This window comes from Tetrao urogallus (assembly GCF_951394365.1).
Source record: "Tetrao urogallus genome assembly, chromosome: 1".
In the NCBI taxonomy this organism is placed as follows: Eukaryota; Metazoa; Chordata; class Aves; order Galliformes; family Phasianidae; genus Tetrao; species Tetrao urogallus.
The window spans coordinates 50,017,332-50,576,798 of record NC_136813.1 but is presented as its reverse complement, the minus strand read 5'-3'; the positions used below and the strand labels follow the sequence as shown (position 1 = coordinate 50,576,798).

The following is a 559,467-nucleotide window of genomic DNA, read 5'->3' as shown; positions in this document are numbered from 1 at the left end:
CCCTGTCAGAAGTGTCTTTCAGCACCATGTAAACAAAAAGCGGGATACCAAGAGGGAATCCTACTGGTTTCCAATTGTTGACAAAAGATTGGCCTCTCTGAAGAAGAGAGTTGACATGGAAGGAAATACATCAAGATTGCAGACATGTATGCATGTCCTAAAACAAAATATGTTCCTTTGAAGTGACTAACAAAAAGCCCCCACCCTTTACTATACCTGTGTTATTACTGCCTTTTCACTGCTCCTGAACATGTTAAACCAGAAGAGAGGATGTCTCTTTTCCTTTCACTCTAAGTGGAACTTTGAGAAGTGCTTTTAAAAACTATCAGCATGGGAAGAAACACCAAGATCCCTTTTGCATCTCCAGATGCATTATCTAAAAGCAATGCTATGTTTGTAATCCAATGGGGCATCAGAGAGAATAAGGAAAACCCAAGAGCACACCTGAAAGATCCAAAGTTTGGCATATATGACTGTGCCCTGCCAGACCCTAAGCATTTCACAATAATCTCAGGCATATTTTGGAGGCAACTCATTGCAGTAGGGAAGTGTCTACAACAGGAGAAAGAAATAACATGTATATTGTATTTGCTTCTCAAAGGGCTGTCCAGGCAATCTTTTACCAGCGCCCATTCAAACACAAATATTCGATTTCCCTTACTTTCCATTAGCGGTGTGCATGTAACATACAAACACAGTTTTATTTATTTCCAGAACTAAAGAAATCATCATGAGGTTGAACATATGCAAGCTTTTTACTTCTTACATATCTCATGGGACATACTGCACAGCTGGATTAAATGTAAATGTCAGAATACTTTATATCTTGCAGCAGTTAAAAAGATGGAATAGAGACCTAACTTCAGCGTCACCTATGGAGTATCAGACTGTTTCCAAGTTTTCCAACTACCTTCAAAAGCAATTCCATTACATCTTCATAAAATAATCAATGTTTTTATGCCAACATTCAGACAAACAGCAAAGGCTTTAAATAACCTAAGTTGAAACCTTTCACTAAAAGCCGTTTCTCAAAGAGCCTTCCTCATCATGAACAACTGTTGGTTTCTTCAAAGAACGTTGGCTTGTTTGTTTCAACACAGCACCAAAGAGAGAGGGAAAAAGAAGGTTCACTTGGTCTCTTCCAAAGATACTGTTCTGTTGTCAGTATATCATGAGTTCAGAAGGAGAAGGCTTTTCCTCAAAGATTAGCTTTGCAATTGAAAGTAAAGAAACAACAAAGTGCACTTCTTAGAGTACTTGCAAGCCTGGTGCATTTCTGTTTTCCAGAAAATTCTGAAAACCTCTATTTAATCCTGAACCAAAAGCAAGCATTTACAAGTGGAAGGAGCGCACATCAAACCCCTGGTTTTTTTCTGATTTGATGAAACTGGGGATTCATCTGCAGTGCTGGCCTTTCTTTTTGCCTGAGCACTGATTAGAAAGTGCTGACCCAATAAAAATGGGTCACATTGATCTTGGACCAAAAAGCTCACCACCTATTGGCACTTCAAGAAAGTTACTTTTTAACCCAGTTTCATTTTAGAAAATAATTCATTTTTCAAGTAAGTAATGGAAGACAAAGCATTTACAACAGTGAATAGAGAGGATACACGGGAACAAGCTCAGGAAGTTGATCAGCCTACAGTGACACCAGGTGAACTCATACTTCATACTCATTTTTCTGCCATGTGCTTAGTTAAGCTGTTTACAACAGTGAAGAGGGACACAAACCACCTTCAGATTTGTCAAAGGAAAAAACTTGTCAGGTTGCTGCAAAAGCAACTTCAACGTATGGAGCCTTCCTTTTCATTGCTGCTGGCTTCGGAGCTGAGGTGAGCGTGGATGCAGGTAACAGTACTGACTGGGTATGCAGCAACAGTCCCAGGTTATTTGGACAGTTCAAGGTTATAAAGAAAAACCCACACACATCCTTGCTTCAAATCGATACTGTATTTTTTTCTTCCAATATGAAAATTAAAAAATCACTATTTTAACTTAGATATTTTACATGGGAACAGTGCAGTAGGCAATGTCCTTCCTACTCTCCCCTAGGACTTGTCAAAAACTTTCCCGAATGAAACCCAGCAATCTCAGTGCTTCTGTCAACTGAAAGGTGAAAATATCAGAGAAAGAAGTATTTCAGCAATACTGAAACAAGTCCACCTGTACACTTTATTTTTATATGGCAGAACCACTATATTGTAACTGAAATATCGTCATGGATAAGCACACAGCTCTGCAGGAATACATTATAAATTGTTTTTTGATATGGAAGTTGAGAAAGTTCTTTCATCCTAGGGAAACAAGGAATTGCAGCATTTTTTTCCATGAAAATTTCCACCAAATGCATTTCCCAGAAATGTTTTGATGGAGCACTTTTCCAGCCCTTTGTCTACTCTATATCTGCTTACCTGTAGCTGCAGAGACTTCTCTCTCCTGCTGGCACTGCCTGGTGTTGGTGAGCACTTCCAAAGTAAGGGATACATGCATGACACCAAGTACGAGCAACCGGCTTTTGGCATGGGAATGTTTTCTGCTCAAATTGCAGCACAAGATTTGGACTGTTTAATATAAGTCTCAGCAGTCTTGTCCTTTTCAAAGGTTTGTTTGCTGTATTTCAAGCTTAGTCCCAAATGGGTATTTGAATGAACATTTGGTTTTGCGTTCTATGGTTTGTATTGCCTTGTGTAATTTCTCTGTTAAACTGTAAAGCAAAAAAATGATTCCCTTAAACTTTCATTAAGTCTCACTTTGATAGTCAGTTCTTAAAAGCTTTTTTTTGTTTGTTTTTTGTCTTAAAGAAATTTTTTTTTTCTGTGTTACAAGGTCAACAAATAGCACAAAAATATTTTGAATTTGGCCAAACAACACCAAAAACATCATTCTGAGATAAGACATCATCTGTCCATAAAAAATTAAGAAAATGGACTGCTGTGATTTTACTTCTACTTCAGAAAAACAGTCTGCAAAAAAAATGACTTGATAGATTTCTGTGTTGAGTGTACTTAATTTTTATGCAGCATTTGCTTAGCTAGTGAAGAAGAGATTTCATCTGATCTGACCTCCTGCCTGAATGCACGTACTGGTCCATGACACTTGATATATGAAAAGAGAAGAACTCCTATCATTTCCAGGACAAAGCAAGCAGGACATGAAATATCAAACCAGATGAGAAAAAAATAAAATAAAATAAAATAAAATAAAATAAAATAAAATAAAATAAAATAAAATAAAATAAAATAAAATAAAATAAAATAAAATAAAATAAAATAAAATATGAAATAAAATGTAAGTCTACTAACTTCCTCCCAGTCAGAATTACACCCTCAAGTAATACTGTGCAACTTCACGGGCTGCAAAGTATACATCACCAATACTTGGATTTTGCAGAGACATGCGATCTATTACAATGCACAGACTGGAAATCCTGAAAAAACTGCTGTAAGGTCCCTCTACACGTTTATCCCTTTGTCTGTCACCTGAAATAGTAGTAACCACGTTACCACTTTAATGGAACTGAACAGAATTGCTTGTCCACTACCAAAAAAGCACTGTTTTACTCTGAGAGAAATGAGAGAAAGTTTTTGGCTACAGTGCTATTCTAGTTTCACTCATTTGGGATGTGTTAGAAACATAGTTCACTCCATTTACATCTTAAAATGTTTTTACTTAAGTTTAATTATTATAGTTTTGTCATTTTAGATGGAAATCCTCAAATTAAGATTTTTTTTAATTTTTTTTTTTTTTTTTTTACTTCATTATCGCCATGCTTGATGAGAAAGGAGAAAGGAAAAATCCGAAGAACAATCCTGCCACAGCATAAGGCACAGCACAATCTAAATTTCATAACTCCAGAAGCACTGGAGTCAATGCAGTCAATGCATAAATCAAAAAAGTTCAGCATTTTTAAACCAGTAAAGCAGAAACTTGTTAGCTATTTCTGTTCTGTTCAGTACTTCTTTCAGGTAATTACTTGTACCTTCCAGATGAAGCGTTCCCAAGATGATAACCACCATATTTACCTTTTCCCTAAGTAAAAAGTTATGTTAACTCTATAGTGTCTGACGACCAAGAAGAATGAGATGCAGTTGGCTATTTTTACCAAAGCAGATAATTACTACTAAGTCAGTTTTAATATCCTCTATCTCTAAGAAAATAACCTATACTGAATCCTTTCATAAGAATCCTTAAGTTCACAGATCTACTGCACAATTCTCCAGCGGTGCAGCTAACTCTCACCCACATCAATGGAAGTCTTAAAATATCAAGTGCACATCATAAAGCCTTAACATCTACAAATATGTTTACAGGAAACTATCAGTTTTTATTAAAAATTAAAAATCTGATAACCGTGGTGAAGAGTTAAAAAAAAAACAAAAACACAAAAAAACAACAATCCCCAAAAGCTCAGAATTAAGCAAAATGAAAGCAAACGATTCAGTTATCTTTATAATCTGATGATTATTGTGGGACTTAACTCTCACGATGATAAGAATCTTACAGATGTCGAAAGGAATTTAATTAAAAGAAGCAAAAATGTAAAGGACTTGCAGATGGCACAAAGGCTGAAGTCAGAAGTTCTGGGTCAGTGAACTCTATGTGGTTCCCCACCTCAGCAAGCTCACGTGTCTTCTCATAATGCTCACGGTTCTCATAATGAGCTCTGATTTTTGTAATGACAGAGTTTACCAACAGAGTATCCTCCTCTCCTTTACAGTAAACCCGTAATCACTGAACGTCTGCAGTTAAATATTGTGAAATCACACCTGGAGCAAACTGTGAGAGTTACAAAAGGATCTCATGACACTGAGTACAATGAATGATAGTATGGCATAAGAATTTAACAAAGGCAAAATAATGCAGATGAGGGAAAAAAAAAAAAAACGCAACAAAAGCAATAAATAATACACATAGACCATTAGGTTCAAAGAAGGCTCTACGAGGGAAGAAAGATACTGTGGGTCCCCCTCATCTCAGAATGTGAGCAGTGACAGCAGAGCTAGAGAAGAAGAGTAGTGACTGCACCATCAGCTACTAAAGGCTACTAAATACAATTTCTCACATGGAAACTCCTCAGAAACCGAGTGACCAAAAGCTGAAGTCACATGCCAGTCAAGGTCCGTATTCCTGTCCTCAGCTTACCCTTTTGCCTTCTCCACTTTGGGACTGCAACTCCTTACAAGCAGCCTGGTCCTGCAACTAGGCCTGGCAACAGATCCTCAGGAACATGCTGATCCTCAAGGCTTCCCATGAGAAAGTCAGCACTCATCTCTTATTTCAAGCAGATTTCAGAGTCCGCAGACTCACACAGCCTATGTTGAGGCACATAAATGTGACCCCGGTGACTGAAAAGTACCATCTCCTCAGTTGCCCTCAAAGCAGAAGGAGAGATGGGCACCTCCAAGGAACAATTCAGGGCATAAAGGCGTGGATGTTCATCCTGCAGGCCCCACAGAGCTGCAGACCGCTCTGCAGAAAAACCCCCATGGAGAAAGGCAGCGTGACACTGCTCTGCAAGGGGAGCAATGATCAACTTGGGAAGGCAAAAAAACTGGCAGAAACGGGCACTGGTTCTTTGCCTGCAGTCCCTCACCTTTGATTGTTGGGTCCGACTCCTCAAGAGAACTGGAGTGAGAAGGAAGGATAGAAAGTAGGAAAGCAGCAGGAAGGTGAAAGGGAACTGTATCCCTCATGTTCTAAAAGAGTCCAGCCACTCCCAGCTCCATGAAGTCCATGTCCGTGAGATGGATGTAATTCCAGGTGTGGACCTCCAGCTCCTCCCCCTGAGATGGATGCAGTGGCTTCTTACCACTTTGGACATTTTATACCGAGGATTAAGCTGCCAGCTCGTCCCCTGCTGGCATTTCTTCTTCAAAGAGCTGCTGCAGTAGACTGCAAAGCCTTTGAAAGTAGCCCCATCACACAGTGTCCCAAGCATTAAATGAGGTCTTAAAAAAAAAAAAAAAGAAAAAAGGAAAAAAGAAAAAGCTACTGGCTAAACATTCCAGGGCAGACACTTCGAAAGGCCTTCATGCCTCGCTTTTTAGTATTTCCCATTCCCTTTCCTTCAAAATTATTGCAATAAAGCAATCCAGAACGGAACTGAAAATACACAAGGAAACTGAAAAAAATACCCGTGAGAAGTTTTCCAACACGTGTGCTCTGGCTTCAGGAGAGCACTGTACTGTGCTATTGCTGCATGCCTAGCATCTCATCGGCAGCACCAGCAGCCCACACAGAAGTGTCCTCTGGCACAGAAACCTCCACAGATAAAAGTCTGCTCAAAAATACTGTACGACAAGCTCCTGTGTTCCTTGTGACTGCTTGCCTCACTCCCAGGGCCTCCCATCTGCTGTGATGGAGGTGGCCTTCAGCCCACCTCCACCAGCCTGAGGTTCTCTGCCTCATAGCGCTGGGCCTTGCACTTGCTGGCTACAGTAGGAAAACTAGCACAGCTCTTCTCACTGCAATACGAAGCAAGGTCCGAGCCATCAGTGAATACAGCTGTCAGAAAAAACCCATAATTATCACCACAACTTTTCAAATAAATAAAATGCAGGGCTGTGCTAAAGCCCTGAATCATTAACGGGGCACTACCTGCACGTGTGCCAGCCACCCATGTGAGAGGGAGGGATAGACAGAGGTGTCTGTTTACAAAGCAGCACAGCTGTAGGAGTGAAATATTTACGTAGCTGTTAATAACAGCACCAAAAAAAACAAAACAAAACACAAAAACCACCAAACCACATAGAAAGGGGGGAACGAGTAAGGAAAAAAATGGACTAAGGATTGGTTTTGATATCCTACAGCACAATCGCTTCCCCACCTCAATGTCAAAAACTGTCCTGCCAAGAGCTTCTAGGCTAAAAAAAAAAACAAAAAAAAAAAAAACAAAAAAAAAACACCATATAAATCAATTTATTGAAAATTTTCTTCCGAGTTCTAAAAAATAAGTGGAAACCTTGCCATTTTGCAACTTAAGGTTTAGGCTAAGTTCAAAACACTGCTCAAAATTAGCTCAAAACACTGCCCCAAACAAATATTGTAGAAAATATTTTGTATAAATATATATAAATATGCTATAAATATGTTATATATGTTAAATATGTTATATTATTTATAAATATGTAAAAACAATTCCATCGGGACAGGAGAAAATCTTAAATGGGGGAGAAAATTATTTGCTTAGCTTATTTCTTTAAATCAATCACACACACACACAAAAAAATGAAAATTTGCCTTCAGAATCCACAAAAAGAGGAAAAAAAAATAAGCACTTTTGAGTTCCAACTTCATTTCATAAGTCTCCACAGGAAAAACATTTCTGTATTTTTCCTTGTGTGCATTCTCTAATTCTGCCTATTGCTCAGACTGCTGTACTCTATGCAGGAGAAAAGATTTCACGAGCATATGAGCTTTTCTACCAATTGTTGGCTTACAATTCAGCAGCGTGTGATACTCCAATGATCTTGAAATGGTGTGTAACGTGCACTTGGAAATTTCTAAAAGTCACTGATCAAAAATAGAAAAAAAGTAATAGACTGATATAAACCATCCGCTCTAACTTGATCTGTTCCTTTATGTAAGAGCTGCACCGTTAAAACACTCCTACTGTGTCATTACATATTTTTTTAATTTCAAAATCACAAAAATGAAATACAATGTTGTTATTATATGTGTGAGCATACATCTACATACAAAAACAGAAAAAGAAAAAGAAAAAAAAATAAGCACTGGGCAGGTTTGTGCATCTCTTTCATTTAACCAGAACAGCCAAGCTCTTCTAACTTGCATCGTTGCTGGTACGACAAGCCCACAAGCTCCTGGGCCAGGCTTATCACTCCAGGAATCCTACAGGTCTTCTGCTAAAGCAGCCAGCTGAACACTGGCATCTCTCAATAGCTTTGGTAAGAACAGCAAAAAAGAACCTCCACACGCTTACTATTTCTTTGCATAGTTACAATACATATTCTTTGTATTACTTATATATGCCTCTAATCTCCTGTTGGGTATGCTTGTGAATTTCCACAGTCCCAAACTTTCCTTTTTCAGCGCACCCAAAACACTGCACTAAGAATTTTACATCCCTTATTTAATGCATTTATTTACTCACGTGGAGATTAAGACATCGGTAAATTCTAGGAAGGCGATGTATGATTTTTAACCTCAAGCACCCTCTACCCCAAACAGAGCTGAAATGTTTGTTTTTAAAGGAAACTTTGGACTCCGTATATCAATGACCAACAACTGTCATTGCATTTGCTAATAACGGATAAGACTATTAGTTTAATTAGTCAAGCAGTTAATGCTACTATTATTTGAACTAGTTTTCAGCTTTGACACCTCCTTAAAAAGAGTTTTATATTCCTCAGGCTGTAATTTCAGCCTGTTTACAGAACGTTATGTAGCACTGGTTCACGCCAGTTGACCACAACACACCATGCTAAAGATACCAAATTAGCTTCACAATCAAAGGCTGCAAGATGGTTTTAAAAAGCAAACATACTAACAAATTCTAAAGCAGGAAACTATATTCTCATTTGGTACACTCTTGTAAACAGCTGTGTTCTTACAAAAAAAAAAAAAAAAAGAGGAAAAATCTTTGGGCTTTAAAAAGCATTTATTCTCTGAGAGATAAAAGAGAATCCTCATAGTCTGAGAAATTTCTAGTAACATTGGAGAATAAGCTATCATTAATAGTTATGATCTGAAATTTGTGTCAGATACATCAGTAATATTTATGATTTAGGAAATAAAACCACACATGCAACGAGAAATGAGGAATTCCATTTGAACCCTAAGCCTTTTTCTCACCTCTCAATGGTATAAAAGAGCGAACATTCAGAGCTTCTTACAAATACAGTACAGATAATTGCTGACATACTGGTGAGCTACAGAGCAGAACATTCATCCACAGCAGAGATGACTTAGCAGTCCCGAATACCTGAAATCCCATGCAATATTAATAGCTACTTTTTTTGCACAGGAAAAAATACTTGCAGCACGACTACCGCAGATTTCTGTAGAATGCATTTGTACAAACAGAGAACTTTATTTCCTTTCGTAAACATTCTGTAGATACTACATTACATCATGAGTAAATATTATCTTAGGATAACAAAGAAACGAACCCAATACTGAATAATTGTACTTTGAGAGCAGGCAGACTGAGGGATGAATGCAAGTTTTCACCTTGGCAGACTGAGGGACGAATGCAAGTTTTCACCTTGGCATTAAAGCCAATTCTATACAATGTCACCTCAAAGATACAAAAACCAGTCATTTAAGTCATCTGACAGTCTCAAAATGTGAGACTGAAAAAATTTCTGTGCAAGTTATGCATGAAAATACTTCTGTTTGCAAAAAATAAAAAAGTAGCTCGCACTCTATGTCTTGCATAAGATTATTTGACTTCTAATTATCAGTCCTTGCTTCACTTGCCTAACACACTGCGCACACAAACATTGCATTCGAACATCAATAGCAATCAACTGTGAAACGTACATATTCATATCCTACTAATAATAATGTTCTACATCCTGACGTGTTTCACTTGTTAGCAGCTGGAAATTCTCAGAAGATACATGCAGCTGCTACTACTTGCTCGAGTGCAGTGTTTATGTATTACTGGTTCATAAACAGGAGATGTATCGACATCTCAGCCCCAGGTCTTCAGCGAGCACTGAGCCAGATAATGGGGAATTTGAATCAGCCTCTTCTGAACAAAGTCTGCTGTGAGGAGTTGGGCGATGACATCCGTAGTTTTTTGCCCATGTCCTGTACTTCCCCTTGAAGAAGTGGGAGTGAAGGAGATGGGACAGGAGAACTGTATGTCTAGCAGGGCTTATTTAACACAACACTTTTAAAATTAGCTTCAAAGATTTTTTTTAGATTTTTTGAAGTTTTTCTAGGCACTAAAGGGTTCTTATACCTAATTTCTACTTTAAGACATTGATCTTCATTCCTCCTCAGCTCACACAATTTTTCTACCCACATCTTATCTGAATAAAAATATTTATATATAACACTCATGGGTATTAGAAGAGAAGTAAGATAATAGCATTTTCTTGCTGTTTCACCATCTCAATCTTTTATTTTTAAAGTTATGTATTGTAAATACAAACTTGATGCTGCTATAAGCACACCTGAAGACAGCACACTATGTCAGATAGCTAACTGAGTGGAATCCTGATAGGTACTGAGCTCTGCCAGCACAAATGGCAGTCTAGGAAAGTCCAAGCACATCATGTCACAGGATGAGGCAATGTTCTCAGACCCTTCCAACAATACAGCGGCAAAGTTTGCTTCCAACATCTAATAAATAATAATAATGAATAATAATACTAATTCCTCAACCCTTCCAAAATTGAACAGGCTTCTGCCTAAATAATCATCTTCTCTCCAGAGTGCTTAACATAAATCTTCTCCACTGTTTCCTGAGCTCCTCCTCACCAAGAAAGTTGATGCGTCTCAGCACAGTGAAATCATTGCTGTGAAAGCCAGCCTGCTCATTAAATTATTCTGCTAGCTGTGTATCCTCTCATTAAAAATGCACACAGATCAGATAATTGCAGCACGTATTAGTAACCTTGTTTTCACATAAAGATCCCGTTTTGTTGCCAAGACGAAGGCCTGGAAATAGCAGGGGAAATACTCAACTGAACTACATTACCAGAAACTAACAGCTTGCCTTCAGGAGCACAAGGAATCACTGCACAGCCCAAAACGCCTGGACTTCTGTAATGGAGTGAAACGCTATAAGCTTTCCCTACTGCTCCTTCAAGCTCCAGGCAGACCGTCCTGTCTTCAGTTAAAGCCTCTGATAGGGAATTATTTAGACGAGCCATTCTAATTCACAGAAATCTTGAAGCGTATCTGCTATAAACTTCACAGATTTCCAGGTTGACTCATTCTCTTTATTAAGGCTACGAAGCACTGCTAGGCGACAGCCTGGCTAAAAATCCAATTAGGGTACAGCACTTCTGAAACACACTGACCTATTTCTGTTATTTGCCCGTGTTATTTTTAATATACTCACTATCTATTCCTGAAGAGAGCTGTTTATGGCGTAAACAAAGTCCCTCTGAAAGCAAGTTGGCATAACACCCGCATATTGCTCCCTAACAGCAGGTATTCACCGGGAAATCTCGCCTGCCCAACTGCCCCAGGCAGCACAGCCGGTATGCAGCACACTGCAGCAAACTCTTTGAACACTCAGCAACAGACGACAGTCCTCCTACCTTGTTCAGCTCCGTCTATTCGGCACGTTTCCAATGTGAACAGAAACATCTGACATCAACAAACAGCCGCGCCTTTCCCATCGCATCATTGTGATGAATGGATGTCACACCGAACGATTAGCCGTCCATTTTTTTTTCTATTTGTTTTTTTTTTTTTCTTGCACTCAGATAGCCCTGAGCCTTATCGGGGGATTTTTCCTCAGATGATGAAGCAAAGACACAGCCTAAACTCTGTTGCTGGAGGACTGCAGCCCTTCCTTCTCCCAGAGCCCTCCCAGCATATGGCAGCCAATCACGCCCCGCATCGTCAGCCCTGTCGCTCTCGAACCCACTGGATGGGGGGTGATTGACACAGCAGCACGGCGCTCCCAACGTGGAAAAACAACACGTCCATGCTGATGAACCAGGAATCTCCCTCACGCAGGAAAGGGCTTCTGCTAGCGAGGTAAAGCAGTACCTCCATGAAGCACCACATGCGGCAAAAGCAAACAACTCCCTTCCCCTGCACCACAACGGCAGCTCAGTGCCAGCTTGTGCGAGGATTTTAAAAGCTTCTGCTGATCATAAACGCATGCACAAACAGCATTACTGGAACTGCAGAACTGCAGCGATGCTGTTTTATTGGGAAAGGTTTGCCATGCACCATAAGCCAAACAATCTGCCTTTTATTCCAACATGCAGCAAAACCGCACTCCCACTCAGCTTGCAATGCTCTCACTTAAATACTGCATGATCCCACTGTGCAGCGCGCTCATTTAGCAGCGACACACACGCAGCATTTTTCAGAACGTTTGAGACCAGGTGCCATGAACTCCGGGTATGGGATGCTCCTTGATGAGGACACGACCTATTTGGTGGTGTTTTAATACCCCTGGCAAACAGATCACACAAGCAGCGCCCACATCCCAGTAGTGTGAGTGGCTCACCACTGATGCCCATCAGTACCGAGGCTGTGAAACCAGTTGCCAATTTTTGGCCATGCCCAGGGCAGATCAGTATGCTTGGGACACAGGGTCTGGTGTTTTCTCACAAATTTTGCTGAAGTTTTAAACCAAAAGTGCAATGCAGCACAGGATTATTGAACATGAGTTGCAATTAAGAAAGAATACAAAAAGGAGCTTAACCGGGAAGTCAATCTTCATCCAAAAAGGGATAAAGATTGCAGTGCAATACTACTTTAGACAGTAGTTAATGTAGTTCAATCCCTTACATAAAAACACATAAAATATATCTCAAATTCCACTGAAAGTTTAAAAATATGAATAGACAAGAGGAAAACAAAGCCCTCATTCAACTGGCAGCTCTGTCCCAAGGCCCCATTGTTTCCTATCGCCTGTTTTGCATATTATAAACGAAGCTTTCCAAAAATCCATTATCCTGCCATCCCACAAGCAAAAACTCTCCTTCAGGCTTCATCGTTTCCCCTCCAATTTGTCAAGGTCTGCCCCTTCCAGCACTGCAGGCCCCCCTGCCGCAGCCCCCTGCCGGCTGCCCCTCGCGTCCCCGCCATCTGACCATGACACACTCCTCCTCTCCTTCCCCTCCTCCATTCCAGCAAGTTCAGGCTTCTGCTGGCTCCTGCTGCTGGCTTCTGCCTAGAGTCTCCTACAGGGCAGCCCTCCCTCTCTGCTGAATCACCCCCTCCATTCCACTCTAATATACAAAAACAGACAAAAATAACCCTAAACAGTTGGTTCCAGCAGGCCTCAAGAGACCTGGAGCTGGGTCACGCTGCTGGCAAGGCTGGCGACTCCATCTATGATCGAGGTGGCCCAGTGCGTCTCGTTGGGATTTTCCACAGCCTTCTGACTTTGCCAGACTCGAGCTGCCTGTGTTAAAATTTTCCATGCTGGACATCTGCTGCAGGATTTATTTATTTTCTGCCAAAATGCAGTTTGCCCATTTCTGAGACAGGCTAGACAAAAACACGTTTCTCTGCCATTCCAATAACCCACTGACCGGATAACTCTGCCCCCTCCCCTCAAAGGGCAGTCCTGAAAATTGGCGGTACTCTCTTTACCTTTTTCTTTTATTTTTCAAGGCTACATATTCTGCTGTTCTTATGAAAATATTTTCCTATCTGATAAAGCTAGGGGACCTTACAAAATGGTGCTAATATATCATCGTATTTTTCCTTTTGAGCTCTGCAATATAAATCCACCACCTCCTCCGAATGGCCGTATGTGGCTGGAAAGGCACCAGCCCCACAGTGCGACTGAGCGTGTAACAGGCTCAAGTTACAGGAGATTAGCAGGATTTCCCCTGTAACTGCTGCTCCCATCTGCCAAAGACCAGACATTGGAAGTGACAGCAGGAAGACAACCTCGTCTGTTGCTTTCGTGACCCTTTGGCTTGTGCCCCACGGATGTGCAGGAGACAGAGCCTTGAGACAGCACTGCAGTAGGGTGTGAGAAAGGTCGAGGGGACCAAAATATAGCATGAAGCTGGGCAGGAGAGGAGAGACGGCAATCAGACGAAGGGGAGAAAGAGAAGCAAGAGACTGAGTCTGGAAATCCCAGGTCTGGTTGAACAAAAGGTTATAACAAGAAAGCAGAAAGTGCCTGAGCTGGATGGGAAGCACAGAGCAGCCAGCACCGAGCACCAACAATTCCAGGACAGCCAGGAGATGAAAGATGACACTGAGGCAGGGACAAAACGGTGATGGAGCCTGGTGACCCCAAAGTACCCCAAAGGGTCCAAAGAGGATGATGAGCAGCACAGATACCACCACTCCACCCACAGAGGAACTAGCCCTGCACAGTGGAGATCCAGGTCGGTCATGGCGCCCAGCCCAGGCCCAAGAGGGCTGCAGCTCTCTCCTCTCCAGCAGCACACACTGCCACGGTCCTCCTTTCCCTATGAACTAATATGGCAGTGTACACAAAGAATTTCCATGGGTAGTTAGTTTGCTTCTAAGAAGCTTGCAAGTTAACTGCAAAAAGGAAGTTAAATCCAGACAAGTCAACTGCAAGCTCAGGGCTTCAGGTGAAGTCAAAACGTGGTTCAGGTTCTCCAAAGTCTTACACCTAGGCCACTAGAATTATATATGCAAAACCAACAGCCAAGTGCTCACCTGGATTCTTGTGTGGATTACTTTCCATGATTACATTCTTGTTCTTCCCTTGTCAAGGGATCAGAAGCCTCTCAAATCACACGCTGTGTGTGTCGGCACCTCAGCAAGACTCCGTCAGAAAGCTCAAGAGAAAATATGTAATCTTCCTTAAAAATGGTGCCTGAATAGCATTCAGCAAGGCTGAAGAAAAAAATGTATATTTAAAAAATACGTCTGCTGTACATTGAGCAAAGACTTCCAGAGTGATTGATCAGAGTTTGAGATGCAGCCATCCAATCACGCATTTTTCACTTCAGTTACAAAGAAAAAGGACAGGAATTCAATTTGCAGATCTACTTATGCAATTGCATTATATATTTAATTGCAATATGACAAAACTCTCAGAGAAGCAAAGGAATTCTGATGTCAAACTCAAAAAAGATGAAAAAATAAAGGTACATTCTGAACAAAGAAAATACCATCTGCTCTGTTTCACAGTCTCCTGCACTTAATGATTCAATGTAAACACACTGCTAAAGGCGACTTACAACTTTCTGAAGGGTACAGATAAAGCATTGCCAGAAAACTGGACTATTTTGGAAGTAATAAAGTTGTAGTAAAATGGATCAAGCAAAATCTGCACTTTTTTTCCTATTTTGTTCTTCAGTGATAGCTATTAGAGCTAATACTAGAAGCCAACAAAACTTGATTTAAGCAGAGTTATGCAAAAAGAGTGGACTAAAGATATCACTAACATTTAACATGACAAGTAACTTACGTGATACTGGCTACAGCACAAAGAAGATTTTGAGCAGAGTGTAGATGACCTACAGCAATGGTGACATTTTGGTAAGTTCAGCAATGGCAGGAACAACTTCAAAAACTTTCTTGTGTCAGTAATAGACTAGCTAGCACCAGTAAAATTCAACCTTAGTAGCTATGATCTGAATGACAGCAGAAAAGAAAATTTCAAGGCAGCTGCCAAGAGTTTAAATCTAGACACCTAGACCTATTCACAGGCAATGTCACTGATGCCAGTCTTTGCAAAATACCTCACTATTTCTGAGGCACTGGGGCTGAAGTGATGGCAGGAATCATAGTAAGTTACGAAAATAAGATCTCTAGTACTGCCAAAACTGAAGTTACTGACAAGAAGCAAGTATACTTCCAAAAGGACATTGCTAGGTCAATTATTATTATTATTTTCTAAATACTCTCATTATAAGAACTTAGAGTTCAGGATTTTAACTGGCTTAACTTTCAAGTACCCTGACTTCCCAACATCTCCCTAACCCAGAAAACCTTGAAATGGAGTATACACAAACATGAAAACAGATTGTTCTAGTCTCACCATCTACACTGAGAAAAATATGAAACAGTAAGATATCACAGAAGTTAAGCACGTATTCAAGTCAGAAGTTAGGATTCACCTTACCAAACCTGAGGTGGTTTCTGGAAACCTTCCAAATCCTCTCTTTCCTCTTGCTGGTTGTGCACAGAATTTAAGTCATGTCTCAACTGTGAGATCCAAACGCATGGATTCAGGCATGCACTCTGGCTGTATCCTGACTTTATTCTGGGATGACACCAATTCCCCACCGGCATGAAAACTGAGTATACGTGCATTCTTCCCTCTGGTAGAGGTTGCAGTTGGAAAGGGTAATGAACATGCCAGACAGAAGAGAGCTGCAGAATACTGCAACCAGGTTTTACAGCTAAATGTTTGAGAGACATAACCTGGGTGCACCAGAGGGCTGAGCTGCCTCTGAATGTAGCCCTATGTACTTGGCTTGAAATATACATGACCAAATATAAACAGCCACATCTCAATGAGTCACTCTACTCCTTTCTCTTTATAGTCACTGAAGAGAAATAGCCATTTGTAGGCTGTGATTCATCATATACCAAAGTAGATTCTTCCACATCCTAAAAGCATTCTGTCTCTGTTACCTGAGATGGCCATCCTCATATTAATTCCTGTGTTAAACAAATAAAAGGTGAAATCATACCACAGAAGAAGCTTTATTAAGAACCTAAGAACTTAAGACACTGAAGTTACATGCTCTGGATAGCACTTTTGATTTTCAAATTAATTTCAAGTAAATAAATACATTATCATATATCTTAAGAACAGGTGTATTTTGACAATGCACAGTTACAGCTTTGGTGTAAAGCCTCAGCTTCCTATAAGCATGTTCCAGTTATGCTGCTGTATAAGCTACACAAGCTTGTTCTCTAAGCTATGCTGAACATGTTCCAGGTTTTCTTTCCCTGACTGAATCCCTACACTCCCCCATGCTTTCTTCCTCTGAACAACTGATTGACACCAAATTAACCTAAAAGGAGTTAGACTGAGTTAGACTAAGTTCTTTATGATTTTCTTTTGGGTTCTCAAGGGAAATTTTTTGGGAGGGAAGGTTGGTAAAACAAATGATTTCTTGCTGTTTCTCACTGTATAAGAAATATACACTATTATATATTATAATACATATATTATATTTGCTAGTGTATATTGGAAGTATACACTAGCAAAGTACTAAACTAGTCAAAACAAACTGGCAAACCAGCTATATTAAGTAGCTCTTTGAATGCCAACTTACACTAAAGTTTCATTAAAACAGTGGTTCTGTGTTTCTTCATGACATCTAAAAAAAGCTGAGGATTTTGAAGTCCATTGATTTGAAATATATCAGATCAAGTCCAACTGTCAACTCATCACCACCATGCCCACTAGTACTAACGTTACAGACATTTGATGCCATCTTAGATTCCCAAGTGAGAGCCTGAGTGGCCACTGCTGAAAAATGGTGCAACTGGTATGCCCCGGGTTGTAGCTGTCAGCCCCATGCAGTTATCTCAGACATAAAATGTTCTATTGTCATTTTAGAGGTCATATATTTGAGTATTTGGACCCATGCAAAAACCTAAATGATTTCTTCAATATGCATTAAAATCACAGAATTGGAAGGTTAGAAGGGACCTCTAGAGATTAAGTCCAACTCCCCTCCCAAAGCAGATTGCACAGATAGGCGTCCAGGCAGCTCTCTGAATATCTCCAGAGAAGGAGACTTCATAATCCCCCCTAGGAAGCCTGTTCCATCCGACTCTTTCAGAAAGATTTAAGAATTGCACCTTCATCAACAGCTTCTGAATTCTACTCAGAAGAACTGTTCTATGAGTCAGAAGGAATCACATGGTAAAAGCACTAACACTGCAAGCAAGATGCATGTTCCTCCTTGCTAATTGATTTCATGTCCTTTATTTTATACAGCATTTACCAGAACCAGGGAATTAGCTGGTGGAAGTCTTGCACTGTGCCTGTATGTCTTCAGCATCCAGTTGGAAACAACACCAAGGTGTAAGTCACTGCTACTCAGTACTCCTTAGCAAGACCATTGTGTATTGGGAAGTTCTTCCATTGCTGATAAAAACATGCTCCTTCCTCCTCAGATCCCTCCATGACTAACTTCCTCCACAGCTATTGTTCTGGCCTTGTATTTGGAGTTGCTCCCATTCAAACCTACAGCAAGAGGAAACCACTTGATAAATCACCTTGTCAGAGAACCTAATAGCCTCATCCCCAAAGTCACATAGGAGAAGTCCCTTGAATTTCAGGCTACATAGGTGAAGGCTGCATAAAAGAAACTTCTGCCCCTTATTCTAAGAAGCTAGAATTTGGTGGCTTCCCATAAGAGCTAGCCTGTCAGGAACAAATAGAACTAAGATTTGTCCTCTATTATATATCGTTCCTAAATTACCAAAAATAATCCTTCACATAACTACCTGAAAAAAACTAGCCTATTCCAATTATGGTTTTTAAATAGGTAAACCAAGTATTTTTTAAATCTTCTACGAAGATTCAATTATCAGCCTCTAATGTAATCCAGATCCTGCGCGTTATTCAAGCAATGGCTGCAAATAATACAACTTTTAACCAGTGATGTAATGAGGACTCTTTAATTATCCTTTAAATCCACAAGCTCTATTTTATTTCTCCATTATAAACTCAAAGGGGAAAATGCGTCACTGAACAAAGCTGCATTTTGAATCTCTCCATCTTAAATTAATACAATAATAATTTAGCTTAGTCTGTCTAAAATTATTCTATTGTTTTTAAACACTGCTACAAGGTAGGTGCAAAATGTCCCATTGCTATTTAGCAGATGATGCTAGCTGCCATTTCCCTGCAAGCTGCCACTTAACAGCATGAGCCTGTAGGGTAGAGGCTCAGGGGCATGCAGCAAAATCAGCAAGCAATCTCACCATAAGCAAAGAAAACAGGCACCAGGAGACTTCAGGAAAAAAAAAAAAAAAAAAAAAAAAACAGGAGAAGCAACGGAATAATTTTTGCTTTTTAAAATCAATAACAGCAGGATTGAATCCCTCATCCTTTCACAACAATTAATGACCTGCACATGTAAAAGTAGAGGACTCCGTGTAATTAACAAAGCATTACATTGGCAAGGAGGATAGGCCTGGAGTATGTAAGTACAGGGTTTTATTTCTTTCTGTGAAGTATGGATGACAGGTAGGAGAAAGCAATGCCAAGCAAACTGCTGGCAAGCAACTAGTCTTTTGGTTAGCAAGCAGCTCTGTTTTGTGAGGTCTACCAGTTTGTGTTCACATAGGCAAGCTTTTCTTTAAACATCAGAGTTACACGCATTCAAGCAGTCACGAGTTTTACATAAAGTTTCAATTTTCACCTTAAAAAGGTTGATTTGTTACAGCTTGCTGTATAGTCACTATGAAGCTTTTGTGTGTACAACGTTTTAAAACATTGCATGTGGTTCTTCGCCTAATTATTCTGCCACATAACGCTATATAAATATACATGATCATGGATCTTTACTTTTCCTGATGTATTGCGTTAACAGAAACCAAGAACATGAGTATCTGTTCACAGAGGAAGAAACAAGAATTGCTTTCACTCAGGAAAAACAGGCAAACAAGGAGTAATGAAGGGCAGGAAACAAGGACCTTTCGCAGAAGCACTGGGTGGAGATAAAATGGCAGCCGAAAACCCTGATCTCCAATGACAGTACAGCTCCAGCTGCAAATTTCAAGATTTAACCCCGCCACCTCAAGAATGAAGTAAATTACAGAAAGAGTGCTTCAAAATCAAAATGCACACTATTTCATTGACTAGAGATCCAGAGATAGAACAGAGAGTTTATTTGTAGGGAAAACTCTGTGAACAGCTAGCTTCCAGCTAATGCTGTGCACTTCATCTTCTGTATTTTTCTCCACTTACTACTCTTCCTCTCACTTAAAAAAAAGTAAAATAAAATATTGCCATAGCCATTAATTTGTCTATTCCCCCTAGTACCAAATCTAATAATGATTAGATATTAGAACTAATACATATTAGTAGAGGCAAAATGAGATTAGAAGGTATCTTGCCTGCTGCCTTTGGCTTAAAGGTAGTACTAGGCAAAGCAGACTGCAGAAGAATAGTTCAGAGTGAAGTCTGTATAGATCCTTTGCATGTATACAGTCTATGAACCAAAAATCTTAAGGCCAGTCTCACCAGACTCCCTGTCCTCTTGGTGATCATGATGGCACCTCAACCTGTGAACCTCACTTTGGCAGGCACACAATTAGGGGTTGCCTATTTGGGCAATGCCCAACCTGAATTCCCAAAGCAAAAACTTGTTGCCACTGTCCCCTTGCTGTCATCTGGCACTACTCAGCAGAGCTTGGCTTCAGTATACTTAACTAGCTGCATGGGATTTTCCCCCAGCCTCCTTTCATCCGACCAGGAACACCCAGCTCCCTCAGCCCAGTCCCTTGCCCATAATGATAGCTCCACACTGGGTCCAGACGTGGCAACAGCTCTTCACTGGAGCCAGACATACGGCCTGGGACAAAAGCAGTGAATGTGTGCTCAGTTCCCAGTGGATGAACTAGAGAGACTGCTGTCTTTATCCCTTTCCTCTGCTTTTGGCAGCATATACAAGGGAATATCATTCAAGTATTTTGCATTTGCTTCTTTTGATTCTTCTTTCAACTACTGTCAGAAGTGAGAGGTTAAAATCCCTGGATTCTCCACAGAAACATCCACAGAATTCTAGGCCCTATTATTTCTGTCCTCTCAGACATCTTATGTATTGAGTGCACTTGCATTTTAGAGAGACATCTACTACCGAGCCACACTTTCGTCTCACGAAAACCCTTCCAGCTACTGGAAGACACCTGAACTACAAAGGAACAAAGTAACCAGAGCCAACTTTCTGGTAAAGATCTTGAAATATCCTTTCAGAAACCACAATCTGTTGCGGAGTCTCCAATTACAGCCATGGCCAAATATTCCTTTTTGAGACAACGTAACTTGAAGTGCATTGGCAGCTTTAAAAAAAAAAAAAAAAAGAAAAGAAAAGAAAAAAAAAAACCCAAACCTTACAAGCATCCCATTTATTTTACTCTTTTTTTTCCCTCAGTCAGAAAACAAACAAACAAACAAAATAATAATAATTACAGTCCCCCTAACAAAATCCCACTGATGTAAACAAAGTAGAACTACGGCAGTTGTAATGATTCTTCCAGTTGAGAAAACCCACTGTCTCAATCCTGAAACTCTCTAAAACAGCATCTCAGTGCGACATCATCCCCATTTCCAGTTTGCCTCCAGCAGCAGGCTTCTTCCACCAGCACTCAGCAGCAGCTGGGACCAGCCCTAGCAGTTTTGGCATCGCTGGCATCACTGTAAGAAAAAGTGCATCAATCATCTGAAATTTCTAAAGAAGCATGAGGTAAGCTTTCTAGAAAGCAAGAACAATGCTGCAATAATCCTCCTGTCAGCCCTAGGGCTATCATCACAACTCAGACAACCAAACCGCTCTACTGCTTCACAAGGGAGGAGTGCTGGGCTCCACCCAGCTTTAGCCTCTAGTTATTGTCACCCTGTTGATCAAGATGCCGCTTTACAGCTCAGAAAGTGTATTGATTTTTCCTCCCCTTCCTTTAATTCACAGCAATGAGGACAGGTAATTTCAAGAGAATGACTGACTGAAGCCACTGACAACAGCTTGTTCTGCTGGACTGTGTCATAATGTTACCACTACAGCTAATCATGCCTTCACCCTTCCTGTCCATACTCACCACTGCTCCCATAGGATGCATTTTCAGGTCTAACCATTCAACACTTACAGCTCTGAAAAAAACATCAGGGTATCCAAGCATGGCATCTAGCAATAACCCATGGCATCTAGCAATAACATGGCACCCATCTACCACAGTGTAAACAGGAATGGACTGTTCAAGAAATTAGGAAAGGAACCGGAGAAAACAGATATCTAAAAGCTGCAAGTAGCGCAATAAATATACTCCAGCACAAACAGGAAGCAAAAAGCATAAAGTATTATGAAATTAAGTGAATGAATTGAGTAACACAAGACCCATCTCTAACTGCCAACAGGCAATGCAGAATCCCAAGAGTGTAATATCTAATATGAGTTGCATCACCCGATGCTCTCTAGAGGAGATCTAAAGCCTATGTCTTTTTTTCTTCTCTCCCCTCATGCTGTTAAGCCAAAGACTCAAGCACAAGCAGGGGGCAGGAAACACTTCATATACCTGTTCTACAGACATGAAATTTAAGATGCTTCTAGTAAGGCATTATTATTATATTTCACTAATCTGAAAAGCTAAAGTTAACATTTATTCACTTAAAGGCTACAGTAAGTGAACACTTACTTTCAAGCCCTGACAGCCACTGCTCCAGAAGCATATCCAGAAATCACTTTGATATATCGACAATTCATTGTAAACATATGAAAAACAAAAGTTCCAGATTTGAGAACAGCAAGTAAAGGTTAGATAACTAACTCATCAAAGCCACCCATCAAGGCCATCAATGCTCAGAGCCTACAACGTCCATATGAACTGAGAGCACCACAGGGATGCGTCCTACTTCACAAAAGCCTTGTGCCCACTTGGAAACCCCTCTCAGCTAACAAGTACACCCTTCATCCAAACCCACTAACCGCTCACTTGGAACCCAAGTCAAGAGCATTTAGACATCCCTGTACTTCTTAAAAGTTTTTATTGCCAGACCTCCAAATCCATACATTTTTACAGTCTTAAATCACTAACAAAACACTTGTAAATTTTCTTCTTGAGTATTTCTTCTTTGAAAAAGTAACAGTTCTAGCACCACTGAAGAAACTTGACATGGATCTACTGAGCAACCATTCGTTAGTGTCAGATCTCCCATTCCTGAGAAAGATCAGTAACAAAGCCAACTGTTGGCTCATTTAATTGAACCTAAAGCTATGGACCAGGGACACCAAGCTAAGCAGAAGGCATGGACTCTTCTCAACACCACATGATTTCCAGTCAAAGGAGATGCAGTTTCAAGCAAACTCAGCCTCCTGGACCTCCTTTTGATACCATTATGCATGAAATATTTGTCTGTCAGCAGAGGGTGCACAAAGTAAGAAGGAGCTCCACCACCCCTTGTTACTTCCCAAGCAGAGACCCACAGAGCAGAATTCTTTCTGCCCTATTTCCCACATCAGCATCAAACCAGCACGTGAAGGAGTCAGAAACGGCCTCTAATTCTCACAATATGAAGACAACAAAGCTATTTATCCTTCAGCACAAACAGCTGCAGCATGATCAAAACAACCTGCTGCTGAAGAGCAGTTGATGTTAAGTTGAATTGAACTTAAAGCTGGAATTCACCAGTAAGAAAAATACAAAAAACAAACAAAAAATAAACCCCCACACTTTTTAAAAAGAGTCTGCAGCCACCTACAGACTAGCTTTGTTGCTTTAAGATACATGATCTCAACCGGTCATAGGTCAGAAGTATTTCTGGACTTTACACTGACATTATACTTTCATACTGAAACATTACTCAATGACAGCGTTGCTGTCTCAGCCCTATCTAGGCAAAGAGTGGCCTGCACAATACGCCATAGCAGGTCATGAAACTTCCCACTCGAGGAAATTTTACTGCTCCAGAGCATGTCAGTAATACATCTGCATACCATCACCACCCCAATCCTCCTGTCTTCCAGACTGCATTTTTGTGCTCAAAACCCTATTTGCTGTCTTAAAGCACTCTGTGGCCTAAGCCCTGGATAGCAAAGGGCCTATTTTGTGCTCCACAGAAAGTGCCTGACAATGGCCATCTTCATCAGTCCCTGAAACGTTGGTCTGCAAGGCAAGGATAAACTGTTGCATTATTGGATACTTACAGCTCTTTGAAAAAGTCTGCTCTTCCTTCATACTCGGGTCTGTCTAAGCCGTACTCAACTGTCTTTTTATTCCACATTTAGTTGAAAGTTTCAGTATTGCAGTTCTCTCAAGTTTGGAAGGTGTAGAACTCAGTTATCATAAATCATTCATCGGTAAATGATGAAGACTACACTAAAAGAGCAGGGGAAATAACACTAGTAGAAAAAGGAGATTGTTTTGGTTTTTAAAGGTTTATTCGTCAGAAATGAGTGACCAGAAAATGAAAAGTATTTTTGATCAACACTTTTCCTGACTTTCGCTTCAGTAACATCTTAATGAATGCTTTCTAAATTAACTGTACTTACATAAAGTTGCAAATGAACACAGGAGAATATTGAAGAAAGGCAAAAGGAAGAAAAAAAAAAAAAAGGAAAAAGAGGAAAAAAAATAAAGAAAATTACATCAAGCATTTTAATTTCTTGGATGCCTATAGGAAAATGAATAATAATGCATGTGAGGAAAAGTGATCCAGCAAAGATTTGATTAGTACAAGACATCTGGAAGGCAGTAATGAGTAGACAGAGTTTGAAATATGATAGAGGGGCATAAGATCAGGAAGCCAATTAGGTTACTTTTCAATTCTGCAAAGATGAAGGTAGCATGTACATATCTGTCTTGAGTAGTCCAGCACCATACAGCTAACAATAAACTGCCAGAAAAAATATATAGAAGAGCAGTAAATGTGATTGAAAGGCTGAATGGAGCCCTCTGAAGTGAGATTTCTACCCTGATCGTCATCAGTGTTAAAATACCTTCCTCAATAACAGGTTTAATGCTGTTGGTAGCTCTCTGTTCCTGTTTTTATTGGCAGGTTAGACCAAATTCTGAAGCCTTCTAGTAGTACCACAGCAATACCTATGGGGGCCTATAAAAAGGGGGAGGGAAGGTGGTATAAACAAGCAGGCTGTTCATTCACCTGATATGGCATCAGTTTCAGTGAGAACATGCCAAACCTAAATAAATTAAGTTCTGTAATTTTACTCGTCAGTCTGAAGAGTAAAATAATCATTAAAAATTGCTGACATTCCAAGAGCTGCCCAGAGGACCTAACACCATCAGGCAGCACAGGGAATACCAATTGTGTGTGCTTCTTTTTCCTGCCATAAACTGTTAACAGCATTTTTTTCTGCTGTCTTGTAGTTGAGCTTTCAAGCTCAGAGAAAACAAGACCAGGAAGGTTCCCAAACTTGGAGGATTCATATGTCAGTGGTGGCAGAATCCAGGTGCTGCTTCTGCATGGCACACACCACAGTTTGAGAATCCCTAGGTTAGTAGAAAATCTATTTGATGCTGCATCTTACAGCTCTAGAGACTGTGCAACCAGCAGAGAAACTGCAGAGCAGATGTAGTAGACAAGATGAAAATTTCGCCCACCAAGTGTTAACAGCAAGTAGACTTTATTTTTAATCTTCTTATGACAACTGTTATTCTGCAAAAGCCAAATTTAAGAAAATGATGCTCAAATGAAGATTTCAGCATCGCAATCCCAAACAGATCAACTCCAAGGATTTGAGATTTTGGTAGGTCTGCCGAGCTCTAAAAATACACTATTTATTCAGAGAGGGCCATAAATGATTAAGGAGAGAAGTTTCCGAGGAAAAATGTGTTGAAGTGACATCCGTCATGGGGCCCACCCTCATATCTACATAGCACAGAGGTATCACTACACAGCCAATCTCTTTGCTACAGAAAAACATCACCATACAGCTACCGTCCTGCAGACTACCTTGGTAAGACAGACAGACTTTTATGCTATTGCAAACCCTCGCTGGAGCCAAAGACCATTCTAAATCTCACCTGCAAGAGACAAGCCGTAGCATATGGCAGCAGCCGTGGAAGCGCCACAGACCGACATGCCCTACCCTGGGGCTGCAGATGGTGTGGGATGAGCAGCACCATCTCCTCCTTACAGAGAGAGGCCACAGGGCCCATCCTGGCTTCACACACCCCTGGAACCCACAGCTAAACAAAAGGGCCTTGTCTGCGGAGGAAGAGCAGCATGCCTTCCAGCAGCAGTACCAGCTGTAGCGCGTGTATGCAAACAGCTAAGCACATTACTGACTGGCATCACCAATCCTGAAGCAACTGGTTTGGGGTTTTTTTTGGAACGTAGTCAAAAACCATATCAAAGGAGCTTTCCATCAGTCCTTGATAGTAACTTCGGGGCACTTCCAGAAGAGTTCAAATACATATTTAGCCCCAAAGCTTCCTATAGGTACACTTCTCATTTGTGTACACACGCACGCTGTGGTATGCACACACAGGGCAGGAGAAGGCAGGACAGATGGCTGAACCTGTGCTTATTTACCAAGGTCCGAACACCACGTTAAGACGATAAGTGCTGGGCCAAGTCACGTGCTGAACATTAATTGCACTTCTGCCGCTGCCTGCCCACGCCGCTGGGGTTGGGACCGGCACAGTGCGGCCATGAGGAACCGTGGACACACAGATGCTCCACTGCTCCTGTCCGCAGCACACAGGGAGCATCCTCGCTCTCAGTAGAAGGGAAACGTGCCCGGGAGAAACAGAAAGGAAAACATCTGGAAGAAGAAGCCTGCAGGCAATGTCGTCATGGCTTGGAAAATCTATCAGCGCGCATATATCTCCCACGTGTGCACCTAGGTGCGCATTCCCCGTAGGTACACACGCTCCTCACGCAACTCGGCGCAGCACAACATCGACTTTCCGCACGGAGTTCCTCGGGGCGCTCCGGCCCTCTGCGGCGGCCGCACTCGCGGCCGCGGGTGAACGGGGTGGGGGGGGGTGGGGGTGGGGGGGGGGGGGGGGGAAACACGGGACACGGGGCCGCCGCCGGGAGCAAACCGCGGCTCCCCGAGGCCGCCGCTTCCCGGCAGTACGCGGAACCCTGTGCGGCCGCGGGACGGGAGGCGCCGCCGCGCCGCAGCCGCTCCCACGGGAAACACGAGGGGAAAATGGCGGGGGGGGGCACCCACGAGGGAGCAGAGACCGGGGAGCGTCGGCCGCCGCCCGCCCAGGTATCGCGGGCCGAGGGCGGCGGAGCCGAGCTCTCCGCAGGGATCGTGGCTCGGGGTTGCCTTACCTCGCGGAGAAGCCGGGCCGGGAAGCGGCCGTTCGCAGCCGGGCGGCGGCGCCTCCACGCAGCTGCTTGTCACCTCTCCCGCCGCGGCGGCGGCTGCGGGCGGAGGGGCGGGTCGGCACGGCCCGCTCCGCCCCGGCCCGCCCCGCTCCGCACCGCCCTCAGTCCGAGCGCTTCCTCCTGCGGGCAGTGCGGGGCGGGTGCGCCGCCTGCGTTGGAGCTGAGGCGAGTAGGGCCCTCTGTGTCCCCGTGTCCCAGCCCCTGCTCCAGCAGCACCGCCGAGAGCAGGGTGCCCAGGCCCACGGCCAGGCGGCTTCTGGAGAGCTGCAGGGGGGAGACCCCACAGCCTCTGCCAGCCTGTGCCAGTGCTGCCAGTGCTGCCAGTGCTCCGGCACCCGCTCAGCACAGCACTGCTCCTGGTGTTCAGGGGGAGCCTCCTGGGGTAAAACCTCCGTGGGTTTGTGCCCACGGCCTCCTGTCCTGGCACTAGGCACCGCTTGAAAGAATTCTATGACTATTACCCTCTCTTAGTTGGTAGGAGAGAATGGCGTTGAAAAGGAGAAGGGCAACAGCAAAAAAAAGCTCATCTCTTGCTGAGCCCTGCCGGCCACAGGCATGTAGTAGTAGCACCGTCTCTGCCTGTCCCTCACCTGTGTTTGTTTGCCCAGTTCTGCCCCTGGTGAATGGCAGTTCTGGGGCAGAAAGTAAGCATGATTGTGAAACGTTTTCCTGGCATAGTTTGTTTTTTAATCGTCATTATATGAGATGAGGGAGAACTGGATGTTATTAAATATGCAAAAAGCCTGGGCAGGATGTTCCATCAATAAGATTTTAGTGCAAGGCTGATATCATAAAAGGAGGAATCTCAAGAGGCCTTCTATTAGGCATCTGCTCAGAGGGAAGCAGGATTAAATATATTTCAGGTCAAGCCCAACATATTTTTCTGCCATGCTTTTAAAAACCTCAACTGAAGAACACATTGTCTCCAGACCACTTGTTGTGCCCATTAACTGTTTCTGCCTAAGCTTCTTTTTCTGAAAATTAACCCAATTAAATTTTGCCTTCCTCTTCTGGTTGTGGAGCACAATGGGTATTACACTGCTTATGGCAATATTCCACATGTACATCAAAAGGTCTCATGAGGTAACATGCTCTTTAGATTTCTCAATTCAAATTGCCATGTTTTCAAAGCACTTATCATTTTTTGTTGGTCTCCCCAAGACTCTTGAATGCGGTGCCCACAATAGGCATAGTAGACCAGCTGAGCCTCATCAGTAATGAAAAAAGTAGAACTCTATGAAGCATATGTGACAATGTATCCTGTGATGGGGCCATCTCTGGGGCAAAGGCTGCTTTGTGTTGACTTCCTAAGAGTCATGGCTTCCTAAGAGCCCACCAAGCACTTCATACAGTCAAAGAATGTCTTCGTTTGGTAGGGATCTTAGAGGCTGTTCAGTTCCAGCCCCTTGCTGTGGGCAGGGCTGCCACCCACCAGCTCAGGCTGCCCAGGGCTCCATCCAACCTGGCCTTGAACATCTCAAGGAATGGGACATCCAGAGCTTCTCTGGAGCAGCCTGAGTAAAAAATTTCTTCCTAACATCTAACTTGAATCTCCGCTCTTTTCATTTAAAACTGCTCCCTTTTGTCCTATCACTATCTGCCTGTGTGCAAAATTGGTCTCCTCCTGTTAATGAGTTCCCCTCAAGCAGTGGAAGGCTGCAGTAAGTTCTTGCTCTGACCTTGCTAATTTCAGATCATCTCTTCACCAACTTAAGAAGTTGGTAGAGAGAGAGTATCTTTTCATAGCAATAGTTGAGCAATGTACATTCTGAAGTGCCTTATTGATATTAGAACATTGTTCATTAATTTTGCATGTTTCTTAAAAAAAAATCTCTGAATCAGTTTAATGAGGCTTAGTCAATATTATCTTGCTTTGAGAGATTCAGCCTAGAAAAATTATGAGAAAACAAGTCAAAGTTAAATATCATTAACTCTTTAATTTTTGCAGGTTCGTTTTGTCTTGTTTTGTCTTCTTGTTTTTATTAACAACCTACCACAAAGACTCAAGGTACCGTACCATTAAAACAAGGCAGGAGGTGCCAGCAGCTGCCCACTCCCACCCAGCCGCCATCCTCCGCCCAGTGGTGCCCTCGTGTGTCTCCGCTCGTGAAGTTCAAACATTGGGATCCTGCTAATTTGGCTCTACTTTGAGACAACGCTAGAAATCTGGCTCTACGCTGCACGCCCCTTTCTTCGAAGCCTCACAGCGGTTTGCAATTTCATATAAAGGAGCATGTGTGAAAGCGAAAAAACTTCTGCCCATGCTTTTAGCTGAATTACAGTAAATAACTGTGAAAATCCAACAACCTGTTCTGCATCATGGCAACCTTGTAAGTACAGACCCTAATTCCTTTTCTCTCTCAATTCCAGACCACCAGTTTAACAAAACTGTACAATTTCTCAGTACCTATACGTTCACATGCTGCATCCATGGGAAGTTGGTACGCTTGCATTGAAATTATGCCTGTCTGCATAAGTTGGAATGACATTGCCAGTTCAAAGGCAGTCAAGTCAGTCCAACCGTATCTCTTTTTGTTTTTTGAGGACAAATAAATTCACCTGAGTATGTTTTCCTCTATGTGGGCACTTGTATGTACATACACACATAGCTGTGTCATTAGGATTTGTAGTCTGTGCTGTATCTTCCTTCCTTCCTTCCTTCCTTCCTTGCTTCCTTCCTTCCTTCCTTCCTTTTCTTCCTCTCTTTCTTTCATAGTGAGAACACACATGAAACTTCCCCATGAACTCATAAGTTAACATATTAAACTTCATATTGCTTAGAACTGGAGCATTACACTTCCATAAATGATTCACTCAAAGTTTGTGAAAAACAATCATTGAAGGAAATGAAGTTTGCATATTTCTTCTTTACAAGTTTTGAGATGCCCTTTATTTTGAGGAATTTGTCATTAAATTTGTTCATATGACAATTAGACCATCTGCCCCATCTGTTTGGGGTGCTTTTTGGAAATAATACTTCAAATACCTTGGCAATACACTTATCAGAAAGTTTCACAGACCTTCAGTATTTCAGCTCTTAAACCCATGGAGGACAAAGGAATTACAGAAACCATATGCCTTTTGCTCTTAAAGGAGAAACTAAGGTTGACCAAAGGCCTGGCAGGGGTTGGCTTCTTTAACAAGCAGTGGTGCCACATCTCCAGATGATCCTGATGGAAAATACGAGGGCCTTTGCCCCCAAAACACAATTGGGCTATTGTATATCAGAGAGGAGCCTTCCCCTACTATGGCAGCCAACCAGCTGAAGTCCAGACACACAAGATTTTAATACATTCATTGTCTTAATGAAGAGCTACAAATGTAATGGACATGTGGAGGGCAATACAGTATGAGCATTCTGCAGCAGGCCTGCAAAGGGACATCTCCACACTGCTGAACAAGACAGACATCAGCTTCTTCTTTGACCCTGTGGACAAGGGTAGCAGTGAGCACTGCATACACATGGCTAAAACATCTTCCTTATTCAGCCCAATGAGGCTGGCCACGTTGGTACTGCCTTACAGAGCTGTTCCCTGATCTTCAGGGACGCTGCTACCTGTTTATGTGCTCAGTGTTGTCAGGAGTGTTAGTTGCTGTGTGTTAAGTAATTGTTAAACAGTAGGGACTGATACCTATAGGGCCTCCAGACCATTGCTGCATGCCATTTACTTGCATGCATGTAACCTCTCAGACTCCCCAGCCAAAAGAAACAGGCAGCAGCATGACCACCCCTTCTGAAATGAGGCTGGTACTTGTGCCAAGAATTCTGATGAGGTTTTCACACATCCACTAAGTGTAAGTCCTCTGCTGTCCCCAGTAACCACTATGCTTGCTGATAGCAGCATGCTTGTTTTTATCCATCTTCCAGACATCTTAAAGTGTTTTGCTTTCAACCCCTGGGCTGAAAAGTGAGCTGTGACTAAGGTCTCTCATTTGCTTGTTGCTGTACCAAGTGGTCATTGTAGTTCTCTTTGGTCTCTCATATAAGCTGAATGCACTGCATTTTTCAAAACTCATGCTGCAAAACTCCTCTCTGACCCAGCGTATCTTATCCCACAGATATACTGACAGACCCCATCCGTAACACATTGCATTTGTCCCCTTTAATTTGCCTTTTTGTTAGATCAGAACTCTCAATCCGATGATTCAGCCCCACTGGCAAAAGTAATACACACTCTTCAATATTTACAATCGTCTGCAAGCTTTATCATAATATTTTATGTCGTCTACATCACTGATAATAGTAGTGGACAAAAAAATCAATCTCTGGGTAAAAAAACTCCTCACAATAATAGTCTTTGTTTATGTCTTTTCATTAGCAGTGACATCTGGAGATCCACCAGTGAGTCAGTTTTTAATCCATGCGGTGCTAATTGCATATAATAGAAGTTCTTTTAAATCAAAGTGTTATTGTGGGATTGACTAAAACGCTTTGAAGAAATCAATGGCTGTTATGTGAACACCGTTGTCTTCACACTCAGAATTATATAAATTTTCAAAGCATGCTGAAGGGCATAGACAGCCCCCTGGCAAAAGAAGTTCAGTAAGGCCTACCTTCTGAGATGCTGCAGTGACTGGTTTTAATGATATTTTAACCTCCAATTTTTACTGACAAGAGCCCACATTAGCTATCTCTTTGCGATGGTTATGAATGTCATCTGATAATTATTCCATACGTCCTTTCAAGCTTTCACACGCTGAGAAAATTTTGACATTACTCCTCCAGAATTTCCCCAGATCTAAACAATGCATTGTTAACAGCTGAAGGCAGGCGTTCATCTAACCATGCTGAAGGATGAAATTGAGTTTGAACTGATACTCCCTGCTTTCTCTCTTGCTGGTGATATTTGTTCTTTTTGCCACTTTCTCATGGCGGTACATAACTCCAAACAGAAACCTATGAAACATTTTTTTGCTGTTTTCATACTGTTTACTCACCGCACTTCATGAATATTTAATAGAAAGCACTTCTTTTCTCCCCTCCTAATATTTACTTAAGAGTCCTTTTACTGTGTTTAATTCAGTTGCCCACTCATACGTGAGCAAGTAGCTTCTTCCTTCTCTCTGCCTTGTTACTTTTAATCCCTGTCATTAGTTTCTTTTTCCCCACCTGAGTCTTAACAAATTGATTTTATATTTTCTCATTGCATTTTTTAACCAGGATGACTTTGTGCCCAGCAAAAGCTTCACATGTTAATGAAATTGTGACTTTCTGTATATCCAACTGGATGTCTTTGAACAACTGGCAGCTTCTGTTAACACTTCCTTCCTCCCAGTCGTGTTCTCTGTCCATTATGCTGACAATTACTGTAAGCTTTGGGTAATTAGCTTCTTTCTAGTTTCATAGATGAATATTGGTGGCAACATTACGTGTTTACGCAAATGGGGTGTAATCAGATTCTAATCAGAAATACATAAACAACAGAGCAGTGTTTGGAGTGACAATTAACTATTCTTTGTCTGTCAAGAGAAGGTCTGATGATGAGTCATTCCCTTAGGGAGCAGAGCATGCTGGATTGAGAAACTCTTGAAAATATAATCCTTCTCATTCAAGCTTTATACTTTTTTTTTTTTTTTTTTTTCTCCCCCCATACATGCTGTCCAGGAAATGTTTCCTAGGTAGAATTCACTAATGTTATGCATTTTCTCTTTGGTGTTTTATATATAATCCATAAGATTCAGCGTGAAACAACTTGTCATAAAGTAAGATCCAGATGTTTTGAGAATTTATTTATAGAAGAACCTGTTTCACACATTTTATCCCACAGCTTTTTGATTCTAGTGAAGACCACAGCAGTAATACAATCAGACCTGCATTAAAATAAGACCTACATCGAGGCCATATCCCCTAGAACTCAGAGAACTAAGAGATCAGCTGTTGCACCAGTTATTCCTGCTGCTGTGACAGTGTGAATTTGTGCAGAATTACATGCTGCAGATGCTTACCTACTAGAGAAGTTGTATTTTTAAAATCATATTTATCTGTTTAAATACAAAACTCCATCTCTGTGTATTTCTAGACATGCTTTTTTAAAATATAACTTTCGTACTAAAATTTAATCAAAGTGTATTACTCTGTAGGAAGACAGCACACGTGTTTTTAACTATCGTTAGTGCACTACCAGAGGAATTTTCTTAGTTTCATTATTAAGGTTGCCAAAGCTCACACCTCACAGTTTCACCTACACCTATTTAATAATTTACAGGGTGAGAATTACATCACTGAATTCAGTTTCAACAAAGCACTTAACTGTAAGGATTTGTTTAAGTTTGTCACTGTTTGTCAGACTACTTAAGTATATCTTGAAGTTCCAGTGTAGCTCTGGTATGTTTAAAAGGCTTGCTGAACAGAGATGAATGGAAGTATACACTTAACAGGTTTGGATATATATATTTCTTTTCTGGAATAGAGACTTATTCTGCAATTTAATGTAGATTTGCAGCAGTTCTCCTGCAAAACGTCTGACAATGACGGCTGTTTAAGAGCTTTAGTTTTAAAATTACCAAGGAAAAATATGCAAATATTTTTTTAGAATGAGTCCTTTGAAATGCAGAACAAAGCACTGAAATACCCAGTGGCTTATACACTGCAGTGAATTTTTAAAATGTGCAAATGACTCTTACAGTGATACACTCAAGGAATGCTTAACGAATACCTAAAGCTACTGGCACACCTTCATAGAAGTTAAGGCAGAGTTTCATACCTATGCAGAGCTGCTGCAAATGGATAATGTTTAAATAATTCATGTCCTTATACATGCAATGCATTGGTAAGCACGGGTCCTTTACTATCTACACTGATCTCAGCTGTGGTGTGAAGAAACAGCTGAGAATTTCTGGAAACCTGGAGGTGCAAAAGTATCATAAACCAAGAGTGCAGTTGTGCAGATTGTGACATGAGCTGAAAACAGTAGGCAGCTAATCCATTTACATGAAAAAAAAATCTTGGAAAAAAACAAAGGCATGATATACCTGTCCCAACAGCAATGAAGCAAGTTTGCAGTCAATCAATACATACAAGAACGTTGTTAGTGGGCATGGTGGTGATGGTTCAATGGTTGGACTAGATGATCTTAGTGGTCTTTTCCAACTGTAATAACTCCATGATTCTATGGTCACCATCTGAATTAGCACACAGACATAGCAATCAGGGAACAAGGGTTCAGGTGAGCCAGCTGGGAGCAAGAGACAATACGATAAAGTTCCATGAGCTCAGCAGAACATGGAGCTGGAACTGAGCAACAGTTGAGTACTATGAAGAAGCAGTGCATCCATAGGTCAGCTAATAAGGTATCTGACTCTGAGCAAAAAAATCTTATATTTGATATGTTGCGTATGGATTAAAACTCTGATTTGGCATCATCTGCTATCTCTAATTGTGTTTTTGCTAGTCTGGACCAAATTTGCAGCATCTAGAGTGCAAATTCTGACTTAAGTATGTGAAATATACACTTTCACCCTTAAATGGATATCTACACTTAAATGAATGTCTGCATCGTGTTCTACAAATCTGAACAGGTGTGTATGTCAGGAATAAACCCTGTTCTTTTGTCTCTGTTATTTTGTCTCTTCTCTCCTACAGGTTAAGGTGCGTCATCCCTCTCCCTTCTTTTTTTAACAACATAATCACAAAGAAGTTAGCAGTGGAAGTCCTCAACCTATCCAAGTCAAAGCCTTCTTGATTTTAAAAACTTAAATAAAGTGGGAGAAAAAGACAAACAAACAACACAACAAAAACAAACAAACAAACAGCAACAGCAACAGAAAAAACCCTTCAGATTGAAGCTGTGAAGCACGTTTTACCTGGGAGCAGCTCAGAAATGCAGTAGTTCATCAGTAAAACACCAGTTGTGGTTCGTGATGTTAGAAAATATATGTTCGATAGTATATGAATATGTAACATAAATTCATCTCAACTAGCCTTATGGATAAAGCATTTACCTTAATGTGTCTACAATGTGGGTGTGGGACTGAACATCAGATAAATGTGTGTGTCCTTAAATAAGACAGACAGCTACAGAGAGCGAGGAAATACTGCTGTCAGAGCCTGGCAGCCATGTAGCTGCTTACTGAGCTCACAGATCTGTTGACTGCCAGAACCAGAGATTGACTACAATGAAAGCTCATCCAACAAGTTCACAAAGAGACACCTAGGTTGTGGGCTTGGAATACTGAGTTGTCCTGATAGTGTACTGTAAAAATCTGCTTGAGTTGATTTACCAGTTTTAGACTCCTATGCTAGCAATAGTCAAATTATGTTTTAGAATTATGTCCCTCTGTTGGCTGAAAAAGAAACCTAGACTGTTGATATACAGGCAACAGTGCTGTAGTTATATGAAATACAGGGAGCTGAAAACTGTTCTTCTTGTCCTTCTGAAATGTGTTTTCTGACTGTAGTCTTCCTTCTCAAGGACCAGCACAGTGCTTGCTTTGCAATAATGCCATGGCAATAAATTTTAAATAATTAGCTGATTTTAATACCACAATATTTATATTTATTTCTAAGCATTTAACCTTAGAAACATAGTTAGAATGAGACTAACACTTTTGGTGTGTAGGAGAATCTGTAAATCTCATGAGGAGGCCACAGGAGCTTTCAAAGTCCAATGTGACATGTTGTTAGCCTGGGAGGCAAGCAACTCTGTCTCTGTAATTGTACATGGTTGGTCTCTGCTATTCAAAACCCTCATGTCTCCATATGTGATCCCAGAGTACTGGAAGTATGCAAGGCCCCTTGTACGTTTCAGGATTTTGCACATCACCATTTTAGAGCTTCGAAGTACAGTTGCTTTATGGCAACACATCTCAATGGAGCTGGGTAGGGCTCAGATGATATGAGTGTCTCTTTTCCTTTTGGTCAGTTTTCAAACTGAATTGGGAAAACCAGTTGCAGCTACAAATTGCAACTGTGTGAATTTCTACTCAATGACAAATGTCAGCAGGATTTAGCACTTCTTATTTAGGTACTTTACGTACCATTATCTACCTTTAAATTCATCATTACCAAAGAAGTTGAGTTCTGCACAAAACACATTCATGTCAATGGAACAGTAATACAAAGGAAGACTGGCATCACAGAGAAAATGAGTCAGGTCTATGAAATCACTGGATAATAAAAAAGCACACTGTGTATAAATTGCAGGTGTTGTTGCAGAACTATTTCTGTCACTGATCTTTCTAATAAATTTGGAGGAAAAAATGGAGAATTAAATAGAATAATTAAGCCAATGGAATCTCAGTTTCAGGCTTCAATTTCTCGTTGCCAAAAACAAGAGCTGAGAAATGGATACAATCTTTCCTACCCCCAAGTAAAACCACATGTTAGCACCGTCTTTTCAAATACTCACTAACAGCCCTTTGCTGTATGATCAATACATTATAGCACTTTGCCTTTTCAAAGTGCAACATAAGTGCTAGGAATTCAATATAATGTTACACTGAACTTCAATAGGCTGAGGGTTGTATTTGTTTAAGGGAACACAATGAAGTCAGAAATTACAGTCATCTTATTTGTGTCACTGATTAGAACTGCTTAAGCTTTCTTTTAAGGTTTAGTGCTACGCTCATCCGCATTGGTCCTATCTGCTTGAACACAAAACCAACACCAGTCCTAAAAGACCTCGCTTCTTTTGCTCTCTCTGCGTGAGCCATCATTGGGTTTGCTTACTTTGTACCAGTACCATGATATAGACAGTCCCCATAACTTTGGAGAGGCAAAGGCTCATGTCAATAATTTGCTTTGTATGGAATTTAGTTCTTTGTATGGAATACATATTAACAGATTCAGAAAAATCTTTTTTTTTTTTTTTTTTTTTTTTTTTTTTCCTTGGAGGCATAACCTTTCAGTACCAGAGGACTCCTCTGTTCACTCCCATTGCACCTGCAACATAACCAGTAAAGGCTAGTGGAAGATATTACTGTTTTCAAAACGCATCTTGTGTACAGGTTTCCTGAGATAGTACCTCATACGTCAAGGAGAAAATGCAGCAGTAGTACATTTTGCCAATGGACAGCACATAAAGGCTGACTGGACCACGGCCAAGCAGCCTTGGCACAAATGTCACAGGTATGTATTCTTAGATCAAGCTGCCTAGGCTTAAAAGCAGTCTGGAGCCAGAGGAAGATTTTATTTCTAGGCTCTGCAACAATGCTAACAAGAAATACGCTATTCCGGAACCAGAAACCATGAAGAAAATAATATTTTCAGGAAAATACAGCTTCTCTAGGGGAAAAAAATGAATGTGAGCAACAAAGGTTCTGGAAGAAAAGCCAGATTCCTGTCCAAAGGATGTAACTGGATCCGTCCTTTTCCTGTATCCAAAGAAGGACACCCAACAACGATCAGAGGGGATGAAAATGTGCATTTGTTGTTTGCTAAAGAAAATAGTTTCAAAGCAGCATTTTGTTCTGTTCAATTACAGTTTTCAAAATGTTTTCAGGAGACACTTCTCTCATCCTTGATAGAGTTAGTCCAAGGCTCCTCAGTGTCAGTAAAAATTAAGTGTCATGACAGTGAAAGATTGGTCTGGGAGCTGCAGTACCATCTGATTCCAGTCAAAGAGGAGGAATACAATGAAATTCCACACCTACCCATGTCAGAGACAAAGGCCTGATGCTTAAAGACACACACCCATTTGCTTTTCCAAATCGCACACTGCAATCTGACTGTATCTTACAAAACTATTGTGCCATATGGAATTAAAACAGCATATGGGTATTAGATCAAAACTTCAAGTTTACATTCAGTCCTCAACAGTATCTTTACAATTCACGCGTACATGTTGGATATCTTCTGAATTATTTATAATGCCCATTTTCTAGATAACAAAATTACTACCTAAATTGTTCTTCAGAAACTTTTTGTTCTGCTATATATTTTACTCCAACACAACAAGATTAGAAAAATACATGCCTTTTAACTAACAACAGTCTCTAGATGATCATCATTATCATTTTGTCTTTGTATTTAAATCCCTATTAAAAAATATATCGTATAAACTTATTAACAGTATAGGAAGCAGCACCCGTGTGCCAGATATCTGTATGTTTCCACTCTTCTAGGTAATCCTGAAGACCCTGGCACAGGTTTTGCAGCCATGTATCAGTACTGCAATGCTACCAGCATACTCTTCAACAATCAGCATACAAACACATACAGAACCTTATTAACGTTCTTTATAACGATGTTGTTTTGGACAAACAGGAGTGGATGCCTGTCTGCATTTCAGCATCCCAAAGAGACACATAAATGAAGCCTGCTCTGTAAGTTCTTATTTCTCAACAGGTAGATCCAGAGGGAAACAACAGAGGCAGGGACGAGGTACGTCCCATCATTTTATGATGCTGGAATATCTTACGAGAGAAACTGTGTTACCACAATCTTCCTCAAATTGTGTTCTGGAGCATGCAACTTGGCAACGAGCAGTGACTGATATTACACTTGCATTATTTACAATTCCTTAAAAGGCTGGCTTAAATTATTCTTTTAGTTACTATGGCAATCTAGGAGACCTTTTCAGCCTCTAGCTTTTCTGAGTATGGAATAAACTGTTGCTTCAGAGAAATTTCAGTATTGCTACAGGAGATAATTTATGATTTTTTTTTTTTTCATTAGTTTTAAAAAATCTTTCCTTTTAATACTTGCTTGGCTGGTAACACATTAGATTGCTGTCATCAGGAGTGGTAGCTTCAACCATGATAATTCTGGCACCAACTCTGCAGACAGCATGTGTTAAAGATGCTCAGACAACTTCCACCCTCCTGTGTAATGATGTAAATCTAGACGTGTTCCATATCAGACCACAGAGGTACTCCTGATGAATAAAATATGAGGATAAAAGTTGATTTTTTAAAATATTATAAGGTTACCATAGGGTTGTATTTTTTTGTTGTTGCTGTTGTTTTTTTTTAAACATGTTCATGTCTTTGTTGAAGAGCTTACACTGGAAGGAACACTTGCAGATGCCTTTTTTTCCGTTGAGGCTTTTGACAGGTGCTTACAATTACTACGACTGGATAGTACTAAACATCAGTACATAGTGTTAAAATATTGCTCTATGAGTCAGTGCAACCTGAATACAAGTCATATATGTATATCTATCTAACAAGGCTTAAGAAGGTATTTTTGTCTCTATACTCTTCCACTTGCTTGCTGTTCAGATATTTCAGTTTTTATTGAGTCTGCTGGAATTTTGTGATCCATCCACAAGTCTTCAGGGAAACCAGATTGATATCACCTCAATGTGATCTCAATGCTAACAGATCTCTGTCACCAGGCTTGGATTTAATTATAGTCCAAGTTCAAAGGATTAGCTTGAAACTTGATTTATAATTGACTTTTTTTCTTATGTGAATGTCAGTGGATGTCAGTAGACAGACATGACTCTCAATGTCGATTAGAAACCATACTTTTAATTAAAATACGTATCTTATAATTTTATTCTTCTATGTTTTCCCCAAGTTTATAAAGGTAGAAACACTTAAGTATAGAAAAGATTTAGAAAGGTTTTGCAATGAAATCTTTTTTCTTTGTCCAATCTTCTGTATGTACTGCACAGAAAATGTCGCAATAACATAACATTAAGTTTGTGTACACAGTCATGTTGTAGTGGTAACCTCCACCTCAGTGTTTCAGTTAGGCGAACTTATTTCTCCAGCTTTTAAATCTACTTACTGTATAACAACATAATGTAAGTAAAATTCCTGTTGACAAAACCCATGCTTTTTTTTTTTCTGGAAGAAGCCATTGAAACAAAACATTTGGACTTTTTCACCACTTGATAACACATTCTTCAAAATACTTTTTAAGTGCTTCTTCAAGAGAATGCATGTGCAATGATTTTAAGTTACATGAACTGTTCACATCTTGATCTGAAGAAAATTGATGTTGATCTAAAGAAAACACTGAGGAAGTGAAGAAATATAATTAGAAAATGAATTCAGCTTTGTATATATTCACATTTTGGCCTGGACTATTAAAGCAGTTTTGAATCAGATTCCCCAATCATTCACGCTTACTGCACATTGTTGCATAAAAGGAATGGCTTTCATACACTCAACCTACATTTCTTCAGGTTCAGAGAAGCTGAACCTCAAACACCGTGCCAGGTGCTCCCCAAATGTGCTCCATCCCCAGGAGGGATCCAAAACCACAGTGATCTGACTGAACTGCAGTCAGTTTCTAACCATATGTGTGCCAGAGACATTCGGTCCAGAATCAGATTAGACCAAGACTGAGTCAAAACTCCAGACTGCATTTATTGAATATGAAGGAGGCTTGACATCCAACAGTAGATCTATTGATCCTCTCCTAATACATCACAATACTGGCTGACACGCGCACAGCCTCAGTTTTCTGTGTGTATGTAGACCTGGTACAGCTGGGAGGGACATGTCTGCGTGTTTTTGCTAACCATTATGCAAGCCCATGCACTGAGGCAGCAATTGCTGTGGCTGACTGAACCTTGCTGGGAGACGTGCTGATCACGGCACTAACGTTCCTGCATGGCTTCTGTGACGCTCCACACGCAGACCAGCTTGTGTCTGCCTACCAAAGCCATTCTCAGGGCACTGATCCCCACGTGCTGGTTGTGATTCTGTGTGAAGCTTCCTTACCAGCAGGAAGATGCTCTAAGGAGATAATCCAAACACGCCGCTCCCAGATGTGGGGCCTGTTCCGGTGCCCCTCACAAGAATGTTCTAACGATGACATGCGAAATTATACAGTGCTATCAGATTTCAGCCAAATCAGGACCATAGGTCACGTACGACACAGAGAGGTCTGCAAAACAGATGCTCCTCATAGCTCTGGTTATCTAAATGGATGTGGCTGATTGCCTTTTTCATGTTCATAAGCCAGAAATCATGGGAAATCTTCAGAGAAGGGATTAAAGTAATCATGACTGCTGTGGGTCCACAAGGCCCAAAGATGTTTTGCAAACATACTTAAAAATGCAGCAGCTCTGAAGCTACAATGAATACTTGACACAGAGTCATTTTTGTCAATACACATCATGTTCCCATAATGTTCTTGATGAGATACTCACAATAAAATTCTGAAGCTTATTTTTAAGCCTATTTGTGGATTACTTTCAGCATCTCAGCTTTACAAAAAAAAAATCCTAACAAGAAGTACACAGTGTAGCTCTTCACAACAATATGTTTCCTATTCTTCTTTTTCATAGGTACCCCATAGTACTTCCTTTTTATCGCATAAAAGGAAAAACATCTTCATTACTAGAACTGACTTTCATATGTAGTAGCATAACTCAGTACTTTACTGCTAGGTAGGATAATGAATCATTCCTTGTTAAACAAATCTGTTTTCATTCCACTCTTTTTTCTTTATCAACCAAACTAAATATAAGCAAATTTCAAACATACGTTCAGCATTTCATCTAAATATCCACCAGAGTATTTGAAAAAGAGAAGTTTCAAACCAGCAAGAGGACAGTTTTTCTCTCTTGACCACATCTTTGAAAGACACTTACTATAAGATCCGCTCATTTGACCAAAGAACACTTTAGATATGGCAGTTCAAGCATACTTTTAAGCCCTAAATTCTAATGCCCGGCATTAAATACTCTGACATCTCTACAGACAGCCCTCCAAAGAGCTCTGCTCTCTCTTCTTCCAGTTAGTTCAGCTGCTTGCCTGTACTCATCTCTTCCTTTCTTATCTGACTTAGAGACATCATAAGGCTAATTTCTGTAACAACTTGTTCAAAAAGTAGCATTATTTCTGCAGGGTACAGATGACTGGACAGCCAAGCAGCAAAATCTGCTTCTGCAAGAAGATTTATTCCTATAAAGCAAATGAAGGAGAAGTCAAGAAATTATTATGCTCTCTTAAAAGATAAATACTGAATGCAACCTTGAAATGTATTTTAGCTACGTCTCAGCTAGAAGCATCATGCAAATAATAGAAAAGAAAGGAAAAGCTTAAGTTAATAACTCTGGACTGTCCTAGACCGAGACAAATCATCTTCATGGCTCTAGAGAGACTTACTGCAGCTACTGTCACCAGCCAGAGATTCAAAGTCATCATATGGCTCAGTGCATTTTAAGGGGATGTACAAAAGCAGAAATGTCACTGTCAAGGTAATTTGCTCCACTGCAACTCAGTGGGTGAAAAAAAAATTAGTTGTGGATGTAAAAGGGACACCTGCCCTCATCAGTTCTTCAAACATGTTTGGCACACAAGCCTCTTCTTGCACTTTTTGAGAATGTGTCTGTGTTATAGCCATAATATTCTTCCTACTGAAATAGAGCAAAAATTATTACCACCCAGTCCTAACGTGACCTCAGCTGGATCCCTATGTTCAGTTCTGCCCACCCACGGTTAAGAGACAGGAGTTCAGATTCCGATAGCTGCAGATGATATTCAGATAATCTGGGGAATGTAGAACTTGCCTCACAACAGGAAGCTAAAAGGCTTCAGATTGCTTAGTCTAGCAAAAGGGTGACTATGGAGGAACATGATTCATGTCATATGTCTTGGTTTGTTCCAAACGGTGTTAATTCTGACCAGCCAGTCAGTGCACACGTGCTAGCTGGCTATCGGGCAAGACAAACAGGTCAAAGTCATGCTGGAGCCTTTCCAACAGTGGTCTCTCTTGCCTACCTAACAAAACTTTTAGTTCTGTAAAATTCATAAAAACTTAATAACTCCGCTTTCAATCCCTCTATCAAAGCCAGCTGAAACTGAGCAATGCCATCAGAAGGTACTGAGGTGAGAGCAGGCTGACATGGACTAACTCATAGGCACAAAGGCAGAATCGATATGTTCTTATTAAAATAGACAAAAAGAACAGCTGTGGACAACTTATTAAACATGTATAATGATAGTAAACATTACTTAAACAAGAAAGAAATTGAGACACAGAATTAAAGGAAGAACTAAAGATATCTGCATGCCTTGAACGAGCCAAGAGAGCAAACAGCTCTTTCGCTACTTTGATCTGCAGTAGCAGTGTATGATATTTTGAGCATCGCTAACACACACAGACTGCAAGTAGGAACAGCTACATAAAAGATACAATAAACAGAATACTTTAATATTATTTCAGATTACAACAATCATAGTTTAAGTAAACGCACTGAGAAAAAAAGAAAACACACCACTGTGGTCTGCGAATCTGGTTACAACACCGTCTGCAATTGTAGGCATCATTTCTTAGCATTTAAACACTTATTCTAAGAAGATTGGCTCTCTAAGATGTGGGTGCCTGTGAAGACCTCCAGCCCTTCATTTCCTAAAGGACTTAGGCCCTTACTTTGGAAATAGTGACTCAACAGGCATCTAAAATTGAAATGCAAGTGAAATATTCAAGATGCGTGGATTGAAAATCATCCTTACAATGAGCCTTGCTCTCAAATTCTCAAGCTCTTTTTTTTTTTTTTTTTTTTTTTTTTTTTGAATCAATTCCCCACTGATTGCAAGAAATCACTTACTTTCATTATTTTTCCACTGTGAACTACACTGTTTCCTGGTCTCCTGCTTTGTACAGCGTAGATCCCTCCCACGTACATTCAACATTTCAACATCCCTCTTCTACATTTCAATCTAGTTAAGAGGTTTTCTTGGAAAGTTTATAGAACGATCAAAGAGATGAAACTTTCAGCTTCTGTCATTCATGAGTTTCCACAAGAAAATGTTGCCTTTTCCTCTGTTGGATGTCAGGAGGATGTTAAACTCTTTTTCAGCAATATTTATATCTGGGGAGAAGTCAGAAGTCTCCACAGACCATCAGACTGGAAAGTCTCATAGTCAGAATTAAAATGTATTTGAAATACTCAAATGCTGTTGCTTTTTACTTCTGGCTTTTAATCAGCAAGAATCACTGGTGCAACTTTCTGCTAGTGACCAGCACTTGATTAGCACTAAGTATTGACTGCAATGGGTTGTCAAGCAATAGTGTACAGACAGTTTTTCTGTGCGAGGTGAAGGCAATGTGAAATGGTAAAGAAACTTTTTGTGAGGGGGACAGAGCGGTCCTGCTATAGGAGGACTGCCAGATGGGTGGCTTCTGTAACATTTGTTTGGAGCAGTATGGCTTTTAAGACAGACACACACACCTCAGGAGAGAAGAATCCCAGATGTTAGGAGCTCTCCAGTGGCACAGGTCACCTGCATTTCTACAAGAAAACATGAGAGAGTAGCAGTGAAAAAGTTGCATTTGTTTGATAAGCGCGTCCCCATGAAGAAATCATTTGGACACTCACAATTGCAGCTTGACAGAGATTTTACAGACATGGGACTTCTTTTTCTCAAAACTTTAACTCCTCAAATGAAAGAGAAAGAAGAAAAAAATAAATAGAAAAAAAAAAAATCCCCACAACCAAACCCACAGCCCAAACCCTAGCTTATTTGCTCCTCTTTTTGTTCAGCCCATGGGAACAGAGATGAGCATAGTTTTTTATTCTGCACTGTTTTGTAATTTAGTTCTTCTCAGGAAGACTACCTACTCTAACAGCTCCTTCTGACTGACTCCAGGCCAGTACATGGACCTGAGCAGGGAGATCAGTGCTTTGCTGTCCATCAAACTGGACCACATTTGAAGATCAGGTCTGCCTAGCACCATAAATATGAAATAGTTTTTCAAGGTATATCACAGACTTAATACTTACAGCGTCCTGGCTCTTATGTGAAATGTTAGAGCATGTGCAAAAGTGATCTTGCTAGATGAACTGGATGAACCCAATAAAATGAATAGCTTTCACTTCTAGAATCCATAACAATGTTTCCATTTCAGGCATTCGTGATGATGACCTTTACCTGCTGCATTCTAGATTAGTCATCCAAGGTGGTATCCTTCCCAAGTATTAGCAGACAGAATAATAACAGCTCATCACTGTAGATGTCAGCAGGCATAAACAGCAGAAGACATTAATTATCACTCTCTTGGTTTACAGCAGCAGAAACCATCACTGAGGAAAAGAAAGACAGAATGACAGGAAGACAGAGAGGAAGGGAGGAAGGGAGGAAGAGAGGAACAGAGGAAGAAAGAAAGAAAGAGAGGAGGAAAGGAAGGAAGGAAGGAAGGAAGGAAGGAAGGAAGGAAGGAAGGAAGGAAGGAAGGAAGGAAGGAAGGAAGGAAGGAAGGAAGGAAGGAAGGAAGGAAGGAAGGAAGGAAGGAAGGAAGGAAGGAAGGAAGGAAGGAAGGAAGGAAGGAAGGAAGGAAGGAAGGAAGGAAGGAAGGAAGGAAGGAAGGAAGGAAGGAAGGAAGGAAGGAAGGAAGGAAACATGAGAGAGCTTTGCAATCAAAGCAACATTTCCTATCCAAAAGTGATCTAATAAAGACAATAGTGTTGAGATTCTGCTGCACTTTTTTTCTCTTTTCTTTATTTAATGAAGTACAGAGGCAACCTGAGGGAAAAAAAAAAAAAAAAAAAAAAAAAAAAGGTTCCATTTGAAATTCTGATGTGCAATATGTGGAGAATAAAAGAGAAACAGAGCACAGGAAGGAAGAAAGAACTTACTCAGGTTAACTGCCGTACTTTCTGATAGCAGTGGCAAGACCAGGGTAAACCTTACAAATGAATAGATGGCATAAAACATAAAATATCACTTTCACCTCTCTTAAAACAACAAAAGAAAGTAGCCATATCATCTTTTTGCTTGGTGTAGATTGGCATCAAGTCTTCTTTGTTTTAATTGCATTTTATTATTTTCATTATTGCATTAATAAGTCTGATGATTGCATTACAAATATTTCACACATTACTGCAGGGAAGGCTTTTGTAATCAAATCAGTTCATAGCAGCTGAAGTACTCTAATAGTCATTAAAAAAACAAGGTTCTCTAGCTGTATCATACTTCCCAACTTTATTACTATGTCTCTGATTAGACAATTCTAGTCAAGATTTTAGAAGAGGTAATGAGATCATGTTAGCTCTGAAGTCTTTCTCCAAAAGATATGGATTAGGGAATACTTTCTCAGAAGATGTGATTAAAGCTGGGGTTATAAGAACGAACTAGAAATATTTCAAAGTGACTGGGGAACAATTCAACTTAAATCATGTAATGCAACTTTACTGCGAGAATTTTCAATGCTAAGTCTGCATCTTGAAATAATCTTGCAACAATTCTTCTTCAGCAGTTTTGCCTATTTTAGATATTCTATTTGTAATCCCAAAGTAGACCAAAGGTGTTTGATATAATAAAGCTGCAGAGAAGCTGTTCAGGAAAGAACATATATTAAAAGCAAAATCTTTTACCCCACAGAAGATCTGACGCTGATCCAATTGGCCTGTCAGAGTAAAAACAAATTGATGCTATAGTACATCAGCTTTTCCAAAACCAACCCATGTGATTAATTGGATTGTGCGTTTGTGATCTCCCCCTGTATGTTTTCAAGGCTAATGATTCTTCATATGCCTATTGTTGGAAGCCTCTAATAGCCTCAGCTATATATCTGACATTTGATATATATCAAACCAATTGAATTTAACTTTCAATGCAGCATCCGAACTCTGCTTTTCAACTTCTAGTGTCAACTTGGATCCAACCCAGTTTGGATGAAAGTTCTTGAAATTCCTTTCCTGACTGCTCTGCAGAACGAAGAATCCTATGGTGCAGAGAGGCACGCACAACAAGTCACTCTGGGGGTGGTGAGGTCCATGTGAGGTGCTCATCTTGAGTGCTGTCAATGTGTTCATTTATAGCACAGACAGAAACTTCTGCACAAAGCTTGTTCTACCAAAACCACAATCTGTCATTCTTAAAAGCTGCTGTAATTCACCAAGTCTTTCTTAATGATATGAGACAATATTGCTAATGAAAGAAAGAGTTTCCAAACTCCTCCATGCTCTACAGTTCATTCCCTTCCCTGTCCTGCTGCTACTCTTTCATGGACACTGTTGTTTCCAAAGCTACACACTCAGACAAGTCAGGACGATCAGTTGTTAGCCTACAGATCAATCTGTTCCAAAACTTGGTTCATGGCACAGCCACACAAACATGTATGACTCTATAAAGCAGAGAACGAGCAGCTGGGGAATAGTGAAATCTTATGCTGGTTTAAAGAGTTCCTCAAATTACAAACTCGGCTATGAGCCACATACAGTGATGGCCACTCAGGCTACTCAAGTCCTGAAAAGACTCTTAGGAACATTAGGACTTCACCCAGCCAGGTAAATAAATAACACAATGGCAGACTCAGTTCAACATCAGTATATAATGCATGTGTGAGAGAAAACTGAATTTTTCAGGATTCTTACTGGGGAAGGGCACCCATTCACCAGAAGGGATGGCTCAGATGTAAGCCTTTTTTAGTACACAGCTATACTCAGAAGCAAAACCCGACTTTGTGATGCATGAGAGAGTGGGAAAGAGAAAAATGTCCCCCCAGAATTAGTATGGACTAATTATCTAGACAAGAGCTTAGTATCCTGTATAATACAGGTTGCAAATGTGACTGTGTCATGGCAAACAGTGGTTTATTGAGAGGAAAACAACAAGAACGTTAGGAGTAAAGAAAAAACACGCACAAATAGATTGAAATGATTGGGATTGTTCATTTTGCAAAGCAGACGTTTAAAAGAGAGCATGATAATAGTATTTAAAGCCAAGAACAGTGCAAGTGAAGATAGATAAAAAGCTTTGAGACAGCTTTGTTCATTTCCTCGACACAATACTAGAGAGACATCCAGTGAAATTGCAAGGTAGCGAATTAAAAACGGATAAAAAGTAGCACTTCTTAGCACAGTATGCAATTACAGGATGTAGTGCTTAGGCCAGGACTTGAGCCATAGTGTGGATGGGGTAATTTGAGGTTGCTTACCCCTCAGTGAAAGGATAAGCTGCTACACATGGCAGGGTATGGTAGGAAAGCAGTTAGCACAATGCGACCTACTGCCATCAACTAGCTGCTGACTGCGCTAGCTTGCTGTCTGTCCAGGCTTGTAACCACCCATCTTTCAACATGCTGAGGGTTGGCTCTTAATTAGAAAAACAGCAAGACTCCCGTCTTTAACACTGTGCCAGAGGAGTCTATTCAAAGGAAGTCAAACATGTTCCCTTTACGGGACTAAGTGTACACAAATACAAAGTGATGTGGAAGGGGGTTTCCTGAAAAAGAAGGGTGTACGAAGGGACTTGCACTGCATGGAGACACATTACCACAGAAAATGCCTGTTGTGTTTCAGAGAGGAAAAGTGATTGCATATAAAGATTTAGCTTGGAGAAGAGAAGGCTCCGGGGAGACCTCATTGTGGCCTTCCAGTACATGAAGGGAGCGTTTAAACAGGAGGGGGAACGGCTGTTTATGAGGGTGGATAGTGATAGGACAAGGGGGAACGGTTTTACACTGAGACAGGGGAGGTTTAGGTTAGATATTAGGAGGAAGCTTTTCACACAGAGGGTGGTGACGCACTGGAACAGGGTGCCCAAGGAGGCTGTGGATGCCCCATCCCTGGAGGCATTCAAGGCCAGGCTGGATGTGGCTCTGGGCAGCCTGGTCTGCTGGTTGGTGACCCTGCACACAGCAAGGGGGTTGAAACTGGATGATCATTGTGGTCCTTTTCAGCACAGCCGTTCCATGATTTCCGAGCAGGCCACCGGCCAGAGAAGGCAGGGCGGGGAGGGGGCGGTTCCTCCGCGGAGGGCTGCGGGCGCCGTCTCGTCCTCGGGCTCCGTCCCGTCCCCGGGCTCCGGCCGCGCCATTTCCCTTTCCTTGCGGGGCCGCCCGTGCCGCTGCCCCGCGCTTCCCCCCTCAGCCACGCTGCTCTCGCCCCCGATCCTGCGCGGGCGGTTGGCGCCTGGCGCCGCGCCCGGGGGCAACATGGCGCCCGTCTCTCTGCCTGCGGTCCGCGGCGGTGAGGGCACGCCGTGATTGTTTTTCCCTTCCCCGAGAACAGCGTTGGCTGGTTCCGTGTGAAAGGACGTTGGTGGCATGCGGTGGGAAGCGTGTCCCCAAGCTCTGACCGCAGTCAGTGCCGTCACCGCTCCTCGGCACCGCGATCTTTCAGGCTCTTTCTGTCTCGGCGTTAATAAATCCTGCAGATGGTGCGAGGAAAATAACAGCGTGGTGTTAAAAACATGTGGTTTTCATGTGTGAATCTTATCGTGCCCAAAAACTCTGAGTAAAATCATCATGCTGCGTTTGCAGTACGGGATGGGAGGGGGCAGCCATGATTACATGGTCGGGGACAGCAGCGAGGGGTGGGCTCGTTTCAGTTTCTTGGATCGGGAAGATCCATTGAAGGAACCATTTATAAGTAGGGACCTCAGAATCACTTACAACTGCATGGATTTCTCCCATTTGATGATCTTTCTCTGCCCTGCCAGCTCCCATCAGATCATGGATGGAATCAGAATATCCTGAGTTGGAAGGGACCCACAAGGGTCACAGAACCATTAAAGCTGAGAAAGACCACAAAGATAATCTACTCCAACCATCAACCCACCCCCACCATGCCCACTAACCACTTTCCTCAGTGCCACGTCTACATGGTTCTTCAACACCTTCAAGGGCTGTGACTCAACCACCTCCCTAGACAGCCTGTGCCAGTGCCTCACCACTTCTTCAGAGAATAATTTTTTTCCTAATTTCTAACTTGAACTTCCACTGATGCAACTTAAAGGCGTTCCCTCTCATCCTATCACAGTTACCTGGGAGAAGAGGCTGACACCTACCTCACTCCAGTCTCCTTTCAGGTAGTTGTAGAGTGCAATAAGGTCTACCCTGAGCCTCCTACAGGCTAAACAATCCCAGTTCCTTCAGCTGCTCCTCATAAGAATCATTGAGGAAAGGATCATTGAGCCCAACTGCTGGCTCCACACAGGATCACCCAAAAATATGACCATGTGTCTGAGAGCTCTGCCCACTCCTTCCCTAAATCTATTTTCCTATCCTCTAGTCAGCTGTCTCTCAGTGCAGCCCTGCTACTTCCTCTTCATTTGCCACCTGAGAGCACTCCCACAGCCACATAACTCTTTCTTCTCCCACTGTCTTATATGAAACCAAATGGTGGCAACAGCTCCTTTGTTTCATTTTGGAATTTTCAGCTGCCAACCGTACAGTACAGGCATACACATACTGGTGTCTACTTTCTTCCTCAGCCTGCTTTTTCCTCATCTTTAATAATATTTTTTATTTCTACCATGTTACTTTTTTGTTCGGTGACTTAGGAAGGACCAGTTATTCAGTCTAGTTGTGGTCAGATTTTTGTCTTCCTGTAATACAAGTTTGAATACGTATTTCCTAACTTCTTCCTTCTATCCCATTCTTGCAAGGGACATAGCTGGTCTGTGGTGATTTGTATGTATGGCATGCAGTGTGGACCCAGACTTTTGTAATTATCTGGGCATCTATTTTTGATAGGGCTTTGGTAAGGTTGAAAACATTTGAGGATGTGGGCTTGGTTATTAGCATAGTCACAGCAGATTATATTACTTTAGTTTGTTTGCAGTGTGTTGACATTGCATCAGAAAAGAAGCAGAAGACAGGACAGTCACTTAGGAAAGTCCTTGTAGTTTGGTATGAAGCACAAAAGCTCTCCATAGAAGGTTAAGACCTATTCATTGAAGAGCTCACCGAATCATTTTTTACTAGCAAGGTCAAAAACTCTAGGAAATGAACCAGAAAACAATCTAAATTGACAAGGACATTTTTCTACTGAGATCTGGGAGTTATTTGCACTGAACAAGTATCTGCCTGAAAGGCTCCAGAAGATGGGAAGAATATGTTCTGGGGGTTTTATGATAGTAGAGCTTTGCCAAGCAGGATACCCATATAGTCCTTATCGTGCTTGGGGAATAGCAAATCCTTTTGATTTCTCTTTTGCCTTGACTGTTGAATTTTGCTTTCTTCTCTGGACAATATTTTGATAAAAAGATCATGTTCACATATTCACATTTAAAGACTACTAAAGGAAGAGTTTTACCCAGTCTGAGTGTGTTGGGTATACAGGGTAGAGGAGAATTGCAGATGTTGTACTTCAGAGTTAATCAAACCTCACACTTGAGGGGACGCAGTCAGGAGAAGAGACAGCTCACTTGGTCCTAATGGCGTCTGTGCCAAGAACTGTTAAGTTGTCTTGAGCTCAGGGAAATGTTGGCAGTAGCACTGAACAGTGCCTCTGTATTTACTGAGTGAAGAGACAGGAGGAAGAGCAAGGCGGTAGTAAATCCAAGTGACCTATTTGTAAGAGAAGAGGTCATCTCATTCGTTTTGTAACAGCCTTCGTTAAGTAATATGAGCTACTCAGAAGTGCTCAAAGTTGACATTTTTCTGAGCTCATTCTTCTCTGAAGAAAGCTGAAGACCTTTTTGGCTTAGTATATGTCTTGTCACTGTTTTTTTATTGAAGGAGAGCTACAATAAACCAGTGAATTTGAGCAGAAAGTACTGGTGAGAAATATATGAGGAAATCCAGTGTTTCTACATATAGCAGAAACAGACTGGCAATGTTTGGTAGCTGGGAAAAAAAAAAAAAAAAAAGCAAATAAGCTGCTTGTTTTAACAGCAGAAGAACAAGGTTCGGAATTTACTAAGAGAACCAAAGCAGAGACAACTATTAAACTACCTATCTTTTTGATGTTGAAAAACAACTTACATTCAATCATCAAGTACGAGACTGACCTAATGAGGTGGGTGACACTTGTATTTCAGGTTCAGTGATTCTGAAGTTGGTAACAGCACCAGAAGAATGCAACTAAGACTGGAGACAACAAAGTTATTTTTGGAAACACTAATATTAGGCCAGTGATTAGAAGTGAGGATGCTTTTCTCAGTTAATGAGTATCTTAACTTACTAGTGTAATTCCCAGGACTTTGAGGCAAGCTTGTGCATCAGAAGTTTTGTCCAAAAGCCTACATAGGAGCATGCCTATACTAAGCAAGAAACAAAAAGAAACAGCTTTTCTGATAGAGGAGAGAGAAAAAGGAATGTCCACTATGGCTAAATAGGAGCTAGCAGTCTGCTCCTTTGGATGGGTTAAAAAAGTAAGAAAGGGCCAAAGAAGCAGGGTAGAAAACAGAAAGCAGGGCAAAGAAAGGAACAGACCAGTACAGTAACTGGGAGAGGGCCAAGGCCAACCAGTGTCTAGTGGATACAGAAACTTCTCAACCTTGACTTTAGTGCCAAGCATGGTTGCAAGAAAAGGGAAACAAGTCCATGCTATCAGCAGTCCAGCAGTCCATTATACAAACCTGAACTTACAGTTAAACCAAGAGATACAGTTGGATGCAGGTGAATAACGTGGTCAAGTTCCATGCATTGGATTGAGGCCACTTTCTGTGGCAAGAAAATGATGGCTGTAGATTCTGTTTGGAGGAGTGTGAACATAGTACCATTCTGTCACCCTAACCCTCAGAAAGAAATCCCATGGAATGAAAGATTATTTCTGTATGGCATTTTCTTCTGCATAGAACTTGCAATCAACATTTAAACTATCTGTGAATTTGGAAGTGTTTTGGTCCCGCTGAAAGCTTTATAAAAAATCAGCAATACAATGATCAATCTTTTGAAGGGACATTAAAACTGTCTTGATATGTTTGGCATCCTTGGTTATTGAACTCAAGAAGAGTTTTAAACGAATCTATAGGTATTTAGTAATCTGCAATTTACAGCTATTAAGCCCTTAATGCATTCATCAGTGGAAACGTTAATGCTGTCTAGTACTGCTAAAAACAGTATTACAGTGGCAGCACACGTAACAAATTCTGTTGACCCCAGTGAATGTGAAATATTGCTGGGGTTTTAGTAATACCCAGCGGGATGCAGGAAACATTTCTGCAGGTATGCTAAACTGTTCTGTGATCAATAAAAACTATATAAGAACATGAGGCTAAATAAATAAAACTGTCCATATAATGAATGTATTCTCTCCTGAACTATTGCATTGCTCTTCTGTAGCTCTGAATTTCAGGGCTTCTACTGTACTGCCATAGCCATTTCGCATTTTTACAGTGCCATTTTGTTCTCCCTTCTCCCTTGTCAGTGTTTTGTGATTGACAGGAGGGAAGGAAAACCATGTTGCATTTTTGTCAAATGGCTGCAACTGGGATGAAAATACCCCAAACCACAAACAGCAAGAAACAAACTAGCTTCAGTGATCTGTTGTGATAGCAGTGGAATGAGAAGGAGAACTTGAGCTACCAGCAGCGTGTTATTCTCTGCACCTGCTTACTCCAGCTGTTCAGCTTGCTGAAATCCAAAGCTCTTTTGCTACAAAGTTCGAAGTCTGCCAAGACCCTGTTCTGTGCAAAAGGTTGCTTGCCAACCAAAATATTCATGTGCTTTCCCTTTCCCCTTGTTTTTCCACTGCTTTGCCAGCCATGTTTCCTCTTCTATGTGCTAAAAAGTGAATGAGAGTGTGCTCTCGCTGCTTGATACGTCTGCTCCAGAAAATGATGCCCTTTAATGACATTTTACCTCTGCGCTTTTGAATGCAAACATTTATGGAGTATCAGACCAATATCATATCCAAAACAGGTTATTTCAGTGTCAGTTTAACCAGGCCATGCTCTAATGGAGATGAAATGGCCGTGTCCAATGAGACCATTTGCGTTCATGAACATAACAACTGGATGCTGGCTCAGTGTGGCCCAAGCAGCAGCTGACTAGGGAAAAGTCCAAGCAGCAGAGTGTGCAACAGAAGCAGAGTACACAAACCTGCAATACTAGAGGCAGCACCAGGTTTTCTGTACTTCCCTACTGAAATTCCTTACATTTCACAAACATAGTAGAATCAATATGGTATTTATCCATCATTCATAGCAGCTGAAAACTCTCTTACATATCTCTAAATGAGTGTATATCTTAACTTAAACACGGAAGTATTTATTAATGTCTGAAACAAAGGCTACTTACTAGCTGAAAACACAGTTAATTTAATGTTGATAATAGTTTGTCAAAGCCTAGTATAAGGTCTTCAAAGGTTAAATAGCTATATTTAAAGTAATTTAAACAGACTCTCGATTGCTGTGATTGTTCTGAGTGCCCTGGGCATGGTTAAAGCTGAATTTTTGCCTTATTTGAGTGAAAAAAAAAATCTGAATTCAGTCCATTATTAGCTATGTGTTTATTTTTGTAATTATTGTATCACATAAATAGATTCTCTGGGGAGGAAGAGTTGCTATTTTGAAAAGATTTATATCTCTGGCAAACTGAGAGCAAGGGTGGGGAAACAGGGAAGGTTCTGTTGGAGAGATTGCAGATTGTTAGGACTTACGGAATGGATGACAACAAATACAACTTGAGAAGATGGAAAATATGCATGAATTGTACATTAGATAGTAAATTACACAGTTCCTTTGTCCACTGTACCATAAAAAGAATAATTGTAATTAAAAAAAAATTTAAAAAATCCCAATAACAGAAACCCATCCAACTAAAAAATCCTTCCACTCCCAACAATAACAAAAGCAATAACAAACAGCAGAGATGCCACCTGGGTTTTGCTTTGCTTTTGAACCACTGTGTTCACTGAACGCAAATGGTACACCACTTTTCCTGCAAGAACATAAAGCAGTCAGCACGCACATATTTGTGTATATAGTATGCACTCAAGTGTGAAAACAATCCCTACCTCTTTCCCAACAGGTTCTCTCAATGGAATTTCTATTCTACTGAGCATGCTATGCAGTGTGGCAGTTGTGAAAGCCCTTATGTGCAAAAGATTTTGGAATGCACGTAATCAGACGTGTTCATGCCTTCTGCTGGACTGTTACTTATCTCCCTCACCAAAGGGAATGGGTGAAGGAAACTCCGTCCTTCTCTCTGTTTGAAGACACTGGTTTCTTGAAAGAGAGCTAAAGTTTATCCTAGATCTACAAACTCTAGTTCAACATCTGCATCACCTCCTGCACATACAAAACATAGGAAAGTTTACGCCGTCTGCTTGAAAACGTCTACATCATGTGCCTCCATTGAAAGCTGAGTCACTCACTCATGGTCCCTGCGGGGAAAGTGAAGGGAGACAGCCCTCTAGAGGTGTCTGTTTTGCCCTATTGAGATTTTATGTTTCTGGAGATACAACTAGGGGGAACGTCACAAATCTGCAGTACCATTTAAGTATTTCAGGTAAGAACTGAAAATGAGAAAACGTGAAATTTTCCCAAAGCTCTCCAACAGAAATTCCCGCACTGGGTTTTCTGTTCTCCAAGTCTTTGAACTATTGCTCCAAGACATCTTCAGCCACTTCACAGTCTCCTTTTAGAATGTCTTGCAAGGAGGGGATTTACATGTGCCTTTGCCAGTATCCCCATCCTAGTTCACAATTTCAGGTCTTCCAAATACATGAAGAGTCTTTACTGTCCAGATCAGGGTACCATGTGAACAAAGGTGCTGTTAGGGAAGCAGCAAGTCTCAGTATAAGGTTTGTAGTGTCCAAGGTGCGGAATGAGATGTGCATTATTCTGGAATTACTTTTTCTCTTTTTTACTCTCTATGATCAGATCCTCAAGGACACTCAGTATAAATCTCAGTGCCTGAAGTTCTACCAATATCTGCCTTAGATACTGGATCTTGAGTGCCTCTGTATATCACAGCCTGTGGACACTAAGTTCAGGGATATAAAAAGCTTTTAATCTATTTGTGAAAGGCTGTATTTACTGACATGTAAATAGCACCAATAAATTTTATTCAATAATAAGGATAAATTTTTGTTCTGTTTCCCATGTTAATGGTCAGTAACTGATCTTTAGTATTCCTTAAGCAAACACTAGTGCAAACAGTGGATCTCTTGGAGCAAGTGAGATCATAAAAAGCTGGATTAAATTAATATGACATTCATCTTGCACTGATGGTACAAGATGGAAAGAGTGTGACTTGTGTCTGTGAAAAGACTGAAAAGAAACCAAGGAATGACAAAATGTTTAAATCTTACCTCAGAAGCACAGTAAGCTTTTTCCTCCTACATCAACCTGACTTGAAAGTTCAATTGACTTGTAATGAATGTTAGGCTTCAAGATGCATGTGGTGTCTTGAAAAATGTAACTTGTGTTCTTTGGTAAAGTTTTGGTAAAGTATTAAAAATCTTTAAGAAATGTAGAGGGACAAAACATTGCCAGATAATTGCTTAGCCTGGGAAGGAAAAAGTGGTTTGGGGTATTGTCACAGCCTGACTAGACCTAAGTTCTTGCTTTAATGTGGTGTACAGCAGAAGAGTGCTGAGGATTAATGCAGTTTTCATTCAGGTCACACAACCATAGAGTCAGAAAAACGTTCCACTGCCTCCAGTAAAGACTGGGGAGAGGCCTTGATTTTTTGAAATAAGAGGACAGACTTTCTCACTGATGGTAAAAAGCCGGTCAACTTGACTCAATTTTTTGTTCTTTGTGGTTTTTCACATTGTAGATGCCCTTGTAGGCTTTCTTTTCCTATTCTAGGAGTTCCGTAAGACAAGAATGTTCATGCTGTTTTCTTGGAATGGACTGAGAAGTTTCAAGAGACTCTCTAAGAAGCATTTTGTGCCTGTGGCTAAAATCTTAAATACAAATCTGCAGGAGAGTAGGGAATTAGACTAAGAAAAAAAAAAAAAAAAAGAATGACAAAAACATGACAAGAGCAACAAAAACACCTTAATCTCTGAAGCCCTGGGCTATTACATTTTGTTATCTGCAGAGCGAAGAAATAATTTTACGTAGGCATCTCCAGTTAAAGAGTACGTGGATTGGAATCAGATTTTGATGAGTAAATAATCACTTTTCTAGAGAGGAAACAGGAAGTTCATCTTGTTCATACTCAGGAAACTCCTTACCCAAAGTAATCGTCAGTCTAAGAAGAACCTCATTACGTGTTTATTACTTGAGAAAGAAACCTGTGCATACAAAACTTAAACAACAGAAATATTGATAGATAAAAACCGGTTTTATCTATCAACTCACTTCTGAAGGCTCTCATCACAGCAAGAATTGAGCATCTATGATCTGAGCCAGTCCTTCAGAAGCTCCACAGAACATGCTAAAGTTTCTCCTATTTACTCGTAACAGATACTGTTTGTTACACGCTGTTTCAGACTAAAGCTTAGCCTCTTCTACAAGGTGTTTTGTGGGGTTGTGGGGGTTTTTCTTGTTGTTGTTTTTTGAAAAACTCTGGCGGTACATGAATTATATCAGTATGTTGAGAGTTCTGTGGAAGGTAAAGTGGTACTTTAAAAATGAATGGTGTTTCTTTTTCTTTGATTAGATCAAACAACAAACAGTGTGAATCTGGGTAGACAAAAAGATGCCTGTTATTCCAATTTTGGATGAGATGAACTGCTAAGTAACACAAGCTTGCACAATGGTCTAGAAAACTGCCATCAGACTAAAAGGATAATAAAGTGTTCTGGACAAAAATGCAAACAATGGTGAATAATGAATATCTAGAGATCTATAATTTTGACAAAAGATTTTCTTTGGGGCTATGTGCTAGTGTCACATGCACATACACATGCTGAAAATACTGCAGTACTTGGCATGATTTATGTACTTTGTAAAATGCCACATAGTAGTACAAAAATAGAAGTACACCAGGTGCATGAAAAACAGACATGCTACTTTTAAAAACTCAAGTAAGCCAACTGAAGTGGGAGCCAATGGCAGCAGATGATCGACATATTTATTTTGAAAGCAGTCAGAATGCCTCAACCTTCTTCAGTCACAACGATCTAAACAAAGTCATGGCAGTCCCAGATTCAGCTAATCCAGGTTACGACTCTCTTAAGAGAGTCAGAGTCAGCTTTCTCATTTCTCAGGACTGTCAGCATCGCTTGCTATCGCTGTCTGTGGGCAGATAAACCTGGGCCTTCCTAAAACAGCGGCCTAAATTGAAATAAATTGATATTCAAATTAACACTGATAAAACCACAAACCCTGCTCCTGTGGCCAGGTGGTCCAGGGACAAGAATGCAAACCAGTGACACAAAAATATGAGTTGATACAAAGTCCAAGAGCTGGGGACGTCATCTTTTTGGTGGGGTTGAAAGATAAATGACTCCTCCTGTCAGTAGAGTGGGATCTTTAAAAGAGGCAGGCTGCAGCTCTGAATTCAAACTGGCCATTCCTTTTCAGTAATTCCTTCTAAGGAAAGAAAAATATCTTAGATTATATACTTAGATTCAAATTTTAATGTAAATTTTCAAGAAACGGATGCAAAACTAGAGAAATTTTTATTGTCAAAGGGAAGTAACCTTACAGAACAACTGAAAAAAAGTAATTTCAGTGGCAAGGAAAATCATCAATATGCTATCAAGGTACAGCCAATTGTGGAAAACGGGGAACAGGGTAGTCACATGCCTAGCAAAAAACAATTCCCTGCAATCTATTTCTAGCCCCGGTAACTAAGAGTCAGCAAAATGGAAATTGTGCTGTTGTAAAGCTGTCGTTATGTAAAGGTTTTAAGGGGTAATGTAGGTGTCCTGTCTGGCACCAGCTACAATCACAATGTACTGTTTGATCAGCTTGATATCTTGTCTTTCAGAATTTACAGATGCCACAACATGCAGGTAGGTACAGAAGTGACATAGCCAGGTTTTGTGTGGGCAAACAAAGAAGTGTAATTGTGATAGCCAGATGAAATAAAGAATTCAGGCAACAGGGGAGACAGCTCTCATGAAAGTATCTTAACCATGAGGCTGTAGTTTACCTCAAGACCAGATAAGCACAGAAAGAAGAAAGGTAGAAAACTGGAAAGATATCGAGAGGACTTCACACAGCAGGCAGAAACCTAGAAGTACAGAGGGACTGCCAGTACATAAAGCTAACTGACCTTGCTTAGAAACTCAGAAGCGAGCTGCTGATGTGGATTTCAGTTGATGTGTTGTGTTGGCTGTAAAAAAGGTACCAAAATGCGGACCCTTCAGTGATATAGATCTATGCTGGTACTGTGATCCGGTACTGTTGTCGATTAGCATTTTAATGAGTCATACTAAAATATAATATGCGGATGTAATCTCTGCACAAATGCTTGAGGAAATGAGAGACTGACTAACAACCATTGCATAATTTCAGCAAGGAGAAGTTATTGCACAATTCAGATGTCAAAATCAGGCACAAAGAGATGCCTTGGTTCTACTAGGTTAATGTTCAATTTGTTCCATTACCATTTCAACCATCAGGGAACACAGGCATTAATACTTTTGGTTTGGATATTTAACATTTATTCCAGTAATTTCTCTTCTGGATAAAATGAAGCCCAGAACTAAAGCAGCCTAAGCAAGGGTATGGATCTTCATCTTTTTCTGTGATTAGGCTAGGGTCTTCATGTAATATGTTTGCCAATACTTTCCCTTAAATCAATATTTCCAGAGCTTTCCATGGGCCTTCAATTTCTAATTTATTGAATACAACTGTTCTCGAATCTTGAATTCCTTTAGAACAACAAATAGTAAAACTGTTATCTCAGGTCAACTCCCCAAAAGGACAAAAATATCCCAATTGAAAAAGAAATAGTGAAATAATCCCGTTTATTTTTTTGCACTATATTTGATTTCCATGCTTCATCAGAGTAGAAATGGATTTTTAAATCAGTTTTCCATACGGTTGGCAAAGGTTCTTTCTTAAATGTATCTTCTTGCACAATGGTATTTATCGTTCCCAAGAATAGCATGAAAAGAAGAGAATATAAAATATCAAATCAAGGAAGAGATGGTTGGATAAAGAGGGAATTTGAGGCAAGCAGACATTAAGCACATTCCTCTTACTTTAGGAGTGAGCCCTTGTCAAGGACAGGGGAAAACAAAATGTACAATTTAGCTCCATGGCGGTAGGTGTAACATTTTAATAGCTGGCAGACTGCCTGTATCTGATGCACTTGTTCAAGCAGGCAGATGCTGGACCGGATAAATGGAAGGGCATTTAAGGACATGGAGTCTAGCTCCTTGCTGCATTTATTAGCACAATATCTCACCAACTGCAGAACGTGGGAAGAAAGTTCTCTGGATGGTAAGAGCGGCTTTATATTGACAACCGAGGTGGAGGCTTTTGTCATGATTAATGGAAACTAAAATAATAGAATAACTGAAGCTATTCTCTGTCAAACTCAAGTACTGCTTTTAGCAGTCACTGATGTAAAAGCCTCTGTCCCCCAAATACCATCTTATACTTAACTTGCACAATTTATATTCCCACATGGGTAATCTAATACTACCAAACTCTTTGTGAGCAAGGCATGTTAAAGGGCAGTATGCACGCTTCCACTTTTATACGGAAGCCAAATACTTATTTTAACCAGGCATGTTGGATGACAAGAATGATGCGAGCTCCAGGTTTGTATTTCTGCACTCCATGTTGCCGTGTGGCACCCAGCTGGCCAAGCCTGGCAGCCAGTAGGCTGGCAATGAGAAAACTCTCAATAAGGTTTTGTTTAGGGCTGACATTAACTTTCCTCTCACCCTAGCCGTTAGCACTATGTTTTTCCTTAGAAAAGAATGGAAGGCTCTCTGTTTCTCTGGGGATGATTCCTCATACAAATTTGCACGCATTTGAAAAGCTAGTTTTTAAACAGAATGTATTATTTTACACTTTGATGATAGCACAGCACATATAGTAGTAATTATGATATTACTGTTATTTAAAAATGTCTCAAGAGAGAAGCTCTACCCGTATAACCATGTTCCTGAGGAAGGATGCTTTGATTTGAGGAGTTGTGGAGCATCTGCTCACACCGCAGTGAATTGCTATCAGGAGGGTGCAGTGCCAGTTGCACAGGTACGAGGACTATCATAGAAAGTACATCCTGAGGTATCTGTTGCTGCCATGGACCACGTCACAGGTGTCCATGAGTCAGCACTGCAGTTCATGGTGCTTCAGCACAGAAACCAAAGCAAGAACTTCTGCAAGAAAATATCGCAGTGTGCATCTGCAGCTGTAACATGTGCAGGAATCCTCCTGCTGGGTCCCAAAATAAATTAAAAAGAGAAGAGAGTGTGTATTTGCCCATGTAGCCCTGCTTTTTTTTTTTTTTTTTTTTTTTTTTTTGGAGGAGGAGAGGTGGTGAGTAATGACTGCTCTCTGCTTCTTGATAGCAGAGGCTGGCAGCGCTATGGCAACCGGCTGCAAAAAGGGCGGAGGGGAAATGTTGCTTAGCAACGGGAAGCTTCAGACTGGCAGAGCCTGATGAGAGCACAGCAGTCTGAAAAAATTAAATTAAATTAAATTTTGAAAAAAAACAACAACAAAAAAAACAAAAAAAAAAAACAACTCACCACACGATAACAGTGTCAACAAAGCATCCCTAAACCAAACCCACAGTTGCTACCATCAGAAAAGGGGACATGATTAAAATATAGATAACAAGAGTGGAAGATTTAGAGGGGAAAAAAAATTAGCACAATAATAAGATGTGGCAAAGCTGATTAAAAAAAAAGAGAAATAATATCAGATATCATCTATAACAGCTTAGTAAAAATGTAGAGATATTTTACACTGATCATCACCTGAGATGCAAGCTCGTCGATGAAGACAACAAACCTCAGCTGTGGGATGGGTCCCAGCACTGCTGGGTGCAGTCCCCGATTAGGGATGTTGGTGGTGTGCTGTTGGTGCTCTGAGCCCCAGCTCTTTGGGAGGTGGAGAGCACAGCGCTTGCGTGGTCCTGCTCTGCTGGTTGGTATTCATAGCTGTCCCCTGGCACGATGAGGGCTCTACGGGCAGAGAAAAAAGTAGTAGGAAAGGTTATCCAATGCACCAATTCAGATTTTTAGTAATAATTTTCCAAAGATGTTTTTGCAGTGCTGCAGGCACCCCTAACACTTCATTAATAATGCAGTAAAATCCCAGCAGCATTACATTAATCACGCCAGTGGGAACCCAGCCAGTCAGGCACCTCTTTTCCAGCCTTCCGTCCTCAGCTTGCTCTGAGCACTGTCTCAAACAGACGTCTTTCACTGCATGCTTGGAAAGTTGCCCAATTTGAGCTATTTTGGACTAACAAAGGGACAATTTCATCCAAAACACAGAACCCCCACAGAGCTGCTGCCCTCCCCCTCTCTGGAGTGATGGATGCAGACATCACTGGGGGGCTGGGTTTTTCTACTGACCATTGCCCAGCAATAAAACATGAAAGCAGAAATGAAACTGGTCTTCCCTTCCTGTTTCAAGTCTGCCTAGAACCCGATGAGGAGCTAGCTCAAGTCTGCAGGAACAAGGAGCTGTAAACTCCTTGCAGAGTGCCAGGTCCAGCAGTGGAGCTGTTATGTTCTATGTATGCCATGCGCTGGGTTGGCTTTTGTGGGTTTTTTTTTCTTTTCAGTGCAGAGAAGTGAGTTCACTATTGGAAAAGACTGATCAAGGAAAAATCGAAGTAGGCTTTGGGAATATGTCAGTGATGTCAGATGTCAATGCAGTTAAGTAGAAGAAATGCTAGCAGGCAGATCTGAATGGTGTAGCTCTTTTCCCAGCAAGCAACCCAACCAGTGGCCAGAATGGAGATGCTTCCTGAGTTGCCTCTGTGCTGTGCTGGCCAGTCCTACCCTTGCATGGGCAGCACCATCCTCTGCACCTCCCGTGTTTTAGCCCTTTTGGCCAGGCCACTGCTTTTAGGGCTTATGACGTTACATGATTTTGTGTTGCTGTGTACCAGAGCCATTGTCTCCCCAGTAGATAATGCTGACTAAATTGATACTTTACAAAGACACAAAGGAGTCAGCTTGTGACTGATACACAATACTGGTTAACAAGGCGCACACAATGGTGGTATTAGTGGGAGGAAAGAAAAGCTCAACTTTCTGTCAGTCATAGGTTCATTAGAAAGTAAAGAGTTGCTAGCAGGCAGAAAATCTCTTTATAGATACATAAAAATGGTACCAGTTCTAAAAAAAAAAAGAAACTAATAACAAAGGAGAAATTAGTCTCACTTGAATGCTGGTGGAACCAACTCCAACTGTCTTCCCCCATGTAGCCTGTAATAGAATTCTGATATGTGTACATTAAAAGAAGAAAATCTATGAAAATCCCATTTTTCATTAGAAGTGCTCTCAAATCATCTTACATACACTTTGGCCAGAGATTGATGCTGTCAACCTGAAACTTCCTGAGGAATGTCATATTGTAATATTAATGGCCAATAAAATCTTCTAGAATTATAAGCAATAAATAACATGAAGGATACGTTATATTTTACTTTTGTCTCTTCTGGTGTTTTTCTAGTGTTCAAGGAGCCATAGGATGTGAAAAGGGGATATATACCAAATGCTTTAAATCCTCCAGTCACACACACAGAGAAAATGAAGAAAAATGAATTATCATATAAATGTATATCCAACAATTAAAATGAAGGCAATGCAGAAGTAGTGGATAAGCATTCAAGACTTATCCCAAGTTTGAAGTGGTTTTAAATGAAAATTACTGTGGCTTATTGCTGCAGAGGGTCTTTACTTCCAAAGAAGTTGAGTTTTGATTTAGAAGTCTGAGAGACATACAAGAGTGGCCAACGTGCCCTAATACTGAGTGTTTATTTCATCTTTTTTCTTTTTTTCCCTTTCAGACAGCTTTGCACTTGTCTGATGAGCTGACAGAGCCTCCAGCACGGGGGGGAGAGGCTTGTTACTTTATTGCTGTACTGCATTTTTGGCTGACAAGAATTTTATTACAGTTCTGTTTGTCTTGAAGCAGAATGGCAGAATCTGTCTTGTTCACATGAGCCTATAACTCAAATAGCCAAAGTTGTTCACCATCCTGCCCATGGAGGAATTTGCTGTTCTCTGCCTGGGACCTAAGAGCCACAGCACTGCCATGAACATAGAATCGTAGAATCATTAAGGTTGGAAAAGTCTTCTAAGATCAATTAGTCCAACCATCAACCCAGCACCACCATGCCCACTAACCATGTCCTTCAGTATCATGTCTACACGTTCTTGAACACCTCCAAGAACAGTGATTCCACCCCCTTCTTTCTCCAATGCCTTACCACTCTTTTAGAGAATAAATTTTTCCTAACATCCAGCCTGAGTGCAGATTCACTCCTCTCTATACATTCACTCACTCCTCCACTTGAAAAAAATCCCAAAGATATGGAAGTCCAGGTATTAAAAACATCACTGTAAAACATATGAATATTGTGAAGTCTCAGATACTATCGTTTACTGAGCTGATGGCTGCCAGCAACACTAGAAAACTACCAGGATTTGTTTTGCCATGCTTTGAATGCCATATGTTGCTGCAAGCAATGCATGTATTAGTGAGGACAGGCAAATGAATTAATCTTTCATTAAATGGCAACTTTGGGAGAGAAGGCTGTAGTCAGATCTAACTGCAACATAATTCTTACCATGTGTTTTCTGTAGCAGTATTCTGCTTTGTGTATGCCCTTAGAGAAGAAATGAATAAAAATACTGAATAAAGAAACATGATATATGCATCTGAGCGTTGTTGTAATAGGTGCAGCAGCAGACTAGGATTGCTCAGGCCACCTGTTTTGTGGCCTTTACTAAATTCTGAGTTTTTCACCTTGGAAGTTTAATGGTCTTTGCCAGAAGTTTCCTCTAGTCAGAAAAGCCTGACCATTCACTGTTTCTATGTGCAGGATATTTTTATGTTTATAATAGCTGGGGAAGCCTGTGAAGACAAATGTGTCGCCCTAGTACCATCTAGCGGAGGGAATGCATGAGAGAGGTTTAAATGGACATGTAAGTCTGCAGATGATGGCGTCCTGCACCCCTGGATCACCCACATCACTCCTTAGGCTTTCCTCACCTTCCTCCTGTGCCCGATTCACCAATGCCCTCTTCACTGCTGCAGCTACATCCATTGTTGGGCACCTGCTCTAGGAATGAACACTGAATTTGCTGAAAGGAGATGAAAATGCACAAACTTAGAGCCAAATGAGAAAGAGCAATCAGGTGTTTGGGGAAAGAATGTGCAAATCATAGAAGTAGTTGTCTTTAAGTTGCATATAGGCATTTCTAAGGCTCTGTCTCCCCAAGTCCCACAGACATTAGTAAGCTATCTACAATGAAATGGCTTTTAATAATACAGACTATCCAGCTTAAGCAGTTTTACGCTGCTTTGTGAAGAAATTTATAGACAAACCACATGTCAGTGCTGCCACCTGTTTCTTGTTTGACAGCAACCATCTGGACAGCAAATACTCTAAAGTCAAAAAACTCTGCAGTCTGCAAGGCAAGATGGAGAGCTGTAATTTAGATGCCCAAATGTCAGCCACAGTATGAAGAATTATGTGCAGCCCAAGGGAGGGATGCATAAAATGGAAAGCATGCCTACAGCAATAAGCCTTGCATTAGAGGAAACAATGATTAAATATGTAATGTATGGGCTTGAATGACCTCCTGCTCACCCTGTTTCTGTTTGCAGTGGCCATTAGACAACAGAGAACTCCTTTCCAGAGACTAAACTGACTTCTTTCATACAGCCCAAACAGCAGTATGTAGCTCATGTATACAGCTTGACTACATCTGACTTCCAGCTACCATCTGCTAATCCAACTTTCTTCTTCCCCTAACCTTACTCCTCTGTATTCCATTGGTCTCACTTTAACCTTCTCTTCTTCCTTATTTCTTTCTACTTAAATCTTAGTTTATCTGGTTCCTATTTTAATTTATTTTATTTTTTTAAGACTGAAGAAAAAGCACAGGAGCACTAGGAGAATTGGGATCTGTATTTCTGTATTTCATGGTAGCATTGCAATGCTCTCCATAACTTAGAATAAAATTCAGTGGACAGTATAGGGCAGTAAAGCAAGTATAGGAAAAACTGGAAATTGAAGCATATAGTTTGCTTTTGAAAGGTGGAGAACTAAGCCAGGCAGATTAAAAAAGCAGTGATTTTTAGTGCTGCTTGACTAGCTGGCAGTCCTCCCATCTCCAGACTGACTGCTAATTTTTAAACTATGCAAAATGTTTCCTGGGGCCACAGAGCTTATCTGGAAACGAGACCCAAGGGACGGAGGGCATGCTTTAATGATGGGCAATAAGTACAAGAGAAATGCCTGAGGTAGCAGCTAGGCAAACAAACAAGCAACCCTTTATTAGCATTTTATAAGTTCCTTACAATAGTAATGACCACTCAGCTGCAATCAGGAGAATAATTACCAGTGACAAAAAGAGGTGGGAACTGCTATCAGAATACAAGGTAACAGTGTTCACTGTCCATAGCCACAGCACACGCAGGTCGTGTTTAGTAAGACAAATCCAAGATATTTGGGAATCAGACTTCAGTATGTGATGGTTTCTTCAGGTAGAACAGAAGGTCTTTCTCATTTAACTCTCTCGATGGTGTGTATATCTCAGCTCTACTCTAAGGCTGTCCCTAACACAGACAACTTCATGTATCATGCAGGGCCTGAAAGGAACCCTGTGGCAGACACATGTGGAATAACAAAGGCTGAGAGGAGATCATCATAAACATAAGGTTTTAAGCACGACTGTCCTTTTGCTTCGATACACAGTAGTTATAAGTAGAGACGTTATCCTGAAGATCTGAAGTTACTCTTACCCCCACCTTTCTCAGCTAAGCGTTCATACCTGTAATGGTGGGGGGAAGGACACCCTCTGTGTCCCATAGGTACTTGTTATGTACCTCCAGGCTGATGTTCTTCCCAGCTTTAGCCCTAAGAGGCTGTTTCCTTAATTCTGCTGCACAAATTACCTTTGAACCATCACAGCTGATTTGCCTTACTTCACCTCAGGTGCTCCAAGCTAACTGAATTAGAACGATGGCATGTAGGGGGCCCTAGGCACCACATTAGTCATCAGGAACAGTCATAAGAGCTCTTTTCCTCTTTCTCTTCTCATTGACTATTCCAACACTCGTTTCAGCAGACGTTAGTATTTTAAGTATGAGAGTATTATCTCCATAGCTGTGACCTATGCTCCATCCCACTGAGAGAGGTAGCTCTTCCTGACAGTTGGAGTCCCTCAGAAGACTTTAAATGGGCCTTGACCTCCTTCACCAACAAGGGGAGGGGACATGCCTTTACAGACAGCTGTGTGGTGGAGGATCTCCAGGGATAAGTCCAATGCCAACATACCTTGTAGTGTCTTGGTGGTATGTGGAGGTGTTCAAATCTTGGTGTGCTTATCTAGGTTGATGTTCTTGGAGCACATCAGTCTTTCCTCTGGATTGTGTGAGAACATTCAGCCTGACTAATGCTTCTGTAAACTGTTCCCCAAGACTTGCTCAGAGAACAGATTTGGGCAGGATGACATGGCAACTCCTGAGGAGATGAGTGCAGAGTAGACAGCAAAGCCATAGGTGTCAGTGCTGCTAACTGCACAGCTATCCAATATTCTTTGAGCTTAGTCAGCAGGGGAAGGGGAGGGCAGCATTTAGGTAAGCACAGGCAATAGGAGGAGGTAAAGAGCAGGAAGAACCCATCTGTCTCTGCTGTGTGATGAGTCCCACAGCACTTCCCTGCTGTGTCTGTAGGCTGTGCTGCCAAGTAAATGGAGAACCTTATGTTATTTCCAGTGCCTTGCTGGGAAAAGGAGAGGACATTTGAGATCAATAACAGAGCTTTGGCTAGGTTTTGCTGAGTGACTGCTGGTATGTGCCATGCAGCTCATTGGCAATATCTGGGAATGATACCAAATGAGCTCCGCTCACTGGGAATTGCCTTCACTGGTCTGGAGCTGGTTGCAGAGCATCCTATATGAGGTCTGATTTCATCTCCTACTGTGAGTGACTGAATGTGGCAGATGAAAAGAATTGATATTCCTGTTGGAGTCTGAAATCCCAGGGAATCCTGCACAGCATGGTGTAAAGATTGTCCTCAGTCTTGGTGTTTTTCCTGTCTCTATTTGTCTGCTATGAGAAGAACACTGTGCCCCTCTTGTCTCAAACTGCATATAAGTCTCCTCAGTCAAACCAGTTTCTTTAGGATCCTGTCTTACGAGTGTCACATCTAACTGGAAAAGCACCTGAAAAAGCACGTTTGAAAGCACATGACATGCAATCTTTCAGTGTCTTTCCCTTGCCTTACGGAAGTTGCAGGGTGTTTACGCTTGCCTCTGTAGATAGATGCTTTCAGCTAATCGTTCCCCAGCATTTGAAACATTGAACTTCTGGGCTGTTGAACTATAGTATTCCAGAAGCAGAAACAATGATAGAAATGGAGGAATGTTTTGCTTTTTCTTAAGCTCCTTGGGCACTAAAACCAGATTAAATCTTGAGATGAACTATGGAGAATTGTAAACCACAGTAAATTGCATTTAACCCTAATTCAGGTCACCAAGGAGTGAATTACTCTGCTTAGCTGCCCCCGAAGGTTGGCTCCTGACTTTCACCAATGCTAGGGCTCAGTTCTTCAAACTAGTTCATTTCAGGAGGGCATGGACAAGACTGCTCAAAGTCTGAGTCCTTCCATTCAGCACAATTTCCCAATACTATCTCAAAAGGTTTTACAGTCTCAGATGTGACATACGTGTATGCAGTTTCATATTACAAGGACACCATTTTGGCAAGCTGCAGAACTAGTTATACAACACTTCCAACAGCTTGAACTGACAGAAAGCTCATGAAAATAAGTATGTTCCGCTAGGCTATGTAGGCATATGGGAGGAGTCCCAGAGACCCAAAACATGAGTCTGTCTGTGCTTATCGCTTGGCCTTAGCAGCTCATCTCACTTCTATATAGTAGTATAGCCACAGGATCTAAGTAACTTTCTCCAGTCCTATCACAGTTAGGTTAGCTGAAGCTCAGGCTTCAGAAATCATTGTTGAATTCAGCCATCTTCATAGGCACACTTTCAGGCTCCTGGAAGAAAAAGGTTTCGCAATTCTGAGGAATAACTTCATGTTTGTTTAGTTCCATATCTTGGATCAATAAATACAATCAAGGCCAAAGAACACATATACAGAGGTGAAGCTCTTCATTTCTTCTAGTTTCTTTTATATTTGAAGAGACTGGAGGCTGTTTTTTTTTTTTTTTTTTTTTCTTTCTTGGAAAGATGTAATATAGTGCTTATATGGCTCTGATACACATGCAGTGTTAGGAATTACCAGAAAGATCAAATTTACAAGGCATTTCAAGAGTTCAAATGGAATAATAAATAGAATATCATTGACCCAGCACTCTGTATATTTTGAGTGTACACCAGAGTGAATTCCATTAAATTAATTCCTGAGAGTAGAACCAAAAGCATTTGGCCAAACACCTATATAACTTATGGAAACGTTAAAAAAAAATAAAATGGTGTTATGGAGAAGATGTCAGATTGATTGCATGAAATGTCCATATCCAATACTAAAAATCTACTTTGTTAAATGGACGCCATCTGTGTATTTTGGCATTTGGCAATGTAAACAGCTTTTGATATATTTGGAGTCAGAAACAAAATTTAAAACTGCAAAGCTTCCAGTAAGCACGCACACACACACACAAAAATAATAGAAAAGAGCATGAATTCACATGTTTGAGCGACTCGTATTTCACATTAGTAAATCAAACTTTCAGTGAACTTATGACAGAAATAAGAAGAGTACAGTTACAAGAGCCAGAAAAATTCTTTGTCATTGACAAGGATTAAGGAAAGAAATGGGAGAAAGAAGCCCAGTGTCGGAACAGATGGCTGTGATAAGCATTTGACCTACCACAGGTTTGCCTAAATCTGAGCTATCTCTATTACAGTTGTACAGTAGCGTTGCGACATTAAAAACAATAATAATAATAATTCTTTCCTCATAGTTACTTGTATTTGAAATGTGAACTTTTAGTAACTTGATTTACCAATGAATCAAATACAGGTTGGTATGATCTGTTATAGGAAAACCCATCTAACTTAAATGTCCACTTAAGCGTCTGTGTTTACCTTACTTGAGCGTCTGTGTTTACCTTACTTGAGGTGGGCTTAACTTACTTTCCTTAAGTCTTTTAAAATTTCATTTGCTAAGTGGAATCAACAAAAACTCAATATTTTGAGGCAAATTTGTTTGGAAAAAATAATGAGCCAGTGGTATGGAGTAGTATTTCTGGAAGGAAGATCACATTGGATGGAAGATGATACTACTTAGAGCTTTAAGTCATGCAAAACGCTATCCAGACACTACTGAAGTGCAGTGAGTATTCAGAGGAAGCTTGGTAACAATTTATACAATCTAGCAACAACATGTAATGGTTTTAAACTTGTCTGAGAGCCAAGAGAATGCCACCAGTGTTTGAAACTGCGGGAATAATATGCCTATTGGTTACTTCTGCTAAATTTGATCCAGAATGCTGAAGTTAACGTAGCTACTCTGGGGGAAAAGTAGGCAGTTGACATAAAGAGAAGTGAGGAATTTTGATTTTCTTTTTCTCCAGCTGATTGCTCTGCAAGAACACTTACCTTCTCTAATGTCCACACAAGGGACCCAAAAAGTGACAGTGCCTAAAGCCTCCCTGTATCTCAGTCCTGTCTGAATCCCTAGCTGGTTCTTCCCTTTGTGCTGGTAGCAGTGTTGGTGCTGAAGTGCAGGAGCAGACCCATCTATAATGAAGAAGGCTTAGAACTTTCTCACATACTTACATCTCCCTAACCTCCTAGGAATGTCTGTTGCTGTCAAGAAATTACTGTTTTCTAAACAACATTCAGTATATGAAACAATTTCATACTTCTGCCAATACTGGTCTCTGGTATTTGTCAGGGAATTTGGGGCTTTATTTTTAGTGGTTGACAAATAACGCATAACTGAAGGGTATCTTTTTCGATAATTATTAATTGCAAATAAATAAATAAATAGGATTCTGGTAGTGCTCAGCTAGCTCTTTCCAGCCCAGGAGTACAGTTTTGAGATGGTCTTGCTGGCTATGGGTCTTACTATTTGCCTCGGCTGTCAGTTGGATTCTAGTATCCAGTGCCCATTGGAAAGTTCTGCACATCCTAAGTGCCATTCCCTGTCATTGTCTGCTATCTGGTAAGGTAGCCTGGCAGGCAGTGCCTCCCCTCGTCTGGAGGGGAATTCAGCATGCCTGAATGAGGCTGATCCATGTAAGTGCCCAATGCTCTTAGCTCAACCGGAATGATTATTTTACGTCTGTCTCCTTTTCACTTAAAGCACAAGGTCGGCAGATCCCTATTTATTTTAGAAGTGGGAGAGCTGGTGCAAGCAGCTGTTGTTCCTGTAGGGGTGGAAGCTGCCAACTAGCTCCCTTTACCGACTTTTTGCAAGGCATGAGGGGAAGCCAAACAGCCTGGACATCATGTCTCTTCAAGTATCCTTTTGCTGCCCTGGGCTACTGTTCCATCACAGGGCTCTCAGCTGCAGGCTTAGGTATCATCTGCAGATGATTTAGGTATTATGTCAGAATCTTTAAATGAGGAAAAACAAAATATGTCTTTTATAAGCAAAACATAGGAGAAATTGTTCTTTGCGTGCAATCTACAGATCTCTGTACTCTCTCTTTCTAGACTGTTTTAACAAAGAATGACCACTGAAAAAATGTTACCTTGGCTAAAACTTTGCCACTGAACACTGCATATAGATCTTCTCCTACTACCTTTTCAACATTCACACTAACCAAGGAGAAACCAAGTGATGTTCAAGTACAAAGCACCCATTTTCAAGGTACATAAATGATTTGATGTGAAAAGTGACCACTGAACTGGCAATTAACAACTAGGTGAATCATGTTTGTGCAGCAGCTAGATAGATACTTCTGTCCAGCAGGAATCGAATCAGTACCCTGGTACTCACTAACATTCCCAATGCATGGGAATATTAAATGTCTTAATTCTTTCTTTCTGAGTTGGGAAAGTACTTCACGTTTTTCCTTATGCTGTTGAAGTGTGGTGGTTCTGGCAGGTTTGCTCCTTCAGTGTCAGCGATAGCATACCTTATGTCTCTTCTTGTGTAACTTTTAATCTTAAAAAAACTTTTGAATAAGTGCAATGCTGTTGGCTGCACCCAGCCAGGGGCGCCTTAGAGGGATAAAACCCATAGACTAATGCCAAGCAATGTCTGGTAACCACCTATTCCTTATTCCTACAGATAGGTCTGTCTAAAATAGGTACCTAGATGTATACAGATTGATGTTATCACCACAAGGGAATTGATTGTATTCAAAGAACCACAGAAAACATTAAGAAAAAATAAATACATTGTTGATTTTCAGTATTTTCTGAGGAAAAAAGAAATTGTGCCTAGTCAATCTGGTGGCTTTCTACAATGGATTGACTGCATCAGTTGACAAGGCAAGACCAATTGATGTCATCTTCCTGGACTTCTCTGTAAGGCCTTTGATATGGTCCTACATAACATCGTTATCTCTAAGCTGGAGAGATATGGATCTGAAGGATGCTCTATTTAGTTGATATTAGCCAGATGGCTGCAGCCAGGTTATTAACGACATTGAGATTGAATTTGAGGGTACTCTCAGCAAGGCTGCTGATGACATCCAGCTGTGTGGTGCAGTTGACACAACAGAAAGAAGGAATGCCATTCAGAGGGACCGGGAAAGGCTTGAGAAGTGGACCAACAAGAATCTAATGAGACTGAACAAGACCAAGTGCAAGGTGATGAACTTAGGGCAATCCCAGATATGAGGAGAACTCACTGAGAGCAGCCCTGCGGGATGGGCATCCTGATGGTCCTGCTGCTGGTGGGTCTCTTCTGTACAGAAACAAACAGCAGTCAGGGATCCACCAAGCACACATGCTCTTCTGCTGGGAATCTGATAATATGCACTCTAGTGAAAATTGTGTTTGAGAGATATGTCCTGCCTCATCGTAATGAACTTAGAAGTTGAAGAGGAACAATTTAGATTCAGCTTCTTTCATGTCTTTGTCAAATGCACTGAAGTTTTTGTACTTCACAGAGAGCTAGGGTATTTAAAACTGAAGATGGTAATGTGTAGAACTGTTTAAATCACAGAAAAACTTCTCTTGTCTACTCCACTGATGTGTTTTGTTTTCCAGAAAGTCATACAGTCTTCATCTGAAATTTTCAGTAAATGGACTATCTGGCACTTCCTTTGGTACTTTGTTTCAAAGGTTAATTACTCTCTCTGCTAGAAGGAGAAACATTAATTATCATTTAAATTTATCTAACTTCAGCTTCTAGTCTTTGTTTCTTGTTATGCTATTCCTCATTAGATTAAATAGTCCTTTAACACTGGCGTTTTCTCCCATAGGTACAGCTTTACTGTAACCAAATCTTTTCTCCATCTTATTTTGAAAAGCTAAACAGTTTTAACCTAAGTGCTTCTCTATAACACATTTTCCCAGCTATGGTGCTCCATCCCTGGAGGCACTCAAGGCCAGGTTGGATGGGGCCCTGGGCAGCCTGAGCTGGGGGATGGCAGCCCCTCACATGGCGGCAAGCTGGGGCTGGGTGGGCTTAAAGGTTCCTTCCAACTCAAGCTGTTCTGTAATACTGCATTTCTCTGACATGATCCACAGAGGAAATTAGGCACCAGAGTGCTCTTTGTTCCTCTGAATACCTAACATAAAATGCTTTAATATTCACTGAAGATTAACTGGGATCCAGACTGCTGTTAAACCATATAATTGCCAAGGAAGTGACTGGCTTCATTTTATGATGACAGTTCCAACATCACAAATGATGCATCAGAAGAGCCTGCAGTGAAAACCTGATTAATGACAACTCTTTGTTAATGGCAAAAATTATCTTCCTGCTTGAAGTTGAGCTAGGTCAGAAAGTCCTAGGCATGATGGACAGTCTGTCCAAAAGTCTGCAGAGATGGCATATTTTAGGAAACAAATTATAAAAAGGGCTTTACAGACTATCCTGTGGAAATATTGAGTGCTGCAAATCTCTTCCTTCACACGGTGTTGTATACCTGTGCTGAATAAACTGCAGAGTCATTCATGGACTTTGAGCTGATATTGTAAAAATGAGTAATGATATAGTAGCTGTGCCATATTTCATATTTGATAATGAAATACTAATCTTGGGAGAAACAATCCATCAAATCTGTTAGCTTTGAAGAAATCCTGCATGCATTGCAGGGTGCTTTTTTTTTTTTTTTTTTTCCATTGAGTTTGCTAGGAAGTCAGTTGGACACTGCAGTGGCAATTTCCCTTCTGCCAGATGAAAGGATTTTACGGGGATATTTCATATATGAAATGCTTTGTTGAATAGTTGGCATTAATGTCAGTTTTAGGTGCATGGGGAGGGTGTCTGGATAACTTTCATGGAAGAGGGACTCCATAAACAGCTGCCATGCACAGGATTTAGCGTGTAAAATGCTGTTTCAGTACTTAATTTAAATGTGACATGGTGGCCCTACACATTGAAATGGTTGTTTTCTTACTCTGGTTTCCATAAAGGATCTTTGTCACAATAGAATTTAGAATATATGGTGTATTATGTACAACGTATTTTAATTCAATAGACGATATTCATTGTTCTTCTAAATCTATTGGGCTCCACCAGCATCATCATAAACACTGCATTACTTTGATGTACGGCAGGCTTTTAAGGTCACCTCTCTTCAGTTTGAAAATGGTTGCCCACGTTCAAGTCTTCCTGCCAGCAGGACTCAGTTCATTAACTTGCACTTATATGGATGGCTATTTTACTGTTTCTTTAACGGAACTTTTATGTTGGCTGCCTGCTGTGTGCTGAGTGCTGTGAGCATTTCAGAAAGTAGGTGCATGCTGTGTAGGCAGCCCTCTCTGTAAATAATGTTCCAATTAATATAATAATTATACAGAACTGCAGCACTTTATTGGTGTGCTCTGTTACTGTGGTGTTGGTTATTGCACAAAAGCTAAGACAGCATCAATATTTGCTTCTAAGTCCTTATCTCCAGAAGCTTAGACATAGAAATTCACGTGTCACTCACATAGTGGAGAAGCAGAAGGGCATGTCTTTTACAGTGCTTTTATGAAAATGATTTATAGATTATTTCAGCAAAATTAAAATGGGATTTGTTTTAGACTCTTTTTGTATGAAATGCTTTCTACTCTAAGAGTTGTAATAGTAAAAACAAAATGGAAATGTATTCTCTGTTATATTTTTAATGTTTACTATAGCTCTCCAAAGGTATTTCAAACTGAAATTTTACAGGTCGTTAGTCTGTTATATGAACGGGTCTTGGAACCACTGCAGATGGAAATTTGTAAGATCCAGACACAGCCTATAAACACCTGAACAGGGTTTAACTGCTTGACACAGAATATCCTGCATGCTCTCTGCTGCACTGTTACAGAGCCCTGATGCACAGGAACTTTGCTTTTTTAGTTTAAAAATCCCCAAATGCCCCAAATGCTAAACCAAAAGGTTTAGGCTTCTGGGCACAGGAAGTGTTTCTACTTCAACCACTTGGTACCTATCTCATGTCTGACCTCACAAGAGCTGTGGGAGGTGATGGCTCCTTTGCTCTCTGGGCTCTGACATTGTGAGGAAGGCTCGGACTGTGCCCTTCCAACTGGCTGTGCACTGAAGGGCTGACAAAATCCCACAATTGCTTTCTTCTACAGTAAGTGAGAAGATGACGTCTTTTCCCCATCAGACAGCTTCCTCCTAATATTGTAAAAAAGCTAATGGAAAGGGGAGGGCATTGAAGGTGAGGCCAGAAAATGGAAAATGAAAGCAAGAAGGATGGACCTTACAGCCCAGTGGCTGTCTCTTACATGGAGGGGACAGTCCTGGGTCTGCACACCATACGGAGACAGTCTTTCACCAGATTCACCTATAAGTAAGTTAACATATGCATGCATATACACATTAAAATGTTATGAGAAGTCTATCATGTTTACTTTAGATCTAACCAACATTAGAATTACCACTTGAAGTAGTATGGGTGTCATTTTCCATGTCTCTGTTGCAATTCAATCACACATAATGAATATTTTAATTCTGTAGGATGAAGAATGTCTATTTGCTATATTTGCACAATGGAGGTTTAGTACACAGCTGGGGTCCTACAGACAACATTTAACAAGTATCGGTTTTGCTTGTCTTGTGCACAGATGTGGTTCTGCATTTTTTCAGTTTATCTGTTTTGAAATCCTGCTCCTTTGCATCTTTATCAGCTCTCACAGACTTATTGCAGGTTATTTACCATGGCTTAGTTTTTATAGTGTGAAGTGTGGAGCACAAACTTCAGAGGTTTTTCTAATCTACTTGATGTAAAATCCACCAGAGAAAAACCTGTCCTCAACTCCATTTACCTGACAAGGTGGAGCTGTTTTTTAGCTGACCATCAGCTGAACCACAGGAATTTGTGCTATTGTTGTCAAAGGATAAAAAAGAATTAGAAAGAAAGAAAAAAGCTATTATTGCACTTGCCTTCATTTTTCAGGAACACTCCAAGGGCAGATCGTGTAAATAAGCTCTCACCTTCACTATACATTCAATTGGCCTTGCATTGTCTATGGCTGGGCTTCCAGACTCACTGTGAGTCTCTTGTCTGCCACTGTAGCCTGAACTGACCCAGTCAATGGGGTCTTAAGATCAAATGAAAATGCTTACCTGAGGATGAGGTAACTGTACATTGTGCACCAATGATGGTACTCACCAGCTTTCCAGCCCCTATAGGAACAACCTTGATTATGTGTTTAGCTGTAAGGAGGTGAATACACTCCTGACTTTAGCATTCTTGCTGGTTTCAGAGTGGGGTTTTAGAGTGGAAAGTCACTTTGGGATAAGTTTGTATTTATGCATTATTTCGTTTTTAAACCAAATCTGTATGGAAACAAAACAAAACAAAAACAAAACAACAAAATAAAAACACCAAAACCCAAAGAACTTAAGAGAGCTTTGCATTTATTACAAGTACGAAACAGAGAAATTAAAGAACTAGCAGATCAAAAAAATTCAGTTACAAATTCCTACTGGGCTGCATGGCAAGATAGGTTCAGAAGAGCAAAAACCACCAACCATTCCTTCTTCATGTGGCTAATCTTTTTCTATCAGCCACAGTGCATCTCCCTTAGTTGGTCACCTTTGAGTAGCTGGATGCCCAGCTCAGGGTATCCGTGCTAGAACACTTATGGGCTATGCTATATTTATCTGAATGTTCATAGCAGTGCTTAAGTCTGAATAAGGGATTTACATCATGTTCCAGAGAGGCCAGCACATGATACTGGCACAGCATGAATAAGAATACAAGAAAAAGCAGAAACCATTTTCACAGTCTGGGCAGAGCAGCAATGCTAAGGATAACATGGTCAATCTGCTTGTGGAGTATTTCAGGGGCTGCCTTTTGTCTCAGTTTCTGCAGCGCTGCTGTCAGTGCAGCATGGAGCTCTCAGTTAACAGCTTTGCCCTTTCTCACTTGAATCAGGTTGACTCAACTGCAAAATAACATCATGTTGCAAGAGGATGAGCTATATTAATTGAAACATTAGTTTGTCAGGCTACATAGGAAGATCTGTCAGTGGAGAATAGGAAACACTAGCATGAAACTACAGGTAAATACAGACAATTTACAAGCTGCTGCTGCTGAGTTCAGTGTACCTATGCCTGCAAAACGCAAAGTTTTTTATTGAGCTTTCTGAAGATGCTGATGTTCCTTCTGTCAGGTGCCCAACATAGCACAAAGGCAGCACACAAAGGCTTCACTGGCTTCACTAGGACATGGAGCAGAGGACAGGGGAGGAGAAACAGGAAACACAATACAACAGAAGACACACAGTCCTCAGAGTGAGTTTTCTGCAGTGGAAGCATTTATCATCTAATGCACTGCCTCTATAATAATATTGCTGTTGATGCTTCTGTCAGAAGCTGAGTTTCCCTTGTTCACAGTTGTTACGAGATGTGGAGGAAACGAAGCTGGAACATTACCATGTGTTTATGGTCATAAGGAAGAGGGTGGTAGGGAAGGAGATGGGCCCAGGTGTCAGGGTGTCTTGCAGGCTCTCGGGAGAGGCAGATGCCTTGGCTCTAGAGTTTGGGTAAAAAACATATTGCAGTGGGGAAGGTAGAGTTGAATGAGTCAGCTTCCAACACCGATCTCTCCAGCTGCAGTCAATGGGGAGCAAGCTGCCTCCTCCTTGTCACACCAGAAGCCCCACTGTCCTGCAATCAGGGCACTACGGACTAACAAGAACTAACCCAGGCAGCCAGGGCTTAAACACTATTTTGGGTGCCAGCCATCACATCATGCAGTAAGTTTATGCAGTGGTGTCACGCACAGATCCCAGTGCCTGTTATGGAGATTGATGTGGCTGGAAGCGTTGAGCAGAATAGCTATTTCTGTGCTGTTCCTGTTACAGAGATGAACAGCTGGCTCTGTGCTCTGACAACCAAGGAATTTCCCGCATGGCTTAAGAGCGAGACGGCACTGCACAACAGAAATGCTGTGTGGGTTATTGTGATGCCGTGATCAGGTTGCCAAGATCCCAAGATTGCCAAGTAATGGTGAAGAGAAGCAACAGAACAAGGAGAAACAGTAAGAGAACCAAGACTTGCACATCTACTTCATAGAAATACATATAATAAATGCCTGATTGCTAGGTTTCCCCAGGAACCTGGCTTTGGGTTTGTCTGTGGCATTATTTTCCATTTCAGTGTTACAGTATTATTCTGGAAGCACTCAGTGTGAAATATGTAATGTTTTAAAGAAAATCCCAGTCTACTGATGAGCTTTGTGAAGAGAGACTGTTGCATTAGGTCACATGTACTTATTCTCTAGCATTTTCCCTTGCAGCTTTACTGTGAGCCAACAGCATTGCCAAGAAAATAAGTGTAAATAAAAGGGGAGTGATTACAATAAAGTTATTTATAATGACCACAAGATTAAGTCTTATCAAGTGACAGCACTTCCACATGGTAATAGACTTATTTTTCTTTGTTCAGAAAAGCTAACTGTCTATAAAAATTGAGACTGACAGCTGAAGCACATTTAATAGGAGAAAGACAACTTGCTTTCCAAGGCTTAGAGCACTTATTGCAGCTCTGAAAGCCCAGTAGAACCATTTGCATGCCTAACCAGTGGCTCAAAACATAAGATATTTGCGAACTTCATAATGTTTTCAGCAGCTCCATTTCAGGTTGAAAACCATTAGTAATGCACCACAACAACTAGTGAAAAGAAAAACATACTGTTCAAACAAATCCCCATTAAACTGTCATCTTTATTTTTATACTTCTTTCATTGCTATTATGGTGATATGTTCATTGGTTTTTGGTATTTTTTTTTTTTGTCTCCATTTTCTCCATTTCTCCATTAGCAAGAAATAGAGAGCAACCATATAAGCAGGCTTTTTCGTGATCTAAATTGTGCACAAGTTGAGCTCTGTGTGCAGAACATGGAAATAATGCATAGTGGTGCCATTTCTGATTGCAATTAAGCAGTGCAGAGAGGTAAAGCAAGCTCAGCTACAGGTCAAGCAAATATCAAAGCAGCTTATGTCTGCTTCTTGCTTATAGGCAAATAACCTGGGCCAAAGAAACCACAGTGATTGTGGCCTATGCATTAACAGCAAATAAATGATGAGGTGGATGTTATAGAGGTTGACTTCAGCAAACTTTTTGACACTCTCACACAGCGTCCTTGTAATGAAGCTTAGAAAGTGTGGGATAGATGAGTGGATGGTGAGGTGGATTGAGAATTGTCTGACTGGCAGAGCTTGGAAAGTTGTGATCAGTAGCATAGAATCTAGTTGGAGGCCTGTAACTAGTGGTGCTTCCCAGCAGCTGGTGCTGGATCTGGCCTTGTTCAACATATTCATGAATGACCTTGTTGATGGGATAGAGCCCATTTGCAGCAAGTTTGCTGATGACACAAAGCTGGCTGACATAGAAGGCTGTGCTGCCATTCAACGGGACCTGGATAGACTGGAGAACTGGGCAGAGAGAAACCTGATGAGGTTTAATAAGAACAAATGAAGAGTCCTGCACCTGGGAAGAAATAACTATATGCCTCAGTGCAGGTTAGGGGCTGACCTGCTGGAGAGGAGCTCTGCAGAGAAGGACCTGAGTGTCCTGGTGGGCAACAGACTGGCCATGAGCCAGCAGTGTGCCCTTGTGGCCAAGAAGGCCAATGATATCCTGGGGTGCATTAAAAAGAGCGTGGCCAGCATGTTGAGGGAGGTGATCCTCCCCCTCTACTCTGCCTTGGTGAGGCCACATCTGGAGTACTGCGTCCAGTTGTGGAATCCTCAGTTCAAAAAAGACAGAGATCTCCTAGAAAGAGTCCAGTGGAGGGCCACAAAGATGGTGGGGGTCTTGGAACACCTCCTGTATGAGGAAAGCTTGAGAGACCTGGGACTGTTCAGCCTGGAGAAGATGAGATTGAGAAGGGATCTGATCAATGATTATAAATGTCTAAAGTGAAGGAAGCAATTGGACGAGCCAGACCCTTTTCGGTGGTATATAGTGATAGGACAAGGAGCAACGGCCAACAACTGGAATATAGGAAGTTCCATACAAATATGCGGAAGAACTTCTTGGCTGTGAGGGTGACAGAACACAAGAACAGGTTGCCCAGAGAGGTTGTGGAGTGTCCTTTGAAGAAACACTGTCTGGAAACCTACCTGCATGACCTATTGTGGTACCTACTTTAACAAGGGGATTGGATGATCTTTTCAGGTCCCTTCCAAGCCCTGCAATTCTGTGATTTTGTGAGGTGGAAGACTACGAATTTTATTAAACTGAGATAATTAATTGCATCATAATGCAGCTTTTCATGTTTAAACCATATATACAAACAAAATGATGCCAAAATGCTGAGCAGGCTTCTGGAGCAGGAACACTTTAAAGGCTGGGAAAGGAGACCTTTCCGTCTTCCTCTGCAGTGACAACCCCCTGGGGGTTTCTAGCGTACAGAAAGCAACAGTGCTAGCATACAGAAAGATGATGATGAAAAATACCATGCCCCACAGCAGCATGACACTGGAAAATATTTCTGATGCTGAGCTTCCTCAGCCACCAGTCCTGTGCAGAGCATGAAGGTCAGAATACCCCATGCTCTGCACAGTGCACACCCTGTGTTTAGCTGCTGCCAAGGTTCTTACTTGTGACTGCAGGGGGAAGCAAATGAGTGTCCTTGGCGGTTAGTTGTCTTCTGCTATGATAAAGTTCCTAATCATGTGCTAGGCATATCATCAGGCTTCTCCTTCCTCACTTTTTTTTTTTCTTTTTTTTTTTTTTTTCTGTAGCTTTCTATTCTATGTTCTTTTTAACATCATTTCAGTGCATATCTCACTTCAGGAAATCTTTAGCACAGCATTAGATCTACCATTTGAATTTCTGCCTTGATACCTTAGATGAACATTTTAATAGGATATTGAATATCTTAAATTTAATATATATTAAATTTAATAAGATAAATGATTTATATAATAGTAGCAGTTTCGAGGTTTTTTTTTTTTAAATATTTCTTTTTAAAAGAAGCCAAATATCTGCACTGGGACAGTTTTCCATCATTAGCCACTTACCTGAAAAAATTTTCGATACTTTCTGTGTAAGCTCAAATTGAGTGAACAAGGCCAGTGCTTAAAATTAACTAATGAGATCGTTTTCATAAGCATTGAAAACATTACAGTTTAAGTAAGGACACTGGCAACTATTTTAAAACATAATACCTAAAACTCACAAAGTATAAGAAAGAAATTAAACTATCATGTCAGAAATGACAATTGCTGTTGAAGGATACGAAGCTCATCAGCAATTTACTCAGTGATTTGAAAGCACTGTTTAAAAACATTCAGTCTCAGCATTAGAAGATCATCTACTCCATAAAAGAAAGCAAATAACCAACGATATGTCCAGCTATAGCTAATTCAATTCTAACTGCACTTTTAGAACATTTTCTTGACTTGTATTGAAAGTTCCAGTTTGGGTCCCTTCTGGAAGGCAACATGTGTCTGAAGGTTAGGGAGAAATGTTAGATAAGCTTTGAACAGGGAGAATGCAGGGAAAAAAACCCTCTTCTGATAGAAGTAGATATATATACGTACACTTACAGAATCACAGAACACCCTGAGTTGGAAGAGACTCTAAAGATCACCGAGGCTGTTTTGTGTCCTCAGGGCCACCCAAAAATCAGACCAGATTACTGGTAGAGTTGTCCAGACACTCTGTGAACTCTGGCATCTCAGTGCCACTGCCATTGCCCTCAGGCAGTGCCTGACCAGACTCTGGTGAAGGGCCTTTTCCTGACATCCAGCCTGAATCTAGAAATCTAGACGTATGTATGTATACATACAGATCTTGCTGATTAGGTAAAGTGCCAGGAGGAAGAAGCATTCTGGTGCACACTGTCTTCATAGTTATCCTTTGAAAAGTCATTTTTTTCAACACAATACAAACTTTGCTTTGTATAATCTAGCCATACGCTAATCATAAGGGGCTGAAGTACATAGTTACATAGCTAACTGTATTGCTTACCTTCAGCTGTTACAAACTCAGCAAGGTGCAGAGCAGACTTTTGTAGATGACAGCAGGTGGGCCAGACTGGTTACAAACGTAAGAGTAAGCATTCACATTCATATCAGTGAGATCACAAACAGTTCCAAAGAAAGGGGGGAAAAAGCCCTTCCAGCAATGATTTTAATGTTCACATTTGCAGCCTGGGGAGCTTTCTCTTTGAGCTTCTTGCGGTCAATATTGATACTATAGGAATTATTACTGTTAGATTTGAGTAATATTTTCCGAGAAAATGGTTAACAATGCAAAAATAGTGGTATTTTTTTTTCCCCCAAACCAGTGCCAATTTTATTCAGTTCTGTTTATAACCAAGGCTGGGGGTAGAATGAAGAGACCAGGTAAAAAACCTTTGGGTAGGTTCTGCCAACCCCTGACCTGGTGACCAACTGGCTACAATTCTTCCTCAAGAAATGGGGAAGCTGCTTTTAGCTTCTGGGTTTTAAACTGAATATCCTGTGCCTCAGGAGCACACTCTGCCATCCATGTTACAAGACAGAGCATGGGAAAAGCTCTTAAACCTTCTGCTGATGGCACTTGATCTTGAGTTACTGGGCATTCAGTGGAGCAAGGAAGAAACTTAGTTATCCCTGTTCCCAGGTGAGCAGCCAGGCCTTCCAGGTAAGCAACTGCAATCATTCTTACTTGGTTTCCCAAAGATATTTTAACAACGTGGAACTGTGCCATGGGAGAGGCTGATAAGCAGCCAACCTTAGAAAATGCCATGTTCTGAAGATGAGAATCTGTCCTGACTGGTGTGGCTTCAAATATCATTCAGATAGCTGAGGAAATCAAATATACCTGTTCCTTAGGAACAGAAACTTTGGTATTACCGAGTCATTGGGTAAAAGCTAGCAAGACCCAGTCAGTTTTGCTGGGATTTTGGCACTGTATTATAACATTTGCTTTCTTTTGCTTATCCTAATGATCACAATGATTTAACTTAGCATTTTCCTATACAGTACAACCTAGTTCTTATTTATTATATTCCTGAGAATACAGTCCTTTAATTGATCATATAGCACCACACACACCACCACAGTGCCTGTATGCTGCCCAAAGAGGCTATAGGTGACCTGTAGAATATTTGCTAGATATAAGTTTATCTTACTTATTTCTTTGTCAAAGGAAATGATTTTATTTTATTTTTTTTTTTTTAAGTTTCTAAAATAAAATAACAGTAGAATACAAACAACAATCTGCCAGTGGGGTTGATTTGGAGAGAAAGTCTTGATGCTGTGGCAAGCACTGTTCTGTAATCACCAAAATGTCTTTGCATTGCATTTGTCTTGGGCAGCCTTCATCTCCAAGGATTCCTTTACTCTGGTAAAATGTGCAGAATGGAAAGTAAAAGATGACAGAATTACTCTGCTTCCTGCACGTGTTCAGAGGTCCTGGCAGCATGTGATTTAGACTCGAGCATTTTGGATGGAGAGAAATACAGGAATCCCACACGCCTGATGTCAGCACCAGCAATAGATGCCCAAAGCCAGGAAAGGGAGTGGAGGTCAGTGAGAACACCTGAAGAGCAGCACAAAGGACAAATGACTGGAACAGGCTGCCAGAGAGGCTGTGGAGTCTTCTTCTCTGGAGATACTCAAAACCCACCTGGACACTTACCTCTGCCACCTGCTGTACAGAACCTGCTTTAGCAGGACGATGGACTAGATGATCTCCAGAGGTCCCTCACAATCTATGTCTCTTTGTGCAGAGGGCAGATATGGCAGGACTCATTCAACATACCAGGAAGATGGAGAGCATGCCTGGCAATCCCTGTGCTGTAGGAACAGCCCTACTGGGCTGCCTAAACCATCCCCAAATCCAGCAGCCTACCTTGCTTAACCTGTGCCTTACATGCTTATGCTTCGAAGGAGTATGAGTTACCTTAGGGGCACTCCAGGCTGTGGGGCTTCATCTTTAGATGGCCCATGCTTCGGTCCCATCAGAGACCAACTAGGAGATCTTTCAATTTTAGTGAATGAGAGATGCTGTAAAATTACAGGTCTTCCTCAGTGATGTGTGCTCATCGATAAAGAGAGCTCTGCCATAAAAAATTCCATGAAAGATGAAAAAATCAAACCAGTGCAGAAAATTAAGGCTTGCTACATCTACAGTTATTAAAAAGGCCAAGCAACAAATGTGATGACCAACATTCTCTTTGGTTTTGGCATGTTTATTTGGGCAACAGAACTGGAAAGCACATCATCTGCGGCCTTCCTCTGTGCAGTTGGGGTTGACTGGTGGTGACAGTGTCTTCAACCAATTGCTGAGTGGCAGTGTTGTTCGTTCTTGCTTCTGCCAACATATCTGAATCCTGCGTGCACTTTGCAATGCTGCATAGCTGCCAACAGTGCTGATATCAGTTGCTATTGTAATTCTCATTAATTTCTCAGCTTTTTCTAGTGGAGCTGGGTTTTCACTTCTCCTTCCACAGCCAGCTTCACCTAGCACTGCTTCCCTGCAACAGAAAAAAGGGATTTTAGAAAAGAGTCCAAATTTGTATGACTTAAGAAAAAAATGCCACAGAAATCTTTCCACAGAAATCTTAGCAGAGGGCTGCCCACAACTCTCTGTACTCTGGGTTGCTCTCACTACAAGTATTTCCATGCAAGAGCAGCCAACTACAAAGACTGCTGGAGAAACAACTCACATTCAGCAGCCGTTTTTCCAGATTAACCAAAGGTGCCAGAATGAGCAGAAACAACAGGATGGCAAGCACCATGTCTGCAGAGTGATCTTCTCCCTTTTTGTAATCCATACCCTCTGAAGTTCTCTCAGCACCAGCACCTGGAGAAAATGAGACAGTCCAATGCATTCATGAATTAGTTTTGCACTACTGATGGAATCACAGTGTCTTGGATGAGTGCAAATAATTCTATTATTCACTCAGTTCCTGTCCCTCATTCTCCTGTGTTAGCAGCAGAGGATGAGGATGACCTCTTACAGTCCTATTGAGCAAGGGAGACGCTGAACAGTTGCTACCTCCAGCTGTGACTCAGGGAATGAATGGGAATCCATTGCCGATGCCTTACTTCCAAGGACCCAAAGCAGGATCCTGCTGGGAAGTTGACAGCCATCATCTATGGCCAGCTCTGCCACTGCAGGCAGAACAGTTCCCATTGTGTCTTTGATGCACCTCATCAGCTTTGAATGGCAGTGAATGTGGAGCTTGACAATAGCTTCCTCTCAAGAAAGAAATGTTTGTTCCTTCTGCTAAACAGACATTGACAACATGTCAGCTGGGATGCTCCTGTGTCTCAAAAGCAGGATCTGCCTAAGAAGGTGGAGAAGCCATCTTCAGTGCAACAGCTGTAAGTAAAAACAGAGGAGGAACGTTTGCATTACATGTGGTGATACACTGCTTCATAAACAACAGCTGCAGAGGGATCAAGTTGACCTTCTGGATGCAGCCTGGCAGCTCTCAAATGAAGTCCAGACACACTACGTACCCATGCAATTCCTCCAAGGCTCAAAATCAGAACCCCACTGCAAAGCTGCAGTGCCAGCACCTGTGGCCACATCTGCCAAAGGCAGAAGATCACAGTTTCTCTCATACTCTGCAGTTAAGTTCTTCAGCTTTGAATGGCAGCAAACAATCTTACTGACAGACACTATTCTCCCTCTTCCACTACAAGTATGGGACAAATGGCTGCCAAGTGCCAAAAGAAGCACTGTATTGCCATAAAGTGAACCGTACATCTGTTTGCTGGAGTAAAGGACCCCCAGGAAGCTCTACACTCTGCCCCAAGTACTTCTGTCTTTGTGGTCAGCACTGGATGAGGCACACAGCTGGGGCTTCTGGCAGACACAGCTTTGCAGGGCAAAGAATCTCAAGGCACAACTCTGTGCTCTCCTGATTCCTATTCTGCTCTTCTCCACATCCCAGCAACAGCAAAGAATGTAGTAAGGTAAGTTCCACAGGAAAACAAGGCTGAATGTAAGTGCTGACACTGTGAAATGAACAAAGACAGACCACCCACCCCTGGGGTAGCCTTGAGGCTGATGAAAACAGTGTAGCCCAGATGTGTTGCGTGCAGGCAGGTCTGTAAACAAACAGAAGAAAGTTTTCCTTTCCACACTGTGGCAGACTTCTCTTTAAGGGGACTGCAGAGCCTGGCAGGGGATCACATAGTACTGTGAGAACCACACGTAGGTCCAGAGTCTGTCAGGTGAACTGAGGCCTACGTGAGCATGACCAGGGAACCACATGCATCTCCAAGGAAAAACATACCCCAATCCTTGTGATGCTCCATAAGGGATAAGCTGGATATGCATCGCCAATACAATAATTTGCAATGGAGAACAAAGCAGAAAAGCTTTCAAGATTTGTTGCAATATATCTCATCATAAAGGATCTTTAGGGACAGCAGAGGGATAGCGGGGTCTGTGTGCAGGATCCATACACAGGTCCGGATTCTTTCAAGCTGTGGAGAAACCCGCTTGAGCTGTAGGCAGGGACTTTGCATCTCCCCACATACTGCCTTGAGGAAATAACCACCAGAACTAAGGGAATCCCATTGGATAGACAGACTGTGTTTACTTACTGGGCAGCCTGTCACATCCCCTAAACATCAAAAACTACATGAGGAGCACCTGAGGACAAAGGAGTGCATTTTCATCGCTGATGGACCCCAATCATGCACCAATGGGAGTGCTTGGTGAGCTTGTTCTCTTCTGCTGCCCCCATGTCCCTGCAGGGCAGGGTCATTCCTTCACACTACGCCAGGTCACAGGATGACAGAATGGCAGAATGACTTAGGTTGGAGGGGACCATTATAGATCATCTAGGTCCAACCCCCTGCCATGGGAAGTGTTGCCAACCACTAGATCAAGCTGCCCAGAATTCCATCCAACCTGGCCTTTTAAAGAAAGAAAGAATGAATGAAAGAAAGATATAGATCACACAGCTGTATGGAGGTGATGGCTGGAGGACACCCATGGCCCTTGGCCCAGAGTGCCTGACTCTGTTAACAAAGGGCAGCATTACAACATGAACCAGCCTGATTTTGTGCCTGACCATGCTGTGCCACCAGCAATCTCCCTGCTAGGAAGGGACAGCCAGACCTTGTGACCACAGCACTGGGACAATAAAGGCCTAGATTCCTCAGGTAATCAGGTAGGGCTAGCCTGCCATCCTGCTAGGTCTTAAACAAAGCCCAGTGCTCTGCAGGCTATTGCTCACTGTGACAACTTGTTTCCAAATGATACTTTTCAGAAAAATAAAATTTCCAAATAGTCTATGTGAATGGATCCGTGAGGTTTCCCTTGGTGTTATGTGGACCCTTTGGTTTAATTAGACTCATGCATTTGCCAACAATCTATTTTCTTCTGATGCACCACTCTCTGCTTGCAGAATCTCTGGGGTGGATTTGACTTGCTGTTATGAAGGAAGCTGTGCACTGACTTCCTCTGGAGAAATTAAAGAACTGCCAAACTGACATACATCCTTGTCACCATCTACACTAGGATTATTAATAATGCCACTAATTTGATTAATCTTATGTTTTCAAAGATTCTTTTAAAAACAAACACTTGATGCTTGACTGAGATCAACAAAGATCTCAAAGTGAGTACAGGGTGGGATTAGGAAAGAAAGGAGTGTGTACCAGATGTGCAGTGTGAAATGTCTTGCCTAAGCATCTCTCCCTGTGGCCCTGTTGCCCCATTCTGTCTCCTTCTTGAAACTGCATATCCTCAGAAGACATTAACAACAAAGAAAACTGGTATTTCTTTTTGTAAACACCTTCTGGTCCTGTGTGGTGAAATTGAGTTTCTAGGGATCCAGGCACAACTGGAAGAATTTATATAGTTGGTATGCCTGAACTGTGGATTTTTTTTCTGATAGGAAAAATCCTGGTCTTGTGTTCAAAGTCTTTAAAATGGTCACTATTTAAGGAAGCACAACTTCTGTAAGAAACCACTAGCCCAAACTCCAACAAATGTCAGAAATGACTACAAATTCCACATATCTCTATAAAGTGAAGTATGCTAACAGTTGTCGCCTCTCTGAGAGCATCTGATATTTCTGTTGTGGAATGTGGTTCTTAATTAGTAAGAAAAAGAGAAGATGAAATAGCACATGTGCTCACAGAGGTTGCCACTTTACATTCATTTTACTCCTGTCTGGGAGCCTGTCCAGCCTCCCAAAACACTCAAGATGAGTCTGAACAAGTTATTCAAAAACAAGTCAGGTGTGGCAACATACGCAGTTGTAGTACAAAGCTCTCTCTTTTACAAACTACAGACCTTGGTGCTTGAGGGATTACTGCAAAGAGTTGCACAGCTGCTAGGTGAGTCCTTAGAGCTGTTGTGCAAGAGAAGAGCAGAACTTGGCTTCACAGCAGAGGCTGGAGTCTTTCCATCATCACAGATAGTGGAGCAGTACTGTTTTGCTCTTCACATGTAGCATGGATGTCCAAATTTATTTTTATATTCTCACAGGTTTATGTTTCAAAATGGCAAAATGTGGAGAAGATGGGTGGTTCTGTGCAACTCAGCAATCCCCCAGCATTCATTTCAAAGACTGTGCTCAGGGTAATAATAAAAGTAATAGTAATAACAGCAATAACAAATGAAGTGAATAAAAAAAGGTCCTGAAACATACCTTTCTTTAGAAATTCAGAACAAGTCCTGAATACAACAGAAAACCACAGGTTTTTCAAACTAGGCAGTTTCCTACTTGAAAATAAACTTTTCACTCAGTAGCAATTATGACCAGTACTCAAAATTCTTTCTTTTTTCCCTCCTCTTCCAGTGGAGAAACGGCTCTCTATACATTAGGCAAGAGTGACATCTGCTGTTAGTTACAAAGAGCAGAGCTGGTGCACACTGACCTGGTTTATAAGGACGCGGATGCATGTGGGTTCTGATCATTTCTGCTCTCAGGTCTTCAATTGACGCTATCAACTGCAATGAGTGAGAGTCAGCATTATTATAATAAGTAGCAGTAAATCACCCACACTTCAGATTGGTTTGCAAAAATGAAATCTGGAGTCGCTAGTACCAAAATCATTAAGGTTGGAAAAGATCGTCAAGATCCAACCATCAGCTCACAAGTCCCCACCAGGCCCACTATCCATGTCCCTCAGTGCCACATTCACACAGTTCTTGAATACTTCCAGGAATAGTGACTCCATCACCTCCCTGGGCAGCTTGTGCCAGCACCTCATCACTGTTTCTGTCAGGACAGAAGGCAGGACATTTATGAATAAAGCAACACGACTAACATTTAAAAATCAACAAATCAAGAAGACAGAAACTCTCTGGAACTGGGGGTGTGCAATCAGCCAGCCCAATCCTCCCTCGTTTTGAGGAGGGGTCTAAAGGTTTCTACAAGCTGTGGGATTCTGTGCTGAGAAAGGTTAGATCAAATACACTGTCTGTCCAGTGAGGCACTTTGTTACTGAAAACATCTGTCCTTGTTTTGCCTAAACTGGACCACTGTAGCTAAAGAAAAGCAGCAGGGTTCATCCCTAACTGCTAAGAATACAACATGTAAATAGCTCAACCTGTAAAACCATACAGGGAAAGGGAATGAGGAAATAACTTGCATTGAGCTGCAGAACGATGTCAGCAACACCCACCCTTGACAAAGCACCCTGAAAGATAAGAGGAACCCTCAGCAGGATGTAGCACAATAATGAAGGAGAGAGGTTTCCTCAGTGCCATACCGGAGACAGCTTGAAAAAACATCAAAGTCATGAACACTGATATGAAAGCAGAGAACTAAAGTGAGAAGCATGAACTCCTAGCTGAGACACAGTCAGCCAGCCCTTAAGTGTGATATATGAGATAACCCATCCTTGAAATATATATTCTGCAGCAGTTGCCTAACTTATCATAGCGCTGCAATCTCACTGAACTTAAATAAAGAAAAAGTGCTACAAATAAAACGTACCAAAGACCAATGTACCAATTACTCATCCTGCTGTTCAAGCTTCCACAGGCACTTCTGGCATTCTTTCTATTTATCTATCTATCTATCTATCTATCTATCTATCTATTTATTTATTGCTTCACCATATTCAACTACAATATGTGGAAGTTATTTGGAAACAGGTGTTCATCTTTGGACTATATGTGTCAGACTGCTATGTACAGGAAGAAACCCCTCCTGCGCATCATCTCATGTGCCTCTGTCTGTATTTATAAGTCCTGCAGGCACACTGCTCCCTTCTTGGGGACAAACATGTTGTACCAAGAAAATAACAGGGGCATTAGCATTACATTTTGGCAGTCTGGGCTTTCCAATGGGTGCAGGAAGGAAGTATTTGGCACAGGAAAGGGGAGTGAATGGCTAGAAGAAGGAATGGTGTAGATGCTATAGCAGAAAAACCTCCTTGCTGCGGAGCTCCTTGCTGCAGGGACAGCTGCAATTTGGGGACACCATGTCAAATTGGAGTCAAAGGAAAGTTATTCCCAAGGGAAAAACTGAGGATTATCAAGAAGATGGATGTAGTGATCATGCCTCCTTTTCTCTATCCCTATGGGAGAATGCCCACAGTAATCAACTGATGCATCAGTCATATAGAGAAGAAAAATCAATGAGATCAGTGGGTGAAGAGACAGAGAGCCTCAAAGCAGGTAGGATTACAACCATTGCAGGAGCATACTAGGGTTCAGGGGCGTCAGGTGTGCAGAAGATGCCATCTCTAATGTCACTCAGCAGTGTCACATGGGGTAGATGAGCAGAGCTGGCTTGTGTATACACACTGTGGATGCATGGTATTTCTATGAGTCTGATGCTATTGGCTGTGACCACACTGTCCAAGGTACAGAAATGTGGGGTGGAGTCTGGAGGACCTATGTTCTACCTAACAAGGCTGATGGGAGGAAAGAGAAAATACGTTGTAGAAGCTCAGGCATACAGTGGGATGCCCTAAAGCTGCCAACCTAATAGAATCAGAATTGCTCAGGTTGGAAAAGAGTTTCAAGATCATCGAGTCCAACCACAACCTAACCACACTACCCTAACTAACAACCCTTTGCTACATCATGTCCCTGAGCACCACATTCAAACGTGGTTTTTAAATACATTCAGGGATGGTGACTCAACCACCTCCCAGTAAGAAAGAAATATGAAGGGTGATTGGGTTACAATGTTTATTTATTTGAACAAAAAACACTGCTAAACCGGCTTCTTCTTATAGCAGAGACTGGCATGAAGAGGGTGGAAGTCTGGAAGCAGAAGCCAGAGAGAGTCGTATAAAAATCTAAGCATGTGACTTCAGCTGTGGGCACAGTTCACCTTCAGAACAAACTATCAAGGGAGTGAGAGGATTCTGCCTTTCTCTTCAAACCAAGATTGTCCCTTATTAAAATCAACAACAAAAAAATCAAGAGAATACACCTTGCCAAACTATAGTTACTGGGAATTCTGAGAAAAACCTTTTAGTGATGAGTATACAAGAATCAGGTTAAGTTTTCTAGAATTTCTTCTAGCCTTTGAAACTTTTGAATTTGTCCTATAAAGCTGTATGATGGCATCATTCACATTGCTCTGCCACTGTACCAGTGTTCATGCAAAAGACTTTCCAGTGTTGATTTACAATTTTCAGTAGTTGAAGAATCTACTACTTTACTAAGGGGATTTGTTTCAGTAGGTACCTACTCCCACCAAGAAATACTTGTGCTTTGATGCCAGCCTGGACTGTCACAACTCCCACTGTACTGATGCCAGGAGTCTCTTCCCATGAATGCAAGCATGGCTACCACCATTCCTGTTTAAATTTGCTCTCAAATAAACTGACAAATTTATTCCACACAAATTTGAACTAAAATGCCCTTTGGAAAATAGCTTCCATGAGGTATAGTAATGAAAGTACTACTCTGTAGTAGCTAGTCACATGGTAAAAAGTGGTTTCAGCTCTTTTCGATAACAAGAAAACAACAGTGGTTCATAGCAATTGTTTCTCAGGGACATGCTGACAACCACACTGCCATTGCTGAAACACATCACCCACTGCCTCATGTATTCACACCTACTATTTTGTCTCCATAACCATTCAGCAAGCATGAATGAATGTCAATGGGTGCCATTTTTTTGGTGTGAAGGAGTTCAGTGACACCCCTTTTCTTCATACGCACTTTCATGTCAGACATCACTCTGTCAGACTGCCCCTCTGCTGCCATCTGTCACACAGCAACAACATGGAAGGGAATATTGGTGGGAAGGTTCAACCTCTACTGCCCTACCACCAACATCCGCCTCTGGTGCTATGGGCCAACATAATAAAATAGGAGGCATGACTTTCAGCGCAGCCCTTGTATAAAGGTAAGGAAACAGAGCAGTTATGTATTTATTTAAATTGCACTGTTTGCAAATTAATTTGAGGCTCAAATTCACCGTTACATCATGCAGTACATAACTGCCTGTGTTTCCAAGTTCACGTTTCTTATCATGATGAAAAAGTAAATAATAGCTTCAAATGAGCAATGATGCCAGATCTGAAATTAAACTCAGCGTTGAAAACATTCAAGTTCCTTTCAGCCTCAACCAAACATTTCCCTCTAAAGATAATAACTTTCCCACCTGTCTGCAAACATTTGATTCAAAATAAATCGGGTACTTATGCTTTTGAAAAAGTTTATTTGTTTTCTTCATGGAGGGAAAAAAAAAAAAAAGAGAGAAAAGAAAACGAGAAAAAAAAAGAAGAGAAACTTGAAACTAGAGCGATGATTGCTGCTTTTAAACAAGATGACTGTCCACAATGGAGTACTGCTATCCCAAGAAACAAAACTATTGGAAAGAATGGGAGGAGAGATCAATCAATACGTGTAAACACTGTTTCTGCAGGAAATCTCAGCAGTGTCATAGTCTCGGGTGGCACCACGCCAGAAAGCAAAGTCATCCCATAAAATGATTAACTGCCTCCTCCCACATAATCACTTCTGCCCAGCACTTCTGGGCAAGCCCATGCTCCTTGCAGGTCAATGTGCAAGGGAAGTAAAACACTTGTCCCACAGCACCCGAAAAGGTGCCTGTGTCCTTCCTCCCTTTCAGAAGAGAGAGACAGAAGAGAGAGAGATGTGAGAGAGGGATAGAGAAGTGAGAGGTAGATGTGGCACTGAGGGACAGGGTTGGTGGGCACAGTGGTAATGGGTTGATGATTGCACTGGATGATCTTAGAGGTATTTTCAAACCCTAATGATTCTATGATTCTTTGACTTCCTTCCAAGTTCCTCCCTGCAGGAGAGGCAGTGGTCACATTGCTCACAGTGTGGGCAACAAAGGCACCTTTCTGGAAAGGCCAGGGCCTGGTCCTGCCCTCAGCATCCACCCAGCCCTCTGCAGAGCAGCTCCCCCCAGCTCACAGCCTGCTCCTTCTCCACAACACCCCACGTCTCTCACTTCCCATGTGCTGGAACCAGATGAGCTGGTGCTCCTTCACTTAGACCCTGCTGTAGTGCTGCTTCTCTCTGCACAGGTTACTTACCTCTGGCAGGCTGGAAGAAGCCAAAAAATACTGCCTCAGCCAAACCAGACAGGTTACAGGCAGTCCTGACCCATGCTGTGATGGACTCTGGGCCAGTCCCATACCTCATACGCAAGAGGCAGAGGCCAGGTAGGGCAGCTGGCACAGGGATGTGGCAGCCAGTCTGCATGCAGGTCTGAGGGGCTGGGGCTGCCCATGCTGCCTTCACCTGGCATAGAGCTGCAAACAGAGACAGAGCCTTCCCACGGCCTGCCTTTAGCTGGGGATTTTCTGCAGCCTCCCATATCACCCCACTGCACCAGGAGCAGGATATTTAAGGGTCCAGCTATGAGGAGAGAAGATTGTGCTGAGGACTTACAGGTAACGTGTCTATTTTGCTTTAACATTGTGAACGCAGAGAGAGGGCAAAATGGGGAGAAATGAGCAAAGAGTTAAAGGAGATGAAGGCATGGAACAAACTAACAACAAATTTATCTTTTCTGGAATGCATCCACTACTCAGGGTAAATCCACATACTCTTTCTGCATGGAGATATCTCATAGAATTTTACAGACTAAGGAAAGTTGAACTCATATCTCCATCCTTTAAAATATCATTTGTGGTTCTTAAAACTGAGCCAGTGGAAGAGTCAGACACTGTGAGCCAAATCGTGTTTAATTTATTCAGCAACACATCTGTGTGAAATATAGTCCAATTACGGGTATTAGGTTACTTTTCCACGGCTGCAGACATTTGGCTTTTATTTCCAGCAGGCTCTAATTAAATTATCACAATGCAGGAGCAAATACGTTTCCTTTATACGTGACTGCAATTAAAGTCATGCAATCACAACATTTTTTAAGTGACTCCGATCAATTGGTTACAGTAAAGAACAGCGTGTAATGGAGCAGTGGCTCCACTGCTAAGACTAAGAGAGGGTTTCTATTTCAATAATCTAGCTCCCTTTTATTTTGAGTTCTGCTCCTGGATAATTTATTTAAAGTTCATTATGTGTCTACAGCATATATCACTTGCCCTCAGCTCAGGCTGCAGAAGTCCCATTACGGCCAATTACTTAGTGTGATAAAATCTGCCACAGCACAAACTGTTGCTTAATTAGATTTAAGTTTTGTCTACATTCTATTTGTAATTCTGACTGTGAAATAATAAGGCCAACAGCAAAGACTTGCTGCCTGCTTTCTCTGGTCACTGGCAGCCTGTTACACTGGGTGAAATCTTATGGCAGGTCAGAAGGGGGACCCCTAGACTCAGTGCTCTTCTTGCAGTGCTTGTCCCCATGCCAGATGTCCCTAACTGGCCTGGGACCCAAACCCTGCCCTGTCAGATACCTCACCCATAATGTAAAGGACCACTGGGAAAATGTGGTGGTCCTCATGGATGCAGCATCTGAGTACTTCTGCTGCCACCACACTTTTTGATGGTTTTAAGTATTTGCCCTACAGCCCTTATGGGTTTGTTCTGTGGTCCTTATGGATTTGCTGCACCAACGCAATGGTAGGCAGGAAAAAATGCTGTTGACAAAATGATAGTCCTAAGAAAACCAATGAAGAAAGTGCAGGAGGCAGCACCCAGCCATGCCCCTCAGCTCAGTTAACAGGTGCACACTACAAACACCACACTGCGAGCAGGGCTGTTCTCCCAATATGGGCAGCGTGCTGCAGTGGAACAGGGCCTTTGCTGTTTGGCTGGTTAAACATTAGCCATATGGGTGGCTTTATGTTGGTTTGGGTACGACAGTGTCACTGCATTTCTTCTGACCAGCCATCTTTTCACATCATCTTCTCTTTGACCTCACCCATATGCATCTCTCTATATGGCAGAGGTTCACAGACAGCACTGGCTTTTCTCAGGTGGTCCTGTCCTTCTCATACAGGGTGGAATGCTAACACTACTGCGTATATTGCTGTACACCTGAATTCATGCCACTGATTTATCCACACAGTAACTGTGTTAAATACATTTCATCTGTATGTTCCAAGCAAATTTGAATTAAAATCCTGGAACCTGTCTCTGTGAGATCCCAAAAGTGACTGAGGGTAGGAGCCACATCAAGAAAATTCAAAGTGAAACAAGAAATGGATGATTCTGTAGGATTCTCTTTAACAGATACAGACCACAATAATTTGAGGATGGACAGCACCCTGTAAGAGGTTGCCTACCTCAGGAAATAATTACACTTGAAATTTACTCAATATTTTTCCCTTCAAAACAGCTCTAAAACAAAACCTGAATCCACACAAGAGCTCTTACAGCACATGACCTTGGCAGTCATTTCCTATGAGCTTCACTGGCCCCATATTTCCTACTGGAGATTCTATACATTGCAGATTCCATATACTTTGCTTGGGGACATGATTTAGCGGAGGGTTGTTAGAGTTAGGGTAGTATGGTTGAGGTTGGACTTGTGTAGTAGGCAACTTGATGATCTTGAAGTTCTTTTCCAACCTGAGCAATTCTATCATTCTATGACTATTCTATTCTATTTTATCTTTAAGTCCACTGAATCTTGATCAAGTCTCAGAAAATATCTTGAGAACGGCTGCTTTGCAAAGTTGGCCACATTTTTTCAAATGTTTCAGAGAACTTTGAAGGCTACTGTCTATAAGAAAATCACCTTTTAATTTTTTTTAGGGAATAGACATTTACATAGCAGCTAATGTAAAATCTAGAAATAGCCTGTTTCTTTGCAACATTAATCTTGTTAATGAACTATATAGCTTTTTTAAATTAAATATTCGTGTATCTGGTTTTGTTCAAGAAGCAGGAATAAAAATGCTACCGAACTCCAGTGTTAAAAAGAATATTCAAACATTTCAACATCTGCTTTCTTTTCCAGTTAATTAGCAATGATGTGAATAGCTTTTATGTAGCAGCAACATTCTGAACATTCCTCTCTGTGCCTGTGGTCAATGGCACAACACAACCAGTTCGTCTTTCTGCTGCACTTGAGCCCTGATAAGAGTAGAAGGTGACCTCTATGTACTGAGGGACACACATCACCCATCGTGGTGCTTGGAGTCCCTTACATTCTGCTTGTGGCGACCCTTCCCTTAAAATACATATGTGGGAATAAATTTTTTTCTGCATCTGTGTAAATATGAACAAAAGGCCTATAGATCAGGATTAACTCTCACCAAAGCAGCAAGGCCTTTTCTTATTTAATAAAGGCACTATAACAGAGGCAGTTGTGGGAACTTGAAATAAAACCTGGTTATTCATTGTTTTTAACAGGCTAGTACAGGGTCTTTTCTGTCAGAGAACACTAAGTATTTCTCTCTTCCTAAAGCATTAAGGAAGGAACATGAACACAACAAGTGGTGATTTAGCCAACCCCACGACCTGGCAAGATGCTGGAGGTGATTTTCCCAACTGCACCGATGTAGAAGTCAGTCTGAAGACTTTGTACCTCCCTGTTATGTACAGCCTCATCTTTCTGGTGGGCTTCCCAGGAAATGTTATTGCAATCTGTGTTTACAGCTTCAAGATGAGGCCTTGGAAGAGCAGCACCATCATCATGCTGAACCTGGCACTCACAGACCTGCTCTACCTCACCAGCCTTCCCTTCCTGATACACTACTATGCCAATGGGGAGCACTGGATCTTTGGGGGATTCTTGTGCAAGTTCATTCGTTTTGGCTTCCACTTCAATTTGTACAGCAGCATCCTCTTCCTCACTTGCTTCAGTGCCTTCCGCTACATGGTGATTGTCCACCCTATGAAATTTTTCCAAGTCCAAAGGAAGCAGTGGACAGCAGTGGCCTGTGCACTCATTTGGGTGATCTCCCTGGCGGCTGTCAGTCCCATCAATTTCTTGATCTCCTCAAGAGAGGAGCAAAACAGATCCTTATGCCTTGACTTCACCAGTTCTGAAAACCTGCGTGCAATCAGGTGGTATAACTGGCTGCTCACCAGCCTGGCCTTCTTCTTGCCCCTGGTGACAGTGACTCTGTGCTATGCACTTATTATTTCTGCCTTGGCCACAGGGCCCCAGACACAGGCTAGCCACAAACAGAAGGCTCGCAGACTTGCCATCATCCTCTTGGTGGTCTTCTATGTGTCCTTCCTCCCCTTCCACCTTTTTCGGGTTGCTCGGGTTGAACTGCAGTTGTGTCCCGTCAGCTGTCATGTTGAGAAGCAGATTCACACCATCTATATCATCTCTCGACCTCTGGCTGCACTCAACACCTGTGGTAACCTTCTGCTGTACGTTGTGATGGGAGATAACTTCCAGCAGGCCATCCTCTCACTCTCATGGTGCAAGAGGAGCAAATGCATCCAACCACCTGGGAGCAGTACTTATATGAACAAGTCAGAAATCACCTTAAGGGTATAGAAGAATCCATTGAAGAAAATTTCAGCAAACCTGGGATTGCTTTCTTGCCACGTAGGCAGGTGTATGGATATGGCAGTGAGAACTGCTGCTGGATTCTCACACTCTGTAATAGAGTGCTTGTCCAAAAAGTCATCTCAGGAGCAGGCTTATACATACATACCTCTGTTAGCAACTAAAAAATAAAATAAAATAAAATAAAATAAAATAAAATAAAATAAAATAAAATAAAATAAAATAAAATAAAATAAAATAAAATAAAATAAAATAAAATAAAATAAAATAAAATAAAGGAATGAAGAGAAAAAAATGTAAACCTCCTTAAAGGCAGAATTTTAACTTAATCAGACTGTTTCCAAAGATATTTGGGAAATGCTGAATTCTCTTCCTTCAGTCTTGGAGACTGGCTACAGAAACACAGGGAGCTGGGTTTGGACAAGAGAATAACTTCCATTGAGTTCAGTGCTGCCACTGGTGTAGTGTTTTGTTAATTACAGCTGGACTGAGACACAGAGGATTGTCATAGTTGCTGAAACCTCTGAATTACATAAATTACCATACTTAGCACCTAGATAAATCAGGTGTTTTCAAATTCTCCTCTACTCAGCTCCTGTGAGGCCCCATCTGGAGTACTGTGTCCAGGCCTGGGGCCCCCAGCACAAGAAAGATGTGGAGCTCTTGTAACAGGTCCAGAGGAGGGCCACTAGGATGATCAGAGGGCTGGAGCACCTCTCCTATGAGGAAAGGTTGAGGGAACTGGGATTGTATAGCTTGAAGAAGAGAAGGCTCTGGAGAGACCTCACTGTGGCCTTCTAGTACTTGAAGAGAGCATATGAACAGGAAGGGGAATGGCTGTTTACATGGGTTGACAGTGATAGGACAAAGGGGAATGGTTTTAAACTGAGGCAGGATGGTGACACACTGGAACAGGTTGCCCAAGGAGACTGTGGATGCCCCATCCCTGGAGACATTCAAGGCCAGGCTGGATGTGGCTCTGGGCAGCCTCATCTAGTGGTTGGTTACCCTGCACATAGCAGGGGAGTTGAAACTAGATGATCATTGTGGTCCTTTTCAACCCAGGCCATTCTATGATTCTATGATTCTGTGATTCTATGATTCTATGATTCTATGATTCCATGAAATTTGATTGGCCTAATGAACTTCACCATAGGACACTGAAGAACCAGATCATAAAATCTCAGTGCTGGCCTAGGGAAAGATGAGAGAGAAGTACCAAAGGAAAAGAATGTGATGAGTAAAGGGAAATACATGCAAGAAGGTACATGTATTGAAAAAAGGGAGGAATAAGGAATTAAAAAAAACAGTTTTGATAATATCCATCTCAGAAAAGTACTGGAACAAATGATCAGTTGCCAGATCTTTATGGGATGAGTGCAAGTGAGTACCAGGCACTCTATCAGAGTTTATTAGGTATGTACAATCCCATATTAATCTGGTTTTCTACTGCAACACATTAGTAAGCCTGTATGTGGAGGAAAAGAAGCATGTTTCTTAATGCTTGATTCCTGGGAAAATTTTTACTCTGAGATGATTCTTTCAAGTATGAAGTAAAGAAAATGTCTAGATGAAACCAGTAGCTACTGTAAGTAGCTGGTTACAGTGCTGGATGTGCGGAATCAAACTCTGTAACCCAAGAAATATTACAAAGCAGGTATGATTATTCCAGCAATGCGTATACGCTGGGTGCCAAGGGGATAGATCTGCATAAATTGCACACCGTGAGGAAAAAGCATGCTACAGATATAGGCCAAACTAATACATAATCAATTGTTTACAGGAATTTGAATACATATTCACAAGATATTCAAGAAACCAATAGCATGCAGACCCTCCCCCTTGTGTGTGCATAGTGAGTGAGGGTCTCCTCCTGGTGGCTGTGGGGTGAAGAAACATAGTCTTCCTTTGCTGTAAACTTCTGACCTGCGAGAGGGGCAGCCCACAAACTGGTTTCTGCTTGCCCTGTGAACACTTATTCACCTCACTGCCAGAGGTCCTCGGGCTGTTCTCAAACCTTTATCTTTATGGTCTTCACCCCCCTCATTATCCCAGACCCAGTGTCTACCATCCCTCATTTTTCTAACAAATTCTACATTCTTGCTTTTATAAGCTATCTCTAACTACCTCCTCCCCAAACCCCCCCCATCCTTAGTCTCTGTGAAGCCCTTTTCTCACTTTTACTCTTTTGCTGTAGGGCCCTTCTCACCCTTTAACGGAGGGTTCAGAATAGCCGGATTTGTGATTTTCTGTCAAAGTAGAGGGGACTACTGTCTCACTTCAATCTATAGGAGGGAGAGGAGGTTCTTCTAATATCTGTACACCTGGCGTGAGATTAAGAAACAATGGTTCAAATGTTGGTCCGACCAGTTTATTACAGATCTTAATCAGGGAGACGGGGAAGGGGAGGACAGACACTATTGTGAATTAGGGTAATGGGGAAGGGAAAGAGGGCAATAGAAAAGATAGGAAAGAAGAAGCAAGGAGTCTCTATAGGAAGCAAGAGGAAGATAGTCACCACCACAGATCCAGCATGGTTCGTAGTTCAGTCACTGATCTTCAGTAGTGGGGGTGTTCAGGCATTGTTCTGTTGACAACGATGGTGACCATGGCAATTATGGCAACTTTTGAATGGTAGTACCAGCTTATTTGTAAGTCCAAATTGATTGAGTCAGCTGTCTTTGGAGTGACAGCTCAAGTCCAAAATGGTTGAGTCACTCACTTTGGAATGGCAACTTCTGGCTCTGGGATCTCAGCAGAAACTCCTTCGTTCCCATCTTCCAGGCCTTGCCAGCAGATAAGAGAGATCAGGGATGCCCACCTGCATCCTGTTTTTCACAGTACACAATGGTATCATTCCCCAGTTTTCTTATACCAAGTTGGAGCTATTTATTCCCAGGCCAGATCTTCTGCCAGTAAACACTCCTGAGCACTCTATTCCAGAGGCAAGCAGCTCTGGAGGAAGGGGCTTTCAAATGTCCACAAAGTGATGCCGATTGTCACACGGTAGCACCCATCACTTGCCTCCTCAATAAATCAATCAGATTTTTATCACAAAAAATACCTCAGGAAGCAAGCTTTGAGCCAAAAAACAAAGGATTCTGGCAACTATGCCGTGGGGATTTGACCCATCTGTCCTGGGCTTGGGGATAGTTGGTGTTTTCATTAACAAATTGGATGATGAAATGAAGTCTGGTTAACATATTTGCAGATGACACGAAGCTGAGAGGACAAAATTTCACTGACAAATTGCAACCATGTTCTGAAAAAACAGAGTGCTATTAGGCAGTCATAGGTCCAAAGTATTGAGTTTAAGTAGAAATAATGAACTATACAGACACACAAGGAAAAATAAAAGCCAGGGAAGAAGCGATGAGTGGAGCATGGTAGGAGTATTCTCGAGGGAATGACCAAAAGGGAAAAGGAACTGAACAGACAAACAAATGGTCCAAACGTACCTCGAGGGAGGGCATCAGGAAGGGCTTTCTGTTGTGGAGGTAGTGATGCACTGGAAAAGACAAGAGGAGCCCATGCCACTGCTTGTATCCAGGAGCAGTTATCAAGACATTTGACAAGAGGGACACAAGGCCACCTGACCTCTGGAGATCCATTTTGGCCACTGAGCTCTACAATTAGGTATGCATTGCTGGTAACATCAATGCCAGTGAAAGAAGTAGTGTCCAGGGACATCCCTGGGACTGGAGGCTGTCCCACCATCCTGCCACAGCACTATGGCACCTGGGGCATGTGGAGGGTCAGCAGCAGACACCTGCTCCTCAACAACAGCTGGTACCCACTATGGATTAGTACCATTCCAAAGATATTTGGGAAATGCAAGATTCCCTTGTTTTGGGCTTTATGGTTGATTACAGAAGAGATGGTGCTTTACAAGTACTGTGCGTATGACGTTACAATCTTTTCATATGCCTTTTGTTGCCACTAGATGGTGATGATTCATGCTCAAGCTGCCTGGTTTCACATATGCATGTTTGATGCACATCCAGAATTTAAACAAATACAGAAGATGATTCACGTGAGATAAGTTTTTTCTGACATCATGAATTCATTACATCTTAACTTTCCAATGTGGAAAAAAAAAAAGCACAAACACACAGTATATATTCTCTTCCTCTTCTGCGAAAGTGAAAGCACAAGATGTACCTACTGCTTATACACACAGATCTGAAGCCTCTCAGTGGGTTAAAAATACCTTTTTTCCTCTCCTCAGAGCAAGGACCATCATTACATTTTTAATCCCTATTCTCAGAAGCTCTTCTTTCTCAAGCCCAAGCTGAGCTTATCACATATGAACAGAAGTACAGCCACACATACAACATAAAACGAAGGGACTAAAGGTAAAAAAGTGTGTAATGGAAGTGTTCAAGTTTTTCCATCTATGATAGCAGCAAGAGTGACAGTCTCATAGTTTCGGTGACTTGGTAAGTAGCCTTTCCACCTCTTCCTCTCCTTTTAACTTAACCATAGTTTGGTTGCCTTCTTCCTGTCTCACCTGCTTGCCTACTGCTTCTCTTCACTCATTTTGGGCTTAATTACCTGTTTTCAAAGTGCTGACCCACAGAATTACAGAATCTCCTGTGTCGGAAGGGACTCACAACGATCCAAACTCCTGACTCCACACAGGATCACCCACATTCAAACCCTATATCTGAGAGCAGTGTCCAAATGGTCCATGAACTCCAGCATCTCAGCGCCATGATCACTGCCCTGGGCAGCCTGTTCCATGCTCATCACCCATCACCTTCTGGTGAAGAGTTTTCCTGATATCCAACCTGAATCTCTCCTGTATTTAGGGAACACTTTCGGGACCCACGGTTCACTGGTGGGACGGCAGTCTCCCCCAGAAAGGCAGTCATTTTTTCTGTTAGTGTGGCTGAATCTGACAAAAGCTCAGCCTTAGCACAGGCATTTTTAAAAAATTTAAGGTCTGCTCAGGTGTCCTGTGAGACCAGGAGATCGTTATCTCATGTGACTCATTCCTTCTACTTACTGTGAAAGGTAGGATTTGATAGCTTCTATTTTTAGTAGCTGTAAGTTTACTGCTGGAACAAGGACAAGTGTTTCAATTGCAGTAAACAGGAGACACTATCCAAGCTCTGCATACAGTGTGACAATAAAGCTACGTAAAAATTACTTTGATATTGCAGGCCAATTCACAAAGTAGTTATGCTCCACTAACCAGGTTTCTGTTAGAAGTTTGTCCGCAAAGACAGTCGCGACAACTCCAGTTCATGCCAATCATCTGCTCTCTGCCTGGGACTGCGTAGAGTCCAAAAAAGAAATTTTGCAAGGTAAAGTGGGTTCACACCTCTTAGAGAGATGTCAGTTCTGATGATAGTAATGAAGAAATTGTGGAATTGCTGACTGCTTTCATAGACATGTCAAACTTTACTCTTCACAGTGACTTACATAATATCAGACTGCAGCAGTTATTTTCTACCATTACTTGTGAGGAAAGGCAATCAGCAATTTTTACCTTTTCTGCTAACATTGTGCACTCCCATTAGAAATGAAAGCAAAACTCAACTCATGTTCAGACCTCCCAGAAAAAAATACTGACTGCAATGGCATAGAATCATAGAGCCGTACGAGTTGGAAGGACCCTACTTCAACCACCTTGCAATGAAATCGGGTTGCTCAGAGCCCCATCCAGCCTGACTTTGAATGTCTATAGGGATGGGGCTTCCACTACCTCCCTGGGCAACCTGTTTCAGTGCCTCACTACCTTTTACTGTAAAAAACTTCTCCCTTATGTCCAATCTAAATCTCTCGTCTTTTAGTTTGAAACCATTTCCCCTTGTCCTATCACAACAGACTCAGCTAAAGAGTTTCTTTCTAATAGCCCTCCTTCAGATATTGAAATGCCACTATCAAGTCTCCTCAGACCCTCCTCTTTGCCAGGCTGAAGAGCCCCAGCTCTCTCAGCCTATTCTCATAGGTGTTCTATCCTTGAAACATTTCTGTGGCCCTCCTCTGGATGTGCTCCAACAGGTCCATGTCTCTCTGCTGTTCTGAGGACTCCACATGTGGATGCAGTGCTCCAGGTGAGGCTTCACCAGCACAGAGTAAAGGGGCAGGATCACCTCCCTTGTCCTGCTGACCACATTGCTTTTGATGCAGCCCAGGATACGGTTGGCTTTCTGGACTGCAAGGGCACACTGCTGGCTCATGTCCAGCTTCCCATCTCTCAGTGCCCCCAAGTCCTTTTTGACAGGGCTGTTCTCTATCCTTATATCCCGCGGATGGTACTGATAGCAGGGGTTGCCACGACCCAGGTGCAAGACTTTGCACTTGGCTTTGTTGAACCTCCCAAGGTTCTCCTGGGCCCACTGTTGAGCCTATTTAGGTCTCTCTGAATGACATCCCACCCTCAGGCACATTGACTTCAGTGCTTGATGTAATCTACAATCTTGCTGTGGGTGCACTCGATCCCACTGTCCATGTCACTGATGAAGATGTTAAAGAGCAACTGTCCCAGTACTGACTCCCAAGGGAAAACACTCATCATGCACAACAAAAACAACAAGAAAGTATCTTGCAAAATCTGTCCTTGTCCTAATCTAGCTGCCTTTCAAACAATTCCAGTGCTCTGAGTCTGACTGAATGCTTCTAAAGAGCCTAAATTGCATGTATAATGAAAATGAACGACCTGGTTAACATCTAGTAGAGTGAAGGCTTGGTGATGGTTGACTATTGAAAGTTCTGCATTGGATCCCCATCTGAGACAAAACCACAGTTTCATTCAGGTGTAACTGTGTGTGCAGTTGGGCTGCTGTTACATTAGCTGTGCAGTTTAACTCCTCAGCAGAGATCCACCATGTGAAGGAAGGGCAGTGCCAGCCTCACCATGGAGTCATTTAGACCTCAGGCAGATGTTGTCATTTTGCTAGCAGGATAAACTTGGGATGGCTGCTCCTCTCTGCCACTATTCTTTCATCTGCAAATGCAGGTTCAATGATCCTAAAACAACAAGCAAGCAATGAACACATTTCTATTCAACTGCTTCAAGCACCGAAATGTATTAACTTTTCCCTGTCAGAACAAAAGGAGAAGAGATTTAAAAATATATTTATTCTGTTCCCTTATGTTTTGTGAAAGTAGAGGCATTAGTGGTGTCAGTTAATGCCACTTTAACATAAATATTTAACAAATTATGTCCTGGGGGGAAAGAAGTGTGCCCTGAATAAGGTATATTTCAAGGCTTGTTTTCAGGCTCAGAATTGGAAGAGAGCAGTGCTTTTAACTGATGTGTCTTGCAGCCTTGGTGCCTGGGATGCCTGCATGCTGCAGTGGAGCACAGAGAGAGATTTCTAACATAGGAGAGAAAATACATTCCTGTTTGAATCAGAGCTGTACTCTGGGACCCAGAGGGAGAAGGGGAAAAGTCGGTAAACACTGAACTGAGTTTCTTTCCAAAACAAAATTTAGAACTCAGACGCTGACTTCTCAAAAACACACAGAGGGAACATGTTTTTTTCTGGGTAGCTGCAGGAAAGGATAATGCAGAGTATGTTTGATTCATCACCTCTAGAATCTTGAAAGGCATTTGATCTAAAGGGTATTTTTATCTCCTAAAATCTCCCCTCAGTTCCTTTGCTCTCTGCAATGGATGATATCACTGATATCTAAACCAAGAGAGAGGTGGTTGCCTGGAAGCTACAGTCACAGTGACACTCTGCTCTTGTAAGGAAAACAGAGCTCTAAGGTGTTCTTCTATACTTATGCTTTTTCTGTGATCAAATTATGTCATGGATTTACTTTAAGTCTGTAAAATAATAATGGAATATAAGGCAGAGAGGAAAGAAATGCGGTGCTGGGAGGAGACAGCCAATGCTGTACTAAATCCTAATGAAACAAGGTAGAAAGTACCAGCTCCCAGAGACATGTGCTTCTTCATATCTTTTCATTAAGCATAGTTATGTTTCCAGCTCACTCCCTTGTCAGCAAGGTGAGCAAACCTGCTGTCAGGTTACTCTGACCCTCCCTCTCCCCTTACCATCTGCTCCTCAGGAACCATCAGCTCTTTGGGAGAAATATTTGAAAATTCCTCTATGCCTTCTGCTAAAATCATGGTTTGGGTTGCCCTGACCAGCAGCTAGCAGTCTCCCAGGGCACTTTCAAGACAATTCCCCTGAATCTGAGCCAGGCATGAAGGAGATGGTTTGGCACAGAACAGAGGAGCATTAGGAGTGGATTTACTTCAGCCCCGAATGATTCCACAGGGGCTATTTTCAACTGAATGAACCAGGCTTGTCTGATTGTTTATGATCTCAGAAGTAACGAAGTAGACCTGGCAGAAAAAGAGATACAAACATACTCTGCAGCAATTTAAAGAAGTACATCCCTTTGAAAGCCCCTATTTCCTCTCACTTCATGAGGCTTTTTAGCAACAGGAAGTTATCTGAGCAGACATGGCAGCAGCCGCTGCCCACAGGAGTGTTCTCACCTCTACCTTTCTGTGGGTAAATTGCACAGTGATTCTGGCACATCACTCCTGCTTAACAGGTGGTGGAACTGAGGCACACAGTGCAGATAAGCGACTTGCCTCTGGTCACAAAGCAAATGAGCAGCAGGAAAAGATCGCTTCCCAGCCCCGGGCTTTTCAGAGCGCATTAAAGGCTTAAGGCAAGGTTTTCAAGGGAGTCTTGATTGCTCTGTGGTGATACGTCAGCACTGAAGGCCAAGTTAAAGCAGAGCTCAGCCCACATGCACATCCAGCACTGCACTCTGCACCTACGTGGTTGACAAAAATCAATGGAAATCCTCTGTACCAGAACAAAATCCTGGCAAACATTCCCCCCATCCTTTTCCCCAAAATGCAAGACTTGAAGAAACAGGAATGGGGCATCGTATTGTGCTGGAAGCATCACGAAGAGCAGCTGCTGCAGCAGTTCCTGGCTCTGCATCGGGGGCTTCGTTCCCCGCAAGTGCTACAATTCGAATTCCCAGTAGAGGGCAGACAAAACACTTCTAGAAAAGTGATCTCCTTGGTAAAGCTTTAAGTATGAGGGATAACAGCGTGTAATTTGGAACAGGAGATCTGAGCTGGAGAAGCAGCGAAGCACAGAAAGAGAAAAAAATGATGTTTGTATCATCCATAAGAGCAAGGTGGGAGCGTTGGTTCAACATCTTCCAGAGAAGCACAACCTGGTTTATACTTACAGTAACAGTAACGGCAGTAACGGCTTTTGCTTCCTCCTCACCCATTTTTCCACATCTGAAATGCAGACGGGTTTCTTTGTATCTTATTGCACGAGGGAGAAGTGTGGCTGTAGGCATCAGCACATCTTTCTTTTTCTTCTTTCTCTCCCCAGAAGAGCAGGTGAGCCTGTCTGAGGTAAAGGTGCTGGGAACAGATATCTTTCATCACCCATCGTGCTTCTCCAAAGCAGGCTTCCACACTGATTCACTATAACCCAGACTAGGAAAAGTAGGTTGAATCAGAGTTTATTTTCTGGTTCCTTCCTCATGCAGAACCAGGACCAGAACTCTGAGGGACTGGAAAATGTCTCCTGCCCTGAAGGTGGTAGGGCTGGGACAGTGCACATCTCCGGGGTTATTCCTCTCAGTTTCCCAACCTTAGAGTTGGAATTCACTGTACTCAGGAACACAGGTGCAGCAGTGTTCCCTACTGCAAGAGCTGTGTGTTTTGAAAGGCACATGTCCCCTCTATTCTGGAAGGGTCACACCTGCTGGCACAGCCTGGTGGGTGGCAGTGGATCTCCCTCCATCTCCCTCCAGTCAAACGAGCTGATGAAATTGGTGGAGACGTGACACTAGAGGCAGTAGTCTCCACAGTTACCACATCAAAGGCTAAAGAGGAGGTGTGCCTGGAAATGAATTACATCGGTAGCCCTAATGAGCCAGAGAGGAGCCCTTTGGGCAGCAGCATGTGTTCTCACCACACTGAGGCCAGTGAATTACTTGCAAAGAGATTTTCACAGCACATTATTGGGAGAGAAGGAAGAAGCATTAATCCTGAAATGCAGTGCTGACAAATGAGGTTAAATTACATATTCTCTATCTGGCTTGTACTGTAATATGTGAATGCAGCGCTGCTGGATACCGGCACTGGCTGGGGAGAGGTATGTGGAATTCAGCAGAGGGCTGTATTTGATGTCTACCAGACTCTTCCAAGAGATCACATTTCTCTACCCAGTGGTTATCAATGCTTTTACCAACATTCCTTGTGAGAACTACTTCAAGTGATGTGGTTCTCATGCAAAAATCTTCATTGCTCCAAAGAAAATGTTATCTTGTAGTAATAAAGGACTGTTCTACACAAGTCTGTGGCATTGGGTGGAAACCAGAAAACCTCTTTTGCAGGGAGTCAGCAAGGTGACTTTGGCAAGGACCAGATGGATCTCAGCACCTGTTCTCTCTCACCACAAAGTTGCCTCAGGGGAGCATGTGATGTTAAATTTTGTACAAAATTTCCTCGTCTTGCCTTATCTAAAGATGCTGTAATACAGAGAGATGGCCTTTATTCTGCACAGTCTTATGAATTCTTTTTTGAGAAGAAGAAAAGGAGAAATTCAAGGCTGTTCCATTGATTCCACAAAGCACAAAACATGCATTGACTTGAGCTGTAAAGTAGGCCCTACTTGTTGCTGGTGTTCTGTGATGCATGAAAAGCGTCATCTCTGGAGTACAAGTTCTCGTTCTAAACCTTTCTGCTCCTAAGCAGATGATGGAGGTTTTTGTACTCTTCTTCTTGAGCTAGAGATACCAGAGGGTGAAAGAGCAATGTGAATCAAGTCTTTGAAGAAAGGATTAACTATATGACTGCTGGACTCCTCTTCCTATCAGCCCTCTTTGGTTGAGAGTTTATTGTCCCCTATCCTGGCATGCAGAAGCAACGTGATATTTTACTGCCAGTGACAAAGAGATCAGCAATTTGCTATCCAGGAGACTCCAGCTCAATCCAGCCACTGCCACGGTTGCGGTGAGGGTTATCTCCACACACCAACCGTTGAGGATGAGAATTAGCAAAAATTGCCCAACCCGAGATAAGAGAGAACCATTTGCTCTCAGAATGAGGGCTGACTTCCCTGTATTAGCTTATCTGGGAAGAATTCATATATGCTGATTGCAGTTAATCGAAAAATTTCCTACAGGGTACTTTTCCCCCAGAAAGTGCCAAGTCGGGAGAATCAAAATGCTTCACATGAACGTCTTCAATCTATCAAAAATGTTGGCAGAAACCAGATAGCAGCATCCAGGATTCCCAGCTACCCAGCCAGACAAGCAGACCCAAACTGGGGAATGGGATGGAACACAACAGTAGGATGGAGAGGGCTGCTGGCCTCAGAAGCCGCTTGGTCTGGCATCATCCAGCTCTCATCCTGGGATGGAACTTACTTCTCTCTGAAATGCTCTGCAAGGGGGCCACACAAGGCACAAAACCTGATATGTTGCTGCTTCTCTCAGATTTTTCACAAAAGCCTGTGCTGCTGGAGCTGCGGTTGAGCTGCTGCTCCAGACATAAATAACACTGTTGGTAGTTTCTGGGAGAGAAGTGCAAGACCCAGCTCCAGGACATTTAGCATCACAAAATTTTCCATCCAAGTCCAGATTATGCAGTGAGCTCACCCTTACTATATTCACTAGTGATTTAGGCAATGGAGTAGAAAGTATACCCTTTAAGCATGCAGATAACAAGATGACTGTCAGCATGCTTGAGGATAGCATTCAGTTCAAAGCAATTTATAGAAATTGGGGAAATGGTCTGAAAACACAGGATGTAATTCAGTGAGGACAAGTGCAAAATTTATGCTTATAGGAAGATAACCAAAACTGCAAAAATTGGGTCTGCCTGCTTAGGCAGCATTACTGCACTCAAAGGTCTTTGCAGATCACAAGCTGGATATCAGGCAAATATGCTGTGAAAAGGGCAAACAGCAGAATAGGACGTGGAAATGAGAACACAGACTGCAGTCATCAGATTTCTGAGGCACTTGTTTCCACCACACCTCCTGCAATGCCAGTGGGCGAAGCCTCTTGGAATCAGGACACATGATTTCAGGAAAACAGGCAACTTGCTGCCAGCACCCAAGGCAATCCCACAGAAAAGAGGATTCTGCACTTGGCTTGTTGCACTGACTGCTATGAAAGCCAGTGGGTTAGAGGGCTAGATGCCTTGCTGGTGCAATTTAATTTGGCTCCAAAGCTAGTGCAATACACTAGTTTACACTTCCTTAGAAACAATTTGTAAGATCTGATGCAAAATTTCAGTTAGTCATTCCTTCTTCAGGTTCTCTAGCATGCCAGTTTCTAGGAGGAGAGTGGTATGTTGTGAAAATGCAGTGTAGTGTCTAAAACACCCGACCCCTAAGAGCCTATATGTGAAAAGCATGATATTTCTGACATCCTTCAGCAGATTGTACCATCTCACTTTATTGCCAACAATCTAACAGTGTCTTTTGGAAAGAAAGAAAACAAATAAACAAAAAGGTAAGGTTGAGAGAACAAAGCTTTTTTCAATTCATAGAATCATATGAATCATAGAATGGTTTTGGGTTGGAAGGGACCTTTAAGATCATCTAGTTTCAAAATCCTCTGCTATAAGCAGGGCCAACTTCCTCTAGACCAGGTTGCTCAAAGCCCCATCCAGCCTGGCCTTGAAGGCCTCCAGGGAAGGGGCCTCGTGTGCACTTTCATATATTTACTAGGTATTATCCTTCAAAGATTCTGCTTCAGCAGGAACCAGTCGCAGCACAGACTAGCAGCAGAAAGTTACTTTCTGAATTACACTATTGATTTTCCAGTGCTCCAGGTTTTGCATTTGGCCTGTATTTGGTGCTGTGTTCATTTAAGTCCCGCAGATCTGAAAGAGGGTGTGGAAGAACTGACAAAAGCTCAGTAGTAGCTCCAAAGTTCTGGGCAAAATGTGGTGTGGAAAAGCAAAGCAAAAGAAAGTTTCTGCAGAGAACACCACCTCTCTTTCACGTATTTGATGCAGAAAAGCACAAAATAATGAGAGGTTAAAGATTAGATAAAAATAGTAATATTGAAAGCATGCATTCCACAGGCTCTGTTTGCATGAATCATCTCCTTGAAGGCTATTTCAATCCAATCCTCTACCCAGACTGAATTGTTGGAGAGCCATTCAATTGCATGAAAATAATAATGTTTAACACATCAGCATTATTTGAAGAGCACCAGACTGCCCAAGACCAGGTGAATCCTTGCTGTGTGACTCTCAGGAGGATGCCAGCAGAGCACCCCATGAGCAGGGGAGCAGATGGACCTGCCTTCCAACAAGTCTTGAGAGGATACATGTGGCATGTCTGTGATGGGCAAAGGGCATGAATGGCCCCAGGTACTTTGTGTGCCAGCCTTAGGGGCAGCAGGAAGCTCAGAGAAGGGAGGCATCTTTAGCAGCTTTGAGTTGCTCTGGTCTAAGTGGTACAGTGATTGACCAAGCAGCCATTGCATACAGAAATCCAAAGAAGAAGATGTAATATCATCCCCTAAATCCTCTGTAGAGATGATACTCAAAGAAATAGTTGTCTCTAGGCCAACAAGATATTTCATGAAAAAACGAAGACAACTTCCACCATCTTACTGCATAACGAAGCTCCTGTTGGGAAAGGCTGCCTCTCACCTCTCTGCCAGCAAGGGATGAGCATCCTTAGCTTAACTCTCTCCCTGTAAGCAATGGAAGTTTCTGCAAAAAAAAACAAACAAACAAAAAAACCCCCCAAAAGACATTCAACTCCACAATCACGTGACAATTCATAATGCATTTCCTTGTGGGTATCTAGTTCAGTCTTTTTCTGTTGCTGTGGTCAAATTCTGAATTTCATTTTGATTGAGGATTATTTCTGCTTAATATTTTATGATTTTGAAATTCTACCTCATCATTACCTGATCAGAAACAAACAGTAGTAATGCAAACAAATGTTTTACCCATTTATAATTCTAATGATCATGAAAGGAAAGGAATTAAAGGAAGTAAGCTTGGGAGGGAAATAAAGCTTCTCAAATACAAAATTCATCCCACACGGCTTAACTCCTTTCACTGCCCACCCTATATTGCCCTAGACATCAGTTCTACTGGCTCATTTCCAAAGTGGATGGGAACAGAACACATAGCAATGACGTATGTGGGAAGGGGGCAGCATGAAGATGCTGGTAGAAGGGCTGCTAGAGCAGTAAGACAGCAACATAGCAGCCTTCTGCACAGCTGGGGACTCCTGTCTGCAGAGGGAACAGCACCGAGATAACAAGAAGGCTCATTTCTGCATATATTAAATTCACTTGTAGGTGGCTGCCATGGGACAAATCATCTGAAGACAAACTGCTAGAGCAGCCTGAGGCAAAGGGCAAACTTTCCTTCGTTTGCCATAGTGCTCCGCAAAAAAAAAATATAGCAGCAGTGGCAACACAACAGAATATATCTTCCATGACTACAAACTTTCTTGTACGCTGGAGGCCACATTAACAGCACCCTTAGCTGAATCCTCTACTGACACATCACTGGAAGTCAAGGATGCCCATTTTATCCCACAAGAGTTTAGAGCCTGCTTCATCTCTAAATTAAAAACCAGAATAACAACCAGCAAATTGGTCCTCCCTGTTTTCGGATCAACTAAGTTTGGTCATTTTCAGGAAATGCCCCATTACCCAAAACAATTACAACCATTGTCACATCTCCAATGAGTTTAGTTTGGCTTTTAGTGTCTGGAGGGAAAACTACCCAGCATAGCTGCTATGTTTAAGACTGCTTCATAGCTGGGTGCTCCTGAAGTTTTTTTTATTCCACCACTTTATGAATTTGCCCAAGCTGTACCAAGGTATTGGAGAACATACGGGCTTTAACCAGGCAAACTGTCGCATTGCCTTTCTTCTGCCCTCTCCCCACGGAGCAGCTCACCTTCTGAATGTTCAGTGCTTCAGTAGATTTTTCCTTCTTCTATTCACTGTAGCCAATGAGCACTGATTCACTTCAAGGACTAATATTAGCCATAAAATAGCACCTCAGATTCATGCAGACTATTTTTGGAACTGTATCGAACTACTTCTGCTCAGCTGATGTGGTAGCACTGCTTATATTCCAGATTATATATGCAGTTTTCTGAGGGTAAAATATTCCTTTCCAGAAGTTTTCATTAACAGTCTCTATTACCTACATAATTGGATGGCAGCATTTAGCAGTGATTAATTGAAATTTAGCATGCATTTGGGGATTAAAAAATGCTGCCCTTACTAGTCTGTCCCAGAGGAGAAATGTGAAGAGAAAACAGAGCTGGCTTTCCTGTGTGATGAAGATGCACGGTACCATTCTCAACAGAACAGAGCATTTCTCAACAGTGTCCTGATAACAACTATAATTAGGTATTCAATCACGTACAGGGTAAGACCAGACAAACAAATGCATGCTTGCTAAGGGAAATAGCCCATGGAAAGATTATATGTTTGCTGAACGAAAAGTAAAATGTATAATGAAACGCTCAACACTCTGGAGCCTAGCAGTTGCCCAACAAACTGCCTATTTTCCTATACAGTCATCAGTCAGAGCTATCTTTGTTATTCCTACTGTGCTACACCATGTATGTCTATGTCTCAAGGTCTGATCCTAAGCCTAGTACTACTGACAGAAGTCTTTCACTTACACTCATCAATTTTAGATCAGATTTCATGACATGAGAGTGGCCTCTGAGCCTGAAGGACAGCTTGTTGACCCTCACATCTGCAAGTCATAATAACACTTAAACTTGGCAGCAATGCTGAGAGTTCACAAAAATCTCTGTATCATCTCCTCTGCCCCTGTGCCTGCAGAAGTTAACGGACAGCCCATGTGGAGGAAAGGGGCAATTAGCCACAAGTGATTTAACATGACAAAGCAAAATAAAGGCATTGGAATTTACTCTCTATTTCTGTATTCTAGACTTTCTGTAGCAGACTGTGTGCTTCAAATACATGAACCCATGCCCTGCATGTCCTCTTTGCTCTGCCGTCACTGAAGGAAAAACACAATATGAAAAGATAGATCCTCCTTGTGTCACACACTCCGTGATAGCTAACCCTGCCAAAAGTATGAAGTTTTAAGAGGAAATATTTAATTAGAAATCCTACTGCCAAATCATTCCAGTTTCCTTTCTATGCAACAATCAACAGCAATACTTACATATATGCACATGAACTTTGCAGGATTTCGTAGGGGTTGTTTCAGGGAAGATGCACGTATCTTCCTCTTTGCTCTTATCTGATCTTCATAATTCTTACAAATAGTCATCAAATTGAAGAAAATTGGTAGCTCATCTGACAAAACTACCTGCCATATGGTCTCACTGCCATACCTCTGCATGAGCTGATCTTCTGCTGCCCTCCTCTTGCCCTGGCCAGTCCCTGCCACTAGAGCCCATACACACACAAGAGGAGCCACAGCCATTCACCAGCATGCCAGAAATAAGAATAAAAGTGGTTTTCTTTCAGCCAGCTCAATTAGCTGACATCTTATGACTGTAGAAACATTAGAAGCGCTGATACCATGTGACTAAAGAAGAGAGGACGGAGGTGGTGCTGCCAATGTTTGTGCAGCAGTCTGCAATTAGAGTGATTGAAGCCAACTGTGAAACCAGAAGATGTTCTGATTTCTCTCTACTGCTTGTAGAGGGAAGCTGGGCAAGCATAGCCTGAAAGCACAAAAAGGACCTAGTTTCTAGGTAAGGATCAGGCTCGTCTACCTACAGGCCAACTTAAAAGATACATGGAGATAAGAAAGTGCTGGTAAAGAGATTATGCCTCAGACTAAAGAGCTGCAAGTCACTCTAGAGAATCATCTTTCTTTCATGGTGATTCTGCATGACACCATGCAAACAATTTAAATCAGTTATGCACAAATGGCACTTCCTGGTTTGTCCGTAGTTTCCCAAGTCTGATACAAGGCTCTGGACCAACGAATGGCTGCGAATTAAAGCAATGTTTCAAAAAGTTTATGTGCAAAGAGGAGCTTATTGAACTCTGGTGAAGGTTCAGGCAAGGTCTGAGGCAGCATGGTCTCTTTAAGCCAAAGATGAGAGAAGATTTGGATAGGCTATGGAGTACCACCTGGTCTTCATGCAAGGAATGGCCATGTTTACCCTCTTCTTGAAACAAATCTGAAAATAGAGGTTTTGTTCTCCTTTCCTGCCCAAGTTAGATACTTGGAGGTGACCCCAGTTCGAAACCACAGTGCCCTGGATCCCTGGCAGTTGCAGATATGGCGCTGGGAAAGTCCATTTTTGCTTCCAGTAAGGCACCGCACCACCAAGGTGGGATAAATACCAGCCCCTGCTGCACAGAGGTGTAATGGATTAAGTAGCAGATACATTAAATGATCCCTAACTACAATTAGCTCCCTCTGTGCTTCTAACACTACAGCCTCATACAAATGATTTCTAATGACACGTGCAGTAAATGGGAACACGGTAATAGCTGTTTAAACAGTTGCTGATCCCTGAGCTGCTGCACAACAATGTATTTTACAATGATTGAGAAACTCTGGATATTTTTTAAAAGTGGCTCTAGCAATTGACCTAGAGAAATGCTCTGTTCAGGTGAGAACAGAGGTGATGCCCTTCCCCTAGTGGTAACAGATTGTTAGACACTCCCAATCTTAATTGTGCCCATTACCACTCTTTCTCTACAGCATGATTAACAAAACAAATAACATTCTCCCAACTCATGCCTATGACGTAGGCATGCAAGCAGAGTTACGATGGTCTTCCTAAAACTGTTCTTATCTAAGTGGTTCTTTGCAGCTACACTAACATACCAACTGTTCAGAACTGAAATCTTGCTCCCCTAATAGTAAAACATAGTCCTTATTGCTGAATAGGACCTATAAATTGTACCAAGGCCATGAGGCTGCTAGGCAGCTGGGGCCAATATGTGTGGACCAGGCTGCAAGATAAGGGACTGAAGCCTGCAGTTTCAAAATGCAAGGTACTGTGATTTTGTATTTTTTTAATAATCTCTTTTGATCTTGTTCCTCGAGCTAAGGATGATAATGAGGTTTTTATTCAAGAACAGTCTTTTGGTTCAAGGAGCATGGAAAACTGCAGCTTTTGGGAATCATGAATCCTGAAAGCAAAGGCTCAAAAGAAAGCAAGTTTGCAACTTCAGCTATCTCATTAATAACTAGCCAGTGCTAATTGCATATTGTCTAGTCACCAAAAATAAGCAGAAAATGCCACAGTTCTTGAAAAGCACATCATTCCCAAAGAAAACTTCATTTCTTATGTGAGCTGAAAATTTGACTGCGTTAGATGCTTGCTTTTAATGTAGAAACAATGTTGTAATATGTTTCACCTGACCTTGAAATGGCAACACAGCTTATTCTGTTTGGTGATTGGGTTTCACTTTGCAGGAAATTGAGAATAAATTTAATTTTCTCTTTCATAAACACATACATACTAATTTAAATGCGATCTGCTGCTATTTGAATACTACAGGGCTACCTCAGCACAAAAAAGTGCTGCCAGCAAAGCATGATCTGTCCTAGGAAGGCAGAACATCATGAGTGGCAGAGGGCAGAAAATAGCTCCTACATCTGACCAGGTCTGAGAGATGATACCTAAGCCAGTGTCTGATGCTATACTATAACCTGCACTTGCTGTGCCATACTTAAAACTGCTTCACTGTAAAGAAGACATAAATGCATTTCATCTGTAGTGTTCCTTGTTCACAGCAATAAAAGCTAGAAGCAGAATTGCAGTTTTTCAGGTAAGCAATATTTCTCCATTTTCAGTTTGGAGGGCTCAAGATTGCAGTGAAGTACAGATCAGCGGTACAAGGATACTAAACTGAGGGTCAATCAAGTATTCTGGGAAATTTTACCTAGCTTTATTTAAAATATACCTTATTCTTAAAGACATAAATTTGTGTGACAGTGGTATCACCAAGCAGAAGAAGAGAGAGAAAACTTTTACATCTGCCTTTTGTCTGAACACTAATCTGCGTTTGTTTAGAACAAGCTTCGTAGTCTATCAAATTCTTCTGACGCCAAAGCTGCTATACCCTGAACTAACCTGGAGAAGTAGGGGATGCCCCACTGAAATCCTCAAGGTCAGGGTAAATGAGGCTCTGAGCTCTCTGATCTTGCTGTAGGTGTCCCTGTTAATTGAAGACTCCCAGAAGCATGCCTCTTGTCTCACCTGAGACATCTAAAGGTTAGATGTTCAGGTCTGAGCTAGTCTCCTTGGGCTGCCTTTGTCGTCATTGGAGAAAAACAGGTGTGTCAAAAGAGTTAATCATTTATCTTTGAAAATTCTCTTACGAGAAGATAGTATGCCCTGGAGGAAACTAGATCTCTCCCCTGATGGCAAAGGGGGACTCTAGGATGACTGGCTCCTCTTTAGACATCTAATGTTTCTATGTCTGAAGTTAGATGAGGTTAATTTCATCCTTGGTTACCATTCTCTCAGGTTAAAACAGTATCAAGAAAGGTTATATCTTGAATTCACTGTGGAGAGATCCAAACTGCCCATGGCAGATGAGAAACTATTTCAGAGACAAATCTATCTAGTTCCAATTTGCACTAAATGAGAAGCAAGATCAGAGCCTTTAACAGTATCTGTGCTTTCCACCTTTCTTCTGCTCTTTGAGAAGCAGTCTTTAGTCATTTAAATTGTTGTTGTTTTTTTTTTTTTTTTTGCCACTATCAAACTCTTTTTTTTTTTTTTTTTTTTCTTGAAAAGCGTTTCTACCAGTTTCATACTCTGATGACTTCAGGGAAATATGACCGTATTCAGGGAACAAACCATGGCTGTCAGGTCACAGGAGCATTGGATCCTGAGACCTATATTTGTGCTGAGCATTTTTTGGCTTCCATGAAAGCAGAACACTGTCTCTGATTTCATGGCTACAGTCTACTGATGAGTTCAAATTAATGAATATAAGATATAGTGGTATAGTTTCACTTTCTGAAAAGCTAAGACTAATGTATGGTTTTGCAAAACCTAAGCCTCTAACTCTCTCTAGTTTCCTGTAAGTGTGTTTGCTGCCCTTTGAGGTTTGCATGTAAGCAGCAATTGTCATCTTAAATGTAGGAGATTAAATAAAGCAAAGGTAAAATTAATCGTTATTCAGCAGAATTAATCAAAATTCAACAGAAGGTGAGTGGAAGGGTGAAATCAAACTTAGGAGTGGAGGGGATCTAGTCAGATCTGGGTATGTTAACAAAACCTTATTCTTCCCCTTTACTAAAACCTATCATAAAGACAGTTGCTGCAATGACAAGAAATGTAATTGAATGCATTTATCGTAACAATAAGTTAAAAATAAACATCTGATTTTTGTAAAGCTTAAGGAAGATTTCTGCAAACATGGCATCTGAACACACAGACAATGTTACTGCCCTGTCAGACCCTTCGACAAGTTGCAAGGATGAAAATTTCTTACTGGTGAAATCCTACCTCTCTGCCTTTTACGGCCTAATCTTCCTGGTGTGCTTCCCAGGGAATATTGTGACCATTTTTGTTTACTTTGTCAAGATGAGGCCCTGGAAAGGCAGCACCATCATTATGTTAAACCTGGCTGTCACTGACCTACTGTATGTAGCTACACTTCCTTTCTTTATACACTACTCTGCTAACGGAAATAATTGGATTTTTGGAAACTTCATGTGCAAATTTATTCACTTTGGCTTCTACTTCAACATGTACAGCGGTATTATCTTCCTTAGCTGCTTCAGCATCTTCCGCTTTCTTGTAGTCGTCTACCCAGTTAGATGCTTTTTCATTCGAAAGAAGAGATGGGCAGTGGTGACTTGCACAGTAATTTGGATGATTTCACTGGCAATGATTAGCCCCTTTGGCACCTTGATCTCCATTAAGCATACACAGAACAGGACAATCTGCCCAGATCTGTCTTCTGCAGAGGACCTTGACACTGCTCGATGGTATAACTGGCTGCTGACGATATTTGCCTTCTTCTTGCCCCTGGTGACGGTGACTCTGTGCTATGCACTCATTATTCAAGCCTTGGCCACAGGGCCCCATACACAGGCTTGCTACAAACAGAAGGCTCGCAGACTTGCCATCGTCCTCTTGGTGGTCTTCTACGTGTGCTTCCTCCCCTTCCATGTCTTTCAGATGATTCGGATTGAGCTTCGTGTGCGAGTGGCTAACTGCAATCTCAAGAATATGATCCTTTTTACATTTATTCTAACTAAACCTTTAGCAGCATTAAATACGTTTGGAAACTTGTTGCTCTACGTAGTGGCAGGAGACAGCTTCCAGCATGCAATCTTCTCACTCCTCAAGTTTTGGACACACAAGAACTTGAAATAGAAAAGACTGATGCTATGCAGAGAGAGTCCAAATCTGCCTATAACCAGGCAGGCAGAACCTCTCCTTAGTCAAAGTACTCAGGCTCTCACTGCCAATGCTAAAGGAGAATTTATGTGTTCTGTGTTTTAGAGTTACACATCGTCACAACAAACAAGCAACCTCCACTTAAAAATTAAAATAAAAATGTGAAATAAAATACTGAAAAAAGTAAATTTCTCAGAAGTTTTTTCTGCATTTATATCCCGAATCCTTAATGTCTCTTTCTGAGAACAGCCCATCAATTTCAGCAAAAAATAGTTGCTTGTTAGTGGCAAATACAGATTCAGGATGGAAGTAATTTCATTTAATTTTAGTAACTTAGAAGTAAAGTGCCCAGCCTAAGCTTTGACTTCTTTTCTGATTAAAGAAGAGGGATGAGATGCTCCAGAGGGCAATTCATCACACCTACTTTAGACCTGCAGAAGGGTTCATCTCACCTCCCTGGAGACCTTGACAGAATAGATCTCTATATATAAGTTAATCACCTTAGCCTCATGTTATAAATTTCTACTTTAGTGGAGAGAAATAAGCAGTTTTTAGAGCGTGATTCACCTGATTATTCTTGATGCCTGCATTTAGACAAGATGAATCATGACCTAGAAGTGCCTGTTTCTCATCATTGACCATAGAAGGTAAATAGATCAGGCACAGACCCAAATGCAGGTGCTTTACTTTTATACTGGTTCAGTACAGAGTGGGACGAATTGTTCTCCAGAGGTGGTTAAGAAGGGGCTTATACAACAAGATCCTATTCAGTGCCTTCAATAATCTCCTGAGCATTGATGGTGCAATAGTACAAGACTGCTCCTATAAGGGTTTTCTGTACTACTGTTTGTGGATTAATTGTAGTGCAGGGTTGAGAAAGAGGGAGAGACTTTCCATCAGGGAGTTTTAGTGACAGGACAAGGAGTAATGGTTTTAAACTAAAAGAAGGGAGATTTAGGTTAGGTGTTAGGAGAAAATTCTTTGAAGGTTGTGAGGCTCTGGAACAGGCTGCTCAGAGAAGTTGTGAATATCACATCTGTGCGATATCCAAGGTCAGATTGGATGGGCAGCCTGGTCTAGTGGGTGGCAACCTGGCTCATATCAGGGGGTTAGAACTGGATGGGCTTTTAAGTCCCTTCCAACTCAAGCCATTCTATGATTCTATGAGTTTGCAATTCTGTGTAAGTGGATGTATGTATAAATGGCTCAGATCCTTAGAAAACAGAGATTCATATTTGTCTCTTTCTTTACTCAGTGACACTCTACTTGTTCACACCAAATAAAGAGATAGTTGGACTTGATAATCTCAAAGGTCTTTTTCAATCTACACGATTCTATGGTTTTATGATTCTAAGGAGCAGCTTTGGGTAATAACACACCTGACAAGTAATATGGGCCATTTTACAAGAAAAAAAAAACCTGTAGACTCACAGCAAAATAGAAGTCTAATACTTGCAGACACAATTGAGAGAGATCCCAGGACCAGCTGATATATCTTAGCCATCATCGGTACAAAACTATTATCAACATAATATTTTGAGACTACAAGTATGATCACAGAGTGATTCATCTGATGTTTTTATAGCATCTCTATTTGATGTTTCATTATTGTTGCCTCACCACCCTAAAATGTCCATTAAGTACTGACAACACCTGCTTCCATAAGATTTTCTTGAGACCTTTATCCAGTCCCTTTATGTGTAACCTTATTTTCAGCTGACCACTAGACTACTGCTGCCATTATGCACAGGCCCAAATGGCTGGCAGGCAGCCTGTGATTCCTCTGTTGCACAGGGAGCCTATTCACTGCCTCTCTTATGGCATTAACAGATAGGGAAAATCAGCAGGCAACAGCTAACAACAGGCACAGCAGGGGCAGGAGAGGACATGAGAAGCCATCCCGGACATAGTAAGAGAGACAGGGAAAGGAAGAAAAGCATTTATTTCAGATAGAGTAGGAGGTGGGCTCCGAAGCAAAAATTAAGGCAGGAAATGCAGATAGAAGCCATTTATTATTATTATTATTATTTTCTGCAGAAATTGCCCATGTGGAGTCAGGGAAAGTTTTAAAACTTCTGCACAGCACAGCATGGCTGTGACTATCCTCAAAGTCTGGGGGAGAAAGCTAGTTGAAGTTGAAAGCTTGCCTTGTGCAGGCTCAGAGATGTTGCACATAGGAAAAATTTAAAAAATGCAATAGAAATACCTCACACTCTACACACTGCGCTGGGTTTGCAATCTCTCCAGTTTCTGTGCTGCTCACAAATGCTTGTTCCAGAGACACAAGAGGCAGCTGATACATCACTGAAAGGCAAAGCTGAGCATGACAATTTTCAGGTTTGAGCATACTGTCAAAACCCCTTCTTCCTTTTCCTTTTCCTTTTCCTTTTCCTTTTCCTTTTCCTTTTCCTTTTCCTTTTCCTTTTCCTTTTCCTTTTCCTTTTCCTTTTCCTTTTCCTTTTCCTTTTCCTTTTCCTTTCCCTTTCCCTTTCCCTTTCCCTTTCCCTTTCCCTTTCCCTTTCCCTTTCCCTTTTCCTTTCCCTCTGCCTTTTTCCTTTTCCCTTTTCATTTTCCGCCTTTCCCTTTTATCCTTTTCTTTTTCCTTTCTGCACCATTTTAAAATGCCAAATGCCTGGAACATCTTCAGTTCTAGCATCATCACCTTGTATAATTTGGGCAGGAATCATTTTGATGAACCAGATCTTGGTTTCTCTGCAACCTAAGGAGAGCAAATATATAAGTGACTTGCTTACAAACTGTAGTTTTACAATTTCAATAGTAGTCATAAAAAGGGAGGAGGTCTGTACAAGAGTCCTTCCTGGCTCCTATCCCTCAGTCAGTGCTGGCATGTAGCTTCTACACCGCTCCATGCTGTGATACCTCCCCCTTTGAATGTACTCTGTGCAGACATATTCCCACTTCTCCCCTGCTCTTCTGGCCTCCCACTGCTCCGGTTGCATGCCTAGCACACTGATTGCTGTAGGGCTGCAGATCTCAGGAGGTTCATTCCTGACCCGGTATCCTATGGTGTGACAACGGCCAACCAAAGGCTGTAGTCAAATAGTCACAGCTGCTGTGCAGTTGTCAGCATCATTCAGCACCCCACTGTAGTTTATCCTCAGCCTGAGCCAGAGGGGAGAAAGGGGAAGACTACTGCAATGTTATCAAGAAACTGCAAGCATCTGCCATGACAGTCATGTCTGATAGCAGACCACAATCCAGATTTACATCACCACAGATAGGAAGAACAGTTTAGCCGTATGAGTATTTTATTAATTTATTGTTTTACACCTGTATGGGTTTCATGGTTTCTTAGCTTTAATCTTTAACATTCTCCTAAGTTTGTCAGAATTGCTACAATGCAAAAGCTTGAGATTCCTTCCAACAATCTCTGATACATTTGTGTTAGGAGAGAAGAGGAAATAGACTAACCAAGTTCAAGGAACAAAGTGAGCCTTTAACTCAGTCTACTATGCGTAGGGCACCAATCCTTAAATACATAGCATACTACAGTCATTTACTGCTCATGTTTGTGATGCTCTTACTGCGCAGGGCATAACTGCATTCACACACAAGCCAGAGAGACATAAAGTCAAAACAGATATTTTATGGCTCTCAGTAAAGTCACAGACCTCCTAGCCTGCCTGTGCAGGTGGAAGGAGAGTACCCACAGAGGACAAGGATGACTTTTTCTCAGAAAGTACAGAATTTCTCGGGTGTCTGATTCCCAGCAATAGTTAAACCAAAAATGGTGGCTTATAAAATGATTCCTTGTATAATGAAAGCAGCAGCAATGACTCTTGTAAAGCAAATAGTGTTAGGAATGCTACTGTGTATACCATGTAATTTTCTGCTCTCATCTCCAGGCTGCCCTTTGGGATTTTTGGGCTCCTCTGGAGATTTCCCGTTGGTCTGTTGGAGACAACAGATCCATCTCCAATAGTACAGGAGGCAACGTTCTCACTCCTCGGGCAGTTCCATCAGCTTCATCTCCAGTGAAAGAAGGCTGTGGGCTCAAGAAAACATCAGAGAGTGAAACACTGTTCTCCAGTTCTCTCTACTAAGTCATCTTCCAATGGAAAGGAAAAACAGTGAGGATTCTTTTTACAAAGGCATAGGAGAAACCTAGCCAGTGCCAGCAGCAATGATAGTGGCAGATTTTCAAGCCTGTTCTCCACACCTGCCACACCTGCCTGTTAGCAGTGTGGGGCTTGGGGATCTGGTGACTGACAGTGAAGCAGGGGACAACACGAGTCTTACCAGGTGTACAACATTTACACCTGACTTGTCCTCCACATCTAAGGAAACAGAAATATTCCTATTTTTAAAATGGTTAAAGAGCCCAGCAGACAGTCCAAACCTACCTGAGCAAGTTCCTTGTATGGGCTCCAGACCTATATGTGTGATACACATGTTAATGCTTGAGGGACAGTGAAATGGAAGGGGAGAAAAACCTGCCTCCAGTTTGCTGAGACTCTGTGAGTGAATATGACCCCTCTTTTCCTTTTTCTACTTTAATAGTAGAAATAGTACTTTATCCAGTAGCCTGTGCTCTGGGATGTCTCTGCTGACCCTACAAGGAACAGATGTGTGGATTGATGTACTCAGCACAGCTTTGGGGGGGAAGGTGTCGCACAAAACCACAAAACCAAGTCAGCTGGCCACATGTTGTGTAGAGGTGTAACCACACAGGGCTGGACATACAAAATGCTCTTTGGTCCTGTGACCTTAAGGGAAAGAAGAAGCTTCTGCTAATTCATCAAAAGTCTTCATTCCAAAGGAGTAAGCCTGAGTTCCAGGTATCATTATTTAAGCATTGTATTTAATATGATGATTGTCAGTAACCTTTCTTTTCTGTATATGTACCAATCCTATGCAAATAGTCATCCCCACAGATCCAGATTTCCCCTTCGTGAAACCACTGACCCAGACACTAACCTCAGTGGCTGTGCATCTGTTTGCATATGCAAACCCTGAGGAATGGTAACCAGGATGGCTTCACTTAAAGTCACATGCAGTGATCTGAGAATCTGAAACACAAACTGTGCTGACAAGACGGAACCTGTTCTTTAAAGCTATCCTGATCTCCTGCAGCATCTTGGGCCATCACCACAGAGATGAAGGCAACATCAAAATATAGTGTGGGTTTGTGTAGAAGGAAACAAAGGCTTTTTGAAGGGCTCTGAATTTTACCTAAATCTGTCAGTGGAGGGGCAGTGGGCAATCGCAGCAGCTTGCAGGTTGTACTCATTCTTGTGCAGCACAGTTACGAGAGGAGGGGATAACGTTGCTGTGTGCTGCGGCCAAGTCATCCACCAGCAAAGAGGGAGGGACAGTCTGGCCATGGGCTCACTGGAACATCAAGCTTTGGTCCTAGAGCAGGCTGACCCTCCCATCCAGCAACAGAGAACCACTTTATCTTCCCTTAATTATTTCCCCTGCCACATTTTATCCGCTTAGAGTTATAAGCTCTTTGGGGCAGATGCCTTAGTGAGCGTTTGCACAGCAGGATCAGAATCCCAAATGGACCCTCCTGGCATTATGAAAATTCAATCAAGGGCTTGTGCCATAAAAATGTAAATGATGCAGCTACTTAGCATTTGTGCTTATAGAGACACAGAAACAGAGACGTGCAGATACAGATACACAGGGAAGAAGTACCTAATGCAAAAATATAATTCTTTCAAAATAACAGTGCTACATTATGTTTAAACCTCTTCCTTGGGATATGAATGCATATTTCACTTGTTCCTTTTCTCTTCCATAGTACCAGAGCAGCATGATGCTGAGGGCAGAGGTTGGCTGAAAAGAATTTACCTTTTCAGAACAAAAAGAAATGACTACAAAACAATTGCAGCAATGGACAAAATCTTCGGAAGCAGAAAACAATGTGGGGACGTTCTGGGTTAAATAAACATGATCACCCCTCAGATATAATTTTCTGCCGTGCACAAATTAGTAAGGTTTTACTACTAGTTCCAAGGCCAATCTCTAGCTATTTCTGCTTTGTTTATATTTAATATAGGTGGCACCTGGCTATTGAGCTTCTTTTTTGTGCCATGGAAACAAACTCTATTTGCCTATGTGATAAACAGTAATGTTCTGTACTAAAATGGATTTGGCTGTGCATCCAGGGGGAGGCTATTCAAGTGTGGGGCATTTGCTTGTGTAAATTTTGATGTAAATTTTGCCGTTAAGATGTTGATGTTTCAAGACGATTCTGTGACTCATTTCAGCACTGCACAATTGAGTGTGTCTCACTGTCCAAGTTGTTTACATTTATTCACATACTTAGAATACAAAGAGCATCCTTATCTGACCTGTTTTGTATTCATATCTAGCACTACATCACCCTCTTAGGGTGACTACTTTTGCTTTCTGTAAAGCATCTGTTTCTTTCTCCTCTGGGGGAAAAAATACATAGAAGCATATCTCTGGCATGCCTTTTTGTTTTAAGTTTTCTTTTCTCTTAGCAGTCATCCTAGGTAAGACTCCCTCAACTGACTTCAGATAAAATGGAAGCCTATTTCTGAGTGAGCTATGGGTAGTTTTACAGGCAGCAGGGAGGAATGGCATCTTGGAGGGCCCAGCCAGTCCCTCCTAGGGCAGATGAACTGTACAGACAGTCAGTGGCGTGCACAGTTCTGACTTCAGTGCCCCTGCCATGATGAACCTGGCCTGCTGTATCTCATCCATATGATGATCATTATTTCTGCACTGAAAAGTTTGGTAAAAAAAAACAACAACAACAACAACATATTCTGACTTTTATGTTACATTTTAAAGTATAACGTGAATTTTTGCCACACCTTCTGGCTGATCAGTATCTTCTGGCAGCCTAGTTTAGGAAATCTGTATATTTGTTTGCTCTGCTAAATGAGAAGATGTTATTCTGTGGAACAGAATACAGATCAGAATATCCTGTATGTGTTCTCAATATTTGTTTTACAGAAAGATTATATATAGATTCATAGAATCATTGGAGTTAGAAGGGACTTTTAAAAATTGTCTATTTTCTCTGCAAAGAACAGGGATAGCTACAGCTATCTCAGGTTGCTCAGAGCCCAGTCCAGCTTGCCCACCTCTCTGGGCAATCTGTTCCAGTGCTTCATTAGAACTAGAACACCATATGGATGAGACACTTTGAAAATATAATAAAATGGAAAAATAGTAATAATGATTGAGCAACAGAACAGTAATAGCAGAACAACATAAGCAGAAAAATGGAATAGAACTTGTGGAATTGTGAAGAAATAATAATAATAATAATGAAGTATAAAAACATTCAAAAATATATTAAAAACATTTAAAAGCAAGACTCAGATCAAATATTTGGCACACGAAAGCTGGGGCACTCCAGGCTCTGTCCCTATCCCCATTCCCAGTCCTGCATCAGGAAGTATCCCAGCCTTCCTGCACACACCTGAATGGCAATACACTCAGTTTAAGACATATATTTATTTTACTGGGTATTTTTCTACGAAGATGGTAGGTTGTGGTTGGACTTGATGATCTTTAAGTTCTTTTCCAACCTGAGCAATTCTATGAGACTCTTTTGCATAGGGGACTGCAGGGCGTGCCAAGGGAGGGGTTGGCTGCTATGTAGATTTGTGGTAAGATTTGGGTTTGGTTTTCAGAAAGTAGTGAGAAGGGTGTTTGGAAGGATGGTAGCAGCACTGAAAAACCAAGAACCTGGAAGTTACACGAAAAAGCAAAAACCATAAGAGAATTTGTGCTTTCAGCAATCTGAAAAGGGATGAAGTGTTGAGCAAACATGAATGAAATGAACAGGAAGGAAGCCAACATAAGGGAAGAAGAGAAGGACTACAGTGTGCAAACACAGAGCAGGTAGACACACACATAAATGGATTTAAGAGCCTGAGAAGCCATTCCAAGGGGTGGTTTATTGTGCCCAAGTCCTGGTTGTGCACACCTGAAGTATCACTGCTCTGCACCTCTGCAAACTCACTGAGTTTGTTGGAGAGCCTTTCAAAGCCCTTAAAGGAGCTTGTCAGAAAAGGACTTCTCATTAGGCTCTTCTAATTTGCCATAGCACCGAGATGGGACACGCTCTGACAGACACCTGAGATGGTGTATAAGAAAATGTTATGGAAATTCAGAAGCACGACTTATGGGAGATTCTGTCCTGCGATGTAACCAAACCATTAAATTTCTTCATGAGACTTCTGAAGGACATAATTTTCAGCAATAAAATCAAGGGGCTGCCAAGTGCCTGAGAAATGTAGGTGCTGGGGAGATTAAAATGAGTGGCAGCCTGCAGGGTGACAGCTGCTGGAGAGATATCTTCCCCACCTGTGGAATGGGTGCTTGCATTGACAAGCATTAACGCTCATTCCTAATGCTCAGCAATCTATAAGCTACACTTCTAGCTAAAAACTCACACAGCTGAAAATTTGTCTCAGTTGCACCCAAGCAACACCCACATCAAAGGATGTGATATAAAAATATCTCCCACTTGCACCAAGACAATTCAGCACGATGGTTGAAACAAACACTGTGAAAAGAAGACAGAGAGCTGCAGAGGAATATATGTGACTTATTCCTTACTTTGTACAGCTTTCACTATATCTTGTTGATCCAGCTGTTTGTACATTGTCCATTCTATGTTACTTTTGTCTTTTAAAGAGGCATACCTACCAATCACAGCAACAAGTCAGGAGAGCTACTTGCAAATAATCTGCGCAAGCTCTTCTTTATCTAAGTTTATTCATATGTCCCAAACGGCTCACAAATAATACATATCTTCCTGACAAAACTACCCACTTGCTTACAGTGCTGTTCCCTAAGAGAATGGTACCTTTCCTCTGCCCTGGGAATTTCAGTGAGATCACAAGTAGGAGAGAGCCCACTGCGACCCAGCCCAACAGGCTGTGGGGTTTGCTGCAACCACGCACCAAAATCCACACTCTCAGGTGGGACCTAATGTGTATGGCAGCTTAGATGGTCAGAAGTGGGTCAGCAAAGCATAAAGTCAAAGAATCATCAAATTGTTTGTGTTGGAAGGGACACTTAAAGGTCATCTGTACCAACGTCCTGCAGTGAACAGGGACAACTATCCGGTTGCTCAGAGCTCCATCCATCCTGTCCCTGAACGTCTCCAGGGATGGTGCTTCCATCACCTCTCTGGGAAACCCTTTTCCAGTGCCTCATAAAAAATAATAGAAATGTAGCAAAGAGGTGCAGGGGCATCTTCTTTTTTTCTTGGAGACCTTGGAGCCCCTTGTTTTCTGTTTTACCTTCATGGTTCTTTTGCATACCTCTGCAATCACTTTAAATTCTATTCTAAGATACAGATTTACTTATTACTCAGCTTTAATTTCCAAGACAGTGCTCTTTTGTCACAAAGTAGGTATCTCTCTAAATATTGCCATCTGGTTGTCACCCTCATGTATCTTGTAGAGTGTTTTCTGACACAGGCTAAGGTCATGGGTGCTGTCTGGGACCACCAGTGCCAGCTCATGCCTTGCCACTGAGAGAGAAGTATGAGCACAGGTACTGACTCAGTGGCAAGGTCAGTGGAAAAAAGACCAGAGCAGTGACAAACACCATGTGAGGACAAGTCCCAGCTTACACAAGCATCTTCTTTCATCCCTTCAAACAGCTTGACCAGGTCTTGCTCCTTGCACATGTTTTGCATGCATCAGTGGTGTCCATTGTTGGAGGTGCTTCTCTGATACGTGGAAGCCCCTCAGAGAGGGAAAATTTATTTATATTATTCTAGTCTGAGAAATGTTTTGTTAGATCAGGCTGCAGCTGTCATGGGATAATTAATGTGTGTATCTTTGAACCGTGACTATTATTTGAGTAAGCACCTCTGTCTGCCCCCAAAATTGCACATCACTTAAATAGATTTGTTGCCAAGAGATAAATGAGTCCAATCTTCAAACTCATGATTCATGTGCTACCCAATAAAGCCAAATGCTAAGTTTAATTGGCTCCTGGACTAATTGCTTAATTCAAAATAGCCCCACAAAATTCCTCTGAAATGTTCCTAGCCAAGTATTTGGGTGACTGCTGCTTGGCTGCAAGGTCCTAATGAGCCACCAACAACAGACCCGGTACTTTGCTGCTAGCAGAACAGCAATCAGTTCTTCTTTCAGTATGAAACTGAATTTGGGATTTGGCCCAAAGGGTCACAGTGAACATTAGCATAAACTTATATTCGTTTTGCTGGTATAGACACAAATATTCAGGTAAGTACGAGCGAGTATACTGACCAAACAAGAAAATCTCTTGTGTAAACAAAGGCCACAACTAATCTGTCATACATACGGAAGACAGCTCATATTTAAACCTGTACTTATTCCCACAGTCAGCGAGATTAATTTCAATGCTTTGCAGGACTGGGATTTAGGTAAATACCTCCATGTATAACACATAGGTAAGAATTTTAACATAAAGCTTTTTCAGCCAATAATTCTGATAAATACTATTAGATGATGACTAAACAATAAAGGCAGTACATTTACTGAATGCTTTTATAGATCAACCCCAATGGGACCTAAGAATTGTCAGGGGTCAGTGAGCCTCACAACACCTCAGTTGTCCAGTGCAAAAAGGGAGAACAAATTCATACCTGCATGCTCAGATCAAGAGCGACTGTTCAAGTACATGGGAAGATGTAGTATTTGTCTGTTATGTTAGTTAGTTGTAATTGTAACAGTGTCCAAAGGAGGACTACAAAGACGGGGAAAGTTCTGGAGGACAAGGTACATAAGGAGCAGCTGAGGGCCCTGTTTTTTTTCAGCTCAGAGCAGAGGAGACTGAGGGGACACTGTTTTCAGACATAGGGTTTGGATTTTGAGTGATGCTGTGTGGAGCCTGGAGTTGGCCTTGTGGGCCCCTTCTGACTTGGGATGTTCTGCGAATCTGTGATTTTATCCTCCACTGGTGCTGTGTAATAAGCTGACCTGAAGATAGAATCTATGCTATCTATTCAATGCTAAGCTGGTAAGCTGTCACTTTTATGCCTGAGTCAAATTAGCTCTTAGAGGTTTTGCACAAACATTAGTGGAGGAGATGTGCTAAGCCTTGGAGTGGGACATGAAGCCTAACAGCTGTCAGCAGTGCCTTTCTTGCATCTGTAGCAATCAAAGAGCCAGCAAATTCACATGCGCACTGCAAACCATGCAAATCAAACAGACCTGAGTACTGTTGGGATGCATAGAGTGCAGGAACAGCCCCAGAACTGATCCGTACCCCATTGCACCTCAATAGTCTGAAGGTCTGCAAAGTTCACATTCCACACATAGCCTCTCTGTAGCGTAGACATTTCTTTGCTTCATATTGCACAGCGTACAACCAATGTATTTAGACTGAAGCCTAACATTTTAAACAGAGGAAACAGTTTTACATCTCTTTGAAGAGCAAACATGACAAGGAAGCACAGCAGAGAAAAAGGGAGTCTCACTGTCACATACTGTGTGCAGGGAGCCCTGAGCCTGCTCTGTGTGAGTTACTACCATCGCCTTCATCCCCTAGCAGTGCAGCTGCAGATTAGACCCTGCAAGTTGTGAGCAGTCTTCACTTTTCAGCTCTGTGGGCCCATGCAAATGATTTAGCTGACAGCTCATCCAGAGCCAGCAGTCTTCAGCTGAAAGTAGGGAATATCCTCAAGAAATTATTGAAATAATTAAAAAGCAAACAATGAAGTATCCCCAGCTCCAAGCTCTCCTCTAGTCTGCTCCTCATGGCCATCCCCATCCTCTCCCTGTGCACTTCTCTGTATTATTTCTAACTTTGGACACAATGAACATTTATTTAGCACAAATACTAAAGAATTGGAGCATAACAACATGAGCAGGAACACCACCATTTTTCTGGTCAATAACTCAGTTCTTTGGATTGTCAGGAGAAACTGTGTGGCCTTGGAGAGTATTCATCCACTTGGGAATTGTATTACAGCCTCATAAAGCAGCATCATGCTCCTATTATCACCTAAATAAAGCTGCCACCATTCTGGAACAAATAGGTAGAAGTAGTCATTCACCGAGGAGCTGCAACTGAAGCGAAAAATAATAAACTGACATACAGTTCTTAAGAAATTCCTCACAGGGAAGCAGATTTAAAGCCGTGGAAGCTGGGGTTTTACGCACACGCAAACATACACTCTTCTTTTTTATCACCACCCTACTGAAGCACGCCGTGTTCTGTGAAGACAGGACCCAGGTGCTGCTCTGAATGGCTGCTGACGACAATGCACGCACAACAAGCACTCCATCACAAGAAGATGGCCAAGAAATTTCTCAGCACTTCCAGGCTAAAAAAGGAGATGGTTTTGTTGCAGCTGCCCTTGGCTGTAGCTGGCTCAGTACAAACCCTGGCTGATGTAAAACAGCTCACTGCAGCCTTCTGTGGCCTGTGATGTAAGAGCACCCACTGGGCAGTAAGATCTCCTACAGTGCTCTCCGGGCCCTGTTCTGGCTGTGCTGCTGGCCCACCGTCAGCACTGAGCAGGTTGGCTTAACTTCTTTGCCTGTGGATAGAATGGGACAGGTTCCTCTCGGAAAAATTACTGGGCAAGTCCCTACAGATAGTGATTTGTGAACATGATGTGTTGCCACTATTTTTTCTCCTCTGGGTATAGGGACAGAACCATTTGTCCCACAGTTGCCATGGGGACCATGCATTTGCAAAATAAAGATGCAGAACCCATTTAAAATGCTTTTTAGCTAAAAGGCTGTCTCTTTTTTTGTTCTGTAAGTGCTCACATAGCTGTTTCTCAGAGGATGTTAGAGCAGACAAGACCACATCAATTTGAAAAAAGTAGTTAAGGCCTAGCATCACTGAAGTCTCCTCCCATCAGCATTGAAAGGCAACAAGGGCCCATAGTGTCAGTCTGTCTGCCTGCAGAGTGGGATGTGAGTGAGTTTGGACAGCCCCTGGGCAAAGAACTGGTGTTTCTGCAGCACACAAGGAGGTGCCATCACTCCTGCAAAATGCTGTTGGCATCAGTACAAGGCAGTGATGACCATTATAGATATTCACGCATCATGTAGGTGTTCAACACAGGTTTCACAGCACAATTACAGCAGTGAGCATGCTGACAAGGTCCTGAAGTTTGATCTGTTTGGCTTAACAAAGAAGAGGTTGGGTTAGTTCTGTCTTGTTTTCGGTGTATCTTTGTGAAGAAATTACTGTTAATAGAAACTTCTTGAATCAACAAATGCATAACAAGCACAGCCCCTGGGCAGGAAGAGGTAGCAAAACTAACTGAGGTTCAAAATGAGATGCGCAGTACTGGGAGTGCTTAAATCAAAGCTGGATGTATCTTTACAGTCTATGCCACAGTTTGCCATGAAGTTACAGGTTACAAGTTACATTTGCTGCAGCAATCCCTTAATGTGATGTTACGGCTTTAATATACAGTCTTCCCTTGCTTTTAAAATCCCAGGAGGACCAAAATCGGTCGCAAAAAGTGGCTGGTGGTGTTGCATTTCTGCTTCCTCTGTGTCACTGGGCTTATACAAGCCAATCATACTGGCACTAGTGTGCAGCAGGGTGAGGGAATGAAATATTACCTAAGCTACTAAAGCTAAGGAGCTGCCTGAACACCCATGTGCTGCTGCTGCAATGTTTTTTTGCTGATTTTGCCACCTTTACTTAAGGCTTTTCTTTTTTAGCTATAGAAGAAATCTTTGCTTAGAGTCCAGTTGGCATAGATAGGTCTGAACGTATTCTTCCTGATGTTAAAGAGATATTTTAGGTGTTTGAGCAAGCAGGTGGAGCAGGCAGGACAGGCAGACACCCCTGCCATGTGCAGCAAGGTAGAAGTGACCTCTGGTGCAAGTGGCTGGCCAGCTGTCCTCTGCCAGAGGGGAAGAAGGAAAGATGGAGCAGCTCTGGGAAGTGGGGAAAAGATCCTGACAGGGAGCACCTTTCAACACAAACCTTGTAGAATCATAGAGTCGTTTGAGTTGGAAGGGACCTTTAAAGGTCCAACCCTTCCACAATGAACAGGGTAACCTACAGCTAGTTCAGGTTGCTCAGAGCCCCATCTAGCCTGACAGTGAATACCTCCAGGGATTGGTCATCCAGGCTTCCTCCTCCCTCAGGCAAATGTGGGTCAGCAACTGCACCTCCAGCCTAGAGGCAATCCTGTCCTCCCTACTATCACTGTCCAAATAAAAAATAGCCCAAGGGACTTGTTTTTTTTTTTTTTTAAATCCAAACCTCTACTCACATTTCTCTAGACATCCTCCCAGCAGACCCATCAGTATGTTTAGTCAGCAAGGGAAAAACTTGTCAAGGAAGACAGCTACTTGTTGATCATGCCCTGAGAGATGGAGATGTCAGGAAGAACACCCGCAGCCATCACCTAGTGTGTCCTGTGGATGCTTGGGCGCACATCATCCTGCTCTGTGGCTCTAGGGCCCGGCCCCAAAGCACTCAGTTCCAGGTGCATCAGCAAGGGGGACATGGATTAGTGGGTATGGTGGTGGTGGACTGACAGTAGGACTAGATGATTTTAGTGTGATCTTTTCCAATTTTAATGAGTCTACGGCTGTACAGTTCTAAGAGGGACCCAGTGCAACTCCCTGCTAGAGGAACTGGACTAATCCATTTTCACAGTTGGTTCTAAAGAGATTTCAGGGCTTTATTGGGTATAAATGCAAGAAAACTGAAGAGCTAATTTGGGAGCAACGATAGAGCTGATGGGGATATTTTTAATTTCCCCCAGGGACATCTCTGGTATAGCTAGAATTATTACTCACTCTTATTACTGGGTGAACTGTGAGGTGGTGGATGCTTTCTTGAGTGCTGAATTCACTCTACTCCCACTCATGTCCCCAGCTTGACTTGCATCCCATTCCGAGTCTTTTAGCCAAAATTGCCCCTTTCCTTCCCCTTCACAAATGCTATCATCAGGGCCTTTCTGCAAAGCACAGCAAGAATGAGATTACTTAAATGTACACAAACAGGGGGAAGACAGAGCTGGAGCAACAAGGCAACTGCTCCCAGTTGAGTGCTGTGGTAAGGACCTGTCTGCACAGGAGACCTGACTTTTTCAGCTCCTTGAGATAATGGGGACTTCCTGGAACTGAAATAATTCTGCAGTCATCAGTCTTAGGGCATGGTCTTTGGTTTTTATGTGCATTTCATTAAAAAACAGATACTGAAGAATAGTGTAATTCTACAAGGAGCTGGTAAAGTACTCACAGGCAAAATTCTCATCTGAACAGGATTCCCTGGTTTGGACACAAAACTAATATTTCTCAATGCTACAAGGATGGCGCTATGAAGTTGTCGCTTCTGTATGTCCATATATCACGTCTATACAGCTCATCATTGAGCTCAAGCAATTGCTTTACTTTATTACTTGCTGTCTGTGTGATTGGGCCTTACTTCCAAGCTATGCCAAGCCCTAAGGAGAAGCCCTAAGCAGAAGGCTTGAAGCCCTCGAGGTCCCTGGCATCCAAGGGGGTACTTGGCAAGAGCAAACTGCTTCTCATCCACCCTAAGCAAAAGCAACAATGTGTGCAATGGCAAGGCCTAAGTGGAGAGGTCTTGGGGCTACCAAGAGAGTAACCAGACTGCATTGAAGTGAACACACTTGACACTTGAGCCTGGAGGGAAAGGTGTGATGCCTGGGAGTGTGGCTGAGAGCAGCATGGGACAGGCAGAGACCTATGGGCTGCTAACTGCAGGCAGCAGCATTCCTCCATGTAGATGCGCTTAGAAGTTATCTCCTGAGCTCATTTTCTCCTGGCACATTATCTCCCCCTGTAATGACACACTTGCTTATCAAAATCATAAATGGCTTTCTAAACCCTTTCTAGCTCCCTGCAAACAGCTTCACCTGATGGCTTCACCCACCAGCTGCACACAATCTTTCCCTTCTCAGCTTCTAGCCAGCTCCCCCAGAGGATAGAAGGGCTTGTTGTTTTTCTTTCCATTTAAGTAAGCTTTTGCTAAGAAGAGGTATCTGAGGCAGGCATATACTGTTCTTTAATCCTCTACCTCCCACACTTCCCTCTTTTCTTAAACCAAGCTGTTAATAAGAATGCAGATTACTGGAGCCCAGAATTTATAGCAAGAGTAAGCAGTAGCCAGCTATAAATTTTACAAACAGTGGTAACAGCATGACCAAACTACAGCTCTGCTCATAAACATTTCTTGCAGTATATCTTTTCCACAGTTTACCTATGCCAGGTTATAGCCAAACATACTTCTGCGAAAGTGTAGGCTATTTTTAAGGATTTTCTTCGTTACAGGCATGAGAGACATGTCTCTCATATCTCATTGCATTACATGTCTCATTGCCTTAAAATCTACATCAATGGAGAGGTCCCGGTGCCCTAACTCTGCAGACTTCTAGCTGGGTCTCTCCACAGCTCAGCCATAGATACACATCCATGTCTACTGTTGTATGAAGCAGTACCGAAGATCTGTATTCATTTTTCATAGATTTATAGAATCATAGAATCTGAAGGCCATCTAGTCCAACTCCCCTGCAATGAACAGGGACACCACAGCTAGATCAGGTTGCCCAGGGCCTGATCCAGCTTGCCTTTAAAATATCCAGGGATGGGGCACCAACCACATCACTGGGCAACCTGTTTCAGTGCCTCACCACTCTCACTGCAATAGATTTTTTCCAAATATCTTGGCAAATATTTTGTGATTTGCAAGTAAAAACTTGCAGTTAGAAACATTTTAAAGGCATCGTTTAGCGTGAGCACATTTGTCTCAGCTGAGTGCAATGCCACTTCTTCAAGAAGCAGCAACCCATCACTAAAAGGCTTCTCCATTAGTAGCATTTAATGTTACTTATGCATATGCAACATGGAATTGCCAGCGAATGAAATGGACATTACAATCCCCAGTTAAGTTGACATATACCATTATACAGCTCTCCCATCACCTCTATAACTGTCTTGGCTGCTTGCTCCAAACCTTGGCGATAAACAGCTTTTTGTGGCGGCTTTCCCTGTAAGTTCCTTACTATGAGAGTGGTGAGGTGCTGGAACAGGCTGCCCAGAGAGGTTGTAGATGTCCCATCCCTGGAGGTGTTCAAGGCCAGATTGGATGGAGCCCTGGGCAGCCTGCTCTAGTATTAAATGGGGAGGTTGGTGGCCCTGCCTGTGACAGGGGGGTTGGAGATCCATGATCCTTGAGGTCCCTTCCAACCCTGCCCATTCTGTGATTCTGTGATTCTGTGCAAGAGATGATGGGACTGGATACCTCCAACACTGGTGGGCATTGGCGTGCCATTCAGCTCAGTATCCCTGAGTAGACAAAGAGAGCTGTGGCCCATGTAAGAGACATCAAATGGAGGCTTATTATCCGTGTTGCTGACTTTTAACATTGTTTCATTCTCATACTTCCTGGCTAAGAAAACATGAGATGTGACAGACATTAATTAATTATTTGAAGATCCACTTCAGTCAGAGGACGGCAATGCTGGTAAAGGCATGGAGGATTAAGCAGGTTGTGTTGCTGAGTTCACACTAAGTTCACAGATGACAATATTCAGATAGCCTGGGGCAGCATGCCTGCAGCTCCCAGCCCAACAAGACGGACATCAGCGTGTGCAGGTGCAAAGGAAGTCCCGTGAAGCAGAGAAGCAGCAGAAGAGTGTGTCCAATGACAGAGTGCAGGACCATTTTGAGCACTTTTCAGATTTTCTGCTTTATCAGCCTGCTCTAAGGAAATCTGAACTGCTGAAGTACATACTGGTGTGCTTCAGGCAAGCTTATTTTGCTGCTGGTCAGGGAGATCTCTGGCAGCTAAAGGCATCTGGCTTCACTCTCATTTTCCTTATCAAATTCTCTTGTGAGGTTCTGACCTTGACTCCTCAATAATTGCTGCTCTTTGTGCCAGCAGATAGGATGCAAGTGAGAAACTCCAGGAACGGATGGACATCTTTGCTCTTAAGCACTGTTTTCATCACAACAGATGGCTGCTGGGTGTGATTTTTTTCTGGGGTTCATACCCCAGCTGCCTGAGCCCTTGGGCAAACATCTCTGGTACCTCCCAGCCTGCTGCCTGCCTGCCCTGCTCAGCTCAGACTGGGTGAATGTACAAAATATTCACTGCAGGGGGATGGAGGATGAAGCTGGCCACCTCTACACTGGTGAGATAATGTGATCTGGGTCCTCGTCTTCTTGTTATTATGTTGCTTCTGGGCACAAGTTTGACACTTACGATCTCCTTTCTCCCAGACCTTGCTCTGGGAGAGCATAGACAAAACCTGAAAAGTTGCTCAGGAATAGCCATCCTGGTGGAAAAGATCTGACCACATCTAGCTGCAAGGAAGCTCCAACCTGCAGGGCTGGGTCCTGCCTTTACATATGCCCTTCCTATGCTCAATCCTTGTAGCAGTTCCTCAATGCATGCCCACAAAACAGTTGCTGCAGGGGCATGTATGTGAGGCACTTTCAAGATCTGGCCACAGAGAAAGATCTATGAGCAAAAGCAAGTAGATAACTACAGTGCAAATGAAAACGGTAACAGCCCATTTCTATGCCTTGGGCATCCTAAACTACCTCTCAGACAAAATGCTTTCATAAGATGAATGTACATCAAGACTCAAGACAGGGGTTTGAAGCTTGGTTAAGTAGGAGTGCTTACAGGAAAGGAGAGCACCCTTTCTCTCACCTTGTCAGGAATCATCAGCTGAAAGTGCCATAATACTCTCTTTCTGTCAGTTATCCAGCAGCAGGAGAACAAACTGAACAGCAAGGCTAGAAATCATCATGGGCCAGGCTGGGGCACCAGGGAAGGACTTTCTACCTCCTGGGAGACATCTGTTCAACAACAGCATTGTCTGTGTGTGCACTGAGCAACGTACTGACCATCTAATGACATAAAAAGTACGTCATAAATTTTAGCTTGCTGTTCTGCTGCTGTGCCCTGCACAATTCTCTTCCAAAGGGCATTTATGTCCTCAGACTTCTGCTCCATAAAAGCATGATGTTTATTATATTTTAAGACAGGCCTTATCAATTAGAGTAGCTGAAGAATTCAACTTGCCATAGTTTTTCTGGAAACCTCCTTGATATTCATTACCTGCTTGGCAGATTGCATGAATTTGAATACTGATTTACAGAACAGAACTTAAAACCAGTGTGATACACCTTGCTAGTTGGAGGACATGAAGTCCCATTTCTAGTTATATTGAAAGGAAATATTAAATGCTGTTTTATTACAGCAGTTCTGATAGGGCCTGTGTTATGCTAAGTAACAGCTTCTGTATTAACCCATGCATATGTTCAGAAGGTCCTAAGCCTAACGTGGCTTTCACTTTTAAAGAAACAGAAATTGAAAAAATCTATACAGATTTTAAAAAGTATATTTTACTTTATTTTCTTTTCCTGACCCCCAGAACCCTTTCAGTTTCCCTCAGTCAAATTCCTACAAATCCTTAAATTTTCTTATTGCACAGTTCTCCCAAGCACCCTGTCAGTAGTCAGCAGGACCTCTCCAAGCAGGAGGTTCAGTGTCATTGCAGTACCAACAGTGGACTTGTATATTCCTTCAGAATCATTATTTAGCTGGTGGCTTATGTCTATGTTTCACAACTACAGACTCATGTGTATTTTCTGTGCTTCAGCAGGCCCCCCAGAGATGGTAACTACAACAGATGGTGTAGTGTAGTAAGTCAGCACCTAGGGTATAGTTTACAAACAAGATAAATTGAATCAGCTCTTAATGTTTGGTAGGAGAGGGAGAATCAAGCCTCTTCATGCTCAAGCTGATCCTTGTGGAAAACAATGGCAATGGTTTCCTTTCCACATTTGAGGTCTGTCTTGTATTAGACTAATCCAGCTAAGGGCCTGGATCTTGTAGTTGCTGGAGTGCAGGGTACAACTGGAGAACAAATGAGATCTCCAAAACAAAGTTGAAGTACAAGAGCCACATAATAAACATGGCCTTGAAACAGTAGCTCATGCGTAAGAAAACATGGAGATTGAGTGCACTCTCAGTAAGTTTGCAGATCACACCAAGCTGGGAGGAAGTGTAACTCTGCCTGAGGATAGGAAGGGCCTTCAGAGGGATCTAGAGGCTGAATTGCTGGACTGAAGACAATGGGGAAGTTCAACAAGACCAAATGCTGAATCTTGCACTTTATCCATAGCAACCCCACAAAACACTAAATGCTTGGGGCAGAGTGGCTGGGAGATTGTGTGGAAGAAATGGACATGAGGGTGTTGGTTAACACTTGGCTAAACACGAGCCAACAGTGTGCTGAAGGCTGTGGCGAAGTGGAGGTTGGCCTCTTCTCCCAGGTAGCAGCAATAGGATGGGAGGGAATGGCCTCAAGTTGCAGTAGGGGAGATTCAGGTTGGATACTAAGAAAAATTTCCCCTCCAAAAGAGTGGTCAGGTATTGGAATGAACTGCCCAGGATGGTGGTGGAGTCACCATCGCTGGAGGTGTTCAAGGAATGTTTAGATGCAGTAATAAGGGACAAGGTTTAGTGGGCAATATTGGTGGTTGGTGGATGGTTGGACTAGAGGACCTTTGAGGTCTTTTCCAACCTTAATGATTCTACAATTCCATGATTCTATGAAAACATTACATTGGGCTGCATAATTAATTCCAATTTGAAATCAAATGAAGATTAAAAATAAAATATTTGTTGGAAGAATATAAGATTGGAATCAAAAAGCCCACATACTATCCATAAACATATGAATTGTACAAGGCAAACAAAATGAATCCATAGACCTCAGCCAAAAATTCTCACTAGGAAACACAGGTACGCAGACATTTAAGGGCCTATCATTCTTTTCACAGTATCCTACCTCAATTTAAAATGGAGAGAAGATTGCTTGTCTCCTATTCCCTCTCTTCCCTCACAGTTCAGTTCATCTTTGCCCTCAGTTGTATGGATGGCCATGCCAAGCTCTTGGGAAGAAGAAAGAGCAGCAGGCTTAAAACTCCTTGGACCAGAAGGATTCATAACCTGAATACTAGTAGCCAGTATTTATGGAAATGTTCTGCATTTGACCTGGTGTATTGCTTTGATGTTATCCTTTGCAGCAAAAGGATACTCCTCTAAGTTTAGGGCACAGAAGTCCACAGAGATTTATTTCTCTGTCACGTGACCATAGCCATCAAAAATACAAACGACAAAAAGAAATAAAAATGAAAATATTGATATTCATTTTCCTTACAGATGAGATTTTATTAAAAAAAATATATTAAAAAAAATAAGAATAAAGAAAGAAAGAAGGAAAGATAATTCTGTTTCACTTTTCTCAGGCATTCCAACAAGGACAGGACATGACATCCCTGATGGAGAGTGTATTTACTTCTTGGAGGTAGGAGAAGGGAGAACCAAGACAGGTTCTCTGGAGTCTAGAGTCAAAAAAAGTTCTGGAGGCCCCAGGGGACTAAGCAGTGATCCCCTTGCAGCTCTCTGGCTGCTCACGACTGCTGCTGCTGTTCTTTGCATAGCATCTGCCCAGCCGGCAGCAGCTGGGATGGATTTTCTTGGGCTTGCAGCAGCTCTCCTTGGCCCTCTCTGTACCCTCCTACAAATGGAACAGGGAATCATTGAATCACAAAATGGTTTGTGTTGGAAGGGACCTCAAAGTCCCCCTAATCCCAACTCCCTGCCTTGGGTAGGGCTGCCTCCTACCGGATCAGGACTCCATCCAACCTGTTCTTGAATGCCTCCAAGGATGAGATTTGCTTAAAAAGAACATGTTTCTTGTGTATGTTTTCCCACAGACTTCTACTAGTATGGCTGTGATGACAGATGCACCCTGGTGGCCTTCTCTGTGCCGGATTAATTTGTCTCTTGTGTGAGATGTTGTGGCCATGCTGGGTGGCTGAGGCTCTATCAGTTTTGAGAGTCCCCTCTGTCTATACAAGTGTAAAACATTATCATTACCCAAACAGAAAAGACAAACTGGGAGTTTGCCAAAGACTTAAGCAATTATTAAGCTAAATTTCTTTCCCTCCTCACTGAGGTCCCAGTGTTGTCAGAAGGGCATCAAGGACTTCTCTTTGTTTATTGGAATTAATTTACTTCTTCCCCCAGATGACAACTGCAGCTCGCTTAAAGTAGTCACCCTCACGCTAATTTATTTGTTCAGTGAGTGCCATTCAGCTCCCTGCAAAAGATACCAAATTAAAAATTGTCAGTTTCTGTAATTGCCTGACCTTTTCAAGCTGAAAAACTTCCAAGTTTGGCCCACTGGGTCCTAAAGGAAAACTGCCAGAAGCAGCCGCCTGCACTGCAGCATCGATGTGAATGCTCCAACAGGTAAACAGCCACTTGGAGAGCTGGGGAAAATATTTTGCAGGTTGAGGAAGGAGGCAAGGTGCTACGTAGAGAGTAAACTAGAAAGGAAATAGTTTTAGTGATGCATCTGAGGGAAAAGGCAGCGATCAGATGTCTATCGAATCAAACCTAGTTTACATGTTTTCATATTCTGAATTCAGAACAATAGAAATAACAAAAAATCCAAGCTTTCTTGTGCAGAAACTATTAATCTTCTGTTGCCTGCTTTTTGTTTTTAATTAGTCTCCGAATTCATTAATTCTGTCGAGTAACTTTAGGCTTCAGTAGCACTCAGAGCCATTGTGTTATGCTCAATACGAGCATACACTTAAATCTTTTCTCCATGTCTTCCCATTGGTGCCACACGCCCTATAGCACTGCAAGTCCCTGGCTGTGGTCTGGGGAATGCCAAAGGCTTTGGGCTCCTGTAGTCTCTGCTGGAAGACAACCAGCACAATGCAACACTACAGCCCTTCTGTTCCTCCTGACCTAATCCTGCAGATGGGTGAGATTAAGGATGGTTTCTTGCACAGATGCAATAAATTAACACAGGGAAAGACAAGGATTAGCAAAAGAAGCATATTAGCATGCAGAATGTGGGTTTGTTGCTATCACTAGCTCTAATGCGTGTTTATTGGAAGGGCTTGGGATTTTGTTCTGTTTGTTTGTAGTCCTTGTGCTGTGTGGGACTCCTGTGACTCTCACAGACAGATGACTTCAGATATAAACTTACCAACACATTACAGTATGTAATTTGCTAATGATCTTCCCACTAATGATGCAGATTAAAACCAACAGTTGACAAATCTTTGTCCGGAAGAAAGGTTACAGTTCTTGAAGCTGGCAAGGCACAGGGAGCAAATCTGAGGGAGGAACTCATACAGCTGTTTCTGCCTCCCGTATGGCTGCAGCAGCAATGGTGTTAAAACACAGAGCTTCCTGGGGCTTATCTGACACCTTTAATGAGAAGTAAGAAAGAGACGGGGCTCTCTTCTTTTTTCTAAGTCCCTCATAAGTTTCTCAGGGACTATGGATTTTCTTCTGGCCTCCTGGTAGGGCACCTACCACAGAGTTTAAATGGTAATTGCTCCATGGGATGCTCTCTGCATTGACAGAGCAACTGCAGTCTCTAGGATTTTGGTTTCTTTTTAATCAGAGATTAAGCAATTTTACTAATATCTAAGAGGCAAAGTTGAAAGCTACAGGGCCATGCATGCTAATTACACTATTTTTAATAACAGTGGGGATCTTTGGAGATTTAAGAATTTGAAGAAAGACTTTGGTTGTTTATTTTTTTGGTAATCTTTGCCATAAAGTAGAGAGCATTGAGAAGGAAGAATCAGCAGAGAGCCTGCTGACTAATTATACCCTAGAAAACACCATTTCTAGTCCCTGAGATTACTCTATTTTGATTACTGTACTTCAAGACCACATCTTGGGCTCTACAGACCTCTCTGAAAACATTTTTCCAGTGGAATTAGGAAGTCGATAATTGATGTCACCAGGCCTTCAGCAATTCCTGCTGTCTACCTAGCTTTCTTTCTCCAAGTAGTTGAAAGTATAAAGTAGGGTTAAGTTTTGATTACTGCAAATGCATTCTTCGCAGAGAGTCTGAACTTGCCTGCCTCCCATACTTCTGATCCAATGTCCAGCTCCTTGCTGCCTTGTGCTGCTAGAACTTCCTCCCCAAAAGTGTGTCCAGACCTCTTCAGGTCCCTCCTCTCAGCCAGTTTTTCTGTGATAAACTGTAAAGTCAAACTTTTAAGTGGGTTTCTTGCTTGCTGGGAAAGTTGACTGTAATCTCATGCATGGATCTTCACAATCAGTAACACAGTTTAGAGAAGTTTTTTAGTGGACATGGAAGAGCATGGAAGAACGTACCAGGAACAAGTTTCCATAAGAGATGCTGCACGAGGATAAACATTGACTGGTTTCACATCTGCCAGGCTGAGGTTCCTTCCCTGGGTTTTGCTAAACCAATTCACTGAGTGTAAGAGGTGACCAGACATGAGAATTCCTAGTTGTCAGAAGAACCCTTTCATCGCATTAGCCCCACACCATAGCCAACCAATGCCCATGGTTTTCCCACCTATTTTTGCAGACAGTATATAAATATTCACTATATATTTACAGCCTTGGCATGGATATGCATCTCCTTGTACTGTTATATTATTTATAGGCTAGGCCAAACACTGGGATATTGAAGTGAGACTACGAGATGTTTTCAGTATCAGAAGCAGCTCATAAATAAGAAGTTAAGTCTTAAGAATTTTAAGAAGAAATGCTAAGGTTCTTGTTCTTGAGTCTTACAGGAAAAAAGCTGAAGAAAATACACTCCACAGTACTGCCAAAATCCATTAACTTGTTTCTTCTCCAAATCACCTTTACTGTAAACCAGCCTGATCCCAGGGCCATCCTGCCAGCAGAGGGGAATAAGGTGGCTGCTGCCTCTGTTTGAAAAGACCAAAGCAAGAGGGAGGGATTCACCCAGTGGGTCTCCCTGTACACCCTGCAACAGTTCCCTTCTCTCGTTGCCTCCCACTCACCTGTATTTCCTGTCATGCTCCAGTAACTCACCCTGACTTCAGAGGCTATTTTTCTCCTTGTAATCTGGGACATTTTGGGGACTTGTTCATTAAACTGGCTTTTGTTCACAATGAACGCTGAAGTCAGAAATCAGTGTTTTTTGCCTCAAAATGGCTTTGATATCCTTGGGCACCATCCTTGGGTCACCTGTACACTCCGGGAGAAAATAACTGCACATACAGATGGGGCTGTAGGAAGGTGTATTTTGGACCCCGTTTTTCATCCCTTCTAAAGTGGATGTCTCCTCCCACATGTCTCCCTATTGCACGCACCCAGAGAAATACATGAGCCCAAATTCCTGTGCACTGTTGAAATATAAGAATAACATCACTGTAATTATATGTCTCCAGCAGTTGCTAGGGTGGCGGGTTAGACTATTGAGCTTCCAAACCGAAACAATATTAACAAGATTTTTGCAGAACTAAAGCATTCCCCTTTTTTCTTGACAGTCTCTGAATGTGGCTCAGCCTTGCTTCCCACTGCGTGCAAATAGTAATGTGCCTATCAGTGCATTTTTGCAATAGTTCCTAAATGTGGTTGTATCAAATTAAATCAGAAGAGGAAGTTTATAGCACTTCACATTTTCCATACATGTTCTCAAGCTGTTATACACGATGCTCATCACATTTTCCTTATCTTATTTGCTGTGAGATATCTGAAATTCTTTGTCTTATCTGATCCACAATTTAAGATCCTGACCTTTTCAGCTTTCTGTAATTTGATGGCCAGCTCACTCAATCTACCTTTATTTATAGCCATACAGCAGAGAGAGGCGAAAATGGGAGCTGCTTGTGTGCTCAAAAGACACAAAGTCCTATTTGCTAAAATCTGTGTGCGAAAAAGGGAAACAGTTATAAATTCAAAAGTTTTAAAAGAATTTGAGAATACAGATGAGAGAGGGGATTAAACACATTTTCAGTATGACTCTCTGCTGAAAGAACGAACCAAAAAGCAATACCTTTCTGTTTATGGCAACCTGTGTGAAAAGCAATTTCAACACTAATAAAAACTGATTTTTCACCTCCACGGTGAGAGCAGCAGAATGGGAGCGTACATCTCAGCACTTTCATCAAAATGGTTGGGATGGTAAATGAAGCCTTTATATCTGCTATCGGGATGCTGTGTCGGCTTGCCTCAAGTTCTGCTCCCCTGCTGCCTCGTCAGCTTGCAGAATGAGCTCTGGGGACACTGATCTACGCTGGAAAATAGCTGCTAAATTATTCAGGGTACTAAAGACAAGGGCTGAGTGCGAATTGCAGAAGGCCCTGATGACAAGGAGTGACAATGATAGAGTGACAGATGAAATTCAGCTTAGATGAATTCAAAGTGGGAGACATGGGAAAAAATAATCCTAATTTTTCATACACTGTGCAGAGTTCTGAGCTGAATATTACTACCTGGAAATAAGTCCTCCCCATTATAACAGATAATTTGATGGAAATGTAGATTTGTGCTCATAACTGGTCAGAAAAAAATCAAAACTGAATTCTAGGGAAAAAAAAGCACCATTACAATAAACAACTTGCAGCACAATTATTCTGTCAGCATACAAATCCCTGGTGAACTTGTACCTTGAATTCTGTGGGCAGATTTTTCCCCTGCATCTCCAATGGAGGGTGAAGCAGAACAAGAAATGGTGAAGAAGCAAAGTTTCAGGAAACTAATCACCTTCTCCCAGTGCCTACATTTCCCAAGCCTAGGATCATTATTACTCAACAAGAGCATGTATTTTGCCCCAGAGTACCACAACTGCATATTTCTTACCTATTTGTTCCTTCAGATTCTTATTCCATTCTGTGATTTATTTAAATTGGTTTAAATGTAGCATAAATTTTGCTCTGAGTTTATAAATAAAGATGATTCTTTAAAATAAAATCTGGCAAAGACAAGCCTGGCTCAGACCCAGGAGAAGTTTACATTCAGCCCATGAATTCATGCCCTCTGCTGAGCTAGCTTCCTGACTGATCCAACTGAAACATCCCACGACTGTTTGTCTAAACCATTGATAAACTGCAACTCATTTATTTGCTGTTTAATTCTCATAAGCATACAAGAGAGTAAATCTACAGCTGTGTAATTTGTATATCTGGTGTCAAGCCCACATCCCGCAGTTTTCATCATTGGAGGTCTTCCTACAACCGGAGTGGCCACTGCTCCCATCTAACCCACTGGTTTTTATTTTCCTTGCATGGAGAGCAAGGTACTTGGTTAGGGCAAGGGTATCCTTATGGAGCTGGGGCCCAATATCAAACCAAGATCAGAAGATGAGCAGAACTCCCAGTTTGTGGCTAACCAGGGGAATTGAGTGTGTGAGCATATCAGATGGAAAAACAAAGGAGAGAAATCAAGGAAAGCTGCAAGACACCTAAGGTCCAAAGAAGGCAACTTGCTCCATGGTTCATAAAGGCAGTTTGATGAAGAGGAAGAGATTCACTGTAAGAAGTATTAGTCCCTGAGAGTACTGACACAAATCCTACGGTGTGCCCAAAAATGATGAGGAACTTGGGAAGGGATTTAGCATTTACTGTTTTACCTTCATTTCTGAAATCAGATATGCTCTTCATAACCACTTGCTAGTAAGTAAGTATTTAAATACTAGAGAAAGAATATAAATTTCATGAGGCTTCAGCTTCTGGATGGACACTCTTGTGCTAGCAGATGATGACGTAGCTTTGGGCAGTACACCTGAAGGTGACAAGATCTTCTGCTCTAGCAGTTGTGCTGGTTGGAGGACCTGTATCTGGTCCTCACGTAGTAGCTTCCCCCAAATCAAAGCCAGGTGCATGGCTGGCAGTCCAAACATGTGGGTCCAACATGTAGGAATCAACGCAAATAGTAAGCAAGTGGCCAGCAGTGACATTTTGACAAATTTATTGTATGTGTGTGCTTGGACATAAGGACACACTCATCCATCCATATGCACTAACCTTCAGTCACTCATGAGAATTAACCCAATCACTCCCTAGCAGTAACTGGAGCTGTGCAGCATTCATGTCTTCCAAAATGTTAATGCTTTCTTGTCAGTGTTTATTTTCATTTGATCTCTTTGCTAACACCCTGTCCTGACTGGAACAACACACATCTACAGACTACTGAGATCATATTGTTAATTAAAATAATGATATGGTTTTATTTTGGTCTATTGCTGATGGATTTCAACTATGACTTCTTATTTAATATCCTGCCACTTATTGGCATGCACGTTCCAGCATTGTGTTAGAAACGTTTGAAGTTCTAAAGCTGTGACACTGTCATTACTGCTTATTGTAAGCATCCCCAGGCAGATTCACAGTCCCACAGCTGGAGCAGCAACCCTGACCCTACACTCACTATAGACAAAGGGAAACTTCTTAGGCTCCACATATGTGTGTGGTAATGCGAGGCTGCTTACTTGTCACTTGGATGTCACATCACAGCAGTGGAATCCCAGAGGGACTGCTGGGTGGCCTTGCCTATTTTTGGCAGAGCACATGTGGTTTGATGTGACCCCATCAGATCCTGCCTCAAGAGGCTGGGACTGAGCATGTATTAAGCAGTATAAAGCTTTCTGAGTAAGATAGTAAGACAAAAACCCACCAAAATCTGCTGTCAGTTATTTCCTTGATCTTTGCAGAGATTTTTCAGGGCATCCACACTTTCTCTACACAGCTGATGTCTCTTTGGCTCTCTGGTGCTTGTACTCCTCCCTACTTATCTTCTATTTCTCAGCTAGCAAACTCATTCTAGTGGTTTTGAGAATTATCTTTGCACAGAGGGTCCTGAGTTCAGCTCTCTCCATTCTTGATTCTACCTCTCTGGTCTTTGCACATCCTCAAGTAACTCTAGTCCTGTCACCTTGGGAGTCTTACTTTCATTAGAGGGACGCAGTTAGTGGGCATAGTGGTGATGGACTGATGGCTGGACTAGAAGACCTTAGTAGTCTTTTCCAACCTTAATGATACTATAATTCGTTTCCAGTGCAGGCTTTCCAAAGGTGAAGTGCTGCTCCTTTGTAATCTGTCATGAAGCCTCTACCTCCTCTAAAGAACATTTGGGGATCTTTTTTTTCCTGTTTGCAAACAGTGAGGGGAATGAGCCACTTCTGGGACAAGTGCCTTCTTGCTCCACAGCAAATTTCTAAAGCAGGCCAGATGCTTATGCCCCGTTAGGAATTCCCCAAGGGTGGTATGAGAAAGTGGTGTTCCAGTTGACCTCTTGTGGTGTGAAGGGACTCTCACCTATGTGTTTCACAGTGAAGTTGCAAGCTGTTCACCCAGTGGACAAAATCCTGCAGTAGACCTCTTGTATGAGCAAGGCAGGCATTATTTATTCTTACCATTATACATTTTTAGCACTCCGTGCTTTCATATAACAATAGGATTTATAACAGTCATCTACTTACCTCCATGCTGTCTAATTGCATTTTCTCATATTCCAAATTTTCGGGCATAATCAGAAATTTCTTAGCAGATGCTGAAAGGTGTCACACCTTGTATAACCTCTGTAGCTAAAATAGAAATAAATGCGAATGAAACCTCAAAAATGAAAGCCTTTCTCCAGCTGGGTGTAATAAAGTCCAGAAATGCCAATTCTCACACTTGCTTATAACTGTGCCATAACTGTGCATTACAGTACAATTTTCTGACACATTTCTTGAAATGTAACTATGTATGTGGAAAAAAGTTATCTGTCTTCTGGTGGTAAAATCCATTTCTACTTTTGCTATACAGTAATATTTATCAGTAATACAGACATTTATTTCATTTCTGCCCCTGCTTCATAACTGCTTTCACTAGAGTGCAGGACTCAAAAAGATAATAACATTCATTTTGCTTTTCGATCACTCACACTGTCCTGCAGTGCATTTGATTTTGTGCTCACTACTGCCAATGATGATGGACTCTCACCTTGCAGTCTGTCTCAATTGATGGCCTCAAATGATACAAGCAATGGGGCAGCAATCTGGGTTTCTAAATATAAGTCTCCAGTAGAGAGATTCTGTTTTTTAGAGACCTGTGGGTATCTGAGACATTTGCACTGGGCTTACAAATACAACACAGCATCTATGCTGAGACTGACATCCTTCTGGAGCAGGAGTTGGAGGCCAGGCAGGCAAACAGCACTGGATACTCTGTTTAGCAGTCCGAATTGTTCCGCAGTAGAATGAGCTCCCCACGCCATCTGGTCTTCGCTGTCAGGGTCCACTCTCTTTGCTCATTCAGCCATCAGTTTCTGGGGGTCTGGTTTCAAAAAACACTATGTGTTTCCAGAGACTGACATCTGCCTCCCAGGAATTAAGCTCAATTCACATCAACCACCAACCCAGCAATGAGATGCTGCCACATGTACAATTTAGAGAAATCTGGAGATTACAAAGTCCTCCAATCCTTTCACTTCTCCAAAATGTTACACACTAAAATTGGTACAGGTGATATGAAAACTGAAATTTGCAACAGGGATTTCATCAAAAGCACGGAAAGGGATACAAAAGCTTATCAAACAGTCCTTTTGCAAGGCACAAGCACCATTTTACCTTGATATTCATGATGCTTTTTGATATATTTAGACCCCAGACGCATATCCACACACATACACAAATATTTCAAGAGAAGACCAGAAGTACAGTTAAATTGAGAAAAAATACAAAACGGGGTAGGATGACATAAGGATAAATTCCAGAGAGGTGCTCGTTCCTATAGACTCAATCAGCCTCCCCTTACAATGGTGTTTTTTAAGCACTAGCTTTTGGAGTGTAAAGTTTTGCGAAGAACAATTTAGAAAACAAAACTAACCTGAACTTTTGAGAACTTCCTTTCTTCCACTGCCCTAAACAACTGCTATTTTCACTGTGTATCAAGAGTAATTTCTCATGTTGACTATATTTTTTACCTTTAATAATGCTTTCCATTGCACTTAGCAGAGGGCAGTTGGCTTTGATGAAAAGGATGTAGGGCAAGGTCACCCACTCTTAATTTGCCACAACATGGCCTTTTCTTTAAATCAGACTCACCTCTATGGATGTGGCATGTTTGCTTATTGTTGGAACCAAGAGCTGTGAAGGATTTTTGGCCTGATAAAATAGTCATGGAACAGATTTTCAAACTGCTCTCTGAAGGAGCTAATGTAAAAGTGATCCTGAGTTACTTTGTAAAAGAATTCAGAGTTTCCTCCTTACTTAAACCTCTCCATGCTTCCCCATGTTTCCATCCCAGTCCTAGTTCATTGCACTCATCCATTTATATGAGATATTAAGGCTGAAATCACCTCCTCTCAAGGCCCCTGCACTCAAAGAAGATGTAAGGACATGTGGATGAGACTAAAGGTGCAGCAGCATACCCAAACTTCTCTGTTTTCCCTGTGGTAGCTCTCTAGATTACTCCAACGGTTGGGACTGGTAGAAATGAAGTCCAACAAATTCACTAGCTTTATTTCAATCATTTCCATACTTAAATCTTAATTCAGCCCAAGTATGGAAATTCTGACACTGAGGTCACTTGAATTAGTGCTAGTGACTATGCAAGTCTCAGGTTTCATGTCTGAATTTAATCTGAAATGAAGCCCACTAAAGTCAATTGCAATCGTAAGATTCAGGATTGGGTCCCAACATAATTAAAGAGTAAGTTATGTCAACATGCTTCTCCTCTATGTACACTTTATTAAAAAAACATAATTATGATCACGGTGAATCTGTATGCATGATGGAAACCAGTCCATTCAGAAACAGGAATATTTTTAGCCATTTTTATGGCTACGTAGATAAGATGGAACCTTCAGTATTTCAAAGATGCAATCAATGTTTATTTGTTGCTCATAAGTAGTTCATGGACCCAACAATATTCAACAAAACATTTTTAACAGATTTCTTAATGAGTATCAATTTACAGAAAACCACCAACTAATAAATATATGAAAACAATTGCTTTTGACATCACAATGATTAAACACATTAAATAATTCATTAAATTGTGCTTTACATCAATGAAAACCCCTAGGTCTACAAACTACCCTTTAAATAGGAGTAAAAGTAGATATGGTTACTCACAATACAATCTCTTAGTAGCAGAGTTCACACACATTATTGCACATAAACAGAAGGAAAAATCCTAAAGAATAAGATAATTTACAGCCTATTAATTTACTCTTTTATCTCAAATATGGCAACTGATGGGAACTCTTGATTTTTCCAACATTTCTTAGAAATCATGGAGCTATTGATATGGCCAAGAAGAAAGCCAAGGACCTTGTAGGCTATGGAACCCATTTCCCTCCATGAAACATAAACAAATAAAGCATTACAAACTGAATGGAGCCCTTCAGTGCTCAGTACCTTTTCTGAATATCCTTTTGCCATATGAAGGAAGGATACAGCAATCTATTATATGAGAATGATTTTATCATGATCATCTTAATGCCTCATAGAGGGTAATCTCCACTAGCTTGGAAAACGGACATTCCCTATCCCATACAAACAAATAATAATAACAATAATAAAAAAAATTCATATGTATCAGGGGAACAGCAATGGAGGAAAAATGTAGTGGAGATAAAACAAATTTTATAGCATCAGCGCTCAGTACCGTAAGGACTGTGGTGGAAAACAACCTACTAGCACAGAATGAAATGTGTTATCTGGAAGGTCAGCCTGAGAAAAGTACCTAACAACACACTCAGTCATAGTTACTGATACTTGCACCTCTTGAAAATGTATAGGAAACAAGACCTTCCCAGCAAGAAGTGGGAAGCCAATTCTGAAACACCTTCAGATTCAAGGGTGATGTAATCCACCATTTGGACTGGTTGAACAGAGACAATAAAGTTAGGAATTTGGCTGTGGATCTGATTTCCTTCCTAGCTAAGAGATATGATTATGTAGCTTGTGGTAGCAAGGGTAATGGAAGGATGGTTGGACTAGATGATCTTGCAGATCCTTTCCAACATTGTGATTCTATGAATTTTTTTACTCTCTATTTCTGTTTCTAGCAAGCTGCAGGTAACTACCACATGCTGGGCAGAAGTCCTAGCAAGGCTATTACAGCCTCATTGCTAATGCAATTGCAATGAATAATACCAAAAATGATAAACTATATATTTTTTTCATTTCCCCATGGCGAAAAAGCATTTTATTGTTAGCATTGATGAGTGAGGAAGAAAGGAAAAAATTCCATTCCTTAATAAAGCACAGCCCATAGGCAATAGGCTGAGTTCTTGGACTAGACATCAAATTACCAAGAACCCGTTTCAACAACACAGCATGTTTCTCTGGCCGCTCCAAGCCTACAGCAAACTATAACTGGAAAAGGCAGCCGGTGCTGAAGATGTGATGGGAGAGATTAGTAAGTACATCTCCATTACAAAAGAATGAGATTCGTTTCAGCATCACAGTAGAAGAAGCCAAATTGCCTTGTTTAAACAACAAAATAAAGCCACTGCCATGGACAGAAATTCTACAGTGTCCTTGCTCACAAATGTTTTGAAAGGAACACATTGCTCTCTGATCTTACAGAGCGGGTGTAGTTACAGTGAAGCACTGTCAGAGCAATGAAAACTGGAACAAAAGATTTAGGTTCGATGTCAGGGGGAAGTTTTTTACTATGAGAGTGAGGTGCTGGAACAGGCGGCCCGGAGAGGTTGTGGATGCCCCGTCCCTGGAGGTGTTCAAGGCCATGTTGGATGGGGCCCTGGGCAGCCTGGTCTAGTACTAAATGGGGAGGTTGGTGGCCCTGCGTGTGGCAGGGGGGTTGGAGATTCATGATCCTTGAGGTCCCTTCCAACCCTGGCCATTCTGTGATTCCGTGATTCTGTGAAGAGAGAGAAACCAGGACCTTTATTCTTCTGCTGATTTACATTATTTTGGGTGCTGCCCTTGAGAAGAAAATGCTGCATGCTTGTGTCTTAAGACAAGTCCACCTGGAAGTATTTCAGAACAGCCTTATTTTGTATGTGTCAGGAATATCTGCTGAGGGTGGCAGAAGCAGTGTTGGCACTGGGGGCTCACTGGACTTAACTGCTGTAGCTGTAGGGAGCTGATGGGGCCATGGGCTCTGGTGACAGCATGATCTCAGCCTCTGATTCCACAAAACCAGTGCTACGTGACACCAGTGCTATGGACAGTCTCCGGGAAAAAGAAAAAACAAGAGAACCCTTAAATTTTAACTAAGTCCCAAGCTTTAAAGCAAATCCAATTAACGTAGATACTACAGAACATTAGCAGCTCTTCAAGACCCTAATCTTGTCTTCTGGGGAATGACTGAGAAAAGGTTAGGCATTGCATTAAGGTATTGCCAAACCATTAAAGTTCATGTAAACTGCCCAAAGACTGCTTTGATTTTCCTCATTAGGTTTTGTTTTGCATTGTGCAGAAGCCTGGAGACCTGTTGGTGTGCCTAGAGAACTGAAACTGATGCTTTGAGCAACTGATGGGGCTGCAGGGAAGAATTTCTGCTCTCCCTCTCTCCCCTTGAAAGATAACACTACACTTCCAAAATGAAAAACAAGGCCTCTGTTGCTGTTGAGGCAGTCTGCTGGAGAGAGAGGCAGGGATGAGACAAAGGGAACCCTTTTGGTGCTGATGGACACTTTACAGATGGGACTTATTCTGTTTTCTTGTTTATCTTTCTCCTTAGTCCAAATTTGTCCCAGCATCTTTCCTTCCACGCACACCCAACAGCAGCCCTGCTCCTGCCCATCTCTGCCTCTGGCACAGGGCCCTTCGGGGTCCCCCTGGCACTCCAGCTCCCTGTGCTCACAGAGACAAGAAGAGCAGTCACAGACCCTGGACATGGTGCATGGAGTGCCACAGGCACCTTCCCTTCTCTTGCACGCACAGCGAGAGTCAGTCTCGAGAGAAGCAGTAAATGCTTCAATTCAAACCTCTGAACATGGGTATTTCTGTGTGAGTGAAGAGTCTCGGAGCTTCTTCAGGGAGATGGGGATCCAGACAGGACGTCGGGCAGTCTTTTCTAAGATGGACATCCCAAGCTTGGGCAGGAGAATCACTGTTGTCCCGTGATTTCCCTTCTGAAGGCAGAAGTGGGAGGAGGTGTATGCCATCCACCAATGGAACAGGTATTGCGGACCAATAGCCCTGCTGCTTATCACAAAAATAACACACTGCTGTCAAGAAGCATATTGCCAATAAGCTACATCAGTATTGAGGTGTCCCCCCAGTAGCCTTCTTCACTTCTTAATGTTCTTTATGATATTCCAAGTTGAACATATTGTTGTATGCATTAACTCTCAACAGGATCGTTAGATCATATTTTTGATATTATCCATAGATAAGCAGCAAATAGCATTGTTGGAACTAAAAAAGATAAAGCATGCATTAAGAACAACATTTGGAAATAAGGGATAAATTTTCAAACTTGATTTCTTTTTCTGCAGCACGTTAAACTTTTAATGAGTGGCTAAAAAGTTGAATTCTGAAAATAAGTGAGAAATGTGCATCCACATCAGGTGCTCCACTATTTCTAATTAGTAAATCTGTAAGGTAAAAGCCATTCACGCATGCAATAATATACTTTCAGCATCTTGATTTAGCAGCCACGTTGAGGCACTTAGAGAAATTTCCTCCTAATGCTTTAGATTTATGCTAGAAGAAGAAGGAAAAAAACTCCCTCAAAAGATCTCTGATGCACAGGACCCTCTTTTCAAAGTTCCACTATTACAAATAGAATCAAGAAAAAAAAATCAGAATAAATAGGTACAGTTAAGAATGTAATGTGTGGACAAAGAATCCATTGAATCTTTTTGTAGACAAGGAATAAAACCAGATACAGACCTCTCTTCATGAAAACAACTAATTTACAAAGAATCTTCATACAGAATAATAAATATCAAGCCTTCCCAAATATCTACTATGTATCTATAAAAACAAAAGCTGAGGGTTTTTTTTGTAGCTACTACCATAGTTAGAGAGAAAACCAAATTGTGCTGACTTGGCATTAATGTATTGTAACAGACAATATCATAAACCTGCCTGTCTTCACAGACAATACATCTCCAGGCTTTTGCAGCAAATCTAGAAAATGTCCCACTATATTCAAGCTTCTCCTGCTCTGTCTTTCCTCTCTCCTGTAGTTCACTTAGCCCCTCTTCACCTTTTGTGAATGTGAAGGCTGATTTCATTGCCTACAGCCAGATAATCTTGGCAGTGTGTGGCCAGCTGCAGCAAGGTCCTCATTTCCCAGATTTTGCATTCCAGCTTTCCCTTTGCCACACACACTTCAAAAGATGGCTGCTACCTGGCTGAGTCTGATACCCTTAACATCTGCAGAGACATAAACTAACCCCCCCATCAATTTGCTTACAAACGATCTCTGACCTCTGATCTCTGCAGGTTTACAGAAAAGAACAAGCACTACACCAATCCCATATTTCCTATGTCTTTTTTAATCACCTCAGCAAATTCTTTCCTTAATCAAAACCCAGCATGTAGTAGTTTGAAGGGCAATATGTTTACCTCCATTTCATTCACTAGGAAGCTACACACTACAATTGCGAAGGACAATATGAAATAAACCAGCTCTCACAACACAGAGGAATCAAAACAAAATTTTTTTTTTCCAATTTTGATTCATGTCTGCAGAAGTTTTGGTAGCTCAGATTGCAGAGGGTACGTCTGTTAATGTCATAGACACAGCCCTCTCTTCAACCCATTCTCACAGCTTAGGGTTTTGAAGGAAGTCTGTTTGGATGGGAATCTCTTCTACTGCGACTAATAACACTAATTAAAGTACACGGAGAAAAAAAAATATATTCTTCTTACTGACAGAAAGCAAGAAAAACTGAGACAAGGAAGGTTAGCTGTCAGATGCTGTATCATTTACCATGGTGGGTGGCCTTCCTTGGCCAACTTTCAGGCAGCTGAGCTGCACAAAGAATCAGCCTCTTTGATCCTCCCACGGGTTAGGCAAGATGGAGGAGTGTTACCACCGTGCAACCTGGCTGTTGTAATCTTCAGTAACAGCTACTTCTGCCGCCTCTTCCCTTGGCCACTGGTGAGCTCTCTGCTCCCGCAGCAGTCTCCGCTCCTCTCGCCTCTTTAGGCGGTTCAGCTGATGCTCCTCTTGCTTGGAGTACTGAAAGCGCTGCAAGAACAGGTCCTTGGCGTAGTCATAAAGCTGCATGTCCAAGAAGTTCAGCTCCTCTATCCGTTGCCGCACATCCTCACCGATGTCCACATTGGAGGCCCGTGTGACGTTGAATTGGGTGAATGGGGAAATGAATTTCAGGTTGAATGTCCTCTCAAAGAGATACTGTGTTTTCCTCTGAAATTCTGTAAGCCCAAAGAAGGCCATATTTTTCAGATTGTTCTTGGCGCTTTGGAGAAGAATCGCGTTTCTCTCAGTCTCGTTCATAAAAGTCAAGTTGTAGCATCCCACCAGGCTGAGATCTGCCAGCATGCGCACCTGGCGGTTGTTGGCTAAGTTGTAGCTACAGTCCATGAACTCCCGTAAACTGACTCCAGACCAGTCATCTCCTTCATAACAGGTTGGTAGCTCATCTGGTGTTGGGCTTCTTCCATCACACATATGAAGGGAAGTTTTCCACGTTGCACCCCTCTGGACATGCTTCCATTCACTCAAGTATCGTGATACTGGATCCCTCAGCATTGTGATGTAATAGAAGTTCCTGAAACAAATCATTAAACATAGTTTTAAGATGCAGTGGATTTTTCTTTTTTCATTCTCCAACAAAACGATTCCCAGTGGCCATCACCACACACCCCCTTCACTTTTTTCAGTGTAAGGCAGATACTTAAAATGACTATTTCTGAGATAATAAAAAGCTTAAAGCTTCACAAGCACTGAGAATAAAACACCAGGTACATTGGAAGAAAGAGAGAAATGAAAGGAAGTAAGTAGCTATCAGAGAAAAGGAGTTGCTTTGATTTATCAGCTGTTCAGTGGTCATTATTTTATGTAGAAGCCAATTAACTGAAGAGTACTCCCTTCTACTTAAAATGTTAAAATTCAGCAATGTCAGAAAATGTGGAAAAATAGATTTCTATAATCCTGTAACCATCATTCTGGACTGAGACATGCAAGTGTGAGACGATAACCCATACAGCACTTGGTCAGAATATACAAGAAGCACTGGCAATAATACCACGTGGAAGACCACCGTAAGACTTACTTAGGAAGAGCCCAATTATTAAATGGGTTGGAGTGATGATAATGAGAGGCCCCAGGCCTATTCACATGACTTAATTTTAGACAACTGCTTGATTGAAATTTGTTATAATCACATAGTAGAAAAGCATTTGTTGATATAAAGATTGTCATTATTCAACCTCACCTGTCGAGAATACAGAAGAGACACTAAGAAGTATTGATCTGAAATAGAGCAAATAAATGCAGCACTCACATTGGTTTTTTTTTGCAGCAATTCACCTTTTAGCTATGGATTGAGTTTGAACATCTGTTTACAGCAATCTGAGATGGACTGCAATCGAGTATGGTTCCAAAAGGATTTCACACATAGTTTTCTACAGATAAATGTTTTATACTATAGCTACTAACCTCAGTTACAGGGTGATATTATAAAGACAAAACAAAACCAAAATACTTATGATTTCTGTCAGCTAGAATAATTAGCAGAAGATTTATGACTAAAATTAACACTCAGAGAGGTACAAAAATAGGCTTATGAGTTTGCATGACTCATCCGACTGCAAATAATACATTAATAAATCATGAGTCCTAAGATAAGTTTTCTTAAGGAAAAGTCTTATCTAAATATTCTTTCTCGAACCTAAAGAAGAATGAAGCAAACAAGGAGACAAGCTTGCTGTAAACAAGTTACCCAGTACACAAACCAACACAGGGACACAGAATCACAGACTTGCAGGAGTTGAAAGGGACCTCTACAGATCATCTAGTCCAACCCCCCAACTAAATCAGGTACCCTACAGTACGTCACACAGGTAGGCATCCAAGTGGATCTTGAATATCTCCATAGACAGAGATTCCACAACCTCTCAGGGCAACCTGTCCCAGTGCTCCGTCATCCTTACCATAAGGAAGTTCTTCCACACATTAGCACAGAACTTCACGTGTTCAAGTTGTTCAAGTTTTAGGCCATTACTCCTTGTCCTATTGCTACATACCACCAAGAAGAGCCTAGATTAATCCATTTTTGCCTCCCATCTCCCTACAGATATTTATAAACATTTATCAGATCCCCTCTCAGTCCTCTTTCCCCCAGGCTGAACAGACCCAGGTTACTCAGCGTTTCCTCATACGGGAGACACTCCAAGCCCTTTATCATCTTCGTGGCCCTCCGCTGGACTCCTTCTGGGACCATCTTATACAAGAGCCAACCTGTTAAATTCTTGACACTACGATTTATCTTCAAGACTGATACCCTTACTTTTCAGATATCACTGATTTTCTACCACTAAAGATTTCTGTAGCTTCTCTGTAAACCTTGGGTTTGTCATAAAGGCAGACATGCCCCACATTTTCCCAAAATGCAGATATATTTCTCAATTTGGATAAAGCAAAAGGAAACAGAAGTGAACACATTGTCCTTATTCATTCTGCGTTATCTACCTAGAGGATTTATAATACATTTTTTGGAATGAGGTTATGAGACCAAATTTTGGGTAACATCTTGAATTACTATCTAATGACAATGGCTATTTCAAAGATAATTTCATAGCAGAAGAGTTACAGGTGGAAGGATATAAATTAAGAAGTACCACCATGAAAAGCACTGTATTTGAGTACTTCAGACATGGCTTTCACTTCTCAAACTGTTCATCTCACTTTGGCTTTACTTTGCATGTATGAGAGCACATTATGAATAGCTTTCCTACAAAGAGAACAAGTGGACTTTTCACTGGTGTTGCAGAGATAAATTGGCCAAACTCTCAGACACCCGTAAACTCTGAGCATAAGACACTGTCATTGCAACATGCAGCAGTCACCAGACATGAGAAAAAATGGACCAAGATACAGGGACAATCGCCAACATCTATATCAATGAAGACCAAGTTTGGCTTAGACTTTGTATTGCTGCCCCTCCCATCTGTGGATCTTTTTAGATGTTGCTAAGTGGTAATAGGTGGATTTAAAAGTTGCTCTTGACAATTATTTATACCTCCAACATTTCTGTCTTTCCTCGCTCATCTCTAACAGTCCTACTCAGGCATGCTTCAGAGCACTAGCAATTCACAAAGATACCTTCTTTGCATCAATCATTTCCATTTCATCTCTGGATATGCAAATGTGCTTGCTGTGCAATAAGCAGGAATATGAAGCAAATGCAGGGAAATGAGCAGTGCATGTCTTTGTGTAACTTCCGTAGCTTTCCTTGCACAGAATGGGCAAGGAACTTCCACCTGTCCATTATGGCTTCTTCTAGTGACTAACTGACTTCTGCAAATTGTTTTGCTATCCTGATTAATTTGCTTCTGATTTGGGCACCTTGCAAAGTTGCTTCCTTGTGTTAACACTGAATGGCTTCTTCATCTGGAAGACAGTCTTTTACAGCATCCTGATACACATTTAGTTTATTTAGTGCAAAATACGCAGTTTTCAATCACATTAAGAATGGCTGAGGAGTCAGCTCATAATAAAGAAAAAGAAACAGTTCATAAAAAAATGGCCTTCCATCTCCTTTTTCACTTCAATAGAAGAGAATCAAGTTAACTACAGATTGAATGTTTCTGAGCCAGTCTAAATACAGAGATGCACTTGTTCTTGCCTGTGTAAATGACTCAGAGAATCACAGAATCATAGAATCATTAAGGCTTGAAAAGACGTCTGAGGTCAGCTAGGCTAACTGTCCACCTACCACCAATATTGCCCACTAAACTATGTCTTTAAATACTACATCTCCCCTTTCCTTAAACACCTCCAGAGATGGTGACAGCACTATTTCCCTGAGCATCCTATTTCAATACATGACCTCTCCTTCAGAGAAGAAATTTTTCCTAAAGCCCAACCTGAATTCTCCCCAAGTGCAACTTGAGGCCATTCCCTCTTGTCCTGTTGCTGTTAGTTGGGAGAAAAGGCTGACTTCTGTCATGCCACAACGTCCCTTCAGATAATTGTAGACAGCGATAAGATCTCAACTGAGCCTCCTCTTCTCCAGACTAAATAATCCCAGATTCCTCAGCCTCTTCCCATAAGACTTGTGCTCCAGACCCCTCACAGCTTTGTTGCCCTTCTTTGAACATGCTCCAGGGCCTCAGTGTCCATCTCATAGTGAGGGGCCCAAAACTGAACACAGTACTCATGGTGCAGCCCCACCAAAGCTGAGTACAGGGGAATGATCACCTCCCTGCTCCTGCTGGCAACACTATTTCTGATACAAGTCATGATGCCACTGGCCTTCTTGGCCTCCTAGGCAAACTGCTGGCTCATGTTTAGCCAAGCGCTGACCAACACCCCCAGGTCCATTTCCTCCATGCAGCTTGCCAGCCACTCTGGCCCAAGCCTGTAGCGTTGCCTGGGGTTGTTGTGGCCAAAGTTCAGGACTCAGCACTTGGTCTTCTTGAACTTCATCCCATTGGCCTCAACCCAGCTATCCAGCTTGCCCAGATCCCTCTGTAGGGCCTTCCTACCACCAGGCAGATTGACACTTCCTCCCAAAGTGGTGTCATCTGCAGACATATCACAGAATCATAGAACGGCCTGGATTGAAAAGGACCACAATGATCATCTGGTTTCAATTCCCCAGCTATTTGCAGGGTTGCCAACCACCAGACCAGGCTGCCCAGAGCCACATCCAGTTTGGCCTTGAATGCCTCCAGGGATGGGGCATCCACAACCTCCTTGGGCAGCCTGTTCCAGTGCTTCACCACCCTCTGAGTGAAAAAAATTCCTCCTGATACCTAACCTAAACCTCCCCTGTCTTAGTTTAAAACCATCGCCCCTTGTTCTATCACTATGCACCCTTGTACTGAGAGAGCACTCAATGACCTCATCCAGATCATCAATAAAGATACTGAACAGGCCCCAATACAGACCCCTGGAGAGCACCTCTCATGACCTGATGCCAGCTGGATTTAACTCCATCCACTATCAATCGCCAATGACCTCCTTGCTTTAAGCATGTTCATGACTGTGTGGCTGCATTAAACTCCAAAGGTAGCCTCAAGGAGTAATTCTCAGAAAAGAATTAAGCATTAACTTGTTACTATGGTTTGACACAGCAAACTCATCCAAGACTTCTTGACTTCATTTCAGTGGACTTCCACAATTGATTATCAAATTGCTGCTGCAGACAACCTCAGTGTTTAAAGGCTAACAAAGCAGAACATGTTGACACATCAGTGAGAAGATGTTTCATACAAAACCTTCCAAATGGATTCAAAAACATGTAGAAAAAAATGCATAAAAAACAACATATATGGGTACATAAGTAACAGTACTGAAAATGACCACAAATTTGTCCCACACTAGGAGGGTTGCTGGGAGAACTGATAATACACAACTGGTTCAACAGCTGAGGACCAATTGAGCATGCATATAAAAAACAACTGATGACAATGAATCAATCATCTTACCCCATAAATAGTGAGCAGTTCAAGAGCCCATTGAGCTCTCCTGCATGGCAGCTGGCTGCATGTCAGTATCTCCTCGGAAAAGGGATACCTCTTGAGTTACATCTGCTCAGAGATCCTTTACACCTTGATGTCAAAATGCCTTGTTGATACAAATTCTCAGTGTGACTAATTGTTTTAGGCTTTGTTAGCCTCAATAAAATCACATCTTTGATCATAATCTTTGTCAGCTTCACTAAGATTCAATCTTAGATCAATGGTTCACACACAATCGCTTAGACATAAACCACTGAACAAGTCTGGGACTAGGTATAAATCCATACTCATTTCAGCTCCTTATGTGCATGGTTTAAAGAATTTAGAAAGCCGGGGTGTCTACTTTGAATCTTGTGTCTCAACAGGAGGGCCCCCTATCTGAGTGTGTATTATCCTATCCTCCACGCAGTAAATAACCAAGTGTTTCCAGCCATCTTGAAATCTTGTTAAGTTGTTGCCAACTTACTCAAGCTCAGTGAAATCACTATATTGTATCCGTATTGTATCAACAAATGTGTTCCACATTCTCTCTTAAGAGATCAGTACAGTGTAGTTGTTTCTAATTGCGACCACAGCTACAAGCTCAGTACCAGTGCAGTGCTGTCTCACTCCCAGTAGCTTGAGAAGCTCCATATCTGAAATGTTGCTATTTACAGCAAAATTAGAAACTACCTGGAAATTCAGAAAGCTCTATCCCACCAGCACGAAATCTAGACTCTTGGTTAGCATTAGGCAAAAGAAACCCTACCCTTAATTAATAAAACAGATAAAACGAACGTCTAGCTATGTCCCAAAAACATGTATTTCTTTCACATTATAAGGTATTATAATATAAATACTGTAACCTTACATTAATCCCTCAGTAGCATTGCTCTTCTTTAGAAATCTATTTCAGAGGAGGAGATTATTGAGGGTGAACCCAAACCAGGGCATTTTTTGCCTTCTATCATTATGAAACAGACTTCCAGGGTGAGGAAGATTTACTATACAAATGAAGGATCCCCATGCGTGGAGAACAAAACATGCTGTAGGGCCTCCTCAGGAAGAAGGATGAATGACATCTTCTTTCTCTTGCATGGAGCAGCCAGCATAAGGAGAACTCTCACAGCACTTCTGGAGGCCGAGCGGTGAAAAAGCAACCAGCAAGCAAGCAGAGATCTTTTCATTCAAAGAACGAGGCAGGGCCTTATTGAAGGGATTGATAAGCTTCATTAAAGGAGAAGAGCGCACTCACAGCAGCTGGTGCAGAGGTGGAAAAATATTTGAGGTGGAAGAAAAGGCAGTCATAGAATATTTTATAAGACACTAACAGCCAGATGAAAGAAGAACCAAAATGACTGAAAAGCGCAAGTGCATCATAAAAACACCCACGCTGGTAGAATAAGACCTATTCAAGTTTATGTCCCAAGCTGCAACAGAATGTTAGCAGCTTTAACCCTGGAAATGAGTGTACTCCCCTGGTGGGTTCTGAAATGCCCATCCTGGCAGTACACTTGTGCTAAAGACAGAGGCTGTTCTTACGAGATGAAATGTTAGGAAGGATCTGCAGTACACGAGCAAAAACTGTGTGCTTCCCAGCTTTGTCCTCAAGCCTGCGTTCACAACGTTGCCATTGTGACAGAGCAAACCAGTGGTCAGCTATCCCTCTTCACTCAGCTTTGAGTGACATGGTCTGGAGTGGTCACAGGTGTGGACTGAAGGTCAGACTAAATGATCTTAGTGGTCTTTCCACTCTTAATGATTCTATGATTCCACGATTCAGGCTGTAAGTATTATCAGCCTGGTAACAGTGCATTGAGCAGGATAAAGAGGTGAAACAAACTGTGGATAGTGCACTGTGTGAGTAATTCGGGCATATGAACAGACAACACGAATGGTGGGGGAAGGCAGAAAGTGAAGTGGCACTGTTGGGCTGGTGCTAATATAAGCTGGTCAAGTCATACTAGCATAGTGCAGATGTTTCAGCCCATAGCTAGCAGCACTGCAGTGCTGAGCAGAGCTGCATCAATGTTATGCCTAATTTACAGATAATCTGCCCAGTGTGACAAAAGCTGGCTGTTCTCCTGAATAACTGTACTACCAGGAAAATGTGATGAAGTGGCACATGCTCAGCTTAACCAGGTTGGATAAACACCAGCTAGCAAGCAGACTTTTGTGTAGGTGTAGCAACAGCACATAGGTATCTTAAGCTTAGCATCTGCTAGAGGATGCTAGACTGCTGTGATGAAATGGTTTTCTAAGCCATCCCTTAAAACAGTTTGTGATCTTAATACCGTTAGCTGTGCTTTCAGGTTGATATGGATTTCATTATATATATCTTTTACTGAAAGTGTCAGTAGGACAGCAGACACCAAACGTTGACAGAAGTCAGCATTTATCCATTCTTACCACATACCTCACCAACTCAGCATGTAGGAAAGATGCTCACCTGGCTGGTTTTCTGGAAGATACGAGTCTCCACCACTTCTATTATTTTTAATTGGGATGGTGAGTTGCACTTAATTCACACAGTGGCAGCAGTGCCCTACAGACACTCAGCTACTCTACATTAAAGGAGAAATTTGCCAATTCAGATAAGTTAAATGTAAGAAAGAAGTATAACCTGTGTTTTGCAGCACAAAATTAGACGTGTCTCATTATTCCTCTGGGATTTTGCCCCCCGAAATGGCCAGTTTCCAATTTCCAAACTGCTCACAAGCTTTTGCGGTTTAACTCCTTTTGCCATCCCAGTGATGTATGCTGCAGCAACATCTGTAGGACATCCCTGCTCAGAGATGGAGCAGGATACCACTTCCAGGCTAAGAACTCCCAATTCAAGGATCTACGTAGAAGCTATGCATCTAAGCAACATCAAAAGCCAGCAGGGAGCTGCCTAACTCAGTCAGTACTGTTTGGACAGTTATGCAGCTGGCCAAAGGTAGGTGCTGACTCTAGAATGAGCTGCATCACTTCAGAGACACCCTGTACGTTGTACTGTGTATACTGACCACAGTGGGATCTTAGATATCTGTAACTTCAGTATATCTACCTTGTAGACACCTGTATAGAAGTCTCAATCTGCAAGGCGGATCCCATGCCTGGAGTCAAGGAATCCCTGCCTATACAGAGTAAAAACTTCAAGCCAACCTTGAAAACTAACTAGTCATGTAACATTATGTAGTGAGTGAGAAGTAACTACTTATTGTGCTTACTGTATACATACCAGTCATGTCAGGATATTTCCTTATAAGCAAGGTTTTAGGGCTGGAGCATTCCCAAAATAAAAAGAAGCTTTAAGTAAGCTTTGCATTATTTCATACGCATCTTCAGACCAAGATAAAGTCTACCATAATTTTGTTGTCCTTGCTGATCTAAGTAAGATGAGGGAAGGGCTTCGAGTCAGACATATAATATATTAGTATATTAGATTTCTAACCCTGGATTGCAAGGAAGATTGCTTAGAAACTAAATTGCAACAACAGCCTGTTACAGCCAAGAGAAATTTGGCGTTTGGCACTGGGAAGCACTTACATAATGTGAAACCTCACATTTCTTTGCATTTTAAGAAGAATACTCCCCGTTAGCAGTTTCAGTTTCTGTTTCATTAATCTGTTGCTTTTGCACTCATTATAAAAGTCCAGATTTTTTATTTAGAAGTTGCAAACATTTTTTTTCAAAAAAATAACTTCTGGAACACCAAATTAACTTCTGTATCTGTGCTAGCAGAGAAAGCTCACAAAAGCTTTATAGCACCATTTTATTTATTTATTTGCATGGCTGCTGATGAGAAGATTAGTGTCCTACAGCTGATTAAAGAATGTTAGATAACAAAGAATGTCTTTAGAGATCACTCACTCTCAGACATCAAACAACTTTTAACAGCAGTGATTTAGGATAATCCAGAAGGGGAAAAAGAAGAAAGTGAACCTTTGGCAACACAAATGCTGCATGTACAACATTAGGAATTTTTCCACCCAAGGAGTCTAACTTGCCTTCAAGTACAGCTAGGGCAAATTCAGTAGTGGTATATAAAGGAATGTTATCACACGAAAATAATAAGATGCTAGTTAAGCTATTTTGAAAATAGTTTTAATTTCATATTAAATAGAAAATATGTGACTTAATTTAAAAGCAATAGTAACAAATACATTTATGTGGATTATATGTATTTTTCTTCCGAAGTATGCCACAAATGAATAGGCCCAGGACTATGCAAACTGATGATTTCCTTTTGAAAGACTGTAGGCTTTTGGAACTAGGAACTGTGATTTTCTACATGCATCTTTTGTATGTAAGAGATTTTGCAATTAAGTAAAGAATAACCATTTGAAATAGGAATCATATTTTCTACACTCACATTGCCATAAGCCCTTCAAAATCATTACTGAACACAGTTCTCAAGATCTACTGCAAAGAAAGGAAACTGAGTGCTGTGACTCTTTCTTCCTGACACAGAAGAATACCTACTTGTGAAGATGCAGACTTTAGCAAAGTATTTTAAACACATCAAAGACATTGGATGGGTACCAAACTTCCAGTATTAGAGGTTACCGAGAAGAAAGACTCTGGTTCTTTGCAGACATACACAACAGGACAATGAAAGAAAATGGTCAAAAATTGAAAAAGGGGACGATACAAGGAAAATAACTTTCACTAGCAGAGTAACTAAGTGTTCAGAAAGCTTTGCCTGAAGATGTTGTGCACCTTCCATCCTTGGAGATTTTGAAGATCTGACTGGAGAGAGCTGTAAGCAACCCTGCCTACATTCAGTAGCCTTGCCCTGGGAAGGGTGTTAGGCTAGGAATATTCCAGGGTCTCTTCCCATCCCGGTGCTTTCAGGGTTCAGTGTGACCACGCACAGACTGATACCAAATTCACAGACCTGTCAGAAAATACATCAAAACATAAAAAACCTGCCAACTAGATCTTTCCTATCATCCCTTGTGCCTTCCAGGGTACCCAAGACAGAAGACAGAGTACAGGGAACGTGCTTTGCCTTTCACAAGATTGCTTTTATATATGGTTTTAAGTAGGGAGATAACACTCTGGATGACTGAGGAGTAATGAAATAGCTACCCATGGTTCTAGTCCCAGCATTTCAGAAAATGCACCCAGACAGATATCAATATGCATGAGCTACTGCATAATTGTGTGCTGAATTTGGGCTCAAATTTTCAAAAAGAGTGCATAGAGTTAAGCAAAGTTAGTGAAGAAAGTCTAGAGTATAATGAGCTAAGGATGCCCAAGCCCATGGAAAGCATAGTCTGCTGTTTTATTTAGCTACAGGAGGCTCCCAAGATTATCAGTCTCATTCCCTGCCAGTAATCTGTAATCCCCTTCATGAAACACCCTTTTGAAGAATTCTTTTCACTCCATCACTCTGACTGGGTTGCTTCTTATGGTTAGATTTTTGTTCCTAGACGAAATCTTGTCCTGGCCTAGTTACATCCAGTTGTTCTTGAGTTTGCACTGCAAATACATCAAGAGGATTTATAATGGAACATCAAAGGAGGGGAGAAGGCCTCTAAGCCTTCGTTATTCAAAGTTATCTGTTTGTTATTGTAGCTTGTGATAAGAAAAGCTAGAAGTGACCATGCTGTATTCCCCCAGTACCCTCAGTCACGCTTAGACTGCATCAACATCTGATATGAGTCTCATAAAAGTAAATCATGCTGAAAGCACCTGAGACTGGTTCTGAATTTTGACCACGCAAGCAGTCCATCTTCTCATTTAACCTTGCAGTATCTCACATTTCACTGCACACAACTAGAATTGGGCAAATTTCACATGAGGCTTCACAGGCAGTCTGTATTATAAATACTTGCTTAAATCCACTAGCAATGTATTATCTGACACACCCTTCCATTGCATTTGTTGGGGTTTTTTTGTGCACTCTGGAAACTCCTACTCACTGCATTACTGGGATACACATATAGAATCCTGCTCCTCCTTCCATTTCGGCACTCAGTTCATAGAGGAAATCCATTTCAGCAGAGCTGCAAAAGCATGACCTTGCAGTTTGTGCTACCAAACTTCATTCCACCACTTTCACTGATATCCTCAAGGTCATTAAGTAAATTCCATTAACATACTTTAGCTTTTCGTGCTAACATCATTAATGAAAACATGTAATAGGATAAGAGTTAAGACCAGCCCTGAGGAAATTCATTAATAACTTTCCTTTAAACAGAAATTTCCTTTTTCAGCACATCCCAGTTTGTTAACTTCCATCTACCAGCTTCTTGTCCACCAGAAAATTCTTACACTTAGCTCCACATTTTTCTGTCTTCTACAGTAAGTTTGCAAATGACCCTTTATCAAATTCTTCACAGAAGTTAAATTTGCCATCTCATACCAGAGAAAGATGCTGGCTATTTACATGTCTCAGCTCAAAGCCTGAGAACAGTTGCCCAAGCATTGCTGCATGTAAGAACATGGAGAAAGGTTAAGATGAGAAAATGACAATTTATTTGAGAATGAAGCAGGCTGGAATGGAAATGCACAGATTAGGCAATTTGAAGGAAAAACAAAACTGCCATTTTCCATCAAACAACCTTGATACAAATCGTAAATCATTTCTTGATGAGATGCAAATCTAATGAAGTTCCCTCTAGAGATTTCTGCTCTTTGCCTAAACTGTATCAAGCTCAATTGTACTAAGTGTTCTTCAAAATTCTTCAAAAGATGGAAGTAGCAAGTGCCTTGATGAAATAAATACTAATATAAAATGTGACAATGAAATCAAATAAGAAGAATTTGATTCAAGTATATGCATAATAAAAACCTCATACTTTGTAGGGGACTGCATGTGAACATACACAGGATGAAATAAGAAATGCTATTTAAAAGCAAGCAATACACAGTGTCCATAGGATTCTTTAAAGATACTGTATGCAAGACCATGCATTCCTTTGTGCCAGAGAGAATAATAAACCCTTTGTGGCCAGGATTGGAAAAGGAGGAATCTGTTCCTCACATCGCTCTCATTCCATTTCATCTTCATGGTGCACTGATCATTGCCAGGTTTCATAAGGACCATGAAAATCTGGAGCACGTGTGACACCTTTGCTCCAGCATGTTCCTCCTCCCACCTTTGCCTTTGCCATGCCACTACACAAAGAGGAAAAAAAAGAAATACGGATGCATTTGCACTACTTTCCTTCCTGCCTCCTTGGAAATCTGCCTCTAGCCTCAGCATGGGGAAGGAGCACTGACCCTACCTCCTTCAGAAACAGGTTACAAGTACAGGAAAGATGAGCAGAGGGGATCACTCATAGGCCTCATGTGGCAGCAGAAAGCAAGGGCTGGGCAGAGAAAAGAAAGGTGATGACAGGCAAGGGACAAGACAAGAACAGACTTGGAGACAGTTCAGCAAGAGGGAGCCACAGCTGGAGCTTGTTCTGCCAGCTTGACTTCCAAGGTTTACAAAAACTGTGTTGGATAGGGACCCCTCCAGTGTGATACCTATAACCACAGGTAATGCTTTAGCACAACAAAATACCCCTTATTCCACAGGACAAGCCACAAAGCCTCTCTCATGGTCAGATCCCAGCCTCTCAGCTGCTTCTGGAGGACATCCTTGCATTGGGAGCAGTCTCCCTGCTGTGGGGACTGCCTGGGCATTCAGCACTCACTCAGCTCTGATGCAGAGATGCTGGGGACACAGAATTCCCACGTGTTCAGTAGCTTAACATGAGGTCTCCTCTCTACGGTCATAAGGAAAAATCCCCACACTTCATCTCACTTCAACAGCAACCAAGTGTGTGCCACAGGTGGCAGAAATCCAGGCCCCATCTCTAATTTCCAGCTCATAGTTCAGTTGTAGGTACTCTCATCCAAATCTGGGACACTTCAATGAAAATTCTGTGGGATTTTTCACTTAAGCATGTTTTGAATCAGTACAGTACTGCTGCTCAATTAATAAAGTAATTAACAATAAAAAGGCCCAGTAATTGAAATCCCTTTGAAAGAACATCAATTTATTCTAAGCTTTGCCTCAAGTCTTTATTAATTCTGACATCAAGCATAATGACCTTAAATTATAAATGATCATCACAAAATCCAGACATCATAAGCATTTTCTTGTCTGCATGCTGAGTTTTTAAAACATCTGAGTTTGGTCACTACAAGTGATGCAAACAAAACACCCTGTGTTTGTTTACCTATAAGGGCACTGCATGCCTATAATGCAAACAAAATGACAATATGGATATTACAGAATTTCAGGTGATTCTAATGAAGAAAACATTGTAGGAGTAGTCTTCCTCATTAACTCAATGAAGCAATTTGAAAAAAAATGAAGGAAATCACTCAGCTGTAAAATGAAACGCTAATTTTGCTTCTCCTAACATTCCTCTTCTTGTGATATAACTACCTTTTTTTTTCCTGCAAAGCCTTAAGTAAGCAGATGAGGAGGCGTTTAATAATTATAAGACTGCTTCTTTTTTACATTGCACTTTGTGTTTCCGCTGAACTCTTGCTAGCGTCTAACCGAACCCCAAAATGCTTCCCGAAAATACAACTCACAGCTTCAAGCAAAACTGCTGCTTTCCCTTCTGCCGGGCGCGCATTTCTACCTGCGGCAGTCGCTATACGCACAACCCCCACTAGGGGGCGCTCTTATCTTCCCCAAATCTTAGCGAGAAGCTTACCGAGCTTTCTAACGGAGCGTGTTACAAAGCTTTTGTCGATCAATACTATGGTAGCACTGCACTTTTTTTTTTTCTTTCTCCTTTTTTTCTTTTTAAATAACTGGCATTTATTAAATTATATCATTTATTTTTTTAAATACCGTAATTTGAAAGTGAATCATTGTTATATATAAAATTTCCACTGCATATTTGGCGTGCAGAGAACTTTGATAAAACTTTTGCAAGTTTACTAGCTGCAGTTATCACTTAAAATAGGATCTTATATACAACTTCCCCCTCCAAAACACACACACACACAGATACACGCAATCAGCTCAAACTGCCATGGCAAGACACCTCAAAGATGCCAGGTGACTGCACTTCATTGTAATTTGCAAGGTGAGTTCCAAGTAAGCACTATGTGTGGTTCCAGCTCTGTGTGAATGCACCCTCGAGGCAAAACACTTAAGGTACAAATGGCATTAAACTTATTTATATGGCCCTCTCAACTCCGAGCAGATATGGAAAACAAATATTGTTCAGGATAACATGCTATTTGCCTTAATATTATAGAATCATAGCATTGTTTGAGTTGTAAGAGACACTTAAAGGTCATCTAGTCCAACTCCTCTGCTAGATCAGTGTGCTGACAGCCTGACCTTGCATGTCTCCAGGGATGGGGCATCCACCACGTCTCTGACCAACCTGTTCCAGCACCTCACTACCTTTATGGTAAAAAATATCTTTTGTCCAATCTAAATTTCCCTTCTTTTGGTTTGAAATCATTTCACCTCATCCTAATGTTCTCAATGCTTTACAGAGAGTGTTATATATCCTCATCTTCCTAACTCATGAGATCTTTATTATTTACCATCCATACCCAACAGAAATCAAACCACCTCCTTCTGATCTCACATCTTAATGAAGGCAGCTTGTGAACATGCCAGGCTGTACCCTGTGCTGTGCTGCTATCAGCCACGGAATCCACGCACTGAGAAACAAACAAAAAGGACTTAGATGAGGTAAGGATACCAGGGCTCATAACTTCTATGAGGGATGCTCTGCCTTTCAGGGGGACTAGCAGGCATGCAATTATGTGAATTCAGCCTTGCTGGTACAGCACAAACCCACCGATGTGCTAGCTCATCTGATTAATTATCTGTACACTGATCTCACAGCAAACTAAAAGCAAACTTTTCGTGACCATTCATCAATTCTGACTTATGATATGGTCACATGAAACCACTGTCAATGATGAAATTCAGTTTGCTGCAACACTTCTGCACCCAGGTAAAATAGAATAGCCAAGTTGCTGATGGGACACAGTATGAGTTACTGTCTGCAGTGTGTCATCAGAGGCATCTCTAGCTCAGCAGCCTTCCTCTGAAATGGGCAAATCCTAATCAATGAAGCACATCTGTCCAGTGGAGAGAAAGCACTTCCCAATCCCTTCAGGCCATGAACTGACTACTTGAAGCATGACATTTGATTAGCCTTATTATTGCAATTCATTTATATAAAAATGTTGGTAGGGCCCACAAAGCAATCCAACCCTGAATAAAATACAGCCAACAGCCTCTTAGCTGATGTTTCCACTCTTCTTTTCTGCCTTTAAAAACAAGGTGGAATTTATCCTTCATTTAGTGCAGCAGACTGTTGCTATGCCTCATGTATACAAATACATCAGCCTTCCTAGTCTTTTCCCATAGAGATCTTTGACACTGAGACTCAACAGGATCTGGCATCCTTCTGAACCGGAGGCCAAGGGAATAGTGGGCAGGAGTGTACTTTCATATGTATCTTTCGCCAAAATTAATGAACATTTGTGCAGATGCTGAATAGGAATTCAGGCAGTAGAAACAAAACCCATCTAAAATGAAGCCTGGAGCTACAAATATCCAGGGTTAAGCTTCTTTATCATTGCAAGTCTAGATTTCTCCCCTCCCCTTGGAAGAGCCAGAGTACTTTTCTAGTCACAAACATAGTTTGTGCTCTAGAGGAAACAGAATGATAACATAGTTATGAAAGATAATTATTCATTAACAAGGAGCAAAGTAGCTGACATGGATCCCAAGAAACACAAACATTCAAATATGAAACATTAAGATTCTGTTGTAGATTCTATACCGCTTTCTTCTTCATAACACAATATTACTGTCAGTACAATCTAACAGTGGCACAGACACCAAACTTCAGGTTAAAACATCACAATGTCACGACCATTTCCCTATAGCTGTAAGGATTGCAACGTTTGTATGAATGAATAGGTTACATTATACAAACTGGATTAATCTTATGTACACTGAATATTGGTGGCCATGCCTGTGGCAGGGGAGTTGGAGCTTGATGATCCAGGAGGTCCCTTACAACCCATGATTCTATGAATATTAGATGCTTTTACATAAGTTAACAGCTGCACATATCAAAAAGAAATCTCATTATATTTTCCTGAGAAACCTGCTCTATCAGCAAACCAACAAACAAAAAACTGAAAAGGAGACAAACTGATCAGCTTTTGCTTATTTGCCTTGAAGATGTTCCTTTACAGCCAACAAACCAGCATTAAGCACACTCATGCAAACCACAGCTCTAAAAACAACTCACTTGAGACTTTCAGACATTTTTCCATGTTTCCAGTAACAGCAGTCTCACTGCTAGGAACAATGATTAACACGGGCAGGGCTTTTCCATCAAGAAACCACACGTCAAAGAGCAGCTGGAGCCCACAGAGGTGTACCAGAGGATGAACTGAAGGGTCACAGTAGTGTTCTCTGAGCAGTAATGGAAAAAGCCTGGGAGCAGCCATGCCACTGACTGGGGTAAGCAGGCATGGCCAATCCTTATTCCTTGACCTAACATCCAACAGCCATCTCAAAGTCTGCTGATCACCAGACTACCGACGCACAGATTGCTGGTAGCCTGGAGAGAACAGATGCTGGTGGGAAGGGAAGGCACAGGCTCTCCTTCCTAACTTCATAAAGACAGGCATAGCTTTGCCCTAATCTGATTCCTCTTCCTTTTTCTCTCCAGTGTTCTCCACATAACAAGAAGTGTTTACGACAGGTGCTGTGCAAACAGTAAGAAAGCAAGCAATGAGGGATGAGTACACAGGCTGAGCTTTCTTTCAAGATTTTTTCTCTCTTAAATGTAATGCTCTTATCTCATCCCAAAATGTGGATGCACTTATTGTGAAACTGCACGCAAACTGAACAAAGCACCAGTCTTCAAACATATGTCACCCAGAGGCTGAGCCCTGAATTAAAAGAAAATAATTTGATGTTAATAAAGAGCCCATGCTCTTATTATGCAGGATCTGTGGGTGAAATGTTTTAAATCACTTCACCTCGAGCACAATCTCAACACTCAAATTGAGAAGGCAGCGGAGACTCCTCAGCATTACGAGGACTGCAAGATTTCTGGCTTAATCTATATACATCTACCTTTATGTTTTTCTTTCTCTCCCAGCCTTCCTCACACTCTTCGGCACCATCATTTTTTTTTTTCTTCTCTACTTGCAGAATTTCCAAGGAAAATTATTCTAAACAAGAGAGAGAAGCACTTGAAAGTGTGGAAAAACATTAAAATAGTCAGAACCTGTATAATGGGCATAACTCATTACCCCCAGTAGCACTTCACTATGCTATGCCCATTATATCTGGCTTTATGGCTGCACAATGGGGATACACAGCACTGGGGTAAGAGGTATGTTGGCCTAGAATCACAGAATCGTTTGAGTAGGAAGGGATACTTATGGGTCACCTAGACCAACCACCCTGCAATGAACAGGGACACCTACAGCTCAATCAGGTTGCTCAGAGCCCCGTCCAGCCTGACCTTGAATGTCTCCAGGAATGGGGCATCCATCACTTCTCTGGACAACTTGTTCTGGTACTTCCAGTTTAGGCACATGGCTGCTTCCCCATCAGCAGTTTCAAAATGCTGTCCTCATTTGTGTCTCTACATCTACAAGCTGCCTGGATGGAGAGCTTTGTGCAACTTGGGATTTTCAAATTCTGGCTCACTGAAACTGGAACCTTCCCATTTCCGAATCCCAGACACACCATTTTAGATTCCTTAAGGGTTCAGTTTAGTTCACTGTGCATCAGATACTTTAATGTCAGTTCAGGTTTTCTTAACAAATGTTAGAGTCAGAATGCTTTTCAAAAAACCTCACTGTACCTTCCTATACATCCTGTAACAGTTTCAGTATTGTAACAGTGCAAGTGCAATTAACTTCCTTCTGTTAAAGCTAGCCTGAACATAGCTTTGGCTTTCTGAAATAGAAGAATTGTATTCCGTGAAAAGAAAGCTGCATGGAAAATATCATATAAAAAGAAGTTCAAGGAGCTACTCAAGTAGTTCATGGGAGACAAACTCAGCAAAAGCTATTAAATACATAGACGTCTCCACCAAGCAAGAAATTCTGAAGCCTTGAGCTTTTAGATGAAGGACTGTATTCAGGAGTAGCACTGTGATGTGCTTACCCTGTTGGAGACAAGATGGTGGGAGAGATGAACGTTCCCTTTGACTCAGCTTGGCTGTCCCTGTGCTACTATATTCCTCTGTCAAGCCACCACACAGTGTTGCTTCTTTTTAATTAACTGTGATGAGGGAAATGTCTCACATGCTGATGAGTTAATTCAAAGCAAACAAACAAACAAACAAAAGAACAACAAAAAACCACCCAACAACAACAAAAAAGACAAAAGATGTCTACAATTTAGTCATAAGTGTAAAGAAAACTTTGGATGTTATAAAAAAATGTTCTCTCACCTACATTAAGAAATCTGTTTTCTGTTTTCCTAAAAGCAGATCTTGCAATGCGGGTGCTGCAAATTGCAGTTCTTTCTCTATCACTTGTGAAAACGAACACTTTCCATTCATTTACAGAAAGACTATCAGGAAATATATTATTACTGCTGGTTGGTAGGAGGCAACATCAAACAGCATGTCAGCTCTGAGAGAGAAATGAGCCATAGAAATAGGCTGTGTGTGGGAACAGTGCATGGGTATCCCTCACACAGGAGAGGGACATCACATCCTGGCCACAGTGCAAGAGGAGCAGCTGAGAAGACCTGCAGGTAGTCTGGAAAATGGCTCACTACCACCAACACCACTCTACAGCAGGTCTGTGTGTGGATAGTGACCTGCCAATACCAACACAGCCCACAGCAAATGTTGGCATACAACTGCATTTCTGTTGAACTGGCCAGAGTACGTGACATGGTGCTTGTGCTGCTTTTATGCTTTCACATGTGCCAGAATTAAGAAGATAGCTGATATCAGATGGGACATGAGGGCTATGCAGACTGAAAACACTCTTTCTGGCACAAAGTCTTCCAGCAAAAAATACTCTATTGACTTCTCCCCAACAGTAGTTGATGCTGGAGTAGTACTTTACATCATTTATTTATACCACTTTTGAGCAACTACTAGGAGATCTAAAACCACAGAATCACAGAATGGCTTGGATTGGAAGGGACCTCAAAGGTGATTCAGTTTCTAGCCCCTGCCACAGGCAGGGTTGCTATCCACTAAATCAGGCACTAGATCAGGTTGCTCAGAGCACCATATAACCTGTCCTTGTCAAAGTCCAGCTTTGAACTCTAATCCATTGAAACAGTGCAGGAGTTACTCTGCATTTATGCTTATGAATCCACACCAAGATGACCTGCCCAGCTTTCCTGCCCTGAACATTTCTGCATGCCATTCCTACCATAGGCTATGCAATTTTCTCTACACACTATGCGTTCCTTCCTTCCTTCCTTCCTTCCTTCCTTCCTTCCTTCCTTCCTTCCTTCCTTCCTTCCTTCCTTCCTTCCTTCCTTCCTTCCTTCCTTCCTGCCTTCCTGCCTTCCTGCCTTCCTGCCTTCCTGCCTTCCTGCCTCCCTTCCTTCATTCCTTCCTTCCTTCTTTCCTGCCTCCCTCCCTCCCTCCCTCCCTCCCTCCCTCCCTCTCTCTCTCTCTCTCTTTCTATCTTTTTTTCTTTTTTTCTTTTCTTTTTTTTTTTTCTGGTGTACTACAACTATGTGAATGAGAAGAAAGTAAATGACACAACTGAAATATTAAATTCCTTAAACGTTGAATATTGCATATAAGATTTAAAGGAGTACAATATAGTTAATAACAAAACTGTGGAGTTTTCATGAGAAAATGAATGCATAAGAGCCTCTATTACAAGGTGAAATATTGTCCTCAGAGTTAGAAAATGATGGAAATAACATTATTTGTGCAGTTTTATTTTGCCATTATGATACCATATTTAGTTGCAATAAAAATTATTTTTCCACAGAACTCCTGCTTTGCTCAGAACAAGCAGTGCTCAGCAAATGAGATGACTGTTCAATATTCCTTTTTATCAACTTAGTGCACATAGTTCAAAGTTCTATTTACTGCACGTCACACAGACTCTGCTCAGATTATAGAATTTCTCATTTCCTTATGGCCATCACTATCATAACCAGCCTTGAAATATACAACTCTTTTTTTTCTGGCTCATACTGTTTCCTACGCCTCCTATTAAAAATGTGTAGAAACAAACAAACACAAAACAAAAAGATGAAAGGACAAACTTTCGGCATGTTGGGAGAGGCAGTGCAAGAGGAAGCAGTGTTGCTCTCCTGCTTTCAGAGGGCATGTTGATTTATTAGGGCAGAGATCACTGGCTACTGAAGTCATACTGTCATGTCTTGCACATTGAATGTGATTTCTTTTGGGGTCAAAATGAAACAGCATCAAACCTAAGATTGGGGACAGATCCTTTCCTCAAGGAAGCAGGAGCTGCAGCAGCTTTGTGAGCAATAGAAGAGGCAGGCTTAACATTCCTCAGGTGGTGGAAGAATATGAAGAAACACCTCTTGCTTGCTACACACCTCCAGTAGCTGTAGACAGAAGCAGCTGTCGGTACTGCTTTTTGTGGCATTCCCATCTACCTGCAGGTTCTCAGTGTGCTGCACAACTCCTGAAGCAAGGCAATCCCCACTTCTGCTTCCCAAAAGTTTCTTACAGGGCTTCTCACATGCCCCAAAGCAGTCACATCCACAGAATCAAAACTGAAAGATCCTAAGAAACCTCACTGACCACACCTGATGTTTCATGGGCTCCATGCGGAATCAGGCAGACTTTGAGTCTCCCAGACTTGTTACTCACTCCTTAGGCCCTGAGGTCTCAGGAATTCCTCATGAACGCCAATTTTGCTGGAAATCAGTCCACCTCTTTTCAATTCCAACTGGAATCTTGGGCAACTAAGTATTAAAATATCAGCATCTTCAGGATGTAGTAATTAATCTATGTTACACTCTTGCTGTGTGCACTGATTAGAAGTTTGCATGGCCTAGGAAGATGAAATGCTTACCGGTATAAAATATTACAGCTACTAAGTGATCTATTGCCTCTCTCTCACTTTTGGTTTGGAAATGTTTGTGTCTTATTTTTCATTGCACCTTCCACACAGTACAAATCAAAATAAAGCTATGATTGTCATTAATAAGGCAGTAATGTGCTTTCAAGACTCATCCCTTAAGTGGTAGTCACTAGGAATAGATAAGACACAGGCAACTGGCAATTAAAAGAAAGATAATCATATGACACGGCTTATTTTTCTCCATGTATTTCCCAGCAAGAATTATATTACTGAGTATAAGGACTGTGTCCAAATAGCTGATAAGGAAGAAACAAAACTATAATGCAAAAGGGAGTATCTTGTGTGGGAGCCCCATCCCTGGAGATATTCAAGGTCATGCTGGACATGGCTCTGAGCACCCTGATCTACCTGTAGTTACCCCTGTTAATTGCAGGGGTTGGACTAGGTGGCCTTTAAAGGTCCCTTCCAACAAAAACAATCCTAGAATTCTATTTGATATACTCACAGGAAATATAAATACTTTTTTTTTTTTTTTTTTAGTCCAATAGGTTGTAGGCCAATCTAGTGTCAATCCAGCAATAAGTAATATTAATATACTTTATAAAGCAGTATATCCAGGCTACATAGAAAAGTTCATTTTAAAATTAGCCTACCACTTTATACTCACAAATAATGAGCATGGTTTGCAAGCAAAGTTGCTTGCAGACAAAAATAGCATGATGAGATATCATAGCATCATAGGATCACAGAATGGCCTGGGTTGATAAGAACCACAATGATCATCCAGTTTCAACTACCCTGCTATGTGCAGGGTCACCAACCACCAGACCAGGCTGCCCAGAGCCACATCCAGCCTGGCCTTGAATGCCTCCAGGGATGGCGATCCACAGCCTCCTTGGGCAACCTGTTCCAGTGCTTCACCATCCTCTGTGTGAAAAACTTCTTCCTAATATCTAACCTAAACCTCTCCTGTCTCAGTTTAAAACCATACCCCTTGTCTTATAACTATCCATCCTCATAAACAGTCTGAGGGACCAGCTGGATATCTTATCACCATTGCTAACTTGTGTCAAGTCAAAGATGGGCCTGTGCACTTTGCTGAATAAAGACTTAAAGGCTCTAAGCATCTTACTGAACCAAGGTTTCAATTATTTCTGCAAATTTAGAGAAGTTATTATCTAATTCATTACACAGAGAGACAGTTGTGAGCACAATAAATTAGCTGGAGATAGGTGGACTGCACATGCTCTGAATTAAAGTAATTACAGTTTTATTTTCTCTGACAGGGATTAATTCAGTCAAAGCGCTAATAAATGGTGTAAATATGGGTAAGCAAATAGTTGGTGCAATATTGCTTCAGTTCTGGAGATGTTTTGAATTCATTTGTGCTTGAAACTTGACTGCTTCAGACCACAACCGTCTGTGAGGAGACATCACAACTGACAGGAACAGAGAACTGATATAGGAGCTCAGCTCCTGCTTGAATGCCTGCAAGGGTTGAAGGGTTGAAAGGCACACACAGGCTGAGAGGCTGGGTAATGCCTTGCGTCCGTGACTCAACAGCAGCACATCCACACAAGAAAAACCAGCAGAGGGCAAACCAATGTGCTTCAAAGAAAATAGATTCTTCCAGTTTAATTTTTCAGACAAAATTGATATTCACCACTTTTAAAACATTCCCAAAACACAATGATATGACTCTCTATGGGATAAAATATCAGTGATTATAAACTTCCTATCTGATATTCGATTTCCTCGTTTTCAATGACTAGATATCTTCAGATAATCAAAGTTTTAGAGATCCTTTGGAGCTAATACATCCATAGAATCTTTGCCTTCCTGTATTTCCTCTGGTCTATGACTGCCAAACAGCTGAACTTCTTCTTTTTTTTCACTTGAACATTCAGTATACTGAAATACTGATTTTTGTGTGATCTCTTCTTGCTAACTACTGTCCTGACCTAGAGACTCTGTCAACCAAATTGCCTCTTGCTGCTTTCAGCTGTGTCCTCAGAACTGCGGTGTGTGCGTTTCTCCATGGAGCACAGAAATAATTGGCTCCTGCAAACTGTCTATGGCTTATATTCCAATGCCTTGGAAATATATTCTCCCAATGCATAACGGTGCTGCTGATCTTGATGAGACCATTGTGTCCGGTTTTCCTTAGCTTTTTGATGTTTCATTTTAATTTAACTATGCATCTAAAAACATTTCTTTTGAGAATATGGCAGTGAGAATGAGAAGTTTTGACCAGGAAATAAAACATGTAAAACAAGTGTACAAACTCAGATTTTCTTCTGAGCTCTCTCCTAAAGCCTCCCCCATTCCTGATCTCTTAGCAGAAAAACATTTACTGGAAGCACACGCATTTAAAGTATCTTCAGTTTTTTTACTTTGTTGATAGCTACCTCCTCACACAGGACACTTAGGGTAATAACTAATTCACCCGCTGTCACCCAGTGTTAAATATCTACTTTCCTTTAAGGATTTGAGTTCCCGGTGCAGTCAGTAGAGATAGCTGGGTACCTCACCTCCACTGTTGCCTTGTAAGACCAAGCTATGACCCATGAGATGAACCTGTGTGAAGGTGCTATCCAACTGAACTCCACAGAGTTGCATTCCATTTTGGTTACAACCTCCTGTTGCTGCCGCTGTCACCACCACCACCACATTCTTGATGTGAAAGACATTAAAAGAAATTCAACTCAGGGACTGACAGACATCACACTGCATTTGGTAGACGCTGTTTCTTTTCAGCAATTGGTAAGCAACGTGGTAAAGAGTTAAGACTCTTTAATGAACAGCTAGCAAAGAGATTTTCCCCAGGTGACTTGACTTACATTATTGGAAAAACAATATGGTTGTACCACTTCTTTTATAAAACACTGACTTCTAAAAGATGGCTCTCTCTGGCATTTAAAAAGTTGAGTGCTGCTTGTTTTGTTTCACTGTTGCACCGAGATCTCTAGCTTCATAAGTGTAGCTGCTCAGTCATCCACTGAGTTATTGGTTTATTGCCATATAATTTAAACTAAATGATGGTCCAGTCCATTTATAAACGTCTTCTGCCTCCGAGCTTTTGCCAAGACCCGCACATTGCTGTCACTTGGTAGAGGAAATTATGATGCACTTTGGAATGTGCATGGTATATGTGGGGCTATTTAGTCCCTTCTGTTTCTGATAAGAACCAGTAACACAGAGATTTCATTAAGGAATGCAGTGACTAGTTGCCTGAGCTTAGAGCTTGACAAGCGATCGCAATTTTGCCCATAAATTGTAAACTCAGACACTAAGATTTCTAGAAATGAGAGGTGGAAATTAAGATTTTAAAGCTGTATCTAGATTCCAGTTCAAGAAGGATGTCTTCTACAAGAGTGCAGCATGAAGCTGCAAGTGATTGCAATCACCACAGTGAAGGTATTAGAGGAGTGCAATCAATGTATACAAACTGCTGTAAAATGTAATGGTGTTCCATAAATCCATGAAAAAAATGGAACCATTTCTCAGTGCTTGACGTGGTCTTATAGCCTGGTAATTAAATCATGGGGAAAAACAGAAATTAATGTCAAGCCTGGAAATACTGCAAACAGAAATTTATAATAGGTGCTGCTTTGATCAATGCTGTTGGATGCAATGTTATCTAGTGTAATATACAATGATTAAAGACTTTTAGTGAAAAGATATCAAGTGAACTAATTAATTGTGAAGATGATAGTAACATGCAAGATGCCAACTAACTGGATGACCTGAAAAGAAGACAAAGATACTTTGAGAATTTAATAAAAAGAATAATCTTTAAAAATGTATGAGGACATATGAAGGAAAATATAACCTGAAACTTCAATTTTGAGGGATGGAAACACTAGGAATTAGAATTACGGAATAACTTAGGAAATGCTTTTTACACATACAAAAAAAAACGGAAATTTTTTCACTTCTCATTTCAAACGACTCCATTTTATGGTACAGCTCTGCTGACTTACAGCAAATTGTCCTGAGTATCTTGGGATAAGAAAAAATACAGACAATCTGGAGGAAATGACAGCAAACTGCTGCCAGAACAGGAGCAAACCTGTGTATCCGGGCTGTATTAACTCTTGCTTCTTGAGCACTGAGACAGTCAACTATAGAAACTTGCTCAGGACTGTTTCCATTTGGCTTTCAGGTATCTCCAGAGATTGAAACTCCACAACCTCTCTGCACAACCTGTTCCAGTGTCTGGACTCCATCCGTCATAGTAAAAATGTTTTTTTTTCCTTTGTTTAAATGGTATTTCCTGCAGTTCAGTTTATGCTCATGGCCTCTTGGACAACACTGAGAAAGTATGGCTCTGTAAGTATCCCCCATCAGGTATTTATCCATGTTCCTATGATCCCTCTTGAGCTTTCTCTGCCAAACAGTGCCATCCCTCTCAAGCTGTTCCTCATACGTTCAGATGCTCCTGCCCTTTCATCATCTTTGTGTCCCTTACTAGATGTGCTCCAATATGCTCACATCTAATTCTAGGAGCCCACAACTGAACACACGATTCCAGGAGTGGTTTCCCCAGGTGCAGTTTCACCAGGTGAGACAAGAAAGAACCACATCCCTTAATGTCAACAGCTGTAGGATGCACAAATGATGCTATTTAAAACTATGTAATTTAAAGCACGCAAAAAAGCAGGGAAAGAATCCCAAAAGTAAATGGCTGAACAGTAAGGAAAGATGAAAGAAAACGCATGTAAATTAATCAGAATAACTGATACCTGGATGGCAGAGACACAGTTTTGACTGAGACGTTATGGCAACTTTAGTAACTTGGAGTAGTACTAATCGTCCCAGAATTAGCACAGGGAACAAACATGCACAGGCAGAGAGAGAAGCAATGTTAGAAAATGCAGTATGTCTCTTCCATTTTTAACTTCTAAGGAACACATGTTGCATCTTCTCTGAATGCTGGCAGATGTCAGTGTCCTGCCGACTGGCTCCTCGCTGGAGGAGGAATCAGACTGTATATACTCCAAAGGCAAATGAAGTATTTTACATTTAGACACCCACTCTGAAGCAGAGATTGTCACAAATAACACTCAGGCAATCCCTTCTTTCAAGACACTCAGCTGAACCCCAGTGCTCTGCTCCTAGGGAGCACCTTCAATCAAAGATCTCGGCAGATAGCAAACGTTCTGGCCTCTCACGCAGTGATGCTCTCATCAGAAAGGTGTATTAAAATGTCAGCAGGAAAGAGATGCCAATCTCTGTGTTTTTTAGTGCACAATGACATTTTGGAAGTACTGCCACCTGCCAAACAACACTCTGCTGCTCACCAGAGGGTACGCTGCCTTGGAAATATCTTAAAGGAGGGTACAGAGTTGAATGGAACATACAAAAAAAAAAATAAACTGGATTTTTTCTGCATTTCTTTTTATTATTCCTCGCCAGGTTTCCAAATGCAAAAATCAGTTTTATTTTTATCTGCAAAGTGGTGAAAACAGGCAATGGGTTTAATCGCTGGCATCAGTTCCTGCCTGCTGGTACCGTAATTTATCTCAGTGGCATGCTGTCATCCTCTGCCATAAGCTGCCGTGCCACCACCAGTTATAAATTCTCTTGTCAGCAGTGAGCCTGACCCATAACCAATGGTATCCATGCTTAGTTCAAAGCGGGTTTTGAAGCACAGTTAAGCTGATGCAGGAGCAATCACACCGCCTTTAAATGCTGCAAATGTCCAAATATAGTCTGGAGCAGCTTCTCCTTCTCACAGTACTGACACACAGGTTTTATGATATTGGCAAATGCATCAGGAATAGACCCTGGACAAACCTGTACATCAGGGCTTGATTAGAGGAGCTCCTGATTTGAGCAGCTGCTTTTGCATGTTATTGTGTCACAGGGAAATCCTATCCCCATTCAGTGGTATTCATCCCTTTCTCTAAAAATAACTTTGTTTTTCCAGATTCAGTTCCACATCAAGCTGTAAGTGTAAGGAAGCCAAGTACTTGCAGGCTGAGTGGCAAGCCAAAGCAATACATTTTCCATAAGCATCTCAAATATGGCAGGGTTGTTACACAAACCAAAAAGCTATTGCTTTAAACTGTCATATCTTTTGCCAGGAGTAGAAGTAGTCTTTTATCTGTCCTCTGGATCCATTTATACCTTCCTATTCCCAAGCATCAGCATTCAGCCAGCAGAGAAAAATCTGCTGCCACTGAAGGTCTCTGCAGCTCAAATTCCCCTTAGGCCCTACGCATGCCGTTCTCTCTGTCCACTGAATGATTGACATTAATTAGTTCAATCACAGCATAGATGCTAGCTCTGGTGAAAGGGATTAAAGCAGGAGTAAATGGAGAAAATTTTCTGTGGGAGGATGCAACACCTACAGACTCAACAGCAGTTTCTCCTGGTGCACTGTGTGCTGCTAACATCAATCCCCATGCTTGGCTTATTTGGATATTTGCATACATCCTGCCATCACAGCACTTCAAGCCCAAGGAATGAATGTGTCACTCCATCCACGAAGGAATATATTATCATCCTTGCCTTTGGAGAAGGAGATTAAGTAATCTCAAAGTCACACAAGCAGCCTGTGGGAGGGAACAAATAAGGCACCCAGCTGCCTTGTGTCCCTGGTTGGTCACTCCTGACCCATCAGCTGGCCTGTCTAGTATTGAACCATAAACTATCTGTGGCCAGAAAAGCTGCTTCGACTTCATAATTTTCTGACAGAAGAAGAGACAGTGAAGGAGTGGATACTGAATATTCACAGGCAGCATATTTCCTTCAGAACATTCATGGGCTGGCATGAAGACAAGCAGCCAGGCAGCAGCCCATCTCCTCATGTTCATACTGCTTGCCATGGCCTATCACATCCAGTCAACATACATGCCAAGTTTGAAATGCTAGAGAAAACGTAAGTAGCCTAACCTATTTCTCCCTGCCCATTAATGACAAAACTGAAAATAACTTGGTCACGAAAGGATTAAGAGCAGTCTCTGAAAATTGGAACACCCAGTACACGTGCAAATAATAAAAACATCAGAAGGGGAAAATCACTTGTCAAATTTCCTTCAGACTTCTGTTTTCCTTCAGAAACAAATGTTCATTGAATTGGATCTGGGAGGTGTTTTTGATATATGGAACCATCTTGCTCATGAAGATGAGGGTAAGCAAGGAGAAGACAGAATGCCACCAGGAGAGGTTTAAAGCTCTTTTTCTTGCTTCCTTTTAAAATGGGAATTTTTCTTCTCATAAGGAGTTTCTAAAACAGAGACTCAGCCATTGTCAATCCACGCCTTGGATCTAAATATTTTAAAAGGCAGCAGTAACAATGAAAATATCTAGATGCATATATTCCACCATGAGTCATTATACTGCAATATTACAGTGTCTGGCAAATCACTGAGCATACCCAATATCTACCCTTTGAGATAATTAAGTTTAAAAGTCATAACAAATGTTATGTAACACATAATGTAAATGTAAAATAACACATAATGAAACAATTCAGAAGTTATGTGTTCGTATTTTTCTTGGAATATTTTCTGATTACCCTCTTGCAAACTGTCTGCTACCCAGAGATTGTAAAATTGTTTGAATAATTCTAAGAGAAAAATCAAACACATAAAGTTTTAATAATATTTTATGAGACACATAATTCTTTGGCATGTAATAACCTCTTATCCTACTGCGATTAGTCACTTGGATCCATCATGCCGGTCCCCTGGTATTCAAGACAATCTACATTTTGAGTAATACTGCAAAAGGTAATGGAAATCCAAAATTAATACAGTTCTTCGTGCTTTTAATGTTGTCCCTAATGGAAGCGTTTTCTTTAAAAAAACTTTTTTATACAACTGGGAAGCAAATGGTGAAGAGCCAAAGGATGACTAATTTGCAGGAAGAAAGACTGCGATGGCATCCTAGTATGAGGATTTAATTATTATCTTGAATAATCACCGTTGTAATGATGGTTGTTTGAAATGATACTGAACACCGAAAATCCCTGCTGTCAAGGCCAGAAGCAAAAGGCAGGAAGACAGTAAATCCCTTTACAACTTGATAGAGGGCAGGGAAATATCATGTTAATGTCAGAGGCTCACAACTCACCAACTCCACTGTTTCCTTCTGTGGGAGGTATTTGGTGTTTTGCAGAACACCACTGTATGTCTTCTGCTTTCTTGTCATGGGCCCCATTTGCAATCATGTTTATCAATTTAATACCTTGGCTAATTTCACCCCAGAATAATGTTTGTTTACATAAATCTATTCCCCACGGTAAAATAGCTAATGCTTGAGCATTTTGAACGTTACCCTATTAATGGAAGACAGGATGGTGAGAGCAGACGTCCTATAGAAAATTACTACACTCTCCAATTGCCTGTGTTAGTACTGACTGTCGGTAAGTGGTGATTAACACCCTGCTGGCTGCAGCTGTACTTCTCAATATAGCTTCTCTGAGTAGGAGGATGCACAGAGAGCACCTCATTACTATGTCTTTAAAGCTGTAAAGCAAGGAATAATGCAAAATAAATCCTTTAAAGTAAAGGTCATAGACCAGAATAAGTCAGCATGAACACCTGCTTGCACTTTTCCCCGATAAAATCACAAAGATAAGTGATTTATCCCCTTTTATTCCATTCCCTTTCATTGCAGGTATGCAGAGGCCACACAACTGGATGTTAGCACTCCTCAGACATAGCAGTGTGGTTTACATGTAATGCCAGAAGAAAGGCTTAGGAGCTTAGCTAAGTCTGCTCTGCAGGCTGCTGGCTGAGATGGCAGTGCTGGCATCAGTTGTTTCCCTTCCCTGCCCCGTGAACTTTGCTCACCACAGACTGAGGGGAAATAGACAAGTTATCTTGTTCCCCCTTACATTTCTAACACTGAAAAGTTTGATCCAATTCAAGCCCTTTTTTTGTGTGTGCACATTTAAAGTGTAAGCTGACAGGTGAAAGTCAGTCATGACGGTAACCAAAAACAAAAACTGGCAATGTGAAGAAGTCTGAGTGGCCACACCTTGATAAATCCGGGGGTCCTTATGGGCTATACTTCTGACCATGGAGGAGGTCTGCGGCTATCCTCAGTCTCCATCTCTCAAGTAACTTCAGAGGCCATGCAGCAGCGCAGACAAGTGCAGACTGTAAAGGATGCACATAAAACGTGACATCCCTCTAGCTGGAAACACCCTCTAGCTGTGACATCCCCATCTAGCTGGAAATAAGCCCATTGATTTTGTTCAACACGGCTCTCTGCCCTGGACACTGATGGGTGTTGCAGGAGTCCAGCACAGCAGACCCTAAGCCCCCTCCAAAGGACCCAGCACCCCAGCAGCTTTTAGACCTGAAACACACACAAAGAATGGCAAAGTATTTGCAGCAAGTGCAGAGTCTTCCATAAACCCGTGTGAAAAGGATGCTCTTTTGGAAAATCTAGTTCCAAATATGAGCAGTGAAGGTATCTAGAAATACACTTATAGAGAAGAGGGGTTTTAATGGAGGAAGTCAGCCTTGGACAGAGAGTGACAAAGAAAAACAAAGGAGGATAGAAACCTAACCACTGCTGGAGAGAGAACTGCAGGCTGATTCAGAAGTGCTTGTATGTGGAAGATTTTCACCCAGGCGAGTCCCACAAAGCAAGGCAATGTGATCATGTCTCATAGAATCACAGAACCCTTAGTGTTGGAAGGGACCTCTGAAGGCCATCTAGTCCAACTTCCCTGCAATGAACAGGGACACCAAAGCTAGATCAGGCTGCCCAAAGCATGATCCAGTTTCACCTTGAAAGTCTCCAGGGATGGTCCATCCAACCACATCTCTAGTCTCCTGCTGCCAGAGGAGCTCAGCACAGCTCCCTGCAGACCACAAAGGCCTCCTCAGCCAGATGTGCAAGCTGTGCTGTCCCCAGAAGACACCACTCCTCTCTGTGCAGAAATACCCACCCACGTGCAGAGAGCTCCCACGTCCAGTATGGCCACACAGCCTGCCAAGAGTCATGCCAGAAAGAGAAAGGGTAAAACATGTGCCTTGTGTTCCACCGACTGAAAGAAACGCTACAGCAGAGGCTGAGCAATGCTCTGAGCCCTCTGCAGTGCTGGGAGATGGTTTCCTAAGTACTGGCTGGAGTGCTGCAATTTTTAGGAGGTGTGAGTAGATCTTCTCAGGTTCCCTGCTGTCTTGCTGTACAATCAAAAAGAGATCAATGACACTAGTCCTGATGGGCCCTCTGATCAACCAACATCTGCCATAAAACACATTGTAGTGTTACTGCACCTACAGAAATTACTTCTTATAAATTTCATAAACCAATTTTGACTGTTCAGCTTGCCTCTCCTGTTGGTTCCTGAACTGGCTTGTCGGGGATTTGGGCGCTGCTGGAACTCGGGGTTTTTCTTGGTCAGCTCTCAGGCTGAAGACTCTGAAAGACCAGATTCTGTCATTTGAGCAGGGTGCTGCTGGTGCTGCATAAAGAACACCCAGGAAAAGCCAAATTCAAGTAAGACCAGAGTATGCTAAAAGCACATAGCAGCACTCTCAAGAATTTGAAAACCTGCAACAGAGCCCATGGAGGACACTTCAGGAGATTTACCAGCAGATTCAGGAATCCTGGGACCATTCAGCTGCTCCAGAAGCCAGGGGCTCTAAGTCCCACTGGAGGCAGGCAAACAACTCTCTGCTGCCTGCCCTGTGCCCTATCTGCTGCCTCTAAGCCAGGTTAATGCAGTAAGGTAAGGTCTGCAGTTCCCCGATGTAAAACAGAGAGAAGACTCAAGTCAGAGGGTACCACAGAACCAGCCCTTAGGCAGGTCCTCTGTCCTGGGAAGTCATTTTATGAATAGCATAATTCAAGCTTTCTAAACTGATGTTTAATATTTGCACTTTCCTCTAATGCACATGGGATTATGCTGGGTACCTGACAAGTCAACTTGTACTCCATAATCACAACTGCCTGTTAGGATAATTAAACTGTCACCTAACAGGAAGAAGCTTACGAGTGCAGGGGGCAAACATGATGTAAGAATTACACTTGGACTACAGATATTTATTTTTCCTCTTACTAGTCAGGAATAAGAGTCATGTGATGCATGCCAAATTGCAAACATTTAGCACAGCTCAACATGTCATCTACAGAAAGAAGCACAGAAAAAAAAAAAGTAATTTAGAACTCATCATGCCGTTTCATCTACAGAATTATAGGAAACAGATACAGATATGCTTTGGGAAACACTCAGATACCCTGGTTATGTCAAAAGAGATTGGATTAGATTGATAATGCAAATATGCCAGGGCTGCCCACCTGGAGAGATGCAGTGCATCTAAGATTAATAAAGATGTCACCAGGAAAGGCTTACATACCAGAGCTGAGCTGCAGATTTGCAGCTCAAATCGTTGAGGCATTCTTGAAAAACAAACCCTTGTAGAACAAAAACATGCTACCAGTTCAGAAAAGAATCCTGACTGCAACAGTCCTTATTGACACTCAGAAACTATTCTGTGAAGTGACAAAACCCAGTTTCCCTGCATTATTTTAAAGCTGAAGATACCTCTGGGCTGTTCCCAGGCAACGGAGTTTTTACCTTCACTGAAAACCTCTGCCTGTCTCTTGGAGTGCAGAAATTTGGAGGAAAAACTTGAAATGCACACACTTTCGCATGTATTTTGGCTGAAATGTTAAGTGATCAAAGCCATAGGGCAGCAGCAAACCCCTCCCCTCATAACTGAATAGCCCAAGAAGTAATCCCTTATGGAGCTACCATATGTGGCCAAGGTTGTGAGGTGGTCCCAAAAAGGACTTATCACCATTCGAGGCAACCAGAGGAATATCAGAATAATCAGTCCCTGATCAAGGCAATCCCCTTCAAAGTCTCTGGGCTGCGTTTCACAAACAAGCTGCTCTGCTCACCCCTCAGTTCAGGACTCTGCCAGGGGAGGGAGGACAGACCTTCAGTTCGATGAAGAATGACTGTGCCATGTCACTCTGATAATGCCACTTGCCAAGAGCCACCAAAAGTCATTACTAAGACTACTTACCCAAAGATCAGCAGAAACACTTAACTCACATCTGCAATAATTGATGCTTTCCTCAACAATGAAAAAAGTATGTAACCATTTAAAAATTTTTGAAGTCCATTAGCCAATCACATTTTCTGCTTTAAAAATTGTTATTTTTTCCTTAAATCTGTGATTATGTTTTTAAATTAAATCAGAGAAAAGTGTACAATTTCTTGAGTCCTTCCATAATTTCACTTAGACTCCCAAATAAAGAGCAATACTGCAGTAAGTTACCTTGAAGTATGAATACAAACAGTTTGAGACAGTTCAATTCTTTTTGAGTAAGTCTTTTAGATACTTCCATAGTCATTAACTATGACTCCTGGGAGCTCCACATGTAATTGCCTTTCGCACACAAGAAATATTTTATTTAAGTATTCATACTAAATGGTTTTGGTCACAGAGCAACACCAATACCAAACATGTACTAATAGACAAATCTTTGTGTAATTTGTGGTGGCTGATCGATGTATTAGAATGAAGACTACCAAAATTATGAAAGAAAAAACAATTTGATGTTCTTCTATATAAGAGCTGCTTCCACAAAACATGCATAGTTAATATTCTACCAATGTACACCACTCAACTGCAAGATTTCTAGAAATGGCTACATTCTACGTCATGGAAAAAAAGAAAACAACAATCCAAAACATATTGGTTACCAAACTGCTGGCATGAATTTTTACTGCAACTAAAGAAGCATTAAACTGCACTATGAGAGTTTCCCAGCTGCCTTAACAAGAAGTGCATATGATCAGACTGTTTTCATCCCATAACATGGATTTTTCAAGAAGCCATTCCACATAGTGTTTATTTGTGCCTTATGAAACACAGAATTTCCCCCTGATGAAAGGAAATCACTGTTTAGAAGCAATTATGGCTTACAAAGTTTAAAATATCCTTTAATCAAATTGAAGTTAATGACGCTAGATTTTAAAATAGATGCCTGTGGTCTGTTTGACAGATTTTGCATGGTGCTCTCACTGATGATTGCCTTCATTGCCATAGCTGCTCCCACTCAAGCAGTCAAACCTGCCTTATCAGTCCAGTTGATCGATAAAGCCATAATCCTAATGTTAGTTTTGCAGAATGTCCCGCTTAACAAACATAAGGAGAATGCATATATTCCAGGAAACTGATTCTACAGAAAGAGCAAGCTGCCTTCCTACTTCGTTCTAACTGAATTGCAGAAGACTTACCCAGTTACCAGAGCAGATCAATCAGACCTAGCAAAGAAAGATTTAAGAAAACAAAGAGAAGCTCGGTATAAGTGAATTTCAGCAGGAGTTGCTTACTGACTAGAGCAGAGAGCAGCCTTCAGCCTAAGAGCCTGAAGGGAGCAGGGAAGTGCTGGGCAGCAGATCGGTACTGCTTGATTTATCACCACACGGCTACGGGCTACGATGTATGGCACTCTCAGTGAAGCACCTGAAGGCAGCTTGGTAGGGCTGTATGAAGATCAATGATACACCAAAGAATACCATTAAAAGACACATTCATCTTCCGCTAATCAATAATGGCCTTAAAATGATCTCCATGACACACTATTCTTACAGGCATTGCTGCTGGGCTGCTGCAGCCCACTTGTCATCCTCTGGTTCAAATCTTATTACTGGCAACTACTTCACATGTTCCCCTCAGAGCAGGAATTTGGCTTTCACTGAAACTTAAAAAACAGAACACTAAAACATAAAACTGGCATCAAATTCAGCGCAAACACTGAAGCACCTTCAGTCTCCTCAATAGCTTCTCACACAGCTGGTGTAAGTGGTAAGCGATATTTCTGTGTCTCTCATCAGACCAGTGCAGCCTACTGTTGTTACACTGTTCATAGATTTTAACAAGCCATTGTCAGGGGGATTCAGGAGTAATGAAAAGCATCCTCAGATCTGAACGAACGGCCATTAAAGAGAAAGAAGCACCAGACCACAAATGAAAAGCTTGATTTATTGTTTTGCGCAGATGAAGTATCAGTGTGGAGCTGCATTCCTACTGGGATTCTTGTCCTCCTGAGATGAGCGTTGTCCTCTGTGTGGGAAGCTGTGGAGCGCACTGATGTTGCAATGTACCAAAATCAACAGCTCCATGTAACTGCATGTTTCCTGGTCAGCTTGGATAGTGTCAAATCCTTTGCATAAGGGTCTGGTTTGTATGGTGGCAGCCTGTGTCTTCAGCTCAGCTGCCAGTGGGATTTTACTAGTAAGCCCCCTGAACCATCCATAAGAAGTCTCTCTGGTTGGGACACCACAGATAATGGCAATGTTTGCTGGAATACCTGACTCTTTTTGGAAAGCTAGATAGCCAATTTCTCCTTGTGCATACAGACATGACTGAGGCACAGAAGATGCCTGTGTGACCCCAAACCTCCCACCAGGAAATGTTCTTTCTAGGTGATGCAGTATTCTTTCGTACCCTGAAAAAAAAATCACTGTAGTTTTGCTTTGTCTGAGACAAACAGATGCTGTTGTTGGTAGGGGGAAGGGAGTAAATGCATGAGTTAATGAATCCCAGATAAAACCCTTTTATCTTAGTTGCCCCTTCTACTCTTGCTTCACCAAGCTGCTAAGTCAAGATATCTAGTGACATTGCTCATCTGCCTTATAATGTGCTTGGTTAACACTGTTAAGCAGAGTTACCACTGCAGCTGTGAGGGCAGAAACCATCCAGGAAGGGCCTCTCACAGTCAGTGCCCACCAGTAACAATTCCTTCACCTCTGACACACAATTATCTGTGTGCTCACAAGCCCACTGTGCTCAATTTTCTCTAGCACTGTTCAGCATGCATACAGACTCTTTGCCTTTACAACCTCCTGTACCCTCAAGGCAGCTGAAGTTTAGTTCTGCTTCATTAAAAACATCATTCTAGTTAAATGAATGAGATTTCATTAAGAGCTTGATAGATACCTAACTGGTAGGGGCTGCAATCATGACGTTATATACACATTTTTCCTGCATCTAAAACAAAGTTCTACCCAAGATGAAAAATGTCAGATCTGAACCCAATTTGTGGGTAAATCCCAAGAGGATATATACATTTGAATTCAAAATTGTGGTTGAGAAATGTTCTGTTATGGACCAATCTGAGAGGATGAATCCCTACAGAATCCAGAATTAGTATCTTTGCAACTGTGCCCGTGCCTGAGATCATTCTCTCATCTCATGCTGAAACTTGCAACGGTGAGAAGGCTTATATATACTTAAGAAACAATTACAGCTCGTGATGCAGAAATAATTCCCATACCAAAAATATTTCAGAAATAAGGAGAAAATATAACTCAATTTTGACTGTAATTAGGTTTCCTGTGGTTAGTTAAATGTTTTCTCATTTACCCTTTCCTTCTACCAGTGCAATCAGTCACCTGGTTCTTCATGAGCTACACCATGGTGCACACGTAAAAATAACTGGAGATTGGCTCAGGATCTGCTTCTGCAAATGTGACGCCCCAGGCTGGAAATAAGCATCAGGCACATACATATTAAGAAAAATAATAATAATAGTAATTAAAGAACAAAGCTTATATCCACTTTATTGCTTAAAATGAATGCAGTTATTATACTAAGCAACAGGACTTTTAATTTCTAATTACAGTATTTATTTTCCTGAACAGATTTCAAAGTTGTTAAAAAATAAAGGAAAATTGTTTCATATGAGCAATTTAATATCAAGGCTAAACAAACAGTATTATTGAATAATTATGTTGAACTATGTAACTATTTAGGAAAACAAAAATGAATCATCGTTGACTTTCTCTAGCCTTTGGGAAAGAAACCATTTTTGGAGATTCCTATTAAAAGTGGAAGGATTATTCATATCTAGTAAAGTTCAGACTTGAGCTAGCTCAGAGATCTGCTTGTAAATTGAATCTATATTTGCCAACAAAGGCAAAAACTCCAAACATTTTTCATTGCTTAAAACAAACTGTTTCTGAGTAGAAAGCAGGGACGCGGAAACAGGATACAACAAAACAGCAGAATTTCTCAAAATCTTCCTATATTTGGTTTCATGCATTCCAGCCTCCTTGCTTTGCAGCACAAAGCAATAAAACACATTAATGATTTTATAGGAACATAGAAGTGGAGCAAGTTCCTGTTTACAACCAGCAGGTGCATTAACATGGGTGTTTGGGACAAGATGAGTTGCATGAACTCTCCCTAAGGTCTACGAGCTTCTGGCTTCATTAGAGCTGCTTTAATTCCCACCAAAATGCATGGCTTTGGTGTGGATTTTTGCTGGAAGTTGCACAGAGTGGGTAGGATAGCATCTACCTCCTGATGCTACTGTAGGGAACATATTGCAGTACTTTCTCCTATGCTGACTTTAAGTATTCAAATAGCATTTTAGCCTGAAGTACTTGCTAGATCAAAACAGTGATCTTTCATTGTGTTTTATCACTTTGAGGCTAAAAACAAATGAAAACTTCTTTTTTTTTTTTTTTTTAACTGTTATCTGGTAAAAGAATATAAGAGAATAGCATCAGAAAATCATGACAAGTCTTCCCTAGATATTTATGTGTATTTGTGTATCCATATGTGCTTGCTCCAACATATTATCAGTATTAACCAGCTGTTCTCTTTAATAAGTAAAGGGAATACAAGCAATGCTCTAAATGTTGATGTTGTCACTTCTAATTGCCCAAAATAAACCCGAAAATCTTCTAGGGAAATGCACTGCAGATACCACCACATATGCTTAGTGAATGATGAGAACAGCCAAAATGGAGCTTGGAATGGCAGAAAACATCAGTGCTGCTGCCTCAATTTTAACTGCAATGAACTTTACCAGAAGTACTGATGGCAAAATTTTGAGCTGACAGAGATATTCCTCCCTCTTGGCTGCACATGGAGCTGTGGATACATATGAGCACAGTTGAGCAACCAGTCTGGGATTGGAGATCATTCATTTTGATGAGGAAAAGAATTTCAAGCCATCCAAAACATTACAAAAAGGGGAAAATGTATTTGGGAAGCTCACATGATGAAGCAACTTATCCAGCAACTAGAAATCCAGACATGTTTTATAAAACAGATTTATAAAAAGAAGGCAAATTTCAGAGCCAGAAACCCATGAGCACAAACAGTCCCAGACAATTTATAATTCTGTACCATAAATAGCTAGTCCATAATTCATTGACGGAGAGTTAATGAGAATATTTGTAACTAATACCCATAAGAAAGATAAGGGGTGGTGTAACATAGTTTATATGTTCCTGAAACGCTTTTCAAGGACAGCTGGGGAAGCTTTCTGACAGCAAAAAGCAACAAGAAATATTGCACTGACCTACTGATTTCCTACATTCCCATCAAAGTAATCCATGTGTAGAGACATTAAAGAACAATTTGTCCCAACTGACAGTTTCCAAATAACGAGATGCCTTTTAATTGCTGGCATCATTAACCTTAATAGTATAACTGTGTAGCTCCAAATAATAATAATAGTAATATAATTTCCCCTCTCTTCCAAATCGTTCAGCAAAACAAAAACAAAAACAAAAACAAAAAAAAAGATGCACAGAAAAAAATTTCTAAGACGGAAAAGAATGGAGGAAAAGTTCTGAATAGATAAGAACAAGAACTTTATTGGTTTTATCAGCCACAATTACCAACCTTTAAGGAGTAAGTATATGCATGAGAACTTTTTAGACAATCAATAAATATTAATATTTACCAGTGCCTATAGGTTTTAAGTGACCTTTTCAAAGAATATGTCAGCTCCCTCCCTTCTTATAATGTGCTATGGAACTTCTTTTAAAATCAGTGTTGTTTTGAATGATTCATTCTTGTATATGCTCAGGCTTCACAATGCTACCTGACAGAGTAACCTCTACTAAAGATATATTGACATATTCTTTAATTGACAAGTTTAATCACACCTACAAAGAAGGGAGATATTTTTCCTCCTTTTGGCTAAAGGGAATATGTGATCACATGTTCTCTCTCCCTAAACACACAGAAATACATCTGTCTAAAGTTCCTGAGACCCACAGACAAGGCTGGGTACCATTCACCACAACCTGCCAACGCTCAACATGGAGAAAAAGACATCTCTTAAAGGCAGTTCACATTCAGTGACTTTCTGAAGGAGGTAGAGGGGTTGGTCTCCCCTTAGCTGTAAATGAGGTGCATTTGGATTATAAACATCCAACATGTTTTAAACAGAACAGCACATGCCAAGGGAAAGGACAATTCATTTTGCCAGACAAATCAGTAGCTGTCATTGGCATAAATAACCAAACTACTGTTTTTACTTCAGTCATCTCTGTGGAAAGAAAAAACCTAGTCGATCACTTTGTTCCTCTGCTTTTGGGAGCGTAACATGGCAAATGCCTGATTTGGCACAAAAACATCCTGTTAAAGAGTCCTGGACTTCATGCAGAGACAGTTGCTTAATGTTCAAATACATGCTGTTTTAAATATAAAACCCTTGTTACGTAGTTCTCTATCAGTGGAAAATGCAGAACTGAACAATATAACATGACAACATAACATAACATTGTTGGAAGAAAACCTCTTTAGGGAGCAAAGGCTCAAGACAAATAGCCTTCTGGAAAACACGAGGTAGATCTCTGGTTCTGTTCCCATTTTGGCCATTGTTATACTCTTCCAGTTGTCCTTTATCAGTCTCTCCATTATCTCATGACTCTTTCCTCACAGACAAACCAGGGATAATGACTATTAGCTCCTTTAGTGCTTTGAGACCCATAGATAAAAAGCTAATCGCTACAATGAGGTTTTCTACAGTAATTATAATTGTCCTGAAAGACAAAGCATATACAAAGAGAATAATCCTTAGGATTTGAGCTGTAAAGTATGCAAAAATAATTATTTAATGAAAGTGCTATTTGATGAACGTTACAAATTAGCAAAGTAAGAAGAAGATTAAATTTCTTATTCTTATATCTTTGACTCTGCTTTAAATACACTGATTTTTCAGTGAGGAACCGTATCTAACAGTATACCCAACTTTCTTTTGAATCTATATTCTTAGGGGAGCAGTGCTATACTGTTTCCTCTACAGATACTCCACAAAAAACTTTCTTCCCTGGAGCAGGATATAATGTGGCCTGTATAAACCAACAAGATAGGCACTCAGATTCTCAGGACAAGGGTACTAAGTTTCAAACTTAGCTTAGCTAGTCAATTTCCTAACTAGAAAAGTCATGGAATGGCCTGTGGACAGGCGTTTTCCTGTCAAGTACTTTGTCAAGTACTGTCTCAAGTACTTTGATATTTAGCACTTACACTGAATATTATATCTTCTTCCCCACTGTATGTCCAGAGATGATGCTTACATAAGAATATCATGCTGAGAGACAGATCTATCAAAAATCAAGAGGATCTGATTCGTTGCTGTGTTACTTTCTAATTTATTTACACACACACACACACATACACACGCACACATTTTGATTTAAAAAACAAGCAAGCAAACAAAAATATGATGAACAGATGTTTACGTAAAGGCTCAGACTCAGCAAAGTTATCCCCAGTGCACTATGAATATTCTTGTTAAAAGAGACATTTAAACACTGTGGCTCCCAAGAGCTGCCTTGTTGAGATCTATGTAGCAGGAGAATTACATATAGAACTCCCAGCAGAAAAGCTGAAGGCTTCAGACATCCCACAGACAACTGGTAGCAATCATGTCATCAATCATCTCCAAATTTTATCCAATTCTGTCTCATAAACTGTTATTTAATACGGCTTTGTCTGGCTAGAGCTCCTAGGAGAACTCCTGCTTCTGAATAGGAAAAAAATAATAATCTGTTGTTAATCTTTTGTGCTAGGAAAACAAGATTGAACTAATAAAATACAGTTAGCAGATCTGTTCAGCATTGTGAAATCTAGCCAAATCTTCTGCTTTAAAACCTGCTGTATTTTTGTTAATGCTACTCTTTTCTCTTTCTCTTGCATTTTTTGTAAACTCCATATCATACAGAGAATCATGCAGAATGATTGAGGTTGGGAGACACCTCTGGCTCCCTCTAGTCCAATCCCATGCTCAAGCAGGGACACGCTAGAAAAAAATGCACAAAATCATGGCCAGGTGGCTTCTGCAGACGTCCAGGGGGGAGACCCCACAGCCTCTGGACAGCCTGTGCCAGTGCTCCGGCACCCGCACAGCGCAGCACTGCTCCTGGTTGTTCAGAGGGAGCCTCCTGGGATAGTTTGTTCCCTCTGCCTCTTGTCCTGGCATGAGGCTCTGCTGAACAGAGTCTCACAGTATTCTTACATTACTTTTAGCTGTGTGGTTTTAGTTATTTTATTATGATGATTGGACATTAGCACTGGGGCAAAAGTTTTTGTTTGTGAAAGACTGGAAAGGTGGGGTAAACTGCATTTTTGCAGTGCCACTAAAAATCCGTTTTCTATTCATCTTTTCTGTAGACGTTCCTAGAGCAATGAGAAGAAAATCATCAAAAAGAAATATCCAGGTTGTCTCCTATAAAATGCTGATATCAGCAGAGTGCAACATTTTTGTATGTGGAGGTGATATCTTCATCCATTAATACGTCAACCAAATATTATTGCTTTCTGTCACCTATAAAAGTTATGTCTTACTTTCAGGCTGCAGACTTGCAGTCACATACTGGGAGACAGCTGTATAAGCTGTGTTTGCTACATGCTGCATAGCAAAATAGTTGGCATTTCCTGGGCACAAGTCACAACGCTCACAGAGTTGAGTGCTACTTTGATAGTCAGAGATGTTGTTCATTGGGTTGTGACAGCTGTTTCCAAGTCTTCTCTTCAGCATGCACCATAACAGTGAAAGCTGATCAAGATCAATTGTAAGTTTCATTTAAAAAAAAATACTGCTGCAGAAGAGCTAGAAGAGAAAAAGTTGGGCTACTGATATCACATAAGACTCCAGGACCGGATAACTGAATCCCACCATAAAGATCTCTCCTGAGATGCACATGAACCATAGATGAAACTTTTGTGACTTCTGAACCAAAAAAGATTCTCAATTCTTGGAGTGATCTCACAAAAAGAACTTTGCAGGGATAACTATGATAAAAATATCCTCCCCCTCATACACATGGCCGGCATCAGTTAAAAACTTATTTCCGACAGTAACAGTAAGCAAAGAGTAGTTCTACTATTCGTATGCTTTAAGAAGCCAGGTAGGCTAGGATTTCAAAAGACAGGCTACAGATTGTTTAATGTTCAATCAAACAACGAGGAAAAGTTTAATCAAATATTCAGTTCTAGGAGTTCTGGCGTAGTACGACAAAAGCTCAAGAGCTGCCTCTGAGCAGAGGCAACAGATTGATTCTTGGAGACGAATAATTCCAAGAGTCATCCCTCCTGCCTTTGGATCTTCCATTTGCTTGTCCAAGCTCGTAAGGGTGATGATGCTGATGCATAACTCTTCACATAGGCCTAAATAATTATCCATTTCTGTTTAGTCTTAACCAGAAAACTAGTGCAAATTTTCAGACTGAGTCACATGCAGTAGTTTAATCAGTGTGTTACACTGATACTTCTCATGACTTTCGCCATTGTAACTACATTTTTTTTCTCCTTTTCACCTTTGGGCACGTGACTTTTCTGTACTGGCTTATACATACATTTAATTATACTCAAAGAAGTAATACAGTTTGCATTTTGAAGCTGATGGATCAAAGCATTCTGCAAGGACAAGGTATTTGTGCTGTTGGCTCCTTTACTCTAACTTTCTGATGTTCACATTATTCAACAGGGCAAATTGTTCCAAGGTGACCAAGAAAGAAAAGACTGAAAATGTAATATAGAAAATACAATGAAAAAGAAGTTAGAGAAAAGAAAGAATGAGTTCCAACTGTTTCAAGTTGTGTCCAAATGAATTAAACCCATTTGCCTGTAATCACTTACAGTATAAAACTACACTGCTGTGATGTGATCTGCTAGTCTTATTCTCTTTTATCGCCCCTGCGCTGATTGGAACTTCCTCAGGGAAGTCCTACCATTCCCCATCCGAGCTAGTGGGCCAGTAAATAGCAAATAGCTCACAGTCCCAAAAGGAAGCCTCTCGTTTTTTAGAGCAGCAGCTCTATTCCTATGGAAATACTGGAACATGATTTCCCAAAAGACTTATTAACCAATCACAGTCAGCTTACTATATTCAGCTAAAAGCTTATTATATTGAGGCCAAAGGTTCCTTCTGCCTCTGAATTTCAGCAATTCAGTGCCTCCTCTCCTCACAGTGTTTCTGAAACAACAAGCTGTTGTGCTGCATAGGAAAATGTCCTTCCAAACTCAGTCCCTTCAAAGGGCCGTTCAGCTCTCAAAATCACTCAAGGTGAACAGAATGCAGTTAGCAGTTAGGAAATTCTGCATTCTGCAACTATGTTGTGAGAGGTTTCTTTCTCTTAAGAAGCAGCAGGTCACTAAGATGATAAATTCTAGAGTTGAACAAGAATTAATTGCACTGGAAATCATGGCTCAAAAAACTTAGTAGATCTAGCAGCATGCAGGAAATGCTGTCTGTCCAACATATGAAGGACTCCTATCAATACATCTGTCAGTCTTTGGAGCATGGATCATACAGAGAAGTAATGCAAAGAGAATTAAGAGGATATACTTTTTTCAAATTAAATTTGCACATTTCCTCCAGGTCTTCTGCCCATTATTCCATTTATCGTCTAGGAAATATTTGAAACAAAATAAGAATTCACTTTTATGGCGTAGTGTGAACTGGTTTGACTTAAAACGTTTTGATCTGTAAGAAGTATGCTAACAAAACATATAGTATGGCTCCTGTTTACTTAATGTAAAATGTAAACGTAATTCCCCTGGAATTCTAGCACTGTCATAAATACAATTTCTTAGTTTTATTACATTGGAGGTACTTACCTTTTTCAATAATTCTAACAGAAGTAAATTGTTTACATAAATTTTGCCTTCTTTCCACTAACATTACCAATCAAGCCTAGATGATGGTAAGTAATGTCAACATTTTTATGAACGCTGCTCCTCTGATAACTCAGTGCATGCGGCACTTTGTTCCTTTGATATAGCCAAAAATCAGACAGTTAAGGGGAGAAATTTTGAGTAAGTTTTCTGTATAAGGAATAATAGTCCTCTTTTTATGGCTGCTGTCATCGTGACAGATGGAGCAGAGGAACAGAGCGCTCCTGTGCACCTACCCCCACAGTAACGGTCCTCAGGTTCTCCTGTTCACAAGGCTGCAGCACTGGGAATAGAGCTTGCTTGAGATGCACAAATGAGAAACTGTAGTTTTTGGAGTAGCTGGGCCAAATTCCTTTTCTAGAACTATTGCTCCTTTTGAAGCTGGAACAGGAAAGCACACATCTCCATCTGTCCTCCTCTTCAGAGGTAAAGCTTCACCAGGAAGTCCTTATGGCTTCTGGAATACCTTGTCCACTGTCCCTGCGAAAGAAACCTTATCTCTGATACGAGAACAGACTGAGTTCTCCAAGAGCATCATTAATTTTCAAGCTTCTGTCTGTTCTAGGATAAAAGACAAGGAACTATCTTTTTCTACCAGGATGAAACATATTGAAAGGATTAAATCAAATAGATGGAGAAATATCAGTTTCAAGAGTGCACTAGCAGGACGTTGGCACCATCTGAACTACGGCCTGCAGCAGCACCTAGGCAGATGACACACTCACACCACTAAAAAGGAGCAAAGAAGGGTTGGAAGGCAACAACACATGAACAGCAGAGCTTAGCACCACAGAAGAACCACACTAAAGCTGCCTGGTAGAGCAGTTACATCTAACACAGATTTAGTAAATAGCAATGTCACAGCTCAACATTCCATTTTCAGTTGGAGAGTAAAGAGTAAAGAGAACAGGAGTAAACAAGAACAACTACAATTTACTTTTTAAAATATGTCCAGAGGTCACACTGCTGCTACATTAGCTTCTAACTTTTACACAAAGTGTTTATCTGAGATCTGCACAACAGTTCCAATTTTCTTGGATGAAAACCTGAAAAACATTAAATTATTATTGACCTTTTTCTGGGGGGGGGGGAGGGGAGGAGAATAATTTTTAATATTTCTTCAATATATTTACACCACTTTCTATCTTTCTATCAGAGGCAAAAATCCTTATATGTTATGCCAGTTTGCTCAAACCCAGGCATACTTAAGGTTTTCCCTATGGCTATGCAATGTCTTAATTTAAGCAGTTTGTTTCCCTGTAGCAGTAAGTAGTAAGGACCTACTGTAAGGAGTGCACCCACTATTCTAAAGAACATTTTTAAACAGCAGTTCAGACATTTATCCTCACTGATTGGCTAAGCACAGATTGGTGCTTCTTTACATGTCTTTCTCAGTTTCAAAAAAGATGCAGGAATAATGCTCCTACTGCAGATGGGGCAGAGGGAGACAGGAGACAGAGACATTAAATTCCAGAAGAGTTTAATGGCTCCAAAGAGGACACAAGGAAAAATGGTTTATCCTCCAGCTCACAGGTTGAAATACTACCACCAGAGTGGTGTGAACACAGAGCTTGAAATTCTCATTTAGTTCCCTACATGAAGTCTGCTTATCCTTGACTTGAGAAGAGCAAGATGAATATCACTGATGGAGAATTTCAGGACCCTGCTTGATGCATACTGACTTTATAATTAAAAATATACAACTGAAGAAAAGATGGTCATAAAGCATTGCCTAGGGCTGTACCTAATACATGATGATGTTTCAGTCTCCTTCTTACTTTATATTTTAATCATCAAGCCAGGGAGTTCATTAAATCTGTAAGTTGCTGAAGTTATCTAGTGGTGGAATGTATTTATAGAGAGAACTATTGATCCAAGCTACTCAATCCTATTACAACACTCTTCCATAAAGCTTGAGAGAGGCAACAATCTGTTGCTTCTGCACCGACTGCACTTATTTGTCATGGATGGAATAATGAAATATTTTCTGATGTATAATCATGACAGATTTTATCTGGGATGAGTAAAACAAGTAAAAGTTAGTCATAAAATATAGCTCGGCTAGAGTAAAAGGAAGGAAACTCATCTGCTCTTCCATCAGACTGACAAATAACTAGCACATTGTGCAGCTCTTTGTATATGACATTAAAACTCCATCAGTTGTTTTCCTACTGTGAGATTAAAATAGACTTATTTATCTGGAATATAAGAAGGAGCACTACATCATGAACTCTAAACTTCTTGTTTTGGTTCAATATCTTCCCCAATAAAAACTAAACAACATCAAATGGACTCCTCTGAAGATGCAAACTACGAAATCTTTGCCAGTACAGCAAGCCTCTGCTTAATCTTAAACAGGATTTATGTTCTACATAATTCTTATATCTGGATCTCACTAGACTGAAATTCACTGTGAAACTCACAGGACCACAGAATTGCTGAGCCCGGAACCACATCCAGGAGTCTTCGAAGAGTTCCAGAGAGGAGACCCCACAGCCTCTGGGCAGCCTGTGCCAGTGCTCCTGGTGTTCAGAGAGAGCCTCCTGGTTCCCATTTGTGACCATGGCCCCACATCCGGACATGAGGCACTCCTGGAAAGAGCATGGCTTGATTCCTGAGGAACTCAAGCAAATTTACAACACAAAGGACTCAGAGGAACACTTTCTGACTGTCTTCTGTAATATAAGGTCAAACTCCTGGAAGTTTATTTTACTACATTGACAGCAGAATTATATCCGAGGATAGTGGTATAATATTTCATATGATAATTTTAGTACTTGCAATTTAATAAAATTTGAATATTAGAGGCTGAAATTTTCGAAGACTAGTATGTATAAAAATGTTCTTAGTTTTCATTAGTTTTTCTCCTGGAAAGTCAGTATCAGAGAATAAAAAAAAATCTGTGTTTTCCCTACCAATCTAATCACATTAATGGATTCAGACCTAACTATTGAAAAGCCAGACTATCATTGTGCCTTGGAGCAACAATTCAAAATACAGGTTAGCTGCAGCTCTAGTGTCAAAAACACATGAACTCTGAGGTGCTATCCAACTTCTGTAATAGAGTTGATACATGACAACACAGACAGATGACCTGGAAAAAGGCAAGGGAGGGCAGTGACAGAAAAAGAAGTGTGAGGAAAGACTGGGGATGCAGCAAGACTGCTCCACTAAGAATGCATAATTTAGGTAACTTTCAGCAATGTTCTGCTGGCAAAAGAGATACCTGGGTAAGGTCAAAGAATTCCACAGTTCTTTGACCAGGTCCGCTCCCAAGAACTGTTATTTTCTGCCTCATGAATTGAAAAAGTCCAGTCCCTGCTGTTGAGTCAGGGAATAATCTTCTTCACGTGGTTTATGCAGGATGGCTTGTGTCAAGTGCTGTACTGGGGAATCCTGCCCTACCTTCTTCCTGCACGCTTCTTCAAACATACATTTAATAAGCGCACAGACCACACAGTGCAAATGGTGAATGAAGAATTCTGTATGCAACACCTCACCTTGTAACACAGATTAGGTCTTAGTGCATTGTCTCATCACAGCCACAAAATAAGCTGAGGTGAATATACATAACAGGCATCTGTCATTTATTATAAGCCATACATGTACACATACACACTGGGCAACCTGATCTAGCTGTGGATGTCCCTGTTCATTGCAGGGGAGTGGGACTGGATGACCTTTAAAGGTCCCTTTCAACTCTAAAGATTCTGTGACTCTATGAAAGAACTAAATTAAGACAGTATGAAACAGCTTTATCTCTGGCATTTCTTGACTTCTATGAGCTTGATTCAGCACTGCAACAGTTTTCTGAAAGCCTTTTCTGTATATGTGTACATCTACCTCCTAGATCATTACAAAGTACATTGTATTTTCATTGCATTCTACAAATGTTTGTTCAGTACTTAGAAGTGTGGTAAAACGTAATTTAATGCGTAAAAGGGTGTCTATAAATGCACTGTATGAAAGCAATCAAAACACAGTAGAATGTGCATCATGTAATCACTGGCATCAATAAGCAAGTAGGAACAAAAGTTGTGCATCTGGACTAAGGCCTTCAGTTGTATCCATTTCTCATGGCCAGAACTGGCAAAATCTTTTCTCTATTCCTTGCTGGGGGACCTCCCACTAGAGACCTTCCAAGCAGATCTCCTCCATCCAGCAACTTAACTTGATGAAATGCATCAGGATAATCATCTTGGAAACCTTTCCACCTCCACCAAATGTGTCCACCACTTTTACTGAGGAAAAATAGGCAAGCAAACACAGAATACATGCATAAATACTGTTAGTATCTGTAAAATTACTTTGATAAAGTACTGTAAGAGCTGAACAGAACCAGTAATCAGTAGCCCAAACAATACAACTTGACAAGCAAAAGACAAGCAAATTTGGCTTGAAAGACAGCTGGCTCCAGAGAGTTCATAGCATGGTCAGTTTCTTAATTAGAAATCTTCTTTAATAGTGCATCCTTAGATGTTGCCAAATTATTTCACAAATGCCTTCTTGATACTTTTGCACAGGGTGGCTTCAGAGTTTCGATCGCTGTATCTGAGCTTTATTTCTGAAAATTTGACCTCAAATTGAGTAGCTGCTCCTGTCTGAGCTGAAGAATTACGTGAAAATGAAGCACAAATAATTCTAGCAGCTCTTCTACAAGCAAAAAAGTAAAACTATAGAACACAGTAGATATTTTCCTGCTGTTAAAAGAGCCCAATCCTTTCATAATCTCTAGACTGCCACATCATACTTATTTTCTGTGTTAGAATGCAGTTTCTTTATTAGAGACCATAAAGGTCTTCTACCAAGATAGGTTAGATAAAACAATTAATGATATTGTGTCTTTTCTCTATCAGAAATGACAAATAAGCTGGGCTGGGAGTATGTGACTCAGATGATGTAGCAAAGACATCAAATGTAGCCCTTGTTGGATAAATGGAACAACAATTAGAATAAAGATTACTTTACCTCTAAGCATCACATTGATGGGGGCAATACAAGATTATCACACAGCCTTCTGGGATTTTCCTTTTAAAAGAAGAAAATAACACTGGAGAACCTACATAACACTTAACTGAGAGTTGGGAAAATTTCGAAATGCATTACAGTGAAGGACTTACATTAGAACTATTTAGTTTTTCAAAATAAGATGGAGAAAAGATTTGGTTACAGCAAAGTTGTACTTATGGGAGAAAATGTCAATATTAAAGGACTATTTAATCTAATATGGAATGAAATAACAAGAACCAGTGACTAGAAGCTGAAGCTAGACAAATTTAAATGAGAATTAATGTCTCTACTTCTAGCAGAGAGAGTCATTAACCTTTGAAACAAAGTACCAAAGGAAGTGCCAGATACTCCTGTTATGGATAATTTCAAATGAAGATTGTATGACTTTCTGGAAAACGTCCTTTAGTCAAACACACCAGTGGGGTCCACAAGGGTAGATTTTCTGTGATTCCTTTAATATTGGAATCCACTTCTTGACAGGTATTGCACATTAAATACAGCCTTACACAATAACACCTTAAATTTTAAATTTCCCAGCTTTCTCAGAAGTACAAAAACTTCAGTGCATTTGATAAAGACATGAAAGAAGCTGAGACTAAATTGCTCCTCTTCCCTTTTTTCTCCACAAGCTTGTTTAGACAAAGCAGGATATATCTCTCATTTAGCATTTCCACTGAAGTGCTTATTATTGGATTCCCAGGAGAAGAACAAACATTCTTGGTGGATCTCATACTGCTCTTTGTTTCTGTACAGAAACAGCACAGAAACTCACTAGCAACCACTGGATGCTTGTGATGCAGAAGGGCAGGAGGATGGTCCCTCAGTGAGGCTGCTCTCGGTGAGTTCTTCGCATATCTGGGATTGCCCTGATCCAAGTGTATCACCTTGCACTTGGTCTTGTTCAATCTCATTAGATCCTCAGGGGCCCAGTTCAAAAGCCTTTCCAGGTTCTTTTGGATGGCATCCCTTCCTGCTGTTGTTTCATATCAACTGCACCACTCAGCTTGGAATCATCTGCAAACTGCTGAGGGTGCACTCAATCCTACTATCCAGACCACCAATAAAGATGTTAAAGAGCATCCATACCAGGAAAGGTCCCTGAGGATAACACTTGTTACTGCCCTCCACCTGGACATGGAGCCACTGACCACAACCCTTTGGCCACAACCATCCAGCCAATTCCTTATCTACCACATTGTCCACCCTTTGTATTCGTCTCTCTCCAATTTAGAGACTTATTTAGAAAGTATTTATTTTTTTAAGGTGTTTTTGATCACTAATGGTACTTCCTGCATGTATAACATCACTGTAAGAAAAATCAAACTCGAATACTTCAGTGTATTCATTTACAAAGCCTTCTTCGGTTTGGCTGAAAAAAATCAAAATAACGTTTGCCTTGTTGTCAAGGCTAATTTATTTCAAACTGAGAGCATAACCAAAGAGTCAGCACAAAGTATAACTCTCTGAAAACACCAGAAACTCTTGACTTCTGAATAAGGGACAGCTCACCAAAACAGCCTCTTCCTCAGCCACACACACAACTGGACGTATACCCAGAAATTAATTTTTCTATGGTTTCATCACATCCTTCAAAACCATGGCTTGAAAAGTAGGTTCACTGAAAATTCTCTAATGGGAGAATTCCACTCAAAACTTAATGATTTTATGAAGCTGTCAGTTTTAATGAGGCTCCTGAAGGAAATGAGGCATGTTTCCTGTAGAGCCAAATGTATCTCTTGACTGTTTTGCTTGTGATTCTGTAATCGCTCAGTAGAAATTGAAAAACACCAAAATATTCCTTATTCCTTCTAAGAGAAAGTAAACACTTGATGCTTTATTCACTGTGTTGCGCAGTCACTCATAGACACAGGAACTGTTAAAAAGCCCTAATTTTAGGGACCTCTGCACAGGGTAATGCTTGCATGAGGAATCAAACTCCTATGCAGGATGGTCGCTTACTGTACAGATGGGATCCTTACAATTATGTCTTCAGCTTGCTGGGTGAGATTTGTTCTCTTATACTTAGCTGGCTGATGGTAACAGAATCACAGAATCATAGAACTGCTCAGGTTGGAAAAGACCCTAAAGATCATCAAGTCCAATCGCAACCTAAACACATTACCCTAAATCTAACAACCCACTGCTAAATCATGTCATACATGACCATCACAGCATATGCATGGTCCTTTGCTATACATTATCTTAAGCTACCTACAAAACATACTTATTTAAAGAAAAAAAGTAGTCCTAAATTACTATTTGGGCATCTGCAGGAATGTTTCCTACTGCCCATGGACAAGTATCTTGTCTATGCAGTATCTGGCCATCTTTGCATTGGTAGTCTCAAATGACCAGATTTACTACCCAAGATGTTATTCACTGTTATGGGGCCACATAACTAGTGCCAACCAATTGGTGCAGACATGGCAGACGCTGCCTTGTAGATGTCTAGCCCTGTTTGAAATTCCCTGCTATCACCAATTAGTCAAATACTGTTGCTGTGAAGGTGACTCACAGTGGAGTCCATTGCCTTGTCTCAAGTTGGGCTGCTATCTCAAGCAAGCCTGTTGTCTCGTCTATGCATATGACTAATTGGGAAGCTCCATTCCACACAGGAAATTTCTGATTTAAGTGCATTAGGTGTGTACATGGACACAGCTCTGTTACTCATCTACATCATAATTATAACTATAGAGCATGCTTGTATTTAATCCTTTTTTCTCTTGTAAAAACACTTCAGAGCTCTGGCCATAATGAAAATCTCCCCCAGATGCTGTATTTTTCATCTAATGGAATCTGAACAATACATAGCTTTTTCAGAATATGTTTTACTAATAGAAATCAAAGGATCAACATTATTTTTCCCATTTTACAAACAATATTTCACAGCTAGCTGTGTAAAAAGGGAAAAGTGACTTTCTCATAAAATTCCTCAGTCCAACACTGACACAGGAAAGAACATAGGTAACAGAATAGGCAGTTGGCTTAATTTCTGTCCTCCCAGACCTTTCATCAAAAACAAAAAAAATACTTGCCTGAGCCTCAATTCGGTACCAATGTAACAGATCCAGGAAATGTCAAGAGATCCCACTAGCAAACTTGCAACAGAGACACAAAGAAAAACCACATTTTTACTGACTTTGTGCTATATGCTTTAATTCATTAAGCATTTTTTTCTAAATACATTATCAGAAAATACATTGAGGATATACGTTCTTTCAGCCTCAGTATAAGACAAAGCAGAAGCCAGCTTCACAAATTTATAATCTTGTCATCATCTGATAAAGTAACCTAGAGACAGAATACACAAGAAGAAAACACAGTTTTCCTTAAAGCAAAATGTGCATCCTCACCTTCCAACTGTACCTTTTAGGATGCTCCTCTCCTTTTTAAGTACAGAAAAAAGAGGAAAAACCCATAATGATTTAGAGGAGCCATTAATAAATAAATTATACTTTGGCACTGCAATTTTTATAATACATGGTTCTTTTATTAAAATCAGCCTTCAAGCACTAAAATGAGAAGTCACAGGAAATTAGACCTATGTTTCCGCTGCACTGCAACAGCTCTGAAAATACAGAGCACTCGCTGATTTACAACACTGACACTGCAGATTCTACAAACTGATGACTACCTACAGGCTTTTCTGTTTGTTTGAAATAGTGCTGAACTTTAGCCAGTGCAGGAGTGTGATTATGGAGGCAATTTCTTCTTGCCCTATTTATTATGCTGATAAAACAGCAGCTAGCCTTGTACATTAGTTGGAACTTCTACTTTAATTACAGGATTTTACTAAAGCTCTTCTTTCAGTGACATTTCAGCAAATGTGCAGACTACATGTGTGATATAAAAACAACTAATTGTTTCTGTGTCACTGTGCCTGCATTTAATACTTGCAACAGATTATGGCTCTTAAGTATTTAAAGTGTGGAGAACTAATACAGCGATATGCACTTGCTACCCAGATAAATATTCTGTATGAAGAAAGACCTTTTCCCAGCTGGATGTTAATGCAAGCACAGGGCTAAGTTCTTTCATTGAATCAGATTGAATTTTATAGTAAATATAAGAAGGTTTGGTTTCAAGAATATTTAGAAAAATGGTTACCTGCTGATGGTGACAGATTACTCAAATTTAAAAACTGAGTTAAGCGTTGAATGTAATCAATATGTGGTTGCGATGGCGAAGTCAGATTCATGAACAATGTTAAGAGAAAACCTGCTAGGAATAAAAAACAATTCCTTACTAGGAACAAGTGGCACCTCATATGAATGTCAATCCTTCCAGCTTTATCGGTGATCAGAAGGAAATACAGTTGGCTGCAGAGCACTGCAGTAAGTTCCTGCATGAGCCACTGCTTTCCTACAAGTTTCAGTGAAGGACACAGGATATTGGATATTACAGAGACTTCCAAAATTATGTGGTTTTTGTTTCCTTTCCAGAAATCAGAACTTCTGAGGAATCAGTCTCTCTCATCAGGCATTCAAGGATTTATCTTACCTATTAAGAAGATCCACAGATGCATCTACCTATAGCCAACAAAAGTTGCTAGAAACTGGCACTTCAGGGTAAAAAATATCTAACCCTTTTAAATGCCTAATGGTATACTTGATGCAATGAAACACACTCTAAAAGTGTGTATTTCTACCCACAGACTATAAGAAGAATGCAGACAACTAGCTCCAATGCAAACATTTACAACTCATCAGATGAATCCCACTCTTAGTATCATCAAATGGACTCAAACTCAGCAACTTGCATGCACACTTCCAAGAAGATCAATATTTTCAAGTGTAAAAGGAGAACTTCTTTCCTTATCTCACTATTCCACTGTAACATAGGTAACAAGTGACCAACCACAGCAAAATACACTTGACAGCCAGGAGGAGCCTCTATGTCACAGAGATACTATCTCCTCTGGTGAAATGGTGTAAATACATTGAAGAGAAGAGAAACCTGAGGTCCTTTGCCCTTGAGCTGTACCATATTACCTAATTCACTGCCTTAAAGCCACTACCACTAATCAAACCTAAGGTAGCTCTCTTGTACTACTGTAACTACAAAAAGGTTGAAAAATTTAATTCAGCCACCATTCCCCATTCCAAAAATGATGATGATCACATCACCCAACAATTCCAGTAGAAAAAAGATACAAATTATCCCAGAAAACTACTGATCTAAGCATACTTTTCATAACTTAACAGTCCTGTTTCCATAATTGACCTGTAGGCCGCAACCTAAACATCACTAGCAACATTGAGCACCACTGTAATAACTGCGACCTGATAAAGTCTCCCTTTTGTAAATGTGACCCAGGTCTGCCCTGGTGCCAAAAGCTAAACTGCAATTGCCCAAGAAACTTATTGTAGAATGGCTTGCTTGCAGAAAAGGAGGTCTGGTAAGTGCCCGTTTAGAAAGGAAAGCAAAGCAAAGCAAAACAAAACAAAACAGAATATTGAATATTTTTGCAAAATCTTCTGTAAAAATGGAATAAAAAGTCAAAAGACAATATAATAGACTTAATATCAGCATTTATCTGCCCTCCCCACCTCATCCCCTCCACCCTACCAGCTTGTCCCATGCTTCAGTAGACTCAGTGGTGGCTGCTACATCACCAGCATGCAGCATGCTGGATCATCACTTGAATGGGAGCCAGCCAGCCATGGCGAGGATAGACTCATGGGCACTAAAAAGAAAAAAGTCAATTTTGAGGTAATTATGTGTTGAATGCCCTTCTTAACCTGCAGCTGTCGGGGGCATTCAGCACATATGGTTAAGGTTGATGGAATTTTTAAAGTCACTGAAATTTATAAGGTTACCTTGGCAGGTCACTCAGCTTGATTTTTTTTTTTTTTCTCACTAGCATACAGAAACAGGAGAGAGCAAGACCACACCATTTACTGACTGCAAAAGGGGAATGCAATTGTGCTGCATCAGAAAGTGCTCAAGGACCACAGCTGAACCAGAAGTCCTCAGTGATCCAGGGAAAATGATTGGAGGGCAGGGGAGTGTAGAAGGAGAAGGAAGGCAGAAACCATTATCCATCATCTTGTTTACCAAATGCAGTATCACCAACTGACTCTATCCATTCCTCTTCCTCACCCTCAAAAGAGAGGGACTGCTTCATGCCTTTGGACGTGCATAGCTCCACCAATGAAAATGAGAGCTCCTTATGGGCCTCATAATATCCACTAGCACAGAAAGGAACTCTGACAATATTTTTGGATGGAAAATTACTTAAGCAGAAACCATTTTCTTCTTACTTTTTTTCAAAGAAACACATTGATGGGAAGGGATTGTTGTACAGAATGATGATCAACTGCCATTCCCATAGATTTATGCAACACATCTCAGGATACGAGGTGTGTGGTTTCACATATGGCTGGAGTAGCCTTAAAAGTCATTATTACCTGAAACAGACTGAAATCAGTTGGGGTTCCTACTTCTATTCAGGTCTTTGCACCATTACTCATTGTCACAGTGCTGAACTCTTGACTTTAAGAGAAGCAAAACACTGAAGAGCTGTCAAGACCCCAATGAGCTTTTGTGGCCTTGGCTGTGCCAGGAGAATTCCCTTCACTTACTTACCAATCCCTGTTCGACTCTCTTTTGATAACTGCAGGGCCTCCACTGCAGCCTGCAATTAAAGTAACCATGACTGCTCCAAAAAGTTCACTCTCAGAAGAAAAAACACACACTACAAATTTTTTTGAGTTTTGTTTTCTGAATCAATCTTTACAGGTCTTACAAACAACTGCAGAAAATAATGAGGCAACAAGATCTTAGCTGAGCTGTAAGTAAAGCACAAAAAATATTCTCCTTTGCTTTTCAGCCAGCTAATACACGTATATAAAAGAGGTTAGCAGGTTTGGAAGACCTGAAGTGTTCTTCCCAAACAAGATGACATGGCTGCTTTGCCATCACCACTCTGTAGGAAGGTTCATGTCTTCACTCATATACTGCTCAAGTTCAGTGTTAATACAGAGTATTTCCATGCAAGTCACTTTGGAATTGTGTTGGAATATTCAGAGAACTAATCATGATAAATGTGTTGCAGGATTCTTTACGGCTCTTTAATGAGTAAAAATGTAGTGCTTGCTGATTTATAGATGATGCAAGCTTTGGATGTTCAAAGCTTATGTTACAGTAAGGCATAACAGGTATCACTAAGTCCTTGCCACTCCTTCATGACCTACTATAACGATATGTAAAAAGATTTGCAAATCTCCATTTTTATTGATGCTGGTTAAAAATCCTTCATTAAATTAAATGATGAGATACAGTGAATAACAACTGTATGCACTTGGAAAGCCTGGGTAAAGTACATAAAATTTTCACTAGAAGCCAGAATGGCTCATCCCTGGAAGTGTTTGTTCAAGGCCTGTTTGGATGGGGCCTTGGTAACCTGATCCAGTGACTAATTTAGTGGATGGCAACCCTGACCATGGCAGAGGGGCTGGTACTGGATTATCTTTAAGGTCCCTTCCAATTCAAGTCATTCTATGATTCTATGATCATTGAATCCGATTAAGGGAAATCCATAAAAGGAAAAAGAGTCTGTATGTATCTGTATGCCACTAATATTAAGGAATACTTACAGAAGACAAACATTCACATCTACATGCAGTGGGTCCCACTGAATAGTTTCATAGTGTTGTGGACAGTTAAACAGCCACATACTGGCCAGATAACTGGTAAAAAGAGGTGAATAGAGCACAATTAAACTGATATGTATAGACACCGTAATTTCAACAATCTGCGTACTTTGATGCAACATAGAATTTGAAAAAATCTAGCAAAGCTTCAGAGATGTTAAGTAGAAAATTATCTATGGAATTGTCCCTTTTAGAAAAACAGACTTATTTGTAATGCTGATTAGCCCTTCATTAGTGAAAGAACAGAAGCCACAGTGACAAAGGCAGTCAAGTAACTCAGCCATTTGAAAGGAGACAAAATGGAGATCTCAGCCTTAGGTTCGGAGACTGAGTTAGAACTTCCGCACATGAAAAAATTAATACAATGATAAATACAGGCAATCTGCATAGGATAACATGCCCAATCACCAAACACTAACCAGAAAGTGAATGGGAATCACCCTATGTCAACATATTGACATATGTTTTCTGGGCAGCCTGGTCTGGTGGTTGGCGACCCTGCATATAGCAGGGGGGTTGAAAGTAGATGATCATTGTGGTCCTTTTCAATCCAGCCCAACCTATGGTTCCATGATTCTATTCTGTGAGGTAAAAATCAGGTTGAACTATGCAAAGAGTCTAGCTAGAGCTGCTGGAAGTAACTACAAAGTGGAGTATTACCTACTGATTACGAGGGACCTGCTCCCACCTCCAAAGCCAGTACAGGTCTCCTGACTGGAAGACAGTAGACCTGCTCATTATTCCAAACCCTCTGATGGATATGGGTGTTACATTCCTGTAACTCGCTGACCCAAAATCTGGCAGGAAAATTAACCTTTTCTTTTCTGCAACCTCCTAGCCAACCTTCTTTCTTCCTTTTGTAATGCTTTTGGTATCTCTCACTTCGGAATCGAAAAGGAGAATGACGCTGAAGAGCCTCCTCTGCTCTCCTGACAGATTGGGGCAGAGAGTAATGACGCATCTGTGCAGAGAAAAATTAACTTAACTGTATTAGTAATGGGCAGTCTTTCTCTGGAAAACATACCATCTTATGCAATGAGAGATTACAGAGATTTTCCCAGTGCTTGAAATAGGAGGAAACTGAGCATGCGCCAGAGAAAGTCTTCTAAAAAAGAATGAAGATGGCAGAAACTGTAAATGGGGCAGTAGGCTTGAAAGAAGTCTGCCAAGAGTTCTGTCTGAGAGAGGAATCATCTTGGGAAAATTTGGGACAGAAATGACAGAAATTAGAAAATGAAAAAGAGAGATTCATTCTGACATTCTGGAGAGGACTGGAGCAAGTGTCATGGCTCAATCCTGTCTGACTTCAGAAGTGCCATCACTCAATGGCAAGCTGTTGTGCCCACTTAGGCTCGGTGCTGTGCCCAATGTTCAGTATCTTTCTCACCTACAGAAAAGTTACACCGCAGTGAGTACTGATTTCTGCATAGGAAACAGTTAATACCATCAGCAAATCTAGCTTGAGTTGAAGTTCTCCTGCTGTCTACCGGAGCTAATTGCAATCATAGGCTTCTTCCTTTCCCAAAGCACTAGCAATAGGTAATGGAAACATTTGTCATAATTATCCTTACTGGAGAAGAGCAAATCAAATAAAATCACCACAACACTAGCTGTCATGAAAAGGTATCAAGATGATCTATTTATAAATGTTGATATATGGCTAGAAAACAAGAGCAAGCATTGCCTGCTCCCACAGTACAGTCCTGTTTACTAATCAGACTGGAACAGCATTAGCGCTTTTTCCTTTGAAGAAATAGGAAGAAGGGAATCAGAGGAAAAGAAAAGCTGAAAAATCCTTCTTACAGTGATCATGTGTAGCTTCACTGTATTTGTGAGACACTTCAGCAGAGCCATACACTGCTATCATTCCTTTAACCATCCTCTAAGTGTTTAGGCCTCACGCTAGAATGAGAAGTGTGTTTGCATTTCCAGCAATGATACAAATGAATGACACTCTGTTCAACTGGTTTAGACAATGATACAGATTTAGATAGTGATACAGATTTTAGAAAGTATAATAGAAAAGAAAGGCAAGAGGGGACAAAAAATCTATCTGTATCTTGAATGGAAATAGGAATAATTTTAAGGATGCTGTTAGAACAGCAGAAGTTTGAAACTAACGTGCCATAATCCCTTTGATCAAAACATTTCTTAGTATTTCACATGTGATGGAGAGATTTCAGTTTTATTATCTGTATCATTTCTTAATTATTATAGCACATCACATTCGCAAAGTGTTAAAAAGCAAAGGAGGTAGGGAAGAAGCAAGTAGTGCAACAGCTGTTTAGAAAGCTCTCTTCAGAAAGTTGTAAAGGAAGATCACACAGAGCCAAAGCTGCTAAAATCTTTTTCAAAGATAACATAGGTTAGTGATGTCACTTCAGGGTGCACTTCAGAAATCCTCCAGCGATGCAGAAAGAACAAAGCTAGCATCCCAGCCAGCATTTTATCATTTCAGTGATTGTCGGGAGCATCCCAGATTTCCAACCCAACACATACAAGTTCTCAACTTGATACTCAGAGTAAACCAATGGGAGGAATTACCTGCAAAGAGTCTGAAAAGCAGAGCAGGTGGGCAGAAGCAAGGAACTGACTGGATGAGTCCAAAAAAAAAGGGCAAGACAAAATTTGCTGCCTGTGTAGCATTCACGTCCTATCAGTTCCCTGGAAGCCTAAACACCAGAGTGGAAAAAATCCCCACATATTTTCTCTGAAGCTGCCTGGAGTCTAGTCTCAAATCCCATGATTGTGAGTCTCAAGATTCAGGGGTTGATTAGCAAACCTGTTTCCTAGAAATTGGATGCTAGCAAAGATACCTCAGGCACTCATTCTCTGCATACATGCTCTTGTCCCCTGAAGCTCAGCAATACCTACACTACTCCTGGCAGATGTTTATCGAGCCTATTCCTAAAGAGCTCTACAAGCTCCATATATTTCTTCATTATCCCTACCGTTTAAAAGTTTACCTAGTATAACCCACAGCTGGCACAACACACAAATTTCTTCCCCCAAACAGAGACTAAGCTTGCTGAAAACCTCCACGGCTGCATTTAGATATCTGTGTTTACTTGTATTTTTAGACACATGCATACTGCTTGTTATGTGTGGATAAACTAAAATGAGCAACAAGTTAACCATGACTTACATTTTAAGACTCTCTAAGTAGCAACTCAGGCTGCCAGAGAACCTCAAGTTGCACTTTAACTACCTGTATAGAAAAACCACTTCATCTACAAGCAATAAGCAGACACCACTGGGATAGAATGCACCATCTGCTTAACAGAACACCATGACACTATGCAACAGTTTATGATAAAAGTGAGATGCCGGGAGGAAAGCAAACTGATTTTAAAAGATCCTATATCTATTACTCAATGACTCTCCTCCCTGTGTGTAAATCCAGTAACACCTGCTTTCCTCACTGCCTCCTTTTGCTCCTTTTAGTTCTGTCTGACCTGGAGAGCACTAGCAGCAAAAGCTCCAGCACTGGACAGCACATTATCAACAGAACTGTTAATTAAATTGCAGGTCAAATTGTACCCTCACTGCTCCAATGTAACAAAGTGACAAAGATTAATGTTATTTTTGGAGGCTGACAAAGCAGACCTCAACGCAATGGAAATAAAAAATGCACTTAAAAAAAATTTTTTTTTTTGAAGTGTATAAACTTAATCTTGATGTGTGTGCTTTAGCATCAGCTTGAAAAGAATTTAGGGTCTGGGTCATGAACACTGTATTTTTCAGGATGCAATTTTGACATAGGTACATAGATGAATAGTAATAACGGGATTTGTAGCAGGGCCTCAGTTAATGGTTTCAGAAGATGGAGTGGGACAAACTTTGGTTAAACCGCACATGAAGATGTAGCAGTAAAATTAAGGCAATAAATTCACGTTGTATGGGTGTTATTTTGTATATGAGGTGCTTTCACACTGATGACCATCTAAACTCCAGCACATTGCTCTCTCCCTCCTCTCTCCTTAAAGGAAGAGGAGGAGAAAATACGACGAAAAAGGGCACAAGAGATAAGGACAGGGAGATAACTCACCAGCTACAGTCATGGGCAAAACAGACTCAGTATAGGGAGATAAATATAATTTATTTACTATTACTAAGAGACTAAAGCAGTGAGAAACTAAAAGCAAACAAAATCTTCATGCCTTCCCGGTCCCTCTGCCTCTGCTCCACATGGGGTCCCTCCTGTAATGCTGTCCTTCCTGAACTGATCCTGTGTGAGCTTCCCACAGGCTGCAGCTCTCCAAGCGCTGCTCCAACACAGCTCCATACCACACAGCTCAGTACCACACAGCTCCATACTATAGGGCCCACCGTTCAGGCACTGATCCACACAGGTCCCCACAAGCAGCAGCTCCCCCAGCCCTCCTGCCCCACTGCAGGCTGCTCTCCATGGGCTGCAGCTCCAGTCCGAGCTGCTCCTGTGGGAGTATCCATAGGCTGTGAGCTCCTTCAGACCCCATCCACTGCTGCCCCACAGGCTCCTCCGTGGCCGCACATGGAGACTTGCTCTGTGTGGTGCCTGTGGGCTGCAGGAGGATGGCCTGCTTTTTCATGGGCCTCTCCTGGGCTGCAGGGAGCTGCTGCTCTGCGTCTGGAGCACCTCCTGCCCTCCTTTTGCACTGACCTGGGTGGCTGCAGGGCTGTTCTCTCGCATTTCTCACTCCTCTCTGCCAGCTGCTGTTGTGCAGCAGTTTTTCCCTTCCTTCAGTCTGCTCTCCCAAAGCACTCCCAGCGCCGTTCATGGCTCAGTCTTGACATGAGGCAGAGCGCTCACAGAGGCCACCCCTGAAGCCCCACCTCTACCAAAATCCTGCCACGTAAACCCAACTGAGCACAACGAGCTATTTGTCTAGAAAAGAAGGAAAACAAACTTCAGTCTGTGTCAGACACAGAAACTAACAGTCATGCTGAAAAGACATACTGGTTTACACAGTACCAGTAACTGGCAAAGCTACATCAGTACAAAATGTCATTAGATTACAGTATGGAAGGAGATGCTTTCGGTTCTCCACACCACTGAAATGTCATAACTTTCACAACCGAGCACAGCTTTAACAGGAAAGACTGAGAAAAAAAAACATGCAATGGTTCTACACTACAGTAGGTAAGGTCATACTTAAAATAACAGTTTTCACAGGAAAATACTTATTTTTATGAGTAAACATTTTCTGATATGTCACTTAGCAGCATATTCTTAGTCTCGTTTTAGATGGAATCATGTCACATTCTGAACAACCATTACATTTTCAGAACCCCCTCAGATATTTTCACATCTAAACGCTAACTAGAGGTGATACCTACTTAGAAAAGTCAAATGAATCCACAGCCCACATTACTATAACAGCAATAAAAGGGCAAAAAAACCCCTGTGCTATTAAAGATGAGGAAAATAACAAATGTTGTAGACTTTGCAAATGGGCTGGGAAATATTCTGAAGTGCAAGCATTTTTATTCCAAGAGCTTCATAATTAGGAACAAGATGCCAGGAACAGACACACTGCACTGAGACACACTGCAACGTTTGGACCCCTCCTGTCTGCTTACTGCAGATGAGACAAAAAGTGTAATGTACTGTTCACAGTGTACTCAAGCTTAAAGAACTACTACCTACTAGAGGACAAGGCAGATTTCAAGGAGACCTTGGCACTTTATAAGGAAGACATTGGGATTTTGCTGTATCTTTCACTCATATAAGAACCATGAAAAGTGGGTTGAAAGTTCTTTTATAGTCAGGTAATAAAACTATGGAACTTTGTGAGAAAATCTTCTCCATAGCTGTAAAGTGTATCTGAAGACAGGAAAAATAATTAAAAATATATATCTTTTAAAAATATAACAAATATGTTACCAATTTAGGGGGGAGAAGAGAATTTATATAACTTAAAAAAAAAAAAGAAAGAAAGAAAAAGAAAAAATAAGGAAAAGAGAAAATAAATACAGAAAGAAGCTTTCTCAGTTTTAATCCTGTCCTTGCCTAAGTACGTCCTTACAGTTTAGATTTACCTCCCACAACAGACTGCTAGCAGGTATCTGGTGCCAGGCTGGTCAAGTATCATTTCCATCCTGGCCTTGCTGCTGAGTTGTGCTGGGCTAATCCACTTACTACACAGCTATCCATCTGCTGGCCTCAATCTGCCCCTTTATCTCTTCCTCAAAGGATGAGATGAAACCCTCTTATGCTCAGGCTAATTCCACATTAACCATGGAAGCTCTGGTAGGTTCTGGGTGCTATTTCTCTCCTTACACCTTAAAAACGTGCAGTGTTATAGGTGAGAAATAATGGGTTCCTGAAGGTGAAGAGACATTACTGTTCTGATACACTGAAAGCAGACATTGTCAGGCTTTCACAATGGGGACCACACCTCAGCTAAGGGAATATCCCCTGTTGAGGCAGTTTGCTCCCTGGATGGAGGAGAAGAATACACAGTATGCAAGAAAAAGGCCAGCGTGTACATCACATTTTTCTCCATTTAACTAACATTAAAAAAAAGGTTTAGCTACAACAGTGCAAGCTTCTATGTTGCAAGCCCTAACACTGATAGGAGCAGAAGAGCAGCCACTTGCAATGAGAATAACAACGAGCTACTCTTTCCACCCCATTTTCCACAGTTACTCTTGGCTAATTCGCTCACAAACCATAATTACCCATCTTGCCATGGCAGACTTTAAATTAATTTAAACATTTACAGAGGTTAATGCAGCTACTCAAATGTTTCAGCTTAGAGAAGTAGCGCAGCCATCTATAGGCAGGATAAGGCTGACTGGTGTAAGCCCCTGAATTTCCTCCAGAAGTAGGTCAAAGGCTGGGAAATAAACTCCAGGAACATCCACACATCAATACATTCCCCAGCACTCTCTGTTCCAGCAGCAGAGCACACATCACTGACACTGTCCTTAGCAGCAGACAGAGCATATGGAATTACTGAAGAAAACCAAGCCACAAATGCAGTAATTTTTCCTATGGAAAAAAAAAATAATGAAAGGGCTAAGTGTGTTATACGCAGTCTATTGTACTATGGGAAGTACTACAGTGCTGTAATTAAGATGCCACACCTTTGTAATAGCATCAAACCTGGCTTCTCAGTCTTCACTCCTTACACATATACTCCTCATTTACCTGTTATCTACATTAGTTTTCAAGAGGATCATATTGATACTCCACATGCTTTGATGTTTCCTACAAATTTGTCTGGTTTCTATGTTTCTTCCTCAGTGGATTTGATGAACAGTGGCTTTGTATCCACCCTCCCCAAAGCCCTTCAAATTCAAGGTGTCGGTCCTTACTACCCTCCCCTGGAACACCATTCCTGCATATTATCCTCTTTACAGCTCTCACAACGTGTGCTTTGTGTTGCTTACTCAAATATTTGGTGCAAGGCTGAAATGCTTTCCTGTGCTCTTCTAAGACCAACAAAGGAAGCCTTTTTTGGCTTTCTGTGTGAGTAGGACTGTGCAGACAGATGATCTGTCTGCACCAAGACTACCGAGCTTTGCATGTGTCACTGGAACTTAACAACCATCTTGCCTCGTGGCATCTCTGGACCCCTTCACCTCAACCCCTCTACTTATTTTAACTGAAAGAAGCTTCACTTCCAATTAGCTGTGATGCACTTCATAAGAAATCAGAATTAATGAAGGCTAAGGAAGCCAGAGAAAATCAGAAATGAATTTCCAGCATCCCGACATATAGCCTCTAGGGAATTTATTGGGCTTGGTCTCCAAGATTGCTACAAGCTGGTAAGACCTTAGTGGACAAAATGCCACGACCACAACTAGAAGGAAATGAAAGAACAGGAGTAGCCTGCTATGATTTAGGTTTAAATAGGGACATAAATATTAGAGAAGGATTTGATTTGTGATAAGCATGAAGAGAAACAAAATTAAGAGTATGTGTGTGTGTTGCTATTTCACGACCCACTGTGCAAATGTTGCTGTAGGCACTGTGGGTTTTATTGCTCATTAGTAAATAGTCAAGTTAAAATAAGATGGTTGGGAAACTGCTGATTGATGAGGAATAAAATAACATGACATAAACATCTGTCTCCCAGTGTAATGTGTGATGGTAGAGGAAGACATTTTCAAGGCTCTTGAATGCTCAATGCACTGATGTAATTGTGATTACATTGGAAAAGTATAAGGCAACTACAGCTGCCATTCTCTTTTCCACAAGGGGAACATTACAGAAGTGTGGATCCTGATTGTTTACTTCCAGAAAGTCTTTAATCCCAAAAGACTGCCACATGGCTCAAACTTTCTTTCCAGATAAAATTCTGTTCCCAAGTACCACAGCTCTCAGGCTGTTGCTTGCAATGGTATTCGCAGAGGAAACAGAAGCAACATTTTCAGAATTTAGTCAAGGCGTACTGCATTACAACACAAAACTCCACCTGGAAAACAAATACATTCACACTGAAAGCACTTCCAGAGAATATAAATGAAGATAGTTAGTAGATAAGTGGAATAAGTATGAAACAAGGGGCAAATAGAACAGTCCAGAATGATGCTGATGCCTGGGATTTATCTAATATACATCTTAAGAAGAATAAATATTATAGTAATTCTTAATTAGGTCTTTTGTCAAAGTCACAGCCATCATCAGCACATTCTGCTGCCAGGCCTCCCATTTCCTAGGTGAAAGCTCTGGGGTGGACTAACCTTGGCTAACAACCAAACACCCATTCAGACACTCATACAGTTCCTCTCCTCAGCAGGACGTTGGAGGAAAAAAAAGGATGAGAAAGCTCATGTGTCAAGATAAAGACATGGAGTCTGTTTAGCAGTTACCATCCTGAGCAAAACAGATGTAGGAAAATATTTTAATCTGTTGCCAATTAAAACACATACAGCTAGTGAGGAAAAAAAACCCATCTTTCTTCCCTACTTTCCCCTATTCAACTTCCCTCCAGACTCCTCCATCTGTCTTGAGGATTGAGGAGGCTGAAGAAGGAAGGAAACAGCAGTTTCTCTCTGCTGCTCCTTCTCTCTCAGATTTCCTCTTCTCCAGCACTGGTTTTCCACAGTCTGCATGGAATATCTACTCCAACACAGAGCACTTCTCCTTCTCTAACCTTAGTATTCCCTCTACTATTTTTCACCTTTTTCCACCTCCTCCTCTATCTGTCCACTGTCTTGCCCTTTTGTAAGTACATTTTCCCAGAAACACCACCATCTTGGCAGCTGGGCTCAGCTGTGTCTTATGGTGGAACCACTGGAGCTGACTGGAACCAGCACTATCAGGCACCCTACACTTTAATACTGCTTGCTGCCTCCAGGTCACTCAAACAAAAAGAAAAAGAAATTGAGGTTGAAGGTTTTCCACTTGCTCAAAATCTACAGAAGTTAATAGCAAATGCTGAATTGGGTCATAGTAGCAGACAGGTCATAGGACAGACAGGTGGATTCTCCAGAGAGATGAAAAGAGTATGAGAGGGATGGGAAACTCATCTCACTGGAAAGTTTCTTCAAGTGCTTCTTTTTCATCCTTCAGGGCTTTTTTAGATAGTTCTGCCCTCTGCCACCTTCATGCCTGCTGCATTCACCCTCCCTCCCCCGCCAAGAAGCTGCAGCTACTGCTTTCACAGCCTTACGAAGTTGCCCTTCCCCTACCCCATCTCCTGTTAGCTCCTTCATAGGCACAGATAAGTAGCAGGTAATGCTCTCCTGATCATCATACAATCACACACACATCTTCCTTTGCTTTTCCCCTACACTGAATGCACCAGAACTGGTCAACCATTGAGTTGTCTCCGGAAAGTGGCTGCATCTGAAGATAAATGTGGGGAGTGTTTTCATGAGGGTGCTAGGGTTTGTGTCAATGTCACACACCAAATACCATGTGTAGAGGGCTAGGAAAGGTTTCCTATGAGTAGGCATTCTGCTCAGGAAGGGCAGAGGATCCAGACCACCAGAGAATGCACAGATGAAGCAAAGAATGTATAGGGGATGCAACAATGCACCACACGACAACAGAAGTTGCACAGGCTCCAGAAAACACCCATGGATTTGGGGAGAATAGGTAACAATGGCCTCAAATCACACCTTGAACATCTCTATAATCACTTTTCCAGCAGTGGATATGGGCCCCCCTGTGTGGGTCAGCCATTTACTCGTAAGAACTGGGAAGGTACAAGATCATAAGATTAATTTCTCAACACTGGTTGATACAGCCCCAATAATTCCAGCTCACTGCAAAGTAAAGTTCCTGAGTTGTCTGTGGACAATATTGCCACATTAGCAAGGACTGGAATAACAGCCGTCGTAACTGTCTTCTTCTCCAGAGGAAGAACCACCATGGCTGAGACAATAATAGTACACTCAGAGGACTCCTGACACACCTGCTGCAGGCACAGACTTAGTTATGCCACTAAAGAGCCTTGCCATGCATGCTATTGGAAATGGAAGGGATGAATTGGGTCCAGAAAGTACCAGGATATCTCTCAGAAACATGAGCAGTAATCATGGAGTGCACTGCTTTATATAAGCAATGCTGGTGTAAGTATTTACACATCGTGTTCATGCCATCTGCATTATAATCATCCCACTGTATAGTAATTTCCATAATGAAGACAGAGTAAAAATTCTCTCACCAGCTGCCTCAAAATTAAGAGATGTGGAAGGTCTCAAATCAACTGCCCAGGTACACACAGTCATTACCACTTCATTTAAAAGTCTAGATTTACTAAAGCAAAACAACTGTAGTCTTGGGAACCCTTTTGTCAGCATTCTTTCCTTCTGAGATTGCCATTTGCCTCTAGTGAATAAAGTCAAACTACCAGAAACAGAGCTGAATTCTGCTATTGGTGGTGGTTGTGCATATGCTTTGTATTAATAGAATCAGTTGCCCCAAGGAATTAGCCATCTATATTCATGAAGTAAATGAAACAGTATTCATTGAGCTGTTGATGACAGCACAGCTGCAGAACAGGTCAGTTTCTGTATTTAGTAAGAAATCTTTGCTTCCTGTTGCAGATGACATTCTCTATAGGAACAACAGTGTTCCACTCAGTTGCCTTTCTCCTTTTACCAATGCTTCAGTCACCTCAGTATAACTCACTGTAACTAGTGTCACTAGATTGAAGAACGTTTCACAGTGACACAAGAGAGCCGAAAGAGAAGTTATTTAGGAAATATGTGCTCACCACTACTAAGATGCTTTTCATCTTAGATGCTTTTCTTATCTTCAAGCTAAATTACGAGGGGTTCAACATTTGTTCTTTACTCTCAGCTAGAAGGTTCAATGTCCATTTATAGATCCATTTGAGAAAATTAACGCTGAATGTGCACACAACTGATCTGAGACAATAAAAGAAGGATGCAGCATTGCATGGTCAGGTGTTAAATATAGTCTTCCATTAATTCACTTTTAAAGGTTTAAACCATTTAAGTTCCATTTTTATATTTTCCCCTTTTTGATGTCTGTTGTGACAGATGTGGAGCATCTACTGGGAAAGGGGTTCAGAAATTGCCTTTGCTTTACTCTGACTTCAGAAGAGACCAAAGAAAGACAGAATAAGAACAGACTTTTCATTTCCAGCACACAGGCATGTGGTCTCTGGATGTCATAGCCATTTAAGTAGCCTTGTTAGAAGTGCTTAACCTGATTTCACACTGCAACTTACTGGGAGAATGAGCTCAAAAGACTTTCTTGGTCTAGATATACTCTAGAATTTGGTCATCCTCTGATTCTCTGTGAATCTCCAAGTCTGTGAAAACACGTGAACCCATACCTTATCCAATTTGTACCCTCAGGACTTGTTCTCTTTGCCCCATACCCAATAATTCTAACAAGCACATCTCTCCTTGAATGTGAACATCTCTGTGTTTCTTCACTGACTGAATAACTCCCAGAGTGCCTTGTAAAATTCACTGCATCTACAGTCATGGTGCAGATTCTGTAACACGTCACTCTCTCACATTTCCTCATTGCTTGGGCACACTGTCCATTAAGCTCCATGCTCGCCGTACAGATTCTTCTGTTTCTCCAAGTCACGATGGAGACTGCTCCCATTTTCTGGTGAGGACAGCACCTTCTAGTCTTGACTTGTGCCTTGGTTAAGCTCATGCTTGCTCACCAGTTCTGCCCAGAGGAAATACACTCCTGAGTAACTGTCTCTTGTTCAAACCTCTTGCGCATTCTGTGCAAGTCTCAAGAGCTCTTATTCCCAGACAGTAGCTCTCTTGTTTTGCAACTAGATACTTACAGTGCTCCCATCACCATAATTTGCCTGTTCTCCTAACATGTCTGCTGCTTAGTCATCACTAACATCATTAAGCTTAACATCTCATCAGTATTCCTCATCTGCTAGCACATATGGACAAACTGACAGGCAATTCACATTTCACTCTGTGAAAAAACAATTTCTAGAACTCAAGAATTTTGCACAGTTGGTATCTCAGAGCTCATGTTTACAAATGCACAAAGGATGCATACAAGATGATACAAAAGAGTATCTACGGCATTACTCAAGAAATACCACAGCCTTCTCTGTTCCCTCAGCCCATGGAGATATTTTTTGTATTTCCACATTAAACTTTTTTTCTGCTTCGCTGGAGGTGACATATACTTTGTTGTTGTTGTCTATCAAGACATTTTTAACCTTTGCATTAAAATTTTAAACAAAATAGAGTATAATAAAGTCCTGTACAATGACTGTGCCTGACAGTTAGCTGGGGAATACATGCTTTTGCTCTGCATCCAACTAACATTGCTTTCATTTGTCTTTTTGATAAATCTATAACATCACTTATTATTTTGTCTGGACTCAAATCAGCAACCGTAGGATGGGAAGTCACATATTCCATTTGTTATCCAGTTCTACAGATAAGCACTTCTGCCTCAAAGTCATGCATCAGTTTTGGACATGGAATTTACAGTTGATCACAGGGGGAAACAGTGTTAATTGAAGTGTTGCTGATGTGCTCCTGACTCTGACTAATTGTACATAATCAACTGATTCTCTAACATCAGAATGCTGAATGTTGCCTTAAATCACTCCTACTTGATGGGAAACTTTCTATTGCCTGAAGACTTGAAAATGGTTCTTAGTAATGAAAGCCAGGTCCAACACTTCAGGAATAATCTCTTGAATATAACTACATAGAAAGGAAGAATTAACATCTTTTCCCTCCTGTCTTGCAGAAAATAACCCGAGTTAGCGTTTTTCTTTCCTACAAAATGGAATAAATACATTAAACAGAAAGTATTAAGATGTGTGCAGTATAAGTACTGTTAAAACTCATAACTGACTGAATTTGTATGGTAAGAAACTGGCAATAGACTGACTGGAAAACAGAAATTCTGGCTTTTAATGGAAGGACATGATTCACACAAAATTTGGTGTGTTACTGAGTAGAATTAAGACATTCATTAGCAACCCACAGGGACCATAATCTAAAAATCAACCATAGCCTTCCCTCTGGATCCAACCAATCCCACTTTTATTTAGAGTTCTCCATTTCATATCTGAATTAGAAAAAATATTGCTTGTCAAAAGACACCTTAAAAATCCAACCATAACTAATATGGGGGAATCTTGAAGAGAAAGATTTTTTCCGTGTTTGTAAATTCCCAGAGATATGCAATAGCTACAGAAATATCAAGACCTCAAGTCTACGGAATACAGTAGACTGGCACTGTGCTTCCTAAAACAGTTTGCAACCATCAACTCATCAGCTTCATTTCCCCAGGGCTAAAGGTAAAATGTATTTAGGTGTAACAGTTCTACATAATTAGAGTGTTGACTTGTATCTGTCAGTATGGTCTCCAAATATTTAAACCTGAGAAACACAGAAAAGAGAAAGGTACTCAGAGTGAGGCATGTCAGTGCTTGACTGCCTTCCTTCCAGGTGCACACTCAGCCATGCCCTGATGGATGGGCGTCCATCATAAAGTCTCAATAGACCACGTCCAGACTGCATCAGAGCCCGTGCCTTCCCTTCTGCACCTTGATGGCCTCACAGAAGGGTTCAAGCATCTATACCTGGACTTCTGGGTAGGTCAGCTACCTACATCTGAGTCAGCTCCTCAAAATACCCATGTCTTCATATTACATGCTGTTAACACAAACCACCCAGTTTGATATCAGACATTGTGCCTCTGAATTTTGTTTGAGTGGGTAACCTGACCACTAATGTTCCAAGTAATGATTGTTCTCTCATTTCTTCTCATCCCTTCAAAGGGCTTTATTTTTAAATATTTCATTTTTTTTTTTAACCAAAGAAAAGAGGGAGAACAAAGAGCCCCTAAACCCAAACAAGCTAATTATTCTTAAATTAAAACAAACAAACAAACAAACAAAAAAACCTACAACAAAACAACAAAATCAGTTTGCACTATTTATCTGTTTTCAAAGAACAGCATCTGCATAAGGACTTCAGGAGAGGATCCTGGAGAACTGGAGAATTGCCAAAGTTGGCAATTAAGTCTGGAAAGGCTCAGAATTCAACATACAGCCTGAACTGCATCACTTGCATTTCTTAATTTAGGGCACTGCTGTGTGCCCTAAATTGTGGATCTTTCTGTGTGCATCAGGTCTGCGCATAAGGTTTCTCCATGGGGTAAGTGGAAGTTAGGTTCCAAGGTCATAGGTGTGGTTGAGGGCCTGGAAATGCTGAGTATCATCAGAAAGAGGTACTTTGCAGATGCAGTGCAAGTGCAGATGGTATCTTACATGTGTGTGCAGGATCTGGATTTCTTTTCTTCCCAGCTATCCAGAAATAATAATAAAAAAATAATAAAATACATCTGTACCATTGCTACAAGAAGCAGAGATGCTCCTTGGAAAGCAGGAATCTATTGAAAGAATCTCATCTCAGCTAGACCAGCTTAAGTTGGGAGCAAGTACACATAAATCATACGTGCAAGATAAATTTTTTATGGCAGCTTTGCATCACTGTACCTGGAAACAGAACTACAGCTTTGTATTTTAAAGGCCAAATCCTCTTCTTCATTATTATTATTATTGATGTTGTTACTAATACTACTTTCTCCTTTCTTCTTTTTCCTTTTTTGTTTCCCTTCCTCTTTCTTCAAATTAACATTTGAAACACTTGACAATGCTAATTGGGTTTCACTTCATTCAGACAGAAAATAATGACCTCAAGTTAATAAGACAAGTTAATTGTCCCCTGCAGGTAAATTAACACAATACCAAATGCTTGAAGACCTTGAGGATCACAACTGTTAAACTTAAGGATGCATTCAAAGCAACTCTGAGCATGCAACAAAGCAGGTCACAGTTCATAAATCAGAGCTAGTGGGGAAAAAAAGCCAACTCAAAAAGCACAGGTACTGCAGAACACACAAAGTTAATTTCCTGCTGTAACACAGCCAATGGAATGAAGACTTTAAGTAAACAAGCAAACAAACAAAAACAACTGAATACTCAATGTATACCGAAAGGAGTGTTTAATGAAAACAGTGGCTCACTCCAAAATCAAATTAATACATTTCAGTAATCCATTTATCACAGACAGCTGCCTTTCTATTGCAATTTTGAAGCCTTACAGGCTTCAAAATACAGATTTGATTATATTATAAACATGAAGATAAAATACTTACAGAAATCATAGTGCTGTTTAAAGTCACTAAACAAGCACTGCCAGAGCCTGTAAACTAAAAAGTACTATAAAAGTGCCCAAAGCATAACAGGCACTCCACACATCATCTTGATGTCAGAATGGACAAAGAAACCTGACTTAACGAAGCTCACAGAAAAATATCCTCTATTTGAAGTACATTTTTGATAATTAAGTACACTTTGACAAACTACTTGGAATTAAACTCAAAGCCCTCTATTAAAAATAATGGAAATGTGTTTTAAAAGTTAAAACTGACAGGTGTCAAGAGTAGATTTTCTTTGCCTGTACAACTTCGTCCAAAGTTAGGAAATCAGCTCTGAATGGAAAAAGCTTAAAAGTTTGTTCTCTTCCAACATATGAATACAAAGTTAAATACAAAGCTAAAAAGGGAGTAAATAAAACAAATGGAAGGAGATGCACAGGCATTCATCTCATGATGGGTGTGCAGTGCTACAGACAGGTGATGGACTGATCTTTCAGATCCTTCTCAGCAGGCTTTGAGCTTTAAAATGGCTTTAAAACCATTGCAGAGCATGGCTTGTTTAGGCCTATGTGTCAGGAAAAGAAAGAAAAACATTGAATATGAAGGCTGGAGCAGTCAGCAGCTCCAAGAGCCTGCTAGCTGGTCTTAGTAGCTCTCCTGGTAACAACAGCTGCAGCAATAAGGCTACCAAAGATGTTAGTTAGTTAGAATATTGCCTCCTTGGAAGGGCTGCCAGCATAACCCTCACACTTCACCTGCTGGGACAGTATATTGAAATCTCTACATTGATAGCTGCTTAGATATCCAGATAAATCAGTCCAACAGTGACTAGAAGCAGCAATGAAATTTGGTAAATCTGTTGCTTGGAAAGACATTGATAAAATAACAGTAATAAAGATAAAACAAATGCAATCATTAAAAATCTGATAAATTCTAGCATTTTTTTAAGCACCCGTTTCCATCCAAATGGAAAGTGCACAAATCATGAGTGAAATAATAAGCAAATACGAAATATATCAAACATTTTCTGCACAATAAAAATTAAACATTATAATTTGATTAGAGCTTGCTCATGATTATTCTGCTAAAATTAATGTTCTGCATAAATTGCATTCTGCGTTTACAAAGGGGGGCACTCAAAATTGAGCATGAAAGATTTTCTCAATTAGAAACAACTAGATATGGGTGGCTAGAGTTTCCTGTTCTTTGGTCTTTCTCCTGGAAACGAATGCAAAGCCAGATTGTGATAAACTGCTTAAAGCATACATGTGTATTTTATCATAACTGGCATCACATTAAGCTATCATTAAAGATTTTAAATCTCTTCTATTTAAGCCAGCTCATCTTTCTCTTTTCCACGCCATTCCCTGCACGGCGCAGTTGTGTTTCACAATGATCTGGATTTTCATCCCTTCTGAACACTGTGGAAAAAGCACATTCTGAACAAGCTGCTATACAGTTCAGGCTGTGGAGGTTATATACCTCATAACAGTACTTTTCCAAATGATGTGGATATTATTTTGCAGATTCCAGAATGAAGTTCACAACCAAAAGGCTGCACCATGCAAGTTGAAGGTGAGCCCTGAGGAGTTACAGTGACTGGAGCAGAGCTAAGAGAAAAAAGCACTTGAAAAGAAGAGTTGATATTTATCCCAATATTTTGCTGCCAGTGTCCCAGTCAAACATGAGAAGCAATCAAAGCACCTTAACGCTTGTAAATGCATCCCATACCATTACAGCACCACTGGGACTAGAGCTCTGGATAGTTTGGGTGCATTCTCCTTCAATGTTTTGCTTTCATTTTCAATATGAACAGTTCCCCAAAGCCATCTTCAGCATCCCATTGATATATTGCCTCAAAACTAAAGCAGAATTCTGAGCTTTTACAAGAACTGTTATGTTGACACCAGCTTCGTAGTACTGAGAGGGGTGACAGTCTATCCTGGCAAAAGAACAGTTAGTCACAGCAGGAATAATCCAGACTGGCCTAATTAGGTTCCTTTTCTACTAACCCAAATGTATATCTTGATTACTTTTTTTTTCACACAGATTTGGTGACACACTGGAACAGGTTGTCCAAGGAGGCTGTGGATGCCTCATCCCTGGAGGCATTCAATGCCAGGCTGGATGTGGCTCTGAGCAGCCTGATCCACTGGTTGATGACCCTGCACATAGCAGGGGGGTTGAAACTGGATGATCATTGAGGTCCTTTTCAACCCAGGCCATTCTATGATTCTATGATTCTATGATTCTATGATTCTATGATTCTACGATTCTTCTCCATCAGTTCAATAAATTTATCTGAATAGAACAAGTCTTATTCACCTTTGAATTGAGGCCATCATCATCCATAAGCTTTGAGATTCTAAATCTTGCATTTTGAGATTCCACAGAATTGCTCTGAATGCTACCGAATTCTACCTTGTTTCCTAAATATGAATGGCAAGAAAATCAGGGTAGTTTGTGCAGTACGTTATATTGCCATGTAGAGCACACTTCCTAGAAGCACCTTCACACATAAATAAAATATAACAGAAAACCCCAGTTTCATTTGTATAACTTGTACACAATTCCATTCCAGATGCGGTATTTAAATGAGTCCTTATTTTTCACCCTGAGGCATCACAGCCAGAGTTGCTCTGATTTACAGATTTATGCCAGAAAATTACAGGTGCTGCAGGGCCTTGCTTAGTGAAAGAGGAGTAAACGGTACAGCAATTCCATACAAAGTTCTGAGGAATTATGCATGACAGCTGAAATTTAATACAGACTCATATTGTCCTTGTTTAGATGCACATATGTAATAGCCAAATTTAATAATATCAGAGATCTGCCTAAAGAATTTCAATGCTCAATAGGCTCAGTAGACTTGAAAAATTGATAAAGCTGTGTGGAAATACTAGACATCGTTACAACTAAAATTTTACACGACAATGATTGAAACAAGGTAGTGAAAAAGACAGTTAATTTCAGTATTTCCTTATGTCGCTTGTCAGTTCATCTTCTGTGGTTATAAATATTCAGAGGAGAGCAGAGAAAAATTATAAAAATGGTACAAAGATTTTCTGTTTGCTAAAATAAAAAATATATATATTTTGTCTTGGTACAGCTAGCTCCCATCTTCTTCCTATTATCACCAATATTAGCTACCTCTGGAGTTTTTTTTATAATATTTTCTTCCTTTCCTTCATCTTCTCAGGCTTGGGAAGAAATCAGCACTATGGAAATCACCTGCTCCTAGCCTCTTTCAGTTCCTGCTTTAACAATAATTATTTTGTTTTGTTGCATACGCATCACTAAATACGTGTATTTTGACTTTTATGAAAATTCTGTTCTTGTTTTTTATACCTCTATCTACATTCTGTCCTTCTAACTCACCTGTTGCACAGTGAAAATTACATGAACTTGAGCCAGTCTCTTTTACTGAGCATGCCTGACTGAGGCCTTAAACTTTAACTGAGATTCAAAGACATTCTTAATAGAAAGCAGATTGGGTAAAACATATCCTCCTACCACGCAGTCTTAATTTCTAGAGATCAGACAAGCACTGTGCTTCTTCCTATGTGTCTGCAAACACACTGTCCCAATTAGCAGTGATGGCGCCAATTGCAAGTGGTCATGAGCTTGTAAGAAAATTAGTGGTAGTGATTTCAGGTTGTAGTCCTCACTGGAGTGAGAACTACAAATGGAAACCAGGTGTCACAGAGACATTTTGAAACAGCAGGTACACGACGTTTCCAGATCCCTGATACATCATTCTGCAGTGCAACCAAACCACCTTCTGTGTAATTGGCCACTTTCTATCTCCAGCTCATAGTCTACACATCACAAATGCTCTTCATCCAGCTTATTTTCAAGTTGGTCGCCGAAGACCAAATATACAACAGTTCTAAAATTTGTATACATACAGTTGTTATATCAAAGTTTGCCTTATCTCTCTCACTAGCATGAAGCTGTCACTCCCAGTGAGCATCAGCATGACTGAAGACTTTCTCCAAATACTTCAAAATACCGGAAATGCATTTCATGACTATTTTTACATCAGTTTTTACATCCACTGCCTTCCAGCCTTAGAAGAGCAAATATCGGTATTTTAAGAAACAGAAGGATTGAATCCAATTTGCATTAATTATGTGCCTGAGTCATGCGGACTGGAGCAGGGGAGCAGGAAGCATCCTATCTGCCCACCACAACTAATTATATTTCTTCTCTGGAGCAAAAAAGTCCTCCTGAAAGTTCACATAACTGGAATACCTTCTTACTTCTAGTAACTCATAAAGAGTTTGTGCTCTTCCAATTGAGAAACTTCAGGAACTGGAAAAGTGATGCACTTTTAGTCACTCAAATCCAAGGCTGGATTTAGGTTTTATCACCAAGGGTGCAATGCAAAGTTCATCCATTGTTTGCTGATCTCTGATTTGGGAAGATTAGTTCTGCAGCCTACCAGTCCACTAAATCAGCATTTCCCTTACTGCACTCTTCCTAGGCCCAACTTCCTCAGTGCAGGAGATGAAAACCCTTGCAGAGAACAGCTTAAGAGACAGTGGTGTCTTAAGGACAGCCTTCTTACAGAAGGCTAGGTCATTCTCTTCTGAGTTGATGAGTGACCAGCGTACCCTGCTTCCTGCCTGATGGCTATGAACAAAAATGTAAAGGCCTAACATCAAAATTTCTTTCAGATCTGATCGTATCTTGTTTCCCAAGCATTTCTTAAAGACAATAGCATTCCCTAAATCAATCTGATAGTACTTCAGGGCCTAAACTTTCCGTTGACTAGTAGAATTAACCATGTACAGACTTTCACAATAAGTAATGACATCAAACATGCAATCAGGCAGCCCCAGAAAGTCATCAGACTGAACGTGTGTCTGGACTTCAACTGTAGGCATTAAAGCCTACACAGCGGGATTTAGAAGTCTAACCTCATACTGATTCACGGTCATCTACAGACCATAGAAAGTGCATCATGAATAGCTCATGATCCAGACCTCAGCTGAATATGAGTCAGACTTCGTACAAAAGTTGAAATGCTCTCAAATCTGTGGCTTGGCATTTCTCTCTAGCCCTGAACTACCTGCACATATAATCTGTAGTGAATAAAATTGTTATATCAAAAGGTTGCCTTAGTCATGACAATGCATAAATGCCTTCCTGACAGATATTTTTAAAAACCTTCATCACTACCCAAGGAAACTACAGAGTCACTTAATGCATCCTAATGCTTCATTACCCTCACCAGTAAAAATATTCCTAATATACGACCTGAATCTTTTCGGTTTGTAACCAAGTCCATACTTTTCCTATCCTAACCCTTCTATGAGCAGCACTTTGGTAATAAGCACTACATTTTAGGTAAAAAATGTCCTTATTCATTGAAAGCCTCTGCGTAAATTTCTCAAGTATTACCAATGCCAAAATCTAAAATCTCTGCTTCATAAACTGTAATAGTTGCTTTATTAACTCAGTCGGTATAATTAAAGCAGTATGAACAAGACTGAATTATATCCATCCAACTAAGTGCACCAGCACAATCCAGAAAGTTCCCAATTGCAATTAGCTGTTATTTTCTGTACTTTAAAGTATTGCAACCATATTGATATTTTTGAAGGTCACCATCTAGTTCTTGAGTAAGCACATTACAAAAGCACCACAGAATATGATAACCTCTTTGCTAAAAGACTGACGGTGTTCAGAGTTCTCATTCATACGACACTTCATCCTGTGTTTGCTGCTCTGTCTGAAGAATAACTGGAGGTCAAGAATGAGAAGCTGGAACCTTCCTTAAACCTATCAACATTAAACAGTTGTGCAAGAGGCAAGGCTTTCAGCAGAAAAACTTAGGAGAAAGAAGCACACAAGATGCAACAATCCTGTTTACTCCTATTAGCAAGACTCCCTATCTAATCAGAGCTTCCGATCATTACACTATTTTTACTTTAAATGAATAAAATGTATCTTATGTTAAAAACAACAACAACACAACATGGCTCTATATTTTGTATATTAGGTGCTTAGGCTTTAAATTGAAAACAAATACAACAACAGAAGAAAACAGGCAGTACAGAAGGGCTGCCTATAAATTTAATCAACTCTCACCCTTCGCACACCCACTTTCCAATAGCTAGGGAAAAAAGAATTAAGCTGTAAAATTTGTTCTGGGCAGGAACTTGGCATCTGCTCTGAAGTCAGAGTCCAGAGCAAATTAGCATCACATACTTCAAATAAATTGACTTAAGTCACATAACTCAAAAACATAACTTTGACTTAAATCATAAAGGATTAAATCCTGGCAGGTTGAAACACCAATGCGTGGGGCAGCAGGGATTCAAGAGAACGGGGCTCATAAAAGTGGAGTCTCACTGCTGGCTTCTTTAACCAAATGATTTTGCCCTGCCAGAGGAACTGACTATTTCACATCTCTTTTTTCCAATACTAGCTGCAGATGTGAAGACAAATTAATCAATTCCTGTGTCTCTCTTGTGAAATACTACTCAATTAAAAGTGAGTACTGCATTCTTTCAGCCCATCTTTCCTGACTAGGAAATGTCTCCAGTTTCATGCAAGCAAAAGGTCTTTTTGACTGTGAACTAGAAATGTATTTTTATTTCTAATTAGCACTCACAGCAAACTGCAATTCTGTTGTCTCTCATGCAGCTCTTAGCTTTAGAAGGTATGATCCAATCTAAACATGTGAACTACCTGCTCTTCAGTAAAAAGCATAAGCAATGAAAATAATGAGAACTACATCTGGAGAAGAAATACCTCACAGTACAGATTATGAAGATTTTCCAAGGATTACAATACCCTTGAAAAGTAAGATTAGAAAGGGTCAGGCTGGAAAAGATTCCTCTTCAGAAGACATATACAATGCAGATGGCAGAATAGAGAAAAATACAGCGATTTTTCATTAAAATTCCAACCAAAACTCCAAAAAAACCCCCAAACTTTTGCTTAAAAAGAAAGTATCTGCTGTGGTACCAAAGCTTCCCAAAATTGTAACAATGAACCATTCACAGAATTTACAGCAATAAAGAGATTCTACCTTCTTATTAGTATTCTTCAACACTTTATTATCTGAAATGATCTTTTCAAAACATTTCTATCAGTCATCGCAGATTACACTCTTTAAGGGAGAAGAGAACTAACGTGGCTTTTGCCTACTTCTCTTCAAATGAATTCATGCTAGCTCAGTTCTGAGGCTTTATATGTCAGCTTGTACGCCTGTTGACTCGGGATCAAAAAATCCCAAACAACAGGACTAGCTTCTGCACCATGAAAATCATTTTGGTTTCTGTATTTTCAAGGGCCAGATTTCAGAACTTAGCACTCAATCACTGTAGGGGCATCATGGACACTGAGACCAATTGCAAGTTGGCCTCAGCCTCAAGCTAAGGGGTGCAGATGACACACTGGAGGGAAGGGATGCCATCCAGACAGATCTGGGCAGGCCTGAGAGGTGGGTCCATGCTAACCTCATGCAGTTCAACGAAGCCTAGTGCAAGGTCCCGCATCTGGATCAGGGCAACCCCAAGCACAAATACAGATAGGGCAGAGAATGGCTTGAGAGCAGCCCTGCAGAGAAGGATTTGGGGAGTGTTGGTTGATGAAAGGCTCAACATGAGCTGACAGAGTGCTTGCAGCCCAGAAGGCCAACCGCATCCTGGTTGTTTCAAGAGAAGAGTGACTAGAAGGTCAAGGGAGGTGATTCTGCCCCTCTACTCTGCACTCATGAGACCCCACCTGGAGTACTGCATCCAGTTCTGGGGACTCCAAAAGAAGAAGGATGTGGAGTTATTATAGCTGGTCCAGAGGAGGACCACAAAAATGATCAGAGGACTGGAGCACCTCCCCTAAGAGGAGAGGCTGAGAGAGCTGGGGCTCTTCAGCCTGAGAAGGGAAGGCTACGGGGGACTTTATAGCGGCCTTCCAGTACCCAAAGAGGGTCTACAGGAAAGCCAGGGAGGGACTTTTTATAATAGCATGTAGTGGCAGGATGAAGGGAAATGGTTTTAAATAGGACAAGTGATTGAATATTAGGAAGAAACTCTTTACTGTGAGGGTGGTGAGACACTGGAACAGGCTGCCCAGTGAGGTTGCGAATGCCCACTCCATGGAAGCATTCAAGGCCAGGCTGGATGGGGCTTTGAGCAACCTGTCTAGAGGGAGGCAAGGCGTTGGAACTAGATGATCTTAAAGGCCCCCACCAACCGAAACCATTCTGTGATTCTATGATTTCCTGAAACTTGTAAAATGAGCATAACAGGCCAAGTTCCTAAATGAAGTAAGCCAGAACTTGAGGTCCCTTCCAACCCTCGCCATTCTGTGATTCTGTGATCTTCTTCTGAATGTTGTGCTTATTCTATGCTTTTACTCATAATATTTGATATTGTTTTAGTAGATGAACTTGTAGAATAGTCACTTATTTTCAGATTTGTTGCCTTCTCCAGAATGTATATGTAACTACAATTTGTCTGGCGAGGAAATTCAGAGTTGAGATTTCCAGGCAGCTTGCTTCCCCTGTGCTGCACCCTTTCAGGACACAAAGAAACACGAGGGTTTTCAGATGACATCACATCAACAGTGGCACCTTTCTACTGCCTCTCTGAGGCAAATCATTTCCTCATGCTGAGGAAATCATTGACAACTGGAAGAATGGTTTGTAAAATGGAACAAAGATCAAGGTAGGACCTGGAGAAGGCAAATTCATTCAGGGAAAGACAGAATGTTTCAGTTACAGCTAGAAAGCAACCCCAGTCATATTTTGAAGCTCAATATAGCTCTTCCCATTCAAACATATTTCAAGCACTGTGATTTCAAAGATATTTTCACTACAAGGCACAAATTTTGCAAAGCAAGTGACAACACATACTATGTCCCCTAATTATTTAAAACAGTTCTCATACAAATTGTTTCTAAATAACATTACTGTACAGCTACTGGACTGTAACTGGAACCATTACAAATAACCATAGTGTTCAGTTAGCCAGTTTCTCTTAATTTCTTCTACAATTTGAATTTATAGTTAACACTTCATTGTTCTTAAGCTTAGTGTAATTACTATCAGCTCACATAAAAACCAAACCAAAACTGAATCTCTCAATAACATTTATTGTAGAAACTGTATTGAAATATGAAGTTTAATAATTAAGATTTTTTATTAAATAAAAGGTAATCCTTAAGTATTCCATATGAAAAATCAGTTAAACAGTTTAAAACCAGAAGCTTTCCATGCACAGAAAGCAAACATAAAAATTAAGTAAAAGCTTGAGTATACAACAGTATTTTCAAAGGCTAAAGTAAAGAGAGAGGAAAAGGAAAAGGATACTGCATTCTGCTTAAAAAATTGCATGTTCTCTCCTTTAGCTTTTGGAAAAAGTGAAGGCAGTTTTGACCTGGTTGAAGATTAAATCTACAAAAAAACATGGCTGAAGATTAGGCAGGGAGCTACTGTTTCAGGAAAGTGAGAGGAATTTATTCTGCAATCAGTGGAAATACTTACTTTAAGGGACAACACAGGCTTTGGGATTTACAGCAGGAGATTGTCTGTTCCTCAGGATGAAGAAAGCTATTAGAGAAGCAAATGTTATTTTAGATTTTATAGAGATTAACGGGAAATATTTGGGAAAACTAAGTGGAAGTTCAGTGAAGCTGAGAATATAGCAAAAGAACTTGCTATTTTAAGGAACAGAATCGGTGAGAACTGAAGAGAAGGGCAACTGTCTTCAGAAGAGGAATTCAACCTACCCAGGGAATAGGTTGAAACAGTCTCCTGGGAGAGAAGCATAAAGGATGGAAGTGTCCTGGAGATCTAAAAATCTTATTAAATACAACAGCAACCAACTATGCCATTGCAGAGGAAGGGTACAGAGAATAGTGATAAAACAATATGACTGCATTTAGAACAGTCAATGACCTGAAAAGAAAAAAAAAGCAAAAAAAAAGAAAAAAGCAGGCTATACAGAGAGCTTAAATAAGGACACTTGTTTAAGGACAAGAACAGAGGAAGAGCGCCAGCATGTGGGAACAACAAAGAAAGGTTATGACACAGGCCACGTATTTTGTAAGATACATAAAAGGCAGAAAGAAGGTTAGTAGTTAGAAGAAGACAGGAAAATAGTGCTCATTTCTGTAATGGGAAAAGCACACATAATGGATGATGTAGGGAAGTTTTAAAGACTCAGTGCCAATCTTCTTTCAGTCACTTATTGCCCTCCATCTCATCTCTACTTCAAATTAATTAATCTAGCTATAACGACTGGACAACAATGTGAAGGAACCAGGTAGGAACTATGGAGCAAGACAGAGATATCTGAGTCAGGATAGCCTCTGAGCTGCCCCCTTAAACTCTTGCAGGAAGTAGCCAAAGATGTCTCTGAACTGCATCCATGACAACTATTGTCAGTGATGTCAATTTTTTGGAAATGCAAAAGAATTGGACTGAAATCCCTTCTTTACCAAATTCAAAACAGCAATTTCAGCTGAAGTCACTTTCTTAATAATTGTCCTATACTGGAATACTGTATGAGAGTCTCTAGTACTGTCCTTAATATTTTGCTGAAGCAAAATTGCACAAAAAGTTTTACCCAATGAAACAGATGGCTGTAGAAGAAATACTGTCAAGTTTAGTTGACTAGATTGCAGGCATTTGATTCCTAGTCATTGCTCCAGTGATTGTTTTCTTGTCCAAAGTGAATGCATGTCAGCAGGAAAGGTGGAGGATGAGATGTGGTACTTTGGACTATTTCCGATGTGGAAGGCTTGGGTTTGTGCCCTTGAAGTAGAGACAGGAACTGAATAAAGTTCTCCCACATCAAGGGTGAATGCTCTAATCACCAAATTAGTTATGGGATTAACAAAGAGAAAACTTCCAATTAAGCCCTGGAGTTTTTCCAGTTTTTCCAATTATTGGATGCATTCAAATGCTTCTGAGACCTTAAGCCATGCTGTTCAGCAAATTTGCTGTTTCTCAGTAAATATAAACAAACTCATACAACCCTAATGATTATTGCCTGAAGGAGAAGAAAAGGAAAGTTGTAATGAGTTGAAGAACGAGGATACAACTTTTGGATAAAGCATTCAGCTGGCAGTTCTGGCCATCATTCCTGCCATGGCTTTTGCTCCTGGTGGACACTCTGGTGGGTGCTGCCAGCTGGGAAAGTGGTATGCTTCTTGCACAGCACTGAAAGCATGACAGAGCTGCAGAGCAGCAGCAGCTACTTTATCGTAATACCAACTACGTTGCATAAATACAGAGATTTTAAATTTTTTTTTTCATAAAACACGCTCCATATGTTGCTACCACTGTTCTCACTTGAAGTTCTCACTCACTTGTCCCCTTCTCATCTTCACATGTACAAAAATAACACATATTTATTATTCACTCTTACTTATATAAGGCACATGCAGAACACTAATTGACAGCAAAGGGTGAGAACAGCATATTAACTGATTCTTGAAAATATTTGTTCTCCACACCTCTCTTTTATCAGGTTCCTTTTATCAGGTTCAGATCTGAGTCAGCAATGTTGCACAGGATGTTCCAGGAGCAAAGCAGTGTTCAGGTGACACCACAACGATCCATACTCTACTCATGTTCACTGCTTGTTGGGAATTAGGAGAATGGAACCAAGAGAAAAGGTCTGGGAAAAGCAGTGTGGCTGTTCATCACTTTTGGGACTTCATCATCACAGAATCACAGAATTGTAGGGGTTGGAAGGGACCTCCAGAGATCATCGAGTCCAACCCCCCTGCCAAAGCAGGTTCCCTACAGCAGGTCGCACAGGTAGGCATCCAGGCAGGTCTTGAACATCTCCAGAGGAGACTCCACCACCTCCCTGGGCAGCCTGTTCCAGTGCTCCGTCACCCTCACCATAAAGAAGTTCTTGCGCATGTTTGTGCGGAACTTCCTATGCTGCAGTTTCCAGCCGTTTCCCCTTGTCCTGTCTCCACTCACCACTGAGAACAGCCTGGCCTCGCCATTCTGCCCCCCACACCTTAGATATTTATAGACCTGGATCAGGTCCCCTCTCAGTCTTCTCTTCCCAAGGCTGAACAGACCCAGTTCACTCAGCCTTTCCTCATAGGAGAGATGCTCCAGGCCCTTCACCATCTTCGTGGCCCTCCGCTGGACTCTTTCCAAGAGATCCTTGTCTTTTTTGTACTGGGGAGCCCAGAACTGGACGCAGTACTCCAGATGAGGCCTCACCAGGGCAGAGTAGAGGGGGAGGATCACCTCCCTCGACCTGCTGGACACGCTCTTTTTAATGCACCCCAGTAAGCCATTGGCCTTTTTGGCTACAAGGGCACACTGCTGGCTCATGGCCAACCTGTCATCCACCAGGACACCCAGGTCCCTTTCCGCAGAGCTCCCCTCCAGCAGGTCATCCCCCAACCTGTACTGGTGCATGCAATTATTCTTCCCCAGATGCAAGACTCTACACTTGCTTTTGTTAAACCTCATCCGGTTTTTTTCTGCCCAGCTCTCCAGCCTATCCAGGTCTTGCTGAATGGCAACACAGCCTTCAGGCGTGTCAGCCAATCCTCCCAACTTCGTATCATCAGCAAACTTGCTGAGGGTGGCCATTATCCCCTCATCAAGGTCATTGATGAAGATGTTGAACAAGACCGGACCCAGCACAGACCCCTGAGGAACACCGCTAGTTACAGGCCTCCAACCGGACTCTGCACCACCAACAACGACCCTCTGCGCTCTGCCAGTCAGCCAGTTCTCAACCCACCTCACTGTCCACTCATCTATCCCACACTTCCTCAGCTTTGTTATAAGGATGTCGTGGGGGACAGTATCAAATGCCTTGCTGAAATCAAGGTAGACTACATCCACTGCTCTCCCCCCATCCACCCAGCCAGAGACAACATCATAGAAGGCTACCAGGTTGGTCAAGCACGACCTCCCCCTTGTGAACCCGTGCTGACTACTCCTGATAACCTCCTCTTCTTCCAGTTGTCTGGAGATGACATCCAGTACAAGCTGTTCCATCACCTTTCCAGGGACAGAGGTGAGGCTGACTGGCCTATAATTGCCTGGGTCTTCCTTCTTGCCTCTTTTGAAGACCGGGGTGACATTGGCTATCTTCCAGTCTTCAGGCATCTCCCCCGTCCTCCAAGACTTCTCAAAGATGACAGAAAGCGGTTCAGCAACCACCTCTGCCAGCTCCCTCAGCACCCGTGGATGAATCCCATCAGGTCCCATGGATTTGTGAACATTGGTGTTGCCTAGGCGCTCCTGGACCACCTCTTCCCTGACAGAAGGGAGGTCTTCCATTCCCCAGATCCTCTCACTCACCTCCAGGGTCTCAGATTCCCGAGTGGGAGCTTTTTCACTGAAAACAGAAGCAAAGAAGGCATTCAGTATCTCTGCCTTCTCAGCATCCCCCGTTACCAGCACACCCCCGTCACTTAGCAGGGGAGCCACATTCTCCCTAGTAAATGATTAGTAATTTTGTATTTTAAATTTTAAATTTTAAATTTAAATTAAATTTTTAAATTTAAATTTAATTTTAATTTTTTTTAATTAATTAGTAAATGATTAGTTCATCATCTCCCCTTCAGAATGCAAACTATCAGCATATTGCAGGGGATTGAAGCCAACCACTCAAGAACTGTCAGCTTGCCTGTCCTTTTTCTGAGACTATAAAATATGTTACCAATGCCATTTGCATTCACTTTCCTTAAGACTGAGAATAGGTAGATTTTGCTACAGTCAGACTTTCTCATAGCTTCACATGAGGAAACCATTATTATGAAGCTATCATTTTAAACTCCTACATAAATTGCATTGTGCCAGCAATTTCATATGTTCTTCATATGTTTGAAGCCAATCATATTCAGGGTTTCTGGTATCAGGGTTTCTGATATGTGCTTGCTATGGTTTGCTTTGTGTTTCTGATTCAAGAAAAACAATCACATTTAAAAGGTGAGTCTGAACGATCAAACTTTTATAAACCCATAGGCTTTGAATACTGAATCTTCCCTTTATGTTTTATACATTCTTTGTAAGGCTTTTGTTGTTGGAGTTGTTTTGTTTTGTTTTTTCTCTTTTTTCTTTTTCTTTTTTTTTTTTTTTTTAATCCATTAAATATACAGTCATCATCTAATATAATAATGGAAAAGAAACTCATTCCCTTAGCTACAAGGTAGTGAAATTGATACTTGCACAACACTAAACTTAACAAATCTCCAATTTTCCACTGTAGGAAATATTATTTCACATTCTTTGTTTGTGATAAGAGATGTAAGGTCCCTTGAGCAGCAGTCTTTAAGCCCCATGTATCACCTTGGGTAAGTTGTGTAACTGAGCTTTTCTGAAAAGTAGCCTAATATCCTTCAGGTCTCCCAAGAAAAATAATGTTGGCTTTATAAAGCCCAAGGTGTGCCATTTGCTTTTAATTCAAGTACTACAGGAGGCACTGCTCTAAAAAGCTACATCTCACACTCAGCATAAGCCACATGATGAGTCTTCCAAACCCAGAAAGGTTGCATTAGTGACACCATATGCATCTATATGAGCCTACATGACCCTTTTCCTAGTCCTGTAGGACAAAAAATTGGATAAAAGCTGAGGGGCACGAGTGCCAAAGCTAATTAGCTCAAAATCATGCCAAATGCATGCGTTATGTTATGTGACATGTACCTCATTGTCACACAATGTGTGCTACAAAAATCACCATTGTTTTCCTTCTGGATATAACCTCCCATCTAGGTCTCTCTCACTGAAATGTAAAGGCCTGACTTCAGAAACTGTCAGATGTTAAATTGCTGGGTAGTTTCTGGACAGAAGAAAAATACTGAAATCAGATATAGAAAAGTTGTAAGGAGAACAGGAAAATCTGATGTGCTGGAGAAAACTGCAAATTCAGTATGTAGGATTTTATCTCATTTCATGTACAGGTCTGCAGAATACCTCAGTTAAGGGAAACACATTGAAACTCAGAGAAACAGAAGGAGTAAGCATTACTGACAGACGGAATTAACACAGATGAGCTTTTTGATGTTCGGGATTTGCCTCTCCCAAAATATTTCCTGCCTCTGATTCTCTCCCCACACAGAATCTTGCTGATTTCTTTGAAGAACACCAAATGAAAAAGCATTTGGCCATTCCCTTCTTCTTCTCATGTCTAATTTCCAGGTAGATAAATGGGTCAACCTGCTTCTGCCATGTTCCCCATTTCTCTCTTCTACAAAACTTCTGCTTGCTGCTTGTTTCATCAGCTGGGAATTATTTCTCCTCACTTAACACATCAGCACCGTAGGTGTCTACATTGCAGCCAAACAGACTCAGCTGTTCACTTTTTGCCTTTTCATCAATATAGAAATATGCCCTCTTAAGGCACAATCCATGTCCCTGAACAGTTTGGCATCTGAAAGATGAGTTGTGCCCTCAGACTGCTTCTCTGCATCACCCACAACAGGAATCTCAGCAGCAAACTCATTCAGATGTAGCTGTCTAAAGTGAAGCAACACGTGTCCCAGTCTATGCTACAGCTGCCAGGTTCAATATGACTAAGCAAGCACGTAATCTTTTCTTTCATGCTTCCTTTCTTGTTTCTTCTTGTCACCATCACATTTCATGGACCTGCAACCTGTATTTCAGATTTTTTTTTGCCTCTAAGATGTATTTATTTAGGAGATGCCTAAGCCCCACATATCATTTCAGTATAATATAAAAGTGCCCTTAAACCTCTCCCCAAGGTTCTCCACTGCCCCAACCTCAAATTCTAACCCGATGTCATTCTGCTCTTGTGCAAAGAGCATTGCTTGTCACGCTCACCGTATGGCCTAACTTTCTGTGTTGTACCTGCAACTGCAATACCGTATTGTTCTCTTGTTCTCCTGAAACTGTTTCTTGTCTTAAATTTCAATGATAAATTCTTAGGTGCAGAGATTCATGTATTTCTGTTCAGCATTTATCAAGTACTTATTACACTGGGGTGTTGTATCATGGCTATTCCTTCGAGGTATTATAAATATAAATAAATAACAAACACAGTAACACAATTACATTTTGTTTTTGCTTACAGCTATGCAATTTTGCTTGGGCATTAAACATAAGAAAAATTAGACCTAGCATGTGTAGATGCTTCTATGACAATACTGTAATATTTCTTTATATCATAAATACCATTTAACAAGAGTAATTGTAAAGTGTTAACAGATTTACAAAATTATCCATATTGCACAGATACTTTTATCTACTTTATTGCTAATATGTGGGGCTCAAAACAACACATCTATCAGTTTGCTCTCTTTTCACTGACTGCTTCAGGTTCCCCTTTTGCAGTAGCCCTCATGGTGAGTCAACCTGATAGTATTAGGAAAATTTTGCAAGCCTACAGTAAAACAGCTTTTCTCAATTTTATCCAGCTCTATGAAAAATGCTACAAGAATGTAGCATTCAGGTGGGTTTAGGTTAGATATAAGGAAAATATCTTTTACAGCGAGGGTGATGAGGTAATGGAACAGGCTGCCCAATGATGTGGTTGATGCCCTGTCCCTGAAGAATTTCAAGGCGAGGCTGGATCAAGCCCTGGGCAACCTGATCTGACTGTGGTGTTCCTGTTCATTGCAGGGGAGCTGGACTAGACGGCTTTCAGAAGTCTCTTCCAACTCTAAGGATTCTATGATTCTATTCTAATGCCCTACATATTTTGATACTCTGCAACTGTAAACTTTTCCAGGTTTCAAAAGAAAGGTATTGCTCTCAAAAAGAATTCTTTCCATTTGTAACAGGTCATTTAGTTATTGCCATCCATCAGTCAAAAATCAAAAACTGTCTTCTTGAATGACAGGCAAATGACTAAGCAAAGTCACTGCTGTAACCCACAGTCTTTTAAGATCTCCTTAGCTGTTTTATAATTCTGCTAGTAATTGCTCACTCAGTCATAGGAAAATATTTTTTCCCAAAACACCATCATTATCTTAATGTTGAAGAAGCATTAAGATATGAATGGTGCATAAAACATTACACTACTTAGACTATTCATTACCAAATTTAATTATATAGCTCCTGGATTATACATGCATACCTGCAAGAAAGGTCAGAGCTCTTTTTCAGAGATATACTTTGAGGATATTTTTTCTTTTCTTTAACTGCATGTGATTGAAATCAGTATCTTAATGTTGCACAGCTTTGTCTTCTGATTACTGCATGTGATTAAGGCAACCAGCGGCAGTAATTTTTCACAGTACTACAAACAAAGATAAAACAACACTTTCCAGTTCTTCATTTATTTGTGTAACATAAAATATAGCTGTATTTACATAACATAAAATATTGGTGTGTTGGATATTCCCTTGGACTCCAGAAACTCAGTTCCCAGATAGATGACAGCCACAGTCAAGTGCATGCAAAGCTTTAACACTTCCTACTTACAATGCAGGAGAAACATACGTTGCTTATATAGGACACAAAGTTATTTATTAAGTTGATTTTGTCTAAGAATGTTTCAAAAGCTGAATGGAACATTCTCCAAACCACAAGTTGGGTAAAATTACCATCAAGTTAATTGTTCAGACCATTAACAAAGCAGTATTCACAGCCCCAGTTAATTAATAGGGGAGTGTAAGTAGGAATTCTGCAGAATCAAATGAACAGTTTTTAAAAATAGGTATTGTGAGAAAACAAATTCTTCTTGGTATTCAAAAACAAGCACACAAAACTGAAGAAACTTCCACACGAGTGCTCTGTGCAGGACTGACCCTCCCTTTTTAGAGAAGAACTTCTCAGCTGAGTAAAAACGGGTCTATTCCATTGTGATTACTGCAATGTGCAACCCGTTGAAGTTATCACCCAGCTTCACTTTGGTGCGGGGTGTTTTGTTAGATATCCTTGAGCAGCCACTGCTCAGCACTCAATATTCTCCCCCAGACCTCTTTGTGTACCACCAGGGAATGAGAAACTTTCTATTTCAACCCCCCAGAGGCAAAACACAACGCATCTCTGAATCATTTGATCTCTGGTGACAAAGGTATTTTGGGCCAAAGTGAAATCAGAAGGCAAGGCTGCAAGCAAAAGATTCATTAGAGTGTAACATCAAACAAAACAAAAAAAAATCAAACCAAACCGATAATCAAAGCAAAGACATCTTGGGGTGTTTGAAATTCCCATTTATAACTTCCCTTCTCTTTATTTCTCATTCACACCACTTTTTTGATGCACAACAAAATACTTGATCCTGAATATTTCTGCAACGCTTCTGGTACTTCCCTCTCCACCTTAAATCTTCCTAAAGCTTGCTACTACGGCACCTTCACTACAAACTGGCACTTGTTTTGTGGGCTCAGTAAGTTTCTGGTACAGACCAGAAAAACTCATTGTACACTGCACCCTACAGACCAAATTTCTTGAATTGCCAACATCAAACAAGTAAGCAAACACCTCCATAAAACAAATCAAAAGCATTCAGAAGTCAGCAGAGTTTTTAAACATGTTTCTGTGGTATTTCGTATGTCGTATTCAGCAAGGGGAGCCTCAGGATCCAGAGATGTATATTATTTGTTTCGCATTTTCCCTCCCATGTAGCTACTGCCTTCCTTTTAATGACTCCTAACACTGAGAAAACTTGAAAAACACAGTGAAATTCATCTGACCTGCATTTCATAAGCTTCAAAAGAATAAAAACATTATTAAAGCTGCATAAATGACACCTTAATCTCACATCAGATGGAGGTAAACATAGCGAGAAACCAAATTAAATGTCATTTCTTTTTCTGTTTTTCTCCTTGGAGTGCCACACACCAAACACTTCATATGATCTACGAGTTTTCCAGGATAACAAAGCAGAAAGATACATTTGTATAATTCTTTCTGTATTTACAGGAAGACAAATTGTCTTGTTTTGAAACACTGAGTCTGATTGGAGTTATCCAGTAGGGTATAAAATCGTCATCGCAGCAGTCTGTATTTGTGTATACTCAAATGCTGCACTGACAGTATAGCAAGAGTTGATCGTACATTGAAAGAATTGTTTCTACTTTTTTTTTTTTTAAATCAGATCTAAACCCCTCAAAACCGTTCTTCTCACTTCTAATCTTCTAATTTTAATTTCTTCCTAATGTGTTCACATTGATTCAAAATGCAAATATAGAAGAATAATAGAGTTATTTTTACCTGTGCTGTGCTGAGATGTACTGGCATTTACAATAAACATGTTTTCTGCTTGCAATTCTTCTGCTTTTTGTTCTGTGAAAAAAACTGAAATTATAGGAGCCAATGTTTTCAGTGGTGGAGCCTGCACTTGTCCTCCCAGATTTAATCTTAATGTCTCCATAAAAGCAGATGTGTTAGAAGATGTGAAGGACCATTCAATTTTCAATAAATTGATCATGATCAGAAAATCTCACATCTTATTGACCTATTAAGACCAGATGCTTACATGTGGCATAGTTGATACGGTCCACTTATTCTGCACCTGAATACCAAAAAGGGCCCAGCATCCCTTATGTCATCACAGAAAAATGTCTAGCGTGTTTATCCTTTGTCCCTTTATCCCTTGCACCCCTGAATACTCAAGATCTCACAGAAGTATTTTCCATTGATGTGTGCAGTAATCAATAGTCAATACTGTGGTTTGAGTAGGACCAGGTCATTTCTCAGAACAGAGGTCAGATCAAAGAGTACGTATAGCTCAGTACTGGGAGGACGCAAACAAAAAAGCTGAAGCATAATGTAAGTACTGATGCACTTGCAGCATGCAGCAAATTTTGTTTCGTTCACATTATAACCCAGAGGGGTAACTTTCAACTTCAGTGGATTTTTCTTTCATTTTTTTCAATATCTTTCTGAAGCTCCAAAAAACTTACAGCACCAACTCATTGTCCTCTGAGGGGAAAAAAAAATTCTAAAGCTTAAACAAATGTTGTGTGAAAAAGTATTCCTCTTTCACAGTTCTGCTCATTTCTATCATCTATCTCCAGAATCACAGCTATTGACGTGATTTTCTCATCCTTGCAAAACAGACTGTAAAATACAAAGACCATCCAGTTCTAAAAATCTCCCCTACCCCCAAAGTGAACCATGAAATTGGGCACTGAACAATAGATTATCTTTCCTTCTCATCATACAGGAATGCAATTCTATTAAGTATGACTAAGAAAACTTCACAGCCTGCTTGGTGAAAGTACAGAACACTCTTCAGCATCTGTATCCCATAAGGGATTTCAGTACACTAGATTTATAAATAAAATGATTTGGAAAAAAAAAAAAAGGTAGAGAACACACACTTTGCAAATTTAGACAATAGCCTCAAGAGTTAAGTGCTTGAAGTGATCAGAAATGCTGACAAGAAACAGCTTTTTTCTCACTCCTTTGTGGAGACAATATTGATTGAATTTGTATAAAGCTCTTAAACTAAGCAAGATGAAAAACAGACAAGCTGTACTATGTGGCTATGAGTTTGGCATACTTGAGAATGAAAACTCAGCTCAGGAGCTGTACGGCCACTCCTCCCCATTGTGTGGTGTCCTTATAAGGGTGTACTCATGCCTTCATCTAGGCTATTAAGTATTGATCACTGGTTACTGGCCTCTTCCACATCTGTAAATGGGCTAATTCGGTGCAGCTAATTCACCTTCAACTGCAAGGTACCAGCTGAGATGAGCAGAACCTCCAACTCGAGTTATCAGTGGCGATGGTCCACTGAAGGTACAGACTTTAACCGTAGATGATACCACATCACTGACTACAGTTTCCACTTCCATTGTCCTGTGAGATTAAAGTAGACAAGGTCCTAAAGTAGGAAGTATTTGCCCTAATATCCTACTAAGACTTTTATCATTGGCATAGAAGTAAGATTCTTAATTCCTGTAAGGGGTGGATTATCTTATGACTACGTGGAATTTCCGGAACATGCTAGTCACTACGATATCTGTCAAGTGTCATGTTCCTTGCAACTCTATTAGGAGCAATGAGCTTACATCAGGTCCAGAAAGAAAGCCTTCATTGTTTTGCTGCCTTCCATGCAGCACATCCATGATACCAGATTGTCTCCATACCACTGTACCTTCTGTCCAAAATCCAAATGTTTTACATAAAGCTGGACTAGACAACTGGTTATTCTCATCTACAAACCAAAGACTGTTCCGCAGGCCTGTTTGGCATCTGCAGTTTATAGCTCTGTTGAACTTGCAGGATCCGCAATATAGGACAAGACACACAGACTGACACATCACACTCTCACCTATTTCCTGGTGGAAGGATGACAGCAGCAGCATTTCACAACTATCCAGATAGATTCAAAGGCCACATGCAGGTGGGATCTACTAGATTTTAACTTTTTTTAGTGTGTCTATGCTTTAATTCTTTTCAGTTCAAATGGGAGTTTCAGTCAAGAAAAATCAATAGCAGCTCTGCCTTCAAGCCTTGTTTCTGAGGGCTAGGTGACCCTTTAGCCTGTTAATCCATAAAGGGCCTGCTCCTCATTTTTTTCTCTTTCTCATTTCATACCTTTGATCCTCTCAAAATCTATTTTCCCCAGGCACTCTTGTCTATGATTAATTTGGATATTTCACACTTTGCTGTGTGTGGAAGTCAAGTTTATTTACACTCGTAAATGAACTAGGCTATAAATAAAGTCATCACTGCACAGTCTGATTCACAGAGCTCCTTTCTTTTTCAGGTTATTATTATTTTTTTTAATATTCACTGCATCTGTATTACAAGTCGTTGGTTCCAATTAAAAGGATCAAGAAGCGGGCACAGGGCTAATTTCATCCCGTGTAGTTACTTGCCATTAGACAAAATGAATATAAAAATGCAGCTATTCTCTTACAACATGACTTCAAAACTTCTGCACTCATACATCTGGAGCAGCACACTACTCTGCTGTAGCCTCATTACTAATTTTCAAAATTGAAGGGATTGTTACAATTCTCTCTTAATAAAGTCACATAAAATAAGGAAAATTCTTGACAAAATTATTTATTTCCTGGTTTCCAAGTTGAACAGTCACAAATGCTGAGATCAGTACACACATCTTTCTTCCTCATTAATCCAATAACAAAGAAATTACATTAATACTGCCAGCTCATTTCTGTTTTGTCAAGGATCATAATGAATTTCACAGCATGTTGCAGACAAGAACCCCAAAATGTCTGCAGCAGTCTGGCAATAGACTGCTGTCTGCTGATCCAGTGTAAAAGTAACACAGGTGAGAAAAGTAACTCAGCAATTTGAGAAGAGTTTGGTAAGAGATGAATTTAAGAAACTCGTTCATTTTTCGACTGCCAGGTGAGCTAATATGAGCTATCACCTCTCTCTGAAAATCAAAGCTCAAAAATGTGTAGAAAATGTAGTCAAATGTGAAAATGAAGGCCCACAGAAAAATGCACTAGGATGAATAAGCAAGGGGGAAAACGACTTTCTGCTTAAAAAAATGCTGCATGCCATAATTGCAAATAAAATGCATTGTTTGTATTTGATTAAGAAGTAGTAGTAGAAACCTCTCTTCAGAGAGTAAAAATCACTGAAGTGCCATTCTCTCTACACTTGTCAGATGGGGGCTTTTTCTTTTCGTCAACAGTAATAAAAATGATATAGATTCCACTGGGGGAAAAGAAGTTGAGGAATGCTGCAACACAGCTTCCTCTTCATGGGCTCAGCTCATAAGCTGCTTCTAAAAGTAAGAAGAGTTGGTGGCAATGTCTGAGTGTCCCTGGCGGAAAATGTTGGCATGCCCTAAATCTGTTCAGTGCGGGAAACGCTTGAGCCCTCAGTGGGTGCCCTGTTGTATCTCTCCAATGAAGTTAAAAGAGTTGAAGGAACTTTCTTATGTAAAGACAGACTGGTAAGAATTTCAGTAATAAAACTATGACAGCCTTCTCCCAGCCTAATCCTTTTGGAGATGCTCTTTATTTACACATTTAAAATATTTTTAAAAATGAGAGAGAGATGAGAGAGAGAGAAGCTAGGTTAGCATAGGATCATAGAATCATAGAATGGGCGGGGTTGAAAAGGACCTCAGTGATCATCTAGTTTTAACCTCCTTGCTATATGCAGGGTCGCCAACCAGCAGACCAGGCTGCCCAGAGCCACATCCAGCCTGGCCTTGAATGCCTCCAGGGATGGGGCATCCACAACCTCTCTGGGCAATTTGACTTGGCTTCATCTTGGACAGAAGTAGCCATAATAAATTGTGACATACGCTAAGAGCACAGTAGGAAAAAAAAAAAAAATACATGAAAATTCATTTCCATGCACCTTTAAATACAAAAAGTCCGTATTATTTGGACAAATTGACACCCTAGGCCAACCGTTTTCCTTATGGCCTGTTAAAAATGGCTTGCTAAATTTTCGATACGATCTTCCATTCTTAAGTTTTTACCTAAATGATCATATATGTTTATATTTGTGCTGGAAAATACATTCAGTATTATCCCAGGACAAAAGACACTTCAAAGTAATTTAAAAATTCCCATGCCAACAAATCTGTGTCCACTCATGGGACTACAATTTCTTCCACTGTCAGCAGTAAAATACCTAAAACTATTTAACTCAGTCTAAAACTATTAAAATAAAAACTATCTGCCCCACAAATGATTTCTGTTTTGCTAGAAAACTGTATGAACTCCCTTCAAAGTTTTTACAGGTTATTTTAAGAAGTCTTTCATTGCAAAGTGCAATATTTTATGGTACAGCTCACAGAATTAGTCCAATCTGGGAGGCTGGTTACCAATCTAATTTCATATGAGCAAGCAGTGATGAAAGAGAACATTTGATGTGTTTAGTTTTTGTATCAACTCCAATTGCCTCAACTTGCTCTTGTAAAGAGAGAAAAAGAAATAGTAATCCACACACTAACAACCTCTCATTCATATTCTACTATTTTATGTGGCTTTAGATACCACATTTGCAGAGACAGGTTGGATTAGGTGTCATTTTTCTTTAGTCTCACTCAGAACTTCATACTGTTACCTCACCAGCCACAATCCAAAATCATACAGTAGCAGAACCACAGAACAGCTTGGATTAGAAGGGATCTCAAAACCCACACATCCCAACCCCTGCCATGGGCAAAGCTGCGACCCACCAGCTCAGGCTACCCAGGGCCCCATCCAGCCTGGCCTTGAGTGTCTCCAGGGATGGAGCACCCATAGCTTCTCTAGGCAGCTGTGCCAGCACCTCACTGCCCTTGAATGTTCACCCAGCAAAGTTCTCCATAGGAAGAAGGGGAGTTTAGTACATCTTGAAGGCCACAAGCACCTAAGAAAAGAGTTGCACTACTGTCGCCAAACTGATTGGAATCTGCAACTGCTTTTTGCTCATCAGCATACAAGATGCCATAATGTAGCCCTCCAAATCATGAGGAAGAATATAACTCTGGGACGTTTTGGTCTAAAGTGCATCAGTCATGAATATGCAATCGATAAAAAGTAGACATTATTTTAAAGGAAAGCATTTAGGCTCCTATGTTTCATGAAACAGACAATTCATAATTTAGTATCTGCAGTGTAAATGAAATCTCATAACAGCATGAAATCACAGTCGTGAAGTCATAGAAGCAATCAATTGGTATTTTTAGGTTATGCAAGAAAATGAATATAAATATTTTTCATGTGGTTTCAAAAAGGCACTTATTTTTCTCATTAGCAGGGCAAATGAAGTTATATGTTTTGACAACTGCAGAGAAGTTCTTTTTTTTTTTTCCTTTTCTTTTTTTTTTTTTTCAGTACACCCATGCAAAATCTCAAGAAGATCAAGTACCTGGATCATTAGTTTTGAATAAATGGAAACCTTGCTTCAGCTTTTGCTAATTCATTCTACAAATCTGCTTTGAGCACACTGATGACAAAGAAAACAGTCTGAATATGCTAATCTCTGTAACATAATTCCCAGAAACTGAAATGTGAAGATAATCTTGCGCACTGATATGGGCTAAGGAGTACTTACTGACATGTTGACATGACACACTGAGGTTAGCACGCCAACACTTGGTACAAACCTGTCACATTTCTCCATTTCTGGGCCTTGGAAACTCATCAGGAACACCAGCACTTATCATTTTCTGTTTCCTAAAACATAAACAGTTATCTACACAGGAGACTTACAACAAAGCAATCCCTTTCTCTGAGGGCATTCCAAACCTACTTGGATGCTTTCCTGTATAACCCGCAGGGAACCTGCTTTAGCAGGGGGTTGGACTAGATGATTTCCACAGGCTCCGTTCTGTGAAAGCACATACACAAAACCAACCACCCAAGCAGTCCCATAGTAGAACAATTTGTCTGCTAGGCTGGGAGAGAATTTGTACTCAAATTCTTTTTCTTCACTTTCAGAAGCGGGAAAGCAGAAGGCAGGTGCAAGAAAACAGGCAAGAAAATCACTTCATATACCCAAACATACAAACCTTTAAGAGACATCACTAGAAACTCCACTATTTTTGTCACAAATATTATTATGTGGCAACGTTTCCTTAAATTTCAGTTTCTACAGCCAAGCAGAGCACTCTGCCCTCATTCATACAAACATATCTGTAGCCCATTCTATATTTGCTTCTATCTTTCGTTAAGATCAAGTTTGTGTGACTACATTAAAAGAAGAAATGTAGTCATTAACAACCAGGCAGGGATAATTTGTTGATCCACGCACTTTTGCATGGATCGCAGCTGCACCCTTGAAAAGGAATGCAAAAGCCTACAGTGCTGCCATCATCTCTTTATATCAGCTCCCTTACTATTCCTCATTTTTTTCCATCAGTTTCAGTTCTTTTCAGATCTATAACTGTTTGAGGTGGTCCTTCTTACTGTGTACCAAGAAAAAGGTGGTGTAGAGTTGTAATAATACCCCAGATTTTCAAAACTTCCCTTAATCTGCACACTTTTCTTCAGAGCAATGGACTTGACTCCTGTACGCCGTCCTTGTTCCTTTCCAGACAAACAGTGGGAGTATAATGAACCACAAGTTTTTGCAAAGAGATGAGTAGAAGTACAGTCTTAAAATAGTAATAATAATAATAATAATAACAACAGCAACAACTGAGTAATCTACTTAAGCTTGCAGTTGGCATCCAAGAAGGCCACTTGGGAAATCAACTCTTCCATTTTCCTAGCAAACAGACTCACCCTACACATTACTGCCTCTCTAAGCCTATATATGACAAGCATAAGCAAACAAAACAAACAAACAGAAAACCACAACAACCGAAAAAGAGGTTCTGCTGAAGAAGTTATCAGAAGTGAGATTATTAGTCATGGACAAGCTGAAAATCCTTGCTGGTAAACTTTAAATCAGCACACCTAGAAAATCCTCAAGCTTCTTTTTAGAGGTATTTGTATTAAGACTCTTTTTCTCATAGAACAAAACATTCTGGAGATTACCCACCTCACGAACTACATTTGAGCTGCTCTTTTATGTCACGTTTCATTTGCCTGGATGCAGGTATGCAAACAGACTGAGAACTTGCGGCCTCCTGACATTCTGACATTTTGGCAAGAGTGGTCAGCTGCGCTTTGCTTTCCTTGCTGCCTGCTGAAAAGCTGGGTTGCTAAGATTACATAGCTTTTCAACACCAAAACTGGTGCTTCTCATTTAAATAATTTAACACAAATGTCCTCAAGTGTCTGTCCCCCTTGTGCTCCTCTTGCTTTTACTGACACTTATGTGGCAGATGGTACAAATGGCTTGACATATGCTTGTAGCCTCAGTGCAGGAAAGGAAAATGACACCACTGCTGAAACCTTGGCCGTAGCCCTCCAGAGCCAAGACTTGATGGCTGAGAAGAACAATATCTGAATACTAAGTTTGAAGTGTTTGGGGGACTTTATGTTCTCTGTTGTATCTTTTCTCTCTCATTTCTTAGACTCTTTTCACTTCTCCCTTACTTGCACATTGAACCTGATGAGTGTGAGCAAATACCACAGCACTGCAAGACATCTTGCGAAGCAATGCATTTATTTCCTTCACTTTATTCCAAGTCCTTACAGAAATAATATATTTCACAAACTAATTCTCTGCTCAAAGTAAGTGGAAATATTCCTTGTACGAAATGAATCTGCAGGAGCATTGCACTTAATGCACAGATGATTTTTGTAACAACTGAAGGTATACTGCCCTTTCTTTTAATTGGATGTAGAGGAAAGGGCATGAGGTGCAACATCCTCAATGTCCTTTGGCTAGTTCTGCCAAATTCCCATCGAAGCTTCAGCATTTCTCATGAAAAAACAAGTAGGAACAGGTAACACAGGATCTTCTGACTAGTTAAAAAATAAATCTCACATTGGTTAGTAGATCAAAGTTGACAGGAGAACTGGTCAAAAACCTCTTTTGTTTTAAGTGTTGATAGAATTTTTTTCTTTTTTTCTTGAAAAAAAAAAAAAAAAATCATTCAAATGAAAGTATTGCCATAAACAAACTTCTGAGGGGAAACAAGAAGGTAGAAACTTAATTGGTTTCCCGTGCTGAAAACCCCAGACTTCTGGGCAGTGCATCTTCGCCTTGATATTCAGAATCCCAGGGTCTTTCAGCTCCTTGCAATATCATGAAGATACTAGAGCACAATTTTCCAGCAGGAACCCTAACATCTCTGGAGCCATACCCGGTACCACGATTTGCAAGATGCTCAGGCATCTCTCTGCTGAGAAGAAGTTAAGACTCTGGTAAACTAGAACCTACAGAATTAGAGTTAACACTTCACATTTGTGAACATTTGCACAATTTTGGAACTGATTATTTTCATTTGAGATCCTCTTCCTTACTTTTCACGACAGGAAAAATTTCAGTTTTATACCCAAGAAAAAGGAAATTGAAAATGACTGAATGTGATGCATCATCCTTCCATAAAAGCTGACCGTCAACAACAAAACCGTAAGTAAATGCATTGCTTATATTTGTATGCATACTCCACAAACAACTTAAAATAGCTTTTTGTTACTAACAATGAGGTTTTCAGGGATTCTGATTTCTCTTAGACTTTAAGAATTCCAGAAAAATTCACACACACTTACAAAAAAAGAAAGAAAGAAAGAAAGAAAGAAAGAAAGAAAGAAAGAAAGAAAGAAAGAAAGAAAGAAAGAAAGAAAGAAAGAAAGAAAGAAAGAAAGAAAGAAAGAAAGAAAGAAAGAAAGAAAGAAAGAAAGAAAGAAAGAAAGAAAGAAAGAAAGAAAGAAAGAAAGAAAGAAAGAAAGAAAGAAAGAAAGAAAGAAAGAAAGAAAGAAAGAAAGAAAGAAAGAAAGAAAGAAAGAAAGAAAGAGAGAAAAACTTGGTCAGACCTATATCATAGTTTTTAACTTTTTCACTTGCCCCTTAGCATTCGTTACATTGGAATGAAACATTAAAAATACTTCACAAAATCACAGAATGGCTTGGGCTGGTAGGGATCTCAAAGCCCATCCAGCTCCAACCCTGGGCACGGCTGCTACCTACCAGCAGCTAGGGCTGCCCAAGGCCCATCCAACCTGTCCTTGAGTGCCTCCAGGGATGGGGCACCACAATTTCTTTAGGCTGCTGTGCCAGTACCTCACTGCCCTCTGAGTAAAGTATAGAATTGCAGCACTGAGCTCATGTTGTGTATTTGGTATTTGACTTGTGGCATGTGGCTCATAGTGCGTGCTATGTGGCTCATGGTAAGTAGCTTGTATGTGGCCACCACAGGGCTAATATATATCTTTTAAAAAAATTATTTATTTTAATGGTATCAGGAAGGCATGGCTACCCAAAGGGACATGGACAGGCCTGAGAAGTGGGACTTCAAGAATATCTATACAAGCAGTGAGGTAATTTGAAACGTGGAAGAGGCAGAATAAGACAGAAGTTGATATTCTGAGGACATGGGATGTCTACTTACTTTGTCTACCTCTGTGGGTTTATATCTGCATTAACAGTACAATAAGAAAATCTGTGCTGCTACACTGACCTTCAAAATAAAATTTTCTAGGGAATCAGATGTCATTTTGTTCCACCAAGCATTTACATTAATTTTGCATTGTGTATGCAACTCCATACTTTCCCATTCACTAGATACACAGTAAAATCTAATTGAAGTCAATAATATACATTAACAGCCTTTAACTATATGTTTACTAAGGTGTACTCAAGTACTCAAAGCATAGCATCAGCATTTCACAAACCATTTCATCTCAACATGAAGATGGGTGCTTTTTCCTGCTAGGTTAAAGGCAAGTCTACAAAATCAATATCTAACATATATACCGAGAGGAAACTGCTTGCTTCCTAAATCCTGTCAGCACTCATGTGCTGAAAGGCCCTGTGGGACTAACTGGATCATACTCATCTAAAATGTTACTACCAAATGACAGAGAAGTCATTGTTGCCTTTTATTTTATTTTATTTTATTTTATTTTATTTTATTTTATTTTATTTTATTTTATTTTATTGGCCTTTGAAGGAAGGGTAGGACTCCCTGGTTAGGCAGTCTTTGCCAGTGAATAATTCACTGGAAAATTGCTTCTCTAGTGCTAGGTTTGGGGTTTTTTCCCATTGAATTGCATTTGATCGTCTCCAGGGATCACATTAATGCACAAACAAGATAGACAGTTCAAGAACTACTTTACCTTTTCTGGCTTCAAATTACATACACTGAGCATTTCTACATTACTCTTTTCAATATTGGCAATGTATTTTTTCAGTAACGTAACTATTACTATTATTATATTATTGTTATTATTATTGTAACTGGTATCCTAACTAGTAACGTAACTATCCCATATCCTTATTAGAAATACACATTTTGTCAATGTGTATTTTCCCCCAGCTTAGTTCACGACTCACTAAGGCTTTTATACAGTCTGAGGATAGGAGTTCCGCATACTCAAAGGACACAAAGGCTGCAGGGGAAAAATGTCCTTTAAGTTACTCTAGGAAGAGATGGGTAATTTCTTTGGATGGACAGAATTGGGCAAGATAATAGAAAAGCCCTTCTCAAAAAAATAACCAAACTAGCAGCTTTCTCCAACATCTCAGCACCTTTTATATTCCTCTGTGTATCTGCATGCTGTAGATCTTGCCACAAATGAAGCAGTACAGTTTTGTGAGAACCCTTGATTGAGTTACTGGCAACACATCATTGAAACCATCAGTGTTACTGCTAGATGGCATCTCAAAATCAAACTGATATGGAAGGAGACTACCTCTGTCTATGAGATGCTAGATACTTGCATTCCCCATCATATTTGTATTCATTTTCGTGTCACATACGCAACACAATGAATAGAATAAACTTTGTTACAGGAGTAAACACTACTGTTTTCCCAAACAACTCTAAACACAAGTGACCACAAGACTGCAAGGGTGAAATTGCACTTTGAGCAAAACAACCAGCATATATTGCTTCTTCTTAAGTAATAAGGAAGCAGTTAAATGAGAGCTGTTTAATAGTCATTTAAATAAATTCATTTGAATGATGGAATTTGAATTACTGTTGGGGAAAGCTGTAAACCAAAAAAAAATTAAAAAAAATAAAAAAAATAGTTCTTTTATTGCAACTAACGTTATGCTGCCTGTTTCAATGAAATTTTCACTTGCCAGTCACTGTTATTTTGGTGAAAGACTAAATTATTTGCTGCATGTTATTGCGGGGCATAGTGTAGACAAAATTTAAGAAGTTGACAAGTGAGACGATAGAAATGAATAAAATTTACGTTCTTAAGAACCTAATGGCAAGTAATTATCTCTAAACCTGCAGTACAAATGTGCTTTTTCATCATGAATACCTGACATGTATGAGAAATTTCCAGAAGACATATTATTTATACAGTGAAGCAACAGAGTGGAAAACTTGTTAAATATATGGCTTTTGCATCCTGCATTTAATAGAAAAGTTTAATTGAGTGGTGAACTTTTCAGGAAATTTTATGCAATGTTAAGAGGCAGATGCTAAGAAATAACAATAAAAAATAGGCTCCTAAGTCAATATTCTACTTTTTTTTTCCTTTTTGTTTTATAATTTAAATATCCATCTGAGTGTCAGATTTGGTTCTATTGCATGCTCTGGTCTCAGACTCCAGCATTAACAAAGCTTGTTATAGGAAGATGTGTGTATGTGTGCCTTTGTAATACAACTCATATTATCACAAAACACAGCAGCTCATAAGAATAGTAGTAGATCCATAAGTCAACACCGCAAAAATTGCAGAAGTCACAATCATGGTAGACTGTCCTAGCTTAGTCCTTGTTCATGTGCTCCTGTACTCTTACATACTCAGCACGGAAGTCTTGATTTGTGCTTTTTTCCCCTAAGATGAGCTCTGCCTCATTTAGATGCAGTGCTTTCTAGTCAGCATTTTGTGTATGACCCCGTGCCTAATTTAGTAAACAATATTCAGATCCTGCTAGAAAGACAGAATGTTTAATTTTCTTGTAAACTTTACTGCATTACTCATCCCTTAAGTACTTAAGTGCCTCACTAATAATTTATCCTCACAAGATTCCTGAAAAATGAACAGCTGTTATTATCCAGATTTACAGATGAGAAAACAAAACACAGAGAAATCAAGGTCAAACATACCCTGTTAAATGTAGGGAGCTTATTTTGAATATCTAGCCCGTGTTATTGTATGGGACCCAGAATGTGTCAGATCTTCCCCTGCTACATCCACGAATGTTCAAGAGCAGCTGGAAGCAGCCCCAGGAGAGCTCAGTGACAGCTCAAGCCTGACCTCCTCAAACTTGGTCATGGAGAAGCAGGTACAGTGCTGAGGGAGATCCATGCTCTTCTGGGGGAGCAGCTGGAGACCAAGAAAACATTACAGCAGCACAGTGGCACTAGCTACCAGCATGTGGACAACTGTAATGCACCCCTACGTGGAGTAGTTTTCTTTGCCATGGACAGCTCTGTGTAAGAGAGTTTTCATCTTGTGAAATGTCAGAAATTCTTAGCATGCCTGGTGCATTAGTCTACAGTGAGCTTCAATGCGTGCGCCTCAGAAGTTTTAAGAAGGAAATCTGGCCCACTCACCGCATTTGGTTTTAAAGTACTTTTGCAAAAAAGTATTTTTAAGTTATGTAGGAGTACTACAAGTTAAACTTGTATAAAAATTATCTCCAAGATTTTCTTACATACAAATAGACAGGCACTGTTAACTGATTTCTGGGGCTGATACATTCAAAAGTGACTAAGCAAGTACATCTGATACTTTGGTAGTGTTATTTCTTTCAGCATGATAATGGTTGAAAATAAATTGGAAAACCAGTTGTCTCTTCAGTTTTCAAGGCAGCATTTCCAAACTACATCAGAATACATCACCTTATCTATTAAACCCATTCAAAGCAAGTAATTTTAGCATGCATTCCATAACCAGTTATATATGCCTTTAGCACGGGCTGTGAAAAATTATCTCAGTACAATTCCTCTGAAGAATGGAGCCATGGCAGTCCAATAGGACTGATGTTAAGAGGACATATTTGACACTTTGAAACGCTGCTGATAGCAGAATTAAATCTTCAAGACTTTTGCATATTGCTGACCTTGGTAATACTGAAACATCCTGTACATTAGCAAGGATGCAACAGCAGCAATTGTGTTCTCTTTTATTGTTGGGTAAGCCTTCCCACAAACACACAATTGTAAATAACAAATTGCATGGACAGACACTAGACTAGTTTAAATACTACACATCTTACCCCAAGCTCCAGCACATGTACATAAATATTGTGGTTGTCAATGCCATGCATTAATGACTGGCCCTAAATTCAAGACATCTGAATGTGGGTCTCTACATCTACTTCCTCGCATGTGCCTAGGCTCCCACTACAGCAGCAGAAACCTGTTGTCTCATTATAAAGGTATGGTACCATTTCAGTGTCCTGGTGTCCTGAGCAGCCTCTGCAGATGTGGCTCCTGGGACAGTGCAAGCTTCCCCTAAATCCCATGTCACATCTTCCTGGCCCTATGCAGCCACAGTGCAGGTATCCCAGAGAGTTTCTCAATCAGCATCACATGTCTTTGTTGAGTTGACCAAACACTGCACCAGATGAGCTACTTGAGCACCCTTCCAGACCTCAAGGACTCCCCTACACACTCAGACATCTAACTTATGTACAAGCACCAGCATGCAGACATTTAAACATGTAAGTCTAAAAAGCCAATTCTAAAAGCCCCAGCAGCCCGCATTAGCATGCAGATAGAATCCTGGGCACCACACTGAATATTTCTTGATTTCATCAAGACTTCTTATGACATCCACAGGGGATTTCATGTTCACAAAATCAGATAAGCAATGAGGCAGTCTCCTTTTGTCAATGTGGCTAACAGTAGAGAAAGTCACAGTGTGACTTTCTGAAGGGAGAAGCAGCATACCTTTTTGTATGGCACTCACTGTATTTTAAAAGCATGGGTCTGTGTAGACACTGGAGGATTATATTATTATTTGAATCACTGTGCTCCCAAAGTGATTACTGTCTAGGTTCTTCTATACTGGAATGTTGAGATCTAAGAAGAGATTTTCAGATCTTTCATTCCCTGTGTTATCACAAAGCTCTCCATCACAGCTACCATTAGTTTTAAGACACAACACTGACCTATTATTAAGGTTGCACCTCAGAGGGAAACAATGAGCGAGCTTAGTAAGAAACTTGGCTAAATTAAAAACCTTCAGTCATCAAAGACAAATAATGAGCTCTGTCACAGTCTTTATCTTTACTGCCTGTCCCATTATCAAAATCTGTTGAATGCTTCTCAAGAATATCAAAGTACTTTATTACAAAATCACTAACTGTTAGTATACATCCTGAATACCAAAAACTACTCTCAGCTGCTGACAAAGTTGGTATTGCAGATTGAATTTTCCATTTTAGCACAATGAAAATCACTTCTTCCAGCAAGTTTGTTTTCATCACATTATTTCATGACACACAGAAAGTTCATTTTATGGCAAAACAACAATAGTTTATGCCTTTAACACATATAAAGCCACATTTTATTATCTGCTACATCCATGAAGGACTGCCATGTATCAAGAAACAGAACTTCTCTCAAATTATTTGTGCGTGACAGAGGGATAATGCGAGTGAAGCGCCAAAGGATGAAAGAATGTGCATGTCTTTTCACTCATGAAAGAGTCTGTAATGTATTTCCTAAACGGAAATGTCTCAGAAACCAGCCCATAGTCACCAAATAATCTAGTCTGTATACTCTTAGCTGCTTACTGTATGCGTCCGTGGGTTTTTTTGTTTTTCTTTTTTTCCCACCAGTAGAAGGAGCTCTTTATTAAAAGAAAAACATACTAATTCAGTTTGTTGGAGGACTACAGCTTTTTTGGTTCCTCCTAGCCAAAGATCAAAGAATTCAACATATGTGGTATATCTAGGGGAAAAAAAAAGGGATGAAAAAAGCTTGTCAGGAGGACTGCTGGTACTTGAAGCATGTACAAATGTACCACGCTAACTACGTGCAGTCACAGCATCTGAGCTTTACCCCATTAACAGCAAAGAAAGCTAAAGGAACTTCCTGTTCTGAAGTTATAAGAGCTGTCTGATTAAAATAATTGGTTTCGACACAATAATAGTAAAATCTTATGTTAGAAAATAGAGAAATGATACCTGCTATTAGGTGTGGGAATATGGGCAAGAGGCAAACTTGAACCAGACGTTAAAAATGAATCTTCGATCTCTGGAAAGTGAACGGTTCCCTAACGATTTCCATTACAGCTTCTCAGCAGGCCTACACATGCTTTAGCAATTCGGTGCAACCAAGCAAAAATACTGAAGGTTTAAGGTCAGCCTGTATTGTCCTAGCAGGAGAGAGGAGATAAAGCACTAAGCAGCAGCTATCTTCAGATACCTGGGATTATATAAACCCAAAGAATTCTCTTTTATTTCAAACTCATGCTGGGCAAATAGAGTTACTTCTTAAATCAGAAGACTGCTGCATTAGCTTTCTGCAGATACATCATCACAGTAGTTATTACAGTAGCTTTTTTCTATCAGGATCACAAGCTACGATTTGGTACGATTTTGGAAACTTTCTCTGTTAAATAAAGACATCTATTTCTCATCCCTCTAACTTGTTTGAAGGGCAATAGATAAAATCTCTAATTCAAGGGAGTATGTGATACTTTCACCTTCTCCTTTATCTTCAAATTTCCATTCTTTCCCTTTCTGTCTCACGTTTAAAAAAATGTGGAATAGGGTCATGTATGTTTCCTTTAAAGTATTTTGAAATACACAGTTTTGTTGAGATTAGAACATTTAAATCATACCGTAACCACAGTCCCAGCCTGTGTAAGTCTATAAATTCACTAATTTCACTTCATGTTTTGGGCAGAGTTCATCTCTCAGCGACATGTGTAACTTTGGTATCTACTTTAAGTCTCTCTGTGGAGATGGGCAGAGCTGCTGCCAGGAGGCAATTTATCACAATCACCTATACCATCCAGGTGAGGAAGGAAAAAAAATGCCCTCTGGCTTCCTCTTTCTCACTTGGAAGTGGCTAAAAGAAGGCACAAAGATGATGAGCTCAGACTTACACTTTATATGGTACCTTTCACAGGGTAAGTCCCATCCATCATGGTCACACCAGATGTACCTTACAGCCCCAGCAGAATACAAATAAGGAGGGCTTATTTGAGAGCTTTTCAGACTCACACCTCACAATGTCCAAGTTATTACTTGTCTCTCAGCGAGTGCACTGCCCTGCACCTACTGATCTCATCTTACTTACTGTTACCTACCAAATCTATTACTCGACCACAGCATGAGCCACGTGTTCATTCTGCGTAATGGCTCACCGTACCTTTTCTCCCTGGAGCGCATTCTCCCAGGCTGACCCTCACAGAGAGAGAGACTGCAGTCAAAGCCCTTAAAAAGCATCCCTGTTGTCCTCCTTCAAACTCCTCATTAACATGCATCTTCTATGGATAGAATAGCCTGGCACTATCCAGGCCATCAGAGTTATACACTCAGTCCTTCACTCACGCACCCCAAATAAGAACAACCCCTGTCGTCCACCTCCTCAAGGCCACCGGGCAGGTATGTATAATCTACCTTTGGAATCTCTCCATAATCTTAAATTTGGAGCTCTCCAGGGAAAAGGACGCTTTCAACTTAGCGCATGCAGCATACAGGATTGTATAAGCCTCTATCCAGCAGCTACTGCCAGGCACATTATTAAAAATAGCTGTTGCAACCTACTGCTCCTGGGTTATAAAACAAATTTGTTTTTGAAGAGAAGATTACAACGTCTCTTAGTCCTTCTATAAATTCTGAGGATTTATCAGAGACTGAGAACATTTTGCTAAAAGTGTTAGCAAGCCATTCCTAGTGTAGCCACCTCCTCTGAGGATTTAACTGCATCTTGAGTAATTTTTTAAAAAGCTCCTTTCGGAGTTATAACCGTTTGCTGTTATCTTTTCTTTCACATGAAACAAAGAGCTAAGCACCAATTTATCCCACTAAAGCTTAATCATTAAGTTAAGGTGACTAATTTAGGACTATAAATATCTCTGAAGTGTCTTTCACATCTCAGTTACCTAATTCTGAAGGGGCCTATCTTCCTCTATAGACTAGAAGGAAAGTATAAGCAATCGTATTGCTATAGCAGGTACTTCAGTGAAGTGTGTGAAAGTAAGCAAGCTGAATATACGCCTCACAAGTGCATAGTGAAGCTTTGAAACCCAAAGACTACATGTCTGATAAATAAGAGACCACTAAAATCTCCACAGTCGCTGTTTTTTAAAATCCTTTCATTATAGAGGCAGCATCACAGCCTCAGATCCTACTCCATGAATATGAATCTATCACATTTTGCAAGACAAGGTGCTTTTGCTAGGAGCGCGATGGGATAATTTAAGTCTCAGGAGACATGCTGAATGCACATTCCTTCTCCACATCAGTTGAACAAAACAGAGTTTAGCGAATTAAGACAGATGAAGAATAGATGTTGAGTGTGTTGTTTCACATGTGAAGATGAGCTCATTAGGACATGCCTGAAAAATTCCTGTTCCTAAGCAAAGCTTGAGCCTGGGCTTTTTATTTGTCTGCACTGCACAACATTACAACTATTTCTTCCAATTGAGACCTCTAGTCTATTCTATTTTCTCTCTATTTTATCACATACACTCATGAGTATTTGCTGACTGGGACTACACTTCTAGTCGACTTTGAAGAAAAACGGTATCAGCATCAATAGGCAAATTTACTACTATTCACCCAAGCATTACAAGGGTAAATGCTTCTGTTCCCTTGCCCTGTATTTATCAAAGCCACAGAGACATATGCAAAGGAAAGAGCACACTTCAGTGGCATGCATCCAGCCTTGGGAAACTTGCCACAGCATCAGTTCAGTGGTTCTTAGAGCACAAAGCACTCACACAGGTTGCTTGCTTTGACCCTGGAAATCTGTTCCTTTGCTGTAATTGCTACTTAGCATCCAAAGTCACTTCAAGGAACAAATTTTGCCTGGTGACCAGCTAACTTGCTTATACCCACTTCTCTCCTTAATTGCCAAATATTCATTTGAAGAAGACTGGCAATATTCAAATGCATTTGACTTCTAGTGGGAAAAGAGCCTCTCCCAGCAGAAAGGAAAGAAGCAAGCCCAGAAGCTGTTGGTTTGACATTGAGGTTTTTATCTGGGGGATTCTGCTTGATATCTGATAGTGGATTTGGAGAAGCTCCTCCTTTCTACACCACCATGCAGAACCAGGGAGTGCAGTCAGATAACTTTGCACAGCCTCCACTCATTAAATCCACAGCCTCAAAACAGATGGAAAAAGAACAAGAAGGAACAGGCAGAATGGTTGAAGCAACAACAACAACAAAGCCACTCCTGTCACTTGCAAAAGATCTCTCTTACTCCTGTCTTTCCAGCCCACCCAAAATAATAATTTTTTTAGGAGGAAAAGAAAAAAAAGCTGGATAAAGGAGAGACTGCAGCAGTGAGCTAATGGATGAGAGGTAATGAAAAACATAAGGTATAAACTAAAGGATTAATCAAAGTATCTTAGAAACTGAAGGACTGTGCTAGAAGAGGTATTTGTGTGACTGTGGGGGTGCTGATACCTCACTTCTATGCCTGAACAATAGCATTTCTTCATCAGACATTAAGCACCCAGCATTGTGTCCTTTGTTGGTTTCTTTTTTTGCTTCACAGGGCAGGTGAGCTGCACCTGATGCACTGGACCTGGAACAGGGAGGAACTATGGTATTTCTTGGCACTGCAAACTGATTGCTTCCCAGCAGGTGCTGCCCTGAAAGGTTTATCAGCAGAAGAGCACCTTTTGAGAGATGGCAATCCACTGGGACAGCACATGAGCTCTCTGTGACCCACAGCTCTCACCTCCCAGCACAGTGCCCATCAGGGCTAAGAGCAGACCACAAGAGTTCAGCCCTGTAACAATAAATGGGCACACACAGCTCCCAGCTTCTCTTGCATGTGCAAAGCTTTGATGGCTGATTTGGGAAGGAGCCTGGAAAAGGCTCTGCGTCCCAGGTATTAAAAACTGTATTCTCTCCTTTCAGGACAAGATCATTATCCTACATTTCTCCTGAACATATGGGAAGTTGTTTGCCCACTTAGCCCTAAGCACTTGTGAAATCTTTCATTTACATCACCCTCTAATCAGGACACTGCGTGCTGCACTCGGTCTTTACAGGTCAGCAGCACCCAAAGGCTCTGGCACATTTCCTGTATCATTAATTGATCACAGAAACAGATTTATTGTCTCTTTTGGACTTGGCAATCAGCTCATGTACTAGTTCAGATTCAAACCAGTAGCAGCAACAAGACATCTAAATTTGAGCCTGACACAGCAGTACTCGAACCAGTGGCATAATCCTGAGAGATGTTCACAATGGCATAGTGCAGTGCTGGTCAGTAGCTGGCTTACAGTCCAGTAGATCAATTCAAACATTTTAATTATCTTGTATTTTGCATGAAATCATTATCTGTCTTGTAATTGCCTCTTGTAATATCACACTAGAAATAGGGAACTTTATAACTACCTCGGAGGCTTCATAACCATCTCTGAGGCAGCCAGGCATTTTATTCTGCCTCCTCAGCATCACTCATGTCCCACGTCCCTATTAAGCAGCAGGTCTGACACCTGTCTCTTTAACAAGCAGCAGGACCCCCTCCTACAGACAGCCCGTAAGCCTGCATGTAAATGATAAATACTCCCCTCTCATGAAGCCACACATCTTTGCGCTCAAGTGAGAATAACTGCTTGTCCTATTGCAAGCCATAAAACGTGCCATTCAGTCCTTGAAATAATAGCTTAAAAGTGAAGGAGAGGTAATGTGGGTGTAAGCCAACAGAAGCAAGTTGGAATCCAAGGCAGCTTAGCAATATTCGTGGGGTCAAGAATGAGTAAATCATTTCTCCTCGTTCTCATGCCTTACCATCATCCTAATCTTCAGAGTTCTGTAGTAACAGGTTATTCTCAGTAAAAGTCCTAACACTGGTTACTCCCCTTTGCATGATCGCATGATTCTGGAAAATTCAAAGCTGATGTACAGAACAGTGTGAATAACTCATTTTTATTAATAGTCAAAGAGTTTACTACTTCCATCTTATTTACGGATGGGCACACATCACACCATGAAGCACTACAATATTCCAAGAGACATTTACCAGTGAACCCATACCTAACTGCAGTGTAGTTGTATTTCAGTCTTGTAACACAGTGAAGGTTTCTACTGCATGGATCAAAACAAGGATTCTTGCCCTTTGCCAGAGATTTCCAGTCCTAAATAAAAGAGTTTGTCCTAAATGCAAGCCACTGTGAGATCCAAATATGTGCACAGGAAAAGCATTTGAAATCGACCCAATACTATTTAGTTAGAAAACAGTTCCTTTTCCTACTTCGTTGCTCTCCCAGGACAGTACAGTTTGTCTCTGGTTTTAAGTCTACTCACAGAATAATGATGCATGACCTTCCTTCATTCTGCCAAAGTAATATGTTTTTAAACAGAGCCTGCACTGCATTTTACCCTTTACAAATGCTGTTAAAAGTGTTCTTGCTCTTTTACCAGCATTAAGAAGGTATCCACTACAGGGTATGCTTAAAGACCGAATCTCTGACCCTTGGAGCAATCCCAGTCCTGGATGCAATAGCAGCAATGTCCAGCTCACGTAATAACTTCATAAGACAACAGAACTACAGGAACCAAATCACATAGCTAAATTCACTGAACCAACAACAGCAAATGATGTTCAGAAAGACAGTCAGGCGTCCTCTTACAGGGAGGAAGTGCTGTACCAAAGCATGCGAAGCCTTGCACCGCTATTATTTATGCAGACCTTTTAGTGAATACCCTCTCCTGGCTTGCAATTTATCAGCTTTGCCCAACCTACGCAAAAGGTGATCTAAGGGCTCACATGCCATTTCCATGGGAGATGGGACATTAAAATAAAATATATTCAAGTTCTTTGATTCCCATTGATTTTGTGGGTAATACAATAACCAGAATGAGATAGCTGAAACCAATAAAAACTGATTTATAGCATTAAAGGCATTCTTTATAGCACTTATTTATGGTACATTACATCTGAAATCCAATTTCACAGGCTGCTGTTTGAAACTTTCTGTTCAATCATAAATACACTACATACAGCATACCTCAGTGCCACAGAGTCCGATTATACAAATGCCTGTGTTCCCAGAAGGAACTGAACTTCTGCTGCAATTGTGGTAAATGAGTTTGACAGTAATTTTTCCCAACCAACTCCCAACCAACAGTTCCAGTCAGCACTCAATAAATTTTAGATGTACAGTTACTCCTTTAATCATAATAAACATCTATTTATTCATATACTTCAGCTACTGAAAAGACATTAACAAAAATCACAGAAAACAAACTTGGCATATGCTACACGATAGCCTCCTACTTAAGTGTGCTAGTAGGGATCCTGTTTTGAACATACACAGAAGCATCCAAGTGTAGAACTCCCATTTATGGGAACAGGAACACTGTAAACCCACCAGTTTTATTTTAGAAAGGTGAAAAGAGTGAGTTTCCAGTCGCACATTTCAAAGGCACAGACAACGTTCAGGTCACTTACTATAATCATTGTCAAGAAAAGGGCAAAAAATCAGATCTGACTTTTACAGAGGCACTGTCATGTGAATCTGGAGCAAGTTCTTATTTATTTGAAAGGGCTTTTCCCTGAAAGTAAAATTGCTGCAAACTACATTTGTCAGGTTTTGTACAAATTTGAGTTGAAAGATGTTTTCTCCCTGCCCCTGATATGAAGGCAGACTTTGTCTTAGTGTGATGTAATCACTTTGCGGTTCTAAGAGATTATTTTTAAAGACGCAAGTACTCTGATGTGCTACAAAACAGGGTACCTGTACTGTTAATATTTATAGGAATAATGAAAAACAACAACAACCCTATTGTGGCATGTCACATTTGACTCCTTGAGAGAAACTACCTCTCAGAGAAACGCAATGAGACAAAAGTCAGTCTCCACACATACAGGAATATTTTTGGTCTTTGGTTCCTTCGCTATAAAGATATAGACTCCTGTGGGAACAGAAAATACATCATTATTGTCAAAGCAGACAGTGGCTGGAGACCTAGTGAGAACAGCTGAAAACACGTAGACTTGTTGCAGATTTAAGGGGAGAATAAGGGAAGAGCAACTATATCCCAGGTTGCCAACTGAGAACAAATCTGAACTGACACCTATTTAATACAAACTTCCATGGGAAGCAGATGGGAGGGAAGCACACTTTCATTGTGGAAACTTAAGACTGCAAAGCATTAATAATTTATTATACAATCTTTCATTTCCAGAACACCAATTCAAATCCAATTCACATCAGCTGTGACTCAAACATTAACTTTCCTGCACGTTGAAATGATATGGTAGTCTTAATTGGTTTCTTGTACATGAGAGATAAAGCTGGCCACTACCTCTGACATTAATAGTAAACTATACAAAGCACTGAATACTACAGTGAGAAACACTCTCCCAGAACAGATACTGTCCGCTCCAGTAGGGAAGTATTCCCTTGTACTGGAAATAAAAGGAATTTACATAATGTTAAAGCAATTAAAAAAAAAAAAAGATAATTTATTAGCTTGTGGCATGGATTTTTCCAACAGTTATAACTGCATATCATGAATTTTATTTGCGTACTTATGCTGTCATTGAAAAAAGGTTTGGCCACTTAAAGCAAGTACTGGGCAAGACCACAGTGCTGGGTGACATGGATATCATGAATCATATAACAGCTCGTACTCCTCAAAAGAATAAGCCAAATCCTATAGGCGTAGCAGATGGAACCCAAGGATAAACTGAAGGAGAATGGGGAAAAAAAAATCAGATCACGTTATCCAGGTGCTGGTCATTAGCAGAGAAACACTTCTTCAGTTTCGCTGATACCATTTAAAATGGCTCGCATTTGAGAAAATACATAACTGTACACCATCTTAGAATTCTTCCGGACAACGAGCACAAACTTAGGAGCCTCGTGGAAATAAATGTTTGTACAGATTTCATTGAAATGAAGATACTATAGCACCTCTTCTGAGATTTAAGGAAGTAAAATTCCCTAGGCTTGAACATGAAGTGTCCACATCAAGACTAGGATTTCACTTCCAGGCATGGCATATCGAAGTATCTACGAATATATTATTTGGAAGATTTTTAAGATATTTTCAGACTAAAGACCCTTCCACAGTTGTCTTATATGTAATGAGAGACTCTACAACTAGAGAAACGTCTGTGGTCTCAGCATTTTTCAGCAATGTAGGGTTTTGGTTATTCTGCAGCTGAATTTGTTCAAGAATTTGTGAAGAGTCTGCTCAGAATATCAAATAAAACATGTGTGAGCAGTTTGACTTTAATGGCTTTCCCATGGAAGAACAGCTCCAAGTAATGACCCAAACAAGCAGTTTGAGAACTACAAATTCTGCTCTCAAGAAGAGATTATGAGAAGCAGCAAAATTTGCAAATTAAAGAAAGATTTCAGAAAGAGAATCAAGATTTAGAAAAACCTGACATCATTAGAGGCTCTTTACTTAGCTACTTCAGTGTACAATATTGAACACATTCTACAGTGTACAATGCTTAAAACGTACCTGACTCCCTCATACTTCCTGAATTTTTGGTTAAACTTTACTCCAGTGTGAAAAGAGTGAAACTCATACTGGATAGCTCAATGGCAGTGCCTGCTTAAGGTAGAGATTTAGATAAGAAGATGGAAAGAATTTGAAAAGGAATTCAACATATATATTTTTTTTTACAGTTTTTAAGTACGCACTGAATCACCTTGTTTTTTTCTCAGTAGCATATATTCTTCTTGAAAGAGTACACAGGTGTGAGATAGGTCAAAAAATACAGCGAGAATTGAAAAATGACATCTCCTTAAGAGGATATATTGTAAAATGATAAACGATCTGCTTCTATTTACTCTATTTTATTCTCTTCTTATTAGACAAGATTAAATTCAAAGGTGTGTCATTTAAGTGTGATTAAAGGATTTTTTTTCAAGTTTAATACATCCAAAATGTACTACGCATCAGGTTAAAAATATAAAAGTACAATTTAAAGACATTATGAATTGTAGCATCACCCTCAAATTACCCTAATGTCTTTTTGTTGCTTGTTTTTTTTTCCCCTTTTAAATGAAATCCATAACTACGGGCCAATGGAAAGTGACAAATACAATGCTGACGCAGTGCAATGCTTCACATTGACGCATGACTTTTCTCTGAATATTTGAGTAGGAAATTAATAGCATAAGAGATACTAAAGCAAACACTTCATGAAATCTAGATCAATGTGGCTAACTAAAGGAAAGCAACAAGGAATCATGAAACAACTAAGACTTAGCTGCAGCAAAACACTTTCCTCTACCATCTACAGAGTAGACCAACAGACAACAAGAGACATTCAACCTCTTCAGCAAGTTTTTAGTCTCAAATATCAGGGTGACTTAAAAATCAAGACTTTTTCCTTCTTATGCATTGCATTCACTGTTCTCTTGTTTCAGAATACTTATTTTGAAAAGGCAGAAAATGAAACATAGAAATGGAAATGTTCATCCCGATAGGGTGGGGAACTGCACGGAACAGAGGAGGCCAGATTTTGTGCATCCGTAATGCTGTCTGAGTGCAGTGCCTAAATGGAGCTATCCAAGCGAGGTGAACTCACACTTCAGAGAAGCTTTTGCCTTTAGGAATGTCAAGTGCATCCCAGAAATACCTCACTTCTGATAAGACAACAGGTGGCTACCAAAATGAATATTAAAATGTGACAAAAAGTGGGGATGCAGACAGAGGGCGAAAGGCATCGAGACCATTCTGAGGACTGCTTTTATTTCATACACCAGCCCTGAGCTACAAATTCTCAGAATCATCTCGGGGCACAAGGAGGAGAAGTTTGGAGTCTGAAGTCACTGCAGTGCTCTCGTTTCTAGGTCTGAAGCCATACACATGTTGCTAGAATCTAATAGCCTATTTGCAGGCAAACATATATATATAAGTTATATATATATATAAGTTATTTTGTCCTGATTTTCAGGACCATTTAAAGCTTACTATTTTCTCCTAGTTTTAAAGGATAACCGAAAGACCACTGCCAGAATTTTCCCACGGGTATACAGAGTCTGAAATTCACAGTAATAAAAGTACAGAGCACAGAAAATCTCACTGTACTTCCATTTGCCATAAAAGACCCTTCTTGCACTTAAATTAAAAAAAAAAAAAAAAAAAAAAAAAGGATAAGATGAAATAGTGCACTAAAAAGCAAATTGTAAGTGGTATCCCTGCACAGAAAACTTCTTTTGTGACAGGTATTATGCATTTTCCTAACTTTTCATTAGAATCTCAGAAACAGGCAGTTCATTACTGTGCAATTTACCATAATTCAGGCACTGAAAAAAATGCCAGTGTCAGCAATCCAAAGCTAAGATTTAATAGGATAATGTTAAAGAACGCTATGAGAAATTATAATTATTAAACCATACTTTGTGAATAAACGAACATGAAATATATCTACTTTATTAAATTTTATTTACTAATTCATAAGATTTAAAAATTTGCAAAGAGCTTTCAATTATTGATGTGACTTATGCTTTAGAATATGCTCAACATATTCCAGCCTCATAACCTAAAGCTGGAGACTCTTAATTTCTTCATTTAGCTCCTGTCCAGCTGTGTGCATACGAAGAAGGGAGACTCCTGAAAATAGCCACCAGCACGCAGTATGGGTTCTGTGGTACCTGTTTAACCTTTATTGTACTGTATGGTGTAACAAACACTGATAATGGCATACACCCTATTTCCTTTGGTTCTGGATTATGTTGCCACAAAGTACATGTGATCATCTGAAATTTTACGGAGTTTGAGGGCTTCACTCCCTTTGTCTGTGACAGGTTAAGTCCTTTAAATAAGACAAACTGCTGCAGAGTGGTTTTTTTTTTTTAGTATCTGTGACAGGTAAGCAAAATACATAATGTGCTATCTTTCATAGAGCACCTGCTATATCCTGAACAATTAGAAATTCTCACTTTTAACTGACTTTTTCCAATTAACAAACAAAGTGCTTCTTACCTTCTTATGACCATTGTCAATGAAGTCCATAAACTCACCACAACTGGAAGAGTTACAGTGTGCCAGAAGTGCTTCAGAATTATTCTAAGTCAATGACTAATTCTTACCACCAAGTGAATCAAAGCCAATTCACCTCAGTTTCATTTAGAAGAATTCTAAAATGGTCTCGTTTGCAGCAGTTGTACTGGAGAACAACTGTGATGGTGTATTCCCCACCTCTCCTTGCCTAAGCAATAACCACAGTGGCAGCTGTGATGGCTGTATTCTTGGACTCCGGGGATACAGATAACAAGGCAATAACGAAGAGTGATTTTGCATGATAACCTACAGATTCTTCTCATAGCTGAAGATTAATTGAGCATGTGCCACCAAGGCAAAGATTGTATGTAAAAATATGACAACGAGTCAATCATCTTCACCATAAATAGCAAAGAACCCAACAGCTCGCCAAACATTCCCACGTGGCAGTGGGATCCTCCCTGAGCTGTGACAACTCTTGAGGTTACACCTGCTGCAGAGATCCCTCACACCTAGGCAATGAGAGATCCCTTGCCACAACAGATTGAGGGAAGCTTACTAATGTTCACTGGTTTATTGTCTTAGAATAATATTACAACAAATTGCTCTTCAGCCATCTTTCCATCTTAAAAATGACACTATGTCATTCAGCATCTCTTCCCTTCTTTAAAAACTGCACTCTTGTCAAGGGCTTACCCTTCAAGGAAAGGGCTTCCCTACTACCTGGAAATGTGTATAACAATGATCCCTCAGGTATCTCACCAAAAAAAGTTATACTGCTTATTCTAATAGAGAGAGCAGTAATGTGCATTTGCAGAACTATGAGGCTCAAATATTTTCTCCTGTTGCAGCAAAGCACAAGACTGAAGTATCCAGTTCTGGGCTCTTTGATACAAAAAAGACAGATCTCCTGAAGAGAGTCCAGTGGAGGGCCACAAAGGGCCTGGAGCATCTCCTGTATGAGGAAAGGCCGAGCAACCTGGGTCTGTTCAGCCTTGAGAAGAGATGTCTCAAAGAGGATCTGATTAATGTTTATAAATATCTAAAATGTGGAAATCCAAGAGACATAGCCAACCTCTTTTCAGTGGTTTGCAGAAACAGGACAAGAGGAAACAGCCATAAACTGGAGCATAGGAAGTTCCTCACCAATATGCAAAGGAACTTCACAGTGATGGTGACAGCGCTCTGGAAAAGATTATCCAGAGAGAGGGTGGATTCTCCTTCTCTGGAGACTTTCAATACCTGTCTGGATGCCCATCTGCACAGCCTGCTGTAGCAGGCCTGCTTTGATGATCTCTGGAGATCCCTCTCAACCGCTACAATTCTGCAATTCTGTGAGGTCCCATCTTGGAGTACCTAAGCAATCACACAGCATCTCCATCTCCCTTGCCTTTGCTTGGTGCCAAAGAGGAGAAAGAAGTTAGAAGTGTTGTGTACAAGCCTCATGCTTCTCTGCCTTTCACCTCTGTTAATCTCAGTGAAGAGAAGGATCAGATTAGCCCAGAAACCTCAAATTAGTACTTTGATATCTACCACACAGGAGATCCGCATAAGCATCTGAGAGCAACCAGAACACAGTAGCCCTGCACTTGCAACTTTTGTACTCATAACATGGAGGACTGCCCAGAGAAAGTGTAGGAGGGCACCCAGTAGAAAGACAAAACCACCAGAAGCTGAAACCCATGACTGATTCCTCCCTTGTGTGCACCACAGCAACATAAGGAAGACCGTGTAGAAGACAGCAGCAAGCCCAGGAAAAAATGGGTAATCACAGCCAAGGCTAAGAGGCCATTTGTCTATTAGCCTCATATGAGGCTATTATTTGTCCCATTTGTCACTTTCTTTTTTGTTTTTCCCTACCTTCAACAAGTGCCACTCCTACACAAAAAGTGACTCTTTTTCATGATAGGCACTTTTGCCGTATGAAAAATTTAATGAGCAGATGGAACAGCAATCCATTATCCATTAAAATATTGCAGAGGGTTAATCCAGCAAATGAAAATGGAGAACAAAGCAGATGGCCATTTATAGTACTCTTGATTTCTTAAATATTCCTTCCCAGTGCACAGCCATTCTTGTATTTAACGTGAAATGCACAGTTCTCACCATGTGCACATTATGCAACCATTCATATGACCTCATAAACATTACATCTTATAGAGCAATTATTTTTTATGCCTCTTTTTAAGGGAAAAGCTGTATCATTTCATGGCAATTATTCCCAGATCTCAGATATCTTGAAATAATTTGACAAACCTGCCAACAGCAAATGTAAATCCACCACACGCAAACGTTCGCTCCTTTTTGGCTGCATCTTAATTTTCTGATTTCACAGAGTAATACAGGAAAAACATTTGGATTTGGATTTAATATTTCAATTATTTAATATTATGTCACGCACACGAGGAAAATAGATACGTGAACAATTTTCTTAATGTGCTCAACTGGAAACAGCTGTTTCATCAAAGCAATTACAATTCACAGTGAAGCAGCAATTGAGTACTGGCGACTTACTTCAGATGTTACAAAAACATTCTCCATCACTAAAAAGAGTGAAAGTAAAATTTAGTGATTGGCTCTTACCCAACTTTATATGCAACAACCAAAGCTTGTTGTTATTCCTTGCAACAGGTTGACCATAAGAAGCCAAAAAATACTCTTCCTTTATTGAGAGATACACAGAAGGTTAAAATAATTCCTTAAAATAAGTTTTGTCCTTAAGATGCATTAAGATATTAAAGCAGCAAGTGAAACTACTATGCCATTAATGAAAACTGCTGTATGCATTCATTCAGCCTGTACATACAGGCTTTATATACCAATTAATCTCACATTGACAAAGGGTGCTTCAGTGAGTGGTATGGTTTGAACTGGGGCATTCCCCACCAAGTAAAAACAGTGTAACCCTCATTTCAAGTGTTACACTTCTGATCCTACTTATTTATTTACTTTGAATTACTTCCTTGGTAAATCGTCACTTCTTTGCACCTTGTTACACTCCAGATCCAACTTAACTTGAACAGTTATACTGACTTGGGGAAGGTGGACAAAAGTAAAGTACTTAAAGGCAACACAGTAAACTTTGCAAGTCAGGACAGAATTTAAATAACCACCTCCAAAGTAATGATTCAAGGAAGAGCCTACAAAGCTCAAAATAGAAAACTGAAAAGCTATATACATCTACATTGGCAACCAAAGCACTCTCAGTTCCATGGCAGAAATACTGCTACTACCCAAGGACACAGCTGCAAGAGAGTGGATGCCTAGCTGCTGTCCGAACTCTTCTGGATCACAGCTGAGACATCACTGGATCCTATGTTTTCTAAGGGCTCAACCAGACAGCTAAGTTACTCCTGCTGCTTATACTGACACCACCACATTCTGGTCTGAGTACTGCAATGAGGGCCACTTTCATTCCTTCAGCTCTGCACTGAATATAAAACCTGTTCTGCAAAACTCTGTTCTTGGTCCAGCATTTGCTCAGATGCGATGAAACCAGCAGCCTTCGGAGGATACAGCGGAGGGAGAAGGCATCCAAATATTCCCTTTGTCCTGAAAGCAAGTAAAAACACTACCAAATCAGACCAAAAACAAAACAAAACAAAACAAAAAACAGAAAATTAGAGGGGCAGCACAGAGTGATAGGAGAGTGGCACCTGTCTGTCCCTTTGGTTTATGGTGGAGGAACGTGCAATCAGGACAGTGTCCAGGAAAGAAAAGGACAAGAGCACCTAGACAGGACCAGAAGAACCTCCATGGAGAAAGGACTTACCAGCTAAAGAAATAAAGCGTTTGAAAAGGAACTGGGCAGAAAGAAAAGACAGAGCAGGATGGGTCAGAAGTGATCTGATAAACGGGCAGACATGTGTGCACCTAAAAGTACACTTTGTTCCAGAGCTGGGATGAACTGAAAAACTCCCACTCCTGGAAGCCAGTTTGTATGAGCCTACTGGAAAAGGGGCAGGTCCCTCAGAGGAGGAGGTTGCTGCATACTGAACTAGGTTAAGCAGCAAACTTCTCCATAGCACATATCAAATTTTTCAGTTCCTCTGACGATCAGTGTGTGTGCTGACTTATTTTCTCCCTTGTGACTCTTCTTAAACCTCTGGAAACCACATGCACAAAATTTTCCTGAAATAACCTTATGATGATTTTAACTCAAGTGCTCCAGAGAGAAAATACCAGAAATTGGTTTCATTCTGCAAATTTAATTTATTCCCCCATGCACACACACTACAATTCTGTTTTTAATTGACCAGTCTCAGGAGTTTGTGGAGAGTGGATCCAAACTGTGGACCTATTTGCAGACTGATGCCCAACAAAATCCTGAAGGAGCAGTCTGGCTGTAAGCGATAGGTTTTGAAGGGCACAGAAAGGAATTTGGCTTTTTAGGCAAACACTACTCAACATCTCAAAACCATGCAGGTAAAATGAAAGTGTCCTAAAGAGAGTCAAAACCGTATTTCTGACAACCACAGCTACAGGGCCTTGCAGATACTTGGTCAAATATACCTCTTATATTTGTATTACACAGACAACCTACAAATGATTCTGATTCACAATGAACGAAGATGTTGCAAAGCTTTGTACAGAAGGCATAGAATGAGACACACAGTGAGAGCAAGGAATGAAAAGGAAGCATCATGGCTCTTTTGGGTAATAGGAGAGCCTCATGAAGGGAGCAGAGGGGCAGCACTAAGGTCTGCTCTCTGATGACAGCAACAGGACCTGAGGAAATGGCACGGAGCTGTGTCAGGGGAGGGTCGGGCTGGGGATTAGGGAAGGGTCTGAACCAGAGGGTGGTCGGGCACTGGCAGAGGATCTCCAGGGCAGTGGTTGAAACACTGAGTTTGCTGGAATTCAAGAACCACCTGAACAACACTCTCAAGTCACATTGTCTGATTTTTGCGTTGTCCTGCGTGGAACCAGGAGCTGATCTTGACGATCCAGAAATGAGCTGGGACTGGTGTTATCTAACATCTTCATAGATGACATGGACAGGGGGATCAGTGCACCCTCAGGAAGTTTGCAGTTGACACCAAGCTGAGTGGTGCTGTTGACACTCTAAAGTGAAGGGATGCCATCCAGAAGGACCTCGACAGAGTTGAGATGTGGTCCTTCAAGTTCAACAGGACCAAATGCAAGGTCCTGCATGTGGGTTGGGGCAATCTCAAGCATCGATGCAGGTTGGGTGGAGAATGGCTTCAAGGAGAAGTCTCCAAGGACAGTCTTGGAATGGCTCCAAGGAGCCCTTATAGAAGCTGGGGAGGAAATTTTTATGAGGTCAGCTAGCAACAGGATGAGTGGAAATGGTTTTAAACTGAAAAAGGGTAGATTTAGACTAAATATTAGGAAGAAATGCTTTACTGTGAGGGTGGTGAGACACTGGAACAGGTTGCCCAGCGAGGTTGTGAATGCTCCCTCCCTGGAAGCATTCAAGGCCAGGCTGGATGGGGCTTTGAGCAACCTGGTCTAAAAGGAGGTGTCCCTGCCTATAGTAAGGAGTTGGAACTGGATGATCTGAAAGGTCCCTTCCAATCCAAATCATTCTATGATTCTATGATCCTTACGGGTCCCTTCCAACTCGGAATATTTTATTTTATACGCCCGACATACATATCACAGTTATGTAAATGTTTAAATTCAAATGGCATGAATCCAAGCCTGGAATTCCTCACTTTAGGTTGATTCCTTGAAGTATTATCACAGTTGTGCTCGAAAGACGTAAAAGCTCTATCTCAAGAGTGCTAGTACAGTTTCAAAGCATTACATGGTATTTTACAAAGCAAGGAGTTTAAAAACCTAGGTCCTACAGGCATGCATAAAGTCAACTCAAGCATAATAATTTGTCCCATAGTTCCTTGGTGTCACTTTCTCTCAGCTACAGAAGCAAAACACATTTCTTTGTTGTCCTGACAAAAACATGTTTTTCAAACAAATACATCTTACTGTAATGAGGGCCACAGGAAAATCAGCTCATTCTTACAAAGTAAAGCTTAAAAATACTAGTAAGATAAGATAAGGGCAATATACTGTACAAAAACAAAGCAACTTATTATTTTTACGGGAATGGCATCCAATCTACTCAGGGAGCATGGAAGAGACTCTGCATGTAAAAGAACTTAAATCATTTAAATGAAGACTGTCACAGTCATAAAAATTAAGTTTGTATACTGTGTTTGCAAGCTTAATACGATCTTTTAGAAATGCTATGTTTGCAACAGATTTCTATTAATATTTCATACTACACTGAAATAAGACAGATGCATTTAAACTGGAAGTAATTGGTCTTCTTGCTGTATTTATTTATATTCAGTAGTTTGTATTTGTTTTTCTATTCCATATATTTCATTTGCATCTATTCAGGATACAGTAGAATATCCAAAAGCAGTATTACAAAATCAAAGATATTTTTACAGCATTAAACAGATTTGGAGGAAATTTTGGGAGGTTAAAACTGGAGCAAGCACAAATGAATAATGGGAAGAAATTTTAACTATCTAAAAGAATTATAATTAGAGACCAAGTCAAAAATGATGAATTTCACCATTTAGAACTATCATGATGAAAATGGTAAATATGAGTTGTCATGCTTTAATTAAAAAGGAGTGGAAATGGCATGAAAGCGTTCATTGTTAAAATGTTCTTAGCACTATAATTATTTTTATTGATTAAAATAATTATTAATTCATGAATAGGCTCTAAAATGTTGATACTGTAATTCATGAGATGAAGAAAGGAATGTGCTATCTCATTTATTCATGAAACTCTCGGATTTCCATAAATAGATCTTTACAAATGCATGATAGCTAAAATAGCATACCTCAACCTGAGGCAAACTTCTGAAAGTGTTCAAACTTGCATAATGTGATACCTCAACAACAAATTTGCACAACTGCTGTTTGCCCTGGGTTCAGCCTGCTATGAAGTGTTACCATTGCTCAGCTGCTCTCTGCATTTGAACAGCTTTTCAGGAAAACTGCTTTCAGCATCTCAGCTGAAAAAGAAAACAACCTCATCTACAAAAAGAGAGTGCTCTTCCCTCAGATCTATTATATTACTCCTCCAGAAGATTTTTGCCTAGCTGGAAAAACAAAGCTGATGCCCATATTTCTAAAGTATCTGGGACACTTCAGACCTATCACATATGTACAAGTTATTTTGGACAAACTGGACTCCCTGAATAAACATTGCAAGGTTGAAATGCACAAGAACTGCAGTTCTCAGCTCACTGCACATAGAGTGAGCGCATGGCAGCTCCACAGGACTGATTCACCATACAGACGCTGTACAGAAGACTTCTGCCTCTGTACCCCACTCACTGCACCCTGGATGGGCAGGATGGATACCTGGGAAACTACAGGACAGGAAGTTTCACACCTATGCATGGGAAGATCACAGAGAAGATCTGCTTGGAAGCTACGTTAAAGCACATGTAGATGGCAGATTACGACCAATTGGTAGACAAAGAAAATTGACATCATCTACCTGGACTTCTGCAAAGCTTTCAATATCCTTACCACATCCTAACCACATCCTTATCTCTAAATCATAAAGATATGGATTGGAAAGGGGGACTGTTTGGTGGTTAAGGAATTGAATGGATGGCTGCAGCCAGCGGGTTGTGGTTAACAGCTCTGTGTCCAGGTGGAAGCCAGTGATCATAAGTAGTGTCCCACAGTGGTCCATCTTGACACCAGCGCTCTTTGACATCTTTATCAATAACCTGGATAGTTGGATTGAGTGCACCCTCAGCAAGTCTATTGATGACATCGAGCTGAATTGTGCAGCTGATAAAACAGAAGGATGGGATGCCATCCAAAGGGACCTGGACAAGATTGAAAGGTGAGCCCACGGGAATCTAATGAGATTCAACAAGGCCAAGCACACTTGGATTGGCACAGTCCCACATATATGTACAGACTGGGAGAAGAACTCTTTGAGTGCAGCTCTGCTGAAGGACATGGGGGTTCTGGTGGATGAAAACCTGGACAGGAGCCAGCAGCATGCTCTTGCAGCCCGAAATTCCAACTGTATCATGGGCTGTATCAAGAAAGGTGACCAGCAGGGTGAGGGAGGTGACTGTCCTCTTCTGCTTTGCCCTCATGAGTCCCATTTGGAGTACTGTGTCCAAGCCTGGGGCCATCAGCACAAGAAAGATGTGGAGTTTTTGGAGTGGGTCCAGAGATGAGCCACAGAGGGCTGTATCACCTCTGAAGACAGGCTGAGGGAGCTGGACTTCTTCAGGTTGCAGAAGGCTCCAGGGGGACCTCACTGCATTCTTGTCTGTCCTCTTGAAAAGCCACTATAAGATCTCCACATAGCCTTCTCTTCTGCTGCTGAACAATCTCAAGCTTCTATGAAACATGAAAGTAAGAGGAGGTCATTTTACATCAAATGCTTTTCAAGATAAAAATAAAAGAAAACCAAACAAACTTGCACAGCCTACCAATCATTACACCTGGTGGAAGCTGATTGATTTGAAAAAGTTATATTGATAGTGATGTTTAAGGTCATGAATTTCCATGTGATGCCTGATACAACATGAGTAGGTTAGCGTACAGTTCCATAAGCTGTGAGCCAGATGGATACCAATTTTGTGACAAGATGACTATATGACTATAAGAAGGATGTCAGAGATTTTAATTATGCAACAACTTAAATTTCAGTAACAAAAAAAAAAAAAAAAAAAGGAAAAAAGTGTGAAGCTCATTTTGGGGATGTCAAAAATACTTTGTGTGATAGATTGCTATACTCCTTTGTTTAAGAAGCTTGAGGAGGGTCATAAGTGAGAAATTGAGGGAGCACAGTAACTACTCATTTGTTTTTAATACTCACAATTTTTATTTATTTATTTATTTATTTTCAGATTAGCTTTTTATGATTAGAGAATCGTCAAGTAAAGAGCCAGAGGGGTGTTTTGTACATCATGCCATGCTCACATCCCTCATGATTATATAACTGCTTCCATAACACAAGCACCACAAATTGGAAAAAAGTGTAAGCTTGGTGAATTTTGTGAATTTTAGAAATACTATGCTAATGCACTTCTCAAGCATTAGACTATAAGCAGTAAAAAACTATGAATGTACAAGGCACTGTTTCCTGTTCATGGATTTTCAGTAACTGTATTTCAGTGTGGTGGAAACAGAAATGGAAGACATCAGATATAAAAAATGAAAACTGAATGCATAATCACTTAAAGATGTCCCATTGTACACGTTCTGGATGTATTTACATACTGTACCTATGCTTCTGACTTCTACTATGCAGCAAGTCAGCTATTTAACGGAAGACTCTATACAACACACCACTCAATCTACATCTAAAGCATGTACTGACAAAATTAGAAATGCAAAAATCCCTGGTGAATTACAAGAAACAGATGGTCTCTCTAAAAGAATTTGTTTGCAAAGACTGAACTTGGACTAACGCAAAGTCTAGAAAAGACTACCAGCAAGCCACTTTATGCCCAGCACAAAACTAGGATTCAAATAATGGCAAGACACCATGGACAGAGACATAACAATTCCAACACTGAGCCTTTGCAATCTTCAAACCCCAATGACCCTACAACACAACATTCCCTACGAGGTGGAAACCCGGCTTTATTGAGGATCACAGCATGCTACTATTAATACTGTTAAGCATCATTTTGCCTAGCAAGCTCTCTGGAATCCTTTCTGTTTTACTCAAGCGTGCTCTAAATGGATGGACACCAGAGAAGCCTTTGGAGCAGAAACTTCTAGAGGAAGAAATGCCACATGAGAAGTTTCTTCATGATAACTTGGACAAACCAATTTATTTCCAAAGTCAGTTTTAGCTCCATAAGTTTCCAAAGACCTAATAATGCAGAGTAAGTACAGACATCTATTTCCATCTGTTTTTTCAGGAAATGAAGACTTAGCCTTATTAAATGAAGATGATTAATCATTTATGGAAACATTCCCATTTCTGACAGTGCAGGAAAAGAAAAAGACATCAGCAAGGTTGGATTCTCTTATCTTTTTCATGCTAAGAAAATGCCTACCATAACACAGACTCACAGTGAAACTTGTTCTTCATGTGACAATAAAGATGGGGCATTCATCCTGCTAAAACTGAAGAAGGTAAGGAAATTAACAATAATTAATATTCTGGCCACAGCCAGTTATCAGAGGCATTACTGTAAGAGAAAAGATTTGGAAAGTTACTTTGCAGACAAAAGAGAGATGGGCCAGAAACATTCTGCACCATGATTCTGTCTGATCACCAAACCTCACATTATTGTCTGACCTGTACTATGGCTTCTGTAACATTCTGCTTTGCATACGAGTCTTTTTTATCATTATTTTTAACTACTGGTACTATCACAGCATCCATAGGTTGAGTAACTGAACCAAATGGGTGCAAACTTTGAGGGAGAAAAAAAGAAATCTTAGACAAAGTGATTAGGTAGCCCTAACTTTTCTAAAAGTGCTGACAGCTATTTGAGCCTGCATTTAGGCCAAACATTTGATTGCCTACATTTTCTGAAAAGAGCAGAAAAATATGAAGGAAGCACAGCTTCCTATTTTGAACTGAATTACTCCACAAATATAAAACATTGTTCTATTTGTTCTCTGTCCAACATGTCATTTTTGCAGACTTTGTTTTTTTGCAGATTTTTGGTTTAGTTGGAAAAATAATCACCTCTGATGTGTGCACAACAGATTTTAAAAACACTTCCTTGACAGGCTTTGAATCTCTTCAAAGAGAACAGGAGGTAACTAAATTCAGAGAATTTTCAAAATTGCATTTCCTAACTTTTCATTGTCATATCAGAAAGCATCAGTGAATAAAGCACTCTTCGAAGAAAGGCCATTGTATTTAAAACATCCCAAATCCATTTCCTCAATCCTACATTATAGCACGTTACTTGAAATCAGTGATGCACACAGTAAAAAGAGATTATTGTTTCTAGAAAACCTTTCCCACTTCAAATAGCACTGAGGTGTGGGGGGAGCAGAGGACAAGGGTTAGGTCAGATTCCCATATCTTTTGAAAAAGCATCATTGTAATATGTGCGGGCCCATGAGCCCAAGCATGTGCTGAAGCTCAGCATGCCTCTAACAGAAACTTTTGAGTAGCCCCTCTTGAGTCACATCCTGTTGGAAACAGTCAAAGAATCATAGAATGGCCTGGGTTGAAAAGGACAACAATGATCATCCAGTTTCAACCCCCTGCTGTGTGCAGGGTCACCAACCAGCACACCAGGCTGCCCAGAGCCACATCCAGCCTGGCCTTGAATGCCTCCAGGGATGGGGCATCCACAGCCTCCTTGGGCAACCTGTTCCAGTGCGTCACCACCCTCTGTGTGAACCATTCCCCCTTGTCCTATCACTATCCACACCTATAAACAGTCATACAAACAACACTGGTCAAAAGTCCTAAAGAACTTGCAAGAACACAGTATAGGTAGGAGACAGGTGAAAAAAGGAGCAACGTTCTCCCCTCAGTTGTAGACAGGAAAGGTATGAACACATCCACCATAATACTTCAAGTATTACATTGGCTTTCTGTTGTACATGTCCAAAGCCCATGCCTACCTTCAGCAAGGAACATTTTGTTTTCCTCTTTGATGGCATTTCCTACTGAGAGGAAATGCTATAGCTGCTAAGATCCTTTCAAACAATTTTCTCTCTAATGCTCAAAAACACTTATTAATCCCATAATGCTGTTACAAAATTGAGAGAAAATACATTTATCAAAAAACCAAGTAGGATGTGGATTACACAGCAAAAAATAAGCAAGCACATTCTGGACCCCAGAATTGCTTCACTCCATAAGAATCTTCATTTGCTTTCCAGCAGGCACAGTAAATGGAAAATGAGTCTCACTGGGAACATGATCTTAGAGACAGCAATACATGGATGTGTAAAACAAGGGAGCATTGAAGTGAAGCAGATAATTCTGTCTACACATTTATAGCTTTTAATGTTTAACTTCATGATACTATATGTTTACTGATAACTATCCCACATATTTTTAATGGAAAAATCAAGAAATTAAGAAATCCCACTGCATAACACAATTTTTGAGACACTGGCAACATCCTAACTACAAATGCATTCCACCAGTGAGGGAAAACATTATGTTTTGTATTCTTTTTTTTCACTTGGATGCTAACATGTGAAACAGAAAGGAAAATACCCTGTGAGGATGCCATGCCAGAGGCATATTGTATAGAATTATCAAGAAAATATTCCTCATTAACTGTCTTGTTTGACAGTACAGCATATTGGAAAAAGGAAAAGAAAAAGGAAAAGGGGGAACGCAGGGCAGAGGAAGGGGAAAGGAAAGGAAGAGGCAGGGAAGAGGGAAGGGAGAACAAGGGAGAGGGAAGAAAATCAGTGTGGAGACCTAAGGAAAAAAATTATATTTCTATCTAACTTTGAATGCAAATGTAGCTCAACTGAAAGGCCTATATTAAAAGCTGACAACATGATTTCTGAATCATCCTGACCTGTATCTGAACTACCTTTCTTCTCACGATCTAGTAACCTATCATAATGAGACTTCCAGCTTAAGCAGCTGTTATGCTTACAGCTAACAGGCATGAATCTTCTCTCTCTAGATTTTAAACAATTTTCAAGTGGTTTTTTTTTTTAATAATTTCATAATTTAAAGTTGCATTTTCAATTTATGAATTCATTAAACCAATGAGCAGCTCATGATAAATGAATTAAAAACTGTGAAAAATAACACAATAAAAGGTTCTTTTCCTCCCATAGTAAAAAAGCTATTAGTGCTGTGAAAATATTACAAATTTATCCTTGGGCCCCTAAGAAATGGCAAATTGTTCCCAAAATACACCACACTTAAAAAACTGTAAATAGATAAAGATGAGTCTTGGTACTGAGAACACTTACCTACTCTCACCAGTAACTGAAGCCCCACTGAATCCTTTGCTCAGCAGACAGAGTGTTATTTACACAGTCCTTTTGTCATTGCTTCTTCTTATAATAGTTTGACATTTCTTGAAAATACTTACCATACTTTGGCCAGACATATCAAGAGGAGATAGGAGTCACTTCTGTGAAATTTTTTAAGCTAGCGTAGAAAACAAAGTGAAATCCTGCAGTGAAATTCCATCTTCATTCAGATATTCTTTGGATTACGGAGGTTACACAAACAGTGAATAATGTGTTCCATATACCATAGGAACTGGAAAAAGGCAATTCAATTACTTCCATTTTCCATCATGAAGGTTTACCTTTGGCTTTCAACTTAGTTGAGATCGTGGAATCACAGAATTGTAGGAGTTGGAGGGGATCTCAAGAGATCAAGTCCAACCCCCTTTACCATGTATTATAATGTTCTACAACATTTGCTATTTTAGCAGGCTTGCTTTGCCTAGAAGTCTCTTCAGACTTCTCAGAAGAATCAGCTAATAGCCCTTTCCATAAAGAATTTTTTGATGAACAGATGCTTAGTTCCTAGTGATATTTCTGAGAACAGTCTACTCTAAATGAAACACATACTTGAATTAGCTAATTTTTAGTCTCTAAAGAATCATTTTAAATAAAGGTCACTGAGCATTTCACTATGCAATTAATAAAGATTCAGCTAGCAATTTTTTGATCAAATATTAGTATTTTTGATTGGTCCCAGAAGAAATATCTTTTTTTATGTAAACCTGGCACATGAATCAGAGCCACAGCTGCTGCCTGATATAATTAGTGTACAATATTTTAATCCCATGAACTCTGACTCAGCAAGCATCTGCTTTCCACATAAACTTTATAAGACACATTTTTTTCAGAACTAATTTTGTCAGCTGAAGTTTAAAAGGAGACATATCTCAGAACCTTTCATAGAAAAAATACTTTGAAATAAAGCACTACGCTTTGGCTTCTTTCCAGAAGAGCATCCCAGCGAATTCAAACAGTTGTGATGCTGAGTTCGAATGTTTATTTAGTAAAGAGAATACTGTTTAGTTTTCAGTGATGTTATATTGAGAGTTAGTTAAAGGAGTTGCTGCTTCTTGATGTGCAAGTATTAAATACTAGTTTTGTACTATTCTAACAGTCACCTTGCTAGTAGGTACTAAAGTTTATCTGTAACACCAGGGCTTCAGAACCTACCTTGGATACTTGTTTGCTTCTAAGTACATGCCAAAAGCCATAAGGTCCACGGCCTCAGAAAACAGCTACCGTTCTTCAGCTACAGCTGAAGACAGCTGTACTTCCTTACAATTAAAACTACAGTTAAAACAGCTACTTCCTTACAATTAAAATCACAATTTGGTGACTGCATGTTTTCCATACAGCTTACAATTTCCTATACAGTTATTACATTGAGATCTTTCCTATGACCATAAGAAAAAATAAATAAATAAAAATATTGTAGACTCCTTTAGACATGAAATAAACCATCTTAATACCCATATATATAGACTTTCTGGGTGAGCCACAATTCGAGTTTTTCCTCATCTTCTTGCATTAATGTTTCTACATGCAATCACTGGGATTGAAAATAAACAGTAGGATCATTCTCCACAACCAAGGGCAATTCAGAAACAAGGACATCACAGAAACATCTTCTAAGAGAAACTTAAAGCTGTAGAAATGTTGTCATAGAGCCATGTAACTCTGAGGTCCAAACAACCTCTCACTCAAAATAAAACTATAATCAGCAGTATACCATTAGAGAAGCTGTAGCTTCACGTAGCCATGTCTTGAAAAACATTCACAAATGTGAACAAATGTGAAAAAGTTATTTATTCAGGCTGAATTTGGTATTTTTGTTAAAACTTTTGTTCAGTTTATAGTTACATGCCATATTAGTTTTATTGATTATGGTCTACTTCATCATTTTTAATCTACTAAGCACTCTCCATTTCTGTAATTGTTAGTGACTAAATAGCTGTACTTTCAAGCCTCATCAAGCTGGATTCAACTAGCAGGTCACTATTGAGGTTATGACATCATTCTCCCTGAAGATTAAAATCTAAAAATCTAAGTTAAAATCTAAAAATCTAATATTAAAATCTACTAAAATAAGTCCAAGAGGCAGAAGTAAGATTAGTGCTGAAGTCCACATGCTATGGTGCTTTTGAAATGCCAAATGGAAAGGAAGCATCATTGTAAGGTTCCCAAAATGCTGCCTCAGAGGAGAAACAGCAATTGGAGAGGAAGTCTTGAAAATCTATAACTCTTCATTCAGCTTGACTGGTCTCTAATGGCAAGCAGTGTGGAACCAATGTGGAACCAATACAGTGAACTACAGTATCTGTCTTCAAGATGCTTGCTCCAGCATATAGCCAGGAGATACAGATACAGTTGAGCAAAGAGAGAGTCTCCAAGGCAACGAAGAATGCAAAAAGCACAAAAAAGCCTGTCTAGGGGAAGTAAGATTCCTCTGGCTATCATAAGGTGTCTGACCACTGCATAACAAGCCAGAGGTTGAGCAGATAGAAAGTGAAGAATAACGTCAGTATGGGGCATCCATAAAGAGAGCAAAAATCATATGGAATAACAATAATCCTGACAGAAAAGGAAAAAAAAAAGAAAAGAAAAGAAAAGCAAAACAGAGAGAGAAGAAAACAAGAGAGAAAACAGGGGGAGAGAAAGTAACATTGCAGTCACAACACTTTATTTATTTCAGATTTATGCGTTTCCATATTCATTCATTGAAGGCACAATTCCCTTTGAACTATCAATCACTTTTGCAAGATGTGACAAGCAGTTTTTCATCTGGGCTCCCTTTTTCCATTTCCTTTTTATATGCCTTTTCAAAGACCGACAGATCACTTCACAAAGCTATCTATCACAACTGCTGTATGGCAAAGCAGCAATTTTGGGTGCACACACAAATGCACACTCCTTTATGGTTGTTCTGCTGACTCCACCAATATCTGCAGCTCTATACCGCTACTGTTTGTGCACGCACCTCTCCAGGCTGTTACACTTGACTTACACTCTTTCATGTGTGTAATCCACACCTATTTGTAACATCTTGCTGGTTTTGCAAGCATGTTGTTACCAACACCCACTGAAATCCATTAGGCAAGACTTGGCTCCTAAGACATACAGATTCTAGTAAGATGCAAGAGTCTTCTCATCCAATAAATTCTCATTTATTCATGCACAGAGATGTTGTGATCTTGGAGAATTTACGTATTTTATGAAATACATCTCTGACTTTCAAGATGGAGTAAGTAGTTCTGTTAGGGAGACACCTGTAGCTCTAACTCCACCGTAACAGATGTCTCCATTTAGTAAGGCACGTGATCCTGACAGGTCCTTTTCTGCAATCCAGCAGCATCCTGAGCTACCAGCTTCTTTGTGAACCAAGCCCAGAAATATTAGAATTGAGAAGCTGGCCCTAATACGGAGATATGAAATCCTCTGTGCCTGGAGGTAGGTTCAAAAGCTTTCTATTACAGAGCATGACAAGGTAGAAGAGCAAAACCATTTCATCTGTCTGGGGATACAAAGCAATTTTGACACTGCTTTCCTTCAGTATAAGCTTTACTTCAGCATATGAGGGAATGTAAGAAAAGCACGTGTTAGACATTATCAAGAAAGTTCAATTGTATGTGTTTATTTGCTTTTACTTTTACAGAAACATGTGATGAACCTTCAAAAAATCAACAACAAAAAACCACAACCAAAACAGTAAGGTAGAGAGAGAGATGGGAGACCTGCCCTTCTTCTGATGAACTGCTGATCATGGCGAGACAGACCTGCCTCTTCAGAACCTGCTGAGAGAAAAGGGAATCACAGCCCAGGCTGGGAATGCTACATGCAGATGGAGACTGCCCAGAGCCAGGAGCACCCCCAGGCCCCAGAGAGAAAGCTGAAGGGCAAACTCCTCAGCACCAGAAGGCCAGTGCAGCATTTGCTGCTACTGGGAGCCATCAAACTGTCTGGAAACAAAAGCCTTTGGAACACAGTGGGTAGCAGATTTTTTTAGTCAATATGAAAGAAAATATAGAACATTTTATCTCATTTAGCTACTCTGAGTTTTCCAGATTGAAGAAGTTACATATTTTGGCTGTGATTTGCCTAAAATCTAGCTTGAGTTCAAAGGTTTTATCTTCTTCAGGGAGCTTATTACAGGAAAAATGTCTGAGCACATCTCAATCAAAGCTCTGAGTCAAGGCATTCTTCACAGTACAAATAAGGGAATAAGCCTTGATCTGGAGAAGACTTTGTTTTGCCCTGAGCAGATTTACATTCAGGATCTTCCAAAAATTGACCTTGCCAGTTTGTGACCTTGCTAGAGCATGTTGCTGCATACATGTGCATATGCACATGAATGTTCCTAGAGGGCAAGAGCACTGGAAATTAACCTCAGCTCAATCCAGAAATTCTGGTTTGCTGACCTGTGGCACAGCAGTACACAACACAGTGGAAGTGTCCAGTAGTGCAATTCTGTCCCATCTTGTGGCTCTCAAAGCAATGAAGTGATGACAACAGCTTATTGTAGGGAAAGAAGGTTCAACCCTGACCATTTCTCATTGCAAAGAGCAGACAATAGCTGTGAGAGACAAGAAATTGGAAACGAGAGGAAGAAGAGGTCTTTGTGATTTGGATCATCTCAAGCAATTTACAGCATTCCAGACCTGTTTAGGTTCATGATTACTGATAAGATGCTGCCTCACGTATCTTACTCAAGTAACCTTAATGCACAAGGACCTAATATGGAGGATTTTTCTTATTTCCTGAGTTCAAGAAAACAAAACAAGTCTTGACAGTGCCTGAATGATATGCTGTAATCAAGGAAAAACTGTAGTTGTGAAATTCTGTGAGAAAAAAAGAGACAACTCCAGAGGCCAGGAGCACCTCTCCTATGAGGAAAGGTTGAGGGAACTGGGCTTGTTTAGCTTGGAGAACAGAAGGCTCCGGGGAGACCTCATTGTGGCCTTCCAGTACTTAAAGGGAGCGTATGAACAGGAGGGAGAACAACTGTTTATGAGAATGGATAGTGATAGGACAAGGGAGAATGATTTTAAACTGAGACAGAGGAGGTTTAGGTTAGATATTTGGAGGAAGTTTTTCACACAGAGGGTGGTGACGCACTGGAACAGGTTGCCCAAGGAGGCTGTGGATGCCCCATCCCTGGAGGCATTTAAGGCCAGGCTGGATGTGGCTCTGGGCAGCCTGGTCTGCTGGTTGGCAACCCTGCACATAGCAGGGGGGTTGAAACTGGATGATCATTGTTGTCCTTTTCAACACAGACCATTCTATGATTCTATGATAACTTAGAGGATAGAACACTGAGTACATTATCAGTTACCGCACCTTTTTTTTTTTTTTTTTTTTTTTTTTGGCAACAGAGGGAAGTCCAGTTCTTCCCTTCTAAATAAATAAGTCAGAAAGAAAGGATGAGTTGAAAATTTATCTTGGTCAAATTTATCTGCCAACTCACAGCATGTGTCATTCTGTAATTAAGACTTTTTCACCTTTCCTCTGGAGGTTCCCTGAAGAGACTACCAGTGAGGATGATTCCAAAATGAAGACAGTACACTCAGGGATCACTGGTTGCCACAACAGCCTTGCATGAGAGGAAAGAACCAAAGCCCAGGTTGAAGTGTGAGGGTCCATAATTACCAAAGGAAAAACTGAAGAGATAGCTCTTTTCTTTTGGAGACAGTTGATAGCACAGGTCATACTACACTGAGGTCACAAGTTATATTAAAAGTCTTGATGTTCTCCTCTACAACAGATGTGTGCTTTCATTAAAGTCTTCTACTTTAATCCCACATTGTAAAATAGACAGCAGAAAAGTTAAGCCGACAGAGAAAGTAATGTCTCACTTTCTTAAAAACACAAACTGCCATGAGCAAGCAAGCTGCTATTTCCCCAGAACTCCATCCCCCAGTCTCCATAGCGTTTTTTCTTCTAGAACAGGAAGCTCTAAATTGTATTTGCTGCCATTATGAGATTGTTACTTGAGCAAATCAGGATGTCCTGATCTTTAAAATGTGATAATTTACATAAGTGATAATTGACAAGCATTGGCTTGTAAATGTTTCCAGCTGCTTCATACGTTACTCCTCCCTTGTTAAACTGCTGTAAAAATAGTGTGTAGTTTAAAACTTGATGTATGCACATATGCCGAAGTACAAGGCATAAGAAAGTTTTGCATTACTGTTAAAATTATCCCGACCATGTGATTACAGAATTATCCATAAAATGCAGAGAAAGCATTTGATTCAGTAGAGTGGAATAACAGATACATCATCCTCAGAATAACATCCATCATCATCAGAATAGCATCCTAACAGAGTTTAAACATCATGCTCTTGTTCAACTGGAAACATGTTTCTTCACTGAATAAGACACATAGGAATGAATATTATTTTTCACTTTCTTAAGGACACCAAAACAAGCTTATTCCTGAGTTTTCTATACTATAAAACAGTTATGCATTCTAAAACTGCAACTTCTAATTTTCTTTTTCAGCTATCTCAATAAAACTGTTATAAAAGTTTCACAAAGTTAGCAGTCTTGAGATCAAATGACTATCAAACAATGTCTAGATATTTTGCAATGAAACTTCAGGGAAATGTTATTTGACTTAAAATGAATCAGAATTAAGTTGTTTATCAATAAAATTCGGTTGCATTATCATCACATTTCTGCATTATTCGAAAAAGTTGAAGAACAGCTATTCCTTTTTAGCTAGACTTGATAGCTACTGTCAAAATGAATTTTCTGCTTCAACTCACCTTTTTATTCCAGACATTTTTAATTATGCTATTCTTGGGAATAGAAGTGAGTGAAGAATGCAAACTAAGATATTTTCTCTCAAGAAAGAAAAAAACATACGTCCATAGTCTAAACAGACCAGTATGCTGGGCAAGGCAGCAATACCAAACACACAGCTCCATTACTATTCCAGACAGTTGAGACTGTCTATTGCTGAGCTGCAATCTCATAGCTTTTGCATTAACAAGTTTTTCAGAACTCAAGAACAGTCTTGTTCTGAAAATCTAATAAATCTGCTCTGCTGGCATAAAGTAAGAGAAAACAAACAGCCCTTTTTTCCCTCACTATTAGTTTCTAGAACAGCAGCTTAACACTCCATTCAGGCACCTGAAGATATACAAACCAGTGAGTTTTCACATTGGGCATGATGAGGAGATACAGAACCCACGTAAGGTGTATATGGGAACTATTGTAATATGCTTGGCTGTTCCACTTCACATCTCACCTACTATTGATAATCAGACACCAGAGTGAAATTTCATCTTAGCTAGGTGTCTAAAATTCATATCTGTAAATACTGAGTTATTGTTACCACCCTGAGCGTACGTCCAATCCATGAGATCCACCCAGAAGAAGGTGGATTAACAGGCAAGGTGCAATCTGGTGAATAAGTATCAATACGTATCAATACACACTCAGACACAGAAAGGCCCAGTGACAAGTAATTTTGAACTGCACTATTATTAACAGGAGAGACTGTGGTATGAAAAGGACAATCTGATAGCAAGCATAGGAACAGACTCATCATAAATCATGCAGACTGGCAAATCAGACAGCAGAAAAAGTCATAAATCTTGAACATCTCTCAGCCTTTGGGAAGATGTTTCTGTGTTGAAAGGTAAGCTATACTTCATCAGCTTCATATTTTTCTTAGAAAAACAGAAATAAACCAGTCCAACAGAGACAAAACTGTTACATCCTTAGGGATCGATTAGTTCTTGTATGTATTCAACTGTCACTTTACACAGATGTACCCGATACAGATGTTCAAGTACAGATAACAAAACTTGAGTCTCCAACTCTGGAGGGCAACTACATAGGGATAGAAAGGGACAAGCTATGTCATACAAGCTACTATACAATTTTTCCTCTTCAAACTCTGCTTGTTGTTTAACATTCCCAGATAGCACTTTCATCCCTGATACGTTTTACAGTCAAGGAGAATAAATAATGCCTCCAGAAGGTGACTCTCCTGGCCTCTTCCAGGTGCCTCTCTTAGGATGCGTGAATCGTCTCTAAGAATTCCTATTTCTCCCCCTTAACTAAAACTAAGTGAAGCAACTCAGATGAATTAGCCAATTAGTTCGGACTAGAATGTCAGGTATAGAGTTTTAAATTACACGAAATGAACATGTCTGTATATTTTAATTAAGATGTTGCTTTAGATCGATGGAAAAAATTTACATTTTAATCAGCATCTACATCACTATAGAATTTTTTGTTGGTGGTGGTGGAGACATAAAGGAAAGATTTTATCTCAAAGAAAGAGGAAAAAAACATTCAGATATTTGACTCAAAAACTGATACCATTATAAAGGAAACCAATTTGGGAATTGTATTGTAAGTAGAAAAATATTTATAAACAACTAAATATTGATGCTTGAGGAAACATAGCAGCACAGAAGCATTATTATTTGAACACAGTCTATAAACAAAATACCTCTGGAGCAGTACAGTAAAACAAAACAGTAAATGTGAAACAATTTTCAGAAGACCTATTAGTGACTACCAGTTTTGCTCGATTAATGTCATAATTTTTTTTTAAGACATTACGAGAGATAGCATAAGGCAAGAGACAATTTTAAAGAATCATAGCTCAATTAATAGGAATTAGAAAAATTGTACTGTTATCTTCGTGTCTAGAAAAAAAAAGGCTTTGGACTCTATTATTGAGGCATTAGCACATCAGATTAAAATTTAACAAGAATAATAGCAATAAACAGTGGTGTTAGAAAACACATGCTTGGCCATTCAAAATGGAAATAGGAGGAGAATAGAAAAGATCACCTAGAAAATATTAATTAGCTATTAATCTGAAGCTTTCAATGACAAATTAAAAGAGATTAAGCATCTTAAGGAAGGTAAAATATTCAGAATTAATACAATGGTTTTCAACATCTTATCTACATCTGAATACTTCAAGTTCTCTCTACCATACTCGAGGCACGAACAAAGCAACTGACCTCATTTTTACATGTTTTGTGTATTGTTTCACTCCTGAGTTACCTTGATATTTCTTAGCAATATGCTGCAAGTTTGCCACCCATTATACTATCTCCACAAAAGCAGAAAGACAAGAATTAATTGGAGATATAGCAGAAAAACACAGAAATAGTTACAATACATGACTGAGCTGGTGACTAAAACGCTCATGAAAATAGGCAGCCTGGAAGATCTGGAGTTTCCTACAAAAACAAAGTGCCTCATTTGCAAAGGTGATATTCAGAAGCATATCTCGCATCAGGAGGACTGACTCAAAGCCAGATGGAGTAAGACCTTGCTTCTAGACACAAAGCTATTTGAGATTACTTTAACAGAGAACACTTAAGTAATCATATTTGATGAGTGAGACTACCTCATTTATCAAAAATCTATGGTTAAATTTAATTTTCCATGTGAGTCAAAGACAGCAGTGGCAACAGTGCTTGTTGTTGCTGATCTGTGCCTGTTGATGCCTTCTGAAGTGGAAATGATGGATGCCACATGTTCTAGCTGTGATTAAATTTGCTTTGACAAAGCAGCATGGAAATCTGATTTTCAATAGACTCTTGCATTTCACCCAGTGCTGAGTAAACAGATACACAACATAATGCTATATGGTTGTCAAGCTGATGGCTAATTCATTGTGCTAGTCCAATCAATCTATCCATTAAAATATTACCTGTCAATATCAAGCAGGTTCAGTTTGGATATTGTGCGGAAACCAGAAGCTATTTAGAAGTAAAGATTAAATCTGAATGTATGTTAAGTTATTTCTCTAGGTTCTCCCAGCAGCTTCAGTCAGCCTCAGTAACAAGGTTGGCAGATTTTTGTTGCCATGTGCTTGACACTTCCCAAATGTGTCATCATTCAATTATGCCACAGAACATATATAAGCCCTCTCTTTCTGTGCTACTGCTTGAAGAGAACGAAGCAGAAAATAACATTAAGAATACATATAAATGTTATAATTCCAGTCCTTGAAAAAACTGTACCAATACTGATTTCAAAGAGAGACATTCTTCCTGCCTTGACTGACAAGCCAGCAAAAAAGGCACAAGAGATGTTGACTGCACTGAGCTCAGGTACTGTTATTTAATATTTTAATTTTACCATTCATTTGGAGGAAATTGGAATTATTACCCACTAATCTCTACCAGCAGCAGTTCGGTCAACATTTGTCCCGTCTCCACAGTGTCCAAGAAGTCCTGTCCATTACCATAACCACACAGTCATGATGCTCTCGGCATTACCTCTGCTTTCAGCATTCAGCTCCTCACCACACTGTAAATCACCATGGTGTGGCAAACAGTATGAGCATATAACGAGTATAACCTGTAAAAGAAGTCTAAAATATCAGTGTAATGTCTTTTTTTTCTCTTTTTTTTTAATTGCAAAAGGTTGTCTAGAAACATAGTGTGTATGCTAAACTGTAAAAAATAAAATAATAAAAAAAATAGCACTTTGACAGTGTGAAATAGAGAGGTAATTAGAGAGAGTTATTTTAAGCTTAATTGAATCATGATGAAAAGAAAAAAAAACCCATGCTAATAAGCATTAACAACCACCTCCTATTCTTCCTATTCCCCTGCTATTCAAATCTTCATAGCTAAAACACCACTCTGAGTTAATACAGTTTCCTTTCCAAGAGAAAGAGGAAAGGAGAAGATTCAATTCAAATTACACCACGAGAAAGCTGAAAGCCCTTGGCTCATTGTGACGAGCCAACAGAAGCTACACCCAGTTCTTGGCTTTGTCAGACTACTACAATGTAATTATGCTGTCTGTTTTTTTTTTTCTTTGCAGAAACTGAAGAGATACTCCAAGTTCTTGTAAGTTTATTCAAGGACTTTTGCTGTCAACCTAAGATAGAATGAGATTGCTGTCATTCTTGACAGCAGTGCCCATCAAAAATCTGCTAGGCTGCTCATACAGTGCTGTACACACACGGAACAAAATGATCGAGTATTGAACTTGAACATTATCTTGGGCCTTTGAGAAAACTACTTCAAGCTTGAAATAAGATAGCTACAGTATGTTTGTTAAATAGTATATCTGTATTTGCATTATTTTGAAATACTTGTTCACTTGTTTGCCTGTGGTCATGCTACTTGGAGCTGAAACACGAAATTCAAGAGCCCAGTTACTGAAGTACCTCATCTCCAACAAGGATAGTGCAAGAGAAAAATTGCACACAGTGATATAAATCTTACAGATTTTTACAAGATTCTCTAAAGAATGCTTAATCTTGACATTAAAAAAAAATAAAAAATTGTGTGGAGATTCTGAAAAACGAGCAGATGAGCCTGATATTTATGCCCAAATCAAAACCAGAAAGATTGCCGTCAATTACCTTATTTGTGAAAGGATAGATGGTGTCATTACTATTTATTTTACATGTGTGATTACATTTTGTGACTGATTTTACTTTGTGACTTGTAGAAAAGTTAGCTGTATTTACAGAATTTGTATCTAACATCTCACAAACTGACAAAGGCACACCTACCTCAAATCATGCATTACAAGACCATTTATGCCAGTTCTATCTCAAACTAATATTTATGCTGGTTAGACAGAGTAATTTGAGTCCAAAGGAATGCAGTTTTGTAAATTAAAAAAAAAAAAAAAAAAGAATTGACAAGCTCCATCTCTTTGCAGTCACGCTGTTCTTAATTCCACAGCAGCCCTGGCTGAAGATTTTCCCAATGTCATCTGCAAACATTTTCACTTTGGTAAGGACACGTTACGTGCCCCAGAACTATCTCATGTATTCAGTTCTCATATATTCAGATGTATTCTGGAAGATTGTTCTCTAGAATTCTAATCTGTTTTCACACAGAATCTGTTTAAAGAGGCCTTTCCTGCTGGGTGAGGGTGTGGGGAGGTAAATGTGTGCTGTCAGTAGTTCTTGTTATTTGTATCCAGGAAGCATTTCTTCCTCCCATGGCTCTGAGCATCCTGATGCAGAAGCCTTCTATGAAGGTGGTACCATTTTTATCTACTTCAAATAAGCTGCATAAGCTCGGCTTTTGCCATAATGTCAATTTTCTGCATGTTTTGTTAAGGAAACCTAATTTTTTTTTTTTTTTCCCCAGCTAATTCTGCTGAAATTCATCTTCATTTAAAATTAGCTGAAGTTAAAACCAAGTATTAATTTATCATATTCAAAAGTCTCAACACAGCTACAAGTATCTGTAAGAAGGTGAGGAACTAAAAGAAAAAATGGATTTAGCTTGTCTATACCAAGATCAAATCTGAAAGCTCACCCTTCTATCCAGATGACTTTGACATACTCTGAGAGACCTCCTGCACACCCTACCCTAACGGGGATAATCCTAGCTAGTGACATGTGCCTTCACAGATAAATAACTTTCTCTTTGCAGTTCCTTGGGGGTCCAGACAGAATTAAGTTTCCCTCCTTGAAATGTGTTTATTAGTTCTCCCCCACCTACCCTGCCTCCCAGCCTCCCCCCGTAATTTAATTTCTTTTAATTTATTCAGGGGACAGTTTTGCCACTCCTTGAAAATAACTCTCCTCTCGCTTCCTCGGAGATGCAGATGTCACCTTGTTGGACTAGATGTCATCTCTTGAGCAGTTAATCAACAGATTCCCTTTTCAGTTGAGGTTGAACTCTTCTAGATTCCCTTTCCTTATATAAATCAAAGCATGTTTCAATCTGAAGAATCTCCATCCTCTAAAGCTTACAGTTTGAACCTGTCTTCATTCCCAAACATGCCTGGGACAAATATTCAACTGGGAAATGTTGGAAGGTCTTCATAGGCTCCTCAGTGCGAAGAAGATACCTGTCATTAACTGCTCAGGGATGGCAGTGGGCTCAAAGGGCTGACCCTCCTCCATCTGGCTACTGGGATGGATAAAGGACATAATTCCTCGCAGTACTGAGCTGCTGCAAATTAGACAGCTCCAAGACAGACAGTCCTGCATGCATTCTAAGGTCTAGTGCAAGACAATAACAGAACGAATAAACTTCAGAAACATGAGACTTGAGGCACATTTTCCCAGACCCTTTAGAAAGGACTGCATCCTGGAACTGCAAAGTCTGACCGCTTTGAAGAAAAGTCAAAAAAACCACCGTCCATATATTATTGTGTAAGCTTCTGACTAAGTTTCTGTGAAATTTTTCAAGCTGGAATTATTGAAAATAATATCCAAAGAACAAAAAACACCAGTAGAGCACAGGAAAAATATCAAACTTAAGCTCTAGGTAAATATACAGCAAATAGTAAAGCATTAATTCTTGTCAAAATAGACTGTGATAGAAAAAAAAAAATGTGGAGCAAGGAATACTGTTAATCATGTCTTAACCGATTAGCATTAAAGCTAAGAGATAAATTAACCACAAGACATGAAGTAGTAGCATTTCTCTCAACACCAACACAAACAGAACTGGCAAATTTATCTTTGACAAAACAGATACACCTCCCATAATTAACAGGAAAAACAGGGTAATATTTAATGAAAGCAGAATGAAATACTATCACCAGTAGCAGACAGAAGGAGAGAAAGAGTGAAGATACAGGTTTAACAAACTGCAGAATGAAACTACGAAAAGCCTAATTCAAAACCAAAAGCTAATGATAATAAACAAAAAAAAAAAAAAAAATCCAAATGCATCAGCACAAAATGTTTTCCTTTAGGAAACTTTAAAGTCACAAACTCATCAGAAGAAACTCTTTGCAAGCCAACTTTTACAGAATAAGAATACCTACTGATTTGGTTAATTGAAAAAAAAAAAAGTCATTTTTAAAAGAAAACTTGAAGTAAGAATGAAATGTTATTTTCTTAATATGAAAAACTGTAATGATCATATTAGCTATATCTGTAATAATAGGTGACAGCTTTTTGCATAAGTAACATTTTCCATTTTTAATTACTGCTTCCAATTTAATTCCTGCTTGCTGCAGCAGCACAGTTAAACTGCTGTAGAAATCAAGATGGGTACTGGTCATTGACATTTTGGAAGGGATAAATATATAGCTTCCAAAATAAAATAGAACTATCCTCCTCTGAAGGAAAGCTCTCATATTAATTCTGAATTTACAACTTCCTTGCAGTGTTTGAAATTCCTTCAGAATTACAATTTCTTAGCTTCACTAACCGAAATAGAATATTTAGGGTGCACTTTTGGAACCTGTCACTGATAGTAAGTCTAGCTGTTGCAGGTAAAACAGTCCTGACTGAGGGACTTTTACCTTAGTTTTTCTCAACTACTTCTTCCTGCTCCTCTTCTTGAGCATGGTTTCCTCCACGGACCACAGTCCCTTCAAGGGTATCCATACTCTAGCACAGGCTCGTACACAGCACTCCTTTTGAGGGTGCCTATACACCAAGGTTTTCTGTGTGTTGTAGACCCTTTGGAAGTGTATCTCCTTTGATGCGGGTTCTCCACGGAGGGTAAGCTCTTTGCTTTGGGGGTGCATCTTCTCTAGCATAGGTCCTACCTGGGCCACAGCTCCTTCAGGGGTGTATCTATTTCAGCACAGCGCGCTTTCTGTGGGCTGCAGTTTCTCTCAGAGGTTTCCCTGCTCCCACGTGGGTCCCTCCACAAGACATAGTTCCCTTCAGGGAGTTTCCTAGCTCCAGCACTGGGTTGCCTACAAATCACAGTTCCAATAGAAATGTTCCTCCTCTGCCATTGAGTAGTTCTTTGCGACTCCTCTCTCCACCTGTGTCTCCAACAATGTCCCCTTCCACACCTCTCTTCCAAACACACTTATTCCTACGTGTATCTCCTATATATCCTACTCCTGACAGCTGAGACTTTTTCTTTAACGTGTCTATGCAGAAACATTGTTGGTTTAAATCTGGGTGCACGGTGCGGTGTTTCAGAGCTGGCTGTCTGCTATAAGGGAAACCCCACCAGCACTCTGCTACTGAAACTCTGCTCTTGTGAGGCCGCACCTGGAGTACTGTGTCCAGGTCTGGGGCCCCCAGTACAAGAAAGACAGGAAGCCGTTGGAAGGGGTCCAGAGAAGGGTCACAACGATGATCAGGGGGTTGGAGCATCTCTCCTACAAAAACAGGCTGGGGGAGCTTGGCTTGTTCAGTGTGGAGAAGAGAGGGCTGAGGGGTGACCTCATTGCAGCCTTACAGTACCTAAAGGGAGCCTATAAACAGGAGTCAACTCTTTACAAGGGTAGATAACTGCAGGACAAAAGGAAATGGTTTCAAGTTGAGGGAGGGAAGATTTAGGTTGGATGTCATGGGGAAGTTCTTTACAGAGAGAGTGGTGAGGTGCTGGAACAGGCTGCCCAGAGAGGTTGTGGATGCCTCGTCCCTGGAGGTGTTCAAGGCCAGGTAGACAGGGCCCTGGGCAACTTGTTCTAGTATTAAATGGGGAAGTTGGCAGCCCTGTCTGCAGCAGAGGGGTTGGAGATTCATGATCCTTGAGGTCTCTTCCAACCCAAGTCATTCTATGATTCATTGATATCAAACACACTAGAATTCCAGAAAGGCACAAATATTTCACATCTTTGCTGTAATGGCAACAGGGAAAAATTGTATGTAAGGACTGTAGAGGCAGAACACAGAAGCAGGATTTTTCTAACAAAGGGCAACAACTCCAACAGCAATACTTGAGGTGCTCACACTTCATTGAAAGAATAACAGAAAGAGGCTTCTTGAAAGACTTACAAGTGAACTGATAAAATGTTCACTAGTTTTGACATGCCTTCAACCACTGGAAGTTGTTTTTGATTTTTACTTACTTTAATGTAAGCCATTAATTTCCATTTCACTATTTGATACCTAAGGACATTCTAAAACAAGCAAATAAGCCTTAGCACGTAGACTACACCTAGGAACATTTAGTATTTTCATTTTACACTGCAAATTATGCATGATTCATCACCACTTCACATCCTACTGCTTCTAATTAGCTAGCTAACACTTCAGAAAACCAACATCACTAAAGTAGACTGAGAGTTGAATTTCAGTACAAAGAAAGAAAAACTGCTAGGTGAAATAAGCCATCCAATGTTTTTATCTTGGAAAAATACAGTTCAATTTTCAAATGAGCATGTCTAGAGTGTTTTGCTCTTTTTGACACAGACCTACTGTCACTGCTAGCCGACATCATTCTTGCAGCATTGCATACCATTAAGGGCTGAATAACGCAATGAATTTGTTGTCATCTTGGTTCTATGAAGTATGTTGCATTTCTCAACACAACAAACTGTGTTGCATACAATGCTTTTATTCATGGCTTGTTTGTTTTTTGACACTACAAACACCCTTTCTGCTCAGCAGGGAAGACTACACACAATATACTGAAGCCATGGATTCCCATGCCAAAAACAATCTCCAAATTTAAACTGCTTTTGTCACTGTACACTTGTAAAATGATGCTCTGAAATCTTCTGTTGATTCAGAAAGCAGTTTTCCAGCCAAACAAATCCAGACATTTGAAGAAACACAAGTAATTGAATTAAAAAAAAAGAAAAAAAGCAGGCTCACTATTCCATCAAGATTAATTTGATTCTAGATTATGCAAACCTTGCAAAAAAAAAAAAGTCTAAATAACTTACTAATTAGCAACAGACTATGAAGGAGGTGATCCAACATTAATGCATTACCAGTGATAAGAAAACCCAGTAATACTTTATGCCATTTGCTACAATAACAAAATCAAATAAGTTCCACACCAATTTTCATTTTGACCCATTGCATTTTGATAGGTGGCACTGATTAGTAAAATGCTTGTAGGTCTAATTTTTCATCTGATCATCCAAAATCAACAAGAATTTTATTGTTATTCAACCATAGTCAGGCAAAAACACTGGTAAATATAAATCATAATGTTATCAAAAGCCCAGAGCAGTGAAAGACTGAATATGAAAGAAAAAAAAAAAAAAAAAAAAGGTTTTGTGCGAGAACAATTTATCAGTGATAAATAAGCAATATGCCATGAAGGTTTGCTACATAAATCAGGAAAGAACTGGCTGTGACAGTGTGAGTCTGACTAACACCTTATACCAGCCTACATCAGAGACCTCACTTTGCTTCCAGATGTTGTGACTGAATATTTTCTCCTTCTGCACTGCACACCCCTGGTCAAGGTCAGGCCCAGCTCCACTGTCCGTGACGAGAGTCAGAAGCACAAGACACCCTGAATGAGAGAACTGTAGCATATGTACTGTTACCAACCAGTGTATAAACTGCTCATGACACAAACAGTTATCTTTTACATTAAAAATGTAGGAAGGTTAAACAACATACTACGCAGAGCTTATCTATCTCACTGATACGACAACACATTCTGACATAAGGTACATCTGTATAACTCTCGGCTATCAATATTGGGCAAGCTCTAATAACCCTATAATCAGGTATTTTGCATACACAGTTTCAAATTATAGTGAATTTATAGCATTGTTTTCAATCAGCAGCTAAAATGAATTCTTTTGTTGTCAAATATTAGCATTCTTTCATCTTTAAATTCATGCGTGAAAGTCTTACTGATGATACAAACAAGACTTTCAGCTACAGAAGGAGCATGTTAATTCTAACAGACATTATTGTTTTACAATTAAAATACCTGAATAATTCTCATGCTCAGTACTTTCTTCTCTAGATATTTGTTCACTCAGGACACTCAAACTTTAATCTAAATTAACCAAACATTTGGCTTAAAAGTTCTTTAGTTAAATTATATCAAACTCCCTGATTTGGAATCTCACTGAGCACAGTTAGACTTGCCTCATTTTTTAAGTGAATTAAAATAAATCAAATTAAGGCCAATGCAATTCTGAAGTAGAAAGGTTAAACAAGGATTTTATCTAATTTAACTAACTTAAATTTGGTCATTTAGTAAATTCGAAGAGATGGAACCTAATTTAATTAATCTACTTTAAAAATCAATTTGGATTAGTTTTCTTGAATGACCCTATATAGACAAACTGGTGTTCTCCTAACACAGATAAAAGTATTACTGTGCTAGCCTGTGCGGATTGATAAGAGATTATTAGCTCTTAGGTAATAAAGTGCTGAATCAGCTAACAGATATCCCAGCTGGCAGTGTAATTATGCATCTCTGCTGGACCGATCAAATTGCTATGAATTATTATCAGTGAAAGCATGCAGAGAAGTATAAACTTGCTATGGATTTTCCATACTTGTTGTCCTGGAATGACTGTGTTTTGGTACTGATTCTGGTCACTGAAACAGCAGATAACAGCAACCAGTCGCCATCAGCTAAGCATGCTCCTTTGGCAATGCTCACCTAAGATCTGGATGACAGAAGTGCCAGCTTGCAAGAGCTACCAGGATAGACCATGTCCTGTCACGTACAGGTGCTGGATGGACATTCCCAGATCTAGATTAGCTCCTACACATCCTGTGCACGACAGATAAATTCTCCAGCAGTAAATACTGGGCAGAGGGACATAGAGAAGCATGGTCTGCTGTACGATGGCACCTGCCTTGTGGTAGAGTTTACAATGAAGGCCATACTCACAGGTTGTATCCACACCCACATAGCTTCAGCTACTGAAGTACAGTGAACTGGAAGGCTCTCTTACATTTTTCACAGTACCCTATATTGAGCAGAACAAGTATGGTTCATCACCTGCTACAACCCACTTAGGATAATGGTGAACACCAAATGAATATTTAAAGTGGGTATTTTAATGCTTTCTGTTCCTTCTGTTAAAACTGTTGTGTTGAGAAGGCATAAAAATTAAAAAAAAAAAAAACAATAATAAAAAAAAAAAGCAGCCCTCATTCTGCATTCAGAGACAGTAAGACAACAGCACCAGGTCACTGCAAATGAGCAATAAGAACATTTAACTTGTGGGCACAGAAACTGAAATCCCAGATCTGACTGTCAGAACAGGGATATAACCTGGATTATCTGCACGAGTAATCCTGAAGGCACCTCTTTTCCTGCTCCAACCAGCAGACATCCAAACCATGCTCCATACTAAATGCTTGCACCACAACTGTCTCTTCCTACTCTGAATCAGGAATAACAGTGGTCCAATTACCTTATTACTGGTATGCTGCCTTATATGGAAGGAAAGCATCTAATTCCTGCTCATTACACAGCTGAAACTCATATGTCTAAGTGCTCTAGCTTGCAGATCAAAGTAAATTAGGGAAGCTCTTCTAAAGCTGAAATTATTCAGTTCAGTGCTAAGAAAATCAAGTGAACAAATCTATCCTTACCATTGGCCCCAGTAGGATTGTGAGAAAAAGCAAAAAATCTGGTACAACTCATAGTCATGTATTGTAACAAAATAGAATTTGTGAAAAAAATATGACATAGAATGTAGGTTTTCAGCTGTGGAGACAACTGACCTCATCTTTCAGTATCTGTGTCCTCTTATGGGGCCAGAGTACACCTGAGTATTTGCTCTGCCTCTTACTACTTACAGCTTATATCCAGAGGTTTCAGATCTAACACACGTATATAAAAATAGATTGGTATTTCTATCTCTGAAGAATGCTTTTATAGTTCCCAAACCTGTCACTGATTCAGCTGCATCCAGTTACCTAAAAACGACAAATTGTAGGCAACAAGCCTACAATTTGACAGAAGAAGCTGAGAGACTGTCAGATACTTAATGTGGCAGTACTCTACAGCTCTACTCTGGTGTGCCACTGTAAAGTACACCGCAGGAAGCACAAGCCCACACTGGCTCTCCTACAAATAAATCTAACCAGTGTATTTTGTTCACCATACCAAAAAGGAGCGAGCCTCAAGTCTTTTACACAAACACTCTCAAAATCAAACATTACAAAACAACAGTGAGAGAAGTTTGCAAGGATTGCATTGGCCTGTTTCAGAAGACAACAGAAGATTAAGGCATTCCTGTTGAGGAAATTCCCATGGATTCTAAGGTTTCTTGCATTTTGACTGTAACATCTTCAAATATCTTTGATTTATCTGCTTTCTAAACTATGTGAATAGAACTGTGCTATTTAATTATTTATATCTAAATTCCATTGTTCTTAATAGTTTCTTAAATTATCCTAGAATGTGGCTGTACTGTTTTATTTCACTATTTTCTTAGTATTCTCATCTCCAACTACTATCAGTTACTCAACTAAAATCTCCTTCCACTTCTTTAATATTTAGAATCATAGAATCACAGAGTGGCCTGGGTTGAAAAAGACCTCAAAGATCATCTATTTTCAATCCCCCTGCTATGTACAGGGTCGCCAACCACTGGACCAGGCTGCCCAGAGCCACATCCAGCCTGGCCTTGAATGCCTCCATTTAAAGCATTTATGCTTTAACGTTTCAGAAATTTCCCATCAAAACATCATGCCTTTGGGTACCAAACCAAGAACACTTCATACTGTAATGCATACAAACATACATACTTGCATCTAGAAACTACTGACCCAATAGTTTTGACTAGAGATGAACATTACATAGCTTCGTACCCATATAGCAGTTTCATAGAATCATAGAATGGTCTGAATTGGAAAGGACCTTAAAGATCATCTAGTAGACTCACAGAACCATTGAGATTGGAGAAGACCTTCAAGATCAAGCCCATCCATCAACCTGACCTACTGAATCCCATCATCAACCCTGCCATGGACAGGGACACTTTCCACTAGATCAGGTTGCACAAGACTCGATTCACCTTAACCATGAATTTGCTCATTTGGAGCTCTCACTTTTTACGCTTTTTTTTGCCATCCTAATTTCTAACACACGTTTGAAAAAACATAGATGAGCACAATCAAATTTTCTTCTTCCTCTTTAAATTCAGCAAACAGAAACACACTACAGTTCAGTAAATATTTAACAAGCAACCAGCATTCAGAACGAGTGCACATTTACTTTTGCTGTGCGAGCTTCATGCCTCAGAGGTACTTTATTCTGTACTATCTCTCACATATTGCATGCATAGAAGAGGAATACGCTTACCTTCAGGCACCACGATAGCCTTGACAAAGTAGCATTTTACTGTTCTCACATTACTAAATACAAAGAAGAGTTTTAAAACACCTGAGTCAGAACTGTGACATAAACACGAGTTGAACACCTCCATTTTTGGAGCTCACACCATCTTGTGATACTCTAATATTTGTATTCTGCAATGAGGACTTTCAAACAGGTGACAATTTATTTTTGAACAAACTACAGTCAAGAAAGAATTGAAGAAACTAAGTGAGGAAATAAAACCCATGAATAAAAGAATAAGACCCTGTACTACTAGTTTCTGTTCCTCTATTAGCAGTCAGTAGCTCTTTAGGACTTCTTCATACAAGAAAAAGGCACCATACCACAAGTCATGCATTGCTTATGTTCCTGAAAAAATCGTATTGCTTCACTCTAAATTTTTTTCTTATTAGCCATCTGACTCTGCATGTACATCTCTACACACTACTATTTGATCTAAATACGAACATAAAAGTGAACCGTCAATTTTTTTTATTGCTGCTACTAAAACAAAAATGTAAGTGGAAGTGATAATTATGCCCAAATGGCTATTTCATTAACTGGATTCTTTCGCAGTTCTTCAGAGTATCATAATGACAGTCATCAATTCTGGCACTCAAGGACAGCAAATGATTCATAGCTGACTACACTGAACTAATTAAAAGCATATTCCATAGTGCAAGATGAAAATACTGTCATCTGCTCTAAGGAGTGCAGAGGTGAAAATTAAACTGCAGAAACTTTTCAAGCAGGGTTCTTACCTGTTGAAATTGAATACATTCCAAGTAAAAGTCAATGTTCCCAGCATCTGCACAGATGACAAATTTACCATTCAGAATAATCAGATCAAAAGGAAAACAAGATGGAATGAAATTAGGAGTTTTAAACTCAACAGCGGTATCTCGGCTCCTGCATCGCACTATTCATTAGTGAATATTAAGGATGTTTGACTATAATTACACAAAGCTAATAATTAATCTATTTCAGTATATAATTTACCAGGTGTTTTTACAATTTTCTACACTAAAAAGATCTGTTGACTTTTAATGAGACTAGTGAAAATAAGCTTCAACTTTTATAATTTGTGGAAAAATGAGGAGAAAAGCTTTGAAGGTGCTGATGGCAGTGTATTTTCCTCTCATTTGACACACTTAAAACCTAATGTAAGGAGTCTATTCTCTTTGAAACAGTTTGTCGCCACTAGCTCTCTTTCAGAGTTGCAGTACTTCCCAAGTAGGCCTCGATGCAATCAGCGGGGATCATGGCCAAAGCAATAAGTAGGGTTTATATACTGTATTGTCAGGCAAAACAAGGAGGCAGGCACACAAGGAATATGAACAATATATTTTCTAGAAGCAGTGCACAATTAGCTTTCTACTTAATATCGAAAAAGGAGTGTGTAATGCTAGAGTAGTGCCATAAGGGCTAAAATCCTTGGGAATGCTTACGAGACCAAGCAATAGTTGTTCCTGATCAACAGTAGTATTTGCAAATTAAAAATTACAAGTATTTGCAAGAAACCAGGCAAGACCAGTCTGTTATTGGAAGAGAGTATCTAGTAGGTGAGGTAAAATTCCCGCTGATCAAAGCTTTACATTTGTTAAATTGATCAGGATTTATGGAATGTGCTATTATACTTCTTTCAATATAACCTGGTTGGGTTTTCCAGCTTCACTGTGCTATAATACAGATTAATATGGAATAAACAACTGCAATTTCTTGTCATGTACCTGACGATAAACGCTCTGTTAGGCACCGTACAAAATTTAGGAGAAATCTGAGGCACGGAAACCTCAGAGGCTAAGGACAGAAGTAAGCAAAGAAAAGTGTACAAATGAGCTAATGTGGAACTCAGAAGAGCAAGGGAATAAACAACAAAACTGACAGACAAATAAATTTAGCATCAATAAAGATCTTTTAATTTTAAAATACTTTTTATTTGTTTTATTTCTAAATCATCAAAGTCTTTCGAGACACATACATATGGAAACTATAAGGACACACAGCTGTTATCCAAAAAGCTGAGAGGGATCTGGAATGAGATTAGATACTTTTAAAGATATTAGAAAATTACGTAAGATGATGGCAATTGAGAATTACAATAGATAAGAAAAAAAGAAAAGCATAAAAACCTGCAGTGCTTCACAGAATAAACCAAGAAAGATGCTTATCGTGCAGCACTGTCAGATGTTATTGGCCTGCTCCAATGCAGCCATTCTTGATTTTCTTCACTGACAATGCTGAAAGTGAGGGAATGAGCAGAACATGTACTTGCATCTGTCCCATTTGAACTTGTTAGTTTGGGTTCAGTCTAAGAATAAGAAAAGCATAGGCATACAATGTTTTAGTCACTGCTGCTTAACTCTGTTGGATCTCATCTCAATCCTCAGCTCCTCACTGACAGCTTGCTGGTCTCTTGCATGAATCCCTGTTTTCTGTGCGAATAGGATGAAAAACCTGACTTTTTTCAGGAACGTTGCAAGCTGAGAAATGTTTCGAAATAAATGAATGCAGAAATGAGTAATGCATTAAAAAGAGCGTGTCCAGCAGGTCGAGGGAGGTGATCCTCCCCCTCTACTCTGCCCTGGTAAGGCCTCATCTGGAGTCCTGCGTCCAGTTCTGGGCTCCCCAGTACAAAAAAGACAGGGATCTCTTGGAAAGAGTCCAGCGGAGGGCCACAAAGATGGTGAAGGGCCTGGAGCATCTCTCCTATGAGGAAAGGCTGAGTGAACTGGGTCTGTTCAGCCTTGAGAAAAGGAGACTGAGAGGGGACCTGATCCAGGTCTATAAGTATCTAACGTGTGGGGGGCAGAATGGCAAGGCCGGACTCTTTTCAGAGGTGAGTGGAGACAGGACAAGGGGAAACGGCCAGAAACTGAGCATAGGAAGTTCCGCACAAATGTGCGCAAGAACTTCTTTACAGTGAGGTGACGGAGCACTGGAACAGGCTGCCCAGGGAGGTGGTGGAGTCTCCTTCTCTGGAGATGTTCAAGACCTGCCTGGATGCCTACCTGTGCGACCTGGTGTAGGGAACCTGCTTTGGCAGGGGTGTTGGACTTGATGATCTCTGGAGGTCCCTTCCAATCCCTACAATTCTGTGATTCTGTGATTCTGTGAATACTGTGTTGAAACACTAAGATATAAGCCTTTTTTAGGCATCAGGAAGAAGATCTACCCATAAGAAATTCTTGAAAAACTTGAGAGCTGTAAGACAAAGGACACCAGCTCATAAGAATGATAGGGATGTTCAGGGATAACCAAAGTTCTTTGTACACAAGAAAGGCTTTAGAGCCATCTACTTACAATTGAATATGCATTAATTAATGGAAAGCCTGAAGGGATAGCAAAGGATTGATGGCCATCATCCTCTGCATAACCCTACAAATGAGCTTGCTTGGCCCACCAAAGGCTGAAAAGCAGCACTTACCTCTCCAGGAATCTATTTTTAGAGGTGCCATGAGGAATGCTGTAAGACAACTCCTCATCCACTGCCCCAGTGCTGTTATCAATCAGATCAGCATAATTTCCAGGTGAGGAAGCCAGCAAGAGGCCATATGCCAGGAAGGGATGGATGTTGGACTCTTCAGCTCACCTGGAGCCACACAAGGCAGTCAGTCACAGAAGGCACAAAACCACGAGTTGAGGGGCAAATGTGGGATGGCAGTGAAATAGGATTTTGGTTTTTTTTTTTTTTTTCCCCAGAACTTCCCTGGGAAAAAAATAGAAATGGTTCCCCACTCCACGCTCCAACAGGTCAATGAAGAGAAACTAAAGGCAAAAAAAAAGCATTAGTAAAAACTGAACAGAAGCACTAGCTAGAGAAAAGCTATTCATTTTAAGAACATTTAAGGGGATTTATAACCAGTCAGGCTCCAAAGAAACTGCTTCCATGCCAAAAGCCACTCAAAGTAATCCACTCTCATTGCTCCCTGCAGTCCCTTACTGGGTAAGGTTGAATCAACTGATATACATGTTTGTTTGGCAGAACTCACCTACAAAGCAATTGTTGAAGGAACTCTACTAGACAAAAGTGTGATCTTCCAACCGTGGAGAAACATGCGCCTTTCTCAGAAGGAATATTTGCTTCTACACCAATTGAGAAGAAGTGGCACTGATATACACACATCCTGTCTCAGAGCAAAATCTTCTTTTGACTCTGGTAGCGAGTTGATAACGCATTGATCTGAACAGCATTTGAAATCAAGACGCCAAATGAAGAACATGTTTCAATTAAGCTTAAAAATAGAGAATGAAGTAAAATGTATTGAAGCAATAAACTGATCCTGATCATTCATACATAACCCATCACACTGAGTTTTCAGCATCCTTTTCTACCCACATCACAATGGAAAATGTTGACTGAACACACTGTTACTCCAGCAGTTATAACTTGCACCTATTTGCAGAGATGGTAGAAAAAGGTTTAGGCCCTTGCTTGTCTTTGTGGTCAGTAAGGAGTGGGGTGCTTCACAGCAGCAATGACCAATGAAGATCCAATGCGCTGAGCAGGAAACTGCCATGATTAGTGCAGCCAACAGCACATTTAAAATGTCAACCCATATCTCAGATGCAAACACCTCGTTCAATTAATTAGGTAACTCCTTAGCCTCAAGACCCAGTCCACAGGGAGCTTTATTTAGGTAGGACCATAATTAACTGTTGAAGGCTGTTGAGAAGGATGCAGTACTCATTCCAGGAGATTCTGAAATCTACAGGATGGACAGCAAATGGCCTTTTTCACTACTGGCTCCATAGCCACTGTACAAGCCCCTGCTACACTGTACAAGCTGTAATAATCTACATGCAGCTTTGTGTCCTTTGCCCACAGTTCCAGTCCTGGTGCATACGGTATGCTCTGCTTCCTTTAAACACACAGCAGGGCCACCAGTATCACACCTCTGTATTCTTTACTCTTTGTTCTGGAAACAATTCAAAATTACACACACATATATATAATTTAAAACTCCTTTACTAATTGTGGCAACTCAACTCTCTTTAAATCAACCTTTCCATTTAGTATGCATAGACCATCAAAGATGCAGCGGGCATGAAAGGTCACATCGTCACAATTCCTTATCTTTAATCAGACTTCCCTTTTCCCCTCTGCTGTAATCACTTTCCATCTTATTTTAGATCTCAACAGACTTTTTCCCTCCCTTATTCTTGCTTTTCCTTCCTTTCATTAGGTTATGTGATAAAAAAGCTCATCTTGTCCCCATCCCCCTTCAATTACTTCTTGTTTCTGTAGCTACGTTATTTAGGCCTGCACAGGATTTTGAGAACATAAAATCCACGGACAATAAAAAGTCTAATACACCCTGTTATGTCTTATACCACACTACTGAGGGCAAGAAAAGGAAGCTTAGGCTCATTTCTGGTAATGAATAAAAGACAAGCAGGATATAACAAGGCTCTGCCCAAGAATCCTTCATGGGTTGCTGTATTAGAATGATCTGCTCAGATATCTGCAACAAATGAATGAACCTAAATGCACACCTCTTTTGAACTCTAGCTTCCCCACACTGCAAGGAGAGCATGCAAAAGCAATGGAGCAGCACTTATGTCAGACCAAAGAAGGGGGGGGGGGGGGGAAATCTTCAGCAAAAGAACAAAGAAATAGAGACACATCCCAGGGATATGCTCTCAGCTATACAGACACTAGCAGTGCCATCAGTCATAGCTGTGGTTCCTCTGTGCTGTGACAGATTTTTCTGCATTTTGTGACATTATTTTATTCTATTTTACTCGATTTCTCTTTGTTTTCTGATATTACCCAAGTGTTTGAAAAACACAATATCCCCAATCACACAAAGCATCTCTCTTTTTTTTGAACTTGTCATCTGTTATCTTCATTTGATGCCTCTGAGATCTAGAAGGCAAAGATCCTTTATGAGAACACTGACTGTTCACCTTTTCCATGCCAATCTGCGCAATTATAGACCTCCTTATATCCACTGCTCAATCATCTCCTTCCAAGGATGATGGAAGGGTCCTGGGTTTATTTAATCACTCACTACTTGTGCAGGAGCTCTCACGTACCTTTATATGTATTTATGATTCTTACAGAAACTGGACACTGAACACAGTTGCTTGTTGCCATTGCTATGCTTACCACTGGGGTAAGAAGACGTGCAACACGAAGAGGTGTCCAAACAGGAATATTCAACAAACAGCAACTGCCAGGCACCCACCCAGCTGCCGTGCTCCAGGCACACATGTTCTAAAAAATATCAATGAGCATTTTAAAAGATGGTGCATTCATGCATCACGTCACATTTCTGATGCTGGACAACACCCAAACTGCATTGCCGCTAGCGGGCTGTGTTAAAATGGAAATCTATTTCACTAATTTTTGAAGTATTAAGTCATGCAGAATGTATGCTGTCCTAAGTATTAAAAGGGTCAGACAAGTGCAAGGCGCAAATATGCGCATCTTCAAATTCAGGTGATGATACAGGCTGCTGAATTTAGGTAACAAGATTACATCTCTGACATAAGCTCTCTGCATTTCTAAATTCCTGAATCAGTGTGCCAGGCCACAACCCAGTGCCACACTGGATCTAGAACAAGTCTAGTTTTCTACTCAGCTTCCCTGATAAGGAAATTCAAGTGGAAACGCACAGAGGATCCTTGAGAACACCTGGTACAACAGTTCTGTGGCAAATGGCTGTGGTCACAACAGGCAATGGGAAGCAGTAGATCCCACTGAAGTTAGATGCCTGAACTCAGATGAAAATTAGATCTCTAAAGTCTGTATCTGTTTGTCACTGGCAACATTTTTTATCAACAAGTAGACATTAACAACAACAGTTCACCTACATTTAATGTCAATCTGTGTACCTGTTCCAAGAACAGTTAAGAAAAAAGGAAAGCTAGCATTGCCTCCTAATCCATTTCCCATTCTTCACCCAGCACAGAACTGTAGTACCTGGGTATCAACCACTTGTTTGGAGTCTAGAACTGCACAGACAAGTCATCTTTTTTAGTTACCAACACCTATGAACTATCAGTTTTGATGCATTTCTGAGCCAAGGTTACCCTGCCCAACAGATGCTGGATGTGTTTAAGTCCCTCTGCCTGCTACGGTGGGTGGAAGTGCAGACAAGCAGAACACAGCATGCTTGCAAGGGCCTCACTGATTTTTGTATGTGCTGCCCAGATGTTACTTACTGCAATAGATTTACTATGATCTCATAAAAAAAAATAAGATTTCTTTTTCTGCTCTTAAAATACTACTGATGGGAAACCTGACCCTCATGAATATTAGATGTTTATACTCACACAAGCAACGGTAGGCATATGCAATTATATAACAACTATTAGGCTGCTAGAAGGGTAGATCAGATTGTGCCGTGGACTACCCTTAAAAAACTACCCATGCTCTCTTTATGTTCCAAGCTCCTAATTCTCACAAAGTGTAGATTAGGGAAGCCTTACACTCAAAGGATCTTACATTAAGTCACTTGTATGTCATGGCAAATTGCAAAAGACGAGTTGCAGGAACTGCAGTGGGGTGCTCAAACCTCTGAAATCTTCTACCAAGTCTTTAATTGATTTGTGTAACTTCTTGTGATAGGCAAGAAACATTTGTTAAAAGTAAACTCAAATTGAAGTGTCACGGAATATCTAGAGATAAAATGGCAAGTAATACCACGAGGACTTAGGAAAAAATGCTTACATGTAATCTTAATTTCCTCATAAAAGGAAGTGACTTTTGATTTTTAGTATAGAAGGTCTTTAGCAAGCTGCATAAATCAAAAAGAAACAATTTGCCCTACAGCTATTATTAGATAACACCTTAAAAATAAAATAATAGGAAAGAGAAGAAAATGAATTACATGCAAGTGAAAACTGAAAAAAAAAGCCATTAAAAGGGAAGGGATGCTGAAATACCCCTGTCAAAATTTGTCTGTCCAGAACAGTTTATATCCTCTGAGTGCTTCATTTAACCCACACACAAAAATTCAGTCTCCATTTTCTAATGCATAAGGTTAAAAAGAAGGCTTTTTTTTTTTAAATTTTGCTGGCTATTTACTGGGGCACTGCAGACTGGAGCTAAAATTGGGCTGCGCAGTTACCAGGAGGGCAAGAGGACAGCCTGAAGAGCCTTCCACTGTTCTGCACTCCTTGAGATCACAATTCTTGTCGCTGCTCTTCCTCTGCTTAATAAATATGTAAATCCATTCTGGGGGCAGAAATATAGAGAGTGGGAATTAAGTAAGACTCATGGAGAGAGCTGGAGGCGCAGGTTACGCCGTGGCCATGCTACACTAATAACCTCCGCTCTCAATGGGCATGGTCTACTGCAGAACCCATTTTGATGGTATGCGCAGCCATGGCTTCACTTCTAATGTCCCAGCATAGATCAAAAAGAGGGATTCAACTAAGCCAATGATGGAGAAAAACTAATTTCATGGTAAAATAATTCTAAAATATATTTAAGGTACATTGGTAAGGCTACTTTAAAGGGAATCTGCATTATAAAGCATGTAAGGGAATTGAAGACTATATTCTGACGTTCTCCAGCTGCTAAAAAAATAGTTATTCTTTATCACTTTCTGACTGTGGTATTTTATGTAAACAATTTTCTGAGAAGAAAACTTCGTTCCTTCACTGTATTGGTTTGGTACTTATTTTTCAGACAGAATAGAAAGAGCTACATCTTCTCTATTATTCAGACTTCCTTTTTCCTCTCAGAGGACTCAGAAGAACAGGATGCACAGAAAAATTTAAAATAATATTTAAGGAAATACTCAGCTGTCCAAACGTGACTCTTAAGACCTGAAGCTGTTTAGAACAAATATAAAACTGTCATTTGGATTTTACATGTAACAGTCCCAGGAATCACTGCAGAAAGCTTGTCAAAGCAGCTGCAGCTACACTTTGTGCATTCATGGAGAATGCAGCACTGATGCAGCAAAACTTTCAGAGAAACAGCAGCTTATCATCAGACAAAAATGGAATAGGTAGGTTTTCAAAGCAGCATTTGTTCAAGAGCAAAGTATTAGATGTTTGAACAGTACAGTCCTGAAATTTGGACATTTATTTTTGACTAGGACACAGAGTGCCTGAAAATATGATCAGAGAATGTAGGTTGCACTGTATTCACTAACAGATTAATAATAAAATTAAATTTAAAACAAGTTATAAAAACATAGGAGTATTTTAAAACAGAATTGTAAGGGTAGAAAATTACTAAGACCAATGGAAATTAAATAGTAATCCATTTACTAAACAAAAGCTTTATTAAAGCGGGCAATGCCATTTACAGTCCAAATTTCTGGCTAAAGCTCATTTAAGTTTGCAGTGTTGATCTAGATAGAAAGTACATTTAAAATACACTATTCTTCTCTCTTATATGCATCTTGCAACTGGAGAAGAAAGACTTCTGGCCAGACAAATTCAATTGAAAATCTCAGTATTTAAATTACATCACTTCTCTGTAATTACAAGGTTTTGTTATTATTAAATACGACACTATTGGATGTAGCATAACTCAGATGTAACACTGAACTTACAGACCTGAGCTGAAAAGGAGCATTAATTTCATTTCCATAGTAAAAAAAAGAATAGCTGAAATGGATCACACATGGAAATAACTCGGTTCATTCTCATTTCATGCATAATGTGAAATTAAATGGTCAAAAAATGAAAGATGGGAACAATCTGACACCACTCAATTATGCTTTCTTTAACAACTCTTACTACTCTGCAAGACGTATTTTTTGTATGTATGTTGAAATTGCTTATCAACTCCATGGCCAGTCGCTCTACAAAGGCTCGATTTAGATAGAAAAAAAGATGGGGATGAAGACCATAACAGAAGACTATTTTTCTTTTCTTCTCTTTTCTTTCCTTTTTTTTTTTTTTTTTTTTAAGAACAATTCTATTTAAAACATTCTATTTTACGTGCAGAAGCCTGTGACAGCAACTTATCCTATTGCTTTCTGTATAACTCTTCCTCACATCAACGTTGGAAACAGCTATTTAAGGAAGTCTCATAACTCAGACTTGTATTGCATCTTGATACACACCATGCAGTGCAACCCAATTAACCCTCATCTTCATCTTGACACTGCTCTGCACCACCTGTCTGAGAAGCAATACCATACCACAGAGAACAAGTTTTACTTACACTCCAGAACAGTAAACCACAATTATCTCTGTTCAGCCACGTTTTTCTTACTTCTCATAAGAAAGCAAAGATTACAGTTATTTTTATGGCTATAGTTAAGATTATTATTAGCTTGCTGCATTTTCCACATCTAAGGGATTGAATTGTGCTACACACTCTTGTATTATCCACTTCCACATTCTGCCTATACTCTTCTCTGTTTGTTTCATCAACCTACACTGTAGTACTCCTTTGTTTTGCTAATGGACTTATTGCCACACAATACATAGAAGTAATAGTAATGCGATCGGGGATTTCAAATCCCAAGAACGCCATCTCAAAACATTTTGGTTTCTATACTACGGTGTTGCTGTAGCAAGGAAAGTGTTCACAGCTGAGAAAAAGCTGAGAGTTAGAACCCAGGAGGCAAAATTGGGCTCTGCAAATTTTAACATCACATACACCTATACGTGACTCTTCATCTGTTTGAATTTAGCATAGTTGTTGGCTTTTTGGTTTGGTTTTGTTTTCCCAATCCAATTGCACTTTCATTTGTTCTGAGTTTTAGGCTCCAGGTTACAAGAAAACATATTCTAAGGAAGACACCCTTTCAGAATTAGTCCAACAGGCTACCGATGAAAAGCACTTCAGTCCTAGACATTGCTGAGCTTTACTTTTGGATCATGCACCTGAGTTAACTGCCGCCTCAGGCAAATCAGTTAATCTCGCTTTATTCCACTTCCTCCCTCAGAAGTCACACCATTACTCCTTTATCTAAGGGACAGAATCTGTGAGTGATGGTGGTAAAAATTCTACAGGGGAATTATAGGCCACAACGGCTCTGTTTTCATTTTGCTTTTGATACAGGAGGGATGGCACACAGATCTTGCTAAAAATTAATGTGTTTCAAGTGAAATGTTTACAAAGAGAGAATCGTTATTATGCAGCTAATGAAAGATAGATAAAACTTGTCTAAATTAGTATTATGGGAGAACTAAACTCTTTTTAAAAGATAATGAGGGAAAATTCCAGTGACTTGGACAGACTTGGACATATTTAACAAAAACGCGCTTTCTATTCTACATCAGAGGCACATAATGATGATATTTCCAGGGCTAAATTAACACAGCCAACCTTCTGCAATGTAAATAGGCTGCTATTGATTAAATTAAGCATGGGGTGAACTTAAGCTGTTTTATCTGACTGTCAGTAAATGTTTTGCTGGCTGGGAATGTCCCCAAAGAGGAACAGAAGTGCTTGGAATCGATACTGTCCAATCCAATTTTTTTTCACTGTTATCAAGGACAACTCTGTAATTAAGAAGCAATTCCATTACACTGTCCACCACACCACATTACATAGGGATCAGTCTGAGACAGCTTCTCACGCACCTCGTCTGGTGGCTTTGAATAATGTATTACCAAGCAGATTCTTAAGTGTATATAAAAGAAGGCTTCATCGCAATTAAATTTTATTTGATGGTTTAAAGAAGAATGCTTTTCATATTTACCTTGGTTTAAGCAGTGCCATCTGAAGAACCCAAGACCTATCAGATTACATTATGTACAGTCACATTGGGTTGGAGCTTTTTGTTCTGTAATAACTATGATATCTAGGAAATTCTAGCTACATTGCAAAATTTCCCCACTCCACAGAGATAATGATGCTTACCCATCTGCCTAATAAATACTGCCGTGTTTGACCTGACATTCCATCTCTGTGCACTCCACCAGCATATTCAGTAGCTCCCCTGCAGCAGGAGTTAAACCACATTCTCAGAACAGAAATGTTCATCCACAGTCCCATCTTAGGCCTCCCCTTCTTACATCTGAAGTTAACAGAGCATCATTTCCAATGCTGGTCTTATTTTTCTACCTCTTCACTCTCACTGCATTTATATGAAAGTTAGAAACAAGTTCTTCAGAATTCAGAATGTTTCAAAAGTAAAAGCTCAAAATTAAATAAGGATACAATGTCAAAATAGTTGCTGTACAAAGGAAAGGTCAAAATGGTTCAGAATGCAAGTTCATCTTAAGCTTCTAGAAGTGAACTGATCAGCCTTACAGGCTGCTGGATTTGCTTTCAAACCTAGATTGTCCATATGAAACATGAACTGCTTAATAGATCATCTCTAAATTTGGCAAAGCTATTTTATTAGAAATAAGCACTCCATGAAAACAGACAAGGTAAAATGTCAGTGAGATTTCAATACATTTCTTAAAAAAAAAAAATGAAGATTTGAATCCAACGATTTCATCCACATGAACTGTTTATTAACATTGACACTTATCTTGGCAAAGACTATTGACTGTTTAATAACATTTGATATTGGATTGTTTAGTTTCAAACTCAGTAAGTGGCAAATAATTTTTGACACGTTCCTTATTGACAAGGTTTTTTTGTATTAGATATACTAAGAAATACATATTTTAGGATACATTTACCTGTAAAAATGATCATTTCTCTAGTGCCATTTTGTGCGTATCTCAAAAAGGACTTCTCAGAATGAAGAAGATAGCACAGCAGTTTGGAAAAAAAATGGAACATACTAATTTAGCCTTATTATTCATTAAAACTTCAATACTCCACAGATCTGCTTTTTCTCCCTAAGCATTTGAACTGCATGTGGTTCCAGAAGTCCTGCAGGACTGGGGAACTTAACTGGAACAAAACTAGCTGAAAGTGGATTTGGGGCATGATGAAAAGTGGATGAAGGTTTGGATGACACAATCCTTAAATTCCATTCAGGTGCCACTCAACAGCTACCAGCCTTGGCTGGATACAGCTATTAGGAGAACAAAATCAGCTTAAAATTAGGTTATTATTAGAAGCCAACGTCTGTTTGGAGGAAGGGACAACTTATTGCAAGCTTGGCAGGATACCTAGGAATGAAAGAGAAACTTTTTACTCAACATAAAAAGGCGCAGCTTAACTCCATGGTGAAGAGTTCATGAACTCCTTGCATTCAAGAATGGGAGTATTTTTAGAGGACCCAGGAGACCTGAATGTCATAGAGAAATTCATAAAGGTAGCAAAGAACAAATTAGAAATGTCCTTAGAACAAGGCGAAACATTGCCGCTCCCTCTTTAAGTTCTGTATTTGAAATAAATAAAAGGAAACTGAAATAGCAGCAATGAAACTGTTGAAGCAAGTATGTGAGACAGAAGCAATGACTCCACGCTGGGAATGAGCCACTTGCAACTTTCTGATACGGAAAAATAAATTGGTAAATTTATAATAAATAATTAACAACCATTACGCAGTTTGACCCTTTTCCCTCTGAAATTGTAATGCATCCATTACTTAGTCCAAGGATGATGCTGTCCAGGACAATGTTTTTAATCTGCTATTCTGTTTCCAACAGCACCCAGTAGTGGAGACCTAAAAGACACAACAAAAATAGCCCAAACATGGAGTACTTTTTCCTTCACATACCCTTCCAATTTCAGTAGATATTTCAGCTCAGAGACTGCCTGAACCAGAGATGGTATCTTTCTGTTTAATAACCCTCAGCAGATTTTTCTTCCATCAACCTCTCTTTTTCTATCCATGAGGGCTTTTTAGCACACAAGTAAGTATTCTGCAGTAAAAAAAAATTCACTATTTCATTATGTCATGGGAAAATGTGTCTTTGCACATTTGTTGAACCTGCCACCTGCTGACATTTAATAACTCTTGGTTCTTGTATTACAGAGGCTAACGAACAATCATGTCTCATATAAAGCATTACTCAGCTAGAACATTATTTTACAAATGCTCAAAAGATACCTTTCACTGGAGGCTAGAAATCTAGAGAAAAGAATTGGTGTAAGTAACAGTAGAAGTATTATTTACATACATTGGTTTTTTCCTCCTGTCTTATTCAAGTTGATCTTTTGGTACACTGCCCTAAGTGTTTATTATATACTGCATTCAGAGTTGTCAAGCTAAGACCTACAAATATGCTTGCTACGTCTTCATTTTGTAACAGGGTTATCATTTTGCAAACAGTAACCTAAAAGGATAGGACATTAAGAGCATGACCAGCCTCATCAGATATAATGGCACAGACTTCCTAATGAGGGGAACTTGCAGGGAAGAAGAAAAAATATGCCATGGATGTCCCTAATTCATTTTTTTCCTATACAAGCAATAAGCTAATTATGCTTCCTTGCTTAAACAGCATTTAAGTTTGAGACTTATATGCGTGACTTAGAAAACACCACATGCACACACAGAACAAAATAAAAATCCAGGCTTCCTTTCGGGAAGCACAGAATTTTGTGAAACCAAGCTACTAAGATTAGTTCTATGGTATCACTACATTCCACTTCAAAATCTGGGAGAGACTAAAAAATGAGCACCAAACCTGAGAACATAAACTATATGTGACTATAAAACCACAGCCAAGTGTTAGCTAGTTACTATAACCACATTATTTTCTGTTCACGTTCTCATATTACAGTTTGGCTTTGTGGTTTTCACTATGTAAGAAACACCAAAAGTTGATAATGTAATGTAAACTAACAAACATTGTCTTACTTTTAGACTACTTTAGATTCCAATTTCTTATGGCTTCAAACTTCTCAGATGTGAATCACAAGCCTTCTTTTTCTTTTTTCCTATTATCCCAGTAACCATGCATTCATAGAATGTGTTGGTTGGAAGGGACCTTTAATCATAGAATCATACACTGGCCTGGGTTGCTAGTCCAAGCCCCTGCTACAGGAAGGGACACTTCCCTCTAGACCAGGTTGCTCAAAGCCCCATCCAGCCTGGCCTTGGTCTCTTCCAAGAGAGGACATCCACAGCCTCGCAAGCCAACCTGTTCCTGTGTCTCACCATCCACACAGTAAAGAATTTCTTCCTAATACCTAAATCTACCCTCCTCCAGTTTAAAACCACTTCCTCTCATCCTGTCCTCATAAGGGCGCTACCTGCCCTTATAAAAAGTTCCTTGCCTTTAAATACTATGCAAATTTCATGACGAGATGAATATTAAAATATATATATATATATATAAAATGTCAGTGGGACTTCTCAATGATGAAAAGTATTACACTCAGGTCCTCTGAAAGTAATACCTCCTACTTACATCCATGGAAAGAAACTACAGAAGATACTGAGAGTACAGTAACATTGTTTGATAGAGCAAATTCTCAAATACAAAACAAGAAAGGAGACCATGGGCACAAACTGTATCCCAGGAGGCTCCCTCTGAACACCAGGAGCAGTGCTTTGATAAATTAAGCATGAGGAGTGACCTCAGCAGCTTTCCCTTAATTTAGATGCACGTACGTAAGCTAAATAGGCTAGCAAAGTGGCCTGTAAGGCCATTTAGTGCATTGTGCTAGCCCACAATGAGATTAGCTTTCCTAAAAACAATTCTTACTTTTCATATTTTTCCCCATTAAAAACCCAGAGTGGGATCAATCTACGCCCATCTCACACCCAGTAGGGGTTGGCACTGGATGCTTAGGAAAAGAATACGCCATCCTATTTCACACAGCAATACTTCTTTCCCTCTGCCCAACCCTCCAGCAGCCTTTCATCTTCCTGTAAACTGTGGTTTGGGGATTCCCAATTCCCATCATCGTGCTTAACAGCCCTAGATGGAAGTAGCCGTCATGAATTTCTCTAATTGCTTTTGAACCCATTCAGACTTTAAGCCTCCGTAACACTCTGCAGCAATGAATCCTGCAATTTAATTATGCACATCATGAAAAACTACTTCCCTTCATTTGTCTTAAAGCTACTGCTTGATCATCTCACTGGATACTCCCTCACTCTTCTGCTGTAAGAAATAGCAAATAATTATTCCTTATTCACCTTCTCCGTGACATTCATGATTTTATATACTTCCCTCTATTCCCCCTCAGTCATTCCTTTACTGAACTGAAGAACTCTTTTATAAAAGTGTCTTCACATAGAAATTGTTCTTTCCTCAGGATGCAAGATCACTATGGACTTAGGGAAGAGTATGATGTCTTCAATTATGCTCCCTTCCCATCTTCTTATCATTTGTAAGATTATCAAAACCTTCCTAAAACACCTATTCAATTTGCTGAATTTTGTTTTAATCTTTTTGTGGGCAGAGAATCTGTTCCATCCACTCCTTAATGCCATTCTGTCCTTTCTGAGGTTGGGAGACCAGAGCTGCATTCACATAGGTACAATACATAATAGCACAATGGTGTTTCATTCTGTTCTCATTCTGATGCTGTATCTATTCCATTTTCATCACAGATTTTTAAACCTAAGCTTTTTCTTCATAAATCCAGAGATTTAGGCAGCTCTTTCCTCTGAAGATCCCATGTGTTTCTCCGCTCAAAAACTTCTGTGAGCTACTGGCTCAATGTAAGCACAGTCTTCGTAGAATTAAGCAAACTACATGCTAGATATATGCAGATACACACAGAAAGAACTGACTGTTTTGCACTCCTCCTGCTTATTCACTCATGATAACTTTCCTTTCCTAAAACTGTAAAAGGAAGATTCTGTACTGCCCCCTGAGACAGCAAGAAGGATAAATAAGCGCTTCCAACAAGAACGCAGAAGAATGAAGAATGTGGATGAAAGATGTAGGATCCAAAGAAGACAACGAAGAGAAGGCAAAATAGGAGTGGGAAGAGATCATGAACAAAGAGAAACAGAGAATGATTGAATAGAAGATGACAGCTAGCAGAAAAACCTGGAGAGAACAGGATGAAAAGGCATAAGCATGAACATACATGAACAGCAAGCAATACGTTCAAGAGAAAAAAGGAAAAATATTATGGGCAGTGAGGAAAGGGGTGCAGTTGGCATTATGGTGACTGAAGAGCACTTCATCAGAACATCAGTTCTATTACTCTGGAATAATGTTGCATTCTTTTCTGATCCCTGTGGGATAGTCTGTCATTCTCCAGTAACGCTATCTACTTTTGGGATATCCTCAGGACTTGGCCACTACACATAGGTGCCTGAGCAAAGTCACTGTAAACATCACTCTGCTGTCACTCTTCTTCTTCAGGGAAGTCTGTACAGAGATAACATTCTGCTCATGATAAGAAAAGCTTGACTGAGAAGCCTGCTGCAAAAAATTCAAATGCCACAAACAACTCATCAAGGAGAAGGAAAGAAGAAACCATATTTTCAACACATTCAGTTATTAAACCTTTTGTACATTTAGAATACAAAAAGGACGCTACCATATCAGTGATCAGGAAATGAGAAGACAAACCCTGCTTTAGCAGCATTAATTTATCATCTGTGTATTAGGCTTCAGTCTGTAATTACATGACCATGTACTCTTTTGTTCATTAAATTACATAAAGGACAGACTAATCTGAGAGCATCAGTGATGCTTGCCTACAGAATCAGTCATATGGTTCTCCTTATTTCTGCTGTCGCAAACGTTAGAAAATACATAATGAACCAGGCAGGAGATTTCAGAAGACAAGCAAATCCTGCGGCTCAGGATAGTTCTGCTCTCTGTATCTGGAGAACCATATACCATTAGTAACACTGTGCAATCCCTCTATGATGTTAATCAACAGAGAATCACAAAGATCTAGATTCATCTCAACTAGCTGGAGGTACATCAGACAAGTACAGTCTACACACTAGCTTAGGCTCCTGCTAGTCACAGGTAGCCAGGTATACTGTCTGCTCTCTTGCAGAGCTTTTCTCCTCTACAGAGTTCAGATAGGACACAGAGCATCCAATATTTTTCACAACCTAGATGCCTCAGTTGTATAGAATGAATTAAAGCTTAGCCAGACTAGCTTGCGCTTTCTATATCTTTGCTATGCCCAGTATGGCAGCTTGAGGTCTGATTCACTACTTAATAAATAGAAATAGATATGACTGCTGTTGATATAAAAACACCATACTTCAGTAAATTATGTCCAGCCTCATATTCTTCAAACTCTTCATCCAAAAACTATGTAGCATAAGCTTATTTCATTGCATGTGAACAGAGACTACAGCATTGCCTCACCTCACAATGATGTTCCATAAGTTGTTTGCAAAGATCTGCCATAATCAGAGAGGGGAAGGTGATTTTTCAACTTTGCCTTTGATAACCTGACACTCTGCAATGAAGGCTACAAGAACAGCTCAGGGAAATGAAAAGATTCTATCTGTTTCAGGATGTGGTCATCTTACATTAATGATGCATAATAGCACACAAGGAACACGAGCAAATGGCAAGTGAAATGGGGATGTTTGCTGAAGATAATGCTTGAAGAGTCTATATTTTTTATATTATTTTCTTAAAATATATGCAACCTTTCTGTATTAGAAAAAACGATTCAGAAGCATATCGTTGCTTTTTAAATATCCTGCAAACAAGGCAAAGAGCTAAAAATTTCAAAAAGACTGCATTTTTTTTTTACATTATTACCTCTGTCCTATTTGCAGAGAGGGAAAAAAAAATGTTTCATGAACATTAGCAAGCCAGGTTGATTTCACATCTCCACAGCCCATGGAAGTCATCCATCTACGAACCAAAGACACATTGTAAAAATCAAACGCCTTAAGAACAGCTCATTAAATAGAACACCGCATGGTGTAAGAACCTGTATTCAATGGAAATAAACAATTCCTTCCGTAAATGCAGTCTTGTTTTACTACTTTTCAAATATATATATATATATACAAAACTCAACAGGAGTGAATACACAACACAATGAATCATCTAAGCAACAAATTAGTTCCATTAATTCTTCAGTGTTAGTTTATAAATTAAATCTGATAAGAAGTCTGAGTCAGTAGTGCTAGAAACGTCAAAGGAATATGCTCCGCTTATAAATTTTCATGATTTTGAATTGCTAGGGAAGTGTGACCAGATTTCTCTGTTGCTTTGTGCTGTTGTTTTTTTAAGCTGTTCCCCAGGTGTCATCAAGCATGTAATCAAGAAGCACCTATACTGTATTTTAAAAGACCTTAATATTTTCAGTGCTTTGCCAAGTACACAGAGGTAGTCACATAAATCTCACAGTGGATGTTAGGGCAGCCAAAGTATAATTGTTACTGATCCTAGACCACAGTCATCAAGTACTACGTGTATGAATGGTAGCTGCATAACATTACAGATAACAAGCACTATTTGAAAACATCTGTTATTACTTTCTCATTATCTGTCCCGAGAACTTTTGTCGTCTTTCTCATATCCTCAGTTATGAGTCCCAACTACCAAACACACTTCTTATTTGGAAGCATGTATTGCCTTCACTACTTTCAAAGAACATAAAATAAATACTTAAAGCACTCATGCCACATGTGGGTAGGTCAAGCAGTTGGTTATAATTAAATTCTGTCTCAGCTTATTGATTTGAATAAATTCTAGTGGACATGGAAACAGGTGACAAAACATACTCTCACTCAAGAATACCATCGCTTCCACTAATAGCTTGATTATGTAGAGTGATTCGGTATTACTCACAGGAGAATTTTAAATAATTTTAGTTGCGGCTTGTGTGTAGATTTTAACAGAGTAAATATGAATTTACTAATGGAATCATGAAAGACACCTACACACATCTGCAAGAGAATCACAGAACGGTTTGGGTTGGAAGGGACTTTACAACCCACCCACTAGATTAGGCTGCCCAGGGTTCCATGCAGCCTGGCCTTGAAAACGTCCAGGGATAGGTCATCTAAGAAAATTGTGAAGAAAACTTTGAAGAGTATTCTCTCCTATTCACAACTGCCTTGTTAGTTTTACTTTAAAATATTTTGCTCAACATCACACGGTGATCTTTAATGTCACACACAATGTGCCCATCACCCTGAGTCATTCATCTATAAATATGTGAAGATCCTTGTTCATAACATAGAATTATCTAAAAGGGCAGAATAACATATTAAGAAAAAAATAAATCTGTCAAGTTATTTCTTTCCACTTTCTACAACACACTGTACAATTACTAAGGCACTTCTGAATACTCAAACAAGTCTGACCCCAGCACATATGGTTTAACAGGGTCTGTCGTGGCAGAACAAGGGGAAATGGCTTCAAGCTTCAAGAGGGTAGATTTTGGCTAGATATAAGGAAATGGTATTTTACAGTGAGCAAGATGAGGCACTGGATCACAGCCACACATGTAAGACAAAATTCTGAAAGTATTTTTGAAAGATTTCAGAACAAGCATTAAGTTTGTAATATGTCCATTCCCATTTTATCTATTCAATTTCTTCCAAAAGGCAGTTAACACACTAAAATATAACATTGATAAAATATAGATTATATCTTATATTATGCACTACTGTCTAATTAAATTAGCACTAAATATCAGTGACTAATACTGCTGGGATGAGATTCATAATTAGAAGAATAAAGGACTGAAAAATTGGAGCATTAACATTTCCTCTATTCTCATAATCATGCAATTGTTAACATACACTTCTGCTTTTACATGCAAGTCTGTTTCTCTGATAATAAAATTAAACACAACATAGATAGAATGGGAGAAAAAAAAAACCAGAAATACTATAGCTGGTATATTCAAAAGAACGTGTAAAAGATTTCTGGTGTGCAAAGTAAGAGTATGACAAAAACTTCCCTCTTCATCCTCTCCCTTCAAAGCAGTTCCTAAATTCATTGGTCAGTGCCTTTCGAGATATTTTTCCTTTAGAGTATGTTGTTAAGTATTTAGTTGTCTTCAGAACTGAGCAACTAGTTACCTACCAGCTTATATCAAATTTGAGATCATGAATCTACAGAAAGCAATGCAAGAGCTTGCAGAAAAGCTCATCACTAAGTATATCCACAGCAGCTTGCTAAGTACCAACCTCATCTAGAGGTCAACTTTGGTTTGAGACCTACTGTCCAGGCCTTACTACTTCAGAGATGTACAGTTGGACAGTATGAAACACAGCAAACCACTTGTGAATGAGTGTCAAAGGAATATGCTGCAATGTTTTACAGACTAATGTGAGACGTATTGAGGGTATCAATTCCTCATGCTTCTGAGTGATTTGCCATTCAAAATACATAAATGTTTTCCATGCAGCCACACTTCTCTATAGGTGTTCATCTGATTTCACCTTTTCACTACAAGTTGAAAAGTGAGAACTCAATATAACAGAAATCCAAAGGTCTTCAATTCCTGATTTAACACATCTATGAAATCAACACATATTGTGTTCCTTTCCACAGTTGTTTCATGGTCTTCCATCGCTAGGCTTTCTCCATACCAATGTAGCCTTTATTTTCTACTCAACTTTCTTTTACAATATATTTGTGTACACAGGTTTGGAGATCCAGCCTTGTAAACTTTAAATCTCCCCTCATATTAAGGAAAATCTGCTTCTCAAGTTCTGGCAAATTTCCCAACAACCCTTTGATTTCTAACCCACAGACTTCAATTCTCACTGAACTGTAGTCTCCTAAATGCTTTTCTTCCAACCTGAAAGTTGAAATAGAAAAACATGGCACTATGTTTAAAAACCATTTCTAAACTCCAAAATCTACCCTGTCAGCAGTCAAGTGAGCCGTAAATCTACTAACAAAACACAGGCTCTAACACTGCTCTTCCTTTTTACTGATTTCTAATAACCCAGGCCCCTATTCATAAGGATCAAAACTTCCTATATGCACACCTTATACAATGGACATTTAAGTGTCCATTTCTGTCCCTGTCTCATGTCTCCATTCTCCCTTTATCTTGCTATTTCTCCAACACTGTAGATCATAAAAACCTATCTGTTTGTACTGAGGACCAACCAGAGATACATACAGTTCCATCTATTTTGAGAAAGTGCAGTCAGGAGTCTATTTTAGATGACCATTACCATGCATGTACCACTTCTGGTTAAGTGTTATCCTACCTATAAAACCAGATGTACTGGGTGAGACCAAGTGTCAGTTTGACCAACCCTTTCTCTCTAACAGCAGCTGACAGGGGTTGTTGAAAAAAATGGCATAAAGAAAAAAAGGGAAAATGCGTAATCAAATGTTTCAATTTTCAGCAATCTCTATTTTAAAGAGTTCTCAAGCTGAAGAATGCATGCACATCACTGTGTTTATCAATCTTTGATTTACTCACCCTGCCTAATCTGTTTGGTGAACATGTGTTTCACCTTTACAAGAGCTCCACATAATAATTATGCACAGTATGAAAAGTCTTTTCATTAATTTATTTTACAGATGCTTCTTGTTCATCTCACTTGATATCCCCAAATTCAGTGCTTTGAGGAAAAGGCAAAAAATCAGCCACCATTTACCTCCTCCAAGCCATTCTTTATGCACCTCAATCAATTTCTCCTCAATCATCTCTTTCATAAACTGGAGAGCCCTTAATCTCCCCTGATACAGGAGCTGCTTCCTACACAAGATGAAAGTGCATAATACATTTACAGAACACTTTCTATTTTGTTTTCTCCTCTTCTCCTAATCACTTTTAATGTTGTTCCGACTGGCACTAACCACACTATCAGAGTTTTCAGACTCCTATCACAATTATTTCCAGACTTATTTTCTGAGTGCTAATGGATAATTTACAGCCCATCACTGTGTAAGAAGCAATAGTTTTATCCCTGATGCACTACTCTAAATTTATTGCTACAATTTCATTGTTGCTGAGTATCATGAGATTCTTCTGTAATTCTTTGGTTTTAATTTAATGCTTTAATTAGACAGAATTACATCTTTTCATTATTCATCACTTTTCCAGAATCGGGAATATGTTTAAACAGTGCACATTCCATGAGATTCCTGCTAGATACTGTTCATAATCTCCTGATAGTATAAAAATATAGCTCATGTTCTTTGCCCACTGTCTTTAACCAGTCATAAACCCATCCATAAAAAGGCCTTCAATGCCTGCGAAAGGCGACACCGTCAAAAGCTGTTTGACAAAAAACATCCAAGTTAAATTCATCAAAAGCTCTATCATATTCTCAGCTATCCATGTTCCTTTAAAGACTCATAACAGTTTTCACAGAATGTCAGGAATTGGAAGGGACCTCAAAAGATCATCTAGTCCAATCCCCCTGCTGGAGCAGGAACACCTAGATTAGGTCACAGGTTTTCTGGTTATCTCTCCTAAGAACTCAATATAAGGTATGTTTTTTTCACTCCACACACAATCTCATGTTATTCTCAAGTTCAGTTTGCTGATAGAACTCAGCTCTTCCTTTTCCTGCCCAAACAAATAATGATGATGACTCCAAGATCTCAAAACCTCAAAGAGATTAATGACTGGAAAGACAGAAGTCATGATACCTGAAAAAGGGAAGACACAGGACAAATGTACTCCGGTGACTGCAGTGACTCCTCATAGCTCTTCTTCATCCAATCTTCCTACTTTCTCCAATTGCTTCCTCAAACAGGATTTAATACTTCAGACAACACCAATACGAACAACTGGATATTGCTTTTGGAGAGTGTCAATCTTCACACATAAATGTTTTGGTAACACTGACCCAGACTAAGAAGACAATTTCACAACTACCAGCTAACCTAGCAGCTCACTGTTGGTTAAGGAACAACAATTTGCCTCTTTCCCTGCACATTCAAACCACTGGCATCAGCGCTAGCATCTCACATCTTTTCATGCGTGGATTCAACTCACTAACCAGAAGGAAATTTAATTTATTTCATTAGCCTAGTTTCTTTCCAGGCTGGTGAGTTTAACTGTTATGCAAAGAGGTGCAGTGAGTGTTAGAGGTATCGAGTGAGAGCACAACTATCTCCTTTCAGAGGGCTTACACTCATCTCACACAGCTCCATAGCTCTGGGGAGGGCAGAGGAGAAAGCAAGTTCCAATGGCAAGACTGCTTCTCCTTCCTTCTGACATATGGACTTTCATCTCCAACTTAAGAGATGGATATACTCACGGAAAACTAGAAGTTTCCTTTTTAAAAAGAGACTTCATTAGATTACCAGAAAATAAATGCAAAGTGTCTTTGAAATCATATAAATAAATTTTCAAAATCACATTTAGAACTACTGCATTAAATTAGTCATGCCCAAATTATCATTTATTCCTGTAGGAAATATGAAGATTAATTGCCTGTACATTCCCAAAGATACTGAATACTAATAATATCACTATTAAAGTGCATTTACTTTAATTAAACTGTAAATAAGCTTCTGGTCTTGAGACTTAAGCGTCCATTCAGCGTACCACGAAAACTGCTGTTAGGTATCACAGTCAGAACATTTTGCTATCAATATTAGAAAAATTCTATTCAATTACTTAGTGCCTGCAATTTGTGCACCATGAAGTGCAGTTACAATCACTGTACAATGTGATTATAGTAAGGTTCAGAGGGGGGCAAGCTTCAAAATGATTCAGGCTACCTTAAGACTCATCATACGTGCAAAAAATAGATTTTTTTTACACTTGAATAGACAGATTAAACACCTAACTCCTCTTTAGAATCATGGTCTGATGCTTTCTAGCTAAAAGCACAACATGGAGCACCTCACTGCCAACTTTAAAGTATCCTTATTAGGTGGGATATAGAAAAATCTTCTCAGAGTCAGAGTGATTGTGCTCTGAGCTTCTAGAACAGCTGTCCAAGCATTCGGTGCCTTTGGCTACCCCATGACATTGTATTAGTCACATTAGAAGGCTGAGATTGCCTCAGGTTATGCCCGTTAAGTAATAACTAATTCATCCTGCTCTCAGCAACAGGGCTCTAATGTAGCTAAATCTCCCAGAAACATGCACTCAATTGTTATTAGATTATTAGTAGAGTCTCCCTGACCTTTGCTGTCTTAAAATTAAGCTGCTCAGAGACTGAAATAAGCATCTCATTTAGGTGCGCAGTAGTAATCTCATTTCAAAGTATAATGACTGGAAGCCATCTATAAGTATTTTCTAAGGTATTTGAAACCGTTACATAGTAGCTGACATTTCCAAACAGCAGACCTCCTGAACTATTCCACATTGGGTAAAATGGCATCCGATTCAGCTTCTCGTGCTCTTAGCTACATGGAACTTGTTATGCCATGCATCATGTTACAAAAGTTTGTGCACACATTTATTCATTCACCTTCAGAGGAGGGGGGGGGGGGAGGGGGAAGGAGAGGGTCATAAGCATTTTCTGTAAATACCTGCAATAAACGTTCCATGCACGACAAGAAAAATAATGATTTAACTACTGAAGCACATTCAAGTTGTCTGTTACCTGTGCATATTCAGATCTGCTGAAAGTAGGAAGCACTGATTCATCACACAGTGAATCTGCAGAAGGTAGCAGTCGACTGCTTCCAATCATCAAGGTTTTAAGGCTCATTTAATATGAAGATAACACTTATTTCCCTACATTATGTTCACCTGTATAAATAGGTAAGCATCAAAGACCCACTTCTCTATTGCCACTGAATTGCCATAGAAATAAATGAAACAGATTTCCCAAGCCCTTGCAATTGGGATTAGGGAAAGTGCGAATGGAAACGAATCGCCTGCTCCACCAATGAAACAACAGTATTAATAACCACCACTATAGATCGCTACAAATGAAGAAAGAAATGTGGAATACTACTAATGCTTTCTTCAGGAGGACTGCTTTCTCAACTGAACCTTCTAGCAAAGGAACAAAGACGTAACCTTAAAAACAGAATTGAACTGTGAGACACAGAGGATAAACAGATAGTGAGGAGTTCGTGGCTAAGTTTACATCTGATGGAATCAACCCCAATTCCCATCAGTTGTAGTATCTTGGACCTACTAATTTCAGAGATGAATCTATGTTTATGTTATTTTAACTTCAACTAACAGATTCAGTGTTTCTGAACATAGCCTATTATTTGTTTAGGGTAATAAAGCAAACTCAAGTTGAATCTCACACCTTGAAACAAAGACTAAAGAAAAATTAGGACGGTCTGCTGAGAATTTTTTCTAATTTGTTTCCTCAAAGAAATCTGAAGTTGTTGCACAAGGAATTTAGTACAGAAAACAAAAGAGGTTCTTTTCTTCATATATTTTCTTCATATATATGTACTGCATCTGCCTTTGGCATATACGGTTCACCAAAATTACTTTATTAAACTTGCATCCTAAGATAATCTAGCTAGAGAGAAAGGAAAAAGAAAAGCCATTTGGAAAAGGTTTTCTTCCTTGTTGCTGAAAGAAAGGGAGACCTTTTACTAATTTACAAACAGAGTAGTCATTTTGGGTAGTCCTGTGTGCAGCTAGGAGTTGGACTCAGTGATCCTTGTGGGTCCCCTTCAGTTTGGGTTACACTGTGATAAGAATGCATAAGGGCATACAATGCACCAATATGCTGAGGACAAGCAAGGTTTAAAATAAGCATGAGGTGAATCAAGCACTGCATTGATTTACTGGATCACTTGGAAATAATGATTGGTGACATTTCTTGCGGCTTCTCTGATTGAAGCAAGTTTTATCAAATTTCACAAAAAAAATATATGCATTCTCCCCCCACATCAATTTTGGAGGCGGGAAAGGATCAGAAAAATCAGTGTTGGTAGTTATGTGCTAGCAGATTATTTGAACAAAAGATAGCAAAAACAGCATATCAAAACAGCATAAACAGCTGTTGCTGAAAAGGATTAGTGGTTGCCCTCTTTTAATAGCTGACTGCACTTTGCAAAACCACAGGAAAGATATCTTCTGTCTTTCCAAGAAACTCACGCTGTAGTTTGTAACCACTCTATCATACTGGACATCCTACATTACCCTCATCAGGGCTGTCACTAACATCTTAGAAGCAGACCCTTATCATTTTTTAATTCTCCCGGTGAATGGTTTTGGCATCTTATTTAAGGAGGAGGTCTGTATTAGCCAGCCAAAGCAAAGGTTCCTGTCACAACAGAAAATATCACAGAATCATAGGATCTTCTGAGTTGGAAGGGACCCTCTTAAAGGCCATCTAATCCAGCTCCCCTGCAATGAACAGGGACACCAACAGCTAGATCAGATTGCTTGGAGCCCCATCTAGTCTGACCATGAACATTTCGGGTGCTGAGGGAGCTGGTGGGGGTGATTGCTGAGCCCCTCTCAGCCATCTAGCACTACTCCTGGTTAACTGGTGATGTCCCAGAGGATTGGAGGCTTGCTGATGTGACTCCCATCTTCAAGAAGGGCCGTAAGGAGGATTCGGGAAACTATAGCCCTGTTAGCCTGACCTCAGTACCAGGGAAGGTTATGAAGCAAATCATCTTAGATGAGATTGCACAGCATGTGCACAGTGTCCAGGGGATCAGGTCCAGCCAGCACGGGTTTGTGAAAGGCAGGTCGTGCTTGACCAACCTCATCTCCTTCTATGACTGGGTGACCAGTCTGGTAGATGAGGGAAGGGCTGTTGATATAGTCTACCTAGACTTCAGCAAAGCCTTTGACACGGTCCCTCACAGGCTTCTTCTGGGGAAACTGGCTGCCCGTGGTCTGAACAGGTATACTCTTCTTTGGGTAAGGAACTGGCTACAGGGCCGTGCCCAGCAGGTAGTGGTGGATGGAGTTCAGTCCAGCTGGTGACCCGTTTCAAGTGATGTCCCCCAGGGGTCGGTACCGGGGCCCATCTTGTTTAATATCTTTACTGATGACCTAGATGAGGGGATTGAGTGTACCCTCAGTAAGTTTGCAGATGACACCAAGCTGGGAGATGGTGTTGATCTGCCTGAGGGTAGGGCGGCCCTTCAGAGGGATTTAGACAGGCTGAACCGCTGGGCTGAGGTGAATGGGATGAGGTTCAGCAAGGCCAAGTGTCAGGTCCTGCACTTTGGGCACAACAACCCCATGCAGTGTTACAGGCTTGGGGATGAGTGGCTGGATGAGTGTGAAGAAGAGAAGGACCTGGGGGTGTTGGTTGATGCTCGGCTGAACACGAGTTGACAGTGTGCCCAGGTGGCTAAGAGGGCCAATGGCATTCTGGCCTGCATTAGAAATAGTGTGGCCAGCAGGAGCAGGGAGGTGATCATCCCCCTGTACTCAGCACTGGTGAGGCCGCACCTCAAGTACTGTGTTCAGTTTTGGGCCCCTCACTACAAGAAAGATGTTGAGGTCCTGGAGCGTGTCCAGAGAAGGGCAGCGAAACTGGTGAGGGGTCTGGAGCACAAGTCTTACGAGGAGCGGTTGAGGGAGCTGGGATTGTTCAGTCTGGAGGAGGCTCAGGGGAGACCTCATTGCACTCTACAACTTCCTGAAGGGAGGCTGTGGTGAGGAGAGGTTTGGCCTCTTCTCCCAGGCAACAAGCAGGACATGGGGTAATGGCCGCAAGTTGTATCAGAGGAGGTTTAGGTTAGACATAAGGAAGAACTTTTTCTCTCAGAGAATGGTCAGGCACTGGAATGGCTGCCCAGAGAGGTGGTGGAGTCGCCGTCCCTGGTGGTGTTCAAGAGGCGTCTGGACGACATGCTGCGAGATGTGCTTTAGTGCTTGTGGTGGCAATGGTGATGAGGAGACGGTTGGACTGGATGATCTTATAGGTTGTTTCCAACCTTGTGATTCTATGATTCTATGATTTATAAGGATGGAGTAGCCACCACTTCTCTGGGCAGCCCGTTCCAGTGCCTCACCATTCTTACTGTAAAAAATTTATTTCTTGTAACTAATCTAAATATCTCCTCTTCTAGTTCAAAAATGTTTCCCCTTGTCCTTTTACAACAGGCCCAGCTACAGAAGCTGTCCCATTCTTTCTTATCCCCCTATAGCTACTGAAAGGCTGCTATCAGATCACCTCACAGCCTTCTCCAGGCTAAACAGCCCCAGCTTTCTCAGTCTGTCCCCACAGTAGTGGTGTTCCATCCCTTGGATCATTTCTGTAGCCCTCCTCTGGACACACCCCAACAGGTCCATGTCTCTCCTGTTCTGAGGACTCCACATCTGGATGCAGTGCTCCAGGTGACGCCGCACCAGCATACAGTAGAGGGGCAGGATCACCTCCCTCTCCCTGCTGGCCATGCTTCTTCTGATGCAGCCCAGGATAGAGTTGGCTTTCTGGGCTGTGAGAGCACATCACTGGCTCATGTCCAGCTTGCTAGCTACCGGTACCCCCAAGTCCTTTTCAGGAAGTCTTGGTTTCTCACAGCTTGTACTGATAGCAGGGATTTTCATGACTCAGGTGCAAGACCTTGCAGTTGGCTTTGTTGAACCTTGTGAAGTTTTCCTTGGCCCATGGCTCAAGCTTGAGGTCTCTCTGAATGGCATCCCATCCCTCAGGCATGTTGACTGTACCACACAGCTTGGCATCATCCGCAAACTTTGCTAAGGGTGCAGTCAATCTGACTGTCAATGTCACTGATTAAGATGTTGAAGAGTACCAGTCCTTGTATCAACCCCCAAGGGACACCATTTGTCATCAATTCCCATTTGGACATTGAGCCACCACTCTCTGGGTGTGATCTCTCAACCAGTTCCTCATCCATCAAACATTCTACCCATCAAAACCGTATCATTCCAATTTTGAGGAATAAACAAGAATAGAACACAAAAGGCCTATATGAGAACAGGCTATGTTGTGCTTCTGACTCCAGACTACAGAATCTAATTGCTGGGACTGTAAGTCATTTATCTGGAAGACATTTGCAGACATTACATCTGCAGAACTACACTGCACAGTTACTCTGAGTTGCTCCTGGCAAATTTAGTTCTATCTTAGTTTGACACAGCAAAAATTCACTAGTCTGCACTTGTTCATAGCTGGACAAACTTTGTTGATTCTACATCTAAAATACTAGCAATTACTTGTTTTTGTGCTAATTCAATCTCCTAGACCATAGCAAAGATACAGGCTTTCACGTGGGAGGGCCATAAAAGCCCTCAGGAAACGGCTCTGCATTTGCAATTTTTTCCCCTTGAAAGCAGTGAGGTTTTTAAAGACAGGTACTAAATGATACTATGATACGACCTTTTGAGTGATAAATGTCTCTTCAACACACCAATATGTAACAGCAACAATTTTCTGTAGGTTTACTCCATCTCCTGTTCCAGCATGGGTAGAACAGAAATAACAGAAGTTCTTGTTCATAACTGCATGATTTATCACCACTTTCCCTTGCTACTAAAAGATCTGAAAATATGAAAAATTTATGCATCTACATTATTACATCCTGTGGCACACAGTTTAAAATACAGAATTAGTCAGCATTCTTGCCTTTTTTTTTTCATAAATCAATATTCATATTTTTCCACCTCTTTCTACTCCTGATTTTATGACATTGTATCCTGCGTCCATATTTTCTTCCCAGTCAATTTCAAATACAGTTTTCTTCAGTTCCGGAAAATCAGCCCTTTTGATAGAAACTTGTGACTGGACTTGTCTTGTTTGCCTATACCAAATACAATCAGGTCAGGATTACTTGTTCCTTGGTGTCAGTTTCCAGATCCGTTGTTAGTTCAACTTCATCCATCCTCCAGAAATGACTTACCATAAATTCAACGTTATATTTTTTTGCTTTAGCGAATTATTCTCTATCTTCTGGCAACAATATTTTGTTTTATATTCAACTGCAGAGAACTTCCACTAAATGTCTCTTGTATTGAAGTTCCCCTATAACACCACCATTTTATTAACTGTGAATTACAGAGGTACTTAAAGTCACTCTTCTGCTCTGTACTATCATTTGATGGTTGGTAACAGATCCCTCCAGCAGCATATTGATCCACACATTTGAAAAGCCATCGTTTTGCTTTCCATAACTCTATAAAAGGTAATGAAATCTTTAAAAATCAGTATTACCTACCTCATTATTTTCTCTGTCTATCATAAAGTGACTATAATTCAGTACAAATTATTCTACCAATTACATCCAACTTCTCATCACATCTTTACTTGTTATCTAGACATCTACCATTACTGAAAAGGGAACTGAAAAAACATACTCCAAATTTTATTCAGGTTTACTGCAATTTTTCTTGATATACCAAGCTGCAGTCTATATGTATTTGACATTCTTACCAACTTACAATAATGCTAATTTGAAATTCACCTGGTATGTTTTATGAAGTTTTCAGCCAAAATAATTACTCTTTTCACAGACCATCTTGTTTCTATGACTCTCCTGCCAACACGTGCAATCTAAGGTTCCACAAAAAAGGACTTTCAGCTTTTCTTTTTCTTTGTTTAACACAAAACACACACTGGTTTAGAATAATCCCATTGGGAACTAATAAGAATGTGCATGATAAACACCCTTGACTTCAGTAAGCACTGATGACAAAAGGCCAGTGATGGGTTGTTTGTTGTTTTTTTTTTTTCCATAATTCAAGCAAATCAACCTCACTTAAAGAGCCAGATCATTCAAAATCAAGTGGTCAGTACAGAAATTCATTACAAGGAATGGGCTTTCTGATGAAGTTTTATTTTCCTTTCTCATGGTATTTAAACAAAATGTTACAATAGTTAACTAACAATTCCCATCTTCTACACTGAATTAACACATGATTTTATTGCTGTAAAGGGACATCAATTATTTATTGCTCCTAACTCCTGTAATCAAGAGCGCAGTTTTTTTAGAAGTCCAACACAATGAAGTATAGACTCCAGTTTTGGTAAGAAAATATCTAGATTAATTTTCAACCCTTATCTGCTTGACTTTACTTCTCTCTGAAAGGAAGTTGGCTACTGCCCAGCTTAACTCATGCAACATTTTGTTGCTTATGTTTAATGTAATAGCAAACATGACATGCATTCATAATTAAGCCCAAAGGGTAAGCCTAGAGTCTGAGACATTCTGGAATACACTAAAATAAGAGTAGCTAATCTCTTCAAAAGCAAAAAAGGGAAAATATGCTATAATGAAAATCAAATAATAAAAATATCCATTGTAGTTCAAACATGCTGCATTATCATTGCTCACCACATCAAAAAGCATATAGTAATACTATTGATGAAATTAAATTATACTAGTTACAACAGACATGAGTCTGCACAGTCTACTTAATGAGTCTGTAAATCTAATAAGAGGAACTTGTGATAGTCTGTTCCTGTCAGAACAGACAGAAAACTTAAATCAAAAGACTTAGAAGATTTTCACCATTATACAGCAGCAAAACTTACAAATCACGCAACGTTCATTCTGATACTTGCCTCTTCCTCTCCTGGCATTCAACCTGCTGGAAATACAGCATCCTACATTACTCCAGAAAGACATTTAAAAAACCTCCAAACACCCAAAAAATTGTAAATTGTAGACATATCCATACAGACCCCCTTTGACACTGTGACCTTGCCAGAGACAAATTGGTTATAGCAGTCTTTATAGCTTTTGACTGCAAGGAAAGGGGAAATAAGGCAACCTTTGAGCATGACCTGAGGAAAGAAACAAATGTTAACCTGGAGGTCACTAATCCCAAAAGGAACATGAGAAAATAACCCCAATGATCAGTACTAAAAAGTAACACAAAGGAGCGACCAACAGGAACAGAAAAGTGGATATTAGATGAAATTATTCAAAGCTGTGTTTGATTTGGGAACACATGATGCTCAGGCCAAGACATTGGTGACATTACCCAGCATTGGATCAACCATGTATTTATTTTATAAAACAAGGTGATGTTTGTGTGGATGCCTACGTCCAGTTTTAGAATATAACTTGTTACATCTTGTTTTCATTCCTGAGAACACAACCAAAGAAATTGGGCTAATAGGTACTAACAATTATGGATCATAAAGAAGAAGAGCAAAACACCAACCACTCCGTAGCATATCTTTCTACCTAACTGAAGAGAAAAAAAACACCTACAGCCACAAAGAAGAAAATTCTTTGATTTCTCATAGAGCTACAGGAGACTAATAACCAGAACGATATTCATACATGCAGGCTTACTTACTTCAGCTTAATAAGCAGAGCAAAGCCAGGCTTATTCCTCAAATGTACAAAGCTGAGGGGCACTAAGATGGCAGCAACTCCAGGAAAAAAAGCTGATCTTCAACATTAAATGTCCGACAAGATACATCAGAAACTCAAATAGCTTATGGTATTATAAACGTATAAATCCATTGCAGTAAAAAGATCAGAAGATAAAGATTGCCACTATGAAATATGAGCACACTGCCATGTTTCTTTTTACAAATCATATTGGTGTAATGGTATAAGTGTAATCAGTGTAATGCTGGTTTTTACTCATCTTTCATATCCAGATCCAAATGAAAACTAAATATGAAAGGAGATTAATTTTGATGTGGGACAGATTCTGAGGAAGAATCTAATAAAGCTGCAATACACAGAGGAAAGTCCTGACAACTGCTGGTATCAGTCTATCCAAGCAATAATAAAAGAACCTGTAATACATACACGAAGTCCCTTCTCCCAGATAACATGCTTCTTTTTTTATGCTGCTTCTATAGCTCTATAGGATTCCAGGTCCACAAAATCTCCAGTTTTACAGCAACTACAAAGAACTTGAGAGCTATTCTGAGATTTAGAAAGTAGAAGCTGGAAAACTGAAAACAAGGGAAAACCAACGCTACCACTCTTGTAAAAGGGCACAGTATTTTTTTTTTTTCATGAAAATCACAGAATCCTTAGTCAAAAGGGACTTCTGAAGGCCATCTAGTACAACTTCCCTGTAGTGAATAGGGACACCACAGCTAGATCAGGTTGCCCAGGGCCTGATCCAGCCTCATCCTGAAAGTCACCAGGGACGAGACATCAACCACTTCTCTGGACAGCTTGCTGCAATGCTTCACCACTCTCACTATAAAATACTTCCTCTTTATACCCAACCTAAATCTACCCTCTTCAAGCTTGAAGCCATTTCCCTTTATGAGGTGATGTTCTTTTCCACAGATCATTTTTCTGGCCCTCCTCTGGACGTGCTCCAATAGGTTCATGTCTCTCCTGTACTGAGGACTCCACATCTGGATGCAGATGCAGAGTAGAGAGGCAGGATCACCTCACTCACCCTGCTGGCCACGCTTCTTTTGAAGCAGCCCAGGATACAGTTGGCTTTTGGGGCTACAAGGGCACATTGCTGGCTCACGTCCAGTTTGCCATCCAGCATTACTCCCAGGTCTTTTTCAGCAGGGCAGTGCTCAATGGTTTCATCTCCCAGTTTGTACCGGTACTGAAGGTTGCCTCAACCCAAGTGCAAGATCTTGCATTGAATTTGTTGAACCTCCTCCCTTTCACCTGGGCCCACTCAAGCCTCTCCAGGTCTCTCTGGATGGCATCCCACCCCTTTGATGAGTTGACCACACCCCACAGCTTACGGAATGATGAAAACGATGAACTCTAGGAAGCACTGGAGCTGATTAAGGCAGTTTGAATTCATTTCTGAGAAAATTGTGTATGTTTTTGCAGTTTCAATATATAACTAAACAACATTTTGAAAATTAACACTAAGTAACTCAAATGAATAAAAAAGGAATAAAGCAAATGAGAAATGATGTTGTGATGCTGCCAAAAATGGGCAAAAATAAAACAAGCAAAGCTGAAACTGCCAGGCACAGAGTAGCAAGAGATCCACAATACAGATGACTATGCTGGGAATGCACTTGCATAAACACTGGGTTGCACAAAGACCAGCATGAAAGATGACAAAACCCAAGCCCATCTGAAGCTCCTAACCTTCCCAGCACAATCAAGTTTCAAGAAAAGCTTTTATACAAAGCTTTACAAAGAGTCTTCCAATGTCTTCTTGTAGATCAATGAACAGGTGTGAGGGTTTTTTCTAATCCTACCTATACGATCATGAGTTTTTTCCTTCATAATGGAGGATCAGACACTCGCAACACTTTTTAAGAAAAATAAAAGATGTTGACATCACATATTACCTAGTTTAAGTAAGTCTAAAGAAAATCATGGAAGGTACCATCAAACTTGTTGCTCCCTTTCCAGTCTGCAGTTTTCATTCTGTCTGCTTACTACAGCAAAAATCAACAGACATCATCTTTCAAAAATTTTGTAACATAAATAAACATAAAAGCACTGCATGAATACAAGTGTGAAAGGGCAAGGAGAAAGGTGAGCATCACATCTCTGTATATCTTCCTCCCAAGTAATAATGTCAGGCAATAGCTGCAGGCTTTCACACAAGAAACGTCCAAAAATGGAAATACAGTGCAAGTATACATTCTGCCTTCTTAACTTCTTATTAAGTATTTCAAAGCATGTTGAAAAATAGCAGAACTATAAGCCACCGTTTCTGTAATTTCTTCCAAAAGCAGAGAATAAGCACACTAAACAATTATGTCAATACAAAAGTATTAAATAAATCAATCAGAAGAAAGTATCTTACGCAAATACAAATATTAAAGCACTTCTCATTCAGATTTCCATTTAAGGATTAAGAAAGCAACCATTTTCCCAATCTATTTACGTAAGAGATCTCAGCTGTAGAAAACAGTATGCCTTATGGTTGTGGAATATGAGACAGCTTTGTCCCAGCATATGTAGGTCGCTCCAAAAGTAATGCCTCTTATTAACTTCCACAGAAACTACAATAGCTACAAAGAGCACAATAATACTATTTGATAAAGCAAATTCTCAGCTACAAAACACTCTTTTTTAACAGTCACAACATTAGCTATGCATTTTTGCCAGCGATGAACAAGAGACTGCCTGCCACACTCTTTACCAGCAGAGGAGGCCCACTGTCACCACTGCTGAAATGCACAACCCACTGCCAAGTCAATGAATGTCAGTAGGTGTCATTTTTTTTGGCACAGAGGAATTCAATGCCACTCCTTTGCTTCATACGCACTTTAATTAGGACACCATTTTGCCAGACTGCCCCTCTGCTGCTGTTTGACTAACGGCAATAAAATGTAATGGGATATTGTGCAACGTTTCAACCTCTACTGCCATACCACAAACATCTGTCTCTGACATCATGGGCCTACAGAATAAAGTAGGAGGCATAACTTTCAGAGCAGCCCTCATAAATGCAATCTTAATAAGTATTAACATCTCGACTGTCACCTGTGAAACACCCCTAACTTTAAGGTAATGAGAGCATTTGACATTCACTTCTCCCTTGTCTCATACTGTACAGTAACTACAGTATGGAAAGCCAACTCAAGTAATTTATTTTTAGAAAACTAATTATTCTAAACAGGTTGTTCATTTTTCTTGAGGAGACCAAATAAAATGAGTGAGTATATTTAAGTCACACTATTTAAAGAGTAACTGCATAATGATGAGTCTGTAAGCAGAAGTACTCTATTCCCCAATTATAAGTGATTAGAAGAATAAGAGCACAGTAATAGATGCTTTAGCTTTGTGGCAATCAAAAACACTTTTTTATTCACCAAAAAGACAGAAGAAGAATTAGTCAAAGACAGACTGCCATTACATACTAGCATGTGTCCTGCAATGAACTGGGAAGGAAAAAATAATAATATAAAAAGCAGGACTGCAGTCCCTCTCCTAGACTCTATCCCCACGTCTTTCTCTGTCTACTGTCTCTTCCAAATTGAGAATGAGAACAGGGGCAATAGCAGAATTTGCTTTCTGATGGAAGGAGGGAGTGTTTCAGCTTTCAGTCCATGTGCATCTCTGACACGTGCATCTCAGACCCACTTTTTCCAAGAGCACTGCTATCTCCTTTGTTTTAGCATCTCTCTCAGTTACACAGAAGTTGTTGCACTGCTCCAAGGGACCGCTGCACAGCCAACAGGCTCTTCTTCTTATGTGAACGTGAAGCAAGAACAGTTGCAAAACAAGAGACACACAACCCCTATTGACCCAGATTGCTTCTCTCTGGCCACATCACTTTATTTATTAATTATGCTCTCAAATACATGCACTGTTCAGACAGGTCTATATTAACAATGCTCTACATAACTCAATATTTGGGTTACTTCCCTGCTGACTGACAAATATAAATGGCAAAAATGCCCTACAAGTTCATCACTATTTCTTACTGCTTTCCAACACAAACTGGAGGGCTCCATCTAAATAGGATTATAATAAAAATCTAATCCTAGTTCCATCTTTTTTTCCCCTACATCATGTAAAGAAAGATAGCTATTAGGCTGACAGTATGTAAGAAAGGTCAGAAAAGCAGTTAAGTATCTTGATTGTAACTGCCTGCAGCACGGCCATGAAAATGATTAAAAAATGATTAAAACACAACAAGACCTAAGATTTGATGACAACTTCAAAGAACAGGCATGTTGCAAATAGAGCCTGAAATAGCAGAAGCAATTTCTGCATGAAGGAGACCTGAGGAAAGGCATGTAAATACATTTTTTTTAAAGTGTCTAAGAACTATTGTGCATATTTCATGTCCACAATGAAGCTATGCAACAAGTCAATCCAATTTTCATGCTATTCTTTAAGTTCAAAAAACCTGATTATTTATTCTGAGTTTGCATTTTTTTAAATATATTCTGTCACAACAGCTTTAGACAGAGCACCACAACATTGTACAAATGCTCACAATAGGATCCCACTGTGGGCATTTTATTTCCAAAGATTATTTGTTAAAGCTGTATTCATGCCTGCATTCATCTTCTGTACAAGCAGAATATACAAGCAGTATAACTACACTGCAGTATGATACACATCTGATCTACAGACTGAAACGAAGGCTGCCTCAGTTCTGACGAAGTACACAGAGAATGCTAACTACAAAACTCAAGCAGCTGAAGTCTGTAAGCTTTTACACAGAGAGTTAAACAGGGTGAACAATAAAGGGAGGTACTTTCCACGATGCATAGCTTGGGATGCATTCTCCATATACCTGCCCAAACAGTGAATTGAGATCCTACAGACTTCAATGGAGGAAGCTTGCCATTACAGTACGTATAATGTATAAAGGTGTATACCAGGCTTCTCCTTTTGCTTTACAGATCTACAAAAACGATGTGCCATTTTTCCCCTCAATCCCCTCTCATCAGGAGGCTGCCAGGACTGTCATCCACAGATGACAAGGACTAAATTTGAACAATCAATTTTAACTCAGTTCTACTGCTAACTGTTCCTCGTGTTCTTGTTATGTGCACTTTTCCACTGCAAGGGACTTCAAGCATGACACTTCCAAACTCTCGGTTGGGATATAAATCTCAGAATCTTTTGGAGAAACAGTGACTAAGACAAGTTACTCAAGTGGAACAACACTCCTCAGTACATTAGCACTGCACTTTCAAGTGTCTAGAGCTAGTTTTGATTAAAAGTGACTAGGATTACGCGGAAGCAACGTATCAAGAATGGCAGTCATTTTTCAGTAAAGCCGTTGATAAACACTGACCTTCTGCAAAGCGAAAGTATCTCCAATTTAGCAAGTTCTACACAGTCTTGGGCATTCATCAAGTAGCCTCTAAAAGGAAACGGTTGGACTTTGGGATTCTTAGCTATACCCACTAACAGGAAGGACATCTGGGAGGTAGAAGGACTGCATTACATAAATTGCCTATGAGACCAGCTTGGTCAAGCCCCTGGTTCCAGAAGGTTAGGAGAAAAGCAGACAGCTATGTTCTGTGATTCAGAACATACGAAGAGGCAGGCACAACATCAAGAAGGAGCTCCTCAGAAACCACTCCAATACACTAAATATAAGACAATCACTTCTTTCTCCCTTCCTCCACACATCAACTATAAGTCTCACACTGATGCTGACCCTACATAAGGCTCCTTACTCAAAAGTTCAAAAGCTCTGGGTGATCTGTATGCAATTTTGTTTCCTCTCTCTCCTCCCCTTCAAATAGCAGCATTAGTATGTAGAGACATAGGGATTTCTTGTGTCTTTCTGTTCAGTTCAGACCCTTCCATTTTGTTCTGTCCACCACTGAGCCCCCTTCAGCTCATGCTTCCATTTGTGCAACTGTTTACTCATAACACTCGACTTGAGAGTGGCTTCAGATGTTTCCAGGACCTGTTCAGACAAATGTGGTTCATAACACAAGACCAGGGCAAAGCGATCTCTTCCATGGGCTGGTTCCTATTACCTAACTTTTTCCCTTACCTCCATAGCAGCAGCACCCTTCAGAAAGATGCTCAGTCTTGGCACTTGGGCAGCTGGATGCCAATACATACTACAGTGTATGCTGACCAAAAATAAAAACAGCCACATACTCTTTTTTTTTTCTTCTTTTTTTTTTGGGGGGGGGGGTGTGACATAAAACAGAATCATCCTTTGTACAATCTCTCCCAAGCATCTTGGGTGAATTTACAAATCCAGAGAAACCCTCAGTAAGTGTACTTTGTCCTACTTCCATCAACATCAATAAAGCTGTGAATATAGAAGACAGAGATTCTGCATCAAACAGACATAACTAAACGTCATCCTTCTCAAAATCACGCACCGCAATCCACATGAAATAAATGGGCTCTGTATGCCTCAAACATTAAGTATCCATTTTCTTTTGCTCTTATTTGTTCTCTATACAACAACAGAAATCACACTTTGCAGATGCTTAAGCAGGAAGACATACCCTCAAGGATTTGGCTTTGATGCTCACTCCAAGCCTTAAATACTTAACCAAACCTGTCACAGTCCCTTGTTGCTTTGTAATGTAAGCACAGAACACCTGGACGCATGTAAATTTCCACAACTACTTGTGCCCCTGATCAAAGAATAAGATGTTCAAAGGAAATGTTCAAAGGTTTTAGTTCTACATGGATAAAACAGTCACCAACAGTTCAGACTCTTGGCCACTCTGCTTTGAATGTTAAGGACTACATTTGGTAAGGAATATTGAAGTTAACTTCATATTAAATCTTTGAACCCGAGCTTTGTGCATAGCACAGAAGACAAATCTACTTCCAATTATGAAACACAAATTGATCTGTCCTTAAACAAAGGAGATGTGGACATTAGGGCCAGATTATCAATTGCTCTTACAAGGAACTTGTTATAAACACTATACTTGACATGGAGAACTCACTATGAACACCACTCCTTTGAGAAGAGACAAACACTCATACAGCGTTCAGAGGTGGGAGAACTACAGTAAGAAAATTATCAATGAAAATAATCACAAATGCTGGAAAAAGACTTCCGTCTCTGTGTTTCAACACATTTTAGCACAAAACATTATTAACGGAGTGCTCGGAATGCATCAATCAACTGATTCCTTCAGCTTCACAGATTTCACTTTCATGGTTGCTAACATAACTCTGTAGGGGGACAGGCAGTAGTCACCTGTTCTACCAGTTTCATTTACCAGAATTCCTTCATGGCTCACACTGCTAGACAAGGCCCTTCTATTAAGATTGACTGCCCAATTACCATGCAACTTTTTGTTTTCAACTGTTTAAAAGACTGTCTGATTTCCCTCCTTCAAAGAAAAAAAAAGAGCCACATTTATTCGTTCTATGAATACCAGCACCACAGCAGCTCAGCACAGCAAAAATTTATTTGGTCTTACTCTTCTACAACCAGAATTGCTGAAGAGTAATTCTGCATTCAGTTTGATAGGAAGTAATGACATCTGCATATTGTGGTTGCCACTGGGGAGTCCCAATTGGGACCCATTAGGAGTGTAACACTCCCAGAATGCCTGTTTCAGTGGTGTTGATTTTACCAAACCTGCATAACATAAGGTAGACAAAATCCTGACAGCTTTAAGAGTTCAGTCTAATTACAATATAAAAACTGAATCTACTTAAACATCATCATTCAAACGTTTTTTTAAATAACAGACTTTCAAGATAAAAGAAAAAAGAGGGAGCTTTCTCAGTAGATATTGCTCTTCAATTATATAATATATCAATTACATTAACTCCAATTCTAGTTGTTGTCTGCTTCCAGAGTTACTTTTGTTGTTACAGCTCTTTCCACTAAAAATTGGAAACATTAAATTCTGTAAATTATTTTTCTGAAAACAAAACTAATTGGAAGACAACTGAACAGGGCTACCAAACCAAAGAAGGCAAAACGCTACTCAAAGAGGTAAAATAATACAGATGAATATCCCCACCCTATTACACTTCCTAAAGTGAAATCCTGAACCCAAACTGAAGTAAACCTGAACTACTTCCTCTCTCCACCTCCAGCCCCATGTGATGGCTTATTGCTTCTTCTTCAGAGACAGGAGAGAACAACTCTCTTGGTATGAAGTGTGCCCCTAGCTCAGCCTTGCCATCAACAGCAGCAAAGGCAAGCTGATTTACTGAGGCATCCTCACAAGCAACACAGGCAGTGTAATCCTGATCATTCTGCCACCACTGCCATTTTGATAACCAACAATTCATATTCAGTTCTCTGCTGGGACTTCACTTTATATGACCATATAAATGACCCAGTCCTGTATTTCTGATGTCAGGTAACAGCACTGTTGCAAGCTCTCTTTTTATTATTTCCATAATTACGTTACAGTCAAGGTATCAACAGTGTCTAACAACCTCCCGCATTTGAGTCAGAAGAACAATTGTTTTTTAAGAGCAGTACTTGAAGGAATTGCACTGACTTCCAAATTTCTGACAAGTCTTATTGCGGGCGTAATACATCCAAAACAAGGGAGTTTTGTTCATTTTGATATCTCAACTGTTGACTATTGATGCCATAGAATAATATGAATATAGACTATGGAACTAGCTAAATAACACTGTGTCCTAGCGAAGCAAATTACCAAAGATCCTTCCCTCCATCTCAGTGTGCTTTCATTCATTAAATAGACACTGCTGTTTGCTGTCGACCCCCAAAAGCGATCCAATGATTTGGGAAAATTACAGAACAGAAAAATTAACAAAAACCTATACTGAAATTGTGAACTTTCTGCTTAAGAGAGCAACATCAAGCCTTTAATTTAAATAGGTTGTATAAAGATATACTCAGGTTAATTACCTGTTAAATAGTCTACAACAAACTGCTTTAATGCACACAAGAAATATGGGTGACACCTACGACATAACTAAATCAAAATAGTATCAGCTTAAGTAGAAAGACCCATATGGCTTGTCCACAGCTGGTGGCTAAAGTGATGGTGGCAGAGACAGCAAAGCGCACTTCGTTCCTCCTCTGCTTTTGTAATCTCTGGGCTGCCTGAACTAAAATCCCTGTGCTTCAACTTGCTAAGCTCTCCACAATATCCTGAAAATAAAGGGAGGAAACAACCAAAGCACTTGCTGTATCACATTTTCAACCAGTTGCAAAAAGAAAACACAAACACCAGTCTTTACCCAGTACCCAATTCTTCCCACTTAAGTATCCTCTGCCAACACCTCCCACTGCTTCCTCCTGTGATAAGAAAGTTAAGGCTTTTGCGGTCTTCTCAGCAGAGGCTTTGAGAACCCCTAATATTCAGTAATATTCCTGTAAATACCATTATTTAAGGCAAAAGATTAATCTAACAACACAACATACATCCCAAAATTTATTGTTCAATTTTCTAAACTAATGCATAAACTAATTTCTAAACTAATTATATCAGCATGAACAAACTGAGACACGCACTAAAGAAATGTAAAAACAAATACTGTGTCATTTAGGTCCCTCTTTAATTTCACAAACAAATGTTTTCCATGTTGTTTAATCTTCACCTGCTCTATTAGCAGTGGTCACACCTCTTATTCTCTAGGAATCCAATTTCACTCAGGTTACAATCAGTTCAATTACCATAAGCTTTTGTAGCCACTGTCTTCACACTGCAAGTGGAATATAGGAAGGAAACAACAGAAAAAGTAAATACAGACCAGTACTTAGGAATGTAATTATCAGTGAAACGTAGTACAAGCTGCTTCCCCTTATTAGATAAACAATAATGCAGTTTTCAAATTTTAATTATGTTACAATTAGCTGCATAAAGTGAACTAGAATTTTTATATTCTCCTTCATTTGGTTAGTGAAATTTGAAAGTATTTGAAGTGTAAACTAGTCCTTCTGTTCATCAGCAGTTCTAAACATAACATTTGTGAATACAACGTGACCGTAATTAACATGTTAAAAATAGGCCATTAATGCATATTTGTGCTTGATTAATTTTACTGTACAACTTTTTATTTTTTGTAACTCTTGCAATAAGTACTTCAGAGATGTGAAAACAAGAAAAGAAGCCAAGACTAGAAGAATGAAGCACATGTGTGTGTGATCTGGGACAATGGGGGAAGTGTAAGTCTTTCTGAAGCTCTGAGTCAAGGCTAATTACCTGCTATTCAGGTTTTACCTATACACAGCAAGTAGGCAAAGTGAGTGCATTGAGCTAATTGACCTACTCCAGCTGGATACTCACAGGTCTGAAGACTGACACCATGTCCAACTTGCATGCAAACCCAGACATCTGCTGATTCTTCTAAGGTTTCATTACTGCTTGTATACATACACCCGTGCTGCACTCAATTCTGGCTCTTTGGCTAGACCAGCTTCGTGGTATGAGCAAACTGCAATTTGTTATACCTTCGGTGTATAGACATCAGAGATTTCTTCGTTGCTGAACTTCTGAACTTCTAAAGTATGAACTACTTAAACACTGATAGGTTTTCTGAGCTCCTCTGCAGGTTTTGAATGTAGTCGTTGGCTCTAGTCCCTCTTGAGGCCTCACCAGACTATCCAGATGCCACTGTCAGTGCCTGATCCCAAGCCCCACCAGCAGCAGCACAGCGTCCCAGAAGGGAGGTCTACCTGCCCACCTCCACTAACCTTCAGGCCTGTCTTGTAGCTCAGACACACACCTTGGACAGCTCCATCTTTACCTTGAAAAGCGCATCTCATGAGACAAATACTGCATGAGCTGAGGACATTACACATTGCAAAGGAAAAGAAGCAGGAGCCACAAAATCACAAAGGAAGAACATGCAGCCCAGGTGAGGTAATGAGAGCCCTGAGCTTGCTGTGAGTGTGCTTCACTGCATTGTAAAGCAGCACATGGCCCCGATCTTGCCTCTGCTCATTTTGTCAGCAGAGACAAAACTACCAGCTTCCACAAGAACTGCATCTCCATTAATACTTTCATCCATATGTTCTTATTAAATAGTAGGTACATAAAATATATATATATATATACACACATACATGCACAAATACATTTAATTTTAAGGTAAAGAAGATAGAAAGCCATCAGTTGAAGAGCTGTCTAATTTGGGGGCAGTACATACACTATTCGATGCTAAGTCAAAGCAACGAAGTTCAGCAACTCATAGGAATGTAGCCTACACAGTATTCTCCATGGTATGCCACCCCAGTACTTCAGAGACATCTGAGTCTTCAGACTTCCAAATTCTGTGTAACCATAAAACAACACTTTCAGAGGCACTGAGCACCTATTTCTTTTTCTTTACAGTAAAACCTTGCTTTGCATAGACAGACACCTATTATAACTAAAAGAACTTTGTGTAAAATAGTATCTTGTTGGCACACCTTCCTTCACAGAGCACCTGAAAAATACCGAGTTACAAAGCACTTCTGACTGCATCCCACACAACTACTAGCTGCAATCAACACAACGTTTGCAGCCATGAGGACAGCAGCCTCTCAGCCCGAGCCCAAGAGAAACATCTCAGGCTTCTCACTTTTCTACCTCTCAGCTCCTATATTTCTCTGCAAGCAAATACCACTTGTTCCTCTTCTGCTGCCAGAACAGTGAGAAAGGAGGAAACATTGAACCATTTCAGTTTTACACTAAAGATTTATTATTCTTCAAGAAGCAAACTGTTACTACAATTTTGTTTTAGAGCAGAAACCTCATGCTTTACTTTCCATCTAATGCTAGTATATTCACAGATATAAAGATGGGATGGTTCTCAAAAATTTACCGTTTTTTCCCCTCCAGTTGCATCATCTTAACAGATGCCATTCTTACTCTAACGCTCTATTTTTCCTTCCAGGATATTCCAGGTTTGGTTCTTTAAACCAAACATCCAGCTTGGTTGGTTATTAGTTGAATACTCCAGCTGAAAGATTCAGAATCAGATGATGTTGCTGGCATTGTTTGGAAATCAGAATTAATCCTTGCTGACTAATCACTATCTCAGCATCCCATGAACACAAACTTACTTTCTACAGTATTTACATATTCTGGAACTCAACCTGCTTTGTACTGAAGTTTTTTTGGTACAAGTTCTAATAAAAAAATACAGATGATATTTTAGTGACTGAAAATGCAACCCCATCATTAAGACTATTTGTATTATTTCACAGAATCACAGAATTGTAGGGGTTGGAAGGGACCTCCAGGGATCATCGTGTCCAACCCCCCAGCCAAAGCAGGTTCCCTACAGCAGGGAATTCCTAAATAAAATAAAAATAAAACAACAGAGAAAACATTTAGAAAACATAAGCCTGCTTTTGAACACAAGTCTCAGACTCTAAAAACCTAGTTCTACATTCTCCACTTCAGAAAAGACTTACTGGTCCTCTTACTCTCCCCCCCCCTTTTCATTCTTATTCAAGTGCAATGAAGCAACATGAAATCACTTTGCAGAATGACAAAAACTCTCCATTCTTTATTCTTTGTTTTTTTCAGCTTTGTTTTTTTGTTTTTTCTCCCCAGTGCTGCTGCAAAGATTACAGAGGCCATACTGAAGAGCTAACAAATAGGCAGGTGTGAACAGAGAGGGCACAGATTTGAAAATAAAACTGTCAGTAGATTTTTTTTTTCCTTGTCATTCAAGGAACTCTAAACACTGGAATATATTTAAACCTTAAGAAATACTCCATGCCTCATAAGACTGCAGCAGTACAGCAGCAGAGATAAATGTGACCTGCAGTGGCAATGAGGCAGCTGTTAACAATACTCCAAGAATTTGGGTATTTTAACAACTAGACTTTCTGCTCAGCTTTGTAGAAGACAAGGGAAAAAAGGCAATCTATTGTTTCATTTCTTGGCATTTAGTCTAATTTTTCTGGTATTCACATTGGGTTGGGTTTGGGTTTTTTTGCTTTTGTTTGTCTTTAAAAGGCTCAAATGTAGAGATTTACCACAGCTGAGTTAGCAGAGGTCTCTAATATTAGCATTTAATGAGGAAAGAATTAGGTTACATGAAAGATCACGTCCTCCAGGAGGAAAGAGCCTACACTAACAAATGCTTCATTTCCAAAACACTATGATCTATTGTATTGTATGATTGTATATTGTATAGATACAATATTGTATCTATTGTATTGTATGTATTGTATGATCTATGTGTAAACACTATGAACCTGTTGTATTTGCTGTTAGGTAGAAGGGCCTAGAAGAAATATATAACAGAGCACAGCAGTATTTAAAATTTGAGAGAGCTTTTGGAGACCAATGGTGCACAATTACAGGCTCTCCCGATCATCTCTAGGATCCCACAGATTCGCTCCCACACAGACAGATGAGGGGACTGTTCTGCTCCATATCTAACTGAACAGGTACAGAGAGGCTACAGACTGGAAGGTGGCTTTTAGAGCAGAAGTAGGGGAGGGAAGGGAAGGGAGATTGTATTTTTTGTTCTCACCTGTATGAATAATGTTATTACATTCAATATCATTGTGTACTTCTCAAATTTCTTGCATTATAAGGACAATTTGGTTTCTCTTTAGGGAATCAGCTGGTGATGCTGTGTTTTCTCGCAGAGAAAAGTTGGCTTCTGGCTGTTATCACAGCCCTATGAATGTCAGACTCCTTCACACTGTGTTTCTCCGGTCCACTCGAAGAGCAGAGTGGAGACTGACAAGTTAAATTCACAGACCCCTACAGTTCTGCTTTCCTCACTGGCTTACGTGCAAAATTAAAAACCGTATTTGCAAAGGGAGAACAGTGTTATTAAAATAAACTTTATATTAAAAAAAGAGAGCACCAAAGAACAACTTAACCAAAAGCTACTGTTCCAATTCTCCCTTTCGCATCCAGGATTAGTTCTGCACATGAAAGAAATACCACAATAATACAAGTAGCACACACACACACTTTAGGTAAAGCGGGCCAGAATACTCATATGCATTGATAGCCACTTATTAAACAAGATTAAGTGAGGCATGGTTCATTTGCCTGACAAAAGTTAATGTTTTTCCAAATCAGAAACATCTCCAGTGTCTGAGCAAATGCTCCACACAACCCCACATAAAACCTGGCCTCAGTGGAGGGATGCCTGGCCATAGCTAGCACCATGGCCTCTACCAGCTCCTGGCCAAACTTTTCAGTAGCCCAATCAGCACATGTTGGGATACATCAAGGTAAGTTCTCACAAGAGGTTCCACCCCAAAATCTAAATATTTATGCTATCTCTAGAGGATGTTATTCTAAACTTTGTTTCCAAAATCCTCCTTTGCTAGTGCTTTAGTCATCAAAATTGATTATTGTTCTCCAAGGACACTACTGTATGATCCTGTCATTTCTTTAAATGTTTACATTAGGCATTGCATTTAATAGAGAAGTCTACAATGAACAAATACACTTGACACCAATATTTATGACTGCAACTTCCGACTTTCCTTATTCACTTAAAATACAATTAAATTACATTAATCCATTATTATGGCAGTAAAACCACTTGTATTTTACAACTTTGTTTTTCTGATGGGGTGAGAACAAAACAGTTGATGGTTAAGAGCATTTTAGGATGTTGTAATTTACGTTTTTCCATCATAATGGAGCATGCACCTTATTAAAGAAGTACATACCACAAGCTGCATCAGGAGAAAAATGAAATAAGCATCATATGAAATTTAGATATTAATTATGAAATCACAAGGACAAAAATACATCCACATATAGTGCAAATTCTTGAGCATCATTCTAGTAATAACTCTATGAAGAAAGATTAAAAAAATGCTTACTTAACCTAGAAATTAGAAATTATTGTTACAGTCTGGTGTTAGCCTTTGAACTTTGGTGTTGGGACTTCAAGTTACGACTGCACACCTACCATCAATGTTCACAAGTCTGACTTGCCAAAAGAAACTGTCTGAGAAGAAAGGGAATCTGTTACTTTCTACTGCTGAACAAGAGGAGCACACAAAGGCAGCCAAACCTGATTTGCATGTTTATAACCTAATATCACTGAACTGGTGTGTATAAAATTAATGGTGTATCTTTACTGCATCTCCAAGAGGCAAAGCAACTGTACTCACACCCTAAGCAAGCAGCTGTCCTAATGAACATCACAACTGCATATCCTGATAATGGAATTGCTGAAGTAAATTGGTAAATTTGAGTGTGAAAAAAATAGATGTTGCCAAAGTTAACAACAAAATTCGTACATCTTTTCAAAAGTGTAGATGAGTCATGTTTTCAAATAAATCCAATGTGTGACAATGCTTATAAACAATGATATTTTATAGGAGCAAGGTTGGTTTGTTTAGAGGCTAAAATTAGCTATATTTTTCATTTATCAGAATAGAAAAAACAAAATTTAGTTTTCAAGGGGAAAACTCAACATTCTCATTGCTATCCACTCACTTTGAGCATTTCAAAAACCCTCTTCAGGGCAAAACACTCAACTTGAAATCATCTGAAATGGGTCTTGAAATATTTCAATGGGTATGCCAAGAGACAAGGAACCTCGAAACCTTATTCAATTTTAAACTTAAAAAGGTTAGTGTATCACCTGACATCTGATTTTTCTTTGGCTTTCCCTTCTCCTAGATGGAAGTGGCAGAATATTTAAACAGATCAAAAATGAGTAAATAAGCCCACAGAACTTTTTGACAAACAAAATAATTTAAAATATTTTCAGCTCACTGCTTCATGAAGGTGAATTTGGGAATAAAACATTAGTTTGAACACTGAAACAGCTATTACAGTTGATTCAACTTCGAACTGTGAAGCAAGAGGATTCCAGAGAGATGGGCAGGGAGAGATAAAAAAAAAAATAAAATCAAAATGTCTCGTGGGCAGGTATTATGATCACTGGCTTTGCATACTGATTTTCAGAAGAATATGCTCTACTGACATATACTAGTATTAAATGAATTGGAGAAAGTTCTCTGCAGTTTGCAATGTTATTCATCCCAAACTCAAGGTACCAGAGGAAAAAATGGGCAAGCAGTTTTTGAAATGGCGGTTACATAAAGCTAAGCAAGATGTGCAATTAAGTCCTGTTTATGTCAGAAAATTCATGAGATTCTGAAGTAAGGATGAAGGATCCTATTGCAGAACATAAGAACAGCCTATGGGCCCTACTAAATCTGTAAATCTAAAACAGAAAGAGTAACTACTTACCTTCAAAAACTTTAAGGACATACTTGTTAACTGCAAGGCCTTGAGAAGAAATACAGATACTAATCTGAGAGGAAAAAAGTATTCTTTGTACAGGTTTTCTTTTGATTTCTTTTTCAGACAAAAGATATTTAAACAATGCTTTAGAGGAAAAGGTTGGTGAGAAAGGGGAGGCGCAGACAGAAGGACACTGGAAACAGTCTTTAGGACATATTTAGCAGGGAGGTACAACACTATTGACAAAAACTTTTAGTGATTGATTACTCTTGGTTGGGTGAGCCAAACTGTAATGTCGGTGCTCATACTGTGATAATTATGACTGCTAATGCACTCAGTCAGATCACAAGACTGAAGCATATTATAGAGATACTACTTAGACCACACCATGAAAGCAAATGAGACCTACATTCATCCAAATACATCTGAAGAACAAGTCTTACTAATGAGGTATACCAACCTTGGATTCAAGGGGCACGCTGCTGGACAGGTCTGTCCCATTACTGCTTATACTCCTGCTACAGTATAAGACGAAGGTAATTTCAGGAGAAATTGTGAATCTCTCTCCTACTGTTTGCACTCAAACCTCATCTCCACTTAACGAGAAGCAGCTCCCCACTGTGACCCTGCTATTTACACCCGGAGGCACAACGTTTCCAACTGAGAGTCACCAAATGAGCTGATAGTTTTTTTAGATACAAACAGCATAAATTGCACCAAGGTTCACCGTGGAGATGGTATTTCAGTTGTACCATGTGCATCATCTTGTGCACTAGGTGACCCTGGGTAAGAACAGAAGATGAGTGGAGGAAGAATAGACACGTCAGATTCGAGTGGTTTAATGGTGTTATCAGAATACCTTTTTTACAGGAAGTAGATCTGTTCAAGTGTTTAAATAAATTATATTCCCCATTCCGTAAGTCTTAATGCAACTCTGAACAACTTACCAAGCCTTATGCTCAGTACATTTCAGATGTTTTAAGAGCAAATGAAACTGTAAAAATTGAATATTTTTATGTACATATTTCACATAGACCAGAAAGCATTTAGCTAAGAATACATCTTTCATTTCCCTCTTTCTCCAATCCCACACCAACTATTTAAAACCACTCAGTAGTCTGTAATCTCAAAACAAATCCCTAAGGAAAGGGAATAATGGCAATACTGAAGGTGAGTCTGAAGCATGGCAAATCGGATTTTCTGAGCGACTGTATAATTCCACATACTTATCATTGTCCACAATACTTTACCATATAATATTTTACATTTATTTTAACATGTTAATATGCCACCGCATGTACGATAGCAGGGTCTGCACTGCATCTGTTCTACAAACACAAAAGGACACCACGAACTCACCAACAAGGATAGCTAAAAGACATTATGCCCATTTTGAACAGGAGATCCTTTCCATTATTTAAAAAAAAAAAAAAAAAAAAAAAAAAAAAAAAGCAAATAGCTTTAATAAATAGGAGAAATACAAATTATCAAAAAATCTTCATGTAAACACATGACCTACTCTGAACCCCTTTCCCTACAGTGTTCAACATCTCCTACAACCTTTTGAGACAGGCTCAATAAAAGACCACTACTTGCTACGGAAGCTTGACACTAATGGTGCATGTATCTCCTGCATGATATTACAGGAAATAAGATGTATCATGACATTAAAAGCTTTTCTAGAAGAAACCTTTACTGTCTCTAAGCAATAAAATCAACAAGTTTTCCTATTATTGCTCATATTCAATTTAGTGGAAGGATAAGAAATGTACCCAGATGAATGAGTTTTGCATTTGATGCCAATAAGAACATTTTCAAAGCATACTGAATCCCTTGAACAATAATTAAGCACCAAATGAACCATTTAAAAATTCACTGCTACCATTAGAACAAATTAAATTAAGTCAAGATTAACATATTAAGTTTGTTCAACCCAAAGGCACATCATTTCACCTAGTTTCTGTTTAGCTGTGTGTAAGCTGTCTTTCAAAACATCTGACCATAAAGACATGCCAACAAATAAATGCAAGTAAGTGCATTACAAGTTAAAGTAACTTTTGCTTAAGTAGAGGAAGGAACACTATTCTTGGAGAATTGATATGTGGCCCATCGATAATCATTACAATAAATAAAGGGTAGTGTTTACTTGCACGAATATTTACAGGTTCAACACTATTTACTTTTTTTTTTTTCTCTTTTTTTACTATGCAAACAAGCATGTTTCCTATAACAAGCTAAGTAGGGCCATCTTCGTAAAGTCATCTAACAACTAGTAAAGAGTAACTGGTAGGACACGTGGCTTTATATAACATAACAATGAATGTTAATAAAGGTGATGCATATGTCTTCAAATGCTTTAAAAATTATTTAAAATTATCTCAAGCTAGTTTCCCAGGAGATGATTCAGGAATAAATTCCCAAAATTTTTATATTAAAAATTGCTTGGTAACAGACTAAGCAATTTTCAGTTTAAGTACTATTCATCTCATTCAAGAACCTCAGAGTTCCATGCTTAGAAGCATCTCCCAAGATCTTTACATTCTTCTCATAACAATTTCAGTGTCAATTAACTGAGCAGTGACTTAAAAGCCTGGCCAAATACAAAGGCTGAGCACTTCAGCATTAAGTCTGAACATGGGTTTATGCTGATGGTGATATTTCTAGAGTGGTTACTGATGAACCTTGCTCACACAGTGAAAAGGTGAAGAACAAAGAATAGCACAGTGTCCCCGATGCTGCAGACCTCCCAGCACAAACTGACTAACATGACACTGCAAACAGCATTTACATTCCAAACATACTCCAAGATAATTTTTTCAAGGAAGCCAGACAGGGACCACAGACCAACATGGCCTTGACATATAACTTTGCTAATACTTAATTTTATGCTACTTGGAAAGCTAATAATCTAAGTCAGTCGTTTTATCAAGTCTGAAAGCTATTCAAAATCAGTTTCCTCTTATATCAAAAAGCTTTACTTGTTTTTGTGATTAATTCAGTGATTAAACCATTATTATGTATTTCTTTGGATTATATCTGGAAAATAAAAAAGCATATCAGCCCAGGGAAAAGAAGGGGGGGGAGGGGGGAGAAATCTAATAAATGTTTATAAATACCTAAAGGGAGGTGGGAGGCAAATGGATGAGGCCAGGCTCTTGGTTGGTACGCAGTGATAGGATAAGGAGTAATAGCCTAGAACTTGAACATAGGATGTACTGTGCTAACACAGAGAAGAATTTCTTCACAGTAAGGACGACAGAGAACTGGAACAGACTGCCCAGAGAGGCTGAGGAGTCTCCTTCTATGGAGATACTCAAGACCCATCTGGACACCTACCTCTGCAACCTATTGTGGTACCTGCTTTAGCAGGGGGTTGGACTCTACGATCTCCCAAGGTCCCTTCCAACTCCTGCAAGTCTGTGATAACAATATAGAATAAAGAATATTGCAAATACCTTTCTAAGTTTCTACTTAACTCTTCAATACTTAGTAAGCAATCTAGAGAACAATGCAAATAAGTAGATGTCAATGTTTATCAAAGAAGGTTATCAAAGAACCTCTGTAAGAGCAGCAGAGGTAGTTTCACTTTCTCTTGATTACAATCATGAACTTCTCAGGCACAATTCTCAACTTTATAATTCTTCACAGTTTGATAAAACATCTCTCTGTACTATGTATACTTTATATATATATATATATATATATATATATACACTTACATACATACTTTTTTATATATAAACATACAAATAGCTAACAAACAACCCATTATTATCAATTAGTTCATCAAACTGGACTTCAGGGACTTTCTCCCAGCACTCACAAAACATCTCCTCCTAGGGTTCTAAGAAGTGCCCATGAAGAGGTCTGCTGGGAAGATGAGATGAACTGTTACAATTTTCTAGAAATCACATTTAGTAAAAACAGACATCAGATATCACCGTCTGTGCTGACAGCTATCATGTATTAATAAACTCCTATTTTTTACCAGGAACTGAAATATTGTTACATTCCACCAATTCAGTTCATAGCTTGGTTGACAAGACTTGAAAGAGATACAGCACGCCTGAATCTCCCAATAACGATTAATTTAAATCTTCTGCAGAGACAGGGCATTAAGTCAGTCATTTTTTTTACACTGAAGTAGTTGACAGTACACTACTGGACATCAAAACTTCCTCCTTAGAAGCACTTATACTTCCTCATGCCTTTCCAAGGTCAAACACATTGAGAAAGATCTATTGGACTACAGGTACTCGTGATGTGAAACCGGCAGAATTGAAACAAGCATCCTGTGGCCCATTTCCCTTTCTCCCTTCATGAGAAAGAGTTTCTATTGCCAGAGATTCTTTCTTAATCTTGTCTCCACTCTCAAGTTCACTACATCTTTGTCAATGCTACAAATACACACGCAGGACTGTAAAATTAACAGCAGCATCTTAAATTCCAGCTTACAGTTCTGAAGTTCTTGAAACAGTAGCCATATTGAAATGCTCGTAGCACACAGTTAATTAGTCTGCATCTTAAAGACTCTAAACCAGATAGCAGAAAGCAACAAAGACCATTTAGAATACTTGCAGCGGAACTGCCAGGTCATGGCCTGAACCAATGGTTGTGCACCCAGTGAGAAGGTGTGGCTAACCCAGGGAGCTCACGTGCAAGCAATACACCTGAGTGATGAGAAGGGTTGGAGCCTGGATCCATTCCTCCTCACCCTCATTTAAGGGTTAGCAGCCAACAGAGCAGCATCTCTACTGGTATAGACTGTACTCCTCTTGAGCCTTCACCAGTTTTTGGAAGGGATGAACCAATTTTTCTTCTTTGTTACCTGCTATTGCACCATAGTGCTTATCTGATTAGAAGGCACTGTCATCGCATTCTTTTGCCAAACAGTACTCACAGTGTGTTCATTACCACATTGTGGTTACTCTGCAACCCATGTCCTGTAGTACTGAAAGATGCAAGTAAGCCATAGAGGTACTGCTTGTTACCAATAACAGAAATGCTCTCTCTATGCAATGTAGGCAAGGGAGAGCACTGCTGTTACATCTGCTCTAGTTTTCAGTGTGCACATATCCCAGAGAGTCCAGCACACACATGTGGAGTCAGCTACAGCAGCATTCATGCCAAAACCTAAAAAGAGCATGCCTAGCATGTTCTGATGCTAGGCAGATGCTTTCTTACCCTTTCTTACCTGTCATTCAAAGGTGGCAGCTCTTAGCCAAACTGGAGGCTCTTAGCCAAACAAAATATGGCCACACCATATGAACACAACAACTATCAAGTCTCCTTTATCAGAAATCAAAAATTTAGATCTCAAGAGAGGAGCAAAAAAGAAGACACGTTCACCATTTGATCCCTTCCCCTATAAAGTAGCAAAGCTGATGTAGATCTGTAACAGGAGTTCCTCCCATAAAGCAATAGCAATTCCACTGAAGATGCAGACTATCAGGTCATAATGATGCTGTCCTTCAAGCGGTGTTGGTGCTGTTTTCCTATTTCAATCCCAGCTGACTGCACAGCTATTATTACACGAATGAATGATGTTGGCATTGATACTGTCTTCCCATAAAAATTATTGTTGGAGTTAGTACAGTTGAAAAGCTGAGGAAAGATAATGGATGCTGTTCACAACAAACAAAAATACAACACGTTTGAAAAAATTTGTATTAAGATTTAAAATAAAAAGTTATGATCTATCACTTTAGAAAGTTAAGTCAGTTTTTGGATACAGAGAACAGAGTAAGGGACTGGAGGTGTTCAGAACTGACTTAGCACATTTGAGGTTTCTATTAATAAAAAGTGGAGAGTTCTGCTGAAAAGAACCTGCAGAAAGGATTTCGAGTGCCTATGAGGCCAAAAAACTGCCAAATGTTTTTTCTACTAATGCATGATAACCAAAACATTTCGAAGCCTGCCTCAAGTGTACACATCCAGCTCAATGCTTCTCAGTCACAGAAATACAAACAACAAGGAAGAATGTATTTTTATATAACAAACAACGTGTACACTTAAGAAGATTTTTTTGGAAGCAATGATTCAGGAAAGCTTCCAGTATTACAGTGTTAAAGAAGTTTGCCTGATTTTGGATTGCAATGACTTTATTAGTTTTGAAACGCGATACCTCTTTCTTTTAAAGCCAAAATAAAATTAGAAGACAATGTTTCAACACTGTCATCACAACTGCTGTAACCTAGGTGCTACCGGAAAAGGGCACTCTTGCCTTCCAAGCAAGCAGTTAAGCACCTAAGCATGAATTTCAAGGAACTTACTCAAGTACCAGGGGAAGAAATATCAACAGTGAGACAGATGTTGCAAGACAGCTCTAAAATGAAAAAAGACTTCAAACTGGACTTCTGCCCCGCCGTAGCCATAGTCAGACAAGTCACATTTTATTTAGAAACTGTTGAGAAGAAAGAAATAGCTGCAGTTCAGCAACAACAAAAAAAAAGATGAACCTTTCGTTCTTTTAAAAAACCTTAACACGATAAGAGAACAAAATGACCTTCCTTTCCCCACTTCCTACCAGCATCACTTCTACTTATAGAAGTGCAGAAACAAGAACACCATAAGTGTTAATTTAAGATTACAGTAATAATTAACAGGTTAAGATTAAAAGAAGTATGCACTACAGCGTGTTGTAAAGTGAGTTTTCTCCTCTTTTCACTGATTTTCACATTAAGCTGTATTTAAATGTTATCATGTTCAACATTAGTTAATCACCTGCACAATTCCTTTAAATGAAATCAGTTCTCCTTTTCTCAACAACTGATACAAGGTGATGCCAATCCAAATGAAGCACTTATGTCAAAAATCAAGTCAAACCACTTTCCTTTTTATTCACTATAATAGTCTTTAAGTGCGATTAATCAAGTCAACATTCCCTTTTTCATGCAGAGCAATAATTGCTAAGTGCAAATTAAAGCATATTATACATGACATATGATACTTAATCTGTCGACAAATTTTTATTAAGGTTTAAGTCAAATTTTGTTAAATGACTTGATGTTAAGCTATATTCAGTGGGTATCTTTATGTGCGTGCCCTAAGGGAAAGGAAAAAAAATATTACAAATGTACTTCAAACACCATCGATAGTCCATTTGCTTAACCAAAGAAAAAGAAGAGTAGCAGTAATAGTATGTTTGTAAGAATAAATACAATAGATTCACAAATCATAGCGTACAGTTTAAAATAGGATAGTTCTACGTATATTGTCAAAAACAAACAAAAATAAACCTGACATCTCAAGCCTAATTCTTTTTCAACATAATGCACAATTCTTCATAATGATAACAGAACTGTATTCGCTACTAGAGTCATCTGATGCAACTCTAATTACTTTAATAATTGTTGACAACTGTTGTGAAATACATTGCCACCAAATAGGGACAAGAAAATTCCCCCGGAAGGGGGATTTAAGGATGAGCATTAGTACTCTTGTTCAGTACCCTATGGCTTATTTCCCTTTCTTGATTTTGCAGGTATTGATACTCACAACAATGCTTTCCAATGCAACTAAAAAGTTAGCTGTCCCACCATGTCCATAAGTAGCTAAAACATATTTCGCTAACAAAACCTGAAACAGAACAAAACCGTTCTAGAATTGCAAAAAGGAAGAACAACCTCTGAAAAACCTTCATAAGGTTAAAAAAAAAAATTAAAAAAAAAAAACAAAACAAAATATGAGATATAACTTTAGTTAAAAGAAGAAAGGGTAAAAAGAAGAATTTGGTGACATAGTGTCAGCAGCTGAATCCACCTTAGGTGAACAGGGACATTGCAACATATTTAAAAGATGCTTAGCTATGAAGAACTGATTCATTCAGGCCAGACTGGATGTGGCTCTGGGCAGTGTGGTCTAGTTCTTGGCGACCCCACACATGGCAGGGGGTTGAAACTAGAGGATTATTGTCATCCTTTTCAACTCAGGCCATTCTGTGATTCTATGATTGTACAATTACTTTTAAGACAGTGTTTTGTCCTAAGAATTATCCTCTGCATAAAGCACCCACAGACTCCAACTGACTTTATTTTTTAGGTCAATACCTTTGCATCTAGAGAATCCCTAAAACATATCAATACCCTTGTATCTAGAGAATCTCTAAAACATATCTATAAAGTAACTAAGAGACTGATTCAGTGTTCTGTGCTTTCAAAAAATCATTACCAACACAATGAATATATTTAAACCTAGTGGAAGCAAAAATAACCATTTCATCCAGACAGTTGGAAGAAAAATAAAAGAATGAACCCTTATCCAACATCCTTTAAAGGACACCATCAATCCTCTTAAATAGATCTTATCTACTACAACTACTCAGCTTTACATTTTATGAAAAATTATGTTGTATCAGCTAATGCAATGTTTTCTACCCAATTCATGCCACAAGTCACCCATGTAGCATGTAAGCAAAGAAGTAAAATAATTCATCTCTGTGTACGACAATCTCATACCTAATTGGCTTGGTCCATTGTGAATTCAGGTAGAGCAGACAGGACTGTCAATACCTAAAATCATTTCTGGAGAGTCTTTGGTGTATGTACAACTCATGTAACTATTCCACACCACAAGCAGTAAAACAAAGAACTTCATCTCTAGCAAATAGTCCTTACCCAGAAAAATCACCAGCCCAGGCTTGAAGCTCAGCCTTCCAGTCTCACAGCCTATAACACAACCACCACACACTGTAGTCTGATATCACACATCTAGTACTGATCTGGCAGATACACGATGGCCAGCTCACCTGGCTGCCAGTATATGGAACAGGATGAAAGCTCAATTTCACCCAACTTCCCATCTAATAGGAAAAAAGTACTATTTCACTTCCAATCTTCAAGAAATCAAAACTGAGAACCTTTAGTATTTTCTTTTTCCTTTCTAATCTGACAATTGGCCAATAGCTGCAGAAATTATTTTAGAGAAAAAGGAAGATGCATTTGGTGCATGTCAGCTGACAGACAGACTTTGATGTATAATCTCAACGTATAAAAAATAGTAACAGGAGAAGGGGGAATGGTTTTAAGCTCAAAGAGGGGAGGTTTATATTGGATGTCAGGGGGAAGTTCTTTACAGAGAAAGTGGTGAGGTGCTAGCACAGGCTGCCCAGAGAGGTTGTGGATCATCATAGAATGGCCTGGGTTAAAAAGGACCACAATCATAATCTAGTTTCAAACCCGCTGCTATGTGCAGAGTTGCCATAAAAGGGCGCTCTGTCCCTGGAGGTGTTCAAGGTCAGGTTGGATGGGGCCCTGGGCAGCCTGGTCTAGTACGAGATCTGGACATTGGTGGCCTTGCCTGTGACAGGGGGGTTGGAACTTGAGGTCCCTTCCAACCCAAACCATTCTATGATTCTACGAAAAAAATCACAACTATCCTTGAATAAAAAACTCATATAATCCAAGTCTGATTTCCTATTTAAATCCTAATTTTCATTCAGTAAGACTTGTTTCCAGCAGGAAGAATAAGGTAGAGACTTCAGGTTGATTTCAAGCAGCCTTCACCATTTGAATCATTCTAGGAAAGCTGAACAGAGACTTGTTTGTTCTGCTAAGCAATTGCTAGACTGTTTCTGATACCTGAAATATCTTAAATTTAACTGAAAGCAGTCTTATGCTGCAATTACTGCACTTCTGTTTGGGTTTTTTTCCCCATTAATTGTTGAATAGTGTTTCTAATTGGCTGTCGCAAGTTTAAAATGTAGTTACAAAATGGAAATAAACATTTAATTCCATCCATGCTCCATTTCTATCACTACACACATTTCAGATTATCAGTTTATTATCTAATTTCTGGCATGGACAGCAGAGTATGGAAGGAGGAAGAAAAAGACAAAAGAGAGGTGAAAGGAGAAATATGAAGGTGTACAAGACAAAGAAGTGCAAGAAACATCTAACTCTCCATACCACATCAATACAGTATTGTCCAGTTTGGAAGGGACTCCAACAGTAAATAGTTTTGATTCTAAGGAATGGGTGTCTGCCTTCCTCCGCTGGGATACAGGTCAGAAAGAATTTTTCTTTTTTTTTTTTCCCCCCCAGTTATTCCAATTCTAAAGGTATGGAACAAGCCAGCACCATCTACACTCTCATCTCTGAAGAACACGTGACAAGCTGATGTACAGGAAAATCACAGAATTACAGAATCACAAGGTTGGAAAGGACCTGCAAGAGCATCTAGTCCAACCATCCTCCTACCACCATTGCTACCACAAGCACTAAACCACATCTCGCAGCTCCTCATCCAGGCACCTCTTGAACACCAGGGATGGCAGCTTCACCACCTCCCTGGGCCATTCCAGTGCCTGACCACTCTCTGAGAGAAAAAGTTCTTCCTTATGTCTAACCTAAACCTCCTCTGGTACAACTTGTAAATGCTAGTTAGAGAAATAAACATCTGAAAAGCTCTTCCTTAAGAAGTAATTTTTTTGTGAAAAAAATAGCGGATCGTAAACTAATTGCTAAACAATGGCACCCTACATGCAGACTTATGTTACCATCTGCTATACCTATCAAGTATTTCATCATCCCCTGGAAAAGTTTTCCCTTTACAACACAGTTTATCACACTTAAAATTTGTTCTAAAATTCTGCGTATTAAGAGTGCCACTTTTTGCCTAAACATACCTACACGTTTCATGAAGTCATTGGATTCACAGAGTTTCCTCTGTAGCTGCTTTAATTATAGAAAGTTTTCTGTAGATTTTTATTATTATTTCTTTTTTTAATTAAGAGATAAAGAAGCTAAAGACAAGATGATTAGTAGTCACAGCATTAATCTTCTCACTGTACCTAACAACTTCATTTAGTGTTTAAGACACAAACCCTTCTAAGGTTGCTCTTCGGTTGAACTCAAGTCAATGTACTTGCTGGGAAGTTACCTCTACCTCATCCATCCTCTGCTAAGACACAACAGGCCTACCCTCAGGAAATTGAAACTGATAGGAAATACTCACTGACTTCATTGAACTCTAAACAGAAGAATAAATTCTGCTCAAACAAAAGAGTAAGATACAAAAATGACAGAGGAATCCAACAGATTCTATTTAAACATTAAGACTTATCTGACAGTGGAAAAGAATTCTTCTCTTCAGACTCATATCAGCAACAAGATTTAGAAAAAATATTTTATGTTAATATTACCATTAGCACTTAAGAAAGGTTATTTTAGCAATTTCTAATGCAATTATTATATGCAATGCTTTTATCACTGTAAAGGAATAACACCACTCATACCATACCCATTAAACAGCAGATTCCAGACCTTAACTTTCCAGTACAATTGAGCAGCTTCATGCTACATTAGCCTGGTAATGCAAAGAGAGCCCAAAAATAGAGGCATTTTTAACCTGGACTGTTTAAGGCTCCAAGGAAATGAGGCTTAGGCAGTCCCACATCTGTTCACTTGTCATATTTAACTTCTAAACTTGCTGGCCAACTTCAACTAAATTTGACAAAGGGATTGGAGACAGCAAATAATATAGGTTCTGCAAATTTTACAGAAATACAGCAGAGCACGGAGGAGATGCCTACACAATGCTCTTACAGAAGGCAGAGGAGTTTTGACTGATCTATTACCTATCACCTAACTAATGAATACTGCACTTTGTGGGAGGAATCCAGAACTCTCCCTCCACACTGTGTGGTATTCATATATAAGAGTATATATAGATCCTAGACAATCTGCTCTAGACTGTGCTTGAACCAAGGGATAAATAGGTTATCTCATGAGATCCCATCCAGTGTAGATAATCCTGTAAGGGCTGTCTGTATGGTTTCAAAGAAGCCAAAACATCAAATGATTATCAGAGATGTTTGTAGAGAAACTCAGGGAGAAAAGACAGAATTATGCTTGGAAGATAAAGCATATTTACTTGCTAGATGGTCACAGCTTGAGAATTGTGTTCAACAAATCTATGTCCAGGTGAAGGCCAGTGACAAGAGGTATCCCCCAGGGGTTTGTCTTGGGATCAGTACTCTCCAACATTTTTATCAGTGACACAGGTAGCAGGATCAAATGCACTCTCAGCAAGTCTGTTGATGATAGCAAGCTGAATAGTGCAGGTGATACAATAAAAGGAGAGGATGCCACCCAAAGGGATCTGGACAGGCTTGAAAAGTGGGCCAATGTGAACATAATGAGATTCAACAAGGCCAAGTGCAAACTGCTGTATCTGGCTTGGAGGCAATCCGAGACATGAGTAATGGAAGAACGTGTTGAGAGCAGCCCTGTGGAAAAGGGGTTCTGGTGGACAAAAAGCTGGACATTAGCCAGCAGCATGTCCTTGCAGCTAAAAGGCTGAATCAAAACAGGGGTGGCCAGCAGGGAGAAGGAGGTGACTGTTCCCCTCTATTCTGCCCTTCTAAGTCTCTATCTGCACTACTGCATCCAGGTCTGGCACTCCCGGTACAAGAAGGACATTAAGCTGAGAAGCAGGTCCAGAAGAGAGCCATGAGGATGATCAGAGGGCTGGAGCAATTCTCCTATGAAAAAAAAGATTGAGGGATTTGGGCTTGTTCATTCTGGAGGAGAGAAGGCTTTGAGGAAACCTCATTGTGACCTTCCAGTACTTAACAAGAGCTTGCAAACAGGAGGGAACCAACTTTTTACACAGGCAGATATCACTAGGACGAGGGAGAATGGTTTTAAACTAAAAGAGGGGAGATTCATGTTATATGTCAGAAGGAGATTCTTTATTCAGATGGCAGTGAGGCAAAAGTTACTAAGAGAAGCCGTGGATGCTCCATCCCTAGAGGCATTCAAGGCCATGCTGGATGGGTCACTGGGCAGCCTGTTCCAGGGAGTGTGTCACTGGGAGCTGGAGAGGCAGGGGAGTTAGAACTGGATGGCCTATAGGCTCCCTTCCAATCCAAACCATTCTATGTTTCTATGACATAAATCCAAAGGCAGTTGAGCTTTATCAGTCTTGCTATTAATGATTCTTTTTCTTCAGTGACCTTTAGAATTTCACTGAAGACTCGTCACTCCGCTGCTTATGTGCTATTAGCAAAATCACTTTAGAAATCATCTCTAGGGATGCAAGCTGCATAACTTTAATTAGACTTGTGTTAAACATACTTTTCCACATTTTATACCGATGTTAATGTATCCACATTGGGATTAAGTATCTTTCTCCTTATCAAATAGCTAAATAAATACAGAGAATGTACAGCAAAATTTATAATGCCCTGCCATTTTGTGGTGGGAGGAAACTGGACATATAGGAAATTTGGAAACAATTGCTAGTAAAAAACTGTGAGAATTTGTTTCAGTCTCACTCAATCCTACTGAACAGTAGCCTTATAACTACTAAAAGAAGGAGTGGGGTCTGGAGTGAGCAGTCCCACAGCTGAGACCTCCCCCACCAGCAAAAGACTTCTTGAACAAAGCGTGCATTCCTATATGGACAGGAACAGGAAAAAGTTGTGAGGAAGAAAAAGGCTACGGCATTATATAGCCAACTACACAGTAAAACCAGAGCAGATGCAGGGTAGGCAGCCTGGTAAAGAGGTAACAGATCACAGTAGGTGAACCCCGATCAACAGTGGGGGCATGCAAAAAAACGGTATCTACACGTGAGCTGGTTACCTAAACTCCTGTCTGTATCATTGGCATTAAATCAATTTGTTATGAAGACTGCGATGAGCCAAATTAGGAACACACCAAACATGTCAGAAGAGGACTTCAGAAGCCTGAAGTATTTAAGATGGAAAATCTGATCCTAAACAAGTTAAAAAAATGTCATTGAAAATGGACTTACTGAAATTATCAGGATAAAATTACAATTCTAACAGACCAACAAATCTAGAAAACAAGAAATCATGCCAGAAAAGATTTAAGAAACAATCTGGAAAAGACACAAACTCTAAAAATCCAGCTTCTCACATACAATTTTCTCTATACTAAAAGACTAATATGGCTAATGGGGCATGAGCTATTGAAAATGTTTCATGAGAAGATCTAGCTAAGTACAAAGCAATAAGCCTTGCAACTGTTTCAGACAAAGTGAAAGAAGCCACTCTGAAAAACAGAGTTAATGACTACACAGATAAACAGGATATATCAGGAAAGAGACAACGAAGTTTTGGGGAAGCAATATCAGGATTGACAAATGTTAAAATAAGATTCACCATGTGAGCAGCACAAAATAAAAATCTAATCAGGCAGAACAAAAAAGGCATCTTTGAATGTCCTTCACACAAAGCTGCCACAGCAGAAAAGGAATGTTCTCGCTTAGATAGATAACTTTATGAAAGACAGAAAACCAAAGAAACAGGCAGTAGTACTGCAGACCAGAAACATTTTGCCCAGTAGTATTTCATAGGAATCTGCTCCATGAACCTGCTGTATTCAGCTGTCTACAGATAATCTAACTGTTCAGCAGTCGGAGCAAAGGACATCATGTCCTGGTCATTCATGAAGCAACAACATCTGCAATACTCTGTGCACTTTTAATGCCCCTTATCACAAAAATAACGTAAACAGGACAGTTATAAAGGACAGCAAGCAATCACCTTCAAATACACAAAACAGATTAATCTGGGGAATTAATACACATTTGCTCTTCAGTTCAATGAGGTAATTAAATTAGGACAGTAATTTATAAAATAATGAATGCCATGGTTTCACATCTGACAGTGGGGCAAAAAGGGGATGGGAATGCCTCCCTGGACCCTTGCACTCTCCCATCCCCTTTTTGGGTGAAAGAAAAACAAAAATGACCCACTTAAGATAGGGAGAAATAACAAATTTATTACACATGGTAAAAGAATATAAGATAATGATATAAAAAGGAGCTACAGCTAATAGATCAAGCATATAGGAAAGAAGGATTTTCCAACTGTGCTGCCAGATGTGCTGACTGGAAGCAAAGAGACCACTCCCATTGCCTGGAATCGGAGACTACATAGGGAGTAATGGAGGCTCCTGGGAACTGTAGTCTGTCTCTCCAACTCAGTGCACCTTCCTCTTGGAGAGCAGGAATTCACATGAGACTGCTAGAAACACAAGACTAGGAATCACAGCTCCAGCACTGTGCACTGTGCTCCAGAACCCAACAGCTTGCCGCATTGTGTCATTGTATGTAATTCTGATAAAACCAGGACAAGCAAGCACCTTCAAATCCATGAAACAGATTTATCTGAGGAATTAGTACTCTTGCACTCTTCCACTCAGGTGCAGTAACTAAAATAGGACAGTGCTTTATAAATGAATGACATGAAAACAGAGACAGAACAATTGTTCAGTGCATTTTCCAACTTAAGCACCAGGGAACATTCAATGAAGCTAATATGTGGCAGGTTTTCAAATAGAAAACACTCCTTACTGTTCATTAGCCTGTGAATTTCCTTGCTCAGGCACCAGCAGCAAGCCTCAGAGGGTCTGTTCCAAAAGCAACTGGACACATTTTTGGACAAAAACTCTTCCAAACTGTAGACAACAAAACTGACCACAGCCATAGAGCATTATATTCCAGTATGTTCACTCCCGCTATCCACTGCCAACAGGAGACAATCAAATGGACATACATCTATTTATATATTTCATTTGTAAGTTTCAAGTAAAAAGCACTGGGGTAAGAACCATCTTCAGAAACTTGGACTATGCAAGTTCTTATTTTGATGTAATCTTCCAGTAACACCACATTCAGAATAAGTTAAAAAAAGATCTGTGCTCCACAAAGAGACAAAGAAAACTTGGCTTTCATATATGAATAATTCATAAGACAGACCTACTTGTGATTATTTATATCATCCCAGATTTCCATGAAAATCTGTACTTTTCACATGAGCCTTTATAATAAGCTTCTATTACATGGATTGCACATAGATTTGTGATCACCTTCAGAGGGTATCAAAAGAACTAATCTCAGTTCTCTATGCACAAAGCGGTATTTTAATTACATTTCTTGGCCTTAATTTCCAAGAGTCAGAGTTGTAATGCATGTGAAACTTCCCAAGTTTGTAACGTATGCAGGATAGATACAATACCAGAGAAAGAAATACTTCAAAATCCTCATATATTGTACATGAAGGAAGTCAGTCAGATAAATGGAAGTCCGATACAGTAATAGTAGCTAAAGGCACAAAAGCAGAGAGGGGAGCAGAGGGAAGCAAGATACGATAGTATTACACATTCCTGACAAGGTGAACAAATTATTCTGCTTGCAGTTTATCTTATTATATCTTCCTTCCCCAGCTTTAAATTTAATTTATCAGTGTATGTTGGTAAACTGCCTGATGCACAGGCAACACTTTCATATATGAATTATTTTTGTGCAAAAACAATAAAGACTTGATCCTTATTAAACCTTATTGCAAGAAAAAAACCAAACAGTTATTTATATTACTTCTTTTTCCCATCAAATAGAAAGGGAATGTGTTCCACAAACATAATATTCAAAGTCTCCCTTGAGGTGGGAGGAATGTTACCAAAAGGGAGAGAAACTGGTCCACAATCTAACATAACAAGTTAACTGAATAAATTGACATAATGCTTTATAAAATGAGAGAAAAACCATAAGGAGTTCAGATTTATCTCTCAGTGGCAATCAATACAGGTTTTCCTTGGGAACCAGTTCTAAATCACAGAATCATTTCTGGGGACTCTGCACTAAGGTGCACTGAAGCACACATTTGCCACCCAGATAATCTCTCAAGAAGGGTTGCTGCCTTCTGGGATCCAGCATCTGGGACATAAGGAAGAGGCTACTAGGTAAGATGAACTCAGAGAATGCCTTTGTAAATTAATCTGCAGAAACAGATATAGAAAGTAATCATATTCAATATCACGATAATGACAATGCTCTGTGTGTTTCTTCTAATGAGTATCTTTAGGGAGGTTAGAATTCAAATAAATCCTTTCCACCTTAGAATGGGTACCTCGAGGGCCGCCAACATCACTTCTGGTTAGATAGCAACAATATATATGCACTCCTGGAGATTATATTTTCCTGCTTAGAAAATCAGTCCAAGAAACTCCACCACAATGCAGCTTCAGTAGACTTAGAGCCTTTCAGCATTTTGAAGGCAGACTGAAGAACAAGAAACTTTGCGAAGCATTTAAGTCCCAAGACAGAACCCAGTACATCACACCTGACTGTTCTTTCAGTTGCTGCCAGTGATGCAGCAGCAGTTGGACAAAAAGATGCAACTGCATTCTACCATTCACCTATTATTAGCAGAGGGATCACCTTACCCTTTGATTTGACTTGAAAGAGAAGAAACCTAACCTATCCTCTAAAATGGTGGATATCTTTAATTTCTAAGCAAGCATTGCGATATCTGACAGAAATGATAGAACTTACCAAAGGTTTGAAGCTTACATTACCAGACCATAAGGCCACAGCACTTTCTAACAGGATACCTAGGATGTTGAGATAACTTCTTAATCTTCACAGCTACCATTCCCCACACGTCCATGCAGTAAGGTATGAATTATGTCTCCGAAGCTGTGAACACTGTCAATACGAATGGTAAGCCTTTAAAAGTGATGCTGTGCAAAGGAAGAATATGAATTGGTTGGAGCACAAGCCTTTGACTGCCTGAGAACTTCTAATACTTCCAGCACTGACAACCACAAGCTGAAGCATGCCACAAAACAGGATGTAACATCTAGACACATCTGCTGTGGTTCAGGACTATTCAAAACATCAGGAGATGCCTCTTAAAGACTGAGATCTTTGATACTCAGCAAGGATGCTAGCCAGCTGGTGATGTTAGAGAACATACACACCAGCTATGCTGGCAATCGATGCTCCAGGCACAGCCTCAAGAGATGCCTTCCTCCTTTTAAAGGGAGGCAAGTCTACAGCTGGGTGTGCACTGATATATATATGTGTGTGTGTGTGTGTGTGTGTGTGTGTGTGTGTGTACATATGTATGTAAACAGTTGAGAATGCATGTGTATACACTGACACAAGTGCTGTCTGTCAAGCACAATAAGACAGAAGCCACATACACACTGAGCCAGAGTGAACACAAGAGTTTTTAACAGGCTTCTGAAAAACAACCTGTATGAGTGCATTTCTGTCACTGTAATTTCAGAAAGCTTTTAGAAGTTGCCTTCAGTTTCAAGTCAAGTACTTCACATAGATATGAATGCAATTTGGTTGAAAATTCTGCTGACACGCACCATTTCCATGGTGTTAGACCTTGTTAAGACACACAGTGTCACATGCACTTCGTATTAGCCACCCACCTCACATTACTCACAAACAAAACAAACAACTTCATGGAAAAAGCAGTTTGTTTAGTGTATAATAGGGAGCTCCTGATGAAAACACATAACCTAGCTTCATGCATGTATAGCAAGTGACAGGTGCAGTTCATTGTGTCCTTTCCATCTCTGCAGCTTCAGCTTCAAAAATGAGTTTTCAGTATAGAAAAATGAGTTTGAAGAAATTCCTAAGTTGTTCTGTTCAATGAATCCTGCCCCACGATTTAGGGTGCACTTTTCATCAGGTAGTTCACATCAGTATGATGTTCAACCAGTAGTTCAGAGAATACCCGAGTAGATACCTTAACAAAACAGGAATCCCTGACATCAAACATGTCATGTGCATATATGACATGTGCATATAGAAAAGCAGCTTCTCACCTGAGCATATCACACTAATGAGGTATTTGTCACAAAATTAGTCAGATACAGCTGTTATTCACATTAATGAACTTCTCACAAAGATCTCTGTATTTAGAATCCTAAAATCATTAAGACTGGAAAAGACCATTGCGATCATCTAGTGCAACTACCAACCTCAGTGCCACATCTACACGTTTCTTGAACACCTCCAGGAATAGTGACTCCAGCACTTCCCTGGGCAGCCTGTGCCAGTTCCTCAACACTCTTTATAGAATCATAGAATAATTTAGCTTCAGTCCATGTGCACTGCATATACACTGATTGCATTTTGTAATCATTCACTTATGGCCTGCTTTAAGTAAAAGTTATACGTCATGATAAAAATATACATGGAATTTACTTTGACTGTCTAAAAAGTGGGATCAAGAAAAAACAAAAACAGTAAGCTTTTGGATTAAGTCACCTCCATCAGTAGCCAAATTGACTGAATAGATCTGTTAGGTTGTGGTTGGACTTGATCTGTAAGGTCTTTTCCAACCTGAGCAATTCTATGAAAAATGCACAAGACTTTCAATACTCTTGTAATATTGATTAATGTTCTCAATTTGGAGTATCTTCACATGAAGATTTTACTGAAGTACTGGAACCAATTTAATTCTGAGTTGTGCACAAGGACTACCTGCCACTTAAATCATCACCCTCTACTTTTACTTGATTTTTTTTTTTTAAGTTCAATTTTATAGGCAAAGCAAATCCCACAGACCTACTAGCCTTAACTTCTTCCTAAGAATAGCTAAGACAGCAAAGTAACTGTGAAAAGCATAGAAAAACATATACTGAAAGGAAGAGAGGTATAGTTTTACACAGAATGTCTAGGAAGGAATTCTTCAGACAGAAAAAAATAAGTCATGGGGAAAAAGGTTTTGGCTGACACCAGGTTTTACTGACCTGATTCTCTTCAAATACAGTATCTTAAAGGGTAACTTCTGTGCTCAATTCTGTCAGCTTTTTGTCTGTTTGTCTGAATCTAATATTACGCATAAGCAGCATTCTATTAAAACTTTCAGAGAAGCTCTACCAGGTACATAGTTCACACTGAAAACAAAGTACTGAATAGCACAAAAAGAAACTGGTGTTATATACATCTTAACTTTTGGCAGGAATGAACAGCCACAGTTCGAAGTAGTAGCACAAAACATTAGACAAAAGCAAAGAGCTCTTACCAGGTACCACACAATGCAAGGTATAGAATTATAGAATGGCTTGTGTTTAAAAGGGACTTTAAAGATCATTTAGTTCTGACTCTCAGCTTTGCATACTTGACAGTAGTTCAAATCAAGCATTAAATCAGTTGACTGCACGCTAAATTCTGCTTTTTGCCAATTCACCAAATTTGCAATCCATCACCAAATTTCATGAGTACTTACATGTACATTATACATGGTACTTAGCTTCCCAATGAAAAAGTCCCAGCACAGGTTAAATTAGCCCAGCACATCAAAATATCGTTAATCTTATTAAAGATTCTACAACCCCTTAAAAATGATCACTTAATTATATTTTAACTTATTAAATAAAACAAGATATCTCTTTAAATAGAGATTCTAACAATGCAGCCTTGCTCACAAGGTCAAAAGATGTTGTGCTTCTGATTTCAGTGAATATGCAAGTTAGTAAAATCTTAGAGAAAAGGATGATAGGAAGGTATTCTTCTGTTACATTTAGTGTGTCAATAAACAACAAGCAGATAGCTACTATTAATCTAGTCAATTTATCTTCACATTTAGGCATCACAAGTTCCACCAGGAGGTCTAGAGGAGTCCGTCTGGGATGACTTTGTGCCCAGATTAACAGCCTACACTAGACATGCCATCAAGTAGCAATCAATTGCAGTGTTTAAGTCTGCAGCCGTAACTGCTTTCTTAAAGACTTACAAACAACATCTTTTCCCTAAGGGAATCTGAAGTATGACATACTGTAAGGGCAGAAGCACACATACCAAAGAAAAGCACTGCTCACCACTACCATACAAGCAACTTATAAACAAGCAGGGTTCACATTTTAGCATAATATTATGGAAAATGACTCTGGCATAAAACCCCCTGGGGTCTCGCCCCTGGACACGCACCCACTGTGTTAATGCCATTCAAGTGCAGCAAAGTCCTGAAGAGATATACAGGCATAAATCAAGTCAATACGAGGTTGACCAGAGTTTGTGTAGTTATTTCTCTGCCTCCTGACAGCTTTCACCAAAGACAGGAGAAAACTGGAAGCTAGGCTGCTGACCTGCCCCTCAGCTGCTGAGGGACTCTGCTGATGCACAGGGCTAAGGTTGTAAATTAAAAAGCTATGATAGTCTGACAAAGAGCAGCAATCACTCCATATAAGTACAAAAGCTCACTAAGATGTGAGCAGTACACTTAGATGTGCGCTCTCAACTTTGGAGACTTCTGCTCTACAGCAGCAAGCTATCCATTACAAGTGTACTGGTCCCACTGTGGGACAAAGACAAGGGGGCTGTACTTTCAGCAATCCAAGACACTACGCTGTACAACAGAGACAGCTTTCTTCTGCAGAAACCACTTTCAGTGGTATGCAGCCACAATTTAATAACAGTACCAGCTGAATGCTGTGACGTATTACATAAGCAAATTACCTGGATTTTTCCAAACTCTTTTCTTGTCTTCCAGTCTTCGTCCTAGATAATGAGGAGCTGGCAGTGGAGCTGTGTTGCTATTTCAGTCCTACTCCTCAACAGCTGACTGGTGTGGAAATTCAGACATTAGCTGCTATTACTCAGCTGGGGTGAAATTACATCTTATAATTCAAGTCATTGTCTTAAGAAAAAGGAAAAAAAAGATCAATAGCAGAGAATCTCCACCTCCATTTCACTGTCAAAATAACTAATTATTGAATAAAACCCATAAACTTAATTACTTCTCATTACTAATAAGAGTAGAAACCAGGGATTCTCACTCTGACATGTGCTTCTTAAAAATTGCACCTGTAATGACAGAAAGGGGAAGCTGCATGACCATCAGTGCTCTTAAGAAAACATCCTGAACACATATCAACAATTCCTAGGAAAGGAAATGTTTTGTCCTCCGAATTGTAATCAAAAACATGTGAACATGATGCGGAAAGGAATAACTTCTCAAAGAGTCATTTCATTGCAACACAGGTATTGGGTCTTAATGACTAATACTGCAAAAGACTCCTTTTCAAATTATGAATGTCTGCAGGTCATTTAGGCTGGCTTCATGCATAAGGAGTCGGTAATCTCATAGGAGGCTAAAAATCAAAAAGTACGTTCATTTATTTAAAGCAAAGTAACTAAGACTTCAGCCAAGATCAACCAATAGGTAGGAAACAAACTTCTCAAAGAGCTATTAATTTCTCCATTGCAAAAATCAATTTAAATCATATTCAACCTTCATTTTTTCTGATTTTCAAATTTCTAGTATTCTGAAATGCTCAATACAACGCTCAAAACTAACACCCCTTTTTTAGAGCTTTATTTCAATAGACTGCAAGAAGCAGTGCTTTTCATCAGGTCCATTTTAACAGCTTTGATCATCTGCACAGAGCATAAGAAAAACAGCCATGAAAAATTATAGAACACTCCACTCCATTTGGACAGACTCAGCATCCTAGTTCCTGTCAAAGTCCTGAAAGGAATGAGAAATGAGAGATCTCAGAAAAGAGGTGTTAAGTTGTAATTCCGACTGCATGCAGAAATAAGACTGAAGTTTATACATTGTCAAATCCTACTTTGCTAAAATACACTTTGAAATTTTACTTACTTGAATAAAAAAGGAGTTTCTACATATATTTTTCCTTTCTTATTGAGCTATTTTCTTCTATTTAAAAGAAAAGCTTTTTTAGTATTTATGGGGTTCACATGTTTAACGATGCACAAAAATAAGTAGTCATATTTTCCAAGAAGGAAAGAATGCAACAGTAATGTACAAGCACACTTAAAATCTTTTATTTTAAACATTTTTTGTTTACAGATGCAGGGTCCAAAATCCCCAAATAATTATTGGGAAGGCCCACTGCCATCTAGTTGTATAAACACAAATAAACCCAAGATAACACCCCAAGCACCAACAGTAATGACAAAGGTGGAAGAGATAGACTAGTCAGGCATGAAATTGATTTTATAATAGCAAATATCTGTTGCCTTCCATGTGCTAAGTAAATAATTCTAAAGAAGAGAGTAAAGATAATAAAAACAAAATCATTAACTGCTCCTACTAAATCAAATGAAAGAGAGAAAACTGTTCTCACATTGACCCTGAAGCCTGTTTAATAGCTAATTAAAGCAATTACTCCAAGCATGACGAAGCATTTAATCATCAACACCTTCAGATGCAGAGGTGTTTGGTTGGTTATTTTTGTTTTATTCAAAGATACCAGTATTTTATTTAAATAAGAGGCTTATGACAGAAGAACTTTCACCAGTTAGCCACTGCACTGTTTGGGGACTGCATCAATGGTTAACTCTGACTAGTCCAGTTATTAAGAAATATTCTGCACAGACTTTCCCAGGTTTGACTGCTCACCAAAAGTAAGACTGAACAACATCGAGAGCTCTTATAAAAATGATTGCTCTAAATCATTTGAAGATAGTTTGACTTTTTTTTTTCTTTGCATAGGAAATAAAATTGATAGCCAACTGAAATCCAATATTATTACAGCACAGCTACAAAAATTACTCTGTAGGACTTCAGACACACTTCAAATTCTATACCCCTTCATATCACTCACTCTTTTTAAACTTACTGCAGTTACTTTTGTTCTCTGCTCCAAAGCAGACTTATACGGACTTAAGATCCCTTGATTCATAAGCTCCAGTTATAAATAATATTTTATTTTTAATAAAGCTTTTAAGTTCAATAACTTTATGTAGCTTTTTAATAATGATCAGCTATCTCATAACATACCTAGTGCTGTAAGGGAACTAATAAAGCTTTTATTTAGATCATTTGCAAGTTACTACATAACAAAAAGTTGAAGTAATGGCTTGACCGTTAGTATCAGTCAAGTATTAACTGTTTAGCTTTACAGTTTGTCATGTTCTTAAGTCATTAAGTCTTAAGTCATGTTCTCGAAAATCCTTTATAATACAGTGATAACAGCAAAACGGTATTCAGTTTTCATGCTAGGAAAGAGCCAAGAGAAAAGAAATTCTATGTGGACCACAGATGAAGGGGAACAGGCCATTTAATGCACAAACTGCTTGTACTTCAGAAGTGCTACTTGGGCTGCTAGCAAAGGTTGAGGCATCACTATGCTCATCTTGTTTCATTTAAGATGGAAAACCTCTTACTGCACTGATGCAAACAACAGTGTACTTAGTACAGCCTGAACACAAGTACTTGTATGTACATTGAAGCACTTATATGGCACAGTGCTCTCATTTTGATTTATAGAAAGTTAAAAACTGGCCTTTAGATTCATTTTGATGTATCTAAGGCATCTTCTCTATGAACCAAAAAGACCAGAGCCACAGGACAAGATCACATTTGGCACACCCAGAAATATATCCAGACTTCAAAACTTTCTGTTACTTCTTATACCTCTAGAGCTCTCTGCATCTCGGAACCCTGCATATGCCTTCAGGCATAGCTGTTGGCATAAACTTATGCAGCCAAACTACAAAAAAGTAGGACCAACAGTCAAATCAAGATACACTTTGCACGCTTGCATGTTCTCATCACGCTGACACACTGCTCCATTTGCTTCAGCTTTACGTTCCCTGTTTAACAGTGGCCTTCTTCTCTCAAAACAGCCTCATACACAACCAGTAAATTTCAAGATCAAATCCTCTGAAAAAACAGAGGCAACACAGGCAAGGCCCTAAAAGGAACCTTTCCACACACCAATTTATTTTGGAAGTTTCCATCTGCTATCCTGTGCCATCACCATTGTAACTGGTACCTCATGCAGCCTTGCAAGGACCACTAAGAATTCTGTCAGGCTTCAGCAGAGTTTACACACACCAATATTTTGCCAACCACTCATTATGAAGGACTACTCCTGCCAAGGCATCCTGTCCTACTCCTCTTCCATATATATTTATACTTGACTCTTTATATTTCAACACAACACCTAAACAACCTGTGAAGGCTAAGCATGCCGGAAGAAAGAGCCAGTTAGATAGAGAAAAATGTTATGTTCACAGTGTTGCCAGTATCATTCCAAAACTAGAACCAAGGAAGGAAGCCAAACTTGTTAATAAAATAAATTTAAGTGTATATACATTTATTTTTCCCAGAAAAAGTTTGCCTTCAGTCAGAAAAAGTTTCTGGCTGCAATGCTGGCCCCTTAGTGAGACACATAGCAATCCTGTATCTCTTCCCATAATAATTCCGCCTTCCGAGTTTAACTGCCAGAAAGTGCTACAAAACTGTGCAAACCTCTGAGCTATATGAAACTCCTCTGTATTTGGCAAGAGAAAATTATAATTGACTTTAAACTTAGAGAAATTATTTTTGAAACACTAGACTTGTTAAGTGACTGGAACTCCTTACCACTTGTACTGCTCTTGGGACATAACCCAGCAGACAGCTGAACACCACACAGCCATTTGCTTCTCATCAGTTATCTCCCCAACAAAGTAACAGTGAAACACACCGGGCAGAACCCCTGGCTGGCTGAGGCAGGCAGGGCCCTCTGTGTCCCTCTGTGTCCCTCTGTGTCCCTCTGTGTCCCCGTGTCCCAGCCCCTGCTCCAGCAGCACCACCCAGAGCAGGGTGCCCAGGCCCACGGCCAGGCGGTTCTGGAGAGCTGCAGGGAGGAGACCCCACAGCCTCTGGGCAGCCTGTGCCAGTGCTCCGGCACCCGCACAGCGCAGCACTGCTCCTGGTATTCAGGGGGAGCCTCCTGGGCTACAGTTTGTGCCCCCCTGCCTCTTGTCCTGGCACTAGACCACTATCTAAAAGAGCCTAGCTCTGTCCTTTGTGCACTTCAGGTATATATAGACACTGATGAGATCCCTCTCAGCTGCCTCCTCTCCAGGTGAGTAGTTCCAGCTCTCTCTTCATAGGAGAGGTACTCCAGACCCTTCACCATCTTCATGGCCCTCCATTGGACTTTCTCCAGTATGTTCCTCCTGCACTGTACTGGGCATCCATTACAGTGCACAGTACACCGTGTGCCTTGCCTCTGTAGTCTCCTACACTGATGGGATCCCCCTGAGCCTCCTGCTCTCCAGGTGTACAGTCCCAGCTCTCTCAGCCTCTCCTTACAGGGGAGGCACTCCAGTCCTTTCACCATCTTTCTGATTTTTTCTTGGATTCTTTCCACTATGTCCGTATCTCCCAAACTTTAATGTGCATAACACCTGGACCTAATGTAGATAAACTCTATACCATATCTTAACAAAACCAGTATAAATTACACAATTAAGCTAACAGAAAAAGATGATTAATGATGCAGTACAAACCCTCTTTTGACTTTACAATATAGCTGTGTCCTTTCGAGAATTCCTGCCACTCCTGCCTTGAATGGCAAGGAAAACAAGACTGTTTCTTTTCAGAGCATCTGTGCCAAGTACAGAATGACACAGAGGAATATTCTTGTTCTTAGAAATTGCAGTAAGATCTTCACATTCACTCCACACAGTACTTCAGCCACAAGTATTATAATCTGAAGTAATTTCTATAAATGTGAACTGTAAACAGGAAAGTTCAGATAAATGAAAGGTATCTTTTAAAGACTGTGCACTAGAAACACTGTGCTATAGCAATCAGAAAATTGTCTTTTTACAGACAATCTTGGTCTAGAAACAGTACACATACAAATGCTAAGATATTTTTTTTCCCTGAATACTTGGAAAAGGTTGGCTGGGAAAATCTTACAAATAGAAGTGTTTAAGTTTTTAACCCAATTATTTTCAAAATGCTGACATTGATTAACAGGTGAGAGTGGCTGTTTACATGATACTGGCCACATACTGTCCAGTACAAGTCCCATCTAAGTGGTCTCACTTTCAAATAAATCAACATCACTTATTTTGAGTTTTAAGTAGAAAAACTTACTTGAAGTTCAATACAGGGCAGTATCTACAAAGAGCCGACAGTTCCTTCAGACCAAAGGAAGGAAAAGTGGGACCACAGGCACCAGCCCTAAGGCTGGGCTCCCTCAGTGCTATCTGCATGAAATGTGACAGAGACTCCTTGAATCACCAAGAGTTCAAGGAGCTCACTCAACCTACAGGTTAACCTATGTCAAATTTGGAGTAGCTCAGTGAGATGGTAACCAATCTTCCAGTTAGTGGTCTCACAGACTGACAGTGCTTTGCTATTGCTATATTTCTGTACTGATGTTCCCTTGGTGACTTCTCAGCCTCTCTTTCCTCTCCAAGAACGTTTACCCTTTCAAGAGGGAAGCAGCACGCGCTTCACACATTTAGCCACCAGTAACATCTCCAACGGGAAGCAAGAATGAGCCACACAAGACATGGAGGGGAATTTGCTTTTGACACAGCAGCAATGTTCTCTATAGGTGACAAACACACATTTCAGCAGATACTGTTAAGCTCCTGTTGCCTTCTCTCCTCTAACATGGCTATGAGATGGCAGCTGATTTTTTTAATAAAGGCCATGTAGCAACAGAACAAGGGTTTTAAACTGAAAAAGGGTAGATTTAGATCAGATATTAGGAAGAAATTCTTTACTGTGAGGGTTGTGAGACACTCGAACAGGTTGCCCAGAGAGGCTGCGGATGCCCCCTCCCTGAAGGCTTTCGAGGCCAGGCTGGATGGGGCTGTGAGCAACCTGGTCTAGAGGGAGGTGTCCCTGCGTGTAGCAGGGGACTGAAACTAGATGGTCTTAAAGGTTCCTTCCAACCCAAACCATTCTATGATTCAGCACGCTGTAATTTAGGAAACATGAAAATGTTCATCTAAAAATATTTTAAAACGTTTTTCATCAGTTACCATTTTTTCTTTTGCAATCACCCATGTCTCAAACAACTCATAATAGAATACAGATTTAATAAGCTCTTAAGAAAGCTCCATCAACTACTTCATTCCTGCAACAAGACTAAGTCAGATGCTAAAAGCCAAATCATCTCATTTTTTTATAAAAGTATTTTTGCTGAAAGGCTGCTTTATTAGATTTGGGGGCTGAAGTAGCTCTTTCCCAAATTTAATCCTCAAGAGGTTTTCTCTGTGCCATTTTAGAGACACAAGCCAATCCCACTGCCATTCAACATCTTGTGTCAATGCAGCTCTACTTTTGCAACTTTTTTGTTTCAATAAATCTTAAGACTTTATTTACTCTCACTTAAAAAAAAACCACTGTTTTCAAAGTTGACTTTGAAGTCACTTTGACTATACATTGATGGAAATGTGCCAGATCTCAGCATGAAATCAAAGCCCTGGACAGTCACACTTCAGGAGTAAAACAGCAAAGATGTTGTCCATCTTTCTTCAGACTAGCTTGACAACTTCCATTTTTTAGTTGCTAACCGCAAAGATTTCCTTATGCTTCCAATTGAATTTATTTTACTAAAACACACAGTATGTCTACAATAATAGACTAAAGTTTCCTGCATGTCATTTCCAAATTAGAGTCCTTTCAAAAATCAAGCTTTTTTCATACTGTTTCAATAATATCACTTAAGTATCATCTACATAAAATCCCAATGAACTCTCTTTCACAGCAGTAATGAATGTCATCACAGCTACTTTCCTACTACATTAATTTCACTTTAAATTTTTAGTACAGCAGCTACATTCATAAAACATGTAGTCTCCCAATGTCTGTCATTTCAGGCATGATGACTTCAGTTATGATAGAAATAACTTATTTTTATGGGCGACTGCAGTAAACATGCTACAAGATTTTCTACTACAGGATGTTCTTGATATGATTAAACTGTTTTGGTTTTCTGTTTATCAAAAACAAAGTGATTGCCATTTCACTCCCCTTTTAATAGAAACCAGCATCTGTCACAAAAATACCTCATTTTTAAAAAAATATTATTTTAAATTTTATATGTACTCATAACAACCCTACAATCTTAGTAACACTGGGAGACTGACAAATAATCGTAATCTGTGAACAGGATTAAATCATCATAGATGTATATCAGGAATCAGAAGGAAAGGATCTATTACTGTGATGGTATCCTTGTTAACTGAAGTTTTACTGTGCAGGCTTTAGTTCAACAAACAAGAACTATAAAAGATCTCTCTGCCCTCTAATCTCTGCTTATGTTCATCCTTTTAACCTTGGAAATCGCCATTCCACATATGCATGAAAGTTTACTTGCAACAGCAAGGGAGGAAACATGATTTCCAGCAGTACCACGCAAACATAAAATGAGAACAGGTTAAGACATTAAGATCAATCAATAAATATTATTCCTTATGTACTTGCAACTTTCTATAAGGAACCCAGAAAATTTCAAAGAAAGCACATTTTCATAGTTAAGCATGGTTGAAATGTTAAGCAAAATGGCTAGTCAGCTGCTCATATTTCTTCAGGCAAAACAATTTATGATCAGATAGAGCTGATGCATTACAAACACAATTGGAAGAAAGATTTCCAAGCAACATCCAGAACAAAAGTAGGTTTCTTATTAGACATTCACTTCTCCTGTTGTTGTATAAATTACACTTCATACATGAGAAAAATAAGATGAAATTTTGTAAGCTACTTGAGTCCAATGTATTTAAGAGTATAAAACACAGAATTTCTAAAGAAAAAAGTAACTGCAATGTAGTAAAAGTGAAGAAATTCTCAAATGTTGTGTGTAGTTTGGAAGCAGCTGTTAACACTCATTGGTCTGAACAGTGTATGTAGTATTTAATACTTATGTAATATTTAATAACTTCATCTATTCTGGCACGCGCCTACCAAGAATTGTAATACTACTAAGTCTAGTGGGGACTTCAACTGCATGCATTAAAAATGAATACACAATCTCTACCAATGACATCTGCAAGGACAAAGCCATTGAGACTTCTCCATTCTCAGTAGGTGGCTTGTCTTAAAGTCTTAAAAGGGCATTTTCTAGGCCAAAACTCAAAATCTAATTCCAAGCTAACAAAATTTTATATCACATTATAACACCTTCTGCATCACGTATGCAATACCTATTACTGCAATGGAAAAAGCAGTGTTAACACAGTTCTTTTTTAAACTGCTTTTAAAACTACAACAAATTCATATTCTTGAAGATTTCAAAGTTATTGTGTGAAAAGTAAACTGTCTTTACTGTGTAGATTAAAATATTCTCTTATAAAGATGAAAATCTCTCTCTAAAGAGGGCTTACGCTTACACACCTTGCTCCACAGAAACAATGTCAATTACCTGACAACCAGCGACCTCAACTTTCTTGGGACTGCCCATGATAAGCCAGCTGTTTACACTGCTATTCTTCAAAATCTCTTCTCCTAACCTTACCTTCTCTTATGCAGGCTGTTGACTGCAAATAACAGAAGACTCTTTGGTATTTGAAAGTGAAAGCCAAAAGTTCTTACGATAAACTGGTAAAACAAGTATCTTTCTCCCCCCTTCCCCCCACCCCCATAGATGGATTTCCAATCCTTTTTAGTAGCAACTGAGTTGCACTGACATACAACCTATGTACACAAAGCGAAAATGAACATTACCCTTATGCTACACATTTTAATATGAAGAATTCCATTACTGTTGTTTAAGTTCCACATGTTTCTCAGGATGGAAAAAAACTGAGCAAATGGGCAGGTCTGATCTGGAAGCTATTCATCACAATGAAGGATGACACACTAAAAGCTAGTTAATGTTTCAGGTAATCTTTGTCTTATAGACCATCTTCCAAAGCAACTTTTGCTGGAAAACGCTTTGGGAAAGCAAAAAAGATGCTTTCTGTTTAACTGTTGATAAATAAAGTATTAAAAGCTACTCCATTCACTCTTGTCACAACAACGTACAAACACATTTAATCATAATATGGCTCCTTCAAGCAACTTCTGAATGTTATCACCAAAAAAGTCATCCAAAGCTAAAATTTTAAGATCTGAGGAGATAAAGTCTCCTTCCTTAGCACTGCTTCATCCTTTTTTTTTCTAATTGCAAGAGAACATTCAGAATCTTGCACTTTGTCAGTTCATATTCTCCTCACAGCATCAGAACTTGGAGAGAAATGTCATTCCTCAAGTCTTCTGCACAAACTCTTTCCACTGAAAAGCCAACTCACGCATTGTGCAGGTTCTGGAAATTACCCAGAAGAGTTGACAGGGGAAACATATCTGAGCTGCCAATTAATAGTGTTCAAGCAAATTTCGTGGCGATAAACAGAGAAATAATGCTTTGAAATCACAAGATGAAAACCCAGTCCTTACTTGCAGATTTCATCCTGTTTATCCATTAACCAAGTACTTCTGCAAGCGATTCACAATATAATAACAGCAGATTAGACAAGAATACAAATCTTGAGGAGCATAGCGCCCATTTTTCAGTCACTCTGTTTAACCAGGCATATCACTGTAAATCTCTAGTGCTCATGGATTTGCATTCTGGAGGATCCCCATGAAGTGAATTAGACCTGTACCACCTTCAGCCTTTTCTTGCACATACACAGCTGATGAAGAGTTCCAAAGCATGGCAGCTGCAGAGAGTCAGACTGATTGTCTCTTCAAAACACCATCCCTTGTTTCTCAAGAAATAGGATCAGAGTCCTAACTCTCATATTCTCCTAACAACTCTGTGAGTCTGCCATTAATTGAGGACACCTCAACCATCGGGCATGTGAAAAGCAGCAAAACAAAGCAATGATTTCCTCCTAACTAAAGTAAAAGAAGACAGTAAACGAGATAGCATGGAAAAATTGTCACTAGGGTAATTCACTAGAGTGATGTGAGAGCACTAGTAAAGTCTCTTCTGACATTTTGCTGGCACATACATGCATTGATGGAGTAGGCCAAGCAAGCAGCATAAATTTTGCTTTCTTTAATAGTTTGCTAGGCTGAAGTAGTGTTTTGCTAGAGGCAACAAGAACCAAGGAGAAAGAATTAAAAATAAATAGGCCAGAACAAAGCGTATTTTCAATTTCAGTTGAAAAACCAATGTAGCAACAATTTTCTCTTCTTTTAGTATGAAAAACATTGCTGGCAAATTGCAATGTCACCAATGTAAAGCAAAGACTAAGCAATAAAGAGTATTTGGTGTTTGCTTTTTTCATTATTATGAAAGTTTCTGCTCTACTGAAAAGTTCACTTACCTGCAAAGGTGCAAAAACAACACATAAATCTAATATTATACTCAATCTTTACATTTGAGTTTCCAGTGAGATAAAGTAAATGAAACCAGGATTTTTATTTATGTCTGGGTTCGCATTTTTTCCCCACACAGGTCCCAAAAAGTAATGGCTTAGGTCATGAAGGTAAAAAAAATTCAAAGATCATATGGATTAATTTAGAAGGGTTATGAAATTACCGTATCCTAAAAAACGTGGGTTTTATTTCATTCCTAAGGACCTGAGACACTGGAAACTGAAGTTCTATGCAAGAAGTCTCAATGATGCACCTGTATCCCTACTAAGAGTCTCCTAATCCTTAAGATGAAAATGAAAATCTTACTGCAATTTGCTGTTGTTAACTTCTTTGCAGATCTATTAGAGATAAATAGAGTTCTCCCTCGCTACACTGCTTCTCCGTTATTTTCTAATATTTTGCTTATCTTAACATAGGATAAACTACCTCTGTTCTTCACTTCTGCTTTGGAAGTCACAAATGGCAGAACATGAAAAATTTTGGTGCCCAAAACAGGGCAGACTGATGCAGAAGCTTAACCACTGCTGAGCAGAACACAAACTTCACATGCAGCAGAGCTTGACATCACTGAATTCCGTGCAACTTGTCATCAGCTACAATCTCACACCATTTCTGAGGAACTGAAGAAGAAATCAGTTATTCCTGGATTTCATTTCTGGGGTTAATGTTTAGCAGTTCAGGCAGGGGGTAGTGCAGAACCTCAAACTCATTTACTTCAGACTACTTCTCCAAACTGCCAAGCTCCTTTGAAATTCTAAATACATCCCTTCAGCATCCCAGCAGAAGCTCACTACTCTGTCACAAATACCCCTACCTCTGCAAAATGAACTCCTGAAGTCTTCAGGCAGACAAGCCTCAGGTCTCCCTTTTATACAGTAATTCCTCTTAAAAGTGGAATGCTGAAAACTGTGCTGGATACAGTTTGCAAAACAATTTTGGGCCTGGATTGCAATGCTCTCCTCTAAGCTATTCTTCCCATGCTTACCTTATGAATATCCCATTTCAACAGTCTACAAAGCTAATGTGGATGACATAGAATGTTTCTTTTCATAGATTCCTCAAATTTTGGTAAGCAAAAGTCAGGAGACTCAAATCTCACCTCTGAAATTGAATTCTTCCTCTCTCTGAGCTCGTCTTTAAAGAGGCAACGTTGCCTTATTTAGAATTACTTTATTCAGAATGGCTATGCTCTACTTTCTTCTGTTAGGTGGAGTTTTATTAGACTTAACCACACAGATTCCTCCAGATGATCCCACCTGCTTTTTAAAGCTCTACTTCTGACTTACCAAGGCAAGTGGAAGGCCTTAAGCCCTCGTGCCTTGAGATGTAAAAGTCAGATCGCATGTGATGTTCTTACAACACTATTCAGAAGGTTTTCAGCAAAAAGCATATGGCATCGGCGCATTTAGAAGAGGATTTAGACAGGTTTCATTTTAAAGAAACACGTTTACTATGGCCTTCATTCATACTCCAGAAACTAGAATACTCTTCATTATAGAATAAATCAATGTGCTACTAATTGAATTTTAAATTGTTTTGCTGTTTTACTGGTACTTTCTCAAAACACGAAATACTTAGTTTCACTTCAGTTGGCCTTCAGGTCACTTAAATCCAGAGCCTGGAAGATTAACAGATACTTTGCTGCTACTGCCATCAGAAGCCTAATACATCTAAATACATCTGGAAATCTGAGCCTAGGTCTCTTATTCTCAGGTCTCAACTGGCAGAACAATGACAATTTTTCCATGTTACATCCCATCATCAGACAGCAAATATATCAAAGACTTGCAGCTAGACAAATAAGATTATAACAGACTATTTAATCACCTGCATCTTTTGGAATTTTTGTATTTTCTTTCATTAATATCTTAAAATGTTTGAGCTTCCTCTAACACTACATTTCTATATAATGCAAGAGAGATACCTGCTCCCATTTCTGAAAGCATTGCTTTTAATGCTTGCACAAGCGCAGCAGGAACAACAGTAATCAATTTGATTTGGCCTTATGAAACAAGTGTCATTTTGATAAATGATCCTAATTAAGCTGATATTTCAGGTATAAAGAGTATTGAGTTAATGTGTTGGCACCTCTCTAGTTATAGTCAGACAAGTACAGATGTTGCAATAAAGCAGCAGTAGTACATTATTAACATTGCAAGTCACTCAGTTTGCATTCGCTAGTTTGATCAAAGCCACACAACTCAGCAACTGAAGGAAAATGCTGATTTTAAGTTTTAATTATTCAGCAACATACACAAGTAGTAGCTCCAGGAAGTTTCAAAGCTATAGGTCATTCCTTGATGATCCATACCCAGCATGGAAATGATTAATTAGCTCAGCAGCAGCACACTACGTAGGGCAGAGAGTCACATTTGTTTAGAAAACCTTGCTCAAACAGCAAAAGACAAACCTGTGTTTCTTCTCTTTTACATAAATCTAATTACAGGATGTCCTGTTAAGGCTAAAAGACATCATACATTTGCATAAACCTAATTAGAAGATGTTAAGGCTAAAAGACACAATACACTTCTATGGAGTGCTTTCTTACGCTGTGGAAGAGTCTTTGATATAGGGCACATGGCTGGCAAACACAGATTTGTTTTATATTTAGCAATGGCGGCAGGTAAAATAACACACTAACTATCTGCTCCAAAGTCAAACTGCTCTAACATGTTCCTCATTTTTCTAGGTTTTTTTTTTTGTAGCCCTAATTTATTGCACTTAGCAATACTTGCTAAGACTTGCAGCTATATTCACTGCTAAAATACAACTTTCTCCTAGCATGGCAGCTGCTTTCTTATCTTTCTTTTCTGTTACATCTACTACAGAAAAGCATTGGTTTGCAGCTTAGGCACCACTAAAAGCAATTACAACACAGTCAGGTAGGTAACCACTAATATTGCTGGGATATTGCATGCAGTTCTATTCCTGAATGTTGCTGGCACTTGAGCTGAAGGTTGAGCTAACTTCTCCGATAACTTGGTTTCCTCTAAACATCAAAGGACTACACACTGCTTCTAGAAACAACAATAAGCTTTTAGCTGTGTAGCAGTGTATCCTGAAAGCTCCTTCGACTCTCAACATACATCTCCTTGGAAACACCTCCAGAACAGTAGAGTGAAGGGGGCAAAGCACACTCTTCCTGCAACAAGTTTCAAAAGGCATTTCAAGAAACCTGCCACAGCTTCTCAAAATCCGGCCCTTCAGAAATTGCCTTCCCTGAGTTTTTTGTGCTGTAAACAAGCACAAGCTGAAAATAAGGTCTGATGTTTCTTGTATCCAATTACTTGTCTTCTTAGGGGTTTTCTCTTGCAAGACAGCCAAGAGAAATGCTTACTGCATTACCTTCCAAAAGGTTCCCTCTGGAGTATAGAAAGATCCTGTTTTTGACATGCCCCAGTCAAAAGTCAGGGTATTCTGCTCCAGATGTTTGCCCCACAGAGGTATCTTGGTACTGCATCAGTCTGCTTTCACATTACAGACCATGAGGTAGGAATCCATTCCCATGGTTGTAGTATCTTTCAGGCTGACACATTAACTACAACAGTCTGCACTGGTATATATATTTGAGGGAGCTGGCAGAGGTGATTGCTGAACCACTCTTCATCATCTTTGAAAGGTCTTGGTGAATGAGGGAGGTGCCTGAAGACTGGAGGATAGCCAATGTCACTGTCTTCAAAAAGGGCAAGAAGGAAGATCTGGGAAACTACAGGTCAGTCAGCCTCACCTCCATCTCTGGAAAGGTGGTGGAACAACTTGTTCTGGATGCCATCTCCAAGCAATTGGAAGAGAACAAGGTTATCAGGAGTAGTCAACAGGAATTCAACAAGGGGAAATGATGCTTGACCAACCTGATAGCTTTCTGTGATGCAATGACTGGCTGTGAATGTTGTGTACCTTGATTTCAGCAAGGTGTTTGACACAGTCTCCCACAATGTACTTGTTATGAAAATTAGAAAGTGTGGAATGAGTGGATGGTGAGGTAGATTGAGAACTGGCTGATTGGCAGAGCTCAGAGAATTGTCATCAGCGGTACAGAGTCTGGTTAGAGGCCTGCAACTAGCCTTGTTCCCCCTGGGTTGGTGCTGGGTCTGGCCTTGTTCGACATCTTCATCAACAACCTGAATAAAGGGATAGAGTCCACCCTCAGCAAGTTTGCTGATGATACAAAGCTGGGAGGAATGGCTGATGCATTGGAAGCCTGTGCCAGCGTTCAGCAAGACCTGGACAGACTGGAGAATTGGACAGAGAGGAATCAATAGTACCCTGTGGTGCATTAAAATAAGCTACGTGTGCATAGATATAAAAAGAGCATAGATGTGTATTCTAAGAACAGTCAGCCAAGAAATATATATTGCAATCATGATCTGGGAGGAACACACATATTGTCACATTTGAATCAAAAGATGACAAAGATGCACAAAAAATGTTGGTTGTACTAATAATAAGTGTTTGCAGGAAAACAGCACATAGGCAGCCTGTCTGCACATTCAGCTAGTCGCTGCAGCACCTAACATATCCTTCGACTATGAAGCATATTTCTTCTAGCAGATATTAGTATCTGACAACTTTGCTTAGGTCTGAAAACTTCTAATCAGTAAGTCAACAACAGGAGCAAGTAACTAAATGAAAAGAATACAACTGCATAGTGCTCTTTCTCTCACTAGAAAGCCTTTCTGACTTGTCCTATTGCATATATAGGACAAATACAAATGCCAGACAAGAACTAGAAGATATTACTCATATCATTTGGGGGACTTTTTTTTTTTTTTTTGTACTTCAAAATAAAATTGAGTTTCCATTTTCTGCAGTTTTGTCAAAAACACAGTGTATTTAACATTGCCATGAAGTCTTGGTGGATGGGTGAGGAACATTAGGAGTCAAAGATCTGTAATCCTTCACCACAGATGTTCCAGACCTTGAAAAGCAGACAGATAGGTTGGAATGCTTTCAGGTCGTTAAGCACCAGAATGAGAGCCACAGAGATTGATTCATGTGCAGGAACATAAGCAGTCCTGGCAAATGACATCAGCTGCTGTGGACAATGGTACCCACACTTGAAAGAACTTTTCATGCTCATGCTTGCCATCAGATAGGGAACTACAGGGAAATACAAAAGAGCTGACAAACATCTCTGAACTTTCCATCTCCTTTGAAAAGGTCTAAGAAAGACACAGAGTTCAATAGGGAAAACGCAATATAGCATAACATGCAGCTTTCTGTGGCTGCCTGTAAAGGACTTAAAAGCATATAAGGGACAGGAAGCATTGAAATGTCCAAGACTTTACTTTGATGACAATCTGGTTAACATCTTATTAGAGAAGGAGGGGAAACCAATGCATCTTCTGTTCTTTAAAACAAATAGTGGGAAAAAAAAAGTTCAAATAATAAAAGGGAGAAAGGAAAACAGAGGGGTACATCCTAACATGATTCTAGCAAACCTAGCAAAGCTATCAAAGGTCAGAGAAAGCAGAACAAAATGCAGTTTGTAAGGGAAACAAAGTAAGTAGACTTCACCTTTACAAAATGTATCTTGATTTTTTTTTTTTTTTTAACCACCACAGATTGCTGAATATTCCCAAATTAGTAACTCAGAAGCAAGAATGCACACAGGTTGCAACTCACTTCACTGCACCATCTTGTGGTTAACAGCAGCAGCCACAGAAAGAATGATCCACGGCAGTGCTGCAAGGGATTGACAAACCTCCTGCCCTACCTCATGATTTTGGGATTCAAACCAAAGCAAAACTTGCCACAGAAAGCCATTGGTCTCGTTGTCTCAGTAAAGTTTCAACACAGGGAAGGAAATATGCAGCTTCTCAGCTACTGAGCATTTATTTGCAGATGTAGCAAGTTTTAACACACTACAATACAGCCTTGTCATCTTGCTTCCCTAACAGTGCATTTTCCCCTCCCCTTACCCCAAACTCCCCAAAGACAGCAGGTGTTAGAGCAGAAGTCACACCTGACCAAGTTCTGCCACACAAGGTTATAAGTTGAACTAAGGCCCCAGTGAAGTACTGCATCCATGTCAGGGGTCCTCAACATGGAATGGTTTGGAGATTTTGGAGAGGGTCCAGAAGAGGGCAACAAACATGATCCAGGGGCTGAAACATCCCTCCTGTGAAGAGACAGGCTGGTGAAACTGGGCTTGTTCAGCCCAGGAAGAGAAGTGTTTGGGGACGCCTCAATGTAGCCTTCCAATACTTAAAGGGAGCTTTAAGGAAAATCAACTTTTTGCAAGAGTAGATGGTGACAGGATAAGGGAAATGGTTTTAAAATAAAGGAAGGGAGATTCAGATTGGATGTCAGGGGGAAAGAGGTTATTCACTGAGAGAATGGTGAAGTGCCTGCACAGGCTGCCCAGACAGGTTGTGGATGTCTCATCCTTGTTGGTGTTCAAGGCCAGCTTGGATGGGGCCCTGGGCAGCCTGGACTAGCACCAGATCTGCAGATTGGTGGCCTTGCCTGTGGCAGGGAGGGTAGAACTTGGTGACCCTTGAGGTCCCTTCCCACCCAAGCCATTCTGTGATTCTAAGTGGTACGTGATAGTGCTGAGGGTTATGCCACCTTATACAGAAATGCAGTTCTGAGCTGTCACAGCAGCAACAGTGGAAGAAACCCAATGCACAATGGCTCCTCGAATACTTGCTTAGAAAACTACCTGGTGTTTGCACATTACCAGAGGCCATGGCTAATGCCAACTATAATTCCCTTTGAGAAACTCCTGTGAGCACACAAGAGGCAAGGGCAATTTTCACACAGCTGTTAAATCAGCATAAACATTGCTTATAAATCAGTCCAGGTTTGTTAGTCTGCCAGAATACTTAGGCCATACTGAAATAAAACAAGCAACCAGCTCCCTCCCTCGCATACTTTCAAGTATCTTAATGCTGTTTTGGAGATTTGTGATTGTGCTACAAACGCGTACAGCTTCTTGGCTACGCAGGGCACCCACAGGGAGGGAAACTGGTAAACACTTCCCTAGATCAATCGATACACTCACAGAAAGATGAGCTTTTAATGGCTATTAATGAACATCCAAATAGTTAATATTTGGGAGGCATTTAGGTAACTAAACGATAAAAATCTCTCAGAGAGTTTAATATTTTTCAATAAAATCACTTTCTCAAAACTTCAGAAAATATCAATAAGATATTTGCTTCCCAGGAGCACAGAGCTATTAAGTCATTCTGATTAGCAAATTTAATACATTCTCATCACCTCGAAAACCATTAGCCGCCAAAATATTTACGCACAAGCTGTTATAAAAGCCACTTTACTGAAACTAGATCATTTTACTCTTTAACAATGATAAATGAAGCAGATATCAGTATAAATGAAGAAAACAGCTTAAAAGATGAATAATTGCTAAGAGGAAAAGGAGGGAAAACCCTCATTGCTGATGATATAAATGAAGACCCCTTAATAGCCTAAGTTTTAAATGGCATAATTACTTACGCAAAAGTTACTAACGCAGTAAATCTGTATAAATAACTGCGTGTTCTAGTGCTGATTCGCTAACACTTAGAGTCGTCAACACAATTACTAGCTGTTAAATAATGAGCTCTCATTTAAGCAACAAGTACAAATGAAAGAAAAATGCTCAGTCTTAAACTGGGCATATTTTTTCCACCTTAACCACACCAGCCAGTTAACAAATACTGTTTCGACAAGGTATTGCTGCCTTGCAAAAATGGTGATGCCCCTCGGTTAGTCTGTGTACCTCACAACCGATTCTTATCCCATAGGCTATCTGCAATTGCTTTACCTACAATATCCAAACCTTTCTTTGCTTCATAGTATTTATGCCCCACACAAGATGAAGAGCATGGAACTTGTTTAGAAACACCGGTGTTTCCTTTCTGGTCATAAACTTCAAAAGCACCAGCACAAAAGCCACTGCTCGGTTCCATATCAAAGGCACATAGCTGCTTCCTACAGCAGTAGGAATATAATACATATAATCTGGCAGACAGCCATTAAGCAAAAAGTTTCTATTCCTACTACATGATAACTTTCTTTGCTTCACAGAACAAGTCTACATCTTAGATATTTCTTCCTGGATTTTACAAAGCATACTTGAGGATGCATCAAAATGCCTGAGCTGTCCAAAAATCTGCACAAAGCAAAGGGGAATAAACTCATTTCAAATTCATTTAAAATACTGGTTTTAACTAACTCATATGAAATGACATTCAAAATGATTAAAGCATATGCTGGAATCCAACATAACCAAAATCTGTTTTTAGAAAGCTTAAGCACTGTATTAAAAGGCACTACATGTCTTCTACTGTTGCATCTGTATATAGCACAGGTGCAACTACAAATTCACAAAGTGGTAACACAGTTTTGTCTGTACCATCCTATCCTGCAGGAAGAAAGGAGCATTCCTTTTCCTTTCTATTTTATTCAAATAGTTTCACTTATTGCCTAGCTCCTTCATAATTAAGAATCTTACTGGGAGCAGCAGGAAAACTTTATGCACTTTCACAGGAAGAATGAATATCTCAAGGCTGACATGACAAAAGCAAACACACACACACAGCCAGTAACTAAATACAAGAACACATAAGAACATACCCACACACTCTAAAAGGATCATAGAACGGCTTGGGTTGGAAGGGACCACAAGGATCATTAAGCTCCAACCCCACTGCGCAAGCAGGGCTGCCAACCTCCATATCTAATACTAGATCAGAATAACTAAGTACAAGAACATATAAGAAAAAATGAATGTTATTTTTGTAAGTCTAACGTGGCAAAGAACAAAGCATTTAAAAACAATGCACTTGTAGCTTAGTATGGGACATAAATAGAGAAGGAATGCATACATGACAGACTCATTGCTAAAGATACACAGAAATGCGCCCTACTTGTTAACTTTTTCCACATAGGTGAATGAGCAAAGGCTTGGTTTCATTCATTAATAAAAAGCATATGTACAGTTTTATGTCTTAGCATATTTCTATTTAATTTCACGCCCCTTTAATGAACACTGCATATTTTTTGCATCCAATGAACAGCACAGTTAATAAGAAAGTAATTTTACAGCAGCTTCTCAATTTAATCAATCCCTATCAGGTTCCAATATGGATGTAAAGACAAGATTTGTTATATTGCCTACTATCTCTGAAGTGCAATTAAAACCTCATTTGCTGAAAAGCTCTTTGTGACATACATGCAATCCAGGACCTGATGAACACGCAATTAAACAAATTAGACTTTCAGAATTGTAGAAAAACTCTAAATGTTATGAAATGTATTTAACATAAAAATAGCTTTCCAAAAAAGTCAAACATTGTGTCAGCATTTTCAATCAAACATCAAAAAGAACATCCAAACATGAGTGTACATCCAGCAACTGGAAACCCTTTTGCTCAAGCAGCATTATCATCTCCCTTTCTGGCCCACTCTGGTCAGCTGTTGGTAAATAATCTCTAACACTATCTAAACGAATACTTCACCTTCTACTTCCATGATTTGGACACACTCGTCAAAATCTGCTTTTTTTTTTTTTTTAGTAAACTAAAACCAGAAACAAGTTGAGGATTTTTGTGGTTTATGACACAATTTTCATTATCAAAAGAATTAGACTTGGATTTCTATTTTGTTACTATCCCCATATTTCATCTTCTTTGAATTTGGATTATTTGTCCTGTACGCAGGATATACAAAGGTCAATATTAAACACACAAAAATGTATTTCAGTGAGTCATCATCCACAAATGTATTATGAAAATAGAAGCCTGTGCACACAATGCCAGAATTCCTGTTAATCCTAAGTATCCTCAAAAAGCAACTATCAAGACAAATGATTTCCAAATGTGTGAGCCATTCCTACCCCTTAATTCTTTCTGACAGTACTGAAGGCTTCTTGGAGTGAAAAATCTAAGCTTTTTATAGGCCATTGAAGATTATAAATTCACAGAAAACTGAATGAAACTGAATTGTGTCGCAGTTTAAAATAAATATTATCTAAGAAAACAGAAAGAACTGACTGAAGAATAGGGAATGAACATATACATTCACATGTATACATACACACTACTTAGTTATTATGCAGCATACAGTAGATCTGTAAAAATCCTGACATCACAGTAATCTCAGAGAAATACACATGAAAGATCTAATACAGAAAGACTGAAAAAAAAAGATTAGAACAGTTTCCATAAAAAAAGAATAAAAGCAAGCAAGCACAATCCACTGTCTTATTAAGAAGTTAAAAGCCTCTGTGGTGTATATGTAGATAGTTAATAGGTACCCGTCTGTACTCCACACAGAACAGGACAGTCGGTAAATTAAATGAATAAAAAGTCAACAAAATAAGTGGTAATAGTGAAAACCATTATGTGCTATATAAGACCTCTGAAGCGATTGCCAAAGCTGGTCAATGTAGAAACTCAGAAGGCACTGATGTTAATGGATTTGTCACAATTAATAAAATCTAGGTGCCCAACTGCTCCTGGCAAAACAGAATTGAGGAAGAGAGATCATAATAATACTCTATACTGATTCTTCAGACATTTTTTTAATTTTTTCTTCATTTTCTCTTAAAGCTCTGGCAGTGACGATAGCTAGTTAGCAGTCATTCAGACAAGGTAGCACATTTCATCCAGCATGGCAAACCTTATTTTCCATTATGCTTTTCAACATGTTAGAGTGAATCTTACTAGCAATGACGTAACTCCCAAAGACACGTAGACTGAGTTACACACATGATAATAAAAAGGCTCTCAAATTAGAAATACATCACTAAAAATTTAAGTCTGCCTTCCACATCACTGAATCACAGAATAATTTAGGTTGGATAGGACCTCTGGAAGTCACCTAGTTCAAACACCTGCTCAAAGCTAGTCTGATCAGATGGCTAAGGACTGTGTCAACTGCTTTGAGGCTTCCCCACCCACCCTGAAGACCCAGTGGGCAAAACCATGTCTGAGACCACCTTAGCACTTGACTAACCCAGGACCAAGGCCTCTTCAGGTCCTTCCCCCATCCCAACCATCCCACGTCAGATCTTGTCCAACCATCCATGGGCTACATCCACTTAGAAGCCCTATACACCCAACCCCACCAGCCACTCTGCATCCCATGCCTTTCAAGCACTGCTTTTCCTTTTCTCCACGCTACGAGGAGAAAACAGCTTTGCTATTCACTTCACTTGCACTCACCAGGGTCAGTCATCCCATGTTTCTTAGCACAACTTACAGGAACAGGGCAGATGTGAAATGTTTTCTCTAATAATGGACAGAAAGAAGGATCTGAATGCAGTGAGCAGGTGGCTCCTACCTTTTCTGACACACATGAAAAGAGAGGCTTATTTGATGTCTTTCTCAAGGATCGCCTCGGAAGAGTATGGTTTTCTATTTCAAATATCAACTGCATTTAGATTTCAGTCTGGTAAGCTTCTTAGATCCTATATCTGGGTGGTAGGATTGGGTGGGTGGGGGAGAAATGTGAGACAGAAGGAGCAGTAAGCAATAGGATTAAAACAGAAAATAAGGGTAAGGTAGAAACACAACATGGAAAAACAGAAGACAATAAGAATAGGGACATAAAAAACCAGGGAATCCATTCTAGGAAGAGCAACCAGGAAAAAAAAAAAAAAAAAAAAAAAAGGAGATGAAAAAAGAAACAGATTTTTTTTAAAAAAAAAAGAAGAAAAAGTAGAAGGAACAAAATCTTGGGCATAAAATAAATTAGACATTTTTGTAGTATCGATGCTGATTTACAATGCCACTCATTAAGCAATGTTCCAAACCCAATTTAATCTTCATATTCTCTGGAGTAAAGGAGTATAGCCTTCATTTTTTTCTTGATTTTGAGTTATTTCTTCTTGGTAAAGGAAGAAGTTAGTCAGAAACATTCAAGAATAAGAGATTTCTAGTGCTTTTTGACTCCTTAGTACTGTATACCTGGTGTTCTACATGCATGCTTCTCCTCTTCTTGAAAATATCACTGTGAAACCTGGTGAGTCCAAGCTGCAGACTGTGATGGAAAATGCTAAGACTCAGAGGTGCAATTTGGTATCAAATTTGATTTCAGTGTGATCTGAAGGTGAAAGCATGTAGGATATTTCTGCAGCTAACAAGCTCAACTGATTGTAACCCATGGCACTAATCAAGGAGGTACAAGAAGGAACCACTTCAGCCCTCCTAGCCCCAGTTGTTATCCTCGCACTATTTCCCATCCTTTATATGTAACTGCATGCACAAAAAAACTTAAGTGAGATAGATAGTTCTCCAATTCATTTCACAGCAATGCAAGCTTTGGGAAAATGATAGCAGAGAGAGGAAGAGAAATGAGCATTGGCACAGGATGTGAAATGAGAGCTACGAGCTCTGGACTTCTTTTTGAGAAAATGCTAGTTTATCCTGACTTGAAGTCTTCTGCTGTGATTTCACAACCATTTTAAATCAGCTCCCAAGACTTATCTACATGAACACCTACAAGTCCCCCAAGACAAAGTTGTAATCATGTTTTACCACAACACAATTCCTTTTTAAAGATAAAATAGTAAATAAGACATTGTGTACCATATACCCAGCCCCATAATAACCCCTTCCTTGGTTTTAAAAATGAAGAGCTTCTCTTTGCACGATCACATTTCCAGAAACAGCTCTGAACAGGTAGTACAGTTAGATCATGGTTGGATTTGATCTTTAAGGTCTTTTCCAACTTGAGCAATTCTATGATTCTATGAATAACCAAACGTGTGCTGGAAGTGAGGGCTTCTGTTTCTACAGGAGCCACGTGCATGGACAGCCAATCTCTTGGATTGGAAAGAGGAGAGAGAACCTGGATAAACCAAACCCATCTAGAACATGAAAACTACATAAATGAGACATAGTGGATTATGCATATTAGGCAGTTAAAAGTATAGTGGAGAAGATCAATGTCAGTGATGCTGCCCACCAAAGAACACAGCAATTGCCAAGCCAGTGTTAACTCAGATTTCTCACCCAGAGCAAGAAGCACCATTTTGGACTAGTAAACTCAACAGGTCTGGTTTGTACAGAAGCTGTGCCTTCTACATCACTTGCTATTCTGAAGTTGGCAAAGTTGAAGTTTTAGGGTAGCATCTAAGATACCATGCCTTGGTCTCAGCAAAGTCAAGAACACACTGATCTGAGAAAGCAAAAGACATGCTTGCAAGTACCAGTCAGTACTTTAAAAGTTTCTCTGCACTGTAAAATCTAATCCCCCTACAGTCATCAAAAGCAACCATAGCTGTATAGCAACCAAGGAGTTATATTGGTCCTGCAACCAGCTGCAAGTTACTCAAACTCTTCATATTACCACAAAGCAAGTCCCTGCTGTCACCCTTCTGCCCACTACGTGGCTAAGGAGTTTGAACAGAGTGATGGCTTTTCCTTTCCACACCACTCCCTCCTGGGTGTGCAAAGGACTGATGAACTAGCCCACCAACATTTCTTACAGCAAAAGGTAAACACAGTGGAACTACAGCATTCCAACAGTTTTATTAAATCCTAGAACCCCAATACATGAAAGCACCATTGGATAAAACTACAACAGCTTTTCCTGTGATGCGTGGTTTGCTACAGAACAAGTCAAACAATAAGATCTTCTCAAAAACTCCTGTAACAGCATCCTTAACCTTTCAAGTATCTGAATTAACACCTTGTAGGTCTAAAGTATTAATTAAGCAACAGTTTGAAAAACATCAACAGTTTGAAAGATGTCAACTACTACAATAAACTATGGTGTGGGCCTCAAGGGCTTCAATTAATCTTATTTTCTATATACTCATACATAACATTTATTTATGACATCCTTCAAATAAACGTCTGCTATGTTTCAATATCTTTCAGCAAAATATTTTTACATGACATATAATTATTTTCAGAAGATATCCATGGTGGATTCTGTGTAGATATTAATATATCTTATCAGAGGAAAAAGCTTTCCTATTCTGCTGTTAAGGGTGGTGTATTACTTCAAGTAATAAGTGTCAGAAAAATCCTTGATTTTCAAAGCACTTTTTGCATTACTCACTACAGTACAAGAGAGTAATGCTTAAATTCATACCAAAAATACTTAACTATTTGTTTGACTGGAGGAAGTCAGAAGGGGGGGAGGAAAGTTAAGGGTGTTTTTTTTTTATTATTATAAGTTAGATGGAGAGAAGTTTGGGGTTCATTTGTGAGGTTGTTTTAAATGAGAGCTAGAAACTAGCTATCACACATTTTGCATACATTACTAAATTGGATAACAGAGACACACAGGAGGCTGGTACATTCACACAAATAGATTTATGTAGCACAGGTGACTGTACATGTGAAAATCTCCAAGTAGTTCATCTTTGTGAATAAGTAAATATTGTAAAAACAAGTAGTTGCATGCCCAAAAGCCTCAGAGGCGGTCAGAGGCATCAAAAGAACTGTCCTAAGCAATATCTATAAACGGGTTACTCTTGAGGAATACAGTAAGAATTTTAAATTTAAGAAGTTTCCTATCCCAGACCTCTTCAATAGATGTTCCCCACCAACTGCTCTCAAATTCAATTGTTTTGTGACATGCTCAGCCACTCAGATACAAATCACAGAATATCCCAGGACGGAAGGGACCCACAAGGGTCATGGAGTCCAACTCCTGGCTCCACATAGGACCAACCAAAATTCAAACTCTATATCTGAGAGTGGTCTCCAAATGCTTCATGAACTACGGCAGGTAAAGTCAAGTAGAAAACTATATTGTGTACAGAAGGCTAATAATACCAGAGTGTGGGCACTTGTTTGTATATGCTTCAATATTCATGTATCCAAAATGAAAATCAAAATATCAAAATAACACAGCCAATATGAAGCTCACACATAGCCACATCTCTCTGTTGTCTTCCTCCTTCAGTTACAGCTCAGATCACTTTTCTCCCAGGCAACAAGCAGGACACGGGGTAATGGCTGCAAGTTGTATCAGAGGAGGTTTAGGTTGGACATAAGGAAGAACTTTTTCTCTCAGAGAATGGTCAGGCACTGCAATGGCTGCCCAGGGAGGTGGTGGAGTCGCCGTCCCTGGCAGTGTTCAAGAGGCGTCTAGATGAGGAGCTGCGAGATGTGGTTTAGTGCTTGTGGTGGCAATGGTGATGAGGAGACTGTTGGACTAGATGATCTTATAGGTCGTTTCCAACCTTGTGATTCTATGATCCTATGAAAGCTGCTTCAGAGTTTGGTTACCTTTATAGCACTGGGTTTACAGAAGGACCAACATTATAGAATTTGAATGGCTTCTATCTGCTTCAAGGTAGAAGAAAAGGCACCGACTGTCCATTTGTAACACTGGCAACCAGAATCAGCTTTTGTGTTTCACTGTTACAGCTAAAGACCAGCCAAGGCCTTTAGGTTAACATTAAGTACCACTTAACACATGGGTTGTGGTTTCACCAGGCAGCAGCTCAGCACCACACAGCCATTTGCTCATTGCCCAGGTGGGGAGAGGAAGAGAACCGGAAACAAAATGGAATTTGTGGGTTGATATCAAAACTATTTCCTAAGACAGAAGAAGAAAATAGAGGGGAAAAAAATTGCAATTCTAACAGTACAATGCAATTACTCACCACCTGCCAATCAGTGCTCTGCCAGCATCACAGTGTCTCATCCCACTAACTGCCTGTGGTTTTATACCCTTCCACAAGGTGTCACACGGTACAGAATGACCTGGCCTCATTCTGACACCTCTGCCAGTCCTGCCCTGCCCCCATTTGTCTACTACAAACACCTACCTTATAAATCCAATTACCCAGATAGGTAATTTGCCCTTCTATGATTTTACACAAAGAATGTTAATCTCAAATGTTTTATATGCTTAAATTAAACTGTAAAACAACATTTAAGTTTAAAAATGATGACAGCAGTCAAAGAATGGTCTTTGCTGGTCTTACCAAAGATTCAGAGATACAAGTTGGGCTACAGAGATGCAAAAGAAAACAATGCAAACATGGGCTGTGGATAACATTTCCTTCTCTGAAAATTCCATCAACATCACCAATTCTGTCACAGAAGCGCCTCAGGCACTTAAGAATGCCTTTGTGATCAGTGGCTCTTGATTTTAGATGCTTGTTTCAAAAATAGTCAATTTTCTTCTGTTATGCTGAAGTCTTCATTCAAACTCCAGGAGGTGGAGGGCACATTTGTAAGGAAGCTAAATGTTACTCCCGCTTAGATTCGCTCTTAGGGATGGAAAGCTTTCTTCTTTTTTGAAAGGTTATGATGACAGAAAAGTTCTTTCTATAATCAATGTTTGAAAATGTTGTTATCTAATGATAAGTCTTGTCATAATCATTTCATGATGATACTCCATGGGAATAATAAAATGTTATAAATACAAGTTGACTTGATGTTGTATGCAATTACTTACCATATTTCTATCAAGCAAGAAATAAACTACATGCTGTTAATAGTGCAATTCCTAATCAAACAAAGACAAGAGCTTCCTAATAACTGACAGAAAGAAAGCACTCTTGCTGGTGAAGTATAAATCTAGGAAATACAACATCATCTTTAAAATGACAAAAGAGCTGGGAAATGAAGTTTTTGCATGAATTAGTATGACAACAGATTGCCATTCAAGCAAAACCAAGCCCTCAGAATAAGCATGCTTTGAAAAAGGCTATGGAAAGCACACCATTTTTTTTTTTTTTGTACTCACACCTTCACTCTTACAGCATACTCACAGTAAATCTGTTTATTGCATCCTGACAGTCAACAAGTGGCTTAAACACGACAAATGGTTGGAAAGCTAAGTGGTATGTACAGATTATATAAAGAAGAGAAAGCTAGCAGAGTAATTTTTTCAAAACATAAAATTTTGAAATATTAATTTGAACAGGACAATGACTCACCATATTCAGCTCTGTTTGTCTGACTTGGAGAAAATGGATCAGTGTAGTATTTGGAAGCAAAGAAAAACCATGGAATTTAGTTTTTAATTGCTAAGATAATGTATTTCAAAAATACACATTTAACAGCATCATGTAAATAAGAATTATTGTTCCAACATTTCAGAACGCTTACGGGAACTAATCTTTCCCCCTTAGCATTTTTTTCTTAGTTACACCTGAGATATGGTGAAGATTCCCAAACATTTTGATTAAACTTTGGTTGCCAACAATGCACAGACATAGAATTTTCTAGTAATTCTTGGAAAACATCTATTTTGATCCAAATTACTTTGAGAAGAACAGTTCAACTAGAAGTAAACCTGCCACCACGCACGTAATCCATACAGAAAGCTACAGCCTACAGATCAGATATTTACTGAAGAATCCATTTGCACTGGCTATCATTTATTCTAACATTGATTATTTTCAGTCCCTTAAGTAGTTAGCAACAACATTTTTAACATTATACAATAAAAGCTAGCAAGGAATATCTGAAAATTAAGTCTAGAACAATAGAATTCTACTTCTGATTTGAAAATGAAACTAGGAAGAAATTCTTGCAGTTCCAGGATATACATGTCTGTCAGTTTGGGTCCAGAGACCTTAAACATAACTTTCCTCTAGCCACTGAATTTCTCTCAGTGTCTTATTATTAGAAAAAAAAAAAACAGTTATACACCATGGCTGACACCTATCATACCCCCTTATCATTTACATTTGCTCACTGTCTGTATGAAGTTTAGGGAATGTTTTGGAGAGGATGAGCAACAGACCAACAAAATAACACATAGACAGATGTAAAGGAAGTAGTGGAAGGGTTAAAATTCCTGTGAAACCAGTTTCTGTTTTATCAAGAAAAATGATTATACATATATATGGCTGCTAGTACTAGTTTTGGCTGGGGTGGAGTTTATGTTCATCATAGCAACGTTGCTATGTTTTGGATTTGTGATGAAAACTCTATTCTAACCAATGGAATGGTTGTTGTTGAACATCGCTTGCACAGCATCAATGCTTTCTCAGCTTCTCCTGCTGCCCTGCCAGCAAGGGGGCTGAGGGGCACACAGCCAGCAGAGCTGCCCTACACTGATCACAGGAATATTCCATACCATATTGCATCTTGTTCAATAATGAAAATGGAAGAAAGAAGGAAGGTGTTGGGAAGGGGAGGGTGCTCTACGGGGTGGGATTCAAACATGGCATTTATCTTCCCAAGTAACTGTTACACATGATAAACTCCAGCTTTCCTGCAAATGGCAAAGCATCTGTCTTCCAATGGGATGTAGCAAATGGATGTTTCATTCTCTTTTCCTTTGCACACACAGCTTTCACTACTGTTATTAACATGGTCCTGCCTCAAGCCACAAATTCTTGCACATTTTACCTTTTCCAATTATCTTCCCCATCCCACTGCAAGGGGAGTGAGCAAGCAGCTGTGTGGTGCTGAGCCGCCTACCAGCATTAACCCATAATAGCTTGCTTCACAAGAAATTTGAAATCCCTAAACTACGAAGTGAGAAATTTATGGAGGGTGACATGGATATCATGAATTTGCCTTTTTTAAATAAGAGAATTTATGCAAACATGACAAAGCTTGAAAAAAATCAGAGAGCTGACAGAATCTAACAGTCCTCTCTAATGCATCTCGAATTCGAGAGCATTTCCAGATACTTTCAATTAAAATAAGGTTTCACTGAAACAAAGTAGCTAGGATTATACTGTGACTTGCTAGGGCACTTTCTTTGGTGGTTGGCACAGAGGCCTATCCCATTGAACATGCTGCCAGCATACCACCTCCCACTACCACTACACAGAATGTGCGCTAATCCTACCCCTGTATTTATGACCAACTATTCTTATGCCCCCACCACAAAGGCAGTGAATTTGATATATCATGGTTTCTTACCCTTTGATATGAAAGGGAGATGTAAACACAGTTCTGTTTCCTATGTTTTTCCTGTAACTGTTGCTCCCAGCTCCACAGAAGCCAAAGCTAGCCCACACACTGTGCTCGCAATTAACTTCTTACCAGCTGCATGCTAGAAGTAGTAATCTGACTAGGGATTAAATCTAGATAAAGAAGTCTTGCTTAATTGTAAAACCAATGAGAAGTTTCTCTAAGTTTTCTAATATCAGAGTACTGCCAGCAAGTATTCCTGCATACAGCTGGGTGTGACTCCCTGTGCACCTCCACTCCAAGAACATCCTTGCTGAGCTCCATAGAACCCTTGCCCTGCTCACTGATTAGGAAAGATCCACCCTAGGGATAAATCAGAGCTGAACGGGCCAAGAGGTCCTGAATCCACAATGTAAAGCTTTTCCCTCTCTTGCCTCCCTGTTTATAAGCTCTTTTCCTCATTCACCTTATCCTCCTTTTATCTCTTTCTGTCTGTAGTTTAATTGGAGTCTTTTTCAGACAAGACTGGATCTTTTCTTGCAAGCCTGAAACTACTGAGGCAATCAAACACAGAATCTTCAAAAGCCAGATGCTTGGACAAGCTTGGCAGGTCTCCAAGTGTTTTTTGTAACACTGCACTGTGTGCCAGCCTAGGCCAGAAGCTGCAAAGTAAGGGTCAAACACTACAGTGTTCTACCTTTTAATCTTTCATATTCTTGTGTTCTTCCTAACATATCTTTATCTCAAAAGACTGTTGATTTTTTTTTGTGAAGTTCTCAAACACAACATCAATGAGTACCAGAAAAGTCCACCTGGAAGTACTGTTAATAGGGACTTAATAGCCTATAGTAAACAGAGCCTGAGGCTCACTTTGCAGAACCAGGATAAGATAAAGTATTGATTAGTAGCCATGGAATTGAATACCATCTGTCCTTACTGAATGAGGCAGGACTGCGAGGAGGAGAAGAGCTGCACAGGTGAATAGGCAAGCGGAGGTTCAGTCATGCTGCCCAAATACAAGGGAGCAAATTAAAAATACACACACCACCTCAGTTATGGGATTCCTTAAGTGAAGTATCTGATGCCCATTTAAAAGAATCTGTGCTTGTACTTAGCCATGCCTTCTATCATCAAAATATATTAACAGTGAATTCAGAAACTTTAAATCAGCTTGTATTATTCATTACATTACTGTGAAAGTAGGATACATTAAATACTGAGCAGCATATTAATCCATTTTATTTCTGACATGTTATACTCCAGTTTTAAAGATCCTCAAATGTAATTTGCAAGAAGAGTATGTTACTAGAGTTCTGTTTGAATGTCTTAGCCTTCAAGTAAGGTATAAGTGCAAACGTTCACGCTATCTTAATGATCAAGCAGTAATGAAAAACAAGGATTCTGCCTGAGGAACATTTTTGTACTTAAAGATGTGTACAAAACCAAAGTAAATGTGCCTGCATTTCTGCACAGAGACAGATGCAGCCTCTACTGGTAAAGCACAAGGTAAACTGATTTCAAAATGTTGAAGCATACAATATTGTTTCTTAAACTGTTTCTTTCCTTCTGGCTATTTTTGACATTCCCAAAATAATAAAAATAAATTAAAAAAAAAAAAATCTTAAAAAGACTTCCTAGTCTGATTTTTGTTCTTCGGTGCTACATTTTTGTCTGTCGCTAAATTACAACACCTTAGATGTGTAATGTCTGTGACACTGAAATAATAAAATTTTAATATTATATGTATCTTATACGCAAAATAGAAACTAATACAGTCCTAGAAAATCCACCAAGGCAATTCTGGGGCAATGGAAAAGAATAATTATTCCTCTGCCTGCATACATTCATACTTCTGTGATATTTAAGTCCACTTTAAAAGTGGACTTGGACAGCTTGTTCAGTGGGCGTACAGGCAAAGATGCTTTTACTCACTCCAGTAATTCCTAGAAGACATCCAGGGTCAAGTAAGATTCAGTCTAAATGTAGACAAGTAGTTTGACTTCAAGCATTCTAAGGTAACTTCTCCCCCCACCAAACTCCAGTACTCTAAACTGTGAAGTTGCTCTAAAATACCATAGGTCACCTGAAAAACCCCCAACTGCATTTCATCTACCAACCAGCTTCAAGTACCTAATGTACTAGAACCATCCGGTAGGGATAGGTTGAGTTCCCTTAGATGTTTGCAGTGAGGCACCCACCATCTCTTATCATTTTTCAAACTGTTTTTTTGTTTGTTTGTTTACAAAACACATATTCTTCACAATATTACATATTTGGCTTAGACTTCATACAGGAGAGTCTTACTCCCGGAGTTTTATATAAATATTTATTTTCTATCACTTTCTTCCTTCTCTTTTATTCATTTTGAAAAAATTTCAGTCTCATTCAATATATTGTTTCTTTTTTTATAACCTTTAAAATTACTGAAAACATGTTATTACCTAGTATCAGAACTGATTTACTTCCTGTTCTTTTCCATACATAATATCCAGCAACAGAGAACAGACAAAAAAGTGATTCGATAGCTGAGTGTTTACAAAACAGATCAAGCAAATTTTCTAGAATTGTCCCTAGCACAAAAACAATTATTGCTATTGTAAATCAACTAGAGCTTTGAGTAGCAGCTTGCAAACATCCCACTGCAAAATGAGGTGGTTTACACACTTTTCAGAAATCTTTTAAAATGTTAAAAGATTTCCTGTGGATTTGCAGCTACGTCCTTCTAGAAGAACATATTTTTTACAAATGTTAGATTTTAAAATAAGATTTAAAGCCTAAAATTACACATTGAAACAAACCACGTGAAATTTACAGCACTCCTGAACAGACTATTATTGCACTTTTCAATGCAACAAAAAAGGACAAAGCTCTCTGACTGCTCATGGTGTTTGTTACTTAGAGAAATTTCCTTGCTAGAGGGAGGGCAGTCTACCTCTGTGATGTTTCTATATTCACAAAGATTGTTCTTGGTAGACACCAACTTGAGTTTGTGTCCACTCTCTCTTGTTCTGTCACTAGACACAACTGAAAGAAGCCTGGCTTCATCTTCTCTGCACCCTCTCTTCAAGTATTTATAGACACTATTGAGATCCATAGATATCAATGAGATTCCCCTCTCCTCTCCAAGGTGAACAGTTCCATCTCTCTCAGCCTCTCCTAATAGGAGAGCTCTGGTCCTTTGATCATCTCGGCAGCCTTCCTTTGGACTCCTGGCAGTATGATCCAGAACTGAATTCAGTACTCCAGGTGCAGCTTCACCAATGCTGAGCAGAGGGAAAGGACCACCTCTCTAGATCTGCTGGTGATACTCAAAATACTTTGTCTGAGGCAGCTCAGGATACAGTTAGCCTTCTTGGCAGCAAGGGCACATTGCTGACTCATGTTCAGTTTGGTGTCCACAGGGATCCCTCAGATCCTTTTCCACCAGGCTCCTTTACAGCTGAGTGGCCCCCAGCACGCCTTGTCCTAGCACTGTCAGTCCCCAGATGCAAGACTTCACATGCCTCTACTTGTTGAAATTCCTGGACAGTCTGATCTAGCAGCTGGCAACCCTGCCCACAAAAGGGGGCTGCAACTAGATCATCTTTGAGGTCCCTCCAAACCCAAAAAATTCTAGGATTGATTCCACAATTCTCTTCAGCACACCTCTCAAGCCTGTTCCCTTGGATGACTGCACAGCCCTGTAAAGAATCAACCCCTCAGTTACCCAAACGTTATCGTGCTGTACAACAGCATGTACGAGCCAGTGAAGAGTGGGTCACTATTCACTTAAATGAGGTGCTAGCAGCAGCTCAACACAGTCAGGCTACTAGCTGGTACAACAGTTAAATTACAACACAGAACTGTGCAAGCTTACAATTAGCTCATTACCCACTAGAAGAAGATTTCTCTCAAATCATCGGATCGATAAAGCGTAGGTTTGAAGAAGTTGCCCCTAAGCGATATCAGGTCCTAGGTTGAAAAGATAAAGTGATCCTTTCAGTAGTGTCACTGAAATTGTTGAGAGTTGTAAGAACAGAAGAATAAACAGATCTTGAAAGTAAGAGGCAAATTATTTTGACTGACAAATTATTTTGGGGTCTTTGTATGAAGATTTCTACTAGAAGGTGAGTAAATTTAATGCCTTATCAAAGAAACTGAGTGACAGCAACCCTCTGCATTTCTTTGTTTCAGAAGAGTTTCCTCCCACTGGTATTACTGGTGAAGATCTCACAGGCAACTCTGAACCTTCACAGCATAAATTATAAATTCCTCTGGAACAAATGACGCTAGCTAAGTATGTGAGACAATATCAAACACAGATAAGTAAGTGGCAACAAGCCATAAAGTACTTAAGACTGCTCAGTGATTTGACCTCTCCATTAATTACTACTTCTCAATAGCAACACGGGCATACGGAAAGACACAGATGAGCATTCCATCCTCTGAAATCAGATGCTGCTGACAAACCTTACTCACTGATACATGTAAGAAAGGAAACAAACAAACAAAAAAAAAAAACATCCTGCTCTGAGGAACTGCTTCCTCTTTCATTTTCCCCCAACAGTCAGAAGATGTAAATACAGGATACATTATTTTATACAACTGCACAATGCACGTAACTGAATGGCAGAGGCACATGTAGCTTTTGCATAGATTAGAATGTAATAAAGTTTGTCTTCTCTAGACTTATCAGTTAATTGTAGATTTTATCAAAATTCCTTGAGCAGTTTAGAAGATAAATTATTGCAATCAGCAGAGGCATTAGACATTCAAACCATCAGGTATGAATGCAGATATAAAGTTTATTTCCACTCACATTAAATAAAAAGACTTTGCAATGCAATTATATCCTAGCTATTTACATCCAAATCAATCAGTAATGTTGCCTCACATATGTTACAGTGGGGAAAAAAAAAAAGAAAATAAAGCAAGGAATTTTTCATGTAAGTTCCTCACAAGGAAACCTTATACTGTCACTCCAGCTCTAGACCTGCTCTTGTTCCCTGCTTTTCTCTTCCCCTTGCAGGCAATTTAACTTAAAAAGAAACAGTACTAAACAACACAAGGAAAAAAACTCTGGAAATTTATCTTGTAGTCGCATCAAAAACCAAAAAGCTGTAGTAGGTGGATGTAACTTCAGAGAATTACTTCGTCCCTTGTCCCCACTCCATTCTGTACACTGTGAATAACCAGTCATCTTTACCTAACAGTGAAAATAATGATCTATTTTTATGTTAAACAGGGCCAAAAATCAGTCTTGACTTACTTTCAACAGAAAAAAAAAAAAAAAAAAGTACCAACACTGGTATGTTGTGATGTATAGAATATGTTGGAAGAGAGAAAAAAGATGATTTCTTCCCTACACATTGAGCAGTCTTAGGAAGGCAGAAAACAAGCACGCAAGTGACAGAAAGGGAAAGTCAGCAAGGAAGGAAGCTTTGGAGCAGTTAGTGCTGACAGTGTTCTTGACAGCTTCCAAAAGCATGACTGCAATCAAGCCTCAGAAGGTGACTGAACAAGGAGATGGAAAATGCAGATTGCCTTAAGCTGAGCAACCACTGGGAGAGGGGAAAATGAGCTGGATTTGAAGGAAGAAATAAAAAAGAAAGACTAAAGAAAAGCCAACACACTTGAATGGCACTTAAAGCAAGCAATAGATTTGTTTTCCAGCCTCGTAAATGATTCTCCCTCACTCTGAGGTTTTCATATATTTTTTTAAATCCTGGTCAGATATATCATGCATTATCAGAAAGACTTCAGTTTCAGGGATTTCAAAGTTTGGTATGCTCAATATTAAAATGGAGATGGCAATGCACAGAGGAAATAATTCCACCAATATACACTGTCTGATTCAAGGTCCTAGAAGATTTTACAGCATTTCTGAAAAAGATCCCATCATTTCTTTAAAAAGCTTCATAGTTGAAGATTTAAAATTACAGTTTCAAGAGCCAGTGTATTTTATCTTAAAAGTGCCAAATGAAGGTAAAGGATTTCTCTGCTTTATACATCTTTAAGCATTTGCTTTATACATCTTTCTAAGCATTGCTATCATACATACGCTTGCTAACAGCTGTACCACTGAATAAAAAGCTGTCAGAATTTGCAGATTCAGAACTTCAGGTGAATAGGATTTACCACGGCAGATGTATCTAAGCGCATCTTCTCACGTGCAAGTACTTTTCATGCCAACATCTCATCATGCCGAAAAAAAAAATGCATTTTCATTATGGAAGGGATTAAAAGGTGCATATACACACAGCTCACAGAAATTTCACTCAAAGTTTACTGTATTCCATAACGACTATTTCGATTTAGTAGGATTATAATCCATCTACTGCAATCCAAGTGCCTGCATAAAACTGAGTTTGAGTGCTACATGGGCAACCAGACCAATAAACTTGAAACTGATGTGACAAAGTATCTGTAAGGTGTGAAAGAATAACAGTTGGCACTAACATGTCCTCTTTCTTCAGGAGTTTGCATTTATTTCAAAAAGTTTTGAGTAACAGCAGCGAAATCCTTGTAAACTATTTCTCTACCAATGATTCTTAAAAGGACTGCTGTCCTAAAAAGGAGTCTTCTTTGAATGCTCAAATCTTGGATAGTCAACTGCTAAGAGTTCTAGGATTTGCATTATTTTTGAATTCAGGAAAAATACATTAAGCTCATCTACAGTGAGTTTTAAAAAAAAAAAATTTATGTGTTCCATGGATGGCATATTTGGATATGAAAATGTAAAACAATTACAGCCAGTTTTCAAAACTCTTAAAACCTCCAGCTACTTCTATTCAACGTCACTGCTGAGCCACACATGTACTTACAGGCTATACTAGACATAGACCCTACCCTTCTCCTGCTCCTCTTCGCCACTCATTTTCAGATCTCAAAGTCTCTGTTTCTCAGCAATCCCAAAACCTTACTCTCTCTTCAACTCTGACTCCACACTCGCAATCAACTTCTGTTTAAAATACAGTGCATCCCATATTCTTTTTCTACTAATCTTCATTCATGCCCTCCTAAAACTATAGTCCTGTAGATGTTCTGCATTTAAACAAAAGCAGGAATGAATCAAAGTAAGCCCTCAACGATATCAGTCTCTGGTCACACAAAGCACCTAGAGCACGGATGTTCAACCTTTTGGCTTGCCTATGCTGCACTGAGTGAAGAGGAATTTTCTTGGGCTGCATAGAAGATAGATAACATAGTTAGTGTATGTAAGTAACAAAACTTTTCAATATTTTTATTAAAACAAAAAAGACAGCAATAAAAACTAAACTTATTTGACCTTGTTTTAGTGAAAAAAAAATGTGTGTGTTAACTTACTATCTTGTTATTTTACAAAATAACACAAGCCCAATTTTAATAATTAAATACAACGTACAAGTCTGCTTAATAACAAATATTACATGTTGTATGGGAACTGCTGAGTCACGGCCTGAACCTCTGATTAATCACCTGAGGCGAGCCATGAGTCAGCCAGAGGAGCACAGGTGAAGGCAATTCACCTGTGCTCCTAGACCTATTTAAGAGCTGGCTACCAGAGGGGAAGGATCTCTTCTGGAGATCCTCTCTCTTGGTGTCTTTTGGTGAGCTCAGCCGAAGGGTAAGCTCTTCCACTTATTCTCTTTTGTGATCATTGTCTACCTTGCTTGATTCTCTTGATTATATTGTGATTATAACATCTTGATATCTGTTGATTAAACAATTATATTGCGATTATAGCATCTTGATTATACACACGTTTTCAAAGGCACACACAAGTGGGTAGATGGAGATATTATCAGCAATCATTGCACTCTGCCAGGAAGCACAAGCACCTGTAACGTGTGGCACACACTGGTTGCCATTCAGCTGTGTGCATGTGGCAGACTCAAAAGGTGGAGTCAGCACTGCGCCACTCTCCCCTCCACAGCATTCTGTTGTCATCTACATGGCTAGATACTACATACTAACCTGCAGCTCTTTGAATCTTCCTTGCTGTCTTTCTTGAAGAGAAGTATGATGTTACCTCAAAGTTCATACTGCGCAAGGAAAAACTTGGATTTTATAAGCATCGCTGCACACTTACTGACTAAGAATGCCAACTGTCATTTTAGCAATGACTTACCTAATAAAGACCCACCACAAGTCCTCACAGTCAGCTTTTTCTTAACAATCCACAGTATCATTATCTTACTACTCATTTTCTTTCTGCATGATATCCCTTCTCTTTTGTCAGCATTTTAGAAAATAAAAAAGTGAACATACTAAAAACAAAACACAGGAGGACTATTCTTACACCCAAGACAAAACCTTCCTTCTTAATTGATAGCAAGTAAGTGTCCCACACAGCCTTTGTCAAAAGAAAAAAAAAGAAGCCAACATAATCTTGTTGAATGCCCTTGGCAACTCAAGCAGACTACAATCACCAGACCTTCCTTGTAACATATTTTCTTAATCTTTTCAGAAATCCTCTTACATGACAACTGAGGCACAGTTTCATATTTCAAAAGTCACTTGGATCTCCCACTGTGCCATATTAGGTGAGTGTAATTCCATTCCCTACAGTACTTTCTCCCAGTTTTCCCCTTGGCAGATGTCAAGCTTACTAGTAAGCAATAGGGCTCTTTTTTAAAAACTACTTTCAAGTTTTCCAAATACCAAGCTTTAAGTAGAAAGTCACATCCACATGAAGTAGTTTGGTTGTTTAATTCTTGAGCTTCTTTAAATGCCATCTGGTTGTGGTAAGTGGTGCCTTTAAATACCATCTGGTTCTTGTCAAAAAAAATAAAACACACACCTTGTTCCATAATTGCCTCTACCAACTCTTCAATTTGAAGAAAGATCCAGAACTTCTTCAAAGCTCAAAGACAAATACAAATGCGAGTGGTAAAACTAACTTCTTGAGCTTTATTTCCAGATTACTGAAGGACAGATATCTATTAGCCCTATACATTTTCTAGCAGGTTTCACATTCCAAGAGTACTTCAGAAAGTTCAATTTATATCTTCTGAAAGTTTTTCCTCAAACATCTCCCTTAGTTGCATTGCATTTTTACTATACCCTGCCAGAATTTATGATCCTTCCAACTTTGTTCTTGCAGACAAAATTTGACCTTTAAAAAACTGAACAGCTTTGTGTTCTACCTCCTGTTTATGCTGCTATGCCCACCTCAGTTTGATAGGTGCATGCATTTGCTTCAGGACTCCCATACAGCACCTTTGTAGTTCCCATGTCACTCACAAGGATTTTACTTTTATAAATTCTTTTCAATTTTTAAGTAATTTCTATTAAAAAAAAAAAAAAAAAAGATTTTCAGAGGGGAGAAAACATGTTTGTTCTGGTAAGAGTCATAAATATATTTTACAGAACAACTATTTATCACACATACTTTGAACCACATACTACACATGGTGATCAGAACCACAGAGCAAAAAACTTTCTGCCTGTTCAGGTTTGCTGACTAACTGCTCTATGTAATACTCATTAACTGCCTGGTACTTGAGTCTCCAATCAATCAACCACAGCCACTACCACCATGCTGAGTAGGGAGCAATACAACTGAGAAGCCAGAAAAGAATGAAAGGACTTCAAAGACAAAGAAGGAGAGGAGAATGACCAAATGATAAAGGCAGCTTCTATGCATCTATATACCATGTTGCTCTTAGGGCTCCAGGTCTTGGAATTAAATATTCACCATTTTCCGTGAACTGCTGTTTTTCTTAACTTATAACTCATAACTGCAGAGAAAGAAAGTCAGATAGTCAACATGAATTCAAGAAGCATGAAGCAAAAAAAAAAAAATCTATTAAGAGATAAGAAAAAAGATGTAAACTGCTTAAATTTAGCTCTCAAGTATTTGAGAGCAACACAGATTTGACCGAGACTGAACAAACCACTGCCCTGCCAGAACAGCTGCTGAAAATTCACTTGATAGAGCTCTGCATATTCCAGTGTTTTGATGCAAACACAGATGTACTATTTGGATTTCTTTTGCCTTTTGTCTCTATTGTGAGATCACGTTTCCCTCTGTGTACCCCCGGATTATCTCCTACCCTACTTACAGATAACTTCTTCATAACTTCCTAGTCTCATCAAACAACCACCTTTTTTTGCTGGGCTCCAGGGGCATTAGCAGTCTTCCTTCTTTCCTTCTGTGAGAGGGGGAAAGAGCTGGGACTCATCAGCCTTCCTTCGCCTGCTGGAAAGGTGAATGAAGCTAGTGGCTATGAAGGTTGCAATATATTATAAGGCCAGAAGAGAGGCAATATTTTGAAAAAAGCTCTCCTAGAATCATAGAATTGCTCAGGTTGGAAAAGATCATAAAGATCATCAAGACCAACCACAACCTAACCATAGTACCCTAATTCTAACAACCCTCCAGTAAATCATGTCCCTGAGCACTACATCCAAATGGTTTTTAAACACATCCAGGGATGGTGGTGACTCAACCACCCCCTTCAGGAGCCTATTCCAATGCTTAACAGCCCTTTCTGTAAAGAAGCTTTTCTTTACTCTATAGGGGTCACGCTATAGAGCAGAGATTTCAGTACTGCCGACCAACAGTTGACAGTAAAGCACAATAACTATCAATACCAATCTTAAATACCTTCTTCTCCAAGACATCATGAAAGTAGAACAATGAAGCACACACCATAGAGACTACTTCCAAACATTTAATATTCTTCTCCTTAAATAAACTGAATACAAATCTAAGAGAAACAGTTATAAAAACTGAGTAGCAGCTTTAGGAAGCAGATAGAGTTACAGAGAATATGTTTCAGGTAGAGAGAGGAGCAGTTATTTCTCCTTATCAGCTTTTGTGTACTGCTAGGAACAGAGAGAACAATAAAACAAAGAAGTTAGGGCAGATTAAAGTAGTAAATTCAGTTAGCCCTCATACGTCTCAGACCAAAGAGCTAAAACTCCCAGAGCCCCATTGAACTTCAGCAGGTCAGAGAAGCTCAGAACTGAACAATTCAAGCCTGCAGTTTGCCAAACAAGCAAACAGAGACAAGTACCACTTCAGCCTGCCCATTGTACACACACAGCAAGCAAGTACACTGTGAACAAGAAAAGCACATGAGACAAAAGCAGAAGAGCAACCAAAATAGGGGGAGCAGCAATGCGTGAGACTGGGTAAAGACAAGCTGACAAGAAGTTAAATCACAAGTGTAAGACATAACCCTGGATAACATAGGAAACAGCAAGTCCTTCTCCTACGGGCGTGGGAGTACTAAAACATATAATTGTGGAAAAGGTATCTTTAGTACCCTATGTGCTTTTGAACTCTTCTCTTACCTACTCATACACAAGAAAAGGAAAAGCCTCTGGTCATAGTGCTAAAATTTAGCTCCTGAAAGTACAGACTATTTTATTTAAAATATCAATGTAACCACAATAATGTGCGTACTATGAACACTTCCTAATTCATTTTATTTACTTTAAATATTTTCTTTGGAAAAATCTCATAACAGACTGAAATACAAACAATTGAGCATGAAACAAGAATGATAAACATTTACCATTCCAACTGATCTCCTAATCCAAGCTGCAGTTCTGTGTGGCTGCAGTTAAGCTTCTCAGTCAATCTGTTTGTCAGATGCCGTCCATCAGTTTTACTATTACTCTATACCAATGCCCAGCAGCCGTTTAGATGCTTGCTACTGACCCATATCGCAATAGGATTCTTTGTCATATTGTCAGGTATTTGACAATTTAATCAAAAGAAAAAGAGATATACACTAATGTGAAATAATCTGCAGATGTCAGAGGCAGGGCTACAAAATAAGGCAGTGTGCATTTACATGCTCATTGACCTGCCAGCTTTAGAGTGCAGATGTAGGGGACAAGAGAACAAAGCAAAGACCTTGCTGAAAAAAATGACATGTTACAGAGGACCAGAGCACTTTAGGAAAAAGCTACATTCAGTTAATCTACATGCTCTGCAGAGATACAAACAAGAGGAAACTCCTCACAGAATCATAGAATGGCCTGGGTTGAAAAGGACCACAATGATCATCTAGTTTCACCCTGCTATATGCAGGGTCACCAACCACCAGACCAGGCTGCTCAGAGCCACATCCAGCCTGGCCTTGAATGTCTCTGAGAATGGGGCCCCTGAATCATGTAGTTTGGAAAAGACCCATAAGAACACTAAATCCAACCATCAACAAGCACTACCATGCCCACTACTAAACCACGTCCCTAAGCTCCTCAACCACACATCCGAAACATAAGTCAGAAAACAGGAAATTTCAGCTAGGTGAAAAGGCAAGCTCCTTCCTTCTACAGATGGTCAGACACTGCAAAATGTTGCTCAGAGACACTGTAGTTTCTCCACAGATTCAAACCCTGTGGACAAGGCCCAAAGCAACCTGCTCCAAGTTCTACTTCTGAGCAGAAGACTGGGCTCTATGACTGCCAGAGATCCCATCCTACTGAAATAATTCTGCAATACATAGAAATAACTAGTAGCAAAGAAAAACAGAATAATTCATGAAGTTATTCTTCTCGTCTAAATCTTGTTAAATCAACAACAGAAAAGATATGGCTTGAACTTGACAAAGGCTCTTCTGCCAGGGTTTCAACAGTAAGAGAAGGTCACTCGTGTTTGAAATCTCTTGGAAGCTAATGGTCCTAATCCCATAACTAAAACAGGAGGTCTAGTTAATGGATGAAAAAGTTACATTACAACTACACTATGTGGGATTTACAGTACAAGAGCTGAGAATGCCTAATTTAACATTTGGTTCTCTTACTAAAACACGTACATGACTTGATGAGCCAGGTGGGGAGAGAGGGACAGTAGGGGATGTGGAAGTCTGTAGGACAGAAGCTCAAACTAGCTAGTTTTTGAAGTACTTCATTATATCTAGGTCTTTCTTTCCTAGGCAAGTACAGAAAAACAGAAGGTGAGCTCTAGACCATACACCAAGTTTCATTTGGAAGAAAAAAAAACACACAAGCTTCCACATTATGTACCTGTGATCCTTCCTTGACTGGATTCTGCAGCAAGGATTCAGGCATCCCTGAACCTGTCTAGGTGGGAACTAGGGGAGCATACATCACTCTATTGTAAGAGCAGAGCAAGTCTGAGAGCTACTTGTGAGACTTAAAGTGTACAAGTCCATGGGTCCAGATGACACGCATCCCAGGATGAGGTTGCTGAGCTGCTCTCCATCTTATTTAAACAGACATGGCTGTCAGGCAAAGTCCCCAGGGACTGGAAAAAGGGAACTATCACTCCCATTTATAAGAAGGGGAAGAAGGAGGACCTGGGGAAGAGGCCAGTGGGAAAGAGAAGGCTGTGAGGAACTTCACTGCAGCCTTTCAATATTTAAAAGGAGTTCATAAACATGAGGGAAATCAACTTTATACATGGGTATAAAGACAATGACAGGACAAGAGGGAATGGTTTTAAACTAAAGGAAGGGAGATTTAGATTAGATGTAAGGGAGAAGGTTTTTTTTAACTGAGAGAGTGATGAGGTGCTGGAACAGGCTGCCCAAAGAGGTTGCGGGTGTTCCACCTATGGAGGTGTTCAAGGATGGGGCCCTGGGCAATTTGATTTAGTACTGTCACAGAGGGCTTAGAATTTAATGATCCTTGAAGTCCTTTCCAACCCAAGCCATTCTATGATTCTGAAACAGTTTATGCTGTTCATACCATTTATGTCTAATAAAATGATTGGTGTCTTCTTCCTAAGTGTTGTCTCCCCATGTCATGGCCCTGAATCAGCACGACCAGTGAGCCTGATGTGAAGGGCTGAGCACTCAAAGACAGTTTTAGACTCATTTGACTACTGGCCCAGGACAGGAGAGAGCAGGGTGCAGCAGGGTAAAGACAGTAGCTGTTCCTTGCTAAGGCAGATGGCCTGCTGCACATCTAAGTGCAGTGTTAGTGGCAATGTTTTACTATGCCTTTTTTTTTTTTTCCCCCCCAAATATTCTGAAAAAAAATGAGCATTTCAGGTAGTTCTATGTGAAGCCAAAAGTTGGACTTGGTGAGTTGGAAAGAACATACAAGGCTCAAGATATCCTATTATTTCTTCACCTTGCAAGACTGTAGCTGTATTTCTGCTCCCAGCCCTTCTCTGGTATCTTTCAGCCTTAGTCCTTATTTCATGCTCACAGTTGATTCCTATGCTCCTCTTTACTTCACCTCCTACTCTTAGGAATTTCTCAGCCAACACAATCAGTTGCTATTCCACTCATCCCCAAATTCTCAGCTGTAGTCTGTATGCAAATACATGGAAATGAAGTCAAGAATTGCAAATAGCTACTTTTGAGTGTGAAAATATACAAAGTGAGATATAAGTTTATTTGCCACTTAAACAAAAGCCAGTGCTAGAATAACAATAGAAATATGTTACTTGGTTAAAGAAAAATGTACTCTTTTTCCTGAACCTCTGAAGTTTTATTCCACATGCATTTGAGCTTGCCTAAGTTCTAAAAATGGAAGTCTAAGACTCAGCAAGGTCTGTCCATTAATACTGTTACACCTCATATGAGAATGGGAAAAAAAAACTTTTGCAAACCTTAGTTCATTATAACCTCAGGAGTGATTAAGATGATCATAACATTGAAAATTAAACTGTTTGTGTATCCTATATTTTAGTGCACGTGTGGTAAATCTACAATTTATTCATTACTGTCAATAAAAAAAAACATCCATCATCCTGGAAATATATTGCATATGTCTACCCATACTTTGTTTCTGTGAGAATTCTTGATGCGTTTCTTGAACTATCAGAATGATGCAATTTGGATAAACTAGCATAAATAGGATGTTAGATACACCACAAGCCACTTTTACAACTGCTGCCATTGAAGAAAGTAGGGGCTCTTTCTCCTCAACAAGAATGTGCAACTCAGTAACAGTGTTTTGTTTTATTGAATATTCCTTCCTTTGTTCAGTGGAGTTTGAATAACAACGCACAACACTTATACAGTCAACATGTGACACTACGTTGAGATGTCTACACCTTCCCTTTAGGAGGCTTTTATGATTCATTAGTTCTGGAGAAAACATCCAACCAATTTCTCGAATGATTTAACTCCTAAAGGCACTTAATCTGAATTGATCTACACGAGTTCAGCTTTTACGAGTGATCAGCTGACAGAGGAACAGCTCCATACTACCTACTACTATTTCTTACACAATTTACAACCTAAAATATTCTATTACATTTCTTTAAATTTGTGATTACTTCAGCAAAGTACATCACATGCCTATTACATACCATATATCCAGATATATGGATATATAACTTTTAGAAGTTCCCACAAAAGTTCCTTCCAATTCAATGAAATTTAGTTTCTTTCACAAGAGTACTCTTGAACTCCCCACTTTACATTTCCAAGGCAATAATTTTTAATTCCTGTTGTGATACCATTGAAGATTGTTGCTCAAGAGAATGAAGTATTTTTTCAGCTCCTATAGTCACACGGTTGACCATTTATCAAACTCTTGACAATTTAGCCAAAGGACTTGGAAGAAACTACTCCCACACCCAGACAACAAACTAGCAATTTGCATCCTTGCTGAGTTGGTAGTTTATTTGCATTTCATTCAGCTAATGTTTCCAGTTCCTTTATTAGTTTAACTCATATACTATCACACCGTTTTCTGCAATGCTTCCTAACTTTTCCAGCTTACACTGAACAGGTTTCTTACCTCTTCTTGGGTATTCTGGAGGAAAGAAACATGAAGTATGCCTCTTTCTTTCACTCCTGAGTTTCCAGTTTACTTATTTACCAGATGTAACTGGTCTCTGAAGGGAGGTCAGCACCTCCAAGTGCTCTAACATCCTGAAAAGCACCAAACAGCACCTGGAGCTACATGCCACCCCTTCCTAGAAATATCACATTATTTCACAGAATCAGGTAGCAAAGCATCAAGTCAATTATGAATATCATGGTTTGTTTCATCAGTTCTTCACTATGTTCCTTAAAAGGTTTCATTCTTGCACAATAGCTATGTATGCATAGAAAATAACTGCTTCAGTAGCAGAGCAACCACAGCCCTCTGAGCTTGGACTGTAAGAACACACTTCATACCATTTAGTCATTACCAAGATCCTAAGCACTGCTCATGGAAGAGACCACAGGTGTTTCAATAATTATCAACATTGCCATACTAGAAATGTTTTCAAAAGATCAACACACATCTTGAACAAAGCTGAGATAGGTTTCATTGTTAATCTCTTTCTCCCTTTTATTAGTGGTCACGTACAGATAAGTCGCCCAATCAGCTTCCTTGACAGAATTTAAAAACCTTGTTCATCAATAACAGAACATTGAAAGGACTTGAAGATACCTTGTAGAGCAACTCAGAACATTAAAACAATCAATTTAGCCTAATATTTAATCAAGAAATTAGTCTAAGTTTGGGCTGCAAGTACTTCCAGAGAGCAGGCAGCATAGTGAATGCTAGATACTTCAAAGAATACAGGTTCCCTTGCTCTTATCAGGTCTCATGCTGCACAGAGAGCAGCAAAGTCTTTGAGCTCCAAGCATAATTCACTATCACTGCTGCACCAAGCTCCAAGAGGAAATGCTTTCCTGTTACTGACTTTGAAGGCAACAGATGAAAACTGCCAGCACACCTGAGGGGAGAAATTATTCAGTTAAAATGGTTCTTTACTCTTTTCGTTTAGTTTTTTGTGATCACTAGAGCTAAGGTGGCAGACCACCCCCGTCCCCCCTTCCCCCCTCCTCAAAGCAGTCTCAGAAAAATCAAAGTAAGTAAATTTTATCCCTATTGTTGCCAATGACTGTGTCTACAGATTTAATCTCTATCACCAGAATGACATTACACAGAAACTTTTCCCATTGGACCTCAAAACAACACATACTCCTGAAACTAAGAAGTAGTTTTAGTATCAATAATCAAGAGTACTAGAAGTTTTAATTCAGGCAGCTAGGTAACAGAAATTAATAAGACACTTTTTAATACAAGAGTTAAACCAACTACCATCTTACAACACTGCATAGCCCTAGAGGAAGGTACTGACAGCTCCACTCTATTTTTTCCTTCCCTAGATTTTAGTCCACAAGAAGCCAAAAAATAATTCCTCATTAGATTGGTACTAACAACTTTCACAAACACTAGCAGTTAGCAGAAAACATGGAGTTCTCATCATTTTTGTAGTCCCCAAGCACAGCAACCTGCTGAGATTTATTGCAGCAGCTTCAGAGATCTCAAGACAAGACTTGGGGTCAAAGGTTTTCTAGGGCTGCACCAATCTTGACACTGCAGATTCCTATTCCCATCAATCAATTGCCTGCCTTTCCTGAAGGTGGGATGCAGGGCAATCATCTCACAGGAGAAAAGCACAGTGAGAAATTAAGCCAGGTAGAATTGTTAGTTATTTATACCATAAAAGTAAAAGGAAATGCCTTTAAAATAGTATGAGTAGACATTTCCTGTTAGTGTCTTAAGAAAGAAAACCAATGTTCTAGAAAGAAAAAAAAAAAGGGGGGGGGGGGGGGGGGGGACGGGACAGGGGAAGAACTCCCTGGAAAGCAATTCTCAGAGTTAAATTAAACAAAGCATATATTACAATGGAATTGAATTCTATTCAATGTTTACATCAACAACACAGCCACTGAATACAGAACACATTTAAATAAACCCATGATGTAAAGCTAAGGACAAATTATAACTCAGATCAATTTTGCAAATTAAGTAAACTGGCAGAAAAGGAGTAAAATCCAGTGGGGATGAGCATAAACCTCTACAATTAAGTGGAAATTATTAGTTGTATAAAAAGACGATGGGAAATATAAGTAATAGCCTTCGAGAAAAGAAGCAGCATCTAAATTTCAAGCTGAACAACCAATATCAGACAACTGCAAAACAGCCAAGTGCAACTGTACAACCAGAAAGACAACTTGTAGAATAAATGAAGCAATCTGTTCTGCTCTGCTTTATATTATATATACAGAGGAAAAAAAAAAATTGTACCCCCACTGGAGTGTTGCAGTTCAAGAAAAGAACTGGCATGAATCCAAGGAAGTGAAATAAAACAAATGACCTACAAGAAATACAAGATGAGCTGGATTTGGTTATTTTTTTTTCAGAGGGGAAGACTGAAAGAGGACTTCCTATGAACCAAACCACCCAGTAGGCTAATGAAGAGAAAGGGTTCCATTTTTCTTCTGTGTTCCTCAGAAACGATCCACATTAAGCACTGGAGGGAAGACAGCACCACCTTCTAGCAAGAAGGACAATGAAACCCCTGAAGGAATTACCAAAGGTTCCTCTGAAGTGATCAACACAAGGAAAAAAAAAAAAAATCTACAGCGTCAGAAGCAGGATGTCAAAGCAGTTTTTATCCTTCCTATTCCTTAAACTTACAAAAAGGGAAAGAAAAGAAACCTATAAGGGCTCATTGGTTCTAACATTCACTTCAGTAGAAGACACCAAGGTGTGGTAGAGCATTTCTGTGCTTTTTTCCAGGTTCAAAACTAGTAACATTTACAGCTTTTTATTCTTTTCTCCCCACTACCTTCAGCATAGTCCTAATTTTTAATTAGCACTCTTACGTTTTTGTGATGATCATGGTTACCATGGCTGCAAAGGAAGGAGTCCATCTTATGCTCTTGTTAGAGCCTTAAAAAAAAAAAAAAAAACAACAAAACACACCTCAATACGACTGCATCAGAAGAAACATGAATCTGCTGGCTTCTGTTTACCTCTCCCAATTCTGTAACTTGTGGGTTCACTGCTGATTTATACTTCCACACAGTAACACAATTAAAAGACTGTACAAATAGGAAAGCATAAGCAAGTGAATGAATGAATGAATAAAATCAATACTGCAGAAGACTCTACTGTACTAATAATAAAGCTCAATGAGGTTTACAGAATTAGACTAATTTCACCGTTTCATAAGAAAATTAGACAACAGTTTCAATGAAGTATTCTTTCAAGTGTGTGGTTTAAAGTGTCACCTTCCTCTTTCAATCAAACTCATAATAAATAACAGTGTGTAATTATTAATGATATTACAAACAACTGAGAAAGTGTGCCTTAATAAGAAGTCTTAAGGTCCCTTTTTAGTCTACCATACAGAAAGTGGAAAGAAAAAGCAATCCCTACCGCATACACCAAATTCTATCTTGGTAACCTGAGAGGCAATTATCTTGGAATACCGACTGCAGCCCCGGATAAGGAACACTCCTCATCAGGTTTTTGACATCTAGACACTCATTCCAGCCTTCCGTTGTATTACCCTGAGAAGAACTGCCTCTCCATCACACCTAGGATCCTTCAGAGCTGTGTTTCTCCACTGTCTAAAGAGGCAGCCTAAAGTCACTCACCTTTCCACACTGCTGCAAAGTTCTGCACCGATTACTTTCCACTGTAACAGCTATTTTTGAAAGACAAAGAAAATAACCCACGTTACAGATGCTGGATATAGCAATATATTTCCTCTGAAGTAAATGTGGGGATAGCGTTATTGATGTAGAAACCTCCCCGTGAACACCACCACATCCTTGTGAGAGAAGTCACAATGCTTTAATTATGCTAATAATTACTTTCGTTTTCAGTTGCAAATAATAATTTAATTTACAACTGTATCAATTGCATATTCTTCACAATATCCAGATAGCAACTTCTGTAAAGTGAAAGCTATACTTCAGTGCTAGAAACTAGAACAGCATCTAGCATGCAATCAGTAAACATCTTCTCACACTCACAATACTATAAATGGGATGGAAAGTACCACAACAATAACGGGGTGGCAAAGTCTCTGGCTACAGCAAATGAAAATGAACCCAAATGCAGCAGCCACAGAGTCAGAAATGAAGGAAAAGAGAAGCTTACCTTCAGAAGGCCTCAGGTAGAGAGGGATCTCCAGCAAGAGATACCCTCATCCCCACTGCCAACCCTTAAATGAGGTCTGGGAGGTGGATGCTGGGTCTACCACTTCCAGTCACTCAGCTGCACTGCTTGCACCTGAGCTCCCCTGGGTTGGACCTGCCTTCTCTCCAGGTGCTCAATCACTGTTTCAGGCCTTCACTTAGCATTTCCACTACAACACTGAAGTACCTAAGCTGGACACAACACACTTTGTATCATCGCATCATTGCGTCACAGATACAACAGTCCACTGGCATCAAAATTAAAAGCTGGTGCTTGGGCTTGAAGGAGTTCAAAGTCATTGATCCACAATGGTAGCTGCTGTCTACTGAAGTCCCTTCAACAGCTTAAAGAGATTTCAGGCCTAAAATCTCTTTCATGAGCAGTATTTTTAAAAGAAATAATCCAGGGAGAGGTAGTGCTCCACATACTTCTGAAACCCTTAGGGCCATCTTCCATTCCTTCTCTACCCACCACACAGTCCGCACTCCCACAAATTCTAAGTACAGTTTTTCTAATCAACTCTTCTAAATACCTGTGTTGAAAGATAGGACTTAAGAAAACAGCAAATGAAATACTCGATAACGTCAAACAAGATTATATGAGGCTCTCACTTGTTTCCTCTTGACTTACATTACTATTACCAGCACTGCAAGGAGCAAGTTTCCAAAACACACAGATCTATATTTGTAGTTAATGTTACATATGTTGAGATCTAAAACAGTTTATACCTTGCTATGAGGGAAAAAAGGAAGTTAGAGATACATCCTCATTGCATCGAGTGTATTATACTAGAGATCAAACACATAATATGATTTGTCCCACTGTCCCACAAAGAAAATCCAGTATCATATATTTACCCAAATTGGTCTAATTTTCTAACTCTGTAGCTGGAACACTGAAGAAAAAAATATATATATATTTAAAGAAGTCTAATGCCTCAAATATCCTCAAAAGCTTTGAAAGACAACTTAAAAAAAAAAAAAAATTTTAAATCACTGTGCTCTACTTTAGGCTCATATGATGGTCTCTTGCTTAGTTTAGGCATGCAGATACCTTGCGCTCAATTTGCAGTTCATACACTAAAAAGCCTTCAATCCATGCCTCCAATAGTACAGTCCTCCAGCAAAGTATTTTAGGCTTGACTCCAACTTCACCAGCAGCAAAGGCATTCATAGCAGAGACAAACCATACCTTAGGGTTCATTCTAAAACTCACTGAAAAATATTGAACTCACGCTAACTCACTATATGGAGTAAGCAAAGATTAAAAGGTGCCAGCACAGCATATATTATACAAGGAGCAAGCATTGGAATGATACAACTTTATTTACAAGACTTCCTCCCAGAAAATTCACCTAGGATGCTACACTAGCCAAACAAGAACAAAAATTAACACTTGTCAGCTGTAGCTGGTGCCTCTACTTGTCTTCCTTCAAGCAGAATAATTACTAACAATCCACTGAATAACTCCCACATCCTCTTTTGTAATTCAACTCAAAGTTATAAATTGACCTAATTTAATATTTTTTTCTTAATTTTAAAGTACAAGACCTGTTATTTTACCAATTTTACTTCCCACCTGCTATTGTTGTGATTCAAAATAACACTTGGTTATTTACTTACTAATATTTTCCACAGCAGAGGAAGAGAGGAAGCCAGAGACAGACTGCATGCTCTCAGATATTGCTGTGATCACTGCTCTTTGTCCTCCCTTCCCTGATTTACACTGCAACTACTCAATATTCCTTGAAGCTGTAGGGTTACCACTAAATTATTTGTACTCCAAGACATTCACTGTGTTCTTCTCCTGCTAGCACGTTTTAAAGTTTTATCCTAAGCTGAATTTTTTAAATATATAAATGGTATGAGTTGCCCTAATTGTACCCTGCAAGTCCAGTCCAAGTCCTCAGCAATCATAATTATGTTATGCTAACTGGAATAATGCCAGATGTGTCTGGCTTTGTAATACAGGAGGGCCAGCTGTCAGTCACATCAAATAAACCGGCAGTGGCTGAGCAGTTGAAGATACCTTCGTGACGCACGGGGCCAGTGAAAGCAAGCCCCTGTATGCCATTGGGCCGCATGTGTTTCTGCAACACCGCACACAAAATGATATGTCAGCAGTGCCTCTGAAAATATCAAGTCTTCAGACTCAAAATTAAGACGGGTGGTAAAATGAATCATTATCTGAAAAACTACACAAGTGGAATTAGGATTTTTCTTAAGTATTTTACATATATTGAAGTTACATTGCTAACAGTGTAAAAGTTCAGGAGAGCATCTCTGTTCATCTCTATTCTGTCTCATTACCACACACGTCCAGGAGCTATCACACAAGTAAAGACAGGATCTCTCGCATTAACCTGCGAAAGCTTAAAGATAAATAAACCAGAGCAAAGCTCGCAACCCACTGCACTTTTGTACCCAGTGGAGTTGCCCTTCGACCATTTCTCCATTTGCAACTCAAAGACTCGTTGCCAGACCCGACAGAAGCGCGGGACAGAACACGCAGAGAGGCCGCACATCCATGGAGCAGCAGCGCGGCTCCCCGCACGAAGCCTGCCTTAAAGCCGGGCACCGCTTCGCTCCCTTCGCTGCGGCCGCACACGCGGGGGATTATCAGAAGTTTGAAGAGAAACGAAAGCCTGGTATGCAGCAAAAGGGAAGGAGGGCACCCAGAGCTAGCAGCTCCGCAGGAACGCGAGCCTCGCCGAGTTATTCGGGGGCTTTTCGGCCGTTCTCTCCCCCGGGCCGCTCCCGCCGCGCGGCACTGACCTGAGCGTGCGGTTGCCGGCGCAGCCGCGGCGCTCCATGGCGGCGGGCACGCAGCTGGTTAGCTCGGTCCAGTCGGCGTGCAGCCCGCAGCTCCAGCCGGTGGAGAAGCGGGAGAAGAGCCAGGTGTCCTTATCGCCGCCCGGGCGGTGGCAGGCGCACTTCTTCTGCCCGGCGCGGCAGTAGCAGGGTTGCTCCAGACGGATGTTGCGCACCAGGTGCCGCCCGAAGGTGGTGCCGCCCGTCTTCTGGATGTGCAGGAAGACGATCACGTCGCGGCCCCGCATGTCGAAGCGCACCCTCCGGCACAGCTCCCCCCGCGCGAACGGGAACTTGGGCTCCAGCCGCGGCACGGCGGCCGCCGCCTCCTCTTCGTCCCGCTCCGCCGGCTGCTCCTCGCGGCGGGCGGCGGGGGCCGAGACGGGCGGGCGGCGGGGGCAGGCGGCGCCGGGGCAGGCGGGCGACACGTACTGGTACACGATGAGCAGGAAGAGCAGCGCCAGCAGCGGCGGCAGCAGCCACCTGTTGAAGCGCTCGTCCATGGCGACGCGCGGGGCACGGCGCGGGCTCAGGCGCTGCCGGGCGCTGGCGGGGCGGCCGTCCCGCCCGGCTCCCCTCCCGCGGCGGCCAGTGGCATGGCCCCCGCGGGATCGCTCGGCTCAGCGTGGCCCTCCAGACGCGGCCATCCCCGCGCCCCGGCCGGCAGAAGCCGAGGCACCGCGAGCCGCCTCCGCGCTGCCGAGCGGCGGCAACCCCCAACTCCGCTCCTCCGACAACTCTCCGGCCCGAACGCACCGCTCAGCCTCCCGGGGGGGCGGGGTGCCGCCCGACCGCCGACCAATCGAAGTGAGCGGCCGGCGGAGTAGCCAATAGGCGGGCCTAGCACGCCGCGTGATTCACCAATGAGAGCGCGCGGTGAGGAAATGAGGGGGAGGTGGGAGCCGCTCCTCTCTCCCCTCCAGGTATCAAGTGCGGACCAATAGAGCGTGAGGGGGCGGCGGGACAGGCCAATGAAACAGTGAGGGCGGGGCGAAAGGCAGCCAATGAGAGGCTCCTCCAGGTAAGCGGGGTGTGAAGCTCTCCGCCGTCCCGGCCCGCCTAGCGGGGGCTGCCGCGGCACCCCGCACCTGCAGCGTGGTGATTGAACGCTGTTGGTAATTAGTTGTCTGCCCTGAGCTCCCCGCATGTTTGCAAAGTCTGTCACAAACGCCTCATATCCCTCACGAGCCTCGGGCAGCTCCGGGATGAGCATGCATTTACATGCAAAGCACTTCAGGTCGGAACTGATTGCTCTGAAGGTATTTAATCACGGAATGTCTTTATTTAACGAGGGATTAATTAGGTATCTGGCAGTGCCACAGAACGACTTTCCTGCTTGGCACCTTTGGGAGGTCTGTTAAAAGCAGCACGGCACCTCCCAAGGGACTGTTTCACTTCAAACTATAAAAACCATCCGGCCTCTGTATTTCAATTTCAATTTCTGTATTTCAACGTGGAGAGCCAGAGTGTTTGGACAGTACTTCTGCAAGTGTTGATGAATGTCAGTGTTGATGAATTGTCCTGTGACAATTCCAGTGTCACAGGAATTCAGTGACACTCCTTTGCTTCATGCATGTTTCCATGTCAGACGCCATTCTGTCACGCTGCCCCTCTGCTGCCATCTGTCGCACAGCAACAACACGGGACAGAGCACTGATGGGAAGGTTCAACTCTTCTGCAACATTGGCCTCTGACACCGAGGGCCAGCAGGATAAAACAGAAGGCTTGGCTTTTGTAGCAGTCTTCGTATAAAGCTCCAGAAAATGGTCAAGCTGAAGGGAGGTTTCAGTTGTTGTTACTGCAGGAGCAATGGCATCCATCACCTGACTGCAACCACATGAACAAGCTGCACACGCACTGCCAGGATCCCACTGCACTGTTAGGATTTAGGCTGAGAGCAGGGTGAGAGCAACCAGACCTTGGTCTTGCCAAGACATCAAGAGAGATGCACTTCTGTCTAACTAAAATGTCATGGGCTATCCGGTGAATGTTTACCTCGCACAGCTTCAGCCTCCTAAATGGAGACATAAGCACATTGCTTTCTCCTTTCCTGGCTGATAGGGAGCCTCTCCCATAGACAATTGTGTATTTATAAATGTAAGGTAAGGAAGCACTTTGTTCTCACTTTTAGTCTATTCATTACCTAACAAATAAACATCAAAATAGAGAAACAACATCAAATATAGCTTTGTTTCTGTAACAAACAGCTCTGGTATTGCTTGTATTGGTAAATCCGTATTTGGAATAAAAGCACTGCTGAAGTATTTAGACTGAATTATCTATCACAGTGCTTTTAGTGAGGTACAGAAATGCTATTGCAATTTAAGATTTTCTCATTAAGTACCAGATTGTTCACACAGTACCTTCATTTCCCTGAAAAGGAGATCAAAGGTAAATTTGCTAACAGAGAAACTGTGAATTACAGTTACATTTAACATTTATTCAGACTTGGATAAGAGAGATCCCAATTTGTGAAGATTGGCAAAAATCAGTATCTCTATATATATTTTATTGGGCAGAAAGGATGTACAGGAGAAGTCGGAGTATTTATAATCAGGCTCAGATGAAAAATTTGACTTTTAAAAACCTGTCACATTTCTGAAACTGGCAAAAAGCACACATGAATGAAGGTGCTTATGCATCTCTCACAGACAGCCTTTCACTTATGAATTTTAATATTCCTAATGATGTTTTGCAGACCGCATTTTACACAGCTGTGCAACTCAGAGTACATCCAGCCCCCACTCAGTCACACCGTAAGGAGTACTGTCAGCTCTGCTGAAGGCAATCCCAGTTGGAGGAGAAGCCAAGGTCTCCAGAAGGTACCCATGTGGCATTATCCCTATAAAGAGAACGCAGTGTTTCTATTTGATACCATCTTATGTTCTCCTTTAGAGAGGTGTGTTACGGTGCAAGGCCCTGTGGGATTAAACTTCAATAAAATTTAGGTTCTGTAGAAGTCAATGTCCATAGCTCGTCAGCCTCAATAGAGCAAGGATAAGAGTCATTTAGAACCTAGTTGTGTTTCCACTGATTTAATGTGAATATGACTGGATTGAAAACATAAGAACTGCAAATACTGTTAAGTCCCAACATTTTTCCCTTTAAAATATAACTAATCTTTAAGCCTCCAATGAGTGCTTAAGGAAAATCCCTAGTTAGTTGCAGGCTAGTTTTGAGGTACTCTTACAAAATGAATGGAGTTTCCATGGATTTCAAAATAAAACAATTACAAGATCGAGGTTTCACTTATTTTTTACATAACACTTCTCCAAGACCCAATACTGCCAGAGTAGAGCTCAGAGTTCACCAACTGTCCAAAGAAAATAATCGATGAGATAAATAAATACAGCAAGATCTATTCCTCATTGTAATTTCAGATGGAGTACATCCCCCTGTTAAAAACAGCGTGTAAAACTCTGTTTGTCATTTTTGCCAGAGAATCTGTTGATGTGAAAATATGAGAACAATGCCGTATTAAATTCCGACACAGAATGTCCCTTCTGCTTGGCGCTTCACAGGTAACACACAACAGGTTTTCTGACTTGCTAAAAGTCAAAACTGGCACACTCACCATTTATTTTAGAAGTCAGTATAACATGGGCTATTCAGAATCGATGGGCATATGAAACAGTGTCTGTGCCAACACCAAGCTTTGTATAAAATGCATGAGTAAGCAAATGATATTATGAAACAAAGGTACAAAAGTATGATTTCATCCAGCAATTACCTGTCAGAAAAGTTTAAAATCTATTAGATCTGTTAATGGAAAATTGAAGTGACACTTCCACATTGGTTTCTTTAAATTATTTATCACCACTTGACCTGAGCTGTTTCAGCATTTGCAGACAGTTGAGATTTCCCATAAAACATTTTTTTCTCTGTGTAGCAATTCCCTGGTGTCTCCCTTTTCACAGGGATGCAAACTGTAAAACCATAATAGCTAAATTAATAGACTCGTACCAACTTCAGTCATCTCCTTGGGATTAATTTGTAGCAAGGTTTATAGCATAAACCTCCCCTATTTTTTTTTCAGATTAAATTTTATTACATGCATTTATTGAACCTTCTATTTCAATGGCAAATTGAATGCTTTATTCTTCCTTTGTTCTTCCTTTTAAAGTAATCTATGCCTTATACCTATATCTATGCCTCCCACCAGTCCCACCATCCTGTAATTCATTATGATGTGTTAATTTTTAATTCTTGTGCTTGCCATTCTTTTCTGTAGCTTTCTTAAACTTACACCCCCCTTTCATTACCTTTAGTCAGAACATTGACATCACAGAAGCAATGTTTTCAGTCTAGCAGAGATGATGATGCATAAATGTGAGTTAAAATATGTTCTTCAGTCACCAAGGCTGTTTTCATACACTGTCCTGTAAGTGACGTAGTAGCAGTTTACAATATCTACACTACCTTACTATTTCATAGTCTTAAACGTTTCATATGTTCTAGTACATAAGAAATCACATCTACAAGTCATACTTTACACATTGCTGCTTGCTGATAGTTCCACAAGCAAGATACTGAGCTAGGAAAACTGGGACAGTCAGCATTTTATTCATTTCTTTGTTCAACTCGGTTGAACTGTTCATAGGATTTTTGTTTTTTTATTTTTAGTAACAATTGTTGTGAAGATAGTTTCTTGCCCAAAAAGGAATATTTCTGAAAACTCTGAGTTAGATCTTTTAGATTGATGCCAAGGCTTTGCTGCACATAGATGGACTTCTTTTCTACCAAACAGACTTGGTCATCTTTTGCTCTTGCAAAAGATTCAGAGGGCATCTGTACCAGCAAATGAAACAGTGATAATTCCTGGGCATCGCTTATGTTCATCTAGCAAAGTAAACAATAATAAAGTGGTCTAACATGTTTTGGCTTGTGTCCAGCACTCTGCCAAACAACCCATGAACATAGTTTGGGAGTCAAACCATTCCAGAAGACATTTCCAACCAGCACTCAGTCACTGTGATCATCAATGCAGGTCAGGTCATGGTATGGCACATGGCTTCAGTATCCAAGAAAGATTCTGAGAATGTTTAATTTAACATAGACTACACCACTAGATCATTTATATTTCATAATTTGAGGAGGAAAAACTGTTTTCTCTCTTGCCATTTGCACTGTGACATAGGCAAGCATTACAAAATTCAAGTTGAATTCCAGTGTGTTTGCTGGCAAAGAAAATCTCTTTGTAGCCAATGTAAAAGGCTTACTGGAGTTCACTGCTTAGAGAATATGATGGCCACCAGGGACAAGGAATGGTGAACCTTGCTAGTGTCCAGCTGCAATCAAAATTGTAGCAAGAATGATGTGAGGTGTAATCCCTGTCTGCAAATTAGCCAAATACTAGCCTCTGGCTGATGGTGCTGTTCAAGAAGATGTGCACATCTTCATAACATGCTAGGTGAGTCAGTGAATGGGAAGTTACTTGAGTAAGTGCAAGATCAAATGACAAGGAGCAAACACTGGTCCTTCAGCAAAGGGAGAAGGCAAACAGTATGAAATGCAGGGTGGTGTTGTTTGTTTTTTTTTTTTTTTTTTTTTGTAATCCCAAAAAAACTAAATGTAGGGTCATTTGGGTATGCTCCTTCTACGACTGAAATCTGCCACACAAAGACAGCATTTACCAGGACAGACACAGCAATTGGCTCTTCCACTTCTGTTGCAGGCAGAGAAAAATCTAGACCTGCTGTCACACATTCCTGGCAGTCTCCAGCCCTTTGAATCCTGCAGTACTTATGATGCAAACCCTGGAGTACAGGGCTGCTTTTGTTGACTTGTTAGAGAACAAAGGCGTATCAGGGAATCTTAGAATCACAGAATCGTTTGAGTTGGAAGGGACCTTTAAAGGTCATCTATTCCGAATCCGCTGCCATGAACAGGGACACCTACAGCTACATCAGATTGCTCAGAGCCGGACCAGCCTGACCTTGGATGTCTCCAGGGATGGGGCTTCCACCACATCTCTGAGCAGCTTGTTCCAAAGCTTCACTAGCCTTATCGTAGAAAAAGTTTAATGCATTTATTTGATAATCTGCACACATCCACTTACACTTTTCCAGATTCTGGTACAAGTAGAAGTGCTACAGACTCAGTCAGTGTCGACCATGTCAAGGACATCTCTACTAAATTTGCATTTTGTCTTTTGTTTTTCCCATTATAGAGCAACCTAAGAGGATCCAATTCATTCCCTTGTTTAAAGACTGTGGTGCCCATGCCAATGTTCAAGTCCCCAGACTGCAATGTCATCCGAAGAACTGATTCTGATGCAGGAAAATCAGGGCGGAGAGAGACTGGAACTTCCTTCTGCCTAACAAAAACTAACAAATATTCCTATCAGTATTCCTTCCAAGATCCCAAATTTTCTTACAGAGCATAGGAGCTGCAAGACTGTGTAACACTGCCACCTGGTGACGCGCATTGTAGCAATATTTTCTTCCTCCTGTCACTGCACAAAAAAAATTATGCTTTCTTTCAGGTAATCTTAATTTGCTCATCCCTATCAAATAGAACTTACCCACCATCACTTTATCTTGAGCACTTCTGATTGTGTCTAGAAGTCAAACTACTGAAGTCTGAAAAGTTTTTTAGGGCATGCTTTGTCTTTTCCTTCAGGATTGACTTTAGTATGTATATGGATAATTGAGGTCTAACTTGATCCAAATCCCCATCTCAGCTTTCTATAAAGTTTAAAATTGTAGTGTCTCTTGGGAAATAAATCTGAAGTAATATTAGAATTGATCCACGTGACATAACCTTTTTTGTCCATCTTTTAGCCATGAGATGTAATTTTAAAGACCAACCAATCAACTAAAAACAACAAAAAAGCTCCAGTAGCAACAACAAAAAGTCTTCCAGGAAGTCTCCATTTCCGATACTTGATCTTAGACTCTTTCATCTCTTTCATCTGATCTTTGTGGGATATAGATGGAAAATGGAGAGAAGTGTAAATCAGGATCAATGTTCAGCACCTCTATCTGGCTTTCACAGCTGTCTGCAAGTCTGAACCTTTCTTTTATGACTGACCTCCAACAGTTTACTGAAAATCATAGCGAGTTCTGAACTGTTATCACTTTCTGGGTTGCAACTTCTTACTGGACCTTACTTGGATTCATTTCAACAAGCTGACTTGGATACTTTGAAGTTTGAATTCACAAACCAAGTATTGTTCATGCGCTGTTGTTTTTAGTCCAATTTGGTCCTTTCTGAGAGACTCCAAATTTGGCTTGGGACTTTTTTTAAACTCTTTCTTATTCACCTCTAGTTCTATAAGCACCTGAGTTAGTAGCACCACTTTGATAGAACACTGCTTCATTGTTTTCTCTTCAGTATTTCCTTTTGATTTTCTCATTCAACCATAAAATTCTGCAAGCCCTACACACTTGGTGAAGGCATTATTTCAAAAGTGCTGGTCATCATGAAGATGTATTTAGAATAGTTTCCAATAAGTAAACAATGCTTACACTTATCTCTTAGAATTCTTTTTTTTTTCTTCTTGAGACACTTCTCAATGTTCTATGGGAAAAACATGTTCATAAAAGGGTTGTACAGTCTTCATAAAATAAGCATTTTCCCCACAGTTTCATTTTTCTTCTTGGTTCATTTTAATAACTTACAGGTTTGTGATCAGCGATTCTTCCATACACAAAGATTTAATGTCATTCCACATGTGTTTTCATAAAACCTATGAATGGAAATATGTACTGGAACAGGTTGCCCAAGGAGGCTGATGATGCCCCATTCCTGGAGGCATTCAAGACCAGGCTGAATGTGGCTCTGGGCAGCCTGGTCTGGTGGTTGGTGACCCTGCACATAGGAAGGGGGTTGAAACTGGATGATCATTATGGTGCTTTTCAACCCAGGCCGTTCTGTGATTCTGTGATTCTATGAAAGTTATTTGTACTCTAAGTGGCAAGTTAGATACTCACACTTAGTATGAAGCCGTGATCTGAGGCATCTGCTTCCAGCATTAATTTACTGCTTTTTATGGTCTTGGATTAAGTATGCTGGGAAGCGTAGTAATCAGAAGAACTGGGAACTTTAATCTACAATAGCAAATTGTGGCAAGAAATGTAAATATATGAATTTTTTCTCTAGCTCTTAGTATAAGGAAGGATCTGTTGGCCTTGGAGTCTTTCTGAGACAGACCAAAGATTAGGGAAAAATACTAGCGGGAAGAAAAATTGTTCACCACAGACAGGTTAGAGATGAAAACTGTAAATTCAGAGGCAGAGTTGACATGAAGACTGTTCAAGTGTTATTTCAGATTTAAAATGGCAAAAAAGTCAAGGGAATAATTCTCAGACAGTCAGAACAGGAGATCAAAATACGGGTTAATCAAAGCAGCTAGTGCAAACCAAGAGTCTCTGGGCACCTGAAATGTTTCAATAAAGAGGTGCATGTACGTACAAACTACTAACACTGTACATCATTTTCTGGCAAAAGGAATAAACAGAATATGAATTCTGTTGGTAGGAGAGGACAGAAGTAGCATACAGCAGTACAGTCATACTGAAGGCGACAGATTCCTAATGGTGAGCAAAGTATCAGAATTTGATCTATTGAACAATTACCAGTAGTAACAGCCCATGACTATGTGCAAGCATAACTGAGGGCTAGCAGACACTGAAACATTTTGAATTGATGTTCATAACATAAAAATGTATATGCCATTTTATTTAAATAGAGACTATTTAAAATAATTATCATCTCTTCCTCCAGTTGATAAGGAATAGCAATATTAAAGTTATCCAGAGATTTTAGAATTGCATTCTTTTAAGAAAGTTTCTGAGAACCACAGTTTTATAGTAAAAACCTAGGGAAGATGGGAGCTTACACTTTCTTTGGAAGAAATTTTAGAAAGACTTCTTTGGAAAGGTTTGTTGGGACTGCCAGTACTAGTATCTCTTTTTTATTCCTTTAGTAGACCTACAGTACATCTATTATTTAACACCAATTCTTTCAGGATGTCTACATATATCAGCCTATTATAATAAATTGTTTACAATAGCTGTCAGAAATAGTTATCAGTATTATGGTATTAACAGCCAATTAGCAAATGTAAATGACCAGTACAGGCAGCACGTTTGACTTAACTTCAGTTACTCTAGGAAGTTATGACCAAGTAAAGTGGAAAACAGAAAGAAAGACAAGTAATTCCACTATGGAACCCAGCTTTATCACAAACTAAGGGATAAATATAATTTTTTGTTAGTTTTCAATTAGCTATTACATATATGTTTACCAAAGATATGTTTTTAATATTAGAAATTAGCCAAGTACCTAACCGTAGGCATGATTTTATTTTAGTGAATGATATTGAAAAGAGTTCTACATGAAGACAGCATGCATCCAACGCTGATCTTGTTGCCTTCTTTTTCATTCACCTTGAGTACAGATAAGATGTGAAAAAGCCTGCAGAACCCATACCAGTGGTTCATGTCTGCAGTAAGCTTGCATGTCTGGGAATCCTTCTGCCAAGAGAAAGATACAAGAGATGCAGAGGCTAGCACATTAGAGGTTAAGTCATTTACATTTCGTTAATAACTCTTCATTTTTGCCCTCAAAGTTTATCTACATTAAAACATTCTAAATGTAGTGTGTTTCTGTAAGTCTAATTACACGTGGTATGTGAAAACATATTTGATAATCACATTGCTAATTACATGTAATCACTTCAATATGCAGGTGCAAAGCTCCAGAAATCTGCATATTTCAATCTCTTCATGCATAGCCATAAACCACAGCTTTGCAGTTGGGTTTTCTGGCCAGTTATTTCACCAGGACTGTGCTTGGATTGGACTTGTTTGGATTTTAGAGTGGTCAGACATTGGAATGGGGAGGTGGCGGAGTCACCAACTCTGCAGGTGTGCAAGCAATGCTTAGATATTGTACTGAGGGACATGGCTTAGTGGGGAAATATTGGTTGGTAGGTGGACGGTTGGACTGCATGATCTTGGAGGTCTTTTCCAACTTTAGGGATTCTGTGACTGAATATATACATTCATGTTCCAAAAAACAACTTTGCCATATTTCATGAACTTAAAGTATGTATTTTATAATTTATTGATGGATACATAATACTACTGTCTGAGATGTGGGAATCAATTTTTTTTCTTTGGGAGTTTTAACTCTCAAAGTGTTCATTTAATACATATTTGACTGGAATGTCATACATACATGCACACGAATGTGTCTTTTTCAGTTTGGATTAAACTTAAAGGACCTTCTTAATGGTTTAATAATAGAAGGTACTAAGAGACTTAAGCAATAAATCCATGTTCATTATATGTGTAATAGCTTGTGGCCGCACTTTTTGCTTCTCTTTCATTTATGTGTAACTGTTAGTTTTTACATTGATTTTTCAAGCTGTCTTGACAATGGATTGTAATTAGCTCTGTGTATAAATCATAAAAATTGAAAATTTTATATACTCAGATAAATTGAAAAGGACATAAAATATTAATTTACATTATTGAAAAGTAATCCTTCTGTGTTCCCTCTAAATACATTCAGTACAAGTTATTGAAAGGAATGGATTTAGATGACTTATCCAGAAGCATTCTTCTTCAGATTAGGGAAGTGAGCTGAAATGAGCCCTGACAGACCAGAAGCCCACATACTAGTTCACTACTGTTACCAAAATAATAGACAGAGGAGAAGAACATTGCAAAATCTGAAGAGCAGCATTGGAATTTGTTCCACTGGTAACAAATTCACTGTATTTCACACAATAAAGCGGCATGACTTGTTCTGTTTTGTTTTAGTTACACAAAGCTTTAATTAAATTATATTTACGTTAGTCACAGACTAACATAGGCTGGAACAGCACACTGGAGGTCATCTTGTTCTACTTGTGCATAAAGCAGGATCAACTTCCAAGGTACCTCAGGCTGAACAGTGTGTTGCCTATTCAGGAGTTCCAGAGCTGACTGAAAGCCAGTGTCACTATGCCACTCCAGACATCTGAGAACAAGGAGTTACTGCAGAGGTTACCTCTCTGGTAGCATGGCAAAAGCAATTTGGTTGAGGACTCCCTAGGTAAACATAGAATACCCCAGGCTGAAGGGATCCAGAAGGGTCACTGAACCCAACCCTGGCCGACAGACGGCCATTCAAAACTGAATGCTATGTCTGACCATGCTGTCCAAGTGCTCTGTGAATTCCAGCAGCTCAGTGCCACAAGCACTGCCATGGGGAGCACGTTCCAGTTGCTCAAGCATTCCACGTACCACATGAAGCCTGTATTACCTAAGCATATTGTGCATATATATACATATATATCATTTTTTAAAACACAACTCCATTTTTCCAACTTAGCTTATGTTTTTTAATGTACTTCCTTCAAGCAAGGATTTGGTGCTCAGGTTACTGAGCTGACTCAAAAGGAAACACCACTGCCATACTTCATTGGAAAAGCATATGATTTTCATTTGTTCCACCTCACACATAGCAGCACCTTTTGATTCACAGGTAATGCAAATATAATTCCTTCTTTTCAGGAAATACTGTATTTGTTTCAGTAAACTCACCAGCAGCATCACACTAAAGACTTTTTTGCTGCTGCTGTTTTTCCTATGTGTTCAGAATTATCCTGAGTCATTTTTCTTGTGCATATCATATAATGATGTAAAACAAAACCTCATCTTAGCACTTTTTACATAAACATCCTTTACCTGCTGAACTCAATCTCCCACACATATGCCTGTGGCAAACTACATTTGGGACATAAGTGTGTGGCTGTTATTTAAATCACTAACTGAATCAGTACATTTTGAGATAATTTTTGTATTACTGGTGCATCACTCGCTTATCTTTTTTTCAGACCACATAACACCATTTAAGAATTGCTGGGTTGGAAATGGTGAACATGAGAGAAAGCATTACATTTGCAGAGTATTTTTCAGTAGGAAGAAAATTTATTTAAATAAATTTAAAACCCACATAATAAGTATCCATATCCTGGGCTGCATCCAAAGAAGCATGGTCAGCAGGTTAAGGGACAAGGAGAAATGATTTCAAACTAAAGGAGGAGAGATTGGATTTAAACAAGCTTTTTTCAGTAAGGGTGGTGAGAGACTGGAACAAGTTGCCCAAGGGTGTGGTGGATGCTTCATCCTTGGAGCTACTGGAGGTTAGGCTGGACAGGGCTCTGTGCAATCTGACCTAGCTGTAGATGTCCCGGTTCACTGCAAGGGAGTTGAACTAGACAACCTTCAGGGGTCCCTTCCAACTCAAATGATTTTATGATTTTAAGTCAAACACTGACATTTTCATGCCATCTTTGACCTGGATTTCAAAACAAAACCCCAAACAAACAAACAAAACTGAAACTAAAACAACTTCTTTTCAGTTCTTGATTTATAGTTATCTGGAGTCAGGTCATTCTAAGGCAAAAGATGCCAAAAGAATTTCTCCTTGAATTGCATAACATGACCAAAGTGAGTAAGCTCACTCCTGCTTGGTTTCACTCTACCTCTTTAAACACCATCCCTGCCCCATATTTGGAAACTTTGAAACTACATGCATGCCAGTCTAAGATTCACCTGCTATGTCTGCTATTTTGCTAAAGCTTTTAGACATTTTGTGAATGTACTGTCTAGAGTAAATATTAAGGTCCCATGCAGATTTGTCCCACATCAGCTTACTGTGCAAGTTAGAATACTGTTGCAATAAGATTGCCTGTAGGTTGCTCACTGATAACTTTATTTAAAAATTAGTTGAAGTACACAGATCTGTAGCCCTGTCAAATTTATTGGCAAAGATTGGACAAACATTATTTAAGTGTCACAAAACATATTTGCTTCTGAGTAATAAGAACAGAAGTAAAATGACATTCTAGAGATTACAGACATATCTACAACCATTTATGAAGGTCTCCACTAAAACCCCATGACATTCTACACACGTTCCTTTCACTAAGCACACATACAAACTCACAATTAGGGAAAATGGGAGAAATGCTTGTTCTCAACAGAGAAGAATGTCTCAAGATTTTGTAAATAAGGGAATAGTTGTGAGAGCACCCCAGGTAGTAAGATCTTAACTCCCAATTCACGTTACACGATGAGCTTGGTTGAGTAAGCAAAGATCTGGCATTGTCAGATTCAGGAAAGCTGTGCTGTGCTAAAGATAAGCTCTGGTTTTATTCATTGGCACAGTCAGTTGCCCAGGTGAGTCAGCATAGTTCAGAAATCACTGCAAACACATTTTCCAGTTGGCAAAACAGAACTGCATCATTGCTTACAGACTTAAGCTGGTGTATCCACAGAAAGCTGTAGCTGCATTTCCCCCAAATTGGTAGTCCACTAAGTACTACAAATAAACCTAGAGATTCATAGTTGTCTCACCTGACCCAGGAAGTATTTTCTTTATGGTTCTAAGTTGGATCATAAGCAGTTGTAACTTCTATGTTCATTTCAGAAAGCAAAATGTTGTTTGTTTTTTTTTTTCTAATAAGTTTGAAAGAGAAGAACATTTACTACAGTAGCATATGTAGGCTTACAGCAAAACAGCATAGATTATGATCACCAGAGTTGCCACTGAACAGCTTCTAAGCTGCTGAAATCAGGCTTGTTACTTTTACAACAGCTTTTGAATTTGCTCTTCTCTGCAAATCATAAAGAGTTAAATTATAAAATAAATTCTGCATTGTTTATTGCATAATATCACTATATGGACATATGCTTATTGCATAATATTGCTACATAGACATATGCTAATCTTATAATTCAGATTGGTCTTCATTTCCAAGGGAATGGATGAAAAGCTACTCAGTATTTAAAATTCATACTTAATCTCTGCAGGGAAATACCTCAGAAGGCCTGCTCTGTTCATAATGCAGAGCAACATTGATAGGTTCTGAAGAGATCAGCATTCAAACTCACAGCAAAGTAAAAGGAGGCCAACAGTCACTGCTCAGAAGTTGTAAATCAATGACTAGGTAACAGCAGTATCATGACTAGTGTTTGTCATTTGTCTTTCCTCCACGTGAGAAAGGAAGCCTTTCAGCTCAAAAATTTTCAATCTATAAAAAAAAAAAAGTTGTATTTTCAGCTAACTGATTACACTGACGAAGTTCAACTTATTCTCACTTAGTACTACTGTTTCAATTAAGTAGACATAGCTTACTATGACTTACACTACAAAACATTTGCATCTTACTGAGAAACCCTCATTAATCACTTCCTCTATTCACACTGAAACAGCTATGATAATCAATTCTTATTTACACAGCTGTGAAATGAATAATTTTAAAGTTCCATTGTAATGGTTTTTCTGTTCCGCTGAAAAATGGTTCAGGAGAACTGAGGGTTTTCTTCATACATATGGAATGTGCATACAGCAACGTCTAAGTCTCTTATTTGGAATACTTAATTGCATAAAACTCTGCAGGAGAAATGAAGATTAAGTCTCCTGTCCATCTCCTAGGTTTACACACTGCTTCGAAGATTAAAATCTGCCTTCACATAAATATGAAAGAATTGATTTCTGAAAGGCGTACCTTGGCACTCTGTGGCTAGAATGTAGTCAAGGTACCAAAGGAAAGGGAAGATGAATATAAATATTGAACATAGACAGATATACACATATATTTTCTTTATAAGGAAGGTGCTGCTCTGTGACAAAACCATAGTTACTTCTGAAGAGCAGAATCAAGCACCAGGTCAAAATGCTCAAAGAGGTGTAGGCCATCCTTGAGATGGACAAAGACCTCAGAGACCTGCTCTGAGCAGGAAGTTGGCACAACAGAGTAAATTAACTTATCTATGACCCTCAATTTTAGGCAACTGATAAAAAATAACCCTAAATTGGAGAGATAAACGTGTTGGGAAAGAGATTGTGTCCAATGGAGACCTCTGCATTTCAGCAGAAAGGATCTTTCTGCAAGACAGAAAACTCAATTAATGATTTTCTGTAATTCAGCCAAGGCTAATTATCTTACAATTGATTTAGAGCTCCACTTTATCTCACCACAGTATCCAAAGTAGTATTTCCGTAACTAATGGCAACAAAGCTTAGGTTCTTCTGTGTGGTAAATAATAAACTGCGAAGAGAAAGTACAACTATTAAGAAATCACAGCAAAGCAGCCTGTCAAATATCAATGTAAAATAAAATGTACCACAGCTGCTTCATAGAGAACAGTAGCTGACAGATGAAGGTAAGGTAGAAAGACCCATGGAGCACACAGCAGTATCACAGAATGGTTGGAGCTGGAAGAGACCCTTAGAAGCTGTCTAGTCTAACTGCTCTGCAACGAACAGGGACACCCACAGCAGGACGCCCAGAAACAGAGCTTGCACCGCCTCTCTGGGCAATCTGCTCCAAAGCTGTGCGACCCTTACAGCAGCAAACTTTTTCCTTGTATCTTTCCCTCAATAAAACCAACGATTCAGCTGGAGATGAACTCCGCCTCAGGACCCAACCGCTACCCACACCCCATTGCGCGCGCAGCGACACCTCCCCACTACCAGCCGCTACTCCACGCATGCACTGAAACTCCGGGGCCGCGTGTCAAGGCATAAGCGCGTACAACTCCACTGTATTTATATGCCGTCTGTCCGTGATTGGCCCCTAGCGTGGCCAATAGTCCGATAGAGAGCGCACAGGACAGCCAATAGGAGTACGGCATTGGCTACGTGGGCGGGGCGAGGCGCGCACGCCGAGCTCCGGGCAACGGGGGTCGTGTGGGCGGTGATTGTCCGAGTGTGGTTCGCGCTGTCTTATGGCTGCCGACTCGCTGCTGTTCGTCCTTCTGTTCCTCCTGTGGGTGCGGCCGTGTCCCTGCCGCGGGGATCCGGCCTCTTCCCCGGCCGTGACGGCTCGGCTGGCGGCGAAATGGCCGGCGACCCCACTGCTGCTGGAGGCGAGGTGCGTGCAGCCCCCGCCGCCCTCCTCAGGGGAAGGGAGCGGCGTTTGCTGCCCAGGTCGGGGATCGGGGGGCAGGCGGGCGGGTCTCTGTTCTCTCTGTTCTCTCTGTTGCTCGAGTTAGGAAAACTGCTCAGCTTCTTCGGTTGTAACGTGCCGTTAGCACCCTTTCCCCTGTCCTCAGTGTACTATTTCTCATTATTCTGTCGTTAACCTACTCAGACGCTTTGCTGGTGGAGTTGATGAGGTGGGTAACTGAGCAAAAGGGCGTCCCGTCCCTGCAGGTTGTGCCCTGCTGGTGCTCAGGGCCGTGCTGGATGGTGAGTGGCAGCCCTGCCCACATCAGTGGGCTTTGAGGTCCCTTCCAACCCAAGTGATTCTGTGGTTCTCTGATGATGTTCCTCTCACCCAAGTTAAGGAAACGCGTTAACGAAGATGAGGAGCTGCAGTAGTAAACCATGTCTTCTAAAAGCATACTGTTAATTTGCAATCATAAATTCAAAATATTGAAGCCTAGATGCTTTCCAGTGTTGGATGTTTGTGGCTCCTGAGCCGGTTTATTTTACAGAATCTTTTGTTTATTTAATTTCAACGTGCTTAATGCTGTATGAAGGAGTCCCACAAAAGGGAGAATTGCAAGCTCCTGTCATCAAAGTGGCAAAGTTCCAAAGTAAACATTAGAAAACAATGCACTCAAGATAGCAGATGTAAGGGGGAAGGAATAAAAGACACCTGATGTTGCCTTAAAAAAGACTTTAGAAATGTTACCAGTAAGTGTAAAAACTGTATTTAGAATAAAGTAACCCCAGCCTTTTTCAATTATAATGAACAACCCATCTTTGAAAGTGTTTGAGAGGTTGGGATCTCCCTTCTTTATCAAAGTAAACATTGTAATGGATAAAAGTCTGTGACTGAATTAAAAATGTAACCCAGCACTGTGTTCTTATTTGTATGTATAGCTGCTATTTAATAAAAGTTTGTATTCTCAACTGGTTTCATATATAACAGTATATTGGTGAGCGTATGGAAAAAATAAAGACAAAATACATTGTGTTTATTAGTAGTCTCTTTACTTTCCAACCCTGGCCATAAAGTTTGGTAGTATGTTGTTCAAAATTTAACCAAAACATGCCAATTATTAAGCGCTCTATTCTACTGGGTATTTGTTTTTGTTGTTACTTCAGAACAACTGAGGTTTTTTACTATGGTATGTCTTTGAAGAAAGTCAACCTATGGACAATTCATTTTTATTTTTTAAACAGTGAATTTATTGCAGAAGATGGTAATGAGAAGTTTTGGCAGTTCTTGGAAACTGTACGAGAATTAACAATTTATAAACAAGGAGGTAAGTTGAACAGCATGCCAGTTTCAATAATGTTTCTATAATTTTTGAGCATCAAACTAAGACGTTGGCTAGTTGCAGTCAGGTAAATCCTCTCTCCTCCATGATTGCTTGTTAAGTATTTATCTTTCAGAAATTTCAGCTTATGTTTTCCCAGAGAAAATATTCTACTACTGCAGGGCTATTTTAAAAACAAGGAAGACGAGATGGACTGAACTGCTTTTACAGCATGGAACAAAAATGCTAAGATTAAATACACCTACCCTCTGATATGATTCAGCAAGAGTTTATAGGATATTCAGAATTAATGTGTTGTGGAAGAAGTATGTTTGAAGAGGAGAGAATCCCACACATGGCTAAAATGAGAATGATGGCTAAAGGAAAAAAAGGAAGAAAATATAGACATATTTAATACTCCTTGCTGACAGAAACTACATTAAAAGCTATGTTAGTGTTTTAGAATAATACTGATGGCAAAACACAATAAAATCCCTTCTGTGATGATAGAATATTAAGTTCCTAGAATTTTTGAGATAAAATCAACTGAATTAATCGTAAAGGTAAGTGAGCCATCCCAGAAAATATCTTAGGGAACAGTTTAGTAGAAAGTACAAGAACTAATAATGAAAAATGCTTCAACAGCTTAGTCAATATTAAGCCTATTTGGAAGTTTAATAGATGAACTAAGTGAGAAAGCTTCTGAACGAGTTAAGTTTGTTTCATTTGCTCTTTATTTCAAAACAGTAGCATTCATTAGGCATGAGCATGAGGACGTACCACTAGAAGAAGCTTTAAATACATTTAATGCTAAAGTAAGTAATCAGGAGCTGAAAAGTAGGAAAATCATACCAGCAACGTAAGTGTGGTGATGGAAATGAATCCCTATCGTGCCTGGAATATAATATATTGGAAGGAAATAGAACTCAAGGAACAACATGTCTCTGCAACTATGACTGAATACTAGTCAAAAAGTGTTTTGTGTCCCTGTGGGTAAGTCTGTGAGAGCATTGTTTGAGTGCTTAGCAAAGCCCAAAGAAGTGATAGACTTAGGAAATTGCTGGAAAGGGAACAGAGACCAGCATAGTGAACAACATTTGCTTGCTTATGATTGCATGGAGTGTTTCTGTGTTGAGTAGAACATGATGTTCTGTTCTGTTTTCTCACTGCCCTTATCCCATTACCTTCCTTTTTTCAGAAAGGATCTGGTAGAAGCAGGTAATGTACATAGAATTGTGCTTGTAGGTGTGGGATGTAAACTGGAAGAACAAAAAAAAAAAGTTATGTGAGCTAATGAAAACTTGAGGATAGTCTGATGTCAAGGATATGAACAAAATCGGAGAATAACTGACAACAGTAAGCCTGAGTAGCGAATGCTGTATGGAGCTGTTCTGTGTAAGAGTGTGAGGATATGGAAAATGGAACAAAGCTCAGTCTGATTTGTGTCTGACTGCTAGTGGCATTTGTTATGTACTGTGGCTAACTGTTTAATGTGTTTATCAAAGCTCTGGGTAGTGTCTTGCATTACAGCTGCCACAGGCTTGTGGGTGGTACAGAACTGGGGTAAATCAAGAAGCTGGCAGGCCAGAGAGATGGGCCAGGAGAAAGATCTGAAAGTTCAGCATTAAAGACACTTAAAGGATTCATGCACGTGGGCTGGAATAACTTCAGCAACAGGGTAAGAGTGGCACTGGATGAGTGGAAAGCAGTTCTTGAGAAACAGAGCTGTATATTCTTGCACTGAGTTTCATTGTGCCATTAGGCCCATGAAGGCCAGTTATGTACTGGGTTGCTTGAGTGTAGTAGCAAGCAAGTTGAGAAAAGTGATTATTTCACTATGGCACTTGCAAGACTGCTTCTGTACTATTAAGCCAATTTGGCACTCACATTATGAGAAAGACATTGGCATACTGAAGCAAGTATAGGGTAAGATCATCACAGTGCTTGGGGATCTGGAGCAGATTCGTGAACTGGTTTGTATTCAGCCTGAAGGGGAGAAGAGTAAGGACAGATCTTGTATCTCGACTGCCTGATAGCATGATGTACAGAAGATGGAACCAGGCCCTTCGTGGAGATCTGCAGTAATACAAAAGGAATCAATGGGCAGAAGTTGAAACATGGAAATTCTGGTTAGAGAGTGGGAGAAATGCTTTTGCCATGGGTGTGAGTAAACAGTGGAACAGACTGTCCGGGGAGGTTGTACAGTTGGCATCTTTGGAGGTATTTGGAACTATGTGTGCAAGGCCCAGAGCAGCTATATCTAGCATTAAAATTGGATCTCCTCTAAGTAAAAATTTAGGTGAGATGACTGTTAGAAGTCATTTCTAGATTTATTATTATTGTTTTGGTTTTTTTTTTTTGTCAAAATGTGCAGTTAAGGTACGGTTGATATGATGTGAACAGTAGGTAAAAAAGATTGGTTGAGGTAAGTAACTTTTTAAGTTGTGATCTTTATGATATGAACAGTAGGTAAGATGGATAACAGTAGGTTGGTTTTGTCCAGGAAAAGAAAATCTTAGAGGGTTAAGAAATTCTAGATTTTAAGCTTAAAAACTGGGCTTATAGCAGACTTAATGGTAGATTTATATCCCAGTGTACTGTTGAGTATTTTAGGAAAGAATGGAGTATTGGAGGAGATATAGGACAATCAGAAATATCAAGTATACTGCCTTTTTTTTTTCCAAGTGATTCCTCAGATGATTTCAAGTCTGTTGTTTTACCAGTCTCTGAAATGTGTTCTTTTAAATTCAGAATAATCAACATTGATTGTTAACGTGTTCATTTAAAATATTTAGCCATAGCAAATTTGGCCTATAGTTTGCTTAGCTATTGCATGTGTAGAAATTTAACAAATTTGGAAGGAAAAACATGTGTGGAATTTAGCGTAGTATTTTGTAGAGTTAGTGTGATTGTTACAACACTTTCTTTAATAATGACTCAACTTGGACATGAATGAGCATATATGCTATGAAAAATATCTGAAAGGGTAATTATGAGATACGCACTATTAAATTAGACTGAGATCTTCAGGTAGCATGGACAGCATTCTGTATATTTATTATGAAAGACATTTGGATCTGGGCTTGTGGAAAGTTTTGAAATGTATTTGCTGCTATTTTGAGCTGCATGTAAGTTATAAAGAACTCAAAGATTTAAACATTTAATGGTAAAGAGAAACACTGTTACAATACAATAAAATTGCAGTTTAAACTTGCTGCTGATTTTGTATCTCAAAAAGTTATTTTAGGAACATGGAGTGAAGGTAAGTAGTTACCTGCTGACAAACAATAACCAGAGTGCTTATTGTCATCCTAAGTGATTTAGTTTATATGTTGAGTTATCAACTACCTCACAAATACTGAAAAATACCCAAAGCCAACAACAGTAACAAAACAGACAAGACAAAAAGCCCCACATATGCCAATAAGGAAACTTCTCCAGAAGAACAGAGCAATGTATTCCATATAAACAGCAGTAATGCAGATTATCTTTTGCAGATATAGAAAGTTTATCAGTGCACACTTATTAGATCTACATTATTCAGAACTAAAACAGGTAAGTGTTTTTATGCCCATACCAACTATACTGAGGAATAATACAGTCTCACAGGCATGGCACTTTTCCGTAGTAATCACGCAATACTGTGCACTGTTCTGTTTATACTGGCATCTGGCTTGAATTTATGGGGTTTCAACTGGCCAGTGATTGCTTGAACTGCTGTTACCTGGGCACCCTAATTCCCTGACAGGGTCTGTAGATACAAATACACATATAGATGCTTTTGGAACAATCCCCATACTCTCATACTTCAATCCAGTAAGTCTATCACTCTGGTCTTCTGAGTTTATTCCATCCCTTTTGGTTGCTCACCCTGCCTCCTGTGCCTCAGTACTTTCAATTCTTCTGTGAGGCACCAGCATATTTTCAGATTAATTTTGGGGTGCTTGTTCTTACTTGGCATGGAATCACAAGAGCTCTGATAAAGACCTTTGCTTCCCTTTTGTGACCATCCTGGTCCTCTCCCTTTTGTTACGTTGTATTTAATCTACAGATACAGCTGTAGATTTTGGACAGAAAATGCAGATGTTAAATACGGGCTTGCTTCTTAGCTATCTACTTCGGTTCTTGTTATAGTCAGCTTGGCTACAGAAGTTTAGAGAGCTATTCAGCTGGCAAATTTAGGCATCACTAGGGTGAGCTAAATAGCTTTTCATGTTTTGTTGACTGCTAGACTATATTGGTTAGAATGGCAGTTTACAGATTGTACATGTGCAGGCTCGTGCATTTACATTTGGATGTTTCAGATCTGGAGCTGTATCCCTATCATTGCCATCTCACTTATTTTTTAATCAACTTTGTTAATGAATTTAATGGCTCTATGCTATCATGCAACACTTTATGACCAAAACATCTGTTTCTCCTTGATTCCTTCTAACATCCTAGAAATTTATTATAGCTTCCACTTTTCAGCATAAAGTATGTTGTTAACAGTGTGCCTGAAGGGCAAGCAATTGTCAAGTTTCAAGAAGCAAATACTATATGAAAACAGTTTGAAGCATATAATAATCTTAGAAAAAAGTGTTTTTGCATGTTTGTATAGTTATTGGTGTGGATTGATTTAACGTACTGAAATTTAAAGAGGTACAACTGTAGCCTGAGTGCAGCCAGCAGGGTTAGTGTAATTAGAAATAGTCCAGTTAAAGTTTGATGGAAATGATTGTACACAATTTATGGGAAGGCAACTCCTTAGAAATCCTGATTATTTTTTTTTTAATAGTAAATTATAACAAGTAGAGTTTTTCTAAATAGTGAATTTTAAGGAGGAGAAGGCAAAGTAGGTCATAGAAGCTCTAAGAACAGAAGTTTGGAGGTTATAAAAAGGAAAGTCAGAGGATAGGAAGTGCTTAGTTATGAATATTGTATACAAAAAGCACTGCCAATCCTAAGGCAAATAATAAGTGAAAAGATAGTTTCGTGATTCAGACATTTTTGGGTATTATGGTACCAGAGAGATATTTCATAATTTCCAGAAATTAAAAAATAACTTAACAAGCTTGAGATACAGATTAATGAGTAAACATTATAGAAAACACTCCTTGCTAACATAGAAAAGAAAGAAGTTGAGATGGTATCTTGCGATAGTAGAAGTATTCCTACAGTACTTGGGCAAGGAAACAAGGCGAGGAAGAAACTGCTTAGTAGGTGTGTTCCATTTAATAAATAATGGGAACGAAATCTTGCAATGAAAACTCAGGATATCACATAAGCTGTAATTAAAATTACCATACAGGAACAGTGAAAGACTCTGATATTTCGGTATCAGAATGATGAATGATCAAGTGTTGCCACATTTCTTCTGCAAATTTTATTGTGTGGTTTTTTCCTTAATCTCCCAGGCTATGGGATTTTGTTGATTTTTTCTGTTTTTTAACTCCATCTGAAGAAATCCTTTTCATGAGGACTTCTAAGCTCAGAAGTTTATTCACATCTAGAGTTGGGTGCAGTTAACAGATAGTTCCAAAACTGTGACCTGCTGGTTATGGTATATGTCTTGGGACCATAGCAAAGTAGTATCATGTTGAGAGCTGCAGTCATCATTTAATACAGGTATTTCTGAGATCTGCTGCATCTGAGTCAGGTAAAATGGGACATGTAAGGTCATGAAAGATGATTTTCAGGCTGTAAAAATCCCTCTGGAACGATAATTCCGTTTGTGCAGAAAGAGTACCTTTAAAATACAAGAACACAGATAGACTTGAGCTGGACAGTGGGACTGGTTTCTCCCCTAAGTTCACTTTCCCTTGCTATAAGTTTTCATCTATTTAGGAAAATATGGTAATTACACGTGCAAGAGATCCTGAATTGCTGCAAGAACAGCTAGTATTTATTCATATAGTAAAATATATGCTGATTACCTAGATTTTTTTGGCCACACTGTCAGTTCTGCATTGACCTGTGCTTATTTCAGCTGTTCTTCAGTGGAAGACCAAGCTCTGGAACAGGGATTGTGCACAATGTGTGTTATGATAACAGCTTTTGTTTGTGTTTTGTGTTCAAAGATATGTAGCCCTGTATAATACATACAGACCAGTTCAAATTTTTGATACATGTTATTTCTTAAATTCTTTAAGAAGACACTGGTCTTTTTCACAACTTGGTAAAGAGTACTACAGCTTCTTCTAATTAGGCTTCTTTGTCTTGTGCCTGAAGAGAGCATGAGACTATTAATGTGTATCTCAGAAAGTCAACCCAACTCTGGGCTATATTAGAAGAGGGGAGGCTAGCAGTGAGGTAGGTGGTAGTCCCACTTTGCCCTTATGTGGCCCCACCTGGAGTTCTGCATTCAGCCCTGTGGTTCCCAACATAAGAAGAATGTGGAGCTGCTGGAGTGGGTCCATAGAAGGACTACAAGGATGATCACAGGGCAGGAGCACCTCTCCTATGGAGACAGGCTGAGGGCTGGGCTAGTTAGGCTGGAGAAGGAAGGCTCTGGGGAGACCTCATTGCAGTCTTCCAGTATCTGAGGGGGCCCTACAGGAAAGCTGGAGAGGGTCTCTTTATAGGGAATGTAATGATAGGACAAGGGGTTATGGCCTTAAACTGGAAGAGGGTAGGTGTATGAGAGTGTTGAGGTGCTGGCCTGGAGAAGCTGTGGGTGCCTCATCCCTAGAGGTATTCAAGGCTAGTTTGCATGGGGCACTGGACAGCCTGACCTGGTGGGAAGTGTCCAGTGCCCCATGCAAGAGGTTGGAACTGGATGATTTTTAAGGTCCCTTCCAACCCAGATCCTTCTGTAATTCTATAAACATTTCACTTCAAGAAGAAATAGAAATTACTGATTTCCAGCCACAGTTCCTTATTATATCTTCTGTTGTTCCCAGACAACATTCACCTTCCTTTTTTACTTGGAGTCCTCATTTTGTCTTTGAGAAGGCAAGATTGTTTGAGTTACTGGGATGAGAAGCCACATCACTTCTCATAATCTTGTTCATCATGTATTTCTAGGGAAGAAATATGATGTGAGAGTAGACTAAAGTATATCACCTTCAGAGGAGCTTTATTAATATAAGCTGCATGGTTCGAATGTTCCTAGACTAAATATGAGATAACAATTTGAAAATAATGCTGATTAAATGTAAATAACCTTCAAATGTTGCATTAAAAGTACAAGGTTGAAAAATAGAAAGAAATTAATAAGCTCTATTCAGTACTTTGAAAATGCTTTAGGTGTTAACTAGTGCTGTTTTGCTCACTTCTGGTTCATTTGTGTTACATTAGAATTGGTAGTAAAGGCAACAATTATCAGTGGACAACACTGAAGTGCCTGACAGTGATGAAGTAAAATTTGCATATTCAATTGCACAGATAGATTCGTCATGCAGTTAGAGGCTGAATACTAAAAATTTGTCCTTTTTTTTCTTCAACAGATACAGAGTATTCGTATTACAATTTAATCTTGAAGAAAGCAGGACAATTTTTATCCAATTTCCAAATCAATCTGTTGAAGTTTGCGCTTTCCATACGAGCATATTCTCCAACTGTTCAGATGTTTCAGCAGGTATATTCAAGGAATATATTCTCAGATACATTTGGTGAATGATTTATGTGGTATTTTGGCTTCAGAGTAAACAATGTTTGTTATTGCAGTTCAGCAATATACATGCTGGTGTTTTTGTTTTTGTTTTTTTTTTGCAATGAAATCTGATCTGTATTGTAAAAAGCATAATATTATGTTTTATAAGCTAGTTTTATTGTGCAGAATAATAATTTGTGCTTAATTAGATGAATAGCTTTATTTCCAGGGTAAATTTTTTTGAATTGTTCTTTCTTAAAACTCAAGTGGTTTTATTTGTTTCTTTGTTTCTTTGTTGTTACATTGCTTTAAATACTGTAATGCGAATTCAGACATTTCCCAAAGCGTGAAATTTTCAAAGCATTTAGATCTGTTATTTAGTGGAATTCTCTTCCATTATTTTAATATTTCAGAATTAGAAAGATAGAGTAGTCAAATACTGACAGTAATTAAGATTAAAAATGCCTTTAGTTCAGTCTGTGACGCCAGCCTATGGAGGACATTTCTGAACCCCATCATTGCAGAACATTAATAGACTTGCATTTTCTGGAATCCGATCACATTTAATAGATTGCATCTCACAAAGTTTGGTCTCAATCTTCTAATATTTTCCATTACTGTTTTCACATGTACACAACTTTGAATGGGCTTAATTAGAAACACAACTCAATGACAGCTGTTATTTTAATCAGAGGGATGTGAGTTTAAGTTGAAGTGCAATCAAAGTATTCCGGTTAAGTATAATTGTTGAAATATTAGATTGCAGCTGATGAACCTCCACCAGAAGGCTGCAGTGCATTTGTGGTTATCCATGGGAAGCACACCTGTAAGACTAATGAAATTAAAAAGCTTCTGAAGAAGGCTAATAAGAGGTAAATGTAATGATTTTGTTTTAAGTGAAAAAAATACATTGCTAAAAAAGCAAAATGCATTATAGCACTTATACTTGTAATATTTTGGAATTTTACATTCTGTATACTTCATATTCTATATACTCTATATACATCCTCATAAATCAGTGCTTACATCATGTTTAAAATACACATTATTCCAAAAGAGTTACTTTTGGTTCTTGGATATTTTAAACACTCAGTGTTGTGGAAATTCATTAATTACATATCAAAATACACTTTTAAAATAAAATACAGAGCTTTGCTTCTCTAACCATGGGAATTTTTTTTTTTTTTTTGCCCTTTTTGTTGGTATGAGATAGTCAAGTTTACTCTACAGTATGCAAACATACCATTTCATGCTTCAGAGTCAGTACTTCTACCAGCAGTTTTTTATGTAGTCATTGTCAATGTATTTGAGGGTTTCTGAACTGTAGGAGTGAAAGAAGAATCTGCGTAAGCTGGCATAACTTTTCTTACCTTGTGCTAGACTTTGCACCTATCAAAACTCTGCAGGTTTTGTCCTGTAGAAACTAGCATCAGTCCAAAATGAGTTTCAGCCATGAGATAATGTAGAACCTATCCAAATAAATACATAATTGTGAAAGCAAAATGTTTGACCTGTATCAAAAGGAGATTTGAACCTGAAAGATAATGTAGTTGAGCCATAATTCTTGGAGTTTGATTTTGACCAAATGTAAACTGTGGGGGGAAAAAAAAATAAGAAATTACCATAGTGTCTGTATATACGGTTCTTATAAAGCAGTTTACTGCTCCTTTTAGGTGGATTCTGCAAGTTCTTCTTTCTGGAGATACTATTCCCAAATTTGCAAGATTCTAGAAAATTAGGATACTAAACAATAGAATTATAAAGTTTTCAAAGTTGAAAGAGACTACTGGGAATCATTAAATTAACTTTAAAAACTCACAGGAAAACTGAAGGGGTTTTTTTCGGTTGTTTTTCTGATTTTGTTTGGTTTGGGGTTTTTTTTTTGTGTGTGTGTGTGTATGTACAGGTTACATTGCAACCCTTATAGCTGCAGGGACAAAATCTTATTGAACTTCCTCTACTTTTACCAAGCCCAAAAATAGCTGAATCACTCAGATATTTAGAGTTCCCAGAGCTAAACTTTTACGAAAAAATGTTCCCCTCCAAGTAGTTTCCACTGTTATTTCCAGTTATGCTCTGGGTAGCATACGCTCAGTCACTTGTGCTGGAGACTTAGAGCTTTAGTGATATAAAGGGGCTGTGCTCCTCCTCTGTCTTTTCTGTGTGATGTACATAATGGCATATGGGATGGTGTTCTGTCTTGCTGTTGGCTCCTCTATCTCAGTTGTTCTTTTTGTCTGTGGATTTTAGGACAAGTAAATTTTTTTAATGATGTATGCTCCTCCCTTTTTTATTTCAAACTATTTTTCTTCTTGCTCTTTGCTTTTTTTTGTCTTTTGTCTGTCATAACTCCTTCAGTTAAGCCAGGCATAAGCTAGGTTTTCAGTTGTATTTTTAAGTTCCCTGTATGGAATGGGAACATGAAGAAATACTCCGTTTTTAGAGATTTTAGATTCAAATTTCAGTGAAAGAGAAATAAGAGCTTACAGCATTATTTTGTGTAGATCCATCAGCTCAGTCAGAGGTCTAGGAAGGCTCCAGCACTTTAGACTAAGGAGATCCCAAAAGGATAAGGTCTACATGTCAAGGTCAACATTTTATTTCTGCCATTCCTTTATGCAGCAGCCACCATGATTTGATTTATGTTATGTTCCAGTGGGCTGCGTGGCTCTAATAGGAACTATTTTGTGAAGATGCAAAGGCTGCTCAATAGCCTTGGACATTTCAAAGAAAAATCTTCAGTAGTAAAATGATTAGACTTGCATATCTTGAAAACAACACTACAATTTTGGGGGCATTTTCAGCCAAGAGCAGAAATATCTGATGCTGTTTTTGCAGCTGTCTCTACAAGTTGCCTGCAGTACTCTAGTAGCTGGCTAATGGCTGCCAGAACCCACATCCGCATTTATTTTATCATTTCTGCCTGCTGATCTTCTGTTCCTTACCTTTCAGGCAGCATTCACATGAGAGTGTCTTTTGGCAGGAAATTAATTAGCTCATAGCAGTAAGAAAACCAATTCTTCCATGGCTATTCAGTTTCAAAGAGAAACAGAGAATGGAGGCTTATCTTGGGTTCACTGAATGCTTTAGTTCCAAAATTACAGGTCATTATGGTAGCCTTGTGCTGTGTTATTTCACTCAGTGCTTAAGTTTTTAGTGAAGCTTGGTCGCTGTAACATGAAATGCATTCTTTAATACTGTCAGTGAGACAGCTGTTGGTACTTACTGAGAGCAGGAATCATTCATCTCCTCTGCCTAGGTGATTGGTGAAGGAAGGAGAAGCTCCCTTTATTTAGGTTTTTGGTGCCCTGTGAATGACTGCAGCAGTTGTATTCTCTCTGGGTGTGGGAAGAAAGTTTCAGAAGTCACATCACTACCTTTGCTTTCACAGGGACAAATCTGAATCTGTTCTTGAAGACAGCTTACTCATTCAAGAATTGTTTTAAATGTCCTGATGACACCTACTTTGCATTTCTTGTCCTGCAATGAGCAGGGGAAAGCTTACCTGAGACTTCTGCAACATATGGCTGCATGCTCACAAAGTTTTTCTCAAGCCAGGCTCCTTCTTTGGTCTCTGCCTTGCAAATGTTGACTCTTATTGCAACACCTACTAAGCTTACATAGGATGTCAAGGCCCTGAGCAGCTTGATACAAATTGACTCTACTTTGAGTGAGGGATTGAAACAGATGACCTCCAAAGATCCCTTCCAATGTAAATTATCTTGTGATTTTATAAGGAAGATGTTCCTAAGCTTTGCAGCACAGAAACTGTGGCATGTGGAATTCTTCTCAGACCTTACTAGTATGATTTTTGAATGAGTGTGTAGCTGCAGTACACACATTTATGCAGAATGTGTTGGGTTAGAATTTCTTGGCTTGCCTTGGGGAGATTTGGAGAGAGTTTATTGATCCTTCCAGTGTGACTGTACAAAAGCAACTTTGGAAAAAAAAAAAAAAGTGCTTATCAATAATTAGCACCTTGAGAATATTAGTTAATTGTATTATCTGTTACTTCCCCACTATTTATTCAAATAACATTTGCAGTCATCTAAGAAAATATTTAACTTATTGCAGGTGCAAAAGCGTAACTTTTCTACAGTCTTGGCATTGAATGAGGAGGGTAGGTGGGCAATTAAAATTAGCAAAATGACTAAATTAAAAAAGCTTGATGATGAGTGATAACCTCACTTAGTTTCCATGTGTGTTAGCAGCTTTCTCAAACTTTGCTGAATTTCCTTCTGCTGTTTTGTTACTCACTGATTGCTCTGCATATCTCTAATAGATATAATGTCATTTCAATTAAAATGTTCTTGCTGTAAGCAATTATTGCCCCAAATGCCGATGCTGTGCTTTTTATTTTGCTCTCTCTGTTGCAATTTGATAAAATACATTAAAGTACTTATAGTTGATGCTGATTTTTCAGTTTTTGAGACTTTAATTTGAAAAGTGGTGTTTTAAGTTCTTTTGTGAGCAACTGTGATCATTTTGAAATGGTTTTATGTAGCTCGTTCACATCTAGTGTGTGAATATAAGCTTATCATATAATCATTTTTCAATTTTGAAGTAGAAAAACTGCCACTGTTTTTATTTCACTTCTGAATACATAACAACACAATTATTTGTTTCTCAAATCAGACCCAGGCCATATCTTTTTAAAGGAGATCATAAATACCCAACTCTCAAAGAGGATGGCCCAGTTGTCGTTCTTTATGCAGAAATGGGCACAAGAGACTTTGTTAAATTCCACAGCATTTTATCTGAGAGGGCGCAAAAGGAGGAAATTGTTTATGTTCTCCGGCATTATGTTCAGGTATGCAATTCAAATTAACATTGATTCAGTAAGCTGTTAACATTCTATCTCTATTTTTCTTGGTTTTTGTTGTTTGTTTTTTTTTTTATAAACATGCTTTATACGTTGTTTTTTTTTTGCATAAGCCTAAATTATGTGTACTACACGTACAAGTTCTAATTTAGAATCACAGAATCATAGTCACCAAGGTTGGAAAACACCTCTGAGATCACCCAGTCCAAGCATCCACCTATCACCAATGTAGCCCACTAAACCATGTCCCTCAGTACAATATGTATATGTTTCCTGAGCACCTCCAGGGACACTGTCTCCACCACCTCCATTCCAGCCCATTCCAGCGCCTGGCTACTCTTTTGGAGAAGAGAGTATTTCCTAACATCCAAACTGAATTCAGCTTTTTGAAAGGATAGATAACAGCAGGACAAGGGAAAATGGTTTGAGGGAGAGAAGATTTAGGTTGGATGTCAGGGGGAAATTCTTTATTATGAGAGTGGTGAGGTGCTGGAACAGGCTGCCCAGAGAGGTTGTGGATGCCCCGTCCCTGGAGGTGTTCAAGGCCAGGTTGGATGGGGCCCTGGGCAGCCTGGTCTAGTATTAAATGGGGAGGTTGGTGGCCCTGCCTGTGGCAGGGGGTTGGAGATTCATGATCCTTGAGGTCCCTTCCAACCCTGGCCATTCTATGTTCTGTGAATCTCCCTTTGCACAACTTGAGGCCATTTGCTCTAATCCTGTTTCTAGTTACGTGGGAGAAGAGACTGACCTCCACTGCACTGCAACCTCCCTTACAAGTAGTTGCAGTTTGTTGTAGAAATTTTCTAGATGAAGTGGTAGACAATACAGCTGTAAAGTTGGGAAAGAAATGATGATATTATCAATCTTTTCCTCTAATCTCTGGTTATATTTCTGGAGTTTGTACACTGTATGAGGATCTTAGGTGAAACTTGGTGCAGAAGGCAGAACAAATTAGTTACAAGGTTTAGAAAAATGGGAGCTAGAATAGAAAATCAAGCTGAAAAATGAAATAATTAACTACATACGATTTTATAATTTTATATGTTCATTATAGTAAAGCAGGATGTCAAGAGTCAATGTCATTAGACAGTTTTGACATTTGTGTTCCTCAGTGTCAGTGAGGAATAGTGTCAGTATTTTAAAAACAATGTTTCTGAATGTTTTCCCTATCTTACTCTTAACGCAGAAACAAGACAAAACTAATTCCAGTATATGGAACCATATCATCTCCTGGTTTTGATTCTCAGAAAGTTTGTGTAATTTATATTCCTAGTATGGCTTTTAAATAGTGCAACTAATATAAAAATAGTCTGAAGCTCCGAGAGCAATTTTTGCAGGCGAGGCATTTCAGGGCAATGAGATCTGTGGTTTGCAGATTTTTTACAGAATTGTTTGCTCGCAGTAATGAAACAGAGAATTTGAGGAAGGCAAACTTAAATTCTAAGATGTGTAGGACTGTAGTTTTTACTGAACTTTTGGTTCTTTTATGTACCTACAATACTCAGTCTCCTTGCTCTTACCTGTCTATGCAAGGTGGTCCCACAAAATGCTTGTTGTCTTTTTCCCTGCACTTTCCCTTTCTATAAAACTGCCCTTTTCCTCCTTCCTCACAACTTCCTATTTTTCGGTTCCCACTGAGACTGATTCATTTTTCATTATATGCCAAGAGAGGGAGTGCTGAAGGAAGAGAGATGGTCTTTCTGCCGTCTTTTTCTTTTTATTTGCCAGAACCTCTTTAGAGAATGCAGAGCTCTCTGCATTGGGATTGGCTTAGATAACCTGTAGAGAAAACCCCAGTGCTGCTGGAGTTTTGACTTGTGAGCTGGAGGAGTCTCAACACAAAATGTTTCTTGGAAATCGCAAAATAAAGCTGAAGGGCTTTCATAAAGTTCTTGTTGTGCATTTGCAAATCACCTTTTGGAAAGAGGTTTTTCCTACATTTTGGGTGAATTAGAACACTTTTTCAGAAATAACTATCAGTAGTTACCCTGTTGAACATCAGACTTCCACTCCAAAGTTAGAAAATGTTAGTTGTTCTTACTGAAAAAACTGGCAACAAGATTTTGGCAGTAACACCTTGGTACAGTTTCTTAACTCTTTTGTTTTGAAGGTATCAGCCTGCTGCAGAAATAGAGAGATTTCTCCTAACATTCAGAAGACTGGCAAAACTACAACAATATGTGAACTGTTTAATATATTAATTGTAAGGCATCAATAATTGTAGAGTGCTACCAGCTCTGCTTGTTTCAATACTTCTAATAATATGTGAAGGGATTACAGCTTTGATAGCCTTTCCGTGCTCTATAGGAGATAAAATGAGTCCTTATTTTCTGTTTCTAATGTTCTCAATGCTGTCAGTGTGCCTGGCATTATTTTTTCTTTATCTACTGTTTTGTGCTTTGAATCATAAATTGAAAGATGAATTTAAGTTACAACTGTCATAACATTTTATAGTATTACATATTGTTAATCTTCTGTGGAGACAGTTTTTTAAGTTATGTTATTTTGTTCTGTTAAAATAATATCATCAAGCAGAAACCACGCTCCAGAAAAATGTATTTATCTGGATATGGTGTAGAACTTGCAATAAAGAGCACAGAATACAAAGCAGTAGATGACACACAGGTTAAAGGTATGTTGTGTTTGGTTTGGTTTTTTTTTCTTTCATTTATGGTATCCTATCAGAGATACTATTAAACTATGCTATCATTTGTAGCTATAAAGTCATTAATCTTTTGAAGGTTATACTTGTTATATTTATTTCTTTTTACACAATGAAAGCTTACACATTAAGAACTAAGGCATTAAAATACATGGAAACATTGTAAACAGCAGTGCTTAGGATATAGTTCATTGCTTAACCTACAATTATTGTTATCTGTTGCTGTACTTCAAAGTGTACCCCACTCTTTTTCCTTTCAATAACTAAAAAACTGTTTGATCTTTGATCTCCAACAATTTTGGATCTGTTGGTATCTCTGGTGAGGTGATTTTTTTCCTAAATTAGTTCAGATTTTTCTAATTTCTAAAATAATTTTTCATTCTTCTACCTCTCTTTTGGTAAGACTATGGTTCAATAACCTTTGAGCAACTTCAGAAGTAGATTAACTTTTTTTAAAGGAATCAGACTGTTCTCTGGCTTGTGTCCAATGTTGGAGATTCTTATTTGGCTGATAGGAGTTGTACCTTAACCACTCAATCAAACTGAGAAATTACTTTTATGGGAATTGAACTATTTAATCATAGCAGTTTAATTTATATTGAAATTCTAAACATTAGATGAACTAAATTAAAAAAAAAAAAAATTGAACATTGGTGTGTTCTGCGAAGTGATTCATTCTGGTGCCAAAAATATGAAGGCAAAGATATAAATCTAATTGAAATTGCATCTGGGAGTGACAGCTTTCTGATTATATGTTTCTGTTAACAGTTTTATAATTAGCAAGAATTATATATCGGAGTACTTCAGTAACTTTCTTTTTTTGTACTGCATATATGTGCTGTGTGTTCAGTAACAAATGAAACCAGAAAAGAGGAAGATGAGGAGGAGGAAGAAAGTGATGTCCAAGGATTTCTCTTTGGAAAATTAAAGTGAGTTGTCAGAAGTTATAATGGAACTCTTGCATTTGTTTCCAAAATGTGAACACTCCCCCTGCCCCCCCTCTCCCGTCCCTTTCTCTATACATATAGAAGAAGGGAAATCTGTGTGGAAAATGCTTTCGTTCTCTGTGGCTGAAAATTCTGATTAATTCGTTATTGTATGCCTCGTTAGTGTAAAGATGCAATCATTGTTTAGTCTACTAATTTCAATGTATTGCTTTTAGCCTTCTGATTTTCTTCAAATGTATGCAATAAACTATTTTCAAAGGCAGAAATTCCCTCTGAGAAACAAGACCTTAGATACAGACATGAAAAAATTGGTGTGTTTGCAAAGTGAATAGTCATAAATTTCCTGGGCTTAAGGGGTGATATATTTATTTGTTAATTTGTGTTCTGCTCTTGCAGGAACTTCTGTTTCCAAGTTACAGTCTGTTAATCCAATTGATAGAAGAAATTGGATGCTACTCTCCTATTGAGATCTGTGGGCTATTTCTGGTCATTCATTGATTGATTCATTTCATGATTGCAACCATCAAAAGTGCTTCCCTTTTCCTGAAGCAGGATTGTAGGTCTTCTTTAGTGTCATTTTCTCTTATCTTTTAAAGCAAAAAGTGAACTTGTAGATATTCTCACCAAACTTTATGGCTTCCCAGAGTTTTGATCTGCTAAATCCTACCGTTTTTAAGATAAACACATCGAGATAGAAGTGCAAGCTTTCTTATCGCTGCTTCTATCTGTAGAGAGACCTTTTGCAGCAGGTTAAATCAGATACTTATGGCATATTTTTATCTGAGCTTTTTCCTTCTTGGATTGTGCTAGGTTTAGCTATACTTAGGCTCTTCGTGTTGCACTGTAGCCAATTTGTGAAGCTGTCAGATGATTACTCAGAAACCAGTGTTTCTAGGATCTCATTTTTTCCATTTTTCATACTGGAGATGAAAGAGATGTGACAAGAATCTTTAGATTGTCCCTCAGTTATAGCCATGCCAAAGCTTATTCTTCTCTTAGCTATGAAATATTGTCTTTCTAAGATGTTATAACTTCTGCTTATATCCATAACTGCTTGGTTATGCAAAATAACATAATTCATGATAATACATGATAATACATACCCACAGAAGGACAGCTTCTTTTAAGTAGTCTTTACATGTGCCCAATTTTGTGTTTACATTGATCTGTAGTATAAATGATCAACAGAAACAAAGTAGCAAGCGTCAATATTCAATCTTGATTGTAGCTTGTAGCTAAGTCTAATTACTCAATTGCCTTTAATTCACAGAAGAGCTGGGGGTGTAAAGAAAAAAAAAAAATCAATATAAGTTTGCTAGGAATACAGTTAAAATCGTAATTAGAAAGTTCAAAACTAGTTAAAAGTGCTAATTCATGGAGGAATTTATAGGAGTACAAACCATGTTTGTCATTTCTACTTGTATCATTTCTGTTATAAGAAAAAAGATGTTTTCTATCTTTGCTTCCCTTTTCAGTTAAGCCTGCTTTCTTCGAGGAACCTAGATTTCATTTTAATCCAGAACAGCAAACATCATATATGATTTTTATTTTTTTTTTTCCTATAAAGGGTAACATTCTTTTATAAAAAGCATCCAACAGCTAAAAAAGATTTTGGGGAAAGGAGCACAAAATTACTTATGAAACTTCTTCATATATACAGTGAGATGAAATATTATGGAAATCAGTCTTGATGCTTTAAATATATGGTTTTTAGCTACTTTTTACTTCTTGTTCTATAATCTCATAGAAGAGTCTTAAGAAATCTAAAGGAGATTGTTTGCCATTGGAGAGTCGTATCACAGGCTGAGGTTTTGCTTTCAAAGCTTCATTGCCCAACTGTTTTGGGAAAAGATCATGGAATCACCAAGATTGAAAAAGACCTCCAAGATCATCCAGTCCAGCTGTCCACTTATTACCAGTATTTCCCCTCCAAACCATGTTCCTCAGTACAACATCTAAATGTTTCTTGAACCCCTCCAGGATGGTGGCTCCACCATCTCCCTGGGAAGCCCATTCCAGAACGTCATTGCTCTTTCGATGAAATTTTTCCTAACGTCCAACTTGAATCTCTCCTGGTGCAACTTGAGGCCATTCCCTCTAGTCCTGTGTTACATAGGAGAAGAGGCCAATACCCACCTTGCCACAACCTCCCTTCAGGTAATTGCAGAGAGCAATGATGTCTCCCCTCAGCCTCCTTTTCTCCAGAATAAACAATCCCAGTTCCTTCAGCTGCTTCTCATAAGACATGTGCTCCCAACTCCTCACAGCTTCGTTGCCCTTCTCTGGACACGCTCCAGGACCTCAATGTCTTTCCTGTAGTGAGGGGCCCAAAACCGAACACAGTACTTGAGGTGCGGCCTCACCAGTGCTGAGTACAGGAGGATGATCACCTCCCTCCTCCTGCTGGCAGCACTATTTCAGGATGCTGCTGACCTTCTTGGCCTGCTGGGCAAATTGCTGGCTCATGTTTAGGCGAGTGTTGATCAATACCCCCAGTCCATTTCTTACGCACATTCTTCCAGCCACTCTGCCCCAAGCCTGTAGCATTGCCTGGGGTTGTGGCCAAAGTGCAGGACCCAGCACTTAGTCTTGTGGAACTTCATCCCATTGGTCTCAGCCCAGCTATCCAGCCTCTCCAGATCTCTGTGTGGGACCTTCTTATTGCCAGGCAGATCAACACTTCTTCCCAACTTGGTGTCATCTGCAAACTTACTGAGGGTGCACTCAATGCCCTCATCCAGGTCATCAGTAATGTTACTGAAGAGGAAAGACCCCGATACCAACCTCTGTGGATCACCACTAGTGACCTGTCACCAGGTGGATGTATCTGCATTTACCACATAGCCAAGTTTTTGGGCAGCTGTGCTTGTCTTCAAGTCTAACTAGTGCCTTGTGTGCTCAGTAGCTTGATTTTGGCAGTGTTGTTAATTTATGAAAGATTCTCCTGCCTGGCATTCTCATTCCCTACTGCCACTAGCTTGCTTATGTGTTTCATGGGTAATACAACAAGCTGTGTGTTACTGTACAATTCTGGTTGATTATACAGTTAATATACCATTAGGTATGTTTTATGCTGTGGTAAACTAACTGTACAGTTTAGTTTATAACAACTTTCAGTTTCATGCAGTAGATAAATCAGACATTGATGGATATCATTAATTTTATCTTCATTTTAAAACATTTTGATATAGACAATTGCATCCTGACCTGAAAAATAATCTGAAAGAGTTTAAAAAACATCTAATTGAAACTACAAACAGCATGGAACCACTAAAGGTTTGGGAATTACAAGGTATGTAGAATAGTTTTCTGTATTATCACAGTGCTATTTTCCTTTATTGTGTTGATGTACCAGTATTCTAATACTTTTTTTTTAATTAAATAAGCATATAGTTTCATTAAAAACAGTACTATATCAGGTATTTTAAAAGAACATGTTACTTCTTATGCTAGCATTATGTGACAGAAATTGGAGGAACGTTGAATTCATTTTATGTGATGGAGGACCAATATTAGATTTACTGATTTTAAACACAGAAATGAAATTGCAGTTTTCTGATGGACATGGTATTTCAAATGTTAAAGTTAGTTTCAGCTCTGATCTCTTTAGTGTCTACCTTTAAAAGCGAGTATAAGGTTTCTGTTTAGTGGTTGCCTTTTCTGTGGTGATGCTGTATAAACAGAAATGAAATTGGTGCTGCAATCCAGACAGCCAGCTCATACAGGTGTTGAAATTATTCAAGCTGGGAAGCTGTTTGTTCAGTGCCAGAAAAGTTGGTACTGACTTAAGAGGAGTACATTTGAGACCTTTTTAGTTGAGGTCTTCAGCTCTGTCTTTGTATGGTACACTGACACTTGTCATCCTGACGCGATTGTTTTCTCCAGTTCATTCTCAGTAGCTAATGATACTAGCTGTGTTAGTGGCTCAGCTACTTTCTGGTTTTCTTGATTTAACTTCCAAGTAAGAATTTAACCAAATTTAACCAAAACTCCTTCAGCTGTCAGGCAAACCCTAAACACTATTCAAGAATCCAGTTTAAGAGCCGTATGTTTTAGATAAGTAATTAGATTTGCTATTCATAATGAAAAACGATGCACAGAGTATCGATGTGATATTCCCTTTAATAACTCATTCTTTTATCTGTGTGAGCACCTTCTTGATTTCTAGTGCTTCATTAGCTTTCAAAGCATACTTTGAGATCTAATTTAAGCTCTGACTCATCTTTTTCCCCAAGATGCCCTACACTGCTCTCTCATCTGTGTTGAGTGCCAAAACAGGGAGGTCTTTAAATACAAGTCTCTGACAAGAGAAAACCAAGAAAGTACAAAGACATACCTGCTTTCCTCAAGGGGATTTGAATATCTGTGCTCTAAGCTGTTCAGCATTAGATGGAAAAGATTAGTAATTTTGAACGATTATGCAAGGCTTTTAAGTACACATCCCCAGTGCACAGCAGATGAGGCATTATTACCTGTAGTAGCAATAACAACTCGGTATTGCTTCACTTGGTCACAGCTCATGTGGTTGTTGAAAGAGATCTGAAATGTTGGTTATGAAAACAGTGATCTCATTATTAAAAGTATTGCTATAAAATTAAGAAATTTCTAGTGAACTGTCCACCTCTCAAACTCACCTTCTCATTCCACTCGGGTGCACCTTATATCAGGCTAACTCAGAATACAGTCAGAATCAGTACTGACTTCTTAGATTTATTCTATCAGTTCTCTGAAAAACCTGTGAAGTCCCGGAGCTATAAAGACCTTTTTCTGCAGTGCAGTGGGTTGATCCATATCTACGTTTGAACATGATATATTTATAATACTGATGTAATGCCATGTATTATCTTATTTCAGTACGTTTTTGTAAAACCTGGAAATTGCATTTATATTTTGCACAAGATGCCCAAACAGAAGTTGTTTGGGAAGCCCTGATTTTGGTGCTTTCAGCTTCTTAGATGCCTGTCTTTTCAACCTCTGTAATCTTGTAAAATGTCTAATTGAAACATTAGAAAAAAATAAAGTGTATATGGAAAGGTTTTCTGATTGTAGGCAATATTGATATTACCAGTGGTTTTTTTTCCCAGATCTTAGCTTTCAAGCAGCTGCTCGAATTATGTCTACCCCTGCTTATGATGCCTTAAAGGTGATGAAAGACATAGCTCAGAACTTCCCAATAAGAGCCAGGTATGATACTTCAACTTGTTTTTCAAATTCTGTTTTTACGTTTGTTTTTGAATTTAATAACTGCAATTCTGATTTATACCCAAATTCTGCAGTCAGGTATTCATGTTTTACAGCTTGCTAGATGCATTCCAGACAGTTTCATTGCGTAGATAATAATTCCTCGGAGAATTCATGATTGGTCTCTTAAATGTTTTCCTTCTCTTGCATGAGGTATCCTATAGGCATCCTAACCCTTCATGCACTCGTGGTTGAAGGCCTAGTCCTGGCTTTTACTGGAATTACATTTTCACAGATGCAAAGTTCTGTTGAATTAATAGCAGATCTACTTGCACTAAGAGTAGACAAAATTCTGTTAATTTCATAGGAGATCGACCCACGCTTAGTTCTAAGTACAATATTGTTTATTAGATATGATCCTGGCTTCTGTATGTTAGAGTTTTTACAGGGAAGGATCTGTCTTCAATTACAGGTTAGTTAACAAAAGATCAAGGTAAATAGATTAATAACAATTTCCTTTGTGCTAATATCAAGGATTGCTTTCCTGCAAGACAATTGTACTGCAAATGAGAAATGTTTTTCTCTACATTTAATAAGTTCTTCACGTAATTTATCAGCACTATTTGCTTGAAGTACTGAATTAAAGATGATGCTAAATACGGTCTTTAACTCAGTGTGCTTTCACATTTTATAACTCTTGTTTAACTATCATGTAATGTTTCAATGTCATCTCTGATTTTCTGCTAGCAAAAATCTGCACTGTAATGGAAGTAAAATAAGGTTTAAAATTCCTGAAACATAATTATTACAAAATGGTAACGTACGAGTTTACACGTGGATTAGCAACTAGGAAATGCAGCTTTTCATTACAAAGGAGTAGAAATGTACATAATGTTGAACTGCAAGGTCAGTTCTATTCTGTAAAGTACTGGAGAGAAGACAGCATGAAATAGTCTAGGTGGCATTCAGGTCACTGATTTCAAAAGCCATTAACTGTTATATCCCACTCCAACTCCCACTGTCTGTTTGTGGCACTGCAGAACAATTTACCTACTCTTGAACCATTTTATTTCGATTTTTCTGGGGAAAAATATAAGACTTTAAATCTACTAAAAGGGAAGTTCAGTTCTCGTCCTGTATAATTTACTGTTATCTTGAATGTGAAAGGTTACAAATATTTAAATAATTTAAAAAATCAGTAGGTCTCCATTGACAACAATCATAAATCAGAGGGGTACTGTCTAAAAAGAGTGTCCAAAAATTATTTTACATTCCACATAGTTTAGATATGAAATTGCCTGTTCTTTCATTATGCAAATTTTGGTTTGAAAATGGTGTATAAAAATTTTAGAACTATGGTTATGAAAATAAAAGTTCAATATTATATGTTCCTTAAAAATTGAAGGATTCTCTAGGCCATAAAAATTAATATGCCGTCCCTTGAAAGTTTCTTCCACTTCCTATTTTATAACCTGCATTTCTGTGTCAGCTGAAATGGATTTTACAAAATATCATCATATTTGAATAGTCTAACAAATGATACATTTCATGTTGATGTTTTGATAAGATTTTATAAGATAATTTACAGCTTTGGTTTGTTATTTATGTTTCAAAAATATCTGTTATTTAAGAATACAGTAACAGGAATTGAAATGCTCTTAGGTTTCTTCCTACAATCTTAAGCAATAATCATACACAACAGTCGTTAAGCTCACCCTCCACTGACTGCTGAGGGTGTTTTGACTGTTGTTTAGTACTGTCTTTGACATCACAGTTTGAGTTACACCATTCCTATTTTGGCCAATTTTAAGCCAACTATGGGCTTGTACAAATACAGTTCTTTCTTGACCATCTACTGCCATTTCATCTCATGTTCCGGAAGGGATTCGTGGTAACAAAAAGAACCTACCAGACTATTTAGAGGGGATCAGGGGAAAACGGAACTTACGTAGGGAAGGCTAAGCTGTGATGAATTCTGCAAACAAAATGTGGAAATCACATTGTTTGCTTGTAACAAGGTCTCCTTGATCACTTGAATTTTTATTTGAAGTAAACTGATCTTAAGTATTATTCCTGACATAGAGTAGAGAGAATTTATTAACAAGATTTATTAAACCATTTCTTTTTTTTTTGGAGAGAGTGGAAGTGAGAGTTTCTATATATATAACTGTTATACTGTACATATATAACTGTATATAAATAACTGTTTTGCTACTGTGAGTATTGAAGTTGACTTAGTTCTTAATTCTGTTTGGTTAATCTTCGGATTTAGAATGACTTCAGTTTTTCTTTAAGCCCCATCCAGATTTCCTAAACCATACTCAGTTACGTACATTTTTTTTGTGTTTGGGGAGAAAATATGTAGACAGTAGAGTATTTATGTTAGCACTTATTAGGTGGGGCTTCTTGTAATCTGATTAGATTAATTTTCCTCTGGGTGTACTTCACCTTAGCCTGATAGTGATAAACTTAGACCTCGTGGCAGGCGAAGGAAAAACAGTCTTGAAAGGTGAATAAGATAAAAAAAGGGGATTATTTCTTAGAAGTAGAATGGCTAAGAAAAGTAAATTTTCAACTGCTTGTGAATACTCAACATGTTCTTAATCAATAAATCTCTTTTCTAATCTCTCAGCCAATTTTAAAGAAGTCATTCTTTGCGTATGTTTTTGCAAAAGAAAGGGCAAAGCATCAGATTGTGTCCTTGGCCACCTGTGCTCTAACGCTGAGTAGAAATGAGTTACTAACATAACTTAAAATATACAAATATGACATTTGTTTAGGTAATATTTTAGATGATCATATGACTGACTTTTTTATAGTATGCATACTATTTTTCAGATAGGTAAGAGGAAAGACTGAGAGTTGTGTAAAAAAAAAAAAGGTAATAATACTACTTCAACAACACAGCATAACTTTGAAACTTACATTAACTAGAGTAGCACAGGAGAAGATATTTGTTTTAAAAATAAAACATAAGACTATGCATTGAGGCATTTTGTCTCAATTATAGCATTTTTCAATTCAGTACATTAAATATGATATTAAAATAATTTTGCATTAATTTAATTTTAAAATGAAAACGTTTGAGTGTGGCTGGTATTTTATTTTTACAGATCATTGACCAGAGTGCCTGTCGACAAGCAAATGAGAAATGAAATAGAAGAAAATCAGAAGGTTTGCTTTTATTTCTTCCAGTACCCATTTGAGTTACTGTCGTATTGTTGCGTTTGGACATCTGTATGAGTGCAGCAACTTTCACATGGTTTCTTTCTGAGCAGAAGTGTTATCATCATGTACTACATAAATAATATTGAAATTCTCAATTCATTATTTTTATTTTCTGCTGTTCTTGGCACTTCTGCCTTTCACCCTTTTTGCTTTGCAGAATTAGGCAAAGACAGACAGTTTTTTATGGAGCACTGTGTTCAGTCTTTCACTGTATGCTGTTATAGCTGTTAATCTTCTCTATTACTTGGTGTTGAATCTAGGTCTGCTGTTCATCTCACAGGGTGTGTCAGTTTGGAGCTTTCCACATTCCTGGAGTCACCTATACAACTCTTCTGCAGGCTATATTGAACATCATCTGTGATAAATGGTGGATTTATTTTCATCCTTGCTGCACTGCATCTTTTGTTCGTTGTATCACACAGAGAATCATCTGTGTGTTTTGGCTGATCTCAGGTCAATGCTAAGGTGCCTCTTTGCTTTTTCTGTCTCAGTATGGAGTTTGGATTTGTTGTTTCAAATTCAGTATTAAACAATAGCCGCCAAGCTTTTAGATTTGGTCACATGAAATGACAAATGATCATTCTTTTGTTTTTAACAAATTTGTAAAGACCTGGTTGTTTTTGTATCACTTGGTCATGTAAATGTCATACTTGACTGGATGGCATATCCATGTACTTAATCTTTCTTTAATATTTATTACTCAGTTTTTAGTTGACGTTGCTATTGTCTTGACAACCATTGTTAAGCAGTGTGTACTCAAGAAGCAGACATTTCTTCAAGTGGCTGTTTGCTGTCAAAGAGGGAGAGTGGTGAACAAACCCTGTAACTAGTTTTGGAAAATCTGATTTCTTGTTGTGTGCCAATTAAGTTCTGAGTAGGCAACATTCAGCTGATTTTTTCTGTGACTTCTGTTGGTCAGAACGTATGTTTTTGTATGATGTTAAGACTGACCAGCCAGTGCAGTGATGGAGTTTATTTCTTACTTAAGGCACTCTGCAACTTTTGTAACTTCCTCTTTTGCCATTTTTTCACCATCTTGTGCCTTTCACCCTTCTTGTGCCCAAGGTGCTGTATTGATTCTTGGGTAGATGATGCATTTCAGTGTTTTCTCTGAGATCTTTGGGTGAGCTTTGCATTATGGAGACTTCTTGCTTCTTCCTCTAGTGAAAAGTTTTACAGTTTTTGCTCATAGAAGCAGCGCAGTATCTGCACCCCTCTCTATGGCTTTCATTCTGAAAATGTGTTTTTCTGAGACATCTGAGACATGTGTTTTTCCGTATCTCCTTGTTGTAAAGGGCGTAGTCAAGATAAAGCAAAATGTAGCCCTGTCATAGTTTCTTCAGAGTATATGAATGTTAAGATCATGTCCTTCCATACCACTTGATGAAGTCTTTACAGTGTATTGCTTCAAGTACAGTTCTGTAAACACGAAAACAAAAAACGATTTCTTAAGCAAGATCTACTTCTCTCCCCAAAAATGCAGAAAAATTAAACAAACATCAGGAATTAAAATTGATATTATTAATAAATATGAGGACTAGGCAAGTATATAAGATTTAATTTGGAAAGGAGATAACTAAACTTAGACACATCTATATCAGTATCTAAACTCATAACAGTGGAGGTGTAGTCAGTGGACATGAAAAACAATTCAGCTCACTCAGTGGTTATTTTGTGGGTGTGACTGAGCTGCTTATACTTGGATTTCTGATGTCATTTGAGATGCCACAGGGTATCTGAGATAGCCACACAAGTCTGGTGATCATGATATGGGGACATCCTTTCTCCATAACTTGTACTTTCCAGACTTCATCTTGAAACCTTGCAGCGTCTCAAATGACATTGGAAATCTTTGTGGTTGATTATGTGAATCACTTTTATGATTCCATAGACTTACTGAATACATTAACTATAACAGGATCTTAGGCACTTAAGTTTATGTTTCATATTACATCCTACTTGAGACTACAGGTCTTTACACAGCTAAAAACTAAAATATGTTGAATAAAAGTAGGGAAACTTCCTGAACACTGCACAATAAATTGACATGTGCATTCTTGAACTGTAGTACATCCATCTAGCAGCAGGAGAGATATGATCTCACGCTGTGAGTAACTGAATGATTCCCTCTCAAGATAATGAAAGTTGAATAGTAAATGTAATGGGAGAAAATAAAGGTATTAAAAGTTGAAAGGCATGTGATGATTTAGATGTAATTAGTTGATATCTAACTAAAAAATAGACAAAGAACTCATATATATATATAAATAAAGAAGAACATCCAGTTAAACAAAACTTCCAGTGTAATAATTTGCTGACAGTTTAGCAAGAAGATAGTATATGGATGTTATGGACATTAAATTCTAGTCCTGGATGCCTAAATGCTCCTTCTATCATTGTTTGTTAAGGCAGATGGATGAACTGAACAATCAAATGCCTAGCATCAAAATTATGTAATATGTCTCAGCTCTGATTCAGCTCAGTTCTCCTGCAGTGATAATGAAGGATTTGAAAACCCTACAGAATTCCATTTCAGCATCTAGTGACTGATACTTCTTTGTTCTGACATTTTGCTAAGTTAATGTTTGTATGACCTAAATCAGCCAGTTGCAGTTTTATTAATATCTTATTAATAATAGAATCATCAAGGTAGGAAAGACCTCCACAATCATTTAGTCCAACTGTCCACCTACCACCGTTTCCACACTAAAGCATATTTCTTAGTACAACATCTAAACATTTCTTGAATGCATCAACCTTCTCCCTGGGAAGCCCATTCCAGTGCCTAACCACTCTTTCGAAGAAGAAATGTTTCCAGATGTCCAGCCTGAACCTCCCTTGGTCCAGTTTGAGGCCATTCTCTCTTATCCTATTACTGTTACCCGGGAGAAGAGGCCAATCCCCACCTCACCACAACCTCCCTTCAGCTGTAGAGAGCTTCCTCTTCTCCAGACTAAACAATCCCAGTTCCCTCAGCAGCTCCTCATAAGGCTTGTGCTTCAGATATCTCACCCTGACTGGAATCCTCCTTATGTTTGCTGTCTGCTCCTTGAATCAAGTGACATTAATGGGGAATTTTCTGTAGTTACAGGACTTTGTGGCACAACTCTGGTATTGAAACCATGGTCCGAATTAGATTTGCTAACTACGGATGCAGTCTTATAAGTGGAATAATATACAGTACAAGCTGCTTGGTCTAAGTGTGCTTTTCTTGAAACTGTATTTTTTGTTGTTTTATGCAATAAGTGAAAGCTAAATGGGAGGAAAAAGAAGTTTCTTTTTTTTCCCACTTCCTAGTTCTCTTTTGGGAATTAAGACAGATGTGGAAATCTGACAGTTCCTCATGATGTGAGCTTAAGTAAACTGCTGTTGTTGCTCCTGTTATCTTGCTATGGCCACTGTTGTTAGTTTGAACAGCATGGTGCCTCACTGCTTTCTGGGAAAAAAAAATTATAAGGCAGTCTGTACTAAAAAATTCCTTCTTCACTCGTTTATTTAAATATTGTGGAGTTTTTTCTTCTTTGGAAAGCAAGGATATGCTCCTTCTCCTTGTCTGTTTTTTTTCAAGGTACCTTTGATAAGTGAGATTGTTTGCTTCTAATCTATCTTTACTGTATTCCCCCAAGTTGCTACTGCACATTTTTTGAATGCTGGAAGATATTGAGAAAGCTGGTTTCTAGTAGAGGACTGAAGGCCACATATAGGGTCTCCATTTGGAAGTTAATGGATTTTAGGAAGACTGTTCTTGGGGTAATTTTTCAAAAAAATATGAGTTGAATTTTTATATTTGTGTGTATTTTCACTTTTGGTCAGTAGACAGTGAAAATGTGTACAAGTAGGAGCGATGTAGGTTGTTTTTTGGGGCATATTCACTTATATTTCCTGAAGGTCTGGAAGTGTAGAAGTATGCATTCAATATTTTTACTAATAACACTCAGATAAAAGAAGTTACCATGCTGAAGAGATTTGATGTGTCTGTTCTGTAGGATTACTTATAGTTTTGTACATACGCCTGTGTCTGTGTGTTAGTGTTTACATATACCTAAATAATTAGCCATACTTTTCATTTCTAAGCACCTTCATGAAACACTTGGAATCCAACCTGGTGAAGCACGTTTATTTCTAAATGGCCTTCATATTGACCTGGATTTTCATGATCCATTTAGGTAAGACAATATGTTTGTCTTGAAAATTACAGGATTACAAAGAATACTGGAGTTGTGCTCATGGTGACAATGTGTTGCTCTCTGGGAGCCAGGAAATATTCCAAAAGAGAGTTTTGCTTTGAATACCAACAGTGTGGAAGAAATTGAAAAAAGTATTTTTTCTAGGAATGTGTGTTCTGTAACTTATATATAATTTCATGTCTTCCCACTTAAAATTAATTTGGAAATGGAAGGAATTCAACATGTATGCATACAAAGATGGGAAGAATGCTTCTGAAAAAATAAATAAAGTGCATTCTCATCTTCATTTTATAAGAGTCAGGGGGAAAAAAAAATAAGTATTACATTCAGCTGGATTATTTCAGGCATGTCAGTGAGTCTGTGTCTGGTAATTTTTTTCCAATGAATTCTGTTGTTATGATCTGGCTTAAAAAATCTTTTTGCAGTTTGTGTAATTACAGTATAATTATATTTCCTATGATTTGCCTCTCAAAATTTGTGGACATTTTCCATTCTTTATGTTGTCAACAGTAGGACGGACATGAGTACTTCAAAATCATCTTTGTTGGTTTTTACTGTCCATAAATTTGCTGATAGTGAGACAGAAGGGTTCGTTTTTTTTTCCTTATCCTGTGATTTGGCAACCTGCAATTCTTATTTTTTTATTTTCTCACCCACAGTGCATTCTCCATTCTCATGGAGATACATAAACTTCATTGATTCTAGCATTTGTATTTGTTTTGTTTTATTTTGTTTTTTTAACTTACCTTTTTTTCTCAGCCAGAGTGTTGAGCAGAGACAGTTGCATCTTCCTTTTTTTTAATAATGATGCAAATAATAGTAGGCATATTAAAATGATAATTCTAAGTCCAATTTCAATTAATTTAGAAGAAACTTCTCAGAATACAGAAAACTCAGAATGAAATGGAAATTAAGACATGTAAAATCTGTGTTCCAACAAGCAAGTATTTCAGGCTTGTTTCCTGTTGCTATATTGAATTTTCAAAGTGCAGCAAGTATTACAGAGTCCTCTGGGGGCTTTCTTCACATCACCTTAGCTATCTGTTTCCTCCCCACCATTTCCATAGCCCTGCCATGATGCAGACGTAGGGCTTGCCTGTGTCTCCATTGATTGCTGCCTATCTCCAGGTCTGCAAAGCTGCTGCTTAGAGTATCCACTCTTGGGTTTCTGCCTCAGCCAGGACAGTGCAACAAGCAGCCTTCCAGTTTGCTGTCCTGCCACTTCTTCTTAAAGATAGAGGAAATCTTCGTGTAAAATAAATGTGAATAAACAAGAGTTGTATGATCTGTTATAATTCTATTTTGAAATATATTGAAGCTACATGTGTGCAGTGGTAGGAATAAACTTTGGTTTTGACATTGACAGCAGGAGAACATAAGAATTATTTTTAATGCTAAAAATAAGCCTTGGATTAAGAGTCTGTGAAATATTTTTCCTTCTTATGCTTTGAAAAGAATTCTATATAGTCATTATGCTTTTTTTTTTCCTGAAAAAGTATTTTAGAGACACTTAAAGTGGAAGGGAAAGTAATGCATGGCCTTCATGAACTTGGAATCCAGGAGGAAATCCTGAGTAAATTTATGAGATTGCATATTCATCCAGCAGATAACAGCTATGCACTAGACATTCGTCACTCTTCCATAATAGTGAGTATTTAAAGAATTATTTATTTAAATACTATATATTTATTAACCCTATCTAAGAAAAGTCCTGGGTTTTTGGGTTTTGTTTTGAAATACTGCGCATAAAAACATATTTTTGAGGGTGGAATCTCTTTAGTGTATTTTAGGGTTAGCTTTCTCTTGTGTATGCCTCAGTAAAATTGGAATGTGTAGGATGTTTAGAAGAAATGAAGAGTGGATTGAAGAGTAGTTGCACATCGTAGTAGAATTTGACTTTGAAGCAACTGATCTCGCTGTGTAACATCTTTGTGTTATGGAAGGCTGCAAAGTGTACCTTACAAATACGATAAGTGAATTGTGGAGAACATAGAGGTGCTCACAGTTGTCCAATGTCCAACTTATCAAAGTTTATCTTTGGTCCTAGTTTTCAAAACAAAGATTATGTGCAAATGGAAAGGCATCAAAATACTCATTTTCTTCAACTGAAAGAAGCCTGTATCTTTCTTTTGTTTGCCAGTTTTAGATAGTTTGCACATAAAACGGTATAAGAGCAGTACACAGTCATTAATAATAATCACAGAATCACAGAATTGTGGGGGTTGGAAGGGACCTCCAGAGATCATCGAGTCCAACCCCCCTGCCAAAGCAGGTTCCCTATATAATAATAATATAATAAATATAATAAACTATATAATAAATAAAATAATAAATATAATAATGTGAAAGTGAAAGGAAAAGGTGGAACTGTATTTTTAGAGACACATAAATATAGACTGAAATTGACAATATATTAATTACTCAGTTGTTCTGATACATAGTAAGTGCTACAGCAGGTGACAAATAAACCTTGCTTGTTTTTCAGTATGGTTATGTTCTGTTACACACATAGCTGCCTGATTAGCTGTTAAGACCTTAATGTTGCAAAAGTACTTTTCACACTTGAAATAATGTTTTTATTTGCATCTTGATACAGAACACGAGGGATCTTTTTTCCTCTTCCTTTCACAATTAGTTTTATAACATACTGTGAATTGAAAAAAAATGAAGTGTTATTGAAAATAAAGGATCTATTAATTTTACAATCTATTTTCTGTTGCTAATTAAGAAAAGAGGGTAAGTGATTTTACTTTTTCCGGATTTTCTGTGTATTTCAGTACAGCTTTATTTGTACATCCATATTTTATCCATTAGGTAATGTGTGTTTTTAAATGGTTGGCTTTTTTGTTTTAGTGGATTAACAACATAGAAAAGGACCGCAGCTACGTTACATGGCCTGCAAGCTATCAGGAACTGCTAAAACCCACATTTCCTGGAGTTATACCACAGATTAGACGCAATTTATATAATTTGGTAAGTTTGGAGAAGTTGATTTTTTGCACAGTATGTATGTATTGCTATATGCACAGGCAGTTTATTGAAAAACTCACATACTTTGTGAGCCTGCTGCTTGTGTTGTCGGTCTTATGTGATTATTAACATGATTTCTAGAAGTGTTATTTCTTTTATCTACTGAGCATAGCAGATTTTTGGTGATTTATTTATATGAAATCATCTCAGAATTATAATTAATATTAAATATTGCATTCTGCAAAAAGAGTTTCTTGGTAACCTAGACTTCTTTTCTAATCATGATGTAAGTATGTGTATGTTGGTACATTTTGTGTACATTTGGCCATGGATAATAGACAACAGATATTAATGATCAAAGACAGAAGAAAGATACAGTACTGCATCTTCAAATTAAATTCTTCAAAGTAGGTAAGAGTAAAGGGTCATAAGTGAAGACTCTAAAACTGGAGTTCAAAAACCTTACTTAAAGTAAGCTTACTATAAGAGCTGTGTATTACTTGTCAAAGAAGAATAGAATTGAGTTGGAAGGACCCTTAAAGGTCATCCAGTCCAGCTCCCCTGCGAAGAACTGGGACACCTACAGCTAGATCAGGGTGCTCAGAGCAACAAGAAATTATTTTTAAATCTGTCTGATTTCCCACAACAGTTAACTTGTGAATGTCCAACTGAGATTAGTTAATTGAGAAAGTTCTTATTATAGATGCTGCCATAAAAAGCAATATTTTAATTCCCTATTTATTTTTTAGTTTAGAGGCATTGCAAGCAAGCTGTTAATCTGTGTTTATGCTATGCAACTGACCTCATTATAAATTAACCTCTTAGTTTACTGAAATCATAGAACATAGAATCATAGAATCGCTCAGGTTGGAAAAGACCTTAAAGACCATTGAGTCCAACCATGACCTAACCATACTACCCCAACTCTAACAACCCTCTGTAAATCATGTCCCTGAGCACCACATCCAAATGGTTGTTAAACACATCCAGGGATGGTGACTCAACCATAGACCAACAGCCTATTCCAGTGCTTAACAACCCTTTCAGTAAAGAAGTGTTTCCTGATATCCAACCTAAACTTACCGTGGGGAAACATAAGGCCATTTCCCCTCATCCTGTCACCAGTGAGAAGAGACCATCCTTCATAGAGTCACCATTGTGATTAGTAAGTAAAGAGCACTATGAAGAGACAAAAGGTGAAGATTGAAATTATGTACCAGCAGGCCACCAACTTCTAGAGGAAAGCGTCATTTTAAAACTGTATTAGAAAGTGTTACCAGTTTCCTGGAAGACTCACCTCTGGTTTAGGTTTCCTTCTCAAGCAATTAGGTTGCCTTTATATATCGTTGAAGAGTTACACGTGGAAATGCAAAATAATGAAAGATCCGCCTGGATTTATAGTTTAAGAGGTGGAAAGAATACATGGGATTAGCACTGAAGGATGCAGGAAGGGAGTTATTCAAGCCCTGCAAGGAAAAAAATGTTGTGAATTTCTTCCGATTTGTCGGATACAATAATTAACACTCTTCAACCTCTCTGCCAAGGAAATTACATAAATGATAATCAAAATGCAGTATTTTTGCAGTTTGACAGAGAAATGCAAACTTTTAAAATTTTTTTTTAGTAAAGAGGAAAATAAATCATGAGCTACTTCCACATAATGAATAAAGCATCAATGACTTATTTTTTTTTTTAATTAATACTAGTGTATAATTAGTGCTTACCTAACAAAAAATGCTTATGATTATTTTCTTTAAAATCACACAAAATTAATATTATTTTGGGGGGTAGGGGTAGCTCTGCTGCTTCCTTCTGCTGTATTGTAATTCTTGGACCTTCGTGACAACACATTTTTTTTCCAAAGGACATTTGCTGAGTGCATTGCAAAGAATAGTTTCTACTCAATGATTGAACCAAACATCAGTATTCCATTTTTTTCTTCCCCATAAAATTGTTTTCTTCCTTTTACACTCTGCAATGTCTGACTTGGGCATTGTTTTGTCAGGAGCTTTTCATTACTACATGTAGATAATTCCCAATTATCAATTTATTTTCTTCATAGAACATTACTGACTAAAGATGGTGCTTAATTGTCCATGTTACAGAAAGATTAGGTTCAAAGGCATACTAATTATAGAGGTCTGTAGCCTATTTTTTCCTCTGTATGTATAATTATGTATGACTTAGTAAGTTAAGGAAGCAGCTATTGCAGATTTAAATTAAAATAATTACAAAAGGAATTTGCGTGAAGCTCAGTGTATTAAAAGAAAACGAAAATACAAACAATATGATTAAAAATGCATATTTGTAATGAAGCACAAATTGTGTATAATATATATTGCATAAGTATTTAGTGTACCAATGTGATGATTAAATCTGCATAAGTATAATCTATCCATGCAGACAAATACCAGATTTAGATTCGATGTATGCTTAAAAGAGTATTTTATACCTCAAGCTTCAACAAGTGAAACAGTGAATACAAGCCTATGTGAGACAGAAGAGAAGAATTTCTTCCAGTTCTCCTTTTTTCAGTTAAAGTCTTATGTCAACATATTCTGTTTACTTGTTTTAGTTTGGTTTTCATGACAGAAGAGAGTTAGATGCAAATAGTAATGCAAAAATTAGCATTACATCCTTTTAAGTATAATTAAAAAAAATAAAACGGTGACTCAGTATTTCCTCCAAATTCATTAATTCTGAAGTTTTCTTCTTTTTTTACTATTAATGGTTTCTTACAATTAGTGTTATAGGAAATTGAAAATAGTTGGAGTGCATAGCGCTGAAATTAGCATGAAGAAAAAATACTGGTCTGTAATATCTTTTCTCTTACTAGGTACTTTTTGTTGATCCTGTCCAAGAAGATACAGACGATTATATGAAACTGGTGGAATTATTCTATCATCACAATGTACCACTTCGGTAAGGAAAACCTGAAAGTATTGAAGGAAAGTCTTGAAAGAAAGCTGCTTTCCTTTTTGCATCTTCTATTCTGCTAGGCAAAGGTGTGAATTCCAATGAAGTCCAATGCCACAACATTCTAATAAGCCATTATCTGTATGCTACTCTCGTTAAGCCTGTGAAGTATTAAAAATTCTGAAGCTAATGAGCTGAAAGAGATTATATACCTGACTGTGTGAAAGATGTACTGCAAACACCTGATAAAAAGTTATGTTCTCAAATACTCCTGCTGGATGCCCATGTGAAATTGCATGCTAAGCAAAATGAATATCCTGTAAGAAGGCAGATAATTGGTAAAAACACAATTTGAGATTTTTTGTTTGTTTTAGTTCTTTGAATTGTGTTTACTGTATGTAATTTTGTTGTTTTAAAAATATCTAAAGACCAAACTGAGATTGACCTCAGAAGAAATTAGTCATTCAAGTCTGAACAAGGAATCACCCAAGAGGAGGAGATGCTTTCCAGCTGTTCCTTTGCCTACTTTATGACAAAATGGATTGTTCTTTGAAGCATCTGTTTTCTCAGGTTGTGAGAGGGTGCTCAAACGAGATCCAGAGTTCAGCAAGATGAAGTCCATGTTAAGTATTTAAAATCTTCCAATGAGATAGCTTTTGTTTCCCTAGTAAATTACAGGATCTAAAATTTTAAGTTGCCTTTAAACTTTTACTAGTTCTGATCTTTTTCTTTTTTCTTTTTTTCTTTTTTTTTTTTTTTGCATTTTTTATCATTATTTGGTGACAAAAAAAAAAAAAGTAACAGAAAGTAGATATTATCTGTGCATCTCTGTCACTATTTGCTTCAGTCCTTGAGGAGAATGTAGCACAGAACCTAATTTGCCTTTCCTGGAACAAAACAACATAAGAGCAGCCAAATGGGGTCAGACCGAAGAAGAATTTAGATCAGTTTGTCTGCAATAGGCTGAAAAGAGCTGCCTGAGAAAGAACAGGCCAACTGGGTATTTTGCCTGAATATTTTCACAGTCTTCATACGTTTGGAGGTCAAAGAATTTCAGACCTAGATACAGTTTCTGACTGTTTAGCAACCTTCAGTGCATAAACTTTTATATTTCTCCTTCGAATTCATGTACTAGAATGTGTATAAAATCAGTGTTTTCTTAAAATGTGTGATCCTTTTGTTTCTTTATAGAATTGGATTTGTTTTCATTTTAAATACAGAAGAAGAAATTGATGGAAATGAAGATGCTGGAATAGCTCTTTGGAGAACTTTTAATTATGTTGTGGAGGAATCTGACACCTTTCAAGCCACTACCTGCATAATTAATGTTAGTTTATTTTACAATAAATCTATTTTTTTAAAGTTGGTTACTTGTCTACATAGTTAGGATTTTGCTGCCTTGTGTCAGCGTGGTAAATTTGCATTTACTTCACATGAAAGCAAATTATTAAGAAGTGTATAGCACTAATTTACCCCATAGTTATTTGAAAAAAATATTTTCCTTCTCTGGAAACCAACATTCATGTTTTAGCTATATATAGGCTTCTTTTGAGGACATAAAGAAGTAGACATGTATCTTACGTATGTGGAGAAACAGCAAAATGATTTGGAAAATAATAATGGAAATGTGGAAAAATGATTCTTGGTATTATTCTTGGTAACATCATGTACCTGTCTCTGTTCTGCATCTCTTGAAGATGCATTGTAAACTTGCTCTGGCAGTTTTATATGCTTTGGAAAACCTTCGTTATTCCGTAGCACAGAACGCGCAGCAGAGTAAGATGAGTTGTCCTGGGTCATGCTTAGGCTGCTTTTGAGTGTCAAAACCATGGAAATATTGCAGAGTTGCAGTTTAAGAAACAAGTAGAGAAGATGTAGATTCATGGAGAGAGTAAAATTTCAGAGACAAAGGAGGAGGTGACTGTAGGGAAATAAAGTGAACAGTCTATGTGAAGAATCTTCAAGCATGAATGCAAACAGAGTATCCTATTAATACATTATATTTCTTTTCTACACTTTGTTTTCTTCTGTTCGGTGCCTAAAAACCAATGTTAAAGGGATTTTATAAACAGGAAGGAAATCAACTTTTTACACAGGTAGATAGTGGTAGGACAAGAAGGAATGGTTGTAAAATGAAGGATGAGATGCTGGCACAGGCTGCCCAGAGAGCTTGTGGATGCCCTGTCTCCGGAGGTATTTAAGGACAGATTGGATGGGCCGTGGGCAGTCTGATCTATGACTTGATCCAGCTGCAGGTAACCCTGGCTGTGACAGGGGGTTGGAACATGATGATCCTTGAGGTCCCTCCCATCCCAAGCCATTCTATGACTCTAATGTCATAAACTCAGAAAGCTAAAGATAAAAAGAATTGAAGTCATGAGGAGTACCTGCGAGTGTTAGAATCTGAAACACAGTCATGACTGCTATCCATGACCACATTAAAAATATCACTTCACAGTGCTTTATTTTTTTTTTTTTTAAAGAGCATTTTTTCTATTTCATATTTCCAGTCTATTTCACATAATGTCATGATATAAAAAAGAGATGATAAATATAGGTTGACAAAAATAAGATTCAGTAAAACAAAGCCTCAGAGATACCCATAGCTGTAGAGATAAATGGATTAGACTGATCTCATTTGAAAAGAAATGAGAATTGTTTCCTCATTCAGATTTATTTTGTATGCTTGATGGAAGTAATGAAATCTCATGCTATGAAATAAAGTAGCAAGGTAGGGAAAAAATATTGATTACCTATTCAGGTTTGAATTCATCCCATATAGATTCAGGTAACCAGTGGTGGTTATGTAGACTAAATTAAGAATTTAGATTCCTTCTCTCATCGGTGGAGGGAAATAAGATTTTACATTTAGTTCACATAAGTGTGTTTTCTTTCCTTCTTCAAATTTAAACTAAAGATATAAAAGTAGCTTTATCAAAACAGTGAAAAATTGTGTGTGTGTGATGGTGGTAATTACTAAAGGAATATAAAGGTTGCAGTACGGCAACTAAAGCAATATAATACTATACCAATATAAAAATTACTGCAGCACAATAAAAACATGAGATTTATTTCATTTTTATTTTCTTTTATGGATTTTATTATTACAGAAATTACTTTTTTTCTGTTACAATTTTTACAGATGTACCATGAAGTGAAAGATGGAAATGTTCTGACAGTGAATCATGTGATAAATATTCTTAGAAGAGAATACCCTTATGCTGATGTTCAGAGCATACTAGGTGTTCATTCTGAGTATGATGAAGGGAGGAAGGTATGTTGAGAGCTAAATGGTAAGAAATATTGCAGTTTGTACACAGTTGAGTCTCTACATTTGCTAAGCTGGAAGGCTACTAAATATTAAAGCAAGTAAATACGGTAGCTTTGAGTTAAAGTTTTTTTCAATCACCGATCAGTTTTAGTGGAAATGCTGAAAGGGTTTCTGTATTGCAGCTCTCACTGTTAAAATTTACTACTGCCAACTGTTTTCAGGAGCAGAATTTTTTTATTTTTTCCTGGTAAGCATGTCTCCCACTCTCAAGAAACTGTTTATCTGTGTGTTCTGTGTGAGGAGCTGAAGCCCATCTTCTCAGCAAATTGCTGGTTCCTTTAGTTGGGCTTTCAGGTTAGTTTTCTTTGGGAAGGACAACTCAGGGACTGAGCTGCCTCTACAGTAGGACTATGGGACTGCAGTGAAATTCTGAGAGGAGACAGTGGGATGACAGGAAGATGGATACAGATACTGCATAGAGTTTGTGGCCATCCGTAAAAGGTGAAGGGATTTACTCTGGTTCCAATTTTATTTGTATTTTTGTCGCTGAGTTTGGTAGTGCTTGCCTTTCATATAAGCTTGGCTTCTAAATGTGAAAACCTTTTGAGGGTTTTTGGGATGCCGCCTTTGGAGAAGGGCTTTGATACAACCGTAGTTTGAGGTGGATCAATGTAGGCTTTTTCTCAGAAGTTATTGGCTAAGAATACTAAGCAAAATAAAATAATATTTCTCAGCAAGATGATAAGAGCAGAAATTTTGAAATCCATATAGAGGTTAAATCAAATGCTTTGTCATTCTCTTTCAGAATTGAGTGCAGCATGTCCTATTTGTTTCCAAACAGTTCCCATTTTGTCCTTGCTACTCATGAAAATCTGTGATAACAAGCAGTAGCGAGAGATTTGAGTTTGTTGTCTCTTTGTACTAGTTTCTTTTCTTTTTTTTCTTTCTGTAGTCAGTCACAGTCCATTTAATCCTGTGATATTTCTGATATATTCAGGCAGGAGCAACCTTTTATAAAAAGACCGGCCTGGGTCCGTTACCTCAAGCTCTGTTTAATGGTGTGCCCTTCAACAAAGAAGAGATGAATGCTGCAGAGTTAGAGGCCGTTATTCTTCAGAGAGTTATGGATGCCAGTGGGTTCTTCCAGAGGGCAGTGTTCATGGTATGTTTAAAATTTCTTAATGAATGCAAGATGAATTATTTGGCAATTTAAGTTGTGGATTGTGTTTTTTGCAATGCATTGGTGTAAAATTAATAATATGAAGGCTGAAGTTGCGTTGTTATTTAAATTTACGGTCATTATTTTGAAACAGTGTATTTAGATTATACAGATATAAGGAGCAACTGAGCTTGTTCAAGTCACATGGAATTTTTCAATCAGAAACTGAGAACTTGTTGTAGCTGTTCTTTGGAAAAGGTGCATCTGATATTTTGAATTGCTACCTGTGTGACATATTATTGACTGGAAGCTGTCCATAGCTTTTATAGATTTAGCTTTAAACTCTGTTGACAGACGGTATAGATGTGTGGTGGTCTTTGTTTGTCTTAAAACTGTCAGGATACTGATTTCTGTATTTTTTCCCCTTTTAATACAGGGTTTGTTAAATGATCACATAAATGCAGTAGATTTTCTTACGGATCAGAACAATGTCGTTTCTCATATAAACCCCAGTATTCTTGGAGCAGAAAGGAGATACCTACATTTCAGATCTACATCTGGTAACTACTTTTCTCAGCATAATTGTTTACTGTTATTTTCCTTGTCTAAGTCTAACATGTTGTATTTTACATTTTGCAGTTCCATTTGATGTGCAGGACTTCTCTACTTTCTCCTTTTTGGACTCACAAGATAAAAGTGCTGTAATTTCAGACAGCATGAAGTATTTAACAAAAAAGGGTACGTTAATTTTGTTAGAGTATATGACTGTGTGCATATGGTGTGTGTATGGGTATTACAAACTGATGAAATTTGACAGTGAAATATCCCAAGTACATAAGTGTCTCCAAGATGTCAAGTATGTAGAAAAATATCCCAATATGGATTACAGAATGACTTGGGTTAGAAGAGACCTTAAAGATCATCCAATTCAAATCCCTCTGCCTTGGATTGGGTTGCCACCCACTAGGTCAGGCTGCTCAGTGCCCCATCCAGGTTCCAGGGATGCCCCATCCATAGCTTTTCTGGACAGCATGTTCCAGTGCCTCACCACGTTCTCAGTAAAAAATTTCCACCAAACATCTAACCTCTTTTAGTGTAAAGCTGTTATCAGTGATCCTATCACTATCCGACCATGCAAAAATTTGTACTCCATCTTCTTTATAAACCCCCTTAAGTTCTGAAAGGTCACAGTGAGGTCTCCCTGTAGCCTTCTCCAGACTGAGCAGAAGCTCAGCTCCCTCAGCCTGTCTTTATGTGAGAGGTGCTCCAGGTCCTCTTGATCACCTTTGAGGCCTTCCTCTGGACTTATTACAAAAGCTCCACGCCGTTCTTTTGCTGCGGGCTCCAGAGCTGAATGCAGTACTCGAGATGGGGCTTCGCATGGGCAGAGCAGAGGAGGACAGTCACTTCCCTCATGATGCTGGCCATCAAGGCGGATCCCTGAAGGAGGTTCCACTCATCACTGGCCTCCGTATCGGGACATTAAGCCACTGGCCACAACTCTGGCTGCAGCCACCCAGCTAAGGCCTCATCCACTGATCAGTCAAACCTTCGAACGCAAATCTCTCCAACTAGAGATAAGAATATGCTGTGGGAGCATGAAAGAGGCCTTACAGAAGTCCAGGAAGATGACAACATTGGTTGGTCTTCCCTGGGCAACTGATGTATTCTCACTCTAGCATAGAAGACCACCAGACTGGTCAGGCATGGTCTGCCCTGAGTGAAGCCGAGCTAAGGGACGGATTGAGTCAGTCTGTCCTGAGCTAAGGGACGGATTGAGTCAGTCTGTCCTGCGTGTGCCTTCGCGTTGCTTCTGGAAGGATCTGTTCCATAAAATGTTCTGCCGAAACCCGGGATTGAACCAGGGACCTTTAGATCTTCAGTCTAACGCTCTCCCAGCTGAGCTATTTCGGCTTACAGTTTGGTGTCCCAGCTATCTCCTTTTAGGAGCCAAATTAAATCCTGTTGTTGTAAACATAAATGGTAACAACTTGGTAGTTATTCTAGATTTTAAAGGGCATATTCAGTTTTCAGACTACTCTTATTTACAGTATTATAATATGAAGGCTGGAGTTCTTTATAATATTTATATGCAAATTATGCATTTCTGCAGTTTGATGATGATTGATTTTATTTATTATTTCCTATTTATTTTGCCTGTAATTAGATTTTGATATTTGAAGATTCGTGTTTCTATAGCAAAGGAAAAAAAATGTGTTCTGATGGATTGTCACTTGTACATTTTATCTTGCTAAAACCCATGGGTTTTTGTACAGTTAAAATACTTTGATGTAATGTATTGCATGTATATCCCTCTGAGTTACACTGTGAGAACATCTTGTCATAGTTGACTACTGCTGATTTACAGTATCCCATCATGGAACAGAATATTTCTGTTAGCAAAGTGCTATTCTTTCAGTAATTATTTATGTGGCATTTACATGGTTTTTACTTGCTCCGCTATCAGAAACATATTTAACATTTCTTTAGAATAAATTTATTCATCTCTATTTGATTCTCCATCTACAAGCAGAGGGATGTATGAGTTGGCTGTAAATGATGACTGGCTTTCAATCTGTAGGCTCATTTCAAAGGAATAGATCTCCTGTAATCCTATGAACTATAAGCTGGAGGCTGCATTTCCAATCTCTATTGCCATTGTGTTTCTCTGGACTTGAACAAACCTTAACCACACCTTCTTCCCAGAATCCCACTAGAACCTTGTAAAATTCCACTCTCATATCTGCTTATACCATTTAGGGAACATACAGTAAACCTGAGCAGACTCTTTTCTAGAGATGATTTTGTAAATGTTCTTCATGAATCATTGCTCTTCAGTGAAGAATAAAGAACAGGCACATGTAGACCAGGAAAAATGAAAATTTTCTGAATACGCACCTATGTTATAGTTATATAACTATGTTATAGTTTCTTAATACACACCTATGTTGGGCTGTATTTGATATATTCCCATTTATACCCAGATGCAGTAATTTTTACCCTGCTTTTGAAGGGCTCTTGTTGAAGGACTCTGCCTTTGCTGTTGGGGAATATGAATAGCCAAACTTATGCTTTCTTACAACTTTCTTATAACTACTTAATTATTTTCATGTCTGACTATATGATCAAACTTCTCCACAGGTTTATGTCAAATCTCTGATAAAATGGGTCTTGTTAAAGGAAGCTAGCTTACTATTTGGAGCCATTGTGTTTCAGTGTATAAGAACAGATCAACTCTTAATGACTGTTTCATATTCACAGAATCACAAAATATGCCAACTTGGAAGGGGCCTTCAACGATGGTCAAATCCACATCGTAGTCCCACACAGGACTATTGAAAGTTCAAACCCTATATTTGAGTGTTATCCAAATTCTTCTTAAACTCTGGTATTAATGTAATAAAATTCCTCCTGAGCATTTTATTTCTATCTGATTTGCCACATCAGATACTTACAGTTGAAGTCTTAAAGTTGAAGTTAGCAGTCAACTACACTCAGACTTCAAAATCTTGAACAGATTAATTCATTGTTGATGATTCTCCAGAATGTAAAGCAGGATTATCTCTAATTTTCAGATGAAGATGCATTATATGCTGTGACTGTCTGGATTATCGCAGATTTTGATAATCCATCTGGGAGACGACTGCTTTCTAATGCCTTGAAACACCTGGTGAGTTTCTGGCTCATGTATCATAATATTATTTTGAAAATAACCAGTGTATTTTAACTTAATCTGAAAAAACTAGCGATGTCTTGGCTGGAAGAGACTTCTTCAGCATCTCAGCATATGTACTGCATTGTGGGGGGCAAGGCCAGCTGCAGCAGCATCAAGTTAAGAAGAAGGATGACTTGCTTTCATTGGCTTCCTGTGCATCTCGTAACGTAGCATGGTGCCCAGCTTGTCCTTCTGCAAGTGAGAGAGCGCACTTCTCTGTTTGAAGAACCCTTTTATCAAGGGCTGATGTTTAAATTTTGCAGTTTAATTACGTTGACAACCACTGATTCATCCTTCAGTTTTGTATTCTTTATTACAGTGGAGTGTATTTGCCTTTTCTTCAGTTAGTGACACTGTTTGGTCCTATCCTAGAGTCATCAGTCTCTCATACTAAGATTTAAGTGCCGTCAATTATTTTAGCCAGTGAGAGAGTTTCCTGCTGATTAAGGGCAAGGTGATAAGTGGATAAATTACCTTGTATCCATTCTGTGCTCAGTTTGATATTTTTTGAAAAAACAATTTAAAAGCACATCTACAAAACCAATCCTGAAGTCTGTAAATGAACGTTTGTTCATTTGTACTCTGCAGAATGCTTGAAGGTAATTGTTTTATCAAAACAAAACAAAAAAAAATTCCTCTAATGTGTCACAGAATAGGTAAATCCTTATTAATAGCATTTTTGCTGGTAGTTGAAGTTCTGAATTAGGCGCTCTCGTGTATTTTCTAAACACCAATTGCTCCAAAAATTTAAATGGTAAAGGACATTTCAAACTAAGGGCATTATAATACATACGCATGCATTTAGTAACAGCAGATGGAACTGTAAAATTGTGCATTACTCTGTGTTTTTCATTGCAGAAAACAAGCAGTCATATACGAATCGGGGTTTTGAACAATCCTTCATCAAAAATAAAGGAAGAGAACACAGCCATTGCAAGAGGAATTTTGACAGCTTTCCTAACACAAAGCAACAGAAGCTTAAAAAGTTTCCTAAGTAAACTCACAAAGGAAGAGACAGCAAAATCCCTTGCTGCTGGAACTAAAATTGTTAAAATCCTCCTCCCAGTGAGTGCAAACTGAAGTGGGCTACTTTCTTTTTCATTTCAAATGTTTTATTTTTTCTTGTAAGGGCATGCAGTTGAGAGGAACAGATTTAAGCTTCACAGTTTCGGGGCCAGCAGATTCAGTGCTTTTTGACAACCTTAATGTGATGAGGAATAGGCATTTTCTCTAAGGTAAAGGAAGAAAACACGAGAGTACTGAAAAATATAGAATGGATAGCGGATTACTGAGACTAAAATAGTTTATTTTTCATCATTATTTCAAAGCTTGCTCTTCATTAATGTTTTAATGTTTATCAAGAATTAAGGGTTCAGAACTAATTATTTTTACCTTGCTGTTGCAGTTATGTAATAGGTGCAGACTGAAGCAGCTGAGATGAATGAGCGTTATAAATGTTGGTCAACAGTTCTTGGTGCATTTCTATGAAAATTCATTGGCTGAAAATACAAATGTTTCTGACTTCGAAGTTTGAATATAGAGTAAATCTGAGTTACCAAATAACTGCTGCAAATTACAGTTGTTTCTCAAGCTGTGCAGTTTTAGAACAAAAAATATTTGAAAGACTAGGAGAACTCTCAGGCACCGTTTTGGAAAAATAATTGATTGGCTCTTCTGGGTCCTGTTGTTCTTTCATTGTGAAATAAACTTTGAAAGATACAAGGTTAGCTAATGTAGGGTATGTTACTAATGAGTAATTACATTAACGAGTCTGCATGTTTCCACCTAGAAAGCACATATCAGTACAGTTTAATATAGAAAGATAATTTTGAGAGGCATTTTGCGGTTTCACTGTAAGCATGGCAGAGTTCCAGCATTTCTTTCCACTTTGGTTTGTTATGTGTGTTACTGGATGCTTTTGGACTCCCTAAACATGTCTGGGAGTGCTTTGCCCCTGTCCTATCCGGGGCCCTTCCCAGCTCAGTGGTGTCAGGGGGAATGTCTTCACAAAGAGATTGATGAGGTGCTGGCACAGGCTGCCCAGAGAGGTTGTGGATGCCCCATCCCTGGAGGTGTTCAAGGCCAGGTTGGATGGGGTCCTGAGCAGCCTGGTCTAGTTCCACATCTGGAGGTTGATGGCCCTGCCTGTGACTGGGGGGTTGGAAGTTGATGATCCCTGGGGCCCCTTCCAATACAAGCCATTTTATGATTCCATTCTATGTTTAAGCTGAATCAAATGAACACGTTAAAATAGGTGTTAGTTTTTAGAGTAATGTATTTTTTATACTTTTTACCTACAGATGAGAATGCATTTGAAGAGTTAACAGAAAGTGTTACTTTTCATGCAGTTGTGTGCTGGACCTTAGAAAAAGTGTTTGACTTTGGGCTCGGCTTTCCTTTCATGGTTATCAATGATTGCTCAAGGGTAAAATTTGTGCACCAACCAGTTGGGAGACCATGGCTCTGCACCAATAACATATACTTAAATTGAAGCTGAGGTGGTTGTTTTATTTTGATTTTTAGTTGCCACATAACTTAAAGTTCTGTTTAACTTGCTTCAGCTGTTACAAATTTAGTTTTGCTGAATCATTTCACAGTCTTGTACTTTACTTTTGCTTTAGGGAATGAATGATGATGCTTTTGAGAAGAAGTACAACACTTTAGGATTGGATATAATTAAAACCCACCAGATGTTCTGTCAGGAGGTTCTTAAGCTGCTCCCTGGGCAAATGGCTGTTGTGAGCAATGGCAGGGTAAGAAAGGAATTGTCATCTCTCTGTCTTTTTGTGGATACTTTTTATTTCCCGGAAGTTCAGTTTCCAACTAAAGAAAATGCAAGCTATTAATTTCTCGCTTTTGTAGCCTATTGTTAGAGATCATCATGAGTATTTGTCTTGTTTTATTTCTTATTTGCTTTCTTCCTGAATTGTTTATTAGTTCCATCTCACTGACATTACTATCTGTGTACTTATGTCATGCCCACACCTCTTTTAGAGAAAATCTGATGAAATAAATGACAAAATTCTCTGAATAGGTGCTTGATGTATTATTAATGACGTTTAGGAGTAAATATTGATCCTTATGTTACTTGTATTTCACACAATTGGTGCAGGAGAAACTTATGATCAAAATAAAGTTACCTTGACTAGAGCAGTATTTTCAAACTTTTCTGTTTTAGGAAGGAAAAAAAAAGTTTATAAGCATTACATTGTTCTGTAGTATTAATATTCAAGCATAATACTTTTGGTCTTTAAATTTTTAGTATGTCTATTCTGAAATCAATAGCCCTTACTGCAGTTTGGCTGTAAATTGACTGTGATTGAAAATACAGTGTTGGGTTCAATAGTATTTGCTAGTGGCAGTCAATGCCCTGCAGTACAAATGTACTTTTGTATAAATTGCTCCTTCAGTCTTTTCTATTTTATTACTCCACCATTAGGAAAAAAAAATGATATGCTGGTATCTCATTACTGGAAACTTCTTAGTTTGTGTACTTATCTACTCTTATACATTCTAAATGACTTCTGAGATATTACTTGAAATTCCACCCATGAAACCACAGAAAGTATATAGGGCTGTAAGGAGTTGCATATTGAATATTTTGCATTCACTTAAAATATTAATACTGTTTTGCTCAAAAAAAAAAAAAAATCAAAACAGTATTAGGATATTCTGTGCTTAGTAACATCATTTTTTCTCCTAGATACTGGGTCCTTTAGGTGAAAATGAATTCCAGACAGAAGACTTCAATTTGTTAGAAAGAATAACATACAGTACCTCAGCAGAGAAGATAAAAGCAGTTGTCAAAGAGATGGGAGTCAATAGTAAAAGGTAAAATTATTTTGGATTTTGAGGGTTTATTATCCAAACATACCATAAAGTGCTCTGTTTATTGATAGTAACAAAGTAATAATCCTTTTGCACGTGGAATTCAAATGTGTAGCAGTAGTACTTTTCATACCATATACTTGTATATACACCATATCTGCACTTAGGGTTTACTGTTTTGTGTTATGTATTTTCTGTCCTCTTAGCATCCAAGTATTCTAAGGAGACAATTTTAATGGTTCCTTTTTTCCTTTTTAGCACTTTCCTTCTAACCTTTTCCTGTAAACAGTTCCTACCACCTTATTGTCACTTAAAGATAATTACGATGAATAGTAATAAGTTTGGTAATATCCAGTGCATCTTTAAAACAAAGAAATATATGAATATTGATATTTGAAGTAAGTGCATTGTTTTTGGAAATCATTAGGAAAGGAGCCTGTGGAGGCATGGATAGATGTAGTGCTTTGATATCCTGCTAGGCAGTATTCACTCATCTGTTGATTGAACAGGTACAAAGTTGGCTTCTAGCCAGCTTCTAATCTAAGCATCTGATTTGTGTTCAGAGAAGAGAGAAAAATCACATTATTTTTACATGAAGACTGCAGAGAAATATTGCATTACTGTGTCTGAGTGTCATTTCTGCTATTTAGAAGCACTGGCATAACTGAGCAAATAAGTACCACAAAAACAAAATCGAGAAGAGGTAGCATTGTCAAGGAGATAAGTAGTGAGAGGAAAAGCATTTAATCAAATGCGATTAAATGTTCAGTGATGCTGAAATAGAACCACTGAGATAGCTAAAGAAATTCCAGTAAGAAATGCAAAAAATTTAAAAGATCTGGTTAAGTAAACTAGAAATTGTCTTCAGTTATGTTTGTTCCTAGGTGTTGTCATAGAGAAAAGAATAGAATAAGGAAATATCAGTAGATTATGCAATGCAAATCGCAGACCTGAATGTCAATTCTGATAAATCTATATTGCTTCATTTTAATAAGCCTTATGTAGACAGACACGCACTAAAATCCAAATGTTTTACTCCTTTTCTGATTAAACTCTTTGCAAACTGCATGTACCTTATTTATGTACCTTATTTAATACAGTGGCAGTGATTTGATTATGAAAATAGATGCTCTACTGTCGTCTTTGCCTAAAACAGAGATGAGACAAGATGCTAAATTACTTAGAGAGCAGCACAGGTGAGTTCTCTCTCTCATTATAATACACTTACAGTATTTCCATATTAAAATTAGAATGTCCTGATTATTACAATAGGTGTTTAGAAACGTGGATAAGCATGTCTGTTTTAAAAGTTACTGATTGTGTGCCTGTCTGTCCTAGTGTCACACATTTTTACCTCTCTTTTAATAGATAAAGTAGTAATACCTAATGGTTTTCCATCCTTTACGTTCATTGAAGAAGGATTACAATCTGTGTGAATAGAAGTGCTGATGTGGAGTTGGAAAGATTGGAATACATACTTTGCATTTCCCAAAATGTTAAGAGTTAACTTCACAGATCAGAAGTCTGTAAGCCCCCACTATTCTTCATTAAAATGGAAAACTCCAATACAGTCTTTTCAGTTCGTTCTGATTGCCATTGGCAAGGCTAGTGTACACATGTTCATACTTCAGTAACAATTTGTGGATTAGCAGGGTCACTTAATTCCTGTTCTCAGCTTGATCCTAAAATGCCATTAGATTACATTGAAATGCAAATTGTGTGGCTTATTGGCATCTGGTTCCTTACGAAAAAAAATGAGTGGACTATCTTCAGCTGACAGGTTGATGCTTGGCCAGCTCATACAGTGCCACTTCTGTACTCGGGGGTGTATATTGAATCCTTGTGTTTCTGATCCTAGATTTAGAAAGTGAGTATGCCAGAAGCACAATCTTTGGCTGTCACTGTTATTGAATGAGATCTAGAACACTAGAATTTACATCTGTCATGGGATACTAGTAGTAGCCATTTTAAGTTTAACTGAGCTGGAGCCAACCTGCTGGAGCAAAGACAGGTACAGTTTTTGAAAGGACATCTGCACGACAAACATGATCAAATTTCATGCTGGGCTTTTTTAGTGGTTGCTGTTTGGAAAGAGGAAAATGTCTTCATAAGCGGTGAAATCTCGAGTGTCTCTCAGGTTACAAAAAAGTGCCTACAAATGTTGTGGTTTTTTAAATGTTATTTCTACAAATTTAATTCAGAATTTTCATGTCACTTATTTGTTAATTGTTTTTTTAACAGCGTAGTAAAACTTGAACCCCAAGAGAATGAACCATTCTATGATGTTATTGCTATTGTTGATCCATTGACAAGGGAAGCACAGAAGATGGCTCATTTATTGATTGTAAGATGGTGGTCATTTCTCTTAATTTGTACTTCTTATTTCCATGTACGGTGGCAAGCAGAATTTAAATATTTTTAAATATCTACTAGGTTGTTAAAATTCATACTAAAAGGTCAGGGATGATCTAGTTCATCCTTGTAAGTACCTTATTTGTAGTTAAAATTCTGATATCCCATGAACCAGTCCCCCTTAGAAGTGAGTCCATAAATGCTCTTTATAGTGAATAGGAGGAAAGGAGGAAGTCATCTGTGTTACATAGAGGGAAAGGATCTCCCATTTCAAAATCTTAAGAGGCATATATTTTTTTCCATTCAACCAGATTACCTTAGTTTTCCAAGGTACCTAAATGAGGTGGTCTAAATCTGACCTGTAATGTCATCATAAGAAGATTGGACTATAAACCTTTCAGCTCTTGGAAGAGTATTTCTCAGTTGATGAATGCTATCGGGTGTATCTAGAAGTCTTCCATTGTGTGTAGCTATTGATCATCCAAAGAAAGACTGTCCTAAAAGCATAGCTCCTAAAATGGTTTTCTTTCATTAGTTGCAGAATATGACTCTACCTCAGTTCCTTTATAGTTTTCCATAAAAATGTAAATTTGTCTTCACTTTATAGTCCGTTAGAGTTCTGAAGCCTGCAACTTAATTTTTGCTGTGTCCTGTTTTATCTTTTTCTGTGCAATAATTATGAAAGTTTCATAAATTCTTACATTACTTTTTCGCTCCCATTTTCATGCCTTATTGTGCATTTTGTATGGAATGTTGAGAGTTGAGAGTCACTCTTCATACATAACAATGAAGCAATGTAAAACATGTTAAAATTTCATGAAATTCTGATCTTACAGTACTTCTTTTGGTTTGAGACTCTTGAAATAGTAATTTTTCTCTAGAATCAGATCTTTCATTTCCCCAGTCTCAGTTAAAATGAAATGTTGATACTAACAAATGAAAATGTTTTGGTTTTGGAGTTCACTGGAATCTCCATTCAGGCAGAAGTCCATCGTATGTTAAGTTGCCTTGAAGTCCTTGTAACTTGAATCAGGAGCCTCCATTTCTGGTAGTGCAGCAGGTTCTCTAATGAGCAGTATCTTCCTAAATGCTTGTCTAGGCAAATGACTCCCATGGGTGTACCAAGCTCTTCAGCTATTGTAGATGCTACTTGCTTCATCGCAGCTTTCTTATTCAGGAAGTCAACCCATCAGAGAGAATAATATTCTTGAAGCTAAACAAATCAGAAATATTTTAATGGATTTTTTGGATAAATGGATAAATTTGTTCATTTGTTTCTTTTATTGTATTAACATATAGTGAATTGTATCTTAAGAACTGCTATCCATATAAGCACTGTTTTGCCTTTTTCAAAAAGTTTTGTCATACACTTCAGCACTGAGTATTTCCAGATAGGACAGCAGTCACATTTGAAGTATAAATCATTTATTCAATCTAATCCTAATTTAAATATTGCCAAGTGGCAAAGTACAGATCACAGCTCTTGCTGAGTATTTCCAATGGTTAATTAATCTGACTGTTAACTCAGACTTGGAACCATAGCTTGTAATTTAGCTCCAAGCTTTATGTATTCATCTTCTGATCATTTCATCAGTTCTATTGAATATTCTGTCATAAGAATTTTTCTTCAGTATAAATGCTTCACGTTAAGTTGAAGTTCACACACACTTCCAAGTGATCAGTTGAATTATTGTGGTTTAGTGACTTAATGCTTCTCAGATGAGTTGTGGTAATAACTGACTGAAAGCACTTTGCCAAGTGACTTCACACACTAAATAAAACTTGGCCTTAAATCATTTTCAAGACATAAACCTACATAACTCAGCCAATTGCTACAGAAAGAAATATTCCCTGGAAAAAAAATCCAAATTACTTAATTCAAATAAACAGACTGAACTCTTTTAATACTTTGCCATAAGAGGATTTCCAATTTCCTTTTGTTTATTGACTACGGAAGAATTTTCCTCAGTACTTGCTGCTTAATTAATTTATTCTTACTATTATGAGTTGCTACTTTTAAAAGCACGTATCAGGCAATATCTGTAATAAGTCTTAAACCTTATTCTGCCCTGACATTATTCCTCAAGGTTCCTCTGTCTGAGAAGAGCTACCTAAGGTTTATCCATGCTAGATTCATTTGTTAATCTTAAAAGCTTTTTCAAGGTAATAAATATTATTAGTGCTGTGTAGGTTCTCATTTCTTGTTTCTTCCCTTGTTCTCACCTTTATGCTGTTTCCTAGGCTTTATTTTTTGTTCTGTAGTTTTTCAGTCATGGTATTCAGGTGACACAAAATGAGGGTGACAAACTGTGAGCAGTGTTTGGTCTATGTAAAGTTGTACCACTGTAGTAAAGAATGCATAGCTGTGGGCTGAGTAAAGAAAGAAAAATATTACTTTGAATAAAAGAGCCATTTAAGGAAGCCGTTGTCTAGCTTTGTTCCAAACTTACTTACCATTATAGTAATTGTTAGCCTTAGTGGTATCCATATTTTAACTTAGCCTTAATATCGTATTTGCTTTTCTAATAATATCCATAAAGGCAGACAAAACTGCTCTATACTTTCAAATAAGCACGTTTAATCAGAAACAACATAAATGAGGATAATCTGTTAAAGGTTTTTAAGAGTACTTAAAGGAATTCTTAATTTTAAACAAAATAGATTGCTCATGAAAATAATAACGAAATCTATTGTCATAGCTTCTATATAACAGCATCCAGAAGATGAGTATTTTAGTAATAAACAGATGAATAAACTAAAAAAAGAAGTAGAAAAACTTACAATAACTTGAAATTTTGAAATTGGTAAAATAGTTCAAACACACCATTTATCAATTGCTGGCTATGTTAAAATAATTTTCAGAAATTCACTATATGCTACAATTTCCTAAAAAGAGCAATTTCAGAACAGCTCTTTAAAAATCAGTATTGCTGAAAATATACCAGGAGTTGGACTCGATGATCCTTGTGGGTCCCTTCCAACTTGGGATGTCCTGTGAGTCTATGACTCTGTATTACTGATTTGACTCTCAGAAATATTGTGTGCTAAATCACTGACTTTTAGAAATATTCAAATCTTTATTTGGAATTAATAACAACATACCTTAATTATCAGACATATTTCAAACTTTATAATTTTTGAGATTTCTACTGAAGTCTGAGAAACAACAATAGGCCACAATGATAATTTTGGCTGATTTACAAAGTTTGGCAATCATCAAGAACCCTGTTTTACACCAGTTATTTTTTTTTTCTGTAGGTACTGAAAGACATTGTCAATGTGAAACTCAGGTTGTTTTTGAGCTGCAGATCTAAGCTGTCAGAAGTGCCACTGACAAGGTGAGTATTTTATAGCTTTCCTTACAAGTATGTGCTCTCAGATGGTTTGCTTAAAGAAAAAAAAAAAAAGAAGCCTTAAAAGTACATCTTCCATTAAGAAAGAAATGGTGATTAATGTTTGTGGTTTCTTTTGTTGCATTAGTTGTCTAGGAAAAAATAAACATTGCATCAGAGAGGAGTGATCTAGTCCATCAAGTTTGCCTCTTAGAAGCAATCCCTACAGGATTCAATGTAGAGTTTTCCATGCCTGTAGAAACTTGTAGAACAGGACTGTCTGCCTAACTTGAACGCAATCCACTGAATGTATAATTAATTTTTCAGATTCAATACACTTAATTTGAAGACAGAATTCATCTCAACATGTGTACAGTCCATATTTGAAATTTAGTTTTAAGTCATTAATGCTTTAAATTAAGCTTTAAATTGAATTTTTTATTAATTGGCTATAAAGACCACTAATTAAGTTCAGAGTTCACTCATTCCGTTACATTTACATGGACGTGAACTTCCCAGAAAGGATTCCTTTCCCTCTAAGAGGCATGTTTCAGTGCTGCTATCCATTGATCAGAAATTTTACCTGTAATCATGTTATGGGAGGGAACTGATGATAGCACCTGCCCTTTAGCTGGTAGCCTAAGAGAATTAATTGGTTACCCACAAAGCAGAAGTCCTTAGTTTCTAGTCAGTTTGTGAAAAATTGATCTCATGTCTCTTACACTGCAAGAGAGCAACTACATCATCAGTCTTGTGAGTGTCTTGTCTGAATGTTGTCACAGTCAGTTATAAAGGTAGCTACACTATCCAGGTTTTCATACTTGGGAAAGTGAAAGGAAGAAGTGTTCTGGAACCTGCCCTGAGGACAGGTCATATTTTTCTTACAGAGATAGTTTCATATGAAATGCATCCATATACACCTTAGTCCCAGTACTTTGTGGGAAAATTGTATTCTTCTTGATGGGTACAGGCCTTTTTACCTTTTTACTTTCCACAGTGAAGTTTTTTCCATATGAAATACCGATTGCTCACGCCTTCCATCTTCAGTGCTCTTCCAACTCAGTTCGTGCTTTGGCAGAGGGGTTGGACTCGATGATCTCTGGAGGTCCCTTCCAACCCCTGTGATTGTGTGATTCTGTGTGATTCTGTGATTCTGGTTCTTCTCATTTTCTCGGATACTGGTAGAGGAAGGAAATAATTGTTATTCTGTTGTTCCAAGAATGATCTCACTGGAGAATACAAGAGTTGAAAAGGAACAGAGAGACCTTTCCTTCCCTCTGCTCTCTGCTGGTAGTATCAGAAACTGCTGGTATATGTTGACTTTATAACATATTGTAGAAGAATACTGTGCTTGTGACTCAGACTTCATACTTGAGTTAACATGGTTTTGTTTGAACTCTTCTTTAACAGCTTCTATCGTTTTGTTCTGGAACCAGAAATAACATATGGGATCAACAAACACCTTCCTTCTGAACCTGTGGCAAAATTCCTAGAATTGCCAGAATCACCCCTTTTGACTTTAAATATGATCACTCCTGAAAGCTGGTTGGTTGAAGCAGTGAACAGTTCCTGTGATCTTGATAACATTCATTTGCAGGATGTAAGTAATAGTTTGTAGGCATTATAAAATTTGTACTGGGCTTTCCACCACGAGAAGGAAAAGAAAATGTCATGGGATTTCGCTCTGTTCTCCAAAAATGCTTTCTGTGGTAACTGATAATTTGGTCAGTTTTTACTATTTTTATTTTATTGTGTTTTTTTCCAACACATTCTCTCTTAAAAACCCCACAAAAACAAGTATTTTAATCTAGAATCATAGAATGGCCTGGGTTGAAAAGGACCTGAGAGATCATCTAATTTCAGCTCCCCTGCTGTGGGCAGGGTCACCAACCACTAAATCAGGCTAGTTTAAAGGCAGCAATTAAATTTTTTAAAAAGGCAGCAGAATAGAAGTAAAATTGGTTTATCTGCTGTGTTGAGCTTTTTTTTCTTTACAGAAGTATTCATTTTTTGAGATAAAAATGTATCAGTTAAATGTTTCTGTGTGTTAGTTTTCCATTTCTCTTCACTTTTTTATACATTTTCAGTAGTAATAGAAATATGATGTCTGTATCTTCAAATAAGTCTAACTATATTGCTGTTTATTAGTATACATTAAAATATAGATTTAAATATATTTTATCCTTTTTTAGTTCAGATCTTATAAAATTCTATTCTTAATCCTCAGTTTCATAATAACTAAATTTGTTTCATTCACAATTCTTATGTAAAATGTTGAAGGTATTTGTTCCACCAAAACTGTATATTTGGAGAGTGTATGATGAAGGTAAGATTGGGGATTGCCTTACCAAAGTTCAGCTTCCTCAAAAGTGGAGGGATGGATCCTTGCGATAGTGATTTTTCCTCTTTGTCTTGAATACTTATTTTAAACTTGAGAGAACTTCCCCCTGGAAGGGCATTCTCTTGGTTTGGCAGTTGAACGTGAGGTAAATCTCATACATTGTGTTTGTCCTTGTGGTAGGTTCATTTTCCCACATAGTTAGATGACATGATTTAGTAATAAGATATTCCTTCCACAGATAAAAGGAACTGTTGTAACAGAATATGAACTGGAATACATACTGCTTGAAGGACATTGCTTTGACGTGTCAACTGGACAACCTCCTCGAGGGCTACAGTTCACTCTGGGCACAAAGAATAATCCTGTCATGGTTGATACTATTGTGATGGCCAACTTGGTAGGTATTTAGTACAAAAACAGTCATTACAATTAGAAGATTATGAAATTCATTTTCTTTAAATCTGTTTCTTTTACTGCAAAATTAGAAGTGTTCAAAATAACAACAGTATCCTGAAGTTGAGACCACCTACAAAACCCCGTTCTTATGTTCCAATATAGATTTGGATTTCTCCTAATTTCAGACCCTTATCTGGAATGCCTAAAGTGGGAGTCTCATTGCCCTAAGTCAATGGTAGGAAGCAGATAACTTCATACGATTGGTGATTCCACCAACAAACATAAGGTGTGAATCACTTTCTGACTAAGATAACCATTTTTGTTACAAATGATCCAGGCAAAGGAGACTCTTATTTTAGATGCTTCACTTAAGTGCTTAAAGCCTCTGTAAGACAAATCCACGCCTCAGAATTGCTCTAGTTGTCTGAAGTAATTATTTTTGTTGGCAGCAGTCTGTAGATCTTGTAATTTTTGAAGTGAGAAGATGTATTTTGTCTGGTCTAATTTGAAAGGGAAAAATTACTTTTGATGAATAAGATCTGTTATCAATCTGCTATTCTCAGCTCTCTGTGAAAATTGTATCACAAGGAAGAGAACGTTCGATAAACTTTGAGTCTTTAATACCAGCACTGAATACTTTCTCAATAGTAGAAAGTCTTCAGCATTTTAAAGCTTCTAGTTGTATGCAGAGTTCCTAAACTGGAGAAGAGCCATTTACTTGGAAGTTACTACAGACAAAATTTTAAATTTCAGAGAAGCTTTTTGGGTTAGGGTGAGTTTAATAATTTACTTCTTTAATGCTCAGTTACTTATTGTTTTGGATGGAGATTTTATATACATCTCAAATCTAGCTAGAGTTAAGTGGAGCACTGGGAGGAGTTAATGTGGACATACAGGAAAGTGATACATGGTTGCATCTCTGCCATATTACTTTCAGGATTAATATGGCTGTAGGTAATGAATGTTTACTAACCTCGGTTGCAGCACCAAACATTGGATAACTGATGTTTATATGTGTATGTGGCTGATTTTGAAATGATGACAGAACAATTGTGGGTCTTTTCTCTTTTTCACAGGGGTATTTTCAGCTGAAAGCAAATCCAGGTGCTTGGACACTGAGATTGCGTAAAGGAAGATCTGAAGACATTTATCAGGTTTTTTCGTAAGTATTAATCTGTGCTTAGGAAATGCACTTATAACGATTCTGTTTAAGTACAGTGTATTTTGGAAGCACGTGTCGAAGGAAAAACTAGCAAAAATAACATGAGAAAGTAGAACAAGAACCAAATTTAGTGTGTGTAACAGATATCCTGTTTCATGAAAGTGTAAGTAAAAGGAATTAATAAAACTTAAGACCAGCTTTGAAAGTCTTTTCAGGAAGACTTTTTATAAATTACAGCACACTACCTATAAATTTTTGTATATATCATCTGCATGGCTAAGTAACAGAATAAAGGACAATTTCATATCGCTCCTTCAAGAATGATCTACAATTGCATGTGTATGTTGAGAAACAGAGCAACTTTATGTGATAGGTTGTATTGTATCCTTAATATTCTAAATAATGTAACGATTTTTTTACTTTTGTCTGGAATTACATTTTTGGAAGTTGCTGAATGACATTTATCTCTGAAATTTTATCCATGACTGAAAGGCTGATACTGTTTTCAATCAAGGTCTGGTTCTGAATAGAAATGTCTATTGAATGTTTGGAGTTTCATTTCAGACTGCTTGTTCTGTGATGGTGGTTGTGTGCCATCTGCTTCTTGCACTTCTGAAACAGTTACTGAGTTGGTATATTTTGTTTTAGACATTGATCTTTTTCAGTATTGTTTTAGTATTAGATTCCTTCTTGTTTTGTTCAGTAAGTACCCCAATCTGATTAGACATCTCTTCTGTTTATATCGTGCTAGATTGTGATTTAAAACACAAAATCCCTTTTGTTTCCTCAGTTGAAAGAGAACATAAAGCAGAAGCATTAAATATTTACAGAGGCATAGTTTTCAAAGTATTGTTTAAAAGGCATGCTTTATTAAGAAAGAGGGACAACTAATTTACTCTGCAGCTTTGTTGTGAATACACTCTACATAAATAAAAGTATTTATTTGTAATAAACACAGACAGATTTACACTCAGAGTATGATCAGCCTTTCTTTTTCCTTTGTTTTTCTCATTTCTGAGTTGAAAATTCTGAGTGTGGTCCCTCCTCCTTCAGAGGATCTCCATATATTTCTGTCATCCTCATTGCTTTTGTGTTTGTCTTCTTTAATTCTGCCCTATCGTTTTGAGTTGGGTAGCTGTAAGTAAAGACTGATTTATTGTGCAATAGTATTGTTAAATTCCTTACTGGTTCATTTTTCTGTGAAATAGTAACACCCTGTCTTCATTTTTAATATTGCTAGACCCTAAGCAATATTAGGGTCTAGCAATATTGAGCTGATATTCTTTAATATAGAGATTTACAGTCTCTAAGACCTCTTTCCTGAGAATGAATAGCTAATTACTCCTTACTGATTGTTAGTCTTGTCTTTTGTTTTCTGAGCAGCAGTTTCCCATTAAATTGTATTAGAACATTAGAACTACTAGATTCATTATGCTTTAAAAAAAAATTCCTAGTATCTAATGTAAATCTCCCCTCTGTCAGTTTAAACACATTGCCCCTTATCCTATCACCACCTGCCTGTGTACAAAGTCAATCTCCTTCCCCAAAGCCTTCTCTTCTCCATGCTGAGCAATCCCACCTCCCTCCCTGTCTTCATAGGTGAGGTGCTCCAGCCCTCTGATTATCTCTGTGGCCTCCATTGGACCTGTGTGAGCTGGTCCATGCCTTTTTTGTTCTGAGGACTCCAGACTTGGATACAGTATTCTAGATGGGGACTCATGAGGGCAGAGCAGAGGGGGACAATCAATTCCCTCTCCCTGCTGGCCACCCACCCCTCTTTTGATGCAGCCCAGCATACAGTTGGCATTCAAGGCTGCAAGAGCACACTGCTCTTGCATGTCAGCTTTTTATTACATCCATACTCATGTCCAGCTTTCCATCCATACCAGAACCCCCAAGTCCTTTTCCACAGAACTGCTCTCAATATGTTTCTTTCACAGTTTGAGCTCAAGTATGGGATTGCCTCAATCCAAGTTGCAGCAGCTTGCACTTGGCCTTGTTGAACTTCATATGTTCATGTGGACGCACTTCTCAAGCCTGTCCAGGTGCCTCTGAATGGCGTCCCTTCCTTCCGTTCTATTAGCTGCACCACTCAGATTGCTGTCAACTGCAAACTTGCAGAGGGTGCATTCAAATCCATTGTCTATGTCATTGATAAAGATGTTGAAGAGCACCATTCATCTCCAGCCCTCACCTGGACATAAAGCCATTGACCACAGCCTTTGGCTACAACCATTTGGCTAATTCTTCATCCGCCAAATACAGCACTCTTCAAATCCACATCTCTCTGGGTAAGGATGTGGTGTGGAAGCTTATCCGAGGTCTTACAGAAGTCCAGGTAGATGACAGTGGATCTCCAGTCACCTCCTTGTCACTGTGGTTACACCCTAACCTTGGGACTTAAAGGCACTCTTCATTTCTCTAACCTGGCTCTGTCTTGACTGCACCACACATTCCTCCCTTGGAAGAAAGCCCTGTGTAGGAAAAGTCATATTTTACTTCAGTGACTGGCATTTAGATAGCACCTATATTAACTGGGAAACATTAAAGAGCATGGCCGGCAGGTCAAGTGAGGTTATGCTCCCCCTCTACTCTGCCATCGGCTTAAGAATTAAATGAAATAGATGTTATTTAGATTTCTCAACAATTATTATTTTTTTTTTTACTGGGGCTCAGTTAAGCTCATTTCTACTACTTCTTAAAGAAAATCTTAAAGAATGTCTTCAGAAAAAAATACGCAGATAAATTTCCTTTGAATGAAACTGAAAAGTAGAGTAGTTTTGTTTTATTTCTCTTAAATTACAATGGATCAGCTAAATTTTTCACTCAGTGGACTGGGGTACAGTCTTTAAGGTCCCTTCCAACCCAAGCCATTCTCATGGCTCTATGTTTCTATTGTCCTATAGCCCTGTCTGTTGCCAAACCCGGTCATTTTTGCTAGTTGTACTATTTCAGCACTGTGATAAAACTTTCCCCAGACCTTCAAAAGCAGATTGGTTTTAAAAGTACATTTAGTGCCATCACTCAGCAATTTCTAAGATGTTTTCCATCTTTGATAAACACAGGTTAATATTTCAATGCTGTATTTACCTGTAGAATGCATAATACGTATTCACCTCTAGACTGCTGCATTTTTTAATTGGTTGATAAAATCTCATGTGAAAATCTAACCCTCACTTCTTAATTTAGAACTGTGAGCAACGACGAGCTCCGAACAAAGCTCAGAAACTTTCTGAAGTTAGGATATAATTAGGTGCAAATGAAGAAATATTGTTTCTATAAATACCAGGAATCTTAAACCTCATACTCTAATTGAACACAAGTGATAATTCATGCTTTAATGAGTCAGTACATTTCCATGGTTTCTTTTCCCCTCACAGCCATGAAGGAACAGATTCTGTAGCTGACCCGGCAGATGTTATTGTGGTTTTAAACAACTTCAGAAGCAAAATAATCAAAGTCCAAGTATGTAAAGATGTATTTGTCTGCACTATTTCATTATATATGACTAATGCTCACACGTCTTAGGCTGTATTTAATTGGAAGTTATATACTGGAATGTATCATCTAGATTTTGTAAATTTAAATAGAGAGAGCTATGCAAATTAATGTCGTTAATTTGATCCAATAGTTATACTAATTGTGTGGAGGTTGTTAAATAGTTGTCAGCATAACACAGATAGGATCTGTCTCATCAGGTTTAAGGTGTTTAATACTGGCGTACAGTCTGAACTTGGTGCCTAAAACTCCCTCTCCGCTTAATAGAATAGAAAGACAGTCCAGAGGACTACTTGTCCCAGCTCACATATTGATTTAAATTTGAGGTGACCACCTCTTGAGGCATCCAGTTCTGCCCTGTGACTGGGAAGGGATTTGACATCAAGTCCAGATACCAATGTGGAAGCTCAAATTAGACACACACTGAATTCTGTTTGCGGTTACCACAACTGTGTAAACGAAATTACTTGGCTTTTGTTCTTAAATACAGAAAAAATATGTTACATTATGTAAATAATATTTTGTTTAGGTGTACTCAGGATGTATGGATGTATTCTGATGTTAGACGCTGAGAATGGCAGAATTATGTAAACATAAATAGAAAGAGGTATTTAAAAAAACATTGATTTTCTGAGTCTCTCCCTTGGTCCTGTAACTGAAAGTTTCCAGAATCATCAGAAGAGAATTCACTTTTTGAAGGGTGAGAGGTTTGCCTTTAAGCAACGGAGAAAGGCTGCAAGGGTGCCAAAATAGGAAACTTACTGGATCTGAAAGGTTGTGTGGTTTAAAATAATAACTGGAACATGCAAGCTGTATCGTTCAGTTAAACTGTAGAGTCACTTCAGTGTTATTTAGAATATGGCTTCAGCAGCTAAGAAGACACCACATGAAGTCTGCAAGTGCTAGCTTAACAGTATAAACACGTGTGTCTCAAAAGTACTGATCTTCTAACCACGGAAATTAAGGTCAGCACCCAAAACTAACCTGGCACCTTTAGTTAGATTGAGACAACAGAAATTAGTCAACCTGTATAGTTGATTCAGCAACAGATTGGTCACTCCCTCCTTCTGAAAGGCTTATGAGAATCACAGTTTCCCTTCAGATAAGTTTTCTGCATGATTCAACACCCTACTGCCCTTCTGGCAGCTGATGGCTGGATCACAGAATCATGGCAGAGTCTTCTGTAAAGGAGGAAAACGAGCTATGATTCTGCTGACATTTAGTTTCTGTTGGAGTAAGGAAGTACAGAGTGTTTGAACATGCTGTTTGGTTTATTCATCACTTTATTTTTTCATAATTAGTTTCTTTGCTTCTTATAGTAGTGAGTTCTATGCAGGTCTTAAAAGTATGAAATGACAGTTTTACAGTTTAGCTTAATGCAGCTCAGTAATTATTTTACTGAGATAGGAATTGGGAAGCTGTTATTCCACCATAGTTAGATACTCCAACCAAAGTAGTAATTATTATCAACTAACTTACAAATGACATGAATTCTTTTTTTTTTTTTTTTTTTTAATGACTAGGTACAGAAAAAGCCTGATAAAATCAATGAAGATCTCCTTACTGATGGAACAACAGAAAAAGGAAATTTGGAATCAGCTACAAGGTGCAAATTAATTTGTTTTTAAAAGGGATCTAAACAGAAGAAAAATGTGAAAGGACACATCCATCCTAGTCTTCAGCTTGGAAAATGATTCTGAAGTGAATCTCCAACAGTATTGATCCATAACATAACCAGTTTGGCTAAGGCAGCCTTTGCTCTTCAGAAACCTATTAAAGTAGTGCTCTGACGGAGACTCCAGCTATGATCCCTTCCCTCTATGTGCTGGAAGGAATATGCAGTTAAAGAACAGTGTTTGAAATTTAAAGCAAACAAAGAATACTGTGCAGCAGAAAAAGAAAAGCTCTGGACAGCTTACCTTAAACCTGAGTTGCTATAGGGAGAGTAATGGAATGAATTTATGAAAAAAAAATAAGGAAGAATTATGAAAAACACCTGGAATATCCCATCACCACAGACTGCTGACTGTTATTCCTTTACCTCATCGTTTACTGTTGGTCATTGCTGACAACAAGGTACAGGGCTAAATATGTGGGTTGACCCAGTGTGGTCATCTTTAGGTAATGCTCAGTATTTTAGAATTTATGTATTCGGTTTCAAATATCATAGAATCATAGAATGGTTTGGGTTGGAAGGGACCTCAAGTTCCAGCTTCCCTACCGCATGCAGGGCCACCAACCTCCATATCTAATACTAGACCACACTGCCCAGCACCCTGTCCAACCTGGCCTTGAACACTTCCAGGGATGGGGCATCCACAACTCTGCCCTTTGGGAAGCCTGTTCCAGTACCTCAGCACTATCTTGGTAAAGAAAAATTTGTTCTGAGTGAGTGGGTATGAGCTGTTATTGTTTGCAAAAGTCACAGAATGGGTTGGATCGGAAGGGACCTTAGAGACCATTGAGTTCCTACCCCTGCCGTTGGCATGGCTGCCACCCTCTGGATCAGGCTGCTCAGACACTGGGTCAGGCCTTGAATGCCTCCAGGAGTGGAGTAAAAGATTTTGGAATCATAAAGATGTGTAATGGAAGTAAAACATGAGTGCATTCTGTCAGTGTATTTCTTCTGTGAATTTTCAGACTTCTCATTCTTTACAACCTCAATTTTCTTTCTGTTAGATGTACATCTTAGTTGATAATCCATTTGTTTTCTTAGGTTTTCAGAAGTTTCACCAGAAGAGAAGGAAAATAAAAGTGATGTACTTAACATTTTTTCAGTCGCTTCAGGCCATCTATATGAACGTTTTTTAAGGTAAGTAAAAGTTCATCCTAAAATTAAACAGCATAATGAAGCTGACCATTTTATCAGCAGGCAACTCAGCACCACACAGCTGCTGACTCCTCCCAAAGCAGGATAGGTGTGGGGGGAGATTTAAGAGGTAGAGCAAAAACTGCATGTGCAAGCAAAATGAAAGAAAGCATTCATTCACTGCTTCTCCTCAGCAGGCCACTTCCAGGAAACAAAGACTCATCACATGTAATGGTTAGTTGGGAAGATAAATGCTATCACTCCAACTGTCCTCCCTTCCTCCTCCTTTACCCCAGTTTTATTACTATGTATCACACCATGTGTAGGACATCTCTTTGTTCTGTTTAAGCCATCAGCGGAGCTGTGTCCCCTCCCAGCCCCTAAAGCACCTCCAGCCCACTCTCTGGCAGGGCAGTACAAGAGGCTGAAAGCCCATGTCTTCATGCAAGGATTGCTCAGCAACAATTAAAACATTTGTGTTATCATCACTGTTTCCATCACAAACTCAAAACTGGGCACCGTACCAGCTACTATGAAGAAAATTAACTCTATCCCAGCCAAAACCACAAGACGTGAAGAAGGCCCAAATGCATATTTCTTAGAGAACAAACTGTAGATAGATGTTCTAGAAGTTGATTGTTCTTTGGAGAAAGAAGAATGTTCTTTATGCCTGTCGTGAGTGCCTGTGCTATGTGAGAAAATAGAAGATGGAGCTGAATCTCTCTTTATGAAGATGTAGCAGCAGAGACCTCATTAGAGTTTTTATCTATTTATGTTTATTCCAAAATATGGGTTCTGTATGCTTAGATGACCCTACTTCTGTTTAATATCTCAGTGTTCATGGATTATGTAATAAGGAATGACTGCTTTGAAGGAACTCTTGCAGTATTGCCTAATCCGTTCACCACTGCATCTGTTATTTTTCTCATTCCCGTGAGTGCTTGTCTATAGCTGTCAGATCTAGTAATTTTCCTGTCCCAAAGTGGATTTTCACAATTCTTTCATTTATGTTTGTTTGGAAAGCAGTATTTTGTACGTATTATTTTGTTTCCTAGTAGTCTGACAGAGTTGGAATGCCTGTGTTCTCTTTTTTTTCCTTCAGGCTTCAACAACTTTATTAAAGGGAAAGATCTGTTTATTTTAAAGGAGGGAAAACAGATTTTGAAATACATCTTTTTCCACGTACCTGAATTTTTTGGAGTTAACAAGGGCTTTCTGAAAATAATCTTAGCTTGAACTGTGCTTTCTTTTTCTCACTGACTTCCTTTTTGCAACCTATTAAACTTTACTAATGTATCCTAAAATATATCATCTCAGTAGCATAGTTAATAGTAGGTATCAATCTGTACTTTTAGTTTTTCAGGACCTCTCTCACAGTAGAAGTTATTAACCGATCCACATTTGAGACTGTTCTAATATTTCGTACTCAATGTCATGTGCATGGATCATGTACATCCATCTCAAAGTGGTCTTGATCTCAAAACTTGCTGTTAAAAATATACAAAAATTTTGACTTAAATCGGGTTAAGAAAAGTTTTGATTAGAAAGTGTTAGCCTCTTTGAAGTGTAGTTGAAATATAATGACCTGTGTGTATTCGTTTGTTTATTATAGACTTGTATTTCCACAGAATTATGATGCTTTCTGTTCTACGCCATACCAAAACACCAGTTAAATTTTGGTTTCTGAAAAACTACCTCTCTCCAACATTCAAGGTATAGGAAACACCATTCTTTCAATAACTTTTCTTTAAATTGTGAAATACTTAGGCAAATTAGTACTATTGAATAATCAGATAATTAAAAACTAAATTTCACAGTTGGAAATGACATCATGTGTAAATTCTTTCTTTTCTGGAGCCCAAATCCCAACAATAGATTATAATTTGTTTTCCTTTGATGGACTCAGTGAGCTTGAAAGAAATCCTTTTTATATTGTTATAGCTGAGGATTCTGCTAAAATTAAATGTGTTCATGTGACTAGTGATCATGTGACTTGATTACGGCCAACAGAGATACAACTGTGTTGCAGCATTTCCTCCATCACCTTCTGCCTCTTTGTATGTCATATACATGTGCAACTTACAGTTTCTGAATCTTTTTCTAGGATGTTATCCCTCACATGGCTGAGACATATGGATTCAAGTACGAGTTAGTACAGTATAAGTGGCCCCGCTGGCTTTATCAGCAGACAGAAAAGCAAAGAATTATTTGGGGCTACAAAATCCTTTTTTTGGACGTTCTTTTCCCTTTGGCTGTCGATAAAATAATCTTTGTAGATGCTGACCAGGTAAGGAAAAACAATATTAGATAAATGTATGCGGAGTTTGTTTTGCTTTATTTTATCCATTTTATTTCCCTGTGGCTGTTTTATTCAAATGTTGGTCTCCCGGGACTGCAGCAGTTGTACAAGCAGAACCAGTAGTGTTGCAAAAACATGAAACAAAACAATTTGGCTTGTCTTTAGCCATGTAGAAATTAAGAGTCTCATCACACACAGTGCTGTAAATTGTTTCTATTGCCCGTGGATGGACAATGGCACTTGGAGAGGTAAGTGTGATCTTAAAGGTGCATTTCACATTAGGTGTATTGGAGTGATTCAGATTCTGGGCTGATTATGAGCAGACTTCATTGGCTATGGGAGGTGTCTGAGATGATGAGTTCAGACCAACTCTTCGATGGATGGAATTTTTGAGTTGAATCCTGTCTCTTTTGTTCTCAAGTTTGTCTGCAGTCTTTCACTCAGAAATTATCATGTACTGAAAGGCAACGTGCTGCCTCAGGGAAGATATCGAAGAGTTTGTCACGTGGTTATCAAAAATCTCAGACAAATGTTCTGTATTTTATTACTTTTCCAAAGCTAAAAGAGATAAATTAAATTTAGTTATAGCAACACGCATCTTAAAAACTGTATTAAATTGTTAAAGTATAACTTTCATTATATTTTTTAATTATAAAAATAAATGTAATTTTATTCTTACTCAGATTGTGAGAAGTGACCTGAAAGAACTCAGAGATCTCGATCTAAAGGGAGCTCCTTATGGATACACACCTTTCTGTGACAGCCGTAAGGAAATGGATGGGTACCGTTTCTGGAAATCAGGATACTGGGCATCACATCTTGGGAAAAAAAAATACCATATTAGGTAGGAGAACTGCATATTTTGTGCAGTTTGTAGAACTGATTAAAATCTGGCTCTGGATATTGCCCACTGAGGCATTCACAAGCAGCTACCCAATAGCCTTTCTCAAAAAGAGATGAATTTATCTGAGTTCAGATGATATATGGTAATAGCTTCATCTGTTTGCTTTGAATAGTACTCTTTTAGCATGTGAACAGTTTCAGGTTTCTTGTCACTTCTTGATTAAAGTTACAAAGAAGGATATGAAACTGCAGAAGTCTTGATGTATATTTTTTCTTTGCAGTGCCTTATATGTTGTGGATCTTAAGAAGTTCAGAAAGATTGCAGCAGGAGATAGGCTTCGGGGCCAGTACCAGGCTCTTAGTCAAGATCCAAACAGTCTGTCAAATCTAGATCAGGTATACGTGGGCTTAAGAAATTCAGCTTTTTGTTTTATCTTTCTCAATATGTACAGAATTATTGTATCTCAATATATTTTTTATAGTTCTGAAGAATATTTGGCTTTTTTTCCCCCTCTGTTTCTTGTTTTTCTTCTGTTTTTCCATTAATGTTAATTTAACTTACCTAAGCTAAGTGCTAATTCACTCTGGTGGTTGCTGTACATGGTCACCATGGGTTGACTACGGTCTTTGTTCATCTAACTCCACCAATTTTTAAAGCTAGGTGGGATAAGTTAAGGTACAAATCACAAGTGTGTATATAGATTCCGGATATGCAGAACTTTGTTCAGTTTAGTCTCTTCTTCTCTAGCACAGACTCCTTAGCTCAGTGGAAGATTGATAATACAGCTCATATGGTTTCTGCCTGAGTAAATATTACTTTTTACTTATGTCTGTGGGTGAAATTCACAAGGCTTCAAAAGTAAGGTTGTCGTTGTTTTTGTAATTTACCTTGTGGAATTATTAAAAGCACAAAAGGTTTATTATCTGCCTACTGCAGTGAAGGGACCTCTGAGTAGAAAAGCCCACATCTCTCACTGCCACGTTTTTCCCATAAATAGATAAATAAAAATAAAATAAGCCACTCTTATGGTACCAGACAAAGAAAAGTAGAAATACACCTACACAACAAACAGGGACTAAACAGAACACGAGGAGATCAGAGGACTGATATAATAGCGACAGTGGAGTATTAACTTACAAAGAAATTGGAATAGTAAAATGACTTACTGGCTCCTGCATTTGGAGAGTCCTGACGCAATGAGCTGTATGCTTTTCAAACATAGTCTTATCCACTCAGAAAGACCTTCAAGATTCAGAAGCTGCTCACAAGTCTTCTGACATTATGCCACTTCTCAGAAATAGTCATTAGTTTTATGTAATGTCTTCACAGCAGCAATAATGTGCATCTTTCGTCTTTGAGATTCTTATGTTTTCAACAACAGCTTTAATAGCTGATAGCCTCAATGTAGAAGTTTGTTGGATCACACCAAAAGCCATTCGTACCCTTCCCTCAGCACATTGGTACTGAAAGCAGACATTAAGGTAGCTGAATCTTGGCAGAATGGAATTGGAATTATTGTGGAAAGGGAGACATTTCAAAGTAATATTTCCATACTAATTTGCTTCTTGATTGTATTGGTGGGAATCACCTCCTGGCTCCACTTACCACAAATATAGCATCGTTCCTAGAAATACAAACCACAGTGTGATATATTTTACTGGAGTCCTGGAGAGTGTGTAGCTACCAGTGAATTAAGACGTTTATTTTTAAGATATCTGACTGGAGTGCCTTCAACCTCTGCTAGTTTACCAGTGGTGTGACACACTTGGGCCTGCTGCCTTCATGATTGCTTTTTAGGGGTAGTAGGAGTTGGACTCGATGATCTCTGGAGGTCTCTTCCAACCCCTACAGTTCTTTGATTCTGTGATATGCTGACATAAACCACAAAATGGAAGTAGAGAGAGTGGAAAAAAGAAAAGTACTTTTAAATGACAAAGAAAGATGGTAAGAATGGGTAGGGCAAAGAATTACACATAGTGAAAGCTAGACTTCCAGTACAGCATATGTAACTGTATTGTTGAAAGAGAAGATTAAAGCATAAAGAAACAGCTGTGTAAAGATGAAAAAAGCAATTGGCAAATATTTATAGTAAATATAATTTCATTAAAAAATGGCTAATTAAGCATCTTGTTCTTCACTTGCAGAATTACAATCAGTGGAGGAAATGTAATAGCAAAATATTTAATATCAGAAAATGTTTTGTTTTTTAAGTGAGGTTTTGTTTTCTAATGCAAAAAGTTGCATTTGAAGAGTACACCATTAAAATTATGTAGGTTATCTGACTAAACGTAGAGACGCCATATTGCAAATCAAATTGAAGAGCAACCTTTGTGTGTTATTTGTGGAAGTCCAGGAAACTTTCATCAGTTCACGTGTTTTGAATGATCAAGATTTTTTGCAGTGACAGTATAAACAGCCTGATCTTTTATTTTTATGACTCATGAGTGTTTCCTCTTTGAAGTATGTCTATATCTTAGTGCTTTTGAGGATAAGTCACTTTAATTTGAAAGGAAAAACAACTTTTTGTGGAAATTTTTTTTTTAAATATGTTTGCTTCTGTGTATATTTAAAATGCTGGATCTAGCAGGTGTCTTTCTACTTTAACGATTTCTAAGTTCATGTCTTTTAGAGCTGTAATACTAACTTAGGAATTGCAGTTTCGTTTAGAAAGTCATAGAGACCCAACAGAAAAAAAAAACACTTCTTTTCCCTTGAAATTGAGGTGACAATAAAACATTTGATTCCTAATATTCATAGAATTGAGGTTTTCCAAAAAAAGGAAACATTTAAATTAACATTTAAACATCTTGACTCATTATACTTCTATTTAGTGTATTTTTCCATGCTAATGTCTATATTTGAATTAAGTTATATGCTTCTTATAGCATAGCTACATGTACTATTTTATTCTGTCACATTTAGCAGTGTGATTTGGCAAAGTAACACCCAACTACTACTTACTTGAGTACTGACATTTATTTTTTAAATGTAACGTCAGGGTTGTGCATATGAAAGAGCTTATGGAAGTATCTACAGCATACACTTGTTATTTTTAACTGTGGACAGAGAACCTGTACTGTAGGGCTGCCCAGGATTTTTCTCTTTTGTAAGCAATATTCCCAACATGATATTAGATTACTGTTTTTACAATGAGGGTATTTGAGTGTACAATTAAGGTGAAGAAAAAAAAAAAAAAAAAAAAAAAAAGAAAAGAAAGTAAGGAGGATAGCCAGAGTAGCAGTGTAATAGCTTTTCCTTTTCACACTCACATTTCTGGAATCCATTTTCATTAAAGAAAGCTAACGTTAGAGTAGTGCCATAATTCCACATTACATGGTTTTGAGCTTGCTTTTGCAAATGTCAGGAAGGGAAATATGGTTAAGACATGCTATAAAAATTTCACTCATTGTGCTCAGTAGTGTTTAGAGCATGGCACGTAATATCTGAGCTGTGGGCATTACTTATTGCCAACTAAGGATGAACAGATGTAAGTGCAAGAAAAAATTTCTTTGTGGGAAATGGAGAGGTGGAATTGGCCACCAAAATTAGTATTCTTAAGTTTTGAATTGCAGAAGAGCCAGGTGAGCAATTACTTAAAAGGGAACATAAAAAGTTGCAGATGTCATAGAATCCCCAAGGTTGGAAAAGACCTCTAAGATCTCTAAGATGACCCAGTCCAGCCATCCACCTATCACCAGTATTTCCCGCTAAGCCGTGTCCCTCAGTACAACATCTCAGTGTTTCCTGAACAACTCCAGGGTTGGTGACTCCACCATTTTCCTGGGCAGCCCATTGCAGTGCCTGGCAACTCTCTTAGAGAAGAAGTATTTCCTAACGTCCGTCTTGAATCTTCCCTGACACAACTTAAGGCCGTTCCCTCTGGTCCTATCGCTAGTTACATGGGAGAACAGGCCAATTCCCACCTCACCACATGTAACAGTGGTAACAAATGGTTAACAGACAGAGATATTATCTGGAATGCCTCATAAGTAATTGTTTGATAACCAGTTACATCAAAATTCAGTGCTAATTCATGATTTTATACACTCGTGCAGGATCTTCCCAATAATATGATTCATCAAGTAGCTATCAAGTCTCTCCCTCAAGAGTGGCTTTGGTGTGAAACCTGGTGTGATGATGAATCTAAGAAAAAGGCTAAAACAATAGACTTGGTGAGTTGATTTTGAGTTAAATTAGTTCTATAGATTAAAAAATTGATTGCAGTTTCTGTGGCTTTTGAGATACACTAATTTTTGATATCATGGAGCCAGCCTTACTGGAGGGAATTGGAGCACTGGGCTGCTTTTGATAGATACTTGAATATATACAATGTCTTCTTTCCTCCAGCACCTCTCCTGTGTGCTCTGTAGAAAATCTCCATATTTTGAAGCTGAAAACTTTGCCTGAAGAGTTGCTATCTCTAATTCGATAGGTGCTGGGTTTTTTTGTACTTCTGTATTTATATTTCCCCCGTTTTCCTCCATATTCAGCCGTATTATTGGAATTCTAATTACGTACTGCAGACTCTGAGTATTGTGTGCTGCTGCCTCTGCTGAACCCATTATGCAGAGGCTCTTTTTCTCTGTCCATTTCACCACTGTAAACTGAAGATAAAGCGTAGTTTATATATAGCTTAAAAACAGTAAAGCTGAGGAGACATACCCACATTTAGAGAGAAGGAAGCTTCTCTCTTTGGGAATTGAAACAGAAAAAGTTCTGCTCTGTCATTATTACCCCCATTCCATTTTTCCCCTCTTATTAATTTTTGTCACCCTCCGCTCTGTGTGAGTGAACCTTTGGAGCCATAATTCTGAACAAAAGCAGGCAATTGGAATCTGATGCAAGTATCCAGTATGTAAATAACTTATTTTGTGCCTGTACAGTTAAAATAAGCTTTTTTGTGCACTAAACATGGGTAGTCTCTATTCTAGAAAATGACATTATAAATGCTGACGGAAACACTTGTTAGATGTGAGATCTGAGATAACTGAGAGCAAAAAAAAAAACGTGTTGAAGACAAGATATTTCTCTGGGCTGCTGAGAAATGCCTCTTGCTATAAAATATGAAAATTTTAGCCAGATATGGTGACTAGGAAATGTGGTAAGTAGCACTTCTCTGCAAAATATTTCAGATTTTTTTGTGTTGTTGACTTTTTACAACACTAAATTCCTTGACAAGGTTCATAATTAGCTGCAGTGTAGTTTTTGTCTGAGGCTTATCTCTCACATTGGAGTTATTTGCAGACCATTTTCAAACACTCAGGTTATTGTCCTAATCAACCTGTGGTTACCTGGATAGTTTTTAACAGTGTATCTGCAGTGACACTGAGGAGATGGTGACTTACAGTTCCTTGGGAAGGTATTATTTTTGCATTGGCTTTGTTTACATTCACTGTGTTTCAAACTTTCAGTGCAACAATCCCCAAACCAAAGAACCAAAATTAGAGGCTGCCGCTCGAATAGTTCCTGAATGGGTTGACTACGACACTGAGATTCGAAAGTTAATACAGCAGATTGAGAAGGAGAAGAAAAGTAAAAAATCATCTTCTAAAAAAGGTAATTTACGTTCATATTTATCTGTTACTTCTTTGAAAGACTTTGTTTGAAATGAAGGTTGGGGTCAGTAGACATGTAAGTTGAGTTGTATTTAATAATTTTTCACCCTCTGTGGGAAATGGGCTGGGTTTTAAGACTCGTGTGATGCTTCTTTACATTGGAGTTATGCTAAGATATGCTAAGATGAAACAAGCCATTTGTTTCACGCCAAAGCCCAAGAGGACAACATTTTCAAGTACATAATCTTTTTATTTCATATTGCTGCTCTTTCTTCTTAACGCCGTTCAGCAAGTTTAAATTTGCAGTACAAATGTGGAACATTTCTAAAGTAAAGGACATTGGCTATTCAGAAGGGTACCTTAGCATGGGTAGAAAGGTGCAATGAGTACGGCTGGACTTTCAACTAAAACCAAGGATTTCCAAGCATGAAACCATGAAGATAACTGAAGCCCACCGTTTGGGAAGTGAAGTGGGGGTTGGACTCGATGATCTCTGGAGGTCCCTTCCAACCCCTACAATTCTGTGAAGTGTCATTTGTCTCATCCTTTTCACTCCTGACTGAGCAGAATGTTTTCCTTCAATTTCTCTGTGCTCCCCGGTTAGCAGTCAGTCTCCCCCAATGCTCCCCTCCTTTTCGATGTTACTCCCCCTCTCCAGAAATGCCCGTGTCCCTGTCTGCTTGTCCAACGCGTTTCTCTTTCTCTTCAGCCTGCAGTTTTCCTGCTCATATTGGTCCCCAGTCTTGAGTCAGAAAATAAATTCCCTTATCATTACAGGGAATTCCAAGTAGTTGTTATTTATTTGTGAAATCTTTGGTCTGCTTGTGGCAAGGCTCTAAAAATGAAGTTCACATCACTGAATTGTTTTGGCAGTAACTAGGCAGGCTTTCTCCATGTTTTACAAAGCTAGGCGATAAGTTTCGGCATGCTTGTGCTTTTTAAGATTTTTTTTCCTCTTGTTGCAGGTTTTAAGCACGATGAACTTTAGCATGGCCTGTAAGAAGTGATGGTGACAGCGTATTGTCTTCTGCAAAAGATGGAGTGGAAGCCGTGGAAGTTGCCTTGGGACTATTTGTAACATTCTTTAGTGTAAAGTGAAATATTTTGTAACTTATGGTGTTTAATTTAAAGAGTTTTACATAAGAAACAGAGACCAGAAGGGAGAAATCCACAGGCACTTGGTTTTATTTAAGTCAGTGTAGACTTGCTTTTGTCATTTCTTTGTTTTTCTTTTCCTTCTCTAGAAGACAATCTGCCCAGGGGATTTTAGAGTATAAAGGATGATGTATTCAGCTCTTCAAAGACGCACTGCCTCAGCAATTGAGAAGGGGGAGGAGGCACTAAATAGTTACATGAAAACTGTTTTATGCAAATTACATTCATTTAGTCTAATGTATTTAAACACAAAGTATTTTGGTTATACGTCTATAGTTTTTTTTCCTGGAGGAAAGCTGTGGTCACAAGCCAAGTTCTCATTGTAGCCAAGATACAATATAAAAAAAAAAATAGCTTGGGTAATTTAGACCACATGAATCCAACTTCAAAGCTTGCCAAAGTCAGAAATGTAATTCTCTATTCATGATGCAGGATTACTGCCCTCTTAACTAATTTGAAAGAATCCTTTTTCTTGGGCTCCTTTGTCACTCAAATAGTACGACATTAGATTCCACTGTGTGGTTTTGGTTAAGAAAGGTGAGAAGGTCTGTGCCTGAGAGCTGTTTCCACTCAGTTTTTACTGTCATCATTCTGTCCAGAATTTAAAGTAATAAAACACTCGACTTATTTTTCACTCTCAGTGGTGTCTACTGTTATTTTATCAATACTCACTCAAAAAACTGTTGCTCAAATGGGCTGTCAATACATTTTGATTGCTCAAAAACTGCAGGTGAAAAATTCTGGTAGTACACATTTGCAAATAGGAAAATTTATTTATGAAACTGATATCTGGTGCCTTAAATACATATCATTTTTGTTTCCTTTGTGCTGGTTTCAAAGCAGTCTGGATATAACCACAAATACTTCCATGAACGATTTAATGTAGTCTTTCAGTGTAAGTGCTTGTAATTATAAAAGATAATGTAATTTGCACTAAGTGGGTAAATCCATCGTGAGCTGCATATCTCTGTACCTGTAAATAAGAGCATAAAGGGTAAGAAAAATGGAGCACATTTCGTATGCAGTCATTGTGCTCAGGTGTAGGTTATTTGAAATTGCTTCCCTTAAGTGCAGGTATTTATAATCTATTTATAATGCTTTCCTGACATTTCTCAAGTCTCAGTAATATGAAACATGCAAGTTTTTTTTTACAGGCATTTATATGTCGTATTACCTGTCTGCATTTTGAATAGCAGTTTAAACGTCGGTATGGATTTTCAAAGGTCTGTTGTGGGCATTTTATTTGTATGAAGTAACCAATGGGATATTCCCTGTGAAACCCAGCAGTGTTCATCAATCAGCCAATACCAATTTCCATTCTCTCTCTGTCCCTGCAATGTTTGTTTTGTTGCTCCTGTTCTCATGACAAGTAACGTAATCCAGAAGAACACTGGAGGGGGCCCCTCACTGCAAGAAAGACATTGAGGCCCTGGAACGTGTTCAAAGGAGGGCCACAAAGCTGGTGAGAGGTCTGGAGCACAGGCCATATGAGGAGAGGCTGAAGGAGCTGGGAACGTCCAGCCTGGAGAAGAGGAGGCTCAGGGGAGACCTCATTGCTCTCTATAACTTCCTGAAGGAGGTTGTAGTGAGCTGGGGGTCGGCCTCTTCTCTCGTGTCATTAGTGATAGGACCAGGGGGAATGGCTTCAAGCTACGGCAGGGGAGATTCAGGCTGGACATGAGGAAGTATTACTTTTCAGAAAGGGTGGTCAGGCACTGGAATGGACTGCCCAGGGAGGTGGTGGAGTCACTGAGCCTGGGGGTGTTCAAGGAAAGGCTGGATGTTGTGTTGAGGGACATGGTTTAGTGGGAGCTATTGGCAATAGGTGAACGGTTGGACTGGGTGATCTTTTCGGTCTATTCCTACCTTGGTGATTCTATGATTCTACATGAAGTGAAACATGCTGGAACCTCACACAATGTAATTATGTAGGCTGGCATTCCTAGAACACTGATGGACTTCTTACTGACTTCATTCTGCAGTTACTACTATACAGTCAGTGTATAACAGGAAAACCACCATTACTCTCTACGTAAAGGAACTGCTTCCTTACTGTGCTAGAGGAAAAAGGCACTGTTTTCTCCTATTTTACATTATACAATGAACACTAAATGTTTGGTTAGTGTCAATGAGCTCACTTCTACTTTTGTAGAGTCAGAAAATGCCTATTTACCCCACTTACTGATGGGGTAACATTATCTGATTTTACTCTATAGGATCAAATCCTTTATCAGTTTAATCCAGCACCAAGGCTCTCACAGTGGTTAGCATTCAGCATTGGAACTTCGTGGTGCCACATGTGGGAGAACTGCCTTCCCTGTGCAGTGTTCTGATTGTGAAAGGACAGCAGGATGCTTTTCCTACTGCCTCTTAGTCAGGATTTGTGTTTGGAGTGACACACTGACTCCTTTGGTGCCATGTGAACACTCTGATATTGCAGGTTGGTTTGGGCTCCTGGTGCAATGCCCTGCTGACTGCTGGACACATCCCCCTGCACTGGGGATGAATCTCTTGCAAGGCTGCCTCTTAAACTCACACCTCTGTTAACTAATACTTCATTCTGTACTTCAGACAGACCAGAGCTGTGCCCCAGCAGCACTTTCTGACTTCTCTCAGCTTCCTCTGATGAAAGTCTCAATCTGGTTTATGAATTCCACACCTGAAGGCACAGCTCAAGCAGTTAAAACCATAATCAGCACTGATGTATCTACATTTCTCTCTACCGCTGGAGTTCTCAGTTCTGTTTGAATTCTCACTCCTTCAGATGAAAGAAACATCCTGGCAGCCTCTCAGTGGCTGTTTCCTGCTGCTGCCCTCCTAAGCACAGTGCTCCTCTACCAGATTCTGGGCTCTGATGGCTGCAAAATGTGGATTTATATAAAATTGCAGGCCTGAAAGCATTCAGTCTCTGTTTCAACTTACCCTGCAGGCACTGCCCTGCAAAGTCAGTTTCCCAGTCTGGCTCCATTGACATGGAACTTTCCTGGGAGCCCTCTGAGGGCAGAGCCTGCTCAGTGCTGCCACAGAGAGCAGAGCTCAGCACTGCCCTCCACTCCCTGTGAGGAGCTGCAGCCGCCACCAGGCCTCCCCTCAGCTCCTCTGCTCCTAGCACACCTCAGCCACTCTTCCACTACCCTGCCCTCCTGCCTTTCCTCCATCTTTGCAGCCTTTACCACATGCACACTAATAGCATTATGTCCTCACATCGTGGCCCCAAAGCTGCACTCAGTGCTGGAGGTGAGGCTGCACAGCACAGCACGACAAGCCCTCAGCTGGCACTGCTGGGCCCGATGCACTCCAACTTATGTCTACTCTGTTAACTCAGCCCTCTTACAATGCCTTGGTGAAGCCTGATGACTTCTGCACCAGTAGCAGTTATAATTTACCCCTAAGCAGCATTAACCACACGCCCACAGAACACCACTTTTCAACACTGCAGAGCACGATGAGAAAAGAAGGGCAGACAAATACACACACAGCAATGCTTTCTTGTCATCATAAATATCTTTATTGTGAAAAATACCATAAAATAATTCCCACCGTTCTAGAAAAAACAGTTCTTGCTTTTTAGATTTATGATTTAATATAAAGACGTAATTTGAAACATTTGATAGATCTCCAGCTAACTTCACTTATCCTTCTTAAAACAAAACAAAATTTGCAGAGGGCAAAGAAAAAATTCTCCCATTTTCCTTTTTCTTTTCTTTTTTTTTTTTTTTTTTTTTTTTTTTTTAAATGGACAAGAGTGTGTATTACAGAGCAAACAAACCATACCTTACAATAAGGCACTTTTAAATACAACCAACCTGCTACGCTATACTGGCTGATGCCCAGCAAAGCTCCTACAAATCACAGCCCAAAACAAAAGAGTAATTCTCATTCCAAGCACCGGGCTGGAGGCTGAAATAACAAGCTTTTGCTCTTATTATTTATTTATTAAGCTAACAGGTTTTCTGCCACAAGTTCAAGCTCTTGTGTTTTTAATTCACTCTGCATCCAGTTTAATACTGATTTACAGCACATCAGTACTAAGTATACCTCAAAGCAAGATAAGCCACGGCTCCCCTCCTTCATTTTAAAACAAGTTGGGAAGTGGTTTAGACAAACTGCAAGACAGAATTCAACACAAATAGTGTGCATCTCCACAGAGGCCCATTGCTCCAATGATGCTTCATGAACATCTCAGGCTTCACAAACCACCAAGACTTATTTCAGTGTTCAGTTACTGAACACTATTGCACTACAGACACCCATTATAAACAAAAAGGTGAACTGGGCTTCCTCGTACACAGTGCACCATCAGCGCTCAGTGCGGTGCCAGCACTCGTTTGCTGAAGTCACATCAGGAACTGCATCGCTGCATCTGAAAATCCTTGAAACCTAACAGCTTCTCCTTTCTTTCTAGGCACAATTTTGTCTTTCTCTGTTGTCAGAGGCAGCTTAGAGCTCACGGCCAGCTTGCTTAGCAGTGCTGGTGCTAACGTGTGCGTGAGCAGCACCTGCTTGGTACCAGAAAGCCTCATTCTCCATTGTCATCTTTTTTTCTTCATCTTTCAAGACACCGTTTTTCCACAAGAGATATCTACGTGAACAGCATTCAAGCATTAATCATCTCCCACTGACTGGATTTAAGCTTTCCCCTGAAAAAAAAATAAGCAATTTTCCCTTTGCAACTCATTGTCAGAATTAAATGTAGTCCTTTCTGTTCCTGACTGCTTCCACCCTACAGAAGCATCCGTCGCATTAGAGAAAGGAATACGCACAGCTCTAATATCAATCCCTTTTATGAACAGTTTACCTATGAGGGACCACCTTATTCCTTTCCAAAAAAAGAAGAAAATCAAAAAGGAAAATATCAGCAATAGCTTTTAAAACAAAGGAGGAAGAATGATAAGAACAAAAAGCTGCACGAAGGCAGTCCTTCCACATGTCACATTTGTAGCACTTCTCCAGCACACAGAGTGACTGGCTGTAGTATTTACTGTGTCCTGCAGCTGAACACAGTTCTAACTACAAAATCACCACGTGTTGCTTACACTGCTCATTAAGGAGTATTTAAACCAGCCCCTCCTACAGCAGGCAAGGTGGTACAGAACTGCTGATGCCAGGCAGGGGCCAGCACACAACCACGCAGCTGCACACCATGAGCCCTTGGCTCTACTGCACCACAGCAAGGGGTGCATCAACCAGGGCCTGTGGCTCAGAACTGGATTCAGCTTCTGCTCACAGCAAGCAAAAACATGCAGGAGAGCTGCCTGGACCAGCTGGCACCACAGGACAGCATCTGGGCATGGACTGTGCAGTAAGCTCCTATGCCTGGGCCCCAGTGGTCCAATGGGAGCCTCAATGACCTCACAAGGACATGAGAAGCATCCTGAGCTGCTACTGAGTTTAAACAGAAACACTTCAGATGTGTCAAAAAGCAGAAGCCAAACTTCTAGGAAGTCATTCAACTTGAACATATCTGATGCTGAACTTTAATAGGATGCTGCAGTGCTTTTGTACCATCAATTACTGGAAATCCCCCCCCCCCCACACACACACACAGACATTCACTCTTCATCAGCCAGAAGATAAATTTCTGCTGACCAAACACTGGCCTTTAAACTGCTGCTGAAAAAAACACTTTCCAAAGCCACAGTTCGGTTTGTAAAGTACTTGAGGCAGCAGAAAAGGGCTGTGCTTCAAAAGCAACTGCACTTACAGTAATTAAAGAAATATATGCATACGCTTTCAGATAGAAGATTACATTTGCTTTGACTGAGGCTGCTCTTGCTCTTAAATGCCACAAACTGAAGTCAGAGAAGATCCCTATTGACTGATTGTAGTTTTCCAGTTAAAATTCAAGTCAGTCAATTAAAGAGTTGTAATTTTTTGCATTCTAAGAACCCAACTGCTGGTGAAACTCATCAGTAATTTCAACATATTCAGTTAGAGAATGACAAGACCACCTCACCTGCAGCAACTGCAGCCCTAGGAATGCCTCCCGTCTCACACAGTTCCATACTGTTTTGCCCACCAGACTATACCACACTTCTGGCCAATGCAAAGTCAGCCTGGTACACAGGCAGCTGTTTTTGCAGCACTGTGGCTGTTACACAAAACAGAAAGTTGCTTCAAACTACTTCAGCATTAATTCATTGTGGCACCACCCGACAGAAAGGAAGCTGTATCACATAGGGAAGGCAACAGCTCGCATTTTATTCCTGCAGTTCACATACAGTCACCTCACAACCTGTGCTGGCTCAGAATTTACGTACAGAGAAGTAACAAACTGCTGTAGAGGTGGGAATGTCACATCGTGCTGCCTTGCCCAGATCTCAACTAAATACTTGGTTAAAGTGCAAACTCCTCAAAAATGATGCAATGATGCTTAAACATTCAGAATCACAACAACAGTCTCCTGAAAAAGTTTTTTTTTTTTTAAAACTTTCATAGTTGCCAGTAGCAGCCAAGAAAATTACCCCAATTAATCCCAGGTTCATGAAGAAGGTGAGCAGACATTTTCCAAATCCTTCCTGACAAGTGATCCTTGTAAGAGATTGCTGGGGCTCAGCCAGTGCGCAGCCTCCTCCCCCTCCCTATGGCACTGCCCACGGTGATACAACGGGTGGTCACGAGGGTTTCCTTTAAAGAATACTGAGAAATGGATCGTTCTGCTGAGCACAGTGACAAACAATTTGTTAACGCAGAGACTACTGTAACTACCCTGCCCACGTTTATTAGGCCCCGATTCAAAAAAATATTTACATGCATTTTTACCTGTAAGCATATACTTGAGTCCTAAAGCTGCATTTAAGTGTTGTCCTAATTAGCCTCTTATTGTTTATTCCTATGGATGGAAAAAACACATCTCCTGTATATCCACAACAAATACATAGGCAGTAACAAAACCCTTATTCATTCAACCTCCCCCCACCAGTATAAGCTTGTCAAGCTCACCATGAATTTGCTTCAAATACTAAAAGAAAGAAGTAGCTTTCTTCTAGTGAAGTAAGACTGGGTTAAGGACAACATTAGAAATTAAGATTTTGGGTCTTGAACTGAGAGAGTTTTTATTTTTTTGAACAAATTAAGTAAAAAACAGCAGCAGCCACCTGGAACAGTCCTGGCTCTAACTGAAGTGAAATTTGAATGTAAATGGTCCTCCTCCAGAACCAAAGGGGTTGAATCCTTGCCACGTGTTCCAGTTCCTGTGGAAGGGGTTGCCCCCACCCTGCTGACTCTCTGCATCCAGGGGGTCCTCTCCTGCATCAAACTTTCGTCTCATTTCTGAAAGAAACAAAACCAAAGTGAAAGGCACTGTAGTGACAGCAGCAACACAAAGCATCTCTGATGATCAATCAGTGGCCAGAATCCCTTCACTTGCCCAGTGGAGTTGACATCAGAAATAGTGTCAAGGAGAAACCAGATGAACGTGCTCTGAAGGAGGTAACATTACCAAATATTTCCAGAGTAGAAAACCTCTGGTTTATATATGTAATTATAAACAAAGATTGCATTAGCACAGAAAAAGGCTTTCTACTAACCGTAAGAGTTTGTAATGCAGTTCACTCTTGGACCTCTCCTCTGAAAGTCTGAGCCCATCTACCCAATTATCACTTAGACAGTCTGCTTAGAAAAGCTGAAGATGAAACAAGAGTCTCAGACATCCACCATTTTATGTGCTTCTCCTTCCAGTAACCATACAGGGAAAAGTTTAGAGACACAAACCTAAGGGATGGCTTTGGTTGAGCAATTATTTTTACTTGTTTGGAAAAGAAGAGGAGGAGAAAAGTGAGCTAAGATAACTACACACTGCCTCATTTTCTAATACACTATTTAGATTTCATGGCCCACCCCACCAGCTTATCTCTTGGTAGGATGGACACCAGATCTCATGATCTCCACGTCACAGAGTCACTGTATTCCCCACCTTCTTCCCACCCTCAGGACCTGCCAGACCTGATCTAAATTTAGTTTGTATCAGGAAAAGATACATTTGAAATAATCATTTTTTAAGCTCATTTTAAGCAAAAGTCACTAAAACACAATAAATAATTCTAGGAATTTTATCTTCACACAGTGGACTGGATGCAAGTCTGAGCATACTGCTTTCTCAAGCAGGTCAAGAGAGAACAGAAAAGGGAAGCTGTAATGTTTGTTATAACTTACACTTGCTGCATTTTTACAGTGTCATAAAAAAAGGAATAAAAAAAGTGAAGCCACTGTGTAGTACAATCATTACCTGGGTCAGTAAGGACTTCCTTAGCAGCTGCTATATCAATGAACTTTTTCTCTGCTTTCTTCTTTTCTTCCTCACTCTGGAAGTTGTCAGGGTGCCACTGGGATGCCAGCTTTCTGTAAGCTTTTATGATTTCTTGCTTTCTAGCATTTCTGGATAGATAAAATTACAGGTAACTTAGAAGTCTTCTAACTGATCCTACAACACAATACTAAATCTACAGGCTTGTTTTAAACACTGGAACAGTAATTAAAGGCATTGGGAAAATGATGAGAGGCTACTTAATCTTCTGAATATGAAACCATAGATTTACATAGGAACAGAGGTAGCAGAATGCAACCTTAAACAGAGTCATCCTCCCTTTCTCTGGAAGTATTCAAAGCCAGGCTGGATGAGACCGTGAGCAACCTGGTCTAGAGGGAGGCATCCCTGCCTATACATGGGATTTTGGAACTAGATGATCCCACAGGTCCCTTTCAATCCAAACTATTCTATGATTCTGGGTTTCCTTTACCATCCTAAATTTACTCTTTGGAAAGAGGCAATTGTAAGTTTTCATACACAGTAAAGTTCCCAGTCTGAAGAATTTACAGTAAGGTGAGGCATAAAAAACATGAGTAGAAATTGGACACTTGTTTGGTTGTCATTAAAAAGAGAAGCCATTAGTTTTTTCTTAGATTAGTGGCAGAAAGGTTTTAGATACCACTTTTACTCAGTCTTTTCAAACTCTCCCAATCCACTGTAATATCTGCCACAATTTTATTTTTTATTGCTTTCAATAATTCCTTCCAGTCTTTATTTTCTTCCCAATTCATTCACCATATGTGAATACGAAGGATTTTTTGCCAAAGGACTCATTTCCTTCTTGCCCACTGGTAGTTACTTTCCTTTCTTTCTAGAAGAATTTTAAACAAGTACTACTGAAGTACTTAGCACTTAGCCCATAAAGTACAGCAGGGAAGTGAAAGCAATAAGACAAAAACTAAGCTGCAGCAGAACAAAGGCAAACCATCAGCTCCAGATAAGCCAGTTTAATCAATCAAATGTAACGTCATCTCCTCAAATATTAATGCCTCACCTTTTTACTCCTAAAATTTTATAGTAGTCTCTCTTCTGTGATTGCTTCAACATCCTCTGAGCTCTTTCCAGCCCCTCTCGAACCTGCTGGTCATTTTCACTATTGGCTTGAGCCGTTTCGTAGTCTTTAATAGCTTTGAAAAGAAAGTGAAGGAAGCATATTACATAACTTCTCACAAACCTTGATTTAAACAACTCAATCACTTTCCAAAACTGAAGTTTTGCTACTGCAGTTTATAAACAGTGGAACTTCAACTTGCCAAATATGTTTCTTTAAATTAGGCAACAGAGAAGACAATGTATAACTTAGGTAAGTTTCTTTAGCTTCACCGTGTTTTTGGGAAAGAGAGAAAAGGTTAACAGCTGGTCAGAACACTCTCTAGATATGAGAACACATGAACTGCTAGGCTTGGGATGTAACTGCAATCAAGAAGTGAGTTTCAGTGACTAGAAATGGAAAAGCCAGCTGCACAGCAGTAGTCTCACACATTGAGGGATGCATTATACAGAATCTTACTATTCCTTCTTCTCCACCTTGCGCATTCAGGCACTACAATGGCTTCTTCCTCTACCAGCAATAAAGACTTTAGATTAACAGCAAGTTTATCTATGCAAACACCACAATTGTAACCAATAGCTGTATTTCACTATTTTCTTTTTATGCCTCAATACAAAAATATTGCTGCAGACAGCCATACTTTAAGCTCTGCGTGTTTTGTCCCCCACATCCAAGGGGCAGGCTCTCACTTTTATTTCAAGAGTTACATTTGCCAGGAACAAAAGCATGAGAGGTGTTGTAATGCATTTCTCAGTTCTGCAGAGACCTCATTTCTTCCTCTTTTTATTTTTATGTAAACCATATTATTATTTTAAAGTGGTAACTGAAAGCTTAAAACACCAATCTTTGCTATCAGCGTTTATCGAGGGAAGCTGCTGTTGAAGCCTCTAATGAAGCTATTCTTCTTTCACTGTTAAAATCCTCACAGTCTCATTTGCAGATCCAAGTCTCCTAGGTTTCTCAAGTTAGACAAAGTACTTGCATCAGATTATTTCCAAGCAGCTGCTATTTCTCAGCAGGTGTTAGGTTTGTTTTTCACTGTTTCTGAGCAAGACAGCAGGAAGTGCTAATGAATTTGTACTACTCAGACATCTGATATCACTGCAATCTTGTTTTGTTATTGAAAAAAATTTCAAGTACTTCCAGTGCCCCAACAATTTCATCTGTTATTAGAAACTGAATTTCTATTCATTTTATATCACCAAACATTTGTTGCTTCAACAAAATATTTTGTTTAATGCTTTTTTTTTTTTTTTAACGATTTGTCCACTCGTTAAGAAAAAAACCCTTTGCTGATATGTGTGCCTAATTTACACTGATGAAACTGATAAAAATATACGCAAATGCAGGGATTTCATTACACTGTTTTACCACCTCAATAACTTTAAGCACTAACGTACTTCATCTGCTTCACATCCAATCACACCATCCCCATAAATGTGGATCAGGTCATTCAGCTTTGCTGAGCACCACAGCATCTACAACATGCTCTACTGCTGGAAGCTGAGCTCCTTAAGGGTCAGTGGTTTGCAACAAACACAGTGGCTTTCTCTTTTTAAAAACTGACTCCCTTATTGCTGGTTGCAGACATTAAGAACATGAGAAGTTATGTTTTGCTGTGACGCATGCTGCTGAGATACAGCACACAAATTACGTTGTGCACTTCCTTTCCACTAGAAGACACTCCAGTTTTGCTGGTATTCTCCAGCATAGGACTATTTCTCATTCAGACCTGAACTCCATCCAGCTACAGGGTGAGAGCTGGGAGCAGGTGCCTTTGAAGCAGGATGATAGCTCTCTGATGGCAGAAAAGCTGCTACAAAACCCAGAGACTTATTACCCATTCAAGGCATGTTGAGTGAGATATTTAATCAGCTCCTCTCAGTCACTACTTCTAAAAGCACTAATACCTCATGAGCTAACACAAGAATTATCACTGCTTCTTACAGGCCTGCTGCTTTACAGAACATCTTATCTTCCTTTCATCCGGTCCCATAACACCAAGGGAACAATCAGCTTTGAGTATCCATTTCAATTTAAATATTTTAATCAAACCTAACACTCTGTTTTCAATGCAAGAGTCTTCATAATCTCTGAAGCAGCAACTACACTGTATTTCTAAACATCTCAGCTGTCTTCCCTTATCTTGCCTACACAAGACTAGCCATTATTCCATATGCAGAATTAATTTTCTAATCAAACATGAGTATCTGTAGATAACGTATGTCCACGTAAAATCTGTTAGAGGAGTAATTGCAGTAGCAATGCTCTTCTTGAAACAGGGACTGCCTCTTCGAGAGAAAGATTTCCTGAGCAATTTTGGAGCAGTGTGTGTTTTTTCCTCTTAGAAAAAAACGTGTGCTGGATACTTCACAGACAGACTCTTGTGCTTATAGGGTAAGCCACAAAAGGACTCATCGCACATCTGCCTTCACAGACAATCCCTGAATCCCGTATGATTACGAAGTAATTAGAACCTTTTAATGGGAATCAGAATGCAGCTATACATTCTGAAGTACATCTTGAACATTTAACAATAATCTCCTTCAAAGTTTTGAATTATAAGTATTTTGAAATTTCCTGTCCTTAAACAGGAGATAGGTGCCTACAGCTTGAGATTTTCTTGAGGGAAGAAAGAGAATCAATCTACTACCTTAATATGAGACTATGATTTTAATTACTCCATACTGCTCCCCGAAGCAGAAAGGAAATAACCATCATTTTACAGCAGTTAAAAGTGAAGGATAAGTGAAGACACCTTCAAGCATATTAACATTAACGAACTAAGCTGTTTATGAAAGCACTGTTGGAAAGGGGAGCATAACTGCAACCATCTGACTACTGTCAAGGGCAGAGGGAAGGCAAGGGATGCACTAATCAACAAGGATTTGGAGGAGCATCGTTCCACTTGAGCTTGGTGATCCCCAAGAGCCAGCCCAGTCCAAGTCTGGGTCCAGCCCAGGAAATAAGCTTTCTCACTTTAAGTCACACCTCTGCATAAAGGCCAGTTATTTCCAGAAATGCTGCTGTATTCCACCTTCTCTTATAAGGAGCAAGGAGGCTTGCCAGCATCAGCAGAGAAGGACTGACAAGCTTCTGAAGCACAAAGCCTACAGAGCTGATAATGACAACTACTTGAAGCTGTACAGCCCTCATTACACTTTGTTTTCAAGTACTTGAGTCAACGAGGCCTAAAAAAGTGAAGTAAAAAGCATATTTCATTTTTGAAGTTCACTTCAAGAGGTGAGAGCAATATCTTCTCTCAGTGATAATTTCTCAAAAAGACAAAAAAAAAATCTGAGCATACCATTAATGAGAACAGTTGTCTCATCAATGTTTAAAATGAAGAGGGCTTTTTTTGTTCAGTTGTAAAGCTGACAACTCAGCATCAGAATACAGAAGAGGAAAGCTATTTTATAAGTATTAAAATGAATGGAACTAGTTTTCCAGCAGATTTAAAGACTACAAGTTTCTTTTGCTATCATATTTAACTGAAGCAATCCAAGGCTTCAAAAACTGTTACACGAATGAGCACAGGAGGACAGAACAGATAGATGGTGTAAGCCTCCTTCTTAAGAGTGGCTTTGTGTGGAAATGAGACTTACTAAGCTAGATGATGAATATTCATACAGTACACTAGCACGTAGTACCCTGAAAGATGCCACATTACCTAATGGAGACAATTACTCAGTCCCTCCTCTGCGAGGTTGAATATGGAGCAAGTAACATTCCCATGGTACTCTGTCTAAAAGGAAGTGAGGTACAGCCAGTGGGTCCAGCACAACCCCAGCAGACATTTGCCACTTTGTCACTTCCCTGCGCTAGCAGTGATTTTTAGTCTCAATGCCTACAGAATATCTACAGAGCTGGGTGAGGAAAAAAATAAATAAATCGTCATCACACAGCTTGTGTGCTCTTTGAATGGGAAGATTTCAAAGGGCATTTGCAACCAGTGCCACTTAGAAAATGAATACTGATAATGCTGTTCACGTAGGCAATTTTCAGCAGCAAGGACACCTGCTACAGAGTGGGGGAAAGCCCACATGAGGCAGCTGACTTCTGTTACCTTTTCCGTAAGCTATAAGGAAATCCAGAGAACTCAAATTCAACTCCATCATCCTGGACCACACGAAGAAGCAGAACTGTAAACTGGGATCTCCTCATGACATTTGCTTTTACTTGCAGACAACTCCTTCACCATTCATCCAGTTCGTAGCACTACATAGTTGCTTTCTCACAGCTAGCCCTGAGAGATCCTTCAATCAGAGCCCTATCAGCACAATTCCACCACCCTAACAAAGCAAGGCTCCACAGGAACCTCTTCCTACACATAAACAGGCATTTTGCCTCTTTAGCAGTTACGCTAACACAGCTAGTCATTTCTCTTACAATGCATATGCACACCAGTAACAATTGCTCTGGCAATTCATGCAATTTGGTTCTCCACAACATGTCAAGTTTCCAACAAAGCATCCCAAGGACATCCCGCAAAACATCTGTCAGCCCATTACCTTCCTCAGAACACCTGAAAATTCAGTCAAAAAAAAGAAACTTTTTGGAGGCACTTCTTGGTATGTTTCTACATACAACCCAATGGTAAGGGTGGCCAGTCTGCAAGCTCAATGGAAATCAAAGCCCATACACAAAATGCTGCCTCAAGCAAAACCAGCTTACTGCTCTTGGCAGCAGAAAGGAGATCCAGGGTGGTGAAACAATGGCCAATACCTTCCTCTATGGTGAGCACGTGGTAGGTAGGGTACAGGAAAATCTCATTTCATGCTATCGTCCAAAAACATTGTAAGGAGCTCCCAGAATGGGTCTCTGTGACCCTAATTATAGTGATCTTTCATCTATGAATGCAATTGTCTAACAATGCTGTTGAAATAAATGTTTGAGTCTGAATAAGCTGTATGCTCTCACAAAAGATCCCAAACGTAGCCCACTGTAGAAAGACAACTGTAGATAAAACAAGTGCATACCACTTGTACTAATCAAGACAAAATTAACAGCACATACTTTCCTAGATCTACAACTGTGCTGCTTAAAGATAAACAACATAGTGCAGAATCAAAGCGCATGTTAAAAAATTTTGAAATACTGACTGCAGAGATGTACAAAATGCATACAAGTGTACCTTCTTCATAAAGGTCTTCCAGCAAATAAGCTTCTGCTCTGTCTTTCAGAGCATTCACATTGGTTGGTTCCAGTTGCAGAACTTGTGTGCAAACTCTTATGGCTTCTGTAGCCTGCTGATTCTGAAAACGAGAAAGGAAAACAAGATAGATGGGTGGAGTTATGCTTTTTGTTTTTGAAGAAATTTGGAGAGAGAAGTGGAGGCAGAATTACCTTGGATAAACAGTGACAGATCCTTTCTTTGGCACGAGTAGCATAAACTGGGACATCTGGCTCAGTTTTCATTACAGAGTCATATTTACTGATAGCATCTTCGTATCTGTTTTATAAAGCACAAGTAGTTACATTTCATACTATTAAGACTGCTGTAATTTATTTAAAATGCAATTTGGCTGCATTAGTCTTAAAGATGTGACGTAAGGCAACATTATGAAGAAAAATTTCAGCCATTTTAAGATTTATATTCCCATTCCCTTCAACAAGAGCAAGCACTGTGACCATCAGGTTTCTGCAGAAGACCATGACTGCCATTCCTCAGTGTGCACAAACAACAGTATCCTGATTTGCTTCCTGTCCAATACGTGCCTCTGCACTTGTGGTGGAAAAAGAAGAAAACCCTCCCTCTCTGATGTCTGAAATGGACCAAGTTTAGAGCCTTGCTGTGAGCACTGTCCTGTTTGCCTTTTGTACTACCAATAACCCCCTACTCTTCTCCCCCCTCTCCCCCCCCCCCAAAAAAAAAAAAAGCGCCAAACAACTGCAGCCAGCTTCAGTCAAGAAGTTTGTTTTCTCCCTACCTTCTCAGCAAGTCACAAAGGAAAACATATTTCTGCTGTAAGGGTTTAAAGACATTCAAGTTCCACAGTTAATAAGAAACAGATTAAAACTCTCACCCAAAAACACAAATGTGTGATTGAACTCATAGGCTGCTACAAACTAGGAGGAATGCAAGCTCTCAGAAGAGTCCCTCAAAATGTGCTGATACTGGATCAAATGAAAAACTAGAATAAGAGCCCAAATGAACTGCTGAGTTAATGAAACTGTCCTCCATTGTGCTGACTCGCATTCCTGATGCACTTCCTTTTAAAAAGTCACTCTGAAAAATGTTTAATCACTTGTTAGAGTTCCTTACAGTTGGATGTTGCGCACCTGGGAACATGTAAAACCAAAATGAAGCATGAACTAGAAGAACACAGTAGAACTGAACAGGATACATAAGAGAAACCTATGAACCAGTTCCACTTTAGCTACTGAGGCACTGCAGAATTACCTGTGTTTTTAGTCCAAAGATGAAGTCTTACAATACCTGAGAGTTGATAAATTTTATCCCTACCTTCACCTTTATACCGGCTCCATAAAGTATGTAAAGAGAAAACAGTGGTATCAAAAAGAATTCAGAATTGACTACATGAATCAATGTAATTTGACTGTAATTTGATAGCTGTGCTCAGTTATCCACTTCAGCTAACAGACGCAAAAAGCAACACTTAATCAGCTCCTCAGTCGATAATTTGTTGACACCTCAGCACTCATTTTTTTCTTTTTTAATACAATGAACACTTACCTGCCTTCTCTGATGAATTCCTCTGCTGACTCAATCTGCTTATTGAGTTTCTTTACTTGTTTATAAAGAGAGAAACACTGCTTATGGTCTTGGTCAAGCTTCAGACACTCCCGGACTTCACTTTTCACAAGAGAGAAGAAATATATTATGGAATTTAATCTGGAGACACAATGCAGCATTTATAAGCTGTCCAAACAAGAGTTTATTTCTCCATACAATCTTCCCCTTCATTCAAATATATTATCATTTATAATAAGCATTTATCAAAGCTTAAGATCTGGTTATTAAAGACAGGAAGTCCACTGTGGATTTCAGAGGACAAAAACAATGCTTTCCATGATCATTAGGTTAAGTAATACTAGCCACCAAAAAAAAAAAAAAAAATCACCACAGAAGCAAGCTATATAGCTTGTGGCCTCTAAGGCAAACAAGCCAGCTATTTGACATTTACTAAGTTGAATATACAAAAAAAGAATCTTTGACCACCTGTAGAATCAATTTCTATAAAGTTAATCAAGCAGTTTTTAATCCACCAGCCCCTGTCATACACTGCAAAGAAAAGAAAAAACCTCAAGTTTTTTTTTTTCCAGTAACGCATCTGGCATCAAGAGCTTCCCAGAAGCCACTCGTATACAAAAAGATCACAGCATTGGTACAGCTGAGCACAAGGAAAATAACGTTAACAGTGTAAATAAGGCAAGCGCAGTTATCTGCAGGACTGCCTAGGAATGTATGGCAATGCCTTCAACTAAACAGGCATGAAAGGGTAAACAAAAGTCTGGCAGCTCTGGATCCGCTACATGGATACTCCTGTCCTGAAGATACAAATCTCATCCTATGACACATTTAATACATTTCTGTTTTCACTGAAAATAATTTTAAAATAATCTCCAACAAAGCAAGTTTAGAGAAACACTTTCTTCGAGGACAGAAAAATACAACAGCAGCAGAAAATGTAAGCAACTCTGACAGTTTTGCTCTGTGGCATCTAAACAAGATGCTAGGAAGAACTGATGGTTGATCTGACAAGAATAAACATAGAGTCTTCACAGTTCTTAGCTTCTGGAAAGGAGGTTTCTGTACCAGGTCCAGACCAGAGCTGCTGTACCATCCAAAAACCAGACACTGTAGCTATTTCGCATTTTATCGTGACTTTCATCGTTACATTTGGTTTCAGTTCTTACAATTACAGCAAACAATAAAATTACCTGAGTGATAATTCATGGTCCCCCAGCTGATAATATATTCTGCTGATTTTATAGAAGGCTTCAGTGTTATCACTCTTTAATTTGGCAGCAGCTTTCAAGTCACTAATTGCTTTGCTTGGCTCCCCTTCCTTTATATAACACTCAGCTCGAAGTTCCCGTAGGTCTGCATCCCAAACACAAACCTTGAGAAATCAAAATTAAAGCTTGACTTTGGTCCGTAACAGTTCACTTCTTTTCCTCCCCAACATCAGAAGAATCCCATTAAATTTCATTTTGCCAACTGCAATAGCATACGGTTCAAGTTGCATGCAGAGTGCACAAAATTAGCATCTCTGCTTCCTGGTGGATGCTGTGACGCACCTGCCCAAATAGAGAACAAAGGCCTGAAATTTTTCTAAATGATTTAATGTGCTCACACAGGGAGATGAATTAAATCCACTGGCCCTGCTTAAACTGGGACAGTCTGCTGAGCCTCCAGGGAAGGATATCAGGATCATAAATCAATACAACTTCTCAAAAGAATGCAGGGAAACGAACAGCGAAGACCAAACTGTCAGCTGTCCTTTAGAAAGAGGCCTGCAGGTAAACTTCAGCCACGCAAGACGTGACCTCAGTACCTCCACTGTAAAGATTTACACTGAATTAACCATGTCAAAGAAGGACAAAGATAATTACTTACAATACAATACAACAGGCAATTCCTTTTACAGGATTTCTTCTGGGTTATCATTTGCTTTATAAACCCTGGTTTTAGAGAACAAGAATTTTCTACTTCTCTATGCTCCCTCCCCACAAACATTTTGGCAGATTCTTCACCAAAAGCTCAAGTTGTAAACTCCAAATGAGTGATTTTAACATGCATGTAAAACAGCACAGCAGTTAACTGTCATTTAATATATTTCTATACGACACACCAGGTGCCTACAGACTGAATTACTCCACAGAGACTATCAGGCTACTTTGATTGAGTGGGATTCAACAAACACATCTTAAGGAAAAGGCTGAGAATACAGGTAGCTATGTACATTTTGAACTTTGTGATGCTATTGATCTTTTATTATTTTGTTTCTCAAGACAAGAGAAGTACTCACTTCTTAGTAACAAACTACCCTTTACCAAGTTTTGTATTCAGCACAAATTGCACTATGTTCTCAACAAAGTAGAATCTAGATGAAAAACACGTCTCCTACATTTGCAAAATGTACTTAGAGAACAAGCTCCCTCAAGAATACTAACTTATAGAAAAATGGAGAATGATCAAGACAGCTGCCCACAACAGAAGTTTGGTTGAAGCCGTATCTTTACCCATAACTACAATGATCTCTTTTAAAATACTGTTGCAGTCAATGCTCTACGCTCTCCAACTTCAGAATGGTCTCACTATGCTCAAAGTAAAGCCAATTACATCATGTATTTTCTCATCAGTGAAAAAGCTAAACCATAATGCACACAGATAGGAGTTCCTATTTCCTTTTTACTGTACCACAGAATCATATGGATTGAAAGGGACATGTGGAGATCACTGAGTCCAATCTCCCTGCTAAGCTGATTCCCAGCAAAAGGTTACTATCCCAGTGGACAGCACCATTTTACATAACACTTACTGCCAAGATTTCATCAAGAAGAGGAATTGCAGCTTCATAATCCTCTTGCTGGTATGCAGACAATGCTTGTGAATACAGGCGCTGAAGCTCATCAGATTTCGTCAGCTGAGTTTGGGCTTCTCTTTCCTCATTATTGCTGGGATTGGATTTGAGCTGAAAACATTAATATGAAGAGGGACTGAATTGCTTGCTCAGAAATCACTGTGTCCCTTTAATAATCATAACATGGAAAACTGATTAAAGCTGAAAATCAAGAGTTTTAAAATTCCACCAGAAGTGTTTCCAACTTCAAATTCCAGAGACAGACATTTTGAGCTTTGATACAAGACATCAGAAGTTCAAAAACTCTTAATTCTTCCTCTCACTCTGGCTTGATCACTCACCTTTGGACAAATTAATACACAACCAGAGATCTTTTACATCAGCCTTAGGAAGTCACAGTCCTCTTAATGGCAACAAAGTTAATCTTTCTGCAGATAGTTATTAAATACAAGATTCCTCAGCATCAGTAGGAAGCATATCCACATAACAACCACATATCCCACTTTAAGAACAACACATAGAAACAACTGCAACATGTCACAGATAGTATCACCGTGAGGCTGTGGTTCTTATTTTCCCAGAAAGACTGGCAACAGCAGCAAGGCTTCAGCTGGAGGGAGGGCTTACCAGGATCAGCTAGGAATTCAGGCACTTCACTTCATATGTGGTTTTACACAAGCCTAAGGTTTTGTTTATGGCTAGTTTCCTCCCTCCAACCAAGGAGTTGCATTTTCCTTGCATTCATTTATTTAGGCAGCTTTCTATTTGCACAGAAGTAAACCAAACAGCTCTCACAGCAACTCTGCTACTGGAACCAGAACAACAAATAAGGGCCAGGAAAAATCTCATCCATTCCCTTGCAAAGCCAGGAAGTCATATGTAAAATTAATACAGTTAGACAACAGCAGTAGCTTCACACTTACAGCTGATCATTATGATTTCCAGAGTTTTAGAGGGGGGTGAATCAGTAGGACTTCAGATTTTTTTGCTTTTGTTTTTAAATCAAAACTTGAACTACCTCGTATTTTACACACAGAATGCCCATTGAAATTACCATATCCTCAAAGTCATCCTGTACTTTTTCCTCTCCTCCTGGATCTTCAAGTCGCCCCTTCCTTTTTTTTCCTGAACGTAAGTTCTTCAAATGCTCATACTCTGTGCTCAAGTCTCTAATGCAATTCAACATTAGTCCTCAGAACTTCTTCAACAGAATTCCCCTGGTTCTAACACTGAAGTATGTGAAAGGGAAAAGCCTCAGTGGAACATGAGAAGCTCGACCAGGTCTCACCTCTGTCTTAGATGCCTTACATAAAGTATTTCTGTACCTTATGAAGTTGTTTCATTTTACTTTGGCGGAAATCAAGTTGTATTTAGACCTGAAAGTACTCCTTTACACTGCCTCTCTGCAAGAACAGAGGAAGGCAATCAAAGAGTTCTGTCCTTTGTAGGTCAACTCTTAATACACGTTTCAAAAAGCTTTTCTCCTAGTTAGAAAAGAAATTCTGCTTAGAAACCCTCACCAGCACACATCCTCTTTCTCCCCCAGCACTGGAGAATACAACAGAGGCAAATATCTACATCTGTGATTTTAAAAGTTCAAAGATTAGAAACCTCCTTTAAGTTCTGAATTCTTCAGTTCCGTGACTGACCCAATTTTGTCCCTCAATTTCTCAGCATTATTCTTTTAAAAATTAAGAACTCTTTTCTACAAATCAGCTTTATCCATTACCGCACTCCTTAGACACGCTGTATGTTTTCTGTAAATTATTTGGACCAAACTATCAGTAGAATAGGAGAAGCAATGTTACAATCATACAGACAAATCAAATGTATTAGAGATCATTTAAGTGAAGCATCCCAGATAATATGAGATAGTACAAACTGTCCAGTTAAAGCAAAGGAAAAAACCTCTCAAGCTATCATTCAAGTTAAGCCATTAAGCTTTAGTTTAATGCTCTCTATATGACAAAAATACACACTCATGGCTCTTAGTAATTACTTAGTGTACTAATACGTTGTCTTCATCAGTCATGTTAATTAAAACAAAAATAAGTCTCTTCATTAAGCACCCAGGGAAAGCAGGAAATAAAACAGTTGTTTGATACTCTAATTTTGGTTTATTTTCCAAGTTCCTTCTGTCCTTCTGCCCAGCGATCAGGAGACTATCACACTACTATTGATAACAAATAACATCTCAGTTATTCATCCTTTTCCTTTGGAATGGTGAAGCTGGACAGACCAACTGCTTGCACTAAGCATGTAAGATTTCCTAGAAAGGAGTAAGGTATTAAAGAAATCTCGCTTCAGCTGAGCTAATACACATCTAAGGCAAATCTAATAGTTCTCTGCATGCTCATCCTAAGCTGTGCTCTGCAAGCACACTGCTAGTGGTGAACATGTTCCAGAACACAGCCGCTGCTTTTCACCACAGCATCCTTTGCTGTCTTTGATGGTTACTACATTTGGATTAGAATGCTTAGTTGCAGTTTAAGTTACATCAACAAGCATTAGCCATCTGTTACAGCAGCTTACATTCACTACCAAAAAGAAAAACCAACCCCAACATTATAATTCCTTCAGAGAAAACAGAGGCCAGCATATGGGAATGGTTTTGTTATTGTAAGTAATTTTCTGTTGCAGATTTACCACTTATAGGTGTTGTGTTATTTTACTGTCTAATCTCAGTAAAGTGGAGAATCATCCCAGGGCAAAAAAAAAAAAAAAAAAAACAACCCTCCTTTCCCCCCCACCCAGCTGAGAGACATTAAACAGAACAAAAGCATGAGCCACACGATTTTAAAGCAGAGCTTTAAATGCATTTACATGTGCATCTTCCAGCTCTCCACTGCTCATAAGGAGGCTGGCATATACAGCACTTCATCTCAAAGGCAAGACTCAAAACTTTGCTATACTACCATGCTGTATCCAGGACAGTGGAGAAAAACATAGTAGGAATTCAATTCAAATTCAGCATTTTTCTTGCTTTTTATGCTTGTGAGTACACTGATAATGAAAGTAAATTGATGAGGCTTGTGAAAGATCACAGATCACCACAGTTAGAAAAGACCTCCAGTATCACCCAGTCCAACTGTCTACCTACCACCAATATTTCCCCATTAAACCACATCCCTTAGTACAATACCTAGTATTTCTTGAACATCTCCAGAGACAGTGAGTCAACCACACTGGGCACACCATTCCAGTGCCTGACCACTTTCAGAGAACATATTCAACTTGAACCTCCCCTGGTGCAACTTGAGGCCATTCCCTCTTGTCCGGTCTCTAGTTATGAGGAAGAAGAAGCCGACCCCCACCTCATCACAACCTTCCTTCAGGTAGCTGCAGAGAGATATAAGAACTGCCCTGAGCCTCCACTCCTCCAGAGTGAACAATTCCTCAGCTGCTCCCCATTACATGTGTGCTCCAGACCCCTCACAGCTTTGCTGCCCTTCTCAGAACACACTCCAGGGCTTCAGTGTCTTTCTTGTAGCAAGGGGCCCAACAGTGAACAGAGAGCTCAAGGCGCAACCTCACCAGAGCTGAGTACAGGACGATTATCACCCCCTGCTCCTGCTGACTGCTATACTTCTATACAAGCCAAGATTCCATTGGTCTTCTTGACTACCTGGACACATTGCTGGCTCTAATATTTAGCTGAGCGTCAACCAACACCCCCAGGTCCATTTCTTTCACGCACTCTTCCATCCACTCTGCCTCAAGCCTGTAGTGTTGCCTGGGGTTGCTGTGGTAGGGCACAGCACTTGGTCCTGTCGAACTTAGATGTTTCAAAGAGGGCTGCAGGAATTTCTGTAGCTTATTAGAAATCAAGACACCGATGCATACAAGAATAGAGCACAAAGGAAAGCTCTGCACTGGCAGAGCAATATATTAGATAACAGCCATGATATTAGAAAAAAAAAGTATATAAATACATCCTTTACCCAGGAAGCTATAGATGATCATATCATCTGAGAGAAACATTCACAGTTAACGTAATGTAACGTAAAGTTTAAGAGAACTCTGGATACTAAGCAAACTTGCATTTGGTAACTTACAGTGACATAAGATGGTCTCTCCCATCTACATCCAAAATGCTGACTGAAGTAAAAAAAAAAAAAAGTGCATTCTGCAACCACAGCCTTCACTAGATTAGAAAACAAACATCTGCAAACACATCATGCTCAGCCACTTAGTTTTGGCTGACATCTAGTGGAGCTGCAAGTGGAAACTTCAGTTTCCAGCTTTTAAATGCTCATGCAATTGTCTCCCTTGGAAGGGTACTTAGGAAATCTCAAATGGGAGTATTTATTGCAGCACAGTGCAACTGTGAACATCACAGTCAGTCCTAAAAAAAAAAAAATAAAAAGAGGATTTGAAAGGAATGTGACAACCAGAGGATATAATCATTCCTTCTATTTTCACTCAAAAATCACATGCTTGAAGACAAATAAATATTCCAGGGTTTTCACGGGCTGAGGCCTTAGTTTTGAGCACTGATGCACTCCCAAATTCACCCTATTGACAGCTATTATTTGGAAGCTACTAATCAGAACCAAATGAACTTGATATTAATGCATAGGAGCATTTAACCAAAATTGAGATTGGAGAAATAAATACTACTCATACACTGTAAGCAACAACTTCAAAATAAATAAATTCACCCAAGGACTTATGCTTTACCTCTGTTTCATCCTGGGCACTCTGCACACAAGAATTAGACCATTCTGTTGAAATCCATTAAGAGTTTTATTACCCTCTAGATGTTAAATTTCCATTCTGACAGCTGAGTTAGAAGGAAAAAGCTACTTTTCTAAAGAGTAAAGAGCTGTTATCTGGTCTTGCTAGGCAAAAAATGCTTCCTGGTGCATGCTGTAACCTCATCAGCTCGGTGCATCCGTTGGCAAAAACGAAGAGTTCCTATAAACACAGTCTTCCTTAACATATCAAGGGATAAGTCTGAATCACTTCCTCTATCCAAAACCAAAGTGATTAACTTCAGCCAAAAGGGAAATGCAGGAAGGAAAAATGGGAAAAAACAAAACAAAACAAAAAACAACACCAACCTGTAAAACAATGGCACAAAAGCTGAGGTCTCAAAAGGCTCTATAGATGAAAGCAGTGCTCCCACCCTTCCCAGTCAGGCATTCCCACTGCCTGCCTTCACAATGCCACTAATGCCCTTAAAACAGCCAGTACTGTTTCAGGTAGAAGCATCTGAATAGAAGAACTGCTCTATCTGGCAACAATACAATTTTAAAGAGGTTTAGGGTCCTCACAAACTTTTCCCATGTACTATAAAGCTGTAGAAAGAATTTCTCTCAAGAACAACTTCATCTGCTGAACTCTTCAGACAATCCTTTCAAGGAGCGCAGCTCTAAGAAAGAATGGAGGAAGGATAGGAAAGAAACTGGTATTTCAGTATTTCCACTGGAATTTGAAAGACTGAGGGAATATGCTATGAGAAAATAACATTTACAGGCAGTTCACATTACACCGCTCGCAGCTTTTGGTACGTAGGGAAAGCAATACTGGCAACAGTGACTCAAGTGTCATACAAGGAAGTAGAAACTGCCTTCCTCCTACATGCCTGTCCTTGAGTAGCCCAAGTAAAATCACTCTCTTTACTTTCCAAATACTGAGCTGGTTTCTCTAACTCAAAAGTGGGGAACATCTTAAGAGCTGATCCTCTGCCTTAAACCAAAAACAAATCACCATCACCAAAATCACACCTGGGAACACATCTACTGTCAGCCAAGGGCATACAACCAAAATGACTGGCTTTATCTCAAGAAAGCTCATCTCATCCACAAAATTTTCCTGGGGGGGAGGGGGGAAAATCATGAAAGCTAACTCTCACATTTACCTCCTCCTTAATCATTTTAGCAAGCAGATCATGTCCTCAGAACCACATACGTCACACAATGTCCTGAAAATCTCCATACTAAAGAAAGCAGATTATTTTTCTTCATATTAAGATGTTGAAACACAGCACTTTCTTCCCATCTTTACATGATATTCAACTTCCACAGGCTCAGTCACATGATCAGACTGCTGCATGGTTCCTCTACATGGTTACTGAGTTACAGTGACTGCTTGCAGACTTAGATGCATGACAAATGTGGGACAGTCAATGTCTCTCTGCAATTTAGATGCTGATCTGGATATCTACATTTGCTGATGTGTTACATACTTACTGAGAATGAGAGTAGCCTAGTTAGCAGCTATCCAGCCAAAGTGAAAGGTCAGAGAGCCATTTAGGCCCTTACCTACGTTTACTCAGCCTAAAAGCAGACCAGAAATTATATACTCAGTTCAAACATAAAATGTACAATTTCAGGAATCCAAGACCAAAACTGAATTCTAGCCTAAAAGCTATGGAGACCCCACTGGTACTTCTTTGGGTCATATCTGCACTAGTATAGAAGGAAGTTTTACTCTGAGCAATGAATTACTTCTTTTCAGTTCTTGACAACTGACTTGCAGTACGAGTCAAAAGTTTGAGTGACTACTGTTTAATTTTCCTCTGTTGCTTTAGCAACTAATTTGGAGAGTCTGGATGTCCAGGTCTTAAAATCACTTAGAAACCATTTAATCTCTGAAAAGTCTTCCACCACCTCTCCCTTTCTCACATATACATAAATCAGTGTCACAGAGAAACAGAGTGTTAATGTTTCACAATACTGAGCTTTGATTTCCTCTCACTTTAAGATTAAACATTTTCATATTGAGAAGTAAGCACGTTGCCAGAACAAGAACTGAGAGAACAATCTGACCATATACCTGAAAGACTTAGAAGAAAGCAAGAGAAATCTCTCACTAGGCCTTCACAGAAGTATTTTACTTTGGAGTCAAGATACAATAATAGGATCTTCTCTACTGAATGAATAAAGAAACCTATTATAAAGGATTAATTCAATATCATGTTTTTCAGTTGAATGCAATATGTTCAAGCAAAATATTCTTTTCAAAACATACCACTTAACATAATCACTAAGAAAGCACATAAGCAACACTGTTCAGAGAACCAAGGAAACTGGAACTAAGATTTTAGGACCAATACAGAATCTCACTCAATTACCGAGACGAAACTCTGTTCTACTTCTGCCTCGAAGCCCAACTGAAGTTGGAAACTACATGACTGAAGAAAAGCGGCTATGACTGTCTGGAGTTTCAGTTGGTTTGGAAAAAAGCAAGCTACTCCACAGCTGACTGGGAAAGCATTTCCATGTAATTTCTATGTTATTTCCATGTTACATGTTATTATGCAACAGTCCAGAAAGGAGTCACTGGAAAAAGATGCATACACACACTCAGAATCAACACTGACATCGTGTAAATGCTGTTGCAGTAACTATGGCCTCAGTTAATCAGAACTGGACGACATTCTCACACAGTGCAAACAGCAGGGCTGCACTGCAATTGGACATGCAACTGTAGACCAAATGCTTGCTCCTTACTGAGCAAGCAGCAGCAGGAGCCACTGCTACATGACTTTCAGGATAAGCTACTGCAGCTTTACTGCAAACACCAGCATCACCTGGCACATTATCATAATGGTTACAAAGCTGCCCTGCAAGTGTAAACTGTAACTGCTCTGTTTTCCACTTACAGACTCACTAGAAAGATTCCATGTAGCATCTCTAATCTGCAATACAGAACTACTTTCTCCATCACACACTTCAAAGAATGCCAGTATGACAGCATCAGTTACACTTGCAAATTCTATTTATGCTGGTATAAAGGACAGGCGAGCTGTTTAAACTAGCAAATGCTGAAGAATAAATGAATATAATAATTAATCCTATTTATTCATATTCTTACAGTAATTTGATGCAACAGAGAGGGAAGCTTATTGTACATATTTCCCAAAGATGAAGTTGATTTTGTTCCAGGGATTATTTTTGCAGCATAAGGTTGCTATAACACAAAATATCCACTGAAATAAAAACCTCACTCAAGTGAATAACAGCCAGCCAGACTTGTATGGAAACTCTGGGCACTTTCTGATCACGGGGAGACTGCTGTCAGCACTTTCATGAGGGATGCAGAACTCCTTTGCAAATGTGAAGAGATGCAGATGCGTGCCACTGAATTACCTAATTTTTAACATCACAGTAACTGAACTAAGAGCCTAGGATCCTTTGGCAATCACTGGAAAGAGCCTGATCCATGAGGGCACCCAGTTATTTCACACTGTCACCTGATTATCATGAAGCATGTAACTGAATGCTGATTTACACTGAGTCACACATCACTAACCCTACATTTCTGGTTGAAGAAGACTGATCTCCAGTATAGATGCCATCAAGCAGAGATCACAAAGCATTAGGCACATATGCAAAAAAAAAAAAAAAACAAACCAAAAACCTCTTCAAATTGCTGTGCTGCTTCATGCAGCACCTTGTGGTTTCATCTTCTCTATTCCATCCCAACGTTGGTCATTTATTCACACGATGCAGCTTAACTACAATACCCTTCAAGAACAAGCAAGACACGAACTTACGTATACATTCACATTCTCTAAAACATCAGAGTTGAGATCTTGCCTTAGAAGCCAACTTTAAAAGCTGGAAAGCAGTTTTTCCAATTCAGGACTCCGACTTACCACATTTTTAAAGTCATCTTCTGCTTCATCAAATTTTCCTTGCTTGAGCAGTAGCTGTCCCCTCTGTAATCTTGCCTGAAATGAAACAGAAGGCAATTGTTTTCTATTTACACATTAGAACTCAAGGAATTATGAAAATCTGTTTCTATTACCTTTAGCAGAAGAAAATGATTTCATTTTACTGCAGCTAACAAACTGAGTCAGAGACAACATCACCTGCTCTTTGCCTTCTTAAACTAACAGCATTCTTAAGAGGCATCTGACAGTAAATAATTACTTTACACCACAGCTGAGAGAGATACACTTTTCTAATAAATAGCAGTAACTCCAGACATCAGCAAAAGAACTTGTTCACTTTGTTTCGTACAACTTTTAGAACATTAACCTTCAGCTGCTTTCCTGGTTATAACTTCTCATAGATTTGTTTTGAACCAACAGAAATACATAATTTTTAAAATTTCCCACATTGAGTTCTTCCACTAAACTCTCAGAGCAACAGCCAGTACATATTGAGGCAAGTTAATGATCTATATGATTTGATTTATGATACAAATACAACACTGAATTTAACACTTGCTACTTTACTGGAAGTTATCCAGGACATGCTACTGAAAATGGAAATGAGGGAATTGGGTGGAGAGGACATCACCCAACTACTTAGACAGACTCTCTTCATATAATAAGCACAAAAGAGGTAGGAGTAAGTCAGGACGTGTCCCACGGGAGGGCAGTGAGACCAAGAGAGGAGAAATGCCTCAAATCAAGTAACAGGACAGAAGAGAGAAGAGGCATCTGCTCTCCCTTTCCCCACCCCTGAGAGAGCAGCAATGATAACTGAAAATGGAACAGCTGCAAAGGAGAAAAGGAAAGCATACAGGACAAACCCACGAGGAACATGCACTTAATGAAACCATTAGTTTCCAGAATAACAGTCTAGACTGCTCTTGGAGTATTTGCAAATTCAAGTACATACACTACTGCTATTACTTTATCATATTTAAAGCTCTGAGTTATAATGTATTTTCTATTTCTGTTTAGCAAAACCTGACAAACAACCTCCTTTGAAGTAATATTTCTTTTTTACGCTTGAACAGTTTCCAATTTCAAGAATACTTACGGATGTGAAGTCCTGCTTTAATTCAACCACTTTACTTAAATCACGAATTGCTGCTTTAGATTTGCCCATGGCTAAGTACACTGTGGCTCTTCTGTAATAAGCAATGTAGTTATCAGAGTCTCCCTCTGCAAGCAAATGAACAGCAATCAGAATACTGTCTCCAAAGTAACTGAACCTTTGGGTACAGCTGAACTGTAATGACTAAAAATATATTTCCTGAGTTTTAAGCCATTGGAAAAATTATATTTATCAATGAAACTTTTTTTTCCAAGTAATTTTATGCAGTTTAATTATTGCACAATAAAGATTAGTGAAACACAGTATATTCCAAATAACTTAGACTTCTAAAGGTGAAATATGCATATATTTTCAGCTTTGTACAAAAAAAAAAAAAAAAAAAAAAAAAAAGCTCCTAAATTCTAACCCTTTATCTCAAACTGCAGGCCCGCATTTGAAAGCATGTTAATTCATCATTGCCCATTTCATCATATAAAAAGCAAACAAGTAATCCCAAAATGACCCATACGTTAGACCGATGTCATTACAGATGCACAAACCCTTTACATCACCCATTTAGACAGAAGCAACTCATTCCTTTAATATATGGTGGGCACCAACACCCTCTCAATGGCAGAGGAAAAACATGCACTACATAAAAACCTGCAGGCTAACTTCAAGGCCAATATGTGGTCTGCCAGTCAAGCTGGCAAGATCCTGCAATTTTAACATCCTTTAAACCCAGCACATGCACAAATATCACTACAGAAAGGGAACATAAGCCTCTGAAAACAGTACTTCAGTTCCTAATACTCCTCACCATGCAGTATTTCAAAAAAGTAGTGACAGTTACTGTAGGCTCTCAAGGAAAGGTAATTTAGATCACCCAAACAACAAAATGCAGTAAAAGACAGTATCTACTGGATTTCAAAAATACATTCCTTTTCACTATCAATGAAATTACAGACAATAAAATGCATCTAAGGAACAAAACAAGGATGTCCCTTGTTTACCTCATCTGAGATTACAGTTGAGCTTTAAAGTAAACATGTGGCTTTGGCAGCCACATAGAGGCAAAGGGAGTAAGAGACCATTTCCATAGCACGAGGCACTGCCGTAGCACAGAAAAAGAGACTCCCTTCACTCTCTGTACTTAAGAGAAGCTGATCTTACAGAACTAGGACAAAATACTAAGAGCTCAGAATCAGCAGATATTTCATTCACATTTCATTTTTATACCAAGACATTGATAGTAATGAGCTGTGCTACTGAGACTTTTCTGTCTAGCACCACGATTTTATTCACTTCAAAGAAAAAACAATGTGCTTGTAAATGAATGTATTACAACAAAGTCCAACAATTTAAAGCCCACAATATGTGACCAAGAAAATACAGCGTTAATAAACACTGCTTTTTATTGGTGCTGTCTGTGCGCTTGTATTTCAATTCAAGGATTTGAACCATCAAACTTACTTGAAAATTTATAAATCAGAGTTGTTTCAACATAAATGTCACTTTCTTCAAATACATACCTATAGCCGCATGAAAATGAGACAGAGCATCTGCCAGTTGTCCAGCAGCCAATAACTTCTTCCCCATTTCAAGCTGCTTTTCTACTTCAGCATTTATTCCACACTCAGCTCCTTCAAGAAAAACAAAGATTGATTTCTGAATGAGCAGTGTGATTATACAAAAGACATACAGAAATAATATGATCCACACAATAAGCATCAGCACTGGTGCTGAAATAGAGATCCACATCTTCCCAAGCAAAATGTCTCTGTGGTGCAAATTCTGATGCGAACAATTAAAGTTATCAGTGCTCTTCCATTTAACTAGAGGTATGAAATTCAGATTCAAGCAATACGTTTTGGAAGGGACAGGTTTTTAGTTCAAAACTAATGAATCGTTGCTGCTCTGTCACCAGGGAAAGAAGGCTGTCATGAAGGAAGGAGCTGATTTTTTAAGTCCACGCTGTAGATACACCAATTCAGGCTCAGTGAAGAGACTGCCCAGAGAAGCTGTGGATGCCTCATCCCTGCAGGCGGTCAAGGTCAGCCTGGATGGAGCCTTGGGCAGCCTGAGCTGGTGGCTGGCAGCCCTGCTCACAATGGGGTTGGAACTGGATGATTCTTAAGATCTTTCCCAACCCATACTCCTATTACTCTATGAATTAATCTTGAATTAAAACAAACAAACAAACAAAAAAAGACAAAACAGCAGCACCTTGACACTATTTTACATTCTGAGTAAAAGCTACATTACCTAACTACATTAAAGATATCAAAATTTCTCACAGAAAGGTGATCAAGCAACAAAATATTTGTAATAAAAGAACAGTAATTTCTGAACATCAAGTCATCAGTATTTTAGAACTAAGACCTTTCAGCACCCGAGATCTTATTTTTCTTTTCTCACTCTTCAGTACAGATCATAATTCTTTCATTTACACACTGTAAGGAAACTACTGAGCTGCCTATAAAAAAAAAAAAAAAAAAGATGTCTTCTGTATCCACTGAAAAAAGCTCTACCTGTTATTGGTAAGAACTCATGTGACTGAATTCAAAGGCTTCAATGCTATCATTTGCTTTATAATCCCAATATTAAGCAAATTCCTCTAAGTTAATGAAAACAACTAATAAGCCCCGAATTCTTCTTGCTGTAGTTTAAATACATGAAGTTAAAAAGGTAACACTACTTATCATGTAGCCCATTTAGGGAATGGTTTTAAAACACATTTTAAAATCTATTCTGGGTGTTTTGCATAGAATACGAACAGTTTAGCTGACAGTGGTACAGAAGTACTTCTTGACAACAAGTTTCTCATATACAGAGGTAGATGAGGTTCACTTCAAGGCAGTCTTCATGTGAATATTGTTTTCATGAAAAAAAACTGCTATTCTGTTTGGATTTTGCACCATGGGGATTTTTTTCCTGCTTTTAAAGCCTAAACCTTTCATCACCAACTTGTCCACCCATCATCTTTCAAGATGACATAAAGATTCCCACACGGTTGGATATGAAGTCTATAGCCAGAAGTAAATTGGCAACAAGTCAGATAATACCACAAGCAAACATGAAATGATCTCCCCGCATAGAAACATCTGAAATCTTTCAAACTCGAGGAGCTGGATCCTAGAAACAGGCTGCACACTGCTCTCTGATACCCCTAACAAAGGCATTCAGGTTTCACAGAATCTCATGGGTTTTTTTACTGAGCATCCTTATTTCAGATTTAGGGACCGGCACTGCCCTAAGAATAGCCTCCACTACAGGGTGTGCCTGTACTATTCAGAGCCTTTCATCTGCACAACGCTCGCTACAGTTCTACAGTTACATAACACATTCATCAGGAGAGATCTTTCTCCTTGAAAACACTGAAGATGGTAACAGCAAAAAAAAAAAAAAAAAAAAGGAAATGAGGCAAGTGACCGCTAATAGTAAGAAAAGCAGGAGTAACTTGGGTAGAGAAATAAGGCAAAGCAAAAACAACAACAGAACTACAAGTGACTGCAGGTTCCTTGCCTGCAAAACAGAACTTGTTACTGGACTTGCATTAAAATCTGACCCTAAAAGCTGCTGAATGTGGTAAATCAATGGAGAGTCTCCAGCCTGTACAACCAGTGTAGCCACAAAGAAAACTGACATATACCACTAGTGCACTGAAACACTGCACAGACCTGATCATTATGCTGCTTTTTCATGTAACTATATGGCTTACGCATTTTTTGGCAGCATGCGAATGGTGGCTCTGAATCAGCTGCCCTAGCAGACAGCTGAGGAGCAGCACCAAGCAAAGGAGCCAGTGCTGCTGACCCTAAGGAACCAAATTCTGTGCATGGCATTTGGGCACCTCTTGGCTCCTCAGTCTGGGAAACACAAGAACCAACTCCAGCCAGTCTTTCCAGCAGACAGATATCAGTCAGCCAGACACAGACAGCTCGGTACTACAGCTAGAAAAGCTAGCCTTGCTCCAGCATGAAACTAATGATATGTCCATGCATGCTATTTAAACATTTGCACTATTTTAACTTGGATATTATTATTCCTAAAAGGTGCCTGATGAGCTCAAACCAGCAGACACAGGAGCCCCAGCTGCTGGAGCATCAGTTGGAATAGGTTCAGAGCTTGAGCCAGCCCCAACACAGGAGTGGAAAGATGCACTCCCAGACAAGAACTGGCACCAGTACTGACACCTGAAAGGAAAGAGGTCAGGAGGAAAGATAAACAGGTGCAGCTAACTCGTTTTTCCAGTTAAATATGTTCACTTCAAATAAATCACAGCTTCCTGGGAAGATTTTTGTTTTATTTCAGTAACAAGTGCTATTATGTGCATATGAACTTCCAGTTACATTTTCATGTAATCAGTCTGACTCCTAATGTAAAAAGCTTTAAAAAGCCTTCCAACTTCAGAACAGTGTCAGAATTTTGCATTTACCCAGATTCCTGCCTTGGAATGGTACACTACTAAACTTTTCTTTTTCCGTTTTAGCAGAGAACTTGAGTGATTGTTTTGCCACGGGAGCCAGCAATCCCGTTTTGGGATGGTTTCAATTTGAATGATTATGTGTTCGATACAGGTGTCATGTTTGCTGCTGTTTTTAAATAGGTTTGAGCTTCAGTTTTGTATGCATGTAAGCAAGTTTCTCAATGACAAGTCTGAGCAAAGGAAGAAGGGGACAAGCAGTGTCATAACTGACACAAACAAGCCTGGAAGAAGCTTCAGAGCACAGCAATGCTTCCCTCACCCCACACCACACAACTACCCTTCACAATTTGTGGTGAGATTCAAAACCTTCCCAAACTCAGGACAAAAAGATACAGAATGGGAGTGAGAGAAACGCCTAACTGTACCCACAGTAATGAACTGAGCTCTGTATGCTTGAAACCCACTTCCCTTTATTCAGTTTCCTTTGTCTGAGGACAGAGCATGGAAAGAGAAACAATACCCCTCTATCCCTTCCAGTTGTCATGTTTTGTCACTATTAGTGTGCACAAGTCTTGAAAGATCAATCTTCCCAAGAGTCAACTCATATCAAATGGGAAGGAATTCAAGAAGCAGGACAGGAAGGGGCAAAACACAACTTCCCACAACACCAAGGATTCAAAAAATATTTCTAACTGAATTCATTTAATAGTCAGTCATAATAGCCTCATCCCTGGAGGCATTCAAGGCCAGGCTGAACATAGCTCTGGGCAGTGTGGTCTACTGGTTGGCAATCCTGCACACAGCAGGGGGGTTGAAACAAGATCACTGTGGTCCTTTTCAACTCAGGCCATTCTATGATTCTATGGTAATTCACACTCATAGATAATAACTAAAATCTGACTTTAATGCAGCCTGACTTATTCACTGCCTCACAAATTAACTGCCGCAAGACATTTCTACAATCAAGTCAGCAAATGCCTCTGAGTCTAGAGAAAAGTAATACTGTGAGGGAAAAAAACAAAACTCTGAACTCCTTAATAACATTTTCAGGAAAACGAACTTCTGATTAAGGTGTTAACAAATTCAGTAAGTTCCAGAAACATCACTCCTCAGCCTACTACTCTATTCCAAAACTTCTATACTGAACTGAAGTTACGAAAATATTCTCCAAATAACGAAACACAGCATTAGTAATTCTATATAGCCTTTAAATTGCACACTTGAAACTGGTCAACAACACTGAGGAAAGAATCCTTAGAAGGAACATCACTGTCACACTCAGAGAAAGAAGTATACGTGGACAGTGACCACTGTTTTTCCCCTAGCAGCACCTGAGCACACACCCAAGAAAAGCCATCCAACACCACAGAGGAGCACACCTGGACAGCAGGCTATCTTTGCCACCACATGCCCACATCACCTCTTGGCCAGCTGAATTATTCTTTAGTTTAGCACCTTAACTTATAATAACTTATAATAACAAGCCCAAGTCAGCCCTTAGTCTGGATACTTATCCTGAGCATTGATGGCTTCAGTTGCACCTTGACCTGCCAGCACCTGTGAGAGAAAGTTCCTCAAGTTGAACTACCTGCACCACTGTATAACCAAGCTGCACATTTCACAGCAGCCTGAGATTAAGTTTGACTGCACAGGTGTTACTGATAGTGTACTCGAAAAGAAAACGAGGCCACGGGAGGGGCGGATAAAACCGATCTGCTGATTTTCACACACTAATGGGGAGGCAGAAGGAAAGCAAACGATCAAATAAAATATAAACAAGTTCACCACAACTATAAGAAGCATCGGCAAAGCTGCAGGTCGGGCACCGACAGAGGCAGGGAGCCGGGAACGCCCCGGGAGCCCGAATAGGACACTTAAAGGGACGGAGCCGCGAGGAGCAGCGCTGAGGGACGCCGCCCGGGACGCGAGGCACGCACGGCGCCGCCAGGGCCCCGGCGAAGGGCCGCCCTACGCCCTCGGCCCGCTGAGGTGGCAGCTCCCGGCCTCCTCCCGCCCCGTGCCGTTCCCAGAAGCGCCCTCCCGCGGGACGCCCCGCCGCCACGGCGCTGCCAGCCACGGCTCTCCCGGCCCGGCCGCCGGGCTTCCCAGAAGCCTGCTGGCGGGGTGGGCCCTACGCCGCCCGCCGCTTCTCACGACGCTTCCCCGCTCCCCTCACCCTGATACTGCAGGTCGAGGAGCACCAGCAAGAAGGGCAGCGCGGAGCCCAGGCGGCCAGCAGAGGCCGCGGCCGACACCATCGCCGCCGACACCCGCGGCCGTAGTGGCGGCGACCCGGCCCGACGGCTCCGACTCGTGCAGGGAGGGTCGTGGGCGCCGCTGATTGGCCGCTCCGCTCCGCGCCCGCACCCCCGCCCCTTCGCGCTCCCGGAAGGTGGAAGTGCGCTGCAGGAAGGCGAGGCCGCCGTCGTCACGGCGCATGCGCAGTAGAGCAGCCGTGCTTCCGAATCGTCCCACCCGGCCTCCTCGGGCGGCGCGTGCGTTGGGGGCGGAGCGAAGCTGCCGCCCTCAGTCGGTGCCCTGAGTGGAGATGGCTGTTCCTCTGAGGGCTGCTTAAGCCGGTTAGCAAGCGTTTGCTATCTCTGTGCCCGCTCTCTACTGTTGTAGGTGGGCTTCTTCTGGGGCAGGGGAGCTGGGAAACAGATTAAGCTTACGGCTGGCAATGCAGATGATTGCCGTTACCCGTTCTGGCTTGAAGGCGGTATCTCAGGGCTGCTCGTATTCTACATCAGCAAGCAATAACGCACAAGTAAATTGATGCTGTCTCTTCATTGCTGAGAGAAGCGAGCATGTTTTCAAACTATAGCTTTTACCGTCCCTGGGGCACAATCCAGTTTTCCACCGAAGTGGGGCGCTGCTAAGATGGTCAGCATGCAAACACTACTAGGGAACTTGCCGAACTGTAGAAAAATCAGTGATGTGACTGAACAGAGCACAGTGTTTTCATGATAGGAGTTCATTCTTGACCTGTACACTGAAACTAAAGCCTGTGTGAGATAGCTTGCAGTCTCACAGGCTTATGTTTGGAGACATTTTCCCTTTTTTCCATAATTAGAATGCATGTTTTCTTAGTAGAGAGAAGCTAACGGTGTATGTGCCAACTTGCTTGTTGTTTCAAGTTATCTGCTGTGCATTGTTGGACAAACAATTTTGGGGTGTATTATATAATGTTAAACCCTACCTATGCTTAAAAATAAAAATATAGTTCTCACGAATTCTGCTAAGCAAATGACAAAGCTGAGTCTCAGAGTCTGATGCAGCAACCACAAATTTCCTTTTTCCTTCTGGTCACCTTGCTCTTTTCACCCTAGATGGTATAATATGCAAGCTTTCTTGAAAGATGAGAATGAATAAGAGAAAAGCAAGTTATCCCTCTCCAACATTTCATTTGTAAGATGGTGCTTCAACAGTATCACCTTGAAACTTGACCTGCAGAAAATATTCAGAAATAAGACGTTGAAATAATAGGAGAAGTGATAGATGTGAAATGAATAATTGATGATGTTCTGAAGGTGTCAGCATGAGCTGGAATTTGACAACTCTTGCACTATGGATAAGACAATATGAGAAAGCTTAAAAATGAACCAACCAGAATATAATAGCTGTTACAGTATTTTACCCAAGAAAACAACGTAACCAAAGCCATATAAAATTAGTACGGCGAGGCAATTAGCACCTCAAGCCCCTAAGATAACCAAAAATATAATCATGAATGATGGTTTACTTAATAGGCCCTCAATTACAAGATTAGCGGAAGAATTTCCAGGGAACTACAGGCCTGTTAGCCTGATCTTAGTGCCAGGGAAGGTTATGGAGCAGATTGTTTTGAGGGAGATCATGTGGCATGTGCGGGGTGACCGGGGGATCAGGCCTAGCCAGCATGGGTTCATGAAGGGCAGGTCCTGTTTGACCAACCTGATCTCCTTCTATCATCTAGTGACCCATCTGGTGGATGAGGGAAAGGCTGTTGATGTGGTCTACCTAGACTTCAGCAAAGCCTTTGACACTGTCTCCCACAGCATTCTCCTGCAGAAGCTGGCAGCCCGAGGCTTGGATGGGTACACTCTTGGCTGGGTGAGGAGCTGGCTGGAGGGCCAGGCCCAGAGAGTGGTGGTGAATGGAGCTAAATCCAGCTGGCGACCAGTCGTGAGTGGTGTTCCCCAGGGATCGGTGCTGGGGCCTGTCCTCTTCAATATCTTTATTGATGATCTGGATGAGGGCATCGAGTGCACCCTCAGTAAATTCGCAGATGACACCAAATTGGCTGGAAGTGTGGATCTGCCTGGGGGTAGCGAGGCCCTACAGAGGGATCTGGACAGGCTGGAGAGCTGGGCTGAAGCCAATGGGATGAGTTTCAACAAGGCCAAATGCCGGGTCCTGCACTTCGGCTACAACAACCCCAGGCGACGCTACAGGCTTGGGGCGGTGTGGCTGGAGGACTGCGTAGAGGAAACGGACCTGGGGGTATTGATTGATGCTCGGCTGAACATGAGCCGACAGTGTGCCCAGGTGGCCAAGAAGGCCAATGGCATCCTGGCTTGCATCAGAAACAGTGTGGCCAGCAGGAGCAGAGAGGTGATTGTTCCCCTATACTTGGCACTGGTGAGGCTGCACCTCGAGTACTGTGTCCAGTTTTGGGCCCCTCACTGCAAGAAAGATATTGAGGCCCTGGAACGTGTTCAAAGGAGGGCAACAAAGCTGGTGAGGGGTCAGGAACATAGGGCTTATGAGGAGAGGCTGAAGGAGCTGGGATTGTTCAGCCTGGAGAAGAGGAGGCTCAGGGGAGACCTCATTGCTCTCTATAACTTCCTGAAGGGAGGTTGTGGTGAGCTGGGGGTCGGCCTCTTCTCTCGTGTCATTAGTGATAGGACCAGAGGGAATGGCTTCAAGCTACGGCAGGGGAGATTCAGGCTGGACATGAGGAAGTATTACTTTTCAGAAAGGGTGGTCAGGCACTGGAATGGACTGCCCAGGGAGGTGGTGGAGTCACCGAGCCTGGGGGTGTTCAAGGAAAGGCTGGATGTTGTGTTGAGGGACATGGTTTAATGGGAGCTGTTGGTAATAGGTGAACGGTTGGACTGGATGATCTTTTAGGTCTTTGCCAACCTCGGTGATTCTATGATTCTATGATAATAGCAACAATCTGAAATAAAACTCAGTATTTAATACTGGAATACCAAGCACAATGGTTCAAATCCCTTAAGACAAGACAAAAGTACTATGACGAAAGTATCAAATAGCATTTTGGATAGATGCTTGACGAGCAGCTATTGGAAGGTCAATATTTCAGGTTGATACAGTAATGTAAAGAGCAGTGTGTAATGCCAACAGTACTGAATGATGTAGTCAAAGTCAAACTGTTTGTGATAAAAATCTCATCAGGCACACAGATGCCCACACATTAATTCTTGAATGAAACCATAAACCATGTAGGAACATTCTTGATGATCATACATTCCAAAACATTTATAGTTAAATTAAAATGTAACTATAGACTTGAGAGGAAAAAGAATAGATCTTTAATACATATTCTCTTTAGCAACTTCAGAAGCTGACAGTGCAGGAGAGGAAAAAGAAAAGACTTGTGCACGTGACGTGAACATTATGTTCTGGAATTTGAAAAATAGCAAAGCAACACAACTGTAATGCAAAAAGTCTTTTAAAATGATTAATCAAAATTAGGCTGGCATCAGAAGCAAGTTTTTGTAGCAGTTTTGGAGCAGATGGCAAAGACAAAACTAAGTTTAAAGACAAGGAATTTTCTGTTACTGCTGGTGATACATGGAGAAACAGCAGAGGGCATCCACTAGCAAGGGATGACTTTTTAAGTCACTCATTGCTGTTTAAAAGGCAGGTGAACAGAATGGAGCAACATGGTGTAGGGATATTGTTAAGTTTATATTTCTGCTTATTAACTGAGAAACCTACTGAGATATCATAAGATGCTGTCTACATTACACACAAGAACACACAACGTACTGGAAGGACCCTGCTCAATACCCATGAGCAAATATGCTTGACAATTAATGTTTTAATTAGTAACTCTGTTTCCAGAAACACTCAAGCAAACCAAACCATTTCCCGATGCAGGGGAAGAGGCAGTATGGCAGCTGTTACATTATATACACAGTCTAGTATGAAAATATAGGTATGGAAATGAAAGAGAGAGAAGATGGTAACAGAGATGCTATTCTCAAGGCCTTCTTGCAAGAAATCTCTGAGACTTTATACCTTGTTTTTATTTTCATCTGTTCACATCTCCACCAGAAACTTGGCTGCCTTGGAGCTAAATGGGATAGTAGTAGTATCCACATATATGGATAACAAAGAATTGCTGTTTATGTAGCCACCTGTTTTAGTAGTTCTGTAGTTTTACATTTGGATTGGTATTTAAATGTGATTGCTTTAGAGCTATTTCTTTTCTAGGTCCTTTTGCAGCAAATGGAAGCAGAGAAGCTCCTACAGACTGCAGTTCCACACACAAAGTTGTCTAAACTTCCACTTGGAAAAGCATATCTTCATCCATAAACTTGAAAGGGAACATGAGGGACCACTCTTCTTTAGGGTAAGGTTAGCCTCTGTAAATGCTTTTCCCTCCATATTGCCCTAACAAAATTCCACAGGTATGTCTTTGGCACATCTGTAATGGGAGAACCATGTTTCTGGAGTGGAATTATTTAGCTCTCAACCTTGTGGTTAGATGTTATATCTATATACTAGCTACTACCTGCTTTTTATGCTGCTATAAAGAGGCTTTTTATGGGTCATTTTATAGGTCATTTTGTCTCTTTTTATGTAAAGCTTATTTTAATATGGGTCCTTGAGTCTGATTTATTCACTAAACTATACCACAATGGTTAATTATAAACAGGGTTGTAGGACAGATGTTGGAAAAGGGAATA

General features: G+C 39.7%; 4 protein-coding genes and 1 pseudogene across 5 annotated transcripts; 3 read left to right on the top strand and 2 right to left on the bottom strand.

Annotated features, from left to right (window-relative positions):
• Window positions 1–96,580: 96,580 nt before the first annotated feature.
• Window positions 96,581–97,612, top strand: LOC306949837 (2-oxoglutarate receptor 1-like; the record flags this gene model as incomplete). The annotated part of the gene is made up of 1 exon (XM_079539874.1): window positions 96,581–97,612. The coding sequence occupies one exon, from the start codon at window positions 96,581–96,583 to the stop codon at window positions 97,610–97,612; it is 1,032 nt and encodes a 343-aa protein (XP_079396000.1).
• Window positions 97,613–117,954: 20,342 nt separating this feature from the next.
• Window positions 117,955–118,920, top strand: LOC306952617 (2-oxoglutarate receptor 1 pseudogene; annotated as a pseudogene). Its single transcript has one exon. The product of its transcript is annotated as a 2-oxoglutarate receptor 1 pseudogene (transcript).
• A 36,773-nt stretch (window positions 118,921–155,693) lies between these two features.
• Window positions 155,694–430,577, bottom strand: HS6ST3 (heparan sulfate 6-O-sulfotransferase 3; the record flags this gene model as incomplete). The annotated part of the gene is made up of 2 exons (XM_079549612.1): window positions 155,694–156,399; window positions 430,039–430,577. The coding sequence occupies 2 exons, from the start codon at window positions 430,575–430,577 to the stop codon at window positions 155,694–155,696; spliced, it is 1,245 nt and encodes a 414-aa protein (XP_079405738.1).
• A 15,261-nt stretch (window positions 430,578–445,838) lies between these two features.
• On the top strand, window positions 445,839–519,322 carry UGGT2 (UDP-glucose glycoprotein glucosyltransferase 2; the record flags this gene model as incomplete). Its single annotated transcript, XM_079539752.1, has 39 exons — window positions 445,839–445,951; window positions 447,211–447,293; window positions 454,715–454,845; window positions 455,620–455,732; window positions 459,496–459,670; window positions 462,218–462,314; window positions 463,195–463,273; window positions 466,483–466,583; window positions 468,376–468,475; window positions 471,586–471,646; window positions 475,775–475,866; window positions 477,384–477,534; window positions 478,741–478,860; window positions 481,694–481,779; window positions 482,965–483,100; window positions 484,916–485,047; window positions 486,042–486,206; window positions 486,640–486,763; window positions 486,843–486,941; window positions 489,779–489,873; window positions 490,777–490,983; window positions 492,540–492,671; window positions 493,622–493,749; window positions 494,847–494,942; window positions 495,988–496,090; window positions 499,357–499,436; window positions 500,841–501,030; window positions 502,010–502,168; window positions 503,244–503,329; window positions 506,710–506,794; window positions 508,351–508,433; window positions 509,544–509,639; window positions 511,265–511,349; window positions 511,741–511,923; window positions 512,619–512,779; window positions 513,060–513,174; window positions 516,835–516,951; window positions 518,191–518,335; window positions 519,300–519,322. Exons 3-39 carry the CDS (start codon window positions 454,834–454,836, stop codon window positions 519,320–519,322), a joined length of 4,212 nt encoding a protein of 1,403 aa, XP_079395878.1. The 5' UTR covers window positions 445,839–445,951; window positions 447,211–447,293; window positions 454,715–454,833.
• A 7,281-nt stretch (window positions 519,323–526,603) lies between these two features.
• DNAJC3 (DnaJ heat shock protein family (Hsp40) member C3) lies at window positions 526,604–554,805 on the bottom strand (the record flags this gene model as incomplete). The annotated part of the gene is made up of 12 exons (XM_079549205.1): window positions 526,604–526,761; window positions 527,717–527,865; window positions 528,792–528,924; window positions 533,983–534,103; window positions 534,195–534,300; window positions 535,546–535,665; window positions 536,754–536,935; window positions 538,358–538,510; window positions 547,005–547,079; window positions 548,122–548,246; window positions 549,651–549,761; window positions 554,724–554,805. The coding sequence occupies 12 exons, from the start codon at window positions 554,803–554,805 to the stop codon at window positions 526,604–526,606; spliced, it is 1,515 nt and encodes a 504-aa protein (XP_079405331.1).
• Window positions 554,806–559,467: the final 4,662 nt, after the last annotated feature.